We start from the raw sequence: 576,716 nt of genomic DNA, 5'->3' as shown, positions 1-576,716 counted from the left end.
TAAAAGTTAGTTGACAATTTGAAACGGGGAGCGAATGTGTAATTGGGGTGTGTGTGATTATCCAACAGACCATACACTTGTTCAAATGAATGAATTGCTTATTTAGTTTTGTATAAAACTTTTATGTATGAGAATGGTTGTGCCAATATTACTCCCGTTGTAAATAATAATATGTGGTATTGAAATTCCTAATTGGCGTACCCCCGGGAACGGAATACAGCCCTTTATTGTTTGTTTAAAGCTTCTACCAATGCGCCAACAAGCTTCCAACCATATATTATTGTCATTATTATCATATTATATTACATCTAATTATTATATATTACTTCCGTCTGTATCAAGGAACACTTTTGTGAATATCGACCGATGCTGTAAACTCAAGTGACCTCCTAGGTAAGTATGGTCCAGTATCTGTATTATCTGCCTGTACGGAATGTAAATAAATATATGTATTGATCAAATGTATTGTAAATATAGTTTTGTATTGGATATTGATATCTGTTAGCCATAAGTTGATAATAATTTGTCTAAGTAATAAGATAGATCATTATATAAATATATATTATATATTTTTATAGCGCCTTTGAGGTGATTTTACACAAAAATGGCGCTATACGAATAACCCGAATATTATTATTATAAATGCATACTATAATACACAATAGATCAACACATAAAGACAAGGCTTCATGTTAGGTTTGAAGGTTTACAAATAATAAATAGGAAAACTCACAAATAAACCTGATAAATTTTTGATGTTTACGGACGTTGATATCAGCCATTGTATGTGAGGTTTATTATTTGATTCATTGTGTATTTAGGCGGAAAACACATTGTTTGGTGGAACGGATGTAATTGGAATAAACATTTTCGATTTATGTTAAGCTACACGTGACATTGTGTTTGATATTTAATAATTATCTTGGTTTATAAAAATACTCCTAAAAGTCCTTATTATGTAATTTTAAAACAGTATTTTTAATATATTTCATAAGCCGAAAAAACCAACAGCTTAAAATACCTAAGTTGTTAGTTTAAATCTGCGCCTGAAGAATAATCCATGGTTAAGAAGGGAGAAGGGTGTTAGAAAATATAATCTTATAATGATTTTTATTTTCATAAACTGTTTTAAGGGCAAGATTTAAATAGAAAATCCCACACCGAAGGGAAGTGACACCAGGAATCCATTAGCGGTGAAATCATCACAGGTAAATAAGGATGACACCAACATTGATAGCTGCCATCAAATTATAATTTGTTTTTCTTTGTTTTTTGTATGTTGACATGTTTGTACGAGATCATAAAGAAAATAAGCCGAATGGAGTAAATGTACACAAAATAATATATAACTGATTGGAAATGCCATTCAATGAGTTGTGTGTGATAGAAACTAGAATAATTATATTTCATCGCCATAATTTTGTTTGAATTATTATTCACCTACCACAGGGGATAATGGCTTCCAGTATATCCATACAATTAACACAACAATTCAAATTCGTTAGCTTTCTTTATTCTAACAGAATAAATCTTGTATTCGGAGCACAATCCTTCAGAATCCATTCAGTGGATATCTATTTCATGTTATTACTGTGCACAATATAAATCAGTTCAAACTATATTCATTACATTCCCTTTGTTCCTCGTGTTCTCTGATTTCACATACTTCATACCATTTTACTTCTACGGTATTTGTTCTAATTCGAACCACTATATCATTATTCTATTTTTACCAATGTATTAGTGCGTAAGTACTTTCTTCTAAATTCCTACCTTGGCTCTATGCTTATGTGTATATCCCTGTCTGTTTACTTTTCTGTTTCTTCTTGTTTGTTCTACTTAACCTCCCTTTTTTATTTGTGTACTGTTTTGTATGTGACTCTTATAATTTTGTTCATAATTTGTTTATGATCAAACTTATCAACAAGTATTTTGACAATATGAAAACGACCTGACACAGAAATCAGTATTGTTTGGTTTGTGAAGTACTTTTTCAGTTCCAAAACATCGATGTTTGATGACTTCCTTTATCCCTTGGCTTTATTTTCCCACGGCGATCGAGTGAAGTGTGTATGTAGTGTAAAGGTAGCGTCATGTCTTATTTCGATTCAGGTTACCCTAATTGTTTTCCTGTAAGAAGTTTTGCCTCCCCCTTTACACAACCCCCCCCCCCCCCCCAGCTTGCTCCACACGACGCAGCCCTCAACTCTGTTCGGCTTGCGAAGTTACCCACCCTCAGCTGACCAAGTAGGATTGTCGAAACCAGATTTTTTTATGTGTGAACAATATTTTAAAAATTGTCTTTTTTATAAGCGTACACCGATTGTAAGTGGTTTTAATGAAGAAATGTAGAGGCGTATTAGGTTAATTTTGGAACCATACTTCAATTTCGTGCTCTAAATTGAATTGCGTGACTTAATAAACTTATAAACTATTTAAAAACTATGTTATACCATATTGATGAAGAACAAAAAGAAGAAAGTGTTGGACAAAATATAACAACTCTTTTACTATAATTAGGGCTTTACGTCGAGTTACAGATGGGATGATCCAATACCTGCATATTTAGTTATTATTTCTGCTCATTTTTATGCTAATTTCAAAATGTATCATTATACCATGGCTGCCGTAGTTAAAAACGGAAAAATCAGAAAAATATTCGGTCGGATGCTGTGCCCCCATCCCAATAGGGTTAGGGTCCTGGGTTCAATTCCTGGTTGCGACCTGTTATCATCATTGATGTATTATTAGTCAACGATTAACATAAATGATATGTAATTCCGTACAATTTTGTTTGGGTGTTTTCTCCCACCCAGTCAAGGCTAAGTTTGTGGGTTCAATTCCTAGTTGCGACCTATTAATTCGTTGGTTGTTTGAAATGTTTTTTTATTTGAATAAAATGTAATTACAAATAATTTTTCAACGCCTGTCTCACAGGAAAATTCCTGTGTTGCGACAGTCGTAATAGTTACTATAATGACGAAAATAATAAGGACACTAATATTAAATACACATTCATTCATCGTTTCTTTGAGGTTAATAGAAGTTTTTTTCTCTAGGCAGGCTTTTTAACTAGGCCACTGTTTCCTCATAAATAATCATTATTTAAAACATAAGGTTTTCGTTATCGATGTTCCCTCAGTTATTGAAAACTATGATTTTTCGTTTGGAAACGCTAGACTACTAAAATTAAATTAAACGGGCACGTAGAGAAGCTAAAAAATGGCATTTTGCTGTAGATAAGAAGTGTTTCTATATATTTATATCTACATTTATATATGAATTTTATTGAAATATTCATTAGACAACGTAGGCATGATTCATTTTTCAAATTCACAAAAAAAAATTAAGTTACTTTTATCACATAAATCTCTCTACCCTAACCGCCCAGTTGGGATAAAAAATAAATATTTACTAAATGCCTTTCAAATGATTACCCGGCCACGGGCGGCCGGCGCTACTAGAACCAAGTGGGGAACGACCCAAATCCTTTTGGGATTCCTAATCCCAAATTGATAAGGTTAATTGAACGATCGATTTTTTATGAAAATCGGTAAATAAATCACCCAAACCTGCTTCCAATTTACAATGCCGTCGATATCGATTTGTAAAAAAAAATGTAATTCGTCGTTATACTGTTGTATTTTTTAATATCGTCAGCAAATAACAAACCTTATGCAACGTTTATAAGGAATACCTTGCGTACACCCTTCACAGCTGTCTTTGAAACTACTCCACTGACTAAACCAATAACTCTTAAGGTTTTCCTCAATATTTTTTGTTCGTCGCTACAGCGTCACGAGTGTGGACTATATATCATCATGGAGTAATGGCTGTACAACCTATCCACTTCATTCTGTAATAAATTCTCGGTATTTTATGTAACAACTTTATTATTCGATCATACCTCCTCCTAAAAGTTTTCACATATGGTATTTACATAACATGATCACTTCTCTTGTTTAAAAACTACTTGAGTAACGTAAACAGTAGCTGTAGTTTACCTGGAAAGTTGATGAAGGGATGTGATGTTACATAAGCCATATGATTAATTCATATTATACATTTGATAAAGTGTCACCTAGCAGAAGGCGACGGAAGGCTATTTTCCTTTTATTAACTTTGAAAATCCCGGAAACTTTATTAACTAGTCTTAGCAACCTTTGATGTTTTACTGTTACTATACCACTTATTCAATTATCAGAATATGTGTATATTATGTTGTCATGATCATTAAAATACAAGGGGAGGCAAAGGAATTGTAATAATGTGAGTGTGCCATAATTTTTTCAAATGGCGTGAAATTTCATTGTGCTTCGACATTAATTAATGTTATAAACAGATAGAGAATTATAAAAACACGTAAACAACGCGGAATTATTGTTACTGCTTATTGGACCAATTTCCGGTCTTTTTCCTCGCCGTCCTACACCATGTGCGCGAACAATTAAGCATTTTTGTTGTTTGTTTTTGGGGTGTTATGCCGTGTTGCGCTAACTCCGGTAGATCCGAAGATGATCATCTTCGGATCTACCGGATCTGCCCTGATGATGGACACTGCAACGCTGTCCGAAACGTCAGCTAAAGAAGGAGTTAGCGCAACACGGCATAACACCCCAAAAACAAACAACAAAAATGCTTTTGACCGTGAAAATCTTAGAAATTAAGCATTTGACTGAGCGTCTCATGCAAAACCTTCAATTAAGCTTTTCGTAAAAACAGAGCCCATTTTTTTCATTTCTAAAAAAATGGCAGCCAATTCACATAATGACATTATTTTTTTACCCACCTTCATTAGAACAAGTGACCGAAATTGGTCAAATAAGCAGTAACAGCAATTCCACTTTCTTCAGGTATGGATCGCTTCATTGCTCTATCTGTCTACAGTATTATTGTCAAAGCATTTGAAAACATTTGAAAAAATTATGGCACATTCACATTATAACATTAATTTTGCCCCATCTTGTATATTGATTAATGATCCAGAATTTTCCTGCTTCTCTGCTACATATCCTTTGTAGAATAGGTAATATATCATCTCGATGTTGATGCAGCTCTGTACACGGAAACCCACTTAGGATAAAATGTATAAACTGAAAGATAATAATATTATCTTCAATATTATAAAATATTGCGAAGATTACATATTTGCTACTGATCTACAAACCACCATCTTCACTGTGGTATTAAATCCTATACTTCCGGAGGAACTAGGGAGATAGATACTGTTATATCTGCCTTACTTTGCAGATTTAAGTATTGGGAATTCTTTGTAAATAGTTTTACTTATAATGGTGTTTATTAAAGTTACAAATAATAGTTCTGGATTTAGCTACACTGTTCATTACCCGAGGGTTGGTAATTCTCTGGTTCGAGAAGCTTGTTCCCTGTCAATCTCATCTCAAAAGTAATTGCTACACTCTAGCGACATCTGTCGGACTCTGGAGTAAGCTTTAAGACTAGCGACCATCTATCGCTTAGATACTCAACTTATTACCATATATCACAGATACATTATTTCTTATTGCTTTTTTTCCAACATCCAATATTTGATGTTTTCAACCATACTAAAATTTTCCAACAAACATTTGTCAAAACTTTATATTAGCAAAGATATGTACCGGTCGGAAGCCCAAGTTAATGTGGAAATTTGCTATCGTACTTTTATATCAATGAATTTTGTGTGAACGATACGTCTGTCTCCGGGATCGAACCCGCTACCTCTGGCTGGCTATTCGAGAACCTTACCCTTCGACCACGGAGGCCCTCTAATAAAATTATCTGATTGAAAATTGATTACATTTATGATTCTAATCTGAATTGAAATACATTTTACAGGTAGTAAAAAGTTATATTTTTAACTCAGTCATATCGTATTGTTTTTATCACTTTGGAAAACATAAAATCATATAGTATTGTTTTTATCACTTTGGAAACGATAACATCGGATGCCTACTTTTATGTGACGATATTAAATCCAGATTATATGAGTGGTTCGGAGAATATAAATTGACGGCTCAATTAATAAATTGATTCAGTCCTCAACCTTTATAAATATTCATTGAAAGAGCCAAAAACGCCGTAAATTTTGACAACACCACTTTGTTGATACATTCTAAAAATAACAATTAAGCGCTTTACGGAGTCCTCGCTGGTACCTGTCAACCTTTTTTATTTTTAAAAGCTCTAAAATCAACCCAAATTTCATTATTCCAACATGCCTTGAATATCACCGTGCAATGAACACAATAGAAACATAAATATAAAAAATGGAAAAATAGCACTTTCGGACCTCCCAGTAGCATAATGGAATGACAAATTTTATTTTACAAAATGATTTATGACTTAACTCCAGAGGTCTGGGGACCTTTCACCAGTAGCACACTAACGCCCGTTGTTCCTAACTTTTCGAACGATCAATCTTAGGCTCCGATCAGCTAAGTGATTTGTTCAGTAACGTTCGATTCGTCTGTTTCCAAACATTTTTACAGTTGATTATCATTGTTAAGTGGCCCCGCCCATTTTCATAGACAATAAAAAGACGTCAAAGTAAAAACTTTCAATGTTAAATTAATATTTAATAATTAATTATTGTATGTATTATTAATATATATTAGTTTTTTTTTAAATACTGTAATACATAAACCGATATTATGTATATTTTCAAACAAACATATTTGAGATGATAAAAATAAAGTGTTTGCTTGACTTTAATGCCACCGTGTCTCGGCGTGGCGAATATTTATAATTCTGTCGACACTTTTTATAACTAGTCATTTACTGAGGTAAATTTAATCCAGTAGTTTGGCTTCCTTAAATTGAGTCGTCACCTTTCCGTTGAAAAGAGCGTAGTTGTGGGTTTAAGCAGTGTTGAGCCAAAATGTCGGCTCAACAGTTGATCAGTAGGATTGGGAACACCGGCCTTTAATTGTTGTTTTTTTTTTAAATACCTAAGACGTTTTTTTAAAATAATCTTTAACCGTCAAATTACGATAGTAATAGGTTACTAAGCCTTGTGATACATATCTTGAAACTTCGTACACTTTAGTCTTACTTTGGCTTCTATCCTATAGTGAAAGATACTATCAGTATCGCCCTGGCGTAAGACCACCATTCAGAATTGAAACGGCTTCGAGATGGCTTTTGCCGTTTTTGGTGACCAGATCTGAATAGCTGGGTACTTTCATACCATACTCTTTCTCATCTCCTTCCTATACATAGAACTTTTAGCATCACAACATATCCCAATTTGGGAAGCCATAGTCTCTAGGAGCAGCTGGGACTCTTGTGCGGTATTCATATAAAAAGCACTTGTTTAACCAGGATATATTTTGATATTATTTGGGATATTCACTGCCAAAAGTATTAAAGTAATTTATTTTTGAGGTATTTTGCCGTGCTGTGCTACCTCTTTCTGCCAACGTTTCGGAGAGCATTACAGTGTCCATCACATCTGCCCTGATTATGGACACTGTTTGCTGTCCGAAACGTTGGCTAAAGAATGAGGTAGCTCAACATGATAAACTACACCAAAAATAAATCACTCTAAAGGATATACTTTATTTATTTACTTATTTATGCATGTAAGCATTGTTGTAGGTAAGTTGTTCAGGAGTAAAATGATTAGTGTATAGCACATAAGGTACTAAACTGAGTAAGAACGATGTAAACAGGTACAATACAAGTTATCATTGAAAGTTGTACAAAGGTGTTGAAGAATTGCATACAAGCGTACAAAGAAAACATAAAAACTCCGACAGTAAATTCAAGCTTTGGACAAAGACACTACCAATATCATGCTATAAAAGCTTTCAACAGTGTAAAACTTGAAATTAAAATTGAGGAAAATAAAAATAAATTCACACACAAAATTACAAAATGGATTAAAGAACAAAAAAGGAAATATTACCAAAATTTCATAGCATAAAATAAAAATAAAACCTACACGTAACCCACAAAACCAATATAAAAACACTTCACTCACAAACACACAAGATTATTTTCAATGATTATTTTTTAATTTTAAATGTATTATTATGTATTATGTATTTTTAATTTTAATTGTATAATTTTTCTCTTTAAATCTATTATGTAGATTATATTTTCATATTATAAAATGAAGGCCTCAGCACGGGCAAGCCACCCAGTGAGGCCTACATTACTGGAAAACTTGGAATGTAGAAAATATTGTACCAAATAAATAAATAAAATAAAAAAATTTTAAAAAATAACAAGAGCACAAAATAAGGTACTATGAAAGTAGTAAAAAAACGTGTAGAGTAACTTTGTTGATATTTATAAAAAAAATATATGAACAGTTGGTTTTAAATCATACCTTATAACTTTGAGATTGGGTATTTTACAGTGCAAAGCTATATTAATGCAACGATAAAAAGTGCACATGAAAAAAAACTAAAGATAAAAAGACATGTCGAAAGTTGTAGAAAGGATTTCGCTAAGTGTAAAATGGGAACACACGTGGGTAAAGTAAGCCTGATATAATTAGAATAAAAATAAACATGAACAGTTTGTTGTAAAGCAAGTTTGTATTTAGCAAACCATTATTACTCCAGATTGGCTATTTTACAGAACATAGCTAAATTAATACAACGATAAAAGGTACACATGAAAAAGTACTAAAGATAAAAAAATATGTCGAAAGTTGTCCAAAGGATTTTGATAAGTGTATAATGGTAACATTATAACGTGGGTAAAGTAAGCCTGATATAATATTTACAAAAATAAACATGAACAGTTTGTTGTATCGGTTTTTTTTAATGATTCTGCGAAAATTTATGTTCTATTTTTTTTTATTCAAGTTTCCTTTCCATTTGGCCAATTTAGTTTTCCACCTACTTCAGTTGGTTTAAAAGCGAATTTTAAAGGTTTTTTAGAAGGCTACCGGTATTAATATTTTTCTAAAATACAATAAGTCAACCCCCATTCATATGATAAAAATACGAACCCTGCGTGGTGCGACCGTTTAAACCCCAGAGGTTTATCACTGTGGGACAATAAGGCAACGAGACTCGGCTTGAGACTGGCGTGCTATGCTATTAGAATAAAGAATTTGATAACCTTTTTAATTATATTCACATTGTTGGATTTTTTTCAACCCCTCGCACCTTATTGTAATCCTTGGGCTACAGGCTACAGGTAGGCGCTGTGATCATCAAGCCATATCTCGAATTAACCTGGTATTATTATAAAGTTGATAAATGATTTGTAATCATTTTGTTAGGCTGCGGAGGGACAAAGGATTGAAGTTGTACCTCGTTTGAGGTTTGAGTGTTGAGCCCCGGAAAGTGAGTTTTTTTTAACTTTTGGGAGTGACGAATTAGAAACCACCGATGGTTTTGAAAAGAACGATAGGATAATATTTTGAAACCGGAATTAAAACGGCATATATATTAAAATACACAATTTAACTTTATTCATTTTTCTAACTCGTAAAAGCCATCAATCATTTATTGAAATTTTTCGGCCAATTTAAAAATATAATAACTTTCCTTGCAGTGAATAAATTCAAAAGTTTTCTACTCTAAAAGCTGTCAGTCGAATTCTAACGAAATTTGCCAAGCGAGATTTTTAACGCTTAGGATCATTTCTCCATTCTGTTTAAGGATAAGAGATACAGTATTTGTCAATAATAAGTACTTGTACATAAGACATACCTTTGTAAATCAACCGAATATATCAAAAGAACGAACACAGTTTTTTTCGTAGTTCACCAATTTTAATGGTATAATCCCCGTCACAGCTCTTTGTAAGAGACAAACGAAATAGGAATATTTTGAATACAAATTTATATATTTTTTTACCTCCTACCGTGAGCAGAGCGAATTTGAAGTTATCGGTTACGAAATCCTACAAAAGAAGTCTGTTTAAAAAAATGATTTTAAGTAAATTACCTTATTTTTGTATATTACGCGTGAAGGTGGTTATGCGTTGGCGGCGTTTGTTTGATATAAAACTCCGTTCTGATGGGAATTCAAGAAATTTAATGTCTCGAAGTTGCGATGGGAGGTGATTAGAGACAGAAAACTGTGAATTTCTTTGCGATTTAAATATTATTTATAGATTTCACTTAAAATTTTATATTTATTTCGATACTTTTGGGTGCTTTCTTGAGCGAATTTCTCTTGTTTCACAAAACAAAAAGTAAAAATATTTTCATTCGCACATTAATTTTGCCAAGTTACGTTATTTTGAAGATACGTCGGATTTCTCGAAAATTAGGTACGGTGCGAAAAATTGAATTATTTCGTTATGAATGTAAAATTTACGGTTTACGCCGGTTTCGTATCTAACAATATCGTCTTTATCATGCATAATATCTACGGATAATATTATTAACAAGCTATATTTGCTAATTATGCCCTCTGCCTGTGAATTGTATCTAAAATTCTGTAATAAGACTTAACAGGGGTGCCACGGTTAATGGGATGAGGTATGTCCGGGTCTTGCCTACACATGCGTCTGCGTCGGCCGGATCGGGAATGACTGGTTGAGTGAGACCTTTTGACCTCTCCAGCAAGACTCTTTCAGATAATCGCCTTGCACCGCAGTAGGAGTGATGGATTCATATATCCGTCACTCCTGGATACACTGAACCCCAGAATCCTATCCACCCCTCATACCTTTTTCCTTCCCAGAACTTCCTCCTTTTCCTTTCCTAAAAAGACCCCTTATACAGCATACCCATACCCGCCTCCCAAATAAAATAACGTTACTAGATTGTCTCTCTATAGATAATAATAAGATTGTAGAAATGCATTATATATTTGTACAGCGCACTTGGGGTGATTTTTCATGTGATCAAATCATCCAAATAGTATTATTACTAAGCTGCATTATACTTTATACTGTTACAAATCTACCTACAGTTTTTGTGTACCTAAAAGAAATGTTGTGAAATCTTTTATTCAGTTCGTGAAAGTTTTTTACGCTGAAATTTATAACCGCTGGAGTCGAATTGAGTGATTTAGGCTCCTCAAGGAAATGAAAAAGTGACTTAACTTGTCACGAATATTTTCTCTTTATCAATACTAGAAGCTTCCTTCACACGCTTACTTAGGCAGATGTCAAACCAGTGGATTTAATAATACGTCATAAGAGCCAATGAAAAGGGAAAGATTTCCTTTTTTCCGTTCATTACTTTTATTTTTTTATGGAAATAAAATCACAGATAAGTTACTAACACGGTTACGTCGCTTCGCATCTCTGTTGAAGACGCCAACGAATTCCGTTTCTATTAGTGCTTATATTATATGAATTTTATACCTGCGTAACTTATGTACCTGTGATGTATATGGGAGCTGTGTTGTCCACGCAAATGAGGCGATGCATCGAACAATTCCTGCCTGGAAATCTGGTATGTGGTGCCTGTGAAATGACAAAATATGATTGGTGAGCATTAATGAACAAAAATATCGAAACTGATTTAAATAGAAAATTAATTGTTCAATCTACAAAAAAAAAATCGCGGAACCTTATTGATACTTTATCCGAAATAAATTCTAGAGAAGTTAGAAATTAAATATTTTTAAACCACAAAAAAATACACAAGTTAAACATTATTTAAAAAAAAAACTGTGATGTTTTATATAAAAATTTTACAATTATAACATACAACATACCTTCCAAAGTAGCCTCCGTTTTTTTCAGAACCAAAACAAAATTCTTTAAACACATAAACAACTTTACAGCTCGCGCGACAAGATGCGAATAAAAGCAACTGATAATTCATTAATTAATTTACCTTTCTTTGGGACTCTGGTATGAGTCAACCCGTGCATTAATTACCCCTATTATAAAATCATTTGCCACACTAACTACCTGTTAATACCCCCATGACGTCATTTTTCAAGAATTCTAAAGTGAATATTTCCGTCTAGCTGTATGAAACGAAACACAGTGCGATGTAGGTAAAATAAAGCATTTTATGAAACATTAGGTGCTCCTTATCGATTGAACTTTTAACTTTTGTTTTGGAAACTCTCGACTAATTAAATTTCGCGCTAGGTAGTGCTTGGAGTAAATCATATCAGACCGACTCAATATGATCATTCACTTCTGATATGATTACTCGAGGGTGTCGTGTGTAGGGCTAGCAAATTCTTCATTAGTGCTATACAAATTTCCACCCCTATAACAATAGTTGATAAACCTACCGATTCTGTGCAAAGGACAATCAGGAGTGACAATCCGTTGTGTTAAATATATTGTTTAGTGTGGATGAACAGGTAATTGCAATTATGCTCCGTTATAAATACTTGTACATTTATTATAATGAATCCAGTTGACAGTTGGTAGGTGAGAGAGACTGAACTACCTACGTTATTACATTATTAACCGTCTTATCGGTATTGCCAGAGTTACCATTTTTATTATCCGACACGTTACTAACAGACCGATTGCCATATCTAATGCACAGACTCAATGTGAGCACGCTGAGTTTGTTCTGCAGGTATTTCAATGGAGCCCTCTCTAAGGAGCTAGCAGCATTGATCCCCGGTACACCGGTGCACTTGCGTGAAACTCGACGAACACAAGCGGAACACCTGTTCACAGTTGATGTAGGCTTCATGAGAACAGAACTCTTAATAAATCCCTTCCTGTAGCCCCTACCTTAACTCGCCTCACAACTCCGCCCAGTTGGGTGGCGACATAGCTCTTCCGCATTTAAACTGCGCAGACAGGGGACAGCTCTTATAGGGTGTTACATTAATAGTAAAAAAAGGCTTATTGGGGAAAAGACAGTGGAGGAAAAGGTCGAGATGCGCATTCATACGATTTTATAAACTGTGCATGCATTTCTTCTCTCTTGTACACACACATTACACACCCATAAAGGAGTACAGTGTTATCTTTTTCCAACCGTTTGTAGACATGTTTCAAGATTTTGCATAAAGTTAATTCTGACGTAGTAACTTGATTAAAACAAAATTAACTTAATTGTCACTTTGCTTCTGTAAGGTAGTTGGGAACTTGATATCGCCCTGGATGTAAATTACTTTGCAAGGCGCTATGAACTATCCCCTACGGATGCTCCACTACAGACTAAACTAACATTTAATTGAATAAGAAAGCAATATCAAATTATTGAAATTATTTCACTGGGGACAAGGTACAAGAAATTCCGTTATTTTTTTAACATTCACCTCACACATGAGGCCCTGAGGCATCTGTCATCTACTTGTATGCTGTGTGGAGGGTCTTTTTTAAGGAAAGAAAGAAGATAAAGTTCTGGGAAGCTAAAATGTATGAGAGTTGGAAAGGAATCTAGGGATCAGTATGTCCAGGAGTGACGGACATGCATATATCCTTACCACTGCGGCGCAAGGCGATGGGTCGGGCGAACAGTTCCCCAAACCAGCCTCTCCCGATCTGGCACGCTAAGTAGCTGATAGGCAGTCGCATCCTGAACACATCTCACCCGATAAACCCTGTATATCAAACCACTTGAGGTGTTCCCGGGGCAGCGGTACCCAAACCTGCCTCCCTAATTAAGATAGTTGAAAGTAAAAAATACGTATTTTGTGACGATGAGAACTTTATAAAGTATTCAGAATAATTCTATCACTCTCTGTATGGTGAAGGAAGTATTTTAAACAGCCATTACCACAGATAATTTATGTTCTGTCGTTAAATTATTTAGGGTCATCTTAATCTCACTCAGTTTATTACATTCCTAGGATTGGGTGCAATCTATTTGATCTGAATGTATTATTATTGGTGGGATCATTTTTATTGATGTTGATGAGTAGAGTTAAGCTAAGGGGACCCCAGCACGTTTTTAATGTATATATTTCATTTGAATTTTACTCTAACACGTTTATTTCTCACTCAGTCATCTTACAAATTCTCTCCTCCTTTCACGTTTATAAATGACCGCATTAATCATTAGAGGAATACCCTGTTAGAATTGAAAGAACGTTTTTTAGCACGTAACGCCTTAATGCTCAATTTAAAATTCCCGCCAAATTAAAATTCCCGCCAAATTAAAATAATGTTTGTATCATTTCTATAGCGCCGTTTTCGTGAGAAAAACACCTCAAGGACGCTTAAAATTATGCGATTAATTACGCTCATCTTTTATGCCTTTCCAACTATTTCTGCCATTCATATTAATTCCTCCGTTTTCTTCTCCCTTCTGCTTTACTTAGTAGTCTCACTGTACTACTATCCGCCTTTATTATATTCCTAATTGGTCTCCGTCTTAAAAGCTTTTCAACCAACTCAAACTTTTTTGCAGCACTCTCCTATTTTTCACTCGATAAACTTCACCTGTGCTCGTTAACGACGTTATAATATTATTATTTTGCTATTTCTAGGTGAAACGTGAACAGTCTGCGTACCCACCTAAATAATTTCAATAAAAATCCTTAGAAATGTAGTTAAAATAGAATTGTGGCAAGAAATTTATCTAGATTGTCTCGCAATTGTAATTGTAATTGTAAACAACACGACCTACCTATATACTTGCGAGTGAACTACCTACTCGCGACGTCTAGAGCTACCTACGACAATCCGTTGCGAGTTGGTCTAGTACATTACGCCAACTCACTAGAAGGTTCTAGCCTAACGCTTATGCGTGATAGCAGCGCCAACGAAAGTTCCAGTAGGACCCAGACTGAGCGAGTTCTCTCTACTGATGCCATCAGATAGTCTATATAAATGGGCCCGACGCAGCGAGCAGTCAGTCAGTCAGCTGTCAGTTAACAAGGCACAACGGGTGATAGGACAACATTCCCGGCTCCGCACGGATTCAACCATGGACTCCATCGGGATATCATCATACCGCCTTGGCCCCGGCCACCGTCCCTGGCCAGCGCTACACCGAATCATAGCGCCCTGGTTCCAGCGCATCTGACCAGCGCTACATCCGGACCAGCATGCACCTAGACCACGCAGCATCCTCCTTGGTCTAGGCACCTCCCGTACAATCACCTACAAGGTCTACCGCACCTTCGGCTTTCCTGTCAGAACTGGATTACCTGAAGACGACGTGTCAACGAGTCCGGTCACCAGCAGCGGCGTCGACTCACTGACCCGCGCTTGACCAGCACTTCACCACCTGCATCCGGAGAATTCAACATTGGTCCTAAGTCATCTCTCATCACGGCGACCGGACTCAAATAAACACTGTCACCTTCACGCCGTCTTTCATTCCGTGCCTCCTAACCTGATCCCTAAAGAATCCTTTAAAAACTCAGTTCTAAATGAATACTCCTAATTAAATTAAACATCCCGTGTATTGTGTCTACAACACGCACAACGCGGCATCTGGGCTGAGGAACTTAGTTTCAGGTATTTCACTCGTACAGGTATAATTTTCTACTAAGAAAGATAAATGAATAAGTAAGTTGTCAGTATTGACATCTCAATCTAGTATGTTCGAAGGGTACATAAGGTGAGTAAGTAAGATTAACATCTAATATTTACGTAACCATTTGGAACGATACGAGAGTTAGTTAAACCATTCGCACTGTGACTTCTAAAAACGTGAAATACCTTTATTAAATGTGTGAAAATCACCCCCACACCGTCCATTAAGCAAGTGCTTTCAACCTTTCACGTAGAAGTGGTCGTTAAGAGTTACTCAATGTGGAAACTTGGCATTTGGCACTTGTTTAGTGTGTTTTTAAATTGACGCCGAATCACTAACATGAACCAAACAGCTTAAAACGTTATTTTAGATTTTCACGGCTAAAACTATTATAGTGATTTAATTTCGGGGTATTATGCCGGGTTCAAAAATCTAAATTAAGAGTCACATCTATTCAAACGAAGGTAGAATTGAACAAATCTAAAAAGCTGCCCTTTCTTGCATTATGTTAAAAAAGTGACGGACAGATAAGACATGAAATCTCGGCCATCCCAACAAATCGACAATTGCCGAGCATCACAGGCCATTACTTTGGATTTGTTTCTGAAGTTGGGAAGACTCAAAACGCATTGCACGCCTAATTACGGAGGCAATTGAAATTCGTACAAATCCTATTAATATTATTAAAGACGACGGGGCTAAGCTCAATATTCTTGGTATATGATCAAAGAAATCAGTTGTGGTTCTCAGAAATCTAATTTTCCCGTGAGTTGTGCGTTTTTTCATATTCTACGATCCAAGTAAATTCAGCGACTCTTTTTCTTAAATGTGTTGTGTACATTTTAAATTAAAACTGCCAATTTTATATTTGCGTTCGTAACACCGAAAGCTGCCCATAAAACGAAGTCACTGTGGAATTTAATGATTATTCCTTTATTTTTCTTGTATGTCTTTAATTAAAATAGTTTACATGATTTTAACACGTGCCTGTAATGTTAAGAGTTGTAGAGTTGTACACGAAACAGATGAGAATTTTCATTTCGCATAACAATCTCAAAGTTTAAGCATGTGCTCAAGAATCGTCGGTGTATTATGATTATGTGAAATGGAAAGGTAAAATATAAAAAAATACTGGGAATGGGAAGAAAGAAATGAACCTGCACAGGAAACACAGATATACATGGATTGGATCAAGTTTTTTTTTTGGTATAATACATATTTATTTATTTAGACAACATATATTTGGTCCCGCGGAGCTGCCACATGGCTGCTTGTCTGCAGGTTCTACCTCAATATAAATCTATTTTATATTTATAGATAAAGATAAACATACTTTCAAAGGTACAAGAATATTTTAATGGCCTTCCCGAAGAATAAATCACAAAAAATAACATTTTTGGTATCATTCAAGAAAAAAGTAAAATATTTTTTAAAGTTAACAACCTCACCACACATCACGACTCTTTACTTCTTTGTTTATTTTATTTTTTACAGTATAGATTTTTCATTCATAAGCCACATCTTCACATTTCTCATGCTATTTTTATTTTCTTTAATTTTATAGATTTTTAAATATTAAAATTTTCAACTACCATACTAGGCTAATGCCCGTGTTATTAAACTCTCATTTTCCTCAGTAGCATATTTATTTTTGAACATATTAAAAATCACTGGTACACAGTACTTAGTGCCCCCCTGTTTTCTTGGTAGAATACTTTTGATAGGGATGTATCTTCAATGAGTGTGTATTTATTTTTAACGACTGATATTAAATATTATTGTAACAGGTAGACTTGAAAGGAAGTTGAGATATCTTGGAAGAGGTTGCTTTTGGAGTTTTGTAATCCCGGATAGCATGCCGAACCTGCTATCACTGCACAATACTGTAACTACTTTGCCACCAGGTAACCGTAATTAATAGCGGACACGTCATGTTTTTACAACTTTAATTATGATTAAATTCGAAAATTTCCAAAACATGAAATAATTTTGTAACCATTTTGAAAAGCATTACTTAAGAGTGTCGTTTTCCATGTTGACATCAACATGCGATTTACTCATTAATTATGTACTCATTTCCACGAGTTCTATTCATGATTTATGGTGAAATTTTTATTGCGTGCTTTAATACAATTTTTAGAGTTCCAGAATTAAATATGAAAATTTTTTGATGAAAAAAGACAATAAACTTCGGAAAATAACCAAAAAGTCCGTATGGATCAGTAGGCAGCCAAGGATGGGTTGAAGAATGATGGAAGTAGATTGAATTTAGACGATAATTTAATATTATGGTCGCTAATTCGAGTTTGTAAACGTTTATTTTATGAACCTACAACCGTTTAATGGCAGACTGATTTCCAGAATCAGATTTTGGTGAGCAGAAATTGAGACTTACGATGGTAAAAAGTGCTATTGAAGTTTAAATATATATATATATATATATACCTATAAAATTTAAAAATTCAAAAAACATTTATTGCACAAAAATGCAGAGTACAAAGGGTATAGCTTATAGGTTACATCCTATTTCTTCTAGCTAACCCAACAAATACACATTATGTTACAAAACCCAACAACTACATGTTAACAAATATATGTAAATAAAAAACAGAGATATTTAATTTATGTAAGGTATTGAAAGTGTAGTGAAATTTGTTTAAAAGAAATGTTTTTGGTGATGATTTAAATTTGAGTATTTCGGTTATGTTTGTTTGATGCTACGTGGAAGGTTGTTATATACTTTAATGGCCATTTAGTGTGGTCTTTTTGAAATATAGTTTTCTTCGCTTTTTGGGATTTATAAGTTTTCTCTGAACCTTGTAGGGTGTTTATGTGTTGAGTTTTTTTGTGTAAACTTTTCTGGATATGATAAAAATTGGTCTACATGATTCCAGGGGATCAGAGTTTGTAATTATTCGTGGGCACCTCTTTTGAATGATAAAAGCATCTTTGGCGTTTACTGAGTTTCCCCAAAAAACTATTTCGTATTTTATCATTGAGTATACGTATCCATAGTATGCGGTGATTACTGAATCGATGTTTAAGATATTTTCAAGGGTGTCTAGAACAAAAGAATAGCTACTGATTTTTAAACTGATTGTTAATTTTTTTTTAAGAAATAGAAACATTCCCGGGTTACGAATAACCTGACAATATTTGAAAATCTCCTACTACCACCACAGTAAACGGAAAATGTTGCTTATATTGTGATGAAGGACTTAGTCAGCCGAGGAATTGAACACACTGCGCCTGGGTGGAACCCAACGCGATGTCAACTCAGCCACCGACCGGTCTACTATATAAAACAAACTATTATAATTTATTCCTTTTTCCTACACCCATTCCCTTCTACCGTTCTTTTTATATTTTATAACTGACTAATTAACCACCGCCAAATAACTCTGTCTTGGCACACACTCCTTGCCTCATTCACATTCAAATATCGTTTCTTACATACTCTTCTATTATTCTGACTCTTAACATAGCCCGACCAAGAATTTGATTCACTTGATCTTGCATGTCTTCATCGGGCTACTATTATGTACTTATATTCACTTTATGTATATATATTGCAGTCCATGTTATATTATTGTAACGGGTAAAGAAAGCTCAATCTGTCGGGGGCCTCCAAAATATAATCACGCATACATTACTTTGGCAAACAAACAATGTTTAGGTTCATTTTTCCTTACTCTTCATCATTGTTTTACTGTTTTCAGGCATCACTTTCTTATAAATCTCATTCCATAGCTTTATATCTTCATCTTTCCACCCTTTTCCAGTTAAGGATTGTATTTATTTTTGCATTGCCTTGTATTTTTTTCCAAAGTTACAATGTTTTTGGCCAATATATTTCACGTGTTATTTTTTTCAACGAGTTAATTATTTGATTGGCAATCTGATATCGCTTCCAGCCATCAAAGGCCAGGACAGGGAACAAGACCTGTGATAATTCATATGGAAATAAAATGATTTATTTTTTATTTTTTTATAAATTCACGCCCGTCAGTGCTTTTACATGTTATTTTCTTATTTTTTTACAAAGAACACAGCAAAATCAAAAAGAAAACAAATTCAAAGTAAAACCAAAAAACAAAATCAAAAAGAAAATAGAAGACATAATAAAACACAACCTCTTAAAAAAACAATGTCAAAACGAAATATAGAGGAGCTACTTAGTTTCTAAAGTTAAATAATATTATATTTGGTATTCTTTTTTCTGAAATAAATTGGGTAATGACTTGTTTATATTTGGTGAATGATGTGTTGAATATATCAACAACATCTTTATAGTCATTACCCAAATTTAGTATACGGTGAACGGGGGTATACAATTGAGATTCTGTGCTGGAGTTATCACAATAGAACGGTTGATAATGCCTCAATGTTATTAATTATTGAACTATCTAATTAACTAGCTGACAAATATCTGAAAATCTAGAAAAATTTGGGAGTTTTGAGTGTTATACCAATGTAATATTGTTCGATAAAAGCAAGATATGTTAACATCGAATTTTGCTAAAACGGATTTTCTGTATCTTCGCATATTTTGGTCTTATTACACAAAGCATGATTTATCACCAGATGAAATTTCTGAAACTTTTTCGTTTCTCGTTTGAGTCCTTTTTACTATCTGTTTGATTTAGTACTTTGCCAAGTGCCTCCTCTAGTAGCATATTCATACTGAGAGGCGAGTTCACAATACAGATTGCGAAAGTTCTAGCTCAGAACTTTGTTGATTTGTCATAGATTGCTTTGAAAATAGATTCTAAATTGGGAAATAAAAATTAAATCATCGGATACATTTTCCTGCTGAAGAATGAAAGCCTTTCAAAGATTTCCCTACCTCTGTATCATGAGTACAACACTCAACACTATTTATTTAGCTCCCTGCTGTTTAATACTTTAAGTCTCTTGTAAAACTAAACACACTGCACTAAATTCAAACTAACCTAAATCAAAACTTTACATCGTTTCAGCAGCAAAGTTCTATATGGGAGAAGTTGAGAAATTAAATGATTTATTTTATTTTCAAATTCTGCAGTTGAGAGGACTTAGGGAAAATTCATAAAAATACTAATGAATATTAAGGCTTTCGCCATTTTAAGAGGCATTAACGAATAACTATTCAAATTTTCTATTACTCTCGGTGATCATTTGTTTTATCGTAATGAATGCTTTCAAGATTAAGGCAACATTTAGGTTCTAAATTTAGTATGCAGTCATTTAGAATTGTTTGCCCAAACGACATTTAAATGACTGCATACAAAATCAGATGCCCATCTGAAAAATAGTTAATAGTGGTAATTTATTGATAATTTAAATTATGGATTTTAAAATAAACACATGGAGAAAACCTATTGATCTTTTCAAATCATTCATAATCCGGTTAAAAACGGGATTGCAGGCCTTTCGGTTTGATAGGTTTTGTAATAAACTTTCAGTAAAACACGAATGTGTTCATAAAAATTTAAATATTTTCACATTTCGTCATTACATATTATCAGGACAAATGCATGAACACGTGTTCCGATATATTAAGAATAGTCTAAAAGTTTAATTGGAAATGGTTCGCAATCCCATTTTTAAACTTATTTTTATAATTTATTTATTTTTCTCCCTGCATTTGAAGCCAATTGCATAACCATTAAAAGAAAGATGTTTAGCGTGGTTGGTACAAAATGTGTGTTTTTTTATTCGTGGTACTATCAAAAATAATATTCCATACATGTTCATCACCGCATTTTTCTATACTGCACACTTCATAATATTCTTCGCATTAAAGAAAACTTGTGAATTTAACTGAAAATGGAATATTTTTATAATTCCTTTATTATTTATTATACTTTATTCTTTCCCTCGGCCGATTCGCGTTTCACCAAACTCTCAGATTAACCTCTTCAGTAGGTACTATTCCCACTTCCCCTTTCTGCACTATTTCCGCTTTACTTCTTATCCAAACCGGAACATTTGAAGGGCTGAAAAGTTCCATTGAAACTTTATTGTTACCATGCCCGCAATTATGTCAAAATTACGCAACAATATTTATAAAGCAAGTCACTGAAAATTTGGCTCATCAAAAGATTTTCGTAGAAATTTACCCAATTTAGTCTATGGCAGGTTCATATCTACAGACAGTATTTACATAGCGTATTCATTGTGTTATTTGTTTAGTTCGTTGTTCGTGCAAACAGCTCTAGAGATACGTTATTTCGGCTATTTGAGGAGTAACTTAGGGAGGACTAATTCTGCTTTGTGCCTGTTCTGTACCCCTCTCTTCGTTTCTAACCGCTCAAATTGTAAAAGGTACATTTGTACTGACAATATCTCACCATTATCTAATTTACCCACTACCTTTAATAATCCCCGAAAACAAATTGTTTTAAATTGTTAACACTTAAGTTATGAATATAACAAAGGAACCTTTGATATTGACTATTCTGCGAACTTAAATGGTTATAATTTACCCTATGAGTCATCGTTTGGGAATAACTAACATTAAGACATTCAGTCAAATTTAAACATTACACTAATTGGGGAAACTTTACTAGGGTAATAACCATCAATAATTTCTAACATTTTTACACAGAAATCAATTAAGAAATCAGTAATTGAAATTAAAATACCTACCTAGAAATAATATAAATGTATCGTCTGTAAGTGGGCTACCCACAGTTTGATAATGCCTTCAGAGGGCGAAACAGCTGTCACGCGTAATAATAATTACACAGCAGAACTTGTTTAAAAATAAACTGTTTTTATAAACCCAATAATAATATTGTTGTATATATAAAAAAATAAAAAAATAAAATGGAGTTCTACAAATTAAACTTAATAACAATAAATAGGTTATAATTTACATTACTTCCGGCTGTCAACTTTTATAAATTGATTCTAAGCAATCGGCTTTCATTCGTCTCTGTGTAAACTTACCTCTTTCTTTTTGATTTTGTTGCTCCTTTTTTATATGGTGTGTTAGTTTTAGCTACAATAACAAAAAAATATTGACAAGGGTTTAACAGGAAGCGATATTTCGACGTAGGAAATAGAAATCTTAAATGGGAAATCGGAAAATCTGAAGAAACGTTTCAGAATCTCGAGTCAGCCTGTAGGTATATTTATTTGTAAAACCCTTTCAACCGAAGGAAAAAAAAAATCACTTTTCCATTCAATTTATTCAAAGCTTGAACTTATTTTAAAAAGATGCTCCATCATTAATTCGAATCCTCAATGGACGATCTTTTTTTGTTTTTAAACAACTTGTTAGCGATGAAATGGCTCTAACTACACACAGATAATCTCTTAAAATTATTTGTTATCCTGTTAAAAACGGGATTGCAGTCCCTTAACGAGTGAATTTATAGGTTTCCTAATAAACTTTCTGTAAAATACGAATCCTTAAAAATCCTAATATTTCCGCATTTCGTCATTGTATATTATCAAGAAAAATGCAGGTGCATGAACACGTATTCCGATATTTTATGAATTTACAAAAAAATTTTCAGGAAATAGCATGCAATCCCGTTTTATTCTTAATAAAATAGAAATACTCATGTTTCTCCGTGTATCTAACTAACCATCGCAATGTTTTATTGCAGGGGTAGGCAGAGTAGATTGACCGTCTGACTCGGTCTTGGCACAAAATCCTTGCTTTATTTACATTCGTACATCTTCTCATGCATACTCATCTGTAATTCTGACTCTTGACTTGACCTGAGGTTCACTTGATCGAGCCATGTTTCCCTCGGTCGTCCACAATTTCTTACACCATTATGATTCTCCTTTTGTCGTACATGTGCTAAATACATATGTCCTTAAATTAATCAGCCTTGCGTTTTTTGTGAATTCCCACATTTTACATGATTTTAAAAATTAAACATTTTACTTGGGAATTATTTGTATTTTTAAATACATCCCACGAAATTAACTCTCTTCCCGACATCATTTGTTTAGATTCGTTGTCAATGACAATGCATTCTCTCAATTTTTAGTGTCAATCATGTACACACACACGCAAACATATTATAAGCATTTATCTGAAATCGGATAAAATAACAGCAGTTAATATACGAAATAAATGAAGGTCTTGTCCGATCGGCATTTGTAAGGTTGATATAGTTTTCGACTCCAGTTTCCGTGTAGGAAGGCTCATTCAATCCTCAGCCAAACCATTTATTTTAATTTTGATTTTTTTGTTTTAAAATACATTTTAAAACAGATGTATTTCAATAAAAAAATTGTTTCTATTTGGTTGATTTTAGCAGTCCCTTAGTATATAGTGTCCACCATATTGAACCGGAAACGGAACGTTAACAACTTTAGCGTTATTAAATTAAACGTTACGCTCTGAGCTCGGCTGTCGTTCAATTGAGTGAACTATTTGACTAGTACAAACATATTGAGCCACAACCCATCGTTCGTATAGGGGAGTGCCCATATAGGGGAGGCAGGAAACATATTATAGTGTCCCCTAGTTTAGAATTAAGGGATAATAGGGCTTCTGCAACATTATGCAAGGCCTAATTAATACTTTGATCAATGTTTTATAAATTATAGTAGTAGAAGAGAGAAAGTGAAACTGAAATTAGTGGTCATTAAATCTGTTAATTTTTAACTTTAATGTATGTTAACAATTAGCTTATGAGCTTACGGAGGCTTGGTCATGTTCGTACCGCCATTATCTTTGTTCAGAATATGTTTTGTGGGAAATGACAGAAAATAAAAAAAATAACGGTCGCTAAATATAACGGACGGGAATTGAACCCGCTAAAATAAAGTAAGGTTGGTTGGTGTTAAAATAAAGTTGGTTGTTTACAGGTGAAAAAAATAAAATGAGCAGTAATTTTTAATTGAAGTACTAGTACATATTGAATTATTTGGCGTGTTGGAAATAAGCCGACGTGGCTCAGTGGTTCAGAGCGTCTTACCGGACACCACTTCTTTCTACATCGCCTTCTTCGGGCGCATTCAATTTCCGTCGTCGGCATTTATTTTTACTCGGGAGATATTTTCAATTTGTATTGATATTTCAGGCGACTAATTATTGCGTATAATAATTTAATATCGGTCACATCGAGTCCTAGATCCATAGTATCCTTTTCTGATTTATATGTTTCAGATTTTCATTTAGAAATCGCTAATATTGTCTTCAATAATTAAATATTACAATTTGAGGTTTTACTCAATAAAGTTATTCCGAAAAATAAATAATTAAATTGACTTTTTTTTTTTAGATTCTCACGGCCAAAAGCATTTTTGTTGTTTGTTTTTGGGGTGTTATGCCGTGTTGCGCTAAATCCTTCTTTAGCCGACGTTTCGGACAGCGTTGCAGTGTCCATCATCAGGGCAGATCCGGTAGATCCGAAGATGTGTAAAAAGACACATACACATTTTACACATCTTCGGATCTACCGGATCTGCCCTGATGATGGACACTGCAACGCTGTCCGAAACGTCGGCTAAAGAAGGAGTTAGCGCAACACGGCATAACACCCCAAAAACAAACAACAAAAATTAAATTGACGTTCATATTTGAATCGCAATTGCTAGTCCTTCCCTTGTATCTCATTAAATATGATGGTGGAAACAAAAAAGATGATGAATTTTTCAAAATTCCATTATTTTTTCCTATTCAAAAATATTTTTTCACATAGGAATACATACTTTTCTATGCAAACAATTCAACCTTTTTACCTAAAAACAACTTTAGAATCACCTCCTGGAGTTAATACACCTTATCCCCGGACATCCCTGGGTGACACTGTGGGCTATCGCTGCACAAGCTTCCGTAATAGACTGGAATTAAATGCACTACTTAACAGACTGATGATATATAAATAAATTGTAAGTAATCCACACTGTCAGACAGGGACAGGTGATTGGGTGTGGGAATGCAGGAACATTAAAGGGAAATGCATATAGTTGCGTCAACATCGTATATAGTATCAGAATCATTCAAACCACTACAATATTTATTCCGGACTCATTTGATTAAAAAGCAAAGCTCCTTAACAGGATATCCTTTTGCATAACATGACAACTCCTTAACTTCTCCTGTCTCTTAATTTAATAGAGCATTACACAATGATAGTGACTTTATAAAGGAAAGCTGACATTATCATTAACCAACAAAGTTAAATATGTTACATGTAAATTATTAAAGCAGGATTCCTCGAACTTCTTAACTTCCTTAACAATATTAACCTGTCACAGGTGTGAGGTGTGTCGGCAAGGAAGTGTTCTAATTGGGTTCATTAAAGTTACTTCTGTTTTGATAAACTTTTGTTCCAAAATTTCCTAACTAGAAAGGAGGCGAGCAGGTTAATTTGCTCTTCATGCGACCATTGAAGTTGACACGTTGTAAGAATGACTGAATTCACATGATACTTACTGTTGTTCGGCTTTTGATCAAATAACTTACTGGTAACTAACTCCTCTTGCTAATTTGTTGGAACAAACTGCTATTTCCCAATATTGAGTCAATTTGCTTGCTTTTTGGAAGAGCTCATGTGGTCGCATAGAAATCTTTGTGTCACCCTTTCCGTCATAGTTAGAAATATCAACCAAACGGTATTAGAAAGAAAAAACACCAAGCTTTATATTAAAATAATCAAATTAACTACAGAATAATTTAAATGTACACCTCTATAAAACCAAAAGTTCCGATCGCAATTTGGAAAAAAATTATGAAACTTTGTGAATTTCTGGCGATGCACTACGTCTTGTAATATTTTAAATTGAGCCGCTATCAATAACACCTCTTACGTAGATGGCGATAAGGTTTAAATTCCCGCTTAACACCATCCGCCTGTTTTGATTTATGCAAGAAAAAAATATGGCCAAAAAGTGCCTTTTATTTTATTTTGTGGATGTTCAGGCATAAATATTTAATTTGTTTTCGATCATTTTATAAATAACTTAATTTGCCACATTATACAATAAAATCATAAACGAAAATGGGTTCGTAAGTAGGAGATTTTGAACTTTAAAGCAGTTTTCATAGGCCTTTACATTATTTTTTTCTGGCCTTATTAAAAGACTTATGTAAAAAATACTCGATTATTTCAAAGGCCAAGATGTATTTTACTCGCAGTATTTAATTAAAGCACCTGAAACATTTTTAGGCGACCAAATTTTCAAACACACGATTTTGCATTACTACGTATGGCATCGCCTTAATTATAAGATGTACTAGACGAGCAGAGTTTTAAACTCAATATATTTGTACTGAAATGAGAGCTAAACTGAAAACTGTTTTAAAAAAACGTGTAACTTGAGTTTGCATTTAGGACGGGAAAATACACGTAGCATTTTTGTATTTATGTTTTTTTACGTATTTTAAATAAGTTTGCAGTGTTATAAATTAGTTATGACAAAATATAATAAAAAAAAATAAAATTACATGTTTTCTGAAAATCTGTTGGCGAGGAAAATGGGTAAGTTTGGTATCAGACTTGGGAATGCATTCAATCATGGCTCCAAGTACCCTCTGTTCTAAAGAAACCTGGAGCTTGATCCTTGATGAAGTCATTCAAGTGGGTCGAACCACTGGTTGTTTGAGTGGAACGACTTTTGACGTTTGGCGTATGTAAGTATGTACCTTTGACGAGACTCGAGAATAAGAACGTTGACCAATTATGTACTTTCGACGGAGATTTCGAGCGGCTTGGATTGGAGAATCGATACCCTGGTTGTACAAATGTTTTACGTATTGTTAACCAGAATCTGATAAATTCGTCGTAATCGTAGTTACAACCTATATCTGTTTTACGTCAGCACATAATATCAGATATTTTCAAAGTTTGAAGATGGTTATTTTATAAGTTCAGTAAAATCCTTCGTTCGGACATTATATTCGATAGCTTTTCCCTGCAGCAGACAGATAAGACATTACTGGAACCATAATTCACCAACTGAATGGGATATTACGTCACATTCTTTGCAACATTTTTTTCCCAAGAAGTACCATATTATTTATGGCCAAAAGTATTGAACCGACTTCAATAGACGGTGAATCCTGTGAAGGTGACTTTCCAGTACTTATGGGCACTTTACACCATCCATTCTTCCATCTAGTTTGTCTACTTCTAAGAATTCGGGATGAAAAAAGGAAGTGATCTATTTTCGTACCATTTTTCGTACGGTTTAAGATAGTGGACATTATTTGACATCTGTCATTTCTCATGTTTTTACGTAATTATATTACTTGAAAACTTTGCAAGTTTATTTGGTTTTATATTTAAAATATTAATTGCAACATGTATTTATTACTGATTGTGAACGTATATTACTGCTAGGCATAGTGAAGACTGAATGTATGTTTGATAATTTGACTTTTTTTTTTGAGGAAATAATACACAAGAACTTTACATACGTACTGTTAACTCATATGATAAAGAATATCTATATTATGTGTTAACAATTCATATTGCAGCATATTTTGATTAAATGTTAATTATATTAAGACAAGGTTGTGACAGCATAATAATATTCATATAAGATTATTTTTCATTACTCGTCAGAGTATTGGCACATTGCTAGTCAATCCAAGGGAGCCATGCCTCAATATAAAATATTGGCCAAATTCTAGTCAATCAAAGGACGATACCATTAAAACCGTGGTTTAAACAATTCCCCTATTTCTGGATAAAATAAATTTCTTCACTTAGTCGAATGAGGATTGAAATAATTCCGTTTCTTCTAGCCATACTAAAATTCACTAGCTTTATTTCTCAGATTATGCATTCTGCGGGAACTTCAGATCACATAAGTTTTTTTTGGTTTTCCCTCTCCAAACAAATATCTTTTCTTTTATCAATCATTATCTAATTTGCTTCCCCTCCATTCAATATTTCATCTCTTCTTATTATTGAGGACTGCTAGCTTCATCTTTGTACAGATTTTAGTTAACGCCCACCGCGTTCAGCCCTCCATTTAAGAAGTTCCATGCATTTACCCTTTCAATATCTCTACCAGCCTTCCCATCTCTCGAAACTAAAACTAACTAACTAACCATCACGCTGTTTTCCGCAGAGATAGGCAGAGAGGACGGACTGCCAAACAATTCGCTCTCGACACACACTCCTTGCCTCATTCCCATTCATACATCGTCTCATACATACTTTTATATTATTCTGACTCGACATGGCACGGCCCAAGTATCTGATTGATTTGTTCGGGCCATGTCTTCCTCGGGCGTATCTGACTTCTTCTATCATTCACATTTGCATCATATCCTGCACTCCTTGCTTCGATCATTGGATCTACATGCCCAAACCATCTAAGCATCCCTTTCTTAATCTTACTCCTTACGCTTACATCAGCCTTGCATTGTTTGCAGATCTCTACATTTCTCACACGATAATATCATATGGCACGCATCATACGCCTCAGAAATCTTATTTCTACAGCTTTCAGTCTACTTTCATCCTTCCTCTGCCAGTTCCATGCCTCACTGCCATACATTAGGGTAGGTGCCAACATTCCATTGTGGACTGCTAGCTTCGCTTCTTTGAATTTTTTTTGTTTGCGCCAACTGCGTTCATTCCTCCGTTAATGGAGTTTACCATTATTTTAATATCTCAGTCAGCCTTCCCATCTCTCGTAAACATACTTCACAAATACACAAACTCATCCATCTGCTCCAAGTATTCATCATTCACAGCTATATTGGACACTATTTTCGTACACTCTCTTTCAAACACCATGTTATTAGACTTACTTACATTCATCATTAACTCATTTTCATACATACTTCGATCATCCTATCCACGAGAGACTGCAGATCTTTAATATTGTTAGAAATCAGCACCGCAACATCAGCATCACAAAGTTGGCTATTTTCATCACTATATCAAACCAAAAAGTTACTGCTTTCTACGAAATTATCAAAAGTTTGTTTTCGATTAAGTCCACACTTAAATTTCTGACAAAACTTTAAAGGTTAATGTTTTGTCTGAATTTTTCCGACAACCCCAGCTGAGACGCGTAATAAGTTTTTTCAGTTAATCAAAAGGGTTATATTTATTTGAAAACATTCGTGTTTGACCATGAATGTTTCTATGCCTATATTGTATTTTTCTTTACCGTTAAGCTGTATCACGTGGAAATTGACAGTTTACATTTAATCAGTTTGTACATAAGTATTGTATAGCTAAAATAATACCAATTTTGGATTTCCTCCTCGTAACTTTACTTCCACTGAGATAGCATAATATGGAATAAGTAAATTAAATTTGTGAGAAAGGAATATGAATTAAAAAATTATACAAAACAAAAGTATATATATAACGAAAAATTTACAAAACAATACATTTATAGCCACGGAGAGAGGTTGTAGATATAAATCAAATCATAATGGAGATATATACAATAGAGACATAAACATTATTTGCAAACCATCAGAGAAAAATTCTTTTATGGACCACTTGTATTTGGTAAGTTCGCAACTGAAAATATCAACCTTGTATAATACGCTATTGTAATTATTGCATAGTCTGTTCACGTAAGAATTCTGCTTAGAGTTCGTTTTGCTTTGATCAACCCTGAACAGGACACAGGAGCGTGTTGAACGAGCAGGTACATTGAATGCAATCTTGTTTAGCAACTCTGGGCATTGAATATTATTGTTAACTGGAAATTTAGCACTAACAAAGCTGAAATAAGCCGACGTAGTTCAGTGGTCCAATGCGCCTGACCGGAGATCAGAAGGTGCGGGTTCAATTCCCGTCAGCGGCATTTATTTTTACTCGAGAGATATTTTCAATTTGTATTGATATTTCAGGCGACTTATTATTGCTAATAATTATTTTGAATGCGAAGATAATTAAGCATTTAAAATGCCGGTGTTTAAAAACATTACCAAATAATCATACAAAAATAATCTATTTGAGAGAACCTATAAACCTATACACCTTGGTATTTCAATAAATATAAAGTCGTGCATCATCATGACCACAGTGGTATTAATATTAACATCTGGATTATGTTACCAGTATCATTTTATCTTATTTTGCGTATTCAATGATAAATAATATGTATCCTGCAATTTGCAGATTTCAACTTCGAGCTCGAGTAGTGACTGCAAATTGATATCTGATTACTGGTGATCGGTCATCAACAAATTATATGTATGAATCAATCATAATTATGGTTCGATGAGCAATGTTGCACATGGCTGGTGGAGATTAATTATTTCTGTTTTTGGGAACAAATCTACTCTACACATTTTTGTCTCCTAAAACATTGCAAATATTCCACTGCGCAATGCCAAGGACCAGAAACACTAGAGTACCTACAAAACGGATTGAAATGTGTAAAAACATAGGAAAGAGAAAGGGTTGTCAATTGAAACTTTTTTTTAATAAAGTCAAAGAAACATTTAAATTATGTGAAACTGGTAGTTAAAACCAGAGTTCAAACAATGTTGGTTTTAAAAAATATGAAATCAATAATATTGCATCTCATTTTAATTTTATTCCATATCTCATGATTAGAATACCACTAGGAAAAAGAAAAAAGTCGGGTTAAAAATTCATCAATCATTTTACATTTTTAGTGAAACATTCATCCAGCTTCATGATTATTTATTAACCCTTTCACTACCGAACTTTTTTTTGTTACATAGACCATAATATTTGAAGCTTGATAACACCTTAAACAATAACATGAAAAATGTTATTGTTTAAACTTTTTTTTCTTACTAATTTGATTTTTATTATTTTTAGGTCTCAAAGGGTTATTTTTTATTAGTAACTAGAAAAAAAAACATATCGCATGAATAATTGTATGATTTAAAAAATATTAATGTACAGTGTAACCTGAATGAATTTAAAGATAACATAAAAAATCTAAAAATAATATTGGATCCCAGTACATTCTGGAGGAGGCCAACCACTTCCCTGCCCTGTTTTAGGTACTGATGGTACCCCTTCAGAGCTCTCGCTAACTTTTTGTAGGATCCCAGTACAAGCGAAGCAGCCAAAACGGGGACTGTCATTATATTTACAATATTTGTTGCTGGAATAAAGGTTGCAACCAGCATTAAAAATAGACGCCACGAAGAATATTCTTTACGAGCGATACGCAAAATTATTGAAAAAATCAAGTGTTATTCGGTTTTTTGGTCATGTTCCTCAGGAGGAACTCTGGTATTGAAAGGGTTAACTGCACGATTAAGTACACTTCATGTACTATCCTGTTCCTTTCACTAAATTGTGTCATTATAATATAATGATGAAATGACAACTAACCTAATATTTATACAATACTGCCGCCATAGGTGAATAATGCGCAAACATGAGTAGATTGAACATATTATCAATATATTTTTACTTACTTTTTGTATTTTATGGTAATCTCACTCTCAGTCAATGTCACAAGAAAGCAAATTATTATTCTCTACATCAACTCGAAATAAAAAATACAATATTTGTGTTCACGATAAAAATAAATGAATGAACACATTAAGGACGCTTCACAATGCGCAACTGGAATTCACCTTTTTTTAGCACAACATTCATCTTGCTTCTCTCCGGTTGGCTATTGCAGAATGTTGCCTACAGACGATGTGTTGAATGTGAGTTTCCGGGGAATATTTGGTTGTTTGCTGCGTTCATCTCGTAGTAGGGGTTTTCAGATGGAAATGAAAATGAAGGCAAACATTAGAATGTGGTGAAAATGCAATGAGTGTATTCTATTCAGGGGAACGAGGGATCCGCTGTTTTGGAGAAAGGGAACGGGGGAAAACCTGGACTGGTTTAACTTTAAATAACATTACATAAGTTTAGATTGTTTGTTTTTCTTTCTGAAACTTTTTCATGTCTTATGAAATGCGTAGGTACTTTGCATTGAATAAGGAGATTTTTGGTTCGAATAGTCTGGGAAGTGTACCTAATGTTGCTTGATTAGTTTAGTGAAGTGGTTATTTACCGATCGGTCCAAAGATCTGTTGTTTGATGATTTGAACAATTTTATAACTTAATCTTGAACCGATTTATTTCAGATTATTTACAAAAATACCTCAACGGATCCATTTAAAACTTATTCAGATATAAGCTATATTATCTCAAGGGGATTTCGTCCGAAACTAGAACCCCGCCAATTCCGCCATACCGCCTAGGAAGGCAGTATGATTTTGGTTTTTTTCGAAACAGGCGCCATCGCTATCGTTTTCATGTTCACTGGTCACGCGTGGTAACAGTGCAATTATTAAAATGACTGCCTCACTAGGCTAGCCGCTATCCGCTAGCCTAGTGAGGCAGGTTATGAGAATTCTCAACTTTATTTAATTGTTATTTCTATTTACATGTTTATAGTTGTAAATTTATTAAATAAAGATATAATTAAATTATGTATTTATTCACGGACGACACGAAAGTGACTGAATATCAGACGAGAATCAAAAACATTTCGCTGCCTACAGCAGAAGTAAATTGTCCTAGGTTTAAGGAGAAGCTTTTTTTTTTATTTGATACAATTTTTTTTTACATTTCAAAGTTTTCCAGTTATGTTGGCCTCACTGGGTGGCTTGCCCGTGCTGAGGCCTTCATTTTATAATATGAAAATATAATCTAAATACAATCTACAATATAAGATAAAATAATACGTTTAATATATAATGTTGTGTGTTTGTGAGTGATGTGTGTTTATATTGGTTTTGTGTGTTAAGTGTAGGTTTTATTTTTATTTTATGCTATGACATTTTGGTAATATTGTCTTTTTTGTTCTTTAATCCATTTTGTAATTTTGTGTGTGAATTTATTTTTACTTTCCTCAATTTTAATTTCAAGTTTTACACTGTTGAAAGCTTTTATAGCATGGTATTGGTAGTATCTTTGTCCAAAGCTTGAATTTACTGTCGGAGTTTTTATGTTTTCTTTGTACGCTTGTCTAACTGGTCTGTTAGTGTTATTTTGTGTATGTTGAAATTTTTTTTTGTCAAAAATGTAGTTTAGTAGTGTTTTGACGTATAATTGGCGTATATCTAGTACGTTACAGCTGTTGAATATTTGGTCTGTATCAGTCATACTATGTTTTTTTAGTATTACCTTTAAGATCGTTTTCTGTGCGGTTTCTATGGTAAATTTATAAGTAAATAATAATTCTAAATTTTTTTCTAGCTTAATGCCAAATCACTATTTTGATTGATCTTCATAACGAATTGGTGTACATTATGAAATCCAAAAAATATGCTTTAGTTAAATTGAAGGTTTTCGTATCGTTTCGTTGAGTAGAATACAAAAAAAAATCTCAATACAAAATAAACATGCAAACTAATACAAAAAAATATTTTTTCAATAGAATTGTATGAACGCCTAATGGAAACAATTTTTAAAAAATACAGTTTTATAGCTAAGATTATCTGTGACAGTTTCACTTGATTAACTTTTTTGTTTTCTTACAAAATTATTTGCAAATTAATCAAAAACCAATTTTTTGCTTGAAATCGAACGTTTTTAGACTCCGTTTGTCAAGAGATTTTAATGCTTATTAACTACAATATAAGGTATACCAAGAATATAGACATTTTTGGCTTGTAGCTTCCTCTTAAACAGTGAGATTACAGCATACCCACTCGATTTTCGCTAACCACAGCGGAAGCGAATATCGCCAGTATATTAATAGGTATTTATCCGTGTCACATCTGTTGAAGAGGGTAATAAATGTATTATATTTATTTATTTTATACAAAAAAACATAAGAGGAATATAAACATATATACTATATGAGGTAGCAACAGATATATAAGAACAGTTTTAGAAAAAATGTGCAATTGTTAAGAGTGTTGAATTCATAAAACCCGGAAGATGTTTTTTCAAGCTTTAAAGTAATGCAGGTGAGTTAAAATGAGGTGCTTTGTGCCAGTTTTTTTTAAACCAAACCCTTTGATTGAATAACGTTTGGTGGTACTGGGTATTACGGCAAAAGAAATTCATTGATTCAGGCTGATGTGGAAATGTAATTTTTTGGGAAAAAACTGCTTTTTCGATATTCATCAATAATATTTTTGAATAACGTAAGCAATGACCGGGGTTTATAAACATGTCTTTGTCCCTTCACCGCCCTTTGCTTCCCACAACAATTCCCTGGATTAATGCTGAAATATAACAAGTAGTTCCAGCTGGAAAAAATATGTAAAATGTGCCGGATCCTACACGCTAAGTAATCCAAGGTTTATAACCTCACTTTACGCGAGACTTTTATATCTTTTTCCAATACGGTGGCTTCAGACTCGCAAACCGCGGACCGTAAAAGGCTGTCATGAAGGAACATATTGTGTTATTTAATTTGCATCGTTAAACGGAAAAGGGTATATTTTAGGTTAACGTTGATTAAATTCTTCCAGGCGGTTGGAATGCCTTACTTCACGTGACGAGCTATTTAAATATAAAAAGATGAAAGCCACCGCGCAAAAGTCCCAACTGCTCCCAACCGTCTGGAGCCAATGATGCAATGCACAATATTAATTAATTATTTTTGCAGATCAATGAGGCTTGAGCCAATGCATTTCATGCAACGTTTCAATTTTGAATGTTGGTCCTTACATCAGGGGATACTGAGAGTGTCTTCCGATCAGGAACGTGTCGCGAGTCTATAAAATATTATTTTTAAATTAATAAATTTTAAAATTACACAAATTAATCCAATAAAATTAAATTGCGCACGCCGGGATTCGAACCCGCGATCTTCGGCTTGCTAGTCGACAGTTTAACCCTCGACCACGAAGGCCGTCTAGTGGTTAAAACATGAAAAAAAACACTGTGTGGCTGTGATTTCAATTTTTAAAATAAATATAACATAATCATCTTCTAATTTCCTAAGCTCTTTTTCCAACTCCACTGACTTGTTATTTGACATAAAAAACATATACACGTAGAAGAAACATGTTTGACAAAACAATATAAGCTGAACGACAGTTTTAAAACTTCCGTTGTTCAAATTTGGAAAGTTTTTCCATAAAACGGATGAAGAAGTTTGGGAACCGCTCCAACATCCTTTGAGTCAAAAGATCAGCACTTAGTTGAAGTACCACAGAACTAAGGAAGCATATTGATAGAAACGACGACATAAAACAAAAATCTCTTTTGCTCTTTTGACATCTGGTGCAGGGACCTCTTCCTCGGTGTAAAATTATGAAAGTTTTAGAAATATTTTTGTAAACCGCTTTGATGGTTGGGTTTTTTTTTCAAGAGAGGCCAATGACAGTTAGAAAATACTATAGGTTAGAAGTTTCCAATTCATTGCATTCTATCCTCATGTTCTCACAGCCTTGCTCTTGGTTCCCTAACCCCCTTCGGACGTTCTCTGTTTTCCTTCGTATTCTTCGTGATAGCAAAAATTCCCATATATATATCATTTCCCAAGGGAGCATTCACAAATGCTTTATTGAACTCGTTTCCACCAGGAAACGTTTGTATGGAGGATAGACTGGCGAATATCATTACATCCACCTCCTTACTGTGGCTCTTTGGGGATTTGCAATAGCTTTTGCTGTGATCGCGATCTGGATTTTATTCGAGATACCTGTAGATTGTAGAGGGATTGTAAAATAACATCGGATAGATATATTTTTAAAGCATGTCTAATGCTCGTAGTACGCTTAAAGGTAAACTAAAACTACGAATTATTTACGCCAGGTTATCAGGTTGTTTCTCAGGATTAATCGTGGTTTTATGTAGGATTTAGAATGAATCGCATTTCTTTGTATTGACTGACATGTGAGTGGAGTGATTTATAGCCCGGTAACACGCTCCTTCCATATCTATACCTGTGAAAGAAATATAAATCATCATATCATGCCACTGGGGATAATCTATAAAGAAAACAACAGTATGTAGGTAAGTAATTTACAATTTTAGACCATTCCATCTGTATTTCTGTGTTCAGCTTAAGAAAATTCCAATATTGATGTCAATCAAGGCCTTAACTTTGTATTGAAAATAATTTTATTCGACAGTAGGAAATAAGTAAGCCTACTGTGATCAGTTGTCCTATAACTCCTGTCACAGAGGAAACAACGCCACCCTATAGGCAAATTATTACCGTAATTTCCTTTATCCTACCTCCTACCGATTATAAGAATAAACAAAAATAATGGTAGATCCCTGCAAGGTAAAGGTTACTAATAAAACATCAAGGCTGATAGAGATCGACTTTATAACATCCGTGCTGATGACCAATCCACTATGCTCTATAGCCATTGCTAAAGGAGCAAACCTGTCTGTTAGCCCCGCCAGTAATAATGACCCGATCCACTCGTCAGTGATCTGGAAGCCGGTACCTTTAACTGTGCGGTATCAACCATTTGCGTTACATTGGCACCCATTGATTCGGAGTCTTCTAGTTGAATAGATATTGGCTGACGAAGTAGACTGATGCGACGAGTGAAGCCACAATCATCATTCAAACGCTTCCATACACATTGTACTGATAGCTCGTTTTTTATGTGAACATAAATTGAAGAATCTATCGTCATAATAAGCTTAGCTTTTGCCTTTTTATCATCCAACTTGTACAATCAGATGATTCTGGCTTGTGAATATCAACACCATCCAACATCAAAAACTTTCAATCAATTTAGGTACATTCACTATGTAACTTCCCGCTATATTGAAAAAAACGCACACCGAGAACGCGGTAACAGGTTGTTGATCACCAAAACAGTTATTATATCGGCGATTGACACTTTTTTATAGAGTATATGGTATAACGGTCACTGATTGTCCAACTAAATAATAATTTTACGCAAGAAAACTTTGATTTAACGCAAGTTATAGCCCATAACCTAATAAAACGGCAAGGCTGATAGAGATCGACTCTATAACAGTTACCCCTGTCAACACTTTAGCAAATGACATAATAAGGCCGTTATTAATCAGTATATAATGAGCGCGGGTCTCTCGTACTTCCAACGCCATACAACAAGCTGTACGACCTTATTATCATATTACCTCAGGTGCTGGGACATTGCTGTATCTGCTACCTGCTTTACATGTCCTCTCTATTCTCTCCTGTCTCCTGTCTCTAAGACACACCTCCAATGCATCACAGAGAGGATCTTACCAATTACCATAATTTTTGATTACATATAATTACGTGTTTACTGAGCGAACATGGCCAAAGAACAGAATCCTTGACAAGATAAAGTGCAATCTAATTGTGTTATTATTTTCATCAATGGTTATTTACTTATCTCTGTGTATTTAATGGTGGTATTTTCGGTATAGGTATTATGTTTTAGCGTCTAATATAAAGTATCTCAGTGACCGCTGCTTGATTCCAATCGCACCTCAGTATCAGCATATTATTTACTATCAAACTATTGACAACTTTTCAAATAAATTTAGGCAGTTTTTTATTAGATAATACGATACTTATTTATAACTAGCTAATAATAATAGTCTAATAACTCGCTACCTGTACTTGCACATGGCTTGTTCTCTCTATTACCACGTGACGCAGAGGTCAGCACCTTCAGGTCAGGACCTTCTTGTAATTCATGCGTTTTAATAAAATAGCAACTCTATTAAACTAAAAAAAAGATAACAATTATTTTACAAGCAATAATTATTTTACAAGCAATAATTATTCGCCTGAAACACTCATCCACATTGAAAAATCTCCTGATAAAAGATACATGACGCCAACGGGACTCGAACCCGTGTCCCTTCGATTTCCGGTCGACAGCTCTGACCACTATGGCGGCTTATCTCTTATCCGCGAAATAATTCAATATATACTAGTGTTTCATTCAACAATTACTGCTTGTTACATTTTTTCACCTGAAAACAACCAACTTTATTTTATATGAGAAAGGCATTGTAAGTACTAACTCTCTCACTAGATGGCGTCGAGACAAATTGTCTACATTTTTAGGTGAAATACTAGAACTTGTCAAAATATTAATTTATTTATTTAGTTTATTTTTATTTTTTTTTTTTTTTGGTAAACTTATGTTTTAGACAAGATTTTTTATGCATAGCACAAAGGGTAACAATTATTTTACAAGCAATAATTAATTTTTTAATTTAGAAAATTTTGTATGATGTTCCACTAGACATTTAAGAAAAATGCATCCTAATTATTTGAGATTATAGCTTTTAAAAGCTTTGGTGTTAAATTTGTTAAACAGTTATTTGGCATTTCGCAGGATAGTAGAACACGATTAAATGTTCCTTATTGTAGAATGTATGAAATAAAGTATGAAATAGTAACAGTAAGGCCATTAAATTCATGAAGATTAATTCACATTTCCTGTATTATTTCGTGACTTTTGTAGCTTTGATTCGTGTTGTTATTTGTCCTATAAAACACATTATACTACCTGCCCCCGTCGCGCTGCGGGAAACAACATTGAACTCATACTAAATACACTTATTTTTAACAAAAGTTTTTCCTCACGTACATCTTCACTTCGCAAAAAATATATTTTTATCTAGCTGAAATTGCTATTTTATGCATATCTGTGTCCAGTGAGTATTCTAAACAATGGTTTAAATTGACCCAATGCAAGCATGGTTGAACTTCTCCACGCAAATTATATAATAAGTCCCTTACCTTTGACGAAGATTAATTGGGTATAAGAAAGCGACGTTAAAATAATCAAATATTTTTCAAACTTCCAATATAATTTCCACGGCAGCGGAGACTGATTTAACCGCACAAGAGTCCCAACTGCTCCGACTGTCTGAGTCAGTGAGACTATGGAATCCCCATTTAGGGTATTTTATGAGGCTGAAGGAAGTAGGGAGGGGAAGAAGATGTGGGAGACGACCATAAGAAATTACCTAGCTATTCAGATCGCGTCACCAAACACTGCAAAAGCAACTTTTCAATACTGAATATTGGTCTTACACCAGGGCGATTTTTGTGAAATAAAATAACACAAATTAATCAATTAATTTCACTTGTTAGCCGAGAGCCTTACCTCTCAACAACGGAGGCCATCGAAATAAGAAAATTTCAAAACGTAACCCTTGTACCTTCAAGATTTTTCCCATAGGTAGGTACTACGTATTTTGTTCATACAATTGGTTCTAGAAAATAAATGGGCTTAACCATAGCCCAAAAAGGCCTGGCAGTAAAATTGGAAAAAAGATTGGCGGTGTTTTCAGAATTCACGAAGTTAGTAGTTTTTTTCTCATCTTATGTTAAAACCATAATAAAGGATATTACCCAACATGGAGGGACCGTATTTACATAAAGCAAAGCAATAAATCTACTGCAGGCGAAATTTGAATATAATTATGAGCTATTTTATGGTTCAGTACACCATCTCCATAATTCTCTTTGTTCTTGCTCCTACTTCGTTCACCGGTGTACTAGAGTACCTGTTAGAGCACTTCTGAATACTTATACCTATCACTTAACTTAGGTATAAGTTTTAATACATTGTGTTCCTAATTCCTATTAATTTTATGTAACTAAGATGGTGTTGTTTTAGCGAAATAAAGTGTTTTGACTTTAGTTGTATTCCATCAGAACAGATTTAATTATAAAATTATTTTTGTTCCAAAATGCCTAGATGTGTGATTTGTTCGTCACAAAACAAATTGCTGAAGCTCGTTCCAGTTACGAGCAGTCTAACACAAAAACAAGTCGAAGAAACCACCCATTTTCATACCGTGTTCTATTACACGGAAATGGACTGTAAATCAAATCAACAAGGATACGACAATATAAAGCACATTCAATTGGGTTTCAAAATCACGTGAAATGTGGAATGATGGAAACAGCTTACCTTGAATTCCCATGAATCCCGGTAGTAGGGTTCTCGACGAACTTGCACTGTTCATAGGGTGAAATTTCCTATAAAACAAGATAATCTTTGATATGATTTTGATATTTGCAACCAGAGCACAAAGCATGTGAATATCTGACTTCAATTCATGAGGACACGACGATTACACCTGCTTGCCACACGACACGAATACGAATACTGACTTGCGACAATTTACAGTGCAAAAAATAATCTTATTCTTTCCAATGTGGGGAAGGCTGTTTTTAAGGAAGGAAATGGATAGTAGGTATGATAGTATATGATGGGAAAAATGATAGGTATTATCCAAAAACTGTTTCAATACTAAACATTCAACATTAATTGTGAACCGGTGCACCGGGGATCAATGCTGCTAGCGCCTTATAACAGACTTCATTAAAATACCCGTAGAACATGCATGCTTACTGCACGTCTGTGCATTATAGATGGCAATGGTAATCAGACGGACCGCCCTCCTTCGCACTGGATAATATTGTGAGGCTACAGCCTAGAGGTGGCTCCCAAATTCACTTGTTGAGTGTTAGCTGTTTACTATTAAAGGATCAGCTAACCATATACAAGACGAAAGACTATCGGGTATTATAAATAATAAATAATTATTATAATGCATTCAAAAAGTATCCGCCCAAAGCCCGGTGAGTAAAAACAGGATTAAATAATCACCAAAAAAACGTGTTTCATTTTAATTAACTTTTTAATTAAGTCCCGTGGTAAGGAAGCTGTTTGGCAACACAAGAGATCAGAGTTCAATTCATTTCCTTGAAAGTAGTACAATTTCAATTGGCTAATAGTAGGTTATAAATAATAAATATTACTTTCTGTACGTTCTAATTATTTAAAACCGAAAGATTAAATTAGCGGAAGATTCTTTTGGGGCAAATGAGCAGCGGCGTTTCTCGGTGTAAAAGGTAAGAGGTAATTTTTATTTCGTACTAGCTGACGTGTACCCGGAGTTACTCGGGGACCTATAAATGTTTTGGGGTAAGGTTGTGAGGGTGTGAATTCTAGAGCAGGTATCTGACAATTGGGTGCATTTTTAGGGTGGAAATAATATGAATGTATTGTAATAAGTATCTGTTTCACTTGATCGTGCCGTGTCTCCCTCGGATGTATTCGACCTCTTCAACCATTCACTTCCAAGTCATTCATTATCCTTACACCTCATTCTTCGTTCATCACTTAAGTATCATTTAAAAAAAAAATTATTTGATTCATGTCTTCCTCAGGCATCGCCGACTTTTTCTACGATTCTATTTATGTAGTATCATGATGTCAACACTGTTACTGTAACAACTACATTACGTCAACTTTATCACGACTCTGTATCATGATAATGCGTTAAGTCTTTTCCGGACGTCCTAGAATTGTTCTACCATTAAAACCAATATCTAAACATTCCTGATACTCATAAGAACACGCTTTCTTTTTTTAGCGAAATCGGATGAATGGTATAGGAACGCGTACGGAACAAACAAAGAAACATTATTTTATATATCTATATATACAGATGTTTCAATGTTGTATCAAAACATTCAATAAAAAAATAAAATAACATTTCGAAATGTCAATAAATCAACTTTAAAGCATTTGGACAGTCGAACGAATGCGCGGACCATACCGGATAGTGTAAGTTTATCTGGCGGAACATCCATCATTCAATGATGCACTTTTAAATTGCAATTGATGTAAGTAGAACATTCAATGCTCCATCAGACGATGTTCGCGCAATGGATGGACAGAGTCGGATCGGAAGATACATATCGCAATTGCTTCTTTATTTTACTTCTGACAAGCGTTCTTTAGTTATGTAGGCATTATAATATTGGTCTTCTAGTATTGAGGTCTTCGAATGTCTTCTTGACTTTTTATTTATTTTACTGTCTGTGTAGATAGATAAACAATAGCGCGTTGTTTTTACACCAAACAGATGACGTGGTTTAAATAAATAAATTATACCAAATTTTTTTTTTTTTTTTTTTTTTTTTATTAAGGAGAAAAAACAGATACAGATATCAATTGACAAAAATATATACGAAACATAAACTAGAGAATTCACCTGCATCCAAAATATTTCTCACGAATTAACTTAAACAGCAGAAAACATTTACAAATATTTTCACTTATAAATAGGGGAAAAATATATACATAAGAATATTATTTTACAAATAGAAATATGAAAGAAATGCGCAATATCCTTTTAAGAATTTACAAATTATTTTTGAAAAAATTTAGAGGGTAAAACAAAAAATATATATATATATATAAATAGATAAACAATGTTAAACAGAAAGTAAAAAATATATAAATATATTTAAACGAAGTATGTCTAAGTTGTTTACTTTGAACTTTGTAGGAAAACAGTCTTCATTTTTCTACTAAAAGTAGTGCGTGTATCAAAAAATAAGTCAGAGTCCTTGAGGTTTTGATTCTGATTATATTATTTAGATGTCAAAGGTGACATCTTTACCAAGCCAACGTAAAATTAGCCGGTCAAAACAATAAACAGATTAATGGCTTTTGTCTCTCAGTACATTGTTGAATTTCTTTATACGCTTGTTATTGCAGGATGTTAATATAATGAAAAATAAGATGGAGTGGCTAGTGGGCCACACAATAGGCTTTCTTATACAGCAAGTGTAATTAGGTGGCTATGTACAGCGAGCACAGATATAGAAATAAAGCAATGTTGACTTTTATTTATTTTATTTATTTATTTATAATGTATTACAAAAAACATGGTAAGTAACACATTATTCCCAATGAGTTGAGATAAAACTCATTACGGGAAGTACAGACACATAAAATACATTTTACAAGGATATTACACTTTTAAAAAAATACAACATATTGAAAAGGAAAAGAAAAATAAGTAAAAAAGGAAAAATACATTGTTAAGAATAGAGATTTTAGAAATACTGAGAGACATCTATACACATGAAACATAGTAAACCAACATATGAAAGCGAGCAAAAATTCACTGGTTTAAAAACATTTTCAGGAAATAATCTTTAAGCGTTTTAACTAATATTTTTTTGTTAGTTACTGATTGCTTTATTTCATTAGGTAATGCATTGTATTGTCTATATGCAATATATTGTAATGAGTTAATACCAAATTTTGTTGTGTGGGTAGACGATGCTAGGTGTATTAGATTTTGGGACCGTGTTTTGTGCTGGTGTATGTCTGAATTAAATGCTGGTTTGATGTTAGTGTGTGAGGATCTATGTATGATTTGTAATATTGTACAAGTGATATTGTATTTAGGTAGAACCGTAAAAGGAAGTATGTTTGTCTTTAAATATATATCTTTGATATGTATATCCCACGGTAGACGGTAGATATTCCTTATTGCTCGATTTTGAATCACTTGTATTTCTGATATTTGTTTTTTAGTAATAGTGCCCCAGATACTAACTAAATAACTCAGATGGGAGTGAATCATCGCATAGTATGTGGCCCTTAGTAGAGATGTAGAGAGAAGACCTTGGAGTCGGTACAGTACGCCGGTTATTGGGGATATTTTAGTTTTCACATGCTCAACATGGGAATTCCACGAAAGTTTAGAGTCTATTAATAGCCCTAAATATTTCGTGACTTCTATATTTTGGAGCTTCTCAGTTCCAAGTGTGATATTCATTGGCACATAATCCTTATTACCGAAAGTTAGGTAGTGCGTTTTTTTTATATTGAGGCTCAATTTATTAATACGCAGCCAATTAGCTAGAATTGAGACATCTACATTCATTTGAGACTCTAGGTCACTCAGGCTTGTACTGTGATAATAGATTACAGTGTCATCCGCATAAAGTTGGAGGTTTCCAGAGATACCACATTTAGTTATGTCATTGACATATAGCAAGAAAAGCAGAGGCCCAAGAATTGATCCCTGTGGCACTCCACATGTGATTTTACCTAAGCCACTCGAGACACCTTTGACTTCAACAAGACAAAATCTATCATCTAAGTAGCTTCGGAGGAGATTTAGGGGCTTCCCAACAATTCCCAAATATTCCAATTTCTTTAAGAGTATTTCATGATCGACCGTATCAAAGGCTTTTTTGAGATCTATAAATATGGCTGACACATATTCACCCTGGTCTATATACTGTTGAAGGTTGGAGATAAAATCAAAGGCGGCACATTGAGTACTAGAATTTTTCCGAAAGCCATATTGTTGTGGTGTAAGGATATTATTCGCAGATATGTATTTTAGGAGTCTATCTTTGATTATGGTCTCAAATACTTTTGAAAAAACCGATAGAAGTGATATAGGACGGTAGTTAGAGATACATGTTTTACAGTCTCCTTTGTGTATAGGTATTATCTTCGCTAACTTTAATTCATTTGGAAACTTTCCCGAGGACAGTGACCAATTAAAAAGTTCTGTAAGGTGACCCGCTAATTCTTCTTTACAAGTCTTAAGAACTGATGGTGTTACTCCATCGAGTCCCGGTGCTGCTTTCAGCTTAGTTTTAGAGATGATCCTCAGTACCTCATCTTTGTTTGTCCTAGCCATGTACAAGGATTGGCAAGCCTTCGGTTCCACAAAAACGGTATTACAGTCATCCGGGAATGACGGAATGGTAGCTGCTAGCTTTTTTCCTATTGAGAGAAAAAACTCATTAAATGCGGATGCTATTTGGTTCGGATCCTTAATTACGCAGTCATTTACCACGAGGGATTCTATTTCGTTAGTTGGTTTATGTGTTCGGTTTGATAGAATAGAGTTTATGATTTTCCAGGTTTTAGTGGGGTTATTTTGGTTTTGTTGAAAGCTGTTCGCATAATATTTGTGTTTTAGATTTCGCCTATAATTAGTAATGGTATTTCTCAATCTCTTTTTAAGTGTTACAAGAGTAAGATTACCAGGGTCTTGTTTCCACTGCTTGTGAATCTGGTTTCGTTCTTTGATTAATGTATTTAATTTGGAATCAAACCACGGAGTATTCAGTTGTACCCGACTTCTTAATCCTGTTTTTGGTGTAGTTGTACCTGATTCTATTGCCTTTTTAATGTGATAATTGAAACTTTTAAAAGGGTCTTCTGAGTTGCTTAAGTTGATCGTGAAATTGTTATCAAGAAGATAGGATTTTACTGACATACTGTTGATGATAGGTCTCGTAATCCGGGATTTGGTTCTATTATTAAAACATTTTTTTCATTTTTTTTGACTTGATTTCATTTCAATTTTCTAACAAAGACCATTAAAATTGCAATTAATCCTGGTAGCTGTGTTTAAATATGCACAGTTTGTGGTTTAAAACAATTCATCATCATCATTGGTTACATATAAATCGCACACAAAACGGTCTTAAAGGGAATACTAAAAAAACAAAACACAGACTGGCTGATACAGACCAAATATTCAACAGTTGTGACGTACTAGATATACGCCAATTATACATTAAACTACATTTGTGACCAAAAAACCAAATTTCAACATATATAAAATATAACTAACAGACCAGTTAGACAAACTTTCACAGAAAACATAAAAAAACTACGATGGTAAATACAAGCTTTGGACAAAGACACTATCAGTACCATGCTATAAAAACATTCAACAGCCTAACACTTGAAAATAAAATTGAGGAAAACAAAAATAAGTTCATATACAAAATTACAAAATGGATTAAAGAACACAAAAGACAATATTAGCGAAATTTCATAAAATAATAAAACCTACACGTAACATACAAAACTAATATAAAACACACATCACTCACAAACACAATACTCTCAAACACACAACATATAATATAAATACACCAATTTTAACTTTATTTCATTTTTTTCCTTTTTATTTTAATTTTATTTTACTTTTATTTTATCGGCAAAGGAATGCAAGAGAATCATTAATAGGTCAAAATTCGAACACGACCTGCAGATCAGCAAAAAGCTGGCTGCCTGCCCGCATGGCAGCAGAGCATTCTGGTCGCTTGCAGGCTCAATAGGTAGAAAATTTTCGCAAACCCAGTTTGCCACCTCTTACCAGACCTGACGGCTCACTAGCAAACACCGCCACCGAAAAGGCAAACCTATTAGGGAAAATGTTTGCGGAAAACTCGACCCTCGACGACGGAGGTGCTGTTCCGCCGTCGGTTCCTCACTGCGGCTTCTATGTGAAAAAGCTGAGGATCCGGCATCGGGATGTACTCCACGTTATACGGGGGCTCGATGTTAACAAAGATAGTGGACCTGATGGAATACCTGCCCTGGTATTGCAGAGTTGTGCTGCGGAAATAGTTCCAGTTTTGACAAAGCTCTTCAAAATGTCCCTGAAGTGTGGCACTGTGCCCTCTGGTTGGAAAAAGCGGTCATTCACCCTATTCCTAAGAAAGGTGACCGCTCCAACCCGGCCAACTACCGCCCCATAGTGATCACATCAGTTCTGTCCAAAGTGATGGAACGTGTGATCAACGACAAACTGCTCACACACCTTGAGAAGAACAAAATTATCAACGACCGTCAATACGGATTCCGGCGGAACCGCTCGTGCGGTGATCTTCTTGCGTATGTGACGCATGTTTGGGGGCGGTGCCTGGAACGTCACGGTGAGACCCAAACGGTCGCACTAGACATATCCAAGGCCTTTGACCGGGTCTGGCACCGAGGACTTGTCAACAAATTGCCTTCTTACGGACTTCCCGCATCCCTGTGTACGTGGATTGCTGACTTTTTAAGGGATAGGTCGATTCAGGCGGTTGCTGACGGTTTCAACTCTTCCTCACACTCCATAAATGCTGGCGTCCCACAGGGATCGGTTCTGTCTCCGACTTTGTTTTAGTTGCACATCAATGACCTTTTGACATGTGCACCGATTCATTGTTACGCGGATGACAGTACAGTTCATGATAGCTTTTTGTTTGACAAGCCCCCAAAGGGCACACAAACTCCAACGGCTCGGAGGGCTTTTAAGCAGAGAATGGACGGTTATCTCGAGAGTATTTCCTCCTGGGGTAAAAATAATCTCGTCGAATTTAATGTTTTAAAGACTCAATCCTGTCTGATTACGTCTAAAAGGGATCCAAATGATAATCTAGTCTCCTTCAACGGAATCAATCTTCCGAACAGGCCTTCCATTGATATGCTTGGTGTAACTAAAAGTGACCAGCTCAGGTACGTGGGCTCCATCGAAGCCAGAGTAAAGCTGGCCTCTCAGAAGCTGGGCGTACTGTACAGGGCCCGCAGATACTTTAATAGTACACAACTGCTGACCCTGTACAAATCGCAAGTGCGCCCTACTGTCGAATTTGGCAGCCATCTCTGGTCCGGAGCCCCTAAATACCTGAAAAAAACCCTTGACTCTGGGCAAAAACGGGCGGTCCGTTTGATTGATTCCCCAATCTTAACAAACGGACTGCAATCTTTAGAGAACAGGCGTCAGGTAGGTATGCTGTCCTTGTTCTACCGGTATTACAATGGAAGATGCTCTGAGGAACTAGCGTCATTGATCCCTTCGGCACCGGTGCGTAGTCGGGATACACGCCAAACGTGCGCCCAAGATTTGTACACGGTTGACATTTGTCACATGAGAACGGGTCGCTTCTACGATTCGTTCTTAAGTTCAACAGCTCGGCTGTGGAACGAGCTGCCGGCCTCTGTGTTTCCTCCGTCCTACAACATGGGACTCTTCAAAACCATGTTCACTCCTTCCTCTCCACAAAAAGACCCTCCACAAAGCATCCCCAAAGATGACATAGGCCCTGAGGGAAATCATTTTCTTCAGGGCCTCCTGTGTGAAGTTAATATAAAAAAAAAACTTAAAATTTAAATCCATATTTTTAGTTAAAATTTATCTTAATCTTGTATTTTGTTTTCTTTACCAACACTATAAATATTTTCTTTAAATGTGTATTTTTATATTATAAAATGGAGGCCTCAGCTCGGGTAAGCCACCAGTGAGGCCAGCATTACTGGATTGTACTATGAAATGTAAAATATTGTACCAAAATAAAAAATAATAAAAACTAGAATCGGTTTTAATTTAACTACTCAAGATTAATAAATATTACTTATGTAAATGCGTTAGTTTAATCTGCTAAATATAAAATAAAAAATAAATTCTGTCTCAATACAGGTTTTCCTAGTGAGACAGGTTACTGTACTTATTGCTGAAGTCACTGGTCTCTGTCCCCTGGAATAATATCTCTCTTTTACGACTAGATTACAAAACATTCAACTTTTCTCTACTCTCTACAAATATAGAATTTATATATCATATATGAAAACCTTCCGGAAGCAATTCTCTAAATGATAGTGACGAATATCCCGAACAAAATCCGTTGGGTAGTTCAGAAGAACTATGCGCACAAACAGACAGACACGGATAACTACTTTGTTTTATACTGTTCAAAGAAGAAATTGTAAATAAGAAGGATTTATGTTGATTGACTGTCAACACAACAACTGCTGAAATGATCTGGCAGGTTATTTTTGAATGGCTCACGGAAAGGAAACAAATAAATCAAGATTAATTGGATACATTACATGGAACTTCCTGCTTCTACTACATTGCATTTGATATGTTATTTCAATAGAAAAAAATTAAATAGAGTTAATGAAATCTTAATTAAGTTGAATTGTCTTCATATTAAAACTGTTCAAACTTTTAATAAATCATGACATCAATTTATTTGAATTGCATCCATCTTCTGCTCGAGAACAAAATCCATGAATAAGCCATTCTTTTGATTTAATTGTTTTAAAAAATCCCACCGTTTTTTGTTATGTATCCCACTTTATATAAAATGTTTCTTTAAAACATTGAAAGCAATTCGTATTCTTACCTCTCACGTAGTGAATCGTGAATAATTGAGAACACGTAACTTACTGCGGTTAAAAGTAAGTCCAAAAAGATATAAATATACCATAAACAATCAATCAAATACAATGACATCAGAAAGTATAAAATGAACCATAAACCATAGAAGGATATAAAATTAAGAGATATAAATACATGCAAAAGTTATAAGTAGACTTAGTTTTAATTAATATTTATTAAAAATATATGATATTATATCCTTCTTGTACCTAAGTTCCGTGCAGTTAAATAGATCCGCCACATCTGTGTATCAATTACTAACTTCATGTAATCTAGGTACAAGTGAATGTTTGATATGCTCAGTCCTGGTATTGTTACAATTAAACATGATTTTGGAACGAGTAGCTCTCGTAGGTGAAATTTAACGAGGTAAGGTAAATCCGTGCTGTCTGTACTACAATTTACAATAAATATTAAATCGATTTAAGAGTTTTAACGTTCATTGTTGCGCCAGATTTGCTCTGCCTACAGAAAAATTTTCTACAAAACGGTAGGTATTTCTAATGATGCCAAACACTGTAAATATTCTATTCGTAATGATAAATCATATCTTGAGAACTGCTCCCGAAAAGGTCAGAAATTAATTAATACGAATTGGATGAGTGAGACAAAGTTGATTGCTGCCACTGGACCTAACTCACTAGAGATGTAATATAACAATCTTCTCCCTACAATTTATAATAGGGAGATAATTGCGTTAGCGTGTAATTGAAAAATTTGAAAAATCAAAAAAATTATTAATCGTGGGAAAACTGAACTTTGCAATGCGTCATTTCATTGTTCGAGTATATCCCACGCCACAGTAAACACGATAATCAAATTTAATCTTTAAATAGTTTAAAGCAAAATCTCTATCCGCGTCTGTCTGTGGGTGCGCTTAGTTCTTCTAAACGATGCAATGGATTATGATTTTTACTATCATTTTCAAAATTTCTTTCAGAATATTTCAATATATAAAACATGCATATTATATATATAGAAAGTAGAGAAAAGTCAATGTTTTGTAATCAAGTCGTAAAAAAAATATTTTCGGGCGCTTATATTGTTAACGCTGGCTAAACCTTATGAGATTTGTCAAAACAATGTACTATGGAATTGTACATCTTAAAAAGGCCTACAAAAAAGTCTGCAATCCCTAGCAACGTCTGGTACATGTCAGCCAGCAGATCATATTGTTATAAAACCGAAGAGGTGAACCTTATTAAAATAATGTCATGTTGAACCGTAGAATAATGAAGAACACAGGAAATGCGATGAGAGCGTGTTTCGTGATTCGTGGCTAACCGGGCCTTAAATGTCAAATGCAGAACTGTTTTTCATCATCATTATGAAATTCAAATGGGATAGAGATATACGATGAGAGGGAAGTGTGAGAAAGATGTAGCACGTGCTAAATGGGCTAAAAACAAAAGGTATGTCAGTGGAGACGTTGATTTCAATTCAAATCTACAAGGAATACATTTTGTTATTTTAAAGTTTTATATAAGTAGGTACTTAGTTCATTGTTGTGTCTCATCCTTTCTAGTTAAATCCTATCTAAAGTTTCCATATTAAGCAGTAAATTCTTTTATTCTCATGTCATTATTGTTTGTTATCTTAATGTTCTCAAATCTTCAAGACAACAATGGAGGTAGGAAAATTAATGATTCGTGGAAATTTTGATAAAAAAAAACTAAATAAGATTTCATAAGGATATCAAGTTCTTTTCACTAGTAGGTTTATTAAAAATATCTCAGTAGGAGGAGGTAATTGTTTTTATCGTACGTTTCAGAAGATTTTGTAATCGGTAAAACAATCTTAAAAAAGTGAACAGTCTTTGCGTTCATGTGTTTCTCATTTAATTTAAATATACAGGGTGTATCGGCAAGTACCCGAAAAACTTTAACCAGCTATTCCTTAGCATATTTGGAGTAAAAAATCTTAAGTGCACTTTGCTGTCCGGTAACGTTTTTATTCAATAAAAAATTTATTATTCATATTTTCACCACATGTCACCACTGTTTTATCCTTTGTCAAAGTTTGAAAACCCATCTGGCAATATTTTATTCGAATTCCGTTGAATAATGCCCGTGTGTACCTATATTGGCGCGCTTTTACAATCACAACGAAATGGCACGGCACCATTCGTCTCATTTTTAACTATTATTATTAAGTGTGTGCGAAAGAGCGAAGACGCTTTTTGACATACTTGCTTATAACAGCTGTTGAACACGAAAAGCAATGCCAATGACAGTGATGTAGTGTGGAAATTTTAATTTTTTTTTTTTAATTGAAAAAAAAAATGCTACCGGACAGCAAAGTGCCGATAAGATTTTTTACTCCAAATGTGCAAAGGAATAGATGGTTAAAGTTTGTCGGGTTGGTGCCGATACACCCTGTATACATGTTGTTGACGTAATTACATGCATCTCCCTTTAACACATATTCCTGCATTCCTCCACCAAAGTAGCTGTTACTCAATTACCTGTCCCTCTCTGACAGTGTGGAGTGCATACCTACGTCAGTAACATTACAACAATGTATGGTACAAACCAGTCTGTTAAGAAGCCTGTGCAGTGAACATCTTTAGTGCTACCTCTGTGCGTTTAATTCGAGTCTATAACACATGAGTGTCACTCAAGACCAATACTATCGATTTGCAACAAGACGTATGCCAAAGACCAGGGATAAGTTAGAAACCCTTTCTAATTCTAACTGTTAAACACTTCTACCCCAATAATTGTGTCAAACATTGATAACAGTACACTTTATGAATAAAACCATACATTGATTCGCCGACAATATTTGTCAATCCAAATTTATTACTCAATTTAAAACGCCTCATCTTACAAATAAAAAAATATCTCCTATCCAACGTAATATTTATCAAACAAAATTCACTTTCGAGCATTCGAGTTAACCTTTTCTGATATTTTATGAAATAACCTAATTTTATATTTCGCGGATTGAATGCGCTCTTTTATTCGACAGTTCCACAGATTTCTTCTTTGCGTAAAATTATATATTTTTGTACCATTGAAATATCGAATAAGCATCGGGGGCCTTTTGATAACCTCATCTTATAATTCTCATTCAGTTAGAAGCGCCGTGACACCTTCGTATCGCTTCATCAATAAACGTATTAAAAAAATAAAGATCAAAAGTTACGACAGCATTCAAGTTTGACTGAGTCGCTGATTGCTTTGAAAAGGTCTTCGACAAACTTCGGAATGATTCGGAAACGTTCGTAAATACGACGCCCGTGATTGGTCGAAGGCTCGCGACCAGAACTTCAGGGGCATTTAATACTGACAGCGGCGGGAATTGGAAATGTGATTTATTCATTAGTACTTGGCTGGTTTATTTTTAAATTTGAGATAAACAGAAGGTAAATGAGGTGGGGGGTAATGAACATAGTTTATGAAGTAAGAGAGAGCTTTGAAACCAGTATGCCATATCTTTTCAATGCCACCTATATCACAAGGGCGGGACAGTGGGTCAAATCGGCATGTTGCCTTGTATAAGAAACTCGACAAAGTAATTATTATTTATTTAAATAAACTTATAGTTAAATAATATTTTAAAAATCACAGTGTTCTGGAACGGTCCAAGTTTAATCGTATTTAACTTATTTTATCGTTGCAATTTTTGTCTTCAAGTTGACAATGTTTGGGTTAATTTAGGAATGCTATGCAGAAAATCCGGTGTTAAGATTTTTCATTTCTAACTAACTAACCATCGCGCCGTTTTGCCCAGGGGGTTGTCAGAATTGACAGACCGCCGTATAACTCGGTCTTGGCACACATTTCTTGCCTTATTCACATTTATACATCGTCTAACACGTACCCTTCTGTTATTCCGACATTTGACATGGCCCGACTTAAGTATCTGGTTCAATTGATCGTCGGGCGTCCCCTAGTTCTTCTACCATTCACATTCGCGTCATATGTCCTCCTTTCATTGTTCGCTCGCTCAACATGCCCAAAATATCTAATCGTCCCAATAATATTACTCATTACATTACATTAGTCTTGCGCTTTTACGAATCTCCACATTTCTCACACGACCATACTTGGTTTTACCACACATACGCCTCAGAGATTCTATAGCAGTCAGTCTACTTCCATCTTTCCTCTGCCAGTTTCATGCCTCACTGCCAGGGTGGGTAATCAGGGTAGGTACCAGCACTCCATTGTGGACTGCTAGCTTCGCTTCTTTGGAGAAATTTTTGTTAGCGCCAACTGGGTTTAGTCCTCCATTTCCAATAGTTTCTTACATTAACTCTTCATACTTCATACATACTTTCTAAATACACAAACTCATTCACCTGCTCCAAATCTTCATTCAAATTATTGCACTGTTTTCGTACTCTCTCTTTCAAACACCATGACTTTTGGCTTATTATTTTGGATTTATTTTATAGATACAATGTTTTTGAATTAAATGATTAATTATTAACTTCATGCTTTGTTAAAATAATTCATTCAAATTGGTGGCTACACAAAAAGTAAACTGCCAATCCTATTCTAGTACGGTAGAACACCCTTAGCTGTAGCACCAATCTGCTGAAGACGCTATCATTAAAAGTAAAACAAATCGTGCTAATAAAGTAATTCCTCCCCATACCACTGCTGAACTCTCCTGTGAACTGACAACTGACCTACACTAACCTACCTCTTGCTCATCTCCACTGAGTCTTCTTACTTCTTCCAACAAGTCACAACCACCTCTTGTATGTTACCTCCCCATTTGTCCCCATACAGCCTACGTGCCAGCCGAGTTCGCAGTTCGCAGTTCCAGTCAGCAATTGTACAGGGAGGTTGTGTGTCGTGCTCCCAGTTTCTGTACTCGTATTTACGATTCCGCGTATTATTTTTCAAATAATACTCTGTGTAATCAGTCCAAATTATTTTGTAAAAATACAACAATTTTTCGGTTTATTGAATGATTTCATGTTTAGTAGGAATAAGGCGTTAGTCAGTGTTTGACAGATTGGAGTTATTTTGATGGAAAGTTCATTAGTGTCATATTATTATAGTGTTGTGTTGTGGTTGGATTAAAATAACTCAAGGATATTGTGAGGTTGGTGGCGTTTTGATTTGTTGATGAGTGTCATGTTTACAATTCATTATGATGTCACAATAAAACTATTTGCTTTTTAAAAATATTAAAGTACATGTGGATGAATTATTGTTATTATTTTGCGGTCTTTATTTAATGTTGCAATGTATTTTATTCAATGATTCAATGACATACAGTGACAAACTAATAAATTGGAAATATTCAGAAATAATATTAATGGTAGTTGAATGGCAAATGCATAATAATGGTAATCAGTGTAGCTGGCTGCTGAAGCTGAAGCGACCAGGCGAGGTAATGTTTTACTAAGGCGATGCACTACGTTGTGTAATAATTTGAATCGAGAAGCCATCAATAACACTCCTTACGTAGATGGCGATAAGGCTTAAATTCCTCTTAACACCATCCAGCTGTTTTGATTTAGGCAAGAAAAAAACATGGCCAAAAAGTTCCTTTTATTTTATTTTGTCGATGTTCACTGTTCAGGCATAAATATTTAAATGTTTTCCGATCATTTTATAAATAAATTAATTTGCCACATTGTACAATAAAACCATAACCGAAAATGGGTTCATAAGTAGTAAATTTTGAACTTTAAAGCAGTTTTCATAGGCCTTATAATTTTTTTTTCTGGGCTTATAAAAAGATTTATGTAAAAAATACTCGATTATTTCAAAAGCCAAGATGTATTATACTCGCGGTATTTATTTAAAGCATCTGATAGATTTCTAGGCGACCAAATTTTCAAACCAAAAACACATGATTTTGCATTACTACGTATGGCATCGCCTTAAGATGAATTATTTGTTTGCCCCATACATACGCAATATGAATATAAATAAATAGTGTTGTCGCATCGCCTTAATCTTGTCAAATCCGCTGCACGCTTAAACAGCTTTTGGTTTTACGTTATTTACTACAACAAATAACTATTTATGTGGTGGGAGATGGTAAAAGACGCATTAAAGTTACATTTTTTCTCAATCAAAGTTAATTTTGAAGGTTAGGAAATACGCATAAATTATTAAAATAACCCAAACTTAATCCTAAAAACGCACTTCATGTATGTTTACCTCCAGCGTCATGCAGCGGAATTCGACTTTTACCATAACGAACAACTTGATTGTTTCACGAAATTGTTGTAATGATTCTTGTGGAAGTTTTGTCTTCCTTTGTTGGTCCCCCCCAGACTTCCACAACTTCTTATTATGGAAGAGACCAGCATCCTGTGAGAGATATTATACTTTTGTTCCGGACATTAACTAATTAATTATTAAAGTTGTGGTCATAATCTCCCATTATAGATGACGCCAGGGTTGGGGGGAGGGCTTACAATTGCGTGAATTATTTTACTTATTTAATATTAAAAAAATTAAGACCAGGAGAGGAAAGGAGACAGAGTAACAATTATAACTGCTCTTGTTATTACAGACCTCATTAATATATAATATCCAGGAAATGAACTGTTCCCTAATTCAGCTGTCCGGAAATCAAACCCAATTTAATAAGAAGTAAGTTTTTTACAGGTTATGAAATACACTTTATTAGAAATAAACACATAATTTTGAAATATAAAAAAATTGAATGCAAAAATTAAAAAAAATTTAAAAATGCTCATTTTTGTTACGTTTTTTGGTCGAAACATGAACTAAAATAACTTTTTAGAAAATACACATATTTTATTATACAAATCTATTCTTAACATTACAGCTACCTTTTTCATTTCATACAATTTTTTTTTTTAATTTCATGATATTTCTCATATTGCAGTCGGAACCTTTGGTTTTATAGAGGTGTACATTTAAATTATTCTGTGGTTAACTTTTATTTTTCAATATAAAGCTTGGTGTTTATTTTTCTAACGATCGTTTTGCGTACCTACTGAGAAGTTTCTGGCAAAAAAACAGAAACTTTTCTATGCCTTTGTAGATCTACAAAAAGCATACGACCGAGTCGACAGGGAAAAGTTATGGAAGGTATTGTCCAAGTATGGAGTGAAAACGAATCTCACACAGGCAATTGCGTCTCTGTATGAGGGAAGCGCTGCATGTGTAAGGATAAACGGTGGTTTTACGGGGTGGTTTGATATCACAAAAGGGGTTAAAAACAAGGCTGCGTCAATGTAACCGCGGTGATTCAATATATATATATATATATATATATATATATATATATATATATATATATATATATATATATATATATGATAATTGTATTCAAGAATTTGAAAGAGGTTGGATTGGGCGCGAATTTGAGCAATATGAAAGTATGTTGCCTGTTGTATGCTGATGATGCGGTGCTGATTGCTATCACTATGGAGGATCTACAGTCTCTCGTGTATAGGATGAACGGAGATGCATAAAGAATGGGTAATGAGGTAAAGTAATGATATTTGAAAGAGAGAGTACGAAAATAGTGTGCAATATAGTTGTGAATGAGGAATACTTGGAGCAGGTGGATGAGTTTGTGTATTTGGGAAGTATGCTTACGAGAGATGGGAAATCTAACAGAGATATTGAAAGAAGGGTGAATACTAGTTAAGACCGTGACGGTGAGTTCTGAGTTGTTCCTTGAAGCGAACAAATTCACTATACAGGTACTTTGCTTGCTTTGCTACTATCTGTTTGTTCTCAAAACCGAACAAATTTGCCCGAAAAGTTAAGAGAAATACAGAAGTTTTATTTTATATTCCCAAAGAAATATATATTTTTTCAAATCCTCATAGTTACTAAATATTTATGTAACGGTGTGCAATATTGTATGTATTTCTTTTGTAAAAAATATATGACTAATTATTTATTTTGTTTTGTTTCAGGTATAATAATAAATTATCTTATTATTGCAAAGTGTCGCCTCGCATTACAAAGTGTTTGCTGAATAAACGAAGTTACTTTCAACCAAGTAAGTTCTAGTGTTAAAGTATCAAGAGTTTCTCAGTGTTAAAAAATTGAATTAATTGAATTATGAGTAGAGTGAGTTTAAAATAAGAATGTTTCGAGAAAATTAGTAAAGTTATCTCCGTGAAGTATGTCCAGGGGTGTATTTGTGCTGTTGCTGCTAATGATGGAGGCTGCCAGGGGTGTAGCTGGGAGTGACCACCACTTCCAGTCGCAGGAAATTCTACTTGCTGAATCAGGTACTACTCCGATAATATTCTAATCGTTTACACAACAGAAACTGATCTTATCTGTGACGGTGGATGAAAATAAAGCGCTATCTCAAACCCACCTTGAAGGCTTTACGGGGTTAGTTTGAAATATGACTCCGTTTCCTGTTTCTGATACGCCTGAAGTCACCCACCCCCTTCTCTCCTGAAGTAACCCACCTCCAATTCTCCTCACGTGTCCGACAGAACCTCCTGCCACGAAGGATGTACCGCACTTCACATTAGGAGAATACCCTCGTATATATTTCGAACTAAACCTGTAAAGCCTTTTAAGCGACTTTCGTATCGTTCCGAACCTAAGAAGCCTTTTTATATAACTTTTTTTGAAGAAAGACAAACATTCCCGGGTTGCGAAAAACCTGACAATATTTTAAAACCACCTACTACCACCGCAGTTAGCCGAAAATGATGCTTTGTGTTGTAATGGAGGACTAGCCGAGGAATTGAACACACTACGCCTGGGTGAGACCCAAACGCGATGCCAACTCAGCCACTGACCGGTCGAATGTATTATAAAAATACATTGTATGTATTATAATAATATATTGTAGGTATGATACAATTCTCAGGGTTTTATCTTGCTTTTCGATTTGATGTTTTTCAAAACGCGTGTGTTTTTTATATACCTATAAAATATATAGATGTCACCTGTGACAGGTAAAAACATGTTTTTTTAAAAGTTCTTACAAGCTGGACAAACATGCGTTTTTGAAAAACAGCGCCATCTGTTGGAGGACTAAACCACAGCAACGTGCGGCGGGGTACACCTAGTCTCTAATTAAAGAGGAAGAGAGCCTTTTACTGGTTGGTTTAAAATCTTTAATTAAAAAACGACGAACTACTAATACTGCCGTATTACGGCCGGTATATGTAGATTTTTATTTTTTTATTTTAGCGACTATATAAAATAATTGTTACATACAAAATATAATGGTGAAATTAAGTATAAAATATTGTATTTCTTAGTCCTCCTCACTAGGGGGTCCTGTGCCGAGGCGGACTAAAGTTATTTAAATATGGTTTATTTGTCTTCTATGTCGTTTTTAGTGTCTTCTATGTCGTTTTTAGTGTCTTCTATATCGTTTTTAGTGTTTTCATTAGGGTTTTTTCATTGACCTCTTTCAGCCATGTTTTTATTAATGATTTGTATTCATTAGGATTTTTTATTAGTTTTATGTCTTGGGGAAGGATGTTATGGAGTTTTGTTGCAAAGTATGTATAGTTTCTTTGTCCGAATGTGGTTTTATAACTTGGAATATTTTTTATATCATTTTTGTTCGATCTAGTGTTATGCATACACAGTCTAGTAGAGGATTTGTTATTTTTGAAGAGCTTCAATAATATATTTTTGGCATATATTTGCTGTACATTTGGTACGTCAAAGGAATTGAATATTTCGATTGAAGGCGTTCTAATTGGTACTTTCAATATGGTCTTTATGATTCCTTTTTGAATCGTATTCAGGTTTTTTTTTTTTTTGGGGTATTATGCCGCGTTGCGCATAATACCCCAAAAACAAATAACAAAAATACTTTTGGCCGTGAAAATCTTAAATCGTATTCAGGTTGTGTAGGTACGTATGTGTAGCAGATTTCCATCCTATGATTCCATATTCAATTCGAGAATGACATAATGCGTAGTAGACCTTTTTCATATCCTTTTTATTTAATACGTTTCATAGATTTTTAAAGAAATATATAAGGCTTGTGAGTTTTTCCGTAATACCTTTGATGTGTAGGTCCCATCTAAGATTTTCGTCGATTATTACTCCGAGATATTTTATGTTTTGTGTTTTTTCGATGACGGGGCAGTAACATTGTATATTATTTCCATGGCATTCGTGTAGTTTTAGTTCTAGTGATTTTATTGGTTGGCTCCTTGCGTTTATTGAAAATGTTATATATTTTGTTTTGCTTATATTAAGGGTAAGCGAGTTGATTTTAAGCCAATTTTGAAGTGCACTAAGCCCCTTTTCAGCCTCATTAAATGTATCCGTCCAATTTTCTTCTTGAAATAATAAAACAGTATCATCAGCAAAACTGATTATGTTTCCTTTAATGGTAAGGTTAGTTAAATCGTTGATATAGATAATGAATAGGATCGGTCCCAGTACACTTCCTTGAGGGACGCCATAGTTTAAAGATAGTAGTTTGCTCTTTTGTTTGCCAATTTGTACTTGTTGTTCTCGCCCTGTTATATATGACTCTAATAAGTTCATTGTTGTTTCGGCCATTCCTATTTTTTTTAGCTTAGTTAGTAATATTTTATGGTCTATTGTGTCAAAAGCTTTTTGAAGATCTATGAATAAAGCCAAACACTTTTTCCCTTCATCTATGTTTTTTATGGCTATGCTTGTTAGATTTTCTATGGCATCATTGGTGCTTAGATTTTCCCCAAAGCCATATTGGGATGGTGATAATAATTTGTTTTGTTCAAGAAAAAGAACAATTTGCTTCTTCATTACAGTTTCCAAGATTTTTGAAAAGGAGCTTAAGAGACTTATGGGTTGGTAGTTATATATATCCTTTTTGTTACCACTTTTATGTATAGGTATAACTGTTGCTTTTTTAAGGCATGAGGGGAATACATTTGTAGATATAGACAGATTGACCAAGTATGTCAAAGGGAAGGTCAGTTCATTTTGGAGTTGTTTTATTGTTTTATTTGAGATTATATCATTTCCCGATGATTTATTAACATTGAGGGATACAATTGCGTTTCTGATTTCAGTATTGGTTACATTAGTTAACTTTAATTTATCTATCTGGTTCATACTTTCCTTTTCTTCTGGTAAAATGCTAGTTTTTGGATGTCTGATTTTCTTTGCCAATTTTGACCCTATATTTGTAAAAAATTCGTTTACGTATTCGAGAATTTTGTCCGGATGCTTTTCGAAAGAGATTTGGGTATTTTCAATTGTTAGTTCATCTATGCTTTTGTTATGGGATGATTTTGCACTTGTAATTTCATTAATGATCTTCCATAATTTGCGTGGGTCATTTTTACATTCGTCTATTTTTTTCTTATAATAATTTTCTTTGACATTGAGTACAACATTTTTGCAAATATTTCTGTATCTTTTATAATATCGTTGTATAAAAATATCACAAGGATTTAAACTAACTTTCCTGTGTAGTTCATCTCTTTTTCTAATGCAATTTATAACGCTTTGGGTTATCCATGGTTTAAGATGTTGATTTTTATGTGAAATCTTTTTTTCTATTGATTTGGTATTTGACATGATGGTATGAGTTATATATTCAATGAATTTACTCCAGGCACTATTTGTATCAAGGTTCTCCAGTAGGTTTATCCAGTTTGTATTTAATAATTGTTGTTTTACTTCATTCCATATGGTTTCTGTCTTCTGCACGATAATTGGGTAGGGCTGCGATCTTTGTATTTTCTTTTTTGTAAAGATATTAAATATATACGGATTTTGAGTAAAGTTTTCTACTAACTCGTTCGTATCTCCCCGTATTAATTTATTATTAGTAAGTCCGTTTAAATTTGACCAAATTCCCTAATTTCGTTAAACGTTTTTTCATCTTCCAGCAATTTGCTCCATTTTTTAAATCAATTTCATTAAAATTTACTAAACATCTCATTACCACCATGATAGACATGATTTTTCCCTTAAAAAGGCAGGTATTATCGACTACACGCGGCGGAGATGCTGTCACAGGTTGCGGGAAAATTACACCTTATTTGGAAGTAATCGTTGTACGGCGGTTGGTTCAATTTGGCATTAAAGGTTATGATTTTGATGAGCTTCATTTTCATGAAACGATTTTATAAGTAGCTCATTCGAAAGAAAAATATTGCAGAGATAATATAACAAAGCAAAACCTGAAACTACTGTACCAACAATCGTCATGGTATCGTTGGCCGATGCCCTGGGTCTATCTAGACTTTTCCTACAACCATTATTATAAATTCATTATGAAAGAGAGAGGGGCCTTTTTGGCTGGAAGCACTGTATGCCAATATACCAAAAGTCAAAAGGGTCAGATTCGGTATACATCCCTTCGTATCTATTATGTAGCAAGTTCCTTCCTTAGATTTTTAGGTATTTATGGAAAATAACTTCTCTTTCCTTGTGTCCTAATTTAGTTTCCCGTAAAATTTGTCTCGTAAACTACACTGGAAAAATTTACTGATATCAAATATTACTAATTTATTTTTAAAAAATTGGTAAACTTATTCGTATTCCTGTTAAAAACGGGACTACAGGCCTTTAACTAATGAAATGACAGATTTCCTAACAAACTATCAGTAAAACACGAAATTCTAATATTGTCGCATTTCGTGCATTATATTTATCAGGAAAAACGTAGCTGCATGAACACGTGTTCTGATATATTCTGAATGGACTAATAGTTTGTTAGGAAATAGATTTTTTTTATTTTTTATTACAAGACATTACAAAGTGATAACAAATTTATAATGAATTATTCCCAGTGAGTTTACAAAACTCATTTCGGGAAAGACAACATAAATTTTTTATTACAAGACATTACAAAGTGATAACAAATTTATAATGAATTATTCCCAGTGAGTTTACAAAACTCATTTCGGGAAAGACAACATAAATACATTAAAATAAATAAACGCAGATGTTATTATGGAGTTCTAAGAAAGATTGTGTTAGTCATTAATGAAACTGCTGAGGAAATAACTTTTAAGAGCTTTTTCCAATGTTTTTTGGTTCGTTGCCGGAAGTTTTAAATTATTAGGTAATGCGTTATATTGCTTATGTCCAATGTATTGTAAGGAGTTAATTCCAAATTAATGGCTTGCCATCACGTTTTTAACAGGATTTTAATAAATCAGCCATACTCTTTTTCACCGTGTACACAGTATACACAGCGGTGGAAATAAAATGAAATACTTGAAACACGTGTAAACTTTTTTACCTATTTCTAAGATCTGTAATATTTAGGTAAGGGTGAAGTTTTCTCACAATTTTGCCTTCTGGAATAATAACATTGTTTCATGAAAATTTGATTGTACCTTTTTTCAGCCAAAAATATTTTCATAATTTCAATATTTGTTTGATGTTTCATATCAGCCAGCTGACATCTGCCTCCCTCTTTCTCTTCTCTCCAGCTCTTTGCCCGGCTTATGTGAGAAGGACAGATTGATTTTGTGGGGTGGGAATAATTCTGTGATTTATTTCTATTATAAATGTAAATTATTATTTGCCTCTCGAATTGGGAAGAAGCTTCGTAATTGTTTCTAAATCCCACGTGTTATCGAGCTTAAAGATGTTCGTTTAAATATTTGATGCCATGTAAGATATTTTGATATGGATAATGATGGTTTCTAGTACATACTAATTGATTAAAATTTAAACCACCAAGTCTCGAATGCATTCAGACTTGTTATCGTAAGATAGTAAGTATTTAATATGACTTTAAAAAAAAATTATTTACGGATAACCTATATTTATCAACAGAGTCCTTTTTAAATTTTTTATTTTTTTATTTTATTTTATTGAAACATATAAACAAGATTTACAATTTTATAACAATATAAACACAAATATTTCAATCACTCTCCTAATAAAGCAGCTGCTTGTGTTTAGGAGAGGACAACAAAAATATTTTAACATTTGTTTAAATTAAACAAAAAATATTAGTAATAAAACAAAAAATAACAATAAAAGTAATAAAAATATAGGTTAGTTAATAAATGATTCAAAGAATTTAAAAGGCAAAAACATATTTCTAAACAATAATTAAAGTTATGAGGTGGTACAAGAGTATTTTAGTTTAATTTTTTTAAATATTTTTCGAAGTTTTCTTCCGATCGTATATCAAGGGGTAATTTATTAAATAATTTTACACCTTTGAATATATAGTGATGCTGTGCTGTTGTGGTTCGTGGTAGTGGCACGGTTAGTCCTCCAACAGATATTATTCTTTTGCTAATATTCAATTGTGGTAAATTATTTTTACTAAAGAAATCTTTATGTATTTGTAGGAGTGCAATTTTGTCATAAATTTTTGTAAGTGGGGGAACCGGGAAATCTTGAAAAACATTTATATATCATGACTGATTATACATGTACATGTATAATCAGTCATGATGATATCTTAATATTGATAAATATAATGATTTTTAAATCGTGAACTTTAACTTGAAAGTCGCTTAGCTATTACAATATAAAAGTTAAAAGAAAAAAATTAGCTCAGACCCACAGCAAAACGATAATTATCTATGGTGTTTGCCTTCATTTCGTTCAATAACGTGTTTGCAGTTTCTAGCGTTATAAGTGATTCATGTTCAAGAACGTGTTTGCAGTTTGTAGCGTTATAAGTGATTCTTGTTCAAGAACGTGTTTGCAGTTTCTAGCGTTATAAGTAATTCGTGTTCAAGAACGTGTTTGCAGTTTCTAGCGTTATAAGTAATTCGTGTTCAAGAACGTGTTTGCAGTTTCTAGCGTTATAAGTAATTCGTGTTCAAGAACGTTTTTGCAGTTTGTAGCATTATAGGTGATTCGTATTCAATCCCCGTTCACGGAGTTTACACTTTGCCAATTCAGATTTCTCCCGCAAGTGTGATTTTCTAAAGGTCTACTTCTAAAATAAAAAAAGAACACTGATATAAGTAATATTTGGCGAATTCCTAGGCTTTCGTTAGAACACGTACAAAAATAATTGTTTTGTCTGGGTAATATTATATTGTAAAGAATCTTTAAATGTTACAAGAACAAGCGCTATTTGCAACTTATTCATTCTTCGGTAATTTGTAAAACTTATTTTGGCTTGTAGAACATGAATAAATCACTTGAAATTACGTGTCGAAAACCTTATCAGGTACCCTTGCCCTTTATATCTCAGCTCGGGAAATCATGATGCGGCAATATTAACAAAAGCAACTTTTCTTTGATATCCACTTTTTCTTTGGAACTCTCCCAACTTTTTCCCTCTAGTATAGAATATACGTGTTTAGTGTCTGAATCCAGGAAGGGTGAGTATGCCACGTGATTGTAGCAGGTACCAATGACGTCACGTGCTCCGAATACGAAGTTTTCCAGTCCTAGGCCAACTCTAGCCACACCAACCCTCCAACAGTTTCATTTATTATTCGGGTCAGAATTTGATGGGATGAGTCATAGTTCTTTTAAAATGAAGCAATATGTAAAAGTGCAATTATAAGACTTTTTCAATTTATATCAGAACGCTTATGCTATTTTGTACGAATAACAGAAACTTCTATAATCGCTTGTATTGACTTGACTTGACCATATAATTTATATCAGAACGTTTATGATATTTCGTACGAATAACAGAAACTTCTATAATCGTTTGTATTGAGCGTTTGCGTCGATCAACTTGACCATTATAATTTATATCGGAACGTTTATGACATTTTGTACGAATAACAGAAACGTCTACAATGGTTTGTATTGAGTTTGTCTCCCTCAACTAGTATCTCTCGATTGGTGTACAGACACATCCGTCGCCAAAACATAGACAAACCTCAACCTATTTTTTGTTTTTTTTTTTTTTATATTAACTCCACACAGGAGGCCCTGAAAAAAATAATTTCCCTCAGAGCCTATGTCATATTTGGGGATGCTGTGTGGAGGGTCTTTTTGTGGAGAGGAAGGAATGAACATCGGTCTTGAAGAGTCCCATGTTGTAGGAGGGAGGAAACACAGAGGCCGGCAGTTCGTTCCACAGCCGAGCTGTTGAACTTAAGAACGAATCGTAGAAGCGACCCGTTCTCATGTGACAAATGTCAACCGTGTACAAATGTTGGGCGCGCGTTATGAACTCGGGTACCTCTGTTTAGTCACAAAATTCACAGGTATTCATTTAAATTTTTTGTTAGGGTCTAGAGTCGTTCGTAAAAATTAATTGTAGTTTCGTTTTATTAAAAAAATAATAGTCTTTTAGTTCGTCGTTAAGCCAATTAGTCCGGCGAGGGAGGAAAACAATCAGTTTCCTTGTACCGTCGTTGGAAAATTGGTGGCCCCTTCAATGTTGTTGTTGGAAAATGTTATTGTCAGAATTCCTCACGCGACCTGTAACGCTGTAACTACTGCCAAAGCTGCCCGGACTTTTGAATACCGGAAATGATGTGACACGCATAAATACAGTTATTATGATTTCAGATTAGTCCCACATTAAAAGAGGAATGTTTATATGAAAATATTGTATTTTTCTGAACGATTTTAACAGGTAAAAAGGTTTTAACATCTTATATTTATGTATATGTATGTTATAGAAAATATCAAGATAAAGAATATGTTCGATTTTCCGACACAAAGTGTCAATGTTTTTTTGGGCTTTGGGCCCTCCATTTATGACTAAGTTGACAGACTCAAAGAAGAAGTGGGAGTTAATCTTCTTAACTAATCCCATAACGTGTATAGGGGGGTGGGATACAAGGGTGAATTGCTTTGAGCATTACATATGCCACGAAATTTTACGGAAAATCGTGGTTTCATTTTTTTTAAATTAGTTCTACACAAGGCCTATTTCATCTTTGAGGATGTTGTGTGGAGGTAGGAATGTGTATGAGGGGTGGGTAGGAATCTGGGAGTCAATATGTCAATATGGAGTGACAGACGTATGAACCCTTTACTTACACTGCGGTGCAATGCAAAGGGTCGAGAGAGTCCAGCACGTAGCAGAGGTGGGCAAACGCATTCATCGCCAATACCTAGACAAAGTCAACAAACGTAGCAAACCACTCGGGGGTTACATATGGTAGGGGTGCAGGTTATCCAACACTCCCTCTTATCCAGTACTAAGCCCGCCTCCCAAACTGAATGTTACCATCGTAAATCCTAGGCGAGGTGATTAGATGTAGGTAGTCGGTTTCTATGTATTTACGTTATTTAAATTTCAATGCGCATTGTTTTGGACTTTTTACAAAAACATGTTGAAATAATACACACTTAATGTATGGCCAGTTCACACGCTATTTGCTTATTAACCAATATTCAGAATCTTGTTGTTTTCTTAACGGAATTATGTTCTCTTGTACAATAACAACATTTTTTCTATCGAGGGAATTTCATATAATTGACGTTTCGGCATAACAAACGTATAGATATTATCTTCAAAAGTCGCCTGAAATATCCATACAAATTGAAAATATCTCCCGAGTAAAAATAAATGCCGCCGACTGGAATTGAACCCGCACCTTCTGATGTACGGTTAGATACTCTGGACCAATGAGCTTAGGTGTGAGCAGGGAGTCTGAACGGACATCAGAAGGTATCAATATCAGGCATTTATTTTTACTCGGGTGATATTTTCAATTTGCATTGATATTTCATGCGACTAATTATTGCTTATAATAATTGTTTATCCTTTGTGCTATGCATAAAACCTTTTCTTTTAAACTTACAACAGTTGTTTATCATTAATTTTTTTTTTAATTCGTTATAAATCTTAAAGTTTGATTTTTTCTCAATAAAAGTTAAGTTTGAATGTAAGGAAATATACCCAAATTATTAAAATAATCAAAACTAAACCCTTAAAACCTATTTTGTGTATGTTTTCCTACCCCCGAACTAAATACTTGTTTCCAATCGAGCCTTTCCATGCAGCGAAATTCAGCAAGTTTACCGTTTCCTACTTTTAAATGCATTTAGCACCCAGTTGACAGGTACTGCATTCACAAGTCCCCAAGCAACGCTGGATATACGTCAGCTAATGTCAAAAAAATGAGACTTCCAAATCGATTTGCTTTTCGTAAGTACCGAAGAAGATTTATTTTTTTAAAGTTCAGAAAAAAACACTCCAAATTTATTGAACAATTCAATCGGTTTAGATTTAGAATATTAAACACAGCGTCATGTACAAATAACCAAAGTAAATTTAGTCCCACTTACTTCAAATTCAACCCTTTTTGTAATGTCAAATTAGATTTTAAGAAATAACCAGAACACGGTAAAGAAAAAGTATTACCAGTTTGTTTGAATAACTTAATGACTGAATTAATCAAGCACCACGTAGCCCCTGGAGCTTTGAATACCGGAAATAATGTGACACGCATAAATATACTTATTATTAATTCAGATTCGTTCCACATTATTAGGGAAAGCAGAAATGTTTTCGTGTAAATATTGCGTTTTTTAGTCCGCGCTTTTAGTATGTACCTACCGTGGGAATTGGCAGCTAAATACGTACGTGGAAATCTCCACATTAATATTTTGAATATATGTCATTTTTAGAAGGAAATTATTCATTTTAAAAAAGGAGATCAAATGGATTTATTTTCTATTTCGTTACGAACTAATTAACAAACAAATTTTTGATTTCAATAAAAAGTATTTCGTGAAAAAGTAGTCATTTTGATACACATAGGTTTTTATACAAGATGTGTGGATACAGGTTGCGGCAAAACAGACAATATAATTTTGAAGGAGTATCAAAAAATGGGGTTTATTTTATTTTATTCGGTACACCATGCCATTTTATGCATCAAGTCCTAAAGGCGGCATCAGAAAGATGATGTCCCTCAGCAGCGATGCATCGATGTAGGCGATTTCTGAAGTTTTCAGCAGCATGTTGGCGCATCTTGACGGGTATAGCGGCGATCTCCTCTCGAATTCTTCAGTTCTTCCAATATGTGAGACTGACGTTAAAACATATTTTCCTTTAGGTAGCCTCGCGGGAAGAAGTCGTAAATTGCAGTCGGAAGGCCCTCTAGGTGGGGACGAAAGAACGGCTATTTTCAAGAAACTTGCGGACGGCGAAGCCTCGATGTTCGGAACAAATCATGGTAACGACTGAAAACGGCACAACCCTCCCGATACAGTGAGACCCCTTTCAGATTCCTATCCCCACTACACGCAATTTAACGGCAGTTCAAAACAGTACTGTCTGTTTTGCTGTACCTGAATTATATTTATGGTTTCGGTCTGTGGCATTTACGGCATTGACCCATTTACCACACAATGGTTTGCCACAAACCTGCGAACCCACCACCAAAATCAGTTCGAAACGGAGCAACAAGCCATTTTTATTCCAACAGCCCAGACCCGTGGACATTTCTCATTAATTGGTTTAAAACAAATCATTAATTTAAAAAAAAAACACTGGATTTTTCATCCTTGGACGATAATTAATTGAAAATCATCTTCCGATCCGTGCACTTTCGCCGGCTTGTCTTGGATATAACATTGATAAGGCCATTCTAGAATTGATTAGAAGATTTTTTGTTGGAAATCAAGCTGAGATGATTGCTGCTGGACAAACTACCGACGCTTCAAGGATCAAGCGGTATCACACCATTCTATTAACTAAGCAAGCCTTGTCAGACAGCTTTCAATTATAGGATGCTTTAATTTTTAGTATAATCTTTTACTTGTAACATTTTGATAACAAATTGACGGCCGGCATAGTCCAGTGGTAACGCATTGGACTGCCATTCCGAAGGTCGCGGGTTCGAACCCGGCGTGCGCAAATAAATTTTATTTGATTAATTTGTGTTATTTCACAATTAATTAATTAAAATAATATATAGTATATTTGCGGCACGTTCCGGAGTGGAAGATACTACCAGTATCGCCCTGGTGTAAGACCACCATTCAGAATTGAAACGTTGCTCCAAATGGCTTTAGCCATGTTTAGTGACTAGATCTGAATAGCCAGGTACTTACCCACCTTCCTCTTTCCCTTCCCCACTTACCTTCAGCCTCACAACATCCCCCAATTGGGGATGCCATAGTCTCACTGGCTCCAGACGGGAGCAGTTGGGACTCTTGTGAGGTATTCACTATAAAAAATAAAAAATAAAAAAACAAACAAAAACAAAAACGCAATCATTACAGAACGTTTGTTTCTATTTTCAATACAAGTTTTTAAATAATTGTTGCCTCCAAATACCACGGTACCAATTTTCTTGCTCCAAATGTCCAATAGGTTGTTTATGAACTAAAGAAAGAAGAAATAGATCTTCAAAACTAATCCAATAACATAAATTTCCACGCGGGGGCCATTGGGGCATCTTACATTGACAGTGAAAAATCTTGAATTAAATTTCGTTGAATTTTTTTAAACTTTACAAGGATTAATGTAACGATTGAAGACAATATAAGCTATTCTTAAACGAAAATTTAACAGAATAATCACTTTTACTCTCATCTAGGATCATTTTCTTCAATAATTAAATATTATAATTTGGACTTGAACACGGGACCATCGCCTTGCCGGGGGGCCGCTCTACCAACTGAGCTAACGGGACCCTATCTCTTTCGGTCATATTTAACTGTATCATACTTCGAATAAGAACTACCAACATTATATTCATTTTTCTCACCGATCGCAATATTCAACTCGAACTAAACGCAATCTAGAAAGTGTCTTGGATAAAAAAATCCTATTTTAATTTTAATTTCTGACATCTATTGACTTTTTTGCAAGCTTAGGATGAATATTTATTTTTGGAAAAATGTTTTATGGTAAGTGGCCCCACCCACTCAACTTGTTTTGACAACATAAGAAAATGTATGTGACGATGAGTGAATTACTAAATTGTCAATTTTTTCTATAAGGATCCCTCGGGAGGTTACTAATTCATCGTCTAGAAAAATAAAATATGGTGCTTACCGCCAATTTTATGTTTGAAAAACGTTTTATAAAATTTTCAACCAGTTTTACGTAAAGAAAGTTTTACGTATTCTTAAAGAAAGGTACTATTTTTATTAATCTTAAATATAAATAACTTACATCCGAAGGGATCCCTCTAGGAACATTTGAGATTGTGCAAATTCCAGGTTTAATATATGATTGGTGGGATAATTTAATGATGTTGATGAGAAGAGGTTGACAAAAGAGACCGAAGCACATTTTAAATTTATATTTGCATTTTACTCGAACACGTTTATTTCTCACTCACTCCTCTTCCAAATTCCCTTCTTATCTCACTTTAGTAAATGACCGCATTAATCTTTAAAGGGGACCCCCATTAGAATTGAAAGAACTAAGTTTAAGCACGTATCGCCTTAATGCTCGATTTAATTTTCCCATCAAGTTAAAAATTATCCGAATTACACTCATATTTTATTTCTTTATAACTCTTTCAGCCATTAATATTAATTGCTACGTTTTCTTCCTTCTGCTTCTTATCTAAGTAGTTCCACTGTACAACTATTCGCCTATATTATATTTCTAATTGGGGTCCATCTTAAAGTTTCTTCAACGAACCAAAGCTTTTTGTAGAAATCTACTATTTTTACTCGTTAAATTTTACCTGTGCTCGTTAATGACGTTATAATATTATTAATATTCAGTTTCTCTGTGAAAGATGAACAGTTTGCTTAAGTATCTACCTGGATACTTTTAGAAAGAATCCTTAGTAATGTAATTTCAGTTTACAGTAGAAACTTAGTTCCAAAAGATCACGTACTACGCGATACATTTTCCAGGCAACCTTACTAACATCTTACATCTCGTGTTGCATAAGGAGGCATCGAGCGGTGGAACTTAGTTTCAGGAATTTCTCTCGTTATCACGTACAGGTATAATTTTCTACTACGAAAGTAAAACTAAATAAGTAAGTTGTAAGTATTAACGGCTCAATTTATTAAGTGCGAAGGGTGGGGTGAGTAATACATTAACATTCAACGGGTTTACTAAACATTATGTTTACTAAACAGGTTGTTTAAATGTTAGCTAGCATTGTGACTCCTGTAAACGTGAAATACATTTATTTGTAAGAATAACGTTCTCACCTCGAGTGAGCCAGTAACTACTAAGCTTTGAGTGAGTGCCTTCAAGCTTTCATATTGAAGTGGTCGTTACGAGTTACTTAATGTGGAATATTTGTATTTGGCACTTGTTTTTACCTTTATGTACTTACACAAATAATACTAAAATGTTTTAGATGTATTTGAACACATTTTCTTACAAGAAAAATTCAATCTCCTTAATATAAAATAAAGCCTCAAATAACGTGATATGATGAAAACAAAATACCCACATGCAAAAACTGCATCGATTCAAAGAGTTTTGATCTCCCCGTAAGCGACTATATATACAGGATCTAACAAAAGAAGTAAATAAAATAACGAGTAGAGGATATCTTCAAGAAAAATTTAATTATCCAAATTTATAAAGATAATATAGTCAAAAACTTTGAAACCCACCTATCAAAAAGAAATCGATGCAATATCAAAATTCCAAAATGTAATACCAAACAAATGCAAAATAACTATACCTATTTAGGATTAAAGTATTTCAACAACCTTCCGATTGAAATAAAGAAATTAAAGGATATTAACATACTAAATCTAAAACTGAAGTTACACCTTAAGAATTAATTAACTAAATAATTGCCTGTTTTTCCCTTTATTGATATTTATTATCAGTCTATACTCATCTCCACTGTATTTAGATGTTCCTAATTACTCAATAATTAGTATGTAACAGAATACTATATATGTACAACTACACATATAGGTAATCCAGAAGTTTCAATTGTTCCTATTATATATATATACTTACCTATAGCATAATGATATTGTATTTTTTCTTATAATTAGTGTAACTCGCTCACCAAGTACGAGAACCAGTTTCTTCTTTGGTGAAATTGCGAACATAAATATATTTTGTAACCATATGTACTGTCGCGCGTCGGACCTGGGGGGGCCCTGACTTTCCCTCGGCCAGCTCAGATGCGGGGGCATGAGACGTCTCTCTCATAGTCAGGGTTCGGGGTCAGCGCGAGGCTCAAGAATCCATATCCCACCGTCTACACAAAACACTCCCATACAACCGCTATCCCCAAATGAAAGAGGTTAGGTTTTTATAAATCAACATTGTATTTGAGCGGCAAAATGGACATTACATGGGTGAATGACAATAGAATACAGGTTGTTACATCCTAACTAGAATTATCATCAAAGGGTTCCCTAATCTCTCTCTGGGAAATAATTAACAGCTCTCTCTAGACCGACAGGCAGCGTGGACGAATTTAGGTTATTAGCGGACACATTCAAGGGTAATAGGAAATGTAAGAGACTCACAGCATGATGTTGTCGGGGTATCCTGTTGATTGCAGGACTGTGCGCCGTGTTTCAAACAAACGGTGCCAGCCTGTCGATGTTCAAAGCGCGACATTGTCGTACATTTGGCTTCTCGACCGAGCGGTGCGAATTGGAACGCGGGCGCCGAAACGAACACACGTCCAGCTAGGTCAGAGGTCGGCGCGTAAGAAGGAAGGAACGAGGAGCTCGGTCGCCGGGGGTGGGGGGAACTGTAGCGGATCTTTTGCGCGTTACGTTTGACCCAGCAACTAGCCTGATAATTCCCGCTACTCAAGTTGGCAACTGTAGGATCTTTGCGCCTAAAATCTGTTATATGACAGTACTTATATAACACCTGTACCAACTTATATATATAAATAAATAAAATAAAACGTAAATAATATTAAATATCAATATTTTTCAACATCGTTAATGAAATAAAAATCCATTACAGTAAGTTTTAATAGTTTTCTAAGTTAAAATTTTTCGGGTTTCCCTAAATCGCACAAAATTTATGGACGTGGCCTATGACGTAACCAGTCTCAAAAAGCATACTTTTTACCGGTGCTGCATTTTGTATGGAAATCGAGACGTTTTTATTCTAAAGATTACACGCCTTTAACATTGAAGAATACAAAATCAAGTAAGACAAAAGAAGGTAAAATCTTAGAAAAATCTAAATCAAAAATACGTACATGACCTCACCTATTAAACAATTTAAGGGTGTTTAAAACCTTCATTACTACGAAAGAAAAATACAAAAATGTATTACTCACATACACTGGTTATGATGTTCAAACGTTTATAAATTGTACGTATAATAATACACGATAAAACTTTTACATTCAAAATAAGCGTTTGTTGATCTAAATGAATATTTACATATTTTTTAAGTCATAATATTTTTATAAATATATGAAAGAATTTAACTTGGTTTGAACAAATTTATATTTTTTTTTTTTTATAAACGCCGACTGGTTTCAGAACAACCGTTCCTTCCTGAGGGAAAAATAAATGCGATATACCGAATATATTTTTCCCCGAGGAAGGAACGGTTTTTCCGAAACCGGTCGGCGTTTCTTAAAAACATAAATATATAGTTGTTCAAACCAAGTTAAATACTTTAATTTATTTGTAATGGATAGCCACTGAGTTAAAGCTACTTTCAAAAGTAAATATATACTATTTTTCACTGCAGTTCCTTATTCTGCGACTTCTCATCTAAAATATATTGGTGCTTATTTAAAGTGAAAGCAACCAATTTCATATTTGCATTCATTTCATTCAAAAGCTTCCCAAATAACGAAGTTGCTATGGAATTGGAAAAACATTACGTTCAAGCATGTCCTTAATTGAATGGTTTCGAGGCACTTAACATACGCCCTTTCAAATTAAAAGTCTTTGAAATTTCCAGGCGAGGTTTTCTCCATCAGACGGAGTTTTGATTTCGCAAGAGTCTTCAGCTCATTATGATAAAATGAAATGGGAAGGTAAATACAGTAAGTACTGGGAAATGGAAGAAATAAATGAACCTCCTTTGTTTCCTTGGAGGTAATACTTTTAATGTAGCTTTATGTTCCAATAGATAACGTCCACCCTATGGATGGGCTGTTGATGGATCGTAATAAAGTTTTGAGGTTGTGAATTCTATATTGATATTGGTGACCGGATAAATCATCAAAATGATAATTCATCACATCTTTAAAAAGTTTTATAAAGTCATGGAAAGTGATGACACAAAAACTTTATTAATTGGTTAAGTAGTTTAGGTTAGGTTAGGTTAAATTTTTTTATTTTTTCATATTTTTTAATGACTTTATATCACTTTTTAAAGGTGTGTTGAATAGTCAGATATTACAGGCGAATAATTATTGCTTATAATAATTTATTATCCTTTGTGCTATGCATAAAAACCTTGACTTATAAACATTAGTTTATCATTAAAAAAATAATAATATTTCACCAAAAAATGTAGATATAATATGTCTCAACGCCATCTAGTGGGAAATTTAGCACTAACACAGCTTTTCCTACAAAAAATAAAGTTGGTTGTTTACAGGTGAAAAAATAAAATTAGTAAAAATTGTTGATTGAAGTACTAGTATATATTGAATTATTTAGCGTATTGGAAATAAGCCAACGTGGCTCAGTGGTTCAGAGAGTCTGACCGGACATCAGAAGGCGCGGGTTCGATTCCCGTCGGCGGCATTTATTTTTACTCGGGAGATATTTTCAATTTATATTGATATTACAGGCTACTAATTATTGCTTATAATAATTTATTATCCTTTGTGCCATGTATAAAAACCTTGACTTATAAACATTAGTTTATCATTAAAATAATCTAATGTATCTGAAAACTGGGAGCATTTTGTAATCGCTTGAAAAAATAACTTTTTAGAGTTTTGTTTCACTTAATCGTGCCATTTCTTTCTTGGGTATCCTCGATTTCTTCCACCATTTACGTACACATATTATCTTTACTTACACATCTTTCTTCGTTCATCACGTACGCCTCATTTTTTCATAAATAATTATTTGATTCATGTCTTCCTCGGGCATCCCCGACCTTTTATACCATTTCATTAAATCCGTGTTTTAACTGTTAAAAACTATATAATATATATCGACTTTAATTCGACTTCGTATTTATTTATTGGACAATTTGTATAGCGCCGCTTTGGTTAGATATCACCTCAGGGGCGCTTTACAGTTGATGCAGGTATTACAAAAAATATAAATATTACAAAAATAGAGTGAAGTTAAGTTAAGTAAAATGAAGTACAGGAACAGGTGATACGAAGAATAGAAGATGGAGACTCTACAGCAAGAATCCTAGGTGGTGAAGAAACTAGACCAGCTGCTGCAGCAAGAGAGTCCACCGCGTCTACCAACAGTGCCAGCACGAGGTTCGTCATCCGTCCAGGTATGTGTCTGCTGCTAATAAAACGCTGACACAATATCCTCACATAGATACCAGACCTTGGCAGCACCGCTGTGACGTTCGACTAAGATAGAAGATGGAGACTGCAGCAAGAATCCTAGGTGGTGAAGAAACTGGGCCAGCTGCTGCAGCGAATCTCGTTCCAGTGCGGTGAAAAAGTGTCACGTGTTCCTCATGAGTTGAGTCCCCGATATTTTCTACCAATGTATACCACATTGTTACTATAAAATAATTAAATTACATCTACTTTAATTCGACGTCGAATCGCATTCCAGTACAGAGAAAATGCGAAGTTTTCCTCGGGCGTCCTACACTTCTTCTTCAAAATAATACTCTCTCTCTAAACACTCCTGGCACCAATGAGAACACACTTTGAAATTTTCAAATGCGAAATCGGTACACTAGTTTTTGAGTAAATCCAGCTAACCCATTGTGCGCATTTTGCACCAGTGTTCTAAAATTAATTATAAAAACACCCTAATATAATAGAACTTTCTTCTTCTTCTGGCGCTAGTAAAATTAGATTGTTAATGTTAATATTTATTTATTGCATCTCAATATACATAAAACAATTTTTTTTACATAAAAATCAACCTCACTAGGACTAAGCCTGTATCGAGGTTAGTCAATGTTAGTTGTAAGTTTCTACATATGTAAATATATAATATGTCATTAAGATAGTAGTTATAGGCTTTAGTTGTAAGACAGTAGTTATAGGCCTTAGTCGTAAGTCACTAGATATAAATTTTAGAGGTAAGTCACTAGTTTTAAGTCAGTCAGTAGTTCTTGTATTAACTATTTAAGAAATATATTTGTACAGAGTCCTTGAGGAGATTTTTAGAATTAGCCAAATATTATTATTTTTTTTATTATTTTATAGGTATTTTGAGTACAGATGTTTTGACGGTCGGTATTTCTTATAAAAGTTAGACTTGAAAGAAAGTCGAGATATCTTGGAAGAGATTGTTTTTTGTCGAAGCTGATATTGTAATCATTTAGCCACCGAAAAGCTGTAATAATGAATAATGAACAAATCATGTTTTACAATTTTAATATTAATTAGAATTCGTGAAATTTCCATTAAAATGAGTATCTACCATTTAGCATTGCTTTTGTATATGGTCTCCATGTTGACATTCACATGCGATTTTCTCATTAATTATCTACTCATTTCAACGTGTTCTAATCATGATTAATATGGTGGTGGCTTAATGCATGTTTTACCTCGTTAAAACAATTTACCTTGGCTGAATAACGTTTCTAGAATTCCAGAATTAAATACGAAAAGTAAATCAGGCGGCTTCCTGATGAAAAAACACATCAAAACTTTTCCAAACAAAAACAAGTCTGCATGGATCAATAGGCAGACAAGAATGGGTGAAAGAATGATGGGGCTAGATTGAATTTCGAGTATTTAATATTTTTTCACTAAATTGAGTGTATAACACGTTTATTTTTTATTACTTACAACCCTTTATAGCGGATTGAATTCCAGAATTAGATTTGCTTAAGCACAGAGTGAGATTCACAAAACGTGCCATGTTGTTGTTTATATATTTTATATTACTTACAACCCTTTATAGCGGATTGAATTCCAGAATTAGATTTGCTTAAGCACAGAGTGAGATTCAAAAAACGTGTCGTGTTGTTGTTTATATATTTTATATTACGTACAACCCTTTATAGCGGATTGAATTCAAGAATTAGATTTGCTTAAGCACAGAGTGAGATTCACAAAACGTGCCGTTTTGTTGTTTATATATTTTATATTACTTACATCCGTTTATAGCGGATTGATTTCCAGAATTAGATTTGCGTAATCACAGAGTGAGATTGTTTGTATATTTTTATCCAATATGTATAACAAGTCAAAGGAACTTTAATGGCCCCTGAACACAAAATATAAATAATAATATCCCTCTTTCAAATCCTTTATTCCCTTCTACCGTTTTTTATATATAATGTACCTAATCATTTATTTTTATGTATAATGTTTACTTAGAACGGGTTGTTTCATAAAATTTGAACAATTCATCAAATCACAACATTAATTTTGAAGTTCCGTTATTATTTCACTTTTGTGAAACAACTGGACAGTAATTATATCACAACAGTAGTTGAATATAACCTTCACAGTATTTGAAAATCAACTTAGAAAATTGATGAATTGTTCAAATCCTGTGAACAACACGTCCTTCGTATCGACTCGTTGGTCGAGGGGTAAAGCTCTCGAATAGTAAGCTAAAAGTCGTGGATTCAAATCCCGACGTGCGCAAGTAAATTTTATTTGATTAATTTGGGTTATTTCACAATTTACTCAGTTAAAATATTATATAGTACATTTGTGGCATGTTCCAGAGTGGAAGATACTCTCATTATCACCCTGGTTTATGACAACCATTCAGAATTGAAACGTTGCTTGAAATGGCTTTGGCCATGTTTGGTACCAGATCTGAATAGCAAACTTCTTTTCTAACTTTTTCTTTCCCATCTTCTTCCGCTATTCACTACCTTCAGCTTCACAACATTCCACAATTAGGGATGCCATAGTCTCGTTGGCTCCAGACGGTTGGGAGCAGTTGGGACTCTTACGTGGCTTCACATGATTATGGCCCGAATGGGCAACAATACCTTTGATAAGTTTGTAGAGGAATAATTTGACAATATATATTCCTCTAATTACTGAGCTATCGAAATAATCAGCTGATTATCTCCTAACGGAAAATCTTGTTTGTTTTGTGTTAATTGTATGTGTTGTACTTATATAATATTGATGTATAAAAGTAAAAATAAGTTAACATCAAATTTCGCTAGAAAGGCTCTTCTGTAACTCCGCATATTCAAGTCCTATTACACAATGAATGATTTATGAGAAAAAAATTCAGAAACTTTTTGGTTTCTTGTTTGAGCTCCTTCTACTCTGTCTGTTTGATTTAGTACCACTTCACCAAGTGCCTCCTCTAGTAGCAGTATCCACTGACAGGAAAGTTCACTACGTAAAATTGGTAAAGTTTTCACCTAAAACGCTAAAGTTAATCATAGATTGCTTTGAGAATGGATTTTAAATTAGATTAAAAAATAAAATCGTCTCTGCATCGGATTTCTATTTTCAATTGAGATTGAAAAGCGTTTCAAAGGTTTCTCCATCATTCTATAGATATAACCAAATACCCTACAATATTTTTTTTTTTGTATTTGGCAATTCACCCTAAAAAGAGTGCTATGTGCCGTTAAAGTGGAGTTATAATTTTATGGAAAATCTATACGGGAATAGGAAATCTCAAATTCAAGTCTATGAACTTGTATAGAACTGAGAAAATGCGAGAATTGTTGAGAGAAAGTAAATAAGGAATACTAAAGGGAGATTGGTGGGTGATTTCTCAATAATATTAATAATACGTCCATCTTCAGTAAAATATTGGCAATATCAACAACGCTGGCCGCTAGAGGCGTTAGTGTAGCTTATTGACTTTCCTTTCAATGGCGGAAAATTGAATTTATTTGATACTTGGTGGTGGTATTTATGCTTTCTAATTTGTATTTTGATCAATATTTATTTTTAAAAAAACTGTCCTAAAAGTAGGTTCCGTGATGAAGAACACATCCAAATTACAAACAACAAAAATACTCCGAAGTCGTTTTTCAAGATGCCAAAAAAATTTCACAGGTTACTTGATGAAATATAATTCGAGTTCGTTAAATCCTAACGTATAAAATTTTTTTGAATACGTAAAAATTGAATTACATCCTGAAAAATAATTATGAATCTATTCAGGTTAATTCAGTAAAGCTGTGTTAGTTACATGTTGCATTTTATGTTCATGTTTAGGTTATAAATTATGTCAATGTTGATGTTGAAAACACATACACAAATGTGTTTTGAACATTTTAAAATTATTAACACGATTAAATATTTAGATTTTTTTTGTGAATTTTGTCAAAGTATTTTATTACCTTTTTAAATCAACAAAGACAGACTAAGCCTTTTTTAGATTTTTGTGATGTACCCATTGGCCTCAAACGACGCCGTCCCGGCGGGTCTGGTGTCGTCGGCTTAAAAACGAAAAAGGGATACATTATTGACATCTGTGTTTAAAATTTTAAATGCCAATCGCTCTGTAGAAAATTAAGCATTCATTTCGTAGTAATTGGCAGGACTCCGTTGGTACAGTTTTTTCCTGATATTTACGATTGAAATTTTGTTATATTTCAGCGTCATTGAATTTTTTTTAAATAGCGTGTGGTTCGGGAATCGACAAGCTTGTTCGTAAAATGCGTGGTGGGCGGCTAACATCAGCCCAAATTGAAATAAAATATATTATGGTCATAAGTATGATTAATGTAAAACTTTTCTTAATCCAATTATAAAAAAAAGAAAAAAAATGGTTTTTATAAAAAAAATATTTTTATATCCTCGTTTAATCATATTATTATTATTTTTTTAAAAAACTGCATATAATTTTTGCATACCTTAATTCAATAAACGAGTAAATTTAAAAAAATTGTTTCGTTTGCATGTTTAGTTTAAAAGTTATGTAAGATTTAGTACACCACTGCAGATTTAAAACTTCGGTACCAAACAATTCGGAGGCCAATGGGTTAAGATATTATAAAGATTATATTTTATATAGCACAACTCATGTCGCTAGGAGGCGCTATATGCTCTTCTCTGAAATTGGATGATGTCACAGTAGTTAAATTATGAATTCAATTCCGGCCATCCAATCGAGAGGTATCTTTACTAGGTCGAAAATTCAAAATAAATTTATTACAGTGACAAAAAACTTTGTTTTTTTTATGATCAAGGGATGATTTTTTCTGTGAAAGAAATTACCATCTCTGACGTAGGAGAAATAATAATGTTCCCCATTTCTACATAGCCTCCTCTTGATGGAAAACCACAATAAACCTTAATGTCTGCCCTTTCTACGATGTATTGTGCTTAACCACAGGGAGCCATTTTCCAGCAGCTGCTTTCCACACTAAATCTCCCACACGAACAGTAAAACATATATTTTAAGCTGTTAACATGTAAGGGAAGCGACACATTACGCATACGTATCGTGGTTTCGGCTATTTCAGCATATCGTTCGCCATACACTACCAATGGGAATGTATGGCGAGCGATATGCTGAAATAGGCCAAACCACGAAAATACAGCGTAATCTGTCACTGGTTTAATATAATATTATTTAGTTACTTTGGATGCGGTAAAACTATGACATCCTTTGTGTACAAAACAAATTAATTTAAAATATATATTTTTACTTATTTTTTTATCGTGTTTGATTTGCAGAACTTTTGAATTTATAGTAAATTAAATTTAAAACTGTTAGTAAGTAGTTTTGAAGTATTTATTTATTTATTTACTAACGGACATCGTCCAAATTACAAAATAATAACACGAATATAGTAAAATGAAAAATACAGGAGTAGACAAAGGTACACGAAAGCAAAGACATAAGGCAGATATAATAACATTGAGCGAATACAAAGAAAAATTCTACGTTTTATAAATTTTAAATTAAATATTGCACTAGAAGACTGACAATATCATTTTTTATTAAATACTTTAAAAATACACACATTGGAAGACAGGCATAAAATAAGCGACTTAACTTTTTTATTCAAGATGCTAAACTCTAAATTCGACTGTTGCGAACTTCTGTAACTCATAAACTTACGAATACCTACAATAACAACACGACAAAATACACTATTCCAATGCAACACACATAAGCGCAATTACATTGCGAACTTCCCAATACAACGGTTTCACACAATGGGAAACCAATACTTAGGTGATGTCGATATATTTAATATTCACTTTGCGAATTTTGTGGATTACGTAAAAGACTTATTTAAACACTATTCCTAAATGGAAGTTATATTTTTGTAAGCCAGTCAAATCGCTGTATTTTTTAATTAATGTTTTTTTATTTTTAATATTTCTTTCTCAAGGTATAAAACTGTCATTAAAATTGTACCACCTACATGTAAAAGCCTTCTGGGCGTTAAATAAATGAATGAATAATATATGAAAATAAAGTGAAAAGTTGAATCAAGTCAAGACTACGCCGTGGGTCAGGACCAAAGGACACTTATAATATTCCGTCGTTTGTTTAGCGATCGGCAAAAATCATTCAGACTTATCCCAAAAAAGTTAATGTTTTGACTTGAGTTGACCAGTCTACACATTCTGGACAATGGTGAATAATATCCATAATTTGTCGAATGATGGTTGAGGAAGAGCAGTTCATTATTCTGAGTCTGCGCGAGGGGATATTGAAGGGAATGAGTTGCAGTAGAGTAGGTGAATCAATAATATTGTGACAACTGTAAAAAAAAATAATAGTTTCGTTATTATTTCTTAGAAAAGTCATCTGTACACAAATATACATAATTACTACGAAAAAAGTTCAAATACACTATGTACTCGAAGCAGCAACAAAAACTTACTACAAATACCGATAACGCATACTACTTTTGGTCAACAAAACTTTAAATACTTTGCGACAAGACTCTACAACATTCTTAGACAGACAATATAAAACAATGTGATTCACAAAAAAATTACAAAGACAATGTAAAAACTGTTAGCCTTTACCGGTGCATTCACCCAAATTCGCAGTTATTAAAGTAACCACATTATTGAGCGAATACATTTTAATTCGGTTCAATGATAACTAAACACAGTGACAATTCAACACACCTTTAAAAAGTGATATAAATCATTAGAAACGATAAAAAGTAAAAAAATTAAACCTAACCTAACCTAACCTACTTAATCCAGTTAATAAAGTTTTTGTGTCATCACTTTCCATGACTTTATATAACTTTTTAAAGATGTGATGAATTACCATTTCGATGATTTATCCGGTCACCCAAGTGTAGGTATTTTCCATGGTATTAGGAAGTAACTTGAAAAAAATCTTCCTCAGCACAGGCTAGCCTATTGAGGCGGTATTTGAGAAACCTCAACTAACTGTACTATTATTTTCTTTTGTTACCTTCATCATATTATTTTTGTATTTTTCTGTTAATTTTATAACCTTAAAAAAAGTTATAAATCAATGTACAATATACATCATAATATGCATTTTTAGTTGTAATGTGCAAAATTTCGTAAATAAAGATATTTATTACTATTTTTAATTATATCCTACTTTATGTTTATGTTCCAAATTGTAATTGGTGTTATAGACAGCTCGGATTTTCTTAACCTCATTGAATTTCATATACCTACGAGAGCTACTCATTACAAAATGTAGCAATATCAGGACTGAGCATTTCAAACACTCGCTTTTACCTAGATTAAACGAAGCTAGTAAAACTCCTATAACTTTGAAGTGGTCGAAGAGTTTGCCTACCTGGGCTCCATCATAACGCAGGACAACGAAGACCCAGTAGAAGTAAGAAAGCGCATCACAGCCGCTAACAACACTTACTTCGCGTTGCTGCCAGTGTTCAAATCCCGAAACGTCCATAGGAAAACCAAAATAACCCTGTATAAAACAATTATTAGAACGGTCTTGGCCTATGGATGTGAGGCGGGAACACTGACAGCAAAGTCTGCGGAACGGCTGGACACCTTCGAAAGAAAGGTACTTCGAAGAATCTTAGGAGCGGTGCGAGAGGGAGAGGCATGGAGAATCCGCCACAATAAGGAGCTATATGACATCTACCAAGCTCCCAGACTCTCTACTCATTTACGGCTCCAAAGACTAAGATGGGCCGGACATGTGCACCGAATGCCAAGCACACGTGTACCAAAGAAGGTTCTAACAGGACACCCGGGAGGCAAACGAAAGGCGGGCAGACCTAGGCTGAGATGGGAGGACGATGTCAGGAAAGATGCCAGGGGACTACTCCATGTTGCAGATTGGAAGACGACGGCCGAGGACAGAGGGCGGTGGAGGCTCATGTTAAAGGAGGCCAAGGCTCGAAATGGGCTGTAGCGCCATTGAAGAAGAAGAAGAGAAACGAAGCTAGTAATAGTTACGCAGATGTGGCGGATATAATCACACGGAATGTATATACCAGAAGGCTAAACTATCGTATCATAACTCGAAACTTACTGAGTTGTTCTTTGTTCATTCGCCTAAAACCAACTATTTGATTAATTCCCCACTCCAAACTCTACATAGACTTGGAAAAGAAATTTCTAACACTTTGTTTTGCTGACATTATCATTTTATATAATTTATTCTTTTGAATCTTTTTTTTATAAATTTTCTTTTATGTCGATTTTTGTTATTTACTGCAGGCAGGTATTAATACCCTTTTTCTATGTTCTCTCTTTTTTTGTATTTGTTGTATTGTATTTTACGTTGTCATTTTGATATCTATTTTATTTTTAATATTCTTTGGATGCTGTAAGAATATTATCAATATTATATTAATTTGAATGCACAATGTTATGTTTTTAATTTATAATTGTTTGTAAAAGCCCTAATTAAATTTGTGAACTTAATCGATAAGGGAATATTCTTAACTCCTTATTGCTTAGTTTATTCTTCACGCGTCTGTATCTAGAATTCGCTAAGCGGATGTCGGGATTACCCCATCCAATACTAGTCCTACTTCCTCTTCCGGAACTACATCCGCTTTACTTCTTATCCAAACCGGAACATTAAACTGAGAAGTTCTATTGGAACTTTAGAGACATGCTCCGTTTCGCAAGGCACCTTTTCAACGTGATACAATTTGTGTCAGAGAATTTAATAACGAAGTTTATTATTATAAGACTAATGAATAAAGTTACTGTACCTACACGTAGAAAAATGTGTATCTATATCCAATTTATTAAGAATCTTATTATTTTTAATGATCAACTAATGTTTACTAGACAAGGTTTTTATGCTAACATATTATTTCTAATTATTTTACAAGCAATAATTATTCGCCTGAAACACTCATCCACATTGAAAAATCTCCTGATAAAAGATACATGACGCCAACGAGACTCGAACCCGTGTCCCTTCGATTTCCGGTCGACAGCTCTGACCACTGAGCTATGGCGGCTTATCTCTTATCCGCGAAATAATTCAATATATACTAGTGTTTCATTCAACAATTACTGCTTGTTACATTTTTAATGAGTGTTTCAGGCGAATAATTATTGTTTGTAAAATAATTGTTACCCTTTGTGCTATGCATAAAAAATCTTGTCATAAAACATTAGTTTACCAAAAAAATAATAATATTATTTCTGAGCAATAATTATGGGCCTGAAACACCTATATAAATTGATTTTTTTTTATTTATTTGTAAAGGTTAATAATTGTTGCATAAAAATAATATATTAAGTAACTCTTCAAATTATTGCTAATATGGTTAAAAACGGGATCGCAGGCCTTACGGAGGTTTTCTAATAAACTTTTAGTAAATTACAAATATATTATCACGATGTCGGAACACTTGTTCATGAAAATAAAAATGTTTTGGCTACCTGTTAATTAATTCATTAAGTCTGCGAATCCGTAATCGTTTTAATCGTTTTACTAATAATTTGAAGAGATTTTTAATAAATTAGTAATTTTAAAAAAAATTCTCCGTGTAGGTACAGTAACTGTAGCCATAATTTTAATATTATGGAAACGTAGGTGTTAACAGAAGAAGTCCTTATCTAGGAGTCTGTAGATGGAGAGTGGAGAGAAGAGAGAGGAAGCTGTATTTTGGTAGATGTATTTTTAAATAAGCTAAGTTTACTAAAAAAATCGTAATTTATTTGTTTTTGCGTATTTTCTTATTGTATTCCTTGAAGCTGTGTAAATATTCCCCCGTCCTTCAACTCGCAAAGTTCCCGATCAGAAAGTGGAGCAAGAAAAATTCTTCTTACTTAGGGAAAAATGTACAAGCCAATCTGCAACTCTATTAACATTATATAAACTGATCCGGTTTCAGAATCTGACAATGTTGTACCTTTATGTTACACCTAACAAATTTAATAACCTAATAATTTAATTCTCTTTATTTGCAGGTAAGAACTACTTCCTATCTACCGTCCACACCTCAGTCTGCAGTAGAACTTCCGTATGTATCACTGTCTCAGACCAAAAGGACTTACTTCTTTTAGCCGAAGCAGCTCTTCAGAAGGCACATTTGCTCTGTAAGTTTTATTCCACAAATTAATTCCATTGTAATCTACATCTCTCCGAATAGTTAGTTATAGGAGTAATACAGTAGGAGTAATATGGTTAGTTATAGACTGCACCACTTTCATTACCTCAGTGTAAAGCATTATATTTAATTACAAATTAAAACCACACTGAACAATTACTGCTATTTTGTATTACCAATAATTTGAAGAGATTCTTAGTAAATTAGCAATACTCAATTTTCTCCGTGTACCACTGCTGAAAATATTATACTTTTGTAAATATGATAATGAAAATTGACAACAAATAATATCAAATTGTTGATAAGTTCCAAAAGTAAACAGATCATAGAATGTCTGAATAAGTGTCTGCATTTGACAGAAACCAAACGATAATTATCTCCTATTAAAGCTCACAAGAGATTGAGACAAATCTCCGAATTCTTTTCAATAAGGAAGTTGAGTCCATTTTTTTTATTTTTTTTTATCAATGTTCGCATTCAAACTTAAATACGAGTATTTTTTTTTTTTTTTTTTAAGTTTGTTTTCATAGTTAAATTAATTCTCAAAGTTTGAATTTTATTAAGCCCGCCAAAACGAGCGGAATCCGAGCGGTAATAGGCGGGGTGTGGTGTGACGTCATTCAAACTGTAAGAACCACGTCGCTAAAAAAATTTGTATGGAAAAAAATTTAATTCTTCAACAAGGAATTCCAGTAATTTTTTTAACAATGTTAACTGTCTATTAGAATTGATGTTATTTAAAAAAAAAAGAAAATTGATTAAGATTTCATAGTTAAATTAATATTTTAAGTTAGAATATTTGCTTTTCCCGCCCGGTACGGTATTTGTTGACGTGCCCCGCGCGAATTCAGGACCACCGCGCAGAAAAGTAAAGACCAAAAGTAAAATAACGGTTTACAGCCCAGTTCACTGTGAAACTTTTCTGGGCGGCCGGCGGCCTGAAGTGTATCGCATGTTATGTGACATGTATAATAATAAAAAACTTCTAAGTTATGCAATAAACAACATATTATTATAAAGCACTATACGAATATGTATCTTTAGAAATCCATTTCATATAATAATAACAACAAATACGTACATATATTTGACAACCCCAAATAAACGTTTGGCCTATACACCTCTCTCATCTAAACCGACCATCTCTCATGTAATAGAAAGAGATGCACCATAGGTGATCCGTTGTACGTACGAGTCACGACACATGTGACGTCAGAATTCTTTCGACCAATCGTGGAGCGTATATATTCTATTGCTATTGAATGCTTTTTCAAGAACGTTTAACTAATTCTAAGAAAAATAATATAGAAATATATTTATATATTTAGAATCGATATTTTTTGATCTAAATGAACATATTTTTTATAAGTCAAAATATTTTTCACTCAACTTCCTTAATAAGGAAGTTGAGTCCATTTTTTTTATTTTTTTTTATCAATGTTCGCATTCAAACTTAAATACGAGTTTTTTTTTTTTTTTTTTAAAGTTTGTTTTCATAGTTAAATTAATTCTCAAAGTTTGAATTTTATTAAGCCCGCCAAAACGAGCGGAATCCGAGCGGTAATAGGCGGGGTGTGGTGTGACGTCATTCAAACTGTAAGAACCACGTCGCTAAAAAAATTTGTATGGAAAAAAATTTAATTCTTCAACAAGGAATTCCAGTAATTTTTTTAACAATGTTAACTGTCTATTAGAATTGATGTTATTTAAAAAAAAAAGAAAATTGATTAAGATTTCATAGTTAAATTAATATTTTAAGTTAGAATATTTGCTTTTCCCGCCCGGTACGGTATTTGTTGACGTGCCCCGCGCGAATTCAGGACCACCGCGCAGAAAAGTAAAGACCAAAAGTAAAATAACGGTTTACAGCCCAGTTCACTGTGAAACTTTTCTGGGCGGCCGGCGGCCTGAAGTGTATCGCATGTTATGTGACATGTATAATAATAAAAAACTTCTAAGTTATGCAATAAACAACATATTATTATAAAGCACTATACGAATATGTATCTTTAGAAATCCATTTCATATAATAATAACAACAAATACGTACATATATTTGACAACCCCAAATAAACGTTTGGCCTATACACCTCTCTCATCTAAACCGACCATCTCTCATGTAATAGAAAGAGATGCACCATAGGTGATCCGTTGTACGTACGAGTCACGACACATGTGACGTCAGAATTCTTTCGACCAATCGTGGAGCGTATATATTCTATTGCTATTGAATGCTTTTTCAAGAACGTTTAACTAATTCTAAGAATAATAATATAGAAATATATTTATATATTTAGAATCGATATTTTTTGATCTAAATGAACATATTTTTTATAAGTCAAAATATTTTTCACTCAACTTCCTTATTATGGGATGCTGTAACAGGATTAGTATCTCTTTGCTGATTGTTGGTAGATTTCACTTAAAAGCTCTTCGAGGGATGGCTAATAAGGCCCGGATACATTTCAAAGCATTTAATCGAGTGTTCACTTCTAATCAGTATCTTCCACATATTCAATTTCTAATTTTTCTTTTATATATTCAATAATATTTGTTTTATACAAAACTGTTTAGTTAATGTGGTTATTGTGGTTCATTGTAATTATTATTACTGTCACAAGTAATACACACCAAAACTTGTTTATAAATAAGCAGTTTTTTTTATAGATTGAATAATACACTATTGAACTTATTAAAGAAAAAAATAAAATAATTTATTTATTTATTGGTAAAGGTAAGAGACAAACAGCTTATAAATAAAATATAAATATATACATGTTAAAAACAGTCAAGCCAAAAAAGTCTCCTATATTAAAGTTGATTGGAGATGAAGTTTTATTGCATAAAAAAAATATATATATATATATAAATATTTTAGGTGAGGAGGGGAGGAATAGGAATTTAGGATGAGGATAGGAGATGCTCTGGATAAATTTCATACTATTGTATTAATTTTCGATCGTACGAGTTACTTCTAATCGATATTTGTGAAGTGTATTGCTAAATATGTCTATGTTTTGAAATTTAGTATTATATTGGGCACATATACGTGGAATTGGTGAATTTTTTCTAAAGTTAGTTCTATATGTAGGTAAATGAAACAAATGGGATTGCCGTGTTGATCTTGTTGGAATATGAATATTTATTAAATTCATTAGCTCTGGTGAGTCAAGGCCATTGTTAAGAATTTTAAATAATAAGATTTGGTCAAAAATCAAACGTCGTGTATGAAGTGAGTTGAAGTTGTGGTAATTAATAGAATCGGCGTAATTTGAGAAATGTAAGTTTTGTTTATAATTAATGTGTTTAAAAATTTTTTTTTGAATTCTTTCGATTCTTTCAATGTGAGCTCGGTAAAAAGGAGTCCAGATCGGTGTGCAGTGTTCTAGGTGGGGATGTATGAACGCTGTGTAAAGGGAATATAGAGTCTTAAGGTTGCGGAAGGGTTTCGTTAAACGTATTATAAATCCTAGCATTTTGTTGGCTTTGTTGATGATTGCATCAGTATGTTGAATGAAGTTTAATTTCACATCCAGTATTAAAATGTAGTACTATATACATTAAAAATCTACAAGTCCGTTGTCGAGGGGTGAGGCTGTCGACAGTCAATCCGAAGGTTACTAGTTAAAATCCCCGCGTGCTCAACTAAATTTTATTTTTTAAAATTAAACAATAACTTTGTAAACATCACTTATAGCAAGAAATTCTATATTTTACGGTAAAGTTTTTATACATTTTCGCTTTAATAGCTGTACTTGCTAATATTATTTCTTCATATGAAGCGGTTACTTTGTGATGTGACATTATAATTTAAAATTGTTAGGAAGTGATGTTTACAAAGTTATTGTTTAGTTTTAAATTATAATGTCACATCACAACGTAACCGCTTCATATGAAGAAATAAATTTTATTTGATTAATTTGTGTTATTTCAAAATTTATTAATTCAAAATAATGTATAGTATACTAGCGGCACGTTCCAGAGTAGAAGAGACTCTCAGTATTGCCCTGGTGTAAAGCCACCATTCAGAATTGAAACGTTGCTTGAAATGTCTTTAGCCGTGTTTGGTGACTAGATCTGAATAGCAAGGTACTCCCCACCTTCCTCTTTTGTGATGAAATGTGACGCACAAGAGCGCCCCTGTCTGTACAGTGTAAGGACAGGGTAAATATTTCGCTACACGGTTGGACAGCGTTGTGAAGTGGGTTAGCACCGAAGATCAACGCTGCTACTTAGAGCAGGCTCTATTGAAATACCCGTAGAACAGACTCAGCAAACCCACATTGCGTCTTTGCATTAGAGATGGCAATCGCTCATTTGCACAGAAACAAGTAGGTTTATCGAGTATTGTGGGGCTCCAAAATCAGTTGTTGGTCGTACTTGAGATTTGTATTGGGTTAGCAGCTGGTCACGGTTGAAAAATATTCTGATTAAGTCTAAATGATTTATTTGAATATTGATTGATATAGGTAGCTACTTCCTGGAAAATACCCTTTTCAAATACCTTTTCAAACACCTTTTCAAATTATCTTTTTATACGCTGCCTTAGATTTCGGCGCTTGGCCTATAAAATGGGCTCAGCACATATGAAGCAAATTGCAACATATGGTAAATCTATTTTTTCTTGAGTTCGCTAGTACCCTCTTAGAGTATTTTATTTAGTCGTTAGCTAGTACCCAAGTAGCAGTATAATAAATTATTCTACACGGTAGGTGGATCTAGATAGTTTTCAGCCATTGATCTCATCGGGGCTGTTAAAAGTTTTAAAGCTGTGCTAAAAAGGAAGATAAATTTTATTTGTGAAGGCAGCAATCGAGAATGGTGATAAAGGTCAACACTTATACACACAGACTATGAGAAAAGGATCAAATACACCGGGATAAAGGCAAAGAAGGCAAATAGCCGAAAACATCAATGTTAGATCTTGTTTCCACTTGTCGATTTTACGAGTGTAAACCTGTCTCTAAATACACATCCTTCTAAGTGATCTCAATCCCCCAAACACGCACATTCTCTTCGTGCAAGTAGTGGGTGCTTTGTAGCTTAGAGCAAATACAGCTCTTTGGGTAAACAGGGGACTGATAGGCCCGAAGGCAAATGTTGATGGATCGCGTATGTTCCAAGTATCATCTATTTACACATTGTGTTTACCTTTCTAGTTCCTATCTTATAGTGTGTTCGTATCATGGATAACAAGCAGTTAATTTGATCTTGTAGCACTTAATATAAAAATACGTATATAAATTGAATTTAAATGTGATTCACACTTATTACGTATGCACATATTTAGGTTTATCAATCTACAAGTTGATTTGAGTAACGTATCTTCTGTCTTCCTCTACCACCAAATGCCTACCGTGTTATTAAAATAATTAAATTTTTAATTATAAGTGTTTCAAAATTCATTATGATATCAAAACATGACAACGTATTTTTGAGTATGATAAATGTCGTATTTGGTGTAATTACATTACCTAATTACATTTAACATGCTTCTAGGAAAAGTCTGTAGTAAAAACACCAGTACAGAACCCATCATCTAATAACTGTTGGTCAGTTGAGTGCTCCCATAGGGGAGGCAGGAAATTGGTTATTATGTCCCCTAGTTGAGAATTAAAGGTTAAGGCGACACAATACCCTGATAACGGGGATTTGCCCCGACGCTCACATTTTAATTATTTCTGATGAGCTTATTACTAAATTCTTAAATGTTTCTAGAGGGATTCGAAGGGATGCAAGTTATTTATATTTAAGATTAATAAAAACAGGACCTTACAATTAAATATATTATGTAAAACGATAAGTACATTTTATTAAATGTAAAATGTTGTAAGATAAGCGGCAAGTACCAGATTTTATTTTTCTAGACGATGAATTAGTAACTTCCCGACGACTCCCTCACAAAAGATTAGAGATTTTATTAATGTATTCATAAGAATTAATTAAAATAAAAACACTCGCGAAAATCCAATTTCTGGCCAGATACACGAAAAACGACCGCCAGTACTTCAAAACTCTCTATTGTGCGTAGTATATTTGTGTGCGGGTTGACAAGGAGTTACTACGTATTGATTCAGACGCCGCGAAAGTTCCGGCCTGTAAGGTTGTGTGTCTCCCGGCCCGTCGCTCTGGTCATTTCTTTTACGTATTTTTTTATTTAATCAAACAATTACTTTGCAATCTATTAGTGAAATTTTCTGTTTTTTATAATTTAACTTCTTCCTCAAGTGAGTAAAGGTTTTTTATATAAATAATAAATATAAATATAAATAATAACCAATACAAAAGAATACATTGTTAAATGCGTAAATGTGTAGGCACTTGAGAAAAAAGATGACACTAAAGTATTGACGTTATGTTATTATGTATCATTTCTAGCCCAAGTAGACTTTTTTACTATTAATCTTTTTTTTCACGCGACGCGGCTGTCTGTCCGGTTGTCACAACCAGCGGCACAGAATGTTATAGAGTGCCCCTTCACTAGAATCGTTTTCCTAGTTTTATTTATTTACGCCCTACTGGGCTTTTACATTAATTTCTAATTATACAGTCATGTTAGTTGTAACAATGGAATATCTAATAAATTATGGTAAAATAAAAGGAGTTTTTTTACTAAGGAGTGGTATTCTCTTATATTTCAATAAAGTGTTTGTGAAGAGTTCGTTTCATTACTAATACTCCAGGGCAATTACCGATTCGCGATCGTAATTATTCCGGTAGTCCCAATTTTTTTATATGTTTTATAAACTGGTCCCCTGATGTAAAATCTGAGTTTCCGACCTTGGCACACCTGTGCTCGCGCCGCCATTTTGAAAAAAACCGGCCGAAATCGCTCCAAAATCTAGTTTTTCCAAAATATCTCATTCCCAATGCAAATTTCGGCTAAATTAGCTAAACAATTAAAGTAGAACATAAAATTACTTACTACTTTTGTGTAAACAATTTTCTTCAATCTCTAATAGGTACCGAGGTAGAAAGTCGTAAAGGTGCGTATATTTTTGAAAAAAACAAGTTTTTTGCGCGACTAGCTTTTGTTTTTTGTAAATATCTCGTTTCCAGTACAATTTTGTGAAAAAATTATTGATACTAATTTTGTAGAAAATAAAATTTCATAAAATAAATAGGTATTTAATTTATGTGTTTTAACTCTAATATGTATCCAAGCTCTTATCCACCAAAACCAGTTAAATTACCCAACAACAAATTTTTGAAATTCGAAAGTTTTTTTTCCATAAAACAAAAACTCTACATCGAAAGTTTTTCTCCATACAGACAATTAGACATATGTCACCTATAAAGTACCTAAAGTCATTCGAATATTAAAAAGAGTCATTAATCTTTTAAGTTTAGATTGTTAGATCATTTGTTGTAGATAGAATTGTGCAATTATCTCCCCAAGTTACTGCACTTACTTACGTTGAAATGATTTTCAAAGTTAAGGTAAAATTGAACCAATTTATAATAAATCTCTTGGCTAATATATACTTACGTTTCAGTTAAATATGGGAAAACAGAAGACAAAAGAAGTTTTATCCCGAACAAAATTACGGCACCAAGGAAAATGTTTAACGGAATGGAGAAGGTACTACTTAAATACACACATAAAAATAGATCTTTGGGATACGTTTTTTACAGAACATAATTGTACAATGTCAGCTTAAATAATTTTATATATGTAGATATATACATATATACGCAGTCGATAAACTTCTGAGCATATTGAATTTGGAATATAAGAAGTAAATTAATTTTGATTTCCGGTGACATATTTTTATTTTTACCGAAATGCATTTTTTACACCAAATAAGCTCAGGAATTGTTAGTGAAAGTTTGTCGGGCATGTCTTAATACATCTCTAAATAATTAGGGAATAGAGACAGTATAAATAATTAACAATATTTCTCATTTTAGGAAAAATTCCGCAAGACTTCATCCAGATAATATTGCAAATAATAAAGAAAATACGAGTATTGTGTTAAACACTATACCGACACTCAACATGGTAATTTTTTCACAATTTCTGTAAATATAAAGTAAATAATATTAATTTTATATGATTAAATAAGCGCTCTAAAAAAATTAACAAAAACTGACATTATTTTTCAGTACGGACCAGAGATGAATGAACCTGAAAAGTTTTCACTATTTGCTGGCTCTAGTTCTTATGACACTAACGTGCATGCCGTTTCCAGCCCCTTATAGCTAGGTCTGACGCAGGCATGACGATTGTTGTCAACTGATATGTTCTCACAACAATAATTGTTGAAGAAAAATAAAATTAAGGAATGAAATTTAAAACACTTTACCTCTGTTTCAATTTTTGGCCTGGTTTTGGTGGATTAGAGCTTGGATACGTATTAGAATTAAAACACATAAATTATATACCTATTTATTTTATAAAATTTTATTTTCTACAAAATTAGTATCAATAATTTTTACACAAAATTGTACTGGAAACGAGATATTTACAAAAAATCAAAGCTAGTCGCGCAAAAAACTTGTTTTTTTCAAAAATATACGCACCTTTACGACTTTCTACCTCGGTACCTATTAGAGATTGAAGAAAATTGTTTTCACAAAAGTTGTAGGTAATTTTATGTTTTACTTTAATTATGTAGCTAATTTAGCCAAAATTTGCATTGAGAATGAGATATTTTGGAAAAACTAGATTTTGGCGCGATTACAGCCGGTTTTTTTTAAATGGTGGCGCGAGCACAGGTGCGCCATGGTCGGAAATTCAGATTATACATCATGGGATCAGTTTATAAAACATATAAAAAAATTGGGACTACCGGAATAATTACGATCGCAACCCCCTTTTTGGCGCTATGTGTACTGGCCTATAATACGGAATCCCCAAATATATCGACAACATTCTCACATTTATAACCCAGATAACATGTAGGTACGTTTATCATCAACAAATCAATACAAAAACCGACCAATATCATATAACAACAAAGGCAAAGGCATATGGCAACAAAGAAAAAAAGAACAGGTATCCGCTAGTAAGCAGGGTGAAAAAAATCAAAGGCAGAATAAAGAACACAGAAAAAATGTGCAATTAATGCTTGCTTCTAGACTCAGCAATATACCACCTCTATCTATATTACAGCAGGTAATTTATACACTTGTATATACCCGTCTATACGTACTTATACGCTCGTGTGTATAATTCCAAAATTTGATTGAAAAGTGAATTAACATAATGTTTCTAATATTGTTTTTATTTAATCACGAAAATACTTAATATATCAATAATCCGATGCCGAAAGGACCGATTTCACCGGAGAAAAATTCTGAGCAAGTAATAACTGATTTAAACATATAATTTTATTATGAACGTATTGAAGTCGTAAAAAATTTTCAAATACATATTTCCCATACATATTGTTTTCAATTATATATCCGTAATAGAAATTTTAAACCGTTAAATATTTATGTTATAAACAGAAAGCCTACCTCAAACATTAACGAATTCTTAATGTATCATGAATCTATTTTAAATAACTGTACAGATGATACCCTTATCTTTGGTGATTTCAACATTGACATTCTTCAAAAAAATAATACATCTCTTAAATACATCAACACGCTAGACTCATACAACTGTTTCATATGTAACACATCCTATCCTACACGAGTAACAGATACCTCTACTTCTCTAATAGACCATATCATCTCAAACAGACAAAATATTTCCTCAACTACTGCAAATATAGATGCCTACCTAAGTGATCATAACATTTTGATATTAGATTACCAAAACAGCTTGAAACATCACACTAATAATAGAATACATTCTTTTTCAAACAACACCAAAACCGATAAAAACATGTTAGAAACATATGTAGAATCCCACAACTTTCCACACGAAACCACCAGTAATGCCAATGAAATCTGTAATAATTTTAATGAATACATCAAAACAGCAATAAAATCATCCCAACATAAATCTGAGTTACGCATAGGAGACCAACGGAGGGGTAATACTCCATGGTTTGATGCAAAATTAAATGCACTTATCAAACAGCGCAACAATGCGTTTAAAATCTGGAAAAAAAATCAGTAAAGTGATATATTCACAGCACTGAGAAATAAAACAAGAAATCAAGTTACCAACTATAGAAGATATGCTAAAACCAAATACTACACGACTATATTTAAAGAAAACCTGCGTAATCCGCGACAGACATGGAAAATAATAAATGCAATTCTAACAAATAGCTCGACACCCCAGAAAGATGAAATTGAATGTCTTCTCATTAAGAATGAAGAAATAACATGCCCAACACAGATAGCTTCAACTTTTAACAACTTCTTTATATCAGTTGGGGAAAACTTAGCAGCTACAATTGCATCATATCCAGATGATTCTATCACTATAAACACGGATCAAAAAGCAATCCAGTCCTTATACATGGCCAAAACAAATAAAACAGAAGTTCTCAGTATCATCTCTCAACTAAAGTCTAATGCATCTCCAGGTTTAGATGGAATTACACCAGTGTACCTGAACTTTTGCAAAGATATATTAGCTGACCACCTTGTTTTTCTTATTAATCAATCCCTGAATAGTGGAATCTTCCCAGATCAACTAAAGATAGCAAAAATAATTCCGATTTACAAAGATGATTGCAAAAAAAATCCTTCTAATTACCGTCCTATATCCATCCTCTTTGTCGTCTCTAAAGTTTTTGAAAAGGTTATTAAGCTTAGGCTCACTAAATATCTCCTATCAAACAATTTACTCGCATCCCAACAGTATGGATTCAGAAACCAATCTAACACAAAATGTGCTGCCTTCGATTTTGTATACGCCCTCCAAAAGCATATAGACCAGGGTAAGCATGCTGCAGGCTTATTTATAGATTTTAAAAAGGCTTTCGATACGGTTGACCATGGGATACTACTAAAGAAGCTAGAACACCTAGGCATAGTAGGCACTCCCCTGAAGTTACTGTGTAGCTACCTCTCTAACCGACACTGTCAGACCTTTGTTGGAAAGGGGACAAGCAGCATGGGAACGATAAAATGTGGCGTGCCTCAGGGCTCCGTACTTGGACCATTACTATTTTTAATATATATATAAATGATATTGCTAAATGGGGACTTAAGGGTACAATACAACTCTATGCAGATGATACAGTGATTCTTTATCACAATAATGATTTAAACGAACTTGAAAAGGAAATGGAAAGTGATGTAGCTTGCCTGGCAAACTGGCTGCGATTAAACAAACTTAGCCTAAAGATAAAAAAAACACATTACATACTGTTTGCAAATAAAAAAATGTATGTCTTAATATAAGTCTTGATAATAACCGCCTTGAAAGGGCTGATGTTACAAAATATCTTGGCCTTTTCATTGATTCACAACTCACATGGAATCACCAATTTAAACATGTTCTATCCAAAATTACTCATATAACTGGTGTTTTATATAGACTTCGCGGGTTACTTCCTCCCTCTCTATTAAAATCGATTTACCATGCTATGATTCACTCACATCTAATATATCTCGCCGGAATCTGGGGATTTGCTACAAAAAAAATGATTTCAGAAGTCCAAGTCGTCCAAAATAGAGCCCTGCGAAATATTTTCAGTTTACCTTGGGACACACATGTCAAAGACATCTACAGAAACACCCAAATACTTCATTTTAATACCATTCCCACTTTTGAAATAACGAAAACTATATTAAAAGTAATTCAACACTCGGCACATTCCAACACTACACTCTATTACAATTACGACGTACACCAACACAACACAAGAAATCACAACAAACTACATATACCAAAAATCAAATCAACAAAATATGGACTAAGATCCCTGGAATACATAGCTCACACAAAATATAATCAACTACCCAACGAGATCAAATGTGCAAGTCAATGTAAAAAGACCCAAACTAACATGCTCAAACTTCATCTTATTAATGACTATCTGAAATAATAATGTTGTGTATGTCCCATCATATGTCCATTTAATACATACAGCTATATGTTTCATGTAATGCGTATCATTCCCGCAATGAGTTTATTAACTCCTGGGAGTACAATGCTTTATATAATATACTATATTCTGTATTGTATACTTTTAATAAAAAAAATTAAAAAAAAAAAAAAAATTGACGTAAATAAAGTAAAAGTTTTGTTTACACAGGAAGAGAAGAAACCCGTTATTCTGGAAGGAAGGAAAATAGAAGACATATTTTTTCTTTAACTGTATTAAATAGAATTTCGCAGCACGACTCTTTTTATGATTGTAATTATCTAACTTAGAGATAGTTGAGCGTATACTTCGAGATGACAAGTTCTGGGAAGAAAAAATGCTTATTAAATTAACTAATTTTTAAATGGATTGCATTCTTGTCGAGCTTATCGATCCTGGAGTCACAAGGTCTATGAATGTTCGTGATCCTCCACATATCTTAGATATTGTATGTAAAGAACGTCAATTTGGAAATCGTCGTTTAGATTTCGACGAAATGCTATTTATTGAATAATTATTTTAGTTTTTTATATAAAATTATTTTTACTATTTCTAACTTATATTATAATAAATGATGGCCTTTATACAAAAAAAGTTGCATCTTATGCTTTTTACATTACATAATTATTTGTTTTATGTAACTTTTTGTAAACGATAATAATAAATATTGAAAATGACTGATATTTTATTTATCTTGTCAATATATTCAGATATAATTATGATCAGATATTATGAAAATGATTCGTGATTGAATACCGTATTGCTTTGACATCTGTCAATGAAGAACACGTCGGTTACGAGTCATAAGTTACTGCCTACCGTCTAGCAGTATGGTTACAGAAATCTGATAAGAATCATAAAATCATGAGCTCCTTCTGCAATAGGTAACGTTTCTATCGAAATTTGCCTAAAACATGCACATTCAACTTAATATTACTATTCACATAGTTTGAAAGACGCCCATTATTAAGCATTTCATGTTCAAACCTTACTCATGGGTACCATCTAGTGGATTTCATCGCTGCTCTGACTTCGAACAGTTCGTGGTGTCGGGTGTTCCCCATTGCAACGTACTTCATTCCTCTGAACCCCGAAATATTATAATATTTAATTCGAGCGGAGCGCGTGTGAAACTAATTTGCTCCGCCCACTTAAATCGCGTTCACGCCCATAACTGATATTTTTTTAGGATCTTATTTCGTCTTAATAAAAACTTCTCCCAGAATATGCAAGACCTTAGCAATACTTAGACCAACGTTTTCAAAAGTACAGGAGTAGAAGAGAAATGAGTGAGTCAACTTCACTATCCTGACAAATCTTTCACTTCACTTATATATCTATATCCTGATACATGTCTGTTCATTATGGGGGCTGCTGAAATTAGTGGTCATTAAATCTGTCAATTTGAAACATCGTTGTCGATTGCCAATTAAAAGCTGTGTAAACTGCCAGAGGATTGGACACGCTTATACTGTCATTATCCTAGTTTTCATTTCTTACAAGCTGTCGCAACTGTGTTTTTTAAAACTTGATTCATTGAGTGAGTGAGTGGACGTAAACAGTTTGTTTTATTATATATAATACAACTTTACTGAATGCCCTGAATTATTAAGTGGAATCGATTTGAAAGTACCTACACGGCACACGCATTGGTGAATTATTTTAATGAAAAACATTATTAACGAATTCAAATTAAGATGCTTAGATTGTGTTCAAAATAATATAATAACATTCTCTCAGAAGTAGATATCTTCAATTGCAAAGAAAAGAAATATAAAATCTCTGTTAAAAATGTAATAAATTGTTGTTTTCCAAATAAAAAAGGTTATGTTAATTTAATGAACACCAACATAAAAATACAGTTAGTGATAGTATGCTTAGAAGTTGCTCTGTGAAGGATCTATTCAAGTTCTGTTATTATTTAATTATTGTCCAAGTTGTTTGACAAGACTAAAATAATAACAGAACTTTAATAGAAGCTTCACAGAACTTGAAAATCAACTTTGAAATTTGATGAATTGTTCAAATTCTCATAAACAACCCGCTCTAAATTACTTATCTTTTAATGTGTTCATTTGAATCGGGATTATTAAGGCTTGATTATCGTTGTTCCGTATTAAGTTTATCAAAGACTCCTCTCGAAAAAATATCCTTTTGCGTCAAAGGGCAATTACTAAAATTACCTTCATCTTTCCGTAGCTAAGGAGAGAGTTTAATGGTGTATAGTGACGCTTTATTAAAATAAGTTGACATAAAAATAGTTTATTTCAAATCTGTTACATGTAAATTAATATGCCAGAATACCTCTTAGTTCCCACCCACTTGGGATGTGTTCCATTTGGCTTGGTATCTTTTGTGTTGATAACTTTTAATTTATGCTGTAATTACTAAAATAATTGCAATATAAGTACAATTGATGTTAATTGACTTATAAATATTAACTTACCACGTCACCACTCAAATGTAGATAATGCGACTGAATTCATAGGGTACTATTTCGTGCTTATAATTTAATGTAGGTTAGATTTTAAAATTAAATAACATTTCTCTACAATCTAAACTAATCAATTCTTTCAACCCAAGAAAAAGATTTAAAAAAAAATGAAAGGGTTAAATCAATTCCACTATAATTTTTGTATAGCGATTTGGTATTTCAATTTCAATGGTCATCGTCCTCAGTTAACGATTCTAGAAGCAATATCTAGTTATGTACGACAAATTTTATCAATTCACCTTTACTGTTATTATAGTTGAAATGGGTAAGTTTTAGTTCGGCATGCGTTCCGGTAAAACGCTCTTCAGAGGAATTGTCCATTTGAAGATATTTCTTTCAAGATTAGGCTTCAGAAACCGTTTAAGGGGTAGAAATTGGGCTTATCTTAATAGTAGATACTTATTTCAAGACGTTCCTCGGCCTAAAGGTTTAAAATTAAACATACATTTAAATAATATTGAACAGACTTCCTCTTTTAGTTTTTTTAACAATGATTATAGCTTTTATAATGATTTATTATTGTGATGTTATACCGTGTTTCGCTACCTTTTTAGCTAACGTTGTCATCCTGCCTTGTATGTCGTACCTGCAGGTCAGTAGGTATAGCTCCTCCTGCACTATAAGAACTGCACGCGTGTCCAATACGTGCAGTTGCAGGAGACCAATAATTGGACACATCTTAGAAAAACTCAATTCCTGCATTATTCATTCCATGTCGGGAATGGAGGAGTCGGTAACAATCGCGATAAAAAGCAATCATTATTTAGGCCACATAAGACTCTAAAAACGGGGGTTTGCTCGACGCTAACGTATTACTAACATCTCAAATGTTTCTAAAGGGATCCCTACGGATGTAAGTTTTTTATATTTAAGAATAATAAAAACAGGACCTTATCATAAAAATAGTTTATCTAAAACGGTTTGAAAACTTTATAAAGCGTTTTTCAACTATGAAATTAGCGGTAAGCACCAGATTTTATTTTCCTGGTCAGTGCATTAGTAACTTTCCGCGATATCCCTCTAGAAACATTTGAGTTTTAGTAATACGTTCATCAGAAATAATTAAAATAAACCCAACGGTAAGATCGATTTTCTTGGCCTGCTAGGGCAAAATCTACCGTAGATTATTGTTTTCAATTATGTCGTTAAGATCCCCACTTTATTTTAGAGTTTTGATAGGGCAAATTCAATCGCATGTCTGTCAAATATTTTTGTGCACAGCTGCTTCACATATGTCTTTGATTCTGGCTTTATTTTAGGGTATTGTCTCTTCTTAAAATGATACAATTTTCGCATGTTTTTCACTGTGTGTAGTGCCAATCTGACTTTGGCAAATTTATATTGTTTCATCAGGGTAGAACTATTTCAAGTTCGCCTTTAAAATACATAAATCTGCAAACTACTGACATAATACCGTAATTTGAATCAAAGATTCCTTTATAAAATAAAAGCGCTTTTGTTATTTTTTAACTTGTCTCTTTCTGCGCCGATTCCCGCCAAAATAATGATTAAAAAATCTTGGACAGGATACAAGCGGCCTCGAGGGCAGCTGTTCGACAACAATTGCCAAAAAATAATTCAAGATGATTAAATTTTAATAAAAATATTAAGGATTAAATTTCTCTTTGTTTCCATTTCTTTCATTCGTTTTTTTAATATCCTTTTAGCATCAAAAAGTTTTTTTTCCATTAAGTACAGAGTCCACAACTTTTTTCCAAAGCTACAAAGATAAATGTTTCGTCGTAATTTTTCCGACAACCCGCTGAAGCGCGTAATAAGTTTTCTCGTGAACTCAAAATTGAAATATTTGACAATGATCGTATTTGACTTTGAATGGTTCTTCGGTTGAATTGTATTTTTCTTTAACGTTAAATTGGATCACGTGGCGAAGAAGGCATGCTAAAGAAAATAATCATCTAAGGAACTTTAAACTAGAACTGATTTTTTTAACATTAACCTTAAACTGGCTGTGATGAAAAATAATTTCCCTCCCGGCCTATGTCGTCTTTGAGGATACTGTATGGAGAAGGAAAGGTATTAGGAATAGGTAGATTTCTAGCAATCAGCGTGTTCAGGAGAGACGGACGTATGATATATCCCTCCCGCTATCGGCGCAATGCGATGGGTCAAGAGAAATCAGCTGGAGAGATAAAAGGGACTCCCCGAACCAGAGACAATTTTGCTTCGAAACTTCATTCATACTTCTTATTTTATTCCCAGTTTTTTTATTGCGTTCCGTTATCTTCTGCAGGTTCTGCGTTTTCTTTTTGGACACCGTCAACAAGCAAGGTGATCGGAAATACAGGAAAAAAGATCGAATTAAGGTTCAAAAGGTTGTTAGTTATTTCCTGAGGGACAACCTTTTCCTTTGAAGCACTTTTTTCTTATTTTATCTTCTGAATCTTACACAGTGGGAACACAGCTGCAGTCATTTCATTAACTTTCGTTGCATTAACCGTGTATCAGCTCAATTATTTGGTTCGTTAAGCGACTGAATGTACAAACAATGTCCAGTAATTGTTTGGATTTATCCAGTTCCCTGTAATTCGATGCAATGCTTTGCTTTATAATGACTTTAATTGGACACCATTGATTATCACAATACTTCAATGTCTCTACTGAGGGAGAAGAATTCGGACTCGTTTTACTATAAGACATTTGCTGGTAAACCACTTAAATTCAATAAAAAAACGATTTTGCCGTTGTCGCTGTCCCTCCTACCCACGGCCATAATATTTCATATATTTGTCCATAAATTCACAGTAAAAAAAGGTTAAAATAATATTTGTATTCACCATAAACATAAACACATTAAGGACGCGCATATTTTCCTTCTCGAATTCATGTTTTTGACAGCATTTAACATTCATATTACTTCTTTTTGCGTGGTTCTCTCGTATTTTGACTCGATGAAATGTTTTTTCACCAAATTGAATGTTGAAATGGCTGGATATGTTAATTTAAAAAAAAATCTTATTTAGTTTGAAGGCTGGCCGCATACATACGTTTTTCGTATTCGATTTCCGAATTCGGTTTCCGTATTCGGACATCCGAATGCACGGAATCAGTAGAAAATACATTAACTGCCGCACACGTTCGTTTTAGTTCCGAACCGAACAAATTCCTTACGCACGTTCCGAATACGAGCCGGCGCGTTCGGAGAAACCGAATGGAAAAAACCTAATGACATCATGTGGAACGCAGCTATTGCATACAGTTTGTTTGTGCCGACGCAAACGTACGGAAATTTCCGTTCGTAATTCAGTGTTGCCAGTGATCTTGACCTAATATCGCCGTTTCTCATACATAAGGTAGCGTAAAGTAGCCGAATTTGCTGTTAGGTGGGACATGTTTAAAATTGATGTTTTTACGTGAAAATAAAAATTTCGTGGGGAGGGGGGGGGGGTGGCTAGAGAATTTCAAAAAAATAAAATTTGTCCCCAGAAAATAAAAAAAGTCATGTAGGGGGTGGCTACAGAATTTCAAGAAGAAAGATATAAAATTTGTCCCCAGAAAAATAAATTTCATGGGGGGGGGGGGGTGGCTATAGAGAATTTAGGGACATGTTTAAAATTGATGTTTTAGATTTTTTCGGCGCCGATTCTCGCTCTGAGTAGCCTAAATGGCGATATATCGCCCTTGTTGGCAACACTGGTACTGATGTTTATACATTCCGAATGAAGAAAAACGAACGCTTGCGCTAGTCTCACGGAATTCCGAATACGGAAAACGAATTCGGAAATCGAATACGGAAAACGTATGTATGCGGCCAGCCTAACTATTACTTCAATCGTTGACCGACTCAAGTTTAACTAAGCATGTTATTTTAGTATCGGACCAAATCGGAAATATTCTATTATTGTATTATAAGTAACTATCTAACCATCATGCCATTTCCCGCAGGGGTAGGCAGAGCGCATGGACCGCTTGAACAACTTGGTCTTGGCTCACACTCCTTGCCAAATTCACATCCATACATACTCTTCTATTATTCTGATTCATTTGATCGTGCGATGTCTTCCTAGGGCGTCCCCGACATCTGCTACCATTCATATATTCTCTTTACAATCCTTTCCTCGCTCATTCCCATTCATACATGCCAAAATCATCTAAGCGTCCCTTTCTTAATCTTACTCATTAAACATCAGCCTTGTATTCTCCACATTTCTTACACGATCATTCATAGTTTTACCACATATTTCTACAGCATTTAGCAGCAGTTCCATGCCTCACTATCATACACCAGGGTAGGTACGAGTACTCTATTGTGGACTGCTAACTTCGCTTTTTTGGAAAATATTTCTTTAGCGCTAACTGAATTATAATATAATTATTATATTATACTGTTGCATGAGGAAATATTATGCCCAATGGTTCGAACGGTTGTGGCTATATATATATGTATACTGTTGCATGAGGAAATATTATGCCCAATGGTTCGAACGGTTGTGGCTATATATATATGTATACTGTTGCATGAGGAAATATTATGCCCAATGGTTCGAACGGTTGTGGCTATATATATATGTATACTGTTGCATGAGGAAATATTATGCCCAATGGTTCGAACGGTTGTGGCTATATATATATGTATACTGTTGCATGAGGAAATATTATGCCCAATGGTTCGAACGGTTGTGGCTATATATATATGTATACTGTTGCATGAGGAAATATTATGCCCAATGGTTCGAACGGTTGTGGCTATATATATATGTATACTGTTGCATGAGGAAATATTATGCCCAATGGTTCGAACGGTTGTGGCTATATATATATGTATACTGTTGCATGAGGAAATATTATGTACGATTATTCGAACGGTTGTGGCTATATATATGTATACTGTTGCATGAGGAAATATTATGCACAATGATTCGAACGGTTGTGGCTATATATATATGTATACTGTTGCATGAGGAAATATTATGCACAATGATTCGAACGGTTGTGGCTATATATATGTATACTGTTGCATGAGGAAATATTATGTACGATTATTCGAACGGTTGTGGCTATATATATGTATACTGTTGCATGAGGAAATATTATGCACAATGATTCGAACGGTTGTGGCTATATATATGTATACTGTTGCATGAGGAAATATTATGTACGATTATTCGAACGGTTGTGGCTATATATATGTATACTGTTGCATGAGGAAATATTATGCACAATGATTCGAACGGTTGTGGCTATATATATATGTATACTGTTGCATGAGGAAATATTATGCACAATGATTCGAACGGTTGTGGCTATATATATGTATACTGTTGCATGAGGAAATATTATGTACGATTATTCGAACGGTTGTGGCTATATATATGTATACTGTTGCATGAGGAAATATTATGCACAATGATTCGAACGGTTGTGGCTATATATATATGTATACTGTTGCATGAGGAAATATTATGCACAATGATTCGAACGGTTGTGGCTATATATATGTATACTGTTGCATGAGGAAATATTATGTACGATTATTCGAACGGTTGGATTTTTGGTGATAAAACTACGAAAAAGAGTGCGGTTTCTTTCATGGGTAAACGTAACGTACGATTATTAGTATTAGTATTAGTATATGAAAATACACTGTTTGCGAGATATGCTTTAAGCGGTAACCGTATAAATCATCATATCTTTAAAAAGTTATAAAAAGTCATGGAAAATGATGGAAAAAAAACTTCATTAACTGGGTTAGGTAGGTTAGGTTAAAAAAAAAATTCATCGTTTCTAATGACTTTATATCACTTTTTATAAGTGTGTTTAATTGTCACTGTGTTGAGTTATCATGGAACCGCTTTAAGCCCCTGCATACCTAATTTCTACCGATTTATAACAAGTTTCTCGTTAACTCTTTTAAGTTTTTAAGTAAAAATTTACTATGCCGAAACGTAAACTAGGTATATGAAATTCCCTCGATAGAAAAAAAATCGCAAAGTAAGCTCCGAAAATTATTTAAAACACGTTTTTTTCTGTTATTTAATATGTTATAGGCATGAAAAATGAACAGTGTATCTTTAAATGCAACTGAAGCATTTGTAGAGAGATTTTTGCTCTATTTCAAAGGAGTCTTGTTTAATTAAACATTTTCACCCTTTTCGCTTAATTATTACCGTTTGTAATATTAGCGCGCTCCCTCTAACATTCGTATTTACATATCTCACTTTCAAACCATCTTAGAACGCTTACTAAGGGGCCTTAACATACGCAATATGAATATATAGTTTTGCCCGTAAAAAACTCAATTCCTTCAAGAAAAGCTTACAAATACAATATTGGATTGAATCACCGATTGTTTTGCCTTTCTTGAAACAATTGATTTTTTGTACGGACAACACTATTTATTTATATTCATATTGCGTATGTATGGGGCAAACAAATAATTCATCTTAAGGCGATGCCATACGTAGTAATGCAAAATCATGTGTTTTTGGTTTGAAAATTTGGTCGCCTAGAAATGTTTCAGATGCTTTAATTAAATACTGCGAGTAGAATACATCTTGGCCTTTGAAATAATCGAGAATTTTTTAGATAAGTCTTTTTATAAGCCCAGAAAAAAATAATGTATAAGACCTATGAAAACTGCTGTTCAAAATCTCCTACTTACGAAACCATTTTCGGTTATGATTTTATTGTATAATGTGGAAAATTATGTTGTTTATAAAATGACCTAAAAAAAATTAAATATTTATCCCTGAACATCCACAAAATAAAATAAACGGCACTTTTTGGCCATGTTTTTTTCTTGCCTAAATCAAAACAGCTGGATGGTGTTAAGCGGGAATTTAAACCTTATCTCCATCTACGTAAGGGTTGTTATTGATAGCGGCTCAATTTTTATTTTATCGCCTTAATATTTTAAACCGTAATTTGCAAAAGTGTATTTTCCTAAAATAATTGAATTAACGCCACCAATGAATACGTAAATTGTAACATACATTATATTATTTTTAATAATCCTAGGATTGTTTTATCCTCTATATCAATATATTTTTCATGTATGAAGGTACATATTTGATTCAATCGTTAACTATTCCGCAGCCAAGAGGGGGAGTAGGTAGTACCTAAAATTACACTCCTCCTTATATTAGCTTAAATACTTGGCGTATAATTTTAGTATTTTACGTATTCCTGCATAAGTTACCATTAATAATTGACGGAATAATTGGAATTTCTATAGTTTAAAAGCCCATAAGACAGAAAAATGATGGGGTCGTTGGAAGACCCACTTGGTTACAGATGTTTTGTTTGTTATCTTGGCCTGTCAAGAGTTTTTTTTTAAATTTATTTTATTTAATATATACCTATAAGTGGGTACAGTGATGTTATATAAGTACATATGGTTACAAAATATATTTATATTCACAACCTCGCCAAAGAAGAAACTGGTTCTTGTGCTTGGTGAGCGAGTTACACTAATTATTAGGAAAATAGAATAACATTATTCAATAGTTAAGTATATACATAATAGGAACAATTGAAACTTCTGGATTATCTATATGTGTAGTTGTATATATATATATGATTCTGTTACATACTAATAATTGAGTAATTAGGAACACTAAATACAGTGGAGATGAGTATAGACTGATAATAAATATAAATAAAGGGAAATCAGGCAGTTAAACGAAAAAAGTGTATTTTTAATATTTTTATTTGATTATTTTCTTCTAGATCTACAAGGTTGGTAGGTTATATAACACAATTTATTTTCTTAACAGAAATCACAAGTAGTCACAGTATAAAGATAAATTTTCAGCAAAGGTTCTAGAGCTTATTTACCAGAAGTAGGTTGGATCGTGAGGTACTTTGACTTTTCGTCGGTTGCACTGAGGGCACTTGCTCCTAACAATACCGGGCTTCCCGCATCCAAAGCAGGCAAACATGGGGTCGCCGGCAACCTTTACTTCTTGCAGGCGGCGGGTACGGCACTCCTCAATCAGGTGTCCGAATCTACGACAGTACGTGCAACGTATACGACCTTCGTACTTTTTGTCCTTTGTACGCACTGGATCAGATTCTGCGATTTTGGACAAAAACTCTTCTACTGTTCGCGCCTTTTCCAGTAATTCTGCGAAAGATGTGATTGATTCGCGTGGAATTCTTTCCCTGATTCTGATATTAAGCTGTCCAAATACTAGGTCGAGTTGGACCGCTTCTAGGTGGGCTGGCGGTGGTAGCTCTGCAAGTAGAATCCGTTGCTTTGCAATGAATTCATCAGTGGACATGGATGCATCCTGTTTGCAATTGAAAATTTCCGTGTACACCTCGTACGCTGGTTTCTTAGGGACGAAAGCTTGTCTTAAAAGGTTGATTGCGTCCTCCCAAGTACCTACTTCCCCCTTTACACTAGTCCACCATTTAGCAGCATCTTTGGTTAAGAGCAGTGGAAGTTCTTCCAGCGCGATCTTGTCTTCGATCTCTTCTGCACATTTGAAGAATAATATCGTGGCTATGAAGCTTTCAACTACATCCTCGTCTCGGGTGCCATCATAGCGGGCCGCGCAAGATGTGAACGTCGTCCAAGTACGTGTGGGCCCTAATGGAATTCGCTTTATCAGGTTTAAGAACTCTGCGAATTGCTCCTGTGTGAAGGTTATGCTGGTTTCTTTTACGTTATTTTGCATCGTGAAAAGAAGGACTGCGGCGTAGTCGCAAAATTGTTACACTGAATTTAATTTTTGCACTATGTATCTGGCCACTTTGTTAAGCGCCTGTTTTAAAATAGATGTAAATACAGAGCACAGATCACTAATTTACAGAACAAACACTAAATTGCCGTAGATACAAATTGAAACACGTACTAGTTTAAGATCCTTGCGGTGAAATCTTTGGGAACAACAAAAGTGGAACCGAGTCGCGGAACTAGCCTACGGTTGCTTCGGGCGGATTACTATCTTCCTTGGGCTGTGCGGAACACAGGTAGCCAAGAGAAGGAGCGCGCCTTCAGTCTAGGTAGTCTCAAGTCGGATACTTGACAATGGCAGTAGATAGCTGTCCTCAGAGGGCCGTGCGGGGCACGGGTAGCCAGCTGAGGGAGGGTACTAGCCAGAGCGAGCAGACAGAAGAACTGTGCGCATTTAGAGCGGGTTGTCGTTTATAAAGGTTCCGTCCAGGAGCGGCACAGCAAGGGGAAGTCGGCCGGTTGGAGGGAGTGCGCAGACCGCCATCTGCGCATCTTGATGTCTCGGGGTAGCGCGACGGCGACAGCGCCATACGGGGAGAGGGAGATAGTGTATTAGAAACAAAAAACCACGCGCTACATAATGTTATTATTGCTCTCTGAAATAATAACGGCGCGCAACGTGTACTATTAATTTAAAAACAAAAAATGTACCGAATATTAAGTATTTTGTATTCTAAGGTTAATAAACTATATTTTTTTCAATTCGGTGGCTTTACTTGGCTCGTAAACCCTGAACCGTAAAATGCTCTCATGTGTTGAAGAATATTTTTAATTGTATCGCTTAACAGAGAAAGGTTACTGTATTTTAGGTTTGCGCTAATAATATTTTTCCAAACTATCCTATTCTTGTCGTGTTATTTAAGTATAAAATGTGAAATAAATCGCAAGATTATGGTTAAAACTTGAATACATACATTGTGTGTCTGTCATTCAAAGAGTTGAATCCTGGGACTTATAATTCCGTAAGCTTTCTCCAGTTCCACTGTCTTGTCATTTCGTATAAAAAATATTTACACAGAGAAAAAATATGTTTGACAAAACAGTATAAAAGCTCATAAACTGGACGACAGTTCTAAAACTTCCGTTGTTCCAATTTGGAAAGTTTTGCCATAAAAGGGATGAAGTTTGGGAACCTCTCCTACATCCCAGGAGTCAAAAGAGGTACCACGGAGCTTAGGAACCATGTTTAGAAAGACGATGTAAAACAAAAAGTTATTTTGCTCTTCTAAAAACATCCGGTGAAGAAACCTCTTTAAAAGTGTAAAATTGTGGAAGTTTGATAAATAATTTCATTTTATAAACCCCATTGTTAATAATAATAATATTTTGACGATTCGTATATCGCCATTCTTTGTGGAAAATCACCTCCAGGGCGCTGTACAAATAGCGTATCTTCCACTCTGGAACGTGCCGCAAATATATATATTTGTGAAATAACACAAATAATCAATCAAATAAAATTTGTTTATGCGCGCCGGGATTTGATCCCGCGTCCTCCAGCTTGCTAGTCAAGAGACTCCTCGACCACGGAGGCCGTCAAATTTAAATTGGATATAATTGACATTTTTGTTATTTGTTTTTGGGGTGCTATGCCGTGTTGCGCTAACTCCTTCTTTAGCCAACGTTAGAGTGTCCATCATCAGGGCAGATGTGGGGATATGCAACAACACCCCAAAAACAAATAACAAAAATACTTTTGGCCGTGAAAATCTTATATCATATAATTGACATTGTTTATGTTCCTTCCTACTCTTTTTGATAGTAAAAATGCGTATAAAAATATAAAATCCCTCAAGGAAACTTTTAAAAATACTTTATTGAACCCATTTCCACCAGAAAACGTTTTTATAGAGGATAGACTGGCGAATATCGTTAGATCCACTTCCTTACTGGGGTTCTTTGGGGATTTGCAATAGCTGTTGTTGGGATCGCGAACATTATTTCATCTGAGATATCTGTGGAATGTATGTTGGCGGTAAATCTCTGATTTCATAAAAGATAACATTTTGAAAGAATGTGTAATGTTCACAGTAAGCTTTAATGTAAAATAAATCGTAGTTTCAATAATATAAATAAAATAAATAAATATCGTTTGTGTTCGCAGGTTATTTCACAGAATTAATCGGGTCTTTATTTGAGATTTGGAATAAATTCCATTTCTTTGCCTCGACCGACATGTGATCCCTTTCAACGTGAGGTGATTTATAGTCCACTGACGCGATCTGTACCTGCTAAGGGAGAGATATTCTATGAAGAACATGATAGTATGCGATTTAAACATTTTAAGCCATCTTGTCTGTCGGCTTTGCAATATGTCAATATTCGGGGATTTCATTTGAAATGTCAAGTTCATTCAATCAAGGCTTTAAAACTTCATGTCTAACTACTTCATTCGTATTTCCGTTTTGAAATGAAATAAACTTTTCTGAACGTATCCGAAAACTAAAAACTGTTTTTGAAAGGTGATGAAAAACGCTTCCGTATATTATGATTAGAAATAACTAACGAACTAACTAACTATCACGCCGTTTCTCCGCAGGGGTAGGCAGAGAGGACGGACCGCCAAACAACTCGGTCTTGCACAAACTTCTTGCCTTATTCACATTCAAACATACTCTTCTATTATTCTGACTCTTGACATGGCCCGACTCAAGTATCTGATTCACTTGATCGTGCCATGTCTTCCTCGGGCGTCCCCGACTTCTGCTACCATTCGCATTTGCATCTTATATCCTCCACACTCCTTTCTTTGTTCATTCGCTCGAACATTTTTTTTTAAATTAAAATTATGAATGCAAACACAGATAAAATTAAATTGGCTCTTAAAGTTTTTTGTAACTAAAATTAATGCTAATAAAAAAATATACAACTACACACTTATTTTATTAGACAAATTTATTATAAACGCTATGAAAACCTCCCTTTTTAGTAATATTATATTAAAAAAATATGTAATAAAAAAAACACGAATTTTCGTAAGGTTTTTTCAAATTGCTTTGGTTTCCTAAAGGTGCACATTCTAATTATTCAGTGGTTAACTTCTATATTTCAATATAGATGGTGTTTTCTCTTTCTAACACCGTTTAGATCACATTTCTAACTACAACAGTAAGGATAAACCACGATTTCTGTGAGACCATAATAATATTTGGCTCATTTATATAGCGCCGTTTTCGTGAAAAATCACCTCATGAGCGCATGAGTTATTCCCAAAAGCGAACACACGGACAAAAATGAGTATTGCTAATTTATTAAAATCCTGTTAAGAACGTTTCCTAATAAACTTTTTGTACATTCATTATTTATCGGAACTCTTATATTGCACCTGCGTTTGTCCTGATAATATACAACGAAGAAATGCGACAATATTAGAATTTTTACGAACACGTGTTCCGACCTCACGATAACACATTCTGCAAGGTCTGCAGTCCCGTTTTTAACCGTTTTACGAATAATATAAAGAGATTCTTGATACATTAGCAATATTTTATATCGGTTACTTTTACCAGTGCACCACCACATGGGAAAATTGTAACAACAATTTTCTCTATCCTACCGATCGTAAAAATGAACACTAATAATGGTAAATCCCTGCGCCGCAAAGGTTACCCCTGTCAACACTTTAACAAACGACTTACTTTAAGGCCGTTATTAATCAGTACATAATGAGCGCGGGTCTCTCCTGCTTTTACCGCCATACAACAAGCTGTACTGCCTTATTATCATATTACCTCTGGTGCTGGGACATTGCTGTATCTGCTACCTGCTTTCCATGTCCTCTCTATTCTCTCCTGTCTCCTGTCTCCAAGACACACCTCCAATGCATCACAAAGAGGCTCTTACCAATTACCATAATTTTTGATTACATATACTTACGTTTTTACTGAAAATTTACAAGATAGCTTTCAAATTGACAGATAGCTTCTAGAAGTTACAAAACATCGTTGTTTTCTGTAAAAATCACTTATAATGATAATTTTTTGTTTTGTTAAATCTACTATACCTGCAGTAGTTTCACAAATCCTAGTTAAGTAGAAAACATATATATATATAAGGCGTATAATAATACTATGGCGTATTTTAATCTATATGTATATAAAATGATTTTTTTTGTTTACAGACTCATTTCCACCTTAAAAATAGACCTAGTTTTCAGGTAAAATATCATTCACAGCTTAAAAAATTGACTCCAAACCATTGATAACCCCGAGCGACGCCGGGTACCCGTCAGCTGGTAATAAATAAATTGTTGGCTGCCTTTTTTCAGTTCTATAATCTCGAATAACTACAATAAGGAACATAAATCCACATTTCTCGCATTGTTTCGTGGCTTTTATAGCGTTGATTCCCGCTGTTATTGGTTCTATAAAACACACATATTATTTATTGATAGTGTATTGAACGCGTGCACGACAAACCTTTTTTCATTGGTTAATTAACAATATTATATAACTAAAATATTTGATAAATGTAAACTTATACAATATCAAAAACGTCTTTTACAATGCATCTCCAAAGACGACAAGTGTCGAAGGATTTAATTAATTATTATTGTAAATTTGATTCAGAAAAAATAACAAAAAACAAATTAGGCCAAAGAATGCATACACGGAGAAATGTGTACAATGACATTTTTTATTGAATATATAAACACATTACAATAATTTACAAATGTAGATATTTCGAGGCTGATTGCGAAAAAATTAGAAATTTTTAACAAAAAATTGCCCAACTCAATTGAGAAATTATTTCTCGTGTTTGAGTTGGGGAGTGTTGTGAGTCGTTATGGTTTATAGGTTGTAAAATTTCACTAGTTTGATGTAGCTAAAAATTAACAAATAGCTATAAAACTAGATGATAAATTTGATAACACTATATAATTAAGAAAATAAAGAAATTTAATTACAAACTAAAAAATAAAAAATATAACTTAAATAATATAATAGTTATTAAACTTAGAAAAAATAAGATATAAAAATAAAACTGTACTTATTAGGTACGAAATAATAGTAGGTAGGTACAGTACTGGTAGTAAATTGTTCAAAGACCGAGCTGGCAATCTTGTATGAAATGGGTACTTAATAAAATGCAACAACAATAAACGCATATTTAGCACATATTAGGATAATAATATAATAATATTACAAGTAGGAACGTCGAGGAAAAGCTGCAATACGTGTTGATTTGTTGATTTCCCTTAGGTTAGTGGAGAAAATGCAAACATAAAAGTCAGTGATTATTCATCAAATAATGTATTGCATTTGACAAACTGCACGCCAGAAAACCGCCACGCGTGTGGATTTAAAAAAGCTATGTATTTTAAAACAAGGCCTTGAGTTTTCCCTCTTGGCTCCTTAGTCGTATTTTTATGATTTATTAACATCAAACTTCACATACCCGTTCAATACATTAACTATACATTCTTACTAAATAAGCTTAAAATACATTCCCTAGGAAAAAAGAAAAAAAACTTCTTTTTTTAATTATTGAAGACAATATTAACAATTCTTAAAAGAATATTTGAAATAGAAAAATCAGAAAAATATACGGTCACATCTAGGACTCGTACCCAGGACCTCGCCTTGCCGGGACACCGCTCTAACAACTGAGCTAATGGGACCCTTCGGTCATATTTAACTGTATCATACTTCGGATAAGAACTACCGACATTGCCTTCATTTTTCTCACCGCACATTTTTATTGGCTGCTATCTTTATATACTCTCGCAAGATTCAACTCGAACTAAATGCAATCTAGACAGTGTCTTAGATAAATATATCTTATCTTATTTATTTTTTAATGGGCGACATCTATTGACTTTGTAATATTTAATTATTGAAGACAATATTAGCAATTCCTAACAGAAACATCAGAAAAGATTCGGTTGCCGGGGCACGGCCGGGGCACGCGTCCCGGCAAGGCAAGGGTCCTGGGTTCGAGTCCTAGATGTGACCGTATCTTTTTCTGTTTCAAATATTCGTTTAGGAATTGCTAATATTGTCTTCAATAATTTAATATTAGGTTTTACTCATTAAGTTATTCCAAAAAAATTTTTTTTTTTTGTTAAAATTATTCATTCCAAACTAGACTGTTGTGAACCCCTGCATCTCATCGACTTTAAAGTACAAAATTGAGCAACCAGGCTAAATATTTTATTCTACAACAGGCGTGTGCAACCTTTCCTAGGTCTGGAGCCAAATTATCATTCTGTCTCCGAGTCTAATAAAACTCGAGTGGGGCCATGTCAAGAGTTAGAATAATATATAAGAGTATGTATGAGACGATGTATGAATGTGAATGAGGCAAGAAGTGTGTGCCAAGACCGAGTTGTTTGGCGATCCGTCCTCACTGCCTACCCCTGCGGGGAAACGACGTGATGGTTAGTTAGTTAGTTAGTTAAGTAATATTAAATTAGACACTGCTACTTCTTATATGTTATAATGAACGACATAATATTAATATTAAATACTGATAACAAAATTTAGTGTGAAGATTGGCCTTGTACTTGAATTACGTGACCATCAATATTAGCATTTGTATTGCCTGAGTATAATTGTAAAGAATTTTCTAGATTTTCATCTGTTATCCTCATTCGAATTTTTGATTTAGTGTGTTTCTTCCTCGAAAGAAACTGTTCACACATATATGTACTGCCAAAAAGACAAATGATTTTCTTGCAAATGCTCCTAAATTTGTATATTTTTCTTCCACCAAATATAATTTATAAAAATCCGTCAGAGCAATGTTATTAAATTGTGATTTAGAACTCCCTGGAACTATTAATTTATTTCTCTATTACTTCGCCGAGATGAATCAGGGCCGGACAAAATAGCGCGGCGGACCGGATACGGCTCTCGGGCCGGGGGTTGCCCATATATGTTCTACAACAATAATTTCGGGACTATCACACTATTGCACCTATTTCTAGCCTTAATATACTAGAAAACAAATTCTCTTCAAAAATCGATATATTTAATATAAGTTGACCATACCTGGATGGTGTTACATGTAGGTAGCATAATGTTATTATTTAGGAGCATCGCGTAGGAGCGATTGCATTTCTTTTATTATATTCTTCTTATTGTAAATTAAGTATTTTGAAACCGTACTATTATTTTTATGCCATCTGCACTTTTTAAGCTGGTTTCGGATTTTTTCTTATATTATGTACATTTAAATGTACTTTTATATGTATTATGTTTATTGTTTAAAATTATTTTTATCTAAACTATAAAAACTTCTGTTGTCACTCATTGTTTTATGCAGTTAATCTTGTAAAATATATATCATGTAAAATACCAACAGGGCGTTTATAATCAATAAATAAATACATATTTGGGGTTGCTGTGTAGGGAGGCTTTCTTTGGAAGAGAAGAAGTGAAGTTGACTAATTTCGTTAAGGGCGAGGTGTAATTTGTTTATCCTGAAAATAAGATAGCAAGGTAAGACATTTAATAATATGTAAGGGTTCGGCAATTAATTTAATCTCTTTTAGTCTCCCAAAGGAAACAAAGGAACTCGAACCGTGGGAAAAAAATCCTTTTTTTTGTTTTTTATATTAGTGTGCGCCGTATAAAATCCTAAAATAAAAGCCTGGAAGTAAATAAAAAAATATATATTATTGACTGTAGGGTGAGTTTATCTGTTATTATTTCATATATGTATATTTTCTACACCTACACAGATAATTTAACTGTTACCAATGTTTTAAATGCAATTTCTAGCATTTTTCCTACTTATTTTTACTTTTAAATACAACAAACCTGTTGTTTTGACATAAAAACACATAGACAAAACGGAGCATAGACAGACAATACATAGAAAAGATGAAGGTGAAAAAAAAGGTGACACAGAGACGCGAATTTGATGTTAAAGATTCTACACATCTAGATAAGAAAAGTGAAGTTAATTTATATGATAAATACGAAAACATGAAATGAATTATTTAATCAGACAACACAACACTCAACAACATGACTATTGCTAATTTATTAAGAATCAATTCAAATTTTTGTTAAAATGACGAAAAATCATGACGAAATGCAAAAAAAATCTTTTTTCACGAACATGTGTTCTGACATCATGATAATATATTCGAAATTCACTAAAAGTTTATCAGGAAATATATAGACCCTCCATACAGCATTACAAAGATCACATAGGCCATAAGGGGAATTATTTTTCTCGGGGCCTCCTGTGTGGAGCTAATGTAAATAAAATGAAACCTTTTAATTCATTCGTAAGACCTGCAAACTCGTTTTTAAGCGGATTTTTTTAAAAATTCGACATCATTTTTCTAAAAAGGAAAATAACATACATTTCCATGTTGGACGTTTTTAACTTACGAAATAAGCTTTGGCCATTATTCATTTTTTCCCATTTTGGGTCAAAACCACAATAAATAATGTTACTCAACATGAAGGGACCGTTTTTACATAAAGCAGAGCCATAAATCTACTGCGGCCGAAATCTGAATATAATTATGGGCTATTTTCTGTTTGTCCACCATCTTCTTAATACTCTTTGTTCTTACTCCTTCTTCCACTACTACTTCATCAATTGGGGTACTTAACTGCATAAAGCGCCACCTACTTATAGTATACTGAAGTGAAGCACCAACCTTACTTACAGTGGAAACATTATTTTAACATACTGCAGAGATTTATTTTACTGCAGCGCTATCGGATCTTTATAAGAATAATTAATAAAAAATGCCAAAACCAATATCTTAATTAACCGGAATCCTTAATGAATACAAAAAGATTACACGTATCCGCTCAAAGCCCGGTGAGTAAAAACAGGATTAAATAATGAACTTCACCGAACGAATGATAAAAACTTGTTTCATTTTAATTATGCATAGTCTCGTGGTAAGGATGTTGTGTGGCGATATAGGAGGTCTGAGTTCAATGCCTATCCTTGAAAATAGTTCACGCTCAATTGGTTAACAGTAATAATTATTATTAATAATAAGTAATGATTATTTTAACTGTTTTTCTAATTATTTTAGAACCACGTAGGTAATTTACAATGCCATTAGCGAAAGATCTTTTTGGGGTAACGATCAGCGGCGTTTCTCTGAGTAAAAGCTGTGAAATGGTTTCGAATTGTCCATAAATCAAATTTACATCAGTTGGACGGTCAAATTACTTCAGACCTGTAAGATGAAAGCATTTATTGTGGAACATTCATCATTCAGTGTGGCAATTTATAATTGCATTTCAGAAGTAAAGAGAACATTTAGTGCCACTACTACACCAGAAGGTATTCTCGATGTGGATGGGCAGAGATGTCAACACAAATTACATCCTAACACAGAGATGTTCGATCGACACAAATTACATCCTAACACAGAGATTTTCGATCGACACAAATTACATCCTAACACAGAGATGTCTGATCGACACAAATTACATTATAACACAGGATAATTACTGCTCCCAACTATCAGAAACCAGTGAGACTATGTCTATAGTTAGAGGAATATACATTATCATATTTTTCCTGTACGAACTTATCACAGGTGTTGTTCAACTTGTTTTGAAAAAAAAATAATGTGGAACCGCACTAGAGTCCAAACTGCTCCCAACCGTTTGAATCCCCAATTGAAGAATGTCGTGAGGCAGAAGGTAACGGGGAGAGAAAGGAGATGGGGAAGAGAAAAGTTGTGAAGCACCTGGTTATTCAGATCTGGTCACCAAACGCGTCCAAAGCCATTTCTAGCAACGTTTCAATTCTGAATTGTGGTCTTACACCAGGGCGATACTGAGAGTATTTTCCACCCTGAAACGTGCCGTAAATATACTATAAATTATTTTTAATGAGTAATTCGTAAAATAACACAAATTAAATTTATTTGCGTACGCCGGGATTTGAACCCGCGACCTCCAGCTTGATAGTCGAGAGCCTTACCCCTCAACCACGGTGGCCGTCTAAAACGCGTTCTTACTTCTAACACGTGAGCATTCCTCAGTTATGTAGATATTATAACATTGGTCTTCTAGTGTTGGCGTCTTCCCATGTTTTCCTGACTTAGCCCTGTCAACCAGTTAAATCTAATACCTCTTCTTTCATAGGTATCACAATAGTAAGCGCCCAAATTTGAAATGATTATTCATATCTTTGTGAGGATCGCTGACCTAGCATTCTCTCGTTGTAAAATTTTCTACAGAATGCACACAATCACTTTACCAAATCAACATAACATTACCCGGTCAAAACAATGAGCAGATTAAAATGGCTTTTGTCTCTCCGTAGATTAGTGAACTTCCTTATTAGCTTGTTATTGCTGGATGTTCCGGCACTAGGTGTATACTATGCACTGGGCTCTATAGCACAAGCGGCAATTCATAATGAATAAGACAAAGAAGAGGATGCTTGGAGCGCTACCAGGAACTGCACTGCCACACAATAGGCTTTCTTACATAGCAAGTGTAATTAGGTGGTTATTTACACCGAGTACAGATATAAAGCAATATTGGCTTTATTTCTTCTGAATAAACACAAAACGTGTGATTCGTTCCAGACGTTGTTGATGAGAAGAGTCCAATTAATGTGTGTATTTTAATCGAATGATCCACCTCTTTGATGATCGGAGAAAAATATTTCGTGAAAATTTCTTATTTATAAATAATGTTATTGAACTATACAGTGGTGAATGAATGCACCATTTATGTAACTATATATGACTTTTATTTATATCCAAGCAAGTGTATAAATCTTTTCAGAGACTTTCTGAAAGGTAGAAACTTTCCAAGATTTAATAAATTCTTCTTTCTAGTTAAAGTTGTCAAAAGAATGGAAGCCAGCAGTCCACAAGAGTGTACTAAAACCAACCCTGATGTATAGCAGCGAGGCATTGAAATGGCAGAAAAGGGAAAAAATCAGACTGAAGCGAAGCTAGCAATCCACAATGGAGTATATATCGGAATATCGGAACATGTGCTCTTTCAGCTGCGCTTATCCTAATAAATATAATTACAAAATGCGAAAATATTATCATTTTTATAAACACGTGTTTCACTGATAGTTTTTAAGGAAATATGTTAACTAATTTGTTTATTTATTTATTTCCAAAAACAGTATAAACCAATACATTGCAATATCGGTAATTAAAAATTAGAAAGAAAGTGAATAACAAATACATTTACAAGTGGGCCAAAACGCTATTGTAAATTTTTTGTTAAGTTTGCCTTACTTATTTTTTTTGTTATTATTATTATTATTACTTCTCACTCTAACACTCTTAAAATCTGGGAAGATAATTAAGTCATGGCTACTTAAAGAGGAATTAAATCCACTGTATCGGAAATTTCATTCAAGAGCACCATTCCTCGTGTCATTCTATTTTGTGCTAGAACATCTGATCGCAGTGTGGTATCTTAAACAAGTCATGGCGACAACTACGGCGGAAGTTTTCTGGCACGTTTAAAACCATAACATTTCAACAGGAATTGGCTAGAATCAATAGAGTTATGAATTATATTAAAACTAAGTATTGCAAGATTTTCATAACGTCTGATTTCTAGACTAAATCTATTTGTGGCCTCGAGTAAGTCTATATGGTGTATGAACATCGGATAAGTTCCATGCTCCCGCATATAGACGTACCCGAGGATTTTTTACTAGATTTGTTACAGCATATTACATAATACTTAGTTTGGCGCGGAGTCAAGACACCACTAGCCACTCCAGATTAATATACTAGCCATCAAATTCCGTCAGGGAGATCTGTGAATCACCTAGTCCCTGCCTCTCTTGTTGATCAGAATCTAGCCGACCAAGTCGGGCGGGAAATTACAGCTTGTTAACGGAGAAGATTAAAAAACGATCTTCTGAAATAACATTCCCTGGGGCGGAAAAAGAATATCACTGGAACATGGAGATTCATTGGAGCGCCATGGAAATCAAATCTTTAGATTAATATTTATTGATTGGTGAAGATAAGATTGTGTTTATTCCTGCTTTAAACCAGTTTCTCTGGCATTATGCTACGCTGGGTAATTCAATCTGAATCTCCAGTGGTCTCCAGCTCAACTCCATTGACGACTGTGCAAAATAATAAGCAGATTAAATGTATGCAACAGGAAACAGGTGATTTTTATTGAGACCAAACCCACTGTTAACGGTATGAATGTACCAGTTGTAATTGGATTATAAAATAATATTTTTTATGTGTTTGTCGGTTTTCAAGGATGATAGAATTTTATGGAAGTATCAACAAATGTTTGAATGTACGTGACATTGTATCCATAGAATATAGAATTTTATGGAAGCAATCAACAAATGTTTGAATGTACGTCACATTGTCTCCATAGAATATAGAATTTTATAATTTAAGTTTATATTTATTGTACTGTATTTATGTTAATTACTGATATAAACATGAAATAATTGTCAAATAACTCCTACGCCAAGCTCAAGAGCTAGCACTCTTCATTGGAGTAGAAATTCAATAACATATGTTTTTCACTATTACCTATTACTACCTAATTTTATGTACAATGTAACAATGTTATAAGTTAAACAATAAAAAATAAAAAAAATAATAATAAAAATATTTGGCTAATTTATATAGCGCCGTTTTCGTGAGAAATCACCTCAAGGGCGCTGTAAGTAATCAATAAATGTTGTTTGAATGTACGTGACATTGTATCCATAGAATATAGAATTTTATGGAAGTAATCGACAAATGTTTGAATGTAAGTGACATTGTATCCACTCTGCCTTTTTCTTGTAGCTAATAGTGTTTTGTGTTTTGGCATACTTATTATTAAAAGTACAGTGGGTGGCCAAATTATTAGTTCAATATTAGCATTAATTGGAGGAAAAAATACTCATATAACAACTGAAGCCTGCGAGAAAATACATATTACGAACTTTCTCTCTCTCTCTCTCTCTCTCTCTCTCTCTCTCTCTCTCTCTCTCTGTCTCTCTTTCTACCAAATCAATCAAGTCTACAATACCAATGTTGGTGTTCTCTAGTGATTAGTGGTGATCTCTCAATTCATATTGTTAACTCTTCGAATACCAGAGTTCTTCCTCAGGCACATGAAGAAAAAATAATAATATCACTTGATCTTGTGGACCAAATAGTCCCGTCTTTTGCCTATTGCTTATGAAGAATATTTCTCATGGCGTTTTTTTTTCTGCTTGGTTGCAATTCTTATTCCGAAATTATTATAACAAAAAATAAAAGTGTTGTTTACTAATTTATTGAAAATTAAATTACCATAATAACCGTTTTAAATAATCATTAGAATGTATTTTGTTTTTATGGCCTTTGTGGTCGAGAAGTGATGCTCTCGGCTAGTAAGCTGGAGGTCGCGGGTTCAAGTCCAGGCGAGCGCAAGTAACTTTTATTTCAATAATTTGTGTTGTTTTAGAAATTACGAATTTAAGATAATATATTGAATATTTGAACGTGATGATTGATTTTTTTGATGGGTGGCCTGATGTTTTTGGGAGGGTAGTATAATTTTAAAATTACGCCACTCTTCGACCCCCTCTAATTATCTTGATTCAGAAGTTGACAATAGTTAACTTACGAAAAGTTGCTCTGTCCTAAGAATGACAATAATATAGTTTAGAATGACTACACAGTGGAAGCGAGCGAATAATACGCTCCGGAAACATCACAAACTAACCAATCTATTCCAGCAGATTTGTATTTTCCGATAGCAAAAGCGAAATTAGTTGTTCTGCCTTTTCATTGATGCAAAAATAATGATTCTTGATCAGATTTATGAGGATAAACATACAATTTGGTGAAAAATAAAAATAAATTAAATTCAGTAGTATGATCCGAAGAAACTAGAATATTCAAGTTCTGTGAAAATTCTATACAAGTTCTGTCCAGGATCAGTTGTTTCATAGAACTGAAATAATTACAGAACTTTCATAGCACGTTCCAGAGTTGAAGATACTCTCAGTATCGCCCTGGTGTGAGACCACCATACAGAATTGAAACGTTGCTTGAAACTACTAAATTTCCTCACCACACACGTACAAAGACACTTCCAGTATTACGCTACAAAACTTTGTAATTGTATGCCCACCACTCTGAAACTACTACTAATGGGAAATACATACACAAACATTCACAATCCACTTTATACAAAACATTATAACACCAAACCAAACATAATCATGGATGAATGTGTATGTATGTATGTATGCATGTGTTTACTTATATGTGTGTATGCATGCATATATGTGTATTTATGTATGTATACATGGGTGTATGTATATATGTGCATATAAATAAATATTTGTTTCCTTTTTCTTTAAATAACAATGTACAATAACCATTTAAAAAACAAATAATTTAAAATCCCAACTTACACTTATATAAGAAAATTTAACAAATACACATAAATACATGTACCATTTAATCATAACCACGTAAACACCTCAGCACAGGTTCTCTCAGTGAGGTGTTCACGAAACATATAACATTACCCACCACAGTGTCACCTACTCAAACCTACCTCACACCCAGCATAAAACACCATATTAACAACAGTTCTAAATTTATGTATTATATACAAATGTAAATATTTGGTAGACACTGTAATGTATGAATAGAAATAAAAAAAATAAAAAAATGGTCTTGGGCATGTTTGGTGACTGTATCTGAATAACTAGGAACTTCCCCACCTTCCTCTTTTCCTTCACATTACTTTCATCCTCACGAGATACCCCAATTGAAGATTTCATAGTATTACTAGCTCCAGACGGTTGAGAGCAGTTCAGACGCTTGTGAGGTTGCAAATAAAAATAAAATTTTGTGAAAAAATTGTTGCTTATGGAAAAATAATGAGACTGGAAATTTGAATAAAAAAATAATAAAAATCAAAGTTAAAATTAAACTAAACAAAAATTCTATTACATCATCTGTGAGCATGTCTTATAGTGAATCTTCATACATTGATTTAGTGATACTTAAATACATAGGTAAGGGTTCCATGATAACTCAACACAGTGAAAATTCAACACACTTTTAAAAAGTGATATAAAGTAATTAGAAACGTTGAATTTTTTTTTTAACCTTACCTAACCTACATAACCCAGTTTAAAGTTTTTATTTCATAACTTTCCATGACTTTATATAACTTTTTAAAGATGTGCTGAATTATCATTGTGATGATTTATCCGGTTACCATAGGTAAGATACCTGAGTTAGTTATATATTTGCTGTGAGAATGGAAAATTAGTTACACTTTTTATGAGCGTGTTATTCTGAGGTTTCCCGTTTCTTAAAAACATTTCAAATTGTTCGAATAAAAACTTATTGATAATTGTACTGCTGGAAATAATAATATAAGCATTCTGGTGACCGGATAAATCATCAAAATGAAAATTCATCACATCTTTAAAAAGTTATATAAAGTCATGAAGAGTGATGAAACAAAAACTGTATTAACTGGGTTAAGTAGGTTAGGTTAGGTTACGTTAGGTTAGGTTAGGTTTAATTTTTTTTTTCATAGTTTCCAATGACTTTATATCACTTTTTAAAGGTGTGTTGATTTTTCACTGAGTTGAGTTATCATAGAACCAAGCATTCTGTACCTTGCTCTGCCTACTGCTGCGGATACAGCCTGAAGGTGTGTTCCTACAGCACGTGGGTAGTCCCCTACAGCGATTACTAAAAGGCACAAGGAGTTGATTGAGTTTTGATAACGGTAGCTTTATTAGACTTTAAATTGATGACAGTTTATAAATAATTGATTTTCCCCACAAACCAATCACAATAATAGTTCCACAGTCTGAGGGCTTTGGGTTAATAGGCAGATGGTCACTGCGTTATAATATAACTGTCCAGAAGTTGGGTATTATATCAAATAGGGAGAAATGTATCGAGGGGGTTAAGCATGAACTAACGTGCAAAAGGTCACGTTCCATTGAATAATCGATATTTCAGTATATTCGGTGTAATGATGACAGCCACCGTGTATGAGGGGTTAGGTCCTATGTAGGGTTCGAATTCCACTTTTGAGTGAAATATTCCCTCAATATTCAGGAACAATATTTTAATTGTTCGTCGATATTTCGTGATTCCCCTTGGCCGGGAGATCTATCGGTCTTCGGCCCCTTATGTAGCGGAATAATTTTTAGTCAGAGGCCCACTTATTTTGGGTGCCGCATCACTCACTACCGTACCTACACACGCGGTAACATTGAACTAGCGACATCGCGAATGGCGTGGCGGACTCAATCAACCTTTGCGTGCGGTGTTGGCGCACTGGAGTAGATCAAGTAAATTTAAATATATGTATATATATTAAGACTACCAATCAAAAAATAAAAGCCCTTAATTTTCGAATTTGAATAGGTACTTGAAATGGATTAAGAATTACATACATATTTCACAAGTGAAGTACAGCAGCACAAAACACGATCACCAAATCAAATAAACATCGTCGTCTAATAAAATTTGACTATTTGGAATTAACTACAGCTAATATATCGCATATAAGCAATACAACACATTGAAATCCATAAAAATCCCGTAAACATTAATAGAGACGATGGAGCTAAGCTCAATAGTTCTTGGTATCCGGTAATTGACGGATACACCAGAGCTAAACGAAGAAAACCACTTTAAATAAAAAATGATACGTTAATGTTAGCTCAGAGCGTTGGAGCTGGCAACACGGTATCACAACCTCATACTTAAGCTCACATTTTAACACAACCTCAAATAACACATCTGCCCTGATGATGGACACTGCAATGCTGTCCGAAACGTTGGCTAAAGAAGGAGTTAGCGCAACACGGCATAATACCCCAAAAACAAATAACAAAAATACAACACATTATTTGTTTACCTAAAACTTGCAGTATAGTAACTTAAATGTACAAATTACTAAAATAAAATTAATAAAAAAAAAGTAATAAACATACAAAACATTGGCGAAAGCTCAATCTTTATTAGCCAGTGACACAATCTTTCTTTGGAACTCTCTAATTTATGTATATCTTTCTTAATGTATTTTTGAAATATTTTTCTATTGACTGAGTTGAGTCTTGGTTGAGTCTGTGACTCTTCATTTAACTCCCATTTAAATTAGTAGTTGTATGTAACAATAATTTCCTTTTAATTGTATAATATTTACTTATATATATGTAGGTATAATGTAAATATTATTGTTAATATTTTGTAAAATATTATTTGTTTGTATTTTTCCCCCTTTCGCAACATTCTCCAATAAAATGTGCCAAAGCACGACTGGCTCTGAGCAATATCTTATGTATTGTCGTCTACCCATCATAAATGTACTATCAATATTCACAGCCTCTGACATTTTGCAATGTTTATCTCTCGGAAGATTCCCCCGAAAATATCATATTCACATTACATTCCAGATAAATTCGCTGTTTTTAAACGTACGAGTATTTCAAAATAAAATACAAATCGATACAAAATACACAGATATAAAACAATAAAAAATCATTATAATTTTGAACGCAACCAATGCCGCTTACCGATGGTTTTTATCGTGTGAACTGTAATTACTACTGCACACGAAATTAAAAAAAAAATCTAATTAGACAGAGCTAATATTAAGGTTATTGTCAATTTTTTGTTCAATATAAAAGTCTAAAAATTCAATTATAATTTATTTTTTTTCGTTATAATAAAGGCACACAATTAGATAACTTATAAGCTCTTGAAATTTAAAAAAATCCAAAAATAACAACTCTACTTTATTAAATTATCAAATAAATTTATCATTTAGTTCTATTCTAGAAAAATTTCCAATTAATCACTCTGTTCTTCCAGAAATCCCTAAATCTAAGAAAGTATTTTTATATCTGTAAGTATTGTTTTATATTTTCTCGAAGAAAGAAGGGTTCTTATGAAACCCGGGAGTGCTTGATAAATATTTTTCAAATGCTAAATATTGTTACATAGAATTATTTAATTTTTTTGGGAGCGCGTTGATGTTAAAAATTTTAATTGAAACTGAAAGCGCGGTACTGTCTCTTTCTACCAATGTTTAAATCACATTTCTCACCGTAATACGAAATGAGATAGCATAATTTTTACGAGACCGTGTCAGGCTGGGCTAAACGAGTATATATATTTCCCAAAGAGACTAATTTTGTTCGTAGTTTGCCCAAGGACGTAAACGGTCTAACGTTGATTGTGGCGCCACATCCACACGGCCTGCCCCTACGGCGACAAGACTGTATTGATTAATAATTGACGTTGTTAATAAATGTGATTTATTATGAAAAAGTAGGTAGCACATTATTAAATGCTGCTATTAAACTATTTGTTACTGTATTTATTTTATCTATTTGTTACCGTCTTTTACATATGTATAAGTGTATTATTTTGACATGATGCATAATTTAGAACGGTATGTTATATTTATGAATGGCTTCCGAAAAGGTAAGATATGAATCAATATGAATTGGATAAGTGAGATGAAGCTGCCTGCAGCCACTGTACCAACTCACTAGAGATGTGATAACTCAATCATCTTCCACTAACTATAAATCAATGCTTTTAATAATGACTGTCATTTAAGTCAATGTATGATGGATGAAAAAATGTTATATTACGCCCACTAACCGAAAAAATAATGGAGAACGCTAGTCACAAAATACTCGGAGATATCTCTTCTCTATCTCGATATCTGCGTGTGTCTGTTTGTGCGGTTAGTTCTTCTAAACTACGCAACGGATTTTGGGTTTTCACTATCATTTAGAAAATTCCTTCCGGAAGGTTTATATATAGAAAGTACAGGAAAATCAAGCAACACCGGGTTCACGTCAGCTACAAACGTAATCTATCTATATAAATAAAAATGTAAATGTTCGTTTGTTCAAAATCTTAAATTTCCGAATGTTTTTCACCGATTGCCTTGAAATTTTGACACCACGTTACATTCGAATACACGTGTATTTTTATTTACCTGTATTATATAGATGTCATCTGTAACAGGTAGAACATGCCCTTTAACATCAAAACGCTATTATTTCTCTATCTGCACAGACAGTCTGAACCACAGCAAGGGGGTACAGCTAGTAAGTAATAACGAAGTCTTTATTAACTTATTGTGAAAACAATTAATCAAAATACATGTCGCAAAATTCGTTATGAAAACTAGACAACGTATTAAAAGCTGTCGTCGTTCAAGTATATTATACGTCCCTAAAAAGGCTCAATGTTGAAATTTGTATTTATTCATTTGTTCATGCTATAAGACACCTAGTTCTTCCAAAACAGTATTGTTCAAAGAGGTTGTATGGTTTACGAGATATGGGAAGGCTGATAAAGATATTGAAAGAAGGGTGAATGCAGGTAACTTCATTAAAGGAGGACTGAACGCGACTGTTGGCGTTAACAAATAACTGTCCAAAGAAGCAACGCCAGTCCACAATGGAATGCTGGTACCTACCTTGATGCATGGCAGTGAGGCTGGAGCTAGCAGAGGAAGAATGAAAGTAGACCAAATGCTGTATAAATGAGATCCCCGAGGCGTTTGTGTGCTAAAACCATGTTTGTGAGAGAAATAAAAGGGACGCTCAGGTGGTTGGGGCATGTAGAGCGAATGAACGAAGAAGTGTGATTGCACGATTAAGTGAACCAGATACTTGAGTCAAGCCATGTCAAGAGTCAGAATAAGAGGAGAGTAACAATAATAATGTTAAAGAGGGAAGGGGTGTGTGCCAACACCGAGTTGATTGCTACCTGCCTACCCCGCAGTGAAACGGCGTGATGATTATCAGATTTTTTTAAACGTGAAATATTAGGAGAAATTTAATATGATATCTTTTACACTTAATATTATTACGACTGTTTTTGACAAAATTATGTTTCTCCTGAGAAATAACACACAATTTTCGGTTATTAAATTTTTTGAATATTCTTACGTTAACGTTAAAATCTAAAATTGTTTAAAAACAAGCATATATTAAACCATTCTTTTGTTCTCGTGGAAAAATTCCCACTGTTTTATATATTTGATATTACGAAATTCATAACAATGCTCAATGTTACCCGTTTAAATTGTTAGTATGATAACAGGTCATTAAATTTATTAACATTTCATCCGGAAGGTTTGAAAAGTTTTTAATGAAATAACAGCTTTTCGCTTTCAACTTATGATTTTATTTTGCAAACGTTATCTAAATATTCTAGAACGTTTTTCTCCCAGACTAAACAATGGACATGGAATAATAAAATTATGAAAATGATAAAAACCGGCATAAAACTTTGCAAGCTATATCAAACTGTTAAACGATGGTAAATGTTGATAAACCTTAGCTTTCTTGTTTTACTATTCAATTATTTTAAATACCTACGCAAGTGTTGATCAGAATATAATAATGAAAATGACAGTACGGACGATCTCCAAATGGATATCAGAAACCTTTCGAGCATGTAAACTCGGCCCCTCTGACAAATCGGCAACTGTCGATCGTTTAATTAAAATTGGCCATTACTTTTAATTTCCCTCCAAACATAACAGACCCTTATGTAGTATATGGCTGCGGTTAGCTGCTGGAGAGCTGATGATGAAGAGTATGATGAGCACAAACATGCAATTTTAGTAAGGTTTTTGGTAACAAATCTTTCCCTACAGAGAAAATACAAGGCAAGGTCTATAATAGCCAGGTAAAATTTTAAACACCCAAATGAGGTAAAAATTGTAAAGCGCAATGACGCCGTTCTATTTGTGTAAAGAACAGTAACTTTAAATTCAGTAAATTCAAATGATTCACCACTTCATGGCAAATAGAAAATAAAAAATCTTCCATTTCACATCTGCTCTGATGATTGACACTGTAATGCTGTCCAAAACATAATAAATAATGTCTTTGTCTTTTTATCAATTTTAAAATGGGTATTCCAGCAATTATGTTGAACTACAACACTCTGTTAAATTATATGAATATGCTAAAATTGTCTGACAGAAGAATTCTCACTGACTTGGTATTTCTATATAAAATTCTAAATTATTTAGTTGATAGTCCGGTATAGCTAGAATTGATAAGCTTTCGGATTCCACAGCGTAATACTAGAAGTCAGGATTTATTAAGTGCGGAAATTCTGGGATTAACTACCATATGTATTCCTCTTTGCCCAGAATTCTAATGGACGGAAACAATTATACCAAGTCAGTGGACATCTTCAATTTATCTTTAAACAAATATAAAATGTTGTCAATGAAACAATTAAATTATTTTTAATCTTAAGTTAGCTCACATCTTCGTGTGTGCTAATAGTTTTATAAACATATAAACATGTACATTGTTTGGCAAACATAATCTTTCTTTAAATATTTCAATAAAGTCACAAAAAAAGAAACATTAATAATTGAGATAGACATATTTTCTTAATTCATTTTTGAATAAAATGTAATAAATAATGTATATTTCTTAATATTCTTATACAAAAGCCCTGAAAAAGGGCGTTAATAAATAAGTAAATAAATAAAAACCTTGGGTACAGAATGAGGTAGGGCAACACGGCATAATACCCCAAAAATAAATTACTATAAAGATAAAATGTTGTATTATTCGATGTTATACGCTTCATATTACGAATTCAATAATCTCTCCTTTTCTACGTAATATTTATCCAAAATTCTTTTTGGAGTATTGAGATAATCAAAGGAACACGTCAACCTTTTGAACGATTTCTTGAAATAACCGAATTTAGTATATTTGCTAATGGACGTGCTCTTCTATTGACATTTCCACGCATTTCTTATTTTCGTAATATTATGAATTTCTTTTTAGTATTGAATATTCGAAAAAAAAAAGTTATTTAATCCCCGCATCGCGGGCCCTTTGATAACCTTATCTAATAATTCTCATTCAGGTAGACGCTTCGAGACACCTTCGTATCGCTTCATCAATAAACGTATTATAAAAAAGACGGGTAAAAAATAACGACCACGTTCAAGCAACCGAGTCGCTGAATTACTTTGAAAAGGCCTTCGATAAACTTCGGAATGATTCGGAAACGTTCGTAAAACCGATTCTTGTGATTGGTCGAAGGCTCGCGACTAGAAATGCAGGGATATAATATATTGTTATTATCAGTGGCGGGTACATTATATTGAAATTGTGGTTTATTAAATAAAGAGTGTTATGGGATGTACTTGACTTATATATCCTGTGATTCCTGACATTATTTGCAGTAAAAAATGTTAATTAAATTTTGGAATCCGATGATATTTTTTTTTTGTTCAACTCAAAACTTTAAAAATCAGTAGGTATTGGACAGTCATTTGGTTGAGTGTACTTGTACTTCCGAAACCGGTTAACGTTTATTAAAAAATAAATATATAGTGGTTCGAACAAAGTAACATTGTTTAATTTATTAAAAAAAAAACATTAATCCTGTTCGAGTTTAGTAGAACGAACTCCGTAAGAGTGTACCGCCACACAGTGGGCTGAAAATCGCCTTTCATAGACATAGAAACTTGAATTTTCAAGGGTATTTTTTTTGGCTAGAAATGGATTCTGCTGATCATTACTATGCTATAAAATTTCGTACGAAGCAATTGCGTGTCTGGAATCATAAGGTTGGCCATTCTATCCTAAGCAATTGCTTCGTACGAAATTTTATAGCATAGTAATGATCAGCAGAATCCATTTCTAGCCAAAAAAAATACCCTTGAAAATTCAAGTCTCTATGTCTATGAAAGGCGATTTTCAGCCCACTGTGCGCCAATCTGCTGATAACCCCATCATCACCATCATAGAGTAGTGCATTCCTGCGCCACTGCTAAACTGTCTGCACATAACTGCTACTGACCTGCACCAACCTACCTCTTTCTCATCTCCGCTAACTCTTCTCCCTCCTCCCAACAAGTCACAACCACCTCCCGTATTCTCCTCCCGGCATCACCCGCCACCTCCCCTTACAGCCTACGCTAGCTTGCACAGCTCACAGTCGGCAGACGAACCGCGCGTTGGGAAGTTGTGTTGAATGTTCTCAGTTTCTGTACTGAAGTATTTACGATTTCGCGTAATATTTTCCAAATAGTATTTACGTGAAAAACAACAATTTGTTCGTCTATTGAATGGTTGTGTATTTAGTAGTTAGTCAGTGTTTAACAGATTGGAGTTATTTAGATAGAGTGTTCATTAGTGCCATATTTATTATTGTGTTGTGTTGTTGTTGGATTAATAACGCGAGGATGTTGTGAGGTTAGTAGTATTTCCGTATGTTAATAAATGTCATGTTTACATTACATTATTATGTCACAATAAAACAATTTGTTTTGAAATTTACAACACGTTCAGATCCCTAACTTTTATTATTTTGCGTACTTTTTATTTATTGTTGCAATGTCTTATATCCAACTACGTACAGTGACACAGTAAGGGGCTGCAAACATTCTGAAGAAATTAAATTATAGTAGTTGTTACATTGCAGATTGCGCAATAATAATAATAATCGGTATATTTGGCTGGTTTATTTATGCTGCTGAGCCTGAAGGGATCAGGGGGAGTAATTTTTTTTAATTTCATGTTGTAATAAGGCTTTTGTAAGTTGTATTCGAGTCTTACAAACTTAAATATTTATTTATATTGAATGAAACCACAAGAAGATACCTTATTTGATAAACTTTTAACACTAACAACCAACTTGATAAAGTTTTAAAGTTGATTCTCATTGTAATCATTCTGTTGTTTAGTTTTCTGTTCTTTTGCTTTTCCCCGAGACTTGCACAAGGCTTACATCTTATTACAGAAGAGATCAACATCCTTTGAGAGTTGTTATATTATTGTTTGGGACTTAGGACATTAACTAAATTACCAAAGTTGTGGCTGCGATTTGCTCCTAGGGATGGAGTTGAAGGGGGACTTATAATTGCGTGAATTGTTTTACTTACCTAAATACAAATAATTTAATGTTGTATATAAAGTCAAGGGGAGGAACAGAGACAGAGGAACGATTACATATTTAGGAAATGGACTATGTTATTGAAGCTGTCAGATTTTTAAAGAAGGAACGATTAAATGCAAGTGTCATAGTTTTATTTTATACCACGCTACACTCTTTTCCTAATTAATATTATGACGGAATGCCACAATATCAATATGTTAATATCAATATTTGTATGAACATGTGTTCTGCCATCCTGATAAAACATTCGCTTTTAACTGATACTTTGTGTTAGGAATTCTGTCAATTAATTCCTTAAAGATCGGCAGTCCCGTTTTAAAATTTTCAAGGAAAATAAATAATTTGACCAGATTTTTGAAAAATGTACAGTATTTTATGCCAGTAAGTTTTTTCCGTGTACTATCAGTATTATTATCCAAGAGTTGAGATTTTAGAAAATATGCGGTAAATATTGTTTCAAACAAGTTTTTGTTTCATCACTTTCCATGACTTTAGATAACTTTTTAAAGATGTGATGAATTATCATTTTGATGATTTATCCTGTATATCTCTGATTTACTTTACACCATTTCAAGTACTATTGTTTAAATTCGATATTAATTACGGCGTTGGTATTTTGCCATTACTTATTAGTTTTTTTTTACAGATACAAAAGACATTATTTTTCTTCTTTTTTTAAACATTTGTTTTATAATACATATTAGTATAATATATACATTTTTTTCTATTTACCTGACGAGTAAATTATTTTACTGTTTTCAGTCTTAACTGGTTTTGCAAAAAACATGAATAATTAAATGCATATTTGAATGTACAATGTACATACTTACTTTATACTCAAAACTTTTCTTTATTTAAAATATTATTTTATGTGGATTTTATGTTTATCTTGGTATTAGCATTTGATTTTTATCTTTTATGTATTTAGTTATGCTATTATCCATGTATTATGTTACACTTACATACAAAAACTGTCAATTTACTCTGTAAATGCCCGATAGGGCGTTAATGAATAGTAAATAAATAAATAAAATATATTCAATGATTTTCAGTAGGAAAACTTTTGTTGTAAAAAATAGATGTTCTTGTATTATTATATAACTAACTATTTATTTTCTCTTGTTTCAGGTATAATAATAAACTAATTTATTATTACAAAGTGTCCTCACGTCAGTGTTCAAACTCAATCAACGAAGTTGTTACTTTCAAACAAGTGTGTTTTGTGAGTGTTAACGTATTAAAAGTTCTCCCCGCGTGCAAAGTAAATCTTTTATCAGTGTTCCATTTTTAAAAAGTTAAAATCTGGAGTAGAATGACCATGGGAGATGGTAGCTTGTAGTTAAGTTAGTTGTTAGTCGAGGTAATAGAATACTCGTTGTGTTCCTGTGAAGAGATGGCCTTGGGTGGATGTTTGTTCCTGCTGCTGTTGGTGGAGGCTGTCTGGGCTGATTACCTCCCCCAGGAAATACTTCTGACTGAATCAGGTAAAGATAATTATACCTTCCCTCCCTTTCTAATGCACTGGATTTCCTTAATCTCGGAACTCTCCCTCGCTGTTCATGTTTCAAATTTTATGATTAATTTTAAAACTCTGTTAAAAAATCTTTTGAAAGATTCACTCCTATTTTAAACCACAATAATGAAACACTCTTGGACGTCTAATGTACAATAATGCTCAATAACTAATGCCCAGTCTAATGCTAAGTAGGCACCTTATATTCATGGGCTTTAGAAAGAGAAGCAACGTCTCTTCATCAAAGCTGTTATTAAAGAGACCTTCTGTTAACATTTTCAACGCACACGATCTCAATAGGGTCAATGCGAAATAGAAAAACTTGAACTTTAACTAGTTTCTAAATATGTAGCGGTAGTGTGGATCCAGCATTCATAGAATTTTCAGCTACTCAAGGATCCATTAACAAGATATAGTGTTAATAGGTACCTACTACCACATTTATTTTTTTTAAATTAGATTTTTTTACGAAGATTTTCAGGAAATTTCAGTTTGGCCGCTGACCGCACGGGTTTCCTGAAAATCTTCATACAAAAAACTGATTTTTCGAATAAAAAAAACAACATCAACAATGCCTTTTTTGTAATATCAGCACCCAAAAGTCACGAACATACATCTGCCACTCTTTGAACAATATGTAATTAAGATGAATCAGTTGGAGCTAGCTTTCTGCGATCAGCTGAACGCTTTAACTAAGTCACCCCCTGGTATAACCCCCCCAGGTGGAGCGGGGGTGGTCTAATCCTAAGTGCGGTACAACCTCCTTGGCTGAAGGCTCCGGCGGACGCGCGGAGAGGGGGAGAACGGAAAAGGAAACTCAACCCACTTCCAGCATGTATCAGAAACAGGAAACGGAACCATATTTCAAACTAACCCCATAAAGCCTCCAAGGTGACTCAACTGTCAATTTCAAAAGCGATGTAAAATATTGAGGTCATGATACATTTCTGAACTTTTTAACTTTCGTATTTTTGGTCTTTTGTAATTTATTATGACTTGTTTATTTTCTTGGCAAAATGGTTTCTTGTTTGTTCGTCTGTCTGGGGGAGATTGGATGAAGTATATTAAGCATTGCCCAAAGTGTTCCCAGCTTCGGACGTTTACGGGTCGACAAAAGTTTTGTTTGAGAAGATAATTGATCTGAAAGTTTCCTGTGTAACTAACTTAACCTCTATGGTTAATCGGTCATTTCTTTAAATATTGAACCCAAAGTCTCTCGAATCAATGTTGAAGTTGTGCCCCTAACCCAACACTCTCCGGGTATTGTGAAAGCTGTTAAGTTATTAATCCTTTGCTTTTAACAATGGTTAAAACTTTCATTGGGTTTGAGTGCTTAACTATTTATTCATCACGTAATGTTAACTTAATATAATGGAGAAAAATGAGTATTTCTGATGTATTAAAAATCTCTTCAATTTATTGGTAATCGGATTAAAAACGGGATTGCAGACCGGGATTGCATGCACGTGCATTTGTCTTGATAATAATATAGGACGAAATGCGAAAATATTCGGATTTTCACGAACACGTGTTGAATTACGACTTCGTGGTAATGTATTCGTAATTTACCAAAAGTTTATCAGAAAACCTTTCAATTAATTCGTTAAGGCACGCAATTAAGAAGTTGATTGTCCGGTATTGCTAGAATTGATAAGCTTTCGGATTCCACAACGAAATACTAGAAGTCAGGATTTATTTCAGTACAGAAATTCTGGGACTAACTACTATATGTATTCCTCTTTGCCCAGAATACTAATGGAGGGAAACAATTATACCAAGTCAGTGGACATCTTCAATTTATCTTTAAACAAATATAAAATGTTGTTAATGAAGCAATTCAGTTATGTACAATAAATAATGTATATTTCTTAATATTCTCATGTAAAACACCGAAAAAGGGGGTTAATAAATAAATAAATCCTGTTTTTAACCGTATTACTAATAATAATAAGAGATTCTCTGCTGACGTCCCTCGAAGCGGTCTACGGAATTGACTTACGTGGGTTGGGTTAGGTTAGGTTAGATAATGTTAGGTCGCCATGTTATTATCAATAAAAAATGTCGGGTTTCTTTGCTTCCAGGTATAGATGTTGTAATATTATTGCTAGTTTTATATATATTGCTCAGTTTCAATTTGTAAATCATTTTGAACTAAAGGTTGTTGATAATCTCATTTGACTTTAACAAATTTCATAACGTTTTTCACCGTTTTTACATCAATTTGATGATCACCTCGATATCTTATTTCCATCATAATCGAGATGAGGTCTCCGGAGTGTTTTCAGCGCACTTCCTTATAAGTAAGGGCTGGTGACTGGTGATTTGGGGTACTGAGGCTGGGACAAGTTGCAGGAAGATAACTCCTTTTTAAGGTTTTATTATTTATTTTATTTTTTGGGATAACATAGTGAGTAAAACCTCAAATTGTAATATTTAATTTTTGAAGTCGATTCCTAAACGAACATTTGAAACAGAAAAATCATAAAAAGATACGGTCACTTCTAGCACTCGAACCCAAGACCCTTGCCTTGCCGGGGCAGCACTCTACCAACTGAGCTAATGGGACCCTATCTCTTTCGGTCATATTTAACTGCGAATAAGAAATACCAACATTGTCTTCATTTTATCACCGCACATTTTTATAAGTTGCTATTTTTATAATTTATGACCGCAAGATTCAACTCGAACTAAATGCAACCTAGACAGTGTCTTATATGAATATATCTTATATTTATTTTAATGTGCGACATCTATTGACTTTTTCTGCAAGTCTAGGATGAATCCTTTATTTTTTAGAAAAACGTAATGAGTTTTTACTCAAATTGCAATATTTAATTATTTAATTCACAATTAGGATATGCATCTCTTTCATTGGATGCTAATTCATTATATTATAAGTAGCCAATGAGTATTATAATTAGAGATGGCAAAATTTAGCATTAATTTTCAGATTTTTTAGCATTAACAATTGTAAATTTAGCGTTTTATAGCATTTTGAGGCATAATTTAGCGTTTTGTAGCAAAATAGAAAAAAATGTATTTCCTGAATGTTTTTAGCGCATATTTTAAGTATTTTTGCTAAAAATATATGTTTAACCTTCATTTGGAAGTATTTCCATGTGAAAAATTATAATTAATTAATTTTAATATTAAATTAATAAGGATGGAAACTCTAAGTACGGGTCGAACAAAAACTCAACAAATGCAGTTTGCGATTAATATCAATAGGCACAATTTATTTCGCACAATTTGTGTAATGTCAAAAAGCAATTTTAGCCTACAGTACAAAAATATTAAACATTTACACATAAAATAGTAACAAAATTATAAAAAATCGTAATGTAAATATTGATTTTTTGAAATTCTCACATATTATTTTAATACCCGGTATTTTCGGGAAATTCGCGCCTATTTCGCTAAATAGAATAATTTAGCTGAAATACGGCCAAAATTACGTTTTTCACGTTAATTCGCGAAATAGAAATCACTGGTTATCCTCGCCATTTTTTCATACGGTTGGGGATGCAATTTCCTTGAGAGGGATCTTAAATCAAAACTTCTTTCGAAAACGTAGGTTAATAAATGTTACAAGTATTCTCCTAATTTTTTAATAAATAAAGTTTTTAAAAATTGAACATCCTTCCCCTTACGCTATTCGCTGAAGTTTGTTCTTATTAATTCCAGGAGAGTTTAGATTATGGTATAAATGGTATAAGATGTAGGGGACGCTCGAAAAATACCTAATGTATTATATCTGCACTGGAATGAGATACGGAGTCGAATTAACAAATAACAATGTGGATTTCATTATATAACATAGAGTGAATGAAAAGGCGGGGATACCCGAGAAAGATATGAATCATATAATTATTTGTCGTGGAACGAGAAGTAAGTGATGAACAAAGAGAGAGATGTAAGGAGAATGTAAGACTTGAAAGAGAGGTCGACGACGCACGAGGAAGACATGAAACGATCAAGTGATACAAGTGAAAGTATTTATGACAATATATTATTTCCACCTATAAAATGCACCCAGATACTCTAGAATTCACAAGAACAAAATTTTACCTCAAACCCGAGCGACGCCCGGGACTTATAAATCGCCGGGACTTTCTGCAAAACTGCAGGAAGTTATCGGGAGGGAATAAAAAAATGATTTAAATAAATTTATTTTCCTCGGATTTCTAAATATTGATTTAACTACGGGGAAGTTTTACCTTTTTGTATTTTGATTACAAAAACATTTTTTATATCCCTGGTACATATATGTAAGGGTATGTACTTATATGTATGGGTTAGATGAATCTCAATCTACATCTTACGTTTTTTATTGGCATAAATATTGAAATAATTTATTTTTGCCAATCACCCATCACTGAGCACACATGTCAGCCCCTCTGGCCCGCCTTATGTAAGAAGTGCAGATTGGATTTATTATTATATTAGTATTGGGTTGGAATTGGGTGATTTATTTCCATCACAAATATTAAATATATTTAGCTTGGAATCGGCGAGAGCCCTTTGAGAGGCTTGCTAATGGAAAACCCCAGTATTATGATTGGGTTATATAAATATTTTTTTGGTTATATTAGACATTATGAAAACATTATTTTAATTTAAAAAAAGACGAGGCAAAAATGATAGCATCATGTTAGTTAGACTTGATGGCCTCCAAGACAAGCAATCCGGTGGTTACGGGTTCCAATCCCGACATGCGAAACTAAATTTTATTTGATTAATATGTATACGTTTACAAATAAATACACGTTTCGCAGTACTTTATACGTTAGTACGTTATCGCAGTACCTTCGAGAGTGGAAGATACTTTCACCATCGCCTTGTTTTAAGACCACCATTCAGAATTTAAATATTGCTTGATACGACTTTAGCCGTGTTTGGTGACTAGATCTGCATAGCCAGGTACTTCCTCTTCCCCATCTCCTTTCCGTCCCCGCTGCTTTATGCCTCATTGGACCTGATTGGGATGCCATGGTCTTAATTACTCCAGACGGTTGGTAGCTGTTAACACTCAGAAGCTTCGGTAGTGACAAAAAAGAGTATTTATTGGTATTGTATAAGATTTGTTAAGACGGTAGACCGCGTTGTGTAACATTTGGAAACGGGCCGCTAACAATAAAGCTCCTTATGTAGATGGCGATAAGGTTTTAATTCCCGCCTTACACCAGCCGCCTATTTTGATTTATCCACGAAAAAAGTATACATATTTTATTTTATTTGCCAAGTTCAGGAACAAATATATATAATTTTTTACGATCACTTTCTCAAGAACTAAATTTGCCACACTATACAATAAAAATATAACCAAAAAAGGGTTCGTAAGTAGGATATTTTGAACTGTAAAGCAGTTTTTACAGTCCTCATAATTTATTTTTCTGAGTTTACCACAAGACTCCTTTCCAAAAAATGTTCGATTTTTGAAAGGTTTCATGTGTTCTGCTCGCATTGATTAATTAAAACATCTTTATTATTTCTGAGCGGTCAAAATTTCAAACCAAAAACAGATGACTTTGCATTACTTCGTAGTCCTTTGCCTCAGGGACCATTATACTGATAAGGTTGAAAATGAAAATGTAACTGAAAAAATAGTTGCATTGTATAAATAAGTTTGAATTCTGTTTACCAACGAGTCTAGGTGATATAAATCATGTTTGTGTCTGAAATTATAGTTTGTCAGATAACCTGTACAAACTATACGTATTTTTTAAAGCCGTCATATTGATTAAGCTTGTTTACTTTAAAACCGTACATCGTCGTATGTAATGCTAGTTCTTAGATTAATGATGATATCGTAGATAAACAGTATATAAAGGCACCTATCAACTTCAATATAAGGCTTGCGATTGAATGCCAAAGAATATACTTTCAAGGAAGAATAAAATATACCAAAACAAAATCGTCAACAAAAATATAATTCTGCCAATATGTTGTATTGGTTAACCGTGCGCTTTCAAGGGATGTATTTGCAGGTAGTCAGAGATTCGTGTTCAAACCTCGTCACAGGTGTTTAAATGTAACAATAGCCCCCCTCCTCCTCTCACCCCGACGTAAGCCTCCGACCCTAATGGAAGGTACCGGGGATTTGCACACCTATCCATTCAGCAAGATTGAAATTCCTTGGCTTTTACGAATCTGCGAGAACCAACACGAAAACATTTGTTTGATTTAATAAATTGTAAACAATTTTTCTCCGTGTTTTTATAAAAGAGCTCTCAGATGTTCACTATTTTATTAAAAAATGTTACGTATTGTGAAAAGGATCGTGCGTGTTTCTTAAAAAAATATTCTAATCTCTAGAATTTGAATAAGTCATGTGAAAATAAGTTCGCAAGACAAACATACTTTTTTATCTCTAAGATCAGGAAATCATAATGCGGCAATGTTAACAGAGACATAAGCAGTTGATCTTCCTTACATTTCCACAATTTTTCTTAGAAACGTTGTAGGCTGTTTGCCCTCTAGTATAGAATATACGTCTTTAATATGCAGTGTCAGGAGGTGGCAGTAAAGTAGGTGGAACCTGTCCAGTCACGTGTCCCGAATAGGAACCATTTCAATCCTAGCACAATTTCAGTGCCACCCTTAAACACGTCCCTTCAACCCTGTGGGGAATATAGAATATGGGGCATGGGGTGTTGGGGTAGAAAAGAAAACTGAAGCAATATGTGATTTAAGGCGACCATTTTTACTGGAAATTTTAAATTTATTCCGTAGCAGATATGATTTGAGATTTTCGCTCCCAAAAGTATAATAGTGATTTTGTCAATGTTGATATTATGTTGCACTACCTCCTTATTTAGCCAAATTATCTGATGATGGACACTATGATGCTGTTCGAAACATTGGCTAAAGAAGAAGTACAATTATTTCATAGTAGTTTGTACCATCCATGGCGGGCAGAATCCTCTTTTATGTGTTTATTTTTGAACTGTTATTGGGGAGGCTTTATGAAGAACCGCTTTTAGAATGCTGGAATTGAAATATAAATATTTGATCGAGGAAGACATGGCACGATCAAGTGAATCAGATACTCGAGTCGGGCCATGTCAAGAGTCAGAATAATAGAAGAGTATGTATGAGACGATGTATGAATGTGAATGAGGCAAGGAGTGTGTGCCAAGACCGAGTTGTTTGGCGGTCCGTCCTCTCTGCCTACCCCTGCGGGGAAACGGCGTGATGGTTAGTTAGTTAGTTAGTTTTGATCACTTCTTGCAGAATGGGAGAATAGAAGGGCATGTAATAAAGTCTTTGTGGTCAATTTTAGTTGTTAATATATTACCTATTACTAAGGACGGGTTGTTTTGGAGAATTTGAACAATTCATCAAATTTCAACGTTCATTTACGGGTTCTGTGAAAGTCCTAATCAAATTCTGTTATTATATCGTCATAGGCTAGTTGCTTGACAGAACTGAAATAAAAACAGAACTTAAAAATATCTTTCACAGAACTTGAAAATTAACTTTGAAGTTTGAAGAATTGTTCAAGTTCTCCGAAACAACCCGTCCTAAGTGTAGTCGTGGTATATTGGTGGAATCTGTTGGCTTATGGTTTAACCCTGTAAGTCGATATCAATTGGCCTGTTTTCGAAAAGCACGTATTATTTCTTGAAGTTTACCGCCCGTGGGGTGTACTGATCTTTTGATAACTATTTAAATTAAATACAATTTCTGAGAAATTAAGAATGCAAAATTTTTGTTGAATAATTTATTTTCCCAGTGAATTTCGTGGTAGTTTGAAAATAGCCTTCTTTTCTGCTCTCACTAATCCTTTTGTTTTCTCTAAAGTGATATTATCATGTTCATTATATTTCACAAAACAATAGATTTGTTCTTAACTTTGCCTTTTTCGTATTTCACTGCAAATTAATTGCCATTCATTTATTTTCGCTACATAATGCTAACAATTGATATTTCTGTAATAATTATAATAATTATATATAATAATTATATCTAATAATTATCATGATATTTGTTCATAATTAAATTCATTTGTAACTTTGATGTAATATTAATTTTCTTATAATTAAATTATACATAAAATGTAAATGAAATCCTCAGCACGGGAGATCCCAGTGAGGATATCATTATATCTATTTGTTACACAAAAAAAAGATAATAAAACACTTATTATTATTATTATTATTAATTTCACTTAACTATTTAAAATTACCGCCATTAAGATGCATGTTTCTATTAGTTATCACTTTATCAGTACTGGGAAGTGATTTTGGTTTGAACTTTTCCTATTCGTGGTTTTTGAGATGTCATCGATGATTGTCCAAAAATGCTTCCCTAAAAGCTTTCATTCTGTCTTGCATGAAAACGAAAAAGGCAGAAGAAGCTAGAATTATGACGTCCCGTACGACCTCTCTCAGGGGGCCTTATATACCTTTACATTAAACAAACAACCCTGTCATCAACTCATGACGTAATTTCCGTTTTGCTTAGTGCACTTCCCCAATCTTCTATTACTAGTTCCAGCTCCTTCTTGATGCTTCCTGTTCATAAATGGCAAACTTTAACGTAATGTCAACAATAATAATGAGTATTTATTTTTAATGATAAACTTATGTTTATAAGACAAGGTTTTATGCATAGCATAAAGGATAACAAATAATTATAAGCAATAATTAGTCACCTGAAATATCAACGCAAATTGAAAATATCTCCTGAGTAAAAATGTTTATTTTTATTTATTTTATTATTTAAAAAAAAAAAAATAAGCAGTAATTGTTGATTGAGGTACTAGTACATATTGAATCATTTGGCGGGTTGGAAATAAGCCGACATAGCTCAGTGGTTCAGAGCACCTGACCGGACATCAAAAGGTACGGGTTCAATTCCCGTTGGCGGCATTTATTTTTACTCGGGACATATTTTCAATTTGTATTGATATTTCAGGAGACTAATTATTGCTTATAATTATTTAATAAAAATAAATGTTTAATTACCTTCCTTTTTTGTAACAAATATAGATTATATCCACACTGGAATCTCCCGTGCTGAAATTTCATTTACGTATGTGTTACTATTGATAATATTAATATAATTATGTTAATTATATCAGTATATATATAGGTAATTCCGTTAATGGAGGACTGAACGCCATTGGCGCTAACAAAAAATTGTCCAAAAAAGCGAAGTTAGCAGTCCACAACGGAGTGCTGGTACCTACCCTGATGTATGGAAGTGAGTGAAGATAGGAGTGTAAGGAGGATATATGATGCAAATGCGAATGGTAGCAGAAGTCGGGGACGCCCGAGGAAGACATGGCACGATCAAGTGAATCAGATACTCGAGTCGGGCCACGCCAAGAGTCAGAATAATAGAAGAGTATGTATGAGACGATGTATGAATGTGAATGAGGCAAGAAGTGTGTGCCAAGACCTAGTTGTTTGGCGGTCCGTCCTCTCTGCCTGCCCCTGCGGGGAAACGGCGTGATGGTTAGTTAGTTAGTTAGTATATCAATTAGTAAAAAATTATTAAAAACAATAATGTTATGGGTGTTTCAGGCTCAGGATTGTTGATAATAATTCTTGGTTTTTTCTGAAATCTTCTCTAAATACCATAAAATAAAGTCGTTATCTGCGTGTCTGTTTGTTCGCTTAGTTCGTCAAAACTGCGCACTGGATTTTGATAAGGTTTTCATTATCATTTAGAGAATTTCTTCTGGAAGGTTTATATATATATATTACGTACATATTATTTTTATAGAGACTAAAAAAAGTCGATGTTTTATAATAAAGTCGTAAAAATATATTTTTACATGGGCACTACATTGCTAACGCTGGCTAAACCTTATGAGATACAGCAAAATAATGTATTACGGAATTGTATATCTTAAAAAGGCCTACAGAAAAGTTCACCATGGTATATGTCTATCTCCTAAACATAACCCCCAGAAACACGTCGTGATTTTTGTTTTGTTGAATGGTTCCGTTTAGGTCTGTTTTAGGTGCCAGTATATTATCTATTTCTGATCTCCCTGTGTTTGTAATCAGTTTTTTATTTGAGATTTAAATGTTATAATATTATTGTGAGTTATGAATGAGGGTGGGATTTCGTTGTATAGTTTAGTACCGTTGGAAGCTTTTTTGGCCAAATGTTTTATGTTGTAGTTGCTTGTTAAATATGTTTTTGCTCTGGAAAGGTTTTTTCGCGAAGTTTTAACCACATTAAGTTTGATTGCAGTGGAAATTCGGTCCCGCGAGCAAATAATGCGATTATGCTAAAGCCTGGTTTCATTTTATTTACGGCTCTTTATTAATGCCGTTGTTTATTGCTTTAAATATGAATATGTTTGCCAGTGGTGTAGTTTACAATGAAAATTAAACACCTTTTCTTAAAATACATTTCTACTCGATAAGTAGTATCATTTGAATAAAATCGGTTAAGTTTAAAGTTTTATTTTAAAACATAAATTAAGCTTCCGGAACGACCGCACAAGAGTCCCGATTTCTCCAAACCGTCTGGAGCCGGTGAGACTATGGCATCCCCAATTAAGGTATGTTATGAGGTTGAAGGTGACCGGTCGGTGGCCGAGTTGACATCGCGTTTGGGTCCCACCCAGGCGTAGTGTGTTCAATTCCTCGGCTGGCTAAGTCCTCCATCACAACACAAGCAACATTTCCAGCTTACTGTGGTGGTATTAGGAATTAAATAAATTTTACTTGCGCACGCCGTGATTTGAACCAGCAACCTCCAGCTTGTTTACCGAGAGCATTACCCTTCGACCACGGAGGCCGTCAATATATCAATATCAATCTCTATTGCAAATATACAATACATATATTCATTATTAATTTAGTAGCTTTCGATCAAAGTGCGACATAAGTCATTAACATATTTTTTGTTTCGGATATGTGTGAAATTTAGTAGGTTACAAAATCAAATAAAACCGGTTTTTAACTATATAAAATAACTACTTGAATCCACGAAAATATGTTATTAGTCTTATTGACGTACCAAACGAGGTTCCAACTAAAATAGTTAATTAAGCCTCCGCAATCCTAATTTCTACCGATATAATATAACATATTTTTCTTAAACTCTTTAAATTTTTAAGTTCAAATTAAAAGGTTATTTTTATATGAATATGAAATTCCCTCATATGCAATACATTGTTAACACGACAGCCCGCTCTGATGTCCAGGCGACTTGACAACTCATCCATGTATACATTAAATAGGATGGGGGACATATACCCTCCTTGCCTTACTCCTGATGGTTATATTTATCCTGATATGTTATAGGATTGAAAAAAATCACATTATATTTTTAAATGCAACTCTCGCATTTGTCGAGAGAGTTCTATTTCAAACGAGTCCTTTTTTACTAAATATTTTCACCATTTTCGCTTAGTGATTATAAGAAATTAAGTTCTGGGAAGGGAAAAGGTATGAGGAATGGGTAGGAATCTAGGGATCATTGTTTTCATGAGTGACGGACGTACGATTTATCCTTCCCGCTGCATCGCAGGCAAGATATCAGTTAGAGAGATTGATACTCCCCGAACCAACCTCTCCGAATCCGGCACGCCATGTAGCTGGTGGCTAGACGCATCCTGCACACACATTACCCGATGAACCTGGGCACTCCTGCTAAGTCACCAAACGTATCGAACCACTTGGGGTGACCTTTGGGCGTTGTTTATCCAATAATCCCATAAGGTTCCCGGGGTACTAGTAGTACCCAAAAGCGCCACCCAAATTGTAAAAAAAATAATTATTTAAATTTATTCGAACGCGTTATTCTTCTGTTTATATATTGTATACAACTTTCTAAGAAAATTTTAGTTTTTATTAGAGCAAATTGTTTTCCATTGCCCTTAGAAGAAATATATTCTTACAATTAAATACCTATTCGAAAGTAGAAAGAAATTATTTTTCCATCTAATTAGAATATTAAGCATTTTCGAAGAATTTAATTCGTTTAACATAAAAACACAAAATCTTCTCGCCACAAATGTTCCTGAAATTTTTAGAACTGGCTGTGGTTTTACAAATAGTGTCACTAGCAGAACTTAAAGTTTTCCCCCGGGAAACTTGTTCCGCCGCTTAATTTTCCAGCTCTCCTAACCAAATTCTTCTTGTTAAATAATAAAAGAAATAGGATTAAGGGAAGAGAATAAAACGTATCTGGTCCAAGGCATTTATGTTGCTAAAACCAAATCACTATAGGACTAACCACCGTGCTTTTATTTTCATTATTCTCTGGTGTGCGATAATCGCGTAGACTATTGACACCTGGGTTAGATTATAATGGTTATAATCTAAGCAGGTATGTGCCTATGTAAATTAACGCTCCGTTTACTTAACCAAAAGATAGGTATTCGCAAATGTGACTTACGGAAGAGTTGGTTGTGATGTTCGATGATATGGTTCTGTTGGCAGCGCTCGTATGGTGGAGAAATTCACAGGCGCTCGTATAAAATTAAAATTAACTATAACTAACTAACTAAAATTCGAATTGACACATCGGTTGTTTTCTCAGTACGGTGTTTTCGTCAACTGTCATTAGCTGACGTTTTCGCAACGGCCCGGGCGTCGATTCAACTCAAAGCAACACTGCACAGATTCAAACCAGTAAAATTTGAATCCTAGCCTCCTTATTGGTTCCAATTCAGCGTCACGAAATACTCTGTAAAGATGTTCACAATATAGCAGAAAATTAATTAAAAATAAGGTTTTGTGAGAATGGTGGAAATAATCTAAATACATGTAATCAAATTAAACAGCAAGATAATAACTACTACCCCCCGGAGTTAGTTTCTGCGCAATGCTGCTACTGCTGGAGAAAGGGGGTTGGGGGGTTAATGAGCAACCTCTGCTACTTGGTGGTTTAACCTTCTGCCCGCATATATATTATATAGGTTCTGCAAACAAAGAAATACATTTTAGAATGAACTTCAGGTGTCAACGGCACCCATGTTCTAGAAGACCAATAAAGCTTTCAGTTTAATTTATTTTTTTGTGTGTGAAACCGCACAAGAGCCCCAACTGCTCCCAACCATCTGGAGCCAATGAGACTACGGCATCCCCTATTAAGGTATGTTGTAAGAAACGAAGAAAAGGAAGGTGGGGAAGTACCCGGTTATTTAGTTATGGATATCAAACACTGCCAAAGCCACGTCAAACAACGTTTCATTTCTAAATGGTGGTCTTACACCAGAGCAATACTGAGAGTATTTTTCAATCTGGAACGTGCCGCAAATATACTATATATTATTTTAAATGAGTAAATTATTAAATAACAAAAATTAATCAAATAAAATTTACTTGCGCATGCCGGGTTTGCCGATTTATAACTTTCTACTGACATTTTGCTCTTTTCGTTTGTTTTATGTACTGTATGAGATTAGGTAACTATAAGTAGTTAATATCTAAAATGTTTATTGTGGCACAGCTTCGAGCTTCAAGCTTGTCATGTACTTGTAATTAAAATAACATTTCCGTATCAGTTAGAATAACTTTTAACTTTATAGACCCATGTTTACTCTGGGGATTTGATTTTAATTTTCCTCGCAAACGAAATTTTGTTGTTTGCGTTTGAAAAATGTAAATATTTGCTTCGAACCTAATTAAAACATTCATATTTTGAACGAATAAGATTAAAATTAGCATGGATGTAATGAAAACGATAATTTTAAAAGATAACACGAAGTCACGTCTTCGTTTAATTTAATTCGTACTGTTTTGGAGACTTTAGGTATTGTTGTATCGGGAGTTAGTCAAAAGGGATGAAGCCCTCCACAAGGAGAAGTACAGTCAAAAGACTATAAAAATATAATTACATACATTGTTAACAATTTCTAATAAGGCCATGCAAATTCTAGGTTTTGTAATGCGTAACGCAAGGACTTTTCAAAACATTGAGTCAATTAAATTACTCTACTGCTCTCTTGTGAGATCGCACCTAGAATATGCATCTCCTGTATGGTCTCCGATTTATACCTGTAACTTACACCGCTTGGAGAAAGTACAAAAAAAATTTCTTCGATACGTTCAATTCAAATTGAGACAGCGTGTAATTGATATCTGCTATAATACATTAATGACTGGTCTAAATCTACCACTTCTTTCTACCCGGCGAACTATTAATGACATTCTCATACTTTTTAAATTACTGAACAATCTCATAGACTGCCCTCAAATGTTAAGTGTTATAAATTTTCATGTCCCTGTTAAATCAACTCGACTCCACCATCTTTTCCACAGTGACAATCATAGCACTAACTATTTGTATCATTCACCGTTGGCGCGTTTTCACCGCACTGCCAACACGTACAGACCTTTTTGATATTTTCAAAACCTCGCCGTCTTGCATCAAGGCAAAAATACTTGGTTGTGAATGTAACTGATATGTTTGTGAAATGTTAAATGTCCGTTTGTACTGCATCATACTGACATGTTCTTCTTTATGTGTAACATTTTTTTTTTTATTTTTTTTTTATTATTTTAATATAGATCATAGTTACATTAATACATACATTTTTTTGCAAATTATAATATTTAGGTACTTAATTGCTCATGTATACCTTATCAGAAAAGAGGAGCTCTTGTGCCTGATAAGGGAGCCACGATTCTTACTTCAGTGATTCAATGTTATGTGTAAAATATAAATATAGTATATCCATATATTTTTTTAATATAAGTTTTTTTTTAAAAAAAAGTTTGATTTTATTGATTTGTTCTTGTTGGTTCGTAATACAGCGCAATTCGGAAGGGAGATTATTGTAGTTTTTTATGGCTTGGTAAATATAATGGTTTTGCATTTGAGTTGTTTTAAAGATTGGCGTAATAAATTGATTTCCATTTCTCATCAGTTTGTAAAATTCTTGATATTCTGTGTTATTTTTTTCTTTACACATTTTTATAATTGAAGTTTGCTTAAATATATCATCAATATTTGGTACTGGAAACATTTTAAAAAGCAATTTTGTTGGGAAAGTAGAGTTTTTTTTAAGTATTACCTTTATAATAATTTTTTGCGAGACTTTTACTGAGTTTAGGTTGTTTTTATAAGATCCTCCCCAACCTATGATTCCGTAAATAAGCAGGGAGTGGACAAGAGCATAATATACATTTTTTAGTATTTTCACATTTAAAATATTTCTTAACCTAACAAATATATATATACATTTCCTTATTCTCTTTACTAACTCCGTAATATGGCTTTTCCATTTCAAATTTTCATCGATGATCACACCAAGATATTTAATTTCAGAAGAAGAGTTGATTACAGTACAAATAGGATTAAGTAGTTTACAGTTGACATTGTCACAATTTTCATCATGGATTATGATATTTACTTTGTGTTTAGGTATTTTTTGTAGTGAAAATAATACATATGTTGTTTTTTTGGCATTAAGTGTGAGTAGGTTATTATCAAACCACGATTTTAAGATATTAATACATTCATTTGCAAGTTTGTTAACTAGTTCCCATGTTTGACCTTTTATTAATAAAACAGTATCATCAGCATAAGAGATTAATTCACCTTTGATTTTCTGTTGGAAAATGTCATTTACATATATTAGAAATAGTAATGGTCCGAGGACCGTGCCTTGAGGAATGCCAAATGTACTTGTTAGTGGTGTACTAAAGGTTTGGTTTAATTTTACAATTTGAGGTCTCTCTGTTAAGTAGCTTTCTATCCATTTAAGAGCTAAGTGGTCAATGCCATTTTCTTTTAATTTTAATATAAGTCTTTCATGGGAAATGCTGTCAAATGCTTTCTTTAAGTCAATAAAAATTCCTATACATTTATTTGATTTGTCCAGGGCACTCTGAATACTAGATGAAATTTTTGCAATGGCATCTTGGGTACTTTTTCCCTCTGTGAAACCGAATTGATTTTCATTTATAATCGAGTTTTTTTTTAAGAATGCAGTTAGTCTTTTTTTAACAATTTTTTCAAAAATTTTCGATATATTAGATAAGAGTGAAATGGGTCTATAATTAGAAATGTCCTCCGGGCTACCGGACTTAAATATTGGAGAGATTATGGTTTTCTTATACGTGCTCGGGAAAACTCCTGTCTTAAAGCTATTGTTTATAATATGAGAGATTGGTGTAGAAATATAATTTTTAATGATTTTTAGTGTTTTTACAGCGAGACCGTCAAATCCCGGAGCAGAACCACCTCGCATTTTTGATATAATTTGTACAATTTCAGACGGATTGGTTGGTTCGAAGAGTTCAAGTTTAGTTTCTATATTTGGAATATTTTCAATATACATCTTTTTTTTTTTTTTCACGGTAATTTTTTCTGCTAGACTCTTTCCGATATTTGCAAAGAATTCGTTAAAAGCGTTTGCTCCTTTTTTAGGTTCTTCAATACAGTTAATTATGTTATTGTTTTGTATTACACTCTTAATAGTATTAATTTTGGTATTTTGTTTATTTTCCATGATTTCATTGATTATATTCCAAACTTTCTTACTGTCATTTTCAGAATCATCAAGTTTATTTTTATAATAATTTTCTTTCGTGTTTTTTATGAGCGTGGTTAATTTATTTTTGTATTCTCTAAAATGAACATTTAATTTAATGTCTAGTGGTTTTTTTTTTGTTTCTTTATAAAGCCATTCTTTGTGTCTTATGGACACAACAAGCCCATGTGTTATCCACGGTTTGATTTTACGAAATTTTGCTGTATTTCCTTTTGGAATAATTTTTTTTGAATCATTTATAAAGTTCGTTAATCTATTTTCAAATATTTTACAGCACTCGTTGACGTTTTCACTTCGGAGAATATCTAACCATAATTCAGATGACAATTTATTTTTCAAAGATTCGATATTAACAACAGATATTTCTTTTTTATTATTAGCAGTTTGTCCGCAATGTTGGTTTATCGCCTGAGGTATTATTGAATTGTAATGTAGCGAAGTCATGTAATGGTCGGTAATTGAGGTTTTTATAATTCCCGAGTTTAAATTATTTATATCTTTGATATTTGTGAAAATGTGATCAATGCATGATGGACGTTGCCCATTGACGTTTCTGGTGTAAGAGTTTATACACGACACATAATTCAATTCCGCCATCATATTTAAGTAATTATCTTTATCGTTCGATGTATAATCGTGCGATATATTTAAATTAATGTCACCTAAAACTATTGTATACGCGTTTCTGTAGTTTAATAACACATGTCTTAATTCTTCTATAAACAAACAGACAGTAGACGAGTGTGTTCTGTATAGAGAGATAATATCAATTTTTTTGTTATAACACTTCATTTGTACATGTAAGCAGTTTGTTCCATTCACATTAATTTCTTCCTCGCACAATATGTCACAATTATGTTGTACGAACATAACGATTCCACTGTTTTTGTTAATTCGGTTTGTAGTAGATACACAGGTATATCCCGGTATATAGTACTCCACTTCGCCACTTGAATGTGTTTCCGTTAACACAATGCAAGCGGGCTTCCTGAGATCATTATTTACTGTTGTCAAAAATTCATCCATGTTTCGTTCCAAACTTCTTATATTCATGTGTAGAATTAAAGGACTGAGATTGAGGTCGTTTTGGTGGGTACGATATTCTTGATAGCTGTTATATGTTTTTTCGTCAATATTATTTTTTTCGTCTAGTACGTTATATAAAAAATCTGTCATTTTTATTCGAAATCTATTCTGTCTCTTGCTACTTTGAGCATTTTATTTTTGTATTGACATAAGTTGCTGAAAGCTGTGTGGTCTGTTTTATTTTTCTCGCCATATTTCTTATTTTGCGATGTGCAATTTGCACAAACCGGTGTTTTTTCTCTTTCAGGGCATTTAGCAAAAGTATGATCACCCGTGCAATGCGGGCACACCGATGGATTCATTCGATTTAGGCATCTGGAGGCTGTGTGCATGAATTTGCAGCAGTGGTAGCACTGGGTTAAAGGATCACAATCCACTATGTTAACTCTTTGGTACTGGATATTTATCTTTTCTAATGATAGCAAATTTTTTCGTGTTGTACCGCTGGTTTCCACGATATAGTTCGAGAATTTGTTTTGTTCTTCATCTTCTTGATCCCGAGTACCACGTTGGTATTTCTTAGAATGTTTGTATTTTATTTCAGTAATCAAATTTATTTTATTTTCTTCATTTTTCGTTACAATGTCTTGAATCCCTTCGTTTTGTGTGAGTATCCCATTTACTATTTCCTCTTCCGTCAAGTTCGATTTGAGTCCTTTCAAAATTAATTTGGGTTTTTTCTTTTTTATTTCATTTATTTCCAGGTTATAGTTGAGTTTTTTAATTTCCTCCGTAAGAGTGTTGGTATATTCTTTTTTAACATATGAATGGTGTTCTATACATATACATTCCACATATATACATATATGTGAAATGTATATGTATAGCACCAATATAAACTGCTTGCTTCAGATGTCTTATAGTGTTGGCTAACGGATGTACTATTTTAATGAAAAATGTTATTTTTAATTGTCAAGTCTCTGACAGCCCTGGGGCTCTATTCCTGAATCGAGGGCGCTCGTAATCGCCGTCGAAAGTACGTACGTTGGTCGTGGTTGCTATTCCCGAAATTGGTCGAAGGTACATACTTCGACGCCAAACGTCAAAAGTCATTCCACACAACATCTACTGGGTATAACCAGTAGAAACAGGGCAGCGAGTGGTAGGTTGTTGGCGTTTCTATGGAATTGGCTGTCAAAATCTAGTCTAGCTGTCAATTTTTGTTTTACCGCGCGAACGTTCGGACCCGCAAAGAGGTTTATAAAGTTATACAATCCTATTACAATTTTACAATGGCTAATTTACCAGCGATGTTGGCTACAATTCACCATGTTGAGCAAGCTGAAGCGGCTGCTTTGAGACCCATTTCTGTTTTGAATAACGAATAACTGTTGTCTGTTTGACAGTCACACCATAGAAATCCCAAAAACATCAGGAACATAGACAATATTCACAGGGGTGCCAATATAATCATCTCTTCTACCAACTTCGACCGTTCGACGCTCAAGAATACGTAAAATTGAAACATTCGAAAAAGTTAGTCGCGACGACTAGTAGTTTTTCACTCGAAGACGGCGCATACGAAAACGATTGATCGTTTAACTCCAGAATCGCGGGCCTGAACTGTGTACTTATAATCTAATGTTTCACATTACTGTAAAAGCCTTTTATGGCGTTTAATAAATAAATAAGTATTATTGTGGGGATTTTTATGTAAATACCGCCCAAGACATCCAACTGCTCCAAACGTCTGGAGCCAGTGAGACTATTGTGTATTGCCTACAATACATCCTAATCACACTTTTCTTATTAGATTTACATTATTCATTAAGTCTGCCTTATACCGAGGGACGAATCACATTTAGGAAAGTGAATTCTGATCAAAACCTTGTACTGTAGTACTGCCCAGCATAAAATTTGCTTTTCCTTTCCAAAACACGCTGATTAAAGAACATAAATATATATTATTAAAATAAATACCGGAAAGTCCAATTATATCCAATTTTCCAATTATGTCCTGTGCCTGCGAACCGTATCTAAATTTCACTAATACATAATGAAACAGTGTAAATCTTAAGTGACCAACCAGGTAAGTATGGCACTGTATATTATCTGCATTCTAGTTAGTAATAACATACATCATTGTAGAAATCTATTTTATATCTGTACAGCACCCTTGAGGTGATTTTGCACAACAACTGCTCTATACAAACCATCCGAATATTGTTATTATTATGGCATCTCCAATTGTGTCCCTGTTGTGAGTTTGAAGGAGTAGGAAGAGCAAAGAGACAAGGAAGAGGAAGGTGGGGAAGTGCCTGGCTATTTAGATTTAATAACCAAACATGGCTAAAGCCAATTCAAGCAACGTTTTAATTATGAATGGTGGTTTTACACCAGGGTATTTTCCACTCTGGAACGTGCCGCAAGTAAAATGTGTTGTACTTTATTTCTGTTATTTTTTTATCCCATCATATTTTTCATGTTACACTCAATGCCCTTTTCGTAATATTTGGTCTATCTTTATATTTTTGCAGTATTTTCCAATAAACCTCATGCGCTAAAAAACATCCCTCATTGATTACCTGTGGCCACATCCTGTATAGATTGTTGGTGAACGGGGGAAATATGAGGTGTTTTGTATTCTCTTTGGTAAAAGAAAAAAACAAAACAAAAATTTATGTCAAATTGTGACAGCATGAGTCTATATTACATTGCTTTTACTATGAGTTCATGTGGGGTGTGAATTAAGTGAACTGTGCGAATGATGAGTTACAGGAGCTAACAACTTGCGGCTGATTGGGGCATTGGGGGGAGTGGTTTACTAAAGGAATCATCCCTTACTCTTCTGCGGTTCGTAGCTATTGGGATAACAATTCATTGCGCAAGTCAGCCGGGGCAGAGAGTTCTGCACCACTAACTAATCTGGTAATGTATACACTCTCCATAGCGGCTGTGCTGGGAAAAGATGATGTAGATTGTAGATGGACAAATAGATTTATTGGGATTAACAGAATGCCAGGCTAGCCATTCCCATACAACCACTTGTATACGTATTGGTGTCATATATATGTATATATTGTATATATATATATACATTTACTATATTATTTAAAAAATATCATTTCTTCAAATATTAATATATAAACATGAACCGATTACTGCGGTTTAAAGCCAATGAATCCACTGTTTATGCCAAAGATGTTTTAGGTTTCATAAATTTCACCCATTATGGCAAGCAATCGCTCAAAACGTTTTTGAAAACTTGCCATAGTATACCAAAAATCACTGGAGTAGTTAAAGGAAGCCTTGCAATTTGAAAAGTTGCCATAATATGGCAAATATCACTGGAGTGGTTAAAGAAAGCCTTGCAATTTGAAAACTTGCCATAATATGCCAAAAATCACTCAAGTGGTTAAAGAAAGCCTTGCAATTTGAAAACTTGCCATAGTATGCCAAAAATCACTCGAGTGGTTAAAAAAAGCTTTGAAATTTTAAAACTTGCCATAATATCCCAATAATCAATCGAGTAGTTAAAGAAAGCCTTTCAATTAGAAACCTTGTCATAATATGCCAAAAACCATTCAAGTGGTTAAATAAATCGTTGCAATTTGATAACTTGCCATAGAATGCCAAAAATCACTCGAGTGGTTAAAGAAAGCTTTTCAATTTGAAAACTTGCCATAGTATGCCAAAATTCTCTCGAGTCGTTAAATAACGCCTTGCAATTTGAAAAATTGCCATAATATGCCAAAAATCACTCCAGTGGTTAAAGAAAGCCTTGCAATTTTCCGTATGTAAAATTCAATATAATACTTTTTTCTCTATTTCAGTTTTGTATTTTGGTTCATATTGAATGCGTATGTTGTGTGCTTATTTTTGTATGCATAACTGGTAGTGATGGGTGATGTTATCACAGTAGCGATTATAGTGATCCAACCAGCTCTCTGCCTGCCCCGGGGCGGACTGGAATACATGTGTGTTTCTGCTCCAATCATCCATTCAAGTGAAGTAGCTTATTAGATGATTGAGAATACTTCAAAATATCAATGTTCCTACTATGGAAACTCTGGTACCACGAAAACATTATAAATTCAAATATTTTTCACTGAAGCAATATTCCTAGAAATTTGAGGATATTAGTTTCAATATTAGGTAGTTTGATATTTCCAATTTCCCGCCACCCTTGTAAGATGGCGTCGCCGGAAATGAATCTGTCAGTTTAGTATCCCTTGCGGTCCCAAATTCAACCATGAAAATATATTCTCCTTATCGCATTTTGGAATATTTGAACGTATTCACATTTTAGAGATAATATTTTTACCATTCCACCCATCGGCTGTGGAAATATTATCAACTATCTACCCATGCATATGAAAATTCAGCCTGAGCATTTTTTTTTTAAGTGTGTTTTATTTAGTTATAAAATTTTACATTTTTTATCAATTGTACATCTATTATAAAAATATTCCATTACCTGTGTACTAATATTTGGACTTTACAACATTGAGAGATAACCCACGAAACCCTGCAAAACTATTGGCTTCCTTAATTTTTAAAGGGAGTTTATTGAACATTTTTAAACCTTTATAATAAATATTGTTTTGTGTTGCCGATAAATTTGTCTTAGGAAACCTAAAATCGTTACAGCTTCTCATAGGATAGCCATGAACGGTACTATAGAGTTTTCCAATAAGAGGCGTTGTTTTATTATGAATATAAATTAAATTTTCATTTATTTTATATACACAAACTCACACATGTCACAAACTACACATCACTTCTTATCACTTATCACTTTCTTATCACTTCTTTTATTTTATTATGTATATAAATTAAAAATGACAGCTTCAAAAGTAACATCTACCGAAATAGCGGGCTATTCAAAATAACACCTCTTATTGGAAAACCCTATATTAATACAAAAACTTTTTAACTTTTTTTTTTTTCACTTTTTAACATATAATCTAGTATCATTTCATTTTTTAACTTGTATATAAATACTAGGGGATTATAGACCAAACGTTGCCACACACTTAGAATATTGAGTTTGAGTTGCATTGTTTTTATCTTAGATATCTGCTACAGCACAATATAGAACTCATACCTCTGATCTAAATCATTAAAATTCTTTTAACTTGCGTTTTAGTGCTCAAAAAATGACACTTGTGCATTAGTTAAGATGGTTGTTTTTTGTAGTTTGTTTGTACTCGTAAAACTTGAAAAGTAGTCGATCAATTTCGACGAAAATTTCAAAGTTCGTTCTTATTAGTGCCAGGAGTGTTTAGAGTTTGAATGCTAGAAGAAGTCGGGGACGCCCGAGGAATACTTAACGCAATATATCTGCACCGGAATGAGGTCCGGAATTAAAGTCAATGGAATGTAGTTTTTTAACAGTAACATTGTGGTATACAGTAGTGAATGGTGGAAGTAGTCTGATATGCCCGAGAACGACATAAGCAATAGCGAAACATTGCGTAGTTCACTAATAATTTATATAAATACTGCAATGTATGCTGTACACTTGAAGTGCAGCGCACAATCTGAATAATTCATAAACTCCTTTGGTCTTTCGTTCTAAGTAAACTCTAGTTTTGTTGTTTGCTTATTGTGACCATTGTAAAAATGGGTTAGAAAATTTTGCAATTTTGCATTCTTTCAAATGCTTGGAAAACTGTTCAATAAGTTAAAGTTAAAAATGGTTCACCTCCCAGCGGGAAATGTCATGAAATATTCATAGTTGTTTCTCTTCGGAAATTCTGTGAACTTTTATTTAAGGACGGTATATGCTTTTGTATTTTTGTTGTATTTTAAAACCTCCGGGTTGTTAACGTGGTTGCCTAATATTAGATTTAGCACGTGTCATAAACCGCGTGGGACCTAAAGTTATAGTTCGAGGTCTAATTAACTGATGGCGTGTTGGAATAATGACCTATGTTTTTTTCCATTTCATGGGTTACTTTCCTCTCCAACATCGTGTATATCGGCCGTCTCACGTGATGGTGAAAGCTATTTATTGGTGAATTTATTATGAAATAGTCGGTGTTGTATTTTTTCACTTAGATAAGGAAATGTGATGGACAATAGAACAAAATGAATTTAATTAGTAAAACAATCTTGTTACGATTTAAACTACACGTTGAGTTTGAGTACAAAAAATCGAGTACGTAAAGGATATTTAATTTGTACATTTCAATAAAACGTATTATCTTCAGTATTTTGACTGGACGAATATAGATTATTTCATTTGTTATAAAAGCTTTTTGTCTAGGTGCTGCATCATCAGTTCATTGGAAAATGAAGCTTAAATCAGCGGTGTTTCGTGACGCCATTGGTTCCCGTTGGCTTTGTTTTGTCCTTTTGTTCTGCTAATCACAGAGCCAGGATTCAAATATTAATGTTTGAATATGCACAATGAGTGTTCGGTCACCGCTTGCGAGGAGTATTCAATTACCTCTTACTCTGTTACAACGTGATAGTCCGACGTGATCGCTTTAGAAAAGTTATCAAGTACCTATTGCCTTGTCATAGTCATGTCAAGTGTGACGGTTCTACGGATATTTCGTAGAAAGTGCATAACAATCTTAAATGTCCTTCTCTGAAAGAGATTATTGTTTTAATGTGACTGTCATCTGATTCTAACTGTATTTTAGTGCAAAACAATGAAGACACCAGAAGACTTTCTGTCATGACTACGCTTTATTGTATAATTACTCTACTGTGCTGTAGGCCTTTTCTCTGACCGGGGTGGTGTCGCAAAATAATATATTTTATGATTCATCGAAGCATTAGTGGTACTGAGAATACCTTCTGCAAAAATAAACACACTTACAATAATTTGGGTACTAAAAACCGCCTAGTGATACCTGAGCTCACAAATTCAAATATCGCTTATTCCATATCGCCTACTTTATGAAAGCTAGAATTCTCTGAAACAATGACTCGTGTTTTTTATTTTTAAGATGTGCAATTCTTACCAAAAACAGGTTTAAATAAGTCTCTATCCACCTACTAAAGCCTGAAGGTTCGAAAATTACAAACGATGTGGTTAGTTTAAACCATTTATTAACTATTTCGATGTCTATTGGAATACACGGTTTATTTATATCAATGATTTCAGCTTTAATATTCTTTGCATTTCAGGAATCACGGTTTTTAGCCATTCCATTTATTTTTCAGAGCTCTCATCTGGAAATCCCACCATTTTAAGTGTAATTTATCGAATTGTCTTCATGGCAATATACATAATAATCGCTTACCGATACTTCGCTAAACAATAAAAAAATGGATCGTTTGAAATTGTCGATGATATTTTGCAAAAAAGCCATTTTTTTAGATATAAATATATGTATATTCAAGTGTGTAAGTGAGAACCGTGTATAATTTTCAGAGTAATTATGTACAACTAGTGACACCTATGAAGGTTAGATTATATTATTTATAAAAGGTTCTCGCCTCTGCCATTTGTTTGTGGTTAAATTATGTCCGCAAAGACGATCCCTGTTTTGCGGCCCTTTTGAATTCGAAGGTTGTCAACAATGTCAACAGTCTTTTGTCCCATAAAAGGTTGCGTTTCCTTAAAAACGCTCTTTTGCTCCAAAACAACTGAAGGTTTCACCTTTCCTAAAGAACTACAGGAACTAGCCTGTACCCAGAGTATTTATTAAAAAGTGCCTAATCATATCATGTGATAGTGGAGGTTTATTTTTAAATAAAAGTGATTCAGTTTGCTCTAAAGAACGGAGTTTTAATTCCAAGGACCCTAATTTATAACAAACCGTCGATTTAATTTACATAAACCATTGCCAAGATCACATTGGGATCGCTTTATGAAATAATGTAACAAAAAACACGATATAAAAAATATAAGTTCATAAAAACGCCGAGTAGAAATTAACCCCCACCGATTTAAAATAAGGAACGTTTATATTCATTGATTGATTGGTTCTGTCATTGGAACTTAATTTGAGTAGGGATTCCTATTGTGTTCATTTGTCAATCTTCAAGGGACGCCTGTAGTATTAAATATATTTATCTATTGATATTAATGAAGTATGATCGAAATGTACACCTTTTGCCAAGAGCTTTCTTTGGATTTTTTATGGCAGGAATTCACCAGATGTCGATTGCGTGTTTTATTCTAAGAAGGCGATCTCCTATAATCTGAAATAGGATAATGTAAAAAATAGACGAAGGTTTCCGTTGTGTTGACATTTCTACGAGCTTAAAGTAGCACAGATCGTCGGTCTTGTCCATTTCCCAATTTATTTACAAATAAACACTATTCCCGAAATTCATCCCTTCTTGGAATAGCTCAATACAAATCCTCCCTTTAATCTAGGTCAAAGGATTACGTGCAACGATTCGAAATGATATATAAACAAAAAATAGAAACATTTCGTTGTTTCTGAAAAATAAACATTCTAAAGCCTGAAATTTAATACATAAAATGTATTTCATCTCCTGTTCTAAGTGTTACTGGTTTAAATGACAGGTATGTGGCTGTACTGCCCACCGTCTCTGGCCCCAACCTCCAACCATGGAGGACACCTTTATACGGGAGTTGTTCTAGGTCTGTGCTTGTTGTATGTCCAGAACTTGTCCATAACCACGGAGCTGCTTAAACCGAAAAATGGTTCCTAAGTTATTTCCTTGCCCAACAATGCAATGCACGACATGCTTTATACAAACTGAAATGTAAAATCACTGAAAGGTGCAATCATTGACTAAATACAACACATCAATGAAATTGATTCACCGAACTGACATAATTAATTCATTCGATTGGAATTTTTAGCTTAAAATTTATGTACCTTAGAATTTTGTGGTGAACTGTTCCACATTGTTTTGAAACAGATGAAGCTTGAACTTTATACAAAAGGAACCAAATAATTTAATTAAATTCCATTTGACTTCTAACTAATGCAATAAAGAGCGTTCTCACACAATTTAAAGATTAAAAATCAATTAAATTTCTGCAAAGGAAGCCGAGCATTTTTAAAGCGTTTTGGTTATATCGTGTGTGCAATGAATGTCAAGTTTTCGTAGAATATTACACCTAAGTCACGAATTTGTGACACTGGCATTAATGTAATATTATTTCATTTATATTCATGTAAGACAATAATTGTATATTTGTTGAAATGAATGTGATTTTACTGGAGAGGATTAAAATAGGAGTTTTTGAAAATCGTATCGCTTAACATTTCTGAATGTGCAAAAATAAAGAGACTATTTATATCAGGCACCATAAGTCTACCAATTCCTTAGTTAAATTTAAAAAGTTAATTAAGATGTTTGTATTGATAGACGATTATCTTAATATATCCTTTCTTAAAAATTAAGATTTTAAATGAGTCCAATTCGCTAAAAACTGAATGTCACCCTGGCTGTTTTTATAATCTATTTGTTTCTTCTTGGGAATAATGATTAATAAGTAGTTATGGTTCAAATATTGATACAATATACTGTCTAATTACCCACCTGGTACCACGTCAAATACTTTTTTTTTAAATATTTTGTGTTTGTATGTAGTATTACTTTATGTTTGTGATTACTCTATGTTTGATTCACTCGAATGTAAATTGTTAACCTTGATACAGGCTTAATCCTAATGAGGTTAATTTTGATGAGAAAAAACGTCATTTATGAATAGTGAGATGCAATAAAAAAAAATGAAAAAATGGGTGTTGAAGAAGGGAATTCAATGGAAAATGTTTTAGGTGCTAGAGTAAAATATGAAGGTACTTTCCTTCGATGTAACTGCGTGCAATTTGGTTGAAAAGTGGTGATACTGTAGCTGTCAGTCATATTCTGCCTTGTCTAGAGGCTTCAGGGGTAGTTCCCCCTCAGCAGGGGATGTATTGTGGGGTTCCGTTTCCTCTCGAGATAAGCTAGTGACAGGTGTTGTCAGATAAGTTTTATAAAGGAAAAATATTTCTCGTTTGATGTGTTCTAAATTTATAATGTAAAGAAAAGTAACATAATATATGATGAAATAATCAAATAGAATTATATTTATCGAAGTTATGAAGGGCTTTGTTACATGTTCTTCATAATTTAGTAACTGGAAGGTAAAACTTGTGAATTTCGCCTCAAAAATCTAAATCAATTGGTATTATACCATGTCTCTTGTAATCAATTGGTATTATAAGTCATGCGTCATGTAATAGAATAATATCGTTCGTAGTACAGAGACCAAAGATATTGGAAGAACGAGATGTGCTATGCGCAGTTCGTACTGAGTGGAATTGTTTTGCCGAGTGTCGCCGGTTTTGTTCACCAATACTACTGCACACCTTCGCTTGCGCTAAGGTATCCGCACTAATACATAGAACAGATTTCGGTGCGTACACGTCCCGATACCGTTCAAAGTACCCTAATTAGGTAGTACTCCGGCTACGGTCCGGCGGCCAACATAGCATATCTCGTTCTTCTAATATCTTTGACAGAGACCGTTGCTTTTGTAATTGACTAAGCAACTTCTCTGAATCTTTTGAAAGCGTAATAAGACTTGGGTGTACCTTGCTAACGACCAGTTATTTCACAGAATTTGAACAATTCATCAAATTTAAAAAATAATTTTCAAGTTCTGTAAAGATTCTATTCAAGATCTGTTATTATATAATTACTGGCCATTTATTTCACATGTCTGAAATAATAACAGAACTTTGAAAATTAACTTAAAATTTGAAAATTTGTTCAAATTGTGTGAAACATAAGTATCGAAAGATATGAGGGCTGAAACATTCAAACAAAATTTCACTTCTTAATTTGGGATCTCAAGGAATTTATGCAAATATGTATTTCCAGGAAAATTCTCTATTGTCCCTTGTTTTTTCTCTTCATCTCATAAAACATAACTTGTCGATGAGTCCGTATAATATTTAAAACAACGAAAATAAAGTTTTTCTGATTTGAAGTCGAGTTCACAAACTGAATCCCCCTAAAGTCGCAGGTGCCTCGCGAGATTTAACATTCAAACTCGCATAGCAGAAACAGGATTTAATTTTCATATAAAGTTTTCAGTTATGTTTTCTGCTTTTCTTTGACATTACTTAATGAGATTTAAAGTGGCTTATATTTGCAGTGTTAGTGTTTGTAGGTTGTACTTAAGCTCAAAGGAACTCTCTGTAATCTGCAGGATTATTGTATTATGAGTAAGCAAGTGAGAAATGAGAAATACTTAACGCAGATAAAAGCGAAGAGAAACATAAAGGAAAGGATTAAAGAAGTTTCGCGACAGAGGGATTATATTTTGTAAGATGGTAGATGGAGGGATTGTGAGTATGATTTTATAAATGAGGTGGTTGTCACCATTTAAGGCTGCCGACAAATGCTTGAATGATGGCGTGACCCCATTTTTTGAATGATTATTATCGTCCACCGTAGAAACATCTAGGGAACGAATGTTATTTATCTTTATAATTATTAACATGACTGAGCGTAGCAAATTTCTCTTTTAAGTCAACCATTTGTAATTTCATCTGTCGGAAAATTTGTTTGTTACTTTCCGGTTTCGGTTCAAGATGTAGCCTTGTTGGATATAACTTATTGAATTTTCGCATGTTCGCGGTTCCAGAATAATCAAAATTATGGTACATATCAGCCTGAAGAAAGTATAAAAAAATCATTTTTACTAAGATGGTGACATTTCTTTGGACAAATTGTATTAATTTCTTATTAGAAATTTTAAAAATGTTAGGTATTTAAAATATTTATGGTTTATAATTAAGTATGGTGATAAGTATTTAAGTGACAAAATAAAACTCACTATCTAGCCGTTTCGCAGAGGTAGGCAGAGAGGACGGACCGTCATACAACTCGGCACACACTCCTTGCCTCATTCACATTCATAAATCGTCTCATACATACTTTTCTATTATTCTGACTATCGACATGGTCCCACTCAAGTATCTGATTCACTTGATCGTGTCATGTATTCCTCGGGCGTCCCCGACTTCTGCTTCCATTCAAATTTGCGTCATATTTTCTCCTCACACTCCTTTCTTCGCTCATTTGCTCTACGTGCCCAAACCATCTAAACATCCTTTTCTTAATCTTACTCATTACGCTTACATCAGCCTTGCACTCTTTGCGGATCTCCACATTTCCTACACGATGGTTTTACTATACATACTTTAATTTCGAAAATTTCCTTGAAGATCTCAAAAATTCTTCTCTATGCATAGAAAGCAACTGGGAAATTAAGACGACGACAGATCTAATCGAGGAGTATAACACCACTCTTTCAAACTTATTAATAAAATATGCTCCAATCACCTCGAAAACGCGGAAAGTTCGAAAGTCTGACGGCTGGTTCGACGAAGAGTGCCGAAGCCAGAAAAGGCGAATGAGGAAACTAGAGAGGTCATATAGAAGAAACCCAGATGTTACTACACGAGATCAGTGGATAAATGCTCAAAATGAGTACAGAAGCAAAATAAGTGCCAAAAGATCCGATTATTGGATCAATAAAATTGACTCTGAGCGGAAAAATCCACGACGTCTCTGGAACTCGGTCAAAACTATCATCGCTGGTAATACTGTTCCAACTGCTACAGAAATTACACCGCAGGCCTTTTCTAAGTTTTTCTGTGAAAAAATAGAAACCATACGCGCCTCCACATCTTCTGCCCCTCCGCCAAGATTTACAGCCAATTCCACAAGGATACTGTCATCTTTTGAACCTACAACGCTGGAAGAAGTAGGAAAGTTGATCCTTAGTTCGCCAAACAAACAATGTACTCTTGACCCTATCCCAACGTGGCTTCTCAAGAAATGTTGCAACGTGTTATCCCCTTTCCTGGTTCACGTGTTTAATAAGTCCCTAAGCACAGGTGACTTCCCGGAGCCACTTAAGTCTGCTGTAGTTACCCCAATTATTAAAAAACCACAGCTTGATGCCGACAACCTGGGTAATTATCGACCTGTATCAAATCTGCCTTTCGTAGCTAAACTACTAGAAAAAATTGTGGCTTCTCAAATAATCTCCCACTTAAATCTTAATAAATTAATCACAAATCATCAATCTGCATATAGGAGGTTCCACTCAACAGAAACCGGATTACTTCGTGTCCTGTCAGATATAACCCTTGCCATAGAGTCAGGTAAGTTAGCACTTATTTCACTTTTGGATATGAGCGCTGCATTTGATACCATTGACCACGACTTTCTCATTAAGAGACTAGAAGTAACGTTTGGCTTACATTCTAACATCAAATATTGGCTAGAATCCTATCTATCCAATCGCTCGCAAGCAGTAAAGGTTGGAAATAAACAGTCCAACTTCTCAAAACTCTCTTCAGGGGTACCCCAGGGATCCGTTTTGGGTCCACTTCTCTTCATTCTTTTTACAAATGACGTCGCAAAAATTGTCGAGTCATTTGGCCTTTTATCTCACTGTTATGCTGACGATCAGCAAATATACTTTTACTGCTCACCAAATGAGATCGACGGCCTAAAAATTCGCACAGCTGAGTGTCTAGAAGCAATCAATCTCTGGATGTCCTCAAATAAACTTAAGCTAAATCCTTCAAAAACGGAGTTTCTCTGGGCAGCCACACATAGACGCCAACATTTAATAGAAAACTCACCAATCGCTATTTCCGGCAACGACGTAACTGCTAAAACAACCGTCAAACTTCTGGGAGTTTATCTGGATTCAGACCTTTCTTTAAAAAGTCAGGTAAATAAGACCGTTAGCACGGGGTTCTTCTACCTTAGACAACTTAAGTCAGTTCGTAGAAACCTTTCAACAGAGGCAACTAAATTACTTGTGAACTCATATATAGTATCACGTCTTGACTATTGCAACGGCATTTATGCAAATCTTCCTAAATGCGAAACTGATAAACTACAATCAGTGTTCAACGCCGCAGCAAGGCTTATCACCGGGGTACCCAAGTTTTCGCACATTTCGGAACACCTCCGAAATCTTCACTGGCTGAAGTGTCCTGAAAGGATCCAGTACAAGCTATGCTGGATGGTGTTTAAAGCTATCAACGAAATGGCGCCACCGTATATTACTGAGCTATGCATTCCGGAAAATACTGGTCTAAGGCAGTCAACTCTTAGATCAGCGACATCATCTGCAATTGGAAGGTTGAAAGAGCCTAAGCGAAATCCGAACACTAAGTTTGGTGATCGTGCATTCGGAGTATCCGGCCCCAAGGCTTGGAATAAACTTCCTATGGAATTGAAATGTATAACCAGCCCAACAGAATTTAGATCCAAACTAAAAACTCACTTTTTCAGACACTCATTTCCATAAATCCGTCATTCTATCCAAATATTTCTTTTTTTTTCATTTTTTTATACCGTAATTGTTACATTATCTAGCGATTCCGTTCATTCAATTTTGCTATTGACTTGCCTACCAGTGGACAATGGACAATATCAGCGGGAACATAACAAGTTAATCGGTTTAATTGTTGGCAGATGAATCATCTAAATGCGTTTAAGATTGGCGATTGATTGATTTTATTCATTAATTTAATTCATTTAACATATAATATATCCAGCTAACAATAAATCCACCCTAATATAATAGAACTTCCTTCTTCTTCTGGCGTTAGTAAGATTAAATTGTTAATTTTAATTTTAGTTTTAAGTTGCCAAATATGTAAATACTCGTGTATATGTCGTTAAGATAGTAGTTATAGGCCTTAGTCGCAAGTCACTAGATATAAGTCTTAGAGATAAGTCAGTAGTTCTAGTATTAAATATTTAAGAAATATATTTGTACAGCGCCCTTGAGGTGATTTCTCACGAAAACGGCGCTATATAAATTAGCCAAATATTATTATTATTATACGCCTCAGTGATCTCATTTCTACAGCATTCAGTCTACTTTCATCCTTTCTCTGCCAGTTCCGTGCCTCACTTCCATAGATCAGGGTAGGTACCAGTACTCCATTGTGGACTGCTAGCTTCGCTCCTTTGAAAAAATATATGTTAACACCAACTGCGTTCAGTTCTCTATTAATGGTGTTACCTGCATTTACCTTTCATTCAATATCTCTATCAGCCTTCCCATCTCTCATAAACATTCTTCCTAAATATACAAACTCATACACCTTCTCCAAGTATTTCTTATTCAAAACTATATTGCACACTGTTTCCGTACTCTCTCTTTCAAACACCATGACTTACTTACATTCATCATTAACTCATTCTTCAAACATACTTCGTTCTTCCTAGATACGAGAGACCATAGATCTTCCATACTATTAGCAATCAGCACCGTATCATCAGCATACAACAGGCAATATACTTTCAGATTACTCAAATTCGCGCCTAATCCCACCTCTTTCAGTTTTTGAATAATTGAATAACCACGGTGACATTACGCAGCCTTGTTTAACACCTTCTGTGATATCAAACCACCCCGCAAAACCACCGTTTACCCTAACACATGCAACGCTTCCCTCACACAGAGACGCAATTGCCTGAGTGAGATTCGTATTCACTCCATAATTGAAAAACACCTTGTCCTTAAGTGCCTTCTTACAAATCTTATAAATAAATATTGGTTTTGATTTATTAAATCTAAACAAATTTTTCTGATCACAACTACTATTAGTTTCGTCCCCTGGTCACTGTGACAATAATTCCGCTCTGTCATTGAATTCGTTGGTAAAATATGCTAAAAGAAAATGGTTCATCCCATTGATCTTAGAACAGAACTAGTAAATTCCTCACTAGGTAATATGACCGTGTGTACGGTAAATATTTTACATTCCGATAAACAGTCCTTTCCTTGTGACACGTGTCCAGAAGCGGGGACAATCCCCCACTGAATCGGGGTTTTGCGTGAAACGTGGACACACCTCGGCTTACTAAACCCCCGAAAATTAAAACGATATAAATGAAAAAATTGTTAACCCCTAGGTTAAAAATTAAGGGACCAAGGCAATTTTGAAAAAACAATCTACGTGGGCCAGCAACATTATTAAATTTTTTTAGCTGTGATAATTTGAATGTGGTTCTGCCGCTGGCTTTGCTATAAACTCTCATTCTGGTTAATGAGTCCTGCATTTATGATAAAGAAGGAGAGCTGAAAATAGAGTTTTCATCTGTGTCCTTGTTGGAGGCTTTTAGAACCATTTTATATTAGCTTCTTTTAAAAAACAGTCTTGACGTGAGAATTGATGGAAGGCCCATCTGGTCCTTAAAACGGTTCGGGGAAGTGGTGGGTGCCCTCGCTGTGCATGACGTCCTTGCTCGACTAATTAATTTAAAAGGTTTCAGGTCCATCACAATAAAAAGTGTATAAAATCAACTTATAAATAAATCAAAAAATAAATCTATCATACTAAGCATCGTTATGGTTTTCAAATGCAAAAACGAAAACATGCTAACACCTTCAGTATGGCTAGATGGAAGGAAAATGGATGTTAGTCGTAGCCTCAAATACCTGGGACATATTATCACAGACGACCTGAAAGACATCGAGGATATGGAATGGCAAAGAATAGCGATATCCGTTAGAGCAGGTACGCTGTCAAGGCGTTTTAATTTTTGTAGATACTTTTGAACGCGTTTTGCACTTCGCTGTACGCGTGAGAACTGTGGGTGGATTACACTGCATCCCAATGACATAAGCTAAAAGTTGCTTACAAAAATGCATGTTGCCAACTATTTCGCCTACCGAGATACTGCAGCGCCACGGAAATGTTCCTGGCGGGACGAGTACACTCTTTCAGAGCGCTTCTCCGCCATCACATGGGAAGCTTATGTCGCAAACTACGCCATTCAAGTAACAAAATCATCACTGCCATGCTTGCCTGGATGGAATCCCCCCTGATGGCCCTCTGTCCAAATATCCTACATAAACGGCTGCTGACACTCATGTTTGTGTGTATCTTTTTTCTTTTTTTCACTTAAATTCCGTTTTTTTTGTACCTATCGTAATTGCCTATGTATTATTATTTTTCTTACTCTAATTATGTATATTACTTCAAAATATGGAATGTATTGCATTGCACTACCCCTGCATACATTTTGGAATAAATTCTTCTACTTATTATTATTATTATAAAGAGTGATTAAGTAACAAATGCGTATTTTAAATATATTTTTATTTTGATATCACGCGAAGATATTGTCACAGAGATTGAAAAAAATTACCAATCTATTTTTTTTACTTCTCTTTATACCAAGCTTGAAAGATACAACGCCTTGTTTATCCGTCAAATCAAGAAAGAATTTAATTATTGATTTTAATAGTGATTTACTATTCTTACTTTGAAATAATAGGTTTTGCTATTACGATTTTTCGTACATTGTTTTGACTCACCGGTTTTACTCCGAAGTTTCTTTCGTTAAAAATTAATAATTAGATCAACTTTTCTTCAAAGTAGCACTACTTTATTTAAAGCAATTTTATGTACTATACCTATATGAACCATATTGATATGTTTTGTAGTAGTGATGAGTCGTTCATGAGTAAGCCGCACATTTGAGCGAGCTCTTTTTGATAAGACGTATTCGTAAAACTCCCGAGAAAAAATAGCGCCATTCAAATTATTCAAGTATTGATTTTTATCATACACTCAGAGACCTGTTTGGCGTTTGACAGTCCGACATCTGTGCTTGGACATATGTACGATACCAACCCCAACTAACTACCCAGTATCTTATTGTTCTCGTGGTACAATGCAGCATACCGGTATCAAAAGTCCTACGATCTTTCATATTCATATGCTGGGAGCCGGCAGCTTGGAGTGGTATCGGGGAGCCGTAGCGGGGGAGCCGTTCCGGGGGAGCCGTTCCACACGAGCACAGTATTCTAATTGCTCAGACGCTCTGAACTCGCGCTTCTCGTTTAATTAAGCCGTCCTCCAATTGAGTCGATTCTTTGCGCCGTACGAACATATTGAGCTGGTACCCATCACTAGTTCGCCTATTTTTGTGAAAAGTGTTTTTTTCAATTCACTATCTCATGCCTTTCTCATTTCCCCTTTTCCAGCCAGATTAAATCCCCCTTTTCCGTCCTCGCGGATTATCTTTCACACCGCCCACATATTTGTTTGTTTTTCTATTATTTTTCCTCCGCCGCTGTTTTGTTTATCGTGTTTATTAGCATAATGGTTCGTTTGGTACGCCCCTGGAGAGCGTTCAGTTTTATTGCGAATATTCTGCTAAATAAAATTATGTGTTTGTTCTTTGTAACAGCACGCCACTGGCAATGTTTGACTTTCCTAAATGTTTCGAGAAAAGTCAACAATTTGGACGCTCGGGAAAAAAAAAGATTTACGAGCCTAAAAAGTACCTTCAACCAAATTGGTTTTCATACAAAGCACCTGCTTTTAGTACATTACTGCAATAGTGACAAGTTTGTTTTACTTGTAGGTTTGTTTTGTGAAGCTGAACGAAGTATTCTACTTTGTGTAACTTTCGTCAAATTTACTAATAGTTATGATAAATTTATTTTGAACAAAAAGACCCTCGACTAGCAAGCCGAATTTCGCGGGTTCAAATCCCAGCGTGCATTACTAAATTTTATTTAATTACATTGTGTTATTTCACAATTTATTTATTTGAATAATATATAGTTTACTTGCAGCACGTTCCAGAGTGGAATATACTCTCAGTATCTCCCCGGTGTAAGACCGCCATTCAGAATTGAAACGTTGCTTAAAATGGCTTTGGCCGTGTTTGGTGAACATATCTGAATAGCCAAGTACACCCTATCTTCCTCTTCCCTATCTCCCAACCCTCCCTACTACCTTCATCCCCACAATATTACCCAATTGGTGATGCCATAGTCTCACCGGCTCCTTACAGCTGGGAGCAGTTAGGACTCTTGTGTGGTATTCGCATTAAAAATAAATATTTTTTTGTTTCACGTAAACTATGAATTGAACGTCCTCCATCGTAAAGGGAATGCTAAAAGCTTCTATGAAAAATTGGCATACTTTTTTCAGTACTCTTTGTTCTTGAAAAATTAAATAATATAACCATAACGACTTTTGTTTCAGAAGAGATATTAACTTGCTTATTAAATTCAGTCTCCGCTCTTCTGTGTCAATTAACTTTTTGTGTCAAATTTTTTGGTCAAAATTTTTGGTGTCGATTATTTTTGAACGCTTTTTAAATGAACCAAAAATAACATTTATCCAAGATCCCTTAAATGAGATTAATTAAGAAATGTTACGATTTTATTGACATTTTGATAACTTAATAACCGACATCACGTATTGAATTGACGTCAGAAATATGTTGAAAGAAATTATTTGTGTTATTGAAGAGGCTTATTAAATTTTGAATATAAATATTTTGTACAAAGTTCAAGATAAATATAATATTTTACGTGTGGGTTTATGTGGAGCTTTATTTAATACAGTTACAGTGTTCCTGGAAACTCAGATAATTATATCTCCAGGGCAGTTTAGAACTTTTGAAACTAAATATAATAATTATCATTATTTGATAAATATGTATTTACTAGTCCAAGCGAGAGGTCGTACGTAACATTATAGTTGTAGTATAATCCGACTTTTTAGTTTTCATACAAGACACGTGAGAAGGACGGGGAGGATTGTCGATGACGTACGTACGAGCTCTTGCTGGGACTAGTAAAAAAATCTAAGAATAATATTAAAAAAAAATTATGTCCAAAACCACCCGAAAATTTATTCTCACTGACGGGTTTTAGAAAAACCAAACCCCACTTCTTTTTGGAGACATTATTAAAATTAATTTATGACATCAGTTAGCATAAAACGTTCAGATTTGTTTTCCATCCCTTATTGTAAATCTAACTGAAGTGGATTCTAATAGGAGAGGACCAAAAAGGTTGTTTGATTTAATTTTATAGCATTTTACTTTGTTGGTTCGGGGATGTAAGGTTAGAAGGTCAATGATTGATTTAAAAATATTTAAGTGAAAAGTTCGCGATAAATCCGATGAAAAAGCATTCGAAGCTTTTCGTTTATAAAAACGTGTATTTACATTTAATTTTAAATACCCAGTAATGCTTTTAAAAAAAATATAACTGTCTCCATTCTGATTGTTGTTTTTGAAATGTACAATGGTCCGAATACACTAACACGGATTTAATCATTCCATACAAGGGCGTCGATAGCTTCCAAGCTATGGGGGGAGAAGCTTACACTTTTTATAGAGCCTTCAGGGAAGGATCAAGAAAGTAGTCAGAATATAGTGAGGTCGTTTTGACCCAAGAAGGAGCCCATTGGCGTACTGAGTTTGTGGGGCGCCTTTGAAAGCCTACAGGAAAACAACACAGGAAATTTTATTTAAAAAAAAAATTGCACAAAACAATCAAGAAGTTGATTGCTATGCCACTAAGTCGTGATTTGGAGATAAAGGAGCATTTGAAAGTTTAAAATAATTGTAAAAACCGCTATTGTCATTTTGAATTGTGTATTACACAATTATCCCACGAAAACATTATTTTGCATTAGGAAAGGTCAAATAAAAATTAAATGTAGGTATACAATACATATTACATATTATACAAACATATTTTTTAAATGTATACTACCTGCATAGATATAAAAAAGACTTGCGAATTCCGCATATTTCTTAAATAAGCTCAAAGCCTGTAGATCTTCGGCATCCCCCAAGTGTAAGAGTAAGTGTCGAGAGCGAAGGGAGTGGACATTTAGTTTTAACTCTCACTCTAACAGATTTTTAGGGCGCAAGTTTCACCAATTTGTCTAGGGGGAGCAGCAATATATCTCACAGCATATTAATCAGAACTCAGATTAGTGCACAGAACGCAAATATCCTTTTTCTCTTTCAGAAAATATGTTAAATTTCCAATAACCCTAGAAAGGGAGCACAGGTCCTGCAGTTACGCGGACACTCTGCAGGATGCATGGAGCGAGTCCATTGGGTACAAAGGATGTTATCAAAATATTCAACTTTTTTTTTTTTCGTAGGAAGCAATTACTTTGTGGTTTAACATTTTAATGAAATAAAACAATATTTTTTTTTGTTTAAAACCACGAATTTTTATTAATTTTAAGACCGACCGGTTTCGCTTCACTCGAGCATCGTCAGGGTACAAAATTGTATTATAAAATAAAAAAACAAAAAAAAAATTGTTTTATTTCATTAAAATATTTAACTATTTAATTTTGGTAAGCGGGTACGGGTACCGCCTCCCAGGGAACCATTTTGGATGATTAACACTTCTGCCATAGGTCACCCCAAGTCTTTCGCTACCTTCGGTAACTTAGTCGGGGATGGTAGACAATGTGATAATTAAATTTTTTAAAAAAAATGGATTTCTACGAATTAAACAATAATAATATTTTTACAATAATTACGAATTGTTATAATAATAATATTTTGCGCCTTAAAAATACACGCAGTTTTCAAGTACCTCAAAACATTCTTAACCCCTAGCAACGCCAAGGCACACGTCAGCTACTTATGCATAAAATAAAGAACTTTTAATTAAATGTAAAAATGTATTTCAAATAAAGTATGTTGAATATTGGTTTTAGGCGAACTGTTGATTGCAATATAGTCACATATTCTAATGTATGTATTATCTTGTTGTTCCAGGTAAGGCCCCACCATTGATTATTTCCCTCGGAAGCTGTGAGACATTCGCTACGTAAGTATGCTTTTACTTCACAAAATTTTTAATCACCTTTATACTATATATACTCCGGGACTGATTTGTCCTTTAACGTCTCTCTAAAAAAATGAACCCCATCTTCATGAACCTTTCTCCCTGTTCTCTGAATAAAAATGAAAAGCTTTCGTCCTGGAAACCGAAAGAAAAAATCACCCATCAAAGCTTCTCGCGACACCGAGAACAAACATCGTACCGGGTGGCGCGAACAAAACACTGCTGCAATTTCACTTTTTATATCTGCTGTCTCCCTCCTTCCTGTTTTCCTTTAGTCTCTATTGCGATCCTCTCACCCGTGTGTCTAATCATCTCGTCTAGACTAAGAAAGATGCTGGTAGTTAGGGTTGCCAGATATTCAAAGGAAAGGGGCGAGAGGGTAGCACAGTTTGATATTCCCCTCCCCCTGAAGTGAAGGTAGTTTGTCATGTATTTTAGGGAAATTCGACTTGAAGTGTGATGGAAAGAAGTTTGCATAATCCAAATTGGAAACTTTCAGAAAAATTTCCCCTTTAATCAGTGGGTAAATAATTTGCTAAATCTATTTGCCTAACAGGTTACACATTGGTGTAGTGCTGAAATGAACAATTCAACGAATACAAATACGTATACATTCGTAAAAATATTATGATAGAATGAAAGAAACCCAAAAGGAACCTAAATTCCAAGACGTGTGAAATTAATTTCCCTTTCTTCTGCTTATTCCCATGGGGCTGCTTTGTTGTTAAGGGATGATAAATAGTTTAATTTTAGCTAACTACCCGTATTCCTGCTCTGCTTAGTACTATCTCAACTAATGAGTTACTGTAAATGGTAGAACAGTTATAGTGTGTAACAAACATCATCAAGATGGCCAACCAACGGGTTAGATAGTCGCACATAATCAGTAAAACAATATATGTAACTTATTGCCAAAATATACCAGAGATATAGCTGAATCATGTAGTGAACATTGCAGAGTGTTCTTCCTTTGCAGAGTGTTCTTTCTCTTTGGTATTTGTACTAATTATGGCTATGTTGGTATGGTAACAGTTTGTACGTCGCGTAGTTCTTTCATTCTTATCGCAAATTCACTGGGGCCTGTGTTTGAGGAAATGTTAAGACATTGTTTTTCTTTTTCTTTTAAAATATTCTCCTTTTTCTAATCTTTTGGCGGCACAATCTGGGAAATGTGGGGAAAAGCTTTCAAACCATCCTCTTAAATGGGAGAAGAGTTAAATATGTCTGCTTCTACAGTTTTATGTTCGATTTGTGACATTTTGTCTGATTTCAGTAGACAAGTTAAAGATAAAAAAATGCAAAAAAATCGTTCAAAACGGGAATGAGAATATTGTTGTCTCTTCCAGCTACAAAAGAAACCATCGATCATTTCTTTAAATAATATTATTTTGAATATTATAAAGAATATTAAAAAAATAGAGTGATTATTCTTTGAACGGGGGTACATTGTAATTTGTCTTGTATTTTGGGAAACTTAACTTGAAGTATAATGGAAAGAAGTTTGCATAATCCATATTGAATTTTTTTTTAATAAATTTGCTTCGTTTTTAGAGGTTAAATACTTTGCTAAATCTATTTGTCTAACAAATTGGTGTAATGTTGAGATGAACAATTTGACGAATAAAAATATGTAAATATTTGTAAAATATTATAATAGAATGAAATAATATATTTGTTTCTTCTGACAAATGGGTCTTTCGAATAAGAATACATTATGTGGAATTCTCTTTATTGAGAGGTGAAGTTATACTAGTGAGATATTGGTGGGCCAAATTTATTACATAGATATGAAGTTGTTTTAATAAATGAATATCATTTTATATCTGATTCATTTTCCAGTTTACCAATAATATGGTAGACACATTACCCTTGTCGGCCCATGGTGCATGGCGGTTCAAGAAACAGGAAGACAATTAATTACTCTAAATGGGCATACAGTGAAATAAGGTTCTAGAAACTTGGGGAAAGTACAGTTGAAAGTGCACTCATATTACGTACCATTTCAGATCTGACTTATTAAGTTAAAATGGTTCGGTTCAGTTTTTGACATCTATTCGAGCTTAGCTTGAATAATTCGGATTAAAAAATTAAAAACATAATTCTAAAGCGGATTCGAAATAGTCTTTTGAAACGTGGATAGTTAAGATTGGCAGAAGATTTGAATCTCCAGAACGTTCATTGCTATTGGCACCTATTTTATTAGGCTGGCCGCATACATACGTTTTCCGTATTCGATTTCCGAATTCGTTTTCCGTATTCGGACATCCGAATGCACGGAATCAGTAGAAAATACATTAACTGCCGCACACGTTCGTTTTAGTTCCGAACGGAACAAATTCCTTACGCACGTTCCGAATGCGAGCCGGCGCGTTCGGAGAAACCGAATGGAAAAAACCTAATGACGTCATGTGGAACGCAGCTCTTGCATACACTTTGTTTGTGCCGACGCAAACGTTCGGAAATTTCCGTTCAGTAATTCAGCGTTGCCAACGGATCTTGACCAAATATCGCCGTTTCTCATACATAAGGTAGCGTAAAGTAGCCGCATTTGCTGTTAGGTGGGACATGTTTAAAATTGATGTTTTTACGTGAAAATAAAATTTCGTGGGGGGGGGGTGACTAGAGAATTTCAAAAAAATAAAATTTGTCCCCAGAAAATAAAAAAAATTCATGGGGGGGGTGGCTAGAGAATTTCAAGAAAATATAAAATTTGTCCCCAGAAAAATAAATTTCATGGGGGGGGGGGGGTGGCTAGAGAATTTCGGGACATGTTTAAAATTGATGTTTTTGAAGTAGCTTAATTGGCGACCAGTCGCCTTTTAGATTTTTTCGGCGCCGATTCTCGCTCTGAGTAGCCTAAATGGCGATATATCGCCCTTGTTGGTAACACTGGTACTGACGTTTATACATTCAGAATGAAGAAAAACAAACGTTTGCGCTAGTCTCACGGAATTCCGAATACGGAAAACGAATTCGGAAATCGAATACGGAAAACGTATGTATGCGGTCAGCCTTAAGAGGAAAGTTGCGCGGCCTTCAAATGAATCTTGAATTTGGATTCGAGGCCAAAATACACAACCAAACTGAATAATTATAAAATTTAGGCCATTAAATATATTCATTTTTCATAAATTTATATGCATGTTAGGCAATTATTTGTTAATTGTATTATGTAATAAAATAATTATTCCTGACCATCTTTTGTTAATATACTGATATGTGAAATTAAAAAATATGAATTGTTACAAAAGAATTTTGATGGGCTTCACTGTATTTTGGCCTAAATCCAATTTAAGTTTTGTATGATTTGAGATTTTCACTGCCAAAAGTATTATAGTGGTTTGTTTGTGGGGTATTATACCGTGTTGCGCTACCTACTTTTTTAGGAGTTAGCGCAACACTGCATAATACCCCAAAAACAAATCACTATAACAATTTAAGTTTTGTCTAAAAAATTATGCCCAGCCGTTCCTCTTAAGGCTGCATGCTTTTAATATAATTATTTCCACGTAACTGGCTATATCCTTATGAATTGTATGCAAGCTGATAATGAGATAAACAAATATACTATGAAAAATAGTAATTTTACGCTAATATGTAAATAAAACTCGAAAACTTTTAATTCCGTGCTCACCATACTTCAAACTTTGTTTTAAACCAGGGGTCTCCAAACTACGGCCCGCGGGCCGTATCCGGCCCGCCAGTATCTTCCATCCGGCCCGCGACATCTTATGACCAGTGTCATCAAGGACCCACGACAGCTAATGGCTAAGACCTTGCTCAGAAGGGGCGAAAACTCCGCGAATTTTTTCGTGCGAATAAATAAATATGCTCGTTGGCGAGGTACTTGGCACCAATACATTGCGTCCACAAGTATCGCGCGAATATATCAAGAGGATTTTTTTGAAAAATCTTTATTTGATTCGCAATGATATCAAGGTCTAAGAAACGAGTATCAAAAATTATCTTCAAAGCTACGTTATCTAAAGCTATATTTTCATCCCTGAAAATTCTATTGTCTGATATAATAAGCCGGAGCCATTCCGTTAAGTGACTTAAATACCATCCAGCATAACTTGAACTGGATTCTTTCAGGACATTTGAGCCAGTGCAGATTTTTGAGATGCTCTGAAATGTGGGAGTATTTAGATACCTACTCCGGTGATAAGGAGTGTTTAGAGAGATTAAGTCCGTGACGCCCGTGTCTTCCACACATTATCTTTGCAATGTAATGAGATACTGAGTCGAATTAAATTCGATATAATGTAAAATATAAATAAGATTTTCACACCCAAAATAATTTTTGTTATTGGTTTTGGGGTTTTATGCCGTGTTGCGCTAACTCCTTTTTTAGCCAACGTTTCGGACAATGTTACAGTGTCCATCATCAGGGCAGATGTGGTGATGATGATGATGGACACCGAAAAGTTGGCTAAAGAAGGAGTTAGCGCAACATGGCATAACACTCCAAAAACAAATAGCAAAAATCGATATAATGTAGTTTTTTAATAAAGTGTAAATGGAAGAAAAACCAAGGACGCCAGAGGAAGACTAAACCCATTATCTCTACACTGGGATGAATACGTAGTCGATTTAAAGTCGATACAATGTAGTTTCTTAATAGTAACAACATGGTTAACAGTAGTGAACAGTAGAAAAAGTCGGGCACGCCCGAGGAAGACACGAATCAAATAATTATTTGTGATTAAATAAGGCGTAAGAAGAAAGACGTGCAAGCGAATACATGACTTGGCAGTAATAGTTAAAGTTGTCTAGAACGCCCGAGAAAGACTGGCACGATCAAATCACTCAAATACTTTTGAATGGTGAAATGCGGCGTTTGTGATGAACAAACAAAGGAGAATGCAAACTGTGCCAGTGAATGGCAGGAGAAGTCAAGGACATGGCCAGTTCAAGTGAACTAAATACTCATTACAATACAATAATGTTATTTCCACATTAAAAATGCCCCTGTTTTAGATACCTAAGCCCCTAGCGCCGCCGGGTACACGTCAGTTAGTCACAAATAAAATAAAAATTAACAAATCATTATAAGCAATAATTATTCGCCTGAAATATCAATACAAATTGAAAATATCTCCTTAGTAAAAAAAATGCCGCCAACGGGAACAAAAATAAAGTTGGTTGTTTACAGGTGAAAAAAATATAATAAGCAGTAATTGTTGATTGAGGTACTAGAACATATTGAATTATTTGGCGGGTTGGAAATAAGCCGACATAGCTCAGTGGTTCAAAACACATGACCGGACATCAGAAGGTACGGGTTCATTTCCCGTTGGCGGCATTTATTTTTACTCGAGAGATATTTTCAATTTGTATTGATATTTCAGGCGGCTAATTATTGCTTATAATTATTTGTTATCTTTTGTGCTATGCATAAAACCTTGTCTGATAAACATTAGTTTATCCTAAAAAATATATTCACACCTACTTGTTATAATACTTCCATATGTTTATTTTGAGTTATTGCAGTTGTCTTGTTTCATCTCGCTGGATATCCTTTCCAGTCACCTAGAGAAGAACTATTCATGTAGCCTTGAGGAAACCTGGGAACTAATAGTCCATCACCACCTTCCTTCCACGATGCTCTGTGCTAACAATGTGTTCTGTCTTCACGCTTCTTCCAACCAATCATTATAATAATTGTAATATCTACTTCGTTCTTCCGAGAAGACGCACTTAGTGTGGCCCGGGGCAATGGGGCCCGAGGCAGGGGGCCGGGGGCCGGCTCAAGAGCACTGCATGTCCGCTTCACTTCATTTTAGGTAATTTACTTAACAAGGTCAAATCATATTATATTCTCGTCTCATAGCACCTTCATTTAATTACGACCGCTCATAATTAAATAAACTGAATATCACATTCTTTTTACAACAAATTATAGGTGTTAGAATTTGATTGATTCTGTAGTCTTTTGTTTGTATCAGATTTAGAATGCTTTAATTAGTATGAGTTTTATTTAAGTATCGCATTTGTTCATGTCTGACCTGCGGCTCCATTTTGCTGTTGATATGGATTTAAAATTATGATTTAACACAAAAATATTGTTATTATAATTATCTACAGGGTCCCTCACGGGAATTACATGGTTGACAATACATATACAAATTAAACAGCTGAATCTGAAAGTTCCAAACTTAATGGCAAAATAAGTTACAATCAAGGAAATTAACAATGTAATCCAATTACGATGCACGTAAAAGCAAAACGCACTATTGTTTCTCTATTTGCACAGACGGACTTGAACCACAGCAATGCGTGGCGGAATACAGCTAGTATCTACTTCATAAAACGAATGGACCCTGATATACAATATATATTCGTATTCTGTTTCTTGCGATAATTCATTGATTACATTGCACGACAACGAAAAATCCCCTTTCAAAATTCATTTATTTGATATCTTATGGTAGATATATGATATACTGGACGCTAATGAACTTTTATTATTTGAATTTCTTTGATCAAAAAGTAAAATTTGCTACCTTTCATTTCATTACGTAATGACTCCAACCCATGGACATGCTTCTGACGTCAAGTTATGTGAGATGAGAAGCGAATGTGTCATTGTTATTCCCAGTGCTATTTACCGGCGTGCCCCCGGGAACGGAATACGGCCCTTTATTGTTTATGTAAAGCTTCCACCAATGCTCCAACAAACTTCCAACTACCAATAAACAAATTCTAATTACTTTCATCTGTACCGAAGAGATCTTCAGTGAATATCAGTCAATGCTCAATATACAGGATGTTAAGGGACGTACTTGACTTACTTTAACCAGTAATTCCTGAAATTATTTGGAAATAGAAAATCAGTATAAATTGGACAGCTAGGGTCGATGTGAAAGGCTGGGCGGTTACTCGGCTTTAATTACTTCTGTTACCCTAATAACCGGTGACCGAAATTTCGTTCAAATTTTTTACTTCAAATAATGTTAGAAATTACTGGTTAAAGTAAGTCAAGTATGTCCCCTAACACCCTGCATAACAGAACAACAATTAAACACAAGGCTCCCCGTGTAGCTTGAAGGTATGCACATAATAAATAGGAAAATACAACAAACCTGACTGATTCTTCATGGATAAACAAGTTGATATCAATCATTGTTTGTGATGTTTATTTAGTCGGAAAACAGATTAGCCGGTGGAACGGATGTGATTGGAAAACACGTTTTTGATTTATGTTGGAAATATTTGCGTTGCGCGTCACATTCTGTTTGATATTCACTTTTGACATATATACTTCCGTCACAATAATTATCAGATTGCATTTAAAATTAATTCAATAAGCCCAAATTACCAACAGCTAAGGATACCTATGTTCTAAGTTTAAATCCGCTCTGCAAGAATAATCCAAGATTTAGAGAGAGTGAATATTTTGCCTTACTGTGATTTTTATTTTTTTAAATTTAGGACAAGCTTTAAAAAGATAACCCCACACCAAAGGGAAGTGACACTGGGAATCCATTAGCGGTGAAATTTTCACGAGTAAAATAGGAAAGGAAATTGATTTAAAACACCTTTATTTATAAATGCCTTAAAATGAAAACATTTTTCCTTCCTTTTTTTTCTACTTTGATATGTTTGTTCTAGATTGTCAAGAAAAGTAATCAAATGTTGTCCGCAATGGAAGGTAATGGAGTGAATCTAAACAGTAGACGATGTAATTGATGGATATGCCATTATATATGACTAGGCTGTGAAAGTAACCAGGATTGTTTTTTCAAAACCATTGATTGATATATTATTTGAACAATTGTTTTACTACCCTGGGGGTACTGCCTTCCAATGGGTTCATACAATGAACACAATAGCACAGGTTTGTTAGGTTTCTTTATTCAGAAGGAATCTCATTTCCTTTATTCATTATTTATTATTTGTAATTGGTGCGCAATCCTCAAGGATCTATTCAGGGGATATCTATTTCACGTTCTTCCTGCGCTCAATATAAATAAGTTAAATTCTGTTCATTACATTTCCTTTGTTCCTCGTGAATCTCTGATTGCTTCCACCACTCTGTTTTATCTTTATAGCATATTCCTTCCGCAATATTCATTCCCGCTAGTATTTTTATTATATCGCATCAGTATTTTCGTAGCAAGAAAGATATGGAATTAAAAAAACAGGCACCGCGACGTTAAAATAATTCATTGAAACAATTTCAATAATACAGTAAATTTTTCAGCAAATTCGGAAGTTACGATTTTTTAATATCTTGTAAACGACGGATTCCTAGTGAAAAAAAAAATTTTCGATCTCGGCCGACCTCCAGGTCTTAGTCAAAAATTTTAAAAAATCTCGAAATTTTAAAACTTTTTTCAGTTTTTGCAATTTTCGTACCCCAAAGGACTAATTTTTCAGCAAATAATATTCATCAATTTTTTCATTCAATAGTGAAAAGCGCCCCCCCCCTCCCGTTGATAGATTTAGAAAATTGCGAAACATGCACCAAAAACATAGAATGCGACTAGTATCTAATATGAAAATAAGATTAGTGTATTGGAATATTTCTACTATTTAATTGTATTAAGAATTTTCATTTTGTTACTAAAATTCCATCGAGTCTGAATCTGACGATGGTATGAACAAAATTATCGTTGGTATGTCATCATGTACAATGTTTAAAATTACTGGACTTAGCTTCAACAAGGATTTAGAAAGCCTGAAAATTACACAAAGTGATTACATACTTATTTTGTATTTCCAAAACATGGCCGCTTGATTACTTCCTTTAAAACATGTCGAGTTCAGTATGCAGGTAAAGGTAGCCTCCATAATGTCGCTCCAAGTTACCCTAATTGATTTCCTGTTCGGGCTCCTTCCCCTCCCCCTCTCCCTTGTAGCGGGCAACCTTACTACCAAAACGCCACTCCGAGTTCTCTGTGTCCCGGAATAATTGATTGTTTTGTATTATTTTACCGGTTTGGCTGGTTTAAAAATATAACCCGTAAAAAACAAAGCGTTTCCGTCTAATACATCTATTTTTATTAATAGATATATTTAAAAGTATATAATTGATTTCCACTTCCAATATTTGTATTCATCCATTCACGAAAACGGTGTCGAAATTCAAAGAGATGTATTTAAAAATAAAGCGTTTATCGGTTAATTCTGATGAAGTACACCCGTTTCGTCCAGGCTGTCCTATCAAGTGAAGTCAAAGGTTTATAATTTAATATTGACACTGTCTATTGCACGACTTTCATAACAAAATTTGTTTGTTTAATAAATCATTTTAGTTATATAATTCTTTCACTTTCGATTGTTAACATCATCTCGTATAGTCTTAAGAAAATATCTCCCCCTTGATACCGAATTCCACTTCCCTCCGCACTTCGCGACATCGTCCTCTAGTTCCACTTTCGCATAAACCTTGGAACACTAAGTGGAATTTTAGGAAACAGTGGAATAATGTAGATTTCTACAATTTCCACAAGGAAGGGTCTATTGTGTGGAGAATTTCCCCGCAAATCCGGGATTACTTTGTTTAAGAATTGAGACAATTGACTATAATTACATTCCGAGAGTTCTGCTGTTAGTGGGTTGTGCTAGTTATGTCTATTTCTCTCAGCTTTGACTAAATTTATGTTTGCTTTTGATTTTGGTCAGAAGAAGTCTAAATCTGTGAAATTTATAATGCGTTATTAACGTACGACGTATTTATATTTAGTTGCACGTAGGTACGTACGTATATATGAAAATATTCCTGCCTATTAATTCTATAATTGACTGCTTTAAACTACAAGAAGATCTGTATAGGCTTAATGATTATTGTATCCGCAATCGTCTCAACATGAACACTTCTAAATGTTATGTAATTACCTTCACTAGAAATAAAATTAAGTTTGACCATAATAATCATATAGCTGGCCAACTACTCAAAAAAGTTACACAAATTCGTGATCTAGGTGTTATACTTGACAGTAAACTTACATTTGAGGCTCATATTGATATGATTGTTAAGAAAGCCCTTAGAATGCTAGGATTCTTATTCCGTATTGGAAAAGAATTTAATAATATCATAACACTTAAAATATTGTATTTTTCTTATGTTCGCAGTCATCTTGAATTCGCTTCTCCCATATGGAATCCTCAATATAATATTTACATAAATCGCATTGAAGCCATCCAAAGAAAATTTGTCCATCATTTAAATTTCAAACTAAATTCAAACCTTGACGTAAACAGCTCGATGGACCTTTATGGACTTAAGCCATTAAAAACTAGAAGAGACTCCCCAGATATAATATATCTCCATAAAATTATCAATGGCTTTATTGATTGTTCTCCCCTTCTGTCTGAAATTAATTTTAGAGTTCCGAGCGTTAGAACTAGAGAAAAATCACTTTTTTCATCTCCATAAATGTTCTACTAATATAAGACAAAATGCGTTTATATTCAGAGCCTGTAGTATATTTAATAAGAATTTTAATGATATAGACATATTCTCAAGTAATTTAGGAACCTTTGAAAGATATGTAATAACTAACATTAAATAATTTTAAATATTCTACTTGAAGTTATCATGTTATTGCTTTGAATCCTTTCCAGTTACTTACCTTCCAATTTATACTCATGTGTTCAATTTAGTTGTAGGTATACATTTATTATATTGTTATTATTGCTATTGTGTAGTGCTTTTATTGATTGCTGCTGTGTTGAAATTTTACAATACATTTTGTTTTGAATTTTAGTTGGTTATTAGTATATCAGTTAAATTTAAATTTTTGAAATTTAGCTGGTTATTAGTATATTAGTATATCAGTTAACTTTAAATTTTAATTTATTTGTGTTCCTAGATCTGTTATTATTTTTTATTTATTATTTACAATTTTGTATTTTTTGTTTCTCAGTTTCAAGTTTCTCAGGCCACGGGTACAGAACCCTTAGTTTCTTGTTTTAATATTTTTTATTATTATTATAATTTTAAGTGAAAATCTGTTATTGGATTTTATCTTTATTATTTAGTTTATTCTTATATATGTAAATAATCTGTTGATTTTCCCAAATAAAAAAAAAAAAAAAAATTTTACTATCGGTATCGACCTTTCTCAATGTAAAACCGCAGAAGAGTCTCAACTGCTCTCAAACGTCTTGAGCCAATGAGACTATGGCATCCCCAATCGAGGTACGTTTTGGAATGAAAAACGAAAGTGTGGAAGTAAAATACCAACCGGAACGGTTCTTGAAATGGCTTTAGCTGTGATTTTTAACATTAACTCGACACAGGAGGTCCTGAGAAAAATAATTTCTCTCAGGGCCTATGTCTTCTTTAGGGATGCTGTGTGGAGGGTCTTGAGAGGAGAGGAAGGAGTGAACATGGGTCTTGAAGTATGTAGGAGGGAGGAAACACAGAGGCCGGCAAACCGTTACACAGCCGATTTGTTGAACTCAAGAACGAGTGGTAGAAGCGACCCGTTCTCTTGTAACCTATGTCGACCGTGTACAATATATTGTTGGGCGTGTTTTCTGACTTTGCACCGGTGTCGATGGGATCAATGTCCTCGGAACACCTTCCATTGTAATACCGATATAACAAGGACAGCATGCTACGTAGAGTTGTTGCTATGGTTACTTGCTACGTGCAGCCTACAATACTCACCAGACATTTTAGGTTATAATAATGAATGTGGAATCACAAACTTTATCCAGTACTGGAAGCGCCAATTCTTGAGGGTTAGATACCCACAAGAATGTTTGTGATCCCAGGGTTCTCAGGGGGTTGGGTTCGAAACCAGAAATGTGTCAGGTTACAATGTGTAATTTAGAGTCAAGGAAAGAAGGTTTAGAGTAACATTAATGTATATTATTTCGAATACAATACAAGTCTATACACTCTACCGTGTGAGTTATAACGAAAACAATATAATAAAAGCCAGATACAAGCTTACCCCCAAGGTTCCGACCACGCTTTATCTATCTAGCTAATTAAGTAACATCCCACTCGAGCTGGAGCAGCACCTCATCAGGCTGAGCTCCAGGGGGCTCCAGACGGAGCAAGAGGAAGAGTCAGTTCCGCCTCCTGGCGACTGTCCGTGGCAGGAAACTGGCAATCTGGCGACTGAGGAAGAGAAATCTGGTGCCCGCGGTCGCATCCGTGTATCCTGGCGAGGATTCCCTTTATGCAAGGAAATATAGGCCTCCCTACGGCCCTGGTGAAAATGCGGTCGGCGTAGTGCCAAACCGCGAGAAAGAATACCATCCTTAGGCTTCCGGTAACCGGGCACAACATTTCAAGCCACTGGCTTCTTAATCCCATAAAGGATGGGTCGGATTCAAGCAGATCACACGTCTGACTCCGTTTGCGATTCATGATGCCGCGTGGTTACAATATTCGAACGAGCCACGGAACCAATTCCACTATGGAACCTCGTATTTTACTCCATTTATACGACTCTATAAAACTAGACTTCGCCACTCCGATTAAAGGGAAACCATTCCCAAACAATTTCACTCCGGAAAACTGTGACTGTCGTCTGCCGAGAGATCAGGCCCAGTCTCTGGTTTCTCTGCAGGCAAGGAAGTGTTTTTGTTTTTTTCTGTTTCCGCCCGGTACAGATTTTAAATTTTAAATTATGATTCGAAATTTTACCAAAACCAATACCAGCGACAATCGCCCAGTTCCTAACTAGGTTAGAGAATCGGCGAGGATAAATGTGATGATGCAGAATAAATTAATGAATAAAATATTAAAACAAAAGGAGTCTAGCCCTGCATCATAACAAGCAACCTCTAAAGATTGCCGCCCGTTTCTTGTGCTTAGTGAGAGATCAGAATAGCCAGATATCCACTCTCTTCAGCCTCACAACGTACCCCAATTGGGGATGCCGTAATCCCACTGATTCCAGGCAATCGGAAATCTTGTACAGTAGTCACATAAAATTAAATATGCTTTCCGTTTTTTGTAATACTTAAAACTATTTCTAACACGCTGTCATTTCACCCGATTAGGTTACACAACGTCACTTATTTTTGGACCTGAATAAACTATATAATTATTATTTTAAGGGTTTTATTTATTACGCCAACCTGTCCACAGCCTTCGCAGATGTCGCTGATTGAATGTTGGCAAAATTAATCAAATAAAGTTTGTATTTTTGTCAGTGTTTTTTTTTTGCGTAATAAGATTAATTTTTATTTATATATGCAAACTCAACAGATTTTTTTTACATCTATAAAAAACGACTCTAAATAATACAAATAAAATCTAATAATAGATTTTCTAAAAACTTAGGGACTAAAACAGTGAGACTAGCATCTCCAATTGATGTATATTGTGAGGCTAAGAGGAAGGTGTGGATAAATCTATTCCAAGCAAATTTCAATTCTGAATGGTGGTCTTATACCTGGGCGATACTGAGAGTATCTTCTTTATATAATTATTCCTCATATTAATTGAAGAATGAGCGAGCACTGGACGTTTTCGAAAGGAAAATTTTGAGGCGCATCTTCGGACCGGTTCTAGAAAATGGATTTTGGCGCAGACGTTTTAACAATGAGCTCTATACTCTGTTTAAGGAGCTAAACGTCACAAAGTTTATAAAACTGTGAAGACTTCGGTGGCTAGGTCATGTGGAGAGAATGACCGAGCATCAAGAACCAAAGTCCCTGCTGAGCTCAAGACCGATAGGGAGAAGGAGCCTGGGAAGGCCAAGGTTAAGATGGAGCGACAACGTCCTCAAAGATTTGTCTGCCTTGGAGCTTCGAAACTGGAGAGAGCTGGCGCGGGACCGAGATGAGTGGAGGAAGACTCTTGAGGAGGCCAAACAAGACCCACCAGGGGTTGTAGAGCCAAAATTGATGATGATGATGATGATTATATAATTTTTATTGAATAAACTATGAAATAACACAAATTTATTAAATATTCAAGAATTTGAACCCGCGACCTCCAACTTGCTAGTCGAGAACCTTGCTCCTCGACCACGTAGGCCGTCAGAATGCCATGACCCTGTACACTACCCAAACTGAAAGGTGCTTAATTAAATATTAATATTATTTTTGTAGCACGAAGCCCATGCTGCAATTGTAGTATAAATATGTTTATTTTTTTTAAATCCGTAAACCGCCCTGCACGTAATTAACCTGACGACATTAAAACGTAATTGACCGTGTAAATCAGGCTTTATTGTGAAGCTGGCCGCGCTGTTCCACTCTTATACGAGCGATGATAGTTAAGCCCGGTTTATGTTGCAAACCTTATCTACTGCTATTAAATGTTCGTAAAATAGGCGTTTGATTGGAGTAGCCATATAAATCTGCATTGGTTCTGTTATCACCATGCCTCGTGAGGTCAGGGTCATTATGAGCTCAGTTATTTACATAAAAGTGCTATCCGAATGGATTGGAAAAACGGATCTGCATATTACGGTTTTTACGAATTTACACTTTCTCATATTGTGTTGTTTTTATCACTTTGGATACTATAATATTGGAAGACGTTAAGTCTTCATGGTCGAGGGAGAAAGTAAATTTTATTTGATTAATTTGTGTCATTTAAAAAATTACTCATTAAAATTAATATATAGTATAAATGCGGCACATTCCGGAGTGGAGGATACTATCAGTATCGCCCTGGTGTATGACCGTTATACATAATTGAAATGTTGGTTGAAATAGCTGTGGACGTGGTTGGTGACCAGATCTGAATAGCCAGGTACTTCCCCACCTTACCAGGTACTTCCCCATTTTACCGCCAAATTGGGGAGTGTTTTTTTAAATTTTAGCGCCAAAATTAGACTTTCCGAAAAATATTCATATCTATTTGATATTTTTTATGAAACTTTCAGCGTCTTACTTTAAAAAGATGTCTCTATTTATTTACTTAGCAATGTATGTGTAATTCCTTTTTTTATGAACAAAAACTTTCTACTTTCTCCGGAATCATAGAAAAAACAGTATTTCACAATCGAAATAACATATCGAAATTTTCAATACATATAAAAAAACTATAACCTAACAGTGCTTCAATGTGTGATAGCTTTCAAAACACTTTCCTTTATGCAGGGGCACATTGCAAAACTTGCACATGTACCGCGTTTCACTGCGTAGTTTGTGAGCGAAACATACGCGACAACGATTTTATTTTTTTTGTCATGTTTCAAACTCATTGTATTGACATGTAGATAGATCGGGTACCGCCGACAATAGAAAACACATGACCGCGCAGACACTTAGAACCCCTTCTTTACAAGTTTCCCGCTCCTTACCTTAAAACAAGTAAACTCGTCTCAAAAAGGCGTATGACGAGTTTTCTCGTTTCCCGCAGCTTAAATAATATTCAATAAAATTATCAAAAATGCCATGAATTTTTACGATGCCACTTTTTTGATAGTTTCTGTAAATAAAAATGAAGCCCTTTATAAGGTCCTCGCTGCCACCTGTGAACCTTTTTTATTGTTAAAAGCTCCAAATTCAACCCAAATTTTTATGATTTTAATATGCCCTGAACATCGTAAATTTAAAATCATCCAGTGAATACAATAGAAACATAAATAAAAGCACTGAAAAGGAAAAACTTTCGGACCCCCCAGTAGCATAATAGGATGACAAATTATATTTCACAAAGTGAGTAATGACTTAACTCCAGAGGTCTGATAACGCACACTAAAGCGTTGTTTTCAAAATGTTAAACACCTTATCCAAATAGAATCTAAGCCGTCAAATTACGAAAGTATTAGGTTACAAAGTCCAGTAATGATACATGACTTAAAATCAATACATTTTAATCTTACGTTGGTTGATTGGTGTTAGATGGTAACGAAAATGTTGATAATATGTCTTTGTTGGATAGTGGCCTTTTTTGTTAAATGGCTAAGCCGGTGCTTCACTTTCATGTGTTTTGTAAGAATATATTTTAGACTAGATGTTTCTTTGAAAGATTTCAATTTGGGAGGCGGGTACGGGTACCGCCGCCCGTGAACCATTTATTGGATAACCAACACCTCTGCCATAGGTCACTTCAAGCGGTTCGATACGTTTGGTGACTTAATAGGGGTTCCCGGGTTCATGAGGTGAGGTTTGTCCGAGTCATTGCATGGCAGGCTGGATCGGAGAGACTGGTTTATGTAGACCTTATGACCTCTCCGAACATCACAGCAGGACTCTCAGAACTTCACAAACTGACCCCCAGATTTCATTACCCAGAACTTCCTTAAAAGATCCTCCACTCAGCATCCCCGAAGATGACTTGCCCTGAGGGGAATTATTTTTCTTAGAGCCACCTATGTGAAGCTAATGTAAAAAAAGATGTGATAAAATGTACACAAATATAGTGAACGTATCGTTTTTTTATGAAAATTCTACAATGATTAATGTTATTTTTTTGTTCGTGGAATTTCTTTCCCATTTGGCAAATTGAGTTTTTCGCCCACTTCATTTGGCTTAAGAGCGATTTAAAAGGTTTCTGTGAAAGAAAGGTTCTGTAGGTATTAATATTTTTCCAACATAGAATAATTTAACACCATTCATTTATTAAAAATGGTAACCCTGCGTGGTGCGACCGTTTAAACCATAGACCTTTATCACGGTGGGACAATAAAGGAACGAGACTCGCTGGCGTGCCATGTTATTATGATAAAGAATTTGATAACCTTTTAAAAATATTCATATTATAGTTTCTTTCAACCCTTCTCGCTAACTTTTAAATCGCCGGCTACAGGTAGGCATTATGATTACTAAACCTTTTCTGGAAAGAGCGTTAAAGCAGAATTTTTATATTACTTGATGAACGTTTAATAATAATATTTGGATTATTTGTACATCGCCTCTTTTTTCAAAATCACCTCAAGGGCGCTGTACAAATATATAATACATTTCTACATATGTTATTATTCTTATTTATTAATATTTTAAACAGACAGATAATAAACAGTAACATACTTATTTGGTAGGTCACTCGAGATTAAGACTGTTTATTGTTTATTAGAAAAATTTATATACGGTTCACACGCACAGGACATAATCTAATGAGGATGTATTTTAGGCAATACAAGAATGTTACTCTCAGGCAGGTATATTAAGTTTAAGGGTATGATATCTTAAGGCGATGCACTACGTCGTGTAATATTTTGAATCGAGTCGTTATCAATAACACCCCTTTTGTAGATGGCGAAAAGGTTTAAATTCCCGCTTAACACCATCCACCTGTTTTGATTTATGTAAGAAAAAAACATGTCCCAAAAGAGCCTTTTATTTTATTTTGTGGATGTTCAGGCATAAATATTTAATTTTTTCCGACCATTTTTTAAATAACTTAATTTTCTACATTATACAATAAAATCATAACCGAAAATGGGTTCGTCAGTAGGAAATTTTGAACTTTAAAGAAGTTTTCATAGGCCTTATGCATTATTTTTTCTGGGCTTATAAAAAGACTTATCTAAAAAATACTCGATTATTTCAAAGGTTAAGATGTACTCTACACGCAGTATTTAATTAAAGCATCTAAAACATTTCTAGGCGACCAAATTTTCAAACCAAATCACGTGATTTTGCATTACGTAGTGCACCAAATTACGTAGTGCATCGCCTTTGAGGTAAGTTTTTAGTTTAGACCTGAATTCTGTTGAACTTGTTATGCATCTTAGTTCCGGAGGGAGTCTATTTCAATCCTTCGGCCCAGATACTCCGAAATCGCGATCACCAAACGTAGTGTTTGGCTTGCGCTTAGGTTCCATCAGTCTGCCTACAGCTGATGATGTTGCTGATCTAAGAGTTGACTACCTTAGACTAGTGTTTGCATACTTAAAGTTATAAATAAGAGGAAAGTTACTGTATACATCTGATTTAGAAAAACTCTGCGTAAAGCCCGGGAAACGCCGGGGAATTCAGCTAGTCGTACATAAATATCAACTTTTTCAAATATTTTTATGTTAAATTATTTTTTTTTTTTTTTTAGACCTGAAATCTGGTAGGTACTGTAGGAAACCACTGAAATTAAAACGAAAACTTAAAATTTGTGTTGAGGAGGAGTTCATAAAATATACTATTTATCATACATCAATAAACTATCAGTAGGTACTTTCATAATATATCGGAAACGTGTACACACAGCTGCGCTTATACTGTTATTACGTAATGACGAGATGCGAAAATAATATTATAATTTTTATAAACACGTATTCTGAAGTCGCTAAAACATATTCTTGTTTTGCTGATATTTTACTAGGAAATCTATCAATTCATTTATTTATTAATTTACGGACAATATGTCCATTAAAACCATAATATTGACACGAATATGAAAAAATAGATGACAGTGAATGGAGAGTACATGTATGTGAAGGGCAAAGACAATGTAAAATAGAAAATGTACATATAGAAAATAACTACAACTCAGAGCATCAATAAGTTTATTTGTTTGAGGTCTGTAGTTTTCAACAGGAATATGAATAATTTGAAGATATTTTCAATAAATTAGCAATATTTTATATCGGTAGGATTTCTCCGTGTACTATTCGTGAAATGAATGAAACTTTTTAACAAAATCAAAATTGCATTCGACATTTTATAGCAAAACCAACGCACATAAGAACATAAAAGTCGAATGAATACGGGAATGCAGTGAAATGAATTATTGAAGACAATATTAGCGATTCCTAAATGAAAATTTGAAACAGAAAAATCAGAAAAAGTCAGAACCCGGGACTCGTCAGATAAGTATATCTTATTTGTGATATACTTATCTAAGACACTGTCTAGCTTTAGTTAGAGTCCTAGATGTGACCGTATCTTTTTCTGTTTTATAGGAATTGCCAATATTGTCTTCAATAATTAAGTTAACTTTTTACCACCACAATCTCACAAGCTCGTAATGGCTTGACAGTTTCGATGCGGTCAAACATGGGGGCTCCGTAATCAAACACAGTTTAGGTGTTGAAAGGATGACTTGTAATTTTTAACTCAATAATTTCACACATTGTAGTCGGCATAAGGGAGATAGGTGGATAAAAGATAATTTTCTGGGCAGGAATAAAAATTGGAAAGATATAAGGTATATAACGATGCTATGTACTAAGACCCTGAACAGGAAAAACTAGCATTAGTTTTATACATTGGTGTCACCGCCAGACCCAAAAACTTTAAATTCAAGAACAACACAACCAGAAGTAAAGTTCTCTTTCCCTTCAGAAATAACCTTTATGGAGAGCTCAAGGGTTGAGTGATGGGGCAGTCAATTCACATAGGACTTCCAACGACTATTATTTCTGCTGACGGGAATATGCTGACTTGCCACTGAAAATGTGGCTGAGTTGGACAGCTGGAAAAGTAAACGCTGTGGAATGAGATTTATGATAAATGTGGATAAAAGGAAACAGTGCATAAAAATATAAAGAGGGAAATGTTGCATAAGTATAAATAATTATTTATTTATTTTATTTTATGATGACTATTTAAAAAATACAAAGTAAAGTGTTATTTATTCACAGTCCTACTCACTAGGTAATCTTGTTGTATATGTTACATCATGATTTCCTCATTAGGTAATATTGTTATATATGTTACATCATGATTTCCTCATTAATTAATATTGATGTATATGTTACATAATGATTTCCTCATTAGTTAATATTATGTATATGTTACATCATGATTTCCTCATTAGGTAATATTGTTGTATGTGTTGCATCATGATTTCCTCACTAGGTAATCTTGCTGTGAGTGTTATGTCATGATTTACTCACTTGTTAATCTTGTTGTATGTGTTACATCATGATTTCTTCACTAGGTAATCTTGTTGTATGTGTTACATCATGATTTCCTCACTATTTAATCTTGTTGTATATGTTACATCATGATTTTCTCATTAGTTAATATTATGTTTATGTTACATCATGATTTCCTCATTAGGTAATATTGTTGTATGTGTTGCATCATGATTTCCTCACTAGGTAATCTTGTTGTATGTGTTATATCATGATTTCCTCACTTGTTAATCTTGTTGTATGTGTTACATCATGATTTCCTCACTAGGTAATCCTGTTGTATGTGTTACATCATGATTTCCTCACTATTTAATCTTGTTGTGTGTGTTACATCATTTTTTCTCTTCTTAGTGTACGTTTCCACAAAAATACAAAAAAAAATTGTTGACTGTAAGTTGTGTTGATGTTACTTCAAAAGTTATAATACAAGTATTGATTATGAAAACAGTTTCCAATATATAAATTTCTGTTTCTCTCTAAGTGCAACGATTAAAGCAAAACAAAAGTGTGATTTCTAAAAAGTACATATAAGTATGCACTGATAAAAATCCCGACTCCGAATCCCGAATCCGAAAGCTTATCAAGGCAAGCTTTTCTGGGCTATCAAATGCATCATTTAGAATTTTATATTGAAATACAATCCAGCGAAAATCCTTTTCTGAGAATTTAAGCATATTACTTTCATTTAAAGGAATGCTGTGTGTAGCTCAATATTGCTGGAATACCCATTTTAAAACTTGAAATTTTGGTTTCTTTCATATCGCTTGTACATGAATTTTGTAATATGGATTCCAAACGGGAGAATTGTACTCTAGTTGACTTCTTACAAAAGCAAAATATAACAATTGAATACACTTCAATATTGTTTAAATTTTTAATTAACCCACTTATGAATGAATCCCAACACTTTCAAACCCACTGAGTAATTACCGGGTGACATGTGTAGTGTAGTGTGAAGTGTGAAATAAAATCATAATCATTAAATAATTTTAATGCATAATGAGTTACATACTACCTCTGGATTCTGAAAATTTAAGATTCCGATTCAATCCGGCTAGGTTAAAATTATAATTTCGGTGGTGTTCAATGAACTCCTGATTTTTAACATTGGAATTGATAGTGGGAACGATTCACATAAGCAATAAAGTAGGTACCAAAATTTTGAAAAATTTCATATTTGAAAAGTGTTTTTCTTTCGTATAATTTTTTGATGCTTTCGTAATTTTTTGAATTTACCATAGGTGATACTTTATTTTATTTTTTTATTTTTATTTATTTATTTAACGCCCAGAGGGCTTTTACATGGTTGGTAGTATAATTTTAATTTGACAAATACTTTCAAACATAAAAAATAAGAATAAAATTACATTTGATAAAAGCTATGTAACAAGTTATACAAACACAAGAAACAAAAACAGAAAATTACAGCTATTTGTTGGTTTACATGATGCGTTTAGGAGTATTGTTGAAATAAATGTTTTAAATGATCCACAAAACTTGCCAAGTTGGTATTGAATATGTCAACATCACCCAAGTAATGATTTCCCATGGTGTGAAGTCGTTGTATCGGAGAGTGGGCAATGTAGTTACGCTTATGTGTGCTGCTGTAGAATATTGTATTTTGTCGTGTTGTTACTGTGGGTGTATGTATGTTTATAAGTTGCAGGAGTTCACAACAGTCGAATTTAGAGTTAAGTATTTTGAATAAGAACGTTAAATCGTTTATTTTACGTCTATCTTCTAATGTATGTATTTTTAGAGTATTTAATAAGAAATTGTATTTTAAGTCTTCGACAGGGATATTTAATTTACTTGATCGTCTTTTGAAATACAATGATTATTTTCATAAATGCTTTCAGCTTCACAAATCCTAAAATGATAATATCCCGTAATTTTTCATGGGTCTGCACTACTTCGTGATATTATTAAACAAAACTTACATCTTACTCATTTAAATCTTGCCATTTTTAATCCAACCAGATCCATGCAGACTTGTTTGATTTCAAGAAGTTTAATTTGACTTTTCATCGACAAACAAATTTATTTTAGAATTTAACTAACTGACTTGTATCCGGTGTTGCTAGGGGTTATCCTTAGGAGATAGACATATACCATAAAAGACTTTTCTGTAGGTCTTTTTAAGAGATACAATTCCGTAGTACAATATTTTGATGTATCTCTTAAGATTTAGCCAGCGTTAGTAATGTAAGCGTCCGAAAAATTTTTTTTACGAATTGAATACAAAACATTGACTTTTCTCTATCTTATATAAATATAATATGCATATTTTAATTATATAAACCATTCGGAAGAAATTTTCTAAATGATTTTGAAAACTTTATTAAAATCCGTTGCGTAGTTTAAGAACTGAGCGCACAGACAGTCAGGCACGCATAGCGATATTATTTTAGTATAAAAGAGATTCTGGAGTTCTACAAAATTTCATTCTGTCAAGGTGAATTGTTTTCAAGAAGGCAAAGCGTGTATAGACACACTATCATATTAATCATGATAGGAGATTGTTGATACAAAAAGATAATTAATGAGAAAATCGCATGAGAATTTGAACATAGAAAATTACACCCTTGGTAAGGTAAAGCTTTATAAAATAGATAGATAATTATTATGTATAATTCGTACGGAAAATTCACTTAATTTAATCATAAATAAAGTTGTGAAAACACGATGCGTCGGCTAGTAATTACTTTCTTTCTGTGGCGAATATTAGTCTTTCCAGAGTGGATAAATTCTCCAATCTACTTCCTCCAATATATTCCTTTCTCATCTTTCAAGTCAATCTCTAACAATAGTATAATTTAACGTTTATCATTATAATAAATACATACTTACGGCAAGTAAAGCTTTCTTCAAAGGATTTCCCCCCAAGGAAATAGGGTGGCACTAAATCTGTTCCAGGTATAACTGTGTTTCCTGCGCAGTTTCATTTCTTTCTTCCCTTTCTCAGCATTTACCTTCCCATTTCATTTTATTATAATATGCTGAGGATTCTTAAACATATGCTTTAAAGTGGAGCTTGTTATTATGCGAAATGAAAATTCTCTAAAATGGAGGAAGATCGCAGATGTTTCATGGAAAAATCAGCCACTTATAATAATTACAGGCACTTGTTAATAGCGTCAAAATCATTTCATTAGGAACATACAAGAACGAGAATGTATGAATGTGTATACACAATACTTATTAAATTCTATAGTGAGTTCGTTTTCTAGAAACCTTTCGGTGAAACGCAAATATGAAATCGGCGGCTTTATGGGAAATGTACAAAAACAAAATATTTCAGATTCACAATCCAAAAATAAAACGCTCCGCTTACAAATTGAATTTCTGAAAATAACAGTTTTCCATCGATATTTCTGTGTCCGTATTTTGTGTGCATGTAAATGATCACAGACTCGACAGAACTTTGAGCTAAACTTACAACTCGGCTTTTCAAACAATCATATCCATAGAGTCTTTATTTATATTTCCACTACGTGACATTGTAAATAACTAAATATGTAACTATATTAAGTTTTTTAAGGTTATTACATAAAAAATCTTGAGTCCTAAATTTGAACAGTATAAACATTACAATACCTTATTTTAAGGAGAAGAAAGTTCAAGCGATCTTGATTATTTATCTCAATCAATTATTAGCAGTGAGAAAGGGAGACCTTTACGATGTGAATGATATTTGTTTCTTTTGCAGTTCTGCTGGTTTCTGGAAGCTTCCCTCGTGGCTCATCCTGTAAGCATCGTTAATGTTAGAGATTTCACAATCCGAACTCTTTTACAATTACCACACGACACTACTTAAGGCGATGCCATGCGTAGTAATCCAAAATCGTGTGTTTTTGCTTTGAAAATTTGGTCGCCTAAAAATGTTTCAGATGCTTTAATTAAATACTGCGAGTAGAATACATCTTGGCCTTTGAAATTATTGAGTATTTTTTAGATAAATCTTGTTATAAGCCCAGAAAAAAATTAATATAAATGGCCTATGAAAACTGCTTTAAAGTTCAAAATCTCCTACTTACGAACCCATTTTCGGTTTTGATTTTATTGTATAATGTGGAAAATTAAGTTATTTATAAAATAATCGGAAAAAAAAAATATTTATGACTGAACATTCACAAAATAAAATAAAAGTCACTTTTTGGTCATAAATCTTTCTTAAATCATTTTTCTTGCATAAATCAAAACAGACGGATGATTTTAAGTGGGAATTTAAACCTTATCGCTATCTACGTAAAGGGTGTTATTGAAAGCGGCTCGATTTAAAATATTACATGACATGGTGCATCGCTTTATTGTATTTAACTTGGGAATGATAATTTATACTATTATACGTACTTTTCACGGGATTATGTTTTTACGAGAAGAAGTGAGTAGGAACTGGAATGTGGAACTATCACAAACTGTTTCAATATTACATATATCCAGTCTTTTTAATATAGTGTTGTGACATCTTGTGTGTACATCCTCAAACACAGAAGATTGCATCTGTACATAAGAAAATAATATCGAAGACACCCGCGTACAGCACAATGTTCCCGGTTGTGCTGAACGCGGGTGACCGTATATTTGTATAACGGCGGAGTGCTACCACGCAATTTATGCGTGAATCTCGTTAAAACTACAAGAGGTGCGACCGTCCCCGCCTTTCTCCGTCGCGCCACGCTTCTACGTCCCGTAATACGTAATTTTCATTCATATATTAATACTGATAAGCGAAGTGTAGATTGTATCATGTATCTAGGTGTAAAGATTGATAAATTTTTAAAATGGAATGACCATATCGATATGTTAACAAAAAATATCAGGAGACTTACATTTATTTTTAAAGAACTGCGACACATATTGGACAAAGAGAAATTAAAAACTGTCTATTTTGCCTTAGTCCAATCTTGACTTTCTTATAACATATTATGCTGGGGATCATGTCTAAAGTCCAATGTTGAACCACTAAATATTACTCAAAAATTGATCCTTAAAGTAATATACAAAAAAAAATCTGTTATCCATCCAACCTACTTTATAAGAAATGTAATGTTATGTGTATAAAACAGCTATATATCACTCAAATACTTTTTATCAATATTTTTATCGATTTTTTATCAATATTAAATTTGCTGAAAGAACGCAACAAATGCGGACAACTAGAATTAGCTCTACATTGAACTTTGTGGCGGTACATACTAAAACTTCTTTTGGTCAAAGAAATTATTTATATCAGGCACCACTTATGTTTAATATTCTTCCAAATCATATTAAGTCTACCAATTCCTTAGTTAAATTAATAAATTTAACTAAGATTCTTGTATTGACAGACAATTGTCTTAATATTTTTTCATCCTTGTCCTTTCTTAAATAATAAGATTTTATATAAGTTCCATTTACTAAAAACTGATTGTCAACCTATCTGTCTTTATTATCTACTTTGCTTCTTCTTTTGAATAATGATCAATGATTAGTTATGGTTCAAATCTGTACCCGAGAAGCATACGGATGCAAGTCCAAAAAGCTAAGTGTTCAGGAGAGCCAAAATACTTTTTTTTCTGTAAGTTTGGTCTCATAACTTCTGCGGATATTCATAATAATTGATTTTTATTTTTTATCCCATTGAATCAATTAATTTTGTATCGAAAATGAGAAAATAAAATAAAATATTTTATATGCAAAGCCTAAAAAAATGTTTTAAAAAAAGCATTGTGGACTTGAGTCCTTCTGCTTCAAAATGATATTGAATATTTTGGTATGACACATGGTATATTATAAAGGGATCAATGTTGAAAACTTCACTTGGAAGTAAAATAATAACTATATAACAGGTAAATATAAATATCTATTTTATTTATATTTATATTTCCCTATAAATAAAATAGATTTTTATTTATATTTACTAGGTAAATATAAATAAAAAATCAAATAGATATTTATAGGTAAATATAAATATAAATAAAATAGATCAATGTTGAAATTTCATTTGGAAGTAAAATAATAACTATGTAACCGGTATATATAAATATCTATTTTATTTATATATTTTTTTATTTAATTAAGTATAATTATTTTTACAAATTATTGGTATTTTCCATATCTTCGTCATCTGACAGAGAAAAAAAAGATTATAAAAAATAAGTGTAAAAAAAGTGCAGTGGCTCTGGTACCCACTGTAACATATTTTGTAGGACACCAAAATTTGGTGTATTTAATGCGATTGGAATTGTATTTACTTGTGGCAATACCTCCGGGGTGCTCAAAACGGTTCCATGATAAATCGACAATTCAACACACCTTTAAAAAGTGATATAAAGTCATTAGAAACGATGAAAAAAATAAATTAAACCTAACCTAACCCACTTAACCCAGTTAATAGAGATTTTGTTCTTCACTTTACCATCACTTTTCATGACTTTATATAACTTTTTAAAAATGGGAAATTATCATGAATTATCATTTTGATGATTTATAGGGTCACCGCTCAAAACACCTCTCCCTTTTCTTCTAATATAATAATATTTAAATTCAGTTTCCTGAACACCATTTTTATATAGTAGCATCCCCGACACATTTACGTCAGCTCGTAGCCATAATACCGTTGATATTAGGAAACCCTCACCATTCATATTCTTCTTTCGATATACAAAAGGTGATTGTGAACCAGTTTTAAAGGGAATTTAAATATTTGAAATTTTCTAAGTTCATTGAGTGTACAGTGTACTGATTGGTAAGTTTTTAGATTCTCACGGCCAAAAGCATTTTTGTTGTTTGTTTTTGGGGTGTTATGCCGTGTTGCGCTAACTCATTATTTAGCCGACGTTCCGAGTCTACTTCCAGGTAATAACAATTTAAGATGAATGATCTTGAGGTTTTTAATTTTTTATAAAACCTGCCATACGTAGGATATGGCTATTGTTATATTTCTATTTTGACCTGCCAAATTGTCAGACCATACGGTTATTTCTTCAACATTATTCCGCATATCGCTGTATATCCACTTTAAGAGGCAAGAAGCTACTTCATTTGCCACCTGTTTTCCATCCCTATATAGTCCATTCAGTAGTATAATGATGAGGTAAGGTAAATGTAAGTAAATAAATAAATAAGTGACATGGTCAGGTCTTCAATAATAATATCACCACCTATGTTTCCATCAGTCTTTTAAGAAGAATTCTGTTTCTTGAGCCTCTTTATACATTTATACACGGAAATACTCTTTTTCATCATTATTTATTGCAGGAATGCAATAAATAATGATGAGAGCACTGGGATTGTTCTGTTTAGTTCCACAGAAAACATAGAAATTAGAGGCAGAAGGACGCAAAATGGACTTGAGTCTACATTCGAATGTTTACTTCCACGGAAAGCGTAGTAATGTTAGAGGCAGAAAGATGCAAGTCCAATGTACATCTTTATGCTTCTACGGTGTGAATGTGCTAATGGTTCTTGCATCCTTATAATATTTTTGAAAATACCATAAATATTCAAGATAGGGTTTGCATCTTTCTGCCACTAATGAACATGATAATTTACTTCATGTCTTCATCAAAAACTCATTTCTTCAAATTTTGGACTTGCATCCGTATGCTTCTCGGGTACAGAAATATTGTTACAATATACTGTCAAATTACCCATCTGGTAACACATCTAATACTTATTTTTTCTTTAATTTTGAAATATTTTGTGTTTGTATGTAGAGTTACTTTATGTTTGTGATTACTCTTATGTTTGCTTCACTCAAATGTAAATTGTTAACCTCGATACAGGCTTAGTCCTAGTGAGGTTGATTTTTATGTGAAAAAAAAGTGTTTTATGTATAGTGAGATGCAATAAATAAATTCAATTATTTAGGTTTTCAAAGAATATATACAACCACAGTAAATAGACACTTCCGATAATAATTTTTTGTTGTTTATAATAATTTAATTATACTTCTTAAATACTAATACTTGTTTATATTGTTGTGATTTATACCCCAACAGCCACAGTGTTATCTGCGTTAATAGTCGTATTTTATCAAAGCTGTGTAAAGCTGTAAAAACTGTGTTTATCTGAAGTGACCTGCCAGGAAAGTATTTTTCTCTACCTGTTTAAGTTAAGATTTAAATAGATAAAGCCTTGAAAGTCGTATTCGTAACCCTTGAGGTAACTTTTTTCTTGATTCGTTACAAAAAACGGCGCTAAACAATCAAATTGTTTTTATTGCTAGGTAATTGAAAGTGAACTTTAAGTGGTTTTTTTATTTGCTATTTAACGTTTCCGCTATTTGCACTCAAAATATATTAAGGCTTTTTGGTTATTAGTTCAATTACACACTAACCGAGTGCCAAATGCCAAGTTTCCACATTGAGTAACTCGTAACGATCACTTTAACGTGAAAGGCTGATGGCACTTTCCAATGAGTATAGTAAAATTATTATTGCGAGGTGCGCAGAGTAACCGTAAGTGGCGGGTGTTATTTTTTACAAATAAAGGTATTGATATTGATATATTGACGTTTCCAAGGGTCACTATGCTAGCATTCCAACTAACTCTCATTTCGTTCTGCAGTGTTTAGTAAATCTCTGGAAAGATAAAAAAAAATTCAGTCATTGCTGGCCACGATATTTAATATGAGTTGGTACATATGCAAGTAAGTTACCCGCCTCACTGGACGATGTGTGCTCTGAGACGGGTGCAATGTATATTACTTATCACCCTTTCGGACACAATAGATTGAATCGTCAATGCTGTAAATTTACTCATTCATTTAACTTAAGCATTAGAATTTTTCATTTTAATAATGTGTAGGTATTACCTACAGTTACCATAATCCTATTACAATACACATGACATTATTAACATAACTCATAACAGTCTTTACCTGAAATCTTGAAACCTTCAAGGCCAATAGTGAAAATGTCAAGAGACCTAGAGATTTCATTCATTGCCTCAGAATTCCAGAACGTCCGTTCTTCAATAAAGAATATAAAGCAAGTCGTGACGTCGACCCTGGCGGTAGTTGTTCGGTACGAACAAATATATCATTCTAAGAGTTATGGGTTGTACAGAAAATCCATGTGATGCATAAAATCGCGGGTACTCACAATCAATTCTCATATAAAGGTACCTTAGAAACTTTTTTGAATTTGTTTTATTAATTCTACATATTTTTGCTGGTTATCCCAAACAGCAGAAGCATATTCAAGTTTTGGTCGTATAATGCAGTTTTAACATCGCTTTCATTGCTTCGGGTTTGGAAAATGGTTTACTTTTTCTTAACACAAACCCAAGAAGTTTGTAATAAGATGAAGTCAACTCCACTATATGATCTGAAAAGGTATGTTTGGGATCAAATGTAACCCGAGGTCCCTTATAGATTGCACTGATGACAATATTGCATCATTCAGTAATAATCTAATTTAATTGGGTTGGAACGTGTAAACATCATAGTGCCACATTTTTACATTAAAGAAAAGTTTATTCTCGTCGGCCCATAAAGATATTGCGTCTAAATCAAGTTAATCCAATCTTGAATGTCGCATATCTACCTGAGCAATTTGAAATCGTCAGCAAAAACCAAACAAGTCGTACTTTGGATGCATTCTTCGATATCATCAATCAATATCAAGAGTAGTAGAGGTCTCAAGTTCGACCCCTGAGGAAATATATATAAATGTAGGGAATTCCCTGGACTCATGACCGCCGATGCATACATACTGTGTTCTGTTTCTTAAATAAGTCACAATAAACTATATTAGTGATTGGTAAAAGCCTATTCTGTGGATCTTTGGTAATAATACGTCGTGATCTATGTACACGGTTGAATTCATTTGCAAAGTTTGTATAAATCACGTCAGTTTGATATGCAGCATCCAATCCTCTTGCTACTTTGTTTGAGAGCTCAAAGAGATTGTATATAGTTGATATTTTTACATAATGGCGATTTCAAAATGCTGATGAAGTAATGGTTTTATTTTATTTATCAACTTTTCACACATTAAGTTTAATTTTTTTTAATGATGATAAGACCGCTACCGGTCTATAACTTTGTAACCCGACTTGTATATTTGGCTAACCTTGGTCAGTTTCCAATATTGAGGAAAGCTAGACATAGCAATACTGGGGTTGATTATATAGCACAAAGGTTTATTTAAATGTTCCCTAACATGATGATAACATGAGGTGGAATTCCATCCGGTCCCGTGGCCTTGTCGGGCTTTTGGTTTTGAATGCATATTTTGACTTCGTTGGGTTTAATTGATTCCAGAGAAATTGAATCTACAAATTTTGGGCACTGCTTGCCGGAGACTCTCAGCATCTAAATTGGGACATATTTGGTTATAAATCGATTCACAATGGTCCGCGAATTCTTCCGTTTCTAGTTGGGGATATTGGATGATTTCATCCGCGTCCATGAGTACGGTAGTAGTATCCAACTTGATTTTTGTGACCTGATATATTGCCAAAAGTTTTTGATATCGTTTTTAATTCCATTTTCAACAATAAACATTATAAATTATTACCTGGCCTTCTTATACTTGCATTATCAAATTGATAACTTTTAGATCTTTGGATCTTCTGTTTTCTGCGAAGAGATTCCTTACTTTTCCTACAAGTTCTGCTAGTAAATAGTTTTTTGTAAATTTAATAATAATACTATTGAATATATAAAACAAAATCCAAAAATTAAAATGGAGATATAAAAATAAATAAAAAATTGAATTTTATCTATTGTACTTTTGTCGGATAGCTAACATTTGCTTTCCGTAGTTTTTTTCGTAGGAAACACAGATCAAATTTACTGCCTAGTAAAGTAAAAATATTCTACGGGATCATCAACCGATTTTATTTTATATAAATAATTCCAGTTAAAGTAGGACAATATTTGTTTGCAAGTGTTAATATTTAAGCTTGCAATATTAAATTTGTTGAAATGAATTCTATCCAATGGTGAAATTGCGTAATTTGATGGTTATGTATGTTCACACGAGAAATACCTGAAACTTTGTTTCCTCACTAGACTCCGCTTTCTGCATCTTATTACAACACACGGGATGTAAGATGGAAGTAAGACTACGTGGAAATGTAGCGCTTAGTACGTGTTCTTGTAGCACTAAGTTTACCAAAGTTTCTGCTGCGAAATAATACTATATTGTCAAGGATTCTTATTGGAAGTATCCAGTTAGATAGTGAAGCAAACTGTTCATGTTTCACGGAGAAACAGCAAATTAATATACTTTGACACCATTAACGGGCACAGGTAAAGTTAATAATATTATGACACCATTAACGGGCACAGGTGAAGTTTGTAATATTATTACATCATTCGGGCACAGGTAAAGATAGTAATATTGTGACACCATTAACATGCACAGGTAAAGTTAATAATATTATGACAGCATTAACGGGCACAAGTAAAGTTTGTAATATTATTACACCATTCGGGCACAGGTAAAGGTAATAATATTATGACACCATTAACGGGCACAGGTAAAGTTAACAATATTATGACAGCATTAACGGGCAAATGTAAAGTTTGTAATATTATGACACCATTAACGGGCAGAGGTAAAGTTAATAATATTATGAAACTACCAACGGGCACAGGTAACGTTAGTAATATTATGAAACAATTAACGGGCACAAGTAAAGTTAAAGTAAAAGTATAATATTATGAGTTGTACAAAAAGCTTTGGTTTATTTAAAAGCTTTTCAAACGGACACCAATTAGGAATATAATACATTTGGACAGTGGTAGAGTGGTACAGTGGGACCACTTAGTGAAGCAGAAGGGAAAATAAAACGTAGGAATTAATATGAATGACTGAAAGAGTTGTAAAGTAATGAAAGATGAGCACAATTATTCGCATAATTTTTATTTGATGGTAATATTAAATTGAGCATTAAGGCGTTACGTGCTCAAACTAAGTTCTTTCAATTCTAACTGGGTATTCATTTAATGATTAATGCGCTCATTTATAAACGTGAGGGGATGAGGGAGTCTGTAAGATGACTGAGTGGGAAATAAACGTGTTAAGCGGCCGCTACACTACTCGCTTCGACGCTTCGACGAAGTCCTCGACGAAGTTAGCCGAAGTTCGAAGTGCGTGCCCACACACTCGTGCAACTTCGCGAGTAACTCAGTCCAACCAGTCAGTGATTGGTTTATTTATGCCGTGACGCTTCGAGTCCTTTGACTCGGGCGCATTTACCGACAACAATCGGAAGTCGGGCGAAGCGAAGCGAAGTTGCCCGAAGCGAAGTGAAGTTCGTGCCCACACTATCGTATTCGGTCAACTTCGATCAACTTCGCGAGTAGTGTAGCTGGGCTATTAGAGTAAAACGCAATTAAAATAATTACATCGAAAAACGTGCTAGGTTCTCTTTTTCCTAACTCTTATCATCAACGTCAATAAATTATTTGACCAATAATATATTCCGATCAAATAGATTACATGAAATCTTAGGAAAGTAATAAAAAGTCTGAGATTAAGATAACCCTAAATAATTTAACGATAGGCCGTAAATAAATTATCTGTAGTAACGGCTTTATAAAATAAGTTCCTTAACATTGCATAGATAAATAGAATTGTGAAATATATTTTTATGTCCGTACCGATACAAAATGTTTTATTCCTTTTACTGCTTTTCTTCTGTATCATTGGAGAAGACGAAATACTAATAAATCTAAGCGAAACAACAAATAGAAAAAAGATAACTAGGGATCGAACCAAGGATCTTTTGTCTTACCGGGACAGGCGTCTTAAACCACTAGACCATTGGGACCTAATTAAAACGCCTTATTTTTCTATATCATAGAATTAACAATATCATATTGCAACTATTTTTTCCCATATTTTTGGCAGCTGCCTTTTTTTAAATAATCACAAAGTTTATAAAGAAATTGGTTTGTAACCTAGATAGTGTCTTGGATAAACAAATCCGATTTTTATTTATATGGGACACCTATTGACTTTGTTTAAAGGTCTAAATGAATATTTATGAAAAACTTTTTCTTTTATCGTATTTTGTAGATTATACCATCATGTAATATATCATTGATGAAGAAAATAATACTAAAAAACAGAACAAAATGCTACAAAATAAAAAAGATAACGGCCACAACTTAGAATCATTAATGGAGCATTAAAATTATAACCTTCAAAATAAATTTAAAAAAGAGTTGCTCTTGTTTTTCTTGTATATATTCCTCCGGGAAATATCTTCAATAATTGGATATTGAACGACTTAGTCACCCTCCGTGGGGAATGGTACATTGTAATGTCTTTCAAAGTAATTAACTCTAGGCGATATCATGTTCCCAACTACCTTACAGAGGCCGACTGAGAATTAGGTTAAGTTTGTGTTAGTCAAGTTACTAAGCACGAGCTAGGAACTTTATGTTAAACCCTGTTAACGATACTGCATTTGTCAAAACGGTTGAAAAAAACACTTTAACACATAATTTTTTTTCGCATTAGCCCCACACAATTATTTCAATCAGGGCCGATGTCATCTATCTGGAGGGGTTTTTTTTAAGTAAAGGAAAAAGAAAGATCTGGGAAGGAAAAGGTATGAGGGGTGGGTAGGAATTTAGTGGGTAGTAGGGGTCAGTTTGTTCAGGAGTGACGGACGTTTAAATCCATCCCTACCGCTGTGGTGCAAGGCGATGGGTCGGGAGAGTCCCGCTGGAGAGGTAAAAGGATTTCCTTCAACAAGTCATTTTAAATCTGACCCGCCACACAGTAGGTGAGCAAATACATCCGCCGCCAAACCCTACACAATCCTCACCGCACCAATCTGGGCACCCTTGCTAAATCACCAAACTTAGCGAACCACTCGGGGTGACCTATGGCAAGTATGTTGGTTCCTCCCAAATTTAAATGTAATATAAGCACGGATGAAAAATAAACTGGTTCGGCGCTATAAACAGAGATGTAAAGCAAAGCAACCGTGTTAGACTTATTTGTATATTTACACTACTGTTGTGTCAGTTGTTATATCTGCTTTTACTTTGCAGACGTTGGGTGTTGGGAAATCTTAAAATAGTAAAAAGGTTTTTAATATAATTGTGTTTATTTACGTTAAAATAAAAGGTCTGGCAAAACTACACTGTTCATTACCCGAGGGTAGGTAAATCTCTGAGCCTCCAGACGCTTGTACTGTCCGATAATATCTCTCGCAAGTACCTGCTATACTAGCGACATCTGGCCTGGCCCTGGTGTAAGTTTTATGTCTACCGCCATCTATCGATTAAGTACTCAACCTAATTACCATACATCACACACCACAAAGTGTTTGCCTTCCATAAAATAAAAATAATATAATATAAAAATGAGTTTTAAAAAAATATTTAAAGGAAGAGGGCTCGTGTGAGGCATTATTACATCCATTGGTTGTACATCTGCGTAAGTAGGCTTAGGAAAGAAGGTTCTTATATTGATGGGGAAAATATTCGTGACAACCTTAGTCCCTTTTCATTGCCTTAAGGAGCCTAAATCCTTTAATTCAACTCCTGTGGGTAATAGTTTTTGTCATAACACTATTTCACGATCTGAATGAAAATGTTTCGCAACACTTCTGACAGGTACAAAAAAATTGTAACGGAAGAGTTTTTAACTATGTACAAAACAAAACTCATCTTTTGGTACGCTGTGTGGGGGTAAAAGGAAGGAAGAAGAGTAAGTTCTGGGAAAGAAAAAGGCATGAGTGGTTGGTAGAAATGTAGGGATCCGTGCGTCCAGGAGTGACGTAAATAAATGTATCCCTCCCACTGCGGCGCAAGACGATGGGTCGAGAGACCAGTTGGAGAGGTCAAAGGGTCTCCCCAAACCGGCATCTCTCCTGATCTGGCACGCCACACTGCTGATGGGCAGGCGCATCCTGAACACACGTCATCCTATGAACCCGGGAACCCCTGCTAAATCACCAAACGTGGCGAACCAATCGGGGCGACCTAAGGCAGAGGTGTTGATTATCCAATAATTGTTTTCCCGGGACGGCGGTACCGAAACCCTCACCCCACATTGATGCTGCCATAAAACTTCACGAAAAATAATACCAAAATGTTTGTCTACTTAAAAGCTATATTTACACATACCTTTGTAGAATTCCCAACTAAAAACTTCCAACTTGGTCCGCCTACGATGGTAGGTAAAATAGATATTACACTTAATTGGGTCTATTCTAAAGATTTTAATTTCTCTGTTCCATGCCAGTGTTATAATTAAAAACGGTAAATCTTCTCTAATCTTTTTAGATATTGAAGACAATATTAGTGATTTTTAAACGAAAATCTGAAACAGAAAAATCAGAAAAGGAAACGGTCACATCTGGGACTCGAACCCAGGGTCCTGGGTTCGAGTCCCAGATGTGACCGTTTCCTTTTCTGATTTTTCTGTTTCAGATTTTCGTTTAAAAATCACTAATATTGTCTTCAATATTTAAATATTACAATTTGAGGTTTTACTCAATAAAGTTATTCCGAAAAACTTAATAATCTTTTTAGTGTAAAATTTTGCCGCATAATTAATTGTATTATTAAAAAATTGTTTTTCATAAGAGATCTAGGAATCCCTATTGATTCTAAATTCATATTTGATGTACACGTAAAGACATTAAGAGAAAATTATTTAAAATGATAGGATTTTTCACAAAATTATGTAAACCTTTAAAAAACCCGCAATTAATTTTAACCATTTACAATGCCTTTAGAAGTAAACTTTGGTATGGAAGCACTATTTGGAATCCACATTACTGCAAATATGAAAATATTGTAGAATTGGTTAAAAAATGCTAATCTGTTATCTTTCAAATGCGGTTTTACATAACCATCTTAGATCATGCGACGTACGCTTGAATCTTCAAGAAAACACTTAAAATTAGAAAGCAATTGACTAATATTTAGTATTATTTATACTCTTTTAATATTTTTCTTTTAGTGTGATAATTATATTTTTATTTTTAATATTTATTTTTAGTTTAAATTTATCTTTATTTTAATGTTGTTTTTCTTTTTTTTTAAATGTATAAATTCTTATATTATAAAATGGGGGCCTCAGCACGGGTAAACAACCCAGTGGGGCCAACATTACTGAATTATAATATGAAATATTGTAAAATAATGTATCAACAATAAAAAATAATAAAAAAATACGTTTACACAAAATAATTCATGACCATCTTGATACTGCATTATGTCTTAGCAATATTGAAATAAATGTTCTCAATTCGCATTTTTTAAGACGACATAACATGTTTCACCTGAATTCATAAAAAAATAATATTGCCTATTTTAGCCTTTTGAACCAAATGTGTATAATAAGGGGCAGAGAGTGATGAAGTAGATATTTTCGTCAATAATTTATACGCATTCAGAAATTTTTTTCTGCTTTTGCTAAAAAATATGTTTCGCTGATTATATTATGTAGTACTTGCGTCTCTATTTGCTTTTCTTACTTTTTTGTGCCATTTGTCATTTGAGTGAGTTTTCTAATAATTTTTATATTTTAATTTTTATTTAGAGGTATGAAAATTATTGTACTTATCCTATGTCGGAGTATATTTTTGTAATGATTGTACCTATTTGTGTATCACCTGAGTTTTTATAACTTGATCGTTCTCACATAAGTGAAATCGTCTGTAAAAACCCAGTATAAATAAATAAATAAATTAGCAAAGGTCTAACGTGCACTATCTCTAATCTCGTAACTTTGGGACGTTATTTCGGGAAATCGACAGTTTGCATTTAATCAGTTTGTACATAAGTATTATATAGTAAAATAAAACCAATTATGGATTTCCTCCTTGTGACTTTAACTGAGACAGCATAATAAAATTACAAAGTTCTACCCGAATATTATGTTATATTTTCACTACCAAATTCCTCGAATTTCAGTCAGGGATGAGCTTTATGTGAATAAACGCAGCCAATGCAAAACCTCCTTCACGCATAATGTACCAAAAATGTGGTCAAATTTAAAAGCCATTTTTATATATACCCCATTATTTATAGAATTTCATAACAGAAACTTCCAATTTGTTCCGCCCACTATGGGAGGTAAAATTACACACAGCTAATATAAATGTACGTTGAGAAAAATTAAGAAAATTTTGGTAGTTTATACAGTTAAATATGACTAAAGGAAATAGGGTCTCATTAGCGCAGTTTGTAGAACAGCGCCCCAGTATTAACTTGATTCATTTGTTCCTCTGCAGCCAAATAATTTTTTTTGTTTTTAATGAGTTTTTATTATTCACAATGTACATTTGTTACGTATAAATTTTTTATAAAATTAGCGACCGGTTTCGACACGTCCGTGTCATTAACTAGCTATTTCGTCGAAAATAAATTAAATAAAAATTCTGTCGAAACCGGTCGCTAATTTTATAAAAAATTTATACGTAACAAATGTACATTGTGAATAATAAAAACTCATTAAAAACAAAAAATGTCTAGAAATTGTTACATAGTGAATGCCAAAGAAATACAAAAAATTGTAAACGCCAAATAAAATGATTAGATACACGCCATTTGTTGACTTTTAAAAGTTTAAGAGGTGTGTAAGGGGGTATTTTTGTATATCTTTTGTAGGCAGTGACCTTTTTCTCATTTTGTACAAATTTCTGAATGAAATTTTAAATTTATATTAACAACAAAGCCATGCCGCTGGGACACTCTTCTTTTATATATTCGTATAAATTATGTTTTGAGCTCGTTTTTCCCTATTTATCTCCATTTTTCCATTGCTGCCTTTTCCACACTTCTCTTCCTCGTAAATCTCGTTCTAGTGCAGCATCTGCTTTCACCCTCCTCTCAACTCCCATCCGTCGAAGGTTGTTTGCTTAGTACTTACTTTTATTTGTTTTTATGGTTTTTTAAAATAACTATTATTATTTTAAAATGTGTTGGAATTATTTTAGAAGGTTATACATTAACCATCAATGTAACATTCAATAATTGGAGCAGAAGATAATACTAATAAATCTAAACTAAACATCAAATTGAACAAGAAACTGACATTTGTTCTGGACTTGTAATAAAGTCAAAAGGTGTCCCATATAAATACAAATCGCATAAGGATCTAGGTAACAAATAAATTCGGGTAGAATTATACGAAGACAACAGCCAAAAAAATATAGGAATTAGTTATAAATAATATTGATAATTCTGTGATCGAGATTTGAGATCGACAAAAGCATGATCTTAATGGCCGAGTGCTTAAAGGCTTCGTCCTGGTTACAAGACAGATTTTGGATTTACTTTTTATTTTTCACGTGTCCTGTTCTGTTTCATTTTAATAGTATTATCTACTTCTTCATTGATTGCATTCCCCTACCTTTTACTGCTAACAACCATTGATCGAAATATTCCTCTACCTTGTATTGCTACCAACCATTGATCGAGAATTGGGAAGAAGACATGAGGTACGTTTGTGGAAGATGGTTAATGGTTGAATGGCACTTAATAATGATAATAATATTTAATAAATTAAATTTCTTATGCCATGATACGAGTATTTGCAAAAAATATTTTGAGGTAAAGGCAGTTATAAAAATAATTTCAGGCAGTGGTGAAAGTTCGCGTCAATCAGGAGAGACTGTTTGATAATCAGTAAGATTTGAAACTATCCAGTATGTTATGCAAACACTCGTTAGCCAGTGGGGTGGTCCAGGCGGCCCTTGGACTCCAGGGAATACTGAAAACTGCCTCCAAAGAGACGTGTTTTGTATTTGTGGTTCTATTCGCACATCCCAGATACTAAGTTCGTTGAGCGTGCTTTCAACGTCAGGACCTAAAGCCTCGAATGGACTGCCACATGACATAAGAATGATCACAGACTCAGAATTCAGAGCTAAACTTAAAATTCACATTTTAAACAGTCATATATATCTACAGTCATAAACCTTTCAGTTTAACAGTCCGCGACGTTGTAAATAACTAAATATGTATAAAATGTAAACATAAAAATATTAATGCTTTTTAAGTTAATTTCATGAAAAATCACCAGTCGTAAATATTCCTAAATACTCTAGTCTAGTTAAAACCTCTACTTTTACCTTTAATCTTCTATTAAATATAATGGAGGGTTAAATAGCAAAATTTAAATCAAAATCCTGTTTTTTACTATAGCGTCCTCTGCGTGCAAGTCGTTAACTTTTTAGTAAAAGTGTGTTCATCTGAAGTGACCTGCCAGGTGAGTATGTTTTACTGTATCTCTTTTTAAATAATAAAATTAGATTTAGTCTAGGAGGTTGAATTTGTAAAACGCCCTTCAGATGATTTTCCACACAAACGGCGCTGTGTAAATCATCCAATTATAATTTTTTACCATTTGATATACGACGAATACGTGTACTTACTTAAACTAACAAACTCGCTCTCGGGGACAATAATAGGGACGATTAATAGTTTAGTACAATGCTCCAAGGATCGACCTTAGTTGGTTGTTATCCCGTAAAGTCTAAAGGGATTCCAACTCGCACTAAAGGACTCGCAGTTGAAGGATTTAGTATTTAACCCTCCCATTGGACACATCCCCTTATTGGCCGGTTAAACAGAGCTTAAAACTTATGGACTATTTCACAAAGGTTTAATATATTTAGCGAATGCGAAAGACAGCGAAGGTCTTGCATTGTTTCGTCAAAATCTAGAATTACTCTCATCTGATGCAAAACTACTCTTTCCCTACATCCCCAAACAGTACAGGAAAGCGTGTGTCAGAACAACATATTGATACGTTCGCAAAACTTTGGTTTTAACCCTATTTTCTTTTATTTCAAAGAAAATTTACATTGGATTATACATTTTGAATATTATTTCATCCGCCATGCTAGGGATGCCCCTGTGTTATGGCGGGTGAAGTTTACAGATTGAAGATTTTCATAATATAAATAATAGTTAGAATTATTAAATACATCATTTTAAAAATGTGAGAGATGTATTGAGAGAGATTAAGGGGTTACAGTGTAGAATGTATGGATGTTGTAATTGAAACGTATTGCAGATGTTAAGATCCATAGTTATTAATATTTATAATGCAGATTAAGGATCCAGAGTCCCTAACGATGGACAAAAAGTGGTTTTTGGGGGTAATTAGGTAAAATTTATGGGTACCGCAGCCCAGAAACAATAACAAACACCTCTGCAATAAGTCGTTCTAAGTGGTTTGCTACGTTTGGCGTCTTAGTAGGAGAGTCCGGGTTCTTGGGATGAGGTTTTTCTAGGCTGCGGTTGCGTCTGCTCACCTATTGCGTGGTGGGCCGGATCGGGAGATTGGTTGTGCGAGATCTTTTGTCGTCTCCAGCTGGACTTCGTGGGAAGGATGGATTCATACGTCTGTCAGTCCTGGACCCAATGAATCCCAGATACCTACCAACTCCTCAAAGCTTTTTCCTTCCCTAAAAAATTATAAATCCAAAATCAAGGCGATAAAACCAACTGTTTAGGAGAAAATAATTGTTGCATACTTAAAATGGCAAAAAATGTATAAAAATAATCTAAATCAGAGAGCCAAACATAAATAATAAAATTATTGAAGACAATATTAGCGATTTCTAAACGAAAATCTGAAACAGAAAAATCAGAAAAGGATACGGTCACATCTAGGACTCGAACCCAGGACCCTTGTCTTTCCGGAACACTCCAGGACACTTCCAGGACCTTTGTGTCCCGGAAAGACAAGGGTCCTGGGTTCGAGTCCTAGATGTGACCGTATCCTTTTCTGATTTTTCTGTTTCAGATTTTTGTTTAGAAATCGCTAATATTGTCTTCAATAATTAAATATTACAATTTGAGGTTTTACTCAATAAAGTTATTCCGAAAAATAAATAAATAATACATGTACTCAATGAGGTGAATTCCCATCATAAGTCTCCATCAATGAACTTAGGTAGCATAGAAGTTCCGTCTTCTAATTCAAATGTAGCCTGAATTTCCGCACAACTTCTATTGCAAAAATACTACCAAATGCATTTCTTGAAAGATCGCATTTAACAAAATTCTAGATTTATTTTCTGTGCAGCGCAAGTTGGTCTGCTTACAATCATGCCTCAACCACTACTGAGAACTGAGGTAAGCCTTTTAAAACGAATTCTATTGATGTCATTGGATTTAGAATTCGGTTACTGGAAACCAATGACTAAATAAAATACCTATTCCAGGGGACTATATGTATATTATTATTGACTGAGCGTATCGAAGTCCTGTTTTAACTCGACTGTTTGGCATTTCATAAGTCTCTAATTTTGTTTGTGTGTATCGTTTCCTGTGCAAGATGGTGGCAGTATTGGATACTAACTTTTTAATCCCGTCAGATTTCGCATGAGGGTGAACAGGAGCTGTCGAATAGAAATAATTAATATCATCTAAGTAAGGTTCAAAAAGTTAAAAAAAATTCAATAAGATAATTAAACTAAATTGGTAATTACACTCAATTGGTCACCATGAAACAGGCAGCCGCCTAGTATGGTGATTCATTATATCTACTTTATGTAAATTTCAAAATAATGTAACATTTTTTTTAGTGAATACCTCACAAGAGTCCCAACTGCTCCCGTCTGGAGCCAGTGAGACTATGGCATCCCCAATTGGGGGATGTTGTGAGGCTGAAGGTAAGTGGGGAAGGGAAAGAGGAAGGTGGGGAAGTATCTGGCTATTCAGATCTAGTCACTAAACACGGCTAAAGCCATTTAGAGCAACGTTTCAATTCTGAATGGTGGTCTTACACCAGGGCGATACTGGTAGTATCTTCCACTCTGGAACGTGCCGCAAATATACTATATATTATTTTAATTAATTAATTGTGAAATAACACAAATTAATCAAATAAAATTTATTTGCGCACGCCGGGTTCGAAACCGCGACCTTCGGAATGGCAGTCCAATGCGTTACCACTGGACTATGCCGGCCGTCAACATGTATTAAATAAATAAATAAATAGTGAAGTTTCTTTAGAAAAATTTTCTTATTCTTTAGTAAAATTTTTAAAAAAGTACCTACTTTAAAATCTTATAATTTCAGAGGAAATTTTGGTTTTGATTTTTTGATTAATTAAATAAGAAAAAATGGTAACAAACCTTTCTTTATCTTTTAAAGGTTATAACCATCAATCTAATATATCATTGAATAAGTAGATAATTCCAATTAATCTAACGAAAATATGAAACAGAACAAGACACATAAAATAAAAAAATAAAATACTGACTATAAATCGAACCCAGGATATTTGTCTTACCGGGACAACGCTTTTATCCACTCGACCATTGGGAATAAAAGTCAGTAGGTAGGTATCTTGCATAAATAAAAATAGGATTTGTTTGTCCGAGCCACAATCTAGGTTACAAACCAATTCTTTGGAACAACAACAATTCATTAAAAAATATAGCTGCCAAAGAGGTGGGAAAAGTTAGGTTGCAAGATAATATTGTTAATTCTGAATTTGAAATGTGAGATCGACAAAAATCAAGTTTTTCAGATATGACAGTTAAAACCTTTTATCTTTCCGTGCTTGTTCTGTTTCACGTTTCGTTTCGATTTAATAGTATCAACTAGCTGCACTTTTATTTTCTTTTTACCTTCATAATATTATGTTTGTATTTTTCTGTTAATATTAAAACCTTAAAAATAAAAGTTATAAATCAATGTAAACCAAAATATGTATTTATAGTGTAATGTGTAAACTTTCCTAAATAAAGATATTATTATGATTATTATCTTCTTCAATGAAATGTTTAAAGCTGTTTGGTTCCTGACAACGATCTCGCATCATCGCTTCTGTCGAGTGGAAAAGTAAAGTAATTGTCCCGGTAAGACTAAGATACTGGGTTCGATTCCCAATTGACACCGTTAACTTTTTTTTATTTTCTGTGTCTTGTTCTGTTTCATGTTTCGTTTAAATTTGTTAATATTCTTTGAAGAAACAATTGTTTGGACGTGGGGACCACTGATCACGAAACTACTAGTCGTATTATTTATTACCTTATCAAATTTTACCAGATGTAGGGGAGACCAGGCAAAGCGGATGTGTTAAGGGAGAGATTAAATAAAACACACAATTTTTGCATAACATAAAAACTTTATAAAGTGTAATGTTAAAAAAATGTTTGTCTACAAAAGTAAAATAAATGAAAAGGTAATATTAATTAGAATTATAAAAAAAATGTAAATTTAAAAAAATCTTCGTATTGTTCACTTTGCCCGGCAAAGGGTACCCGTTCTGTTATACAATCAAATTGTATAACAGAACACATTTGTTCATTTTTTTCACTCTAGTACAACATTAAATCGTTTGACGTTTTCATAATCTTCAGTTCTATTTCTTTTCTTTGTGTATACTTTCCTGAAAATGTTCCTCTGTCGCTCAAGTGTCAAACTTTTCACGGCATCAATTTAAATCAATGGAATAAGTGTACGAAAGAATTTGTCGTAACGTTATTCCTTTCCCCCTTTCAGGTTTTATTAAATTTTGTTTCTGTTGATCACGTGGGTTCGATGTTTCCTGTCCCGATGGGGGTTGAACCCTCGCTGAGGTGAGTTTCCGAACACTTAGAGCACTCGGTGACTGGAAGAGTGCAGCATCAAAAATTCATGAGACTGTCTAGAAATATTGTATGTTGATATGTTCTGTAATAGACCCCTACCTTCCTGGCCACAAAGTCATTCACCTGTCAGCCCAGAAACAAATGAACCACAAGCGATAATAGCGTCATCTAAAAAAACTTTATATCCGCCAGTTGTACTACAATAATTCCTCAGTCCTTTATTTTCTCTTGTTTCCTTAAGTTCGTCTCATTTTGTTGAGTTCATTTTCATCCTATTTCTATTGTAATTTTAATAATAATCTTTTACAACCATTGTACAATAAATCAACCCTTGTAACTAGAGATTGGTGATGACTTATTTTATTTAGAGCGGTAGCCACGGTACCAGCTCCATATTTTCGTGCGACTCCAAGAGTTGACTCTCCAATTGAACGGGAGCCGTGAGCTCGAGAGCATATGAGCAATGGGAACACTGTGTTCGCCCGATACGACTCGTTTTTCGAAATATTTTCATAGAGAAAAAAACGACTGAGTGCGAAAATTTTTACTTTTATCAAGTTTGCTTATTTTTCTTTTTATCTCCGTCTGTGATACAATTTATCATTTCATGCAAATATTATTACAATATAATATTAAACTTATTTATAATAAGATTTCCAAGTATGTCCCGTGCAATGCTGAACACGGTGCACTAGTTTTGAAACTAGCTGAAATAAAAAAGCGAAACTAACAGCTTTCCACGACCTAATTAAAGTTGCAAAACTTTATTTTAATTTTAAATTCTTGCTGAACATCAGAATCTGTAAGAAGTTTTAACGAGCGGCATTCAGGTATGTCTGCGCCACTAGGGAAATCATTGATATTTAATCACTCTTTTAGGTTAGGATTAAAAATTTCCTTTTTGCTCACGTTTTTTGATGATCAATAATAGAATTCATGAAATTATTGTTAGTAAATATAATTTCTTCAATGCTTGTGCTTCCGACGGGTAAAAGTAAATAAAATCATTTGCAATTAAAGTTATTATACGGATAAAAGTATTTTCAGTCGATAATTGTACTCGTATGTATTTTACCAAGCAGCTGAAGGTGATTGTGTATTTTTTCATTAAAGTAACAGTGCCGACGGGTTTCGACTTTATTTATGGAAAAAATAACTCTCAGAAGTTTGAAAAGAAAAGTTCTGTGCTAGCCCGCTGGGTGAGGGAATTCGCTGTAAACCGTAAAATAAGCTTTTCTTGCGATGTATTGTGTCCGCAATACAAATTTTCTAGCGGCTGCGCCATTTGATACAAAGGTAAAAGTGAATGTGTGCCATGAAAGTGCCCGTAAATAAAATCTATTCGTCGTTTATTTATTTTGATTTTTTCATTCACAAACTTAACATGGTTGTCATATTAATATATACAAATTCTGTCAGCGTATGTTCGCCCTCACTAAACTTGAATCGGTGAAAATTTTCAAAGTATGTTCTAATTAGTGCCAAGAGTGGTATGCTTTAAGATTTTCACGGCCAAAAGTATTATAATGATTTGTTTTGGGGTATTATGCCGTGTTGCGCTACCTCCTTCTTTAGCCAACGTTTCGGATCTGCCCTGATGATGGACACTGCGATGCTGTTCGAAACGTTGGCTACACGGCATAATACCCAAAAAACAATCACTATAGTGCCAGGAGCATTTAGAGAGTGGTTTGCCATGGGGACCCTCGAGGAATACTTAACGCAATGAGATACGGAGTCAAATCAAAATCGATATAATGTAGTTTTTCATCATTAACGTTGTTGTTAATAGCAGTGAACAGTAAAGAATGTCGTTGACGCCCGAGAAAGACATTAGCAATAGCGAAGCATTGCGTGATCCTCTAGTTTCTTATATTTTAAGTTTCTTTCAACCTCTGCTTATGAAAACAAAACAAAACTTTGGATTAGAAGCCTCAGCAAAATACTATAATGAATATAGTTTTTTTTAAGAACATACAATAATATTATGAACAGGTATATAATCTGCCCTGGGATTTGAGCGAACAAAAGTCTTTACGTCATTAGTGGGTTTCGAAAGCTCTCAGAGAACAGAAAGATTATGAAACCTTTCTGTTATTTTATTTGTTCTGTTATAAAAACTTGACCTGCGGTGAATTTAAGCTCATAAGAAAATATAAATGATGAAATTGTTGTAAATATTTCAGTATAATATATTGAAATATTTCCTTTCATCTTTGTTTGAATAAACTTTAATTCGGTCTGCTTCGTAATGAATTTTAGAATTGTTGTTCCTTCTGGGTTGGATTATTGATCGTTGATAGTTACTTGTAGTTGATAACTCTTGCAATGGGTATCGTTATCAAATCTAACTCTTTTCCCTTCTCCTCAAAAGTAGTGATGCTCTTATACATGATTAATATAGTTAATTGAAATAACACCCCTCTCTGCGCATAATCGAATGACGTTATTCCACATGGGTATATTTCCTCCATTGAAGGCTGTATTAAGGATGTGGCTTACGAATTTACGTTTCACCGGATGCTGGGATTACCCCGTCCAATGGATACTATTCCTACTTCATCTTCCTGTACTACTTCCGCTTTACTTCTTATCCAAACCGGAACATTTTTAAAGGACAGAAAAGTTCCAATGGAACTTTAGAGACGTGATCAGTTTCGCAATGCAGTTAGTGTTGAGATATTTGAACCTTTAACGAGATGTTTCTTCCTGACTTATTGAAATGGTGAGTGCAGTACTTTCTTGTATACTGCCAAGGGAGGTATTAATTACTATAATTACTATTGGCAGAGGTATTGGAAACAAGCTTAGTTTATGCAAAACTTTCATTGTTCTATTCAACATTACGTAATAATATTTAATATTCAGATCTGTTCTTCTGGGTATTTGCTGTGGTGAATTTCATTGCTGTATAATACATGACTTTCATTTTGGGTATATTTGCTTGTCCTTCCATGTTTGCCAAAAATGTGTTATTAAATTGTACATTATTTTAAGGTAAATCATTGAAATTCTGTTGATAAAAGATTTCCTGGAAATTTACCCAAGCAGGTTAATACGAATTTACAAAACCAATATGATATTACGTAGTTAGTATTAGTGTAGGATCCACTGGCAAACAGCTCCTTCGGTCCTGTTCTGTACTGGGAGAGTAGTCAGTACAGTAAGGGGTTCCTTTTGCCCCGTTCTTCTTACTCTCACTCTTACTGTTAATATTAAGGGTTGAAAACATTGATGATGGTGTGAATATTTCATTTATTATTTATTTATTTACTGGACAATTTGTATAGCGCCACTTTTGTGGAGATTTTTGAGATATCACCTCAGGGGCGCTTTACAGTTGAGGCATGTATTACAAAAAATAAATATTAAAAAAAAATAAACTGAATTTAAGTTAAGTAAAATGAAGTACAGAAACAGGTGACACAAAGATAGAAGATGGAGAATCTGCAGCAAAAATCCCAGGTAGTGAGGAAACTGGTCCAGCTGCTGCAGCGAAAGAGTCCACCGCGTCCACCAACAGTGCCAGCACGAGGTTCATCATCCGTCCAGGTATGTGTCTGCTGCTAACAAAGCGCTGACACAATATCCTCTCACAGATACCAGACCTTGGCAGCACCGCTGTGACGTTCAACGAAGATAGAAAATGGAGACTATGCAACAAGAACTTTGGTGGTGAAGAAACTGGACCAGCTGCTGCAGCGAGAGAGTCCACCGCATCCACCAACAGTGCCAGCACGAGGTTCGTCATCCGTCCAGGTGTGTGTCTGCTGTTAATAAAGCGCTGACACCTCAGATAGATAAGAGACCCTGGCAGCACTGCTGTGACGTTCGGCTAGTCCATCATTCATCTCCATGTAATCCTGTTCCTGGTGATTGTTGAAGTAGTGCATTCTGCCCGCAATAAAAAGCGACGGAATAATAAATTACCCTGGGCTTAGCAAAACACTTGCCTTCAGAGTTTCCGAGAATTCCGTTGAAAACATCTGGGGTGCATTTACCGATTGACGTTCGTTTCGAATATCGAATATTTTTGAGCAAAATTTCCGAATATTCACTTTTAAAACACTGCACTCAAATCACATATTATAAAGTTCTAATAACTGGTTGTTAAATTTATTTTTATTTAAGTTACAATTTTATTTGATTTATTTTAAAAATTATGGAAAGGATAATTTAAGGGATTTTTCCTCATTTCCCTTGAAAATACAAAAAAAAACACAAAGCGGTTGGAGGACGCGTTGGGACGCATCCTGCTGCCACGAAGGGCGCTATACTAATATTATTATAGGTAATTATAAAATTTAGTTTTGAAGGATTTTCGTTAAACGAATGTGTCCGAAAAACACAACGGAATGACAGAAACATTATTTTTGTCATGGCGTAGTCTTTTTTAAATCCATATGTATGAAAAAGGATTGCCTTAAAGGTGTGTAAACATTCCTAACTACGTACGTTCCTACAACTCGCAGAGTTCCTGTTTAGAAATTCCTAGCGAGAAAGTTCATGTAATTCTGAAAAGAATAAGAATAAATCTGCCACTTTAAGTATGTAACATATTTCTACTTGCATATTTCTTCTACTTTGAGAATCTTCTACATTCATGTATCGCCTGGCAATCTTTATACTCTTATTGAAAAAAATAAATAATTATTTATTTACTACTCTTTTATTATATGCTTTTACATTGGGTACTTTGTTAATAATATAGAGTATATTTGCGGCACATTCCATAGTGGAAGATACTCTCAGTATCGCCCTGGTGTAAGACCACCATTCAGAATTGAAACGTTGCTTGAAATGGCTTTGGCCGTGTTTGGTGACCAGATCTGAACACTCAATAATAAAGTACTTCTCCATCTCCTTCTCATCCCCACTACCTTCAGCCTCACAATATACCCAAATAGGGAATGCCAAAGAATCACTGGCTCCAGACGGTTGGGAGCAGTTGGGACTCTTGTGCGGTTTCACATAAAAGTAAATATAAATAGTAGTAAGATAAGTGAGTATTTCAGTTATTTAATTTTCAACTGATTGTCTCAATGTGTTTTTAAAATAAAAATGTCCTATGTCCCTATTTTCTGAATAATTATAATATAATAATCTAGAACATTTTCTGCAATTGTGTTTTTGCATGAAAGATTTGTTTAACTGTTTTAAATTTCGAATTAGTAATGTTAAAAAGTAATTATTTGTATGTAGACATGGAAGTTGCGAGTTTGCTTAATAATTTGCTTGTGAAAGGTGGTTCTACGATATTTCATCAAAATGAAAATTCGACACATCCTTAAAAAGTAATATTTAGTAATTAAAAGTGATGAAACAAAAACTAGGTTTAATAGTTACTAAATAACTTATTTAACGTAGTTTTTGTTTCATAACTTTTCATAACTTTTTATCACTTTTTGGAGGTGTGTTTAATTGTCATTTTGATGACATACCCAGTCAACATTTTGAGTCAAAGGTCGTTGAATTCAGAGACTCTTTTAAGATTGATATTATTAATTGAATAGTCGAATAGTAAGAAGGTTTTATGTCTGTGGAAACTGATCGTTATATAATTTATACAATCTCGATAAAATAATGATTTCATTATCTTTCTTTACAGGTAAGAACAGCTTCCTATCTACTATCCACACCTCGGTCTGCAGTAAAAGCTCGGTAAGTATCATTGTCTACCTCTCTCTTACCAAAAGAGCTAACTATTTTATCTTTAAGACTTTCAGCCGAGTCAGCTCTGCGGAAACAGATAGCACATTCAACCCTGTTCGCCCTTACAACTCAGATTTATTACTTTGTTTTCTTCCATCTTCAAAATGGTAGCGTTGTAGGAATGTGGTTAATTATAAACAATGCAGTTAGAAATACCTCAGTGGATAACATTATTATTGAAGAAGAAGAATATACTAATGAATCTAAATTAAAGATGAAACAGAAACAGAACATAAAATAAAAAGGTAACGGTCTAAACTGGGAATCGAACCCAACTAGAATATAACTATGAGATGTATACTGGGAAAAGGCAAATACGCAAGCATTAATCAAATGAGAGAGCAGCTAAATTGGATTCCAATAAAAAAGATACTGTTTTTAATGTGTTAATTTTTGTGCATAAAGTCATGAACAACCAAATACCAAAATATCTTAAGGATGAAATTGTTTTTAATAGAGATGTTCATAATTACGAAACCAGAAATGTAAATGTAAATTCAAATGTTGTATAAACTAACTCAATAAATAATTTAAAAAAACTCTCGGTCTTGCCAGAACAATGCCTCTAAGCACTCGGATAATAAATTGATGAATATAACCTTCAAAAGTAATTGAAAGATGTTATTCGAATCAAATTGGAAACATTATAATTTAATTACATTTTAAAACTACCGCCGACGAAAACATTCTACTTCTCATTATGAAAAATGACAGCAAAACACAAGAATTTTGAAAAGTTCCAAGAGTGAACAGAACATCGACTGTCTGCTCAATTGCCTGCAATGGAATTAAGCGAAACAATTGTCATCTCTAATTGACTGATCCCAAGCAATTGAGATAGATCTCAAAATTCCTCTCAATTAGGGGATGCTGTAGCAGGATTTCAGATTAGTATCTATTTGCTGATTGTTCAGAGATTTAGCCTAAAAGCTCTTTGAGGGATGACTAAGGGCCCGGATACATTCCAAAGCATTAAATCGAGTGTACACTTCTTGTGAACAGCCAATCAGTATTCTGTATTTGATTATATCTAAATGATTTATTTGAAAGCAGTTTAATATAGGTAGAGTTTATGTTTCTTCGAAAATAGTATTTATTTTCTAATAATAAAACACGTATATGCATATTTCACGCGTATATGTGCTTTATTCGTTCATTTCACATATATCAAACTCCCACGCAGCAGTTTCAAATATCTTTTTGATAGCAATTTAAATTATATTTCTTAGATTTAAGCTTTTCGCCTATAAAACGGGCATAGCACACGTGAAGTAAATTGCAAGAAAATGTTAATTCTATTTCTTTTGAATTGCGCTAGCACCCAAGATCTTAACATTATAATATACTAAATTATTGGTAGGCGTAGCTAGTGTTTGTGGAGATTTGTTACTATTGATCTCACCAGGCTGATAAAGCTGTGCTAAATGGTATAAAAGTTATCTGTTATTTAATAAAAATATATTTTATAAAGAGAGTAATGGAGAATGAACATTTCGATAAAGGTTTATATATACTATAGGCCATGGTAAAAGGATCAAACACACGAGGATAAGTATGTTTGAAGGCAAATAGTGGAAAATCAATGTTAGATCTTGTTTCCACTTGCCGATTTTACGAGTCGAAACCTGTCTCTGAACACACACCCTCCTAAGTGATCATTCCCCTCGTGCAAGTAGTGGTTACTTTGTAGCTTAGAGCAAACACAGCTCCTTGGGTAAACAGGGGACTGATAGGCCCGAAGGCAAATGTTGATGGATCACGTCTATTCCAAGTATTATCTATTTGTACATTATATTTACCATTCTAGAACTTATCTTATTTACTTCGTTCATGAAGGGAATAAAAATCAAGGATTTCCAATTCTAACATCAAAAATAATTTAAATCATTAATAATTTTATGTTAAGCTTAAACAGGTGAAGCTTTTACCACTAGAATTCTTTATTACTATGTTGATAACCTTTTTTTTCTTATAGGCCATTCTGAAAATACCTTAGAATTTGGATTTTGAAATACCGTTCTATTTTGAATAATTAATATTGTAAAGCAACTGAAAACTGAAACTAACAACCCAAACAAACTTCCATGTAACCTGAGTAACGTATTATTAAAATAATAAATCATACAAACTTCGGATACGTTTCACAAATTAATATGAATATCAAACATAACAACAGTTTTTAAAGCATAGTTGACTCCGTAATTTGTGTAATTACTCGGCTCAATTAAAAGTCCCTAATACAATTAACCTTATTACATTAAACACGATACTCGGGAAATATAAAGTTAACAAGTAATACAACAGTACAGTATCCATCACCTAATGAACTGTTGATTAGTGGAGTGCCCCCATAGGGGAGGCAGGAAATAAATTATTATGTCCCCTAGTTGATGGTTAAAGGGTAACTGAAACATCTAAAAAAATACATGTACAAGACCTCAGCAATACTTTGACCAATGATTTCTTAACTATAGGGATAGAAAAAACAAATAAATCAAAAAAAACCGTTATAAGATCTTGAACAATCGATATTTAATCAAAACATAGTACGCCTCAGCTCAGTACAGGAACCCCTTCTGATGTGGACTAAGGGCCGTCTGTTTCAACAGAATGCTAAATCGTGAGCTAAGTTAAAAATTTAACTGTCAGTTAAAGTAACAAGGATGTTAAATCGGACCGCGCGCTGTTTCAAGTGCCTTTATGCAAAAGTAACAGTTACTAGTGTGGCCAGTCTAAAAAGCAGAATATTCCTCGAAATTACGTGGAAAAACGCACGGCATTATTTTTTGGCACGGCCACACCGAAGATTAAATATGATCTCTGGTTAAGTGACTGTCAAAATACAAAAGTTTGTTTTGCGTCGTTATAACCTTGCACTAAAATGGAGGGATTTATTAAAAAGTAAGAATGTACAACTATGTTTATGTACAACTATGTTTTAACATACGCTATGATAATATTATTACAGGTGCAAGTCTATCAATTTCTCGCAGAAAGAGGTTTCAAGATTAAATGAACTTGCTATATTATTGCTATTATTCTGTATTACCAAACTTTATGAAAAAAGTTTTATTTTTATTACATACATTGTTTCTTTTCAATTATAAAATATTTATTGAAACATTTTAATATACAGGATTTAATATACTTAATAAGATTTATAGTGATTTGTTTTTGGGGTATTATGCCATATACAATATACACAATTATTAACACATCAGCTAGAATTCTATCTCAAGCGGGGGTATGTTAATTACCTGACCATGTCATTAGCTCATAGTTCTTTAGCATTTAATAATTCTGTGCTGGGTGTACATTGTATTATGGGATATATATATTATTAACACGGGGTCGACATGTTTTTGGCTTTCGCTGTAAAACATATTGCATGACGAATTCATCTTCACTACTGTCATCTTCGATAATATTAATCATGATTAACCCCAAAATTCGATAATCATTAATAACCTGTTCACTTAGGTTGGGTTGAGGTGTTTCAAACTCATCACATTTGACGTCCGTAAAATTGATCAGCGAAAATTATGAACTTTATACATTTTAACCACGTTAAATGCTGATACTCGGCCCTTTTTAGCCTTTGATCGAATGATGATCATCTGTCAAGCACAATGGTCCTATTCCTATCCTTCCTATTAAACGAGTTGTTAGCAGTTCAAGTTATTGATAAATAAATTTATGTACATTGTAATTATTATCAATAAAATTCCTGCTTATAACTAACCATATGTTCTTTTCAACTTACTTATCTTTCAACCCGCATAAAATGGTGATATTTATGATGTTATCACTTGCATTTTTTTTCTCATTAGCCATTCAGTGATGTTTTTGTTAAAAGAATACAAAGTATAATACAGGGTTTTCCAATAAGAGGTGTTATTTTGATATTCAATCGTAAAAGATACCGTAACTGTTGCTCCAACCTCATTTTCGAAAAAGTAAGGTCCAATGACTCCGCCGGACCATAAACCGCACCAAACAGTCACACGTTGAGGATAGAGAGGCTTTTCAACAATAACTCTTGTGTTTTCCGAGCCCAAGATGTGACAATTTTGCTTGTTGACGAAGCCACCGAGGTGGAAATGGGCCTCATCACTCAAGATGATTTGCATTTGATTCACTCAAGTGAATTTTAATAATTTCGATGCGTTGTTGAAGCGTGTATCATTCCATTTTTATTACTGGCGTAGTTTCTACTTGTCAAATGTCAAAAAATGATAGCATTAACTTAGATTATAAAAAGTAACATCTACCGAAATAGCGGGCTATTCAAAATAACACCTCTTATTGGAAAACCCTGTACAATAATATAAAACAATGTATAAAAAAAAAACATAAATATTAGTAGGTACCATAATTAATTTTCTATATAATTTAATTGTATGCTTTACATTACCGACATAATCTTAAAGAAACAGAATTTCGTGATTCAACTTTAATTAATTTACAAAAATTTTCATCTTCGCAACTCTTTTTTGTTTTTTTTTCTTCTTCTTTTGTATGGTGAGGGGGTCAGAGGGTAACATCTAGGTAGTGAGCCAGTCTAGGTCTTCAGGCGTATAAATGCAACGTTCTTCGTTGCGGACGTGTTTTAACCGCTCCGGTTTGTTTGATCCTTTCAGAAGATTTCCCTTGCTAAGAGATCGCTGAAAATTGTTCAGCATCCGTGTTTTATATAGTGCTTACCTTCTTATTTCACGAAATGTGCGTAACTTCTACCGTTTAGCCGGAATTTGCAATTATTATAGCATTTTAAACCGATTAATTTTTAAAAGTGAAGCTAGAACGAAGATTTCTCAATGCAGTCGAAGATTTTATACCTGACTCAAGTGTCAAGTGGTGTTGGGAATTACGGGACCTTTTCAACCGAGGATGTCTGCATGGAGGACAGATAAGCCATATTTTGTTTAAAGTTTTTGTCTTTGTTTTTATTTTCTGTTTTTGTTTATGTATTTTGTTACAGATGACACTCATAAACTTCACTTTGACTTTGGTTCAAGATTTTGCTTATGATAGCCTGCGATAAGCGAGCCCTAAGGGTCTGAGACAGAGGTGTGATATCGTCGGATCACGACAATAGAAAGAATGTATTGGAGCCAGGAAGGAGTCTGAAAGGGTCGAGAGGATGCACTAGGTGGCATGAAAGGCTGGGAGGTGACTGGAGAGACTAAGGTAAACTAGGATGAGGTGATTTTGCACAGCGGTGCCAAGGTCTGTTATCTATGTGAGGATATTGTGTCGGCGCTCTTTATTGGCAGCAGACACATGTCAGCGCTATATTAGCGGCGGACACATGCCTGAACGGATGACGAGCCTCGTGCTGGCACAGTTGGTGGACGGGGTAGTCTCTCTCCCTGCAGCAGCTGGTACAGTTCCTTCGCTACCTAGGACTCTTGCAGCAGAGTCTCCATCTTCTGTCTTCGTCGAGCGTCACAGCGGTGCTGCCAAGGTTTGTTGTCTATGTGAGGATGTTGTGTCAGCGCTCTTTATTGGCAGCAGATACATGTCAGCGCTATATTGGCGGCAGACACATGCCTGAACGGATGACGAACCTCGTGCTGGCACAGTTGGTCTAAATAACAAATGTAGATCCTAGGAAATAAATTGTACAGCGCCCTTGAGGTGATTTTTCACAAAAACGGCGCTATACAAATTATCCAATTATTATTATTTATTATTATTAAGAACCTTATATACGTATAGAACTGTCAAATATGTCAAAATGGCGGAGTAACTCGAGAATCGCGAATAACTCGCGAGTAACTCTCGGATTTCGGGAAGTTAAAACAAAAGTTAAAAGTGACGTAAAACCAGGAGTTAAATTGATTGAAAAATGCATTTTGGTGAAATTTAACTTTAGCATTTACTTTTATTCTTACTTTTACTATAGCTAGCGTTGAAACAGACGGCCCTAAGATAATTAATATGAATTATCCAGCAACCTTATAAGTCGTTATTATGTAAAACAAAAAAAATATATTCAGGTTCCTAACTATCACCTCTCCAATATCCTTCTGCATCCTGATACATGTCTGTTATTTATCTATTTAAGGTACAAGTACCTTGAAATACAGAATAAAATATGTTTGACAAGCAGAAGGATTGCAAAACAATTATACTACTAATACTACAACTATTTTTTGACTATAGGAAACAAAATGTTTACTTATAACTATTTTCAAAAAATATGTGAAATGCTTTTTTGTAATATCTTTTGGTACTATTAAAAATATTCTTTTTCTGGATATTGGTTACATAAGCTGTGTATACGTGGTATAAGTGAGATTATAAACGAATTGGTATTGACATTATTGTTGCAGAGAAACATAGTTTTAGTTCGTGTTTAACTATTAGTAACTTGAAATGAAATCAACAGCAATAATGCAGGGCTGTCAATAAGTGAAATAATGATTTTAAAAATAAATCAGATACCAATCTTCTGTCAGACAACTTGAAATATTGTGGGCTACTGAAATTAGTGAACATTAAATCTATTGATATTTAAATTTTAATGAAAATTGATAATTAGCGGATAGAGGTTTTAACACACTCGTGCTGCTATTATCGTTATTTAGAAAATTGTTTTGTGGACTGCGCTCAGCTTTTTGAGGCCAGGCTCGAATGCACTTCTATCTGTTCATTGTGGTTTCAGTTTATATTTGAATTGGCATTAGGGGTCCTGTTCATGAGATTCATTAAGGCTTTATCACACAGCATCATAATCATTCGAGCCACTAATGATGCAGAATTAAATCGTCGTTCCGTTGGTATTCATTTTGCCAAAGACAAAGCTCTTTGAAAGGAAATCCATTTGCGTAACAGAACCATTTTACGTAATCATTATTTTAACTAAAACGAGCGCCCAAGGTGATTTTTCCACAGAAACAGCGCCATAGAAGTAATCCAATCATTATTATTATTAAAGCGATGATAGTGACTTTATATTTAAATCAGCTGACAAAATTCTAGTTAAAAGTTTAATCTGTAACATGTATATTATGAAAGCGGCATTTCTCGAACTTTCCCCGCAGTTTTTAGCATAATGAGACCCCGCACAGGTGTGTCGGGTCGGAAGTGTTCCATTTGGGTTAATTAAAGTTAAAGTTGCTTCTGTTTTGATGAACTTTTGATCTAAATTGGGGACGAGCAGGTTAATTACATTTCACGCGGTCATTGGAGTTGATTAACATATTAATATTAACTCGCCATTTAAACAGAGAATTGTAGGTTATACGACAGGATTCACAGGATAATTATTATTATGCTTTTGGTTAAATGACCCGTTGGTACCTAATTAATAGTTTCTTCTATGATTGTAATTGCAATGATATTATGTTTTGCAAATTAACTAAGCATATCAAATGTGCGTTAGAACTTCCTACCAATACAGACAATAGAGTCAATAGCGCATTCTATTTTCTAATGGTCAGTTATTTCACATAATAAACAACTCATCAAATATCAAAGTTAATTTTCAAGATCTGTCAAGATTCCATTTAAGTTCTGTTTTGATATCATTATTGGCCAGTTGTTTCACTTTATTTAAATTAAAACAGAACTTTATTTATTTGTTTCTATACATACATTACAGTGTCTACCAAATATTTACATTTGTATATAATACATAAATTTAGAACTGTTGTTAATATGGTGTTTTATGCTGGGTGTGAGGTAGGTTTAAGTAGGTGACACTGTGGTGGGTAATGTTATATGTTTCGTGAACACCTCACTGGGAGAACCTGTGCTGAGCTGTTTACGTGGTTATGATTAAATGGTACATGTATTTATGTGTATTGGTTAAATTTTCTTACATAAGTGTAAGTTGGGATTTTCAATTATTTTTTTTGAAATGGTTATTTTACATTGTTATTTAAAGAAAAAGGAAAAAATACATACACCCATGTATACATATATGCATGCATACACACATATAAATACATAATAGAACTTTCAAGGAACTTGAAAATGAACTTCGAAATTTGATGAGTTGTTTAAAATATGTGAAACAACTGACCATTAGAAAATACAACTTGAAAATGAACTTTGAAATTTGATGAATTGTTCAAATTATGTGCAATAACTGGGCCTAAACTTCTTTGGTTTAATCAATCAGAACATTAAATTCAGTTCTTTTTTAAGTATAAGTTCCTAACTGCCATCAGCTACAACCTACATTCTCTCTTATATAGGGATTGTTTTTTGGCACTGCATTATTACTGTTTGAATGAACGCCTCCACTGAATGAAGGAATAATGGATAGAGATATATTGTATTATCCTTGATATTAGTATATGAGCTCATCCATGGATGGCGTTCGTTGTCGAGAATTACAGGATAATATAAAAGGCGAGAACCTCAAGGTCGGGGACAGATTATTCCAACCGCCTTCTAAATAAGATATCAGAACCATTGTCAATCCATCACAATAAAAGTCCAAGTATTTTGTTGAAGCCGGAGTTTTATTGAATCAGAGAGTGTGTGTGAAAACCCTGGAGATACAACAGATACAATGTTCATCGGGAAATATTTTAATAATAGCCAGTTGTATTTGGTTGTAAAAATGTCCCAATTTGAATCTACTTCTATTAGGCGTAAAGAAATTTAATTCAAATGTACAAATTGGATACAAAAATTCTTTTTATTACAGTTACATCATTTATTTAGATTCCCAGCGAGTCTTAAAACCTTATATAAAATGTAAGGGCGAAATTATAAAATTTAAAATATTATTACAGAGGAATTCAACGGTGAAAAAGAAGACAGTAGTCATAAAAATAAATAGAAACAAGCTGCAGAAGATAAGTGAACATAGATAGATTTAAGACTGGATAAATGTATACATAGAGAAATATAATATAAGCATTTCAAAAATAATGATTAATATTTATGTAATAGTGAATTGCATTTTTAATTTTATTTTTTTTTCATTAATTTTAAATGCATAGCTTTGAATATAAATTACTTTGTTAAAATATCAGCATGATTCAGAAGCAAAGAATAATTTGTATCCTGGCGAAGGAATCTATTACTGTTTTGCTATGGCTTAAAATGCCTTTGCATTTTCAATTGTGTTATATAATTATCTTAGTCTTCTACTGAATCAAATTACTCTTTAAAAGTTTCACACACAACACAGGCAAACTGCTAGCGCAGAGGACAATCAATACACAATGTTTAGAAAAAAAGAAAAGAAAATATCTTCTGGTTCTCAGCATTTAAGTTGCTAAATATTCCAACTTTCATTGAGGAATTTGCCCAGAAAAAACAAGCCATTCTCCCTACCTCTCTTCCAGCGACATCTGAATGCAATGGAGCAGTGTTGGTATGTGTACACCTAGTTTATTCTATTCCCTAACTTGACTATGTTCGGTGGAGGTACCGACAAATGTACTTCATCAGCAATTCCATTATTTCCGGAGTGTTGTTGGGAGCGCCTGTTTCCATTCTTCTCGCGGTATAATTTATGCGCAATGCAGTTATCAAGATAATGTCTGGTTTTGCAGTCGGAACAAGAGGTACGAGGGTTGGGAATATTTAGTAAAGGTGCGTTACCATTTTTTGGCGAAGTGAGCTCTGCAGCTCTTGGTGGATCTGTCCTGCTTGAGGTGTTTAGTTCATTAGGGGTGCGAGTCAATACCTTTGTCAAATATTCAAAAGTTTGGCAAAGGGTTTCCAATTGTTCAGCGGAATTGATTTTTTGACTTGCTACTACACTGGCGTATTTTGGTAGCAGGCCGAATGTAAATATTTTCAGTAGCTCCTCTTCGGGAAACGGTGTCTCAAGTAAGCTGTTTTTGTTACGTATTTCTGAAAAGAAATCGAGAGCTGTCTCTCCGGGGGTTTGTTTGCTGGTATATATCTGAACTTTCAGTATGTGCTGGGAATGCGGGTGTTCAAACTTCTGTATCAGTATCTTTTTTAGCTCTGACCAAGACAAGTTTCGGTTGTTCAAGGAGCTGAACCAATCAAAGACATTTCCTGTTATAAGATCTGTAAAACGCCTAGTCAATGTTGCTTGGGAAATGTTTGTTCTGAATCTTAGTTGGTCTATCTGTTTAATAAATTCTCTAACGTTCGTGGTTCCATCGTATTGCAAGTTCCATTCTATGAGGTTTTCGTTGGTTGGTTTCCGCGAGGAAAAGGCAGAAGTTCCTGCAGAGGGTTGCGTTGAGAGGTTGCTATCGCTGTCCGTATCACTAAATGTAGATACGTCTTGTGTGACGTCTGCCTTGAAGTTCAGACGGCGGATGTACGTCGTGTTGAAGTGGTGAGCTTGCCTCCGTAACTCCGACAATGGTCTCCCCACAATCCCTCTTTGTTTCAAGGCTTTCCTGAGGGCGGGGGACTTCAAGGAGTCTACATTTTCAATAATTCCTTCATCAGATGGTCTGAAGACGTCCATGTTTGTATGTAGACTTAGTCGAATGGGAGTCTGGAAACAAAGGAAAAGAGCTATTAGTTGGTATCAGACAGAGCATTTATAAGCATAAACTTTTTAATATAAGTGTGTTTGTCGGAAGTGACTTGCCAGGTAAGTATGTTTTGGTATCTTTTCTAAATAACAAATGTAGATCCTAGGAAACAAATTGTACAGCGCCCTTGAGGTGATTTTTCACAAAAACGGCGCTCTACAAATTATCCAATTATTATTATTATTATTATTATTAGAGCTCTGTGCACAAATCAATATAAAATAAAATACTTTATTTCTTATCCTCTCGTTTCTTTTTGAGTATTTGATATAATTTAGATGTTTGAATTTCTAATACCTCTTATTTGTTTAACTCTTTGGGTGTTTTTATACTTTTTAGCATTCGGGAATATTTTAGTGTAATTTACGGCACAACTGAAACAGAATTATGAAAGTCATTCTATCTCTTTTTGTATTAATAATAATAATTGGCTAATTTATATAGCGCCGTTTTCGAGAAAAATCACCTTAACGGCGCAGTACAAATATATTTAAAAATAATAAATAAATGTCTTACAACTAGAATTCATAATAACTATTGACTTACATCTGAGACTTATATCTAGTGACTTACGAAGAAGGCCTATAACTATTGTCTTAATGACACATATATATTAACATATGTAGAAACTTACAACTGACATACTTACATTTAAAAATACACCAATAAATACTCTTTCTAATTTTATTAGCCCCAGAAGAAGATAGAAGTTCTATAGTATTAAATGCGCCCAATGGGTTAGCTGGATTTATAGAAAAATATACATTTTTATCTTAAATGAATGAAGTCAATGAACGAAATTAATTGGTTTATGTGTTATGTTCCCGCTGATATTGTCCATTGTCCATTGGTAGGCAAGTCAATAGCATTTTGTCTTTATCATAAGTAGTTAAACGGAATCGCTAAAAACTTATGTGTGTGCATCAACAATTAAAGTTCAACAAAAATGAAAAAAAAGCAACATTTTTCAAGAAATGAGTGCCTGAAAAAGTGAGTTGTTAGTTTGGATCTAAATTCTGTTAGGCTGGTTATACATCTCAATTCCATAGGGAGTTTATTCCAAGCCTTAGGGCCGGATACTCCAAATGCACGATCACCAAACTTAGTGTTCGAATTTTGCTTAGGCTCTTTCAACCTTCCAATAACTGATAATGTCGCCGAATACATCATATTATATAGTATATTTATATGTAACAAATTAATTAGTAATTTATAAATTTAAATGTACAAATTACTAAAATAAAATTAAAAATTAAAAAAAATATATATATATCAGATTTAAGCATTGTATTTACCATAGACACTTCTAAATAACTGTAATCTATTCTAAAAATGATATTTGACCAAGGTTTGTAAGTATTAACCTCGGTAAGCGACGTTAAAAAATTGATATATTTATTAAATCAATATTTTAATTGAAGTAGTCTTTTATCTGGTAAGTTTTTAGATTCTCACGGCCAAAAGCATTTTTGTTGTTTGTTTTTGGGGTGTTATGCCGTGTTGCGCTAACTCCTTCTTTAGCCGACGTTTCCGAACCTTCCGACCTTTAGCAACGCTGTCCGAAACGTCGGCTAAAGAAGGAGTTAGCGCAACACGGCATAACACCCCAAAAACAAACAACAAAAAAGTCTTTTATCTGCTTTCCAAAATTAGTTATTTTTGGGATACGTTCACAAAAAGTGAGTCTATTGGAAAATTAATGTCAACTGGGAATATTTCAAAGTAAATCTCCAATTTGACGGATAATTTAAAATAACTCGAATAGAAAATATCAGAATAACCCAGAGATTAAATATATCTTTGTTTATTACGGTCATATATAAGTAAGAATTTTATGGTGTTTCAACAATAATAAAGCGAATATATTGAATGCGTAGCCACAGCGAGTGAGTCAGGATACACCCGGGTACAGACAGGTACTCTTAAAGGTAAAATTAAACATTTCAATAAATTCCAACGATTTTAGAAAAACCAGGTCATAAACATTACTGTAATAAGGTGAGGGTTTCAAACAAGTTTTACTACCTCTCTTCAAAGAAACCCAAAACAATTACCAGTACCTAGTTCCGAGTATCTTCTTTGTCTCTCTTCTTTGGCATTGCTATAATACCGACTGTGTCTTGGTAAACCCTAAAGGCCACATTTTATGGGAATGTAATTTTCAGTGGTTTCATATAATAGTCTTCAAAGGACAACACGGTACAGTGATTTTTACTGATTACGGAGTTTTAATACTAAAAACTAAATTTCTACGTACATTTTTTTAAGTTACTTCGAAAAAATCGTGGATGAAATTACGTACTCCTCAAATCCTCTCACTCCTTAAAAATGTTATAATTATAAATAGAATTGCAATAATTTACATCAACATTTAGAAAAATATTTAACCTCTTTCATATTAACTTCAAGACTTTTAACTCCTCGGGTCTCAGCCACATTCTGTCAGACGGTCGGATTATTTCAGCTTGAACATAGAAAGGAGATTAAATAGGATCCCATATTTTATTATAAGAAAAAAACATAATTTTTTTTTCCAATTTAAAAATTTTGACTGCAAACATAAAAAAATGTAAATGACTAACTTCTCGTTTTTGGTGCTAAAATCAATGATAACGATAAAAAATAAACATACTTAATAAATTATAAAAATGTGTCACAACGGATAATAATACGGACTAGGTGTGGTAGTCGAAAAACATGTAAAAAACTGTATACAAATATATTTTACGAATAAAGGGGAAAAAAACGTTAAAGTCGGTAAGTTTGTGTCATTAAAATAATTAATAAAAAGTCAGTCGGTACCTTCGGCTTCATAAAGGTGACATTCTAATTATTTTGTAGTTAACCTCTATATTTGATCTTATTTCTCACCACAATAGTAAAGAAGTTACAACGATTTCTGTGAGACCACGAGATGTTAGACCACGAGATGTTAGACCATGAGATGTTCCCAAAAGCGAACATAATAGCCAGAAGGGTTAATTAGTTTTACGAATTTATTTATTTATTTTTTCATGTTCTCCATAAAACGGTTATACACCAATATATCATAGAGAAGATTACAAATTAAAAAGTTTACAGAGGCAGTTTTACTATTTTGTGACATGTGTTAAAAGATAGTTGCTTAATTGCCTGTAGGTGACATTGAAAATGTCGATGGCCAATGCAGAATCGTTAAGCAGTTGAGTCGTTCTGTTTATTGGCGCGTTCTGATAGGCAGAAGTCCTCGCTTTCGGAGCATATAAGAGTGCATGGGATCTCGAGTATAATTGTTAGGGACATAAAAGTTAATGTCTTTCAACATAGACGAATTGTGTATTGTACCAGAGATTAATTTAAAAAAGTCTTTGCCTAAAAATAATTTTCTGCGGGCTTCTAATGTATTGAAATCGAGCATCCCTGTTAAGAACAAGGATGGATACAGGAATGGATAGTATGTATATTCCCTCATATACAGGTAACGCATAAACCTTTTTTGTACTTTTTCTATTTGTAAGATATGGTTTTGTTTAGAAGGGGCCCAAGTAATGGAGCTGTATTCCAGGATGCTGCGGACAAATGCTTCATATGTTCTCCGTATTGCAATTCCATTAGTAAATGATCTCGCATTACGAAGAACAAATCCAAGCATTTTGCTGGCGCGGGAGACAATGTCAGATATGTGGGATTTGAAAGAGAGATTTGCTTCGAAGATCCCCCCAAGGTTACGAATCTGATGAATCAATTAATCACGAATGTATCAATTTGAATCTGACATGATTTATGCAGGATAATTAGTCAAAAATACAAATCGTTGTTTCAGAATACATCTTTTCTAAATAACACACAGTGCCTAAAAGTTTTTTTGCATTTTTTTTCAGGATGACTTCTGACAGGTCATATTGAGATTGAAAAATCGCGTTAACCGTGAAAGTTTGTGAAATTAATTCATTCAAAAACTTACAACGTTACAAAAAGCCTTGGCTGATGTTTTTATTGTTGTTGTTATTCCTTCATGAGTATTACATAATCTGCTTATTGTGACTTTGTTCTGATTTCAACGGTGTAACGGTTCCATGATGACTCAAAACAATCACAATCCAACATACATACCTTTAAATAGTGAAAGTCGTTAAAGGCGATGAAAGACACTAACCTATACACCAAACCTTTCCTGACTAACGAACCTAGTTTTTATTTCATAACTTTCCATGACTTTATAGTGTTTGAGTTATCCTGTTACTCATTGTAACATCTCTGTTTTAATATTACTATCGTGTTGTTACATCACTGAGTTTCAGAAGAAAAAAATAACATTGTTGTATTGTTTGTAGCTAAAAAAAATTCTTACGAACATATTGTAAAACATTTATTTGGGTTATTTACATGCAGATTATTTATTTTAACACACGTTGTTTCTACGTTTTTATGTAAATATTTTGTTTGTGTTGCCTTTTTTTTACGCTTTACGACTTTTACATAAAGTACATCTTCTTTATACATGAGAAATAATAATTTTGAGCAATGGGAATGAAACAAAATGAAAACAGCGTCGTTGCCAGAGAAGCATTTTTCAAAATTTGAATTTTTAAGCGAAAATCAATTAAGCGAGAGGTTCTGTAAAAATCGATACGTCTAGCAACGCCGCAAGACAGAGAAATTTATGAGGCTGTTATCAAAAATATCCAAACCACATTTTATAATTAAATGCAATTATATTTGTAATTTAATTTAATAGATTTTGATGGCATCATGTTATTAAAATGGTTTGATATTTGCCATTCATTTAGGATGATATTAATGCAGTCATTGTTATTGTATCACAATTGCATCTAATTATATATATAGCGCCATTTTCGTGAAAAATAACCTCCAGGGCAGTACTATCGATTAAGTTAATCTAAATCTATCATCATGAATATTGTTATAAACACCGCAATATTTTGTGTCATGATGTAATTAAATATCTGTTTTCAAAAATAATATATATTTAACAATAGCTAAGCACCTGACATTGTATGAATACCTACACCTTCATACTAGCTATTCACTTAGGTACCTAAATTTCATATATATAAAAAACATAAATTATACAATTTAGGTAAGTGCATATTTATTAATGTGAAACAAAACGCAAATAAAAGTATTTATAAAGAGGATATAAAACCACGTTTTTTGTTAAATTATTCTAATAATTTTGGAACCAGTACAAATATCTAATTTGGATTTATTTGATATATTGTATATTGAAAACAGAAGGGTTATGCATATGAAACTGTAGTTACCGCCTTCATCGTTAAATTCACCAACATCTTCTATTGATTTTTTTATTATGATACAAATTTACTGTGTTTACGTTATTATATTACTGTAATACACTTATCATACTTCTTCATCTGTACTTTAATTGCTGTATTAATTTAGCTATGTTCTGTAAAATACCCAATCTGCTATATACAAACATGCTTTTCATAAAATAACTGTTATTTTTATTAATATCAACATAGTTCAGTATTCATACAACGTCAGATTGGACTTGGGGATGTTTTAACTGTTGTCGATGTCATTCATATTATACAGGGTTTTCCAATAAGAGGTGTTATTTTGAATAGCCCGCTATTTCGGTAGATGTTACTTTTAAAGCTGTCATTTTTTGACATTTGACAAGTAAAAACTACAAAATTAATAAAAATGGAACGATACACGCTTCAACAACGCATTGAAATTATTAAAATTCACTTGAGTGAATCAAATACAAATCATCTTGAGTGATGAGGCCCATTTCCACCTAGGTGGCTTCGTCAACAAGCAAAATTGTCGCATCTGGGGCTCGGAAAACCCAAGAGTTTTTGTTGAAAAGCCTCTCTATCCGCAACGTGTGACTGTTTGGTGCGGTTTATGGTCCGGCGGAGTCATTGGACCTTACTTTTTCGAAAATGAGGCTGGAGCAACAGTTACGGTAAATGGATTGCGCTATCGAGAGATGATTAATGATTTTTTGTGGCCGGAATTGGATGGTATTGATCTGGACAACGTTTACTTTCAACAAGACGGCGCTACGTGCCACACAAGCAACGAAACCATTGATCTTTTAGGATTGAATATCAAAATAACACCTCTTATTGGAAAACCCTGTATATGTATATTTGGATCGTTACTTGTGGTGATTGATATCACTATTTTCTGTATTTAAAAAAAACTCAACGTACCTAAATTTCTCCAACACTAAAGTGCAGAATCCGTGGAAGGCGAAGTTCTTCTGGTCTGGTCAACGGACGGCTTTATCACAACACAGAGCTGAACTTCAAAATAGTAAGGTTTGGTTTAAACTTGTTGACAGATGCCGATTCAAAAATATGCACAAAAAAAAACTGGAAAAGCTTCGTTGTAACAACACAAACCAACCAACTGAAATCCCAAATCGCAACTGATTCTCTTTGCGACTTACTACCTGCTTTTAGCCCTTCTGTGGCGGTCCAGTGTTACCAGTTACAAGAAATAAATATTCCAACAATTATTCCCCAACCATGCTACAAAGTTTTTAATTGACTTGAAATAAACGACTTGACGAGCACATCTATATAAAACAGAAGTATTTGGTTACATTAGTAAAATCCTCGCAGATAATAGCAACTGCCCCTCATCAAGATGCTTTTCATATTATTAAAGTGATTGATTAAAAAATATTTACCATAGGCGAAACACACATGTTTTTGGTTTGAAAATTTGATTGCTTATTGCGAGTAGAACACACCTGGCTTTTGAAACAATCGAGCATTTTTTTTTTAAATTATTTTTGTAACCCCATAAAAAAAGATACCAGTCCTATAAAACTGCTTGTAAGTTCAAAATTTTCTATTTCCGAATCCAATTTCGGTTATAATTTTATTTTATAATGAAAATTAAATTCTTTAGAAAATGATCGTAAAACATTTAAATGTTTGTGCTAAGCTTCGTAAAATAAAATAAAACACACGCGATTGCGATGCTCTTTTTTGCATAAATCAAAACAGGTGGATGGTGTTAAGCGGGAATTTAAACCTTATCGCCATCTACATAATGAGTGTTATTGTTAGCAGCTCGATTCTAAATATTACCTTTATACACCTTAACACAACGTTCATAATACACACGTGGAATAAATAGCAATTGACTAAGTAAAACATACAAACATTGTGTTGAACCATGTTCCTACATATTTTAAGGCTCCATTATAAGCATTCAGAAAGAAGAAGTTTTAGAAATGTAGTAAGCGACTCTTGTGAAAATATTTAATAAAACACGAATTAAGAGGAAGCTAAAAGTAAAAAATGTGTATATTCTTGGTGTACCTTATATCGTAGGTAATAGGCATTCAAATCGCTTGACAAACGGAGTTTGAACTAGATACGTTCGATTTCAAGCAAAAAACTGGTTTTTATTTATTTTGTAAATAATTTTATAATAAAGCAAAAAATTTAATCACATGAAACTGTCAAAGATAATCTTTGCTATAATACCGTATTTTTTAAAAGTTGTTTTTTTCTGCGTTCATACTCGTATTTCTATTGAAAAAAAATTTTTTTTAGTAGTTTGCATTTATATTTTTTATTCAGTAATTTTTTTTTATTTGTATTCTACTCAAGCGAAGCGATAGGAAAACCTTCAATTTATCTAAAGCATATTTTTTGGTATTCATAATGTACACCAATTCGCTAAAGCTTCACCTTAATTAAAATAAAGCAAAAGTCTCTAGACATCTGACATAAGTAGCATATAAAGGAACACTACTTTTTTCATATTTAAATAGAATGTTAAATTAACAGAACCAGGTGTGTTACGCCCAGGTGTGGAGTACAAAGTATATAAAACAAGCCACCATATTATTTTTTTTAATATTTTAGCTAGCAATCATTAGGTCTGTTTTTTGTTATCTTCTTCTGTATATTGTATTAATATGATTGTTCATGTTCCTTGTCTGTTTTGGGGAAGCTTTTGTTTGAGATATGTTCAAAGCTCCGTTCTCCAACTAAATTCATTGTTTTAATGATAGTCATTAGAGCGTACCTACTCGTACATCATTAAGTATGGCATTACACGTTAATAGTCTGGCTTTCACCAAACTCGGTGACTCATACAACCCTCTTTGTTGTCATTAGCTTAGTGAGGAAGGCAACAAGCCCAATTAATAATTAATCATTAATATTCTATTTCTATAATTATCCTTCACATGATGGTTAGAGAATATACGACGTGTATGTGAGGAGGATAGGAGGGGGAAGGACTGCTTTCAGTGGGTACTTCATTCGAGTGGAAAATCTTTGGTGGAATTCTTTTGTAAAAAAATTACGAAAGTATGTAGAATGATGCGAAAATGAATAACAAATTTAAAGTATGTCAGTACTATTTTCTGTCGTAAACTTGTCATACCTAAGTTCCTTACTGTCAGGTAGGTACTGTCAGGTAGGTACTGTCAGGTAGGTACTGTCAGGTAGGTACTGTCAGGTAGGTACTGTCAGGTAGGTACTGTCAGGTAGGTACTGTCTGGTAGGTACTGTCAGGTAGGTACTGTCAGGTAGGTACTGTCAGGTAGGTACTGTCAGGTAAGTACTGTCAGGTAGGTACTGTCAGGTAGGTACTGTCAGGTAGGTACTGTCAGGTAGGTACTGTCAGGTAGGTACTGTCAGGTAGGTACTGTCTGGTGGGTACTGCCAAGTAAGTACTGTCCGACAGGTACTCGAGTCATGTATTGTCAGGTAGGTATCACTAACTGAACTGGGGCCGACTTTATTTGTAAATAATCTGTTGGGCGAGAAAGTTGGGGAAGTTTTCAATCATTGTTCTAAATACCCACGCTTCTAAAAATACTAACTTGTAGAAATGTTTTATGAATCGTTGAGGCGATGCACTACGTCGTGTAATATTTTAAATTGAGCCGCTATCAATAACAACCCTTACGTAGATGGCGATAAGGTTTTAATTCCCGCTTAACACCATCCGCCTGTTTTGATTTATGCAAGAAAAAAACATGGCCAAAAAGTGCCTTTTATTTTATTTTGTGGATGTTCTAGCATAAATATTTAATTTTTTTTCGATCATTTTATAAATAACTTCCACATTATACAATAAAATTATAACCGAAAATGGCTTCGTAAGTAGGAGATTTTGAACTTTAAATCAGTTTTCATAGGTTTATACATTATTTTTTGTGGGCTTATCAAAAGACTTATCTAAAAAATCCTCGATTATTTCAAAGGCCAAAATGTATTCTACTCGCAGTATTTAATTAAAGCATCTGACACATTTCTAGGCGACCAAATTTTCAAACCAAAATCACATGATTTTGCATTACTACGTATGGCATCGCCTTAATCGGAAGTAGACAATTTCATAATGTATTAGGTATGTATTTACCGTAGGGTACCGCCGCTCTGGGAACCATATATTGGATATCCAACACCTCTGCCATAGATCACCCCAAGTGTTTCGCTATCTTGGTGACCTAGCAGGGGTGCCCGGGCTCATGGGCTGAGGTTTGTCCAGATCTTGGGGACGGATGAGTCTGTCTACCTACTAAACTAAGACTAAGGCATTCGTGTGGAGCTTCTGAAAAACGTTACAAATTCTCCAAAATAGAACAATGAGAATAATGCTTAGGCGAAATAGATTTTCAAAAGTACCTATGTAAATGTTAATAGAACTAAATTGGTTAACAATGAAACAGATGCTGAACTTGAACACGACGATATTTATACATAAAATAATAAACAACCTATTATCAAAATACTTTTCTAAGAAAATTATAAACAACACGGACATTGACTAACATAATATAATAACGTACAATGATATTAGGCTACCAAATATATACAACACGGAAAATAACGAACATAATATAAGAACGTAGAATGTTGCTAGGCTACCAAATTATATACAACTCGGACATTGACTAACATAATATAATAACGTACAATGATATTAGGCTAGCAAATATATACAACACGAACATTAACCAACATAATATAAGAACTAAAAAAGTTAATAGGCTAACAATGTTATTAGGCTACCAAATTATAAACAACGTGGACATTACCAACATAATATAATAACGTGCAATGATATTAGGCTACCAAATATATAAAACACGGACAATAACTAACATAATATAAGAACGTACAATGTTGTTAGGCTACCAAATTATACATATACAACACGGACATTGACTTACATAATATAATAACGTACAATGATATAAGGCTACCAAATATATACAACACGGAGAATAACTAACATAATAATATAAGAAAGTACAATGTTGCTAGGCTACCAATTTATATACAACACGGACATTGACTAACATAATATAATAACGTACAATGATATTAGGCCACCAAATATATACAACAAGGACAATTACCAACATAATATAATAACGTACAATGATATTAGGCTACCAAATATATACAACAAGGACAATTACCAACATAATATAATAACTTACAATAATATTAGGCTACCAAATATATACAACAAGGACAATTACCAACATAATATAATAACGTACAATGATATTAGGCTACCAAATATATACAACAAGGACAATTACCAACATAATATAATAACGTAAAATGATTTTAGGCTACCAAATTATATACAACGCGGACATTACCAACAAATTATAAGAACATGCAATGATATTAGGCTACCAAAAAAGGACAAAGCCAATACACAAATAGTTTACTGTATAAAGGACTACAATATTATAGTGAGCTGCCAGAAACCATAAAGTCTTCACCAATCGATATATTTAAGCTGGATTGTAGACATTAACAAAAATAAAATGCAATAATCAATAAAAATTTCGTAATGTACGTATATAATTAATTATAAATTAGACATTTATAAACTTCGATGTACATATGGTCAAAATAAAAATGTATTTTCTCCGCCTCATATTATCAGATATCACCAAACTTTTTCTAAGGTATTTTTTTATACGCCTTGAGAAAATCCTACAATCGGACATTATATGTGATAGCTTTTAGTCTGCAGTGGACAGATGTGATATTAGTGATATTACTGAGACCATAATTCACCAACAGACTTGGATATTACGCGATACTCTTTAACACATATTTCCTCAATGGACCATATTTTTATGGCCAACTATTGAATTGACTTCAATAGACGGAGAGTGTTGTGAAGGTGACTTTTCTTTACTCTCACTCTTACTGTGGTGTGGTTAATTCGAGGTTAAGAGTAAATCTTCTTACTGTTATATCCAGAGACTATTGTCATAAATCAACAAAGAAAAGAATTTCTTTGTCAGGAAAAAAACTTTAATTTCGATTTGAGGCTAAAATTTCCATCACTGAATAATTACTTTTAATATCAAAAGGTATAATAGCCAGAGATGTGCTTTATTTCAAATAAATCCATTTCAAATAAAAATAAAATGCAAAATGCAAAATGCAAAATTGGTATTTTCCATTTTGCATTAAATGCTTTTCTAAAAACCATTTTACATTTTGCATTTTAAATGCTTTTCTCAATGCATTTTCCATTTTAAATGCTTTTTCTCAACATTCTTCCTACTATCTCCATTCATCTTTTTTTCATAAGCCCCAAATATCAGTCGGTCCTTAACCTCGCTATGAGAGATAATTTACATTTGTCAAGTTGCTCCCTGGTAGGAGCCCTGGCAATTGAGTGATACCATTACAAAAAATACTGATTCAAATACTGAACATGGGGCCATGACGCTGTAATAAAAATAATAATAATAACGCTGTAATGTTAGATAGCAGTTTCTATGTTTTTACGTTGGCAACATTAGTCCCTCGCAAATTTTTTGTGGTTTCATAATCTGTAGTCGTGGTGTTTTTGGATTCACCATCATGTAATATGTTTGTTCTTCATTGATGTCCATTAATGACAAAATTGTTTAAAAATTCTATAATTATTTTAATTGTTTGACCTGAGAAACCATTTTGCATTTTCAATGCATTTTGAAAATAGGTATTTTGCATTTTTCATTTGAAATCCTTTTCTAAAAACCATTTTGCATTTTGCATTTTCAAATGGAAAAGTTTTGACCCATTTTCATATTGCATTTCAAATGGTTTTGGGTACCCATTTTGCACGTCTCTGATAATAGCAAATATCAACTACAGACGAGAGCTACTTTTTGTTTGGGTTTTAAAATATATATAATACAGGACATTAATTTAGCAATTAAATACCAAAGATTTAATTATAATTATAGAAAAAATTCAAACAATACTGTTTACATAAATATGATGAATTTAATATTTTAAAAAGCATTTTTTGGGCTTAAATTTTAATTACAAACGGCTGATTTTTATTTTTTATGTGAAGTTAGAATCCCAACCGTCTGGAGCCAGTGAGACGATGGCATACTGAATTGGGGTATGCTGTAAGGCTGAAGGTCGTTGGGAGGGGAAGGAGATGGGAAATAGGAAGATGGGGGAGTACCCGGCTAGTCAAATATGGTCACCAAACATCGCTAAACCCATTTCACGCAAATTTTCAATTCTGAATAGGGGTCTTACAACAGGGTGATACTGAGAGTATATTCCACTGTGTAACGTGCCCCAAGTTATATATCATCTATTTAAATAAATTAATTGTGAAATAACACAAAAATATATACAATAAAATTTACTTGCGCACGCCGGGACTTGAACCTGCGACCTTCGAATTGCTAGTCGAGAGCCTTACCCCTCTTCAGTTAGATTTATAAGTTGATATTATTTTCATCTTCCATGAAATATTATTCAGTTTGATTGGCTATTTTGGTCTCAAATACAAAATTAGGGGTTTTATGAAGAAGGCCGTCCAGCCGCCTCAATGGAAGTGGAAAAAACAACATTTCCTTCAGAAGGTTCTATTTTTTAGATAATAATACAACTAACTAACTAACTAACTAGACTCGAGTATCTGATTCACTTGATCGTGCCATGTCTTCCTCGGGCGTCCCCGACTTCTGATACCATTCGCATTTTCATCATATTATATCCTCCTTACACTCCTATCTTCGCTCATTCGCTCTACTCTTCGCGGTACTTCCCCACCTTCCTCTTTCCCTTCCCCACTTACCTTCAGCCTCACAACATCCCCCAATTGGGGATGCCATAGTCTCACTGGCTCCAGACGGGAGCAGTTGGGACTCTTGTGAGGTATTCACTAAAAAAAAAAAAAAAAAATCATGCCCAAACCATATTTTTACACACATACGCCTCAGGGATCTCATTTCAACAGCATACAATCTACTTTCATCCTTTCTTTGCCAGTTCCATGCCTCACTTCCATACATCAGGGTAGGTACCAGCACTCCATTGTGAACTGTTAACTTCGCTTCTTTGGACAATTTTTTGTTAGCGCCAACTGCGTTCAGTCCTCCATTAACTGATAATAATACACATTTAGGTAATCCTTCAAGCGCATTGTTGTATAGTCCACTAGAGAAGCCATTTGTCCCATGTCAGAGCCAATAGCCCCTGTATCCTCAGCATCCTGTATTGATCGTATCAGGGAGAAAGAGACTAATTACTATTGGACCATTCCTATTAGCACAGAAATTTCTACCCAATTAAATAATAGGCAACCGAATTTAACGGACATTAGACATGTTTTGTCCTATCCTAAAATTTCCTTTATATATTATAAAGTAGGTACTAGATAATTATGCAGAGGTAATAAATAATTATTATATATTAAATTTATATGATAATTATTTAAAATAAATAAAATAATAGTAGGAAAATACTTTCAGCATCACCCTGGTATAAAAAATAATATTATGTAAAATGAAAATGTTCACAATTATCCCACGAAAAGTTGCCGATATTTTAGGCTTCATAAAACTAAACTTACTTGCACAAAAAACAGCGTGTTTTATAAAGGACAAATCTTTATAACAACCTATCAAAAGAGGTAAAGGAAGCCACAAGTCTTGGCCTTTTTCGTAACAATATTACTTTAGTCACCTTAAACCAACTGAATTGTATTTCTTAAACTGTTTTTTTAAATTTATATAAGTGTTTTCTATGTTAAATGTTTGTTAAAAAGTAATAATTTGACGGCCGGCATAGTCCAGTGGTAACGCATTGGACTGCCATTCCGAAGGTCGCGGGTTCGGACCCCGCGTGCGCAAATAAATTTTATTTGATTAATTTGTGTTATTTCACAATTAATTAATTAAAATAATATAAAGTATATTTGCGGCACGTTCCAGAGTGGAAGATACTACCAGTATCGCCCTGGTGTAAGACCACCATTCAGAATTGAAACGTTGCTCCAAATGGCTTTAGCCGTGTTTAGTGACTAGATCTGAATAGCCAGGTACTTCCCCACCTTCCTCTTTCCCTTCCCAACTTACCTTCAGCCTCACAACATCCCCCAATTGGGGATGCCATAGTCTCACTGGCTCCAGACGGGAGCAGTTGGGACTCTTGTGAGGTATTCACTAAAAAAAAAAAATAAAAATAAAAAAAAATGAAAAAAATTACAAAATCACAATAAATATTAAAAACAAACCAACACCATTGAGAATTAAATAATTGCTTGAAGTGGCTTTAAAATAGTTAGATATTTCCTTACCTTCCTCTACCCCATCTCCTTCCCCTGCCTACTATCTTCAGCCTCACAATATCCCAATTAGGGTTGCCATTGTCTCACTGGCTCCAGACAGTTGTGAGCAGTTGGGACTCTTGTGTGGTATTGACACAAAAAAAAATAATTTTCAAATCCAAAATCGTAGAAAGTTGAAATTGCTATTGGAAGGCGTAATAGCTGTCAAGCGTTGTAATAATTACGCAGAAAAAACTTGTGTATAAATGAACCATTTTAAATTGAATTAAGATTTTCACGGCCAAAAGTATTTTTGTTATTTGTTTTTGGGGTATTATGCCGTGTTGCGCTAACTCCTTCTTTAGCCAACGTTTCGGACAGCATTGCAGTGTCCATCATCAGGCCTCACACATCTGCCCTGATGATGGACACTGCAATGCTGTCCGAAACGTTGGCTAAAGAAGGAGTTAGCGCAACACGGCATAATACCCCAAAAACAAATAACAAAAAAAACATTTTAAATTGAATTATATATATTCAATCTTTTTCTTAATGGAGTAACTATTAAGGAAACCTCTTAATGCAATGTTTAGCAATATTAACGACTCTCAAACGATGGCATCGTGTTGAGTGTGATAAGTTGCTAGGTTTGAAAAAGTTGACTTTATTGAGGCTGTTTAGTCCAAAACGTTTTTTTTTCATATTAGATTTTTCGTATGAAGATTTTCAGGAAATGCGTGCTGAAAAAAATACCGAATTTTCGAAAAAAAAAAAAAATCGTTTTAGGATACAACAAGATCAATAATTCCATTTGTTTGTAATATTAGCACTCTAGTACACCCAAAATTCATGAGCCATCACTGGCTTGGGTCCCACCCAGACGTCGTGAGTTCAATTCTTTGGCTGGCTCAGTCCTCCATCACAACACAAGCAAAATTTTCCGTTTTCTTTGATGGTAGTAGGAGTTTTTCAAATATTTTTAGGTTATTTATTACGACCAGGGAATGTTTTTCTCTCTTTAAAATTAATATGCATAAATTTATTTTATCAAACAAAACTTAAAATTAAAATGGATTCCTTTCGTGATTTATTTTTGGGTTACTGTGCCGTGTTGCGCTTTCTTCTTTTGCCAACGTTTCGGACAGCGTTACATTGTCCGAAATGTTGGGTAAAGGAGGAAATGCAATAAGGCATACGAACTCAAAAGTAAGTAAGTAAGAGTTCTTGATATCAATAAATACATTATTATTGAACTAGCGAATTTATTATCTACCGGCTGTTCCTTATCGAAATCAATTTGTTATCCGTGTGTAGTTCCCACGCCCCCCTCCTTGTTTTCTCCTTATCGAAGAGTAACATTTCATTCATAAGTTGAGACTTTTTTACTATTCAATGAAGTCGTTCATATCTCACCTGTGCAAATAAAAAAAGATAATAAAATTCCCAGGAAATTCGCGGTTCCATGATAACTCAACACACCATTAAAAAGTGACATGAAGTCGTTAAAAGCGATGAAAAAAAACTAACATCTACGTAACCTATTTTACTTCTTTTTTATTTCATCATTTTTCATGTCTTATAACTTTTAAAGGTGTGTTGAATTGTCATTTTGATGAGTTATCCGGTCACCAAAAAAATGCCACTTAGGTATACAAATTAACGTAACGTAAATCATATTATCCCACGACAGAGGATTGTGACCTGATTGAATAATGGGTATTCCAGCAATTATGTTGAACTACAACACTCTGTTAAATTATACGAATATGCTCAAATTGTCAGACAGAAGAATTTTCACTGACTTGGTATTTATATATAAAATTCTAAATGATTTAGTTGAAAGTCCGGTATTGCTAGAATTGATAAGCCTTCGGATTCCAAAACGTAATACTAGAAGTCAGGATTTATTTCAGTGCAGAAATTCTGGGACTAACTACCGTATGTATTCCTCTTTGCCCAGAATACTAACGGAGGGAAACAATTGTACCAAGTCAGTGGATATCTTTAATTTATCTTTAAACAAATATAAAATATTGTTAATAAAGCAATTCAGTTATGTACAATATATAATGTATTTTTCTTAATATTCTCATGTAAAAGCCCCGAAAAAGGGCGTTAATAAATCAATAAATAAATATTATTCCCATACTCAGATAGGGGCATTTTACACGATGCTTGTAGTCAAACCGATCCCCATATGGAAACTATGTAGGGACCCATATGAAAAATCTTTGATTTTTACTATCATTATTTCATACTTATGATTTAATACAAATAGTTGCTATTAGAGAAGTAATAATATTTTGGAACTGTACTAAAAGGTATAAAAATTACTATATTTTTTTTATTTACCTTACGAGTAAATTATTTTCCTGTTTTCAGTCTTACTTGTTTGCAACATATATGCCCATACGAATGTACAATGTACATACTTACTTTATATTTTGCTTTATTTACAATATTAGGTGTTATTATTGGATTTGATGTTAATCTTAGTATTAGCATTTAATTATTTTTTTTTTAAATAGTTATGCTAGTATCCATGTATTATGTTACACTCGCGTATATAGATTGTCAATTTTCTTTGTAAAAGCCCGATAGGGCGTTAATGAATAATAAATAAACACCTTGAAAATAACCGTAGTTCACATAAAGGCCCTGTCATTTGCTTTTAATGTTGCCTTCAATAAATCATTAAACAAAGCATCTACAATACCGAACAGTAATACATGTTTACGATCAGTAGTAAACATAGATTATACCTTATTTTAACAATATTTTAAATATGCAACAAACCAAACCTGTAAACTTTGTACATCAAACTGTGGTAAAACCGGTAGGTAGGTAGGTACCAGAATAGAAATAAAAAATATCAAATAAGATGACCCTTATATATACTGGATGAAAAAAGCGTTGTGTAAAACGCCCTTTGGTCTTTGGTAAAGTCCTTCATAACGTATGTCATCGACGAAAAATATTCCTTCTCAGACTTCAAAAAAAGATTCTCGGCCCCTCTTTGCGACTGTTATACAAGTATCGTGGAATCAAATCATTGATTAAATCAATGAAAGATTTTTTCGTCAGAAATCGAAAATGCAGTTCGTCTTCCTTTATGATATGAAAACATTTTTTACATTGATCTACATATCATTTTACTTTTTGGGTTTCTGAAATGCTGTTCCATTCTACTGATTATGGATTGGAAGCAAAGCTCATATAAATGAGATAATACTATTTCTATAAGCTTGAGAATAACTGCGCCTGTTACGCGTTAAAAGAACTTGCTATTAAACTTTACGTTATTGCTTAACTTAAATCCGTTAGCACCAAACTGCGATGAAATAATTATACTGACAAACCTTCTAGGAAACTTAGAGCGGCCTCTCGTCCTGGTCTCCTAGCCAACTGGTTTTATGCTGATTCTTTTAACGAGTTTGGTTAATTTTCATAATTAGCTAAAGAACTTTTGCAATTAGAATTTTGAACTAGTTATGGGAGGTGTTAACCGCGGTAGAGGGCTGCGCAAGAACTTATGGTCGTGTCAGTGTATTTCTATGCAGAATATAACAGAACGTGTCCAAACTTTTATGTATTTTGTTGTGGGTTAGACGTTAGATATAAGAGATCCGCTAGTGGCCTGAGTGTATGCAAGGGGAAGAATATCTTATCGCTATCTGCCAAGTCTTTTGAAGAAACTTGTTTGCTTTTTTATGAGAAAACCGCACGTGTGCAATCTGCCCGAAACAATTAGAACTATGGCATTACTTGAATAGCGAACTGTTGTGAAGATTGAACTATGGAATTCCCTATTAGGGAACTATTGTGAAGAGAGAACTATGGCATTCCCTATTAAGGAACTGTTGTGAAGAGAGAACCATGGCTTACCTATTAGGGAACTGTTGTGAAAAGTGAACTATGGCATTCCCTGTTAGGGAACTGTTGTGAAGAGAGAGCTATGGCTTACCTATTAGGGAACTGTTGTGAAAAGTGAACTATGGCATTCCCTATTAGGGAACTGTTGTAAAGAGTGAACTATGGTATTCACTATTAGGGAACTGTTGTAAAGAGTGAACTATGGCATTCACTATTAGAGAACTGTTGTGAAAAGAGAACAATGGCATTCCCTATTAGTGAACTGTTGTGAAGGAGATAGCTAAGATGAAAGTTAGGAAGTACATGAGTTTTCAGATTTTAGACAAAAGATTACAAATTTTAGGTACATGTAGGTTTAAAAAGGGCATGGAGGCAGATTTGCTATTTTGTGACATGCGTCAAACAATATTTGCTAAACTATCTATAAGTGACGTTGAAAATATAAAATATACGCGTTACCTTAGAATTTTTGTCCCTCTTGCTTTTTAAATAAAATAAAAATATTAGCCACCAACATAGCCATGCCAAAACATAGTTTTCAAAATTCACAATCGTTCCCTATAACAATGTTCCAGTCAAAAACAGTAAGAAGTTATTTCGTTCGCTTTCTGTTAAAAGTGGGTTTTAAACAAAACAAAAAAACGACACCTGCGCTGCAAATTATCGTAAGTTTATTATCAGTTAAGTAGATTGCATTTATTTAAGACAAGTTTTTTTCCAAGACAAACAAGATTGGACTTATAATAGCGCCTTGTGGAACTCCGTACCTTCATTTTTATGGACTATATATTTTCGTTTTTGATATTTTTATTATCTTTACTGCGTAATGTCTTTAAAATAATCAATAGATCATTATTCAACGATAACATATTATTACAGATCACAGACATACCACATGACAACCCAACAAAGTCGTTTGATGTAAGTTCAATACGATAGAGATGTCAAGTTTGGAATCCTGACACATGACACCTCATCTGGGATCTACATCTTGTTAGTACAGCAAGCATTCTATTATTGGGACACGCTCAATACAGATTCCAACAAGCCTTCTGATTGCAGGGATGAAAGAATGTTGTGGATTGCCGTAATTACACATTCGTAGATAATAACTAAACTGATATGCTTGCTTTTGATAAACTTTTTAAAACTTCTAAAAATGTCACCCATAAAAAAATGTTTTTTTTTTTAAATTACTATTTTTATTAATAAATGTATTTAAAAATACATACATATTTTTTTGGTTTTTCTGAAGAAGATTGAACATTCCTCCCCAGAGACTGGAGTCAATCGCTCTAACAACTGATTCAAGAAAGGACCGACGTTTATTTTGTACATTAACTGTTGTTTTTTCATCCAAATTCAGATAAATGAACATATATCTGCGTGTGTTAGCGTGATTTAAATTGATATAGTGCATTTTCATCGACAACGAGTCTATCCGCCGAGTATCAGCTCAACATATGGGGAACAGTAAACTCTCACAGTTTTTGGCAATTCGATGTAAAACTACAGAATTGGTTTTACCTTAACTGTTAAAGGCATTCTGAGGATGAAAAGGCTTGCGACAGAATAAACGCCGAAAAGAATTTATAATTTAAGGCAAATTTAAGGAAACTAAATTAATGGAGGAGTGAATGCGGTTGGCGCTAACAAAGAATCATCCAATTGTATTGGAAATAAAATAATTATTTCAAATATCTGAGTCCACAAAATCGTAGCCCGCAGTTAACTATGTAGATCTAATCAATTATCCTGAGATTATACCATTTTCGAAACCAGTTTTAAACAGATATGAATTGGATTAAAGGTTAATTTTGTTGGATTATATTTTTATTAATTTACGCAGTGGGAAGTTTAAAGTTGTTTTTGTTCATTAGGACTTGATTGTTTTGAACTGACAGTTTGTAAGAAAATTAATTCGACTTCTTTATTAATGAAAATAATAAATTGCTAATCGAATTTTTTGTCATCGTTAGTGGACAGAAGGTATTTATATTTTTTATTTAAAAAGTATATAATATATACCTTTATATAATACATACCTGTATGTGCATAGCATTCCGAAAAGTTAAGAAACTCATTGAGAGATTATAATATTTGCAGTACGGTAGATTTAAACTATCTAACTAACTAAACATCGAGCCGAATATCAACAGGGGTAGGCAGAGAAAACGGACCGCCAAGCAACTCGATCCTGGTACACACTCCTTGCTTTCTTCACATTCATACATCGTCTCATACATACTCTTCTATTATTCTGACTTTTGACATGGCCCGACTCAAAATATCTGTTTCACTTCTTTGCGTCCCAGACTTCTGCTATCCTTACACTCCTCTCCGCGTTCATTCGTTCTACTTGCCCAAACCATCTAAGCGTCCATTTTTTAATCTTACTCATTACGCTTACATCAGCCTTGTATTCTTTGCAGATCTCCATATTTCTCACACGATACATGTATTATACCAAAACCAAATAGGGCGTAGGTTTACAAAAAAAACTTCTCAGTTAGAAGTAAAGGCAACTGGAGTGCCGCAAGGTTTTGAAAGAATGCCTTCCTTATTTGAACTATAATTGAGTCATCCAGTATTATCTGCTTGGTTGACTATCTCCCCACAGATCTCCAGCCTAAGCTTGCCTCAAGACGTATGGAGATGTTTGAAGATAAAGTGTACCTTATAATGCCCCAGACAGGATGGACTGCGCACGGTTTAATAGGGAGCTGATTATTGATTATACCACCTGTTCTCTCAGGATCGCAAAAGAGTCTAAGCAAGTCCGGAGCTAGTGGGATTATAACATTTCTAGTAGTAATAGGTATTCCTAGTAGTTATGTTACGAGACTGAAAGTAGTTGGGGGGAAAGAGGAAGGTAAGGAAGTAGCTGACATTCAGATTTGGTCAACAAACACAATTAATACCATTTCAAGCAATATTTTTACTATAAATTGTGATTTTTCACCAGTGAGATACCTACAGAAAGTATGAAAGACTCTGCTTTTTTTAACATTTGTCATATGCGCATTTCACTGAAATCGGATGACATCGGGTGAAATAAATGTTGGTCCTACCCTACTGTTATTATTATCAAGTTTTGTTAGTATTTTATAGTTTATTATTTTGAGAGCTACGTCGGTTGGTTTTAGAGAGATTTATTATTATTTTCGGTATGCCGATTTTCTTAGAAAACCAGTTTTGTTAGGGTCTTACCGTTAACTTTTACCCCCCCCTCTCCTTTAATGGTGACAGGCTTGACGGGACATTTGTTATTACCTGTTTAAGAATTTGGAACTAAAAGGGTTTTGTAAATCCCTGAATTGTAAGTAATTATATTTTGGGTTTCTTGAAAATGCCATGGAGCGGAAAATAGATCATTTGTGCTTATAAAATTGATTTTTGTGGTTTAAAGCCAATGAATCCACCTACATTTTGCCGTTCATTCCATATTTTTAGGTTCTATAAATATGGCAGATCAAGCGACAAGCGATCTCTCAAAACGTTTTTTCAAAATGGCAAAATATGCCAAAAAATCGCTCCAGTGGTAAGGACTAAGGACAAGCCTGTGTTGAGGTTATAATTTATAGATTTATGAAAATGGTACAAAAATTATATATTGAAAGAAGAATATTGTTATATTAATGTTTTTACAAAATACCTACTAAGCTAATTCCAGCCAATTCAATATAACCCTTGGGACCTTCCAAGACCCAAACAGTCCCATATGCCGAGCGCGCATTATACTCTCCTAAGACCATATTTGTCCCAGAACGACCGCACATTATTAAAATGCATATATCTCTCTTCCTCTCATCTTAAAATTAATTATTTCTTTTATGTCAGAAAGAGAACGAAATAGTGCTTGTTATTGACTTTGAAAAAATGGAAGCTTGTAGAAGGTTCGATCCATGCAAATCAACAACGTCTCAAGGGATAATCTAGTAAACATGTAGGGTGACCATGTGTTGATATTTGTTTGTAAAAAAATATAATAAACCATTGATTTAACGTGGACCAAAATGAAAAGAAAAAAAAAGTTTTACATTATGCTATTAATTTTAAAAAGGCCAAGGATGAAAAAAAATACATGTACAACATATAATGCCATTAATTTAAAAAAGACAAAGATGAAAAAAGATTTAGGTAGGTACTTTAAATAAAAATAAAACCAAAACAAATACGAATACACTGAATAATTTTTATAATTTATTTTAGCCTTTTCATCACGATGCATCACGTCGTGTAACATTTGGAATCGGGCGGCTTACAATATCACTCCCCATGTAGATCGTGATAAGGTTGAAATTCCCCCCTAACACCAACCACCTGTTTTGATTTGTGCAAAAAAAGTTCAGGCACAGATATTAAAATGATTTCTGATCATTTACTAATGAATTTAATTTGCCACATTACAAAATAAAACTATATCCGAAAAAGGTTTCGTAAGTAGGAGATTGTTCACTTTAAACCAGCTTTAGAGGCGTGATACTTTAGTTTGCTCTAGGCTTAAAAAGAATGCTCGATTGATGATTTTAATATATTTTTATATTGAAATAACTTTTGAAGGTTTTACCAATCAATTTCTTGTCCTGTTTTATGTGTCGTTTAGATTTATTAGTGTTTTTCTTCTTCTTTAATAAAACATATTTCTTAAAACACATGTTTTTACATTACTTCGCAGAGAAGTTTGCTTGGAGTCAACTTTACAAGACTTGGCGGGAATTCCAAGGAAAAACTAATTCAGCTTGTTGACGAATTAACTTTTATTACCCCACTTCCTTATTAAATCTTGCAGACTAAACTTAGTTAACTCCCTCACCTTCCTCTTCCCCAACTCCTTGCCCTCCTTACGAATCCATCTTCAGCATCACAACATACCCTAATTGGGGATGCCATAGTCTCACTAGCTCCAGATGTTAGGATGCTTCAAACTCCGTAGTATTTCGTAACTATTAATCAACGATCAGAACAATTTTGAATATTACATTTTAATGTTGCATGTACTCGGCCCGTTCAGCTTAAGACCAATTTGTGATCGGCTGTCATGTAGTACAACACGAATGTTAAGTCAATTTTACTGCCTATATGTTTTTCTCCGCGTGAAATTCATGTAATTTTTGCTTTGAAAATATATAAGCAATCCAGATTTAATCACCGATCGCAGCTAAAGCTATTCCAAACAAACGAATGGTGTTTTACAAGATCCAATTTCGGTATGGATTCGGGATGAAAAAAGACGTGTTCTATTTGGGTACCGATTTTCGTACATTTTAAGATTTGACATCTGTCGTCTGTCGTTGTTTTACGTAACTATAAAGTGTGAAAATGTTGCGTGTTTATTTCGTTTTACATTTAAAATATTGATAAAAAAAATTCTATAACATGCATTTAATACTGATTGTGAAAGTGTATTACTGTTCGGTATTGCGAATTCTGCATGTATTTTTCATGATTTATTGACGGCAACGACAAATTCTAATGAGAGATGATTTCATGTGGTCTATGGTTATGTTCAAGGTGTTGCCATTTTTGACGATTTTGATTCCATCCCAAAATATTATTTTTTATCTGTGTGAGTTCGTAAGTATGAAAATAACGATCGCGTAAAGCAAAGATTTTCATTTGTTGTTCGGTATGAAAAAGTACCAATCGCTCCCAACTGCCTGGAGCCAGTGAGCCTATGGCATTCCCAATTGGGGTATGTTGCGAGTATGCATGTAGTGGGGAGGGGATGGAGATGGGAAAAAAGAAGGTGGGGAAGTACCTGGCTATTCAGATCTGGTCACAAAAATCAGCTAGAAACATTTCAAGCAAAGTTTAAATTATGAATTGTTGTCTTGCACCAGAGTGATTATGAGAGTATTTGTCACTCCAAAGAAGCAAAGTTAGCAGAACACAATGGAGTTCTGGTACCTACCCTGATGTATGGAAGTGAGGCATGGAACTGGCAGAGAAAGGATGAAAGTAGATTCAAATGAGATCCCTGAGGCTTATGTGTGGTAAAACCATGTATGATCGTGTGAGGAATGTGGAGATCCGCAAAGAGTGCAAATCTGATGTAAGCGTAATGAGTAAGATTAAGAAATAGACGCTTAGATGGTTTGGACATGTAGAGCGAATGAGCGAAGAAAGGAGTGTGAAGAGGATATATGATGCAAATGCGAATGGTAGCAAGAGTCGGGGACGCCCGAGGAAGACATGGCACGATCAAGTGAATCAGATACTCGAGTCGGGTTATGTCAAGAGTCAGAATAATAAAAGATGAGACGACGTATGAATGTGAATGAGGCAAGAAGTGTATTCCAAGACCGCGTTGTTTGGCAGTCCGTCGTCTCTGCCTACTCCTGCGGGGAAACGGCGTGATGGTTAGTTACTCACCTTATTTTATTTAAAAGATTACATTGTGAAATAACACAAATAATACTTACTATTTTAATAAACTCTTATTATTATTATTATTAAACCCGCGACCCCCGGATTGCTAGTTGAGAAATGACTCTATCTACATTAGAGATTTATCTAGGTATATTTTACTGGTCATGTCAAGTGCATTGTTTTTTTAACGACCAATCCTGGAATGCATACCTAGCACCCATCCTTATGACCTGATAGATAATTCACCAAGCATGAAATACACAGCCCTATCATATTTGATATCTGAGTAGTAATTTATCTTACAGATTAAACTATTAAACGGTAACAGATTTAAACTCTTTGATAAGTGTAATGCGCATAAATGCGGAACAAATCGAATTAGTATAACTAGGATTATCGTATATTAGAACGCCTCTTCTAAATTCAAACCTTATTACAAAATTGGGAATAAGTAGAAAATAGTATAAAAAAATCGATCGTTCTTAATTTGAAAATAAATTGAAGTGTCTCATAAAACTCCATCCCACGAATCTACTCAGAAAATACGTAATTGGGCTGATCTTATTATCCTTGTTTAGAGTTTAGTCAATTTGTATTATAACAACTTTAAAATCGAGGCCATTTATTTCTTGTTAGTTAGCTTAACATGTTTCTGCCTACGTTCTAATTAAATTATTTATAAAGGAAACGGTTTAAATTCCTCTTTTGATTAAGACATTAAAATCGATAATTTTATTCAATGTTTGATTAATGTTTCCGGCGCTACGCGATCTAATACGTCTCGATAATTATTAAATTGACAATAAATAGAATAGGGTACAAAAACTACACACCAGGAAATGCATTTAAAGCTCTGATTATAAACTTGAAATTATATTATCACAGTTTAATAAATTTTTATTTTTTTATTTTTACAATATTTTTTTTACATTTCAAAGTTTTCCAGTAATATTGGCCTCACTGGGTGGCTTGCCCGTGCTGAGGCCTTCATTTTATAATATGAAAATATAATCTACATAATACATTTAAAGAGAAAATAATACATTTAATATATAATCTTGTGTGTTTGTGAGTGATGTGTGTTTATATTGGTTTTGTGTGTTACGTGTAGGTTTTTTTTTTTTTTTAAGCTATGACATTTTGGTAATATTGTCTTTTTTGTTCTTTAATCCATTTTGTAATTTTGTGTGTAAATTTATTTTTACTTTCATCAATTTTAATTTCTAGTTTTACACTGTTGAATGCTTTTATAGCATGGTATTGGTAGTGTCTTTGTCCAAAGCTCGAATTTACTGTCGGAGTTTTTATGTTTTCTTTGTACGCTTGTCATACTGGTCTGTTAGTGTTATTTTGTGTATGTTGAAATTGATTTTTTTTGTCAAAAATGTAGTTTAGTAGTGTTTTAACGTATAATTGGCGTATATCTAGTACGTCACAGCTGTTTTGGTCTGTATCAGTCAGTCTATGTTATTTTAGTATTACCTTTAACATCGTTTTCTGTGCGTTTTCTATGTAATTGATAGCCGAATTTGTTGCTCCTCCCCAAGCAATAATTCCATATTCTATTATTGTTTTCAATATTTTGTTACTACAAAATATATTGTTTTCAATTGTTTTATTTTATATATGGTTCTTATGTTAAGGAAATGTGCATTGTTTTGAGAAGTTTATTTATGATTTGTTTGATGTGGGGTATCCATCTAAGATATCCATCTAATTATATGTAAATCATGTAGTTAATAGCCAGAAAAGGTAGAATTTAACTTTTGTATTTTAATTATTTATTTACGGTACATTTTCATACACAGAATAAATCTTTTTTACCTAAAAAGATTACAAAACAATCATACAGCATACATATACTAATATGATTCAATTTAACTAACAATGAGGTTTTGCAAACTTGTAACTGTTTTCTAGATTTGTTAAATACTTTTTTGTAAGTTCCTTCGGTGCTATTAAAATTATATTTTGCATATTGGTTATTAAAATTATTGTTGCAGTGAAAAATATTTTTATTTCGTGTGAAGTTAATGTCAGGAACATGACATGAAATCAATTTCAATAATGCAAGACTGTCTGTTTAGAGATAAAAATGTCAGGAACATGACATGAAATCAATTGCAATAATGCAGGACTGTCTGTTTAGAGATAAAAATGTCAGGAACATGACATGAAATCAATTGCAATAATGCAGGACTGTCTGTTTAGAGATAAAAATGTCAGGAACATGACATGAAATCAATTGCAATAATGCAGGACTGTCTGTTTAGAGATAAAAATGTCAGGAACATGACATGAAATCAATTGCAATAATGCAGGACTGTCTGTTTAGAGATAAAAATGTCAGGAACATGACATGAAATCAATTGCAATAATGCAGGACTGTCTGTTTAGAGATAAAAATGTCAGGAACATGACATGAAATCAATTGCAATAATGCAGGACTGTCTGTTTAGAGATAAAAATGTCAGGAACATGACATGAAATCAATTGCAATAATGCAGGACTGTCTGTTTAGAGATAAAAATGTCAGGAACATGACATGAAATCAATTGCAATAATGCAGGGCTGTCTGTTTAAAGAGAAAAATGACATCAGATACCAATATTCTGTCGGGCAGCTTTATTAATTTTATTGGCAGCTTTATTAGCTTTATTGTAATAAAACAATGTACACTCCTCTTCCAGCCACAAGCTAATGCTTCTATGGAAGAGGAGTCTTGAAATATTTGATCATTTATTGTAACAAATAAACAAAAATTTACTTATATAATAAATATAATAATAAAAAAAAAGTAGACAGTTATACTTCTTAAAATATAAAAATTCTGCTTGCGTATTTTTGTACTCGCAAAACTCGAAAATTAGTCGACCGATATCGCTTAAAAATTCAAAGTTTGTTCTTATCAGTGCCAGGAGTGTTTAGAGAGTAGTTTGGATGGTAGGAGAAGTCGGGGACGCCCGAGGAATACTTAACGCTTATCTCTGCACCGTAAGGCGATACAGAGTGGAATTGAAGAAGATTGTAGTTTTTTAAGACTAACCTTGTGGTTTACAGTATTGAATGGTGGAAAAAGTCGGAGACGCCCGAGAAAGACATTAGATATAGCGAAACATTGCGGGGTCCACTAGTGGTTTATATTTTCAGTGAGAACATAATTTAATAAGTCAATTATTTCAATTTTTTCAATAGAATCTGAGTGAACCTTATAATGCGGTGAACAAATACCAAACTATCAATATACAAAAACACGTTTGAAACCTTTACTAACTTGTAACGATTATTCATTTTTAGTTTAAAGCTGCTCTGCTGGTGTAAGTAAATACCAGGTGGTTAGGAATCCTTCCACGTTTCAAGCACCCTGTAGGTACCGCAATATATAATGAGGGTAAAGGCTGTACAGGATGATCTAGCTTGTAAAGTGCATAGACAAGAGTAATCCAGAAGATCTAGTAGTTAATTATTTCAAGTTAAACTAAACATTGATGGCCAGATCTGAGTAGCCTGGAAGCTCCCAACCTTCCTCTTCCTTTCCTCCTTCCTTCAGGCCCACAACACACCTCAATTGGGGATATCTTAGTCCTACTTTCTTTGGACAGATGGGAACAGAAGGGACTCTAGTAAAAATAATAACCTCACGCTTAAAAACTAACGCTAGGGAAGTAATAAGGTATTTTACAGATTGATAGAAAACATTTTATTTTTAAATATTTGCATAATGTGGTGAGATTAATTCTTGTTTTTTGATAGCTCATACGGAGAAGATATTTCATTAACCAGTTTGGGCCTAGGAGTCTAATGGTTTTATGCAAATTGGGGAGCGTTTTTACAAAACTCGATAAATGCTGTACCCAGTTTCACATGTTCCGTGTTTTTTTAACTTGTTTAAATATATCTATTTGAATTTCATTTCTGTTTTTGGTAATGAATGATTGCAACTCTATGAGGTAGAAATCCCACTTTACGACAACCGATCGAGCTAAAACTCGGCAGATAGAGTCGTTGTCGTTGATAATAATCATCTTTTGATAGTAATCAACACACGCGAATATGTACGCATTTCACTAAAATCGGTTGACATTACAGCAGTTAATACACAATATAGCTCAGATAAATCTCGTTCCTATCCGATTGGAATTTGGTGTGGTTGCTAGAGTCATCGATTCCAGTTCCTGGGGATGAAGGTTCAATCGTCAGTCAAACTAATTAAATTTTTTATGTTTTAAAAAATATTCCAAAATAATGTTGTATTTAAAAAAATTTTAATTTTTTTTTGTTGCTACTAAAGCGTTTGTGAAAATTAGTTACGCTTCATGAATTAATGTTAAATTTACATTTTCTGAGTTTTATTACCTATACAAATATATTGCAAAAAAAAACAAATCTTCCCGGAAAATACTGACCATGAGGTGATTTTCCAATGAAAACGTCGCTGTATGAACAACTAAATATATATATAAAAATAATAATCCAAATAATTATTGCGGTATGCAGTAACAGAGCAATGCACGCCACCGGTAAGCGCCCCTTTCTTAATCTCATTCATAAAGCTTACATCGGCTTCGCATTCTTTCTAACTAACTAACCATCACGCCGTTTCCCCACAGGGGTAGGCAACAAGGACGGACCGCCAAACAACTCGACCTTGGCAAACACTACTTGCCTCATTCACATTCATACATCGTCTCTTACATACTCTTCTGTTATTCCGACTCTTGACATGGCACTACTCAAGTATCTGGTCCACTTGATCGTGCCATGTCCACCTCGGGCGTCTCCGACTTTTTCTACCATTTATTACACTCCTTTCTTCGTTAATTCGCTCCACATACCCAAACCATCTAAACGTCCCTTTCTTAATCTTACTCATTACATCCTACATCACCCTTTCATTATTTGCGAATCCCCACATTTCTAACACGATCATATATGGTTTTACCACACATACGCCTCAGGGATCTCATTTCTACAGCATTCAGTCTGCTTTCGTCCTTCCTCGGCCAGTTCCATCCCTCACTGCCATACATTAGGGTATGTACCAGCACTCCATTGTGGACCGCTATCTTCGCTTCCATGGAGATTTTTTGTTACCGCCAACTGCGTTCAGTCCTCCATTAATGAAGTTTCCTGAATTTACAGTTCTATAATCTCTGTCAGCATTTCCACCCCCCGTAAACATACTTCCCAAATACACAAGCTTATCCAAGAATTCATCATTCACAATTCTTATAATCTTACGGATATTTATTCCGGTTCACCCTATATCTTCGTACAAAATATCCAGTCTGAAATCTGTTTAGCCCCAACCACCGGGTGATTAAGACATATATCTGACGTAACTTTCTCATCCGTCTGTGTCTCCGCCAGGGCATGCGGTGTTCCCCAACCCAACCTTCACGGGGAAGTATTTAATGTTCCAGCATTCCTTGTAGTGACTTATTGCTGGAAACGTAAAACGTACTACGGTTCTATTCCACACACACTGGGAGAAGTTACCAGTTACCACAGGATAGTTATGTTTCGGCCACACATATCGAGTACGCTTTTGCTATATGGGCCGCATTCCGACATTACGGGTTCCATCGTTGAGTGGTCACGATCCTTGGCGCCAGTGGCGGCTGGTGACTTTTGGGTGTAATAGAGTGCTAACATTACAAAAATGGCATTATTGATGTTCTTGTAGCCGAAAATATTTTTTTATTTTTTTTTTAATTTCGATTTTTTGTATGAAGATTTTCAGGAAATCCGTACAACTGAAATTTCCTGAAATTTTTCATATAAAAAAATCGAGTTTTTGAAATCAAAACTTCAGAACTCAGATTAAGGGTCTAATTTTCCTTGATCTGTAGGTAGTTAACTAGGTTTTACCCCAACCAATAGTCCTACTAATCCTGGGAATATCTCATCTCTTTAACTAAAAGATAAAAACGAATTATATAAACACATTAAGAAAGTTGATCTTAGATCCATTTGCCTTGCCTGTCGCGTAAAACTAAATATTTAGCTTTTTTTTTTTTTTATTATCAATATAAAGTTTTTTTACAGATTTATTTTTTCGAAGTCTGTCTCACTAGGATAAACCTGTGTCCAGACAGACGTATTTGATACATGAATTAATGTTTACATATTTTTTGATACATAATGACATTAAATGACATTGTGAAAAAGATACAAAATAATAAATAATAATAATAAATGATAACATTTTACTAACATTTTAAAAGGACCTGACATAACAATGGAAATATATTTACAATGGATCTTCGGAATGCATTCGAAAATCGCAAATTTTATTTGGGTTCTTTATTAAGGTTCAATATTAGCGTTGCTCTTGTAGAAACAGCACCCTTGCAATTATTATACTCCGGTTGGGTCATAAACTCGGACACTTGAATGCAATAATTTTTGAGAGATTAAAAAAAAATGAACATAAAATAACCAAGGGCTTTGGGGAGTAGGTACTTAGGGGTATTGATCAATGCAAACGAACCAACACTTAAACATAGATTTTACAATGAGAAATTATTTTTAATCCTAAAATTCGTAACACCATTGAAGGACATTGTATTTATAAAAATACTAGGCCGTTAGTCAATTTATTTGGGGAATCGGAACTTACATATTTGCGCAGATGGGAGAAAAATAATGTTTTTATTGTAATCTTAGTAAGAAACGGTGCGAAAATATCTTAAGACTAAATTATTTACAATATTTACTGTCGCATTCATTCTGAAATGAACAGTTGTGTTTTATATTTATGAATGTAAGGGAGTATTGTTTCAGAATGTAGTTGTTTAATTGACTTACAGAGACTTTCAGTATAATGTACGTTGTTGTTTTCCGGTTTTAATTAGTGAATTTAGAATATTTTCAATATAAACCAACGTTTGTGATATTAATAATCTTTAACTTCCTCCTTACCGACCTTTAGAATTCCACTTGAACAAATCTTAAAAAAATGATACTCCAAAAGTTGTGTAAACGTTTCAAACAAATTATGTTTCTGTTTTTCGTATACCATATTATTCAGGCAAAGTTCGGCTCAGTTTGCGTCACGAATACTTTATATTTACGTCGCGTCATTTTTAGAATCCAGTGAGATTCTCCTTAACGTAAAGGCTGTAATGTTCACGTAGTGTAACGTAATCCCTGGGTAAAGATCAGCCCGGTTTATTGAAGCGGAGATTTTCTTTTTTTATTTAATTAGTCTCACTTCAGCGAGTCTTTTGATGGCCATTTTTCTGGTAATATGTTTAACTCCTTCCGGACCTCTTTTAGTGATCAATGACATTTTATACTTTTGTAAATACATATTAACATTGTGATGAAAGATTTGTTTCGAAAACCCAATTACATTGGGTTTTCGACACTGAACAATATTTTGTTTTATTTTATGCAAGATTAAAATAATAACAACCAACCAAGAGACAATAAACTGGGTCTAGTGAAAACAAAGAGATTCGAGAATTTTTGTAAAGTTATGGGGTCTATAATTATTGCTATTCGCATAAGAGGTTGATGGAAAGTTACGTCGGTTCTTTGGAAAGGAATATGTAAAATTACGGGGTTTTTTAGTACTACAGTTGATTGATGTAGTTTTGATCGTGGCCAAGAGGTAAGATGCTACATGGTTATTTTATTTACTAGCTATACTCCCCCACGCATTACTGTGGCTCTGTCGGTCTGTGCAGATAGAGAAACAATAGAGCGTTTTGCTTTTACGTCCAATAGATGACGCTGTTATCTATTGGACGTACTTTTATCAGTCACGGATATATAAAAACACACGCATATTCGAATGCTACGTTCGTTGGGTCAAAATTTCAAAGCAATCCGTGAAGAACTTTCGGAGATTTAAGATTTTGAACATTTACATTTTTATTTATATGGATTTGATGTTTATTTGTCCAATTTGAAAATTCTCGGCATATTTTATGTTCGGTAAACAGTGTTGCCAATACGGTTACATATAGATACATATAAAGAAATATCGATATGAAGTAATGCGTACGATCAATTATTAATATGAGAGTATGGAATGTATCGGCAGCATCTCCTATCCTCTTCCTATTTTTCTCTTCCTCTTCCCTTCCTTTAACACCAAATTAATTTAAGATATTAAAACTTCGTTTCCAATGAACTTTAACATAAGAAACTTCTGTGGTTTGACTTCAGTTAACTTGTATATTTATATGTATCATTGTATATTATATAAAAGCTGTTTGTTTCTTACAAAATAAATAAATACATAAATATAGGATATTGAATGGGGTATTTTCACAAACTTGGAATACGGTTAAAAATGTGTGGAAGATTTAGTTTATTTTTCCGATTCTGATCGTTGAACTAAAAAAATATTATTTTAATATGTTTTTTTGATAATAATTTATTTGAAAAACCGCTCATTCCGAAACGGTTCCAACTGGCTGCAACGTCATGATGACATAGATACCGCAACTGACGTCAATGCCGCCGAATTCACGAATAAAAACGATTATTTCGTTTTGGCTGCAAATCGCAAAAGGCACATTTTAAATCGTTATGGAAAATTTATTCGTCAACATAAAAATGAAATAAAAATATACTTTTCCTATTTATTAATTTTATCTGTGAAGGAAATAGCTATTTTTATGAAAATATGTTATTATTCATAAATAATTAGAATTTAGAGTAATAAAATACATGGAGTCTAATCTATAGAAATATGTCTAGATAAATACCCTGAGTGTGTTATATGCCAATATATCTACCACACATACAAATCAATATACAAAATTTTGCATTTGAATTTTTTTTTAGAGCGCTGTTTTTTTTCATATAAACTGAGAAATAGATTGTTGCGCCTCTTCCATTGCGACACTGAAACAATATTTACTAGAACTGATTCATACAATAAATTGTTGTTTTAGGGATTTGCATTAGCAGAAAAGGCACATAGAATGCCATATGTCTTTATCATGATATGCTACAAATCATTGTACCTATTATAGTATATTCATGATTCATGCGAAAAATTTCGTTTCAAGCAATGACATTACAATATAATATAGAGGTGCTGAAGAAATTTAAAAGTGGCAAGCCAAAAGCAATACAATTGAAGTTGTTTTAATACTAAACTGCCACGCATCGCGCAAGGTTGCGTGCTACCTCAATGTAAATTGTATTAAAAATTGCACAAAATGACCTCGTATTTGATGAGAAAATGTTTTCATCACTTGGCAAACACTGGTAAAAGTCAAAAAGTAAGTTTTCGCTCATAAATGCATACAAATTATTTTATTATTATAAAAAATACAATTATTTCGATTTTTTACCGTAGATTTTCAGCGCCATTCGAGAAAGTGAGATAGATAACGAACAAAACATAAGTATAAGAAGACAACCTAATAACAATAGGTAATCTTTTCATAAGTAAATTCTCTTCCCTTTGCACATCTAAACTTCCATCAGAAATTAGGCCGGCCTTCTATACTAATAATAACTTAGCCAAATTTTTAAATAATTGTAAAGATAAAGAAGATAGTTTAGCCACTCTGGGATCTACAAACTTAATTGCAACGATTGCCCGGCAATATATATTGGTAAAACCGCGCGTAATGTAAATATTCGAGTAAAAGAACATGTCAGGTGTTTAAAAAATACCGGTTTTTCAGAATTCGCCGAACACCTAATTAACACTAATCATACATTTAATAGAACGACAGGAGTTCAAATACTACATAAAAATAAAATAGGAATACGTCTCAATAATCTAGAATCATTGGAAATCTCAAAAGCAAGTAAAAATAAAAATAATTACCCAATTTTAAACAAACAGATAGAACTCACTAAAAGCCCTATTTTAAAGATGTTTCCTTTCTCCCTGGGTAATCCCCACCCCTCCCCGACCCCACTACCTACTCCGCTGCCCTGATGCTCTCTCCCTCACATTTATATACTTTCTCTTTCTTTATTGTTTACCTAATAATCTTCCTCTGTATTATATTTTAGTTTATATTTGTACTGTCCTGATGAAGGTTGAGTTCAACCGAAACCGGTCGACGTCTATAAATGTAATAAAGTGGTTTAAAACAAAGATATTCTTTCATTTGTGCGGTAATCTTTCCGTTTTCGTTTTACAGTGTAAACGAAAGCGTATCTTGTTATCTTAGTCACATTCGTGATGTAGAATGTAGTATTCGAAAAAAATCGAAAACGCAGCTCGTTTATTCGCACATATTCATTAAATGTTCATCTTTGTCATATACGACCAACGTTTGAATTAAGAATTCACTGGAAACCGTGTGTTTCTTACTTGCCACAATTTTTTATTGAGTTTGTGTGACAATAACGAGTCTAGTTGTAGTGTAACGTCATTGGTTTCAAACGAACAATCCAAATACCAAGTGATAATGAAATAGCACACTGCAGTGAAAAATCAAAAAGTAGCAAGGGAACCAATTCAATTAGTTGTAGAAATCTCACAGTTCCACTGCAGCGATTCACAGGTGCAACTGATTTCCACGTATTCCCTTCAATACTCCGTTCCATTCCTCTGATTTTCCAATAAAAAACGAAGAAAAGGAAAAGTCTCTCTTATTTCCCACCGAGTGGTACGAATGAAGGTATTTCTACAGAAAGTTAGTGCAAGGCTTGTAAGAAGTTAATTGATATTTATTGGTACATATCGTTAGAATAACAGACCGTTGGTTGTAGAAGGAGAGTTTATTTTAAATTAATAGCAACTGTCCTTATTTATTTATTTAATTGAACTTCATAAATATTTTTTTATAAATTTAAACATATTTCGTAATCTTATTAATAATACTAATAGTTTATTCCAGAATTATTTTTGCAATTTATTATATTTTTATTTTTATTGTGACAGATATTTCGACGTTCAAAATGTAGTTTTACGAATTAAACACAAAAAAAAAATCAGTAGAGATAGTTAAAAATAGAAGTGTAATGAAAAACTAGTTGAAGATAGAACTGTAGTGAAGTTTAAATAAAATTAAAGATATATCACTAATATTGTCTTCAATATTTAAATATTACAATTTGAGGTTTTACTCAATAAAGTTATTCCGAAAAATTAATATTCATTCTAGACTTGCAGAAAAAGTCAACAGATGTCGCACATTAAAAATAAAAAAATAAGATAGGTTTATCTAAAAGACGCTGTCTGGATTGCATTTAGTTCGGGTTGAATCTTGCGATCATACATAAAGATAGTTGCCAATAAAAATGTGCGGTGAAAAAATGAAGACAATGTTGGTAGTTCTTATTCGAAGTATGATACAGTTAAAAGTGACCGAGTAGGATAGGGTCCCATTAGCGCAGTTGGTAGAGCATTGTCCCGGAAAGACAAGGGTCCTGGGTTCGAGTCCCAGATGTGACCGTTTCCTTTTCTGATTTTTCTGTTTCAGATTTTCGTTTAAAAATCACTAATATTGTCTTCAATATTTAAATATTACAATTTGAGGTTTTACTCAATAAAGTTATTCCGAAAAATTAATATACTTGTATATTTATTTCTTTATTATTGATTAACGCTATTTTTGGGGGCTTTTACATATGAATATTAAGAAATGTACATTATTTATTGTGCATAACTGAATTGCTTCATTAACAACATTTAATATTTGTTTAAAGATAAATTGAAGATGTCCACTGACTTAGTATAATTGTTTCCCTCCATTAGTATTCTGGGCAAAGGGGAATACATATGGTAGTTAGTACCAGAATTTCTGCACTGAAATAAATCCTTCTAGTAATCCGGAAGCTTATCAATTAGGTACGCTGTGAAATACTCCCGAATACTACAAATTTATGAGAAATGGAAACCAATAATAATTTACAACAGCTAATTTTAAAACAACCCAAAGGAAAAACCATTTTATTTTCTTAGCAAATAACAATAATTTCCGTTTTTTAATGTGAAATCATGCAAAAGTCCCAACTGCACCCAACCATCTGGAGCCAGGGAGACTATGGCATCCCTAATTGGGGTGTGTTATGAGGCTGAAGGTAGTGGAGAGGAGAAGGAGATGAGTAAGAGAACGATAGGAAAGTAGCTTGCTATTCAGATCTGGTCACCAAACACAGCCAAAGCCATTTTACACAACGTTTCAATTCTTAGTAGTGGTCTTAAGCCAGAGCGATACTGAGAGTATCTTAGAGAGAGAGTTTATATTATTTTAAATCATTAAATTGTGAAATACCTAACACAAATCAATCAAATAAAATTAATTTTGCACGCCGGGGTTTGAACCCGCGATCTCCAGTCTGCTAGTAGAGAGCCTTAACCCCTCTACCATGGAAGCTATCAAAACTACCTACCGAATACATTCCTTTCCAATTTTTCAAATCATTTTTAACTCCCTGATACTCCGACCACCATATTTATCTACTTTTTTAAATGACTTGTTCTTTTAGAAGGAAAACTTTTAAACGGTGTCACATCATCTGTCGTATCGCGCAGATGAACGCCAACCATACTAGCGCCATCTGCTTCGAGCCTTTGGAGTATTTAAGTCTAAACTTCCACATGATTTTAGTTAGAGATAAATATTTACTTGGCGAACACATTGTTTCCGATTCTTTATGCTTCGCCAATCATTTGACAGAAAAAAAGCATTCACGCTTGTATTTATGCATAAACCCGCTGTTAAGTTAACTGTTATTAACGACAGGATATCCAGTTAGCATAAACATTTTTACTTAAAAAATGAACACCGTGTTTATTTACTTTATCTTTAATCGTTCAAATGCATTTATTGCATATTATGTCAACCGTAAAATGGCCCATACAGCTCTAACGATGGGAATCCGATCTCAAATCTCCTCGCATAAATAAACCACGATAAGAATCGCCTCAAAATGCAAATCTTTCTCATTCAACCTTCAATGGTCCAAAAAGAATTAAAGCTGCTTCACCCGAGATGGGACAAGATTTAGAGTCCGATGTCAATCAGGATCAATTATGGCTAAAGCACGTCGCATCGTGGCGGAAAAGTATCTTTAGACAGGGTGAGACAACAATATCGCTATTTCAACAAACAAATAAAAATATGTGAATATCATAGAAGAGTTCCAACTGCTAAAAGGTACTACGACAATACCAAATAAGTTACGTTGTGAGACTGAACGTGTGAGAAGGGAAAGGAGATGGGGAAGGTGAATGTTGACTTATTGTGAAAATCACCCCAAGGACGCTGTACAAATATGACTTCTTGGTCTATATCTATTTATGTATGTACAAACAGGTACAGAAAACATCCTTTCTTGACGGGTCACATCAGATAAATCCAGTTTTATTAGAATGTTTAAGCTTGGAGAAGATACGATTTTGCCCGCAGTTGACACTGTATTAAAAACACTACACATTTATGATGTGTTTTTTTGTTATTTGTTTTTGGGGTATTATGCCGTGTTGCGCTAACTCCTTCTTTAGCCAACGTTTCGGACAGCATTGCAGTGTCCATCATCAGGGCAGATGTCTTATTTGAGGTTGTGTTAAAATGTGAGCTTAAGTATGAGGTTGTGATACCGTGTTGCCAGCTCCAACCCTCTGAGCTAACATTAACGTATCATTTTTTATTTAAAGTGGTTTTCTTCGTTTAGCTCTGGTGTATTCGTCAATTACCGGATACCAAGAACTATTAAGCTTAGCTCCATCGTAATTATATCGTAATTCTTAAATCATATTTATGATGTGATTTAAAATTGGCCGTTTTATCCACATTTATTATTGATATTACAATAATGTATTAGAAGATTAGGGGCAAAAATAGAGTTAGGGTAAGGGAGGGCAAAGAGGAAGGGGCGGGCAAAGTGGAAAGTTCATATAAAACAAAAAATAGCGACTTCCCCCCCCGCTACGCTCACTTACCGCAAGTCACGTGTTGCCCTTATGCCCCTTCAGAAATTTAGTATAGCTACGGCGACCCAGCGCGGTGCACGTCTATGTTGAGTGATTTGTGCAGATTCCTTACGAAAACATTCAAACTTCAACGGTTGATTTTTCATTGAAAGGTAAGGATTTAGTTACATGCTATTTATTATTATATTGCATATAAGTATAATTCAACGTTATTTTAATACGTCTGTAATATTTTGATACGATTTTTCGAAATATTAATTTTTTTGTTCCTTTCACACCATTTGGGCAAAGTGGAAAGTTGTATGTGAGGGCAAAATGGAAACCTTTCCACTTTGCCCGCGCTCGTGATTTCTTAGAGACATCCAGTTTTACTCTAACGTAACCATTCAATTTTATTTTTTTATTTTCAGATGATTAATAAATATATCAAGCGAAGCAATCAGGGTTCATGGAGCGAAGAAAACATGAGAAGAGCCATGGAAGAATCGAAGACTACTTCCCTATCTGCTGCATCTAAAAAATATGGCATACCTCTTGGGACGCTGCATCGGCATTTGAAATGTGGAATATGTACTAAAAAATTAGGAAGATTTCGTACTGTATTTTCCGAAGCTCTAGAAAAGCTAATTTGTGAACATGCCAAAGAACTGGATAGTTGTTTCTATGGGCTAACAAAGGAATCCTTGCAAACTTTAGCCTACCAACTAGCTGTTAAAAATGACGTGGAACATCCATTTCAAAATGAGAAAGCTGGTCGAGCATGGGTTACAGGGTTCATGAAGAGGCATCCTGAACTAGCATACAGAACCCCGGAACCAACATCTATTGCACGTTGTGCAGCTTTTAACCAGTTCCAAGTGAATCATTTTTACGATAATCTGTGGACAATGTTGGCACAATATGATTTCATCAACCGCCCTGACGATATTTACAATATGGACGAAACTGGCGTCAAGACAACTTCTGAAAGACCTCCTCGAATAATATCAATAAAGGGTAAAAAACAGGTAGGAGTCATATCTTCCGCTGAAAAAGGCCAGTTGACTACACTTGTGTGTTGTTGCAGTGCTACAGGAAGATTCATCCCACCATGTTTTATTTTTGGAAAAAGAAAAAGGATGAACGAGCGGTTATTGGATAATGCTCCTAATGGTGCACAGGCATGGTGTTCGGATTCCGGCTGGATCGTCAATGATATATTCAATAAGTGGCTGCAAGTTTTTATTGAAAAGTCAAAACCTTCAAAAGAAAAACCCGCTTTACTTATCATGGATAATCATTCCACCCACCAAAATCTGGAAGGATTAAATATGGCTCGCGAAAAGGGCGTTATAATTGTAACCATCCCTCCACACACTAGCCATAAACTCCAACCTCTAGATGTTTCAGTCTACAAACCATTCAAAGTTGCCTTTGAAAGAGCTGTGGACACTTTCCAAAAAAACCACCCTGGAAGACGTATAAACCAATTCGACGTCGCAAAACTTGTTCGATTTGCCTTCGAAAAAAGTGCAACAATAGAAAATGCAGCAGCTGGTTTTAAAAAGTGTGGCATTTTCCCATATGACAGGAATCTTTTCACTGATTTAGATTTCGCTCCTTCTACGGTTCACTACATAGCGGAAAACACTGAGCTGACCACGAACAATGCCACATTGGTTGAAACCGTGACAACATCTACAGTTCCAACGTCTGTAGAACTGGAAAATCAACAGCCCACCGAAACAACTTTGCTGAATTTAGAAACCAACGATGGAATAAGTTTTCAAAATTTATCTTTGGACTTAAACATCACTAGCCCTACGATTCCAAGCAGAAAAACGTGCGATATACCCCCAGATGAAATAATTGCTGTTTTTCCGAGAGACTTAATTCCAATACCAAAATTTTCTAGACCAGTTAATGAAAAACGTGTCAAACAGCCATGTCAAAAGTCAGAAATTCTAACCAGTTCGCCCTACAAAAATCAATTGGAAGAAAAAATAGCCAACAGGACGAAAATTATCAAGGAAAGAGAGCAGAAATTAGAAATATCAAAGAAAATAAAAATTGAGAAAATGGAAAAGAGAAAGAAAATTTTTAAAAATAAAAAAATTATCAAGAAAGACGAAGAAAAGATTTCTCGAAGAGAACCAGTCAAAGTGAAAATTAATTTTCAACCTCAGCCCGGCACATCGAAACAACAAAATTTGACACTTTGCATGTTTTGCCAAGAAATTTACATTGATCCTCCAACTGAAGAATGGATTCAATGTAATGTCTGTCAAGAATGGGCACATGAACTGTGTGTCGATATTGACAATGATGGAAAATTTACCTGCTTTAATTGCCAATCCCATTAGAGGAATCATTCTATCGCATTCTACATTTTATTGTTCTATATTATAAGTTTCCACTTTGCCCTTTCCACGTTTCCACTTTGCCCTGCTATGCGGGCAAAGTGGAAAAAAGTGAGGTTTTCAAAACTGGGTCTCCATTACTAAAACTGTTCGTTTTTATTATTATTTTGTTTCAATTACCAAAAATATGTAAGTTCCTTATTTTAATAAAATTTTAAAAACTTTAAAAAACTTACATTTTCTTAATTAATCTGTAAGCTAAAGTTAAGTTTTCCACTTTGCCCCCCCTTCCCCTAATGTTGTTTTATAAATATTTAATTTTTCATAGTCCAATTTCAGGACTGGAGAATTTTTTTTTAATCATTATCAATAGATTTTTTACACTTTTAGTTATTTACAAAGTCGTGGTCTGTGAAAGGTTTTTGACTTCTGTATACAGTAGCTCGACGCATTCGCGCAATAGTGCATAAAATATATCTCGCAGGGAGATACGTATTTTACGGTTTTTTGTATGGTGGATAAGGTGAATGTCCAGTAAGTTTATAGATGAGATGAAATAGTGGGCGGTGCAGTTAGTACTAGTACCTATCCCAAATTATTATTTCATTCTCTGGACGCTTTATTTTCTCAACGCTGGGCAACACTAGCGGACACCTCGCTGCATTTCGACCAAGCTCCGATTACATGGCTCTCTCCGTTCTCTTAAAATCATAAATTACCGCAATAGTCATATAAAATGTAAATGGTACAGTAAGTAGTAAGTTCCTGACGGGTAATGTTTCTTCTCTAGATACATGTAGATATTACATATCTCATTTCGTGTAAAATTAAACGTTCCTAAGAGAGCTTACCGAGAAATACCAAAACCCAACTTTTTTTTTATTATTATTATTTTTTTTTTTTATAAATTTAATTTAGATTAAATTTGATAATATTATTATTAAGTTCTGCAAGTGTTTTAGTTTTTTATTATTGTGACAGCTGTTTCGGCTTACAAGGCCATTTTCAAACTGTGGTTAGTCCACATTGAGACGACGTATTTATACTATTTCAAATGTAAATTTTGAAGGTGCATACATTGATTTATTACTGGTTAAACCGATGACATGATCTATTGTTGGTTAAACCAATCTATGTTATCCCCTCAGTAAATGGTAATGAGTTCTTAATTATTTACTTATGACTTTATTGCTATGAATTATTTGGGTGCATTATACTGCTTGGGTTTTGTGAAAATACTGAAAGTGGTGAGTAAATTATTTTCCGTACTTTATTAATTAGTGTTAAATTTGGGTCATTCGTTCGTTTATTAATTAATAAACGAACGAATGACCCAAATTTAACACTAATTAACGAACGAATGACCCAAATTTAACACTAATTAATAAAGTACGGAAAATAATTTACTCACCACTTTCAGTATTTTCACAAAACCCAAGCAGTATAATGCACCCAAATAATTCATAGCAATAAAGTCATAAGTAAATAATTAAGAACTCATTACCATTTACTGAGGGGAAAACATAGATTGGTTTAACCAACAATAGATCATGTCATCGGTTTAACCAGTAATAAATCAATGTATGCACCTTCAAAATTTACATTTGAAATAGTATAAATACGTCGTCTCAATGTGGACTAACCACAGTTTGAAAATGGCCTTGTAAGTCGAAACAGCTGTCACAATAATAAAAAACTAAAACACTTGCAGAACTTAATAATAATATTATCAAATTTAATCTAAATTAAATTTATAAAAAAAAATTAAATGGTGTTCTACGAATTAAACACAAAAACAATAAATACCCAACATTTTAATTTATTTACGTCTCTCGTTTTCGTCTTTTGTCTCTGGTGGAAAAACACTTTAGCCAAACATCAAAGCGGTTTTATTATTGCGAGCTACTTTCACAACTTTCTTTCCTTTACATAGTGGAAATGGGACCCTTTCACGGATGTTGGAAGAACGATAGATGACAGTAACATTTTATGTCATCCTTGTGTCAATTTAAAGGCAGATACGTGAGCCGTTTGAGCGATTTCATGGTATTATAACTCCACGGTACCTACACAACTACCTAACGAAGCTTAGGAGTCTCGACTCCTGGGATCGAGGAGCGGTTCTCAAACTTCTTAATCCCTTTCATGGCAAAACTTTCCAAATTGGAACACTGAAAGTTTTGAAACTGTCGACTACATTATTAGCTTTTTGTATTTTTGGTAGAACGTGTTTTAAAGCGGAAAGGCAAAAGAGTGGTGTGAGAAAAACAAGCCCACGAAAAAACATACAAATCAATATAGAAACAGAAAACAGAGAAGATTTATCTTCGCATTAACATTTGTGGATCCTGAACTCTCGATTTTAATGCTGCTTGAACAAAATTATGTATGACAGAATTTCAATTCGATTTTATCAATAAGGCAGGGGTTGCTTTTAAGCCATCGCATTACGAATTTCTACCGATTTACAACACATTTCCCTTGTACACTTTATATTTGAAGATAATATTTATGCGTTTGCCTAGCCAAAACCCAAAATATGCATATGAAATTCCGTCAATAGAATAAAAATAGGTAGTGTATTGTAATAGGTAGTAATAGGTAAGGTACGTAAATTATTATAAAAACATTTTGTTCAGTGATTTAACATGTTTTAGGAATGAATAAATCCATAGTGTGACTTTAAATCCAACACTTTTGCTCTATTTCCATTCATGTTTTATCCAATATTTTCATATTATTGTAGAAAGCAATCACTTTGTGGTTTGACATATTAAATAAAATAAAATAAAATACTTTTTGTTTTAAAACAACGAGTTTTTAATAATTTTTAGAACCGACCGGTTTCGCTTTACTCAAGCTTCTTCAGGGTATAAATTATTACTAGACAAGAAGTACAAAGTGTGAGCTTATATTTAACATTTTTTTTACTCACACTTTGTACTTCTTGTCTAGTAATAATTTGTACCCTGAAGATGATTAACCTTTATAGCGAATTGGTGAACATTATAAATACCAAAAAATATGGTTTAGATAAATTTAAAGTTTTTCTATCGCTTTGTTTGAGTAGAACACAAATAAGAAAATAACTTACTCAATAAAAAAATATAAAAGCAAACTAATAAAATTCTTTTTTTCAATAGAAATGAATGAACGCGTAAAGGAAACAACTTTTAAAAAATACAGTATTATAGCCAAGATTATCTGTGACAGTTTCATTTGATTAACTTTTTGTTTTCTTATGAAATTATTTACAAAATAAATATAAACCAGTTTTTTGCATGAAATCGAACGTTTCTAGATTCCTTTTGTCAAGCAATTTTAATGCCTATTATCTACGATATAAGGTATACGAAGAATATACACATTTTTGGCTTGTAGCTTCCTCTTAAAGGCAAAAATTAGTTATAGATATGCGATATTTGGTTTTAATCATAATCCTATTACACATATCGAAAAAAATTTATTGGACGGTATTAAAACAATGTGGTATTTTCAAGTATCAATAAAAATTTGTAGAAGATTTAAAGCCTATTTTCAGGATTTCGATAATGTTTTCATTCATAATTATTGATTTTAAAAACCGCATATTCTTAAACGGTTCCACTTCGCTAGAACGGAATTATGACATAGAAACCGTCACTGACTGGTAAGACGGCTGTCACCAACAAATGCCATAGACAATTAATTAGTCAACATTAAAATAAAATAAAAGTACTCTTCTCTGTGGTAAAGAAGTAATATATATTACTGGAAATATATTTTTTCTTTCTTGCGGAACGAGGAACGACATTACTTATACTATTTATTAATTATCATTTAATTGAGGAAAATATTCACTAATACCTGGAGTTTATAAACTATTACGGTTATTTAAACGGAGTGATCATAAAACAAATCATTAGACACTGATTTCGGCATTGAAATTTGTTTTTCTATAACTGCCATTCTGAATAATTCACATCAGATACCTGTGAATTTTACACCATATCTCTAAAATCCGGCAGTCAACACAACACAGAGTTATTATATTTATATACAGTTATATTTCAACATTCAACGAAGAAAAAAACTTGGCGTTCAGAGGGTTAAGGTTCTGTAGTTCAAAAAGAAGATAAAGATGGTGAGAAAAGAACACATATAAATACGAATATTAGAGGGAGCGCTAATATTAAAAAAAACGGTGACCGGATAACTCATCAAAATGAAAATTAAACACACCTATAAAAAGTGCTATAAAGTTATGAAAAGTGATGAAATGTAACTATTTAAACTGGTTTTTGTATAGGTGTGTTGAGTGGTCATTTTAAGGAGTTATCATGCAAAAAAAACTATTTTAATTAATAGGCGGCAAAGTGAAAATATTGAATAAAATAAAATACTTTTTGTTTTAAAACCACGAGTTTTTAATAATTTTTAGAACCGACCGGTTTCGCTTTACTCAAGCTTCTTCAGGGTATAAATTATTACTAGACAAGAAGTACAAAGTGTGAGCTTATATTTAACATTTTTTTTACTCACACTTTGTACTTCTTGTCTAGTAATAATTTGTACCCTGAAGATGCTTGAGTAAAGCGAAACCGGTCGGTTCTAAAAATTATTAAAAACTCGTGGTTTTAAAACAAAAAGTATTTTATTTTATTCAATATTTTCACTTTGCCGCCTATTAATTAAAATAGTTTTTTTTGCATGATAACTCCTTAAAATGACCACTCAACACACCTATACAAAAACCAGTTTAAATAGTTACATTTCATCACTTTTCATAACTTTATAGCACTTTTTATAGGTGTGTTTAATTTTCATTTTGATGAGTTATCCGGTCACCGTTTTTTTTAATATTAGCGCTCCCTCTAATATTCGTATTTATATGTGTTCTTTTCTCACCATCTTTATCTTCTTTTTGAACTACAGAACCTTAACCCTCTGAACGCCAAGTTTTTTTCTTCGTTGAATGTTGAAATATAACTGTATATAAATATAATAACTCTGTGTTGTGTTGACTGCCGGATTTTAGAGATATGGTGTAAAATTCACAGGTATCTGATGTGAATTATTCAGAATGGCAGTTATAGAAAAACAAATTTCAATGCCGAAATCAGTGTCTAATGATTTGTTTTATGATCACTCCGTTTAAATAACCGTAATAGTTTATAAACTCCAGGTATTAGTGAATATTTTCCTCAATTAAATGATAATTAATAAATAGTATAAGTAATGTCGTTCCTCGTTCCGCAAGAAAGAAAAAATATATTTCCAGTAATATATATTACTTCTTTACCACAGAGAAGAGTACTTTTATTTTATTTTAATGTTGACTAATTAATTGTCTATGGCATTTGTTGGTGACAGCCGTCTTACCAGTCAGTGACGGTTTCTATGTCATAATTCCGTTCTAGCGAAGTGGAACCGTTTAAGAATATGCGGTTTTTAAAATCAATAATTATGAATGAAAACATTATCGAAATCCTGAAAATAAGCTTTAAATCTTCTACAAATTTTTATTGATACTTGAAAATACCACATTGTTTTAATACCGTCCAATAAATTTTTTTCGATATGTGTAATAGGATTATGATTAAAACCAAATATCGCATATCTATAACTAATTTTTGCCTTTAAGAGGAAGCTACAAGCCAAAAATGTGTATATTCTTCGTATACCTTATATCGTAGATAATAGGCATTAAAATTGCTTGACAAAAGGAATCTAGAAACGTTCGATTTCATGCAAAAAACTGGTTTATATTTATTTTGTAAATAATTTCATAAGAAAACAAAAAGTTAATCAAATGAAACTGTCACAGATAATCTTGGCTATAATACTGTATTTTTTAAAAGTTGTTTCCTTTACGCGTTCATTCATTTCTATTGAAAAAAAGAATTTTATTAGTTTGCTTTTATATTTTTTTATTGAGTAAGTTATTTTCTTATTTGTGTTCTACTCAAACAAAGCGATATAAAAACTTTAAATTTATCTAAACCATATTTTTTGGTATTTATAATGTTCACCAATTCGCTATAAAGGTTAATCAAAATAGTGATTTGGCATTAATCTTAGCCTTAAAAATATGCTCAAACACCGATCTTTAGTGGTAGTAGTTATCAAGACGACTAATTCTATTTAAAACGATAAATCGTTTGCTGGCATTCAAAGGGTTAAAACATACTTCTGGTTATTCTAGTGGGATAATCTTAAAGACCGAAGTCACATAACATTAAGCTGTTAATAAGCTCACATAGAAAGTGTGTTAAAATGGCGCTTGTAAATTGCCACTCGCAGATTAAACCAGATGTGCTTTTGAGGCTGTTCCCAACAATAATTTTCCCAACTACATAACTATCCCGCTTAAGTAATGCAATAAGCCGAGGTGGGATGAGCAGAGGTTATGAGGGTTGACTCGTGCCCCGGAGACACACTAAGGATTTCGTCTTGTAGTTTAATAGCCGCACTGGAGGTCAGAGGTGTTCACGATCTATGCAGATTATGAGAGGGTATTATTCATTTTTAATGGAGAGTTAGAAACGCAAGGAGTTCCCAGTCCTTCCTACATATGCCAGGTGTTTTTAATTGCTGTTCTCGCCTGCGGTAATTGTGAAGTCATTTTCTCAAAATTATCTACAATGTGTCATAAGAATCAGTCAAAACTATCGCAATAAGGGTCATCAGTGATAATTAGATTGAAATCCCACAATTCTTGCGATTAATTTGAAATTACTTAAAATTAATTGAATGTTTGGATTTATGCAAAAAAGTTATCACTAATTACATCAACATACAAGGGATAAAATAAATTCTACAAATAAATAAATACTAAACGTCCAATAGTGATTTACAATCATATTTAACAATACAACAACAACATCGACAAAAACAAGAAACGATAGATAAAGTTAGGATGAATTGAAGTCAGGTGAAAACACGAGATTCGCGTAATTTAGTGAAGTTCTTGGGGCTATCGCTAAATATGTCCGGATCTTGCCACTGCGGTGGATCTTATATAGCCGATTAATTCTCACAAGAGGCTTGGATAAGGTAGGTTCTTTGGAAAGGAATATGGAAAGTTTCGGGTTTTCTTGTTAGACGGCGATTGGCATTAACTTTTGATTATTACCAAGATGGAAGATTATAATTGGTTATATGTAAGAATAAAACAACAACAATGACAAAAACAAGAGACAATAATTTTTGTTATTTGTTTTTGGGGTATTATGCCGTGTTGCGCTAACTCCTTCTTCAGACATCTGCCCTGATGATGGACACTGCAATGCTGTCCGAAACGTTGGCTAAAGAAGGAGTTAGCGCAACACGGCATAATACCCCAAAAACAAATAACAAAAATACTTTTGGCCGTGAAAATCTTAAATCATAAGAGACAATAATGTTTTTAGAGAAGTGAAGTCAAGTGAAAACAGGAGATTCGAGAAATTTAGTGAAATTTTGGAGGCTATCGCGAAATACGTCCGGATCATGCAACTACGATAGATGTTATATAGCCTATAAATTTTCACAAGAGGTTGAGAAAAGGTTGGTTCTTTAGAAAGGAATATGGAAATTTCGGGTCCGAAACAATATCAATATTACCAAGAAGGAATATTGTACTTAGTTATTAATATTTTTTTAAAGATATTACGTGTATTTTTGTCACGACGTAAGTTTTATATTTTATTTTATTTGATACAATAAAATTCCATATTTTAAAACATTATGTGATAATGTGGGCTTCACTGAATGCTGAGGCCCTCATTTTACAATTTAATAAGATTTAATAAAATAATAAAATCGGCAAATTTAATATTATGTGGTACGGTTGTTAAAAGTGATGTGTGTACTGTAATGGGATATATGTTTTATTCCTTTACGTATATATCCTTTAATATTTCCTGTTTTGTTCTACAATTCATCTTTTAATTTTGCATATGAAGTATTTTTTGTATCCCTCATTTTGTATCAATTGAAAGTTGTTAAATGTTTTTATTGCATAGTATTTGTTGTGTCTTTGTCCAAAGCTTGTGTTTTCTGTCTGAGTTTTTTTGTACACTTATCTAACTGGGCTATTAATGATAGTTTGTGTCAATGCCAATGTTGTTTCATTTATTTCTGTAAATTCCGGCACATAAAATATTAATAAATTTTTTACCAAATTCGTTAAAACATTAGGCTAATTTGTTTGGTTTCGGGAACAAACTGCTGTTGCCCGTAGTCAATTTGCTCGCTTTTCTGAAAAGCTCATATGGTCTTATAGAAATTGTCTCCCATACTGTCAATGTTAGAAATGTGAAATAAACGATGATGAAGAGAAAAAACCATGCTTGGTAGTCGAATATAGATAGATTCTATGAAACCAAAGGTTCCGACCGCATCGTGAAAAAAAATGATGTGTTTATTATTATTATTATATTGTATACTGAGACATATTATACGTGGCACTGGAATACAAGACTTTTCCGTGAACTTGATTTTTCTATTGCCCTCTGTCATAAGGACAATACTTGACCTCTGCTCCGTGTTCTAATATTCTAACAGGGTCGGTTGGAATGGAGGAAAATAAATGATATAATATTCTAGTTTAATTGTCACCCTGGGGTCGAGTGGGAACACGGGTTATAGACAGTGGCGCGTGGAAGGAAATTGCCTCGGGGCTGGGCAACCAGCTCGGGAGACGGACGCGTGTCCGGCATCCGTAAACGGTCGGTGTTGGTCACATGGGACCGAGTTACTCTAACTAAGTATACAAACAACGAGATTACTTTAACACCTAATCAAACGGTGAAGGTGATTTACAATTACTAACAAATATTACCTACACTCTAGTAATTTATTTTTATTTAAGTACATAAAACAGGCATGGTGCCCAAGAATTTACATACATGGATGTTTAAATACATAATAATAACAAAATGATAAACAACAAAAATAGTAACAAAATGAATAAGCTAAATATGCAGAAGTAAATAACAAATAAGAATGGGTAAAAGGTAAATACAAATATGTTCATAAACGATTTGTTATTGTCACACCTGTACTGGTGAGACAGTGATTAGGTAGGTACAATGTTGCTTCTCTTTAAATAAAGGGTTTCATCACAATATCAGCTTAATATGATTAAAGGTAATTGAAGTGTTTAAATTGGTCATTAAAAATGTCTATTTCATTATTAGAGCCATGTATAATGTTACAATTTCTTAATGTTCGCGGTACAGGGGAAAAATATCCTGTATTTGTGTGGTAGGCTTTAATATAGAAAATTTCTTTCATCCTCCTTGTTGATTTTCTTGATGGAATATTGATGTTAATTTGGGATAAATTTTTTAGTAATATTACCTACACTCTAGTAATATTACCTACACTCCAGTAATATTACCTAAACTCAAGTAATATTACCTATACTCCAGTAATATTACTCAATTTTAAATACAACTATTTGATTTTAGATTTTGTTTTCTTGAATGATTGAATGAAATGGAATCTTTGAAGTCGAAATTCGATGACAATGTATTCTATCAACTTTTAGTGGCACTCACCCGCGCACACGCAAACACACACAAACATTTATCTGAAATGGATGACATTATAAAAATATTCTGCATTTAATATCCGAAAGAAATCTCGTCACCTTCCAATATGGTACGATAATGTAATAATTGTTTTTTAACTTAAACTTAGTGCTGTGTTGTTATTTTTATTTTTGTTATAAACTATTATAACTTATGTTATAAACTGAGCCTGCTATCAACACGGAAGTTCCTAGTGAGACAGGCACAACACATTACCCATTTTATTAAACTATTCGAGATGAATAAATTAAATAAAAAATATAACAAACGTTAAAAAGAAAATAAGTGATTGGTGCGTTCGCTCATTTTAGCCTGTCTCTAGGGAGAATGGTTCAATACTCAGACCATATATATTTTTCTTAATTATTGAAGATAATATAAGGCGACGGTCCTGGGTACTAGATGCAATCGTATCTTTTTCTGATTTTTGTGTCTCAAAATTTCGTTTAGGCAGAAAGCCAAAGTCAAATCAAAAAAATAAATATATATTTTAATACATCTATTTAAAAATGAATTTATTAGAGTAAAAAAACTATGTTTTTTACAGGTTGATTTTTATAGCGTAATTTTTGTGAAATATCACCACGGAGGAACAATAACAACGGCGCTTAAGAAACTAGATAGTAACTAAAACCGTAGTTAAAATTCTCTTTTTTTAAATAAACTCGATTTAAAAACGAAATAAAGAATTGTAATAAATTATTGATACTTAGATATTTGTCCCCGCCTTTGCCCGGACTTTTCGCTATCTTCATCCGAAATCAGATGAAGGTAGTAATTTTCTCTTATCAATCATTAAAAGGGAGCAGTCATTTCTGATTTGTTGCAGAAATTATGCTGATATCAAATTCAAAAAGTAACTTGCGCAGTGGAAACTAGAAATGCAACGAATATTCGGCTTATTCATATATATTCGAATAGTGGACAACGTTCGGTATAATACCAAATACCTAATAATGAAAATGAAAACGCATTTCAATAAAAAACGCTTATTTAATGAGAGAGTTTTATTGTATTTGATATTTAAAATAAGTCAGAGGCAAATTGTGGTAAAAAAAATAAAAGTTTACTGCGTTTGCCGGTAGCAGACAATTGAGTTTTTTCTTCGTAGACTATACCAGACGAGAACTTTTCAAATAAAAATCTATTCATTTGCAATTGCACTTTTCTCCATCCCCCAGTTTGCATATTTGCAGTAGCGATAATATTCGGAATATTCGGCGCTTAAGCCAAGGGCGCTGCCGTATATTCGGTATTCAGCCAAATTACTATCCGCTTGCATGTAAGTTGAGCTATCCGCTGAGCAAGCCCCTGGAAAGTAACAACTTGCTGTAAACGGGCAAGCTACTTTCATAATGCAAACTGGTCTTTAAACAAGATGATTTAACATCCTGCAAGTTGATCCACTGGGGATTCGGATCTATATTGGCAACTAAACCGTTCCGTGACCTGCATGTATGTCTGTCTGTCTGCTGTCCCGTGGGCTTTAGATAGTTTAGTAAAGTTTAGTTGTTTATCCAGTCAGTTCAGCTGTCAGGTGTTCTAACTTCTCTCGGCTCACACGAGAGAGGGCGAGTTCAAACTACCACCAACTAACTATTAACATGACGTGACTACTGTGGGTTCGGGTTGTGCTCCCAGCTAACAGCAAGCGCGTTCAGGCGTTTATAATATGACTAGACTTCCTCTCTGAGAGCGATATTGTTCCGTAGGCGGTAGTTCATACCCACGACTTCCTGCGACCCGGGCATTTAGAATATAGTTTATGTATGGGATATGCGATACGATGCACGAATGTTGAAGAAACTAACCCACAATCTCTGTTCTTAAATCTTATAAATTATCACATTATTTCATTAATTCTTATCACACGAACGGTATTTTTATTTATTTATGACCCATGGTTAACATGAATAATGACAAAGAATAAATACGAATCATCTATTAACGGCGGACAACAACGAGTAACAATAAAATAATATGTTCCTATGTAAAACAACAACAAAAACAAGAGACTGTAATGTTTTGGTCAAGTCGGTAATTAAGGTTTAATTCCTTATCCTTATGCAGAACCGGAATCGACCCTAAAGTCGTTATTTTAAGGTTACGGGAAATGCCTTAAGAAGAACTAGAAACGCCCCTCTGGGGCTGTCGCTAAATATGTCCGGAATCTTGGCAACTGCACTTGATGTCATAGTAGACTCATTCGATCAAGAGGTTATAATAAGGTTAAGTTGGTTCTTTGGAAAGCAATTTGGAAAGATTTGGGGTTTCTTATTATACAGTGATTGATATTACTTTGGTTTGTGGCCAAGAAGGAAAACAATCCGGTTCCATAGGATTATAGTTAGTAAGCAATGGGACAATCCGGTTCCATAGGATTATAGTTAGTAAGCAATGGGTCAATCCGGTTCCATAGGATTATAGTTAGTTAGTAATGGGACAAACGGTTCTATAGGATTATGCCTGACTTAGTCTATTTTGAGCTGATTCGATCCTAATTTTGTAATGTCAATAAAAATAATGATTGGATTATTTGTATAGCGCCGTTTTCGTGAGAAAATCACCTCAACGGCGCTTAGACCTCAAGTTTCGTGTAATGTCCGCTCATGTTTTTCTTTTTTGTTGTCATCATGTTTTGTTTTTCCTTGTTTCAGGTATGCACATTCACTACGTTTGGGAATCTCTGAAGGTTACAGTTTGTATGAATCAGTTATTTTATATATTTAAGCAACATTAAAAAAAACAGACAAAAGGTTTAAAAGCTAAACCGAGGATCTAAAATTCTTTAAAATTAGTCATTTTTTGCATCAAATGACGTCACGTTTTTAACTTCACAAGAGTTCCAATACTCGTCCCGTCTAGAGCCAGCTCTGGCATCCCCAATCGGGGTATGTTGTGTGGTTTTTGGGAAGGGAATGACATGGGGAAGAACCTGGCTATTCACATCTGGTCACCAAACACGGACAAAGCCATTTCAACCAACGTTTCAATTCTGAATGGTGGTCCAACAACAGGGCGATATTGAGAGTATAAAATATGAATGTGTCGCAAATATACAGAATATTATTTTAAATGAGAAATTAGTGAAATAAAAAAAGTGTCTTAAATAAAATTTACTTGCGCGCGCCGGGATTTGAACTCTCCACCTCCAGCTTGCTAGTCTAGTCTTATTAACCAGCAATCCGAGTCAGCAGTCATTTCTAACTGCTTAAACAGTTAGAACTAACCAGCAGTCCGATTTTAAAGTTATTCCCTTTCTCCCTGTCTAATCCCCAACCTTCCCTTACCCCTCTACCTACCTGTCTCTGATGCTCCCCACACCCCCCACCACTTCTTTTAAATGATTTCTCTTTCTGTTTTTCGTTTACCTCATAAGATTCCTCTGTACTATAATTTAGTTTATATATTTATTGTCCTGAAGAAGGTTGGAAACAACCGAAACCGGTCGACGTATAGATAATAAAATAAAGTGGTTTAAAACAAAAACTTTTTCATTTTGTTAATTATTTTTATTTAAATCAAACATTTATTCAGAACCTAGGTTGATATTTTAATTTTGGCTATAAAATTGCGACTTTATTCAAATACATGTTGAAACATGCATTTAATGACGGTAGAATGTGTTTTGAAAAGCATCTGATACAGAAATGCGGTCCACAGCTTACTGAAACCTGCAAAGATAAAATGTAGTGAAGTGAAATGGTTTATTTCAAAGAAGATCCGATCTTACTCCAAAGCTTCGCTAACTGAATTGCTTTTCTTGATTAGAACGTCGTTAATCCGAAAGTTCAGGAAATAATATATCAAGTGGTTGAAGAACTTGAGTGATTTATTGTGTAAGAAGGAATTTATAGATCTGTGTTAGTAAAGTTTTAAATGTGAAAAACACCATAAAACTTGTTCAATAATAGTAAGTTCCAGGGTTGATGGTGGTTGGTCTTTCACCATCGCCCTTGTGAAAGACCACCATTCTGAATCGAAACGTCGTGTTGCTTGAAATTACTTAGGAGAAATACTGAAGCAAAAAAATGTGGACATTCTCAATGTGCCTTATATACCAAGAATATATAAGTAATAGTCAAAAAATCGTTTGGCAAAAGGTGTTTAGAAACGCTCGATTTTTGCGCAAAAGTGGTTTTTGTTTATTTTCTGAATGATTTTATCAAAATAAACAATTTAATGCAGTGGGAAACTGACACAGATAATCATATCCATTATTTTTTTTTTGTAATGAAAACATACATTTTTCAATTGATTAACAATTTTATTTTAATTCTACTCAAGCGAAACGATAGGACGTTTCAATTTATCCAAAATATTTTTTTTGGTATTCATAATGTACCTATACCGATTTGTAGTAATCGAAAATGGTGTTTGTTTGCCAGATCTGAATAGCCAGTTACTTCCCTTATCTTCCTCTTCCGCGTCTCTTTCCCCTCCCAACTACCTTCTGCCACACAACATACCGAAATTGGGGATGCCATAGATCCACTGGCTCGAGATAGTGAAGAGACATTGGAACACACACATACAAGTAATATATTTGATTATTTTTATCGCTCTATTTTTACAGCAAATACAAACGTAATGTTATTTATTCCCATATCTACCCATTGAAAACTCTGTTTGAAAACAACTTAAAATAAATGTATTGTTTATCTTGATTCCGGACCATTATGTACTCAATGTACCTAACAGACGTTAATATTATTATGTTAATTATTATTATTCGAACAAATCGTAAAGCACTAAAAAATCAGAAAATTCGGAGTCATTTAGGCAACATTAATATTTATTTAGAGTTAATTCGTAGAATGAATAAATGTTTTAATTTCATATTTAAATTCGGAAAATGCCTTTTAATTAACATCTTTACATTTCCCGACTTATTCGAAGAACCGACTGAATTAAGTTATTTATTTAAAGGTATTTAGCGAATACGATTTTTTTTTTAAATGTGTTTATGCCCCCGGTAACAGAGTAACAGAGCTGTCTTCTCGTTGTTTTTTTCTGCATTTTATGTTTGTTGCCTGTTTTAAAATATATATTTATACCTCTTCTGTGTTTTCCCATTTCGTTAACGATTTGGGTCCACCAAGCAAGGGTTTTTATTTCATTTTTTCATATAACTTACTAGCTTTTATCGGCGGCTTCTTCCCGAAGTTTTTGATACCCGATCGGCATTTAAAATGCACTGTATGTAAATGAAAAAGGACCTCAATCGGTCGTGTTACTATTACAAGGAATACGAGGAGAGAGGAAAGGGAGCCTTGACCTGGTGATGATGTTGGTTTCTTTAACATTCCATATTACTACAAATTACGGAAGTACACCTTATACAATCACCATTAGTGTTATATTTTCAGCACGTGACTGTTTAAACAAGACTGATTGAACTTGGGGATGCAATTTGCACTATTTAATGGCTTTTTCACGAGATTAAAGATCGGATGGTCCAGTTAACATGCACTCTGAACGACGACGAGAATTCGAATAAAAAACAAATTAAATACGTTAGTTAATAACAAATGTAAAACACTGGCGTCAGGTCTTCATTCTTCAGTTCTTGTTGTTTCAAATGTGAGACTTTTAGGAAAGTTAAGGAACTATAGGAAATGATAATTTGAATATGAAATCAGGATGTGAATAATCGCGTTGAATATTAAACGCATGATATTAGGATGATATTACCATATGAAGGATTTTCCCACGCGATTGAAATGAGGATCAAAAGTAGCTTATGTCGATTCCCAGTCCTCCTGCTATTCCTATTCAAATACCACGTCGATTGGTCGCTCCGTTTCCACGCTGAAGAAGGAAAAATCTAATAAACAAACAAACAAACAAACAAACTTTCGCATTTATAATATTAGTTAGATACACTCAGATTTTTTTTTTTGAATTTATTATTTATAGTTTAAATTATGTAATACTTACATCGCATGCTAAATATTGGTGATGAAGTCCGCTGAAAGGGGGGACAATTCCTTGTAGCTAATCACCATGATGACATCGTTCATTGGCCAGGACATCAAGATAACATTTGGACAGTTACCGCTGTCCATTGGCCAGGACATCAAGACAACATTTATTTATTTTCACATATACGGCACAACATGTGCCATTCACATACTAAATTACAGAGAATAGTACAGCAACATAAGGAATGCAACAATATAAATGTAAGTATAACGGTATAATCAGTAAATAGTAGTAAGGTTAAAAGTATGAAAAAAAGAGATATAAATAAAATATAAGTAGCAATCTGTAGTATAGTATTAAGTCAAAGTAAGAAATTATATGTAATAATATATAATAAAGTAGTATAAGCAAGAATGAAGTGCTTATAAAATGTCTGAAAGGCAATAAGAGTTTTTTGTCAGTTACCGTTGTTCATTGGCCAGGACATCAAGACAACATTTGGACAGTTACCGTTATTCATTGGCAGGACATAAAGACAACATTTGGTCAGTTACCGTTGTTCATTGGCCAGGATATCAATACAACATTTGGTCAGTTACCGTTGTTCATTGGCCAGGACATCAAGACAACATTTGGACAGTTAAGGTTGTTAAGTATTATTGTATCTTGTTTGTATTATTTATCGACGGCTTCTTACTTAATTCAGCGCTTATCGTAACTTAGAGGAAAGCTATATTATCACATAATATATTTCTTATTTAAAGCTAAGTAGAATTTTTTAAGTAATTTTATAAAAAAATCTTTTATCCTGAATTGAACTATAAAAATAAAAGAAATATCAACCTTAATTTCGCAACTAATCTTCTAAGAATGTGATATCATTAGTGAAGAAGGATAAACAACCAGGAAATCACATGATGTGCAGTATTTTTGAATGCAAAATCGTATCGTCTCCAAGCTTAAAGTTTATAACAAATCTCCGTTACTCTAAAGTGACCTGCTAGGTAATTAGTATGTTTTCTCCATAGACATATAAATATTAGTAGACCTGCCCTAAGTGATTAAAAGCGTATTATCCCCACTCCCCATACCGGTTCCATTGGAGCCGGCTGTGCTCGCGTATGGCCTCAAGTGAAATTTGAAAACGTGACGTCATCATTCTTGTGCGAACTATGGTCGAGGCATCATCGGTTCATTTTACGAAATAACACGGCAAAATGTTGACTTGTATTATGAAAACTTGTAAAAATAGATGTGAAAAAGAGAATAAACCCAATTGTCGTATTACATTCCATATATAAGCATTATTTTACTTTATTTTAAGCATATTCACATCGTATAATATAGATCAGTTTTAGAAACATATACTATCACATCGAGAAACGTCTGGACGCGAAACACAAAGCTGGTTGGTTGCTGGGAAGTAAATTATGAACATTTATAAAAGTGTCTTAACTAAATACTTAAACGAAATATTCGACTCTGAAAATAGAACCGAATTTTTTTGCCGAATTTGGACTTCGCAATTTTGTTCATAACGTGGCGAGTAATTTGCGCTCCCACGTAAAAATTTCTATTCATTCAAAAGCAGATTTTACTTTTAAGAAGTAAATGGTGATATTATAATGCGAGATGCCTATTTACTGTCAGATTGATTTATTGACGAATCACAGTCAGCCTTACGCCCTTCGTTCTTCAACAGTTGATTTTACCCCTCGCCATTATCTTCTCGTCTATTAATTCCTATGTCTGTGGTTTTCTCCATATTCCAATAAATCACCGTTTCTCTGAAGTGACCTGCTAGGTAATAGGTAAGTTTGATGTATATTTTTGTTTATAATTAGAGGTGATTGTTCACAAAAAACGACGCTTATTATTATCCAAATATGATTAATTTTATCACTAAAAACTATTTCCTTCAATTCAATTTATAAATCTCAGAATGAATCCCAGAAATCCTAAAAATTGTCGTGAATTTAGTCCCTACTGTGGAAATCTGTGAAGTTCTTAGTTCTAACGCAGGGAGATGGATCTCTTCAACCGACAATATATTTCACAACCTTATGTCTTAAGAACCTCGTAAAGTCCTGCCGTCGATAGTAAGTTTATATCGCACCATTAAAAGTTCCACTCCAGTTTACTGACCTCCCTATCTAGTTAATTAAGTCCATCCGATTGTATCATTGACTGCTTCAATGGCCCTATTTTATTATTCGTCACTTTATTAACGATGAAGGATGGGAGACAACCAATTAAAAATGAAATAAAATCAATTACAACTGTTATAAATTCGTTATCGGCTACGCTTTATAAATTACTATCATTAGCAGATAGTTAAAATTAATTAATTTGATTAAGCTGCAATCAATGGTTCCTGATAAATTGCTCCCATTCGAAGTATTTGATTAAACTAAACGCATTTTTTATAATATTTAAAAATATGAATATATATATTTTTTGTTTTAAGTGGCACGAGTCTTTTACCGACCATTTTATCTGGCTTATCCGAAATAGAAAATAAATAATGTGATTTCCTTAACATAGTTTAATTAAACAATGTAAAAAATGTCATTAGCAGAATATTAGATCTTGTTTTTTGTACTGACATGGCAACCCACCTTTAGACACATTTAACTATATTACGTAACCATATGAAATACCAAATTAAAACTAAGACGCAATATCCCAACTTTAATAAAACCAATTATCTATATAAAATTGACTGTTCTATATTGGAAGGAGGTAACTTCGATTTACATATTGAAGCTTTTTATGAACATTTGTACAGTGCTATTAAAAATTTGGTACCAATTAGTTTTAAATAATTTACAAATTTCCCTGGCTGGTTTAACAAGGACCTCATTAACCTAGTAATTGAAAATAAAAAGCTCATAAAATTTGTAAAGATACTAAAAATCTTTCTTACTATACAATTTTCAGCAAGTTCGGATTGTAATGTATTGTCACTTGTTACACCTGTTACAATACTTATATTAAGAATGTTCAATTTTTAATAATGTAAAACATTTTTTCAACTATTACAAATCACAAAAGAACGATAATCTTGGCATATCTGAAACTTTGTAACACAAACGGAAAACATCCTGTAAAATCAAAAAAATTGTCAATTTGATTGCAGATTTTTTTAAGGATGTGTTTGAAGATTACTCAGTATATCAACTATCTCAGATTCATTTTGAAATTAAAGACATCGTAGTGTGTATTAAACTACTGGAACCTTAATCTTGCTGAGGGCTAGATAAAATTCCTCCCATATTCCTTAAAAACTGTGTTGATAAATTACCATGTACCTAGTAGACCAACTCGACTCATATCACCATATTATTGTAACAATACTGCCACTAATGAGAAACAAAATTCTTTAATATATCGCCTGCATAGATTAGGAAATGAATACTTTAATATCAACAATGAAAGAAGTCTGTTATTATATAAAAGATACATAAAAATATTTAGATAAAGTTAAAAATATATAAAGATAATTAATTAAGCGTACTATATTCACTAACTGTATTTTATGATGGTGTTTAAACCTTTTTTTATTTTAAAAACAACAGTTTATGATATTGTTGGTTTATAGGTGTATATGTGTAATTTACCGGAGAAATTAATTATACATTTCTTTACGACACTAACAAAATATGTATTTAATAATTATACAGTACAGCTACTACATATTATTTAAAATTACAACGAGAATTACCCCATAATGTATGTACTTTAGTTTATTGGGATATGAATACATTTTCAACAGAGATTTAATATTTATTTTCGTTGTAATTGAAGATATCTACTTCAGAGAGAATGTTATCATATATTATGTTGAACATAATCTAAGAATTTTGATTCGAATTCGTTTACAATGTTTTTCAATAAAAATAATTCACGAATGCGTTTGCCGTGTAGGTATTTTCAATTCAATTCCATTTAATAATTCAGAACATTTAGTAAAGTTAAGTTGTTTACGATTTTATATAAATATCTGCAAACTCTTTACGTACACTTAATGAATCAAATTTCGAAAAACACAGTTGCACCAAGATAATTAATTATTAATTAAATATACATGTAAGAAATGTATTTCATGAATTAATTTTGAATAGATACAATTTTATTTAATATTTTGTTATATTATACATTATATAATATTATATTTTAATATATAATGCATAAATGGAAACCACATAGTCGACGCAAAATCTTATTTCATGCAGAGTATAGTTGTTTAATATGACAATGTTTGTGAAGTTATTATTTAATTTTGTTTGTTTACTTAATGTTATAATTGTTTTTTCTTTTTTGTATTTTCTTGAATCGCAAAAGTAACTGGTTATTCTGACAAAAAATAGATAGTTACACTACTTAAGTCACCCGTAATTTGATGAATTATGTAATTTGATAATAACGGTTATTTATGGGTTTGTACAGATTGGAAAATATTTTTTTATATTTCATTAATATAAAAAAAAAAATTCTAACATTTTGTATTTTTATATTTTCTTACATTTTATACTTGTTAACTTTATATCTATGGCACATGTTGTGCCGTATATTTTTAAGTGGGTCTGAGACAACATCATTTATCGTGGTATGTTGTAAGGCTGAAGAGATCGAAGATGAAAATGAGATGTCGGTTTTCACAAAAACAGCGGTATAAAAAACCCAGCCTATTTATATTTGCTTTACTTAGCGAGCAAAAACAGCAGCTGATATACCTGCCCTGTGTACATATTATACAGGGCGTTAAGGAACGTACTTGACTTACTTAACCAGTGATTCCTGACATTATTTAGAGTAAAAAATGTTAGTGGAGTTTTGAACCCGGTTTTTGATCTCTTTATTTAAAAACATTAAAAAATCTGTAGGTATTGGACAGTTAGGGTCAGTGTTAAGGGTTGGTCGGTTACTGGGCTGAGTGAACCCTCGACCTTAGGATTACTAGTGGAGAGCATTACCCCTCGACTAGAATTACTATCATAAAAATATCCGTGATATATCAAGTTGGTCGGTTACTGGGCTAAGAGCCTAGTGATAATAACATGTGGAAAAACAATAAAAAAAAGAAGATTCCAAAATTTAAATCGCATTTTTTACTTCAAATAATGTCCCTTATCACCCTGTTTATTGCTGGTAAATATTGTATAGTAATGAATTGTAACTGACAGGTTCAATATCATTAGTCATTCATTCATTGTCATTACCTTTTGGACAATTTGGGATTCTGCAATATTAATCAGCAATTATGCGGACGCTATCACGGCGGAATGAATAACTGACAGTCCAGTCCAGTAGCTTCTATTCCATGCCTTCCCCCAAATGGACATTGAATTTTCATCTATAATGTGGAGGAATAAATATTAATTAGTTTGGTAGATCTGCATACAAGCTGTCATGTGACATGTACTATCTCTTGTAAACACTACAATCGTTTGTTCTAGGAATTTATTTACAAATGATAATAAAAAATCTGTATAAAGTGATTTTTTCTCATTGCTACAATAAATTATGAATCAATAATTGATTATCTTGAAATTAAACAGTTGAATTGTCAAATTTCAGCACCCTTTGTAAAAATATTGCACCAAACAAATATCTTGAGCTGCATTTCGTAGTTCCAGTACTTACACATATGCATTACTTGCTAATCGAGCACTCCCGTGAATTTGGTTATTCCAGTAAAATTAAAATATATATATTTTTTAATAAAACTACCAAAAATGGCACGATGGAGAGCGTTTAACACAGTGGTACCCAAACTTTTTTGCCCCGTAGACCAGTTGCCAATTTTTTTTTTCCGTAGACCCCCTGCCTGCCGAATATTGAATTTTCCTAATACTATTAACGTCCCATGTGATAATCATTTAGTTTTTTCGTAAAAATATTCCCTTCCCTTGCCTGCCCAACAACCGGGTGGCGGTAAAGTTGCTCTGTCTTTACACTGTGCAGACAGGGGCGCCCTTGTGAGGTATTACACTAAATGAAAATGAAGCAGGATAAGCAACGGGAATTTATTTCTGTAGCTAGCCCTATAGAACTGCCCCTTAAGTTCTTTGTTAGTGCTTATTCCAGTCAGTTCTTCTCGTCACATGATATCCGATTCTTCAACTTTCCATTTCGATAGTCAAAATGTCTTCAAACTTAGTTTTGAAGTCAATGTGAAGTGCTCTTAAATGTTGAACGTCATTATTACCCTGGACGTTTTTCAAAAACAAGTTGGGGAAGTAGGAAAATTCGCGGCTTCCAATGTGCAATGTTTTGCTTGAATATATTAATTTTGACGAGAAAAGGAACGTAGTCTCCAGAGATGTGCTTTATTTCAAATAAATCCATTTGAAATGGAAATGCAAAATGCAAAATGGGTATTTTCCATTTTGCATTTTAAATGCTTTTCTAAAAACCATTTTGCATTTTGCATTTTAAATGCTTTTCTCAGTGCATTTTCCATTTTAAATGCTTTTTTGCAACATTCTTCCTACTATCTCCACTCATCTTTTTTTCATAAGCCCCAAATATCAGTCGGTCCTCAACCTCGCTATGAGAGATAATTTACATTTGTCAAGTTGCTCTCTGGTAGGAGCCCTGGCAATTGAGTGATACCATTACAAAAAATACTGATTCAAATACTGAACATGGGGCCATGACGCTGTAATATTAAATGTTAGATAGCAGTTTCTATGTTTTTACGTTGGCAACATTAGTCCCGTGCAAATGTTTTGTGGTTTCATAATCTGTAGTCATGGTGTTTTTGGATTTACCATCATGTAATATGTTTGTTCTACATTGATGTTCCTTATTAAATGACAAAAAAATTCTATAATTATTTTAATTGTTTGACCTGAGAAACCATTTTGCATTTTCAATGCATTTTGAAAACAGGTATTTTGCATTTTGCATTTGAAATGCTTTTCTAAAACCCATTTTGCATTTTGCATTTTCAAATGGAAAAGTTTTGACCCATTTCCATTTTGCATTTCAAATGGTTTTGGGTACCCATTTTGCACATCTCTGGTAGTCTCTATTTAGGTATACACCTCCATTAACAACTTTACGAAATATAAAAATACAAATATCAAATAAGTAATTTCTCAGTCTATTATATTTGTGTTAGGTCTATTGTGTCATTTACGGAACTATTAAATGTTGACTTGAGGTAAATGGGGGTCCGCTCATATGTACCCCCATTTGAATATCGTGGACCCCCAAATTTTTTTCTCGTAGACATAGACCCCCAGCATGCCGAAATCGACCCCTGGGGGTCGATATAGACCACTTTAGGAACCTCTGGTCTTACAGATGCGAGAAATTTTTTAGGATTTTTAAATTCATGCGTCAATTCAAAGTGGAGTGGTAATAAAGGCAGAAGAAGTCGGTGACGCTCGAGAAAGACATGGATCAAATAATTATTTATGGATAAACGAGATTTAAGTCATGAACGAAGAAAGAGGTGTAAGGAGAATGTAGGACTTTGAAGTGAATGGTTGAAGAGGTCAAAGACCCTCGAGGAAGATATGGCACAGTCAAGTGAAACAAATACAAATTACAATGGATGTGTGGGATTAAACAAACCTCCCCACATTCCAGAAAATAGAACTTTATTATTACATTAACACAATTATATTATTCCACCTTAACACTTAATACCCGGAGGTTCAAAATAAAACACATGCGGCGATGGTGGGTCCAGATTGACCCGGCTGAAATGATGAAATTAAAAGGCTTTTTAAACAAAGCCACAAACAAAAATCACAATACTAGAAATGTGCCCGAATGGTTGACAACATCTGCCCGGGACTGTGAGAGACAAAGACGGAAGGACAGAGCAAGAGATATGCTGTTTCGTTGGCTGCTCGAATTCAACTGAGAAGAAATTGAATTTTTGGGTGTTTTTATACACAATTATTCTAATAACTTTTTTAAAACGTGTCCGATTTTAATCATTTTTGAGTCGAAATGTGGGTAAATATTTGATGAAAGAATAGACAAAAGGAAATTAGCCTAAACGAGATATTTGCGGCAAAATCTTTTATTTAAAAAACACTGGGTCAAATCAGACCCATCACCGGAGTCGAGGTGTTAAGAATGCACCCAGTTTTCAGGCTAGAATTCACAACTTTACCCAAACCATTTCTAAGTCCCCGAGCAGCGACGGGTACACCCCAGCTATTCACTTATAGATTATACAAGGCTTATTAAAATAAACGGAAACTTATATTTTAATTTGTCTTCAAATTATTCAAGGCTTCAACTTTGCGTGAAACGGTAATTATGTACATATAAAAAACAATATAATTTTACAATCAAGTAGATTCTGATGGGTGACGCAGCTGGAAATAAACCAAAATGTGAGATTTATATCGTATATAATTAGTTTAAGCTTATACATAAAATACAAACATGTACCATAATCTTGATAAGTAATTCAGTCAATACTTCTTTGTGTTTTGATGCTTTCGTTCGTTTTTGTTGTTTTTCTTTTCCAGGGCAACGGAGATTGGAAAGATTATTTTTGACAAACAAATAATTTCAATGTCACTTAAATTCCTGTATCCAATTACGTTACAATATATATAGACGCGCTGTAGAAATCTCAGTAACAAGAAAAGGACGTCAATTGTAGTGCTTTTAATTTCGTAGTTTTAGAACTAAACTGTCGCGCATCGTGTAAGGGCGACTGCTACATCTAAAAAGTGTCAAAATGCCCTCGCGTGTGATGAGAAAGTGTTTTGATTACTCGGAAAAAACTATTGAAAGTCAAGGAACAGCATTTCATTTGTAAATACTGTTGTTCTCGTTAAACTTCTCTTTTAAATATATTTTTAAACTTCACTGTGTGAAATATTCTAATCAATCTCTGTTCATTTATATTTTTTCGGTAAAACAACATACAGCGAGTAACAACGAGTATTATCAACAATCGCCGCCATTTGCAAACTGTCTGTTTGTTTGGTTCATAAGCTTATATATTTTTAATGTCTTTCTTTGTCATACGTGAACAACGTTTGAATTAAGAATTTACTGGAAACATAATGCTCTGTCGGTGGCCGAGTTAACATCGCGTTTGGGTCCCACCCAGGCGTTGTGTGTTCAATTCCTCGGCTGACTAAGTCCTCCATCTCAACACAAGCAACATTTTCAGCTTACTGTGGTGGTAGTAGGAGATTTTCAAATATTTTCAAATAATAGGGTGTTTCTTGCTTGCCACATTACATCTTAAGTTTGTGAGACAACAACAAGTCTAGGTGTATTGTTAAGTCAATAGTTTTAATGAATATTTTAATGGTAATGGTAAGCTAAAGAAAATCTAGTTTTAAGTACCAATAACGAATATTTTAAATGTTATATTATTTTATATTTAAGTTAACCTGAGAAATTCAGGTATCATTTTTAAAGCCAATTTTTAAAGCCATTTCTTTCGTTTACGGGAAGGACGCTATCTGATTGCTAATCAGATTTACATATTTTCCGTTTTCAGCTGCTTCTATCCGAAAATATTCTCAATAACGACACTGATTTTCTAAATTGACTCCACAACTTTATTTATCTCTAATCCACCAATATCAGAGGGGTGGATTAAAACACAACTGTAAAATTGTTGGCAGTCAATCGTTAATTCTGCAATATTTGTTGATTGGTTTGTATTTCGTTAATTTTAAAACAAATTCAACCTGAATCGTCGATAAAAATACCCTTTCTATCGACGGTTTTTCTTAACTAAAAAAAATTACCAATATTGTTACGGGATATTAAATAAATAAAATTCACATTTTTAACGGTCAAACAAATAGTCATTTTTTTAGGTACAATCATTTTGAAAGTATGACACTTATTTAAAGCAGTTCAACGATAGTAGGACAAAATAATAAACTTTTACAACCACTTTACGGGTTCACTAAAGAAACAGTTTACACCTGTATCGTTCCTCCCATGTTTTACAAAAATCTTTCAGTGAGTATTTTTTCTCCCTTGGTTGGTTTGGTGATCTTCGAAGCCAACGATTGAGTCAGTCCTGCCAAAGGTAATCGAAGTAAAGTAACTTAACTTTTCTAGAGCAAAACATGACCTTTCATCGATCATCACAGCTGTGACATCCCTTCAAAGAATCACATCATTTATCCAGAGCGTCGGCGGTGTGAAAAACTAACCAACAGCATCCTCTCCCTTATTTGTAAGAGACGAAGCGATCCGGGAATGTGACAGTATTCGACCGAAGAACTAATCAATACACGCTCTGGATTAGCGTAATTTTTTTTTATTTTTTTTTTTTTATATTAACTCCACACAGGAGGCCCTGAAGAAAATAATTTCCCTCAGGGCCTATGTCATCTTTGGGGATGCTGTGTGGAGGGTCTTTTTGTGGAGAGAAAGGAGTGAACATGGGTCTTGAAGAGTCCCATGTTGTAGGAGGGAGGAAACACAGAGGCCGGCAGTTCGTATAACGATGGTATGCAAGGTACTTTTGTTACTTTTGTTAACTCCTGTTCGGAGTTAACCTTGGAGGAAATAAATACAATTCTTCCAACATAATTAAAAAAAAACTTATTTATTTTTAATTCTAAGAAAATTTAAATTTATCATGTCATTAATTTTTGCAAATATTGTCGATTTTATTATTGTGACACCTGTTTTGGCGTTCAAATGGGGTTAACCCAATTACTTTTAAACAATTCATTTTCATATCAGTGCTACATCGATATTTGGTCGATGCCGTGGTAACAAAATTATTTATCATTATAAAACAATTAAGGACAAGCCTGCCATCATCATTAAAACGGGGATAGAGATTTTAGTGATAAGTGCCCCACAGAATAAAGCATTTCAATAATTTATCGCGGCAGACTTTCAAAATAAATCGGTTTTATTCGAAAATAATAATAAATCACTAAAGATAATTTAACAATAAATCTTTAAAAGCTGTTTTTGAAAGGTCGTGAAATAAACTTGGATACATACATCAAAATTGAATACACACATCAAAATTGAATACACGCATCGAAATTGAATACACACATAAAAATTGGATCCACACATCAAAATTGAATACACACATCAAATTGAATACACACATCGAAATTGAATACACACATAAAAATTGGATACACACATCAAAATTGAATACACACATAAAAATTGGATACACACATAAAAATTGGATACACACATCAAAATTGAATACACGCATCGAAATTGAATACACACATAAAAATTGGATACACACATCAAAATTGAATACACACATCGAAATTGAATACACACATAAAAATTGGATACACACATCAAAATTGAATACACACATCGAAATTGAATACACACATAAAAATTGGATACACACATCAAAATTGGATACACACATCATAATTGAATACACACATCGAAATTGAATACATACATAAAAAATGGATACACACATTAAAAATATTTTTAAATCAAACATAAAAAGAATTAAAAATGGCTAACCACGTTTTTTCCTCTAAACGTTGAACTAAACTAAAATAGCGAAAAACGAAAAAAAACACACATTTTATTGGACAAATGTATTGTAAGCAATATTATCATCACACTTTTGTCGTCTCATATAAAAAATAATTTTATCAAAAATTCACAAGTTTCATATGTTTTTTCTCAAATTTCGGTCGGAACTTCCGCTTTTGATTGAGGTGCACATTTAGTTCTTCTATAGTTTAACTTCTAGATATATAAGCTGTTCCGGGAAGCAAACAATTGATTTTTCGGGTAGCCCGAGGGGTTAGGGTAATAGAGAATTAACCTGAGGTTTAATAATGAAACTATTAAATAATTTGATTTACTATTAAATTTTTGTTCACGGGGGTTGAGGGTTTTCCAGGTCTTCGTGGGAGATGTGTTTATCCGCCAACTGCATGGCGAACCGGATCGGGAGAGGCCGGTTGATGGAGACCCTTTGATCTCTCAGATTCATAAGTCACTCCTAGACACACTGCTCCCAGGTTCCTACCTACCCCTTATACCCTTTTTCTTCCCAGAACTTGCTCTTCTTTCTTTACTTAAAAAGACACACACACAGCATCCCCAAAGATACTGTAGTCCCCGTGGGAAATTATTTTCCCCAGGACTTTTGGTATGGAGTAAATGTAAAAAACTTTAAAAAATATAATAAGAGAACGAAATACAAGGGTTTTACTCATAAGGTTATTCAGAATTATAAAATAAAAATAAAATGCCAACGAATTAAGAAAACGGTATTTTTTTATCCAAAACAATGATCACAAAAGAACCACAGTAAATGAATAAAATACATTTTCTTCAATCATTTTATCTGCAAAAAGATATTTGTTTCCTCCACAAGATAAACATTTCATCACAATGCAATACCATTAGTATTTTATTATGTATCTGTTATACCATTTCGGCTGTGTTCGTTCAATTCACAATACTTTATTTGACTTTTATTATTCGTATTCTGCGGTACACTTTTTTCGACCAACTCGACCACTGAATAAATAAACCGAAAGTAGAGTGCTGCGGGCGTCTCTGTGTGTCCAATTAATAAGATTTTTCTCTCTTCGGGTGGAATTGATCAAAGATTTAAAAATCAAAATTCTTTCCATTTATTAATCTTGAGTAAACTCACATCGTCGTGTGTGCTAATAATTTTAGAAACATATTATATAAAAAATTACATTATTTTGGCAAACATAATAAATCTTTTCATTAAAACATTAAAAAACACAAACAAAACATTAATATATAAAGTGATTCGAGGTGGACATACTTTCTTAATTCCTATTTAAATTGAATCATATTTTTAATCTCAATAACATCATTTGGGTATTTTATTATAAAGGCCTGGAGATTTTTGCGTGCTTGATTTCTTCCTTGTGGTCAATCTAATTTGCTTCTGATTAACAGTTTCAGGTAAAGAGGATGGACCCCCAAACAACTCTGTCTTGACACACACTTCTTGCTTCTCGCATTCAAACATCGTTTTGTACACACCCTTCTGTTATTCTGACTCTTTCCGTTTCCCGAATCAAGTATTTGGATTACTTTCCTCGGGCGTCTTCAACTTCTTATACCATTCACATCAGCATCAAATATTCTCCTTTCTCCTTACTCTCTTTTCTTCATTCATCGTCTCTACATTTCCAAACCATCTATAGTCCTTAATCTTACTCATTTCGCTTACAATAGCTCTGGCTTCAGATTTTAAAGCAATTGGGACCCATGCGGGTTTATATAATACTCCGTGGGAATAATTCATAATAACCAAAAAATATATTTTCATGATACTGGAAAAGTATAATTGCTGAAAATAATTGTGAGATTTACAAAACACTTTTAAAATCATTTTCATAACCGTGTAATAACGATTGGCCAATAATATAAATTAAATTGACTTAAATAATATTAATCATTAAAATAATAAGAGAAAACCTGCCTTCATTGAAGGGGGAATCAAATTTGAACGCTATTTGCCTCATACAAATGATTTTCTAAGTAAATAATTGTGGCATAACCAGTATTGCCACAATTTGATAATGGCATTGAATGCCGAAACAGCTGTTACAAAAATAAAAATTTAAATAAATGTAAAAGTTAATAATAACACCATTAAATTTGATATTCTTGGATTCTGGGAATTTAAACACAGAAACAATAAAGAAAAAACACGTTCGAAACTTTATTTTTTCTTGAAATAATAATGAATATTATTGACTCGTAAGGGTCTCAGCAGATGAATTCCTGTTATTGGCTCGTCAAGGTTTCAGCAGACGAATTCGTGTTATTGGCTCGTCAGGGGTTCAGCAGACGAATTCGTGTTATTGGCTCGTCAGGGGTTCAGCAGACGAATTCGTGTTATTGGCTCGTCAGGGGTTCAGCAGACGAATTTCTGTTATTGGCTCGTCAGGGGTTCAGCAGATGAATGCCTGTTATTGGCTCGTCAGGGGTTCAGCAGATAATTCCTGTTATTGGCTCGTCAAGGGTTCTGCAGACGAATTCCTGTTATAGGCTCGTCGGGGGTTCAGCAGACGAATTCCTGTTATTGGCTCGTCAGGGGTTCAGCAGACGAATTCCTGTTATAGGCTCGTCGGGGGTTCAGCAGACGAATTCCTGTTATTGGCTCGTCAGGGGTTCAGCAGACGAATTCCTGTTATTTTATCCTTGGCTAGGGACATGTCCTTAGTGTACCTGCCCCCTCATTTTGGCTATAGCATGGATTGTAGCGAGTGGGATTGATGCGTAGCGTTCGCTATGCAGTTGTATTACAAGCCCTGTTTTTTGTCAAAGTTGAAATGACGGGTCCTTGACTAGGGATGGAGATCGAGAATTCGCGTCCAGGAGTCAGGCGTCGTTCGTAAATTCACTCTTGGGATAATATATTCAGTGTACGCAGAGTTCAGGTCATGTTCACTGGTTGTTCTACTAAATTAATCGGTGGCGTATTTAGGAATTGGAATAAATCCATTTTCTTTGTACTGACTGAAATATGGCCCCTTCGAGCGTGGAGTGATTTATGCCGCCGTGGCACGAGTCGAACTGGGGTATAATGGCGGAACTGCGGGAGTGGGGTCGGTGATCACCCCAAATCACCCCTAATTTCAGCATACTAAATAATAATGATAAATTGATATTAATGCTGGAATAATAATATGTTCTTGGAAAATAAATTTTATAAGCGCCATTATTTTGAAGTATCAACTCAATTTTTTTTACCAAAACCACCTCAACCCAGGCCAGGATACTGGATCAAGTTGGCCTGTTTTTATATAAGATTCTCGTATATATTTATATTACACGTCAATACGCCTTACACAACTACTTCGTTAATAAACGTGGAATATTTAATTTTGACGTTGCGCTAAAAATGTATAATTTTAATATTTTCATTAATAATTATTTATTTTAAATACCAGCTAAAATCGCATATTCCGAAACGGTTCCAACTGGCTACAACGTCATTGTGACATAGAAAACGCCAATGTCCGGTAAGACGGCTGTCACCAACTTCGCCCTGCCGAATAAAACCTACCTTGACTTTTTGGCGGCAAATCGAAAATGGCACATTTTAAATCGTTTTAAAAAATGTATTCTTCAAAAATAAAATAAAATTGCAACAGTGAAAATATCCCACTGTACACAAAATGAGTGCGAAAAGCAACTACACGAATTTTTGTATTTTGTATAAAATTTTACAAAATCTTATTGTAAATACGTTGTTCTATCGATATTACCTATTTATATTCCTCAAATACCTTAAAATGAACCTCTTGACATTTCACTTGATTAATATGAATTCATTATATTTTACAAAATAATTATTACCTTATTTTATACGACGTTATTTCAAATATCCATAGCTCATGATGAAAATGACGTTGCGCGCTGATAATACTTTGCGTATGCCTATAAATTCCATATAAATATATTTTTGTAAATTGCATGACGCGAGAGCTCAGAGTTCGAGACTATTTTGCTCCTTCAGATAAATAATCAAAGTTTCTACTTTATAGTTCACATTTACTTACAATGTGAGTTAGGCAGTTTTGTCTTTGATTTCGTGTTTGTTTTTTATACAGTGATCATGTGTTTAAGAATTTATTTACTTTCTACTACAATACTTTGAAGTAAACATAGTTTTTTTTTCCGTTCAATTATCTCTAAATCAACACTCGAGTCACAGTGCTGTATTTGTCACTTAACATCGAAAGTTGTTAAGTCACCATGTGCTAAATCTGTCACCAGTTAACACGTCCTCACGTCCCCATACAGTTCGAGTTCTATCTCTTTCCTATTAAGGCGATGCCAAAATCATGTGTTTTTGGTTTGAAAATTTGGTCGCCTAGAAATGTTTCAGATGCTTTAATTAAATACTGCGAGTAGAATACATATTGGCCTTTGAAATAATCGAGTATTTTTTAGATAAGTTTTATTATAAGCCCAGAAAAAAATAATGTATAAGGCCTATGAAAACTGCTTTAAAGTTAAAAATCTCCTACTTACGAACCCATTTTCGGTTATAATTTTATGGTATAGTGTGGAAAATTAAGTTATTTATAAAACGATCGAATTTTTTTTTAATATTTGTGCCTGAACATCCACAAAATAAAATAAAAGGCACTTCTTGCCATGTTGTTTTCTTGTATAAATCAAAACAGGCGGATGGTGTTAAGCGGGAATTTAAACCTTATCGCCATCTACGTAAGGGTTGTTATTGATAGCGGCTCAATTTAAAATATTACACGACGTAGTGCATCGCCTTAAGGCCAGACATAAATGATATAAACATTTTTAGAAAGAATGAACCCCCAGCTTTCTTTTGTCGTTTAAAAGTTTTCCAAATTTTGTTCGACTGCCTCCGTGGACTATGGATAAGGCTCTCGACTAGCAATCTGTAGGTCGTTAAGCAGGTCGTAAGCAGGTTAAAATCCCTTGCGCAAGTAAATTACATTTGAGTAATTTTTGTTATTTCATTAAAGAAAGACAAACATTCCCGGGTTACAAATAAGATGACAATATTTCAAAATATCTTACTACCACCACAGTAAGCGGAAAATTTTGCTTGTGTTGTAATGGAGGACTTAATCAGCCGAGGAATTGAACACACTACCCCCGGGTGGTACCCAAACGCGATGCCAACTCAGCCATTGACCGGTCGGTATATAGTATATTTGCGGAATGTTCCAGAGTGGAAGATACTCTCAGTATCGCCCTGGTGTAAGACCACCATTTAGAAATGAAACGTAGCTTAAAATGGATTTGGCCGTGTTTGGTGACCAGATCTAAATACCGAGGTACTTCCATCTCCTTCCCCTTCTCACTACCTTCAGCAACATAACATACCCCAATTAGGGATGCCATAGTCTCACTGGCTCCGGTTGGGAGCAGTTGGTACTCTTTTGCGGTTTCACATGGAGAAAAAAATAATAATTAAAAATTTACGTTAAAAAAATTGTCAAGCGGATATATTTCGAAATAAAACATTAATCTGACAGATAATACTGTTTAGACCCGAGGGGCTGGAGCAATAATAACATAAGTTTTTATAATTAATTTATTTGAGTAATTTATTAATGGTAAATACAAAAGCTTTTTGAATTATTATGTATTCAATATTCCAAATCCTTGGCTTATTTCCTTACTAACACAATCCCGGCCTATTTATCGTCCGGCCCACCCTAATTAACACGGCCGTGTCTGGAATAATACGACGGTCTTGTTTCTGTCGCCCTGGGGCTGGTCTGTTTTCGCTACGCTACTGGCTAACATCATGCAGAATACGTAATACGATTGTACAGCGTCATTGGTATTCGATGGTAAATATTTTTTCAGTAACAGATATAAACACCTAACAACTTTGACGGCCTTCATAGTCTAAGGGTATATATATATATATATATATATATATATATATATATATATATATACCAGCAGGTTCAATGATAACTCAACACAGTGACAATTCAACACACCTTTAAAAAGTGATAATAAGTCATTAGAAACGATGAAATTTTTTTTAAACCTAACCGAACATAACCTAACCTAACCTACTTAACCCAGTTAACAAAGTTTTTGTTTCATCACTTTCCATGACTTTATGTAACTTTTTTCATTCAGAATCGAAATGTTGCTTAAATGACTTTAGGCGTGTTTGATGACCAGATCTGAATAGCCAGGTACTTTTTCCACCTTCCTCTTCCACATCTCCTTCCCCTACCAACAACCTCACAACATACTCCGATTGGGGATGCCAGAGCTGGCTCTAGCCGGGACGAGTGTTCCCGCTACCCCAAGCCTCACAATATACCTCATTTGGGGATACCATAGTCTCTCTCGCTCCAGACGGTTGGACTCTTGTGCGGTATTCACATTAAAAAAAAACTGCTTACAATACGTCTCACGACTGCTTACAATACGTCTCACGACTGCTTACAACACGTCTCACGACTGCTTACAATACGTCTCACGACTGCTTACAATACGTCTCACGACTGCTTACAACACGTCTCACGACTGCTTACAATACTTCTCACGACTGCTTACAATACGTCTCACGACTGCTTACAACACGTCTCACGACTGCTTACAATACTTCTCACGACTGCTTACAATACGTCTCACGACTGCTTACAACACGTCTCACGACTGCTTACAATACGTCTCACGACTGCTTACAATACGTCTCACGACTGCTTACAACACGTCTCACGACTGCTTACAATACTTCTCACGACTGCTTACAATACGTCTCACGACTGCTTACAACACGTCTCACGACTGCTTACAATACGTCTCACGACTGCTTACAATACGTCTCACGACTGCTTACAATACGTCTCACGACTGCTTACAATACTCCGTCAACATGACTTGTTCAAGATAGCACATGGCAGAACAGATGTTCTAGCGCAGCATTCCAGGACAAGAGGAATGGTACTATTGAATGAAAATTTCTAATTAAATATATTTAACAACTCGTTAAATAACCATATTTATAACTCTATTGTCCCCATTTTCCCAAATGTTGTTTCTGTCGTGAAGATTCTTTCTAAAAATATATATTTTTAAAGTGTCTCGTCCTGTAACAAAAGTATGATCTTTAACCTTAATTTAATTTTAGTCACGCCTTTTCGATATTCATCACCATATGGCCAACGTTTGCATTCCTTTGATAAAAGTGGAACCGACGCGAAGTTCAGACAAAGAAGTTATATTCTTTGGGAGAAATAGATTGATTTTGAAATGACCGTGACTGTATAACTTCACGGTCCCGGTTTTGGAATTCTCCTTTATCGTTCCTGAGAAACCAAAGTCACGTTCCGAGGTTCGAATTTGGGTGATTTTTGTCTTAATTTTTAGATAGATTTCAATTGATGGATGAATCAATCAATCATAACGCATGCTTGCATGCACTATTAGTTGCCATCGGATAATTATGCACGAAATGAAAAAAATCACTATCAATGCCATCATAATGAGGTTTTACCGAATAAAGAATCCAATATTTTTTGATTATTCCTCTAACAATATGTCGTTAGTATCTGTCTCGGAAATTAATGATTTAGGTATTTGGTTTGACACGAAACTTAACTTTATCAAGCATATTGAAATAATAACCAATAAAGCTTTGAAAATTTTGGGATTTATTTTAAGGGTATCTAGTGATTTCAATAATGTAAATACTGTAAAAACATTATATATGTCATTATATATGTCACAGTACCTACCATATTATTGTAGCAATTCTATATCAAATTCCCAATATCACACTCCTATGCGACGGATTCAACAGCTAAGAAACAAATACTCCGATGTTGTTGATATATTATTTACCACATCAATTTCTTTATATAAGCATACCTTATTGAAGTTTTTTCATCAAGTAGGGGAATATTTTGATAAAGTTATTTAAATTGACAGTATTTTGCAAGTTAACAGTATTTTGTCGGCTGAAACAAAAAAAATATTTTGGATATTTTATATTTATATTTTGTACCTACATACTGTGTGGATCAAATTCAACAATTTTTTTTTTATAAATGTGTTTTAAACAGTCATTTCCTGCACTATTTACGAGTATAATTTCTTAAATATTGTTATATATGTATGTAAAATAAATAAATAAATGATATTTATAATCCATTTACGATATAATATTTCGTGTTTTAACATTCTTAACATTAGTTATTTAAAGTTTCATTATCTGTAATAAGGGAGGCTGGTTTGGGTACTGCCTAAGGAACCATTTATTGGATAATCAACACCTCTGTTATAGGTTACCCCAAGTAGTTCGCTACGTTTGGTGACTAAGCAGGGGTGCCCGGGTTCATCGGGAGAGGTATGTTCAGGATGCATCTGTCCACAAGCTACCTGGCGTGCCAGATCGGGAGAGGCTGGTTTGGGGAGACCCTTTGACCTCTTCAACCGGTGTCTCGACCCATCGTATCGCGCCTCATTGGGAGGAATATGTTCATATGTCCGTCACTTCTGACACACTTATCCCTAGATTCTTAGCCACCCCTCCCCCCCTCGTACCTTTTACCTTCGCAGAACTTCTTCTCTTTCCTTTCCTCAAGAAAGACCCTCCACAAACGTTTCAAAAGATGACATGGGCCCTGAGAGAAATTATTTTCTTTAGGGCCTCCTGTCTGAGGTTAATGAAAAAAAACTTTCTATGCGGACAAAACTATTTCTTCATATTGCGTGTGTATGGGCGCAAACAAAAATTTTTTTTCCTGAAATAATTCGGTTTTAATTTTATTAAATGGCACCATTACTCTTATCATGTTATGCTATGCTCGAACATCTATTATACCGTGTGTGATAATAATAATAATAATTGGATAATTTGTAGAGCGCCGTTTTTGTGAAAAATCACCTCAAGGGCGCTATACGATTAATTTACCGAAAACTCATAAATGTTACTTAATCTAGTGACAACAAAGTCACCGGAACAAAAATATGGTAAATGATACAGGAACATCGACCATTTCTAATTAGAACTCATATTTGAAGAATAGAATGGATGAGATATGCATCCTAATTACCGAAAAAGGCTGAAATATGCATTATGCATATTATGCATACGCTATATTAAAAACCACCATTAGCTTTGTTCACAAGTTACAGACAGCACGGAGCTAGTAAAAATGTAGTCAGACGAGGTGCGACCAAGTTACAAACAATTAAATAATATAATTTTATTTCTATGTTGTTTTATTTTAATAAATAAAATAGGCCACGATGGCCAAAACTTAAGTACTTTAGGAGTACTAATAATCAATTATAATAAATTAAAATACTTTGTTAAAATATGTATAACATTTTGAAAAGCCAAGAAGAGACAAAAAGAGACAAGAAGATCCAAGAAGAGCTGAAAAGAGGCAAGAAGAAGAAAAACAATTATTTTTCAAGCAATAATTATTAGCCTGAAACACTCATCCACATTGAAAAATCTCCTGATAAAAGATACATGACGCCAACGGGACTTGAACCCGTGTCCTTTCGATTTCCGGTCGACAGCTCTGACCACTGATCTATTGCGGCTTATCTCTTATCCGCGAAATAATTCAATATATATACTAATGTTTCATTCAACAATTACTGCTTGTTACATTTTTTCACCATTCCAGAGCATGTGTTCCAAGTCCTAGCAAATCAGTGTTCCCTGGTGTCAGGTCCCAGACGCACCGGGCCAGGAGTGCTTCTGCACGGAGAGAACTTAATATTTAAAGACTAATGTTTTATTAGGAAATGGATTTCAATCATGTTTTAACAGTTTTTTGAATAAATTAGCCGTACTCATTATTCTCCGTGTGACTGGGGGGTGCCATTCGTATAATATCATATCGTCGTAAGATGTACGTAACATTCTAAAGTTCAAAAATCGTAATCGTAAAACATCGTAAGTACTTAAAATAATAAGAATTATATAATAAGGAATTTATGCCGCTGTTCTTACGATAGTTGATGTTATAATGGTCGGCATAGTCACTTCCAAGCAATAGATCACGATACGATTCTCGGCCATTCTACGACACTACTCCACAGGTCTGCGCTGCTAGTTTTATAATATTATAGTCACAATAAATGATTTTGTACTATTTATTCTGCTACATTATTTTATTTGTTAGTTCTTCGCGCCCCTTGCGCTTGCCGCAAGTATCTGAACGAAGCTATTGTCGGGATTACAAAAGGATCGCTTAGTGCTCAATGTTTAATGCCAGGTTGCAATATCTTAGATAACGAAAATAAATTCTTCTTATAATACTGTGCATACCGGACACCCCCTACAATACAGAGAATTCATTGAATATTTAGTTCACAGCCTAGTGATAGTTTTCTATACTATACCATCTTGCTTAGACCTCGCTGGTCCCATTGTCGGTTTGACGGAAGGCTGAATGGGTACGGGTCCCTTGGACCTGGGCAGGTCCATTAAATCATGTTTTATAATACCCGAACCTCTGCTGGGACCCGAGCCTTTGTTGGCCAAAGCATAATCTAATATTCTAGCATAATGTATTTTGTGAGGGTTATGTAGGGTGGTTGGAAAATTGTTCACACCTTTTTCGAAATCTTAATATTGATCACCGTTCTGGCGTCTTGCTTTGAACATAGATAAACCTTGAAGGTCTCTAAATTTTCCAAAAATTATATCTCATTTCACACTACACACTGATGCCAAATAATATGTAAACACGAACATAATAATACATTTTTGCATCCGAAACTGCTTCCGAATTAGAGCCTCAATTCAGAAGGAGCACATAACACAATATAGTGAGTTATAGCACAATACCACCAAAATATAATTATTTCCATCGCGATACCGCCATACCTAACTACCTCCACAACAAAGCGAAGGAGTGCTTAAGCACTTCCAGTAAGGTCCTTATTTAGAAAAATTATGTACACGAAAACACCAACATTTTACTTCCAATATTTCAATTCTTCTTCTGTTTTTTTCCGAATAAATGCACTCGAATTTGCAGTGTTCTTGCTATTGTTCCCAATTTCAAACACTTTTCCAGCAAAGTGATGGTTAGGGATAGATTGGATAGACTGGATAAATGACATACTGGTAGGAACTAAGCACATTTATACGGATTTTATTTTTTGACGACTAGACGAGATTTTTCACGGATCTATACTAGTCTGACATATTTTTATTATTATTTGCTATTCAGTACACGTACAGGCTCATGTGCGATTGAACATTTTTATTTATATTTGTTTATTCAATTCTCCGTTTTCAGGCTGTCGGAAAGAAAATTGTAAATGTGGACTGGTTTTCTGGTTCCCACCAAGGCGTTGTGGGTTCAATTCCTTGAATAGCTAAGTCCAATTACACTACATAACCAACATTTTCGCGTAATGTGTTGGTAGTTGAAAATTTTCAAATATTTACGTATGATTTTACCAACTTTTGTGATCAGTTGACAAGCATAAGATGTCCATTATACTTTCCGCATTTGTTCAAAAGCTGTAATAGACAGCGCTGTAATAAAGAACTACACGTCGCAACTGATATAGGGTTAAACCTACCCCGAGTTAATATATATATTATATATGTATTTCTTTTGATGTCCTGGAAGCGTATTTCCTTTTCTGTGTTCAATAGAAAGCAGTACTGCCTTGAAATACGCACGGGTGTATTACGCTAATTCTCTTTCAAAGTTGTGTTCAATTCAAATTCAATTGCAATCCCGTGCACGGTTGGAAGACGCTTGCATTCAATTGAACACGAGTTTATAAAGAGCCTCCTATTGAACACGGAACATGAAATATGCGTCCTGCAAGAGATGAGCTTAGTTTGGGGTTTCAAAGATAGATAAAAAAATTAAACACGTGTTTAACATTCTCAATGCACCACAAGATAGATAAAAAAATTAAACACGTGTTTAACATTCTCAATGCACCACATAAGTTTTAAAATAAAATTATTAATTTGTTTCATCACATGTTGAAGGTATCTTTCAAACACCCAGTAGCTACCTGCTTTCATGAAAGATGTTCTAAAGAAGGGCTTGATTGGTGGCCCTATTCCTTTTTGTAATGAATTTAAGGAATTTGGCGAATTCCTCAGATTCACTATTATTATATTGGCGGCCGAGGAATGTCACAAGGAAACGTTTTTATTACGGACAGAAGATTCTCACAAAACCCGCTTTGATAATGGCTTCGAATTTCGAAACTTTGACACGCGACAAGCAGTGCTACAACCAACATAGGAGAAATTATTATTATGTTTGTGCTAATATTTATTAATTTTCTTACGCTTAAGGTATCACACAATACCACTACTCACATTTCAAGGCTGAATAAAGTACAGGCCTGGGGGCCCGACCGTCAAATTACGAAGTCTGTATTGTGACTAATTAATCTTCACTATTAAAAATAGTCTATTCACTGTTTGTAATATGCTTAATATAAAATATGCTTCCGGTAAAACAACACACAAATCAGCAGGAACAACGGGTACCAACAACAATCTGAACCATTTGCAAAATCACGTTACGCGATGGCACTGACTTGATCGCATGACACTTTCAAATCCGTCGTGCGCCAATGTTTTTTACTGTAATTGGCCATGTTTCAATAGTACGATGACGTCACTGAACTTATTTCATTATTAGTATAACATACTCAAGCGTTAATTTCACTTACTTTTTTACCAAATTTTACACGGACCAAAGTGCACATGCAGGAAATTACATCTACTTTAATTACACCTACTGGAATTACACACGTCAAATAACCCCATACCCGCCTCCCAAATTGATAGTACGTATTGGAAAGGTATACGTAAGTATGTTGTAACAATTATTTTACAAGCAATAATTATTAGCCTGAAACACTCATCCACATTGAAAAATCTCCTGATAAAAGATACATGACGCCAACGGGACTTGAACCCGTGTCCTTTCAATTTCCGGTCACGGGTTCAAGTCCCGTTGGCGTCATGTATCTTTTATCAGGAGATTTTTCAATTTGGATGAGTGTTTCAGGCTAATAATTATTGCTTGTAAAATAATTGTTACCCTTTGTGCTATGCATAAAAAATCTTGTCTTAAACATGAGTTTACCAAAAAAATAATAAATAAGTATGTGTAGCATTTAAAGCGTGTCGTACCGTCGGATCACACAAAAAGGTTTTACCACGAAGTTATTATTTTACTACTTTCAGTGTTGTGATTGTAATCATTTTTCGGCAAATCCGATTCCTTAGTGCAACTCATCAGTATTAGAATTTTACTGTGGTCTACTGAAAGACATAATATTTTTTGGATTCCCTTTCACAAAAATATGTTTTTTTTTATTCTTCATTTTAACTAATTTATTTGTTATATTTATAAATAATAACTCCCTTTTCATAACAAAACACTGTCTTTATTTAAACTTAGAACTCTTATAATCATGAACGACTGTTTAAACATCTTTCATACTAGAAACCTAACCTAACCTAAATGAGCCCACCTCGGTTCTGAACATGGAGGGCCAAACCCATACACTAGAGACATCTCTCGGATAACTTCATAAACTCTACTGGCACTACAGCCATCTTTTCAACGTAGCTCGAACTATCACAGACCTCGTTGGATTAAAACACGCTCCATTTGAACTCACAGCAAAGGGTCAGACCACTTTGTCATTTTTATCATAATTATATTACTTACTTTTTTATAAAATTATATTGACTAACTTGATTTAAAGTACCAATCCCCGAACGGATCAAATGTAACTATTCCCGAATTAAAGGAATGTAAGTTTGAGGAGAGAGAGGGGGAGGGGGGAAGCAGATGGTGAACAGGTTAGGGAATACCTGGGTATTCAGATTTGACCATTAAATAAACCTTCAGGTTATGATTCGATTGTGAATGATTGAATAAATTAATGGTCTTTCATCAGAACTATATTGAAAATAATATATCTTCCAATCCGAAACGAGTAAAAAATGTAGGTATCGATATATGAAGGAACCCAATAACTAATTTATTAAGTGGTAATCCGATTGAAGTCTATTTTGGTGTGTCCGTATGCCAAGTAAGAAAATTGTTCCCTTCCGGTGAAATTGATGAAATATTTTCGAATATCCAATTTCTTTCTTGAACTAATTGGGCTTAAGAATATCTTTTTATAATAGTTTTGGTCCTTTCAACGTACAATTTTCCAATACTCTAACGAATTTGAAACTTCGTTTGTATTGGACTTAGTGACATCTTTTTCGATTTCTAGTCGCTATGCCATATGAAAACTCTTCTTCTTAGGAATGAAATTGGATTCTGGGAAGATTCTGCTATCTGGAATTTTGTACAAAAGATAATAAAAATTCGGCAAAGAAAATACCATCAAATAATATACGGTACTTTAATATAAATGTTATTAGCCTGGGATCTTGAGAAATGATTGAAAAAGTGCTCAAAGTTAAGAAATAAATATATTTTGGTAATATAACCTTACCTACAATAGAGAACCAGCAAATATACATTAGATCCTTTAAAGAACACGGTAAAGAATTTCAATTTGAAAATATTTCTAAACACAAGACGTGAAAAGGACAAAATCATAATGTTTTCCAAATTGAATTTCTGAGAATATTTTTGAAAAGTGGAACCAATTTAGCTTTTAAAAAGACATCATTTTTTCGAGATGTTCCCTTAAATATATCAAAGATTTTATTATCTTTCATGTTATTTTTTCTTTTATTTATTTATTATTACATTTTCCAAAAATTCCGTGTTTTTTATATTATTAAATTTTTTTTAGACCGAAATTCTTTCTATGACCTAAAATTTAATTGTCTGGGGCCCAGGAGGCGAAAGGACAGGTGACATCCGTTTGCCTTCGAACAGGTAAAGTCCACACTTGCCCACAAGAGTTCTAATTGCTCTCAACCGTCTGGAGTCAATAATCAATATGATTGTGGCATTACCGAAACCAAGCCTAACTACAAAACACTAGTTTTTGTAGTTAGGCCCTTGTGATCCTAAGCCCCCGAAGTTAGGTTGAAGGTAATGGGGAGGAGAAGGAGGTGTGGAAGAGATATTTTTTCTAGCGAATTATTGTGTGGGTACTATGCCGTGTTGCGCTTCTTCCTTCTTTAGCAAATAATTTCGGATAGAACTACAGTGTCCATCACCAGAGCAAACGTTGGCTAAAGGAGGTAGCCCAACACGGCATAACACCCCAAAACTAAATTACTGCAATACTTTTAGCCATGAAAATCTCAAATCATATCTAACGAAAGTTTTTTTTTGTATTTTGCATGAGGGTATTTTTATTCTTTTATATACATAATACATTATAGAAATTCAATTAAAAAATATATTCGCTAAACTCAAAATACGAAAAGTTACAAATTCTAATAAAAACCCTAATATCAAATACTGCAGAATTTTTGATTAGTGAAACTACAGAAGAGTCAGTAACTTTATTTAAGCTTTCGAACTAATATTTTTAGACTTTTTTGCAAACAACAACATTGATTTATTAGGTACTGTACCCTTATTAATATTGGCTTGCACGTTATTTGACCCATTTACTATTTATATCAGTTAATCCACCATGTATTATGTAATGTTATTTTCTTTTCTTAATATTATTTACTATGCTTATAATTTATTATTAATGTATTAATTTGACGCTGTCTACGTGATTTAAGCGAACTTACTTCAAGCTATGTGATTAAATATTCATCTAAGCCACACCGTACGAAAGTTTATGTTAATATTGTGGTGATTAATAACTGACTATGTAAGCAACGAACCATCTTACAAACTATTCCACCGGTCTCTATAAGGGTAACCTAAAAGGTTGGCCAGGCATTAAATAAACTCTAAGTTAGTAAAATGTTGACAAACTAAGTACATGAAAAAGGAAATCTACTTAAATGGCCTGAGCTTTAGATATATTTACGTATAACCACATGTCATTTGATGCTCTAGTGGGGTGCTTCAAGGTTCCCACTCAGGTCGATTCTTTTTTTACAATTTATCTATGACAAAGTTTCTATATTTCATTTTTTATTGTTCGCTTATGACTTGAAAATACACAATTGATCGATTATATAATTTGTGTAACATAAATGATTTATTTTTTCAGCAAAAACAAATGTCAATCAATCAGTTTTACTCGAAATAAAAATACAATTCTTACTCAAAGTACCTAATAAAAACATTGTCAATCTTTCAAAGCACTCATAATCGTTGAACAGAATCTCGAAAAAAGTGGGATCGATACCTTCCTATTTGAAAAAACTTATATGGCTATATTATTTTTAAAACACTGAAGAAAAATACTATTGACTACCAATAATACACCTTTTATTACATTTTTTTCTTGCGCTTTATGGCGACCTTTGTTTCTTTTCAATATATAATTTAATGAGGGAATTGAACCTTTTGACAACTTTAAATTTAATTATCTCTACGAAACGATAAAGAATAATCGCACTCACAGTGTTCCCGCATGGGTCTTTTGAGTGGCGGAACAATGAACGAATCCATTCGCGCCGATCGCTACGTGTATTGGAATCTTCCCTTCGCGTTCCTACAAATTGGCAGCTGGAAATAAATAATACGACACGTATTCTAAAGATTTGGTAGGTGAGAAAACTATGGTTCTCAAATATATTATTTAAATTTTAATATGCAATATTTTTCTGCAGGGATATTTTTTGCTTGATCTTAGAGAGACGGAATGATTTTTTCTAACAATTTCTTTTTAAAAATAAATCAAATGAATTTTTTTGGTTTTACATCGTTTTTTGGATACTGATCTATTACAGTCAAAAGATCTTATGCAACAGTGATAATGGAGATAATACCAAGTCGGTGCGGGGTTACACAAGGCGCAATTTTAGGTCCGCTACTATTTTTCATTAAAACTGTCGAATGTTAAGCTTACAGCATTTTTTTTACTACTTACTGAGCGGTTATTAATGTATTTGATAAAGAAAGGCAAACATTTCCAGGATTCGAAAAACCAGATAATATTTGAAATATTACTACTTTTTATTTTTTTATGTGTCACCTCACAAGAGCGCCCTATTATATGTATATATCTATATAGTGTAAAATCGGGGAACAATGTCGCCACTCGATTGTGCAGCGTTGTGAGGCGCGTTGAAGTAGGGGATGTAGCAGGGGTCTTGAAGAGGCCGGGTTTATATGAAGGAGGAAAAACATAAAGAATGTCGGTAGCTCGTTATTTATACCATCATTATAACGTAAAATGTGTATTGTCCAATGGATGAGTTACTTAAACTTTGTTTCAATCCGAAACGAGAAGCCTGGGTGGTGGTAATCCGACTCTTTGTACCACTCGATCGCTAACAAGTCACATCATCACAACATTTACCCGCGGGTATGGAATAGTAAGAAAGAATGGAATAACACCTAACTCTGTCTTGGCACCCACTCCTTGCTCCATTCATGTTCATATACTGTTTCAAAGATACTCTTATACTAAAGATCATATTTATTTCATTCACTTCTTCATTTTATTCCCGTGGCTTTCTTTTTTCATTTTTATTAATATTTTATGTACCTATCAAAAACAATCTTTCATACTACAAATTTAATACGCCCCAGAGATCTCATTTCTAATTCCGTCTTTTTTCGATTCTTTAGTGGCACTGTACCGTTTGACTGAACATTTTCTGTAAGAATTAAACAAAATCTCAACATGACATTTTTATTGAATTCGCCCGTTGCCTACATTACATTACATTCCCGGAGAGAAGGGTTGAACTAGAAGAATGTATAAAGTGGGAGGTATTCGTGGCTTTTCAATTATTCAAGCTATTCTACGATTGCGCGACGTGAACACGAAAACGTAAGACAAACTTTGTTTTTTTTTCCCGAGAAACGTATTTGGTTTTCTAACATCAGCTGCTGATATAACGTGAAGCGATTTCCAAATACATATCTTAACAAATAAGGTTTTTTTATGAGACGTCTTTCCTTTTTTTAATGCGAGTACAGTACAAGAGTGCCAACTGTTTTCAGCTATCTGAAGCCAATGGGTCTATGGCATCCCCTTGGGGATAAGGTATAGATGGAGTAGATATGTAGGAGGAAGGTTGGGAAGTACTTGGCTTTTCAGGTATTGTCACTTATCCTTCGGAATTCCACGGGTAAAATGGCTATGGCCTGCCGTTCCTCGGATGAAACTGTTTTATTAATAGCTTATTTGTTCTTAGCAAAATGATGTTTTCGTAAATTGTACCGTCTTGTCAGACAATATATTTAAAAGGGTTATAATATTATGTATCTATATTTAATTTAATTTTTTTATTCAAAGCCCATAGTTGGATTGTACAAACATAATACGAGTGCAAGTCAAATTTTACATAATGCAGAAACAGATTCTAGATCACCACGAAACAGGCAGTCGCCTAGTACGGTGATTTAATGAATCATATATAAATACATTTTGGAATGTATTATCAATATTATCATGTATTTTGTAAATAAAAAATAAATATTATTATATATTATTCGTATCAGTATGTACAAATAAAGAATTTTCATGTTATAAATATAATATACAGGGTGTCCGGGAGATGATTCTACATGATTTTAGAATTAACAAAAGATACATAACTTTATTAGAAATTCTAATATTTTAATATAGTTTTCAGGTAAAAAAAATTATAATGTAAATATAATATATTCTTCTATGGAAAAATATTTTTGTATGGGAAAATGAACATAAAAGTTATTCAACTTTTTTACTTCAACCATCATGTAGAATCTTTACGCCCGGACATCCTATATTGAAATATATATCAGTTCCTTTACAACTAATTATTTTTGCTTTGATGGGATGGATAGTGGGACTTATATAGTTTCTCCTGGATAGCCACTTGTATCCACAGATTTTTTTTCTAATGTTATAAAGAACGCAATTTAAAGAAATATAAAAATACTGTTGCTTTTCTAGCTAAATAAGCGTACTACACAAATAAATACATTGCTGTGTCTTTTTAAAATGAAAAATATAACATTTGATACGGAATTTGCGACGCGGTTTTTAACACACGAAATAAATACATTTGGAAGTGGACTGTTAGTGAGTTATGAAGTATTATTACCTTTCCAAACGAATAAAATATATTTTATATGCTATAAATATATTTTAAGATTCAAAATACCATAAAAACGAGGCAGGTGCGGTGTGCTACTAGCAAATCCACCGTGGATTTCTTGTCACTATGGAGGTCAACACACTTAAAGCCATTTCAAGCAATATTTTGGTTATGAATGATTATGTTTTCACCAGGGCGATACTGAGAGTATATTATACACTGGAAAGAATAACACACGTTTCAAATTTCGAACCATAAACTATTGTGAACGAGCAGTCCTCTTGTCCGTTGAGTACGTTCCGAATCAATGCCTTCAATTCCGAGCAGTATCCATTGAAATACCTGCGTTTCAGACTTTAAATACCGTCGTTTCTTTATATTCCCACCACTGCGGAGAAAGTTCCGTTGCCATAAATGGGATGTTTAATATTTAAACGCTGCCTCACTTTGTGTATTTTTTACTATCCCATCTTGTTTGCATTTTACATTACGTATGTACATTTTTATAAATCTGGTAAGAAGGTATTTTGTATTCATAATATTTATTTAATGGGGGGAGGACACTATGGATGAATTTTAAATTATTATTCATGAAAGTAACATTAAATTCAGTATAAAATCAAGCGGAATGGCATTTTCATTGTGATTAGTATAATGCGGCACATAATATCATTCAACAGCCTTCCTTGGAATAAAAATCAGGTTAAATTATTTCTTCTATTTGAGTTCCGCTTTATTTATTTTATTTTACATCTTTTATCTTACTTCCTTAACTTCATCTTTCCGCCACTTCTATCAGTCACTGGTTCCAGGCAGTTGGGTCACTTTCATCTATTTTATTTATTTAATATTATATCCACGGCATAAATATACCATTAACAAAAATTGCATGTAACAGTTAAATACCAATTACAATTAAGTGTTACAATCGATCGTAAAATGACGAGAGAAAGTATAGAATTTATACAAGGATATAAAAGTAGAAGATACAAGTACAAATAAAATATAATACGTAAGTAATAGTCGACTTTAAATTAATATTGATTGAAATTCTTCTTATATCTACATTCCGTGCAGTTAAATTGATCCGCCAAATCTGCGTATCTATTATCTATCGGCTTTCTGTGGTGGTAGTAGGAGATTTTCAAACATTGTTGGGTTATTCGTAACCCGGGAATGTTTGTCTTTCTTTTTAAAAAAAAAAAAAAAAAATTAGTAACCCCAAGTAATGTAGGTACAAGCAAGTGTTGGAAATGTTCAGTCCTGGTATTGTTATATGAAACAGGATTTTAGAACGAGTAGCCTTCGTAGGTATATAAAATTCGATGAGGTTAATTAAATCAGGGCTGTCTATACTACGATTTACAATTTTCAACATAAATATTAAGTTGGATATAATTCCTCAATTTGAGAATTTTAAATAATTGAATTGTTTCGTCAAGTACCTAATCATTGTTCATACTTTTAAAGGGAATACCGAGTTAAAAGTTGGTGTAGTTTTTATAAAAATTATTGTACGACAGATTGATCATCCATTTACAGTGCCTACAATATTTATTTGGCAAGGTAACTAGATATACAAAAAAAATTGTTAAGGTTATTTAAAGAGACATTTAATAAATCTACTGTTTTTGAAATTTTAATTAAACTCCCATCTTATCAATTTGTGGTGTAGTAGAAAAGAAAAAAAACGCTCGTTTTGCTGACAGATTTTGAAATAAATTTTTTTGTTTTCATCTTGTAAACATAATTTGGTTACACAGGTTAGGTAAGGTTGTATGATAGTTTTTTCATCGCTTTTAATGATTTTATATCACTTTTTTAAAGGTGTGTTGAATTGTGATTGTGTCGTGTTGTGTTTTCTTGAGTGGAAGCGTAATTTTTCACGACTGTCAACTAGCATCTAATAGTATTATTATCTTGATGACGGTACAGCTTAGGATAATTGTAAACGGAAGTGGCGCCCTCTGTTAATTTAAAAAAGAACCATTGATGTTTTCAAACCGCGCAGCGGGTTTTAGTTAAAATAGTTTAAAAGAAAATTGTTTAGCTGGATTTTAAGAACAATGTCCATCAGGCCCACAAATACTTAAATATTACGCAACAGCTGATCATGGACAAATCGGAAATGCGCCCCACCGTTGAATTTGGTAGTCACCTTTGGTCTGGAGCCCCAGAATACTTGAATAAAACCCTGGAATCGTTAGAATCATTCGGCACTGGTCGGGAAACACGCTTTGGATTGATTTTCCTGCCTCCGCGTTTCCTTCCTCTTTCAACACGAGTCTCTTCAAGGCACACCGCATCCCCAAAGATGAAATGAAATAATTTCTCTGAGGGCTTCATGTGTAGAATAAGACGGCCTCCGTGGTCGAAGGTTAAGGTTCTCGCCTAGCTAAGCCAGAGGTCACGGGTTCAAATCCCGGCGTGCGCAAGTAAATTTTATTTGATTGATTTGTGTTAAATCACAATTGACCCATTTAAAATAATTGTATAGTATTTTTGCAGAGTGGAAGATACTCTTAGTATCGCCTTGGTGTAAGACCACCATTCTGAAATGGTTTTAGCCGTGTTTGTTGACCAAATCTGATCTAGCCGCCTTCATTTTACAACTCACCCCAATTGAGGATATCATAGTCTCACTGGCTCCAGACGGTTAGGAGCAGTTGGGACTCTTGTGCGGTTTCATATTAAAAAAAAATTAATGTAAAAAACAATATTTTGATTGAGAAGCTCCGGTTGTAATATCTTCTTTCAAATCGTCGTGCGAAATGTTCTCCCCATTTGTATTCACCTGTCAGAGAACGTGCAGATAATTTGCACCCGTTTTGTACACCTTAAATGGATTAAATTTAATATTTTATTCCTCGACACATTTCTCCATTTAAACGACGAATCTGTAGCCGTTTTCCACCCGTAGATAGAATGACACCCGAGCGTGAATTCTGGAAAACCGACAAAATGTCAGCCTTTTATATCTGGTGTCGTTAAATATTGATTTAATAGTATATTATTGGGGCACAACCATGAAGACTAACGGGATATTTATTTATTATATGTAATGTTTTATTTAAGAAATATAGAGTTACTTATGTCAATTAATTTTATATTTAATATAGTGTGTATAAAATAACCCAATTAAGTTACATTTAAAATATTTTTGTTTGTTTGTTTGTCCCCCATAGACTCAAAAACTACTGGACCGATTTATCTAAAAATTTCAAAGTTCTTTCTTATTATTGCCATGAGTGTTAAGAGAGTTTTTTTAATGGCAGAAGATGTCGGGGACGCCATGGGAAGATTTAGCAATATCTCTCCACTAGAATGAGACACGGAGTTTAATAAAAGTAGATCTATTGTAGTTTTTTAATAGTACAATGTGGTATACAATAGTGAATAGTCGGGGACGCTCCATGTAGGTTGAAAGTAGATATATTTTAAATATAATATAGTGAAAGTAGATATAATGTGGACGAATGTGGTTTACAGCAGTGAATGCTGGAAATCTGCAGTATAAGTTTTTTTTTTTTTTTTTATATTTACTCCACACAGGAGGCCCTGAAGAAAATAATTTCCCTCAGGGCCTATGTCATCTTTGGGGATGCTGTGTGGAGGGTCTTTTGTGGAGAGGAAGGAGTGAACATGGGTCTTGAAGAGTCCCATGTTGTAGGAGGGAGGAAACACAGAGGCCGGCAGTTCGTTCCACAGCCGAGCTGTTGAACTTAAGAACGAATCATAGAAGCGACCCGTTCTCATGTGACAAGTGTCAACTGTGTACAAATGTTGGGCGCGCGTTTGGCGTGTATCCCGACTACGCACCGGTGCCGAAGGGATCAATGACGCTAGTTCCTCAGAGCATCTTCCATTGTAATACCGATAGAACAAGGACAGCATACCTACCTGACGCCTGTGCTCTAAAGATTGCAGTCCGTTTGTTAAGATTGGGGAATCTATCAAACGGACCGCCCGTTTCTGCACAGAGTCAAGGGTTTTTTTCAGGTATTTTGGGGCTCCAGACCAGAGATGGCTGCCAAATTCGACAGTAGGGCGCACTTGCGATTTGTACAGGGTGAGCAGTTGTGTACTATTAAAGTATCTGCGGGCCCTGTACAGTACGCCCAGCTTCTGAGAGGCCAACTTTACTCTAGCTTCGATGGAGCCCCCGTACCTGAGCTGGTCACTTATAGTTACACCAAGCATATCAATGGAAGGCCTGTTCGGAAGATTGCTTCCGTTGAAGGAGACTAGATTAAAAGTGGCACGATCTTGTGAAACAAAAACCTATAAAAAGCAAACTTTTCAATTCTTTAGAATAATATTATCTCCACCTTTAAAATAGACCCAGTTTACCCCAAACCATTGATAATCTCGAGCAATGCCGGTACACATCAGCTAGTGAAATATAAAATTAAAATCAATGAAAAAAATCGTTTGATGAGCTTAAATTTATATTACTGATTTTGGAATTCGTCGTACATGAATTAAAATTTCGACCCAAAAACACATTTTTAACGTATTTAATGATAATAATAATTAAAATATTGAAGACAATATTAGTGATTTCTAAACGAAAATCTGAAACAGAAAAATTAGAAAAGGAAACGGTCACATCTGGGACTTCCTTTTCTAATTTTTCTGTTTCAGATTTTCGTTTAGAAATCACTAATATTGTCTTCAATATTTAAATATTACAATTTGAGGTTTTACTCAATAAAGTTCTTCCGAAAAATTAATATTCATTCTAGACTTGCAGAAAAGTCAACAGATGTCGCACATTTAAAATAAAAAATAAGATAGGTTTATCTAAATAGACGCTGTCTGGATTGCATTTAGTTCGGGTTGAATCTTGCGATCATACATAAAGATAGTTGCCAATAAAAATGTGCGGTGAAAAAATGAAGACAATGTTAGTGGTTCTTATTCGAAGTATGATACAGTTAAAAGTGACCGAGGGGAATAGGGTCCCATTAGCTCAGTTGGTAGAGCACTGTCACGGAAAGACAAGGATCCTGGGTTCGGGTCCCAGATGTGACCGTTTCCTTTTCTAATTTTTCTGTTTCAGATTTTCGTTTAGAAATCACTAATATTGTCTTCAATATTTAAATATTACAATTTGAGGTTTTACTCAATAAAGTTCTTCCGAAAAATTAATAATAATAATCATCGAATAATTTCTATTTCATTATATTAAGTTATGGCAAGTTATGTATTTAATACTCGCAAAAAAGTCACATCCAAAATCATAAAAAATTGAATTCTCTGATGGCCAATATTGTATAATTTCACTCTTCGGGCTAATTTATTCGGTTTTGGGAACAAACAAATATTTCCTGTACAGTCAATTTGTTCGGTTTTCGAAAATGCTCATATGGTCTCACCTTACCGCACCGTCCCTTAGCGTAATCCTTTGAAATATAAACTAAATGGTATTAGAAAGAAAAAACACTAAGCCTTCAAATATTAAAATTAACCATAGAATAATTCAAATGTTACTACTTTTCTATGAAACCAAAGGTTCCGACCGCAATTTGAGAAAGTTTATGAAACTTGAATATTCTATTAATTATTATATTGAAATGACAAAATAGTGAAGTAGCAGTAGTGTTTTTTTGTTTGATATAATATGTTTTTTTTTCGTTTTCAGTAATTTTAGTTCAGCGAAAAAAATTTAACGTAAGTCATTGTTTGAGTTCAAAATTTTAATACATATTTAAAGAATTACATGTTTATTTCTAACAAAACAATTTGAAAGAATATTTATCTCTCTCTCTCTATATATATATATATATAGGTCCCACAACATTTATTGCGTCCGTGCGTAAATCCGTCTTTGGGCGTCCAGCACTTCTAGTTCTTTTTTTTAGATTGTTTTTGTGAATATTGCACTATGTTTTACTCACGATAATCGCTAATATCATATTTTTTTAATATTCATAATAATGCAGGTTTTGATGTTTATTACACTCTCATACATTTCTAGCGTCACGTACATACTCACGTCCGGGTGTATATTTTTTGTATATTGAAGGTTCCTTTTAATATAGGTTTCACGTCCGTTCACTCTAATTTAATTGTTACGTCTGCCGTATATTGCTGACTATTCTAATAAAGGTTTCACGTCCATACTGAATAATATATTCTTGCGTCCGAGTGTATATTATTTGTTTGTTACATGGCGTTTTGAAGGACGATTTAATTTTTACGTCTTCCGTATATACGGCCCTTAAGACTCTTGGATTTGTTTTGAGAGTTTCAAAAGGTAAATTTAGGCCGTTGTTATGCCCCTTATATTATTAAACCCCTTAGGATTACATGACTTATTCTGATATGGGAGATATATTTCACCTTAAAAATAATTAATATAAATATTGTTTATTTTAATTCTTTTATATATCGAGACAAATAGACATCTATAATTTTTGCAATCTTTTCTTTATTTTGAATATCTACTTATGTGAGACTTCTTATCATTTTTACCAATGTATCTTATTTTATTAAACGCTTTTGTTGTAACATTTTTTTTTCATTCTATTTTGTTTTCTCTATTGTTTTAATTTTGAAGAATTTATAATAACTGCGATACTCAACTATTAAACTAGAATGTAAACGTCTATTAGGTGTAATAAATAAATTAACAAATAAATAAACAGCACAAAATATTTCTTACTTTTCTAGTGAAGTTTTCACGTTCATAGTGAATTAATTAATTAATTACAGCATCTGTGGTTGAGAGATAAGACTCTCGACTCGCAATCCGAAGCCCGTAATCTGACGGTCAAACCCGGCGTGCGCAAATAAATTTTTATTTGTTTGTGTTATTTCACAATTAATACATTAAACATAATATAAAGTGTGTTTGCAGCACGTTCCAGAGTGAAATATACTCTCAGTATCGCCCTGGTGTGTGACCACCATTCCGAATGGAAACGTTATTTCCAAGCTTTTGCCGCGTTTGGTGACCAGATATAAATAGCCAGGTACATTTCTAAATTTCTCTTCCTCATCTTCTTCCCCTCCCCAATACCTTCACCCTAGTACTCAGATTGGGGATGCCACAGTCTCGCTGTTCTAGACGGGAGCGGTTGAGACTCTTGTGCGGTATGTAAAAAATATATGTATATATATTTATGTTTTATTTTTTTGACATCCAGAAACACACCAGACCTGACAACAAACTGTCTATTGATAGTGAGAACTTTTAATGAATATCTTGTTGCACCTTGTATACAAACGTACCTACTGGGCGCAGGCGTGCGACAATTTTTTTTACAACGATATCCTTAGTAAAAATGTATCATTTCATAACGCGCCAGTTCGCTCCATTGCAGAGGGCGGTCGGACATTTTTAGGTCGGGATATCAATTTACCGTCCACTGTAAACCATCTTACAAAAATGTCCACCCGCGCAAGGCGCTTTTTAGTTCTGAGTGCTAAGTGGCAACGTTGTAAATGAACTGAATGTTGCCAAATCTGGGGTTTTGCTTCACCAAGGACTCAAACAATACATAAAAATGTACAAATTCGCCAACGGCCATGGGGACGCAATACTATCGACGAAATGCGTGGACGCAGCACGGCCGTCGTTATGTATACAAAATAATATCTACTCGTGATTGGTCACGAGGATACAATACCATCGACGCAGAACTTCTGTCGTTACGTATTCAATATAATAATATCTGTTTTTATATTTAACTTAATTAGTTCAACCTCAAATTGCAATATTTTAATTAATGAGTTAAAGTTATTAATACCATTAAGTTCAAAATAAAAATATTTTATTTATTTTTATTTCTTAACATCTTTAGTGTTACAATATTTACAACATAATATTAAATAATATTTAAATCACTTTTCTGATAAGTAAGATGCTTGTGCTTAGGAGAGGACAACAATATATTTTTACATATTTATATTGCAAATATTATTACAAAAACTATTAATAACCTTACAAGAAAATACAATAAAAGTAATAAAAACAGGTTAGTCATAAATAATACCAAGGAATGATAAGCAGAAACATAATATGTGGAGTTTATTAAGCAGAATTGATTTGAAAGTACCTACACGGCACATACGCTCATGTAATCTAGTAAAATAAAAATGCTTGTCTTAGAAGAATATGTTCAACATATGTATAACAACATTCTCTCTGATTCTATCTTCGATGTAACCAAAATAAATATAAAAACTATATTAAAAATGTATTAAACGTGTACCAAACTGCATAAAATGATATTATGTTATGACATATATTATGTAGTATTAAGTTATAATAATCTTCTGTTTTAATAATCTCCTGTTATAATAATCTCCAGTTAAAATAATCTCATGTTATAATAATCTCCCTCTTGAATAACGTTATATTTTTTACAAAATGAAACAATACTATGTTTTAAACCACTTTATATTTATTTTATACAATATTTGGGTCCAATCCAATCCAAACCGGTCGACGAAATATAAATAAAAATAAAGTGGTTTAAAACAAAGTATTTGTTTCATTTTGTATAATGTCAAGCCACTAAGTGTTTGCTTTCTTCGATAAATTTAATATTTTTTAGTTCTTGTAAGTATAGTTTTTAAATTTTTACATACATAATAGAATATAATATTGCGGAAATCTGCAATTGGTTTCTCAGTTAGGTAAATTACACGTGTATAAATGAACCACATTGTAAACTGTTGATTTCCCTGAAATAAAATAAATAAATAAATAATTTAAAACAATAAGAAAATTTATTAGGTGGTATTAGAGAATTTTAAATTGTTTTTTTTTTGTAACTGTCATAATTTTCCTCAGATATATCCAGGAGTAATTTATTGAATAATTTTATACCGTTAAATAAATAATGATGTTTTGCTGTTGTAGTTCGAACTAGTGGTACGGTTAGTCCTCCAATATAAATAATTATTTAGCTTAAAATTAATTATGGAATATTATTTTTATCAAATAAATCTTTACGTAATTGAAGTTCTTAATGTACGAGTATTTTTGTCATAAATTTTTGTGAGAAGGGGAACCGGGAAACCTTGGAAAACATTTATTGTTGGATAGTTATATGGCTTTTTTAAATATGATTTTTATTAATATTTTTTGAATTGTCACAAGTGAACGTAGGTATGAATTATACGCACCCCCCCCCCCCCCGCAAACCACGATTTCATATTGTAGTAGTGTAGAATGTGCAAGTGCAAAATAAATACCTTTAAGTATTTTTAATGATACAGTATTTCTAAGTCTAAAAAACATAAAGATGAGTTTTCTCATTCTGTCTACTGTGGAGTTTATTTGACTTTTCCATTTGATGTTATTATCGATAATTATTCCAAGATGTTCACAGCCTAAGCACCCTGATCAAGTTTCTGAAAGAATCGCTTGGGTACCTACTGGATTATAAGGGTATAACGAGCTATGTATTCGATACATGCGATTATATTAATTGGCTCATTATTTAGATTCACTAATTGACAAACAGTTTGCGTTACATATTGGTATTTCGTTAACATTGATATCACTAAATTTTTCTTTAGCATAGACTAAAATTCCACTACTTTTATTTTTGTGATAATTTGTGACATATTGTTTGTAGTTTGGAATACTTATATTTTTATGTATTGCATGCGAGTGTGCCTCGGATAGTATTAAAAAATCTGGTTGTGGACATAATGTTAAATACATAGGTATACCAGAAGTTCGTCCATGTTTCAAATTATAATCCTTATGTTTAAGTGCAAGATTGTTAGTAGATTTATTATATTGTTCTAGATTTTAGTGCATTCGCTGTATGTTTCACATACGTATTCTTCTATATTTTGATTTTTTGTTGATTTCATTTAAGTTAAAGTTTTCATTGCATTTATGAAGGTGTGATAAAATATATATTTATAATTCTATGAATATATTAATAATAATCCTCACAATTTGTGTTACGATATTCTTGGTAGATTTCAATTCATATCTTGAGGTTTTTATTTTATTCTATAAGATTTATTTTATATTCAGATAATATTCGGGAACTTATAAATTGTTTGTTTAATTGACAACAATATTTAATTTAAAATAAAACAATAACTTTGTAAACACCACTTTTATTTTTTATACTTTGTGCCGACCGGGTTTCGCTCCCAAAAAAAACGCTTTTTCTTTTAAAAAAAATACAACGGACGCAATACTACCAACGTAATGCGTAAACGTAATGCGTAAACGCATCACGATCGTCGTTATGCATTAAAAACTACGCAGGATGCTTCTTAGTTCTTAGTGTCAAGCGGCATCGTTGTAAATTAACCCAACGTTGCCAAATCTAATGATTTACTCAACTAAACGCTCAAATAATATTTAACAATGTACTCAGAATGGCCACGAGGACGCAGTACTATAGACGTAATGCGTAGACGCAGCAAGACCGTCGTTATGTATTCATAATAATATTTCAACGTGATCGGCCATGGGGACGCAATACTATCGACGTAATGTGTGGATGCAGTACGACCGTCGTTATGTATATAAAATAATATCTACTCGTAATCGGTCTTGAGGACGCAATACTAACGATGTAATGCGTAGACGCAGCATGATCGTCGTTATGTATCGAAAATTATATTACTTCGTGGACGCGGCAAGATCGTAGAAATGAATAAAAACATACACTGCTCGATATATACATCGTGTAGCGAACCTGTCGGCAAAATGTCAAACGTTCAATATTCGTTTCCAGACATTCTGAGACATTTTTTGCTTCCACAAAAATTTTTGCCATACGATTCTACATGGGGTAAGCATCGTTCTGGCCAATTTTGAGGTCAAAACATTGCAGCGTCCGTATATCGGACGCTGTAAGTCGGTGGACGCTGCAATGCTATGGAGTTTTTAGGGGTCGGACGCAACAAATGTAGCGGGATATATATATATATATATATATATATATATATATATATATATATATATATATATATATATATATATATATATATATATATCCCGCTACATTTGTTGCGTCCGACCCCTAAAAACTCCATAGCATTGTAGCGTCCATCGACTTACAGCGTCCGATATACGGACGCTGCAATGTTTTGACGTCAAAATTGGCCAGAACGATGCTTACCCCATGTAGAATCGTTTGGCAAAAATTTTTGTGGAAGCAAAAAATCTATCGGAATGTCTGGAAACGAATATTGAACGTTTGAAATTTTGCCGACAGGTTCGCTACACAATGTATATATCGAGCAGTGTATGTTTTTATTCATTTCTACGATCTTGCCGCGTCCACGAAGTAATATAATTTTCGATACATAGCGACGATCTTGCTGCGTCTACGCATTACGTCGATAGTATTGCGTCCTCGAGACCGATTACGAGTAGATATTATTTTATATACATATCGACGGTCGTACTGCATCCACACATTACGTCGATAGTATTGCGTCCCCATGGCCGTTCGCGAGTAGATATTATTTTGAATACATTACGATAGTCTTGCTGCGTCCACGCATTACGTCGATAGTACTGCGTCCCCGTAGCCGCTCATGAGAATATACTATTTTTAACACATAATGACAATCGTGCTGCTTCCATGCATCACGTCGATAGTATTGCGTCCCAGTGAACGATCACGAGTAGATATTATTTTGAATATACGACAACGGTCGAAATAATTTTCAATACATAACGACGATCGTACTGCGTCTACGCATTACGTCGATAGTATTGCGTCCTCGAGACCGATTACGAGTAGATATTATTTAATATACATAACGACGGTCGTGCTGCATCCACGCATTACTTTGATAGTATTGCGTCCCCATGGCCGATCATGCTGAAATATTATTATGAATATATAACGACGGTTTTGCTGCGTCCACACATTATTTCGATAGTACTGCGTCCCGTGGCCATTCACGAGTGCATTGTTATGTATTATTTGAGCGTTTGGTTGAGTAAATCATCAGATTTGGCAACATTGGGTTAATTTACAACGATGCCGCTTGACATTCAGAACTAAGAAGCGTCTTGCGTGGTTTTTAATGCATAACGACGATCGTGCTGCGTCCACGCATTACTTCGATAGAACTGCGTCCCCGTGGCCATTTGCGAGTACATTGTTGTATATTATTTGAGCGTTTGGTTGGGTAAATCATCAGATTTGGCAACATTGGGTTAATTTACAACGATGCCGCTTGATGCTCAGAACTAAGAAGCATCCTGCGTGGTTTTTAATGCATAACGACGATCGTGCTGCGTCTACGCATTACGTTGGTAGTATTGCGTCCGTTCACGAATAGATATTATTTTTAATACATATCGATGGTAGTGCTATATTCACGCATTACATCGATGGTATTGCGTACCTGTGGCCGATCTAGATTAGGTATTATTTTTAATTAATGAAGACAATATTAGCGAAATTCAATCGAACATCTGAAACGGAAAAATCTGAAAAAGGGACTGTCACATTTGGGACTCGAATCCAGGACCAGGAGTTTCCGAGCCGTGACCCTACCAACTGAGATAATGTGTCCCTATCTGATTCGGTCATATTTACTGTAATATACTTCGACTAAGAATTACCAACAGAGTGGAAGTTACTCCCAGTATCGCCCTGGTGTAAGACCACCATTCAGAATTGAAACGTTGCTCCAAGTGGCTTTAGCCGTGTTTAGTAACTAGATCTGAATAGCCAGGTACTTCCCCACCTTTCTCTTCCCCATCTCTTCCCCTTCAATATACCCCAATTGGGGATGCCATAGTCTCAGTAGCTCCAGACGGGAGCAGTTGGGACTCTTGTGAGATATTCACTATAAAAATAAAACATACTTAATCTTAATTTTCTTAACGCATATTTTTATTGGCTGCTATCTTTATGTATCATTGCAGGATTCAACTCGAACTAAATGCTATCTGGATAGTGTCTTGGATACATTTATCAATTTTTAATTAATATGCAACACCTTTTGACTTTTCTTCATGTCTAGGATGATTATTATTTTATATTATATCTCTACACTATGTTTTCAAAACTCGTATGAGCGGAGTTTACACAAACACACTATTTTACATTGAAATCATTATCGAACGAAGAACGAAACAATATTGTTTTTTGAAGAACATTCGGTGGTAGCGAAACCCGGTCGAAACAAAATATAAAAAATAAAAGTGGTGTTTACAAAGTTATTGTTAAATTATTATTTAATTGCAAAGAAAATCGATTTAAAATTCTCTAATACCACCTCATAACTTTTCTTATTGTTTGATATTATTTATTTTATTTCAGGGAAATCAACAGTTTACAATGTGGTTCATTAATACATGTGTAATTTACCTAACTAAGAAACCAATTACAGATTTCCTCAATATACTATTCTATTATGTATCTAAAAATTTAAACACTATACTTACAAGAACTAAAAAATACTAAATTTATCGAAGAAAACAAACACTTTGTAGCTTGACATTATACAAAATGAAACAAATACTTTGTTTTAAAAGACTTTATTTTAATTTATATTTCGTTGACCGGTTTGGATTGAACACAAATATTGTGATAAATAAATATAAAGTGGTTTAAAACAAAGTACGGTTTTATTTTGTAAAAAATATAACGTTATTCAAGAGGGAGCTTATTATAACATAATATATGTCATTAGTCATTACATAATATAATTACATTTTATGCAGTTTGGTACACGTTTAATACATTTTAAATTGAGTTTTTAAATTTATTTTGGTTACATTGAAGATAGAATCAGAGAGAATGTTATTATACATATGTTGAACATATTCTTCTAAGACAAGCATTTTTATTTGAATTGGTTTTACAGTGTTTTTCTTTAAATAGATTACATGAGCGTGTGTGCCGTGTAGGTACTTTCAAATCAATTCTGCTTAATAAACTCCACATATTATGTTTCTGCGTATCATTTCTTGGTATTATTTATATCTAACCTGTTTTTATTACTTTTATTGTATTTTCTTGTAAGGTTATTAAGAGTTTTTGTAATAATATTTGCAATATAAATATATGTAAAAATATATAGTTGTCCTCTCCTAAGCACAAGCATCTGATTTATCAGAAAAGTGATTGAAATATTATATAATATTATGTTGTTTAATATTGTAACACCAAAGATGTTAAGAAATAAAAAAAAATATATATATTTTTTTATTTTTAACTTTATGGTATTAATAAGTTTAACTCATTAATTGAAATATTGCAATTTGAGGTTGAACTAATTAAGTTAAATATAAAAACAGATATTATTATATTGAATACGAAACGACAGAAGTGCTGCGTCGATGGTATTGTATCCTCGTGACCAATCAAGAATAGATATTATTTTGTATACATAACGACGGCCGTGCTGCGTCCACGCATTACGTCGATAGTATTGCGTCCCCATGGCCGTTGGCGAATTCGTACATTTTTATGTATTGTTTGAGTCCTTGGTGAAGCAAAACGCCAGATTTGGCAACATTCAGTTCATTTACAACGATGTCACTTACATAAATATTACATAATATTATGTAGTAAATATTCTAACGCTAAAGATGTTAAGAAATAGATGTTTAAAAAAATATATATTTTTATTTTTTACTTAATGATAGTAATAAGTTTAACTCATTAATTAAAATATTACAATTCGAGGTTGAACTAATGAAGTTAGATATAAAAAACAGATATTATTATATTGAATACGTAACGACGGAAGTGCTTCGTCGATGGTATTGTATCCTCGTGACCGATCACGAGTAGATATTATTTTGTATACATAACGACGGCCGTGCTGCGTCCACGCATTACGTCGATAGTATTGCGTCCTCGTGTCAGTTTGCGAATATATACATTTTTATGTATTGTTTGAGCCTTTGGTGAAGCAAAACGGTAGATTTGGCAACATTCAGTTCATTTACAACGATGCCACGTAGCACTCAGAATTAAAAATCACCCTGCGCGGGTGGACATTTTTGTAAGATGGTTTACAGTAGACGGTAAATTGATATCCCGACCTAAAAAGGTCCGACCGCCTTCTGCAATGGAGCGAACTGGCGAATTATGAAATGATACATTTTTATTCAGGATATCGTTGTAAAAATGATTTTCGCACGCCTGCGCCCAGTAGATACTTTTGTATACAAGATGCAACAAGATATTCATTCAAAATTCTCACTATCAATAGACAGTTTTTTGTCAGGTCTGGTGTGTTTCTGGATGTCAAAAAAATAAAACATATATATATATATATACCTACATATATTTTTTTATATACCGCACAAGAGTCTCAACCGCTCCCGTCTGGAACAGCGAGACTGTGGCATCCCCAATCTGAGTACTAGGGTGAAGGTATTGGGGGGGGAAGAAGATGAGGAAGAGAAATGTAGAAAAGTACCTGGCTATTTATATCTGGTCACCAAACACGGCAAAAGCTTAGAAATAACGTTTCCATTCGGAATGGTGGTCTCACATCAGGGCGATACTGAGAGTATATTTCACTCTGGAACGTGCTGCAAACACACTTTATATTATGTTTAATGTATTAATTGTGAAATAACACAAACAAATAAAAAATTATTTGGGCACGCCGGGTTTGACCGTCAGATAACGGGATTCGGATTGCGAGTTGAGAGTCTTACCTCTCAACCACAGATGCTGTAATTAATTAATTAATTCACTATGAACGTGAAAACTTCACTAGAAGAGTAAGAAATATTTTGTTTTGTTTATTTATTTGTTAATTTATTTATTACACCTAATAGACTTTTACATTCTTGTTTAATAGTTGAGTATCGCAGTTATTATAAATTCTTCAAAATTAAAACAATAGAGAAAACAAAATAGAGTGAAAAAAATGTTAAAAAAAGGGTATAATAAAATAAGATACATTGGTAATAATGATAAGAAGTCTCACATAAGTAGATATTCAAAATGAACAAAAGATCGCAAAAAATATAGATGTCTATTTGTCTAGATATATAAAAGAATTAAAATAAACAATATTTATATTGATTATTTTTAAGGTGAAATATATCTCCCATATCAGAATAAGTCATGCAATCCTAAGGGGTTTTATAATATAAGGGGCATAACAACGGCCTAAATGTACCTTTTGAAACTCTCAAAACAAATCCAAGAGTCTTAAGGGCCTTATATACGGAAGACGTAAAAATGAAATCGACCTTCAAAACGCCATGTAACAAACAAATAATATACACTCGGACGCTAGAATAAATTATTCAGTATGGACGTGAAACCTTTATTAGAATAGTCAGCAATATACGGAAGACGTAACAATTCAATTAGAGTGAACGGACGTGAAACCTATATTAAAAGGAACCTTCAATATATAAAAAATATACACCCGGACGTGAGTATGTACGTGACGCTAGAAATGTATGAAAGTGTAATAAACATCAAAACCTGCATTATTATGAATATTAAAAAAATATGATATTAGCGATTATTGTGAGTAAAACATAGTGCAATATTCACAAAAACAATCTAAAAAAAAGAACTAGAAGTGCTGGACGCCCAAAGACGGATTTACGCACGGACGCAATAAATGTTGTGGGACCTATATATATATATATATATATATATATATATATATATATATATATATATATATATAAATCTCCTATAAAATATATATCTCCTTTCAAAAATAGTTATCGGATAGGTTCAGAAATATCGTATTTACTGGGATTGATTTCATTGAGAAGCGGAAATATACACAAATTCTAAGGACGGGTTGTTTCGGAGAATCTGAACAATTCATCAAATTTCAACGTTCATTTTCAAGCTCTGTGAAAGATTTTTTCAAGTTCTGTTTTTATTTCAGTTTTTTCAAGCAACTAGCCTACAATGATATAAAAACAGAACTTGGATAAGTCTTTCACAGAACCCGAAAATGAACGTTGAAATTTGATGATTTGTTCAAATTCTCCGAAACAACCCGTCCTAAGACTTTCTAACAGTATCTTTAAGAAATATAACTGTCAATTTACCAGAGGCTTGAAGAGTCAATAAGGAAATAAATAAATAAATAATTCGTACTATTTTTATTTGAAAAAATAAATTACTTTGTTTGATTGGTTGTTTTGGTCTGAAATCCATCCAATCCATCCAATCCATCCAATCCATCCAATCCATCCAATCCATCTAATCCATCCAATCCATCCAATCCATCCAATCCATCCAATCCATCCAATCCATCCAATCCATCCAATCCATCCAATCCATCCAATCCATCCAATCCATCCAATCCATCCAATCCATCCAATCCATCCAATCCATCCAATCCATCCAATCCATCCAATCCATCCAATCCATCCAATCCATCCAATCCATCCAATCCATCCAATCCATCCAATCAATCCAATCCATCCAATCCATCCAATCCATCCAATCCATCCAATCCATCCAATCCATCCAATCCATCCAATCCATCCAATCCATCCAATCCATCCAATCCATCCAATCCATCCAATCCATCCAATCCATCAAATCCATCCAATCCATCCAATCCATCAAATCCATCCAATCCATCCAATCCATCCAATCTATCCGATCCTTACGATCCATCCAATACAATCCAATGTATGAAAACGGCCGCGCAGCCGCTCCTCGTAATCCTCTTTCAAATTCCATTTAGAATGACTGGATGTTATATAAGTTAATTTGTAAAACATACATGACCGTTTTATTGACCGGTCTCTAGAGGCCGATTGTGTTCACTTTCAGTTTCGATTATTTACAACTGCACCAGCTACTCTATCAAATCGTAAATGTCCCGATACACATAAAACTTTTACGACGAAACTCTAGAACAGAAATAATAATATGTGAGCTTTGTCGTTCACGATTGGTCTGGAGCTTTCAGGCACACTCGCCGCAGTTAGGCCTAGGCCACACGGAGCAATTTCGTCGCTGCTATTCGTGTTTTTTTTTTAATCATAAAAATATTTCCCTCAGAGCCTATGTCATTTATGGGGATGATGTGTGGTGGTATTTTTGAGGAGTGAACATGGGTCTTGAAGAGCAAGAACAAATCGTAGAAACGACACGTTCTCATGTCAAATGTCAACCGTGTACAAATTTTGGGTGTGCGTTTGGCGTGTTTCCCGACTACGTAAAGGTGCCGAAGGAATCATTGACGCTAGTAGTTCTTCGGAACATTTTCCTTTGAAATACCGGTGGAACAAGGATAGCATTCTCACCAGACGCATATGCTCTAAAGATTTCAATCCGTTTGGGTCCTGTTTCTGCGCAGGGTCTTGTTTTTAAGTATTTTGGTGCTCCAGACCAAAAGTGGCTGCCAAATTCAACAGTGAGATGTACTTGCGATCTGTACAGGGTGAGCAGTTATGTATTATTCTTATAAAAAGTATTCGCTGTTAGTAACTCAATTAGGAGATTTTAAATATGTCGGCGATTCGATGATCAATTCTGGAAGGGAACACGCACGATTTTAGTGGCCTTACACGTAACCATTTCACCGCTATACGGCGCTACTATGGCTTTTTCTAACATCTCAAATCGTTAGTCGCTAGTTGTTGAATGTTTCTGATTTATTTCATGTATTTTACGTAGTAATCTTCTACCTTCGCAGTTTCAGTAGCCGCGGTGATATAGCAGCGAAGAAAGCGTTCCGTGTGACCGAGGCCTTTCATTTCACTTCACCGACTGCGTTTTATCGCCGGCCCTCGGTACTGATTTTATAACCTCGTCATAAAGAAGTACTGTACTGTACTGAAGTCGCCTTAATAACACTGTAGCGCTTTACTTATTTAACTGCCACAGTCGAACAGGATTGTTTTTCTAGAAATACCTAGAAGAAAATGTAACACTTAACTACAGGGTGGGATTTATTATCCCTTAGAACAGTGCGGTAATGCTCAATCGTCATTCATCGTCAGCAACAACTGTGACTACTCTGGATATTCTATTTGTACTGTGTTATTCGATCACCTCAATAAAGCCGCTGCTAGGACCTCACAACATTTTTTATTCGTTTCCTTACCAGATCCTCAAACCTTAATAATTATTATTATAATATAAGTGTAGGTATTCTCACAAGTATTTAAACTAACTATTAAAATGACTACCTCAACACAGGCTAGCCGCTAACCTTACTAGCCTAGTAAGGCAGGTTATGAGAATCCTCAACTTTATCTAATTGTTCGTATTCTATCTATTTACAGGCTTGTAAAATTAAGATATTGTTATTAATTTTATACATAATACGTTTGTTCTGCATGGCATCTATATAATTTCTATATCAAATTTTACTTCTTTATTATTGTTCCACTTCAATTATTATGTACATGACATGTTAGGCGTATAATATAAATAAATATATGAATAATGTATATATTGTTTTAATATACTTTAATTTTTTCTTATCTACGTAATATGTTATGTTTTTCAAATATTTTTTGTTATTTTTCTTAAATCATTTATAATAGATAAAAAAACAAATATGTAACATACGGATTTGTGAACGCATGCTTTTATATGTGCGGTTAAAATTGAAAAGTATCATTATTTTTAAATTAATATTTAACAAATTTAAAAATAAAATCTTTAATTTCTGTACTTATACAACGTCAAATACATGTATTAAAACCTTACATGCGCCCTTGGGGTGATTTTCTCAAGAAAACGGCGCTTTTTGAGATGATCCAATAATCATTATTATATATATTATATTTCACAGTATTTTTAACGATCAATCCGATATACGTCGATATGGATCGGAATGCTGGAATGAAAATGGTAGATAAATTCTAATGGTCCCAAAGCGCAGTCTAGATACAAAGATTGCAGATTGCACTTTCGTAGTATCAGATCACAGACGCTATAGCTCGGAATAGAGTAGCACACAAAAAGATACGAGAGAATTCAAAGGGACAATTCAGACAGTCGCACACTAAAGCTTCGAGATCGTTGTACCTTCTGAAATTGAATTTAGATTTTGTGGAATAAAAATACATTTGAAATTATACTTTATTATTAAAATTCCTCAAAAGTATTGTAAATTACTTTGGGTCAACATTTTTTATAATAATAATAAACAATAAATCACATTGTTTTAACCAATATTTTAATGATATTTGGAAAATAGACGAACACGGAAGTATTTTGTTGATTGTTTGTTTCATTTTCAAAATGTAAATAATTTTTTTAAATTAATTTTTTTTTTTGATTTTCTTAACTACTATACCTGGACATGAAAAAATGAACAAATGGAATCATGGACGTATTATGGTAGTCATACGTGATTTAAATTATTATTGGCAAAAACGATATTTTAAATAAAATAGAAATACTAATCAAAATATTACGATTGTAAGAAAGATCAAATTATATCAATTATTTTACTAAAATATATTCATGACTACAAAAAAACACCATAAATATATTCATGGCTGCAAACAAACACCATAAATAGTTTTTTTCAAGAGTTTTTTTTACTGTAGTACATCTTTTTTTATTGATTGATGTACCCATTGAAAAATATGTTCAAAAAATGACTGGGGATCAAACTTTACTCCCTAGAGACTGGAGTCAACCGCGCTAACATCTTAGCCAAATCCCGATTGGGCAGGACCGACACTTATTTCGTACATTAACTACTATAATGTCATTCTATTTCAGAGGAATGTGTATATATTCACGTGTATATGCGTTACTGCCAATAAAAGTTGCATTACAAAGCATTGACACCCACAACAAGTCCATCTTCTTCTAAAATCTTGGTTTATTGAAAAAAAAAAGTGAAATTAAATAAAGAAAATATTGTAAAATGTTTAGTTGGGTAACAAGAAAACTGTTTTTTTAATGTAAATATGAATACATATTAACATATTTCAGAATCAATTAAAATGAAATATCATTAAATATTTAATATTACCACAAGCCGCCCCCAAATCCATACGAAAGAACCTGTCGATGAAAACCGGACTCAACTTTTATAAAGGAGCTTAAAGCTTATAGGACCATCGGTAGGTACCGGGTATATGAGTAGGTCCTATCAGAATCACAAATCCATCATTAGAGCAGAAAACGAACGGTGGAAAAGAATTCCCAGCGGAGTGGATCGGCGGAGTGGCTCTCGGAACTAAACCCACCGCGTTCTGATGTCAATTACTGTCCGAACTCGGCTGGGGAGACTCCCGACAGCGGACAGTGTCTCTAATATATTAACTTTTCTACGACCCTCCACAGTGTGGATAACTGCGCCTTACCTCAACGCAGTGCTAAAAAGGTCGCGGATTGTAGAGATGAATGAAGGAGAATAATAGTTCAAAACATTACCTTTATTTAGAAACACAAAATACACAATATTATTACGAGAAGTCGAACGAGGAAAGGAAGTATATAAGACATATAACTTCTCTGGTAGACGGGTGTTCGGTTTGGAATGTTTCATCGATTCGCCGCGCCAGTTGATGGGGGCTACGTATCGTTTCGGTGTTGCAAGCTGGTAGACCTTGCACGTAACTAAAAATTAAATACGCGAGAACATTTCCTACAAGCGTTAAAATCGTGCGGAATCTGTCGTCACCAAATGTGTCGACTGTAGATGTTACATATTAGATACACGTATTAAACAAGACGGGTATAGGTACCGCCGCCCCACGAACCAATTATCGGATTACCAACACCTGCCGTAGGTCACCCCAAGTAGTTCGCTACGTTTGGCGACTTGGCGGGGGTTCCCGGGGTGGCGGATGCGTCTGCTCATCTACTGTGTGGCGGGCCGGATTTGAAGAGACTGGTTGAGGGAGATCTTTTACCTCTCCAGCTGTACTTTCTCGATCCATCGCCTTACAACGCAGTGGAAGGGATAAATTCAAATTTTCGTCATTCCTGGACGCGCTGACCCCCAAATTCCGACCCACTTCTCTTACCTTTTTCCTTCCCAGAACTTCATCTCATTCCTTTCTTTAAAAAAATCTGCACGCAGCATCCCCAAATATGATATAGGCCCTCTTAAGAAATTTTGATTTCCTCAGGGTATTTTGTTTGGAGCTAATGTAAAAAAAGTAATTCAAACGAAGAATGCGATTAAGAAGATGATGATTATTTTTTTTTTGAGTAAAGCCTTTTCCTGTTTCAAATTTTCATTTGAGAGAATCTAATATTATCTTCAATGATTGTATTATATTACAATCTTATTTTAAAATACCAAGATATTGCGTAAAATTTGAAAAAATCACGTTTTTCGCGTACAGTCGAATTTCAAGAATTTCGCGTAAAAGTTCACGCAACCCCAAAACGAATTTCAGGTTTCTGTTAACTCTCTATTACATTCGCTCCTTACCATTCAATCTTAACAAACGGACTGCAATCTTTAGAGCACAGGCGTCAGGTAGGTATGCTGTCCTTGTTCTATCGGTATTACAATGGAAGATGCTCTGAGGAACTAGCGTCATTGATCCCTTCGGCACCGGTGCGTAGTCGGGATACACGCCAAACGCGCGCCCAACATTTGTACACGGTTGACATTTGTCACATGAGAACGGGTCGCTTCTACGATTCGTTCTTAAGTTCAACAGCTCGGCTGTGGAACGAACTGCCGACCTCTGTGTTTCCTCCCTCCTACAACATGGGACTCTTCAAGACCCATGTTCACTCCTTCCTCTCCACAAAAAGACCCACCACACAGCATCCCCAAAGGTGACATAGGCCCTGAGGGAAATTATTTTCTTCAGGGCCTCCTGTGTGGAGTTAATATAAAAAAAAAATAAAAAAAAAATTTTACCTATCCCTAAAAAATAACTACTTAAAAAATTCATAATTTAAAAACAAAAAAATTACGACAGATGTAGTGCAAAGGTAGGACACTCTGCACCGACGTACTGTTATGTACCCCAACATACTAATGTACCTAGCTTACCTAATAATGCGTAATATGTATTATCAATGATGATCTAATTAAATAACTACGCAGTTAAGCTACTTAAAGGATATGACTATAAAACCACATCCCAGTAAAATATTATATTATTATATTTGCACCACAAATATTCAATGATATTGTGACACGTAATAAAACTGAATAGTATATAAGCCATACAAACTCACAAATCATGGTCATTCGCCTTTTCACTGTTATACCATAACCATTGTAACTTTGAAACTTGTCAATTGTAAACTGTTGTAAATTCAATAAACTTGATTACATCTTTTAAAGTACTTACTTATTGTGTATCACATCCCAAAAAGCAGCCTCTTCACATCCAACAAATATCGGGAGATATTTAAAGAAGGAGCTAAAAACTAGATCTCACTTAGCTCGACATCAACAACATCAGTGTCAAAAGTGGGATCACAACATTGGTGTCAGAAGTGGGATTGTGATATCAAAAATCATCGATTACCTGAAGACAACTAACTGAAGTCACGTTTTCTACTGGGACTCCAGATAACCTTCAAATCGAAGCAGACGTTTTCAAGAGGACCACAGCTACACGTTGCAGCCCTTGAATCGAAGTCATCAAGACCCAATCTGCAAAAGAACCTGTTACGAGAGCTACTTAGGAGAGACTGATCACCCCTCCACGACAACTCCTCGGAATGCAGATAACTACACAACTGTAAGTTACTATTTTACAAATTGACGAGTACAAATTGAAAAGACGGTGTCCGCAGATTAGAATACTTCAATCGAACTGCTTAAAAATCCAACATCAGAAGAACGAAAACATCTTTACAACAGCAAAATAATTGTGATATTTAAAACTTAAATTGTTAGAATCAAAAACAAGAAAAAAGAGAAGAAAAACTTTTCTCTAATTTTTCAAAGTAAACAAAATGGAAGCCGACTCCGCTGTAAAGGGGAAGGAAGCAAGTTTAGCAATATTAATGAAATTTATATCCCCATTTGATGGAAATAGAGATAAGCTAACACCATTCTTACTAAATTGTGAAAGAGCTATCCAATTGGTCAATGAAAACCAAAAACAGCTTTTACTCTTTTATATATTATCACAATTAACAGATAAGGCACAAACGGCATGTTCTAATAAAGTTATTGAAAATTTTGATCAACTTAAAGATTTCTTAAAAACTAATTTTGGAGAATCGAAAAGTCAAACGCACTTATTAATTGAATTACAAAATTGTAAACAGAAAAATGGAGAAGATATTTCTACTTATATGTTCAGAATAGAAACATGTGTAAAAAAATTAAAAACTTCTATCAATCACTCGACTATAAATCGAAATGAATTGGAAGGAAGATACGCCAGTACAAATGACTTGGCTTTACAAACATTCATTATTGGAATAAATACTAAAATTTCTGAACATTTAAGGGCACGTATGCCTAATAATTTAAATGATGCATTTCAAATAGCGCTTGAAGAAGAAAGATTAACCTCACTTTTAAATAGTACAAAAAAATTAAATTTAAAACACTGTTATCATTGTAATAAGGATGGACACATAAGTGAGAATTGTTATCGAAAAAATAACAATAAAAATCCAAATAAAGTGTACAACTTTGTACCACGGAATAAAAATTTTGATAAAAAGAAAAATCTTAACTTGCCCGAATGTACATTCTGTAAAAAGAAAGGACATCTGGTAGATAACTGTTTTTTGAAAGATCCAAGTAAAAGGATAAACTTTAAAAGAGGAACACCCTCTACTTCTCATGCAATCAATCATTTAAACGCGTACGGATCCACGTCATGCATCGCGACGTTGGAATAGAGAACATGGCCGATGCCAAATCAACTATTGTAACTAACCCTACTAAACTCAATGTACAAGATGGTTATGATATGTGCTATAAAATATGTGTTGTAAAAATTAACAGAGAAAGACTATTAAATCTTCCATATGTTAAAATACCTTTTGGTAATAATAATAAAAAATGTAGTCTCTTAATAGACACAGGCGCAGCAATATCGCTCATAAAAAGAGATATTCTCGATAAAAATAGTATTCGCGAAATAAACATAAATAATAAACTAAAAATTCAAGGAATCGGAGAAACTGAATCCACTTGTGAAACAGATGGAACTATTGAACTTAAATTTCATGAAAAAATAAATCACGTTTTTCACGTTATATCTAACATTAATATAGAATACGACGGGATAATAGGAAACGATTTCCTAACTAAAAATAAAACAAAGATAAATTATGAAACAAACCAATTAATTCTTTTAAATAAAATAATAATCGACATGCATAACAGAATTGTTCTGTACACGCTTCAACCAAGATCAGAGACATTTCTCAAAGTTAAAGTTAAAAATAGAGAAATCAAAGAAGGCATTTTGCTAGACTTTGAAGTAATTAAAGGAGTGAAAATTTCTAACACACTCACTAATGTAGACGAAGATGGAAGAGCATTGATATCGGTATTAAATACAACGGAAAAAACTGTGAAGATTCATATGCTGGAAATTACACTTTCCCCATTCGACCTACCGCAATCTATTAATACTATGACTAAACAAATAAATACGAACTTTGGACGTGTAGATTCAGTAAAAAAACTTATCAGAACAAATCACCTAAATAATGAAGAATTAAAAATTCTAATTAAAACATGTGAAGAATACGCTGATATATTCTTTATGGAAGGCGACGATTTAACCGCAACAACCGCGATTAAACATAAAATCACCACCACAAGTAACGTTCCAATATTTACAAAAACGTATCGTTATCCAGAAATACATAAACAAGAAGTTAACCGACAAATTGATAAAATGTTGAAACAAAAGATAATTAAACCTTCTAATAGTCCTTATTCGTCACCTATATGGGTGGTCCCGAAAAAATTGGACGCAAGTAATGAAAAGAAGTGGAGAATAGTCATTGATTACAGAAAATTGAATGACGTCACAGTGGGTGACGCATACCCCTTGCCAAATATCAATGAAATATTAGATCAACTAGGAAGATCGAAATACTTTTCAGTATTAGATCTAGCTAACGGATTCTTTCAAATAAAGATGGAAGAAAAAGACAGTGATAAAACAGCATTTACTGTCCCATCAGGTCACTATCAATATGAAAGAATGCCTTTTGGGTTAAAAAATAGTCCTGCAACATTTCAGCGACTTATGGACACTGTATTAACAGGCCTACAAGGAGTAAATTGCTTTGTATATCTAGATGATATTGTTATATATGCCAATTCTCTAGAAGATCATGATAAAAAACTCAAAACGATATTCTCAAAATTAAGAGAATACAACTTGAAAATTCAACCAGATAAATGCGAATTTCTAAAAAAAGAAGTTGCCTATCTTGGACATATAATCACTGATAAAGGAGTTAGTCCAAACCCTGATAAAATCAAGGCAGTCTCACAATTTCCAGCACCGAAAAACCCCAAAGAAATTAAACAATTCTTAGGACTGGTAGGATACTATAGGAAATTTATTGACGACTTTGCTAAAATTTCTAAACCTTTAACATCACTTTTAAAGAAAGACATTAATTTTGACTGGACAGAAAATCAACAAAACGCGATTGAAAATTTAAAAAATAAATTGATAACAGCACCTTTATTACAGTACCCAGACTTTTCTAAACCATTTGTATTGACAACAGATGCCTCTAACTACGCAATCGGAGCAATACTTTCCCAGGGAGAAATCGGAAAAGATTTACCCATTTGTTACGCATCTAGAACACTTAATTCCGCCGAAGGAAATTACAATACAACAGAAAAAGAACTACTAGCTATAGTATGGTCAGTGAATCACTTTCGACCTTATATCTATGGAAGAACATTCACTATAATAACTGACCACAAGCCATTGACTTGGTTATTTAATGCGAAAGATCCAGGTTCAAAACTAGTTAGATGGAGATTAAAACTAGAAGAATATTCATATGAAATTCAATATAAACCAGGAAAATTAAATTCCAACGCTGATTGTCTATCACGTATACCAGTAAACGCATTTTCAACTAAATTAGATATGACATACAAAACTTTTTTAGAAAAACACAAAGAATTAGTTTTAGATGATGTAATAATTAATGAGTATGACGATAACTTATTAAAAAGTAACGATAAACACGTTGCATATCCTACATCAATTGACCTCGATGACTGTGTACCGTATTGTACCGACATTGTTTATCAATCTAACGAAGCTGAAATATTCAAGATAAGCGATCACGAACTTTATCAGACGGAAACCACAAAAGGAAAAACTAAAACTTACTACCATATATTTATAAAAGTAAACCACTATGATAAACCATCATACCCGGATGTATTTATCGCTTTAAAGAATTTGAAAACCAAATTGATAAGTAAGAAAATAAAAGAGTTCTCAATATCGGACTTTAATGATTCATTTAACCAAATAAATTATGATAAGCTAAAACAAATATTATCATACATATTCCATAAATCAGATATAATAATTAATATCTACAGGAATAAAATCAAAAATGCTGAAGTCAATGATATCCCTAGAATACTCTTTGAGAATCATGATTCACCATTAGCAGGACATTTAGGATTCCACAAAATGTATAATCGCATAAGGAACCAATACACCTGGAAAAACATGAAAAAATCTATTGAAGATTATATTAAGAATTGTTCTCAATGTCAAATGAACAAGACTTACAGGAAAAATAATACGGCACCCATGATCATAACGTCAACTTCAAGAGAACCTTTTGAAAGGCTAGCTCTAGATGTAGTAGGTCCGTTACCTGAAACTAAAGATGGAAATAAATTCATACTTACATTTCAAGATGACTTGACCAAATTCAGTCAAGCATATGCAATTAAAAATGCAACTGCAGAAGAAACAGCAAATAACTTCATAACTTTTGTCTCATGTTTTGGTATACCAAAAGCCATATTGACAGATCAAGGACAAAATTTTGTGTCATCACTTTTTACTCAAGTGACTAAATTATTAAATGCAAAACATAGGACTTCAACACCCTATCATCCTATGACTAATGGAGCCCTAGAGAGGAGCCATGCAACTTTGAAAGATTACCTTAAACATTATGTGAATCAAGATCATACCGATTGGGATAAATATTTAAATCTCGCAATGATTAGCTATAATTCAAATATTCACTCTACAACGAAGTTCACCCCTTACGAATTAGTATTCGGGAAGAAACCGGTAATCCCCAATAATTCAATTAGAAATGAAACCCCCACGTACAACGACTATTTGTCAACCCTTAAGTACAAACTCTCACAAACACATCAAGTTGCGAGAGAACATATAGAAAAATCGAAAGAAAATTCGAAAGAACGTCATGATGCACATGCTTATGAACATCAATATAAATTAGGAGATCTCGTACTACTCAAACAACATTTGAGATTACGAAAAGCTCTCTCCTCAACCTTTAAAGGACCTTATGAAATAACAAAATTAAACTCTTCCGTGAACGTAACTCTAAAAATAAATAATAAATTCATAAAATATCACGTGAACGAGATAAAACCATATTATAAAAATAAATAATTCATTTCTTTCAGATGGATTGTCACGTTACTCATAGCGTCGAGTCAAGGCAACCATATCGATATAATTAAAAATGGTAGTGGATTATTATATGATACATTAGGAACATTAAAAATATACAGTGACTATTGGACCTTGGTAACATTCCAAGATACTTCTAAATTGATACCTCATCATATAAAAATCATGGAAGTATATGAAAGAACCAATACTGAGTGTATAAAAATGACATCACATGATTTGGAAAATCACTGCAAAACATCCCTTGCATCTATAAATTCGGAACTGAACGACATTGAAGTAAAACTAGACGCAATAACTCACTTAATTCGGAATTCAAATGAAGAAAAATTACGAGTAAAACGAGGATGGTTTGATGGAATTGGACATGTATTTAAAACCCTATTTGGAACATTAGACTCTGAAGATGCTACATACTACGATGATGCGATCTCAAAAGTTATTAAAGACGACAACCATATAACGTCTCTACTAATAGATCAAACTCAAATAGTGAAATCAACTATTATTAACTTCAACGATACTGTTAATAAATTCAATACAAACGAACTGTTATTGAACAGAAATCTAGCAAAAATACAAGATTTCCTAAAGAACGCTCAAGAAATCAATGAAAGAGTAAATGCAAACATTGTTCTAATCAGTCAAATAAATTTGTTACGAGATGTGACAGCGAACTTAAAATTAAGAGTGGAAAATATAATAAACTCTATTATGTTCAGCAAAAGCAACATACTTTATCCAGGGTTAATAACACCTACAAGGATATATAAAGAATTAAATGATAATATTAAGTATCTAACACAGGGAAGACAATTACCAACTCCCTTGACACTTAATAATATACACATTATAATAGAAACCGCAACATTGACTTCATATTATATGAATAATCGAGTTATATTCATTATCTCGATTCCGTTAACACAGATACAAGAGTATACCTTATACAAAGTTATACCTCTACCAATTCCACACAACCCCAAAAATCCAGAAGTATTTTCACTTATTCAAAACGAATTTAATTATGTTGGAATAACAAAATCAAAATTGACCTACATAAGATTTAACAACATTGATAAATGTAAACCGATTATCAACCGGCAATACATATGCAAAGAAGAAAACGTTTACTCAACCGAAGATAATGCTATTTGCGAATCAAAAATCTTAGCGAACAGTCTATCTAAAATACCTAACGACTGTCAAACTAAAACAATCTATGGAAAAATCAATATCTGGCATAAACTCACTAATAACAGATGGGTATATGTACAATCTAATAAAACCAGACTAACTATTGATTGTACCGACAAACAGTTCACAGAACACGAATTACTAGGAACAGGAATACTGACCTTAGACAAAGGATGTAAAGCATATACAAAATACTACCAAATCACGGCAGAAAATGATGTAACCACAAACATTACCTTACCACAGATCGACCTTAACATAATTCAGGACGACTGCTGTAACAAGAAAAAATATAATCAAACTTTACCACAATTATCTCCTATCGCGATAACTAATATAAACTTAGATGAATTAAAATTAGCAACCTATAAATTAGGGCAATTTGATAAAGAACTCCATCAAATAAAGAATGAGAGTCATATTGTTAAATATTCGAGTTACTTTGGTACAACAATGTACTTATTAATCGGAATAATCGTGACTTATATGTCTTACCGAATATATAAAAGGACGAAAAGAAATTGCTGTAGTCAAGATGGAATTTGTTTAAAAATATACAATCAATGTAATACAACTCGAACTACGAGGACCCATCCAGCTCTTTCATTTAACAGTCTAAGAAATAACAGAGAAAGTGTAGACATAAGTACTTCTGAGGAAAATATACCAATAGCTTCGGAAAGACTTACAAAACCAATGGTTTTGAGAGAAAATACTTTTACGTAAAATAAAAATAAAAATAATAATATGAAATTTAAAATTGAAAATTTAAAATAAAAATTTAATTAAATAAAAATTAAAAATAAAATAAAACTCTCAGTCTACCACTGTTTAAAAAGTACACTCGTAATATTATAACCAATCTTATGTAATGATAAACATTATAAAAAACATTACTAACAGAAATTGTAAAACGTACTAATTTACCATGTTTATTGGATGTATGTATTTTTCTATTTTTGAAAGCCATTATGTATAATAAAATACCTTAGAGTATTCAAAAGGCTTATCAATATAAAATATGTTAAAAATTGTAAAACATATTATTGTGCAATAATACAAAATTATTGTATTTAAAGATATGGAAAAAATAATCCTATCTATAAAAAGGATGAAAATTAAAAGGCTTCTTATTCCTTAAAAATACTATACCACAAGAGTATGTATTATGATTGTAAATAAAAACAATCGTGAATCATTATAAAATCTCTAGAGTTGATTCATTTTAAATATTTTACCGACATGTAAAACCAAGTATTGAGACTATACTCATGTGAAACTTCGAGTATTGTTCGGAATATTTTAGTCTTTGGTAACCGGAACCACTGACAATATAAAAATTCATATGATATATGAAATACATATGAAATACATATGAAATACATTAAATGAATTCATTCATTGTGTAAAAAGTTTATAGAAATTAATTATTCTACTTTATAGAAATTAATCATTCTACCTTATAGAAATTAATCATTCTACTTTATAGAAATTAATCATTCTACTTTATAGAAATTAATCATTCTACTTTAATCAAAATAATTATCTTACTTTATAAAAAAAAAAAAAAAATTATTTAACTAAAAAGATATAATCATTTAAATTCAAATCTTATAAAAAATAAAATGTAACGAAGAAAATGGCCATAATCATAATATTAATAGTATGTATTATACAAATGTTATGTCAGACAATTTATCTTATTTGAAAAATATTGCTTATAAAAAACAAAATGTAACTGAAATTTTAGAATATGAAAACAAATATGTAAACAAAACTGCTAATATTCAAAATGTAAATATGATTACTGAGGATAATTATACAGGAACAACTGAAAATGTCATAAAGAAAAATTACAAACCAGCATTAGAAAGCTGTAAATTTGCAAATAAAAGACTCATCATTCAGATGGCAACCTGCAGATTAAGGTGTAGACCTTAAGAATATAATTACAACTATTTTTGATTAAAAAACTAATAGTTTCCATTCTAGAGGGGAGGTGTTATGTACCCCAACATACTAATGTACCTAGCTTACCTAATAATGCGTAATATGTATTATCAATGATGATCTAATTAAATAACTACGCAGTTAAGCTACTTAAAGGATATGACTATAAAACCACATCCCAGTAAAATATTATATTATTATATTTGCACCACAAATATTCAATGATATTGTGACACGTAATAAAACTGAATAGTATATAAGCCATACAAACTCACAAATCATGGTCATTCGCCTTTTCACTGTTATACCATAACCATTGTAACTTTGAAACTTGTCAATTGTAAACTGTTGTAAATTCAATAAACTTGATTACATCTTTTAAAGTACTTACTTATTGTGTATCACATCCCAAAAAGCAGCCTCTTCACATCCAACAAATATCGGGAGATATTTAAAGAAGGAGCTAAAAACTAGATCTCACTTAGCTCGACATCAACAACATCAGTGTCAAAAGTGGGATCACAACAGTACGCAAAGCACTGAGTCTTCTGGGGGGGTTATTCTTTATCTTTTGCATTATCTAATTCAGCGTTATATCAGTCACTAATGTAATTACATCATCAGAACTTCTTTGGTGTCTTGATCCTCTTCCTAATCCATCTTCATCAGAACTCCTGCTATGTACATTAGATGCGACTGATTTAACGCTGATTAACTTATATTATGATGATTAATTGCAAATAATCATAGTTTTGAAATAAATACAGGGATAAATATTATTCACATTAATAATAAGGGAATATGATTAGATAACTTAGAAGCCTAAGAAACAAAGAAATCCCTTAATAATAATGATCCCTTTCACCGTCTGTTCTGTATCCTCCCCCCACTCTTCATTAATCCCTACTCAAACCTCCACCCCCACTTCAACACCTAGTAACATATTATGTTCACCCATTGTTTTGTAATTTCAAGTTAGTATATTTTCCCCTGAGGAAGGAACCATTCAGCATGTATATAAAAAAAATATGGTGGTTCAAACAAAGTAACATTGTTTGATTTATTTATAATGGATAACCACAAAGTTAAAGCTACATTAAAAAATGTGTTTGGCTTTTGGAATAACAGTTGTGCTTCTTTTATCTTCAGGCAACTTTTCAGCCTTACAGTGTTCATAATTCCTAATTATTACTGTGTCTTTGAAGTTAAGCCTCAAGCAGTGGAGATGTCCAGTCATTTTTTTCTAATTACACATGAATTAAAAACTTACTCCGACCTAGAAAAGTTTTCATCTTTTTTCTTTGTGAATGTTATAATTCATATTCAACTCCCTCTACCCTCACCACATACCCCAAGTGGATATACCTTGGAAAATACACAATAAAAATTTTGATGGTTCGTCTCCGGGCGCCAAATACCCTTCTGGTCCCACTTTAACAAGATGAAACGACAATGCAAAAAAACAAACATACATTTTTATACTCTTTTGTTTTTATTTTCTGTTTTTGTTTATGTATTTTGTTACAGATGACACACATAAACTTCACTTTGACTTTGGTTCAAGATTTTGCTTATGATAGCCTGCGATAAGCAAGCCCTAAGGGTGTGAAACAGAGGTGTGAAATCGTCGGATCACGACAATAGAAAGAATTTTAATTTTTTTTGCTGGATTTTATTTAGGTATTGGAGCCAGGAAGGAGTCTGAAAGGGTCGAGAGGATGCATTAGGTAGCATGAAAGGCTGGGAGGTGACTGGAGAGACTAAGGTAGACTAGGATGAGGTGATTTTGCACAGCGGTGCTGCCAAGGTCTGTTATCTATGTGAGGATGTTGTGTCGGCGCTCTTTATTGGCAGCAGACACATGTCAGCGCTATATTAGCGGCGGACACATGCCTGAACGGATGACGAGCCTCGTGCTGGCACAGTTGGTGGACGGGGTAGTCTCTCTCCCTGCAGCAGCTGGTACAGTTCCTTCGCTACCTAGGACTCTTGCAGCAGAGTCTCCATCTTCTGTCTTCGTCGAGCGTCACAGCGGTGCTGCCAAGGTTTGTTGTCTATGTGAGGATGTTGTGTCAGCGCTCTTTATTGGCAGCAGACACATGTCAGCGCTATATTGGCGGCAGACACATGCCTGAACGGATGACGAACCTCGTGCTGGCACAGTTGGTCCAAATAACAAATGTAGATCCTAGGAAATAAATTGTACAGCGCCCTTGAGGTGATTTTTCACAAAAACGGCGCTCTACAAATTATCCAATTATTATTATTATTATTATTATTATCATTATTTAATTTATTTATGTATTAAAATGTCCGTTCTACCGATTCGTCCCCTTGTCCAAAGCAAAACTGAAGTGTCATTTGTGTAATGAAAGAAAATCAATAGAAGTTCCACACTAAATACCGCCTAACGAACCAAGCCACTCGTTTCGTCCACGTTATTATTCCGCAGCCGTCAGTGTTGGATTCAAGGGCCCGCCAAGGGGCGTTACCCACTCATTATCTATTTATTGCGTTCGGCTACCTATTCTGTATTCTGTATGGGCGGTATGTTAGTCACGACTCATTGGGAAGGTATTATACGATTTTATTTGCTTTATTTTCGGGGGAAATAAATCCACTTATTTGTTTCTGGGTACTTAACTAAATAATTATAATACGTCAACATTTTAAATGGGCGGTGGAAATACCGATTACTCATATTAATTTACTTAATTAAAGTCTTTCGGCTTTGAGATATTAAGTATCCGTAAGATTACTCGTGTCAGTATCGTCCTGAAGAAAGACCACCGTTTAGTATCCAAACATAGCTTGTAATTGCCTTAGCCATTTGTAGTGATAATGATAACACTTTGATAATGATATCTTTAGATGTGGACAAAGGAGAAACTAACGAACTGTGTATATATTATGTTGTATTTGTACTGAACTTGGATAGAGCTATCAGAGAATTTCAATTTTAACATTGAAATTCGCTAAATTGTTCAAACTCGGTGAAACAACCTGTCCTAAGTATAGATATAAGTGTATGTGAACAAGTGAAATGAATTGTTTGAATTAAATTAATCGCCAGTCTTTAGTTCATTCAGATGATTTATCGCTCAACATTAAACAGATTGAGGTGTTGAGGTGTGAGAGAGTCTAAGGCTCCCACTGACATTGTCCATCGGTTGGTATATTAATAGGGTTAAGTAGGTAACGGCTAGAACATAAATAAAAAGTACGTAAAATAGCAATACTCGAGTAGAATAACGAATTTAAGGAAATGAGTGTCTGAAAAGGTAAGTTTTAAGTTTGGAGCTAAATCTTGTTCTGTAGCTGCATATTGTGACATTTTGTGGTAGGGACACTGTTTCCGCGCGTTTGCAAATGATGAAAAGCCACGGTACCAGCTCAATATTTTCTTACGGCTCAAAGAGTCGACTCAATTAAACGACGGCTAATTTGAATGCGAGCCGTAAACTCACAGAGCTATGAGAACACTGTGCTAGCCCGATACGACTCGCCGCGCCCGGTACGGATCCCCCGCTCCGGATATCCTGATACGGTTTCCAGCCTCCAGCGTATATTGATCTTACGACTCTACGTATCAGTACGCCACCCCGTACCACTACAAATAAGATGCTAAGTAGTTAGTAGGTGTAGGTACATATGTCCAAGTCCAGATATCGGACTGTCAGACGTATACGTAGACGTAGACGTGTACGTATAATAATAATTTTATTGGAGCTATTTTTCTTAAATATCTTCTGATAACCGTTCAACTGTGCCATGGTATGGTTTACCGGGAGTCGTACGAATACGGCTCATCAAAGAGCTAGCTCAATTGTGCGGTTCACTCATGAACGACTCATCGCTAATGTGGTGGTTATTTTCCCGCAGCCTTCCAGAGGGTTTAAGGTTAACACGCTGCTTCTGGGTAAGTATTTATTGACAGAAGAAAAATTTCGGTCACCCACCTCCTTCCCATCGCCTAATCCTCGAAATGGAATTAAGTATACCATTGATTTTCCCATTCGGTACAATTTTATAATTTAAAATATTCTCACGCCACTTCTAGGGTGATTTTATTGACAAAGTATTCAGTATTGGTAACTGGCACAGGTTTATAATTCAATTAATTCATTCATCCTCTGATTGCATAATCTACTCCACGCAGGTCATGTTTATATTGGATTAAATTCAATCAAGCCCACCCAGCCGTGCATTGTTAAAAGCAATCGTTATTTGTACGGATCGCAGACTTTTCTATAAAGAGCGTAATTGAATGTGGAATTTGTCGTTTTTGTTGACGCACCCAGCTGTAGTACTGTTGTACTGTTATACCCTGTACTGTACCGCAAATTGATTAGCGCGAAGGTACGCTGATTCAATTATCCAACATTTGCAAGAGGCGTTCCAATGGAGGGGCGAAGCCAAGGACATCGCTGGCTTAGAAAGCTTTTAGGGTGTTTTAAAGTTAAAACATCGACCAGTTAAAATAATTCCCTCTGGTTCTGTGTCATCTTTGGTGATGCTATGTGGAGGATCTTTTTGAGGATTGAAAGGGGTGAACCTGGATCTTGAAAAAACTCGTGTTGTGGAAGAGAGCTGTGAATTGTGAACTCCCCCTCTTCCCCATCTCCTTCCCCTCCCCACAACCGTCAGCCTTACAACATAACTTAATTAGGAATGCCTTAGTTTCATTGGCTTCAGACTGATGAGAGCAGATGGGAATCTTATGCGGTTTCACATAAAAATAACGGTGACAGCATTCCTACAGACCCAGATATGGCCACTAAACTTAACATACCCCAATTGGGGGTGCCATAGTCCCACTGGCTCCAGACGATTGGAAACAGTTGGGACTCTTGTGCGGTTTATATAAAAAAATAATTAAATATATATTTTTTAATTCACGCACTGTTTTAAGGGAGAAAACACAGTTACGGGTAGTAATTAACTAGACAATATGTAACTTTCAACTGGACAATATTTCGCATGTATCCTAACTCTTTCTCACCGATGAATATTAGCTGCAAATAAATAAATCTATATACAAATATTTCTTAAATAAATTAAAAGTAAAAATAATTATAAGAAAACGATGTTAAAAAAAATTATAAGAAAAATTAAAAATAAACTTGCATGTGAGTCACCATCGCAAGTTAATAATAAACTTGTATCTGAGTCACCATCGTCAGTTAATATTTTTTCGATAGTATTATTATGTCTTCGTTATTTGTATGTATTGTAATTTTTTTTCTAGAATGGGATATTTTCACAAGAAATTAATACCTTCAGAAATTTGTATAAGATTTGAAGTTTATTTTTCTGATTCTGATTATTGTACCAAAAATGTGTTAATTTAATATTTTCATCAATAATAATTGATTTGTAAGCCGCACATTCCGAAACGGTTCAAACTGGCTACAATGTCATTACGACACCACTGGCTACTAAGATTGCGGTAACCAACGTTGCCCATCGTGACGTCAACGCTTTCGTATTCACGAACATGTCGTTTTGGTGGCAAGTCGAAAATAGCACATTTTAAATCGTTTAAAATAAATTATACGCCAAAAAAATAAATTAAAGATACCTTCACTATCGTATTTTTTTCAGGAATAACAAAAAACGATTAAAATAAAAAGTTTTGTAAAAAGTGGAAATGGAGTATGATTTACAAAAATGTGGTGACTTCTGCTTCTTTCATGCTTGAAGTAGGTAAAGCTTTTACCGAGGATAGTAGAGGAAAGAGGGAGATAGTTAACAATATTATAGAAATTAATATTATTATGGAGGTCTGCACACGAGGCGACGCGACAATAGGGAGAATTTTTGAATTTTTATTTGGATTTTGAAATAGTTCACAACTGTCACCGCAACTAAAGTTGCTCGTGTGCGGGGAGCCTAACCTAAATAATCACATACATCTTTGACAAGTTAAATTTAAAAAAATAAACGAACTGGAAAATTAAAGGTTTGAGATAATCGCGATTTATTTGTAGAGTGTTATGCGGTTTTGAGCTTCTTCCGTCAGCTGCCCTAATGATGGATTCTGTAACGCTGTCCGAAACGTTGGCTAAAGAAGGAGCATAAACGTAATATTTAATATAAGATTTGGACCAGTTTCCTTTTAATTCTAACATCCGTTTATGTCAGTCATTTCGTATTCCACTACTATGACTTTATAGTATTTGCATATTGGACGATCGGGCATGCACGCGAACGGAGCTTTTTTAATGCTTCATTGGAAATTTGTTACGCTTTATACTGTTGTCCATCAAATTTATCACCGACACCTGATTTTAAATGCGCGGCTGAACAAAAACATAGGTAGTTCCTACTACCTACACTAACTTGGATTGGATATACATTACTCCAAGCCTTACTCCTCAATACGTCTCATGCCGAGGGACGAATCACAATTAGGAAGATAAATTCTAATTAAAGCCCAGCATAAAATATCCTTTTTCTCTCCTAAACACGCTCATACATATATTTAAAATAAATGCCAGAATCAATAATGACATTCCCAATTACACGTGTTTCAATTATGTCCTCTGCGTGCGAACTGCATTTAAATTTATATAATAAACACTAAACCGTGTTACTCTGAAGTGAACTCCCAGGTAAGTATGGTCATGTATGTATATATGTATATATGTACATTCTCACACAGCATCACGTTATTTGGTCAAATGCATTGTACGTGTACAGTAGGGTGTATCGATTTTTAACTTTTTTTTTGTTTTCAAATTCCATGTTGAAAAAAAGTTGCTACTAGGTACCACAACTTACCACAAAAAGTTTTGGATTTTTAAAAAAATGATAAGGTTCCCGCACAAGGCCTAAAGTTTTTAATTATTTTCAAAAAATATCAAATTTTAAAAAATAAAATCGTAACTTTTGTGTTTATTCCAAGTTAAAAAACATTAATATTAGGGCATTAAAAAATAGTAAGAAACGATTTTTTTTTATAAAAAATGGATTTTAGGTCTTCCGCACAAGCCCTAAAGTTTGTTAATTTTGATGAACTTTTGTGTACATATATGAACCATGTTTTTTTAAGTTTAAACCACCGGAATTAATTTTACTTTTCTTACAGAAGGCATAAAATGAGACAATATATATACATAATTCATATATTCACACTTAGCAAAAATATATTCCATATATATACTATATATCGTCGCTGCGCTTGCAAAATCCGCTATGTAAAAAAACGTTACTTTTCAGGAGAAGGAAAAAACTGATTAATTCAACAATGGATCGCATTTTTTAACATCAAAATATACAGAAAATTAGATATTTACGCCGGATTTTGTATAAATGATAATTTACAATTAAATATTTAGTTCTTTGGCGGTTATATTTAATTTTGTGAATAAATGACACATAGCTGATTTTATATGGGTCTTTAAATCCGCTTTGTGTTAGAGGTAGCATATAGCGGATTTTGATGTACGTACATTTCAGACATGACGGATTTTGCATTCAGTTAGAAATGATAGTGATTCTTAAATTGCGTATAATTTAAATGTATTAACGTATGCGCAAAGCATTTATAACAAACCAATAACCTATTTCTAACGAATCTTTATCTTTCCCAGCTGAAAGTTTACTTTTTAATAAGTAATTATCGAGTGAAGGTGAACTAAAAATATTTTGAGTAAGATAGAAAAACAAGTTTATTACACATTAAATTTTTTTTTTTTTTTTTTTTTTTGTATTAGGCAATTCACCCTAAAGAGAGTGCTTTGTGCCGATTGGGTTAAGATATATGGTTAAACTGATGTGAATTATCTATAAGGGGACTGGACATATCATATATTAAAGTCATTCAAATCTATAAACTTATAAAGAATAGAATATACGCGAGAGTTGTTGAGAGACAGCAAATATGGAATACTAAGGGGAGACTGGTGGGTGATTTTAATAAGCAATCGATACATGCCCTTGAAAGAAGAATGGTTTTTACAATTGAAGAAGACATGGTCAAGAGTCTCATCCTCCACACCACACTGGCATAATGAACTTTCGAGTACCCGAATTTTAAACAAATGAGTTGCTATAGAGCAGTGGCCAATTCTCATTCTCGAGATACAGGAAATAAATCTTTTGGACTTTTTTATTCCGTGGAACCAGGGTTTACTTGGAATATGATTTTGTATTCCAGCATAGAAAGATCCAGTTTGAGTTTTCGTGACTGTCCAATTTTCTTCCCAGGAACGAGACATGTTGGATTTAAGAATAGAGAAGACGTCAGAGACAGGAATTTTAAAATCTAAAGGAATAGAACCAGATACAGTTCCAAGTTTAGCGAGAGAATCAGCTTGCTCGTTACCCTCAATTCCTAGATGGCCAGGCACCCAAACCAGTATTGTCTCAAACATAGATTCGTTTAAAGAATCGAGGATGTTTTTAATATTACAAATAACATAGTCTTCTGGACTTCGAACGATATTAGAGGAAATTTTTAATACTGCACTTAGAGAGTCAGTACACAGTAAGGCTCGACGAATATTGAGGAGTTGGATTTGAATTAAAGCTTGTTCAATTGCGAAGCATTCTGCAGTGAATATGGAAATTTCTTTAGGCAATTTATAAGACAGATTAACATTGAATTCAGGAATATATACCGATGCGCCACATTCTTTGTGGTCGGATTTGGAACCATCTGTGTATATGAGGGAAAATCCAGGAAACTTTGAAAATATAAAGTTTTTAAAATGTTCTTCAACATTTTGAAAGTTATTAGCTGATGATAAAATGTTCGTCCGGAAGTCAGAAATTATTACGTTTGGGATAAAATTAATAGCATTAAACGGGGTACTGTAAATAGGAAGGATTGGATCATCTTGTAGATTTTGAAGGTTAGAAGACAGAGATCTAAATGATAGAAAACTTTTTAATAAGAGAGGGAACCGATCTCTATCTATTACCCTCCTTCTGTTATTCAAAATACTGAACAAACGATCGAGACTCTGTTCCAATGAGTGACGCGATAAAGATAACGCTTTGAAGATATATCTATCCGCGAGGTATTGTCTTCTCAAAAATAAGGGAGGATCTACACATTCTATCTGAAGAGCATTAATTGGAGAAGATTGCATTGCCCCAATAATCATTCTGAGCCCTTTTGATTGGATTCTTTCAAGTTTCTTATCCAGATATTTAGGAAGTGGGTCGAAAAGAAATGTGCCATAATCCAAGTGACTTCGAACGAGGGAATTATACATTAGTTTAAGAGTAGTAGGATGGGATCCCCACCATACTCTGGAAACAGCTCGCATCATATTAAGCCCCTTTTCACACTTAGCAGAAACGTTCTGAATATGCGGGAGCCAGGAAAGCTTATGGTCCAAAAGCAGGCCAAGAAATTTTATTTGCTTAACGATTTGAAGGGGGAAATTATCAAAAGAGACTGTAAAGTGAGGCAGTTTTCTTTTGCAAGTAAAAGCCACTACCTTGGTTTTAGAGGTAGCTAAATTCATTCCATTTGTCAACATCCAAACTTTAATATTATGTAAGGCCAAATTTAATTCCTTCGCAGCATGTGATAAATTTTTGTGAGATAAATATATGAGAAAATCGTCCGCAAAATAAAGTCGCTTAATAGACGAAGGGATTACAATGTCTAAATCACTAATATAAATATTAAATAATAAAGGACTGATTACAGACCCCTGGGGTAGCCCTTTCCAAAGTTTGCGCTTCAATATGTTTGAGGAAGAGTGGATAATAATGGATCTGTCTGTTAGCAAGTTGATAATAAATTGAACTAATTTTATAGGGATTTTTATTTTAATTAATTTTTCCTTCAAAACATCAATTAATACATCGTCGTAAGCTGAAGAAAGATCTAGAAATGTGGCCAATGTACAAGAGTTAAGGGATTGAGAAATACGGATATCTGTTGTTAACAAACTTAAATTATCCATAGTAGATTTCTTTTTCCGAAAGCCGTATTGATTAGGAGGGATAATACTGTGATTTTCAACAAACCATTCTAATCTGTTCTTTATCAAATGTTCCACTACTTTAATTAAACACGACGAAAGAGCAATAGGACGATAGGATGAGACTTCGGACGGATTTTTCCCTGGTTTTAAAACCGGGAGGATTTTTTGAACTTTCCAGACATCCGGAATAAATCCTGTTTCAAACATGTTATTAATTAAGGATAAGAAATATTCAACCGACATGTCGGAGAATGCTTTAAAGAAGCTATATAATATTCCATCAGGACCCGGAGAAGAGTCAGAAAGAGATTTGATTACTCGTTTTAGTTCACTAACTAAGAAAGGAGAGTCTAGCCAGTTAGAGTGAGATGGATATGAAATAAAAGAGGGCATTTCTTCACATCTGGCAACTGAAGGAGGGGCAATCTTATCAGCAAAACCTATAATAATTTCCTCCGGAATATGTTTGGTACGCTCCGGAGCATATGACGAACCGAATTTTTTTAAATTAGTCCAAACAGATGACTGGGGAGTTTCAGGAGACAAGTTTTCACAAAATTTTCGCCATCCAGACCGCTTTTTATTTTTCAAAATACGTTTAGTTTCTGATTGGACGCGTTTTACTAATAAGAAATTTTCAAAAGACATGCATTTGCGGTAAATGGAAACTGCTTCTTTTCTAGAGTTAACAGCACGAGTGCATTCTTCGTCCCACCACGGAGTCGAATGTTTAGTTTTAATGTTAACTTTACGCTTTGGAATGGATTTTTCTGCTGCTTTTATAACTATACTAGGAAATAATTCACATTGAGTTCTGATGTTCCCAAGAGAAGATTTTACAGAGTGAACAAGAGAGTCTAATACAGAAGAAAAAAATCTCCAGTTCGCATCTTTCGTTTTAAATTTAAAATTATTGTTAATTGTAAAGGAATGCGAGGTGGTTAGATAGTGAAAGAGGATTATAATAGGGAAATGATCACTGGAAAGGGGGTCTTTAAGTATGTTCCAAGAACATTTACGTATCACCGAAGATGAACAGAGAGATAAATCAACAACACTTTTCCTTTGTTGAGGGGGGGTGAATCGGGTTGGAGATCCGTCGTTTAAAATACATAAATTATGGGAATCAATAAAATCTAAAAGATTACGGCCAGAACGATTCGTTAATTCACTACCCCAAGAGGTAGAATGAGCGTTAAAGTCGCCCAGTAACATATACGGGGGACGGATCTGAGACATAAATGATGACCATTCGTTTTCATCAAAAATAGTGGAGGGAGGGACATATATTGATAGTATTGTAATATCACATACAACAGCTGCTACTATCTGAAAATTGTTAGAGAGAGTATGAAACATGATTGGTTTGAAAGGGATAGAGTCATGGATGATTAAGGCAGCGCCACCTTTACCATCCAGTCTATCATGTCTAAGACAATTATATCCCGAAATCTTAAATAGATACGAGGGTTTAAACCACGTTTCAGAAATAGCGGCAACTGAAATTTCATGTTCATCGAGTAATTTTACAAGTTCAAATTTATTACAGATTAGACTTCTGATATTCCACTGAAGAATTCTGTTCAGTTTCGGAGACATTAGGAAGACAGGATAGTAAAGATTTAATGCAATCGGCAGCGTTGGACGGTATATTATTGTTGTTTGAAAGAATAGAAATTAAGAGGGTAATTAAAGTCTGAATGAAAGCAGAATTTTCATTCACCACTTTCCCTAAATTAGGGGAAGATTGGGAACTATTTAAAGCACTCCCATTGAGTGTCTGAGATTTATAATTCCCATTTGGGTTAAACAAAATATCATTATGTTGATTTTTATCAATAGAAGCAATAAATTTTGGTTTTGGTTTTAGTGGTATAAAAATTGTTTCCCTGTGAGAAGATGATGGAGAAGATTTAGAGTAAGATAGATTGCAAGGAATTGAGGTAGATGTTACCTCTGCAAACGATTTTATTGCAGGTGGGAATAATTTTGATGCCTGGAAATAGGAAATGTTGTCTGAAGCCATTGATTGTTTAATATTCCTTTGTCTGGTCAATTCTGGACAGGCCACACTAACCGCTGTATGATTTCCCTTGCAGTTAATGCAACGTGGATCATTCGATGATTTTTGGCAAAGATCAAAGGGGTGGTCCTCTCCGCAATGAAAACAACGTGGAGGGGAACGACATATGGGTTTAGAGTGTCCGAAACGGCAGCAGTTAAAACACTGTATCGTCGGGAATTTATATACTTCCACAGGGAGTGCGTTGTAATAAATAAATACCCGAGATGGCAAAGTTTGGCCTTCAAAAGTAATAACAACCGATTGTGAGGGTTTCCATGTAGTGGTTCCATTAGATGTATCTTTGTAATTTAATCTACGTGCTTTTAAAACCTTAGGGGTCACTTGAGAATCATTAAGTGCATCAACAATTTCAGATTCTGAGAGATCGGTTGGTATACCTCTCACTCGGCCCATTCTAGTAAGGTTGTAAGTTGGAATATAAGCTTTAAATTTGTGGTGTGAAAGCGTATCAATTTTTTGGACAAATTCATTTGCAAAGTTTGCGGATTTAAATTCTAGGGATAACTTATAGCGGCCTTCCGGCTTAATAGATCCGTTAACTATGCCAAGGTTATTGTTTTTTGAACTAAAAATGAATTTCCCGAAATCCAGAGGATGAATAATTTTTCCTTGTTCAGTACTTTGGGCATTGACAATGAATGGAGCCGAGGAGGATGGGGAATAACTTAGTTCAGTATTTTTAGATTCTGATAATATGGTATCCTTACGAATTTCCTTAGGGTTTGAGGTTTCATCGGATTGCGAAGGTTTAATTTTGGGAGGTACATTAAGACAGAGCGATGGTCTTCGTTTTCTGGAAGGGAGTATTATAGAAACATCCGATTCATACTCATCTCCAATATTGAATATGGACTCGGGGTCAGGAGGTCGATCTTCATCTTCCTCCATATTTATAAATTAATTAACAAAAAAAAACAATAATACAGTCTATTTGATTGACTGTACACACGAATTTCAAAACCTAAATATAACAAACAAATAATAGAAAACAAAAATGTAACAATAATTTCTTATCTGTACGAAGTCCGCGACAGCAGGTAGGCAATTCGTCAAACACAGAGCACGACTATCCACTACCGTAGTTCGATGACTCTAAATTTTATTTATTGAAAGAAAAAAAACAAGTACCTAAGTTATCAACAAAATCAGTATTTGAGATTATTACATTTTATTTATCAAAAGAAGAAAAACAAGAAGATAATCATTAGTATTACACCTATTACAAACCAAACAATATTCAGCAATAATGCAATCATGATAAATACAACTTTCAACAAAACAAATAACTTCTCAGTTATGTAAATAAACAAACTGCTGGTCTAATAACTATTGAGATCTTTAAAATTTTATAAAAAAAACAGAAGGTACGTAAGTAATCTACCAAATCACTATTCGAGATTATTACATTTTATTTATTGAAAGAATAAAATCAAGTAGATTGTAGTAACTAGTATTATATCTATTACGTATTATTCAACATTAAAACAATCATAATAATTACAACATTTTAACAAAACAAATAACATATGAGTTATGTAAATAAACAATGATAACTCCTGCTGGTCTTATAACTATTGAGATCTTAAATTTTTTTATAAAAAATAGAAGGCACATAATGTAATCTACCAAACCACTATTCGAGATTATTACAATTTATTTATTAAAAGAATAAAATCAAGTAGATAGTTATTATACCTATTACAAATCAAACATTATTGAACAATAATACAATCATAATAATTAAAACTTTTAAACAAAATAAATAACTTCTCAGTTATGTAAATAAACAATGAGAACGCCTGCTAGTAAACTAAACATTCATCTAATAACTATTGAGATCTTTAAAATGTTATAAAAATAGAAGGTACGATAGTAATCAACAAAATCAATATTTAAGATTATCATAAAATGAATGATAATCTCGATGCATATATAACTTTAAGGATTGTAATTGCTCAAACTTAGACTTATCAATTTTTTTTTGTTCTGTGTACAATGGTTGTGGTGTTGTGTATAAATCTTGCCTTCTCCTTTGAGGCAGAAGTGTCCAGTTATCAATGTGTCTGAGTTTGTACATAACCTCACCGTGCTTGTAGAGCAGCCCTCTGATCTGGGTAACTGTAGGATCTCCAACCTTTTTGCCTGGACGAATAGTGCAGTAATTACTGGAGAGTGTATCGTAAGCCTTAAAAAAATTGTAATCGAGATACTTAATAAAGTAAGGTTTGGATGGTCTAGCTTTCCTCATTCGGTCCACATAATCCATTGGGGAGTATAATGGAGGAGTACAAAGCTTTTCCAATGTTGAGTGGACGCTATCCACCTCCATCATTGTGTGTCCTTTTTCTAATATGAGTTGCTCTATTTCTATATTCATATGTTTCGATATATCTGCCAGAGCACTGCTGAGGAATTTATTTTTATTTTGGTGAGCACAGCCGTCCGATATCAAAGTAATTTTTTTGAATCCCTTTCTAATTTCTCCCTCTATAAAATCTATAATACAAGAAACAAACTCATTTGCTGAAACACCTCCATCGCCTTCATGCCAAACGTACAAAAAAACATCTTTCGTATTGTTTTTATAAATGGTAAAGTCGTGTAACTGAAGTTTTTGCTTATAATATTGAGAGGAAACTAAAAGTTTCGGACAAAGCTGTGTGCTTTGAAGGTCCATTGTTACTACTAAATGTTGATCAGAGCAGGATGCAATAGCCAACTTCTTTGCATCTCTTGCTTCATTTTTCTTTTTAATGTGAATTTGATATTCTTCTTCATTTAGATTTCCTTGATTGTAGGATACGCATGTGTCGCATTGATCCTTGCGTGGTTTAAATATAGATATTTTATTACTTTCTAAAATTTCACAGAATTTCTTTCTTTGGACGCTAGTTATGCCGTTTTCTGAACACCACGACATGTAAATTTTATGCATTTCGGATTTGGATTTAAAACCATCCTCCACGTATGTTCTCGAACTAGTCGAGCGGCAATAATGACTCAAAACTTTAGGCAATAGGTCCAACCATTTTTTAACGGAATCTGACTTCAAAGACTGAGGAACTCTGGTCTTTCGTTTCGTAGTTGCTTGATTCTCATCATCGTTATCAATCTGTGTTGATGATATCCATTGAGCAAACGTATCTTTTGTAATACATAATGTGGCGTTAAAAAACTCTCTGCAAACTCTAACTTTTTCACCATTAAGCTTGGGTAAGGAGCAGTCGACCCCAATGTTGCGCTTCCAAGCACTTCTACCTTCTAATTGCTGTCGCCGTTGTCGCCTCTTGAGTACTTTTCGGATATTTACAAGTCCGAAAATATAGGCTTTCTTAGCTTCCCATGTTGACAAGCTCCAGAAATAGTTAAACACGTCTAGGCGAGCTTGTTCATTAACCAATCCGCATAAAAAAGATCTATTGGATAAATTCAAGCCACGATGATTGCATGGTGTTTCTTTTATTTTTCTTTGAGCCCTTTTAACGTAAACTGTACGTCCACTTACTCTTTTAATACCGCTGTATTTTTTCCCCAGGACTCGTAAATTTTTATTCAACTTTCGTTTATCCTTTATGTCCGGTACATTAGTTAACAGATCGTCTTCAGAATTAGAGTTAGCATCAAAGCATTCGAATTGTCCCGTTTCGTGATTCAAAATAAACCTATGATTATTTGTGCCCAGTTGATCCTCATCATATTTCTCGTTAGAATTTGAAAGTGTAACTCGTTCAAACAGACCCGTTTCAGGGTTGAGTGTGCTCTCAGCATCATTACTCATGGTCAAGATTTCAACTGGGGATACATTCCCCACGTCTTTCTCCAAAACTGTTTCAGAAATGTCCAAATTATGTGAGAAGTTCGGGTCCATATTTTCTTTATCGTAGAAATCAGTAAAATCAGAACTATTTATGGCTAGTGGAATTGGTTTATCATTTATGAAGTCCATATCAATTATTTGTTGTTGTGTTTCAACAGGTTGGGTGTTACTAATTATGCTATCATTTGTGACGTCCATATCAATTATTATTGGTTTTTGCTTTTCAACAGGTTGGATGTTACTAATACTTGCTTGGTTTTCTTTGAGTTCAACATGGTGATGATTGTTTAGAACCATATTCACCAATCGTTGAGCTCTAGAGTTACTAATACTTCCTTGATTGTCTTTGACTTCAGCTGGACGATGATTGTTCAGAACCATGTTAACCAATCGTCGAGCTCTAGAGGATCTCATCTTCGGTGTGGGCGGGTATTACCTGTTATAATGAAAATAAATTAGTTAATATACGTGAAATATTAAGTGTTTTACTTTAGTCCAAAATGCGATATGTGAAGGAATCTTCATAGAGTATTTTGAAAGCCATTTTTAAGCGAAAATACATAGCTGATTTTGCATTTTTCTAAACTAGCTTTAATATTAGAAAACGTGTTTCATAGGCCTATCCGCCACGTTTCGCTCTATCACAAAGCGTAAAAAACCGATATTCGCAAAAAAAACGTTTGTCGGATTTTGCAGGCGCAACGACGATATATAATATGTTTTATACCTGAAAAAAGATAGTTGGACGGTGGAAATTGTATGAGAAAGGTGTTTAAAGAAACTAATGTTATTTGCTATTACTGTTGTTTATTACAAAAGTATAAAAGGTTATAACATGTCATAAAATGTAGTATAATAACTAAGTACAAAATGAAACAAACACTTAGTTTTAAACTACTTTATTTCGAGTTATATTAGTCGACCGGTTTCGATTGGACTCAATCTTCATCAGGACAATAAAATATAATACTAAATTATAATACAGAGTAAGGTATAAGGTAAACATAAAAGAAAGAGAAAGTATGTAGTAGAGGGAGAGAACATCAGAGAATGGTTGGTGGAGGGGGTGGGGAAGGGGTAGGGGGAGGGGTTGGGGGAGGACCAAAGGAAGGGTGGGGGTTACGGGTTAGGTTGGAGCAAGGAAACAACTTTAAAATCGGGCTGTTGGTTAATTCTATCTGTTTATTTAAAATTTGGGAATTATTTTTCGTTGATTTAGAAATTTCCAAAGCTTCTAAGTTATTCAGGCGTATTCCTATTTTATTTTTATGAATTATTTGGACTCCTGTATTTTTATTAAATGTGTGGTTAGTATTGATTAAATGTTCGGCAAATTCTGAGAAGCCTGTGTTTGTTAAGCACCTGATATGTTCTTTAACTCTAATATTTATATTTCGCGCGGTTTTTCCTATATAGGTTGCTGGGCAATCGTTGCAATTTAGTCTATAGATGCCAGAGTGGCTTAATTGATCCTCTTTGTCTTTAGAATTAATTAAAATTTTTGCTAAGTTATTGTTAGTATAGAAGGCCGGCCTTATTTCTGAAGGAAGTTTAGATATGCAAAGGGAAGACAATTTACTTATATACAAAATTCTACGCCATTGGGTGGCAGCATTATTATTATTAATAATTGGGAGGGCATTATATAGAAATTTATTTGTTGTGATTTGGCGAAGTTTTTTTGAGAGGATTTTATCAATTAGACCGGGGTCATATCCGTTGTTGATGGCTATTTGTTTAATATATATATTTTATTGTCCTGATGAAGATTGAGTCCAATCGAAACCGGTCGACTAATATAATTCGAAATAAAGTTGTTTAAAACTAAGTGTTTGTTTCATTTTGTATAATGTCAAGCCACAAAGTGTTTGCTTTCTTCGATAATTTAAGTACAAAATGTTGCTAATTACTTTCCATACGACATGAGTGGCAGTTTTCTTGTTCTACTGCAAATTTACTGACTTGTTTAAGTATTCGTCCTTTCATCTTGGCTTCAAAACCTTAAATCAAAGTTATGTATAGTATTTACATAGGCCTAGTGAACATTTTATAAATGTTATTACAGTTCCTAAATGAAAAAATAGTCGAAAAAAACTTACTTAAATTCTAATCCTTTGCAGAGGTTTTGTACTGGCTCTTTGTCTCGAACGTAGGTAGCTCTTTACGGTCTTCCAGTCTGGCATGGATAAAACCATCTCTTTCGATCAGCTCACATACTCGCTTTGAAGCTTCTGTGACTTCCTTGACAATTCGTTCCACCGCCTACTCAGGCAGAGAAGGAATTCTAAATTCAACCCTTCCACTTTTGCCAGTTTCCGCAATTGACTCCAACTCTTCTAGGCTCATATCAGTAACAAGAGGGGGTTCGGTTACTGAAGTGGATTGCCAGTCAATCATATCTATATAGTCTTCAGCATCAAAATTGATCTGAGGGGGTTTAAATACCTTTACCTCTTTCCTTTCGGTTGCGCCAGCTTTCTGGATTCTCTTATAAGCCAAGGCTCTGATATGTTTTCGTTTATCGAACAGCATAGTTATCAAAACATGCTCTGGGTGAGCCATGAAAGCATTTCTCTATAACGTTGCATAGACGAATTTTCTTAGCTCATCTTCCAAGTAATTGCTGAAAAGAATCATTTTTAAAAAAATAATGGAAGCTTGCGGGATATAGGGATTGCACTTAATTGAGAACCATGATGGTATTTAGACCTTCATTATGAACTCTGCAAGCTTTCTTAGCTGAGGGGTCGGATCATCGGTGGCTACATACAAACGAAGGACTTGATTTGCCAGAGTAAGCCACCTGGCGTGCGAGATGTTGCCGGAGTTTCGTTTGGCCAACTCTTCTGTACATGTGCCTGTTGATACAGCTTTGGATATTTTGTACAGATACTTTTGGTCTGTACTCAACTGTTTAAGATCAACCTTTGGTTTATCGCTTTCAATTGCAACAAAATTTACAACTTCCAGTTTTGGCAGCTTAAAAGTTGTTCACCAATAGTCCCACTAAATGTGTTCGGTCCTGAAGTTGGTCAATTCAATTACAATGGTAATTCGTTCAAATGTAGTAGACACACAACTGCCTGCAGTGGCTGTTCTATTTTATTTTCAAATAAGGTTTTAACAATTGAAAATATAGAAAACTACAATTAATTCCGGTGTTTTAAACTTTAAAATAAACATGGTTCATATACGTACACAAAATTACAAAATTTCATCAAAATTAACAAACTTTAGGGCTTGTGCGGAAGACATAAAATCCATTTTTTATAAAAAAAAATCGTTTCTTACTTATTTTTATGCCATACTATTACTGTTTTTCAACTTGGAATAAACACAAAAGTTACGATTTTATTTTTTAAAATTTAAAAAAATTTGATATTTTTTGAAAAAAATTAAAACTTTAGGCCTTGTGCGGGAGACCTAAGCATTTTTTTAAAAATCCAAAACTTTTTGTGGTAAGTTGTGGTACCTAGTAGCAACTTTATTTTAACTTGGAATTTGAAAACAAAAAAAAAAATTAAAATCGATACACCCTAGTGTACAGTGATCAACGAACCGGTGGATGCATTATGTTAGCCATAAGTTGATAATGGTTTGTCTGGTCTATAGTTGTTACTAATAGGATAGAGCATTGTAGAAATACATTACAAATTCGTACAGCGCCCTTGAGCTGATTTTTCACAAAAACCATGCTATACAAATGATTCAAATATTATCATCATTATCATAAATTATCGTCAATGCCATAGCCGTGTTTTATGACAAGATCTGAATAGCGAGGTACTTCCTCACCTTCCTCTACCCTACGTCCTTTCTATTCACACTGCCTTCAGCCTCACAAAATATGGAAGTCATATTCCCACTGACTTCTAGAAGTTTGGACTCTTGTGTGGTATTTACATAAAAAGGTTAAGCGATGGCAGAATATACTAATTAAATATTGACTCTCAGACGCTTTGGTGACAACGAGTTTTTGAGGTTGTCAAATATTAACCTAGCGGTCACACTTTCATGTGCAATTGAATTATGGATAAAGCTATCGTCAGAGTATATTTATTATGTAAGCAAATAGATACAATTAATTACACGTCTCTTTCTATCTCTTTAAAAATAGAGTGGTTTTTCATCAACAAGGTTTTGTGAAATATATTTATTATAAAACCGTCTCGTAAAATCTGTGAAAAATATTTCTGTTCGTCTCTATTTTTTAAATTTCACTGTTCGTATCGGATAGTGAAAAGATATAATGTGTTGGTATAAGGAGTGATCATTTCGATTTGTGTTTAACGGCTCTGATGTGAACATATTTACTGTTTCTGTGTGTCCTCCCTCCTAAAGACTCGGATTAACTCTTTCCTCACCTTTAAATGACTTCCACATAGAATCTCAATCGAAATTTCTAATTTAGGTTGTGTGCTTCCTGCTAACTCCCGAACTATGATTCGCTACAAATTTGAGTGTCATTTTAAAATTTAAAAAAAAATTTAATCGTCCGTTTCACAATTCGAAATTTAATATCTCGTGATTTTTAATAGGTCTGCACTAGTACCAAATACTAATTGGACGATTTTTACAGCGCCGTTTTTGTGAAAAAATCTTTTTTTAGCTATTGATAGAATTTTAACATTAAACCTTTACAGTTAGGTATAGCAGAAATCTAATTGTATAAAGCAACAAAAATCTCGCACGGCGAGTTATTGAATGTAAGACATACAACATATTGTTTTGGACTTAATCATTTGCTCAGTTGAGTTTAAAAAACTTTCTTAATAGTGTAGAGAGATAATTTCTGTATTTTTGGGTATACGAAGTAGGTGACGCAAAAGTCGTTTCATTACCTGACGGAAGAGATCAGTTTTGCAATTGACGTTTAATACTGCGTATAAACAGGCGAGCCGAACCACAATTTCTTGTTTCATTCGCTCTCATACAAACCCTTCTGTTCTTCTCACTCTTGACTCGTACCGACACAAGTGTTTGTTTTGTTTAATTCGCTCTCATACAAACCCTTCTGTTCTTCTCACTCTTGACTCGTACCGACACAAGTGTTTGTTTTGTTTAATTCGCTCTCATACAAACCCTTCTGTTCTTCTCACTCTTGACTCGTACCGACACAAGTGTTTGTTTTGTTTAATTCGCTCTCATACAAACCCTTCTGTTCTTCTCACTCTTGACTCGTACCGACACAAGTGTTTGTTTTCATGTCTTCCTTGGGTGTTCCCAACTTCTTTTACCGATTACGTTCGCATTATACAGGATATCCGGGGGTAAAGTGCGCTAACTTCGGGAGATGATTCTTCATGAGTTTTAAAGTCAAAAAGATAAATAACTTTTGAGTAATTCTAATGAGTTAAGGTGGATTTTAATTTAAAATAATATTTTTCTATGTTTTTCTTTCTCCTAACACTGCTTTTTTTGGAGAAATATGCCGTTCCATTTATTTTTGAGTAATATGACGTGTTGCGCTACCTCCTTCTTTAGCCAACATTTCGGACCGCATTGTAGTGTCCATCATCAGGGCAGATGTGCCACATCATCTCATGTGTTCATCACACATTTTCCCTGATGGACACTGTAATGCCGTCCAAAATGTTGGCTAAAGAAGGAGTTGCGCAACACGGCATAGTAACCCAAAAATAAATCACCATGAGTCTGATGTTATGCAAATCCTAAAATTTTCTTCATGAAAATCAACCCTTGAAAATCGTGTGTAGATACTCCAAATTAAAGTGTCAGTCGTAACTCCTGCGAAGTTTGCATATTATTACCATGTAGATATTGTAGGTTGTAGGAACATATATTAAATTGTAGAACACGCTCCGATGGATAGCGTTGTTTAACCTTTGGGTAAATGTAAGGTTCGAGTCTACAGCCTTTAGCCTACAGCATACAGCCTACAAGCTTCTAAAGCTAAAGTAACCTACATAAAACACTCGAGAGCCCTTATTTAAGGGTTTCGCCTTAATCTGAAAAATAGAGGATGTGTTTTTTTCACCTTTCTTGCGGAGATGAAAAACAAATAAAATGAAATTATATTATTTATTGAAACCACCGAACAGATAAATGCAGTGATTTTAAAGAAATCGTATTTTCGGAATGTACCCACATAAGAGCCCATTCGGCGAGTTCGAATCCCGGCGTGCGCAAGTAAATGTTATTTGATTTATTTCATAATTTATTAATTATTATCATAGTACCTATATTTGCGACGTTGACCGGATAAATCATCAAAATGATAATTCATCACATCTTTAAAAAGTTATATAAAGTTATGGAAAGTGATGAAACAAAAACTTTATTAACTGGGTTAAGTAGGTTAGGTTAGGTTTAATTTTTTTTCATCGTTTCTAATGACTTTATATCACTTTTTAAAGGTGTGTTGAATTGTTACTGTGTTAAGTTATCGTGGAACTATTTGCGGCATATTATATACTGGTGAAATATCATCAATCAGAATCGAAACTTTGCTTGAAATGGTTTTAGCCGTGTTTGTTTGAGACGTGTGAACAGCAAAATATATACTCTCCCCCGTTTCCTTTCCCTTCCCGCTATGGACGGTTAGGAGCAGATGGGAAGGAAGCGGAAGGTTCCTATTTCATTTTTCGAACAGTAGTATCTAGTTTCTTGTTTACTATGCGTTTAAATTATTATAAAATTCATTTTAAATTACATTTTCAAGGTACTTATTGGTAAGTTTTGTGTGTTGACTGTAAATTAGGTCAAACTTTTGTAAGTATGTTAATTTTTTTACGTAAGTATACTAAAAAGAACACGCGGAACATTTGTTAGGTTGAAGTTGAACATGAAGTTCAAACCTACGCTTGCTTAGTACTCCATTGTTGCACAAGCAACTCGTTCCCACTAATAATAATAATCTTTTCAATATTTTTATTTAATGTATAATGCGATACAATTTACATACCTTAAAGATAGAAGAAAATAACATTATATTTTACTGTTCTTGCCTAACATGTCTCTTGAAACCTTCAAGGCCAACGTGAAAACGTCAATTTTTTTATTGTTTTAATTGTTGCTACATTATTTTACAATATTTCATATTCTAATTCAGTAATGTTGGCCTCACTGGGACCTAGATATCATTTAGCAGCACCATACATCTTGTAAGCAGGACCAGTACATCCGTTCTACGTAGCAGGTCGTGGATAGTGGAAAATGCGGAAATAATTAAGGTAGTAGAACAATAGCAAACTAATTCGTTATCTGGAAATGTTTGTCTTTCTTTTGAAGAATTGGCACTTACAATAAATATAAATTAAGGCGATGCCATACGTAGTAATGCAAAGACATGTGTTTTTGGTTTGAAAATTTGGTCACCTAGAAATTTTTCAGATGATTTTTAAATACTGCTAGTAGAATACATCTTGGCCTTTGAAATAATCGAGTATTTTTTTGATAAGTCTTTTTATAAGCGCAGAAAAAAATAATGTATAAGGCCTATGAAAACTGCTTTAAAGTTCAAAATCGCCTACTTACGAACCCATTTTCGGTTATGATTTTATTGTATAATGTGGCAAATTAAGTTATTTATAAAATTCACATCCACAAAATAAAATAAAAGGCACTTTTTGGCCATGTTTTTTTCTTGCATAAATCAAAACGGGCGGATGGTGTTAAGCGGGAATTTAAACCTTATCACCATCTACGTAAGGGTTGTTATTGATAGCGGCTCAATTTAAAATATTACACGTCGTAGGGCATCGAAATATGTTTGTTTCCATAGCACTTTTTTTAAGTATCTCACATTGTGTGTATAATAAATGGTGGTAATTATCCCAAAAACATTTGTATTTAATAACGCATGAGCATGTTGCAAACTCTACATTTCAACAATAAAATAAAATTCCAACACATTGAAATCAGCTAAAAACAAAGTTTAATTAAGGGTCTGTTTACTTGTAATTTCCTAAAACTCAATCCGTATCGTTAAATGAAAAACAATTTAACGATTCTCCGACAAAGGAATGGTGTATTTTCGCATTAAAAAAATATTGTCCTTACATAAAACTGTTCGCTTTCAAACAATTGAAAATTCGTCAAAAACCCACGCCTTTATTATTGTGGCTACTTTTGATTTAAATTCAATTTAGGCGTCTAAATCAATTCCTGGTAAAACAGCAGTGGTTTTGCCAGCAATTTTGTTTTTGTAATCGACAGAGGACTTAACAGAAAGTTTTGAGTTTTATTTGTGTCTTTTAAATTTACTGTTTATCTTGTTCTCTTTTGAACAGAAAGTAAATTTGATAATTTTATTTAAACATTGAATATAAAATTGTTAGCATTTGAAGCAAACATTGAATGTGAAAACGGAAAGGGATGAGTCAACTTATAGAGGTTTGAATATTATTTAAGCTCGATCCTTCGTGAAGTAATTATCTAAGCAAATATACATTAAAAGATTAGTTATAATATTATAATAATGTTGAATTATTTGATTGAAGCAAAATTTATAATATTCTCTAACAGTTTATTTGATACTTTCGGCAAGGGCAAAGGGTTAAGCTTTAACCTACCTAACTTATGTTAACTCACCCCGATTTTCCTTTCCCCACTAGTACCATCACAGTAAAATTATAGTCTATTGGCTATTATGAGGTAAGTATGGTCATGTATTTTATCTGCGTGAACAAAATATAAATAAATAACAATATATCTATATTCTAGCATCACGTTCATTAATCAAATGCATTGTACATGTATTAGGGATCGACGAATCGGTAGATGCAATCTGTTAGCCATAAGTTCATAATAGTTTTACTAGTCTACAGTTAGTAATAAGATATATTTGTATAGTGTCCTTGAGGTGATTTTGCGCTGTAAAAATCATCCAAATATTATTATTACTATGCTGCCATCCCAATATTATCATAGTCAAATCTTAAATAACGTGAAAGATTATTTCACAAAAGGGAAATACACATTACACTTACCAAGTCTTATTTTGATAATTGTAATTTTCGATGAAAAGTTACTGCAAAGTATTTCAACAATTTAAATGAAAACATCATTCTCAGTTTCAGCTCTTCAATTCATTCTTGCCAACTTAACTGTCTCAAAAGCGCTTTAGGTTTTGGCTACTTCGTGGTCAGACTGAAGTATTCATTTGTGCTTGTCCTTTCCAAAGTCGTAATAACTGGTATATCCCAAATTCACAAAATTCCAGTAGCTTCAATACGTCACCAAAATTCCTCCAAGTCAAAGTCAAAGCTGAACCCTGAAGCCGAAAACCCCTGGAAAGTAATTTAACATCGTATGAGAGACAACCGGTCAGAGTTAAAGGCTCTATTGCTTCTCCAGTGCCCAGGAATGTAATGGGGAAGACATTCGAATACCTACTTTGTAAGTGCATACCATCTAATGAAGAAGACTTGTTCCAGGAAGTATCATTTCAATATTTGATAAAGTTTTTTATGAGACAAGTTATAGTACTATTTACACTATTGCTGGGGCAAGATACAGGCAGGGAATTTATTTTGCTACTTAATTTTTTTAATGGGTTAAGCCTATATTTTATAATATTATCATTACATATTATGTGATTTATAAGTGGGTATTATGAGTGACATACCATGGTTGTATTGCTTTTAGTAGATGAATCTATCTTCCTTTGGTTTCCTCCTTTGTAGTTTGTAAGTTGGCTATCTATCATCATGACATTTATCACCAAGTCTTACAGCGTAGGGAGATGTGAGCTAAGGTCTTGAAGAGACCCATACTGTAAAGCGGGAAGCTTTTAGACAAAGGGAATTACGTATTTGGAGTTTATTTTCATACAGTCAGTAGAAAACTAAGAAATAGATCGGTCTTATTCATAATTAGTCGGTCATGTGTCTCGTTTCAAATTTCATCACTTACAGAATAAGAACAAGTCCATATGTCATTGTTTGGACTTGTACTACCTTTGAAGTGGCTCTGCTTACCGCTACCGAGAATTGGTATGGCATTAGCTCATTGTATAAATATTATTTTTAACCATTAGTTTTAAAATACCCTTTGAGATGAATGGAAAAAAGGAGCCGAATGGGTTAGATTGTTTATTTAACTGGCGTATTGAAATAGACCGTTGTTTATAGAAATCGGTCTAATAACATTTCCTTAACACGTTATGATGGATTCAATATTTTAAACACCCTTTTAAATCATCGAGCTATTTTTAAAAGGGCTTGCCTTATTACATTTTATTATTGTATGGTTTCCAAGAGGATTGATTATATTTGGTATATGCTTTACCAAAGAAATATGTACGTAGAACGCGCACCATGGAATTTTGTCTTAACTTTTAATAATCATTAGAGACAATTTTAACAATTCTCAATCGAAAATTTGGAACAGAAAATCTGAAAAAACCATTTAGTCGCATCTAGGGAATTAACCCAAGACGTCAGCCTGTTCGGGGCTTTGTTCTACCACTGGCCTAGCTTTTCTTCAAGTATTAAGTTCGAGAAGGATCTTGCAATCATACGTAAAAATGTCAATACAAATATGCTTTACAAAATTAAGATAATTTCAGTAATTCTTAGTCAAAGTTTGAAGTATGATATAGTTAAATATGACCCAAGGGGATAGGGTTGAATTAGCTCAGTGGTAGAGCGAAGCCTCGGTAAGGCTGAGATTCTGAATTCAATTCGTAAATGCGACCGAATCTTATTTCTGATTTTCTGTTCCAAATTTTTCGATTGAGAGTTGTTAATATTATCTTCAATGATTAAATATTAAATATTGTGGTTTTAATAATTAAGTTATCCCAAAAATAATAAAAAATAGCTTTAAATGTTAAATGGATATATCAAAGCTCAATCACGATGCAAATGAGGCTGCGAGTTGAAATATTTACAAATAATTATAAGCAACTAGGAGTTAAAAACCCGCTCCGCGGGTTTTTGCTGCTTTGCCCTGTGGGCGGCACTTGGTTGGGCTGCGCCCAGTTTAAGTGATACTAACAACGGTTACATTTAATAGATAGATATTAAGTCATTCACAGAGAGAGGGTGAGTATATATTGTTAAAACACGGAACAGGAAGGAGTTAATGAATAATAACATGCTCAATTTAGGCATAATAAGAATGACAGTTGTTTGAATAAATGAAATTTTACGTATTTGTGATAGATTATTTCAAATGAAACACTATTATTGACTACATGTCTACAACTGATATTAACTGTTATGGTACCTAATATAATTTGCTCATAGGAGACTTGCAGTGCTTAAATATGTGTTACAACCGTCAATGTCTATAAGTTGAATCAATATCGTATAGTTTGTGACAACAATTAAAGATAGTTATAACAAAGTTGACTGAAATAATAGATTATTACATATTGATTAATTGTACCCGTGTTTATGGATAAAAGGAGGGTAATTGTGCGATGTGATTAGCAGTCGGTTTAATTAAAAGGTGTGAATTTTACTCCAACTGGTGGTAATTCTTTACCTAAAACTGTTACTGTATCTAATAAAGTTTAAAGTTAGATTATATATACACCTTCATCAGGAGAGTAAAAATCTATACATAAAGGTAGATTATTACAATATAGCGCCCCTGAGGTGATATCTCACATAAGCGGCGCTATGCAAATTTTCCAATTAATAAATAAATATAATGTTTACATTTTATTATGTACGTATGCATTGATATACAATGGAAATAGATAAAATAATGTTATCCGATTAAACTTTATTTAATTAAAAAACAAATAACTTTTTTAACTTCACTTTATTATATACAACCAATACATGTTTCATGAACGAAGTATACACCGAAGTCAAAAATTAACTATAGATTACAATTGGAAAAAAGAAGTGGAAGGAGGGGGGAGGGGTAAGAGTAGGCTGGGTTTATAAGAATTAGGAATTACAATATGAAAGAAGAGTTAAGTGGGAAAATATTTAAAAGAGAGTTTAGAAAAAAAAATCTTGTTAATTACATCTACTTTTATAAACATGTTCTCTTATTTATAAAATTTCGAAATTATTTATTTGTGATGCTTTATATCCTGTGTGAAGTATTTTAAGACCTGAAAAAAAAATTGCATTTAACCATAAAACAATATATTCATAAGACAAATAACATTCATTAACGGTTATTCTAATAAATTGATAGTTGAAATACTAAATAAAATAATTAAACATATTATCTTCAAACGGTATTTTTACCCTATTTCTTAAGATATAAATAAACAATGGCGTAGAATTCTGTTTGTGGATAACGACACTTCTAAAATTATATATATATAAACATTCCAGGTACTATTCAACCGGCGTTTTACACTAATAACAGAATGAATAAATATATTCTTAATAATAAAGATGGCGAAAATCAAACAAAAAAATCAGGAGTTTATAAACTCAATTGGGCTGGATTGTAATTTATTTTACAAAGGTAGAACCAATAGAAACTTTGAAGTCAGAACTAAAAAACATCTCAGGGTTCTAAATGGAAATAGTGAATCTGAGTTTGCAAATCATCTTTTGAATCACACTTTCGATAAAAATTCAGGTCTTAAAATACTTCACTCAGGATTAAAGCATCGCAAATAAATAATTTTGAAATTTTAGAAATTAGAAAACATGTCAATATAAAATCAGATATAATTAATAAGCAAAAAAAATTATAAATAATAATGAAAAATGCCATTGCAAAGTTGAAATAAACTTCCAGAAGAAATCTTATTAAAACGCTTGATGTTCAAGTAATTTTGCATATTTAAATATACGGGTCAGTCATTTGATTTGTTCTTACACCGCCAGAGGTGCGCTCTGTCGGCCACCTATTGCCGCGTTGCGTATCGGGTATCGGCCATATTGAATTAACGCGTGATTTTTTCGTCAAACGTAATCACGTAATTGTGGATAATTTTCACTGTAATGTAATTAATCCAATGGATTATGAACTTTCTAAGACATATTTTCTTCGATATTATCCAAAAATTGTATTAGCAGAAACGATATTTACGAGCACAATTTGAATTTGACCAATCACAGGGCCTACATCGTCCAGACGCAAGCGTATTAATACTATCAGATAATTAGTCGCCTGAAATATCAATACAAATTGAATACATCTCCCGAGTAAAAATAAATACCACCAACGTGAATTGAACCCGTAACTTCAATTCCCATTGGCGGCATTTATTTTTACTCGGGAGATATTTCAATTTGTATTGACATTTCAGGCGACTATTTATTGCTTATAATTATTTGTTATCCTTTATGCTATGCATAAAACCTTGTCTTATAAACATTAGTTTATTATTAAATAGTGAAATAACTTTTAATAGAACTTACAGTCAGACTGTATAGCTCACAATGAGAACCTAATAGCTGTCTTGTTTCAAAGCAAATAATTGAAATCCCATGATTATTATAATCCATTATTATTTAAAGTTTGAATGAATCCATTGCTGTTGAAATTAGGTATGAAATCAATTTGCGCAAGGGTTTGCGGGGTTACTTACATAGTTAGTTTAATATTGCAGACATCACAATCCAAGATAGCTAAACCGCTTACACTTGCATGCCCTGCTATTTCACAGTTAAGTCCTGTAAAATTCTGTGTAGCAACCCATCCAATTGAACAGCCGATGGCTAAAACCAATGGAACATTTTTTAGATTTTAGACAGATTACCTACTTGACAGTTTTTTTTGTAAAATCTTTATTACTTTGTTAACACTACAAATAATAATATAAACAGAAAAAACATTGAAATAGTTGTTCACGTGGATTTTGATAATCTATATAAATAAATGTTCTTCGTGAATCGTGCGTGTGTGTTTTATATATCTATATTACATAGACGTCACCTGTGACATGTAAAAACATGGTTTTTTAAACAGCGCTGTCTGTTGGACGTAAAAGAAACACGCGCGATTGTGTCTCAATCTGCACAGATAGACTGAGCCATAGAAACGCGTGGCGGGGTACAGCTAGTATATAATAAACGAAAACGTAGCAATGCTTTCACACAAACCACTCGGTTCAGAGATGTGGAAATAAATCTTTAGAATATAATTTTTACATAAATTTAGTAAATGACTCGAAAGAACATAAATGTTAATCTATATTTAACTTTAGTACCCGTACCTCAACCTGACGAGAATAACTTTGTTCTCGAAACTCGAAACATGTAGATTTTGTATATAAAAAAAGTAATTTCACTTTATTTAATCTAAAAATAAGGCAAATGAGTAATCAATATTTTCGAAAGGTTTAGACATAAAACATAATATTTTTATGGAAGGGAGTCTGAAAACCTGTTACATAATGTCAATTACAATTATAGGTACACTATTACATATGAATGACATAAAAACAGGGACAGTGGCGCTCTTGTGAGGTGTCACATAAAAAAATAATACCTCTGAAATAGCGATTTCAAAATGTGTTCTTTATTTCAACATCTTCTTGAGGGCATTGTTGTCTTGGATAGTCCTGCCCGCCTTATATCTCCATTCCTATCTTGATTTATTTTTGGGGTATTATGCCGTGTTACGCTTCCTCCTTTAAATTCCATTCCTACCGGACTCCTGCTGTTTCCCTCCCTATCGTACCAATCCATTTTCGCCTCCGCACCATTCCAAATACCAAAGTTTTGGTCTCTTTTGTCCTGCGGATGTTTTATTAAGAATCCTCTTTGGTGGTCGGATATATTTCATCCTTGTTACATATCATATTATTGTTGTTTATTTATGGATTAAGTTTTATGTTTCACTCTGATTTCTTGTTCCTCTTTGTTCATGTGGGAGTTCATTGTTTAGTCCAAGCATTAGAGTCCGATATCCCGAAAGCAAGATCTTTGAACTTATTGTCAGGTCTGCTCTTGGCTCTTTCACTTCCCGATAACAACTATAAAGATTTTGGCAATCTGAGAGTTGATTTCGTGAATATTTTTTTTCTGGAATGGATAAACAAGGCTGTTAAGTTCACCTACTTGATTCTGTGCAAAGGAGGGCGGTCCGTCTGATTTATTATCCATGGTTAACAGACCAATTGCCATCTCTAATGCAGAGACGCAATTTGGGCATGCTGAGTCTGCTCTACAGGTATTTTAATGGAGCTTCATCTAAGGAGCTAGCAGCATTGATCCCCGGTGCACCGGTGCACGTGCGTAAAACTCGACCTACACGAGCTGAACACCCATTCATTGTTGATGTTGGCTTCGTGAGAACGGGATGCTTCTTCGACTCGTTTTTGTTTAAGACAGCTCGTATGTAGAACGAGCTACATGCATCTGTCTCTCCTCCTTCATATAATCCGGGCCTCTTCAAGACCCGTGTTAATAAATCCCTTCCCACAGTTCCTACCTTAACACGCCTTTCAATGCTGCCCAATCGGGTGGCGACATAGCTCCCTAGCCTTTACAGTGTACAGACAGGGGTGCTCTTGTGAGGTGTCAAATATAAAAATTTACAAGTCATTCCCAGCTTTAAATTATACCATCCAGAAATATTACTAATATTATAGATTTATAAGATATTGGAATATTCTCCAAGGACGCTTTTCGGAGGTTTTCAACATTATTTATGACTGAAACCGTCCGCTTACTCCGATTCACATCATTTCTACTAAATAAGTGATGTTTGTATAATCTATTTGATTTTTCTGTAATTTATTGAATTGTCTGTTATTTCAATGTCAAATGGCTTACTCGAACAACGTTGGGAGTTCTAATACAATATCTTATATTATCTTTTGAGTTGAAACTTAGGCGGGGAGAGATCGCAGTCTTTCGTTTCGTAATGTATTAAAATTGTTACGAGAAAATCACTGTAAATGTAATACGCGGAAACAAAATTATGACAGAAACAATTCAATACGGAAAAGTGATGTAATATGGTATCAGATAAAGGCAAAATCATTGTAACAGAAGAAATACACTGTCAGAAATTTCAATAAGTGAGAGAGTACTCAAACTTCTGTGTTGTTGGATGGAGGTCTACTAGACTTCTCAAACTTTTGTCATTGAGAATTTGGGACAAATCTTTCCACTTTAGAAGTAGGTTTTTTGCTGTATTCGCAATACTCAGAAAGTAAAGCTTACACGCTCGTGTATTGATTTTTTAAAATTTATACGGATTTATTACCTATATTGGAAAACAGCACGAGTTTACAAGAAGATAACACAATAATTATGAAGGATAATTCAAAAGGGACCTGGAGTTTTTTTAAAAATTTAAAGTAAATCAAATTTAGTAATGTTATTTTTAGATTCTGCAAGTTTTTTAGTTTTAATTATTGTGACGGCGTTCAAGACCATTATCAAAATATGGTTATACCACATTGAAACTAATTATTTCATGATTTTATTTTTTTAAATGTTTACACATTTCTATTCTACCTTTGAAGCTAATCTTTTAATAAATGTAATATCAATAGTAATGGATGATAAAATAGCAACTAATGTTAAATCAACAGTGTGTAGTGTTTTCAATACTTCCGTCGTACTAATAATAGATAATACGGAGAAATAAGAACATTTTAGTAGTCATCAATGTCAGAGGAATATTTTAAATCGAAATATCGATTTACCAAAAGCAAATTATGTTTCTACACCAATCTCTCATATTATAAACAATAGCTTTAAGACAGGAGTTTTCCCGAGCACGTATAAGAAAACCATAATCTCTCCAATATTTAAGTCCGGTAGCCCGGAGGACATTTCTAATTATAGACCCATTTTACTCTTATCTAATATATCGAAAATTTTTGAAAAAATTGCTAAAAAAAGACTAACTGCATTCTTAAATAAAAACAAAATTATAAATGAAAATCAATTCGGTTTCACAGAGGGAAAAAGTACCCAAGATGCCATTGCAAAAATTTCATCTAGTATTCAGAGTACCCTGGACAAATCAAATAAATGTATAGGAATTTTTATTGACTTAAAGAAAGCATTTGACAGCATTTCCCATGAAAAACTTATATTAAAATTAAAACAAAATGGCATTGACCACTTAGCCCTTAAATGGATAGAAAGCTACTTAACAGAGAGACCTCAAATTGTAAAATTAAACCAAACTTTTAGTACACCACTAACAAGTACATTTGGCATTCCTCAAGGCACGGTCCTCGGACCATTACTATTTTTAATGTATGTAAATGACATTTTCCAACAGAAAATCAAAGGTGAATTAATCTCTTATGCTGATGATACTGTTTTATTAATAAAAAGGTCAAACATGGGAACTAGTTAACAAACTTGCAAATGAATGTATTAATATCTTAAAATCATGGTTTGATAATAACCTACTCACACTTAATGCTAAAAAAACAACATATGTATTATTTTCACTACAAAAAATACCTAAACACGAAGTAAATATCATAATCCATGATGAAAATTGTGACAATATCAACTGTCAACTACTTAATCCTATGTGTACTGTAATCAACTCTTCTTCTGAAATCAAATATCTTGGTGTGATCATCGATGAAAATCTGAAATGGAAAAGCCATATTAGGGAGTTAGTAAAGAGAATAAGGAAATGTATATATATAGTATAGTATAGTGGAAATGTATATGTATATATATAGAAGCGAAGTTAGCAGTCCACAATGGAGTGCTGGTACCTACCCTGATGTATGGAAGTGAGGCATGGAACTGGCAAAGAAAGGATGAAAGTAGATTGAATGCTGTTGAAATGAGATCCCTGAGGCGTATGTGTGGTAAAACCATGTATGATCGTGTGAGGAATGTGGATATCCGCAAAGAGTGCAAGGCTGATGTAAGCGTAATGAGTAAGATCAAGAAAGGGACGCTTAGATGGTTTGGGCATGTAGAGCGAATGAGCGAAGAAAGGAGTGTAAGGAGAATATACGATGCAAATGTGAATGGTAGCAGAAGTCGGGGGCGCCCGAGGAAGACATGGCACGACCAAGTGAATCAGATACTTGAGTCGGGCCATGTCAAGAGTCAGAACAATAGAAGAGTATGTATGAGACGATGTATGAATGTGAATGAGGCAAGGAGTGTGTGCCAAGACAGAGTTGTTTGGCGGTCCGTCCTCTCTGCCTACCCCTGCGGGGAAACGGCGTGATGGTTAGTTAGTTAGTTAGTTATATATATAAGTTAGGTTAAGAAATATTTTAAATGTGAAAATACTAAAAAATGTATATTATGCTCTTGTCCACTCCCTGCTTATTTACGGAATCATAGGTTGGGGAGGATCTTATAAAAACAACCTAAACTCAGTAAAAGTCTCGCAAAAAATTATTATAAAAGTAATACTTAAAAAAAACTCTACTTTCCCAACAAAATTGCTTTTTAAATTGTTTCCAGTACCAAATATTGATGATATATTTAAGCAAACTTCCATTATAAAAATGTGTAAAGAAAAAAATAACACAGAATATCAAGAATTTTATAAACTCATGAGAAATGGAAATCAATTTATTACGCCAATCTTTAAAACAACTCAAATGCAAAACCATTATATTTACCAAGCCATAAAAAACTACAATAATCTCCCTTCCGAATTGCGCTGTATTACGAACCAACAAGAACAAATAAATAAAATCAAACTTTTTTTCCAAAAAAACTTATATTAAACAAAAATAAAAATATATATATATATATATTATTATTATAATATATATTATTATATTATTATTATTATATCTCATTATGAATTATGAATCTAAGTAAGAATCGTGGCTCCCTTATCAGGCACAAGAGCTCCTCTTTTCTGATAAGGTATACATGACCATATATGAACCTTAATATTATATTTTGCAAAATATGTATGTATTAATGTAACCCATATGATGTATATTAAAATAATAATAAAAAAATAAAATAAAAAAATACGGAACACGTAATCAAATTGGCCAAATTTCGAAGCAATTCTAAGCAGACTGGGTCAATGACACAAAAGTCATCTGAAGAAACGTGAAGTTACCAACTAAACGCGAAATGCATAAATGACCGTGTTTTTGAGGATTGGAAAGTGCTACCAGTCTAAAAAAAATCTTGCATGAGTATTATTATGAGTAAATATTTTTACCTAAGCAGTATACGGCCCTCCTCACCTACAGCTATACCAGCTCCGCAGCGGCGTATTAGGGAAACTTTATAAGCAAGACTGAAAATGTTTTCTGCCTTAACAATTGTATTTTCTTCAAGCCAATTAATTGATCTGCCAAGAAAGTAAATTTTCTGTATCGGTTAGTATATAAACAGAAATAGGTAGCCTAGGAAGTCATATTCTCACAGCGCCCCTAAGGTGCTATACAAATTATTCTATTTTATAAGTATTAAATATTATTATAAGTATAAAATATAAAATTTTATACTTGTCCGCACTACTTTTCTTCATCTTCTTCTCCTCCCCACATCTCCACAGTCTTACAACACACCCCGCATGGGGATAACATAGTACATATAAAATCCGCATACAAAATAAGACAGCCCAAAATGAACGTAAGCTTAATTTGGGACAAGTGTTTGCAACAAAGAAATCAAAAAGATATGTTTTTCCCTACAAATGCATTACTTCAATTCTATTTCCAATGGAATCCACGGTATTCAAGTACCTCTACTTGAGATGTTATAAACCAATTTGTGTGTTTCAAAATGCCACACATATAGAGTTTTGAAAGCGCGGTACTTGAGATGTTTAACAAGCGGCATTACTCATTGGGGCCTTTATGGGTTCGAATCAGTTCGAATAAACAAACGTGAATTATGCTTTTGGGAATTTTATAGCTTTTGACACTTAACACCCGGAATTCGTGTAAACAGGCACCGGCGTTAAATTCCGTATTTATAAATAGGGAATGTTGTTCAGATTATAAATCTGTAGAGGATTCAATTCAAAGGAAATATAATATAATATTGAAAGAAGGGTGAATGCGAACAACTCCATTAATGGTAGACTGAACGCGATTAGCAGTCCGCAATAGAGTGCTGGTACCTACCCTGATGGATAGCAGTGAATGAACATGGAATAACATGAAACTGGCAGAGGAAGGATGAATGTAGACTGAATGCCGTAGGAATGAAATTCCTGTGGCGTGTTTATGATAAACCCAAATGATCGTAGGAAAAATGTGGAGATTTCACAATGAATGCAAGGATGATGGAAGCGTATGAGTGAGATCAAGACATGGATACTTAGATGGTTTGGTCATATAGAATGAATGAACAAAGAAATGTAAGTAAGGAGAATACATTACACGAATGTTAGAAGAAGTCGGGGACGCCTGAGGAAGATATAAAAGAGGCATATTTGTATTGATCGACCGATTGATCCACTTACGCCAAGCTACGACCAAATTGCGCGGACTATCAAAACGACTATGCAATGAAAGTTGTGCGATTGGTATGTAGGTAGAAACAAAGCCGGGAATTAAAAAAATGAATATCTCACAATACTCCTGTCTGGAGCCATTGAGACTATGGCATCCCCATAAGAGGTACGTTGTGAGGCTGAAGGTAGTAGGGGAAGGGAGAGAAATGGGGAGGATGAAGGTCGGAAAGTAACCTGATTATTCAGATCTGGACACAAATCACGGATAAAGTCATTTCTATCGTAGTATTTAACCACGGTGATACTGAGTGTCGTCCACTCTGTAACATAGCTGTGTGTAGATGTAAGCAACAGTATTATGGTGCGTACAAACAGAAAATGCGCAAGCCGAACCACGAATTGAACCGAACAAAACATGCGGTCGCGTGTCTTGTTCAATGTTCATACGCCGCATTATGGGTGACCATGTTGGCGATAGGTGTTGAGCTCGCTGTTCCATACAAATAATGGTTTTGACCCATCTCCCTTGTATCTATGATCCCAACCGACGAAAGTAACAGACTCTCTTCTCTTCGACCACTGTTAGTAATGCATTAATCTGTTTAGCGCCGTATAATAATTTAATGTGCGACTTAATTGGTAAGTCTAAACCGCCGATCATTGTCCTACCGAATGAATACTTCACTTTATGGCGTTGAGGATCTTAAAATGTTTATTTTCGAACACATAGAGCTTCCGACCTTTTTCATCTGCATCTCAAAATTGACCAATTTAAAATTAAACCAATTTGTACGAAGTGACTCTTCCAGGAATAATATAACGTGTGACAAAGAAAACGCAAGATGACAGTTCACTTTAAATAATCATATAAATTCATTGCTTCCTGCCAATTGTTCCAAGACTGACAAAAGGTTAATTTTGTAAAAATGGCGTCAGGTTTGGTTTAATTTTTTGTAATTAACAAACACCAAACTAATAAACAACTCGCATGTTTTTTTTTTTAATTTATAGAAAAAAGATTTAGATTAAAATGTAATTTTTCTTATCCACTCCTTTATCAATTACTAGCTGTACCCCACCATTAGTTGCTGTGGCTCAGTCTGTCTAAGCAAATAGAAAAACAATAGCCCGTGTTGCTTTTCCGTCCAACAGGTAGCGCTTTTTTTTCAAAAAACCATACTTTTACCTGTTATAGGTGACACCTATATAATATAGGTATATAAAAACACACACATATTCGAATGCAACATTTTGTCAATATTTCAAACAATTAGTGAAGAACTTTCGGAGATTTAAGATTTTGAACAAACGAACATTTACGTTTTTATTTATATAGATTATCAAATATATTGGGAAAGACGGGGAAAAAGCGGAAAAAAGTGATTTTTTTTTGGTTAACTTCGTATAAAATTCTTATTAAGTACACGATGATTTAATTTTTATTAGGTATAATTTATAGATGCTTATAAACCACATTGTGATATTTAATCATCGATGAAGATAATTTCAACAACTATCGATGAAAATATAAAACAGACATTCCGAATTGAAACAATTAGAGTCAAGAAGAACCAAAATAGGGAAGAATAGCAAATAAGAGTCAAGAAGAATCAAGAAGAGACAAGATGAGCCAAGAAGAGTCAAGAAGAACCAAGAAGCGACTAGAAGAAACAAGAAGGGGCGAGAAGATGCATGAAGATGCAAGAAAAGTCAGGGTGATCCAAGAAGAGCCAATATGAGTTAAGAAGAACCAAAAAGAGACAAGAAGAGCCAAGAAGAGACAAGAAGAACCAAGAAGTAACAAAAAGGGGCGAAAAGGTGCAAGAAGTTGCAGGAAAAGTGAGGGTGAGCCAAAAGAGACAAGAAGATCCAAGAGAAGAAGAGTCAAGAAGAACCAAGAAAAGACAAGAAAAGGTAGGAAGGGGCGAGAAGATGCTAGAAGATGCAAGAAAAGTCAGGGTGAGCCAAGAAAATTCATGAAGAACCACGAGGAGCTAAGAAGAGCCAAAAAGAGGTAAGAAGAAGCAAGACTGCCCAATCGATTCCTTTACTCCTGCCAATTCTAAATTACAATATTGGTCTTGTATGTACCGGTCGATTGTACTCCAACATTCTTCCTATCCTCAGAACACGTGTTCCAAGTCCTAACAAATCAGTGCCTCCCGGTGTACCTGTCGCATCGGGTCAGGAGTGCTCCTAGCTGGGGCGTATGTTATCGTTTCGTATTTTTGTCCGTTTGAGAGTTGTTGATATTATTCTTCAGATTCTGATTAAGTACCTGCATCATTTATTTAAAAATATGAAACAAAATACAGTGAATGTGTTATTTATATATTTCAAGTTGAAAAGGCTAGATATTTCGATAACTAGTGTAAAACATATATAAGTAACTTACTGGTTATTCATAATTTATACCGGTTTATGTAAATTATTTCTTGGGTTTAACATTCGTGATCATCTTATGCCAAGTCCATGTTACAATTTAAAAGTACTCTATCTAGAATTGCATTTGAAATCCCCAACAGGGAGATTCAAAACAGTTGAGATGACTTAGGAAATGCAATAGCGAATTCATTGCTTCAAAGTTTCACTATTTTACTGCAGCGGTTCTGCAGACAAACAATGGTGCACTTAATCTGATTATAATTTATGTATTGTTTTGTGTTGCAAGTTGCAGTAAAGTTAGTTTATCAAGTGGATTTGGCTGATTTTAACACCCCGTTAGCCGGGTGACGGGTAGCTGGTATACACGGATTTGAATTACCGGAGTGGATAAATAGTGCAGTATTATCTACGTTACTTTATAGTGACATAAATATGTGTGAATAATTTGTGCCGGCGCCTTTTCACATTGTTTATTTGTTTACAAACTATTTTAATATAAGTTATAGAAACACATAAACATTGTAATGAATAAAGAATTAACAAATGGGCCTAAAATATACATAGATTAGATAAATTGGGAAAGTTCAATGCTAATAATGTAATAAACTGTGATTTTCCGTACTGTGCGGTGAGCACAAATACATTCAAACCCTTTTAAATTATTTGTGGGCCAATATTCCTACTCCACAAAATACCTCAATTGGGGTGTCATAGTTCCACTGGCCTCGAACCGTTGGGACCAGTTGGAATACTTGTGTGGTATTAACTTCAATTCAGGCGATTGGTTTATAATCGGTTTGTCATTGATGAATATTATTTGTCTTGTAACTCACGACTTTTCTTGTATTTATGACGGCCTCCGTGGTCGAGGGGTGAGGCTCTCGACTAGCAAGCTGGAGGTCGCGGGTTCAGATCCTGGCAATAGAGATCGCAAGTAAATTGTTGGAAAGTTGGATTTATTTAATTTGTGTCATTTCACAATTAACACATTTAGACTAAAACGGTTACACAGTGGAAGATACTCTCAGTATCGCCCTGGTGTAAGACCACCATTAAGAATTGAAACGTATTTGGTGCTTATATCTGAATAGCCATGTACTTCCCCACCTTCCTCTTTCCGATCTCTTCCCCCTCCCCACTACCTTCAGCCTCACAACGTATTTAAAACAATTCTATTTTAACGATATACTAATCCATCAGAATTTTTTTTAAAGAATTCAGCTAAAGTCAGAAAACTAAATAAACTGTAATTCTATCATGCAACATTACAAATTTACAAAGGTAATATTTTAAATAAAATAAAAAATCTTTTAAAAACAATGGATTACTCAGACAAACTTCAATACTCCCAGCTCCGAGTAAAAGAACAATATTGCAATTCAACTATTAATACCTTCGAGTATTTTTTTTAATTCATTAACATAATATAGTATCCGAAATATAAATAGCTACGAATATTTTAAGCTTTGCGTTAAAAAAATACACTGAAAATATATACTGAATACTTTGGCATATTACATTAAAAATGACACATCCACCATACACACAAGCCTAGCTTTATTATGATAGTACATCTTATGTGTAAAATTAGGTGAAATAATTACTATATTTTCTGTAAATTATGTAACATTATTTTTTGTGAATAAATATACTCATATATACTTTTTAATTTACTGGCTCCAGACGGTTGGGAGCTATTGGAACTCTTACGCGGTTTTACATTAAAAAATGATTTAAATAAAATAACATTTCGTTTTGGAACTTAGATGATTTTAGATTTTCTCGATAGCTTATCTTTATTTTATCAGTGCATAGTACGTGTGTTATGTTATCAATGCATAGTACCTACGAGTATGTATGTATGTTATGTTATCAGTGAACAGTACCTACGAGTATCTATGTTATTTTATCGGTGCATAGTACCTACGAGTATGTATGTTATTTCGAACGTGAAAGCTTTTTATGACATTTGAATATCAAAGGACCGTTAATTAAAAATATAATTTACTTTGTTTATCAGGGCATGAAACTCGTCCCGCGTTTTTCAAAATACATTTTAAAATGGATTAAATCTGATGAAATGCACATAACTGCGCAGTTCGATTAGTTTCAGTCACAGTTCAATTCAATTTCCATACAATATGAACACATTTTATGCAAGTGCTTTAATATAAATTTACATATTATGCATTTATAACATACATACTGTAAATAAGTATACCTAATCCGTCCACTGAATTAATTATGAAAGGTTCCGGCGGAATTGATATTGTTGTTTTTTGTGGGCATGTCAATCACCCAAAACTAGGACGGACTTCAAACAAAGCTGGGCAAAATGTAAAATACAATCCAATATGAAATTGGAAAACTTTTTTTACATAAAAAAAATATTGTACCAGCGAACGAGATTGCCGGTTCGTTCGAAATTCAAACAATGAGTGATGTGAATATGGGAATATTTCAAATTTTCTATAGATCCGTTCCGAAGGACCAATTTTTATTTTGCTTTTTTGTGTTTCGGCGAAAATTGTTGAACACATTTTGACGAAGCTGGGTTTGTGATTTCAAACATTTTTCGATGTCAGTTTTGTGTATCTACCTTTTTGCATTGCAGTGAAAAAATTCGAAAATTTGAAATTTGAACTTCTGCCGTTCGTGGAGTTTTAAAAAAATCGGTTCAGTGAAATTGTGGAATTGTTAAATTTAAATAAAATATAATTTAAATTTTTAGTTGGGTTTTAGTTAAAATTCCTAGCAAACGAGTAGGTGGAGTATTTACTCTGAAAATAAATTGTCATTGAATCAAAGTGTATGGATACATACAACTAACTAAAACTAGTAGCTCTGTTCACGCTGACCACATATTGACAGGTCGATTGTGTTCCATCAATCGCACTTCTATTGCAAATGTAGATCTTCATTTACACATCGTTAAGGTCCCTGTCAAACGCCAATTCTGGGTGCGTTTCATCACATTGTAATAAGCTGACAATCATGATCATGTCCTCTTCTGATAATTGTTCAAAAGCTGAAACGGACTTTAAAGGGAACCTTTCAACTGTAAAAAAATACCAAATGTCTCTGAATTGCCATTTGATGACTTTGTCACTCGTGGTTTTGTGCGAAACAACTGGACCTAAGTAAATCGTTGTAACCGGACGAAGCCGAACAGTCACAAAACGGAACATAATACAATAAAAGGATAGGTTAGGTCAGTTTTTTCATAACTTTCTACGATTTTATTATTTTTCCATGGTGTTCAATTTTGTCACTTTTTTGGCATGGGACCGTAAATCGCATATCAAAGTACGAATCTACTTTCGGGCAAGTTGAAAAAGAGTCCGGTTGGTTGGTATTCACGGATAATATTATGGGAGATTGATCGCAGACGGCGGATACGGAAGTTTGTGGGTCAAAGTAATCAGTCTTCAACAGGACAGGAAGCGGAAGTCAAAGCCAACGTTTCTGGCAGTGGCGTTCTATTTTCAAATCTTGTGTCAGATCTCGGTGGGCGCCGCGACGCCAATGGACACGAAAAAGAAGTAAAAATTGCACAGGGCGCAGGGGCGGCAGTTACAAAAAGAAAAAAACAGCTTTTTAAAAAGCTTTTAATAAAGTTGTCGTTCCGAAATGTGGAGAGGAGAGGCTACGCGTTATTTTTCACACAAAAATTTAATTTAAATTTGATGTTAATATAGCTCACCAAACTGTTTTATATTAAATGCTACAGCGAGTAAGATAAGTGCCTTTTACTTAATTTATTTTTAAATTATAATACGTAGGCCTTAATAAATTCAATTAAACATCAATTCAGTGACAACTTTCACATTTTTTATGATTTTTGGTATAATAGTTGTGAAAGAGTGATGATAGGGAAGAGGAAGGTTGCAAAGTATCTGACTATTTAGATATAATCTACAGATTTTATCTAATAAACATGGTTAAAGTAATTTATACTAATGCTAAGGTTTCGATTTTGAATTGTTGTGTCACAAATCGGAATCGATCTCAATCATAACATTACGATATTTATTTATATTTACCAAAGAGAAATCTATCAAACGGTCTGTCCTCTAGAGTTTTCCACTATTACCATGCGAGTAGGAGTGCGCGGGGACCGGATTCGGTAATTTCGGCGAGTTGAACTAATTGGAGGTAAAAAATTTGAAACATTTGTTTCCCTTTGTGTCTCATCTAAATATATATATATATATATATATAAATAATATAAGACCAAAATATTAAATAACGTGTAAATTGCATTTAATTGGAATATTATGAATGCACAGAAACAACATACTGACATAAAATATGACTAATTTATTAAAAATCTCTTTTTTGTAACCATGTTAAAAACGGGATTACAGGCCCTAAACGAATGAATTGATAGGTTTCATGTTAAACTTTGAGTTAAAAAGGAATGTACGAGTATTAAGGCGACGTCGGAACAGATAAATAAACATCATAATATTTTCTCATTTCGTCATTATATATTAACGGGATAAACGCAGGTGCATGAACATGTGTTCCGATATATTTGGATATTACTAACATTATATTAGGAAACGGCTTGCTGTCGTGTTTTTAACAAGATTTTAAGCTAACAGCAATATTCATTTTTCTCTGTGTGCGTATAAGAAAGAACTTGAAAATTATATTTTTTGGCTAAGACTAATTGTGACAGTTTTTTTCTTTTTTAATTATTTACTATATCTTAAATTTTTTTTTTGGTAACCGTATCAAATATTGATTTGTAATTATTTCATAGTACAATCCAGTAATGTTGGCCTCACTGGGTTGCTTACCCGTGCATAATGTATAATATACATCAATGGCTCTCAAGTATTTTCGAGTACGTAAGAGCTCCTGCCCAGAGGTGGCTGCCAAACTCAATACTTATGCGCACTTCGAATTTTTACAAGGTCAGCATTTTTGTGTATCTTCATAGTGATATATATAAAGACAAAATCCGTAAAAGAGCTTTAAAATGATTGAAAATCAATATTTTCTCCTATTTGTAGGAAAGCCTGTATACAGGCATTATATTATATATCGTTTAGTGGTAATACGCTTAATTATTTTAATTAATCTACTACACGCGCCTAAGTTTTAATTTGATAAGAATTGTTACAAATCCGAACCCGAGGACGATAAATTATATCCATTAACTGATTGCTTTCCGCTCACCCGTTCAGGCTTTTTAAGTAAAGCCTTTATTTTAATTGAATTCTAATCCCGACACACATTATCGGTAATTAAAACACTAATACTCACTTCTCAAAGGGTTACAAGAAATCCTACAATTCAGGATATTTGGAAAACATATTATATGAATATAATGGAACCTTTCCTTTGGTTCCCAGTTCCTAATTAAACATAAGAAAGAAATTGTATAATTGATTTAAAAACAGGATATCCACTATTTTATTCATTGAAGAAACATTATTCGAAAGCGTCCTCTAACTCCAACTCAGTAATTCTCGTTCAATCGCAAGTTTAATATTTATTTTATTTTTATTTTATATATATAAGTGGGTACAGGATGTTATATATAAGTACATATGGTTACAAAATATATTTATGTTCGCAATCTCACCAATGAAGAAACTGGTTCTTGTGATTGGTGAGCGAGTTACACTAATTATAAGAAAAATAGAAAACCATTATGCAATAGGTAAGTATATATATATATAATAGAAACAATTGAAACTTCTGGATTATCTATATGTGTAGTTGTACATATATAGTATTCTGTTACATACTAATAATTGAGTAATTAGGAACATCTAAATATCTAAACTACAAAATGATAATGTGAGAAGTAAGTATATGAATTGTGCAGAGATAAGATTGAATGCGAAGGAAATGGATGGTCTAAGCATAGACGAAACATGGAACCACATAAAAGTGTGTCTTTGTGAATCTGCTAGGGAGGTTTGTGGAATAAGTACGCAAGGTAGGAAGAAAGGTGATGCATGGTGGGATGATGAGATTAAAGCACTGGTCTCAGAGAAGAAAAAAGCATGGTTATGTCTGATTGCGGCTGGCAGTGCTTCCAGCGAAGATAAGTATCGAGCGAAAGAAGTATATAAGGAATGTAAGAAAAAAGTAAGAGTTGGAGTGAAAGAACGAAAGAAACGCCTGGAAGAGGAAGAAGGAATGAAAATGACAAACCATTTCCAAGAAAACATTAAGTTATTTTGGAAAGAAGTCAAAAGGTCCCGGAGTGGCCCAGAAAACGGAAGCATGAAAGTGATAAAATCAAAAGATGGAAAAATGTTGACGAATGAGGAAAAAATAAAAGAGAGATGGATGAATTATTTCGAGGAAGTCTTCGAAAGCGAAGTGAGTGACAGTGATTCCAGCGGTGAATCAGATATGAATGACGATGGAGTGAACGTTACCGAAATTAGCATGGATGAGATAGAAAGTTCGATTAAATGTATGAAGAATGGTAAGGCTGTCGGGTTTGACAATATTGCTGCTGAATATTTTAAAGGAGGTAGCCGTATAATTCTCACATGGTTGTGCAATCTTTTTAACCAATGTTTAAAGGAAGGTTATACGCCCTTAGACTGGAGAAGGGCTGTGATAATGCCATTATACAAAGGTAAAGGGTCACGTATGGAATGTGGGAATCATAGGGCTATTAGCCTGCTAAGTTCAGTTGGCAAGCTGTATGGTAGAATTTTGATTGAAATAGTAAGAAAGGAAACAAAAGATAAAATATGGGATGTGCAAGGTGCTTTTATGAGTGGAAGGGGGTGCATGGACCAGATCTTCTCATTGCGTATGCTCACTGAGAAGTTTCTGGCAAAAAACCAGAAACTTTTCTGTGCCTTTGTAGATCTACAAAAAGCATACGACCGAGTCGAAAGGAAAAAGCTATGGAAGGTGTTGTCCAAGTATGGAGTGAATACATATCTGACTCAGGCAATCGCGTCTCTGTATGAGGGAAGCGTTGCATGTGTTAGGGTAAACGGTGGTTTTACGGGGTGGTTTGATATCACAAAAGGTGTTAAACAAGGCTGCGTAATGTCACCGTGGTTATTCAATCTATACATGGATAATTGTATGCAAGAATTGAAAGAGGTGGGATTGGGCGCGAATTTGAATAATTTGAAAGTATGTTGCCTGTTGTATGCTGATGATGCGGTGCTGATTGCTAATAGTATAGAAGATCTACAGTCTCTCGTGTCTAGGATGAACGAAGTATGCATGAAGAATGAGTTAATGATGAATGTAAGTAAGTCTAAAGTAATGGTGTTTGAAAGAGAGAGTACGAAAACAGTGTGCAATATAATTGTGAATGAGGAATACTTGGAGCAGGTGGATGAGTTTGTGTATTTAGGAAGTATGTTTACGAGAGATGGGAAGGCTGACAGAGATATTGAAAGAAGGGTAAATGCAGGTAATTCCGTTAATGGAGGACTGAACGCCGTTGGCGCTAACAAAAAACTGTCCAAAGATTCGAAGTTAGCAGTCCACAACGGAGTGCTGGTACCTACCTTGATGTATGGAAGTGAGGCATGGAACTGGCAAAGAAAGGATGAAAGTAGATTGAATGCTGTTGAAATGAGATCCCTGAAGCGTATGTGTGGTAAAACCATGTTTGATCGTGTGAGGAATGTGGAGATCCGCAAAGAGTGCAAGGCTGATGTAAGCGTAATGAGTAAGATTAAGAAAGGGACGCTTAGATGGTTTGGGCATGTAGAGCGAATGAGCGAAGATAGGAGTGTAAGGAGGATATATGATGCAAATGCGAATGGTAGCAGAAGTCGGGGACGCCCGAGGAAGACATGGCACGATCAAGTGAATCAGATACTAGAGTCGGGCCATGTCAAGAGTCAGAATAATAGAAGAGTATGTATGAGACGATGTATGAATGTGAATGAGGCAAGGAGTGTGTGCCAAGACCGAGTTGTTTGGCGGTCCGTCCTCTCTGCCTACCCCTGCGGGGAAACGGCGTGATGGTTAGTTAGTTAGTTAGTTAGTTTAAATATAGTGGAGATGAGTATAGACTGATAAAAAATATCAATAAAGGAAAAAACAGGCAATTACTTAGTTAATTAATTCTGAAAGTGTAACTTCAGTTTTAGTTTTAGTATGTTAATATCCTTTATTTCAATCGAAAGGTTGTTGAAATACTTTATTCCTAAATAGGTATAGTTATTTTGCATTTGTTTGGTATTACATTTTGGAATTTTGATATTGTATTGATATCTTTTTGATAGGTGGGTTTCAAAATATTTGATTATATTATCTTTATAAATTTGGATAATTGCATTTTTCTTGAATATATCCTTTACTCGGGGCACCCCGAAATATGCAAATAGCGTTTCTGTTGGATACGTGAAGGATTTATTGAGGATTACTTTGAGGATTAGCTTCTGGACCACTCTGATCGGGGTTAGAATCTTATTGTATGACCCCCCTCCATCCAATAATTCCGTATTGAATTAACGACTAGATTAGTTCGTAGTACCTGTATCGAACGCGTTACGCAATGCTACCCAAAGGCCGCAAAGCAGCTTTCTGACCATGGGAGGATAAGAAAGCTATAGCCCAGCTACACTACTCGCGAAGTTGATCGAAGTTGACCGAATACGATAGTGTGGGCACGAACTTCGCTTCGCTTCGGGCAACTTCGCTTCGCTTCGCCCGACTTCCGATTGTTGTCGGTAAATGCGCCCGAGTCAAAGCGTCACGGGATAAATAAACCAATCACTGACTGGTTGGACTGAGTTACTCGCGAAGTTGCACGAGTGTGTGGGCACGCACTTCGAACTTCGGCTAACTTCGTCGAGAACTTCGTCGAAGCGAGTAGTGTAGCGGCCGCTCTAGTATTTACCCGGCCGGCGAGTACTGAGCACAACGCGCGTCCGGACACAGTATTTACATGGTATCCCCTCCCCGGCTGGAGAGCACTGGGCACATCGCAAGCCGTGGACCCAGTATTTACGTCACATCCCCTCTCCTTTGCCCAGGCGAAGCCAGGCCAAACACAGAACGGCGACGGCCAGCCAATCACCGCAAAGCACGATAAACCTAGAAATATTTCTCTTTTCATATATAATTGCGCAAATTAATGTTAGATTTGCCTGAGTCTCGCCGCAAAAATGCTAAATAAAAATATACAGGTTGAAAGGCTGGACTCTCGTCTATGTTGTAAAGTAATATTGAAATATGTAAACATTAATATTAAGTAGTTATAAGGATTTCCTCACACCAATGTCGGTCTGAGGACCCAACAGTTTTCATGAGATGAAGCGGCGTAAAGAGTACTATTGAATAAATAATTTTAATATTGATTATTAAAGTCATATGAAAACACACGAAGCTGCACAAAAATGCACCTCGTTTAGGTGGGGCGGTTCAGACGCGCGCACACCGATGTGTGCACGCTCCTGCTAGTCCTATATATACCGCGCGTAAAGCGATCTTAACTCTCTCTCTTCCGAAATCTACTCTGACCGCTTCACTCTGGACTGCTTCTCCCGCTGGAACCACTACAATCGCCTTTGACTTCTGACCTTGCGCTTCCTTGGACTGCCTACTGCTCCCTCGGATACACGACATCACAGCAACCGGAAAAGGCCCTGAACATAAAGCAGCTCACCGATTAGAAGATTCAGCACCCCTTATTTACAGTCAATGTAAAGGACTTGCGTCTGATACAGTACCTATACTCTTTTTAGGTTACTTCTTTTTAAAATATTTCTTAATCTTATGAATATGTTTACACACTTTCTGATACGCTTAACCAATTCACAGATATGTCTCTTCCACTTCATATGTTGTTCTATTATCACTCCGAGATATTTAATTTCTAATACTGAGTTCAATATTGAACAGAATTGGATACATGTGTTTTTATTACATTTGTTATTGTGAATAATTATTTTAGTGTTTGGGAGTGTTTGTAGTTTGTTAATTGAGAAATGTATACGAGTATTTAGCATCAGTCAGACGTACGCTGGAATATGCTTCGCCAATTTGGAGTTCACGATATAAACTGTAGACTATGGCATAAAACGTATTCAATTTATAAAATATCTCACTTCCAAATGCAACAATAACTTTGAATGTACATTTCAAACTCTGTAGCTAAGGCGAGTATTGGCTGATTTATACATAGAATTTTAAACAATATCATCAATTGTATCGGACTTCTGTCCCTAATTAATTTTAACATACCTTTGAGACACGCCTAATTACAAAACAAATGCAGCATCTAATTCGCCAACTAACTGTGTTCTTCTTGTAGTATTTTATTTTCTTTTACTTCAAAGATATTTACTTTTTGCAATAAAGATAATATCATGTAGATATTATCTTTAGAGACAGGTATTTATTTATTTATTATTCATTCAGTCGACATTTTACATTTATTTAAGTTTATACAAAAGTATTATTAGGTATATAAAAATATAATAATTCCTATTATATGATCATAAAACTTGAACAAAAATATGACGGTCTGTAAGGTGTATTTGCGCGTTATTTTATTTAAAACTTCTATTATTTCATAATAAATTTATTAATTAAAAATAATATGTGTTGTATACATATTTGAAGCACATTCCTGTGTTGCTGTTTCTTTCAGTGTCACCTTGGCGAATACCACCATTAGGAATAAAAAAGTTGCTTGAAATGGCTTTAGCTATGTTTGACAACCATATCTAATAGCTGAGTAATTCCTCACCTTCATCATCTGTTTCTTGATAAACTTTTAGTAAATTCCTAGTGTATCGGAACATGTGTTCATGCACCTGCATTTGCCTTGATAATATGTATTATGAAGAAATTCTAAATATTAGGATTTTTGTGAACCCGTTTTCCGACATATTAACTAAAATTTTATCGTGAAACCTTTCAATTTATTCGCCAAGAACCGACAATCAACAAACAAGAACGTTTTTAACCGGAAAACAAATAATTTGAAGAGATTCTTAATAAACTTGGCAATACTCATTTTTCTCCGCGTGGGAAAGCCATAGTCTCAGATGGTTGGGAGCAGTTGTGAATATTGTGCTAAACTAACATTAACAAAAATAAACCATATTTGCATTTCACCTTTATGACTCGTGTGTGTTTTCCTTGTTCCCAGCACTTCTCGAGAACTCCATTGGCGTGTCAGGCGGGGGCGTGCGACTACCCTGTTTCCTGGGCGGCAGCGAGGGGGCTCACCTGGTCATATGGTATAAGGAGGGGCATAACAAGTCCATCTACACGTGAGTACTAACCTCGACAATACCGCATGGCCATAACTTCTCACTTTTTCTTAGAGCGCGATGAACACATAGTTGATGAGTCAATTCACCTTCCTTCCCAGACACTGGAGTCAATCGCGTTAACAACTGTTATAAACTTACGAAAACAGTTTTTAGTTTTCGAATACGTCCCGAAATATTCCATTTGTTTGAATTTTATCTCGAACGAGTCATAGAAGCGCCCCGCTCTGACTTGTCAATGTCAACTGTGTAAAATTTATTGTAGGGCGCGAGTTTGCCTGTTTCCCGGATGGGCCAAAGGTATCAATAACACCAATTCCTCAAAGCGTCTTCCATTTAAATACCCGTATAACAAGATCAGTGTTTCCACGTGATGTCTGCGCTACAAAGATTACGATGCAAAAATTAGCGTTATCTACTTGTATATCGTAATGAAGAAAAACGCTAGTCGCTAATTTATATAAGACCTTTCAACATTTAGTTATGAAATTGAGTTTTCTCAATTTTACTTTTTTTTTTATTCCGCCCTTAAAAGTGTCAATAAATGTTCCTTACTGTATTTAAGTTGCTTAAGTGTACTAAAAACTAATTTTACTGTGACCAGTGTGGACGTATAACGACTTTAAGAAAAGATGACAAATAATATTGTTAATCCTAAGATGTGTGAATTCCTGTGCCTATAATACGAGATCAGTGCTTTGAACATTCACCAGATGTGATCATCCCTTCGGCCCCTGCCCCTTGCCCCTCGTCCACCCGCACCAATACTGCAAACCCCGCTGTCCGACGCATACAGTGCTTATTCAGTGCCGTTATAGAATGTGGGCCATATGACATTGCTTAGGCCACAGAATCATCGTTTCTCGGAATCTACCCTGAACCCGCACAAGAAAAGAGTCATTTGGCGACTCATGCAACCCCTGCCGCAACCTCCGCTCCCCACCGCTCGTGCCCTTCCGCGCGTGGAATAATGACATCGGAAATGAAGGATGAAATCAGAATGAACCCGCGCTCTTTGGTTTGCTGTCTACATGGAGTGTTTTAAAACAATTATATAGTGATAAAATAACTATTTTTAGTGGTAGTTTATTTGTTAAGTTAAATGTTATATTAAGCGTATAAATATGTATTATTTGTTTTATGTGTGTAATGATATGATAAGTTGTATAATTAAGATGTTTAAGTAGTACTTGGAAGGGTATGGCCGACAAAGATGTCTATGAGGTTCGCTATCCATCACATCGCCAACCCTTCGGTGGCGCAAAGAGGAGGACGGAACGTGATCAATGTCGAATTGGTACATGGAACATTAGAGGAGGAATGGAAAGAAAGATAAACGAACTGTGTGATACTATGGTGAGCAAATGTTTGGACGTACTTTGTATAACAGAGAGTATGAAAAAAGGTAGCGGTACAATGCAGCATAATGATAGGCTCGTCATTTGGTCTGGGAGACCAGATACGGAGAGGGCTTGTCAAGGTGTTGCAGCGCTACTGTCTCCCAGAATGATTGAATGTATGTTGCAGTATGAATGTGTAAGTCCGAGAATAATGTGGATCAGATTTAAAATCGGTTTGACAAGGGTGTTTCTTGTTATTTGCTACGCCCCTGTTAATTCTGAAAGCGATGAAGTGAAAGATGATTTTTGGACTGGTGTGAATGTTGTAATGAGACTAAAAAATATGAACGAAAGGATTATAATGGCAGGCGATTTGAATGGGTGGGTGGGAATTAGACGTGACGGATTTGATTCGGTCTTAGGTATGTTTGGGGATAAAAGAACGAATGACAACGGGAACAGAATGCTTGAAGTATGTTTAGAGTGGAACCTGTTTGTGTCGAATACTTTCTTCGATCATAAAGGTATCCACCAATATACGTGGGAAAGAGGAAATGAGAGGTCAATTATTGATTTTGTAGTAATTGACTCTAGGTTGAGAGCTGTTACCGAGGACACAAGAGTTTTCAGAGGGGCTGAGGTCGAAACTGACCACTTTCTTGTAGTGTCGAGAGTAAACCTCTTTCGCGGTTGGCGCTCTAAAGTGAAAACGGTATCAGCTCCGACAAGAGTCAAAATAGAAAAACTGCAAAACGATAATGTGAGAAGTAAGTATGTGAATTGTGCAGAGATAAGATTGAATGCGAAGGAAATGGATGGTCTAAGCATAGACGAAACATGGAACCACATAAAAGTGTGTCTTTGTGAATCTGCTAGGGAGGTTTGTGGAATAAGTACGCAAGGTAGGAAGAAAGGTGATGCATGGTGGGATGATGAGATTAAAGCACTGGTCTCAGAAAAGAAGAAAGCATGGTTGTGTCTGATTGCGGCTGGCAGTGCTTCCAGCGAAGAGAAGTATCGAGCGAAAGAAGTATATAAGGAATGTAAGAAAAAAGTAAGAGTAGGAGTGAAAGAACGAAAGAAACGCCTGGAAGAGGAAGAAGGAATGAAAATGACAAACCATTTCCAAGAAAACATTAAGTTGTTTTGGAAAGAAGTCAAAAGGTCCCGGAGTGGCCCAGAAAACGGAAGCATGAAAGTGATAAAATCAAAAGATGGAAAAATGTTGACGAATGAGGAAAAAATAAAAGAGAGATGGATGAATTATTTCGAGGAAGTCTTCGAAAGCGAAGTGAATGACAGTGATTCCAGTGGCGAATCAGATATGAATGACGATGGAGTGAATGTTACCGAAATTAGCATGGATGAGATAGAAAGCTCGATTAAATGTATGAAGAATGGTAAGGCTGTTGGGTTTGACAATATTGCTGCTGAATATTTTAAAGGAGGTAGCCGTGTAATTCTCACATGGTTGTGCAATCTTTTTAACCAATGTTTAAAGGAAGGTTACACGCCTTTAGATTGGAGAAGGGCTGTGATCATGCCATTATACAAAGGTAAAGGGTCACGTATGGAATGTGGGAATCATAGGGCTATTAGCCTGCTTAGTTCAGTTGGCAAGCTGTATGGTAGAATTTTGATTGAAAGAGTAAGAAAGGAAACAAAGGATAAAATATGGGATGTGCAAGGTGCTTTCATGAGTGGAAGGGGGTGCATGGACCAGATATTCTCATTGCGTATGCTCACTGAGAAGTTTCTGGCAAAAAACCAGAAACTTTTCTGTGCCTTTGTAGATTTACAAAAAGCATACGACCGAGTCGACAGGAAAAAGCTATGGAAGGTGTTGTCCAAGTATGGAGTGAATACGAATCTGATTCAGGCAATTGCGTCTCTGTATGAGGGAAGCGTTGCATGTGTTAGGGTAAACGGTGGTTTTACGGGGTGGTTTGATATCACAAAAGGTGTTAAACAAGGCTGCGTAATGTCACCGTGGTTATTCAATCTATACATGGATAATTGTATGCAAGAATTGAAAGAGGTGGGATTGGGCGCGAATTTGAATAATTTGAAAGTATGTTGCCTGTTGTATGCTGATGATGCGGTGCTGATTGCTAATAGTATAGATGATCTACAGTCTCTCGTGTCTAGGATGAACGAAGTATGCATGAAGAATGAGTTAATGATGAATGTAAGTAAGTCTAAAGTAATGGTGTTTGAAAGAGAGAGTACGAAAACAGTGTGCAATATAATTGTGAATGGGGAATACTTGGAGCAGGTGGATGAGTTTGTGTATTTAGGAAGTATGTTTACGAGAGATGGGAAGGCTGACAGAGATATCGAAAGAAGGGTAAATGCAGGTAATTCCGTTAATGGAGGACTAAACGCCGTAGGCGCTAACAAAAAATTGTCCAAAGAAGCGAAGTTAGAAGTCCACAACGGAGTGCTGGTACCTACCTTGATGTATGGAAGTGAGGCATGGAACTGGCAAAGAAAGGATGAAAGTAGATTAAATGCTGTTGAAATGAGATCCCTGAGGCGTATGTGTGGTAAAACCATGTTTGATCGTGTGAGAAATGTGGAGATCCGCAAAGAGTGCAAGGCTGATGTAAGCGTAATGAGTAAGATTAAGAAAGGGACGCTTAGATGGTTTGGGCATGTAGAGCGAATGAGCGAAGATAGGAGTGTAAGGAGGATATATGATGCAAATGTGAATGGTAGCAGAAGTCGGGGACGCCCGAGGAAGACATGGCACGATCAAGTGAATCAGATACTCGAGTCGGGCCATGTCAAGAGTCAGAATAATAGAAGAGTATGTATGAGACGATGTATGAATGTGAATGAGGCAAGGAGTGTGTGCCAAGACCGAGTTGTTTGGCGGTCCGTCCTCTCTGCCTACCCCTGCGGGGAAACGGCGTGATGGTTAGTTAGTTAGTTACTTTTTTTTTTGAAGTCAGATAAAATTGACCTTACTTCGGGCGAACTATTTCCACGATACATATATCGGATTATCACTTCAGTGACCTCAACCCAGCGTTGGTCGTTACATATTTCTTCAGATCGGAATAGTTATTAAACAAGTTTTTTTTTATTATTATTTATTTAGTTAGTTTATACATTTGAATACAAACTAATATAAACAAGATCATATTTCATTTTGTAATTTTACATATTTTTACAATAAATATAACATTTCTTTTTAAATACATTCATTCTTCCTTCATTCTTCAGACTTTCAGGCATTTCATCATACATTTTTAGTCCTTTGTACATTAGGCAGTTCTGTGATTTTGTTTTTTTCATATGTGGCAATCTAATCCTATTTACATTTCTGGTTTCGTAATTATGAACATCTCTATTAAAAACAATTTCATCCTTAAAATATTTTGGCATTTGGTTGTTCATGATTTTATGTACAAAAATTAACACATTATATAATAGTCTCTTTTTTATAGAAATCCAATTTAGCTGTTCTCTCATTTGATCTATGCTTGCGTATTTTCCTTTTCCTAGTATACATCTCATAGCTCTATTCTGTATAACATCTAGCTTGTTCAAGTTTCCTTCATTGGCCAAATATAACATAGTAGAGCAATAATCTAAATGTGGAGCAACTATAGTTTTATAAATCAGCTCTGTAGTGTTTCCATTTAGTTTATTTCTTAATCTTCTAAGAAAATTGACTTTTTTAGATACCTTCTTTAGCACATATTCAAAATTTGCTGCGAAAGTTAGTTTTGAATCTAGTATCACACCTAGGTACTTAATTTCATTTACTTTTTCAATTTTTTCGTCATTAATTGTCAATTTTAACTCTGTGTTATGCGTTTTGTTGCCTATTTCCATATATTTTGTTTTGTTGACATTCAGTTTTAATTTGTTTAATTTCAGCCATTTCGCTATATTTTGAAGGTCTTCATTTAATTTATTGATTGCATCTGTGTACTCTTCACATGAAATATAGATTAATGTATCGTCTGCAAATAATCTAATTTTGCAATGTTTTATGGTTTTAATTATATCATTAATGTAAATAATGAATAGAATTGGACATAATACCGACCCTTGTGGAACACCGAGGTTGTTTTCTATCGGTTCTGATTCTGAGCTTTCCACTTTTGTTACCTGTTTTCTTTCATGGAGATATTCTTTGAAAAGATTTAGAGCTACTTCAGAAAGACCTATATCTTCTAATTTTTCCAAAAGTTTTTTCCTTTCTATCGTTTCAAATGCTCTTTTAAAATCTAAGAATGCTGCAATGGTGATTTTTTTATTATCTGTTTCTTTCTTCCATGTATCAATCACAATGTTTATTGCAGCTTCACAAGAGTTATTATTACGGAATCCTGATTGTTCGTCACTTAATATATGATGTTTTTCCAAATACTCAACGAGTTTTTTCTTTATTACAATTTCTAGTACCTGTTCGTATTTTGGTAACATATTTATAGGTCTAAATTCTTCACATTTTCTGGTATTAACAACTTTCGGAATCGGGATCACAATAGATGTTTTCCATGTGTTTGGAAATTTTCCACTTCTTAACGATTCATTTATTATGTTCAGTAGATGAGGTCCTATCACTGGCATTGCATCCCTTAAAACTGTAAAACTTATTCCATCTGGACTCTCTTTTGATTTGGTGCTGTTTAGAATCTGTAAAAGATATGTTTCATCAATCTCTTTAAACACAAGTTTTTCTCGGTTTAGGGGAACATTTCTCACGCGGTTGTCTTCCTTCAGTATTGGTATACTCTGATGTAATTCCGTTATACTGTTTACAAAATATTTGTTGAAGCAGTTCTGTATGCTACCCTGTATCTGATGTGGAAATTCAATGTCATGTTTCATCCCTTTATCTTCAGTTTGCATTTATCCTTTTATGGTTTTCCACATTTTTTTAGTGTCTCCTTTTTCACAGATAATTTTATTTTTATGTCTTCCTGTAGTTTTTCAATATGCTGACTATTTCTACATGTAACAATTATTTTACCATCCTTTGCATTTTTTATTCCCATCACTCCTGTTTCAATTGGATCAATTTGTTTTTTAATATCCTCTTCGGTTTTCTCCGTGGTCTGCTCTTCTTTCGGAGTGATAATAATTTTTTTCCCCAAATTTTGGTATTGCTTATTGTTACCGGTAATTTCCTTAAGTATTCTATTTTCTCCAGAAATATCGGCCATTTTTGCTGCCATTTCGCTTATTAACCCCAAAATTGTAATTGTTTTCGGGGTTAATTTATTAATTTGTTCTTTGTTTAGTTTTGTCGAACTGTCATTAATGCAATTTTGTAGAATTAGAACTGCATCTGTGGCTTTATCAATAAAACTTTTAGGATCCATATTGAGTTACTTTATTTATTTCACTATTCACGGAAAAAATCAAGTTTTATGTCCGTTTATCTCAGATCACCTGTCTATTTTAATGTTTTTCTGTGGTTTTCTTCTGTCAAAACTTTTAATGTAAACTTTAAAGATATATAGCACCTTGTTTACTCAAGACAACGAAAAACCAATTATTTGAATACATTCATTTACCACTTCTTTTTAAAACGATATATTGCTTGATTATTTTGAAACACCAATAAAGCAACACTTTAACATAATTTAAGGACAACTTTATTGTTATGTTCAGAGTTCAATTCCATAGACAGTGGGGTTGGAAAATGTAGTAAGTGGCCAATGTAGTATGTTCCGAACATAGTATCTATCACATACTATCTACATAATACTCGAGAGAAATATCTTAGATTACCTCATAAATCTCTGGTAATTACCCAATGAATTTGATCAGTGGCGTAACAACCTCGCCCCAGGCAAGCTTGCAAACCAGTATTCGTAATAATATATTTCCAACAAAAGAGGAAATGAATGCCATTTTTGAAAAATTTGTTTCGCTCAAAGAACTTATTTATTTAGGATATACAAAAACATGTATTTGTAAAGGTTTTCGAAGAGTAAACATGATTTTGAATTGTATTATTTACCCATTATTTTGCCTTGCGAGAAAACCAAAATAACATTATTTTAAAAAGATTTCATATTTATTTTGGAATATTGTGAGTTCCCAATAATTGTAAAAGAAGATAAATGGATTCCAAGTTTTCGTGGTTTACGCCCAAATATTTTTTTTGTATTTTGTTTGTTTTAAAATATGTATTTTATGAAGAGCCTAAGTCAGAATATATGGAGATACTACGTGCAGCGTTTCTTGAAGGATGGACGGAGGGAAGGTATTGTAGCGGTAGCTACTAGAAGTTTCGGAAACGTTCATACATGTAACCCGCATCGCCTTAGAACCTACTAGTGAAACATCTTATGTACTGCGCATCTACCTACTTGCGAATTGCTGGTTTGTTCTCGAACGCATTTGCGTCTTTATAAAGCGGCTACGTCAAGGTACCTAGGTCAGCCAGTAATTAGCAGAGTCTTATAAGTCACTATTATACGAGCAGCAAGCGACAACTGAGACTGGCGCCCATCCATCCCGCGTACTGGCCCCCCGAGCCGCTTTCCACTCCTACCTCACGGCGTCGCCATGGGCCACGGACCTACTACGCCTGGCGTTGCACGAACTAAAAGGAGAGGCTACGATTTATTTTCGACTCGCCGTGATTACAATATCGTCTCGGCCTTGTGGTACCATCCCTGGCCTGCACATACGACATCTTGCGTCTGCGCCTTGACCCTGCGACATCTTCGCTGGCTTCCGTCTCCCGCGCAGCGAGCTCACGCCCTCGCATCGTCTGCCGACAAGTTCAACCCTACATTCGGCTCTCTGACTTTACACTGGAGTACCAGGAAGTCTCAACTTCATCCCCAGTGCTGAATACCATCTACATGTCCGGTCTCCACCAACGCGGTGTCAAGCCACCAACTTCATCGCCTCGACCAATCCACCACCATCATCTCCTCTTACATCTGGTGTCGATCTTCCACTCGGGGAATTTGCCGCTGACTACATCCACCGACGCGACGCGATGTCAATCTTCGGCACGGGGAATTCACCGTCGACTACATCCACGTGATGATGCATGATCAACGGTCCGGAATCATCTCGCTACTACACTGACTCAATAAAGGCTGTGACCTCACAACCTCTTTCATTTGTCTCATTAGCAAATCCCCAAAGTATTTGTAAAATAAAAGGAAAGACATCAAATAAATGTCGGAGGAGGGAAGAAACACGGAGACCGACAAATGAATGCTGGTGAACTTAAAAACGTTTTACGTCTCTCCCGGGTGTACCATCTGTATTTATCAAATATTGAGGCTACAGCCCGTGATCCCTTAAAATTTAATTGTTGAGCATAGTTGAGATTTGAGATTGAGAAACTGGGCGTCTTGTATGGGGCTAGCAGATTCTCCAATTGTAACCAGCCGCTAACCCTACATATATATACAAGACGCCCAGCTCCTTTGAATCCAGATAGGCACTGACCGTGTTTAAAAATATGAAAACTATGGTGGACAGAGGAAGTTCCCAAACCATAACAATAACATCAGGCTAATTTGTGCGCTTTTGGGAACAACTCATGGTGAGTGAGGAATATAATCCGAACGGCGTTAGAAAGAGAAAACACCTCGCTTTATATTAAAATCTACAAGTTAATAACGGTAGAATCAAAATATTCACCAGTAATTTTAGTTAAAATTCGTGAAAGAAATCGTTGAAGTGACCATTTTTTTATTTTTATGTTTGCGTTCAAAATATTAACATTTCATAAACATATGTTTGTTTCTAATAATAAAATATGATGCGTATTTTATTACCTTTCAAAAACCGTTTTCAGTTTTAGAATAAATTCAGAAATATTCCATTTATTTGGATTTTTAGCAAAACGGAAATCCTTCTACCTTCAGACTGGGCCTGAGGAGTTTTGTGAAATAACGATACTTTACGTATCTTTCAAAATATTATTTTGTACATTTAATTTACGGTGTGATCCTTTTCTTAGTTTACAACATTTTCTCTGCGCTAAAATAAATCGGATAAATAGTAGAACTATGTAAGGTTTTATTCGCTTTTTCTCGCTTAGCGTCGTAACAAATTAAATTGAAAAGCTTTTAAGGAGCTTTAAAGCTTGTTTTTAATATATTTTTGATCGGAAATTCCAAAGAATCGACGTCCATTGTCGATTTTCTACAAACTAAACTGCTTCAATAGCTCCGGCATTACGACGGTTTCGTGACACCCAATTCCAACTCAATTTATAAAAAATCCAATTGTCGATATTGGCGATTCGACGGTCGAATGGCTTGATATTTAATATCGGCAAAACACAATAGTCGGGTCAGATTGAACCAAGTAATATTGGACACATCTGTTGACCCAATATCAGGAACATACAGCCAGCATGGTGTCCGATACACACACTTTCAATATCGGGTGAACAATAATTTCTTACTTTGATATCTCTGGAATTCTGATCCACTTTTGTTTGATTTTCTTGTGTTGACTTTGCAGATCGAAATGTTTGTTAGTGGATTGGAAGCAAAGAAAAGTGAGTAGACCCTGGAGTCCTACCTCACGATATTTTAATATTTCTTTAAAATTGTTGGAATTACGATATGGAATAACCACTTGGAGACATTTTTGTAAAACCAATTAAAATTAACTAAAATCAGTTCAAAATTCGATGGTTAAATTACTAGTTCATAAAAATACTTTGTTCAGGGAGACGAAACGTTTCATTGTTGTATCAAAACATGAATATCTCGCGTGTGCATGCCTTACTATGGGGACATAATATTGATCCAGCATTAAGTATATCTGACTCTGAATGAGTATAAGAGGAATGTGGAACACGAGCACAACATTGATTCCCAAAGAATGACGGCAAGCTTGTTCCAAAACATAATTATAAATTCGGACAGCAAACCCTAGAGTGCCCAAACGTGCCCAAAATGTTGAACATGTTGCCAAAAATATCAAAAGTTGCTAATTCCGAAATAGATTCAGGTATGCTAAAAACATGGCTTCTAAGTAGAAATACTTAGAAGCCATTAGCATGTCGATTTAGTGTTATTTTAAATTGTGTGTCAATAGTTTAGATATGTTTGTAATAAAAATAATTACTTTTTATTCTAATATCAGAACTAGAAATTAGTAGGTTCAGCATATTGCTAGAGGCCTTCGAAGAATGCTTCTTTAAAAGAACTTGGGTTCTTGGAGTAGCTTCCGAGTTCTTAGGTACGAACTGGGTACCGGGTGGGTGCTGTGGTGGGTGCCGGGACGCACGGTTCCTTCCCCGAACTCGGTCCCGGACCCGGAACCCGGACCCGCACCATTTTATTTTTAAAAGTATTTAAAACATAGCTACTTGCATTACATTATCTAGAGTTAAGAAACTCGTTTAAATTTAACACTCAAAATTAGTATTTTTTTACAATCATTCAAATACTTGGTTGCTAGTATTGAATTCTAAGTCCGTGCCAGTCGATACAATTATTTACGTAATTAACCCATTGGTACCTAAAAAAAATCCCATAATCGCATATAACTCCGATATTATTGAACAAAACCGCCATACTACATATATTTTTTTATTGTACAAAAGAACATTCATTCCAGTTACAGTACAATTTTACATCATATCAGCATTGAGCTAAGTGACTCTTCAATAATTGTTTTAGGTCATTTAGAGAACATTCACTTACATCCAAATTCTTTGCTAGATCGTTCAACAGCACCACTCCCCTCGTCATGCTATGCTTTGCCAGAACGTCGGTTTTGCCTTTTGGTACTCTGAATAAGTCATGGTATCGACTTCGGCTGTAGTGGTCTGGTACATATAAATCATAGCATCCCAAGAGGAATGGGCTATCGATAAAATTGTTCCAAATTTTGAAAGACATAATAGCTAGACTTGCTTTCCGCCTAGTTTCCAGACTCACAGAATTAGTTTCCTCAAGTAAGTCGATATGGTGCATGAACCTAGGATAGGTTCCATGCGTCCGCATATAGACATACCTGAGGAATTTCTTCTGGATTTTCTCTATCATATCAATGTACTTCTGGTGGTACGGTGCCCAAACATCGCTCGCATACTCCAGCTTGCTTCTCAGTATGCCATCGAACAATGCTAACATAGCATCTTGATTGTTGAAATGCTTGCATGTCCTAATGACGAACCCAAGAAATTTGTAGCAAGACTGAGTGAGCTGCGATATATGGTTAAGAGAATTTCAGTTCGGTTCAGTATAACCAAAGGCTGAAGATCGGATTCAGTAGCTTAGCGTTGGAGGTCAATTGATGGTACAAAAGTGAAACCTGTATTTTCGCTTCATATCTCATCTAAATATAATACCTAAAGCAATGAAACCTCATCATACCTTTTCCTTTCCAACACATACTGTTTTAAAAAAGGGACACCGTGTTCCTCTTTGTGCTCAGCGTGTATTCAAGATGACTGTTTTCCCCAACTTCCCCGGGCTGGAAAACCAATGTATTTTCATTACAATATTTCGCCTTCTTATTAGAAATGAAAATGTAGCCGCTTTCCTCGCTCCCAAAACTTAACTTAATATTGCAAATAATAATGAATGAATAAGAAAAGAAACCAACAATAATACTTCGCAACAGTTTATAGAAGGAAATATAAAAATGTTCAAGAAATATTTTTGGGTAGACATGATATTCGATTGTTTGCAGCTATATTATTTTTAACTAGCTGACGTGTACACGGTGCTGTAAAGCTTCGGGATGGTGAATTCTACAGTACCTGACAACTGTGTAACAACACGTTTTAAGGTGGAAATAATAATGTTTTGTTGGAAGTTTTTTTGTGCCATGACGTCATCGGGCGTCCTCGACCTGTTCAACCATTCCCTTCTAAGTCATACTTACACCTTTTTCTTCATTCATCACTTACGTCCCATTTTAAAACAAATAATTATTTGATTCATGTCTTGTTCTCTCTGACTTTTTCAATATGTTAAAAAACCGCATTATGTCGACTTTAATTCAACTCTGTATGTCATTCCAGTGCAGAGAAAATGCTTTGAGTCTTTCTCAAGCATTCCTTACTTCTTCTACCATTCCAACAACTCTCTCTTTACTTTAAGAACACTAATAAGAACAAACTTTGAAATTTTCATCGAAATCGTACGAATGGTATAGGAACGTGTGTGGGACAATATACATGTTAAAAGAAATACGTTGCTTGACCAATTATAATAGTATTTAATTTATTAAAGATCATAAACCTCATAGCAATATTTAACTGAACATTTTAATATCCGTTTTTGTGGCATGCGGCGCGTTCCATTATTCAGAATTGAAATGACTTTGGCCGTATTGGTGACCAGCTCTGAATAGCCAGGTACTTCCCCACCTTCCTCTACCCCTCACTACCTTCAGCCTCACCCCAATACCCCAATTGGAGATGTCGTGAGGTATTCACATTAAAAATAAGGGCTAAGACTCTCTTGCCGTCAGGCCAATTGAACATTGTGTTATATTTTAGAAATATTGAGTAAACACGCCCTCTGAGACCTAATGTTCTTTATGTGAAATACGCCCTTTGAGACCTAATGTTCCTTATGTGAAACGCGCCCTCTGAGACCTAATGTTTTTTTATGTGAAACATGTCCTCTGAGACCTAATGTTCTTAATGTGAAACACGCCCTCTGAGACCTAATGTTCTTAATGAGAAACACGCCCTCTGAAACCTAATGTTCTTTACGTGAAATACGCCCTCTGAGACCTAATGTTCCTTATGCGAAACACTCCCTCTGAGACCTAATGTTCTTTACGTGAAATACGCCCTCTGAGACCTAATTTTCTTAATGTGAAACACGCCTTCCGAGACCATGTAGAGCGAGATCGAGTTTGGGCATATAGAGCGAATGAGCGAAGAAAGGAGTGTAAGGAGAATATACGATGCAAATGTGAATGGTAGCAGAAGTCGGGGACGCCCGAGGAAGACATGGCACGACCAAGTGAATCAGATACTTGAGTCGGGCCATGTCAAGAGTCAGAACAATAGAAGAGTATGTATGAGACGATGTATGAATGTGAATGAGGCAAGGAGTGTGTGCCAAGACCGAGTTGTTTGGCGGTCCGTCCTCTCTGCCTACCCCTGCGGGGAAACGGCGTGATGGTTAGTTAGTTAGCCCTCCGAGACCTAATGTTCTTTATATGAAATACGCCCTCTGAGACCTAATGTTCTTTATATGAAATACGCCCTCTGAGACCTAATGTTCCGTATGTGAAACACGTTCCCTGAGACTGTAATTTATGTGGAACACGCCCTCTGAGACCTAATGTTCCTTATGTGAAACACGCTCTCTGAGACTTGAGGTCATTTATGTGGAACACGCCCTCTGAGACCTAATGTTCCTTATGTGAAACACGCTCTCTGAGACTTTAGGTCATTTATGTGGAACACGCCCTCTGAGACCTAATGTTCCTTATGTGAAACACGCTCTCTGAGACTTGAGGTCATTTATGTGGAACACGCCCTCTGAGACCTAATGTTCCTTATGTGAAACACGCTCTCTGAGACTTGAGGTCATTTATGTGGAACATGCCCTCTGAGACTAATGTTCCTTATGTGAAACACGCTCTCTGAGACTTGAGGTCATTTATGTTGAACACGCCCTCTGAGACCTAATGTTCCTTATGTGAAACACGCTCTCTGAGACTTGAGGTCATTTATGTGGAACACGTCCTCTGAGACCTAATGTTCCTTATGTCAAACACGCTCTCTGAGACTTGAGGTCATTTATGTGGAACACGCCCTCTGAGACCTAATGTTCCTTATGTCAAACACGCTCTCTGAGACTTGAGGTCATTTATATGGAACACGCCCTCTGAGACCTAATGTTCCTTATGTCAAACACGCTCTCTGAGACTTGAGGTCATTTATGTGGAACACGCCCTCTGAGACCTAATGTTCCTTATGTCAAACACGCTCTCTGAGACTTGAGGTCATTTATGTGGAACACGCCCTCTGAGACCTAATGTTCCTTATGTCAAACACGCTCTCTGAGACTTGAGGTCATTTATGTGGAACACGCCCTCTGAGACCTAATGTTCCTTATGTCAAACACGCTCTCTGAGACTTGAGGTCATTTATGTGGAACACGCCCTCTGAGACCTAATGTTCCTTATGTGAAACACGCTCTCTGAGACTTGAGGTCATTTATGTGGAACATGCCCTCTGAGACTAATGTTCCTTATGTGAAACACGCTCTCTGAGACTTGAGGTCATTTATGTTGAACACGCCCTCTGAGACCTAATGTTCCTTATGTGAAACACGCTCTCTGAGACTTGAGGTCATTTATGTGGAACACGCCCTCTGAGACCTAATGTTCCTTATGTCAAACACGCTCTCTGAGACTTGAGGTCATTTATGTGGAACACGCCCTCTGAGACCTAATGTTCCTTATGTGAAACACGCTCTCTGAGACTTGAGGTCATTTATGTGGAACACGCCCTCTGAGACCTAATGTTCCTTATGTCAAACACGCTCTCTGAGACTTGAGGTCATTTATATGGAACACGCCCTCTGAGACCTAATGTTCCTTATGTCAAACACGCTCTCTGAGACTTGAGGTCATTTATGTGGAACACGCCCTCTGAGACCTAATGTTCCTTATGTCAAACACGCTCTCTGAGACTTGAGGTCATTTATGTGGAACACGCCCTCTGAGACCTAATGTTCCTTATGTCAAACACGCTCTCTGAGACTTGAGGTCATTTATGTGGAACACGCCCTCTGAGACCTAATGTTCCTTATGTCAAACACGCTCTCTGAGACTTGAGGTCATTTATGTGGAACACGCCCTCTGAGACCTAATGTTCCTTATGTCAAACACGCTCTCTGAGACTTGAGGTCATTTATGTGGAACACGCCCTCTGAGACCTAATGTTCCTTATGTGAAACACGCTCTCTGAGACTTGAGGTCATTTATGTTGAACACGCCCTCTGAGACCTAATGTTCCTTATGTGAAACACGCTCTCTGAGACTTGAGGTCATTTATGTGGAACACGCCCTCTGAGACCTAATGTTCCTTATGTCAAACACGCTCTCTGAGACTTGAGGTCATTTATATGGAACACGCCCTCTGAGACCTAATGTTCCTTATGTCAAACACGCTCTCTGAGACTTGAGGTCATTTATGTGGAACACGCCCTCTGAGACCTAATGTTCCTTATGTGAAACACGCTCTCTGAGACTTGAGGTCATTTATGTGGAACACGCCCTCTGAGACCTAATGTTCCTTATGTGAAACACGCTCTCTGAGACTGTCATTTATGTGGAACACGCCCTCTGAGACCTAATGTTCCTTATGTGAAACACTCTCTCTGAGACTTGAGGTCATTTATGTGGAACACGCCCTCTGAGACCTAATGTTCCTTATGTCAAACACGCTCTCTGAGACTTGAGGTCATTTATGTGGAACACGCCCTCTGAGACCTAATGTTCCTTATGTCAAACACGCTCTCTGAGACTTGAGGTCATTTATGTGGAACACGCCCTCTGAGACCTAATGTTCCTTATGTGAAACACGCTCTCTGAGACTTGAGGTCATTTATGTGGAACATGCCCTCTGAGACTAATGTTCCTTATGTGAAACACGCTCTCTGAGACTTGAGGTCATTTATGTTGAACACGCCCTCTGAGACCTAATGTTCCTTATGTGAAACACGCTCTCTGAGACTTGAGGTCATTTATGTGGAACACGCCCTCTGAGACCTAATGTTCCTTATGTCAAACACGCTCTCTGAGACTTGAGGTCATTTATGTGGAACACGCCCTCTGAGACCTAATGTTCCTTATGTGAAACACGCTCTCTGAGACTTGAGGTCATTTATGTGGAACACGCCCTCTGAGACCTAATGTTCCTTATGTCAAACACGCTCTCTGAGACTTGAGGTCATTTATATGGAACACGCCCTCTGAGACCTAATGTTCCTTATGTCAAACACGCTCTCTGAGACTTGAGGTCATTTATGTGGAACACGCCCTCTGAGACCTAATGTTCCTTATGTCAAACACGCTCTCTGAGACTTGAGGTCATTTATGTGGAACACGCCCTCTGAGACCTAATGTTCCTTATGTCAAACACGCTCTCTGAGACTTGAGGTCATTTATGTGGAACACGCCCTCTGAGACCTAATGTTCCTTATGTCAAACACGCTCTCTGAGACTTGAGGTCATTTATGTGGAACACGCCCTCTGAGACCTAATGTTCCTTATGTGAAACACGCTCTCTGAGACTTGAGGTCATTTATGTGGAACACGCCCTCTGAGACCTAATGTTCCTTATGTGAAACACGCTCTCTGAGACTGTCATTTATGTGGAACACGCCCTCTGAGACCTAATGTTCCTTATGTGAAACACTCTCTCTGAGACTTGAGGTCATTTATGTGGAACACGCCCTCTGAGACCTAATGTTCTTTCAAATTAAAGTAACTATAACTTATAAACTATTATAGAAAACAACAGATTAAAAAAGTTGCAATTCAACTCAATTGTCATGAAACATCAAATATATATCATACCACAGCCAGTTTTAATTCAGATGTGAAAATGGTTAAAAAAAAATAACTGCAAAAAAGCGAACTGTCTGAATCTCGCCTTTTCAATGCCAAATATAATATCCATGCGAAGAGGGCTATATTGTGAATATGTTCCATGCAAATAGGGCAATAATATACGTGTAATAAAATAACCATAAAAGATGATTATAATGTTGTTGAAATGAGATCCTTGAAAGCCCAAGGTGTGAAAGTGATAAATTAATTAGTTAATTTAAATAAATATCGTCACAGAACACATCGGAATTCCAAACAATTAAATATCAGGTTTCAGACAAATGTTTCGGGATGTGGACAAACCTCATGATGGGCTCAAATTCTACAGCATTGAATAATTTTGCAAAGAATATAAATATGTAGGTACCACTCGCATATTCAGTACAAATGGCGCTGAACAAATAAGATAACCTAGATGATTATGGTTTATACACAGGAAAAATGATTATTGCTAATTTATTAAGAATCTCTTAAAATAAACCGGTTAAAAAGACTTCGCTTCCGTTTTTATGAACACGGATTTTTGTGAACACGTGTTCCGACATCGTGATAATACATTCGTATTTACTAAACTTTTATCAGGAAACCTCAGTTTATTCATTAAGGGCCTGCAATCCCGTTATTAAGCGGATTACGAATACTTTCAGAGAGTTTGTTTATAAATTGGTTCCATGATAACGCAACACAGTGACAATTCAAAACACTTTTAAAAAGTGATATAAAGTCATTAAATACGATGAAATTTTTTTTAAATCTAACCTAACCTAACCTAACCTAACCTAACCTACTTAACCCAGTTAAATAGTTTTTGTTTCATCATTTTCCATGACTTTATATAATTTTTTAAAGATGTGATGAATTATCATTGTGATGATTTATCCAGTCACCTATAAATTAGTGATACTAATTTTTCTCCCTGAAGTAGTAAAGTATAGTATCACGTTGATGGTGGTGGATACTTTCGGTATCGCTCTGGCGAACGAACACAATTCAAACTCTTGTTGCTTGAATAGCCAGAAACTTACCAACCTTCTTCTTCCCCATCTCGTTCCCCTCCCAACTACCGCCAACCTCACAATAAAACCCAGCAGTTCGGACTCTTGTGCGACATGCACATAATACCTGGCTATTCAGAGCTGGTCATTAAATACAGCTAACGCCATTTGGATTCTTAACGATAGTATTTATATAACAAAGGTTTTATATCTACAGAGTAAGCTTTTTGTTAATTTGGAATAATTTAGTCCGCGTACAGAAGAAAAATACAAGAAGAGGATTTCCAAACAAAGCTGTCAAAAATTTATTCTACCAGACTTTTTCTAAAGTTTTTAGTGCTCTTGATAGCAAATTTCTGCGTTAGGCGGGTATATTCCTACTTTGATGCACCATATAGTGTATAATTATGCGCATAGGTACAACCACAGACATATGAATATTAATATTCATATGTCTATGGGTACAACCATGGAATAAAGAAGAACTCTGTTTATTCTGCGCTTACACGTTCGTATAACCCTTTCAGTACAGCTCGACACGATCGTGCGTTTGGGACAAAAGTACATAGACAAGTGATAAAGAGTGCATGTCAAAAAATCGCTCCACAAAAATATCCAAAATTCGTAGATTATATTCCCTAATAAACATATAATTTATCGTTAAATGTGTCCCCGAAGAACACTCTAGAGAATTGTCGAATTTTGTGAAATCTATAAAGTCTTATTTACAGTTTACAAGTGTTTTAAACTAACTGTGAAGTGTCAGAGTGTTGTTGCCGAAAAATCAACCATCTGTTATTACATACTGTGCTAAGGCAATTCACAGTATATAGGAGTAAAATACGCCACTGCACGGAAGGCAGCCGTGGCAGCGCGGGTTAACGCACAGCTATCGCTCGCACATTATCCAGCCGCGGCGCACCGAGTTCGATCCTCACACCGACCAAAAAAAAAAACATTTTACTTTTTTTTTTAAATAAAATAAATTAAATTAATTAATTAATAAATAATCCTACACCATCTATCTAAAGAAATAAGAACTAATTATCGACAACATCACTATTAGCCAAAATCACAACCAGGCATAATGGCAACTACCAATAAAGTCCAAACACGATCAAAACAAACCGAATCACCACATCGAACTGATGCCTGTGCAGACCAGCAATATGATAAATTTATAAAGTATGTCGATAAAAAGATGGAGGATTTAAGGCAACAACTATTCAAAAAAATTGAAGATGAGACACTGAACATAAGAAAAATTTTTGAATTTGATATATCAGATATGAAAAAAAGTGTTGACCTCAGCCGTCAATATCTCATAAACATGACAGAAAAAATTGATGAAGCAAGCAAATCTCTTGAATTCGATGATAAACAACATTTCAAAGAAAAATTAAGGAAACATGAACCAATTGTTATAATTAAACCTAAAAATCATGAACAAAAAAACACAAAAACACAAGAGGACATAAAGAACAACATAGATCCAGTTGATGTAGGCGTGGCCGGAATCAAGAATTTCAAAAAGGGATCAGTTATAGTGGAATTAAAAAACACAGAGGCAACAAAAAAGATCCGAAAAGAAGTTATCACTAAGCTTGGGGATAGGTATGATGTTGATATTCCTAAACCCAAGAATCCAACAGTAAAAGTGATAGGAATGACGGATAAATATACCGCCGAAGAAATAGAAAATAAAATAAGGATGCAAAATGATTATATAGACAAGGAAAACTCAAAAATATCGGTAAAATTTATAAAAGAAAATAAAAAAAGTAGTGAAAACAATAACTTTACTGTATTCATAGAAGTAGATGGAAAAACACACTCAAAAATGTTAGAGGAAGCGAAGATAAATATTGGATGGAATAGATGTGCTGTCTTCGATCATCTCTCAGTTTTGAGATGTTTCAATTGCAACGGATACAGACATAAAGCAGGCGTTTGTAAAAATAAAAAATCATGCGGAAGATGCTCAAATGAACATGATACGTCAGACTGTCAGGAAAATAGTGAAAAAATCAAATGTGTAAATTGCAAACTGACAAATGAAAAACTTTCATTAAATTTGAATGATAATCACCATGCATGGAGCAAAGAGTGTCCTATTTACAAAAGAAACATAGAATCGGAGAAGAGAAAAATTGATTTTTTAGGATAAAAAAAAAGACAAACGTATACTATTTAAATATTTCAAGTCTTTTGGCCCACGTAAATGAAATTGAAGTTTTATTACAAGAAATGAAACCAGAAATTTTAATGTTAAGTGAAACATGTATAACCAGTGATATTTACGATTCTGAAGTATCATTTATTGGGTATTCAACTGTAAGATGCAATTCATTTAGTCGGCATACGGGAGGAGTTCTAATGATTATTAAAAATGGTATATCTTTTAAAATAATATCAAATGAAGTGTTTGATGAAAAAAATACATGGATACTGGCAGTACAAATAAGAAAAAACTTTATTAAAGGAACATACGCTGTATTATACCACTCACCAAACCAAAGCCATTCAAAATTCTTAGATTTTTTCGAAAGTTGGTGTAGTAAAAACATGAAAAATCAAGATATGTTTTATGTAACCGGTGACTTTAACATTGACATGAAAGTCAAGAATACCTACAGTAATAGACTTCAGAGTTTAGTGAATTATCTAGGAATGAAACAACTTGTGACCAAACCAACTAGAATCTCAAATACATCAGCAAGCATTATTGATTTAGTCATAACAAATCATTTTTACTTGAATGTTAATGTTATGGATACTCCAAAAATATCTGACCACGAAAATATATTAACAATATTTGAAACGACCACAAGTCCGAAGCCACAGGGAATACGAAATATAACGTATAGAAAAAAAATAACTATAATAAGGATACATTGTGTACAGCATTACAAAACAAAAAATGGATCTGCGATACCCAAGGAAATTTAGACGGAAAAGCCGATGAACTAGTAGGACATCTGAAAACAGTAGTAAATGAGCTAATGCCTTTAACTAATATTATATTAAAAGATACAAATAAATGGTATACGAAATCCTTACATATTCTACAAAAACAAAGGGATACAGCCTATAAAGCCTGTAAAATACAATTCACTGAAGAAAGGTGGGAAACTTATAAGAAACTTAGAAACATGTACAGTACAGAAATAAAACATACCAAAAATTCGTATATCAGGCAAAAAATAATTACCTCTCAAAGTGACTCAAGAAAAATGTGGACTACACTTAAAGAAATTATAAGCGGCAAACAGAGGGAAAACATTAAGGAAGTTCGGTTTCCAGATGGAGTTGAAGATGATACACTTAAAATAGCCCAAAAATTTAACACAAATTTTGTACTTAGTGTCGAAAACATAAATAAGAGTATTCCATTAGTCGCAGATACCTCTTCTCAATCATCGGAAAAAAGAGAGAATAAAAATATTTTCAGGTTTAATAAAATTGACAATGAGTATTTAATGAAAATCATTAAAACAATGAAACCAAAATCATCGCCGGATGGAATTACTATAAGCATAATCAAAGATGCACTGCCAGCTATAGGAGACAGATTAGTTGCACTAATAAATGAATCTCTGACTAAGGGAATTTTTCCGCAGTCATGGAAAACCTCCATAATAACACCAGTGCCCAAAATAATAAATGCTAAAAATTTCGAAGACTTCAGACCAATAAATGGATTGCCTAAATATGAACAATTACTAGAATGCATTGTGAAAGAACAGATGAGTAAATTTATAGAAAAAAATAACATCCTAGTAAAAGAACAATCTGGGTTTAGAAATAAATATTCCTGTGAAACAGCAATAAATTATGTGATAAATGAATGGAAAACAGCTATGGATCAGAAGAAAATCACAATAGCAGTGTTCTTGGATTTTAGACGTGCTTTTGAAACGATAGACAGAGAAAGACTAATAATGAAATTGAAGGACATAGGAATCCGTGCTAATGAATTGCAGTGGTTTATTGATTACTTAAAAAATAGAAAACAAAAAACCAAAATTGGAGATACTATCTCTGAAGAACAAGAAATCAACATTGGAGTTCCTCAAGGATCTGTTTTGGGACCGCTCCTATTTATTTTATATATTAATGATATAGTGAAGTGCTTAAAGTACTGTTCCATCAAACTTTTTGCAGATGACACACTTTTATATATTATAGCAAATAATATTGAAGATGCGTTGTCAAAAATACAAAATGAACTTAATGAATTATCTAAGTGGTTAAACATAAATAAATTGAAATTAAATGTAACTAAAAGTAAATTTATGGTATTAGGGAAAAAACTAAACGTAAATACTGTCCTAAATATAGACAATCAAAATATGGAAGAAGTAAAAGAAATTAAATACCTGGGAATCATAATAGATAACAAGTTAAAATTTAACACTAACTTTGAAATTTTAAATAAAAAAATGGCGAAAAAGGTTAATTTCTTAAGTAGGATAAAAGGAAAATTGGACATTAAAACAAGGATATTGGTCTACAACACCACTGTAGCATCCCATCTAAATTATTGTACAAGTGTAATATTTCTAAGTAACAAAACCCAAATTAAGAGAATGGAAGTAATCCAGAACAGAGGCATGAGGTCAATACTGTGTTGTAGCAGGTACACCAGATTAAAAACCATGCAACGTCAACTCAATATTTTAAGTGTGTGGCAACGGCCGGCGTGGTCTAGTGGTATACGCTTTTGACTACAGATCCGAAGGTCGCGGGTTCGAACCCGGCGTGCGCAAATAAATTTTATTTGATTAATTTGTGTTATTTCACAATTAATTAATTTAAAAATAATATATAGTATATTTGCGGCACGTTCCAGAGTGGAAGATACTCTCAGTATCGCCCTGGTGTAAGACCACCATTCAGAATTGAAACGTTGCTTGAAATGGCTTTAGCCGTGTTTGGTGACCAGATCTGAATAGCCAGGTACTTCCCCACCTTCCTCTTCCCCATCTCCCTCCCCTCCCCAATACCCTCAGCCTCACATCATACCCCAATTGGGGATGCCATAGTCTCACTGGCTCCAGACGGGAGCAGTTGGGACTCTTGTGCGGTAATACTGTAAAAAAAAAAAAAAAAAAACGATTAGTTTATAATACCTTAGTGTTTATTTATAAGCTAAAAAATAAAATGTTACCTGACTATATGTCAAAGAATGTTAGAATTAATAGTGCAGTTCATTTATATCCTACGAGAAACTGCAACGATTTTAGGCTTCCTAAAACACACTTATCAGAAACACAAAACAATATTTATTATAAAGGTTTTAAAATGTTCAATGAACTCCCGGTAATTGTTAAGGAAGCTAAAAGTCTTGCAGTTTTTCGTGGATTATGTCTCAATGTTGTTAAATCTAAATTTTAGTATGTAAGAAGTAAATAATATTGTAGTAGTCATAGAAAATAATATATTAGGTATAAGATGTAAACTCTTATAACTAAATAAAATATACATTAAAAAAAAAAAAAAAAGTATATATGAATGTATAACACAGCCCCGGAACTCACGATCGTGCGTTTGGGACAAAAGTATATATAAATGTATAACACAGCCCCAGAACTCACGATCGTGCGTTTGGGACAAAAGTATATATGAATGTATAACACAGCCCCGGAACTCACGATCGTGCGTTTGGGACAAAAGTATATATAAATGTATAACACAGCCCCAGAACTCACGATCGTGCGTTTGGGACAAAAGTATATATGAATGCATAACACAGCCCCGGAACTCACGATCGTGCGGTCGGGAATACTTTCATGTATTCTGAAAGTATTCCCGGTTTTATAGGAAGTCAAATGTGAACGCTGTGCAAATACGTATTTAAAAAATTGTACATTTTGTTTGTTCAGGTGGGACAATCGACCCCCCCGCAAGACTGCCAGCCACTGGTCCGCCCCCCAACTGGGGGGAAGGGCGCACTTCTCTCCCCCCAACACGCTCGTCTTCAACAACCTGAGGTTTGTATTATTAATTAATGTCGGCTTACTGCGGCACATCCCTTATCAGTGATCAATTACTCCAACCATCTTCAGCAATGGGTGTTAGCGAGATATCTATTTAGAACTAACTAAGTTTTATAGAAAAAATATTTGCTTCAGGATCGTTGCCTTAATACTAATAAACTTAAATAAAACATGAAACTGAACAACGAACAGAAAAAAGATAACGGTCGCAACTGGGAACCGAACCCGGGATTTCCGTCTTACCGGGATAATGTCTCAATTCACTTGGCCATTGTGACCTAAATTTTTTACGTCCTTTTTAAAATTCATTAATTAACAATATTATCTTCAAGTATGATTTTAGATTTTCACGGCCAAAAGTATTATATTTATTTGTTTTTGGGGTATTATGCCGTGTTGCGCTAACTCCTTCTTTATCCAACGTTTCGGACAGCATTGCAGTGTCCCTCATCATGGCAGACGTGTAATCTGATGATGAACACTGCAATGCTGTCCGAAACGTTGGCTAAAGAAGGAGGTAGCGCAACACGGCATAGTACCCCAAAAATACAAATAGATAAAATAATAATGAAATACAAATCACAAAAATATTATCTTCACCTAATTTTCCCATATCCTTGGCTGCTATCTTTTTTAGTGGAGTGAGGCGTTGTCCCGGTAAGAAATAGATCCTGGGTTCGATATCCACTTGCGACCATTATGTACCTTTTTGTTTTCTGTGTCGTGTTCCGGTTCATGTTTCGATTAGATTTATTTATTTTTCAATGATTAATATTACATTAATATTATTTTTATTAGGAGTGACCCGGTTATGATATGTGGGTTTGTTTTTTTAAACAAATCACAGTTTTATCCGAGATAAATGAATTTTTTGCATACCTGACCTTCGAAACAATAGGAAGGTAGCTTTCTCAAAACCCTGTAAGCAGAGTTTTACACACTTGACGTTCAAAAAACAAGGAAAATTACTGTCTACGTATGATTTCTAAAAACTTTGTGAAGCCCGCGCAACGCCGGGGATTTCAGCTTATTTATTTATATCTATAATCGAGTTGGCTCATTTAATCATATTCTTAAATTGTTTGATAATTGTGTGCATACCTTATATTAACTGTTGAAGGTTTACTGTTGTAGATAACACTAATCATGGTAAAGTATACATAGCGAAGTTAATAAAGCAAATGTGACCTTTCGCTTCTGACCTTGCTAAACGATATTTTTATTAATAGGTAACCTTTATGGCTTGAAAGGGTACATTATAACTTCATGTGGTAGCTATTAATTGGATGTCTTGATGAAGTAGAGAAAGAGCGTATATCTTGTCCTGCACGGAGAAAATTTACTGATAAAATAAAATATTGTAAACACGTGTTCCAATATATTATGAAACAATTATTTTTAGGAAATGGAATGCTATCACGTTTCAAAAAGGATTTTAATAAATCAGCAATACTCAACTTTCTCCGTGTGCTATCATCAAGTTCAATCGTGACAATTTGTGGATGAAAGCAGACTGAATAAATGAACTGAAGAAATAAGATCCCTGAAGCTGTGTGGCTAAAACCATGTATCTTAGTATCTGGTGATGGTCTGGATTGTAAGCCACCAACAGGGAATAATTAATTCCCTATGAAAAAAATGGGTTGATTACAAAATTCACTCTGCAGGCAGGGTAACAAATTATCATCCAGCCACCAAATACATAAAACAGAGAACTCACCGAATATATCACTCGCATTGAGATTGGCAGCAATTTCTGTATCTCCAAATTTGGCAGAGGACGGCAATCAGCACAATAAAACTTATATTCGCACCATGAAATAATCATCTGTCACGACAAGCTCTCAAGAGAGTAGAATTTAGAATAATTTGAATTAACACATTGTAATTCAAAAAGTACTGTCACTTTCTTGTGAAAAAATATTTTTATCTTTTAGTCGTAAATCGACCAAACAGGAATAGTGGTGCCATCTTTTGTCAAACAACATAATTCAGATGAATCCAGCTGCTTAATGCGCAGATGACTGTATTTTATTGTCACTTACCTGCACAGCAACATCTATACAATAACTGACCAGAGATGTCTGCACGGTTTAATTATGACTATAAGAAGAAGAAGTAGTGCAATCAATAACAGTCACGTTTTGTATTATCTGAACTAAACCATCCTGTGCGCCACTGTTACTAATACATTATGGGGGACAGTCGAGAGTTTAGAGTCATTTAAAAAAATAGATTCCTTCGTAGGAGTTTCATACTAAATAACGTTCATGGCCCATCTCCTTTGTTACTTTCACATCTCGCTTACGTTTATTCGCACCTCTTTAATACCCGAATTACCGAATTTCTTCCTTTACCTAATCTCGTGGCAAACTTCTTAATTGACTAATGAAACTGAACCTAAAATAAACTGCCTTTATTTTGGTAACCCAAGTTAGCAGAAACTTCGCCTAACCAAACTTAACCTAAAATGACGCTAATTAACCTAACGTGTTCATCCCAATCTGTACCCATACTCAGGTGGCTAATGAACAATGGTGCCATCAATGCTGGTCATAAGGCCCGCCCTATGTTCAATTCATCAACGATAATTAAATTATAATCGAGTTTCCCTGGGGACGGTGGGACGGGGTACATTTAGGCAATTAATCCGGAATCTAATAATAGTTAGTATAAAGGGGAAGTAATTAATATTAATGAAGCATTAACCCTTTGTTTTGGAACAGTGGTTGATGGAGCAAATCATAAACAACGATGTTTCTCGTAAAAATTGAATATTAAATTTTTATTTCTCGCTGCCAGAGTTAGTGGACACTGATAGAATTCATAATCTGCTCCTTCATAGATGGTGCTAATTGAATTATTTTATGACAAAAACTTTTTGCAAGGTACGCTTTAAAATATTAATATGAATTAGCTTACATAGTTTTGTCTGTGTAAACACTGAATTCTCTCAACGAAGGCATACAAATACAATATTGTATGAACTACCTCATACAACAGGTAACATACTTTCGGATTAGCCTAATTATTGCATACAATTATCCATTATTATTGAATGTTTAACACCTTTAGTGATATCAAACCATCTCACTACCTAAAACCAACGATCACCATAACGCATGCAATGCTTTCCTCATACAGAGACGCAATTGCTTGAGTGAGATTCGTATTCAGTCCATACTTGGACAACACCTTCCACTGCAAATGCTGCAAATACATTATAAATCATGTTTAACGAATGAATTATGAAACAACACAAACTAACAATGGTCTCAGTCGCGACAGTTACCTTTTTATTTTCTGTCTGTTTCATGTTTTCATTGATAGTTGTTGATATTATATTCGTCAACGATTAAAAATCGCTATGAGGTTTAAGCTTTTGTAAGTCAAATTGCTAATTGAATGTTGCTTGTTTGTTTTGTCCACAGACCTGAAGATGGCGGGGTGTACCGATGTAGAATGGACTTCCACAAAAAGCCCACTAGAAATACGAGAGTATTCCTCAAAGTTATCGGTAAGCAAAACTAAAATAAAATATCTAATGAATTATGTGGTTTAACTTGATGAAAGCAGAAGTTGGAGATGTCCCATACTGACAAGATGCGATCATGTTAATCAAATATTTAAATCGAGTGATATCAAGTGTACTGTTGTAATAACAGTATAAGAGTGAGAAGATAAATTAATTATTGTGGATGAAGCAAGAAGGGTGTATTAGGGTGTTGTGTTTGGCTTTGCACGCTTTCTGAGTGATTACTAATTAATAATTACTAAATCTCACAATGTGTCTTCCCAGATCACTGAGCCATGTCCCTGTCAAAGCGGGACTTTGGCATCATAGGTGAATTAGTATTAGGAGTATCTTCATCCTTTTTATATCTCGTGCATCCATTGGTGTTTTCTACTCCCAACAACTGCATGTGTCTCCTGAGATGGCAGTGTTCAGTTAGAAGTCCCACCAGTTCCCTCAATTAGTTTCTGTCTAAATTAAGAAGTGTCCTGGTTCGTCTAGTCTTAGGTCTGGTCCGTTTGGATTCATATTTGGAGTATTATTGTCTCACTCCGGATTCCCTCTCCCTAAGGAGCATGAATGCTGGGATTTGACTCACCTCTCAATATGTAGTTTGATGTGGCAAGCTGCTATTCCTACGGCCGGATCAGATCCTGCAAGTGGTGCTTTCGCCCTTTTTCTTGCTAGTCCCGGTGTTCCAGATCAGTCTTATTTTACTGATGGTAAAAAGTTCTTTAAGTAAGTTGTATTCAAAATGAAGAAATTTGGTTACCCGCTGTGAGTAGGTACTTACTCGGCCGGACCGACTGCTAGCCAAGTAGTGTCCTACCCACCAACGAATAATATTGCTGTTTGGTACTCTCGAATAACTTTTACTACCTTTATTTGTTTGTTTTATTTATTTATCATCAAAAACAGGATTAAAAAAATACATACTATTCGAGGTAACATTAGATATATGAGAACCCTAATAAAGAGACAATAATAGTAGATATATTTGTTGGACATAACCCTGCTTCACTATGCGAACCTGCATTGAGGCAGCATTTTGAGCAAAATGAATTAACACACTATCTATGGTTTATCAATACATGTGACATGTGAGTTCCTACAAAACCCTTTATTTACTAGTAGGTACAGCATTACTTATTCAAAATTCGCATGACTCGGGTGAATTCACTGGTTATTGCACGATTATTTATCACATCTTCACATCGTATATCATTTATCACATCATTACCCCTACACCCCACTCTGGGCCTTCAACTAATATCAAACCTTTTTCTAATTCCACTTTTTCCTACTAGAATTTTACTTCTTACGCCCCCGGGACTGGCGACCGAATTAAAGTGTTACTAAATCTGAGATTCAAACGAAGTTCGAAGCTGTAAATGACATATTAATCCATAACGCACTCTGCCACCCTAACATAACGCACTCTGCCACCATAGACAAACTTTTCTATCAACCTACATGTTTGTATTTGAAATTTATATTTAAATACCCAACTCTGTCTTGGAACAAACTCCTTTATTTAATAAGACTCAATTGTTTGATTCACTTGATCTTAGTGTGTCTTGTTCAGAAGTCCCTGACAAGCTACTATTCGTCTTATATCTTCCTGACACTCCATTTGATCTACATCTCCAAACCACTCAAGTATCACTTCTTAATCTTGTTCATTAGACTGACACCAGCCTCATTTCGGTCATAATATATTGTTTTATCACACATATGCGTCAGGGATCTCTTTCTACAGCATTTAGTCTACACCCATCATTACACATTCACTATTCCTGTGCCTTTATCTTTCCATGGCCTACTGCCAAACGCCAGGTTGGTATCAGCACCCCATTGTGAACTTTCAAATAAATTTCGTTTCAATATCATTATTCGCCATTATAAAAGTTTTTGTTTGTTTCAGTTCCTCCAATCCGAATTGAAATAATGGACGATATGAATCAACCGGTGATAGAGAAAACTAGACCTTATGAAGATTGGGACTTAGTTCGTCTCACCTGTCTGCCATACGGGGGTAAGTTCATTGTCTAACACTAATAATAATCTGTTTTTTTGTTACATTGACATCTGAAATGCAGCAATAACATTGTAAGATTATTGATTTCACTGAAAATTTTGTCTTACGAACAATAAGCACAAGTACTCCTTTAGATCAATGGGACAAACACTCCCTCAAAAGTAAAAAAACGTCAATTATTATTGTTTTACAAAAAACTGGTTATCTATAAAATTCTGAGCATTGTGGAAACAATCCATCACAAAAGTGAAATTGTACGGATGTACAATTTCACTTTTGCCAAAACATTGTTAAATATTCCACTTTTCTCGAAAAATTCGGAAAACTATGAAGCACGCAAAGCATGTCTTGCAGTTAAAATGGGCTTAGACCAAAGAATATTATAATATCTTTGACTTAGATCAAAAAAATCACGCTGTAATAAAATGTGACATTGATTGTAATCAAGTTTAATTTGTAGAACTCCATTTTAATTAGAAGTTTTTCTTTCGATAACATTATTATTCAATTTACATAAAAAACATTTTATGTATAAACAAGTTCTGTTGTGTAATTATATTACGCGTGAGACAGCTTTTTCGCCTTCTAAAGGCATTATCAAACTGTGTATATATATAGTAGCATATTCTGCTACTTCTAATTACTTGGCCACTCTGTAATTTGTTACCTGTAACATCAACACAAAGACATTGCCAAGAGTTACTTTCAAATCGTAACCTTTTATTACCAGCAGCTTTTTGACACATTGCTAACACAGCAAGGCAAATTAACTCAATAATTAACTGTTAACAATTAGCCGGTAAAGTTAACTAACCGAATAAGTTAAGGAGTTAAGTTTATTGTGTCGAGAACACAGAGGAACCCATTACTCGTAATTACGTAATTCCTTTGATTATTCAACTGCTTCGGAGGACGCGGTTAAGCTGTTGAATAATGCACCGAAATATTTATTTATATTTTTATTTGCCTACTTCGGCATTTGCATTTATTGAAGGATTATATATTTTTTGAAAATTATAGGATGATATATTGTCTTATAAGATTATAAGACAAAATTTATTTTATTAATAATTTTTATTTCAATAATTTTAAAATTATTTTTATATTACTAATAATAATAGTAAATGGATTATAAAATAAAATTATTTTTAATATTAGAAATAGTATAAAAAAAAAATTATATTATTTTGCGCAGTGGCGACATGACATGACGTAACCAATGAGGTTTATCCGAGGTGCGATCTTTGGTGCGGTTTATGGTCCGGCGGAGTCATTGGACCATAATTTTTCGAAAATGAGGCTGGAGCAACAGTTACAGTAAATGGATTGCGCTATCGAGAGATGATTACCTAATGATTTTTTATGGCAGGAATTGGATGGTATTGATCGAGACAACGTTTACTTTCAACAAGACGGCGCTAGGTACCACACAAGCAACGAAACCATTGATCTTTTACGATTGAATATCAAAATAACACCTCTTATTGGAAAACCATGTAGATTATTTTTATAGTGGCGTTTTTTTGAAAAATCCCTCAAGGCCGCTGTACAAATATGTCTTCCTAGGCTCTATATAATTATTTTAAAACAGATACAGAAAACATACGTACCGCAGGTCACTTCAGATAAACACGCTCTTGTAATAGCCCAGCTACACTACTCGCGAAGTTGATCGAAGTTGACCGAATACGATAGTGTGGGCACGAACTTCGCTTCGCTTCGGGCAACTTCGCTTCGCTTCGCCCGACTTCCGATTGTTGTCGGTAAATGCGCCCGAGTCAAAGGACTCGAAGCGTCACGGCATAAATAAACCAATCACTGACTGGTTGGACTGAGTTACTCGCGAAGTTGCACGAGTGTGTGGGCACGCACTTCGAACTTCGGCTAACTTCGTTGAGGACTTCGTCGAAGCGTCGAAGCGAGTAGTGTAGCGGCCGCTTTAGATAGTTTTAAAGCTTGAAGAAAATACGAAGAGTACACTGTATTAAAAACACTAATTAAATGATTTTAAAGTTGCTATTTTATCCTCCATTACTATTGACATTACATTAATTAGAAGATTAATGGCAAAATTAGAGTTGATATTTATTTTAAATATTAATATTTTATTTGTTCAATTTTAGGATTAAAGAATTTTTTATAAAAGTACCTAAAGAAAGCTTAAAAATTCTTAGGTTTAAATAGGAAATGTTCAATAGGACGGGTCGTTTCGGAGGATTTGAACAATTCATCAAATTTCAATGTTGATTTCCGGGTTCTGTGAAAGTCCTATTCAAGTTCTGTTCTATTATATCAGCATAGGGTAGTTGCTTGACAGAACTGAAATAAAAACAGAACTTAAAAAAATCTTTCACAGGACCTGAAAATTAACTTTGAAATTTGAAGAATTGTTCGAATTCTCCGAAACGACCCGTCCTAAATTATGTCGACTTAAGAAACGTGAACGAGTTATGAGTGGGGTCGGCTGCTCCTTTAGGTCATTGGAACAGCAACCCCCCAGTATTATAACACTGCTTATGATTTTATAGTAATAGCAATGTATTTATTTCTTTTTTAAAAAATAAAATTATAAGACAACAATTATAACTTTAATTATACGCCACCGGTTAGGCAGCATTTCCAGGCGGGTTCAGACAGGGCTGTGGGACAGTTCATATAAGATTCTTTGTATTTCTTCATGAGCCTTCTGATGTTCAGCTTTGGATACAAGCACCCTTCATTATGTTTGGTTTTGCCTTGGCAGCTCCCACCCGTTAGAAACCTGAAACTCTATTTAAATGTCGGCCTATGTCATTTGTGGGTGACTTCTGCTTGTCTTCGCAAACCAACGACGACATCCAAAAACAACAATTGTCCCATTTATATTAGGTTCAATGTTCAGTGCGACATGTTCTCTCTAAATATTTCACCATTTCACGACTGCTTAACTCTGGTAATTCGACTAAATTAGGGACACATTCGGGAACCATAATGACGCAATAATGTTAATAATGACCGTAAAATGGTGTGGCGCCAGGGAACGCAGATGATTTAACGATTGTAATGACGTAACCCCATACAGGAGGGCCTCAGAAAAATATTTTCCCTTAGGGCCAATGTTAACTTTGGGGATGCTGTGTGGTGGCATTTTTTAAGGAAAGGAAGGAGAATAAGTTTTGGGAAGGTAAAAGGTATGAGGGGTGAGTAGCGCAAGGCGATATCCCTCCTACTTTGGCGCAGGCGACGGGTCGAGAGGCCGGTTGGAGAGGTCAAATGGTCTACCCAAACCAGCCCCCCCCCCTCCGATGAACACGAACACCCCTGCTAAATCACCAAACGTAGCGAACCACTCGAATCCGATAAATACATTCCCGGGACGGTTGTTCCTAAATCCGCCTCCCAAATTGATTAAATGTAAAAGTTAAAAGCTAGTGCGCATCCTTAAACAGATATGATTTAAATACTCGGAATTCCACAAGGTTTTAATATTGGTCTTCAGTTATTGACATATCAGAAACGGGAAGTCCAGTTGATAGATTCCCTATCTTAACAAACGGATTCCAATCTTTGTAGAACAGGCGTCAGGTACAAATGCTAACCTAAGTCTACCGGTATTTCAATGGAAGATGCACTGAGGAACTAGTTTCATTGATCCCTTCGTCACTGGTGCATAGTCCGGAAAAAACGTCAAACGAGCGCCCGATATATTTTGTTTACTGTTGCCATTGTGTGTCACATGAGAACGGGTCGTTTAATCGAATTGTTATCTAGTTCAACAGCTCAGCTGTGGCATTTTTATATTGCAGCAGATGAAATAAATAGGAAAACCCCGCAACAGACCCCTATTTGGGGATGCCATAGTTCCACTGGCTCCAGAAAGTTGGGAAAATTAATATTTTTGCATTTTGTCGTTGATATTATGAATGTATTAAAAAATATTAAGAAGCGGTATGATTTCCCGTTTTTAACAGGATTTTAATAAGTCAGCAATACTTATTTTTTAGGTGCACCCAGTTCCTTGCAGCCGGTTGACTGGATCTATTTGCATAACTGATGAGGATGTGATGACGCGGTAACTGATGAGCATTGGTTCCGCTAATCGGATGCATAATGTATTACCGTAAACAGGATTATGAACCGTTTAGTCGTAATATTTGGGTAATACATTTATTATAAAATATTAAATATTGTGGCAATTGAATCACTGAACGGCGCTTTGGAAGTTTGACCAATTATTGTAATTTATTTACGATTTAGCGGGCTTTTACATGAAATAAATATAAGTTGTGTTAACGATCAAGATTAAAGTTAAAGATGTTTGTTGTACATGGTTTAGCAAATTCATAGTATTGATTTATTTATTTACTTTCGGGAAATCGAAAAATTATATTGTATCAGTTTGTACACGCATAGTATAGAGAAAATAAAACCAATTATGAATTACTTCATTGTGACTGTACCTCTAATAAGACAATAGAATTAAAAAGTATTTAAATTTATAAGAAAATTGTAAAAAAATCAAAAAAAATGTTCTTGAAAAATATATTATTTTATGGAGCTCTTGTGTATATTATAATACATATAAGACAGGACATAAAATTAATTAATTTCAATATAAAATTATATAAATCAACAACAACAAAAATTCACTCATGATTAGAATAACTCTTTTGTTCAATGTGCATACCTATAGTAAAATAACTAACGTTACAGAACATAAAGCATGAGTTAAGCACGTGTTAATATTCTTCAAAATGTCAATAATTAAAAGTCAATAATTCTTTTAAATGACAAATTAGTAAAATTAACAAATTTTGAAAAATTAACAAAAAGATTAAAATAAGTTACAATACTAAATAAAAAAAAACACAGTAAAATTTATGTTCACTACGGAGTGGTAAACTCATATAGAAAAGTAATAAAATAAAATAAAAATTGAAATAAATGAAATCGTTTCATTGCTAATATGGAATCTGTCGACAACCTTTCCAGATCTTTTGCCAAAATTAAGCACTCGATTGATCGGTGTTTTAAAATTGTCCCAGAAAAACGTAGATTTTTATCTCTTATTTCTGGACGGAACGTCTAATTTTATTTTGGCAAGAATTTCATGGATGTCAATACCATCATTAATAATTCTATTAAATAGAACAAATTCTGCGAAACAACCCGTCCTTAATATTTTGAATTGGTATATTCAACTTTAAGTTAATAAATCTAAGAAATTAAGGCTGTACACTTTTTATACATGGTCTTAAGATACGTACATGACTAACGTAAAAAATGTCATGAAATTTTTGTCTAGTTGACATTTTTTGTTTTTCAATTTTTTTTATTAAATAAAAACAAAAAATCCGTAAAAATGTATTGGACAGTCGGGTAAAGGGGTTGTGCAGTTACTCAGCTGAATGACCAGTGATGCCATGTAGAAAAAAATAGTTTGTTTTTGAAAATTAAAAATTATTATTATTTTTTTTTTTTTACTTCCATTGGAATGTAGGAACCTTTTATAAAGGCGAATTATTCTCTGCCTGACGTTCTTACTGAAGAAGTGTACTACAGAGTTTTCAAGTATTGTAGATACTTGACTTGCAGTTATATTATATGGTATATAATATTTAACATTTTTAAACACTTAATATAGTATATAAAAAACAATTAGCCCCAAGTCCGGCCCTGGCGCTAGTAAAAACCACAAGGGCGCTGTGTGAGGTGTTATCAGCGCCTCGGCGTGTTTAATTTCGTGTCAAATGTGATTCCCATCTTTTATTTCTGCATCTTATTTAATTATTTATTACAAATAATTAAATTAGATTATTCATAGAATAGTAAAATTCAAGTTCGGTTTGTAAAAGATTTTCCCACCTCTTTAATGATGCAAGCTTGTCTGAAAATAATAAAGATATTCTTGATCATATTATCAACGAAGCGATTATTTATAATTTGGTACAAACTGAAGTGTTTAAGAAAAGATGTCCCAATTAAGAAAAGAGAACGCAGTAATCAACGGCAGCTTAATTAGGTAACTTGAAAGGGAGCTTGTCTCCTAACGAACTAATTAAAAGCTCTCGGCTCTCGTACATCACTTCAGATTAATGAAGTGGTTGCGACTGCAAATGCAACGCAGTAAAAAGTGCTTCTTGAGAAAGCTACGCTTTTTATTTGCATTTGAAAGATTATATTGTAATTACAATAGAGACACCCGAAATGTTTTAAATGATTCTTTTTGAATTGTTTTTCAAAAAATATTAGTCAATGTTTGCAAATTTTGTAGTAAAAAAAATATATTTCAACAATAACTAAAATAAAATATCAACCCGTAAAATATTAAGTTTTTTTTACAATAATACTCTATTCTTACTATAATACATCTATTTTACTGTAATACATCTATTTTTACTATAATACATCTATTTTTACTGTAATACATCCATTTTTACTGTAATACATCTATTTTTACTATAATACATATATTTTTACTGTAAAACATCTATTTTTACTATAATACATCTATTTTTACTATAATACATCTATTTTTACTATAATACATCTATTTTTACTATAATACATCTATTTTTACTGTAATACATCTATTTTTACTATAATACATCTATTTTTACTGTAATACATCTATTTTTACTATAATACATCTATTTTTACTGTAATACATCTATTTTTACTGTAATACATCTATTTTGAATAAGTAATAAAACAGTTTCGACTTTCCGCCACGGTCCTTAGCATCGAACGGGCATGACCTGGTTTCGCCATCATTTCATCAAATTTCAGAAAAATGCGCATGGGTGCCTGTATGCCATCTTACTAGAATGCATTATCATCGACAACGAGGCTATGTGCCGAGTTTCAGCTCGATCGGATGTCGGGAAGCATAAGTGGTGAGTGTGAATTCTGGTAGGGTTGTTACTTACATTGGTGGTGATATTATTATTATTAACGCCCTTGTAATTTCCAAGTAACCACCCTATTTATGGATCATATTTATAGTCTCACTGGTTCCGGGCAGTTGGCACTCTTGAGCGTTATTCAAATAAATTCAAAATGGCAGCTCATAATCATAAGTTGTTATTTTTGTATACCTAATTTAATTGCCTCCAAAAAAAATTTGAAATTCCCAATCGAAAAACAATTAGGTGTGTTATAATTATTATGGTAATAAGTTTGGTAGTATTGATAGCTTCATGATTTAAATCTTAAGCCATAACAACGTTACGAATTGCGGCTCACCGTATAACCCTGCAGATATGCAGCTTACAAGTTCATTGCATTGATTTAAAATCCCATTACGCCCACCGAGAACATTTCATTTTTATTATTCACTTTTCCATACTAAAAATGCCTTTGTAGTTATAAATAAGTCCGCCAGAGGCGCATGGTTCGCAAATTAGCTTGGATTATATAATTGCAGAGGATGCTCAATTTTCTACTTTTTAATTGCTAAAAGTTGTTCTCCAATATGGCGAATGATTTATTTTTTTTACATTTTCCGACTTTATGTCCGGGTTAAATCTTACCCACAGGAAAAAACTAAACCCTTCCACAAATGATAATCTACCGATCCACATTATGCAAGTGCATTATATAAGCATAATAAATACAAAATAATACAAAACAACACGTAAAATCAGATAGACTCCAGATATTTTTATATCAGAGGATTCGGCTCGGTAGAACATTTAATTGGACCTATAAATCCTACTGATCCCTCAGTATAAATATTAAAAAAATCTTTCGTAATCCCACATGTATTTAAAATGACTGATTTTTGCATTTTTATGTATAAATTATTTGACAGATGTAATACGCCTAAATTTTGAATGAGAGAGCTTAGTATAATTCCAGTAGCCGAAATAAGAAATTGTAATTTTTTATAGTCTGAGAATCCCAAATTCTTTTAATTTCATTTCCTAAATCTGAGTATTTTCTTATTTTTTCAGAAAAATTAAATAATACAATAAAATTAATTTTAATGCATATTATTTCAAATATTGTGTAATCTTTTATCAAATTTGCAAAGCCCTTTTCATCTAGATTATCCAGGTCAATGAAAGTATTATTTTTAGTTCTAATATCATCTCCATCATGAGCTATGAGGTTGTAAACTTTCAATAAAAAAAATATGAAAAGATAAGACACGAAGCCATGTACATTATATCAATATTGTCCTACATTTTCACAGTCCGTAAAATCGTATTCAAACCCCTATGCATGTAAATTCTAGTATTGGAAGCCAATTATGTAGCTATCTTAAAGGTTTACAGATCATTTTTCCCTGGCTTTGCAAAACCCCTCCGAGGTTTGTGGTAATATTTCACAAAAATGCGCTTTAAATATTAAAGGCTTTACTAATGAATTTTTAGGTACACAACTGACAAACAATCATCAATGTATCGTAAATGGTGGTTTATCAATTGTGTTAAATTTAAAACACATTTGTTAGTAAGGGGGTTTGTATTTTTAAAGTATTCGTTCACTTCTAAAAAAAAATCGTTCATATATTATTGTGGACTGTGTTTTGCTTCAAACACCTACTGATATATTTTTCCAACAATCGACGTTATATTTCACATAATGTCACATATCCTCATATTATCTTCAATTCATTATTAACATATTCTGCCACACTATCGTCTCAATGATCTTGTTTCGCTGTGAATAATATTTATTCCAAAAACAATAATTCTTCACGCTGCTTGAAGACGGTACGCGAGGTGTTTTTGAAACGTTGTTATTATCATTTTTAAATTCCGGCGGGGTTTTATTACGCTGCATGCCAGCGACGTATTAAGCACTGATTTATGTATTGAATAACGTTAAGAAAGGGATGCTTTAATTACGTAGCTACTCGCAAGTTGGTAACTGAATACGAAATTAAGTAAAATAAGATACTATATTATTATTGACGGCCCCCGTGGTCGAGGGGTAAGACTCTCGACTAGCATTCCGGAGATCGATGGTTCAAATCCCGGCTTATTTGTGTTATTTCACAACTACTTCATTTAAAAGTGTATATACAGGGTGTATCGGCACGTACCCGACAAACTTTAACCAGCTATTCCTTAGCTCATTTGGAGTAAAAAATGTTATGGGCATTTATCGTTATTAAGTTTAATTTGTAGAACTCCATTTTATTTTTTTTATTTTTTATATAGTCAATAATATTTATAAATAAAAAAATGTTATGGGCACTTTGCTGTCCGGTAACATTTTTTTTTAATAAAAAATTTACTATTCATATTTTCACCACATGTCACCAATGTTTTATCCTTTGTCAAAGTTTGAAAACCCATCTGGCAATATTTTGTTCGAGTTTCGTTGAATAATGTACGTACGTACCTACGTTGGCGCGCTTTTACAATCACAACGAAATGGCACGGCACCATTCGTCTCATTTTTAACTATTATTATTTAGTGTGTACGAAAGAGCGAGGACACTTTTTGACACACTTGCTAATAACAGCTGCTGAACACGAGATACAATGCAAATGACAGTGACGGAGTGTGGATTTTTTATTTATTTTTTGTTATTAATGGAAAAAAAATGTTACCGGACAGCAAAGCGCCCATAACATTTTTTACTTCAAATGTGCTGAGGAATAGCTGGTTAAAGTTTGTCGGGTACTTGCCGATACACCCTGTATATAGGGTCTCCGGGCGTAAAGTGCAGAAACTTCGGGAGGTGATTCTACATGAATAAATATAAATAACTTTTTTCGAAATTCCATTATTAAATTATATATACAGGGTCTCCGGGTGTAAAGTGCACAAACTTCGGAAGGAGATTCTACTTGAATAAATATAAATAACTTTTGCAACATTTTTTTCATAGAATAGTATTATTTTTTCATACAGACTTCTTTACCAGAAGTCAAATCGTGTGTTTTACCTTAAAACTTTGGAATTTCGAAAAAAGTTATATACCTTTTTTCTTGTACCATTATTTAAAATCACCTCCTGAAGTTTGTGCACTTGTATAGTCCATTTGCGGCATGTTTCAGAGTGGAAGATGGTCTCAGACCATCATTCAGAATTGAAACGTTGCTTTAAATGGCTTTAGCGGTGTTTGGTGATCAGATATAAATAGCCAGGTATTTCCCCTTACCAGTCGTCTTCCCCTCTCCTCTTCTTTCAGCCTCTCAATAAACCGCAATTGTGAATTAGCCTCACTGGCTCCAGTCAGTCAGAAGCAGTTGCGACTCGGTAATCAAGGCAAAAGGCGTACGTTGTGCCATTTCTTCTTCTCGGGCATCCCGACTTTGGCTACCATTGACTTTCGTGTCATATATTCTCCTGACTCCGCCTATATCAACCATCTGTAATACAGTCATACATGTTTTTATACGCCTCAGAAATTTAATTTCTATTTTTTTAATTTTTTTATTTTTTTATTGAATAAATAGTTAATACATATTGTGGGGGCAAGAACTGTCTGCCAGAATGTATGTCTGCCGTATCTACTAGACAGAAATTTCTAGTAGATACGGGGGCAGATGTTTCCGTTATTCCTAGAAATAAGGACCACCGTACGAAATGTATAACTTCTGACAATTTTCCAACAACATTATATGGCGCAAATGGTAAACCTATTAAAACATACGGCACACAAATTACAGAACTCAATTTCGGTCTACGCCGAGCAATGAAGTGGCGCTTCATCGTAGCGGATGTATCGAGAGCTATACTCGGAGCTGATTTCCTCCATCACTACAACCTGATGGTGAATTTAAGGAAAGCAATGTTATTGGATCAATCGACAGGACTACACATCAAAGGCACCACTTTCAAAGGACCTACTTCTGGCATCTCTACAATAGCATCATCACAAAAGTACGGCGATATCCTGAATAAATACCCATGTTTAACTCGACCAAATATGAAAATCCCGGAAATTAGAAAACATTCGGTCACACATTGTATCGAGACCAAAGGACCCCCCGTTACAGAACGTGCCCGCAGACTGGCACCAGCCCTTTTGGAAGCTGCTAAGAAAGAATTTAAATTCTTAATGGAACAAGGAATTTGTAGACCATCTAAAAGTAATTGGGCAAGCCCATTACATATGGTGAGGAAACCTAATGGAGAGTGGAGACCATGCGGTGATTACAGGCGATTAAATGCAAAAACTGTGGCGGACAAATATCCTATTTCGCAACTTCACGACTTTTCGCACAAACTATTGAAAGCACGAATCTTCAGCACTATAGATCTCACTCGAGCGTACCACCAGATACCAGTTGAACCAGAGGATATCCCTAAAACAGCCATAATCACACCATTCGGCCTATATGAGTTCACATCTATGCAATTCGGCCTCTCAAATGCTGCACAGACCTTTCAACGATTTATGCACGCAGTTACCAGAGACCTTGATTTTTGTTTTGTCTACCTGGACGATATCCTGATAGCCTCAGAAGACGAAGAAGAACACAGGAAACATTTGGATACTCTATTTAAGCGACTCGCCGATAATGGCCTCGTTATAAACGTTTCAAAGTGTAATTTTGGTGTGACAACTGTTAACTTTCTAGGTCACACAATCACTTCAGAGGGAATGACACCGATCAAAGAGAAAGTCAAGGCTATTAACGACTTTCCGCTGCCAAAAACTGCCAACGGATTAAGACGCTTCCTAGGAATGTTGAACTATTATCGCAAGTTCCTCCCAAATTCCATCAACACTCAAGAAAAACTATTTAACTGTATAAAAGGATACAAGAAAAACGACAAGCGTTCACTCATTTGGAACGAGGAGCTGACAGCAGCATTCAATGATTGTAAAAACCAACTCGCGAATGCAGCCCTCCTAGTACATCCAGATCCCAACTCAAGAATTGCCATCATGGTAGATGCCTCTGACATGGCAATTGGAGCTTCTTTACAACAATTTAAAAATAACACTTGGGAACCTCTCGGATTTTTTTCTAAGAAATTTACAACACCGCAGCGTAAATATAGCACATTCGACCGTGAACTAACAGGTGTCTACGAAGCTGTAAAATATTTCCGAAACAACATAGAAGGTCGCACATTCACTATCTATACTGACCATAAACCTATCACCTTTGCCTTCAATAAAAAACGAGCGTCTAGTTCTCCACGCCAGGAGAGACAACTGGATTTTATTGCGCAGTTTTCTACAGATATAAGGCATATTTCGGGACACCAAAACACAGTAGCTGACACTCTATCTCGGGTTGAAGAGATTAATAGTCCTACTATTGATTACAAGGAAATGGGACAAGCGCAGAGTCAAGACGACGAATTAATTAAGGCAAAAGATGACTCCTCCCTATCCTTACGACTAATGGTGATCCCTGACACAGACACATCAGTATGGTGCGACATCTCGACAGGTCATGTCAGACCTTTTGTACCACTCGACATGCGAAAAACTGTCATACAGAGCATACATGACGTATGTCATCCAGGCGTCGCAGGAACAACTAATACGATCAAACAACGATTTGTATGGCCAAACATGAAAGCTGACATAAGATACTTCGTGAAGCACTGCATCGCTTGTCAGAAAGCAAAAATCTCCAAACATACGGTTGCCCCCCCGGCAACGTATTTATTACCAGAAGATCGCTTCAGCAACATACATATTGACATCGTAGGCCCATTGCCAGCTTGCAACGAGTACCAGTACCTATTAACTATAATAGACAGATTTACCCGCTGGCCCGAGGCAATTCCTTTAAAGGACATTACAGCCGAGACAGTAGCTTCAGCACTGACGAACCACTGGATCGCACGACATGGAGTACCGATAACCCTAACTTCGGACCAGGGTCGTCAATTCGAAAGCCATTTATTTAAAAAGCTTACTCAGAAATTCGGAATTAAACACTTAAGAACCACAGCGTACCATCCCCAAGCGAATGGAATTATAGAACGTTGGCATCGTACTTTAAAAGCATCTCTCATGGCAAGTGGTGAGCAAAACTGGATGGAAACCCTTCCACTTATATTACTTGGCCTGAGATCTACTGTTCGTGAAGAATTGAAATGTTCGCCAGCCGAACTTACTTATGGAAGAACTCTTAAACTTCCCTGCGACTTCTTCACAAGTACTCCACGAGAAGAACCCGATACTTATATCGGACGTTTACAGAGGAAATTTGAATTAATTAAATCAACCCCTACCTCTAATCACAGCTCAAGAAAATTTTTTGTACACTCGGAACTTCCCGTTTCTACGCACGTATTTCTGCGGACAGACAGTGTTAAAAAACCGTTACAAAACCCATACGAGGGACCTTATAAGGTCGAGGAACGAAATGACAAGACCTATGTCATCACCATTAAAGGTAAACCTAAGCGCGTTTCGATAGACCGCCTGAAACCAGCCTTCGTTCCCACCGAGGAAAATGTTCCAGATCATGTATCTATTCCAGACTCACCTGAAGCAAAAACAACAACAAGATCAGGCCGACAAGTCCATTTTCCAAAAAGATACGGTACATACTAATGCATAAAAAAGACATAATTTTCTCACACATCGCCAAATTGGCATCACACATAAATTTTCTGTAACTCATGATAGAAACATTGATTAAGAATCTACTCTTGCTATCGATTTAAAGATTGAATTTCATATACCTACATTTATTTTTCTTTAAATTACTGTTACATAGATAATATTTAAGCGTTCAAGTTCTTGATGAAAACCTGACCTTTATATTATAATTACTTTGCAAATTACTACGTTTTTTATCATTTTATAAAAAACCTTATTACGGTGAATACTTTCATCCTTTAAAACCATGAAGTAATACCATGTAATCGCACAAAGTTACCTAGCTAACTTTTCACTTACCATATTATAGTGCAAACTCATATACATATATTTTCTTGGATAATTATCCATTTCGCTATATGCGACAACTTTTGTATAAATCTTGTTTAGAAATAACTTACCACTATATGTGATGACTATGTTATAAATATAAATACTTTTAACCATGCTACATCAAATATTCCCAATTATGCATCTGATGTAACATGTCGTTGAGTCATATATGTATTATTATTAATTTTTTTACAGAATTGAACCATTGTCATTTGTTCGTAAGAAAACATAGCCATTTGATAATATTATCAATACAAACACATTCTACGAACATATGACAGTTGTTTTTTGTTATATTTTTAGTTACCTTGTAATCTCAAAGATAAACATTTAGAGTTATGTACTCACAGCCATGCTATTGCTAAATGTACTTTTACAAAAACATTTAAATATGTATTTTTTTTTCCTTTTTTACACCTTTTTTCCATAACACGGATATAAATAATTTTATAATATAGTGACATTAATCGTCGTTTCCTTTTGTTCAAAGATTGAAGAAACACTTATGTTCATACTTTATACATTGATATCATGTTCCTATATTATAAGACAAATTTGTAGTTATTTAAATATGTAATAAATAATATTTAGAATAATCAACTTTAAAATAACTCAATAATTGACAACTCATGCTCCGAACACTGTTTGTAGACGCATTATTAAAAATATATACAAATGGAAATAGATTCCTACTTTTTATTTTATAATTAACTTATGCTTAATTTCATAATATGCTCCGACAACACTGTTCGTAGATGCATTACCATATAAAAAGGTTTAGATAAGTTAAATAATAACCACTTGTGTCAAATGTTGTAATACCATTTATTGTTTTCAAACATTAAAGTATTAAATGCACTCTGTTTGCAACTTTTGGTTTTGAAAATAAATACAAAACATACAATTGTCGATGCAGTAAATGCTCCAATTATAAATATAAAATTTTGTCGATGCAGTAAATGCTCCAATTATAAATATAAAATTTTGTCGATGCAGTAAATGCTCCAATTATAAATGTAAAATTTTGTCGATGCAGTAAATGCTCCAAGAAAAACATACAGTTCGTAGATGCAGTACATGCTCCGAACATGTAATTATATCAACACATTTTTAAAAAAAGGATTTAACTTTCAAATAATGTTATTATTAGGAATTTGTTCATGACTATGCGTTCACAAACATATAAATGTATTGTTCATAAAGTAACTTCACCATTTAAGAGATATCTTTCTGAACGCATAGGCTTATGTTATTTTGCGATGACGTCACACACCGAATTTGTTTATATTATGTAACCGACGTCATGCAAATTTTGTGATATGTATATATTTTTTCTAGAACCCCTAATTTTTTCTTTTATGTATCGTTGACACTGGGGGGAAGGTATGTGGGGGCAAGAACTGTCTGCCAGCCTAAAATAATATTTTAATACGGAAACACTGTTTCACGGATGGCAACCCGACGTGAAACAGAGCTCGCTGCCAATCCATTACCGACGAGCATTCCTGTTTCTCTGATCTGACCTGGCGGTCGACATTTCTTGATTCCTACTAAATCCTTCTGATATTCTAATCGTGTAATAGTGTAACGTGTTTGCAATAAACTTAAATTATCAACTACATCTGTTTCACTCTATCATAACCTACACTATACACATTTATTGGCAGTTATAAGGTAAGTATACACGCACAACCCCCTAGCCAAAATATCAACAAACAAGTCCTGCTAAGCCAATTGAATTGGCTTGTCAACAGGTGCTTAAAGTTTAGTTACATATATATTTTTATAAGTTATAATATACATCTTATATCTACAGAATCAACATTTTTTTCATACATATTAAAGTAAATATTTTTTTTCCGATAGGCATTTTTTCACCATATATTTAACCTTATTCATAGACTTACATTGCTTTATAGTGTCAGGTAATAAATTAAATATCTTCGGTATGTTGTATTCAAACGTCCGTATTTATTATAAAATTTCGGAATTATTAACCCATCATTACTCGTGAATCTAGTACCTACTGTATTTATGTTCAAATTTTTTTTTATGCTGCGGGGTAAATATATACTGAATTATGATTTTTTGCCATAGAATAGCCTTAACAGGTAAAATTTTGGCACTCTGAAACAGCAACGGTGTATTATTTCTCTGTTTAAAAATATTAGGGACGACTAGTAATTTTACAATTGCGTTTTGTACAACTTGGACTTGTTTCAGATTGGTTATACTAGTATTTCCCCATATGGTTAATCCTTAAGAATGGATAGTAAAATGACCTACAAAGCCAATCAAAAATTAAACTTCCTTGCGTGAAATTAGCATTTCGTTAATACTTCCTTGATGAAAAGATACTAGAAAACGTTTAAATATTAAGTGATTTTTTTTTTCTTCTCTATAATCTCAAAGTGCTACTGCCTTTGAATGTAAATAAACGTAACAAATACGCCCGAAACAATTAACGTTTAATATTATTTATTTACAATTTTTTATCCTTCGCCATCCGAGCGACTTAAATTCAATTTAAACTCTAATCAAAAATATCAAATGGTTGGGCGTGGGGTGATGAAACTTAACAATTAACATCCAAGGCAAGGAGTAATAATGATAAAGGTACGCGCAGCAGTAAACCCGCCTCCTTTAAATTGAATCTTTTACACTCATGCGTCGCTCGATGGGCTTTAATTATTACGTTTATACACAGGCAGAAATCAATTATTATGGTTATTAATAAATATACCAGATATTAGTACTTTATGCATAATTTATGCAGATATAGTACTTTATGCATTAAACATTTTTTAATACTGGGTCCTATCTGTTTCATGGGTTTCCGACTTATGGGTCCCGACCCCAAATGGAAACCTTCCGAAGAAATTCTCTAAATGATCCTTTCAAAATCGTAGTTTATATATAATATTTTTAAATATAATAAAAGCATAAAAATAAAATAAATTGTTGATTTAATTTGTAGAGCAGACGGATTTTCACGAGATATTTAGATTCAGACTTTGAATCCCGAATAAAAAATAACACTTATGAGAAAGTGAATATGAAGAACATATTGTAACTAAATTGTCATTGTGTTCACGAATACGGCAGATGAAATCATGTTGGGGTCGCAGTCACTTGGCTTCAGTAAAATGAACATACGAAGCCAAAAAGGCACAAGTGCCAAAAATTTATAAAATTAACTACATATTTAGAAATGTTCTTGTGCCGTCGCCAATAATCTAAATAAATTTCCCGGTGCCACGAAAAATCTTACACGCTTGTTTTATTTTAAAATAGCCACTAAATTCCATTAATTTCAACTGTAATTATAATGCAAATAGGGTCGCGACTCGTGACCTGAAAGTAGTTGAGAACACCTGATATCATCTATTCGATAGTCAAAAAATTCAGTCAAAATAAACCGACTAAACATTGATGTTTAACGATATATTTTATGTTACACCTCAAAAACACTTCTGGGGCGCTATGATTTAATGGAAGATAATAAACTAATAATGAACATCTTAAAGTATACATAATTCAATCGGCTTTGATGTTATTTATAAGTTGTTATAAAGTGTAAAAACTTGATAAAAATTCATTGGATAAACAAGACATCTGCCATAGGTCACCTCAAGTGGTTCGCTACGTTTGGTGACTTGGCAGGGGTGCCGGATACGTCAGCCCATTGTCTGCGTGGCGAACCCTTTGACCTCTTCAGCCCCCGCCAATTTTTTTTATTTTTTTTTATTTTTTAAATACATAAACGGCTATACTGCCTTTTATAAATAAACATATAATAGAGTACAAAGTAAGAAAAATAATATTATTACATAACAGTAGTTTTAAACTTAAAAATAACATACAATTATTTTGTGTATCACAACCAAAAATAACAAAAAAAAGAACAATGAGAAATATCATCATTTCATTTCAACATGTCCATATTGCGTATATAAAGTTACATTATGGAAAAATAATTTTTGATTGCATGTTTATATTGCGCTAATTTTAAGAAATAAATGTCGCCGATGTTGGCATGTTCATTTCCCAAAATGTGTAATCGACTGATTGGTGAGTAATAATGAGATAATGTATGTGTGTTATTATAGTAGAACGGTAGAGTCAGTCTATTGTTAGCGCGACCAGGGCAATGAAATCGTATTAGTTCTATTAAATCAGGGGTATCCAGGACCGAGTGAATTATTTTATATAATATTAATAGATCACAGATTTTTCTGCGATCTGATAAATTTACGAGATAAGTCCAGTTCAATAACAAATTATAGTCCACGGATTCTCTTGGAATACCTAATTTAAAATTAATATACCTAAGGAATCTATGCTGGACTTTTTCAATCGCTTGAATATGGATATTGTAATGTGGAGCCCAAATCGTAGAGTTATATTCCAAAATGCTTCTCACTAGCGTTACGTATAAAATTCGGATAGTATCAATGTTACAAAATTGTTTGGTTATTCTAATAATAAATCCTAAAATCTTCATTGATCTATTAATAATATTAGTTATATGGCTAATAAATGTAAGTTTTGAGTTAAAAATAATACCTAGATCATTTTTTGTTTCTACTGAGTTTAATATAATTTTGTCAAGATTGTATTCATAAATTGTCGGTTTCTTTATTTTATGAAATCTTATTATTTGACATTTACTAATGTTAAGTGCCAGTTTATTGCATATACACCAATTAAACAAGTTGTTTAATTTTTTTGGTAAAATTATGCAATCAGAAATATTTTAAATTTTTTTACATAATTTTAAATCATCAGTAAATAACAGGATATCAACATCGGAAAAAACCTCTATAATGTCATTAATAAATAAAATAAACAGTATTGGTCCTAAATGGGAGCCCTGTGGCACACTACTAGTGACAGAAAAGGCATCCGATATTACGTTATTTAACTTTACAAAAAGTTGCCTATTTGTTAAATAACTATCTACCCATTTAAGAAAGTTCCCGGTTATACCCATACTCCTTAATTTATTTATCAATATTTTATGACAAACTTTATCGAACGCCTTGCTGAAGTCAGTATATATCGAATCTACTTGACATTTATCTGCAAAGGCATTCGCTATAAAGTTTTCATATATTAGTAGATTTGTCAGAGTTGATCTATTCTTCATGAAACCGTGTAATATGATAAGATGACAATTGATATATTTTGGTAGTTTAATATAAATTAAGTTAAAATAATTCATCCCGACTCAATTTATGTATATATTGTTTCCTCACAAGTAAAAATAATTGTTTTCCGCACAATTATTAACCTCACCGGGGTTGGTCTGTACTTAGATTAGTAATTTCACAGTTTTTTTTCATTATTAACTCCACACAGAAGGCCCTGAGGAAAATAATTTTTTCGCAGGAAAATAACTTCCTCTTTCACTCAGAAAATAATCCATGGTATCTTTGAGGATGCTGTGTAGGTCTTTTTGAGGAGAGGAACGTGTAAACATGGGTCTTGAAGAAACCCATGTTGTAGGAAGGAGGAAACACAGTGGCCAAAATAATGAACACAAAATAAAAAATGATCATTGTCAAATAGTTAAATAAATACAAAATAACAAGAATTTAAAATAACAATGGTAAATGGAGGAAATACGTAAAAATAAAGAGAACAAAATAATAATTTGAGTGATGAAATAATGATTTTCATTATGTTGTTAGTTTCAATAATAGAGATAATCAAAAAAATACATCTAACTCTGGATAAAAAGTAAAGATTCATTTGTACTCTTACATGATGACCGAATGAATTTACATAATTAAGGAAATACTTAAAGAGAATAAACAGTGTCTTGGATAAATATTCATTTTTTATTTTCAATGTGCGACATCTATCGACTTTTTTTGGACATCTAGTTATTAAAGACACTATTTAGATTGCATTCGTGTATAAGAATAGCAGCCAATAAAAAACATGCTTATGTCGAAGTATGATACAGTCAAATATGACCGGTCGAATTAGCTCAGTGCTAGAACAGGGTTAGGGTTGAATTCTGCGTCCGTGTTTTTTCTGATTTTTCTGTTTCTAATTTTCGTTTCAGGATCGCTCTTCAATGACTAAATATTACAATTTGGGTTTTACTCACTTCAAGTTTTTCCAAAATTAAAAATAATTTATTTTTTATTTTTGTTGTTGAAAAAATCTTAATATCTTCCTTCATTAAAATTACCATAAAAATACATTTTTTGTATTTTCTCATGACACAAAATGTATTTTCATCCCTTAAAGGTCTATAAGCCGTTCATCTTTAATCATCCCTTGTGACAGAAGACAGAAACCTCCCTGTCGCAATTGTAGGCTTCCACCGTTCTATAATAATTCCATAATTCCACGAAAGCGACGGTCCTGTTTCTTCGGTATAATCTGAAAAGCCAACATTTGAGTCAAAACAAAAATCTGAGCAAACTCTGAAGATTTTTGGCCTTTGAAGATAATTATTTTCGTTTGCCTTTGAGAAGACTTAATAACCATCTTTAATTTTGTTTTTTTTTTCTCTTCTTTCTTCACTAGGTGGAAGCTTTTCACTAGCCGGCGAAAGATATTTTAGATGTTATTTCTTATTTTGGTTAATTTTATTTATTTATATGCGCTTTGATGTTACTTACGATCTTGGAACAGAGATGTTTTTAACTAATATTACAAATCTAAATTACAAACTCCTATCTTCTGTGTTGCTATAAAAATAATAAAATTGATTCAAAATTTGCAGCTCACCTCTTGGAGAAAAACCCCGTCCCGCTTGACAACAATGAGCCTAAACCTTTACACATAGAAAGAAAGGGTTTTAGATTAAATTTACTAGAACAATTAGAGATAAATAAAAGAACGAATGATCCAAACATAACCCTAATTAATAATCAAACAAAAATGATTAATTCTCCCCTGCTTAATATTTTCAAAAAACCTAAAAAGTATAATTCCTTAACATAATCACCCACGTACCAACAATCAAGAAAATCCTTAGGTCATTAATTTTAACAGGTGTGCAAACACTGCTGGATTCCCAAATATTTTGGTTATTCCAATTCTTAATGAATCATTTTTGAACATTATAGAAATTTAAATGGGAGGGGATAAATAAAATCATATAAATAAGTCGTCGCCGTGTGGACATATCCACGGTTTGATAATGGCCTCAAAAGCCGAAACAGCTGTCACATTAAAAAACTGTAAAAATAACAAAAATACTTGCAGAACTTAATAATTATTACAACATTATTAAATTTGATTTATTTAAAAAAATAAAAAAAAAATTCTATGTATTGAATAAATCCATTATTTTTATACACTATCCTCCCACAGGAGTCCCTGAGTAAAATAATTTTAATCAGCGCCTATGTCATCTTTGGAAATGATATGGGGGTAAGGAAGGAGAGGGTGTTTTGGGAAGGAAAGGGGTATGAGGGTTGGGTAGGAGTCTAGGGATCATTGTGTCCATGAGTGACGGGAGTATGAATCCATCCCTCCCGTGGTGTAAGACGATGGGTCGGGAGAGACTAGCTTGAGAGGTCAAAGGGCTCTCCAAGCTGGCCTCTCCCGATCCGGCAGGCGCATCCATTCGGGATGATCTATGGCCGAGGTTTTGGCTCTCTAATAAATGGTTCCCGGGGCTGCGGTACCCATACCCACCTCTAAAATTAAATAATTAATAATAACTAAAAAGTGACAAATCGGTGTATGCTCCTCGTACCAAAGTCCTGGTGAAAGAGCACCATTGTGGTTGTGTTTCGTGATCCTAATATTTCCCAATCGAGCTTAAATTTCTTGTACAAAACTGTGTTTACGAAATTCAAATGAAATGGAGATCTAAGATGTCAGGCAATTGTAAGTGAGACAGAGCGCTGTGCTATTGGGCTAAATTGAATGCTTGTTTCTATTCACATTTGTATGTAAAGCAGTTCGAATTTTCTTATTTATTCTATGGCTTTAGCCGTTTTTAGTTACTAGGTCTGAATCGTCAAGTGCTGCAACCTTACAATTTCCCATATCATTTACCTCTTTGCTCTCTTGAGGCTCACAACACACCGCACATGGAGTTCTGGTACCAACCCTGATGTATGGCAGCGAGGGGTGGAACTGGCAGAGGAAGGATGATAGTAGACTTAACTTAAAAATCTTTCGGCCAGAAAAACCACTATTTCCATGCTATAAAATTATATAATGCCCTTCCTATTGAAATTAAAAATACCATGGATATAGAAAAGTTTAAAAAAGACGTCAACTTATGGCTAACTAAACATGAAGGTGAGGAAATCATTAAATTTATGAAGTAACCCCAACGCAACCTACAGACAACAAACATAAATACTGTTTGCTTAGTTTATTTTATATTTTGTGGGAACCAACAAATTAGAAGATGAGGAAATCATGATCAACACAAATACATCAACCTACAGTCCGCCTCGGAACAGGAATACCTAGTGAGGAGGACTAAGAACAAGACTGAATGCTGTAGAAATGAAATCCCTGAGGCGTTTGTGTAATCGTGTACACGATTTGTATACGATCATATACACGATTATACGTGATAAAACTAAGTATAATCGTGTGAGAAAGTTGGAGATTCGCAAATAATGAGTGAGATTAAGAAAGGGACGCTCAGATGGTTTGGACAAGTAGAGCGAATAAACGAAGAAGTGTAAGGAGAATATTTGCAGAATAAGTCTGGGATTACCTAGAAAAACATGGAACGATCAAGTGAATCAAGTAAGTCCTTGTTACTTGAGTCGGGCCATGTTACATTTTATTTATTTATTCAACTTCATTGATTATATTACACTTGTGATGTTCTGTGCCTACCTCGCCAACAAATATTTTGTTGAGAGCAAGCGTAGGTACCTACTTTTGTTCTGATCTGTCTGTGCAAAGAAACAATAGCGCGTGTTGCTTTTACGTCCAACATATGGCGTTACAAAAGAAATCTCTGTAATATAGGTAAAAACAAAAAAAAAACAAAAAAAAAACATACCCGTTTTCGAGTACAACGTTTTGTAAATTTGAAAGCAATCGGTGAAGAATTCTTGGAGATTATGCATTTTGAACAAACGAACATTTATTTATATAAATTTTGTGTTGCATTATGCATAAATGCATTCTATAGCTTTCTTAATAATTACATTAATATGCAGTATAACAAAAGGGTACGTACAGGACGATACACGAATGTGGATGAAGCAATGAGTGTTTATCAAGGCAGAGTTGCAGGTATTTTGGACCTAAACTGTACAAAAACCTGTGACCGGATAAATTTTCACAATGATAATTCATCACATCTTTAAAAAGTTATATAAAGTCATGGAAAAGTGATGAAACCAAAACTTTATTAACTGGATTGTAGGTTACATAAGGTTAAAAAAAAAAATTTTCATCGTTTCTAACGACTTTATATTACTTTTTAAAAGTGTACTGAATTGTCACTTTTTTGAGTTATGATGGAACCACAAAAACCTACCAAGAACAAAAAGAAAAATAGAAACTTCAGGTATTTTGAACCTAAGCTATAAAATAACCTACCCGACAAAAGTAGAGAAATAGATCTTCAGGTATTTTGCACCTAAACTATACAAAAACCCATCCGACAAAACAAGACAAATAAAAAGTTTGAATCAATTAAAAATCACCACTAAGCAATGGACATTCAATAAAGGTCGTACAATAATCAGTGAACTCATCCAAATCCATTGATGTTTTATATTTAGATGACACATGAAGCGAAAAAATAGGTTCCGGTTTAAAAAAGCGGAAAAATTGGTAAAACCTCCAGCTCTTCCAACGCTCTAACTAAAACTACCGAATCCAGTCTACTAGCACCGCTTATGGCGCTCTAGTAGTGGAACAAGTTTCGACGAGATATTAATTGCGCCTCTAACTGTAGCTCTATGTCCAAATCAAGCTAATTTCGCATAAACATATTGCACGTTGGACGGTGATTAAGTAGTAGGTACCTAATATTAAAGAAATGGTTTTGTAGGATACATATGTTATGTGTATTGGTAAACCATAGATAGTGTATTAATTAATTATGGGATAAATTGAAAGCTAGGAATATACCTACCTTATTTATAAACACACTATCCCGATGGCACTCCAAGCAGGAAAATGTTGTACGGTGGGCAAGTACATACTCCCAGCCGATATATTTGCGGTGAGGAGTAAGGCAAGGAGAGTGTATGTCCCCCATTCTATTTAATGTATACACGGACGAGTTTTCAAGTCGCCTGGACATCAGAGTGGGCTGTCGTGGTAACAGTATATGTATGAATCATATAAGCTACGCAGACGACATGATCCTCCTAGCTCTGTCGATCAAGGGATTAAGATTACTGCTAAACACTTGTGAAGAATATGGAAAACAGCATATTATGATGTACAACCCGAAGAAGACGGAATTGATTGCGTTCCACCACGGAAAAAGTCAAGATACTAGTAAGATGTTCCCCGTATACCTTAACGAGGCAAAAATTAATGCATGTTCGAACATGCATGTTGGGGCATATTATTAATCAAGACCTATCGGACGATGGCGATATCGAACGACAAAGGAGAAGCCTAAGTAAGCATAGTGTCTAATATGATTGCCCGCAGATTTTGCAAATGCAGCAATACCGTTAAAAAATATTGTTCAACGCATTCTGTACTGGCCTGTATACGTGTGAGACATGGTGTCACTACCGAACTTGCTGGATGGAATGACGCCTGTAGAATCATATTTGGATACCGAAGATACAGCAGCGCATCGACAATGTTCACGGAACTAGGACTGAATGGATTTGCCGGCCTGATGAGACACCGGGTCACTGGACTGATGCGGCTAATGGCCTCCGCCAACACTTTGGTGACCGCAGCCTACCAGCACCAAGCGCCACTCCTGAGTGAGCGCTGGGCCCAAGCGCACTCAAGACCACACCCTGCATAGTTGTCCTTGTTTGTTAATTTATTATATCTATTATACAAAAAAATGAATAACTATATGGGACGTGTGGGATTGCACTAACCTCCCCACATTCTGGAATAAAATTATTATTATTATTAATTTAGCCCATAATTCAGCTTAGATACAGGTTCGCCTGGGAGTCGGGTTATATCCAATTTAAATATGCCTATTATTGTCTCTTTATTACTGTGCCATTGTACATTTTTCTATTACTTTTCTTATATATCTAACGTTACCTTGAATATTACGTTTGTTTATATATCTAATGTGACCTTGAATAGTACGTACGTTTATATATCTAATATTACCTTGAATTGTACGTTTATTTATGACAAATGAATAAAAAATATATATTATTTTTAATTTAATTTACTGATTCTCTACCGTTATATTCCTTCTCTGTAAATACCCTCCCATTTGTTTGAACTCAAAAAAATATCATTAGCGGGATCAAATATTATTTCGGATGAGTTTGCGAGGGAGAATATTCACGAAAACACTTCTCAAAACACGAGATCTCGTATTTTTTCTTATATTTTTTCCCGCTCCAACCCAACCAACCCCTCCAATTAACTTTGTTTGATTCTAAGATGTTTAAATTATTATTAGGTTTGATTACGATTAAAATATGGTTATGCAAGGCGTCCGGAAAAACGTAGTACAAGTGGAAAACTGGTGAATACACACAGGGAGAACATACAAAACATGTTTTTTTCGTTTTGAACATTTCTTTGCGGCAATAAAAGGGTTCTAAATATTTAGCTTGGTAAATCTACGCTTGGCGTATTAAAATAAAACTGCTAAAATTAAACCCCCAGTAACAGATTTTTTTTTCAAATTTGACCACGAAAACTCAAATCATAAAAGTTATTCCACAAAAGCGACTCCATAAATTCACTAGTTTCACACCTTGTACCTTGTACCTTGTACCTTGTACCTTGTACCTTGTACCTTGTACCTTGTACCTTGTACCTTGTACCTTGTACTACGTGTTTCCCTGCACCGTTTATGTTAAAGTTTGAGTCAAATATAACTTTTTTATTTTGGTATTTTAAATACAATTCATTCAAGTCATTTTTGACGTCCTTCCTCGCCGAGCGGTTAAGATTCTTGACTACTATTTCAGAAGTCGCTGGTTCAAACCCCGCCATGCAAAATTCGCTGCATGTTTTAGAGTGGTATTCAGATATTTTATTGCGCTGGTGAAAGACTAACATTTAAAATATAAACTTTGCTTGAAACGTGTTATTCGTGTTTGGTGACCAGATACTCCCAACATTCTTCTTCTCCATCTCCTCCCCCTCCTCACCACTTTTAGCCTCCCAACGTACTCCAAATTGGGGATGCCTTAGTCCCGATGGCTCTGAGTAGTTTCAAGTCTCGTGCGTTACTCACATAAATAAAAATATCATGGGATATTACAATTTACTGTAAGATTGATAATACTAGCATGTTAGATAAAAATCGTAGGTCCTTGAAGCGCAAATCACCATGTGTGACTTTACTTTTCAAGATTAATCTTTAGAAATTTAAGCAGCAGAAAAACACATTAAAAATACTTAAAGAATTAAAATGATTATCTGGTTAAAATAGTATTATTATATTTTACAATTTTTAAAATAACAGTTAAAATAATTTTCTATTAAAATATTACAATATACGAGTATTTAGGTATTGTTTCGCTTTACTGAATGCGTCACATAATCAGTTCCTATTTTGAAAATACCTGCACTTAAATTAAACACGCAACTGAAATTAGTATGTTTGATAAATCTTAATTAAAACTTATTTTTATGTCGACTTTTTGATGTTGACTCTTAAAACCTGATCGTAAAAGTAGGCTTAAAATAATATTTTAAATAATTGAACTTGTATTTAGTAGGTACCTAACAGGATGGTAAATCGTTTTCAAATAAAATCTAAGACTATCGGTATACAAAATGTCTGAATATTATTTTAGTTTTAAATATTAAAAAAAAAAATTGGAAAAAATTAAGTTTTTAAGCCAGAAGTTCCCAACCTTATTTGGCTCTCCGCACCCTCTTTTCAACTACATTTTTCTTCAACGCCCTTCCTCTTATCATTAAAAAAAGTTTGTCACACGTAAAGGGGAAATGCGCCGCAGGCGAATATAAAAAAAGTGAAAGTTAAATGCTTACAAGGGGGAGGTCAATGTTGTTTCACATTGTTTTTTTTTTTTTAGATTATTGTCAGCTGGAAATGCTGTATTTCTAAAATTAAAAAATCTGTTTACTCTAGAAATTGTCAAATTATTATAAGATTTAAAAAAATTATTATCAAACAAAAAAATACTGTTAATCTATCGATAAATTGAGCAGTTTATCGGCGAAATTTTTGCCATAATGACTGTGGATTTCGTCAGGAGAATATTTTTAAAACTCCTTTTACCCCAATTTCGGTCCTTCACCGCCCCTTGGAGTTTTTCACTGCCCCTTTTGCCTTCGAGGCCACCACCGCCCCCTGGATCTCATGTAATAACTCCCCGGGGTGGGTGTGGGGGTGTTACCACCCCTGTTGGGAATGACTGCTTTAAGCGGTTCTCTTAAAATTGGGCTGTATGAGATAGTTTCTATGGCTGTGTAATCAATACACGATTTTTTTCTATTCCCTCTAATAACCCTACCTACCTCTTCCCCTTGCACTTCCCTTTTTTTTATTTCTTTTTTTTTAATTTCCCAACAAAACAATTTCCAAAGTGGGCGCTATAATAAGCGTGGGGAGTTGAATGATGAAAGAAATTTTGTAGAATAGTTACATTGTGAAATTTGTCAAAATGGGCACAAAATATTATGTAAGGTTCGGGTATTTCAATTTCCTCCCATTTGATTTTTGTAAGTTCGCAGATTCCTCTGCCAATTTTTGAGCTTTTGACCAAATTGGGATTATAATGATCACGTTGTTTTGCTCGTAGCTGATAACGATTTGAACAGAAGCGGGTGAAACAGGCGATCCGACGTCGAAATATGAACATTTATTAAAAATGGTTATCAAGTTTGGTGGTGTTTGTAACAACCTAATCTAATCAGATTGATGTTTGAGAAATTCTTCAATCATAACGCATTAATTGTCCGCAAGGTGGGATATTGATTTTTCATGGGTTCTTAAGCAGAGCGTAAATAAAAACTACCCAAAACTTTGCAGAGACGATGGACCGCCAAATAGCTTAGTTTTGGCACACAATCCTTGCTTCGTTCATATTCACACATCGTCTCGTAGGTACATACACCACTGTTATTTGACTTTTGACTTGGCCCGACTCAAGTATTTGATCCACTTGATTGTACCACGTATCTCTCGGACTTCTCCAACTTCTTCTGCCATTCACGTAAGCATCATATATTCTCTCTTCGTTCATCCGCTCTACATGCCCAAACCATCTAAGCATTCTTACACTTGTTCATTACACTTACATCAGCTAAGCATTATTTGTCTCCACATGTTTAACACAGTGATACATGGTTTTACCACACACACGCTTCAGGGATCTCAATTCTACAGCATTCAGTTTACTTTCCTCCTCAATTATCCTCTAGTTCCATCCCTCACTGCCATACATAAGGGTCGCCACCAGAACTCCATTGCGGACTGATAATTTCAATATTTTTAGATTTTCAAAGTTTAACGAATGGTTTATTCTAGGAGACCCCCCGTCTACGGTATCCTGGTGGAGCGGGGGAGCCCTGCTGTCCACCACTAGTCACCTGGAAATGAGGGCCGAGAGACAGAGACTGGGCGAGGAGCTGACTTGCCAGGCTTCCAACAATAACATGACCCTACCGCTGAGTGCAACCGTCAAACTGGACCTCTTACGTAAGTCATTTTATCTTTTTAATCTTTGACATGTCAATTTGCGAAACAAAACATGTGTTACCATGAGGGGTCACTAAGATACCCCTCGATTTGTATCATCAAGCTTGTTTATAGATTTTATTGAAATTTTGAATACCCCTGTTGCCAACGAGAAGAAGAGATTCTTACACCGAACGGTTTTTTTATAATTTTTTTTTTTATATCTTGGTACATACCAATGCCGATGAGTTATAACACACATTTTGGGACGGCAGGAACTTAATATGTAAGTGGCTGGTAATACGATTTTACATGTTTTATTTATTTTGATAAATCACCAATAGTTTTTTCATTTGGCTAAATAATATAACAAACATAATAATAATTAAAATTAATAAAAATTGACAAATGAGTACCTATGGCAAAAATATTACAATGAATGGTGTTTGATTAGTTATAGTTGTAAAATTACCATGTAAAATAAATACAATTATCATAAAACAGGTAATTATTGTATTTACATAACAAAATAAATTAACACAATACCACAATTTTATCAGGTTTGTGTTTTATTTTACATTTCATGTTCAGCCTCACTAGAACTAAACCCATGTTGAGGTTAACAGAGTAATAGGAAAGTAAAGCTTTTTCAAAATTCTACAACCTAACCCAGAAACTAAAAATAAAATCTGACACTCGTCAACATCATCTAGTGTAGGTACCTACCGTCTCGTGAATAGCGGAACTCCAACTACTCGCCATTAATGCCCGAGGCTGAAAATATTCCCCCTCTGAATCAAGCCTTAGTAAATCATTGATCTTTTCAGACTTTCGTGTTTTAAGAATTGAAAAAAGTTTTTCCCGATGAATTTCTTACTAAAAACTTTTCTATCAATTGCCCGGGAGTGGTATTCTTCGAATTCGAGTTAAAAATCCAATAGCTTTATGTTTCACCATTGACTAGGAGAAAACGAGATTTTGGCATTGTTGTATTTTCGGCTTTTGTGATAAAACCGCATGGAGATCGAATAAATCACTTGGTTTTTTTTGTTCTCGTGAATTTCCCAATGATTGTCGAGATCTGATGGACCAGAAATGGACATATCCGTGAACCTAATCGTTCTTCGTCGAAAGAAAAAAGGTATTTGAGAGAGGGGGCAAAACCAATTTGCCGTACTAATATTTATAGAGGGTCGGTACAACAGATTCCGTTTGTACCCTTTAAATCGGAGTTTCTCAAACTTGATTGTCTCACCGCCCTCTTTTCAGATACGCTTTTCGTCAGCGCGCCATGAAAATAATGATTTGCATAAGTTTAATATAACAAATTATTGATTTAAATCAAACACTCGTATTAATATTACTACAGTCAGTGTATATGTATAACTTTATCTCGGGGAGTACAATACTAAAATGAAATGTGAAGCCATAGACGGTTGCCATCTCGCCGCCCGTCTATATCAGGAAGGTAGGTACCGCTACTACAATTTCTTTAAACAAGCCATAGATTATACAGTACAGACTTTTAACGTGAAAACGTTTTTAAAAAGCTGCCATCCTTAGGTCCGCGAGAGTTAGCCATGAAACGCTTTTGCTGTCGCCAAATTTTTAAATATATCTTATGGCCCAAGGGTGGTGAATTTATTCTGAAAATAGAGCTTTGTCCCAGGCTTGTTAGTGCGTTTACGTATTACGTATTGTTACATCATCGAGCGGGGAAGGGTGATTAGATAAGAGCCTCGAAATTCACTCTGCGCGACGAAGGAATCAGTTTTAACTCTGCGACGAAAAGGGTTACACTAGTTATTCGTGCGTCGTCGTTTAGATCTTGAGGTACAGAGAGTCAGATTTTCCCGCGATTATCGAACTTGGTTCATCTCACTGCTAGTCGAGCGCCTATCTACCGCCTTATAAACCTACTCTATCATCTTTTAAACTGACATTGAGATCGTGATGTTTGAATTGATGTCATTTATTATTAAACGTTGCAAACATCTTTTACACGTAAGACCGTTTCTAAACATTTTTAGAAACAGTATATTTCTTAAGATCTTCCGTCTTCAAAACAAATCGATCTTAATAACACGAATGCTATGAAAATAAAACATAGATAAAGCATTTAAATATTTTATTTGATTCTTGTAAAAAGGAGTGACTTTTTTATTTATTATTTTTTTTAATATTGAACATATAGTAAATGGTAACAAAGATGCATTAGGTAATGTGTTTTTTAAAGTAAATCCGAATGACATGAATTAACACATTTTGATCGGGCAGTTTTCGGCCGCGTACCTACTAGTGCTGGTAACGGGTGATTTTTCGCGTAATTTCGCGCTAACGTAGACCTCTAGAAAAATTGCGATAACTTCAAAAATATTTGTTTGATTTCAATAATTCTTTTTGCAAATTATTTATTTTATTTCATTTTATTTTATTATTTTTAGAAATATATTCTTCATCGTTAAACTAGTGCAGAATTTCACATAAAGTAGGAAAGTTTTGAAAAAAATAATATTTTTTTTACATAACATCCTTTATTTTACAAATTATACACAAAAATTATTTCTAAATGTAAAATAAAAATTATAATTGCATAGCTACAACCCTACAGACGCTTTATAGCGCAAAATCAAGTATATTGGAACCCGTATTTTAACGTGACCCGCGCTCCACTAACAATCTATCAAAAACGTATAAATACGTGATCCGCTCTCTAGGATTAATTTGCTAAAAACGTATTAATACGTGATCCGATTACAATGTGTTAAGAAAAGTACAATATTTTCATCTCCTCTGAAACCTTCTATGTTTATGTTGAAGATATCAGGAGAGATGTTATTTAGCAGCACCATAACATCTCTCTTGATACGCCATCATTTGTTGAGCCAATACATTTATCCTGCCATGTGGTATGGCTTGCAGTAGTTGTTTGGTATATGAAAAACATCTGAATAATAAAGTATGAAATATATTTGTCTTGTCTTCATCGCCTTTTTGCCCTTGATGCCCCCTAATTGATCTTATATGGCCCCCTCTTACTCCCGAGGCATCCACCGCCCTCCAAGGATCCCCACAGCGCCCCGGGGCGTTGAGTTTGCCCACATTGTGAATCACTGCTCTAAACGATTAAAATCCCGACATTTTGTTCCATTTAATATGGTTTCCGGCTTTCGTAAATAAGTCGAAGCGAACAAATTTGAACAGGCAAATCGTAATTTTAAATGTCCCGGAAATTTGGCCAATGACATTTACTTTAGTGGCGGGTTCCGAGTCGTTAGTCTAAACGTACAAGGTATTTATAAATAGTTGCCTTCTTTCAAAACATCAATCTATATTATGAATTATGATCACAAGGAATATCTCATTAATTAATAATTAATTACTTATAACAATTATTGTTACTGCAGCAAGCAGAAATTCAATGAAACTGCAGTGGAATTGTTGTATTCCTACGTTGAAAATGTTGGAAGGGGTTTTTTAGAAGTATCAGTACCAGTATATTGCACATCCGGATCGACGACTTTATTATTAAAATAATAATTTCGGTGATGCATTTCTGACAAGCAGAACTTTGATTTTAAAAATTGGAACTGATTGTAGGAATAATTCATACGGACGATCTAAATTAGGTACCTTTATTATTGCATTAATTAGTAACTATATTTCAAATTTACATTTCTTTCGTTAGTTTCGACAGATTTATTTATATTTTTTATGTGACACCTAACGAGAGCGCCTCTATCTCAATAGTGTAAAGATAGGGGAACTACGTTACTATGGAACTATGTTATGAAGATGCCATGATTATATGAAGGAAGAAAAACAGATGCAGGTTCCTCGCTCCACATGTTCCGCATTTTTATACAAAAAACAAGTCGAAGAAACGACCCGTTCTCATGAAGTCACATCAACTATGAACGGGAGTTCCACTCGTGTGTAATTATAATAGCCAACAATTTTTCACGGGTTATTATTAATATTGTTTGAATAATTAATGTAAGTAAGTAATTATTGGAAGTAAGCTTCGTAAGTTAATGTGGATGGTTATTTGAAAAGTTCTAAGATGTAAGTTGTCTATAATACCGCACAAGTCAAAACATCAGTCGGAATGACTTTATTTGAAATAAACCCAACATGCAGTGGAATCCGAAAAACACCCTCATTTAAAAAGAAACTGAAAAAAGGTTCCGATTTTTGAAAAAAGTATCTGCTTCGTCTTCGAGAGATAAAAATAGGTCCCTTCAGTTGTTTATTTTTATTTGGGAGCTTATTATCGACCCTCATCAGCCGATGCCCTTGAGCGAAATCGGTCAAAACGGAGGAAGAGATTTATTCCAGGCTGTAGATGGGACCGACGATAGCGGACGATCTCGATAGGGAGCCGATTTATCGGTAGTTGTTTCATTTTTCCCGCCGAAGGCCATTTTTTAAATGAGGCGGCGTCTTTAGCACCAATTAAAAGTATGTAAAGAATAAATTAGCCGTAGTTTTGGCGTTCGGGGTTAATATTGGAAAATCAACGCTTTGTAATTAATTCAGCACTTTGGTTGGTTAGATTTGTGAAGCTATATTATATGTACAACCTCTATCACGATTGGGACGTTAGATATGAACGGTCACCTCTTCGTGGTCGATTGCTTCAGATCTTCGACTGCAAATTTACCTATCCAGAGATCGCGAGTTCGAATTTCGACGTGCGCAAGTAATTTATGTGTTATTTCATATTTAATAACAAAGTTGCTAAATATGTAAATACTCGTAAATATGTCGTTAAGATAGTAGTTATAGGCCTTAGTAGTTAGTCACTAGGTATAAGTCTTAGAGATAAGTCAGTAGTTCTAATATTAACTATTTAAGAAATATATTTGTACAGCGCCCTTGAGGTGATTTCTCACGAAAACGGCGCTATATAAATTAGCCAATTATTATTATTATTATTATTATTCAAAATACTAATCTAAACCATTTACTTTTAGACCTTCTCCACCCACATCCCTACAGTCTTACAACATATTGAACTCTTGTGCAGTTTTCACTTATTAAAAAAGATTACGATATTATATTTATATGTTTATACTGATATTAATTGCTTTGGATTTGTATTAGATTCTGTTCTCTTTGTTAAAAAACCTTTCTTTTTTTTGAAATTCACTAATGTTTTCGTGAATGAATGCAAATCTTAGAAGTTCGAAATTAACCCACTTCCCTAAATCCAATTGAGCAGAAAATCGTCGATAAACTCCTTGTCGATGACAACGCATTTAATCAACTTTTAGTGGCAATCACATATTCACACGCAGACTTTGATAACATTTCATCAGTTAATATGCGAAATAAATATCGGTCTTGCTCAATCGGGATTTGGCTCAGTTGTTAGCGAGTTTGACTCCAGTCCCTGGGGAGGAAAGTTCAATATTATAGTATATTTTTAAAAACATTAATAAAACTAGATTTACTACAGTAAAATATTCGTTTTAACGGGTTGATTTTTTAAATATTTTTCTCAACTTATGTACAACATATAATACAGTATATAATACATTTACAGTTATTCTACTATTTTGATGATTTTTGAAAATAAATATATATATTTTTTTTTTTTTTTAATATAAATCATAGTGACATTAATACATACATTTTTTGCAAAATATAATATTTAGGTACATAATTGGTCATGTATACCTTATCAGAAAAGAGGAGCTCTTGTGCCTGATAAGGGAGCCACGATTCTTACTTCAGTGATTCAATGTTATGTGTAAAATATAAATATAATATATCCATATATTTTTTTAATATAAGTTTTTTTTGAAAAAAAGTTTGATTTTATTGATTTGTTCTTGTTGGTTCGTAATACAGCGCAATTCGGAAGGGAGATTATTGTAGTTTTTTATGGCTTGGTAAATATAATGGTTTTGCATTTGAGTTGTTTTAAAGATTGGCGTAATAAATTGATTTCCATTTCTCATCAGTTTGTAAAATTCTTGATATTCTGTGTTATTTTTTTCTTTACACATTTTTATAATTGAAGTTTGCTTAAATATATCATCAATATTTGGTACTGGAAACATTTTAAAAAGCAATTTTGTTGGGAAAGTAGAGTTTTTTTTAAGTATTACCTTTATAATAATTTTTTGCGAGACTTTTACTGAGTTTAGGTTGTTTTTATAAGATCCTCCCCAACCTATGATTCCGTAAATAAGCAGGGAGTGGACAAGAGCATAATATACATTTTTTAGTATTTTCACATTTAAAATATTTCTTAACCTAACAAATATATATATACATTTCCTTATTCTCTTTACTAACTCCGTAATATGGCTTTTCCATTTCAAATTTTCATCGATGATCACACCAAGATATTTAATTTCAGAAGAAGAGTTGATTACAGTACAAATAGGATTAAGTAGTTTACAGTTGACATTGTCACAATTTTCATCATGGATTATGATATTTACTTTGTGTTTAGGTATTTTTTGTAGTGAAAATAATACATATGTTGTTTTTTTGGCATTAAGTGTGAGTAGGTTTTTGGATATGAGCGCTGCATTTGATACCATTGACCACGACTTTCTCATTAAGAGACTAGAAGTAACGTTTGGCTTACATTCTAACATCAAATATTGGCTAGAATCCTATCTATCCAATCGCTCGCAAGCAGTAAAGGTTGGAAATAAACAGTCCAACTTCTCAAAACTCTCTTCAGGGGTACCCCAGGGATCCGTTTTGGGTCCACTTCTCTTCATTCTTTTTACAAATGACGTCGCAAAAATTATCGAGTCATTTGGCCTTTTATCTCACTGTTATGCTGACGATCAGCAAATATACTTTTACTGCTCACCAAATGAGATCGACGGCCTAAAAATTCGCACAGCTGAGTGTCTAGAAGCAATCAATCTCTGGATGTCCTCAAATAAACTTAAGCTAAATCCTTCAAAAACGGAGTTTCTCTGGGCAGCCACACATAGACGCCAACATTTAATAGAAAACTCACCAATCGCTATTTCCGGCAACGACGTAACTGCTAAAACAACCGTCAAACTTCTGGGAGTTTATCTGGATTCAGACCTTTCTTTAAAAAGTCAGGTAAATAAGACCGTTAGCACGGGGTTCTTCTACCTTAGACAACTTAAGTCAGTTCGTAGAAACCTTTCAACAGAGGCAACTAAATTACTTGTGAACTCATATATAGTATCACGTCTTGACTATTGCAACGGCATTTATGCAAATCTTCCTAAATGCGAAACTGATAAACTACAATCAGTGTTCAACGCCGCAGCAAGGCTTATCACCGGGGTACCCAAGTTTTCGCACATTTCGGAACACCTCCGAAATCTTCACTGGCTGAAGTGTCCTGAAAGGATCCAGTACAAGCTATGCTGGATGGTGTTTAAAGCTATCAACGAAATGGCGCCACCGTATATTACTGAGCTATGCATTCCGGAAAATACTGGTCTAAGGCAGTCAACTCTTAGATCAGCGACATCATCTGCAATTGGAAGGTTGAAAGAGCCTAAGCGAAATCCGAACACTAAGTTTGGTGATCGTGCATTCGGAGTATCCGGCCCCAAGGCTTGGAATAAACTTCCTATGGAATTGAGATGTATAACCAGCCCAACAGAATTTAGATCCAAACTAAAAACTCACTTTTTCAGACACTCATTTCCATAAATCCGTCATTCTATCCAAATATTTCTTTTTTTTTTCATTTTTTTATAACGTAATTGTTACATTATCTAGCGATTCCGTTCATTCAATTTTGCTATTGACTTGCCTACCAGTGGACAATGGACAATATCAGCGGGAACATAACAAGTTAATCGGTTTAATTGTTGGCAGATGAATCATCTAAATGCGTTTAAGATTGGCGATTGATTGATTTTATTCATTAATTTAATTCATTTAACATATAATATATCCAGCTAACAATAAATCCATCCTAATATAATAGAACTTCCTTCTTCTTCTGGCGTTAGTAAGATTAAATTGTTAATTTTAATTTTAGTTGTAAGTTGCCAAATATGTAAATACTCGTGTATATGTCGTTAAGATAGTAGTTATAGGCCTTAGTCGTAAGTCACTAGATATAAGTCTTAGAGATAAGTCAGTAGTTCTAGTATTAAATATTTAAGTAATATATTTGTACAGCGCCCTTGAGGTGATTTCTCACGAAAACGGCGCTATATAAATTAGCCAAATATTATTATTATTATAGGTTATTATCAAACCATGATTTTAAGATATTAATACATTCATTTGCAAGTTTGTTAACTAGTTCCCATGTTTGACCTTTTATTAATAAAACAGTATCATCAGCATAAGAGATTAATTCACCCTTGATTTTCTGTTGGAAAATGTCATTTACATACATTAGAAATAGTAATGGTCCGAGGACCGTGCCTTGAGGAATGCCAAATGTACTTGTTAGTGGTGTACTAAAGGTTTGGTTTAATTTTACAATTTGAGGTCTCTCTGTTAAGTAGCTTTCTATCCATTTAAGAGCTAAGTGGTCAATGCCATTTTCTTTTAATTTTAATATAAGTCTTTCATGGGAAATGCTGTCAAATGCTTTCTTTAAGTCAATAAAAATTCCTATACATTTATTTGATTTGTCCAGGGCACTCTGAATACTAGATGAAATTTTTGCAATGGCATCTTGGGTACTTTTCCCCTTTGTGAAACCGAATTGATTTTCATTTATAATCGAGTTTTTTTTTAAGAATGCAGTTAGTCTTTTTTTAACAATTTTTTCAAAAATTTTCGATATATTAGATAAGAGTGAAATGGGTCTATAATTAGAAATGTCCTCCGGGCTACCGGACTTAAATATTGGAGAGATTATGGTTTTCTTATACGTGCTCGGGAAAACTCCTGTCTTAAAGCTATTGTTTATAATATGAGAGATTGGTGTAGAAATATAATTTTTAATGATTTTTAGTGTTTTTACAGCGAGACCGTCAAATCCCGGAGCAGAACCACCTCGCATTTTTGATATAATTTGTACAATTTCAGACGGATTGGTTGGTTCGAAGAGTTCAAGTTTAGTTTCTATATTTGGAATATTTTCAATATACATCTTATTTATTTTTTTCACGGTAATTTTTTCTGCTAGACTCTTTCCGATATTTGCAAAGAATTCGTTAAAAGCGTTTGCTCCTTTTTTAGGTTCTTCAATACAGTTAATTATGTTATTGTTTTGTATTTCACTCTTAATAGTATTACTTTTGGTTTTTTGTTTATTTTCCATGATTTCATTGATTATATTCCAAACTTTCTTACTGTCATTTTCAGAATCATCAAGTTTATTTTTATAATAATTTTCTTTCGTGTTTTTTATGAGCGTGGTTAATTTATTTTTGTATTCTCTAAAATGAACATTTAATTTAATGTCTAGTGGTTTTTTTTTGTTTCTTTATAAAGCCATTCTTTGTGTCTTATGGACACAACAAGCCCATGTGTTATCCACGGTTTGATTTTACGAAATTTTGCTGTATTTCCTTTTGGAATAATTTTTTTTGAATCATTTATAAAGTTCGTTAATCTATTTTCAAATATTTTACAGCACTCGTTGACGTTATCACTTCGGAGAATATCTAACCATAATTCAGATGACAATTTATTTTTCAAAGATTCGATATTAACAACAGATATTTCTTTTTTATTATTAGCAGTTTGTCCGCAATGTTGGTTTATCGCCTGAGGTATTATTGAATTGTAATGTAGCAAAGTCATGTAATGGTCGGTAATTGAGGTTTTTATAATTCCCGAGTTTAAATTATTTATATCTTTGATATTTGTGAAAATGTGATCAATGCATGATGGACGTTGCCCATTGACGTTTCTGGTGTAAGAGTTTATACACGACACATAATTCAATTCCGCCATCATATTTAAGTAATTATCTTTATCGTTCGATGTATAATCGTGCGATATATTTAAATTAATGTCACCTAAAACTATTGTATTCGCGTTTCTGTAGTTTAATAACACATGTCTTAATTCTTCTATAAACAAACAGACAGTAGACGAGTGTGTTCTGTATAGAGAGATAATATCAATTTTTTTGTTATAACACTTCATTTGTACATGTAAGCAGTTTGTTCCATTCACATTAATTTCTTCCTCGCACAATATGTCACAATTATGTTGTACGAACATAACGATTCCACTGTTTTTGTTAATTCGGTTTGTAGTAGATACACAGGTATATCCCGGTATATAGTACGCCACTTCGCCACTTGAATGTGTTTCCGTTAACACAATGCAAGCGGGCTTCCTGAGATCATTATTTACTGTTGTCAAAAATTCATCCATGTTTCGTTCCAAACTTCTTATATTCATGTGTAGAATTAAAGGACTGAGATTGAGGTCGTTTTGGTGGGTACGATATTCTTGATAGCTGTTATATGTTTTTTCGTCAATATTATTTTTTTCGTCTAGTACGTTATATAAAAAATCTGTCATTTTTATTCGAAATCTATTCTGTCTCTTGCTACTTTGAGCATTTTATTTTTGTATTGACATAAGTTGCTGAAAGCTGTGTGGTCTGTTTTATTTTTCTCGCCATATTTCTTATTTTGCGATGTGCAATTTGCACAAACCGGTGTTTTTTCTCTTTCAGGGCATTTAGTAAAGTATGATCACCCGTGCAATGCGGGCACACCGATGGATTCATTCGATTTAGGCATCTGGAGGCTATGTGCATGAATTTGCAGCAGTGGTAGCACTGGGTTAAAGGATCACAATCCACTATGTTAACCCTTTGGTACTGGATATTTATCTTTTCTAATGATAGCAAATTTTTTCGTGTTGTACCGCTGGTTTCCACGATATAGTTCGAGAATTTGTTTTGTTCTTCATCTTCTTGATCCCGAGTACCACGTTGGTATTTCTTAGAATGTTTGTATTTTATTTCAGTAATCAAATTTATTTTATTTTCTTCGTTTTTCGTTACAATGTCTTGAATCCCTTCGTTTTGTGTGAGTATCCCATTTACTATTTCCTCTTCCGTCAAGTTCGATTTGAGTCCTTTCAAAATTAATTTGGGTTTTTTCTTTTTTATTTCATTTATTTCCAGGTTATAGTTGAGTTTTTTAATTTCCTCCGTAAGAGTGTTGGTATATTCTTTTTTTGGGCAGGATATGATTACTTGATCTTTATTTGTTTTTCTTAGTCCATTTATTCCAATTTTAAGTTGGTCTAGTTTGATGTCTTTCTGTATCTTATCACATATTTCTGCAGCTTTTGTTGTTTTTTTAGTTGATGATATTATTATAGAGAACCTCTCTTCTTTTGAAATTTCTTTTTTATTTGCTGCTAGAACTTGCGCGTAAGATGGAATTTTATTGTTTTTTTCTACGACTTCTTCTATTTTCTTCGTGAGTTCTTCGTAATTTTCAATAATTTTTTTTTGTAGTTTGATTATTTCATTTTGGTGTTTAATTTTTTCAGTTTTCCAAAGCTCTTCTAATATATAAACATTTTGTTCTAGGTTCGTTTTTGCTTTCGAATCTTTCACTGTTGTAATTTTTTTTATTTCAGTTTTTATATTATCAATGGCCGTGTCCATAATGTGTTAGCTCGCTGCGCTCGGCGCAAATCGCTCGGCGAAATCGCTCGGTGCTCGGCAGCGCTTGCAATTTTTGCGACAATACTTTACTTCGCTGCGCGCGACCGTTCACGTTGATTATAGAACTGATACTGAAATTATAAATTAAATTATAAAATTATAAAAATATTAGACATACTTATCTAAGAATAATATTAATTTTATTATGTTATATTAAAGTAGATCTGTGATCGCGGGATATTATAATTGTAGGATTTGTGAAGCTAAAATTATTTATAAAAAAATATTTGCCTCGGGATCATTGTCTCTCAAAAGAAGAAATTAACCTTTCGAATGTTTGTAAACTTAAAAAATTTCAACATCTATCCATATATATCATATCAACATCTGTCCATATACAGGGTGTATCGGCACGTACCCGACAAACTTTAACCAGCTATTCCTTAGCATATTTGGAGTAAAAAATCTTATGTGCACTTTGCTGTCCGGTAACGTTTTTTTTTAATAAAAAAATTATTATTCATATTTTCACCACATGTCACCACTGTTCTATCCTTTGTCAAAGTTTGAAAACCCATCTGGCAATATTTTATTCGAATTCCGTTGAATAATGCACGTGTGTACCTATATTGGCGCACTTTTACAGTCACAACGAAATGGCACGGCACCATTCGTCTCATTTTTAACTATTATTATTTAGTGTGTGCGAATGAGCGAAGACGCTTTTCGACATACTTGCTTATAACAGCTGTTGAACACGAAAAGCAATGCCAATGACAGTGATGTAGTGTGGAAATTTTTATTTTTTTTGTTTTTAATTGAAAAAAAAATGCTATCGGACAGCAAAGTGCCCATAACATTTTTTACTCCAAATGTGCTAAGGAATAGCTGGTTAAAGTTTGTCGGGTTAGTGCCGATACACCCTGTATATCAGTCCAACATATAGTTCAATGCAACTATGCGCGTCGGCTCAGTAACTTATCTTCTGTATACTATTTTATCCAGAGATGTGCAAAATGGGTACCCAAAACCATTTGAAATGCAAAATGGAAATGGGTCAAAACTTTTCCATTTGAAAATGCAAAATGCAAAATGGATTTTAGAAAAGCATTTCAAATGCAAAATGCAAAATACCTATTTTCAAAATGCATTGAAAATGCAAAATGGTTTCTCAGGTCAAACAATTAGAATAATTATAGAATTTTGTCATTTAATAATGGACATCAATGTAGAACAAACATATTACATGATGGTAAATCCAAAAACACTACAGATTATGAAACCACAAAAATTTGCGCGGGACTAATGTTGCCAACATAAAGACATAGAAACTGCTATCCAACATCTAATATTACAGCGTCATGGCCCAACGTTCAGTATTTTTTGTAATGGTATCACTCAATTGCCAGGGCTCCTACCAGGGAGCAACTTGACAAATGTAAATTATCTCTCATAGCGAGGTTGAGGACCGACTGATATTTGGGGCTTATGAAAAAAAGATCAGTGGAGATAGCAGGAAGAATGTTGCAAAAAAGCATTTAAAATGGAAAATGCATTGAGAAAAGCATTTAAAATGCAAAATGCAAAATGGTTTTTAGAAAAGCATTTAAAATGCAAAATGGAAAATACCCATTTTGCATTTTGCATTTCCATTTGAAATGGATTTATTTGAAATAAAGCACATCTCTGATTTTATCTAAGAATTTGTAAAACATTTAAACAAAAGAAACATATTTATTATTTTTTGTGCTTAATTCATGGAAATCAATTTTTATAAAAATTTTATTAAAATCAAATTTAATAAGATAATTATTGAGTTCTGCAAGCATTTTTTGGTTTTTGTTATAGTTACTACAGCTCCTTCGGCTTTCAAGGCCATTTTCAAACTGTGGTTTTAACCACGTTTAGACGACTTATTTGTATGATTCTATTATACCCCCTCCCAATTTAAAATGATTTTTTTACCACTTAAAAAGATTTACTGATAGAATAATTGTGACAATAGATTTTATATTCTGTGGGGGATTTTGAAGTCTGTTTTCCCCACGTTAATGTTATCTTGCAGAACTTAATAATTATTAAACATACTTATCTTGAAAATACTTGCAGAACTTAATAATTATACTATTAAATTTGATTTTAATTAAATTAAAAAGAAACAAATATGTTCACTTTTCTAAGAGAATCTAGATCATACTAATATAAAGTCGCCATCCACGTCTATATATGTCGTATGTTGTTCCTTAAGTTCTTCTAAACTACGCAATGGATAAGATAGGATTTTCATTTAGAGAATTTTTTCTGAGATCATATTTATAGAAAGTCGAGAAAAGTCGAGCAACACCGGGTACACACAGCTAATTATAAACTAATAATAACAAAAAATTGATTCCTACTTTATCGCTCGTATGATATATGATTTACACTTATCAGTTCCAATTTTGAAAATAAAAAGCGAATTGAAATTGAATACTTTTACGCACTAAGCAAGGGTACAATTTCAAATCAAGCATACATGCGTCAACAATCGAAATTCGTAGGTATGTTTAATTAATAATCATATATTGTCTACTTGCAATAAATTCACAGTGTTTGAAATAGTATTATAGATACTAATAAAAATTACAATTTTTTTGACAATTAAAAATAATTCTTTATTTAAGTTCTGCACATCAACTAATTTAGTTGATATATTTATTGTCCTGATGAAGGTTGATATCAACACATAACGTGCATAACTCAAATAGAGTTAATTTGTACAATGTCAAACGACAAAATTTTCTTCGTTAAGCTAAAAATAAGTAAGCTAAAATGTGTAGTTTTAATTATTAATTGTCTCTATCCAAACACAAACTTGAAAAAAATTGCTCAATAATTTAGTGATCGCTTGCCAGTAGTACCTGCTCAGCTGTCATTGTACCAAAGTTCTTATAAAACTTTCTTTTAATATCACCTCGTAATGACCGGGAATTCTAGACAGCTTTTAATCCAACTAAGCTCCGCGATGAAAAAATAATCAATCAAGTTTTTGTTCGCCCGAAATTCCTACTTATTAACGAAATGTAAAACTTATTATGCTTTTAGATTATTTGTTCCATTAAGTTGATTACAGATAAATTCTCCGGTGTCGGACAAGTTAGTATTATTTGAATTAATGAATAAGCTCTCTGTTCTGTTTTAACTGACGTACCCGGCTGCGTCCGTGTTTTGTTACTTTTAACAACTTAGTCAAGTTAACCCTTCGGAATAGAGATGAGCTGTTCATGGGTGAGCCGCACAACTGAGCGAGATCTTTTTGATGAGTCGTATTCGTAAGACTCCCGGTAAACCGTACCGCGGCTCAGTTGAACGGTTACTCTTTTTTATCGAGAGATATTTTATCTCTCGATAAAAAGTTAACCCATCAAAATTATCCAAGGATTAATTGTTATTACATACTTAGAGACGTAAACGGTAGAGGTGGGTCCTATGAGTACTATTTGTTACTGGGTACATTGAGTACAGGTACAGAAAAATACCTGATAAAAATACCGGTGACAAAATACTCAAAAGTATTTAATACCGACCTGAGGATTGATTCAGAATAAGTAATTCTAATGACTTCGCATAAATTCTGCCCATATATTCCCCACAACTATTCTACGTGAGCTTGATTCCCCCTTCTATTATTCGTTATTCGAAATCCATAGGGGGGAGGGGTTGTTAGAGAATTTATTTATATTTAGAGTTAGAGAAAATTCCGGACACTCAAAAACATTACCAGTCACAAATACACACACACCAAAAATACTCATCGAATATACCCGTCAAAAATACCTACTACAAATACCTTTCAAAAATACCTACTGAAAATACCTACTAAAAATACCCATTAAAAATACCTATCAAAAATTCCTGGTAAAAGTACCTATTAAAAATATTTAGTGCCGGTATAAAATACTCTTGAGTATTTTGGAACCAGGTATTTTGGAGATCTGTCACAAGTACAAAGTATCGCATGGAAAAACCTCTCAAGAATATTTGAAAAATGTATCAAAAATAGAATAATGAATTACCTAGAACAAAACAAAATTCTCTCCCAAAATCAATATGGCTTCAGAACAAAACTAAGCACTGAAGATGCAATATTCGATCTGACTAAAAAATTATACACATCTGTTGATCAAAATAAAAAGAGTTTAGCTATATTTCTAGACTTAAAAAAAGCTTTTGATACGGTAAAACACAATCTACTTATAAAAAAATGAATCAAATAGGTTTGAAAAGCAATACACTAAAAATTCTTACTAGCTATCTCAAAGACAGAAAACAAAAAACAAAAAAAGGAGATTTTTATAGTACTGAAACAGGAATAAAAAATGGAGTACCACAGGGAACTGTGCTTGGCCCAATTCTCTTTCTAATATACATAAACGATTTATGTGATGTTATAATCCCTGGTAAAATCGTATCTTACGCTGATGATACAGTAATAACAGTGAATGGAAAATCCTGGCCTGAAACTTTTTTTAAGGCAACAAAATGTATTACATATGTCTCATCATGGCTAAAAAGTAATAGACTCTTCTTAAACTATAGTAAAACATTTTACCTAACCTTTTTTAAAAATAGTAAAAATAAACCCCCCAATAACCTTAAAATTAGAATACATAACGTTAACTGTAATCAAGAAATATGCTCATCTTGCTTTGAACTCGGAAAAGTTGAAAAGATTAAATATTTAGGTATTGTTATTGATACAAAATTAAATTGGCAGTCACAAATTAATAATACCGTCTGTAAATTAAGATATCTTACATACACATTTTACAGACTAAAAGAAGTGCTCAATGTTGATAAACTGAAAATAATTTATTTTTCTTTGGTGCAATCTTCACTCATATATGGAATAATAGGATGGGGCGGTGCGCTTCATGCACATATCAAACCTTTACAAATAATTCAAAATTATATCATCAAAGTTATGTATAGTCGGAAAAGAACATTTTCAACAGATGTGTTATTCAAAGAATCTAAACTATTCTGTATCCGTAAACTATTTATTTTGCAAACTATGAAATACATCTTTAAAAACAAAAATAAATTCGTAATAAATGAAAACAGAACCAACATTAGAAATAATAATGTATTTTATACCCCCCCCAAACGAACACAAAACAAATGCAAACATACTGCAGTTTCATTGGACCTCGTACTTTCAATCTTTTACCGAAAAATATTCAAGTGATTACTAAACTTCCTCAATACTTAAATTTGAATTAAAATTATGGCTTTTCGATACAGCAGTTGTAACTTTTTTTATTTAATTTGTATCAATTTATGTTTCCCATAAAATATTCACCATATATTACACTAATAATAATAATAATAACATGGAATTTATATAGCGCAGTTTAGTGTCATTTCACTTCAAGTGCGCTTAACTATTCATATAACAAACTTTAAAAAAAAGGTAATTCAGTATTAATGGTTCTTAAAATTATTCCTACAGTATGCCTTACCCAATACAGATCTAATATTATAATACTAAATACACTGTTTATACAAAGTGATGACAAAACTTAGAATAACAATAACAGTAGGACAAGACAAAACACGAATATTAAAACTAAAACATAACATAAAACAGGAGGCAGTTTGTGCTCAGAAATGAGAATTTTCTGAGCAGACACTTTAAAAAGGTACAATAAGGAGACAACCGAAACCAAACAATTACCGGAAGTTTTAGAATATGGCTTATTATAAAATATTGAAAAGAAGTTAAAATTTATAAATGGTAAGATTTTTTAAATAATTTTGTTTTTAAAGCTCGTTTAAATTCAGCCAAATTCTGGAGATTAGTAAGAGCTGAGGGAAGTCTATTCCAGATGAGAGGGCCTGTTACACTAAAAGAACGATCATAGTAAACAGCTCGATTTGACCTAGAAAGTTCGATTAGACGATTACCAACATCTAGATCTGCTGACCTTAGAGTAAGCTGTCTATTGCTTACGTTTTGTCGGATACATAGTTCCGATATATATGCTGGCGCCATTCCTTGCAATGCTTTGAAGGTCATTAAGCAGATCTTAAACTCTATTCTTTCAGGGCATCGAAGCCAGTGAAGGCGATCCCTTAGAAGTTGGGTTATACGGCAATACTTAGATTCACCAAAAATCATTCTTGCCGCAGCATTAAAAACTGACTGGATTCTATTGATTTGTTTCTGAGGTAGGCCGGCATATGCACTATTGCAATAATCCATACGTGAGACGACGAACGAATTTATGAGTGACTTTGCTCCATCAGAGGGAAGGCATCTCCTGATTGATTTTATCTGCCTTAAATGGAAAAAAACCAGAACTCACAGCTTTTGAAATTTGCGATTCAAGAGAAAGAACGCTTATAACTTCACTATACACTATTGTAAACACTTTTATACAAACCGCTTAGACAAAATGTAATCTTTTTTTTATTTTATATGCCCACAATTTGTTTATTACTAGGTACAATAAAATAATAACTTAAATATATTACCCACGCACAGGCTGCGCCTTAGTAGGTTCCCATTATTCGTATTGATTTATATAATATTGAATGTAATTAATGTAAAAATTGGGAAAAATAAAGGAATTAAAAAAAAAAAAAATACCCGGTACTTTTACTGGGTACGATAAATACGCCTCACCTCTAATAAACGGTGTCCAAAAGTCCGATATCTGGACTTGGACATATGTGCCTTCACCTACTAACTACCTTGCATCTTATTTTTGTCGTGATTACGGGTCGGCGTACCGGTCCCAAGAATCGTATGATCTGTCAAACGCTGGTAGCTGGGAGCCGAAGTAAGAGAGCCGTATCGGGCGAGCACAGTATTCTCATTACTCGCTCTGATCTTACGAAAAATGAGTCGATTTTTTGAGCCATACGAAAATATTGGAGTCATTTTTCGCTATTTCGGAAGGCTTTGGGAGAATAGCAAACACATTATATTATTTCCATCATTTTGCAAAAGAGCTGAAGAAGTGCTCAGTCCAAAAGTGTAGGTGATTTAAAAAAGCTTTGGAGTGACATTTGTCAGTGTTACTCGTGTCACATATGCACAAGAGAATTTTGCTAGTTTGTAGTATTTTGAAGGAAGTTTTGTCCAGAATGTCTGCCAAAAATCATACAAGTATATACTTTTTATTAAGGACGGGTTGTTTTACAAAATTTTAACAATATTTCAAATTTCAATTCAAGTTCTGCCATTATTTTATCTTGTGTCAGTTGTTTCACACTAATAAGAGCATTTGAATAAGACTTTCACTGAACTTGAAAATTAACTTCGAAATTTGATGAATTGTTCAAATTCCATTCTTATTAATTAATTTACTTTTGAGTTGATCTCGTAGCTTAGTAACTGATGAACGTAATAACATTTAAAAGTAACTGAAACCTGGTTTCAATATAATCCTTGCATTGGATTGCATTTGATTGCATTTGATTGCATTGGATTGCATTTCGTTGCCCCAAGCAAAACACCAGATCGAACGATTTATTTAGAATACCACATTGTAAATCCAAATACGCGCAAAACTCTGTAATAGTACGTATCTGTGAAACTCACAATGCCTCTAGAGATGTAGACATTTTCAACCATAACTTGATATCATATTAAATTCAGCTTAATAAATTAATAAATTAAAATACTTTTATTTTATTCGATTTTTTTGTTGTGAAAATTACATTATTGTCACCCGTAGTGAATAGTATAGCTATGCGAAAAGTTGTATTTTTTCTATTTGTTTTTAATTTTATGTATTTCTTTATTATGTTTATTTTTTGCCATTTAATATGTTGTGTAGGTAAAAAAATACTAAATCAACATTTAACTCAATGGAACTTAATTGGTCTAGAACATATGAATGTTTATTGTTATAATTTTTTACTGTACGACTGTTTGCTTCCTAAATAAAAAAAAATAAAAAAATACTGATATTGATTGCTTTGGATTTGTATTAGATTCTGTTCTCTTTGTTAAAAAACCTTTTTTTTTTGAAATTCACTAATGTTTTCGTGAATGAAAGAATACAAATATTTTTTTGACCATTAAAAATAATTCTCTATTTAAGTTCTGCACATCAACTAATTTAGTTGATATGTTTATTGTCCTGATGAAGGTTGATATCAACACATGACGTGCATAACTCAAATGGAGTTAATTTGTACAATGTCAAACCACAAAGTTTTCTTCGTTAAACTAAAAATAAGTAAGCTAAAATGTGTAGTTGAAATTATTAATTGACTCTATCTAAACGCAAACTTAAAAGAAAATTGCTCAATAATTTAGTGATCGTTTGCCAGTAGTACCTGCTCAGCTGTCATTGTACCAAAGTTCTTATAAAACGGAAACTCTAGACAGCTTTTAATCCAACTAAGCTCCGCGATGAAAATATAATCAATCAATTTTTGTTCGCCCGAAATTCCTACTTATTAACGAAATGTAAAACTTATTATGCTTTTACATTATTTGTTCCATTAGGTTGATTACAGATACATTTTCCGGAGTCAGACAAGTTAGTATTATTTGAATTAATGAATAAGCTCTCTTTTCCGTTTTAGCTGACGTACCCGGCTGCGCCCGTGTTTTGTTACTTTTAACAACTTAGTCAAGTTAACCCTTCGGAATAGCGATGAGCTGTTCATGCGTAAGCTGCACAATTGAGCGAGATCTTTTTGATGAGTCGTATTCGTAAGACTCCCGGTAATCCGTACTACGGCTCAATTCAACGGTTACTCTTTTTTATCGGGAGATATTTTAGCGCCATTAAAATTATCAAAGAATTAATTGTTATTACATAAAGACGTAAGACGTAAAAGACGTTAACGGTGGAGGTGGGTCCTATGAGTACTTTTCATTACTGGGTACATTAAGTACAGGTACAGAAAAATACCTGGTAAAAATACCGGTGACAAAATAATCAAAAGTATTTAATACCGACCTGAGGATTGATTCAGAATAATTAATTCTAATGTACTCGCATAAATTCTGCCCCTTCTATTATTCGTTATTCGAAATTCATAGAGGGGGGGGGGTTGTTAGAGAATTTCTGTAAAACATAATTCCCCACAAAACACAAAAAGAGTCCCCACAAAATATTTGAAATCCATGGGGGGGGGGGGGGGGGTTGTTACAGAAAAATTCCGCACAGCCAAAAAAATTACCAGTCACAAATACACACACACCAAAAATACCCATCGAATATACCTATCAAAAATACCTACTCAAAATACCTACTAAAAATACCCATTAAAATACCTATCAGAAATACCTGGTAAATGTACCTATTAAAAATATTTAGTACCGGTATAAAATACTCATGAGTATTTTGGAACCAGGTATTTTAGAGATCTGTCACAAGTACAAAGTATCACATGGAAATACCCGGTACTTTTACTGGGTACGATAAATACGCCTCACCTCTAGTAAGCGGTGTCCAACAGTCCGATATCTGGACTTGGACATATGTGCCTTCACCTACTAACTACCTTGCATCTTATTTTTGTCGTGATACGGGTCGGCGTACCGGTCCCAAGAATCGTATGATCTGTCAAACGCTGGTAGCTGGGAGCCGAAGTAAGAGAGCCGTATCGGGCGAGCACAGTATTCTCATTACTCGCTCCGATCTTACGGAAAATGAGTCGTCAAATGAGTCGACTCTTTGGGCCATACGAAAATATTGAGCTGGTACCGTGGCTCCCGCTCTTAATAAAATGAGTCATTTTTCGCTATTTCGGAATTATATTATTTCCATCACTTGCAAAAGAGCTGAAGAAATGCCTTTAATACAAAATACCACAGCACGTAGCTTAAGGCCATTGACATAATTTCATCATTAGTCAAAAAGTGTAGGTGATTTAAAAAAGCTTTGGAGTGACAGTTGTCAGTGTTACTCGTGTCACATATGCACGAGAGAATTTCGCTAGTTTGTAGTATTTTGAAGGAAGTTTTGTACAGAATGTCTGCCAAAAATCATACATACTTTTTATTAAGGACGGGTTGTTTTACAGAATTTGAGCAATATAGTTTATTAACTCCTGGGAGTACAATGCTTTATATAATATACTATATTTTGTATTGTATACTTTTAATAAAAATAAAAAAAAATAAAAAATATATCAAATTTCAGTTCAAGTTCTGCAATTATTTTATCTTGTGTCGGTTGTTTCACAGTAATAATAAGAGCATTTGAATAGGACTTTCATTGAACTTGAAAATTAACTTCGAAATTTGATGAATTGTTCAAATTCCGTTCTTATTAATTAATATACATTTGAGTTGATCTCGTAGCTTAGTAACTGATGAACGTAATAACATTTAAAAGTAACTGAAACATGGTTTCAATATAATCCTTCCTTTTAAATTTTTTAATCGAACACCTTCAAAATACGTACATTTTGTACATTTACGCCTAGGTAGTGTTTTAAGCAGCCATTTTTTCGTAAACTTAAAAACAATTCTCCTACGGAAGAAATATTTAAAAACTTCACAAACTTACAATGCACAAAAACTTCAATCAAAAAATAAATTCATAACAAGAGCAATATGCCAAAATATATTGGCTAATCCCAGTTTGAATAAATCTTTTGGACAGAGAAATAATAAAGACTATGCTACGAAATTATACAATGCTCTACCAAATTAAAAGAAAAAATAACGTAAAAGAATATATTTAAAACAAAAATAAAAATACAAAGTGATATTCAACTTACAAACATTATGTAGACGATGTAAAAACAACTTGAAACTAAATACAAATGATTAAAAAGTACAGGCAAAATAATAAAAAAATTCATTAAATGTCTGCTAAAATCATTTCGCTTTTTATGAAACCCCCCATCGACTGCTGATTTACGTGTTTTTGTCGTATTGCTTCCGGTGAAATACTTGAATCGTAAATTAGAGTCAACGATTGCCATCAGATACTTAAAGATAAACCGGAAATTAAAAAGTGTATTGATTTCGCTATCGCACGCTTCATTTAAATTAATCGCATTACAGCCGACCCATAAACTTCATTAAATCCAACTAAAAACCTTTTTTTACCTCGCGCCGCGCTGCGTCTCCCGGGGGGTTGTGTCTTCCGGGGGGCTGTGTCTCCCGGGGGGCGTTGTTGCTAAGGAGATAATATATGAGCATTTCAATGTTTTAAAAAAAATGATAAAAATTCCAAATACTGCCATTGTAATTTTGAATTGTGTGTTGTAATTTACATGCGAAAATATTCTTTTGCATTTGGATTGTCATATAAAAGTTAAATGTATATATTTTTTAAATGCGTAGATTATCTACGAAGATAGGTAAAATATAAAAAAAGGAATTGCTTATAGTTTTACAAATTCGCGGAAAAGCGGCGAAATTTTTTCTATAGTATTGGGGATGCCTCTGTGGTGTGGTGTGGTGTGGTGTGGTGTGGTGTGTTGTGGTGTGGTGTGGTGTGGTGTGGTGTGGTGTGGTGTGGTGTGGTGTGGTGTGGTGTGGTGTGTTATGGTGTGGTGTGGTGTGGTGTGGTGTGGTGTAGTGTGGTGTGGTGTGGTGTGGTGTGGGGAGCGAAGTATAGAGTCAGTATCCGTACAATATTTAGACGAAAATCCTTTAGCATTTTCTTAAATATGCTTTATAAAGATGTTCCATATTTGATGTTTTTTGTTTAAATAACTTACTGACCATAAATTATTCGTGTTTAACAGTAAATACCTTTAACTGTCTCGACAATATTGCCGCAGTCGCGAGACAAAATAATTTTGCTGATTTTGCAAGAATTCATTACCGTTTATAAAAACTGGACTTTCCCAGAAATAACTTAATAATTAACGAAAGATTAAACTGAATTGAATCAAACGAAATCCCGGCGCTCTAATTCATTAAAATCCGTCAAGTACCTACCGTGGCTAAACTTTATTTAATATTTTCTGATTTTCATTTCACCGTGCCGTGAATACTGCTCCCGCGGGGCGTGGAAATAATAACTCACACACACACATGTGAATAAACACCACACACAATCAGTCAAATTCTGTGAAAGGCAAGGCGTAATTCGCGTAAATTGTAGGTAATAATTTCACATTTGCGCAAACTGCCGGCGGATTGACGTAATATTCTCCGAAGGTTCGGCATAAGTCGCAAGTCACAAGGGACATAGACAATTTATTCTTCTGTATTTCCGCCCTTTCTCCGAACTGAAGTAATCAAAGCACTAATGAATCGGGCTGTCGCCTCCTTCCCGCGCCACCTCCCCATGGATTGAACCATTGAATAAAGTTAAGTCTAGATTTGCCCTAAATTCTCTTGAAATTGAACTGCTTTTTCATTAGGACAATTTCCTCTCTGCGGTCTGAAGCCGAACGTCTGCTTCTCCGTATTCTTTTATTTATTGTTTTCTTATTTAAAAAAAACAGCAAGAACAGTTTATCAGAAGGTTTATTTATCAACTAGCTGACGTGCACTTGTAAATGGTTTGGGGTAAAGTTTTGAGGTAATGGAAGCCTTTTAAAGATATACAATTCCGTTTAACATTAGATAAGGTACATATATTAAATAGCATTAGGAATGTAAGGTCTTGAAATAAAAAAAATCGAAATGATTACAAAGTATAGACTTTTCCATACTTTCTGTAAATATAGTATGGGTATATTATATATATACTCTAAATCATAGTGAAAATGCTATCAAATCCTATCATATCCGTTACGTGGTTTAGAAGAACTACGCACACAAACAGACTCGGATAGCAACTTTGTTTTATTCTATTTAGAGATAATTAAATCACTAAATATTACAAAAAAATGTAAATAGAAATAGAGGTACAAAGATTAATTTTAAGTAATTACTACACAAAGATGATCAGGATGGGTAAATTATAAAAACAAATAATGCAAAAACTATTAAGCAACTTCACCTAAATATAATCATAGTGATGTCCCTACAATGATAAGATTACTGTTGATCTTTATTTTTACATTAAATCCACTCGGGAGTGCCTATTTTATCTTTGGGATGTGGAGAGTCTTTTGAGAAGAGGAAGGGGAGATCATGGGTCTTGAAGAGACCTTCCCCTTTCCTATCTCTTAAATCAAAATGTTAATACTTCTTGAGGAAAAACCATACCCATCTTCCATCCCCCTTTCTCATCTCTTAAAGCATAATGCTGATGCTTCCTGAGGAAAAACCACACCCATCCACCATCCCCCTTTCTCGTTTCTTGAGGAAATTTTGAAAATAAAAGTAAAATTACTTTAATTTTAAGTTTAAAGATTTGGTGTTATTAAAGAAGTAATTTTGTGTTTTATTGTATACAGATATACAAGTACCTACCTTAACCGTAAACTTATAATAACAAAAAAACCCTAAAATTAAGTCTATTGGGGATTTAAATGAAAAGACTAGCTGTTCCCGCCACGTTGCTATGGCTCAATCTGTGCATAAAGAGAAACAATAACGCGTTTTGCTTTCACGGTCAATAGAAAGCATTGTTTTTTTTAATGATCATGTTTTTACCTATCATAGGTAACACCTATATAATATAGGAATATAAAAACACACGTTTATTCGATTGCAACGTTCTGTCAAAATTACACAGCAATAGGTGAAGAAATTTTGAAGATTTAATATTTTGAACAAACGATCATATATATTTTAATTTAAATAGATATTTGTTTGAGAATTCTTTAGTCCCACTCGAATTTTTATAATCAATACAACTTACTTATTTTGGTCTTTCATATCTACAGATATATTTTTTTGAAATTACATATTTCAATAGTGCGTGGAAGGAAATCAGAATATTATATAATTAGGCATATTTTGAGCGGTAAAAATCATTTTATTAGAAGATCGTTAAATCGTTTCTTTACGGTTCTAAAGATCAAACGACGAGTTTCCTTCACAAATTATTCCTAGGCCTTCATAATTCAAAATTTCAAAATCGTTTCGGATGTTTTTAAGTGGCAAAAAATATAATCGTAATAGGCACCTTATCATATCTACCCACGGACAATTTACAACATAAATTATTAAAACTGTTCTCCAAAAGCTAAAAATATTTGGCATTTTGGGATTCGGTTTTCAGAAGCTATTTTATGACTTTATATTTTCACGGCCATAAGCATTATAGTGATTTTTGTTGGGGTATTATGCCATGTTACCCTACCTCCTTCTTTAGCCAACGTTTCAGACTGCATTACAGTGTCGTCATCAGGGCAGATGTGAGTGTTTTTTATTAGTTTTATTTGGGAAAAAAAACATTTGTAAATGAAAAATATTAACTATTATTTTTTTTGGTAAACTAACGTTTAAGACAAGATTTTTTATGCATAGCACAAAGGGTAACAATTATTTTATAAGCAATAATTATTAGCCTGAAACACTCATCCACATTAAAAAATCTCCGAATAAAAGATACATGACGCCAACGGGACTTGAACCCGTGTCCTTTCGATTGCCGGTCGACATCAGGAGATTTTTCAATGCGGATGAGTGTTTCAGGCTAATAATTATTGCTTATAGAAAAATATAAATATTATAAAAAAAGAACATAGTTGTATAGTATTATTTTATGAATTAGCTGAAATCCCCGGCATTTCCCGGGCTTAATAATAATTAGTATTTTTGGGGTGTTATGCCGTATTGCGCTAACTCCTTCTTTAGCCAACGTTTCGGACAGCATTGCAGTGTCCATCATCAGGGCAGATGTGTTATTTGAGGTTGTGTTAAAATGTGAGCTTATGTATGAGGTTGTGATACCGTGTTGCCAGCTCCAACGCTCTGAGCTAACATTAACGTATCATTTTTTAATTAAAGTGGTTTTCTTCGTTTAGCTCTGGTGTAGCCGTCAATTACCGGATACCAAGAACTATTGAGCTTAGCTCCATCGTCTCTATTAATGTTTACGGGATTTTTATGGATTTCAATGGCCTCCGTAATCAGCCGTGCTCTATAAGTTTTGGGTCTCCCCAGGACTTCAGGAACAAATCCAAAGTAATGCCCGGTGTCAATCAAATGCTCGCAACACGGCATAACACCCCAAAAACAAATAACAAAAATACTTTTAGCCGTGAAAATCTTTAATCATATAATTAGTATTGTTCAATACTGACACAGTTTTGGGACTTATTTCATATCCCGAGATCCTGTCTATAAAATTGCCATCTCTCTTGTTCCTTTCCTTTCCTTGGCGGCGGCAAAGGACTCTAAAAAGCACTGACAGGTCATGTGATCATTGGCGACAATGTGATAGAAACATTTGTTTAAGTTTTTAATTGAAAAAAAATTCACCGGATAGCAAAATGACATCTGCTTTTCCTACTTCAAATAAGCTAATAAATCGCTGGTTTAGTCTTTTGGGTGCTCACGCTCGTATTATATACACGTACCAACTAAACTAATTTAGAATTTATACGATATAAGTATATATCATTAAACAGAGAAATGTCACATTAGTTTGCAGGCACATAAAGTTAGATCAGGGTGACATAATTATTTGAGTGACACACGGTGACTGTGAGTTAGCAGATTATTATTATAATTTGAAGCCAAAACTTTTGTTACCATTAACAACAACTGTACTTCGCACCGAACGGGGGTTGACTTTAAATTAGCAATATTTAAATTGGAAAACCTTGTTGACTCCATGTTTAGTTGTTCCTTCCACAATGTAAAAAAAACACATGAAAAGAGACTCGGAAGTTCTTAAAACTACATTATTTAAAAATAAATTAAGTAAATCACATTTAATAATGATGTTTTTAAGTTCTGTGGGTATTATGAAACAATTGGGACAAACCTGCCACCATTGAAAGCAGAAATATTATTTTATTGACTTCCTTTCACAGTTACTGGTTTTCTCAGAAAATCGGTTTTTAATAAATCACATTTATTTATTTATTTAATATCAACTATATGATTATACCATTAACAATAAAGTACGTACATTTTGAAAGTATAAAATGAACAGAAACTCCAGAAGGATATTACATTAAGGGATACAGGTTACATGCAAGACTTACAAGTGGAGGTAATAAGGTTGAATTAACATTGATTGAAGATATATGATAGTAAGGCCTGCTTGTGTGCCTACATTCCATGCAGTTATACAGATCTTCGTATCTATTACTAACTTCATATAATCTAGGTATTAGAGAGTGTTTGAAATGCTCAGTCCTAGTATTGTTACATTTAAACATGATTTTGGAACGAGTAGCTCTCTTAGGTATATTAAATTCGATGAGCTTGAAGTGAATCCGAAGTCTATACTAAAAAATTACACAAATAAAGGCAGGGTAGTATTGGGATATGAACCCGATGTCTCATTTCCGACAACACTAATTGAAAAAAAAAACTTAAAAGCAAGTTTTTTTTTCAAAGAGCACGAGATGATGGGTTTTGTCATACACAATTCAAAGGAGTTGACCAACCTTGCAGTTATAAGGCTGCTTTACTTTAGCTTGGTGCGTACCATTCTCGAGAGTGGATCTCAGGTATGGGGGCCAGAGGACACCGTATAAGTACTTATGGTTTGGTTTTTTCCTTTAGCTGTTTTCAAAAGCATTTATCTCGGGATGTCCTATTTCTCCTGATGGATAATAAGCTTATGAACGGTTTATTATCCATACCAAACACTCTTTCTAAAATATAATATCCCGGATAATTTCACGCGAGGCCGCCAACACAGGCTTTCGATTCATCCCAGGTGCAGAACTAACTCACTAATGATAAGACTCACTAGGTTCATTAATATTTCTACATGTCTTACAACGAATTCAAGCACTATATAATAATAATATTTTGATGATTTTTATAGCGCCGTTTTTGTGCAAAATCACCTCAAGAGCGCTGTACAAGTATATAATACATTTCTACAATGATCTATGTTATTACTAACAATATATGGAGATAATATACAGTACAATACTTACCTGGTAGGTCACTTGAGATTAACACTTAATTAACATTAACTGATTGTTTATTAGCGAAATTTAGAGACAGGATTTAGGACATAATTGGATATAACTGAACATTCTTAAAAGTATTATTACTCTTTTATTTGTGTACCTATACCAACTTGAAACCTTTTTTCCATATGTATGTTTCTATTTGATATATTTCTACTATTCCAAATAATTGTTTATGTCTCCTACAACGCATTTTCCACATGTTAACGGATATTTTCCACATGTCCTACCACGAATTCAAGCACGAAGTATTGTTTAATCTTTAACTGTGTGTACTACGTGTAACATTTTTTCCCACTTGTATGTTTGCATAAGTTTTATATTTTGTAATTTTTTTGATCGCTTTTACAATGTAGTGGTTTTTGTACTGTTTTTGCAAAATAATATAAATAAATAATATCCCACAATATTTTTGGGCAGATTCACGTCAATCAATTCCGTTCATGTTATATTATTCAAACATAGAATAATATATGTATATTCTAATGTTATAGAAATAGAGAGAAACAACAACATGAGAAAATGTAAAAGTCAGAGTTTGCTGAAAACTCTCAACGAAAGTGAAAATCTATCCATAAATTCTAGTCACGTTTTGACTAATATTGATCGTTAACCCTTTTTTTAACCTTGACTTTTCTACTACCCGGTACGCCTTTGTGAACGGAGTAAAAGGAACCCACGAATCACCGGGTGGGCGGAAAGAGGCGAAACTTTAATAATAATTGCCTTTAGAAATGAGGTAAAATAATTATTTCCATTTCAAGCGCTTTGGGAAAAGCGAAATCGAAATCTATTCTAATTTCAGATTGATTTGGAACGAAACAATAAGCGATTTCACTATTTGGTTGAAATTTAACTTTCACTGTTTGGGATTGCCGATTATATCTGATTGATGTAAAATCTTGTAAGCAACATGTTTTAATTCAATTAACTTGTCGAAATGTCGAAACAATGATAATTAATTAAACAAAATTTTGAACGGTTTTGTGTTTGATTTTCCGTCAATACCGCTCAGGAATTTAATTAATTATTTTTTTAGACGCACAAGAGAAGTATGTACATAGATTCCTGACAATCAATTAAAAAATAATTATTAGGTGATAGAAACAAAGGACTATTTGGCATGTTTGTGTGCTGACTGTCGCTTAGCAATTTGCACGCACCTTGAAAACGGCGGAAAGAAACAAAGCACTGATATGCGTTTATGTGATTTGTCGTAGTAGGTATGAGTGAACGATCTTGTTACGTATTTTTCAATAGCCTAATAATAATTTTTCCTTCCAAAAACGTTGGTGATTCATATACCTATTTAATCTCATTATCATTTATAAGAAATTAGTACATGATTGTATGTTGCCCTGGTCTTTGCGTATTTCTTTCATGACCTTTTCAATTTACATTAGTAATTTGGTTATTAGTTATTTGGTTTGTGAGAGAAATTCTTAGCCTCATGTTTGATGATAATAGCTTCCCGGAGTTCAAAGGCTTCTTGCTTTTACTCCATAATAATTTATGTAATGAGTTTTGTAATAATTACGTCACGTATTTGTGTGGTTTTCCAGATCTAAAATCATTAGGTTTCTAATAAATTATAATAATGTATCCGATTATTCCGTCAAATATACATTTTTATATACATCTATTTGAATTTAACATTTGTTGTCGTGAATGAATAAATGCATATCTTAGAAGTGGAAATTAACCCACTTTCCGCCATTCGATCTAGCTGAAGCTCAGCATCTATATTCGTTGTCGCTGACAATGCATACGATCAACATTTATTTTATGACAATCACGCATACACACGCGGACATACCTACGATTTACCTGAATTTCTCTGACATGACATTACAGCAGTTAATATACGAAATAAATTTAGGTCCTTCTGTGAAGAAATTAAATTCTTGAGGCGTGTGTAAATTAAACCCATTTAAGAACGTATAGCAAATAAATGTAGAGATCCGGAAAGAATGCAAGGGTGATGTAAGCGTTCACGGAGAAAATTGAGTATTGCTGATAAAAACGGGATTGCAGGCCGTTTCCTAATAAATTTTTATTAATTAAATTAATATATCGGAACACGTGTTCATGCACCTGCGTTTGCCTTAATAATACACAATGATGAAATGCGGAAATATTCGGATTTTTATAAACACGCGTCATTATACACATCGTGATTATACATTCGTATCTTACTAAAAAGTTTATTAGGAAACCTGTCAATTCATTCGTTAAGGGCCTGCAGTCCCGTTTTTAACCGGATTACGAATGATTTGAAGAGATTTTGAGTAAATTAGCAATATATTATATCGGTAAGTTTTCTCCGCTTTGGAAATTTAGAGACGTAAGAGAAATATGACGTGAAAGGGAAAGGTAGAAAAAATTGGGGACACCCAAGAAAGACATAAATTATACTATATGAGTCGGGTCACATCAAGAGGCACAAATTGCTTTACTGTTGCGGAAAGGTAATTTTCTTGAATATACTACATTTATCTATTAGAAAATCGAATTTGACCTAACGACAAGCTACCTAAGAATATAAAATTGGTTTTATAAACCTTTCAGTAACATTGTGGGTTGTCTAGCTAAATCCTGATTAAATATCGGACCTTGTTCATTATGTTAAATTAATTTTTTTATCTAACTGAATAAAATCTTAATAAATAATTTTCGTTAGAGAATAATGTTTGACCTTCAAGAATCTGCCTCAAATATAATTTTCTCATTTGAAGAAAAGAAATTTTTTTTTTTTTAATGTCTTTATTATAAGAGGGTTCTATCAAAAATATTGCTGACGTTTCAATAAATAAGAGGTTTTACTGCCCCAGCGAAGTTAAGCTTAATTTATCTTATATTATAATTTAGTCGACGTCAGATAATAATGAAATCGGTATAAAAAGAAAGAACCCGGTTCGGTTCGAGTAACTACTTAAAAATAATCGGTAAAAATAAGCAGCCTGATGGTTGTGTAACAAGGGTCGTAAACAGGGAGTTGTGGAAACCGTGGCTCAACCTTTTTGCTGGACATATTACTTCAGTACATTACAGGCCCAGTCTCTTCTAGCATAGTTTCTGCATCATGGTAATTACCATGCCATTCGAAATCCTGTTCCGCTGTAACAAGTAAGCAAAATAATCCTAAATAATTCCATAATAACTCTGTTTCCTTTTCCTCCGTCACTTCCTCCAGTCTAACAATATTCATTAAATAAAGATGTAATATGGTTCACATAATTGGAACTCCTGGAAACAAAACATAATTATGAAACATTCAGAAGTAAACTTATTAATCGAAGCGATAGGCTCTCTCCCACCTAGGAGCGTGTGTTCAAATCCTACCGGCTGCGCCAATTTGTTGTAACTCCTGATGTCTTCAATAGAACTCCGGAATCAAAGAAAATACTGAGAACTTTTTATTGTGTTGTGTATTTATTCATCTCTGAATTTCTGTATTATCGACAGCTCTACTTTATTGCTTCAAGTGCCATCTATGAAAAGCACCTCAAACTAATATCTAGCATAACACAGTTGTTAGGAAGAACGGGCACATAACGAGATGATCTTTTATTAAAAACGGATTTTTCAATAAAAATTTTAAATAAAGGAACCATTTATTGGATAATGCCGTAGTTCACCCCAAATGGTTCGCTACGTTTGGTGATTAAGCAGGGGTGCTCGAGTTCTTCGATTGAGGTGTGTTCATGATGCGCCTACTCACCAACTGCCTCTTCAATTGGTCCTAAGTGATATATGCATATGTCCGTCACTTCTGGACACACTGATTTCTAGATTCCTACCCAACCTTCATACCTTTTATATTCCCAGAACTCTCTCTCCTTCCTTGCCTTAAAAAAGAACCTTCACACAGCATCCCAAAAGAAGACATATCCATCAGACATATTATAGCAATATCGAGTTATTTGAACAATAAGTTCAACAGTTAAAAACCGTGAAAATAACCTATTAAATATGAAAATGTGTTGCAACCGCGAGTTTCTGTTTACTGTGCAAATCATTAAATTACACGGATCATACGCCAGGGGCTACTGCATGATTACGGAGAGTATCTCGGTTGCATTACTTCCTGCGCTGATTCTATAAAGTATTCTCTGATCCGACACTGATTACTGTTCTGGCGGTGAACTGAGAGTGAAGGCGGACTACCTTATTGCGGGAATGAAGCAGGATGAGACAGTGTTTACGCTGTCACCCGCCTTTAGCCTTTAGCCCGCCTTTAGACGGCTCCTGAGAATGGCATTGAAGAATGGATGTAAATTGGGGCCCCGTTGCTTTCAAAGGGCTTCTGCGTATAACAAAAAAATGATAAGCGTGCAAAAATGGGTGCTGTACAATATTCAGCAAAACATATTACTCAACATTTCGTAAATTGTTTATTTATCCTCTGTGGTTGAAGGGTCTGATTCTCGACTACGAATCCGGATTTATTATTTACATAGTCAATTAAATTTGGTGGTTTTTCACCATTAATTAATTAAAAATAATGTCAAGCATATTTCGGGCACTTTATAGAGTGAAAGTATCCTTAGTGTTATATCTCTGCCGTTACTTGCAGATTTAGTGTGTTGGGAACTCTTGATAAAGTAAAAGGTTCTTTACAATAATTGCGTTAATTTACGTACAATAAATAATTCTGGATTTAGCTAGACTGTTCATTACCCGAGAGTTGGTAACTCTCTGTTTCTAGAAGCTTGAAGTCTGACAATGGTACCCCACAGGCAATTGCTACACTCTAACGACATCTGTCGGATTCTGGAGTAAGCTTTCTGACTAGTGCCATCTATCGCTTGAATACCCAACTTTTTACCATACATCACACTTAGTATCGCCTTCATTGAAAGTGAAAGATCTCCGTTCAGAATTGATACGTTGCTTGAAGTGCGTTTGGTGACAAGATCTGAATATCCACGTAACTCACCTTCCTCTTTTTCATCTCATTCTCCTCCCCATTACGTTTAGCCTCTCAACATACCCCAATTGGGGATGCTATAGTCTCACTGGCTTCAAAAGGTTGGGACGGCGTTACTCACATGACAAAAAACTACACCACCATAATTACACATGAAGAGATTTTGAGGTTTAAAACTTTCAACATTTCACCTACTAGAATTACACACGTCAAAAGAGCCTCCTTTTTATAATGTTCAAATTTTTGGAGTCTTTGAGAGCGTGCTATATAGATTTCATATTTACCGCAAAAAAAGGAAAGTTAGGTTAGTTTCTTGACGTGCGTTATAAATTCCAGTAAGTGTAATTTAAATAGGTGTATTTGTATCTATGCGTAATTTAAACCATTTTTAATTCCATCTGTGTAAATCTGGAAGTGTAATATTGGAAGGTGAAATTCACGCTTGTGTAATTTCGTCATGTCGACAGTTTAATGGACGGCTGACGGGATATGTGATCAGGATAAACAAATCCTGGCAGTACTAATATTTCTGTAGTGTAATAAAATAAGAGTGCAAATACAGTAATCCACATACTCGTGGGTACGCTTTAACAAAGTTTACCACATTCAGGATGATGAAGAAACCGATCTAAATACAGTGATTAATAAATTTAATCATAAAATGTTATATTATCTCGTCTATTAGTGTAAATCTTACCTAAACGAAAACAGTAAACATTTTTCTCTGATTTCGTTCACCTAAAAAATGTGTGACTAGGAGGAGAGATAACAAGTAAAAAATCTTCTTTTAGGTCTTACAGCTATAATATAATTTATATGTCTAAACATATTTATGTGCTTATTTTATCAATACTTAATATTTTATTTTTATTTGGGAAACAAACAGTTATACAAATATATTTTAATACAAATCATTTTTACCAAGTTGCATAAATCAGTAAAGTTTCCACAGAAGATTCATTTTATATATAGGTAGAAAAACATATGATGTGGCATTTCGGACCACTCACCGGTTTTGGTTGATCACGGAAACCAGTCTTTCTTTAGTGAACAGAACAGAAGAAAGTTTTTAAAGTAACACTGAAAAAAATACCTACATATTATATTACAGCTTTTAACTAAAAAAACCAAGGTAAAAATATCATATTTATGTGAACATAAAACTGTGCTTAGTACAGTTTTACACTTACAAAAGTATCAGTGTTGTCGTTTAGGAATAATTTTAATTAATTTTAAATATATCAGATTTATTTTATAAATATATCAATCACCATCCATTCTACTGAATCCGAATATGAAGAATAAACCTTTAAACTAGATGCATGTAATTATAGTATCACAGATGAAAGAAGGTAAATGTCGTCAGGTAGAACTTGTTGTAAGTCCGGAGATAATCGAATTTTTAGTGATGCGTGATTAGTCAACTAGTAATTGCAATATATGTTTCTATACACTGCAATTTGCATACTAATCTGCGATATCATGCTAATAACTAAGCGATTTTCTCAGAACATGCAAAATAACAAGGCATCATCAAACATATTTATTAATTAATGAAGCAAGAGTCCATTTCATTATCTCTGTCTATATATGAAGTGACGTAAAGATATTTAGTTAGTTAGGTTAAATTCATTCTTACAAATATCTCCCACAGTGCACAGTGCTCCTTATATCGTTTATTTCAAATTACACAACTATTAACTTTAACGCAATCTTAGAATGTACATTTTAAAATTTTGGTTAAAATTGTTAAAATATTACTTATTTACATCAGAAACAATTAGCAGTTTGAAAAAAATGTGTCGAAAAGCAAACAGTAGGACTCACGTTCAATGAAACTAAACAATGTGTCGAAAAGAAAACAGTAGGACTCACGTTCACTGAAACTAAACAATGTGTCGAAAAGCAAACAGTAGGAATCATTTTCACTGAAACTAAACAATGTGTCGAAAAGCAAACAGTAGGACTCACGTTCACTGAAACTAAACAATGTGTCGAAAAGCAAACAGTAGGACTCACGTTCATTGAAACTAAACAATGTGTCGAAAAGAAAACAGTAGGACTCACGTTCAATGAAACTAAACAATGTGTCGAAAAGAAAACAGTAGGACTCACGTTCACTGAAACTAAACAATGTGTCGAAAAGCAAACAGTAGGACTCACGTTCAATGAAACTAAAAAATGTGTCGAAAAGAAAACAGTAGGACTCACGTTCACTGAAACTAAACAATGTGTCGAAAAGCAAACAGTAGGAATCATTTTCAATGAAACTAAACAATGTGTCGAAAATCAAACAGTAGGACTCACGTTCACTGAAACTAAACAATGTGTCGAAAAGAAAACAGTAGGACTTGTAATGATCCGCCCTTTCTACTTCAAACTTTTCCTTCTCTTCTTTCTACGATAAATTTTCCTTAAGTCCCGTAGGTAACTTTTCCATAAGGCTTTGGTTATATATATATCCGGGGTAGGAAGGTCCTCCCTGCCGTCTTTTCTTTATTACACACCCCTTCAAGTGTGTACATCCTAGTTTGTCTACGTGACGTACGACCTTGAACGTACTCATTTCACGTGACGGTTCAGTATAAAAAGGCTTCACCGAACGTTGTGTTGGGTTTTTGTTTCTCGGTTTAGAAACCTAGTTATCTATAAATGTGTGGTATCCCTTGGTTCTTTTGAGATAGAGTGAGTTGAATTCATTTCCGCTGTGTTTTAAAGCCATCTCATAAACCTGATTTTTCTGAGTCGCCTGCTCTTCAAACTAGCTACCTGAGTCTACCTGTCATAGGATTATGTGAGTATAATAAAGTGTTAGATTTTATATATGTGATATACATACGATAAATTTATGGTGTTAGTTGTCGGCGCCATCCATGTATATATTTTGGGAGGGGAAGGAGAGGAAAGGGAATGATTTTTTTTTCAAGCTAAGATTGACTCCTCCTCTTACCAAACAAAACTGATGGATGATAATTTGAGCAAGGCGATCGATATCTGCGTGTCTGGATATCACAACCGGCCGGGTCTCCCCTTGTTCCAAATCGGCAACCGTCACGCCAGAATAAAGAAAACCAGGTCTCATCACCAATTTCAGAATTGCCCCAATCTCATACACCTCCAGGAAAACCTACTTTACTGAGTGTAGAAGGGGAAAACCATGACATCCCTTGTCACGAATCTAGTCGCGAAAATGTGACACGCAAGGTCCTAAGTTACGTGCCACCTCTAGAAAACGTTGTAACTCCCACGCCGTCGGGGATTTACATCCCTTTCTAGGTCAATACATAGATAACACACGACGATCTTGTCGACATTTAGCCTGCTTTTTAACGATAGGTTGTGTGCCTACCCATTCAGCCAATTATCATGTGAGATATATGTAAGGTCTACTCGAAATGCCAAATTTAGGATGAGGACTGTCTGTATTTTAATATTCGGTTCTAGTAATTATTTTATGAGGTTACTAGCATCCTCGTGTATTAGGTATGGGTAACTCCTACTGAATACCTATCCTCTCAGGTAGGTATAAACGGATAATTGGTTTGATTTTTGCATTTAATTTAAAGAGGCTGCCTACCTCTCGAAAGGCTCCTGTTGAGAAAAGTTGTTCGGTTGGTAGTTTTATTTCGGAGATTACCATCTCCCTCTTTTGACTTTAGATTTGTTTTTGTGCATCCCAATTCGTAACTTAGAAAGCCAAACAATAGATAAAAAGTATTAAATTAGAAAGTCAAATAACAGAAGAAAAGTTTTCATTTTGTTCCGTCTGGTTGCATCCGATCGCTTTCAATTTGGGACGGCATACGCTAGCAAAACTTCCCCTTTGACTGACTGTACACCGCGCCTCTCGGCCTATATATGAAAAGGTCATTGGCCTGTCTCTCACTCACGGCTGATTGACATTTCGCCTAGCACATCCCTTTTAATGATAACATTATTTGGGCGGCAGGTGTCGTAAACTTAGTTCCTGTACCTCGGTTGTATCCGTCTTTTAAAAGGGGTTCTCTGGAATTTAATAAATAATATAAAAAAACTCACCCAGTTAGTCACCTCTCATTCTCAGCGTGAAGCTTACCTGGTTACACTATATAGCTAAATCACTTTAATTTTCGACCTCCTCCCTACGCTTATAAAAGGGTAATTAAGTATTCCTGTAAATAAAATTGTACCTCCCTAATCTGTCAGGATTCGAACCCACAGTTAATAATCTATTTGATTCTCTGGTTTTCGGTCTCCGTGGATAGAATGCCATCTCGCCAAATCAATAACCTAGCCCGATTAAAAACTTGCTGCCTTTATATACGGTCACTCTGTTTTTAAAACGAAATCATTATTATTATTATTTTCATGTTTTTAAGACAAGTAATTTAGTTTGAACTACACATTTAAATCAACACAACTTTATAACACAATCGCGATTGCACAACACCTGGCGCCCCTGAGGTGGGTTTTTACAAAACGGCGCTCTACAAATTATCCAATTATTATTATTGTCATTATTATTAATTGTTTCTCACTGAGTCCAACCACTTTCACTTCACACAAAACCGGTTCAACAATATTTCACTTTAATTCAGAAACCAACAAAGCTTTCTAACATCATCTGAATTCATTATTATTAATTGTAATCTCACACATCACTTCTGGTTTGTATTCATCTCCCGGGGTTGTCAACGTATCCGAATTCGAGACTCGACTGTCCCTCCGGTCTCTCCTTTCCCGTGGGAATCTGTTTACTCAAGGCCTGTCTGTCAATAAATCTTCCGTCGTTGTCTAAACAAAAAATTTTTTTGAGCACGTTCGTTTATTATTTATCGTTTATTTTTGTGGATATTCAAAACATCACAGACTCACGTTCAATGAAACTAAACAATGTGTCGAAAAGCAAACAGTAGGACTCACGTTCACTGAAACTAAACAATGTGTCGAAAAGAAAACAGTAGGACTCACGTTCAATGAAACTAAACAATGTGTCGAAAAGAAAACAGTAGGACTCACGTTCACTGAAACTAAACAATGTGTCGAAAAGCAAACAGTAGGACTCACGTTCAATGAAACTAAACAATGTGTCGAAATGAAAACAGTAGGACTCACGTTCACTGAAACTAAACAATGTGTCGAAAAGCAAACAGTAGGAATCATTTTCACTGAAACTAAACAATGTGTCGAAAAGCAAACAGTAGGACTCACGTTCACTGAAACTAAACAATGTGTCGAAAAGCAAACAGTAGGACTCACGTTCACTGAAACTAAACAATGTGTCGAAAAGAAAACAGTAGGACTCACGTTCAATGAAACTAAACAATGTGTCGAAAAGCAAACAGTAGGTCTCACGTTCACTGAAACTAAACAATGTGTCGAAAAGAAAACAGTAGGACTCACGTTCAATGAAACTAAACAATGTGTCGAAAAGAAAACAGTAGGACTCACGTTCAATGAAACTAAACAATGTGTCGAAAAGAAAACAGTAGGACTCACGTTCACTGAAACTAAACAATGTGTCGAAAAGCGAACAGTAGGACTCACGTTCACTGAAACTAAACAATGTGTCGAAAAGCGAACAGTAGGACTCACGTTCACTGAAACTAAACAATGTGTCGAAAAGAAAACAGTAGGACTCACGTTTACTGAAACTAAACAATGTGTCGAAAAGAAAACAGTAGGACTCACGTTCAATGAAACTAAACAATGTGTCGAAAAGAAAACAGTAGGACTCACGTTCAATGAAACCAAACAATGTGTCGAAAAGCAAACAGTAGGACTCACGTTCAATGAAACTAAACAATGTGTCGAAAAGAAAACAGTAGGACTCACGTTCACTGAAACTAAACAATGTGTCGAAAAGCAAACAGTAGGACTCACGTTCAATGAAACTAAACAATGTGTCGAAATGAAAACAGTAGGACTCACGTTCACTGAAACTAAACAATGTGTCGAAAAGCAAACAGTAGGAATCATTTTCACTGAAACTAAACAATGTGTCGAAAAGCAAACAGTAGGACTCACGTTCACTGAAACTAAACAATGTGTCGAAAAGCAAACAGTAGGACTCACGTTCACTGAAACTAAACAATGTGTCGAAAAGAAAACAGTAGGACTCACGTTCAATGAAACTAAACAATGTGTCGAAAAGCAAACAGTAGGACTCACGTTCACTGAAACTAAACAATGTGTCGAAAAGAAAACAGTAGGACTCACGTTCAATGAAACTAAACAATGTGTCGTAAAGAAAACAGTAGGACTCACGTTCACTGAAACTAAACAATGTGTCGAAAAGCGAACAGTAGGACTCACGTTTACTGAAACTAAACAATGTGTCGAAAAGAAAACAGTAGGACTCACGTTTACTGAAACTAAACAATGTGTCGAAAAGAAAACAGTAGGACTCACGTTCAATGAAACTAAACAATGTGTCGAAAAGAAAACAGTAGGACTCACGTTCAATGAAACTAAACAATGTGTCGAAAAGAAAACAGTAGGAATCATTTTCACTAAAACTAAACAATGTGTCGAAAAGAAAAAAGTAGGACTCACGTTCAATGAAACTAAACAATGTGTCGAAAAGCAAACAGTAGGACTCACGTTCACTGAAACTAAACAATGTGTCGAAAAGAAAACAGTAGGACTCACGTTCAATGAAACTAAACAATGTGTCGAAAAGAAAACAGTAGGACTCACGTTCACTGAAACTAAACAATGTGTCGAAAAGCAAACAGTAGGTCTCACGTTCACTGAAACTAAACAATGTGTCGAAAAGAAAACAGTAGGACTCACGTTCAATGAAACTAAACAATGTGTCGAAAAGAAAACAGTAGGACTCACGTTCAATGAAACTAAACAATGTGTCGAAAAGCAAACAGTAGGACTCACGTTCACTGAAACTAAACAATGTGTCGAAAAGAAAACAGTAGGACTCACGTTCAATGAAACTAAACAATGTGTCGAAAAGAAAACAGTAGGACTCACGTTCACTGAAACTAAACAATGTGTCGAAAAGCGAACAGTAGGACTCACGTTCACTGAAACTAAACAATGTGTCGAAAAGAAAACAGTAGGACTCACGTTTACTGAAACTAAACAATGTGTCGAAAAGAAAACAGTAGGACTCACGTTCAATGAAACTAAACAATGTGTCGAAAAGAAAACAGTAGGACTCACGTTCAATGAAACTAAACAATGTGTCGAAAAGAAAACAGTAGGAATCATTTTCACTAAAACTAAACAATGTGTCGAAAAGAAAAAAGTAGGACTCACGTTCAATGAAACTAAACAATGTGTCGAAAAGCAAACAGTAGGACTCACGTTCACTGAAACTAAACAATGTGTCGAAAAGAAAACAGTAGGACTCACGTTCAATGAAACTAAACAATGTGTCGAAAAGAAAACAGTAGGACTCACGTTCACTGAAACTAAACAATGTGTCGAAAAGCAAACAGTAGGTCTCACGTTCACTGAAACTAAACAATGTGTCGAAAAGAAAACAGTAGGACTCACGTTCAATGAAACTAAACAATGTGTCGAAAAGAAAACAGTAGGACTCACGTTCAATGAAACTAAACAATGTGTCGAAAAGAAAACAGTAGGAATCATTTTCACTAAAACTAAACAATGTGTCGAAAAGAAAACAGTAGGACTCACGTTCAATGAAACTAAACAATGTGTCAAAAAGAAAACAGTAGGAATCATTTTCACTGAAACTAAACAATGTGTCGAAAAGAAAACAGTAGGAATCATTTTTACTGAAACTAAACAATGTGTCGAAAAGCAAACAGTAGTAATCATTTTCACAGAAACTAAATGGTAGAGAGGCTACATAAAATGACTGTAAATGCATACAGATGAATTCTTTTTAAACCAAGAGCAGGAAACTGAAAAACCGACACAGGAAAACTTGTCGTTACAAAATGTATGTATGTAACTATTTCATTAATGCATTGATAATAAACTTAGAATTGGGAGAATTTCGAGTTTCCCGACCGTATAAATTCATTGCAGAAGTTTTCTCCAAACTTTCAGCTCCTAACCGCTTCTGAACGAAAGTAAATAATTACTAACCCATCGAGCACATATCCGAACTAACTTTCTAACTAACAAGTTAGCGTTGCATACAAATAGTCAATCCCTTCAAGGATGAACAAATATCAAATCGCATATCAATGCAATTCTGCTACCGGAACAGCACGTGTTTTTCTGTCAATTTCCGCTGTTTCCGACTTTGCCTCAGAGTTGGCCGGGTAAGCGAGTTTATTTTTTTAATACATCAAAAATAAAATTATATTTCACATTTAACACGATGACCTCCGAGGTCGAGGGGTAAGGCTCTTGACTAGCAAGCTGGATTTCGCGGGTGTGCGCAAGTAAATTTTATTTGATTAATTTGTGTTTTTTACAAAACTTTTTATACACATTACTAATTAAAAACAATATATTGTAAATTTGTGGCACGTACACCAGTATGGAAGCTACTGTCAGCATCGCCACAAGCATCACCAGAAGACCATCATTCAGAATTAAAAATTGCTGGAAATGGCATCTCCTTCCCCGCCCCACTACTTACAGCCTCACAAGATACTTCAATAGGGTATTATACCTATATAACTGGCTTCAGATGGTTGGGAGCAGTCGGGACTCTTGTGCGGTTTCACGTAAAAATTAAAATTATCTATAATGGCTAGCTAAATAAATAATATGTAAATTGCAATAATTAATTTAATTTCAGAAGGAATATTTTTGTTGTTGTTGCCCCCCTCGTAGCCAAATGATTACTTGCCATGTATGGTGTTTAAATGTATATTATCGTGTGTGTGTATGTGTTTGTGTGTGAGAGTATGAGGGTGTGTGTATGTGTGTGTGTGCTCGTAGGTGCTTGTGACGTTTTAATAAATTGTGCATTACACGTAAGAGTTGCTTTTTGTTGTTGTTAAAAGTCGTCGTATAAATTGTGGTGGTGGTATTAGAATTTCTAAAACCACCATTAATAATTGTAACCTTGCTTGAAATGGCTGTAGCCATGATTGGTGACCAGATCTGAATAGTCAGTTACTTCCAGACCTTCCTCCTGCCCATTTCCCTAAGATTCAGCGTCACAATCCCCAATTGTTGGGGATGCCATAGTCTCACTGGCTCCAAGAGCAGTTAGATGTGACTGTACCAGACTCTCATATAATATTTTTTCCAATTAGTTTCCAGAGTGAAATATTTATGTAGTTTTAATATTAATTTAGGTATTTACTCTTTTAAGTATCGAATTCAAATTCGAGGCGTTGCTTAAAATGACTTTAGCCTTGTTTAGTGATCAGATATGAACAGCCAGACACTTCCTAATCTTCCCCTCACTCCATTTCCTTCCCCTACCACTGCCCTCATATAGTTGTCATTTCCCGTGTTTATGTGTGAGGTATCTATGATGTCAGTGAATCGATCCGGAGTGTTGAGTTTTTTTTTTATTTTTTCCAAGAAAGCTTTGTTAACCCATTTTAATGTACACGCTAATCTACGAAACCACCCAACCGAATTCAATGAAATTTTGTGAACGCGTATGGTTGGTTCCAGCTTGAAATATATGATAGTTTTGAACCCAAAACATTTTTTTATTCAAATTTCTCATCCAAAAAGACATACAACCACAAATTTTAACTTCCCTACATAGAAGGCGGTCTGTGGCAGGACAACGTCTTATATTATAAAATGCATTCCAAATGGTTGAGTTAAATTCTAACTGGTTTCTTATCTGAACATATAAAAATTCAGCCTGAGAATGTTTGTGCTCGCAAAACTCGAAAAGCAGTCAAACGATATCGCTGAAAATTTTAAGGTTTATTGTTATTAGTGCCAGGAGTGTTTAGAGACGTTTAAATGGTAGAAGAAGTAGGGGACGCCCGAGGAATTAACGCAATATCTCTGCTCCAATTAAAGTCGATGTATTGTATATGTGTTTTTAGTAGTAACATTGTGGTATACACTAGTGGATGGTGTAAGAAGTCCAAGACGCCCTAGAAAGACATTAGCAATAGTGGAGCATTGCGGGGGTCCACTGGTTGATCTATATCTATATCTATATCTATATCGTACGATATTATCTCGTCGAAATTTTTTCCACTAGCGATAATCGGTGTGCACCGCGCGTGGACCAGATTTTGTAGTTTGAGCGTTGGAGGTCGAATTGGACGGACAAAATTGGAAAGCTATTTTTTCACTTCATGTCTCATCTAAATATATACATCAATGTATTGCGTACTAATTTTCACTATCATAGAACACGATAATCGATGCGAAAGATGTACTGTATACATAGAGCCATCTGAACTAAAATAAAATTCTAAGTGAATATTTTTATTAATTTGTTTTTCTCAGTTTTTCATAAAGATGTACTACAAACATAGAGCCCTCTGAACTTAAATAAAATCCTAAGTGAATACTCTCCTAAAATTGTTTTTCCCAGTTTCTCAGAAAGATGCACTTCATACATAGAACCCTCTGAGCTAACTTAAAATCCCAAGTGATTGTTCTTATTAAATTGCACTTCGGTACGGCTTTGCATTCTGACGGTTTGAGGTGTGTTTTTGACGCGTCGCTAGAGCGCCAATTTAGTGCCAACTTTACATTTTGAATTTGGAACGTCGTCAATCAAGATGGCGGCTCGTTATATCCAAGATGGCTGACACTTTTCCCGCCCCCGCGCACTTAACATGGCGGAATTAGCGCTCGTAAAGCGCCAATTTATTCCAACGGTTAAATGTTCGCGCCGGTTAACTTTCACCACCCTGTTATTGTGTTCAAGAGAAGGTATTATGAAAATATGCGTTTAGCAGATCAATTTAAATTATGAAAGACTGGTATCGCTCAATATCGACCACGATTAGGTATTGGCATTAATCATAGAAGAATATGACACCAGAAGTGCCTTCCATACAAATTTGAATGGAAAAAAAGATTCCATTTAGCCCAAACGCCCAGCGTTCCGTCTCACTTACACTCGCGTGAAATTTTAGATCTCCATCCCCTTCGAATTTTGAAAATACAGCATTGTATGGAGGTAAAAGCCCAAATTGGGCAAATACCAAACAAAAAACACAAAACATGTTCACAAGGAACTTTTTTTCTATTTTTATTTATTCTATAGCATTCCATACAAATTATGCTGGTTTTGGATACGAATTGTTTGAAAGACCTCGATTTTTTATCCACTTTTGGGTCTGCACTCACAAATGCGCGTTTTGTAGATTGCTAACACAAGCAATGCTATAAATGATTTAACTGTTCTTCTAAACGGGCAGTTGGCAGTTGTGTAAGGTTTTTAGCAAACGCAATTCTTAAACTGTAATCTTTTAAATTCGATATACTGGATTTTTAGGTAAGACGTTCGAAAATCCCTACGTTGCTTTTCAAACTATTCAAATAATCACAGTTCAAGCATTGGGGTCTAGACTATAATATGATCTCACGACAGTTATGAACATCTGTCAGATAATAGATTTATTAAGGAATATTCCCGCTTGTATTGAATATTCAATTTCAAATTTAAATAGATTCGCTGTTTTTGAATGAATCCTAAAATAAATTTATGTTTTTGAAAGCAGATCTAAGAATGTTTATTTTAACATTTCAAACAAATGTAAAATGTGCAGTTAAAAATATTGAACTTATTGTAAACTTTATTTACGATTTTATACGAAACGAAAAAACACATTTAATTAGACAAACGTGTTATGAACAGTGGCGGCTCCTGACTTTTGGGTGTACTAGTGTACTAATATAACAAAAAAATGGAATTATGGATGTTGTTGTAGCTGAAAACGATTTTTAATTTTATTTAGAAAATTCGGTTTTTGTATGAAGATTTTCAGGAAATCCGTGCGGCGCACGGCCAAACTGAAATTTCCTGAAAATCTTCCTACAAAAAATCGAATTTTCAAAAAAAAAAAAAATCGTTTTCAGCTACAACAACATCAATAATGCATTTTCTGTAATATTAGCACTCTAGTACACCCAAAAGTCACGAGCCGCCACTGGTTATGAACATTATTATTTCTTGACTTTGTTACGTTTTATATAAAAATATTAATGTTACAGGGAAGACTGAAACCGGTTCATTTTATATATTCAAAATACATACAATAAAGTGATATTACAAAAAAACTTTTTTTTTCTAATTATTATAAAAATATTTATTTATAAAATTGGCAAATCTTTTCCGGTTGAACTCTATTAGCGAACCTTGCCCGAGTGAACTGTATTGGAAAACCTTGCCCGACTGAATTGTATTGGCAAACCTTGCCCGGGTGAACTGTATTAACAAACCTTTCCCGGGTGAACTGTATTGGCGAACTTTGCCCGGGTGAACTGTATTGCCAAACCTTGCCCGGGTGAACTGTATTGGCAAATTTTGCCCAAGTGAACTGTATTAGCAAACCTTTCCCGGGTGAACTGTATTGGCAAACTTAGCCAGATTGAACTGTATTAGCAAACATTGCCTGAGTGTACTATATTGGCAAACCTTTCCCGAGTGAACTGTATTTGCAAACCTTGTCCGGGTGAACTGTATTGGCAAACCTTTCCCGAGTGAACTGTATTTGCAAACCTTGCCCGGGTGAACTGTATTGACTAACCTTGCCAGGGTGAACTGTTTGGCAGTTTTCCGTTTTATAGAAGTTTGATAGGAGTATTACAAAACTTGGTGTTCTCTCTTTCTTTAGAATTATGTATAAGTTCATTGTATAATTTATATAAACGGCCACAGGTCACCTCAAGTAGTTCGCAACGATTGATGACTTAGCAGGGGTATCCGGGATCACGGGGTAGAGGTTTGTACGGATCTTAACGGAAGACGCATCTGCCCACCAACCGCGTGGCGGGCCGGATCGGAAGAAGCTGTCGAGGGAGATTCTTTGACCTCTCCAGCCGGATTCTCGACCCATCGATCGCCTTGCGCCGCAGTGGGAGACAGGTTAGCCTCTAAATTCCTACCCATCCCTCTTACCCTATTCCTTCACAGAACTTCCTCTCGTTCCTTTTCTTAAAAAGACCCTCCAAACAGCATCCTCAAATATGACATAGGCCCCGACTGAAAAATTTTCTAAGGGCCTCCTGTGTGGGGTTGACTTAGAAAAATCAAATAATCGATGAATGAGTTTAAGAGGACGTGTCATTTGGATACAGTTACGTGTCTACTAATTTTGTTCCCTGGAAACCATTTAGACATTTTCCTTCCCGTTTAAAAAATACTGATAAAAATAATTTGTTGTATTGATCGATCGTATTATCAATTTACAAAGTAGCGATTGACGTTATTTTTTATTGCAGACATTTAAACCTTATGTATTACTAAATATTTAAGAAGAATTGCTTGTCGAACCCACATCAGGCTGTGAGACAGACAATAACCAGGCTTCACATTCCAACTGCGGTCGCCTTGAAATCCGCTAACCAACTACGCTAGGATTGTTACTGCCACCATATATTCGGGTGGTTTAATTAATTTTGCGGCTCTTTTGACTTATACGTTTCATGTCTACAATGTACGCACTACATACCGTTCCTCGTGTGTCCGCAGGCGAATGCAGATGCTTTTAAATTTCTGTCACCAGACGTGTTTCACATCAAGTTAGTTAGCCTGTACCATAGAATAAAGTAGAAATGCGATGTGGGCGTGTCCACATCGTATCTAAAGTCGGACCGATCGAACATTAATTTCAGACTGCGGGCGGCACTTGGTTATCCTTAGCCCAGTTTAAGTGATACTAACAACAGATATATTTTAAAGGTTCATTCACAGAAAGAGGGTGAGTGTATATTCTAAATAGATTATTACAATATAGCGCCCCTGAGGTGATATCTCACAAAAGCGGCGCTATACAATTTGTCCAATAAATAAATAAATATAATGTTTACATTTTATTGCGTACATATGCATTGATATACAACGGAAATAGATACAATAATGTTATCTTATTATACTTTATTTCAAACACAAATAACTTTTTTTACATCACTTTATTATATTCAACCACTACATGTTTCATGAACGAAGTTCACCTCATCAGGAGTAAGTATACTCCGAAGTCAAAAATTAAATATAGATTACAATTGGAAAGAAGAAGTGGAAGGAGAAGTGGAGAGGTTAGAGTGGGCGGGGTTTATCAGAATTAGGAATTACAATATTATTATCGTTAGATGGAAAAGACCAGTTGAGTGGGAAAATATTTACTAATAATGACACACTTGAGAATCTCAAGAACGATGCCGTGGTTCCACCTATGGCGGCAGTATTATATACGTATAAGGTCAGCAGTTACATCATAATATTACATGGACACAGTTTAGTGAAAAAGGTTATTACATGAAGTGTACTTAATGATGCAGTTAAGACATAATTAATATAGTCCATATATTGTATCTTTCTAACAAACCAACCCCACGGAGAAAAATGAGTATTGCTAATATAAATCTCTTCAAATTATTGGGAATCCGGTTAAAAACGACATTGCAAGCCTTTTCCTGGTAAACTTTTAGTATTTTACAAATATGTCGGAACACGTGTTCATGGCCTGCAACCCCGTTTTTTCAGATTACGAATAACGTGTAACCCAGTGCATTACGCAGGGGTTAGAGGTACAGAGGACCGCCTAGCAGCTCTATCTCGACACACGTTCCTTACTTCATTCTGGTTCGTACACATTCTCATGCACACTTACATTCTGACTGTTGACGTGGCCCGAATCAAGTATCTGATTCACTTTATTATGTCACGTCTTTCTCGGGCGTCCTCGACTGTTTCTACCGTTCACTTCCGCCATATACAGGGTGTATCGGCACGTACCCGACAAACTTTAACCATCTATTCCTTAGCACATTTGAAGTAAAAAATGTTATGGGCACTTTGCTGTCCGGTAGCATTTTTTTTTCAATTAAAAACAAAAATATTAAAAATTTCCACACTACATCACTGTCATTGGCATTGCTTTTCGTGTTCAACAGCTGTTATAAGCAAGTTTGTCGAAAAGCGTCTTCGCTCTTTCGCACACACTAAATAATAATAGTTAAAAATGAGACGAATGGTGCCGTGCCATTTCGTTGTGATTGTAAAAGTGCGCCAATATAGGTACACACGTGCATTATTCAACGGAATTCGAATAAAATATTGCCAGATGGGTTTTCAAACTTTGACAAAGGATAAAACAGTGGTGACATGTGGTGAAAATATGAATAATATTTTTTTTAATAAAAAAAACGTTACCGGACAGCAAAGTGCACATAAGATTTTTTACTCCAAATATGCTAAGGAATAGCTGGTTAAAGTTTGTCGGGTACGTGCCGATACACCCTATATATTCTCCTTACTTGTGCATTTATGCACATGCACAATTTGGCAGGCGGGTTTGGTACCGCCGCCCCGGGAACAACGCCTCTGCCATAGGTAACCCCAAGTGGTTCGCTACGTTTGGTGATTTAGCAGGGGTGACTGGGTTCATTGGGTGAGGTGTGTTCAGGAGGCGCCTGTCCACCAGCTGCGTGGCGTGCCAGACCTCTCCAACTGCCGCAGTGGGAGGGATATAGTCTGTCATTTCTGGACACAGCCATTTAATCGTAACCAACCATTCATTTTACCTTCACAGAATTTTCTCTCTTTCCTTTCCTTAAAAAAGATTCCTTACACATCATCCCAAAAGATGACATAGCCCGTGGTCTCCTGTGTGGGATTAATATTTAAAAAATCCGTTCAGTATGAGCAACCATCAAAGCGCACCCTTCATAGTCTCACTCATTGCGCTTATGTCCGGATAGCCACATTTGTATACATTATTTTAGTTTATTTTTAACCGCGTTTAGTTCTCCAAATGGAGTTTCCTGCATTTACATTATTTCATTATCTCTGTATGTCTTTCCGTCTCTCTTGAACATGCTTCCCAAATTCACAAACTCATCAACTCGCTACTTTTTATTAATCATTCACATGTCTGATGCATAATATTCAAATTAGTAATTAAACTTTTTTTATTATTTTGGAATCCCATTGTCAGGCCATGGCGGTCCAATGGCGGTATTTTGAAGGCCTCCCTTTTATACTTCCCAGTTAAGACTTTATGACTAGTCTAGAGGCGCCAACACAATTCAAACTCTTCAAAGAAAACCTAAGTGCATTTTAATAACCTCCTTACCGATGATGAAATAACCTCAAGGAACATGTTCGTTCAGTATACAAACAAATTCATTTTTGTTACATCAAAATTCTATCGGTTGTCAATAAATATTCATTTGAAACTATGCTAGCGGTCCACAACGGCGTTCTGATCCCAACAATATATATGCTCTATTTAAATATGTGCAAATAGATACAGAAAACATTTTAACCTGGCAGGTCACTTCAGAGTAGTTTAAGCTTGGAGAAAATACGATTCTGCACGAAGGGGACTCCATATTAAAAACATTGAACACTTTACAGTTTTACATTTGCTATTTTACCATCGTATTATTATTATTATTTATACTATAGTAATACATTTTTTTAGAAGATTGGCGGAAAATAGAGATTTGATATATTTTTTAATTTTTATATTTTTACTGTTCAATTTAAAGACTGGAGAAATGAAAAAAAAGAGCTTAAGAATTCTACTTAGGTTGAAATACGAAACTTTCAATCGCTATTTACATTTTCAAATACAGGGTTTTCCAATAAGAGGTGTTATTTTGAATAGCCCGCTATTTCGGTAGATGTTACTTTTGAAGCTGTCATTTTTTGACATTTGACAAGTAGAAACTAACAACTAATAAAAATGGAACGATACACGCTTCAATAACGCATTGTAATTATTAAAATTCACTTGAGTGAATCAAATGCAAATCATCTTGAGTGATGAGGCCCAGTTCCACCTCGGTGGTGGCTTCGTCGACAAGCAAAATTGTCGCATCTGGGGCTCGAAAAACCCAAGAGTTATTGTTGAAAAGCCTCTCTATCCTCAACGTGTGACTGTTTGGTGCGGTTTATGGTCCGGCGGAGTCATTGGACCTTACTTTTTCAAAAATGAGGCTGGAGCAACAGTTACGGTGAATGGATTGCGCTATCGAGAGATGATGTTCGATTTTTCATGGCCGGAATTGGATGGTATTGATCTGGACAACGTTTAATTTCAACGAGATGGCGCTACGTGCCACACAAACAACGAAACCATTGATCTTTTACGATTTAATATCAAAATAATACCTCTTATTGGAAAACCTTGTACTTAGTTATTAACATTTTCACTTTAACTCCACACAGGAGGCCATGGAGAAAATAAATTCCCTCAGGGCCTATGTCATCTTTAGGGATGTTGTGCGGGGAGTCTTTTGAAGGAAGGAAGGTGAGGTAGTTTTAAGAAGGAAAAAGGTGGAATCTGGGGGTCAGTGGGTCCAAGAATCCCTCCCATTGCTGTGCAAGGCGATAGGTCGAGAGTGTCCGGCTGAAGAGGTCAAAAGGTGTTCCTCGATCGGCCTCTACCGATTCGGAAGGCCACGCCGTTGGTGGGCGGAATACCTGGACAAATTTCACCCCATGAACCCGGGAACCCCTGGTAAGTCACCAAACATAGCGAATCACTTGAGGTGACCTATGGCAAAGGTATTGGTTATCCAATAAATGGTTCCCGGGGCGGTAGTACCGGCACCCGCCTCCAAATGTCGCGGACTGTGCATGAAATAATTAACCGGCTAGCCTGGCCAGTCGTGTAAAGATTCAATGTAACTCAATTGTAATTGTATGAAACGATATATTAATATGAATGAAGCGGTTCCATGATAACTCAACACAGTGACAATTCAACACACTTTTAAAAAGTGATATAAATTCATTAAAAACGATGAATTTTTTTTTTTAACCTAACTTAACCTAACCTACATAACCCAGTAAATAAAGTTTTTGTTTCATCACTTTCCATGACTTTATATAACTTTTTAAAGATATTATGATGAATTATAATTTTGATGATTTATCCGGTTACTGAATGAAGCACGGGACCTGTGACCGAGACAGATTGTGGGGCGGCCCCATCTTCTCTGCCTACCTTCGCGGAGAAACGGCGAGATAGGAACTAAGCACAGTTAGTTTTTTGGATGAAAATAGGGCGCATACCTACGGTGGAAGTGAGATTCTGAGGTGTAAGAGACCAGTCAGTGTCTGAGTGGCATTGTTCCCACTCAGGCGTCGTGAGTTTGGTTTCTCGGCTAGCTAAGTCCTACATCATGACACAAACAACATTTCCGCTTAGTGGGGTGGTAGATTTTCAAATATGGTCAAGTTTTTCGCAAACTGGAGTGTTTTGTCTGAGTAGAGTGATTTACGTTGGCGACAGAGAGGGAAAGGTAGTAGATGTTGAACGAGTTTTTGAAGTGAAACTTCTTTACGCGCGTTATGCAATTTCGAGGACAAGAGTAAAACCAACTCATGACCGTCATGAAAAACCGTGATCATTTCGCTATAGGAGCCTAGCCAATATTATATACCTTTTTTATGTCACTCTCCAAACTCAGCTTCGCGGTCTAGAGGCAGAGCGCGCGACTCTCGTCGTGAAGAACCGAGGTTCGATCCCCCCTTAAACCATTTTTTTTTCTTTTTGTGATTTTTTTAATAATAATTTTTTTTAAAGTGATAAAATGCTTTTTTTAAAAGTGTTAAAAGACTTTTAGATATTTTGACTATATGATATTTTGGTCGAATACGTAATAACCGCGGTCTAGAGGCAGAGCGTTCGACACTCGTTATGCAGGACCTGGGTTCGAATCCCATATTTTTATAACTTTTAATTTTTTTTTATCACATGCTACTTATAAATATGTCAATAGACAGAAAAAAAGAGAGAATGAAATGAAAAGAGAGAGAGAAGAATACTAAAAGTTTCACTTCCGTCGTGCGTAGGCTTGCCACACACTGTATTTTTTTTATTTCTTATTTCTACCGAGTAAGAATAGGAACGCTTATATGAAATTATTGTTTTTTCTTCTTCTTCTTGAAATGTCCATCAGAACTACCAAAACTTTTTTCAAACAAACTTTCTTTGAAAATGTCTACAGTCAATTTCATTGGGTGTTGACGACGGTATCAAAAACGGTTTGTTAAACTTAAATTGAATATGGCCTGTGATGTTTAAAATGTTTATTATAGGATGCAGGTCACTTGGAGTAATTAGCTCAGTTAATTGTTTATTATAGGATGCAGGTCACTTGGAGTAATTAGCTCAGTTAATTGTTTATTATAAGATGCAGGTCACTTGGAGTAATTAGCTCAGTTATTTGGTTATTATAGGATGCAGGTCACTTGGAGTAATTAGCTCAGTTATTTGGTTATTATAGGATGCAGGTCACTTAGAGTAGTTAGCTCAGTAAATGGTTTATTATAGGATGCAGGTCACTTAGAGTAGTTAGCTCAGTAAATGGTTTATTATAGGACGCAGGTCACTTGGAGTAATTAGCTCAGTTAATTGTTTATTATAGAATGCAGGTCACTTGGAGTATATGCTCAGTTATTATAGGATGCAGGTCACTTGGAGTAATTAGCTCAGTTAATTGGTTATTATAAGATGCAGGTCACTTGGAGTAATTAGCTCAGTTATTTGGTTACTATAGGATGCAGGTAACTTGGAGTAATTAGCTCAGTTATTTGGTTACTATAGGATGCAGGTCACTTGGAGTAATTAGCTCAGTTATTTGGTTATTATAGGGTGCAGGTCACTTGGAGTAATTAGCTAAGGTAATTTTTTATTATAAGATGCAGGTCACTTGGAGTAATTAGCTCAGTTAATTGTTTATTATAGGATGCAGGTCACTTGGAGTAATTAGCTCAGTTATTTGGTTATTATAGGATGCAGGTCACTTAGAGTAGTTAGCTCAGTAAATGGTTTATTATAGGATGCAGGTCACTTAGAGTAGTTAGCTCAGTAAATGGTTTATTATAGGACGCAGGTCACTTGGAGTAATTAGCTCAGTTAATTGTTTATTATAGAATGCAGGTCACTTGGAGTATATGCTCAGTTATTATAGGATGCAGGTCACTTGGAGTAATTAGCTCAGTTAATTGGTTATTATAAGATGCAGGTCACTTGGAGTAATTAGCTCAGTTATTTGGTTACTATAGGATGCAGGTAACTTGGAGTAATTAGCTCAGTTATTTGGTTACTATAGGATGCAGGTCACTTGGAGTAATTAGCTCAGTTATTTGGTTATTATAGGGTGCAGGTCACTTGGAGTAATTAGCTAAGGTAATTTTTTATTATAAGATGCAGGTCACTTGGAGTAATTAGCTCAGTTAATTGTTTATTATAGGATGCAGGTCACTTGGAGTAATTAGCTCAGTTATTTGGTTATTATAGGATGCAGGTCACTTAGAGTAGTTAGCTCAGTAAATGGTTTATTATAGGATGCAGGTCACTTAGAGTAGTTAGCTCAGTAAATGGTTTATTATAGGACGCAGGTCACTTGGAGTAATTAGCTCAGTTAATTGTTTATTATAGAATGCAGGTCACTTGGAGTATATGCTCAGTTATTATAGGATGCAGGTCACTTGGAGTAATTAGCTCAGTTAATTGGTTATTATAAGATGCAGGTCACTTGGAGTAATTAGCTCAGTTATTTGGTTACTATAGGATGCAGGTAACTTGGAGTAATTAGCTCAGTTATTTGGTTACTATAGGATGCAGGTCACTTGGAGTAATTAGCTCAGTTATTTGGTTATTATAGGGTGCAGGTCACTTGGAGTAATTAGCTAAGGTAATTTTTTATTATAAGATGCAGGTCACTTGGAGTAATTAGCTCAGTTAATTGTTTATTATAGGATGCAGGTCACTTGGAGTAATTAGCTCAGTTAATTTTTTATTAAAAGATGCAGGTCACTAGGAGTAATTAGCTCAGTTAATTGTTTATTATAGGATGCAGGTCACTTGGAGTAATTAGCTCAGTTAATTGAACTCTATTCTTCCATAATCTAAGTGTAATACTTTAATGTACACACTTTTCTTTACACTTATTTCAAATACTTATAATAATGTGTGAAAAACACTAAACATCAGAGCTTTTTGGATATTATAGTCTCATTATAAGCGTTCAAAAAGAAGAAGAAGACGACTCCTGGAAATGTTTTAAAATGATGTAAATACCAATGGTAGAGGCAGCTCGCTAATATCAAAAACATAATTATTAATAGGCCTAACCGACTATCGTGAATATATTTAGTAAAATACGACATGATTAAAATAGTGCATAAATCTGTTGACATCTGACTTAAGTAACATATAAAGAAACACTGGATTTTTCCATACCTACGAGTATAACGTGTTGATTAACTGAACCAGATGTATTTTTAAAATAATTTTCAAGCGCACTAGGTATAGCGCAATAGGTAGAAATTCAGAATGATGGGTCTTAAAGACATGTTATTTGTTAGTTGCGCGACATCCTATACAATTCTATAATAAAACCCTTCTTTACAACGGTATTTTTATTACGATATTTCTTAGTCATTCTCTTCGTATTCGAAAGATTTTTACAACTCTCTTCAATTCTTACGCTCTCCTGGCTTCCCTATTGTTCATTATTTAACTTTGATCATAAAAATCATAACTGCAGTACTAACTGTGATGTTTTATACTCCATCGCGAGTGTTCACGCTTTGGGAATAGTAAAACCTGACGTCATTTTCACGTCTTGGCTGTGAAATGCTGGCGTTTATTGTTAGTTATTAGTTCTGTTATAGTAAAGAAAGTGACTCGTAAAAGTGTTCGTGAGAGCGCGCCTTATCGCTGTACCCGCGTTCCATGTTCTGCCCGTTCTGCGGTTGTTAAGACTTTTGTTAGCAAACTTACGACTGATTTTCGGTTTGAACCCCCCATTCCGATTTTTACCGAAATACTCCCCTTACAATCCATAACTTTTAAGCCCTCAAATAATATGTTGAATATAATAATCTCATTGTTCACTAGATGAAGTAATTATTTATATTAAATATTCTCGAAAAAAAAATCACTAAGTATGATCCGAAAATTATTTAAAACACATCTGGCTCTGTTAGTTAACATGTAGCTCTGAAAAAATACCCTTTTTTCTTTAAATTTTAAAAGTCGGGTTTTATTAAATATGTCGTTCTCTACGTCGGAAAACTTTTGGAATCGAGCCGCTAACAATAACACTCCTTATGTAGATCGCGATAAGGGCTGCTTTGATTTATGCAGGAAAAAAATATCTAAATAACTTAAATCGCCACATTATATCTACAATAAAACTATAACCGAAAATGCGATCGTAAGTAGCAGATTTTGAAGTTTAAAACGGTATTTATAAGTCTGATCCTTTTTTTGGGCGAATGAAAAGAATCAAAAATATGATGTATTAATTTAAAGGCCAAGATGCGTTCTACTTGCAGTATTTAATTAAAGCGTCTAAAATATTTGAGCGATTGAATTTTCAAACCAAAAACACATAATTTTGCAAACACTTTGTGATGTGACATTATATATTAAATGAAAAAAATACACTTTGTGAAACACCACTTTTATTATGAATCAATATTAACAGCCAAACATGTTTCGCTTAGCTCAAGCTTCGTCAGGGCTTATTATATCAACTTAAGTTATTTTTATACAGACACATATATATAGAAGAAAATAAAACAATGAGTGAAGGAGATAGAAATAAAATAACAGACACGAGTGAAAGAGATAGAAATAAAAGAGCAGACACCTTATTAGTGATAGAAAGCGAAAGGATGTAGACTGATTACAGGATGGGTAGGTAGGGAGGGGGAAGGGAGGAAACAGTTTTATCAGAGGTAAACGGAATAAATTAAATATTGGACTATCAGTTAAATTGATTTGATTGTATTTAATTTATTATTGACGGCTTTTTTTAATTTCGAGGGCTTCTAAATAATTTAACCTAATTCCATTTCCATTTTTATGTAATATTTTAGTCCCAGAGGTTTTATCCTAGAAACTAACCATTCATTTGATAAAACCATTCATTTGATAAAACCATTCATTTGATAAAATCATTCGTTTGACATTAATTCATGAGCGGTTTACTTACGGTTACACCAAGCATATCAATAGATATTGCAATGTTCTGGTTTATACTGTTTTTTCAAATAAACAAATAAATATATAAACAAAAAAAATATTTTCGTTTAAATATAAAATAGTTTCATATCGATCCCTTTCAGTCGTGCAAAGCTTTATCACGTATCTAGATGGCATCAAATACGTAACATACAGCACATATTAATTATAATATTATTATCGTTTAACCTTCAAAGGAAAGCTACAGTCTTGATCTAAGATTGAAAATACCTCCCCCTCTTATGATTTGTCAGATCTAACCAAGATTTAATTTGTAACGTTGTTTCATTGAAAGTAATTAACCGCTTTTATCTCCATGTCAAACATAACCCAGCCTCCCCTCTTCTGGCATTTCAGACAACAAATTGAATTAATTATTAAATTTATATTGTTACTTGTAACAGTTCGCGGTATAGTTTGTTCACATACCTACATATTTTGATCAGAGACGAAAAAGCATTGTGAAAGGATACATATATGTTATTTATGCCAAAATAATATACGGTTTAAAATTATAACAGTACGTTAAATATTGTTTACTTTTCCTAATTATTCTACTACTCCATAAGGTGAGCTCCAGGAGCTCGTGTTTATGGGAGGAGTAAGTATATACCAAAAGAAAATAATGCTTAAAAGGCAAACAATATTCAAATAATTCAACATACAAATTATTTACAAACATAATCCAATATACACAATTTCAGAGAGTTAGTACTTAACAATTGCCAAAGTTAAAGAAAAAATAATAAAAACTCTAGATAGTATAGATTAAGTTTAAGTATATTAATGGTACAATATATTATCATTTATCAATTTCAGGGAATTAATTTGCTTTTTGAATTATTCATATTTCAAAGTTTCGGTCACTTTTATTTTGTTTTTGGACAATATTATATTATTTTTGTTGTTTGTTTTTGGGGTGTTATGCCGTGTTGCGCTAACTCCTTCTTTAGCCGACGTTTCGGACAGCGTTGCAGTGTCCATCATCAGGGCAGATCTGGTAGATCCGAAGATGTGTAAGATCCGAAGATGTTAGATGTCTATCAAATTAATTATGAAAAGTTACATATTTAAAAATAAATTTTGAATCTTAATTTTGTATTTGAGGCCAAAATACTCAACAAAACAGAATGGTCTTTTTTAAAAATCAAAAAGCTAAGCAAATATCGAATACTGCTCCCAAGAATTTTATTCATTTTTGTATTAAGAAATACAGACCATTAAAGAAATGTACCTTTTTATGATTTTAGAGGCAACTATGAAAATTATTTGTGAGTTATTAGTTTTTAGATTAACATTAAGATTAAGAAAGGGACGCTTAGATGGTTTTTTTGCATGTAGAGCGATTGAGCGAAGATAGGAGTCTAAGGAGGATATATGATGTAAATGCGAATGGTAGCAGAAGTCGGGGACGCCTGAGGAAGACATGGCACGATCAAGTGAATCAGATCATGGTCGGGCCATGTCAGGAGTCAGAATAATAGAAGAGTATGTATGAGACGATGAATGAATGTGAATGAGGCAAGAAGTGTATGCCAAGACCGAATTGTTTGGCGGTCCGTCCTCTCTGCCTACCCCTGCTGGGAAACGGCGATGGTTAGTTAGTTATTGGTTTTTTTTAAATGTATAACTTCTTAAATTACCGATATTATATCTTTGTAAGATGTTTTATTTTTTTGTTATTATATTTACACTGTCTCGATAATACAAAAACACATTCTTAAATAATTTTTGAAATTTTTTAGTGTTTTTTTTTTATATATTCAATGATATTTTTATGTGTAATTATTACTACGCGTGACAGCTGTTTTGCCATCTGAAAGCAGTACAGCTTGGTAATGCCTTCAGAGGACGAAACAGCTATCACGATAAATATAATTAGACAGCAGAACTTGTTTATAAATAAACCGTTTATTGTAAATTGAATAATAATATCAATTAATATACAAAAGAAAAAACCTAAAATTAATCTCGAAGATAATGTTTTAGTGGTATTATGCCGTGTTGTAGAGTGGACAGATGTGCCCTGATGATAAATACTGAAATACTGTCCGAAGCGTTGACTAAAGAAGGAGGTAGCGCAACACGGCATAATAACCCAAATATAAATCACTATAAATTCTCTTGGCCGTGAAAATCTCAAATTATTGATTATAATAATAAATTATTATAATCAATAATAATAAATTATTTTAATCAATAATTATTAGCCTGAAACACAAATATTCTTATTGCCGGTCAGGTGCACGGATCCACTGTGCTACGTCGCACATAGATAGATTTCAATGATTTAGGCGGCCAAAATTATTTTTGGGGTTATTTTAGTTCTAAGTTCAATTAAAATAAAGGAAAGGTATATATTTATAAAAACATACATATATTTGTCAGGTTATAAAGAACAGTAATATATAACAGAGCTAAATTCACTAAAAAATACAAATGAATGGAAACAGAATTTAACAAGTTTTCTTTAAATATAAAATTACATTAAAAATCGTTATCTTCAGGTCCAGATGTCTCTACTGACTCTGTGTTTGGGTCACCAGGTAATAAAAGTTTAACCGTTTCAGGTAGAAATGCGTTACGTGAAGGTTTTCTTATTTGTCTCAAGCAACTAATGAAGGGATCTGAACTTAACAAAAGCCTATAATATACATCTAAGTTACATTCTTCCCTAGAAAACTTTCTGGCAAAGTTTAGCCGGTACGATCGGAAATGCTTGTTCCGGGCTTCTGCAGCTTCTTCCGATAGCTGTCCAATTGGAAGGAGCCCCGAACTTTTTATGATTTGGCTTCCATGTACCAATATCTTGTGCATAGTTGGCGTCATTGGGTGCCAACCATACTGTTCTACGTACAATTTTGCTGTGTCGTACGCATACTTATCATATTTTTCAGCATCAATTTTATGGCCACTAGAAATAGTTTCTAAAATAACCTTGAATCTGTAAATCAGTTCAAAGTTAATACCTGTGATGGCTGAAGCCAATTCGGGGTTTTCAAAAAACCTCCGGCTTGTGTTGCCATCATTGGTGTTGCCAAAGTTGGCCTTTGGCATGTCAATAAGCAAACCGGTTTCATTTCGAAACCTCTCCTGAATTTCCAACTTCTTTTGGGCTTCTAATGCCTTGTCTTCTTCGGTTTTTCTTTCCCTGTATTTTTTTACTGGCAGTTTATACGAAAGGTGTATAATGCTTTCGAAAATGCGGATCCGGGCGTGTAATACTGACAAGCCGAATTCCAAAGCTTGAGGGTTTACACTATTTTTCTTCGATAGATCATTAAAGGTTTTCGAAGTAGCTCCACAGATGTAGCACTGGGATGTTGACTTTGTGTCTGTGGCTGCGTTACACACCTTTCCGTCAATCATAGTCATTTTGAGTTGGTGCCCAAACGAAAACTCCTCTTCATTCAACGTAACAACTGTTTTGTTCAGTTGCTTAATGGACTCCTGCACACATTTTATCTCTTCTTTAGTTATGTCCGTTGTTTCTTTTACAAATCGGAATCGAATCGGACGGCAAAACCTTGACGAAGAAGGAGTTGGATTCTGCCAAACAATTTTACTGCCTTCTTTTCCACAAACAATGCGCAAAGGCACAAAGGAACTCATAAAAATGTTGGCATCGGAATCAGTCTCATTATCGTAAATTTGTTTAAATTTGGATTGCTGAGAACCGTCACAACCCCATTTGCAGATTATCATTAACGACTTCCTTTCTTGCTCGTTAAGCCGGATTATCACATCTTCTAGGTATTTTGATAATCGTGTTACGGTTAGATCCATTAAGCACTGTAGATTACTTTCCGCGCAAGTAGCCGTAATTCTTAGGGATTCTTTCGGCGGATAGCACTCTTGTTTTGCTTTCAAAACAAGATCATAGCAAGGAAAATGTTGTGGATTTGTTGCCCTTACTATCTCATACTGTCGTCTCGTAAAATCAGCTTCAACGAACATCTTAAGTGCTTGCAGAGGCGTCAATTGAGGTACCTCATCGTTGTTGGTAACTCTACTGTAGGCTTTTCTATATTTACTAGCCCGTGTTGGGGAGTTCGTAATATCTTTAAGCACTTTCGAGGCGGTCCTATGTCCCGTTGTCTGCAACACAGATGTAGCAGCGTGAACAATAACTTCATCACCTGCGGAGGCTCTTATTTCTTCCGTTTTTCTTCTTTTACTACGCTCACTTAGTTCTCCAAAAGACATGGGTGGTCGACCTTGCGAGGAGGCTGATTCAATGGGAATCTCGAATGTTCCCTCTAACCAATTGGTTTATTTTCAGGAAAACATCTTGGTGTTTATTTGCCTTTACCCATCGTTGCCTAATTTGTGATTTTACATAAGAAAATCTTTTTTTAAAGTCTTTTTTAGCCTCTTTGTTGTGCCCATAGCGCATAAGGAGAAAATTCTCATAATAGTCAAGTTTTTCATTTAAAGTTGGTAAATTTTGACTCTGTAGTTGGTCAAATATGTATTGACGAGTCACTACTTTAGTACCCGAGGTAGTAGGTAGACCTGAAACAAATATAAAAACAATTTTAATACAAAATATCGCACACTCAATATTTCCTATATTTGACAAAGAGCCTTTCAAAAGGGCTTAGCTCAAAAAAGCGCGATTTTGCGCGGCTATTTCTTATGGAATTAGTTAGTTACATATATGCACTATATAGTATAATGAAAATTAATACAGGGACGGACTCATAAGTACATTAAAAAGGCACTCGAATTTAAATATATTAAAAAAAAAAAAAATTTGACAGAGTGATGTTTGTCGTTTTAAAAATGAATGACAGAGAATGTTAATTAAATTTTTCTGTAACGAAAACAAATTGTTCTTACCTGTATTATCGCAATCCATCACAGTTAAAACGGAAATATTAGCTTGAAATGAATAATGCACGTTTGGAAAGTTATAAGTTTAGGAGAGCGCCGAGACCCGACACGTACACACTTGTTCACTATCGAATTCCGACTGATCAAAGTCGACTCCCGCGCTTCCAAGGAGGGGGGAGGGGATGTTATATTGTACATAGAACTGTTGACTCGCCAATTAAATAGATACCTTACCATTATATTGATTTTAAAAAAAATACTTTTGGCCGTCTAAACTAACTAACTAACTAACTAACCATCACGCCGTTTCCCCGCAGGGGTAGGCAGAGAGGACGGACCGCCAAACAACTCTGTCTTGGCACACACTCCTTGCCTCATTCACATTCATACATCGTCTCATACATACTCTTCTATTGTTCTGACTCTTGACATGGCCCGACTCAAGTATCTGATTCACTTGGTCGTGCCATGTCTTCCTCGGGCGCCCCCGACTTCTGCTACCATTCACATTTGCATCGTATATTCTCCTTACACTCCTTTCTTCGCTCATTCGCTCTACATGCCCAAACCATCTAAGCGTCCCTTTCTTGATCTTACTCATTACGCTTACATCAGCCTTGCACTCTTTGCGGATATCCACATTCCTCACACGATCATACATGGTTTTACCACACATACGCCTCAGGGATCTCATTTCAACAGCATTCAATCTACTTTCATCCTTTCTTTGCCAGTTCCATGCCTCACTTCCATACATCAGGGTAGGTACCAGCACTCCATTGTGGACTGCTAACTTCGCTTCTTTGGACAATTTTTTGTTAGCGCCAACTGCGTTCAGTCCTCCATTAATGGAGTTACCTGCATTTACTCTTCTTTCAATATCTCTGTCAGCCTTCCCATCACTCGTAAACATGCTTCCTAAATACACAAATTCATCCACCTGCTCCAAGTATTCCTCATTCACAGCTATATTACACACTGTTTTCGTACTTTCTCTTTCAAACACCATTACTTTAGACTTACTTACATTCATCATTAACTCATTCTTCACGCATACTTCGTTCATCCTAGACACGAGAGACTGCAGATCATCCATACTATTAGCAATCAGCACCGCATCATCAGCATACAACAGGCAACATACTTTCAGATTACTCAAATTCGCGCCCAATCCCACATCTTTCAATTCTTGCATACAATTATCCATGTATAGATTGAATAACCACGGTGACATTACGCAGCCTTGTTTAACACCTTTTGTGATATCAAACCACTCCGTAAAACCACCGTTCACCCTAACACATGCAACGCTTCCCTCATATAGAGACGCAATTGCCTGAGTCAGATTCGCATTCACTCCATACTTGGACAACACCTTCCATAGCTTTTTCCTGTCGACTCGGTCGTATGCTTTTTGTAGATCTACAAAGGCACAGAAAAGTTTCTGGTTTTTTGCCAGAAACTTCTCGGTGAGCATACGCAATGAGAAGATCTGGTCCATGCACCCCCTTCCACTCATAAAAGCACCTTGCACATCCCATATTTTATCCTTTGTTTCCTTTCTTACCCTTTCAATCAAAATTCTACCATACAGCTTGCCAACTGAACTTAGCAGGCTAATAGCCCTATGGTTCCCACATTCCATACGTGACCCTTTACCTTTGTATAATGGCATGATCACTGCTCTTCTCCAATCTAAAGGCGTGTAACCTTCCTTTAAACATTGGTTAAAAAGATTGCACAACCATGTGAGAATTATACGGCTACCTCCTTTAAAATATTCAGCAGCAATATTGTCGAAACCGACAGCCTTACCATTCTTCATATACTTAATTGATCTTTCTATCTCATCCATGCTAATTTCGGTAACATTCAGTCCATCATCGTTCATATCTGATTCGCCGCTAGAATCACTGTCACTCACTTCGCTTTCAAAGACTTCCTCGAAATACTTCATCCATCTCTCTTTTATTTTTTCCTCATTCGTCAACATTTTTCCATCTTTCGATTTTATTACTTTCATGCTTCCGGTTTCAGGGCCACACCGGGACCTTTTGACTTCCTTCCAAAACAACTTAATGTTTTCTTGGAAATGGTTTGTCATTTTCATTCCTTCTTCCTCTTCCAGGCGTTTCTTTCGTTCTTTCACTCCAACTCTTACTTTTTTCTTACATTCCTTATATACTTCTTTCGCTCGATCCTTCTCTTCGCTGGAAGCACTGCCAGCCGCAATCAGACATAACCATGCTTTCTTCTTCTCTGAGACCAGTGCTTTAATATCATCATCCCACCATGCATCACCTTTCTTTCTACCTTGCGTACTTATTCCACACACCTCTCTAGCAGATTCACAAAGACTCACTTTTATGTGGTTCCATGTTTCGTCTATGCTTAGACCATCCATTTTTTTCTCATTCAATCTCATCTCTGCACAATTCACATACTTACTCCTCTCATTATCGTTTTGTAGTTTTTCTATTTTGATTCTTGTTGGAGTTAGTACCGTTTTCACTTTGGCCGTCTAAATCATTAAAATCTACGTATGTGCGTCGGCTTATTTATAACCGCCAAATAATTCAATAAATACTAGTATTTTATTCAACAAATATTGCAGGTTCAATTCTCGTCGGCGGCGTTTATTTTTTCTCTGACGATTCTTTCAATTTATATTTGTATTTCAAGCTAACGACTATTGCATAAAATAATTTGTTTTCCTTTTTGCTTTGCACGAAAATCTAGTCATGTAAAGGTAAGTTTACCTTTATAAAACATAACAATACATGAATTAACGCAAACTCGCAAATAATTACCAAATTTACATTTAAAATAATCGATATTTTCCTCTCGATAACTCACATGTAATTAATGGCCCATATTTTACAATTCAAATTTAAAAATTCCTTCCGAGTTGAACAAGATACTTGCTTTATCTTTTGATAAATTGTTTTTTAAGTTTTAATTTATTTAGTTTTGATTAAATATATATTTTTTGAAATGTTGTTGGTGAAAAATTCAAATATAGAATAACTAGCTATGTGGAATATTCATATTTGTCTCATCCCGATGAATCCTCTTTCGAAATTTAAACATATACATAATGAACCGAGGTTTACAAAAGACTGAAGCTAGTCGGAGTGTGTTTAGTTTTACATGGCAGCATAAATACATAATGTTTGAGACGACTCCAATAAGCCGCCAACTGCCACGGGATGGATTGGAATGGGAAATGAAACCGCTGAAACCAAACCACTATTCTCAGATTGGAGAAATAATTTATTTTCATTTTGGTACCTACCTACTACAGGGTATTCATAAAATACCAAAAATTTTACATTTAAAAAACCTTTCTGTACAAAATAAACATAAAGTACATTGGGTATAAGTTGCGCAGAGACAAATAGATTTTTTCTCCCACAAAAAAAATAACAGACCTTTTTAATAAAACATCAATTAATGTTTATTTTATCGATTGCCTTGACAATATATAACACGTGTTGCGACATCATTCTAATATATTCTTAATTTACTAAATGTTTACCGGGAAGCCTGTTAATTCATTTGTAAGTCCTGCAATCTCGTTTTTAACCGGAACTACCAATAATTTGAATAGATTCTTAATAAATTCGAAAGTAATTTTTTTTCATATAGTACGTACATCGTTTTTCTTACATCTAACCGGATTAAGTTAATCAGTATTGTTACCATTACCAACCTGTTTTAATGAAATAAAGTAAAATTGTTTTTACTTAGAACTTAGTTAAAAATGATATGCACATTTTAAACTAAATTAATAAGTGAACTTATTGAAAATTAGAAAATTGCTATTGGTAAAAATGACTAAAATTAGTTCTTACCTATCTACAGAATTTTGTATTAAAAAAAACTTATTTTAATAATACATAATTGATATATGTATTTCTTTTGTTTATTTCTGAAAGTAAATCTATAAATAAAGTCAGATTTCGTGAGTTTTCAATGGTCTGCGCTTGGAAATATGAATAAAAACGTTTTCTATACGTACTAAAAGCATTTTATTTGCTTGATATTATCCAACCACCCTGTAGAATCTGTACATTCGTCGACTCGTACAAAATGTAAATCGGGGAATTTATCAAAGGAATTATTTAATTGGGAGAGATTACGTCATTAATTAAAATAATTAAAGTCGAGTATTAAGAAGTTCTTCTCTCCTTCTCTCCTGGTGGCGCCGAACAAGGGCTGTTCCAATTAAATAAGGGATGGAAACATTCACTCTAACGGGATAAGGGCGCTTCCGAACAATTCCAAACATTCCGTTTTATTAAACGGTGGACACAGTAGAGCTGTCGGGATTCAACCATAAACTTTAAGCTTTTTCAGAATAAGCCCCAAAGCTACATATCATTTTTTTGATTTTTTGAAGATTCTTTTGAAGTGTAGTAGAAGTAGGGTACCCATTAGGAAACATCGAAAAAAACTTCCACAGTTAGGTCTCCTGCAGAAGGAAAATAGTTTATAATTTTTCCATTTTTTCATTACATTTTTTATAACAGTCCCACCTGCTTCCAACCGTCTGGAGCCAGTACATTTGGGTTAGGTTGTGAGACAGTGGAAAGAGATAAGGAAGAGGAAGGTGAGGAAGTACCTGAAATACGGCCGAAGCCATTTCAAGCAACGTTTCAATTCCGGAAGTATATTATATATTATTTTTAGTGAGTAATTGCGAAATAGCAAAAAATTAATCAAATAATTTTAATAAGATTTAAACCCGCGACTTCCAGCTTGCTAGTCGAGAGCCTTACCCCTCGACCACGGAGTTCATGTCATAGTTAATATAGAATATTGTCACTTGAAAAAAACGTTTGTTTGAGTCTGTTAGATTTGTCATGCTTTTCTATAGTACGGACGACCGAAACCTTGCATTAGACTACTTTTTAGGTATAATTTGATTTCACACCATATTTATTAACTTGATCATTTATATAAAATAATATATCATGTCATTTATCGATGAAGATACCTTACTATTCTATTACCTAACCGCTTACTTCTGTCATACACGACCTCTTAAACTCTTAAACATTTATATTACACAATGTGTCATGTCATTTATAGATGAAGATACCTTCATATTACCTAATTGATTAGTTCTATCATACGACCATAACTCTAAATTTTTTACATAGTAAATAATTTCCATCTTTTAAAAGTCCCTAACCAAAATTTTGATCATACTTCTTTTTCATTCGGAAAACAAAGGTCGTCACAACTATTAGAAGCGACTTCCAAGCTCGTTCTTCTTTTGAATTCGAATTTGAATTTAGAACACGTTCCATCCTGAATAGGGTAGGTAACGGGTAGTTCCCGCCCTTTATGTCTTTGACGCGTGTCTCACCGGAAAGGGAAGTGTAAAATTTGTGCATTTAAAAAATGGCGTATGCGCTTTTGTAAAGCCGCTAAAGAGGCTTAATTTTTTTTTGCGTTGACGTGTCATCCAATTCAAGCTACATTGTTTTTTTTTTTTTTTTTTTTTTAATTTTAAACTCAAAAGGCATAGCAAACATATTTTACGAAAGTGGGCTATGTTAGGCCCCTGAAGAAATCGATTTTTTTTATGTTTTTGAAGGCAATTAATTTTGTTTAATGTTTAATAAAAAAATTAAAATTAAAAAGCAAGCTGGAGGTCGCGTAAAAATAATATATTTGCAAAGTGGAAGATACTCTCAGCATCGCCCTAGTGAATTGCCCTCAATCATAATTTAAAACGTTGCTTGAAATGGCTTTGGCCGTATTTGGTGACCAGTTCTGAATAGCCAGGTACTTTCTCCACCTTCATCTCCCATCTCCTTCCCCTCTCCACTACCTTCAGCCTCCCATCATACCCTAATTGGGAATGTCATAGTCTCACAGGCTTCAGATGGTTGGGCGCAGTTGGGACTCTGCTGGAACACAAATCCATCGTATATAATATTTAATATATTGACCCGGACAAAGGTTTTTGCATAGTTGATCGCTTGTGTTGTGCGCGCGCTTTTATGTTAATAATAATATTTCATAATACAAGACTAATTGCAAACGATGGACTTGTAGTTCCCAGATACCTTAATAAATACGGCCAAAGAACTCTAGAATACCTAGTTCCAATAATTTACAACATGTTACCAAACTCAATAAAAAGCTGTGAATTGACTCACAGAAGGAAATGTATGTTAAAAAATGGTTATGTGAAAGAATATTTTTGTTCTAATGTAATTATGTGTATATTTTATGTACTTGTTAAAATTTTATGTGTATTTAAAAATTAATTGTTAAAAGAACCCGTTGACAAACTGATATCAATCAGTTTAACGGGACTTAATAGTAAAAAAACTGTATTTTTGAAAGTTAATAAATAAAAAATGGTTCATAGTTAATATCCCTTGATGTGTATCTTGCAACAGTAATACGAAGATAAATACATCGTTTTGAATATCACTATTGTTTTCATAATTGAAAGCATATCTTGGAGGCGGAAATTAACCCACGAGCTGACATTCATATTCACACTCACCTATTTTTTTGTAATTTAATTAGATAATAGCGCAACTAAGTCATGCCGTTCGATGCGTAGGACCGTGGCGGAAAGTCAAAACTTTTTCATTGCTTACAATATAAGTTTTCGAAATGGATAACACTTACGCCTGTGTAAAAAGGACCATCTGGCATTGTGAGTAGTGTGTTGTTCAACTCTGAATGCTGCGTCGCGGTCGCCCGTTCAATGCATCGCGTCGCGCGTCGTGTCGCTTTTGTCCTCGGCATAAAAACCTAAAACAAAGCGGCTTTGTTCCTCAATTAAAACGAATTTCCATTGGGAAAATGCACGCAGATATAGTTTTGATTATATCGTGTTAGGTAGAATTATGAGCGTGCTTGCTTTTGTCTACTTGACGTAATAGCGGGTCGGGGGGGCATTTGGTAATATGACAAACTCGTTGACGAATGGGTAAATTAATTAACAACTGATAATTAATATAATAAAATATTAATATTAGTTTTGTTGTTCCACTGTTGCGCTGGGACCTAGGTTAGAGTAGTGGCGTCATCCAATTTTCGTATTAGGTACTACTGGCCGTTCAGCTCAAATTACCAATAACCCAACTCTCGCTTTCCCGTAAATTGTCAACAGTCATATTAATATCACTAGACAACTATTCATTTTTTTATGGGTCACCTGACAAGAGCATCCTATTAGTGACTACAGTGTACAGACTGGGAAACCATGTTGGGCAGCGTTGTGAGGAAGGCTAGGATGGGATTTATTTATATGAAGGAGGAGAAACAGACGCCGGTATGTTCATTTCCACATATGGCCCGCAAAAACTAATCAAAGAAACGACCAGTTCTCATAAGGATAACTTCATCTGTAAACGGGTGTTCCGCTTATGTCCGTCGAGTTTCACGGGTGCACCGCTGCACCGGAATCAATTAATACCTGTAGAACAGACTCAGCAATCTGTCTGTTGACAACGGATTGTATGTCAGACTAGTGAGATATGCATGTATGGCTAGTTGAGATTTGTGCAGGGTTATCAGCAGGTCACTAAGAATCTACTAGCCAGTCTGCTATACAAGACGCCCAGTTACTTGAAAGCCAGATTTACTCGAACTTCTATTGAACCCCACACTTGAGCTGGTCTGATATACTCGGGTACTACTTACTCCAACCGTTTCACTGGAATGATAATAATTGTAATTCTGCCACCTTTGATACATTATATAGTTACATAATAAGCGGATTGGAATCTTCGAACATGAGAACGGTGAATTAGCATCTTCAATAATATCTATGTCAAATCCAAGGGGCTTATAGACATCAATAGTAGGCTTCGGTAGTTGGAGGTTTGGGGTACAAGACAAGGGTAAGGCATATTGTATTCGCAAGATATAATATTATAATCGCTGTTAAATTTGCAACACCCTTTAGGAATTACGCGTTTAACAGACTACGAACCCGCGTCACACTTGTACAAAGGGTGTTGTGTTGTATTGTATTGTTTGTGGTGGGACAGTGATATTACTCAGTTTATGGGGTGGTGTCAAAACGGGTTTATTATACCAATGGGGAATGAATATGAATGATGGAGGAAGTGGCGACCCACTCTCGGTAAGCGTTATGTCGCCACCGCAATGTTCTACGGAAGGGGCATTCTAGGCCAATATCACGAAATTTCCACCAATAATAAGAGAGTTGCACTAAAAATACGTCAAAAGCATGGCCGAACACAGAATACGTCTTGGCGCGTGACAAATTTAAAGTGTCGCGTGATTAAGTCAGTGCCATCGAGCAATGACAGTTTCCAAATAGCGGCGATTGTTGTTGATTCTCGTAGTTACTACTCATTGGTGTATTGTTTTACTGAAAGCATATTAAATAAACAGAATGAAGAGACTCTTTTAAACAGTGAAATTTTGTTTAGCGACAATACTGACTTGTAATTTGGCGGTCGCGAGCCCAGGCCGGTACTCTAGTCGGCCTTGGTCAAAGGAACTAACCTCACTAGCTAGCTCCATTCCTGGTCTGTCTTTTGTTTTTAACTTTAATTCTCCAATCACAACTATTTGTATCTATTTAATAGTATTACTGATCTTCCTTTAACTATAACCAATGATTTTACTTTTAAAACCAAAAAGGATGAGTACATGCTTATAGTTATGATTACATTGAGTAAATTAATTTTATTTTAGCTATTGCATCATACACCTACTTAGGTACTCGTTTTCAAGACGTTTCAAAGAGGACAATCGTCAATGACTTACGTACGAGCTCGCTATACTTGTACAGTCTAACTCATTATCGATAATACGGCGGTGTGTGAGCGGGTTAGTAGAAAACGTTACTCATAATCACACCCATGCGTATTGCGTATACCGTCATAGTTAGTAGCTGACAGATTTTTAAACAGCCCGATCCCAGGAATAGGAACGTATTACGATCGTTTTTGGAGGACTTTGTTTACAGTCTGGTTGATTTGACAAAAAACGATCTGTCGCGTAGTGGAAATTTAAAAAAGCAGTAATACCCATTTGCAGCACTGTCGTAGGAATATTTTAAATCGAAATATTATTCTACCAAAGCAAATACGGAGCGCATAATTTAATTGGTAGGAACAGACCGGGTCAATGATATTACAAATGTCATCTGAAGAAAAAGTTAGAAACAAAACGCGATATACGAAAATGACCGCGTTTTTGAAATTTCGAACAATGTGGTGCCACTCTGAAGTGTGCCTACCTATTTCGTATTTAAATATTAAAAAAATATATCTGTTTTATTTTTCGTAGATTTCTCAAATTAATCGTTTTTGTAATAATTAGACTAAATTTATTTCAATTTTTGTAGGTATAATTTAGTTTCTAAATAACATATACCTCCTAATCTACAAAATCCAAAATGGACTTATACACACAAACACAACATTTAAACAAACGTCACAAGTACACGAACATTATACTAGGCAACATAACAAATTGTACACAAATACTGTATGGACTGAAAGTGGCAAAAGAGGCATTGGCCACGAGGGTGTACAAATACACAATCTCCTTCCAGATAAACTTAAAATGGAGAGTATAAATGTGTTTAAAAAAAAACTTTTTAATCTTAAGTTATTAGAAAACTATTTATTTAATGTTATATATTTAAGTTAAGAAAGTGAAATGTAAATTTCTTTTAACTTAATAAATTAAAAAAAATAAACCCCCCTTCTAAGTTCTAATCGATAGCATTATATAGCCTCTGCGGTTATATAATGCCATTAACGATTCAACTTGTGAGATTACACGTGTATTCTAAAGGTTTAATGCGATGTAATTCCTAAGAATTAAGGGATTGAGTGAATTTCGTCAAACATTTCTCTGTGTTTGTATAGATTGTCTCCCACCGCAGACCACAGTTAGGAGCGACTTGAAGTGAAGCGAATCCTTTGTCCTATTAGCGTGACTACTGGGAAATAGAAAATAAGCTGGAGTCGAGTCGTTTCCGATATATACTTGCTGAAACACAATACCCGCCAGTATTCTCGGCTGTGACGCATTATATTCTGACGAATAAAATACATAATAGTACACTTAATTGGGGAGGGGAAGGAGATGAGGAAGAGAAAGGTGGAGAAATTCCTGGACTTTCCAGAGTTTAAGATACTCTCAGTATCGCCTGGGTGAAAGACCTCCATTCAGAATCGATCTGTTCGCGTTCGGTTCGCGTTCGGACAGTGGGGACTCATATGCGGAATTCATATATCTAATAAATTGGGGTTTCTCGTTTTCGTCCGTAAATCTCAATAATACATTTCTCTAATATAATACCTTTATCTACAAAACACTTCTACACACGAACACAACGTTTATAAAATGTAAAAAGTACACGACACTACACAAGACAACGTAATAAACTATAAACTAATGCAGTAGAGACTGAAAGTGAACTGAAGAAGCATTATTTAAGATTTTCACGGCCAAAAGTATTTTTGTAATTTGTTTTTGGGGTATTATGCCGTGTTGCGCTAACTCCTTCTTTAGCCAACGTTTCGGACAGCATTGCAGTGTCCATCATCAGGGCAGATGTCTTATTTGAGGTTGTGTTAAAATGTGAGCTTAAGTATGAGGTTGTGATACCGTGTTGCCAGCTCCAACCCTCTGAGCTAACATTAACGTATCATTTTTTTATTTGTGGTTTTCTTCGTTTAGCTCTGGTGTATCCGTCAATTACCGGATACCAAGAACTATTAAGCTTAGCTCCATCGTCTCTATTAATGTTTACGGGATTTTTATGAATTTCAATGGCCTCCGTAATCAGCCGTGCTCTATAAGTTTTCGGTCTCCCCAGGATTTCAGGAACAAATCCAAAGTAATGCCCGGTGTCAATCAAATGCTCGGCAATTGCCGATTTGTCAGGGTGGCCGAGTTTACAAGCTCTGAAGTGTTCCGAAATTCTTTTGGAGATAGTCCGCTCTGTCTGGCCTACATAGACCTTGTCACATCCGGAACAGCTGAGTTTATACACTCCATCTGTTTCCAGAGGAAACTTAGTCTTTGCAGACCTCAGTAAGTCCTGTATCTTTGTTGTTGTTCCGAAGACAGTCTTGATATTTTCCTTTCTCAAAAGCTTGGCAATTTTGTCTGTCACATTGTGCACATAAGGCAGGAAGGCACAGCCTTTCGACTCTTGTTCAACTCTGTCTTCGTTTGGTGCAGATTTGGCTCTTATGATTTGCCTTGTCTGACTTGCTGGGTAGCCGTTACGCTCCAGTGCATCGGTCAGCTTCGTAAGTTCCGCTCCGATTTTATGTTCTTCGCATATTCTGGTCGCTCGGGTCACCAATGTATGGATAAGTCCTCTCTTCTGCGCTGGGTGGTGGTGCGAATCAGCGTGTAAGTACCGATTCGTATGGGTTGGTTTCCTATATACAATATGCCCTAGGCTACCATCGTGTTTCCGCATCACCTCCACATCTAGAAAGGGCAGGATTTTATCTTCGTTTTCCAGTTCCATTGTGAATTTAATTTTGCTGTGGAGAGAATTAAGATGGTCCAGGAATTCGTTTAGTTTCTCCGTTCCATGAGGCCAAATGGCGAAGACATCGTCGACGTAGCGCCACCATACTTTAGGGACAGCCGAAGCTGTGTCGAGTGCCACTTCTTCAAACTTCTCCATAAAAAAGTTGGCTAGTACTGGCGATAACGGACTGCCCATCGCAACTCCCTCCAATTGCTCAAATAGTTCACCCTGAAATGCAAAGTATCCCGTTTTGAGGCAGTGTTCAAAAAGTTTGCAAATGTCTTCCTCATATATCTCCCTGAGCATTGTCATGGAGTCTTCTAGAGGCACATTTGTGAAAAGTGACACGACGTCAAAGCTGACCAGAATATCTCCTTCCTCAGTCTTAACTTTCTTGAGCTTACTTATCAGATCTGTTGAATCCTTAATCCACGATTCAGTTTTACCAGTTTGCATCTGCAGTAATCTTGAGAGGTATTGGGAAAGTTTGTATGTAGGAGCGCCAATAGCGCTGACAATCGGTCTCATTGGGATTTCCTTTTTATGTATTTTCGGGAGACCATACAGGGCAGGAGTTCTAGAGGCTTTTACAAAAAGCTTAGACCAATCCTCTTTCCTGATGCTAGAAGCTTTCACTAGTTCCCTTGTCTTTATGTCAATCTTGTTGGTGGGGTTGTTTTTAATCTTCTTATAGGTGCCTGAATCGCACAAGAGGTCTTCCATCTTCTTTGTGTAGTCTGCCGTATTAGCTTGTAAACTCGGCCACCCTGACAAATCGGCAATTGCCGAGCATTTGATTGACACCGGGCATTACTTTGGATTTGTTCCTGAAATCCTGGGGAGACCGAAAACTTATAGAGCACGGCTGATTACGGAGGCCATTGAAATTCATAAAAATCCCGTAAACATTAATAGAGACGATGGAGCTAAGCTTAATAGTTCTTGGTATCCGGTAATTGACGGATACACCAGAGCTAAACGAAGAAAACCACAAATAAAAAAATGATACGTTAATGTTAGCTCAGAGGGTTGGAGCTGGCAACACGGTATCACAACCTCATACTTAAGCTCACATTTTAACACAACCTCAAATAAGACATCTGCCCTGATGATGGACACTGCAATGCTGTCCGAAACGTTGGCTAAAGAAGGAGTTAGCGCAACACGGCATAATACCCCAAAAACAAATTACAAAAATGAAGAAGCATTGGCCGTAAACATATACAATCTAAAACAGAGCTAATAACCTTATAATAATAAACATGCCAGAAAGCTCGAAAGCAAACCAACTAACTATTTAACTTACTAACCATCACGTCGTTTCCCAGCAGGGGTAGGCAGAGAGGACGGACCGCCAAACAAATCGGTCTTGGCACACACTTCTTGCCTCATTCACATTGATACATAGTCTAATGCATACTCTTCTATTAATCTGAATCTTGACATGGCCCAACTCGAGTATCTGATTCACTTGATCGTGCCATGTCTTCCTCGAGCTCTCAATTTTTTTCCGATCAAACACCAAACCAAGGGAAATACTTGTAGGACCTACGCCAAATAATGGAAAGTCGGATACAGGGAGGTGAAGTTGGGCTAGCATTCAAATGTATCAACAACAAGCCAAAAACAGGGAAAATTAATCCAAAAAACTCAAATCTATCAGTGGATATATTGGATATGGCCAAAACATCATAGGCAGCCGTACCAAACTTTTAGAATTGCAAACTACTCTTCCATTTTTTATTTTTATTTTTATATATTTTTATTTTTTATTGATACATTATTTTACAGTATTTCATATCTTAATTCAGTAATGTTGGCCTCACTGGGTTATTTACCCGTGCTGAGGCCCCCATTTTAAAATATACGAATTTATACATTTAAACAAAAAACAACATTAAAAAAAACAACATTAAAAAAACAACATTACTCCAAAACATTGATGTATTTCTTCGAACTGAAACCTGGCTTGATCCTGATATATTCATACCCAAGAACTTAGATTTTCATCTTACAATATCTACCGCCTTGATAAAAATCGAGCAACTGGTACTAAAACTAGAGGAAGAGGAGTTTTCATATCCATTTCAAATTCATTGCCATCCACTCGATTACTTTGTAAACATCTAGACGTGGAACAGGTATTCGTATTATTAAAAAAATAAATCAGGTAATTCTCCTGGAATATGTCTACATTCCTCCTGGATCCAACATCACAGGCTACAGAAACCACATTGATGACGTCGAAACCTTTATAAATAAATACTCGGATGCCAGAAAAATTTTATTTGGCGTAATATATATAATTATTATAATAATTATAATACCCCTAGCATTGATTGGACGAATAAAGACTCTTGTAACAACTTAAGCCTGCCAGAAAATGCTCGCGAATCAATAGATATGACGAAATTACTCTCACTACATCAAGTCAATCAAGTCCACAATAACTAGTGATCAATAATTTAGTGATCTCTCAATTCATGTTGTTAAATCAGTTGATGAGCTCCTCCCCCTAGACTGCCACCACCCCGATCTAAGCATAACCATTATGACGAATAACTCACCAGACGACACAACTATTCTACCTAACCTTACTTAGCAAGAAACATTATCTTGCTAATGAAGACTGGTCATTTCTTCACCTCAACAATAACAATAATATTAATCACAATATGGAAATGTTTTACACAATTATTAATAGGGCCATTAAAAAAAAATTAATAGGGCCATTGAAAAATATGTACCACTTTCGCACTTTAAAGAAGCGAAGTTCCCAACGGAGAGTTAATTAACCTAGTAATATGTCGAAAAAATTGCCCTCCCTAAATGACAAGATATTTCACAACTATAGAACTCCATGTAAAAAATGTCTAAAAAATCGTATTTTAATTACATAAATGGAATCGAAAATTCTGTACCTTACAAAATTCAAAACCTTTTCAATCATTTTAACTCTATAAGAAAAAACAAGCAAGGCTTACCCATATCAATGCATTTGAAAGAAAAGAGTAGTATTGATATGAAAGTAAAGGTCTACTAATTTACTGACTACTTCACAAGTGTTTATGATAAAGATATCCAAGACAATTACATCCCACCGTCATCCATTAACGAAAGCCTTCATATCCCTGCCATACATATCAATATAAACGACGTTAAAACTAAGATTAAATCCCTAGACAAAACAAGAAGGCCGGACCTGATAATGTGCATCCCAGTATCCTTATAAATTGTATTGATTCACTGGCTGAGCCGATTTGCTTATTGTTTAATTAATCACTTGATACAGGTTGCTTGCCTAAAATTTTGAAACGTTGTTATTTATATTCAAAAAGGGTAATAAATGTGATATAACTAAGTATATAACCAATATGTAAGTTATCCGTAATACCGAAACATTTTGAAAAACTATTAGTAGATAAAATTTCCCCTTATATTAACCATCTCATTATTCCGAATGAAGACGGATTTTTGTCGGTCAGATCAACTTTGACAAATCTCTCTTTGTATGAAAACTGTAAATCGAACGCATTAGCTCATAGAACTCAAGTCGATTCCATATATACGGACTTTATTAAGGCATTTTACAAAGTTTGCCATAAAATTCTCCTAGTTACTATGTAAGTTCGGTATCGATGGAAAACTTTTAGACTTGTTCGTTAGCTATCTAACTGTTCTACTAGTAAACGTCAATTCCTTCCTTTCCAACCAATTTATACTTCCACGTGGTGTACCACAAGGGTCTCATTTAGGCCCAATTTTGGTTTTTATAAACGATATTGTTAATATATTTGATAAGGATATTACTTTTTGCAGACGATTTAAAAATATAAAGAAAAATTAAAACCGCTGAAGATCATGTGTCTGTCTACAAAATAACTTAAACAGGATAATTAATTGGTGAACTCTTAATAAACTTTATCTTAATAGAAATCCAAGCTTTGGACGAAGACACTATAAATACCATGCTATAAAAGCATTCAACAGTCTAACACTTGAAAATAAAATTGAGAAAAACAAAAAAGACACAAAATTACAAAATGGATTAAATTTCATAACATAAAATAATAAAACCTACACGTAACACAAAATCAATATAAAACACACATCACTCACAAACACACAACAATAATAATAATATAAATATACCGATTTTAACTTTATTTCATTTTATTTTACTTTAATTTTAAATCTTAGTTTATCTTTGTATTATATTTTTTTCTTAAATACCGATTTTAACTTTATTTCATTTTTTTTATTTTTTTTTAAATCTATATTTTTACTTTAAATTTATCTTTATTTTTTCTTGACCAACATTATATATATTTTCTTTAAATGTTTAATGAATATTTTTTTGTATTATAAAATGGAGGCCTCAGAACGGGTAAGCCACCCAGTGAGGCCAACATTACTAAATTGTACCAAAAAAAGTAAAATATTTAACCAAAATATAAAAATAAGAGCTTACAAAATAAGTCAACTAATTAATTATTCATATGAACTTCATAACTCAACCCTTACCTTTGTCGAAGAAATTAATGACCTGGGCATCATTTTCGACTCTAAATTAAACTTTATATCTTACATAAACGCAATTAATAATAAGGGAATGAACACGCTTGGATTCATTATTTGAAACTCCAGAGGCTTCAGGAATATTTCAACCTTGAAAATTTTGTATACATCTTCATTTAATCTCGGTATTCTCATTGAAAGTATTATAAACTATAATTACTTGTGAATAAATTAAATTTATGAAAACTCTCAGATCTAAGAATTATATCCGTCTTAATATGTATGTTCAAAATTGTAAATGGTAGTGAAGACAGCCTTGATTTAATTAACCTCGTGATATGTAGATATAGATTAAATTGGTGTGGAGTGTGGGTTTACAATAAAGAGTAGATTTCTTAGAGTGTATCGAGCCTTTTCACGGACTTTACTGTGTTACTGAGCCCCAAAATCTGCAATCCCTTGCCAGATCATGTTCGTGGAAGGAAGGGCATTAAACAGTGCTCTGAAAACAGAGCGTGGGCATAGTCATGCGAATTCATACTTGTAAGGGAGCAAATAAAAGCAGTGGATTCATATTGAATCTAGAAAAATCAAATATATTTTTACTAAATTTAGAAAAGTTACAGTAGATAATAAATTATATTACAATAGGTTACAAGATGACTTACCCATGGACCGTCTTGTGAAGCTTAACTAATCTATAAATCACTAATTACGTATGCCGTCGAAGATTGTAACGGAGAAACACATCAGGGAACGGTTGCCCCCTTCGCTGGGTAGCGTGGCCTGATCAGGCCGTACTTTCATCAGGATCTACCAAGGTCATGCCAATAAATGCGATCGATTTTATAATATCATTAAATATTTTTTTAAGACAAAAATTGACAAATTTTGTTATTTTATAAAACAAAATCCTTTAAAACAGCGCTGCGCTGCGCAGGTGAATTTTTTTCTCCAATTATGGACGAACCGCGCATTTCTGTATATTAAATATTATTCTTGAATGAACATGAAAAGGCTTATTATTTTGAGCCGGTGATTCAAAACTTTGAAAAAAGAATTTTTCCGCTAAGCCATTTTACCAAACAGAATATTTTTTTGGTATTTTCGTAGAAAGCAGTCACTTTTTGGTTTGACATATCAATGAAATGAATAATAATGGTATTTAAATATTAGCACACACCATTTCTTTTTAGGTAAATGTTGTACCCCGATGACGCCTGTGTTTAGCGAAATCGGTCAGTGGTAATAAATTAAATAAGTTCGTGGTTTCATAGCCTTGTTCATACAAAGTTATTATTGTTTTATTTCTAAAAAGCAAAATAAACCTTTACCATTTTCATGCAAATTCAAGAGTGTGTTTCAAATAAATAAAAAATAGATTATAAAAGTATTTTCGCGTGATTATGTAGTTTTATGTAGTTCATTAAGATGATAACACTCCTTGGATCGCGATAAGGTTGAAATGCCCGCTCACCACAAACCGATTTTGATTTATGGAAGTGAAAAACATCGCCAAAATGTGTTTTATTTTGTTTGCTCGAACTAGCATTAATATTTAAATGTTGTACTAAAATTTTCTAAAGAACTCAATTTGCTGTTTTGTATATACTGTACAATAAAATCATAATCAAAAATGGGTTCGTAGTCGCAAGTAGGAGATTTTGAACTTTTTAGCAGTTAATTTATTTTTTTCTAGGCTTTTAAAAGACGCTGTTTTTTTTTTTTTTCGCTAGGATAAAAAAACACGTGGTTTTGCATTACTACGTAAAACTTTGCCTGAAGTTGAGAAAGTGAAATAATATTTCTTTTAACGTATTAAATTCATTTAAAAGAAGCTTGGTCCAGCCAATGCAATGATTTGCTGCTGGTGTTTATCAATCATAATTCTCGCAGTGAAGTGAGGTACAGTACCTATTAATTAACTATGTCTACTAACTGTACTGTACTGTAAACGAGGCAGTGTGCGTGTTGTGTTCCGTTTGATAGTCCCGCATTGCGCGCATGCATTAGTTAGGTTAGGTTAGGTCGACGCAAATATCAATTTAGCGTCTAAGTGGTCTGTTTCGGATATACTCGACCGACGGTCATTCATATTATGGTCTCTTGGAAAACAGGCTGATGCAGTGTAGAAATTCAATGGCAACAAACTAAACATATATTTTTGTAAGATAATATTGATCCAATGAAACAATATAACTTTGATGAACATTAAAAGTTGTAAAGTTAAGTTATTTTGCCCTGAGGAAAGAACAGTAACCAAAAACGGAACGGCGTGTAAATAAAACATGTTGTGGTAACTAATTAATATTGTTTAATTTTATTATAATGGATAACCACAAAGTTAGAGCTACTTCAATTAAATAATATTGATCAAATTGAGTAGAATTTTCTAAGAAGCGATGGTGTATGGACTGAATCCTGTAGAAATGAGGTCCCCGAGGCGTACATGTGTTCAAACTTTCTATTACAGATCCGGATAGAATGCAAGCTGATGTAAGCTTAATTAATAATATTATGAAAGGGACGCTTATATGGTTTGGGGATGGAGAGCGATGGACAAAGATAGAAGTGTATAATGAGAATATAATATAACACGGAAGTTAATTATAGAAGAAGTCCAGGACGATCGAAGAAGACAAGGTGCGATCAAATACTTGACTCGGTCATGTCAAGAGGCAATTACAGAATGTGAATTTAGCCATTTTGTTTTGAAGAGTTTTATTTCAAATGAAAAAAATTGTGTAATGAACGTTTGTCTAAGCGTATGAAAGAGACATTCGTGTGTGAATGAGATAGCAGGACTAGCTTGTATCACAGTGCGACAATAAACAGTATACATGTTATAACAGGATTTTTATTACATTCTATCCATCAATACGAATTTACTTGGTAATCCATTTTATTATCTAAACGAACATTTACCACAGTTAGTTAGTTTTAATATAAATCTTATTCCCTTTTACTTACATTCGCGGTGTATATACAAATGCGACTTTACTTTTAAGTATCTTAAAATAATATTACGTATAAGTATATATACACGGTGTCCGGAAACTCTTAGTACAAGCGGGAAACTGGAGAATCTACACCACATGGGGAACCCAAATAAACATAGTTTTTTGATTTGAGCATTTTCACAAAAAAAAAAACCAAAAAAAATATATTTTTCGGCTATTTTAGGGTTAAAGTTTTTTCTGGTGTTAAGGGTTGAACAACAGATGTTTTAACCCTGCAGAGCAGAAATATTTTATGATTACACCGGATTAAATGAAGGATGATTTCAAAATAATGCTTCAAATCCGAGTTTCTTCATTTGTTTTACTTTCAAATAGTTTTAATTAGTTGGGTACTTTGATCTTCAGTAATAATTTATAAGAATTTGATTAAAAAAAAAAAAAATCAACTTCTAACTCGATTTACTCGATAACGAAAGCTCAAATAAAAAAAAATATACTACAAAATCGACTCCAAATGTGATGTAGATTCACCAGTTTCCCGCTTGTACTACGAGTTTCCGGACACCCTGTATATGTATATTATCTTATATTTTATTTTAAAAATCTTTTCGGCGTTCTTTACCATTTCAGAGATTAAAATAAATAATACGTTTCGTACAAGGCACAGAAATCACGTAAAATAATCTACCATTTCGTTGAAGCGAGTCACCCCAATCCCAACCAATCCTGTCCAATTCAGACAATGGCAGCAGGAATCATTTAATTAAAACAATACAACGGGCTTTCGTATTGTTATATGTACCTACCTAATATCTATAGAGCAGTGATCTGTAACCTTTTCACCCGACCCCAAAATCAAAAAGGGGTTTTTGAGCGACCCCAGAAAAAAGGCCATATTTACACAAGGTTGGTTTACATAAGTAGATATCAAGATAAGAGCTGGTTCTTGCTGTTTCCTAAAATATAGACAATCTTCCAAAAATTATTTAATTTATTTGCGTTATAAATAGTCTTTCTACATTCATATTCTATCATTGACCAATAAAATAACAACATATCAAATTAAAATACATAACAATATAATATAAGCAGTTGTGATAAAATGCAACTACTTAAAAATACTATAATTGAGAATAATATGAGAAGGAACAGAAAAACATACATTTTATACAGAAAGCAAAATAACACAAACAATAATTAATTTAACATTTTGTTCAATATACTAAATTAGGTAAGTACAAAATTAATGCGAACCTAGTGCCTGCACACATTTCCCCTTACCAATAAACTTGTTTTAAATTTTAAACAACTGATAAACAATCATCAACTATTCATTAATTAAAAATAAAATTAAATTAAAACACGTGTATTGGTAAGGTTTTTTAATGAAAAAATTACTCTTAGTATCATATCAGAAACAGCCAATTTCAAATCAAGTTCCGTGTACCTATGATTATTTTGGAAACATTTTTACACTGTACCAAAAATACAACAAATTTCAGATTTCCTCCTTTTGTTAAAAAAATTACAAAATTGATAAATCAAAATAATTATGTAAGTAAAATAAAAACAAAAACCATAAGAAGACAGGATGAACATAAAACAAATTAAATTTACAAGAGTGTTTATGCAAGAATTTGGTTTACAATTTGTTTTGCATTGATCTACTTTGAATAGGATGATGTGGAGTGCGTAGCTACATTAAATTGTAACATCAATCATAATCATATTTAGTAACTCCGAGCGTTCAATAGTATTATTAACTTATTTATAAAGGAATAATGCAATGTGATGCCTTCATAAACTTAGTGAATCAATTTTGTATTTTATTTTGGATCAATATTTAGTTTTCATGGTAGAAAATGCGGCAAAAGCAGTCTTACACGGGTCTGGTGTGTAATTGCAAATGGTAGTAACCTCATCAGGATTTTTTTTAGTAACGATGGATACCTACTAGTTTTCAGTCACGACCCAGAACTTGGACAGACGTGTGCTTTTTTAAATACCTCGAAGGCTCTTGTCACACATTTGGTCTATTAGCTGCTCATTTTCAGTGTAACTCAGTGTAACTTTATACATCACAAGGTGATATATTATTGGTAAAGTATTCCCTCATGTTGGAGAGAGTTCAGAAGAAATTTCCGTGTTTTCTCTACATGAGGGATTATGTGTACTACCCGTGACTCCATCCTATCGACTATGCTTGGAACGAACCTTCTACGGGTTAGAAGATATTTATACGTTGCTACACATTTCTTAGGACTGATTTGTGGATGGTTTGAAAACTCAGCTATCATTAAGAACATTCATTTCTATGTTCCCGATGGTTTTCTCCGACACCACAACATACATTGTTCTATATCCCAGCCTGCAGGACTGACTTGCCAATGGTCAGCCTGTGGGGAGAGCAATCTTGCTGTTGAACAGAATCAATTCAGATCGCGACGTAATTAGCAAAAATAAAGCTGCCTGTAAAAGGCAAGCTCTGTAGTAACTATTTGTGTATTGGATACCCATTTTTTATATACATATATGTAATTATACTTACATACATTGAAATGATCAATTTTATGTGGTTCCAAATAGTACGTTGAATAAAATTATATATCTTGTAGTTTGTTATCAGTGGAAATAACTCTAGTAAAATTTGATTAGTGTAAAATCTTGATGACTCTTTTAGCGACCTCATTATCATGATTCGTGAACCCGGGGTTGAGGACCTCTGCTATAGAGGATAGAGTGTCAGCCACCATCACAGCAGCACAAGATTAATTGGCATTATCAATTTAATAATTAGTTTCGGCGTGCGGCCCGCTTTCTTCTTCGGAGCAAGCATTTAATGGAAAGCCCCCATGTCAAGTATTGTTTGGATTACATTAAGTAATACTTAAGCCCCGTGTAGCTGAGGAGTAATGTCTTGAATTAAGGAAGGAAGGTCGTTAAAGTTACTTGTAGCGGTTAATTAGTTTAATGCAGCGGGGAATTAAAGTTTTTACTGGGCTGGAATATGTAAGAATTACGTGGGGTGCTCATAGACCGGTAAATAATGAAATTATTTGCTAAATATTTTGATGTCGGTGAGTTTAAGGCGTAGTTTCTTATGTTTGTACCATTTAACCCCGCTTTGTTACTTAGAATAATGATTATTTTGTATGTGGTACGAACCACGAAACGGAAAAAAAACACGGAAAATAAAAGGTAACGGTCGCAAATCGGGATCGAACCCTGGACTTGTGTCTTACCGGGACAATATTCCAACCGTTTAGGTTGCGGGCCAACCAATACGCGGGCGCAATGGGGGCAATCCGCTCCGGGCGCCGAATTTCCAAGGCACTGATAATACCTACCTCACACATCACCCTTAAGATTGTTTTTCATAAAAAAACGCGCTACACGAAAATACAAATCTTCCAAATATTATTGATTACAGTGATCATCTGCCTAATACTAAATATTATGGATTACAGTGATCATCTTCCTACTACCTACTACTAAATATTATTGATTACAGTGATCATCTGCCTACTACCTACTACTAAATATTATTGATTACAGTGATCATCTTCCTACTACCTACTACTAAATATTATTGATTACAGTGATCATCTGCCTACTACCTACCACCTAGACATCAGGCCCTGTCCTACGACCCTCTTTGTTTCTCTTGTATTAGTAAATGTAATTGACGGCCTCCGTACTAGAGGGGTAAAGCTCTTGACTAGCAATACGAAGGTCGCGGGTTCAAATACAGGCGTACGCAAGTAAATTTTATTTGATTAATTTGTGTTATTTCACAACTTATTCAATTGAAAATATATTTAATATACTTGCGGCACGTTCCAGAGTGGAAGATAATCTCAGTATCGCCCTAGTGTAAGACCACTACTCAGAATACCGGTAAAATAAACCGGTCTTGGTGTTTACTATATTATTGTTCAATTTATTGTGTTGTGTTTTATAATATTCATGAACTTGGGACGTTTTTATAAATTTTATGTTTGTTTGTATTGATGCATTTAAAAAATTAAAATGCGTAATGTTATATTCGACCAATTCGAACAATGAAGAATAATGTAGTAAGAAAGCGAAATACTGATATTTCTTAAACAAGTTTTTCTTTCCAATTGTTCCAGTGAAACCTCTCTGGGTGAAGATCCAGGGGCGGGAGAGACCCTTCTCACACAACAAGTCCACTGAGGTGATTTGCCAGACAGTGGGCGCCAGACCCAAGCCCTCCGTGTCCTGGTGGAAGGGGACCGTCTCGAGGTTGAAAAGCACCAGAGAATCGGTCATTATTATTAATATTCATTATCTTAACTGACAACTAACCACCTCGCCGTTTTCCCGCAGGGGTTGGACATTCCGCTACACAACGCTGACTCGGCTCACTAGCCTATGGGAAAATTCGAGGGAATCTGTTTTTGGGGATTTACCCACATTCTAATAATTAAAGTACCTACGTTACATTATTAGTCAATACTCATTACTTAATCACTAGCCTTGTTCGTTATTAATAATAACAATTGCATAATACCTTTTTATAAAAAAATAAAGCATAAGGAGATAAACTTATGTCGCCGCGCGCGTGTTGTCCAGGAACAGGCTGTCAGTCGTCAGCTGTCAGCTCAACTGTGCAGTTTTGCTAACATTCACATGTGGCAAACGTAAAAATGTTATGTATTGATGGTTCTTGGCTATAACACTGTGGTTGGATGGCAGGTGTCTGTGGACGGTAACGTGACCACCAGTATCCTGAGCTTCACCCCCACGATGGAAGACGCGGGCAAGTACCTGTGCTGCAGATCCGTGGTGACCGCCCTGCCGGACTCCGTCGTGGAGGACGGCTGGAAACTTAACATCTACCGTAAGTATACCTATATCTAATCATAATGCTTCCATGACAAAACAGGACATTGAAGAAAAGTGGAAAAAATAACAAATCTCACCTAACCTTACCGATCCGAACCAAGAAGTGTGACCTAAACTAACCTAACGTAAACTAAACTAGCCTAGCATAACTTAAACTATCCTAATCTAATTTGTGTACAGCGCTTAGACTGAATTTTACCCAAGCCAGGCAATGATCCAAAATATTAATTGACCGTTAGTTATAATATGTAGGTACCTACATCTCGCATATATTATGTATTTTAAATGCCAAAGTACAGCTGAATATAACCAAAACTGGTATCTTTAATAAAAATTATCCTAAAACTTAATAAATGTTAAAAGATAAACTAGTACCTATTCACAAAACAGACATTTTGTCATTTCACACTCTTCGCTGGGGTGGTGGTCAAGGCGGCGGTACACCGGCTTAGAAGTGATTCACAATAAACCGTGATACCCACTGCATGGATAGTACACAATCGAAATTATTTTAGTACACGCTTTTGTAAAATACAGTTCTCCATTCGAAATTATAGGTCCAACTGCAAACTTTTGGATCACGAAATGCATTCACATTTCTTGTGCTTTTATTATTCTATGGTGATACCCTGCACGAGTGTTAAGATATATTTTTTCAAATTTCAGATATACCCATAGTAAAACTGGACCTCGGAAAGAACCTGAAAGCCAGCAGTATACACGAGGGGACGGATGTCTACTTCGAGTGCAACATCCGCTCAAACCCTTGGATTGTCAAAATTCACTGGTATCAAAACGTAAGTGTTCTTCTTACATACCTTCTTCTTTAGTGTTTAGTAACTAATTATTTTTTTAAATGTATACAAAAATTTATAAAAATTAAAGCACGTATTTTAGGTATTTTATTATGTTGACAGGTGTTTCGGCGTTCAAGGCCATTTTCAAACTGTGGTTGGGTCACGTTGAGACGACTTATTTATATGATTCTATTTCAGTTTCAATTTTGATGATATCTCAAATGATTTATTACCGGTTAAACCGATATATTAAGAAAGAATTTGTGACAGTAAATTTTCTATTCTTTTGGGTATTTTGAAGTGTGTTTTCACCACATAAAATGGTTTTTTTATTGTTTAATAATGACGTAACTGCTATTTATTTTTTTGGTTTTGTGAACATGCTGAGAAGTGGGAAATAAATATTTTTTCTTAATTTACTAATTAATGTTTTAAAAGAATCATTCGTTCATAATTTAATTAATTTCTAATTGTTCAAGTAAATTTAATCTACGACCTTGGGGTTTAGGCTCGTTGTTGTCAAGCGGAACATGATTATTCACTAAGAGATGTTCTGCGAATTTTGAAGAAGTGCTTTTATGATTGTAACATCGTATGTGTTATTGAATCTAGTTGATTTAGCCCTTCCCGTTTGTCCTATATAAGTAGCGTTACAGTCGGCGTGGTCACATTTTAATTCATATATATGCCACTATTGTTAAGTATAGGATTTCTACTTTTTGAATTTTTAAGGCTTGTTCCTATAAAATTGGTTGGTTCTAATTTCTTTTGCTATTTTTACAGATATTGGACCGATAAATTCCAGGCATGCAAATTTTTCAATTCTGTTGTTTTATACACCGGTTATCAATCGCAATTGTTTTTATCATTTCCTTTTCTTTTAAAATACTTGTAAAAAACGAAAATCGTTGCAGAATTTTGTAATAATAACATTGTTAAATTTGATTTAAATTATTTTTTTATAAAAATTAAATGGTGTTCTACGAATTAAACACAAGCAATATCAATATTTTATTTAAGACATTTTCTCATAACTTACTACATTTCAGAGAACCATTGGTGTTGAGTATACATAGTTATTAACAATTTTCAAAATGAACGAGTCCTTTTTCCAGGATGAAGTGTTGGTGTCCAACGCTCATGAGGGAATCATCATCACCAACCAGAGTCTGGTGCTGCAGCGGATCAAGAAGAGCCGCGGCGGGGTGTACCAGTGCAAGGCCACTAACGAGGAGGGGGAGGGGAAAAGCAACAAGATTTTCCTGGACATAAAATGTAACTATTTACTTACACTAACCATTCAGTTCTCGAAGGAGTTCCACGGTTGATCGTGGCTCCATACTAAACTGAAGTAAATTATGTTTCTATCGCCAAACCAGCGAATTCCACACCTCGACACATCAGGACCATTGGCTTCTTAAACTCAGTAAATTCAATGCGGTGTCATTGTAATTGTTGCAGTACGGTGCGTGTTCGGGCATATGGCCGATTGTTAACTCCAATAGTTTACTCCCTACCTTCCCAATTCTGCAGTGGTACTGATTACAAGTTGCTAGGTTGCAATTCAGGGTTAAGCGCAATTCGCAGAGGAGTTTTTTTCGTGCTGGCATAAGACATTATGAGGACACCAAGACCAAATGTAGGACTTTCATTATTTTGGTGGCATCCTCTCAGAGTTCCATTCCGTTCCCTTTTCTATATTTCATACACAAGAAAACTCGCGACCGGATATATTCCGGTATATTCTTAGAGCTATCGAAACACTAGTCCTTTTCTCACTGGATAGATTCAATAGTATTGAACAGTTTTCAATAGTTTCAATAATCATTTCAGTACAATATTATTTTCTATTGATAGGTAGGTAGGTACCTATTTAATTTAGATACCTACATTTCAAATAGTTTCATATACAAAAAGCAGTAATTAGTAAATTACAATGGATAAAATAGCTACTAAGATTAGTTCATTAAAATTAACGGCAAAGATTGTTCGGTCGCATACAGACCGCATATGATTTAGTCAAATTCTTAGACCAGAGGACTAAATTATGTCAGTTGAAGACAATATCTAGTCATCATAGGATATTTGAAACAATTCAATGTGGATTATCAGATTTGGTTTCACTTCCAGAATTCGAGTCAAAGAATGACATTTTGGAGGTTTCTCGCGAGTTTGAGGAATTATATTTTGAGGTTACGTCAGCGCGCTGTACTAATGCTGCAATTCCAAGTGATAATCATATATTAGACGAGGAGTTAAAACGAGCGTTCATAGTTTTTGGCTCCTAAAATAATAATTCCATCATTCAGTGGTCACATTGGATACATGGGCCGACATTTTTCAATTCATTTAAAAGTTTAGTGCATGAAAGCAGCATTCTATGTAACACTGGAAAATTAAATTATCTGATAAGTAGTGTGAAGGATACAGCGTTATCTCTTATTAAAACGATTCTATTGATACAAGATAATTATAAATTAGCATGGGATACGTTATTGAATTATTATTTGAGCTCTGGCGTAAAAAAGGCGATTTAAATAAAGGAAGATAATGAATGCGAACACATATTTCAATCAACATTTGACCACTCTATTTGGTAATTAGAAAGATGAGATTCCCAGTGTATAAAAATTAATGCATATTTTGGCAGCGCAACATCGAATAATTAAATGCCTGAAATGTAATGGTGCTCATCACTTAACCAAGTGTGAGGATTTGTTATTATTAAATTTAGGCAGCAGGAGATACTTTGTTAAAAAGTAAAGGTGGTGTTTCAATTGCTTGAATCCACACCTCATTAAAGATTGCCGATCTAAATTTAGATATGTATATAAAATGCAACAGAACGCACAACACACTATTACATAGTGATGAAAGGTTCCCTTCACCAAGCAACCTTTCTACTGAAACCAAGGCTCAGGTTTATCAGTTCTATTGAACCCTTCAATTATAATATTGGCATATTAAGTATGTTAATTTTAGGAAAAACTGAATGTATTAATAATAATTAATGTTTCTTTTTACTTTTCAGACAAGCCCTACTGTCGGCCTGGACAGCCTGTGATTTATAACATTGCTAGGAATGAGGAAGCCAACATCTCCTGTCAGTTAATGGCCAACCCCATGGTAAGAACCAACTTTTTATTTATTTATATAAATAGGGCTAGGCACTGGTTCCTTCGATGTTGGGAACCTTCCTTTGTGTCCGCAGGGCTTGGGAACTGGTTCATCTGATATTGAGAGCTTTTTTTGGTGCCTGCAGGACTTGAAAACTGGTTTATCTAATTTGGAACCGTAAATTGGAGAAATTTATTTTTCCTAATTTAGGTGATTATTAACCAATATTTCGAACCCAAAATCAGCATGGATAAGATAAAAGATTGTGTAAATGTATGAAGAATGGTAAGGCTGTTGGTTTCGACAATTTTGCTGCTGAATACTTTAAGGCGATGCCATACGTAGTAATGCAAAATTATGTCTTTTTGGTTTGAAAATTTGGTCGCCTAGAAATGTTTTATATGCTTTAATTAAATACTGCGAGTAGAATACATCTTGACATTTGAAATAATCGAGTATTTTTTATATAAGTCTTTTTATAAGCCCAGAAAAAAAAATAATTTATGGGCCTATCAAAACTGCTTTAAAGTTCAAACTCTCCTACTTGCGAACCCATTTTCGGTTATGATTTTAAAGAATGAGTTAATGATGAATATAAGTCTAAAGTCATGGTGTTTGAAAGAGAGAGTACGAAAACAGTGTGCAAGTGAGTGTAAAACTATGTATGATCGCGTGAGAAATAAGGAGATCTGCAAATAATGAAAGGCTGATGTAAGCATAATGAGTAAGATTAAGAAAGGGACGCTTAGATGGTTTGGGCATGTAGAGTAAATGAATGAAGAAAGGAGTGTAGAATAATAGAAGAGTATGTATGAGACGATGTATAAATGTGAATGAGGCAAGGAGTGTGTGCTAAGACCGGGTTGTTTGGCAGTCCGTCCTCTTTGCCTACCCTTGTGGAGAAACGGCGTGATGGTTAGTTAGTTAGTTCACCAGTATTTAAACGTTTTAGGATCCCGTACACTTTACTTGGAAGTTCAACAACTCGGATGTGATGTCCACCACGTTACCGGCTAATCGAGTCATCATCTTCAAACAAGGAAACAACTTTGTTTCTAAAATAGATGGTAAGTTATTCACGAAATCACACTATAAATTATTTTACATTATTTTTTCCATCTCAAAGGAGCTAGTATTTTATTTTTCTTTTATATATATTCAATAATATTATTATTAAATTTACAAAAAGTTAATTTATAAACATCTGAGTCATTATTATTGTGCCTGACAGCTGTTTCACCCTCTGAAGGCATTATCTTATTATACTGTGGTGAAGACACTTACAGACTGTATATTTATATCGTTTCCATGTAGGTATTTATAATGAAAACAAATAGTTTTAATTTTTATTACCTAATGATTAATAATTTGGGTGAGTCGGGGGTTTCATGCATTATTTTACATTATTATCCTTTTTATATTCTACAATAATTGTACTCGGTTCCAACATATCTAGGAATGGCGAGCAAATTATATTTTTTGTTCATTTATCAAACTAGTTTTAGGATTATCAGAATTTTGATTAATTTCCGGCTGCGCTAAAAGATTTGGGTAAAATTCGGTTTATGGGAGTCACTCGAATAACCGAAATTAACAACACTTTTTATTTTTTGGTTGGCACTTCTGAAATGTGAGACTAATAAATCGTCACTAATTTGATTTTCTTATGTCATAATTGATAAATAAAACATGGTTTCTATGTATCGCGTACGAAATTTCAAAACCCTATAACTCAGTTAATAGTGCCGACCCCCACCTAATTCTTACAGATTCGGATTCCCCAGCCCTAAATTAGTCTAAATCAAGTTCAATTTCGGTTATTCGAGTGACTCCCATAAACCGAATTTTTTCCAAAGATTTAGCTTAGGGCCTTTTTTGTGTATACCTTCAGCGTCACGTGTAAGAATAATCACACAGCATAACTTGTTTATGGAAAATTGACAGATCAATCATTCATAAGAAAACAATAGGCACCCTTTCACAAACTATTATTTTTTTGAAGTAATTCGAATTTCTTTATAAATTTAATTTAGATTAAATTTGATAATATTATTATTAAGTTCTGCAAGTGTTTTAGTTTTTTATTATTGTGACAGCTGTTTCGGCTTACAAGGCCATTTTCAAACTGTGGTTAGTCCACATTGAGACGACGTTTTTATACTATTTCAAATGTAAATTTTGAAGGTGCATACATTGATTTATTACTGGTTACACCGATGACATGATCTATTGTTGGTTAAACCAATCTATGTTTTCCCCTCAGTAAATGGTAATGGGTTCTTAATTATTTACTAATGACTTTATTGCTATGAATTATTTGGGTGCATTATACTGCTTGGGTTTTGTGAAAATACTAAGAAGTGGTGAGTAAATTATTTTCCGTACTTTATTAATTAGTGTTAAATTTGGGTCATTCGTTCGTTTATTGATTTCTAATTGTTCAAGTAAATTTAATCTAATGCCCTTTTTTTCTATATGCAATGGTTTAGGACCCTTGTTGTTAAGTGGGTTATGATTATTCACCAAGAGATGTTCTGCGAATTTTGAGGATGTGTTTTTATTATTATAACATCGTATATGTTCTTGGAATCTAGTTGAGAATGCCCTCCCCATTTGTCCGATGTAAGTGGCGTTACAATCGGCGTGGTCACATTTTAATTCATATATGCCACTGTTATTGAGTATAGGGATTTTACTTTTAGAGTTTTTAAGGCTTGTTCCTAAATTATTGTTTGTTCGAAAAGCTATATTTAAACCACATTTTTTAATTTCTTTTGCAATTTTTTCAGATATTGGGCCGAGGAATTCGAGACATGCAAATTTTTCTATATTTTTGTTATTTACCGGATATATTAAATTGATTTTATTTTTATATTTCTTATTTTTTATTATTTTTTCAATGTTATTTGCCTCATAGCCGTTATTAATCGCGATCGTTTTTATCGTTTCCTTTTCTTTTACATAAGCTTTATTGTCTAAGGGAATGTTAATGAGTCTATGTACCATTGAATGGTACGCTGATAATTTATGAGACCAAGGATGATTTGAATTTGAATTTATTGTTGTATCTGTAAAAGTTGGTTTTCTAAATATTTCAAAGGTATGTTTATTATTACTTTTACCAATTGTCAGATCTAAAAAGTTTATTTTACCTTCAATCTCATGTTCAACTGTGAAGCAGATTTTATTATTAACGGTGTTGGCCCAATTAGTAAAGATATCTAACTGTCGGTTGGTACCATTCCAACATATAAGGATGTCGTCTACGTATCGGACATAATATACTATATGTTTAGCTAAGGGAGATTTAAGAATTATATTTTCAATATAATCCATAAATATCTCCGCTAGAAGTGGACTTAATGGTGACCCCATGGGGAGACCATCATGTTGTTGGTAATATATATCATTGAAAAGGAAATAATTTGTATCTACGCAGATTTTTATGAGCTGGAATAACTCTTTTCTTATTACCGGATTGATATTGCATTTTTCCAAGATATTTTCAATTATTATTAGGCATTCTTTAATGGGGATGTTGGTAAATAGGGATTTTACGTCTAGAGAAATGAATTTACAGTTATGCGGGAGATTAAATTTTTTTTATTTTATTAACTAGTTCTATCGAGTTTTTGACACTGTAACGTGGTGAAAAATTTGTTAATTTTTTGAAGATGAAGTTAAGTCTTTTAGCCAGGTTTGATGTAGGGGCGTTAATAAAAGATACTACGGGCCTTATTGGATTATTCGCTTTATGGAGCTTAGGTTGGCCATACAACCCAAGAGCCCCAGCTCTGTATGGCCAACCTAAGCTCCATAAAGCGAATAATCCAATAAGGCCCGTAGTATCTTTTATTAACGCCCCTACATCAAACCTGGCTAAAAGACTTAACTTCATCTTCAAAAAATTAACAAATTTTTCACCACGTTACAGTGTCAAAAACTCGATAGAACTAGTTAATAAAATAAAAAATTTTAATCTCCCGCATAACTGTAAATTCATTTCTCTAGACGTAAAATCCCTATTTACCAACATCCCCATTAAAGAATGCCTAATAATAATTGAAAATATCTTGGAAAAATGCAATATCAATCCGGTAATAAGAAAAGAGTTATTCCAGCTCATAAAAATCTGCGTAGATACAAATTATTTCCTTTTCAATGATATATATTACCAACAACATGATGGTCTCCCCATGGGGTCACCATTAAGTCCACTTCTAGCGGAGATATTTATGGATTATATTGAAAATATAATTCTTAAATCTCCCTTAGCTAAACATATAGTATATTATGTCCGATACGTAGACGACATCCTTATATGTTGGAATGGTACCAACCGACAGTTAGATATCTTTACTAATTGGGCCAACACCGTTAATAATAAAATCTGCTTCACAGTTGAACATGAGATTGAAGGTAAAATAAACTTTTTAGATCTGACAATTGGTAAAAGTAATAATAAACATACCTTTGAAATATTTAGAAAACCAACTTTTACAGATACAACAATAAATTCAAATTCAAATCATCCTTGGTCTCATAAATTATCAGCGTACCATTCAATGGTACATAGACTCATTAACATTCCCTTAGACAATAAAGCTTATGTAAAAGAAAAGGAAACGATAAAAACGATCGCGATTAATAACGGCTATGAGGCAAATAACATTGAAAAAATAATAAAAAATAAGAAATATAAAAATAAAATCAATTTAATATATCCGGTAAATAACAAAAATATAGAAAAATTTGCATGTCTCGAATTCCTCGGCCCAATATCTGAAAAAATTGCAAAAGAAATTAAAAAATGTGGTTTAAATATAGCTTTTCGAACAAACAATAATTTAGGAACAAGCCTTAAAAACTCTAAAAGTAAAATCCCTATACTCAATAACAGTGGCATATATGAATTAAAATGTGACCACGCCGATTGTAACGCCACTTACATCGGACAAACGGGGAGGGCATTCTCAACTAGATTCCAAGAACATATACGATGTTATAATAATAAAAACACATCCTCAAAATTCGCAGAACATCTCTTGGTGAATAATCATAACCCACTTAACAACAAGGGTCCTAAACCATTGCATATAGAAAAAAAGGGCATTAGATTAAATTTACTTGAACAATTAGAAATCAATAAACGAACGAATGACCCAAATTTAACACTAATTAATAAAGTACGGAAAATAATTTACTCACCACTTCTTAGTATTTTCACAAAACCCAAGCAGTATAATGCACCCAAATAATTCATAGCAATAAAGTCATTAGTAAATAATTAAGAACCCATTACCATTTACTGAGGGGAAAACATAGATTGGTTTAACCAACAATAGATCATGTCATCGGTGTAACCAGTAATAAATCAATGTATGCACCTTCAAAATTTACATTTGAAATAGTATAAAAACGTCGTCTCAATGTGGACTAACCACAGTTTGAAAATGGCCTTGTAAGCCGAAACAGCTGTCACAATAATAAAAAACTAAAACACTTGCAGAACTTAATAATAATATTATCAAATTTAATCTAAATTAAATTTATAAAAAAATTAAATGGAGTTCTACGAATTAAACACAAAAACAATAAAAAAATAAAAATAATTCGAATTTCACTCGAGACACTTCGGAAGCCAATTTTATTTACATTACAAACCAATTAAAAAAAAAGAATTTATATATTATGGTGCGTAACCAGTGGTGTAATGATTTTCTGGGCCCAGATGCTTAGAAGATGTTAAAATTTATTAGCAAAAAAAGTGCTGCAAAGGAAATTAAAATGATCTCTCCTGTCTATTTTCCAAACTGTGTTCTTATTGCGAGTGAATAAATTGGTTCAATGCCTCGTTTTCTGAGCGTTTGAGGCCTCGCCTGCCTGTGTTTTTCTCTCGTTCCTTTTTCACACTAATTGAAACAAGGACAAGTGTGTTTTTATCGCAATACAGCCTTGACATTTTTGGTAATAACCTAAAGAAATATCGATATGAAGTAATGCGTACGATCGATTATTAATATGAGAGTATGGAATGTATCGGCATCATCTCCTATCCTCTTCCTCTCCCCTTCATTTAACACCAAATTAATTTTAAGATACTAAAACTTAATTTCTAATGCACTTTAACATAAGAAACTTCTGTGGCTTGACTTCAGTTAATTGTATATTTATCTCATATATTATATAAAAGCTGTTTGTTTCTTACAAATAAATAAATAAATAAATATTTGCTAAATGTATTGACTTGAATGAGTTGTGGTCAGTTTACAAGATTGCCTGATGGGCGGTGCCTGTGATTTATTTGTCTTTAGCAGAAAAGGTTTATACGAAAAGGAAAGGCAGTATTTTATGAGGTAAAACATAAATAAATGTCAATTCATAAATGTATATATTCCAGGATTGTCGTATGCCACCAGTGTTGCCACGTACAAGCCGAGGAATTCCTCGGACTACGGAACCCTGATGTGTATTGGAGCCAATGTGGTTGGTTTACAGGACACTCCCTGTGTTTTCCACATCATTCCCGCTGGTAACAAATTATTTCTTTTTAACTGAAAATATGTTCTAAAACTCCCATCTACATCCATACATCACCAACGTAACGCTTACCAAATAATTTACACAACATTTATTTGCTATATAGGAAAACCTGACCCAGTGGGTAACTGCTCTGTCACCAATCAAACAAAGGACTCTGTACAAATCAATTGTACGGAGGGATATGATGGAGGATTGACCCAACGATTTCTTGTACAGGTAAATTCCATATACGCTATGTCCATATAGGTAATTTAGCAGGGATTTCTGGGGGTTCTTGAGTTGATTTTCTCTCGAAAGCGGCGCTATACACATAATGCAATTATTATTCACAGGGTGAGGTTTTTCCAGGTCTTGGCAGTGAATGCGCCTGCTCACCAGTTGCACTGCAGTGGGAGGGATGGATTCACTCCGTCACTTCTGGACACATTAACCCCTCAGATTCCTACCCACCCTCGTACCTTTTTCCTTCTCAAAACTTCCTCACCTTCCTTTTCTTAAAAAAACCCTCTACTAAGAGAAATTATTTACCTCAAGACCACTTTTGTGGAATTATTTACCTCAGAACCACCTTTGTGGAATTATTTACCTCAGGACCACCTTTGTGGAATTATTTACCTCAGGACCACTTTTGTGGAAATATTTACCTCAGGACCACCTTTGTGGAATTATTTACCTCAGGACCACCTTTGTGGAATTATTTACCTCAGGACCACCTTTGTGGAATTATTTACCTCAGGACCACCTTTGTGGAATTATTTACCTCAGGACCACCTTTGTGGAAATATTTACCTCAGGACCACCTTTGTGGAAATATTTACCTCAGGACCACCTTTGTGGAAATATTTACCTCAGGACCACCTTTGTGGAAATAAACACTCACTATAGGGAAGTGCCTCTAACTTCTCATTTTTGTAGGTTAAGTTTATTGCCCGTACTGTTAACTAAATAAAATTACCCCAATTAATGATTTTTAGTGATGAAATAACAATATTTTATTACCTCTCCAGGTCTACAATGCACACACTAACTTCCTCCTTAAGAACGCCACCTTCGACTCTACGCAGATGGACTTTATCAACCTTCCCAGTGCGTCAGTTCTCAACATCGATGTGTACGCATTCAACAAGAAAGGTCTCAGCGAAGTGTATTCGCTGCAAACTCATACGCTAAAGGAACCACTCAAACAAACAGGTGAACAACGCACACTTGATGAGATTTCAATTGATTTTTAACTGTCCATTTGCTGACCCTTATTAATCCTTAAGGTTTCATCTCTCACAGTCTGCTAACTCAAACTGTAATGTTTTAAATTCTATGAAAAACATACCGAAATGAGATTTTCAATGCCAAAAGTATAATAGTGATTTATTTTTGGGGTATTATGCCGTGTCTGTCCTCCTTCTTTAGCCAACGTTTGGGACAGCACTACTGTTTGGGATATTGTACCCCAAAAATAAATCACTATATTACGAAACAAAATATCTGTAAAATTCCAGTATATATTTCAAATAGAGCTTAAAAGCTCTCAGCCAAACTTTTTCCACTGGAAACCATGTAAGTTACATACACACGTAACTATCGGTACAGAATTTAAAGTAGGTAGGTGACTATGGAAATGTTGACTTTGAACGGGTGGAAGCTTGGTCCTACCCAGCATATTACCAGCAAAGAGTTGCATATGTGGTTATCGTGGTGTATAAATGAAAAGATCTCTCACTCAGGTATAGCGTTTATTGATTAGTCGCAAGCTGATTTACAATCACAATATTTCACGTTTATTTATGCACAAATACTATGGAATGTTCGCGGAACTAGGTCGTAGTACAATAGGTAGGTGCAGCCGACGATAGTAAAAACTGAACACTAATAATATGCTCGCTGCGTCGGGCCTATTTATATTGTTCGGCCGGTGGCGACAGCAGGTAGTTAAATGGCAACTAAATCGAGGCCACTCGCTCGATCTGGACCTTTCGCGAACTTTCGACGGCGTGGCAATTATGCCTAGGCCGTAGACTCGAACCTTTTGGCGAGTTCTCGTAATGTGTAAGACCGACTTGCGATATTATTGTTGTCGTTAGACCAGTAGGTGCTTTGCAGTACGTAGGTTGCTTTGTTTACGATGCGATTTGAACTGCAGGTACATAATTCGGGAGTAGGTACTAAGTAGGTCGAGCGGTTTATTATTAATTAGTTAATCTAGATTTTTCTCGACGCTACACATATGTTACAATTATCTATAAAATCTTTTACAAAATAACTAAATGACATTTTTTTAAATGAACACACAAATATAGCTAAGTTACAGTGATTGCCTACTTTAGTGATTCAATAAAAAACGTTAATAATTCTTTATTTTTCGGAATAACTTTATTAAGTAAAACCTCAAATTGTAATTCAGATTTTTGTTTAGAAATCGCTAATATTGTCTTCAATAATTCGTTATTCCGAAAAATAAATATTCATTCTAGACTTGCAGAAAAGTCAATAGATGTCGCACATTAAAAAAAAAAAAAAGATAGGTTTATCTAAAAAGACGCTGTCTAGATTGCATTTAGTTCGGGTTGAATCTTGCGATCATACATAAAGATAGTTGCCAATAAAAAAATAAAAAATAAAAAAAATGTGCGGTGAAAAAACAAAGACAATGTTGGTAGTTCTTATTCGAAGTATGATACAGTTAAAAGTGACCGAGGGGGATAGGGTCCCATTAGCTCAGTGGTAGAGCGGTGTCTTGGCAAGACAAGGGTCCTGGGTTCGAGTCCTAGATGTGACAGTATCCTTTTCTGATTTTTCTATTTCAGATTTTCGTTTAGAAATCGCTCTTATTGTCTTCAATAATTAAATGTTAATAATTCTAGTTGGGAAAGTATACACTTATTTATTTTGTTTTATTATCAACAACAGTAAGAACTTAAAACATTAACACAGTAAATACCTGCAATATTGAACAAAAACTTTAACACTTTTCACACAATCTGATTTTACTTTCCAACAACATGGCTGTTTCTGTTGATACGGCGTTTGTTCAAGTGAACTAATAGAGACTTGAGTGCTGACCGTAAGTGTATAGAGACTTGAGTGGCATGGTGAACAAAAGAACCCCTCACATTATATATAAGCGAGCTGCAGGTCCTCCTGCGCAATCTCAGTCAGAATGCAGGAAGGTACTGAGACGCACGAGGCCCATTGGTAAATAGAATGAGTAACTAATGAGTGTGTGCATGTGCTGCAGGTGGTCTAGTGATGTCCCTGCAGCTGACTCCGCTTCTACGCATCCTGCTGGGTGTGGCGGGACTGCTGGTGGTGCTGACCGTCTTCCTGATAGTACTGGCTAAGTGCCGCAAGCCTAGACGGACTACCGCTAATGGTATTGTACATTTTAAAATACTTTTCCTTGTTTTTTCAACCACATTCAACTTCCCGTTATCAACAGGGATAACTAAAATCTCCAAAATTAGTAATCTCCATCTTCTTCTTTGGTTGTTTCCACATTTCTTTTCCTTACTTGACGAGGTTCTTCCACTTCTTGCGGTTCTGCCGATACCGACGTTCCGGACGCCTGTGATCTTGATATTTGGTCACTCCAGTGCATTGGTAATCTTCCTGTGCTTCTCCTGCCAACACTTAGCCAGGGACCTGAGTTTCTCCAAGTTAAAGTCGTCAGTTTGGCTGTTAAAAATATCTTAGGATACGCCGTAAGCAGACCTTTGAAAGTCTATTGTGGATGTCTAGTTTTACCAGATGTATTTTCCGTTGCCTAAAGAGTGAATTTATTGTATTTATTGTACAGCGTACATAATGATAAAATGCATGGGGTATTTTATCCCTGACCCTTTATGGTAACGACAGTTTTGTTTTGCATCTTTGCATGTTGAAGGTAAAGAAAGAAGGTTTGATTAAATGCCAATATTTGGTTATTGCAGGTCAAGGATCTACCAAGGCCTACGCAGATCACCCTGATGGATCCAACATTCCACTAAACGCCACCGACACAGAAAGCGTCGATAGTTTAGGTACAGTTGTTTCACCTCTAACCATATTTACATTTCCGCTCAATGAATAATCTATCAATATTTGAATAACTCCTACTACCATTATTATAGGCAGAAAATGTCGCTTGTGCAATGAAAGGACACATTTGCCAACTCAGTCACTAACTAGTCAACTATTATATTGAACTATTTGGAATATTTAACCCATTGAAGAGATAAACCGATTGTGAGCTTGTCTGTTTGCTCTAAGTAAGCTCAGATTTCTCTTATTCAAGTGAAATTGTTCAAACATTTTCAAATATCGAAATTAATTCTTGACTTTCTTAAAACTTTCTTGAAACGTGACCAATATGGGGCCTAGGAGTCAACAGTCCTTAAATAGATGACATCAGTTATATTTCAAATCAATATAGATATTTTCGGGCAGTTCCGGAGTTCGGGCAGTTCGGGGACATAACAAGCTTTTTAAATGTCAAAAGAAGAAATAGGCGTTGATTTGCCATTTGGTGACAATGTTACATTTGGATTTCTGTGCAGTAACCAAATGTAAATTTTCATTACAGACAAAAGTCCCGACATATTGCTGGATGGTAAAATGGCAGACAAGACTAACAGCAAGCTCGCCAAACTCAAGGCCGCCAATGCTGCGCTGAACTCTCCTAGCGCAGACATCACCAAGGACCACGGCTTTAACACAACGGGGAAACCACAAAGCCGCGATAGCAACCCCAGCGATATCTACAACGGACAATATGTTCAGATTGACCCGTTGAGGTACGGAGCTCAAATGGTGCAACAGACCAGATTGCCGGTCTACAGGTTACAGAGTGGACAGCAGGTACATTTAATCTATGTTTTCTAACAGTTTTTTCTTGCATTGTGCATTTATTCATTAATTTGAGGTCATCTTTGGATGAATGCTGTGGAGGGTCTTATGGTGATGGAAGGAGTAAATATGGGTTTTAAAGAGAACTGTGCTGTCGGAAGTTGGTAACACAATAGCTGGCTAATCAGATGTATAAACTACCCATTCTCAAACGGAACAAAATTCAAGCGTTTTTGTTGGGCACGTTTGGCATGCCTTTTCACTGCGCACCGGGTGCTCTAAGATTATTGACCATAATTCTTTGGAATTCATTAAAGTATTGGTACAACAAATACAGCATTTCGACTCCTATTTTATATCAGGTGTTTGTGGTCTCCAGACCAGAGGTGTAATACTACGTATATACAAAAAACTTAATAGTAGTAACAACTCGTATTTGTTATGCAGGTTGCGTTTGTACACGGTCTTAAATTGTGTTATATTATGTAATATGTGAGAACCTATCTTGTCTCCAGTTTTGATTGGAACCTAACATAACTGCAGTTTTGGTTAGAACCTAACCTAACCCAACTTAACTGCTGTTTTGATTGAAAGCCCGTGCCTGTGCTGGTCACTCAAGGTTTCACTGAGCATGTATATATTGCATGGCATATTAGAAAGCTTTCGTGTATGTCATTACCTTGTTTATTTCTTACCAATTGTTTGTTCATCCAGGTATATGTCACAAGTAATCCAAATGCAGAAGAGGAGAGAAGAGAGGAAATGAGAGGGCATGTGTACGATCGGGTTTACGAGGACATGATTAAGTTCAGAAGATCTCCCGGAGTGCAATCGCAGATGGTAAGCAATAATTTAATTATTTCTGAATTATTCATACCTAACTTCAAACTAATTGTAGGTAAATATGTGGCTTCTCTTTCGGTTCTGTTGCAGGCTACTTACCGACAACTAGCCACCACCACAACACTTTACACATAGAAAATACCTATACAATTTTGTTGCTGTCATTGTTTTTGTTTTTAGTTTCAATGGCCATATTTGTATAATATCACTAAAGAAAACAAAAAATCAAAATAAAGTTAGTAAGAATTCTTGAAGAATTTAGTTTTTAATCCTTGGAAGGTGATAATATTAATAAATCTAAACAAAACATAAAACAGAACATGGTGAATAAAATAAAAAAGATAATAGTTGCAACTGGGAATCGAACCCAGAACGAGTCTACTAAGTGGAAAAACGTTCTAACACTAAGCTTTTGAGACCAGATTATTTAAATTAATTGAGGATAATATTGGTAAATTATTAATTTGAGATCAAAAAAATGGACAATTTTTTTTCTTCAAAAATAAATCACAATAACACTTTTACCAGGTTCATCTCTTAGTGTTGAACCAACACTGACATCCCTGCGAATAAAATGTATTTAAAATTCTCCATTGATTATTTTGTTTCAGACATCAGACACGTCTCCATTAAACCATCCCGAGCTGTACATCAACTGCCACCCGCCAATGCAAGCCCTCTACAGTATGGTGGGGGGGAGTGGCTCATCTACAATACAAAATGGCGGCAGCGGCGGCCATGTTTCTAACAAGATGGCGCCCAGTTGGTTTCCCGCCAACCAACACACTGTCAATTATAGTGCCACCGGCCAGCCACAGATGGTCTCCAGATCAGGTATCAACATAACTATGATATATTATGCAGTTATTTCAAATGGTGGAGGAAGTCAGGGACACCTGAGAAAAATATGGCACCATCAATGATTTGAGTCGGGTCATGTCAAAAATCAGAATAGCAGAAGATATGTGTGAAACGTTGTGTGCAGAGTATTTTTCATGACGTCGAGACCAACTCACCATTTTTTGTTTTTAGTGAGATACACGAAACAGATTTTCTAGATTATAGTTGGGTAATTTTTAACTAATAATTATAGTTATGTTATCTGCTTCCCCTTTTCTTATTGGGGTCCCTTTACTGCGCTGATTTCGCAGCCTTCGTCCATAGCAGGCTTTCTCCTTACTCAGATTTGTTTTTTTTATGTAGGAGACGGTTGACGCAAGGTCCCCGTGAGCACTTAAGCCATGGGCCCATTGTGCTATCTCCCATTTTTCCAGCCCTTGTTCCCTGGACTCATCTGTGGTCTGGAACCGTGTACCATTCCCCCATTGTAGGGTACACAGATTCTGTAGTCGTTGCTCTCAACTGGGTCTGAGGCGGCCCGAATGTCTTCCCTCGGGAATGGATCCTGGAATTAACCAATTATTCATGTAATTTTGTTTTTTCTTTCAGGGACGCCTCTTTCGAGTGGACCATCAAACGACAAAGATTACCTGATAATGTCGCCAGCCCAGAAGGCGACAGTCATTCCAAAGAATTACACACAATCTGGTAACATTTACCACGGCTTTGGACGCACTAACAACCAGTCATTTGACAGCACGCCTTACGCCATGCCCAGTATGACAGCGCAAAGAAGTGAGTTGACGTTTCAAAGTATCTAATATTGTGAAACAAATACATGTGAGAATAGTTACCTTGATAATAATAAATAGAAACCTTGGAAATGTTCTCTAAATATGAATATAATATCTAACTAACCATTGCCAGGGGTAGGCAGAGAGGACAGACCGCCACATAACTCTGTCTCGGCGTTTATTCACATTCATATATTATATTGTTTCATACATACTACTCTCATTTTGACTCTCATATTATGACCCAAATTTACTTCATTCACTTTTTTTTTTTAAAGAAAGTCAAACATTCCCAGGTTACGAATAACCTGACAATATTTGAAAATCTCCTACTACCACCACAGTAAGCTGAAAATGTTGCTTGTGTTCAGAGATGTGCTTTATTTCAAATAAATCCATTTCAAATGGTAATGCAAAATGCAAAATGGGTATTTTCCATTTTGCATTTTAAATGCTTTTTTGAAAACCATTTTGCATTTTGCATTTTAAATGCTTTTCTCAATGCATTTTCCATTTTAAATGCTTTTTTGCAACATTCTTCCTACTTTCTCCACTCATCTTTTTTTCATAAGCCCCAAATATCAGTCAGTCCTCAACCTCGCTATGAGAGATAATTTACATTTGTCAAGTTGCTCCCTGGCAATTGAGTGATACCATTACAAAAAATACTGATTCAAATACTGAACATGGCCGACGCTGTAATATTAAATGTTAGATAGCAGTTTCTATGTTTTTACGTTGGCAACATTAGTCCCGCGCAAATTTTTTGTGGTTTCATAATCTGTAGTCGTGGTGTTTTTGGATTTACCATCATGTAATATGTTCGTTCTACATTTTCATTATTGTTTATATGTTTCCATTATTAAATGACAAAATTGTTTAAAAATTCTATAATTATTTTAATTGTTTGACCTGAGAAACCATTTTGCATTTTTAATGCATTTTGAAAATAGGTATTTTGCATTTTGCATTTGAAATGCTTTTCTAAAAACCATTTTGCATTTTGCATTTTCAAATGGAAAAGTTTTGACCCATTTCCATTTTGCATTTCAAATGGTTTTGGGTACCCATTTTGCACATCTCTGCTTGTGTTGTGATGGAGGACTTAGCCAGCTGAGGAATTGAACACACTGCGCCTGGGTGGGACCCAAACGCGATGTCAACTCGGCCACCGACCGGTTGTGATCGTGCCATGTTGTCTTCTGGCGTGGGACTTCTGCTACCATTGATTCCGTGTCATATATTGTCCTTTCTTCGTTCAGCCATTTGGCCGCTCACAACTGCTGTATGCTCCGCGTACAACGGGTTAAACTGCTTGGAGTCATTTTATTAAATTATCTATATATCTTTTTATTTATTCCAGTTCTTTCACCATCATCCATGGGACCCTCCTCATTGCCAGTCAAATACGAAAGACTATCACCCGAAGACTCCATGAGATCACTCCACATTCGACTCGACCCACCCAACATCGAGAGCCGCTCACCAACTATTTCTCCTGAAATGTGCGAAATGACAACGGACTTCACTTCGCAGCACAGAACACCCACTGCGGAAGCCGAAACCATGCTTTTGGAAAGTTCCCACTAAAGTTACATAACCAAAGTGAATCAAAATCCATATTACCTGATTGTCCTCAACTGCATCATATTATCAGGTTCACTGCCAACTTCGCCGTTTGGCAGAATTGTAATGGTTCGAGAAACTCCGCACCCGCCAATTGGCATGTGCGTCAATATAACTTTCAGTGTTCAATATAAAACTGGCCCTGTCCTTGAATGAATCAAAATGGTTGTCCGCTTGTGGTTTTTGACTACCTAATCTAGTTATAAAGTTAATCTGTGTTGAATGTGGTTTACAAGATATTTTCCATGTTTATATATCGGAGTTTTCCAAGCCTTCACTGTCCGAGTCCGGCAGTGAACCTGTTAAAGCATCACAATCGCACTTCATCAATATCAGCAAAATATGCTAATATTAATAATCTCTAGGCGAAACCATCACAGCTGTGTCAATACAACTGTGTCAGCAATATCAACTTCATACGCCTTATCACAGATATGTCCTTAGCATGGCAGGTGAAATAATATGAAAAAATGTATGTTGTACCTACTTTTTGCATGAAATAAAATATTCAAATAAAAAAACTTACCACAGTCAAAGTAAAGTACGCAAAATTTAATAAATAATAATGTGTAGCTATTAATTCTAGATAATTAGGTAATTAAAGTAGTTATTTTTGTAAACAAAACTTGTGATGAAAGATCAATAATCTGCAAACAGAGATTTTTGATTAGTGCCATGCACCTAGGTTTAAAGACTGATTCTGTATATGAAAAGTATTATTAAATAATGAAGGATTCTGTATTACCATTTTGTTGTACAATTTCATGAATTTGAAGTCAGTACGATGTCAATTATCGCAACAACAATATATTAATGAATATTCTTATTTTCTGATAACACGTTATCCAAATACCTAGCTTGTTTTCTAAATGACAAATTATCATTAACTTTGTATTAGACTCTCTAACATATTTTCATATGAATGAAAAGTTAGTAAAATTATCTAAACAACAAATGTCCCGTATTTTATTTATGAGTGAATATATATATAATATATATCGGAACCGTCTTTTATGAGAATAACTTATTACCAAAATAACCCGTCAATATCTTTTGAGTTATCCTAACAACGCTGCGTTATCATTGCACTTCTTAGAATGAATTCAAATAAATCAAACAAATTTAAATTTAATTTTGAATTCAAAATGAAGTCATTTTTATATGGACTTCGTCCCCGCGCTTTATGCTGCATACAGGCATGAGAAAAAATGCTCTTGCTAAGCCACAAATTATGGAAATAGATTTAGCTACTGTGAGCGGCGTTTCGCGCCATTTGCGGTTGCTTCGTTCCTTTTCCATAAGTCGTAGTTCAGCTCGGAAGTTCAGCTCGCGTGTTTATACACACCCTTAAAAGCTTGAAATTTCTACTTACTAATGCATCTTCTTCTTATTCGAGATTTTCACTCTGTATCTTCTTCTTATTCGAGATGTCCACTGGTTATTTTCTTATTTTTTGAGATGTCCACTGATTATCTTCTTCTTATTCGAGATGTTCACTGGTTATCTTCTTCTTATTCGAGATGTCCATTGGTTATCTTCTTCTTATTCGAAATGTCCACCGATTATCGTCTTCTTATTTGAGATGTCCATTGGTTATCTTCTTCTTATTCGAAATGTCCACCGATTATCGTCTTCTTATTTGAGATGTCCATTGGTTATCTTCTTCTTATTCGAAATGTCCACCGATTATCGTCTTCTTATTTGAGATGTCCATTGGTTATCTTCTTCTTATTCGAAATGTCCACCGATTATCGTCTTCTTATTCGAGATGTTCACTGGTTATCTTGTTCTTATTCGAGATGTCCACTGGTTATCTCCTTCTTATTCGAAATGTCCTCCGATTATCGTCTTCTTATTCGAGATGTTCACTGGTTATCTTGTTCTTATTCGATATGTCCACCGGTTATCTCCTTCTTATTCGAAATGTCCTCCGATTATCGTCTTCTTATTCGAGATGTTCACTGGTTATCTTCTTCTTATTCGAGATCGAGATAAAAAGCACAGTTTATGAAAAAGCATTTATTAATACGATGTATGTATATGTATCTTCTTTCTGAAAGTGACCGTCCAAAATGACTTTTCTAAAATGCTATAGAGAAGACAGTCACACCATTTTATCTAATATGTAAAGGAGAGTATCTCTCTGTGGCGGGCGGATGAAATTGTGCCCATTTAACCTTCAAAACAAGAGCAGGATCACCGTCTACATGAAATTTCAAAAAACTCTGCGTGAAGCCCGGGCGACGCCGGGGAATTCAGCTTGGTTGTGATTAAAAATTCAGTTCTACTTGTTGTTTGATAATTGACTGTTACGGTATTGGTATTCACTTTCATAACCCAGATTTCCAAAACATCATTATTCAAATTGATATCCTAATAATTTATTATATTTTTACCGCACAAGAATTCCAGCTGCCCGAAACTTGTGGGTCTATGACACCTTCAACTTGGGGTGTTGTGAGGCAAAAGGAGGCTGAAAGGTAAATGACTGTACAAAGGGCATTTTTGTCAATAAGCGACCCACTTGTAATGTTTTGGGATGTTTATGCATAATTTCTTTTGTTGCTATTTTGTAAATTATGTAATAGTTATTTTCTTTAAATCCGGAAAACGTCTATGCACAAAATAATTTCTTTGTACGTAAAACCCCATTAATTCGAAATCCTCGTGATATCAAAATCCAAATTCGTATTGACGAATTCAAATCGAAATTCAAATTTTAAAATCTTCGAAAATCGAGTTTCTCGGCAATTTCTACAAATTTAGAAAGGTATTCAAAGTAAACTCTTAATAATACAGCCGCCGCCGGTTCTTCAAATTCAAACATTCTAAGGACGGGTTGTTTCACAGAATTTGAACAATTCATCAGATTTCAAAGTTATTATTTCAGTTTGTTTGAACAACTGGCCAATTATAATAAAAATAACAGAACATGAATAGTACCTCACAGAACTTGAAAATCAACTTTGAAATTAGATGAATTGTTAAATTTTTTTTTAACAACACATCTCCGGTAAATTCGTAAAAATATGACACATTTCCGAGTAAATCAATTTTAATTTTTATTGGTAAATAATTACCGTCTTGGTCAGCGCGGCCCTTGAAATTCAGATGTGCGAAGTAAATTCTTAAAAAAATTCGACATATTCCCAATCAAAATACAGCGCTGGCGGTCTACATATTCAAATTACAAAATAATATTACGAATTAGGACTATATAAAATATGACCAAGTAATTCTTCAGTTTACGGTGTTTTACCTCCACTATCAGATTCCAAATTAAATGATTTATTTTGGTAAAATTTGTGTTCGAATTGACGGGGTTCTGCTTTAAATGGAAAATATTCTGCACTTAATTATCTCAGAAGAAAGTCCATTTAATGAACACTCTTATTTTTATTATTAATGTCTTAATAAATTATTATATAAAGTTGTATAAAGACCATTATTTAGATATAATTTAGTATTTTATATAAATTTGTAATAATATTGTATATCATTGTCTCAACAAAATAAATGTGTTGTTATTATCAATAAAGTCAATTATTATTTATTACTGGAAGACGATGTTAAGATAAGATAATAATTAATCTAATTAAATAATATTATTTGAAAAATCGATGCGTTTAATTACGCATTAAATTGTATTCTTCAAGATATTAGTTTTAAGGATTTGTATATTTGTATCCCTTGAAAAAGTGATGAAATTATTTTGACAAAGTAAAAAGTTCATTTTAAATGGCGGTCAGATGAAATAAAGATGGTGGAAGAATCATGGTCAGCTGGTATGATCAAGTCAAATTAATGTTGAAATAATATACACTTACGTAGAATAATTTTCTTTCCACTTTCACTTCTTAAATTATTTTAGGTTATTCTGTGTTAATTTTGAACCCAAAATCAAAAGTCACCACTTTTACAACAGGAATATTATATGACCAGGGTGAAAATCATGGGATATTATAATTGTAGGATTTGTGAAGCTGAAAAGTATTTATAAAAACAAATGTTTGCCTAAGGTTCATCGTCAAAAAGGAATTAACCTTTTGAGTATACAAAATTACGACATCTCTCAAAATTATTATTTCATTAAATATTTTTTGAACCTACTGTATCGCTTGTTTGATATAATTTATACTAATAAGTTCCAATTATGTACAATGAAAGTATATTGAACTTGAATAATTAACACCCACGCACCGACAACCGAAATTAGTATGTAAACAGGTGCTAGAATCTCTGTCTTATAATTAATTGGTTGTGCATCAAAATCGATATGTGAAGCCCTTTGTCATATCTGCTTACCCCTTTATACCACAGTGCGATGCTAAAAATGTTAACTTCATATTGATATGCTGGGTTTAACTTTGCGAAAGATATAGTAAATACTTGTAAAAAATATATAAATTCGTGGAGAATTTTACTTCAATTCTATTTTCTGATGCAGCATAAGATCTGGCGGGATGGAATTTGAACAGGTTCTTCTTTGCACAATCCCTTGGTTATTGCACTTGTTTAGTGTCATTTCATTATCTTCTCATTTCAATATCTATTTATTTGTCAATTATACACGGTGTCTGGAAACTCGTAGTACAAGCGGGGAACTGGTGAATGTACATCCCATTTATAATCGATTTGGTAGTAATACTTTTTGATTTGAGCTTTCTATTAGATTTTTGAGTAAATCAAGTCTGAAGTTGGAATTGTAAACTATGAAAAAAGACAGTCACTATATGGTTAGTATCAGCTGTCTAATGTTTAGTTTAAACTCAAGTAAAACATAAAAATAAAAACAAAATATACATATCAACCGGTCAGTGGTTGAGTGGGCATAGCGCTTGGGTCTCACCCGAGCGTCGCGTGTTCGGCGGCGTGTGAGCGGCCAAATGGCTGAACGAAGAAAGGAGAATATATGACACGGGATCAATGGTAGCAGAAGTCCCACGCCAGAAGACAACATGTCACGATCACGACCGGTCGGTGGCTGAGTTGACATCGCGTTTGGGTCCCACCCAGGCGTAGTGTGTTCAATTCCTCGGCTGGCTAAGTCCTCCATCACAACACAAGCAACATTTTCGGCTTTCTGTGGTGGTAGTAGGAGATTTTCAAACATTGTTGGGTTATTCGTAACCCGGGAATGTTTGTCTTTCTTTAAAAAAAAAAATATCGAAAAAAAACCTTTTTGGGTTGTGATGTAGATTCATAACTATCCTGTTTGTACTACTAGTTTCCAGACACCGTGTATAAGGCGAGACGGCATATTGTTTGTTCCTAAAATGTCTAATGAGGAAAATGAGTGTTGAATCTAATTTTCTACTAATTTTAATTTTGTAGTGTTAGTTTGGTTAAGGTAAAAAATTATGAATGTTTCTCAACAACTTAATTTTTTAAATTTTTTCAGTGTAGCATTAAAACAGCTTTATGTCCCGTGTAATCTAATCTAAACATACCTTTATGTCACGTACAAGCGGGAAACCATCAAATTACATCACAAAATAATCCATAAAAAGTTTTTTTACGATCAGATCATTTTGTTTTTGTAAATATTTTGTATTCAGGTCTATTATTTGACGTATGAAATACAATAAAACAACTGATGGTAAACCCCGTAGCGACCGATTTTTCTCAAATTTATCTAAAAAATTTCAACTGTGATCTTGATTTACTCTAAAACTAAAGCTAAAAAAAAATATGCCACAAAATCGTGATGTAGATTCTCCAGTATCCCACTTGTACCACTAGTATCTGGAAACTGTGTACCTATATTATGTTAATCCTTCTACTAATAATAATAATGAAGAGTGGAGAAGTCAGTTGACAGGAAGCGAAAGAAAACTAGAATCTGTCGCATCAAATAAATGACTTAAGTTGATTAATAAATTATGTGGGTTTTGTAGGACCGTTTCCATATCGGGGCGCAATTATTGACTTAAGTGTGCCAATTAATATGTATATATAAACATAAAACTTCTATCATTAGATAAGATAGAAGTTTTTCCAAGAAGAAGTGCAGCATTTGATGTGTGCTGGCACTGGCTTTCATTGGTTTTCACCAGCTCAAGCAATGTGCATTGTGGAAGTTATTGTAATAATTTATATGCAATCTTTTACTCACAGTTGTAAACGGACTACACCTCGCGGCAGGAAACTTACAGAAACTTGCGAGGATCATTTTGTTGTCTATGTTTATGTGTAACACCAGTCATTGAATTGCACCTACATGTACGAGTATGTCGGAAAAACGTGCGCAAAGTGATATATCGAGAATTTACGTAAAAAAACCGAAAATACCCCCATTTCCACCCCCAAGGCCAAATCCTGGGTACGCTACTGTATATGACCTAAAAAGCTATGGTTAGAGTATTAGTGTGATTTTGTATGAATGACATTGGCAGCCATCTTGTATGACAAACTTTTGAAATGAATTGTGTATAACGGATGAAATAGCATTAAACAGTCTTAGTAGGTTTTAGCATTTTCCATACATCTTCCCAATCACCCCGCGGCTTCAAATGTTCTGGAATCGCTCCGTCCAGGGCGTATAGGTATTTCTTCTGACAAGCCGATTGCATCCTCACGTGGAAACAGTTCTAATAACTAATATCTTGGGCTTGAAATGAAATTGTTCTGGAATCGCTCCGTCCAGGGCGTATAGGTATTTCTTCTGGCAAGCAGATTGCATCCTCACGTGGAAACAGTTCTAATAACTAATATCTTGGGCTTGAAATTAAATTGTTCTGGAATCGTTCCGTCCAGGGCGTATAGGTATTTCTTCTGACAAGCCAATTGCATCCTCACGTGGAAACAGTTCTAATAACTAATATCTTGGGCTTGAAATTAAATTGCTCTGGAATCGCTCCGTCCAGGGCGTATAGGTATTTCTTCTGGCAAGCCGATTGCATCCTCACGTGGAAACAGTTCTAATAACTAATATCTTGGGCTTGAAATTAAATTTTTTACTTTCCTAAAAGTATAATAATAATGTGCTGTTAATTTTGAATAATATTCTATGAAATAAGAGGGACAATAAATTGATGAAGATCTATCATAATATAATATATTATCATCTATCCTTTTTGTAATTGTAAATATGCTGAGCTTTAAGTTATACTAACCGACCTAACGTTGGGTTTTATGAAATGTATTATTTTAGAGTTTATATAATATTTTCTTTCTTGATCGTAAAACTTGACCATGTACATAAATAAATATCTATAAAATAATTAAGTTTTGACAAATTCCAGATATTTTACATTGATGATTATGATCAGAGCATTATTCGGTCAATAAACGTGTTTTCTTAAAATTGCGTGCTGTAGCAATAATCATATGATTGTTTTGTTTACTTTATTATATTTTTTTGTAATCATACAATAAATTACGATTATTTTGTATATTATTTAGACAGAAAATATTAGTAGATTTTTGTTATTCAAATAACTTAAGAGGTTCTACTTGATAATGAGGTGTTTTTTGTTCCACTATCATCATTGTCCTCTCTATCAGAAATAATGCAATAAGTGGAATCCCACAGGATTCACACCTTGGTCTAATCTTGCTTATAAATGATAAAATTAAAAATAATAAAATAAAATTATTGCTTTTTTTTATTCTTAATGCCTGTGTCAGACCATGCTACCCTTTATGGCTTGGCCTATTTCAGTTCGTTCGCCCACGATATATGCTGAAATAGGCCAAGCCACGAGAAAAGTGCAAGTGTTTAGCGCCCCATAAAGATAGTATCAACAAATTGTTAATTTGGTGCAATGAAAACAGACATTTACTTAAATTGTCGGACAGGAGGATTATCTCTGACTTGGTATTTCCATATAAAATTTTAAATATTGCATTTAATAGTCCAGAATCGCTTGCACTGATAAGCTTTCGGATTCCACTCCGTAATATTATAATGGCGGCAAATAATTTTACCGAGTCACTAGACATTTTCAATTTATCAGTAAACAAATACAAAAGATTGTCATTTGATGAAGTTATCCGGTCAACAACAAATACTGTAATGTTTTGCTATTCCAGTAAAGCCTTATTTTTTAAAGCCATTTTAGGTCTAATAAATTGCTGAAAAAAAGGTATTCTGAAGACAATTGAATTTGTATGAGAGCATTTAATTAAATGAGAGGAAAATTTATTGGTAATTTATGTTATCTTCACTATTTTGTGATATTCACATGAATTAATATTGTACGTAAAATCAGCAACCTTGAAACCTGTATCGGGAGTTAATTATATAAAAAAATATTATTTTATTTTACCTTCTTGTGATGTTTTTCAAAAAATTTTTATGAATTATTTGATAGGTATTTGAGAAATGTATCAATTTTATTATTATTCAAATAATATATATATTATAATAATATATTTAATGTAATAAAATAACACAACTTCATACCCGATTATAATCGTTGTAAAGTTTGATATGAAAACAATAAAATAAAGAGTAATTACATAATTTATTTTCTTACTCCCTTCTCTCAATCATCTACTCGTATTATGCATCTGCGAAATCATTTCGAGTTTATTTAAAGTCCTCCTTACTGCAGAGTCCTGTTCCAATGTGAACTGTTGTTAGTTGATTTCCACAACTTCGTGTTTGTTGAATATAGGTTGTGTTGGTGTTACTTTATATTTTTCATGATCATCTTCAAGATTCCCTTTGATGTTGTTTTTTAACTTATTTATCTCAGTGGTATTTTTAATTTAATTTTGAACGGTGGTATACATGATTTAAAAGTATTATTTATTATTATTATTATTTTGGTTTTTCTGGCTAAAAGATGTATTTATTTTTGGGATGTTCAAGTGTTCAGTAGATTTGAGGTTTTTGATCTTGTTAGTGTTAGCATTAGTGGTGTAGGTGGGTGCGTTACAACTGTTTTATTCTATATATTATCGGTTCTGGGGACCTGCCGAAATTAAATGTTGGATTTATGCGATAGGGATGCCGTGAGAATAATAATTAAACATTTAATAGTGATTTATTTTTGGAGTATAGTATCATTTTGCGAAACTTACCTCTTTAGCCAACGCTGCCCGAAACGTAATAAAATAAACATAAAAGTAATAGTTATCACTTTGACCGTGAGAATCTCAAACCATATTAAATATTGTGTTTAATTCAGTTTACCTAATTATATAAATGTATATTTGCGCATGTTCAATTTAAATAAATGTATTTGTGGCACAGTCCATGCTGGTATATACTCCATACACCAGTATCGCCCTGGTGAAAGGTAATCAGTCAGAATCGAAACGTGGCTTGAAATGGCCTGTGTCATGTTTGGTGACCATATCTGAATTACCGGGTACTACTACACCTTTTTCCCCATCTTCTTCTCTTATCGATCAAAGCCTCACAATATTTCCAATTGGGAAATACACGGTGTCCGGAAACTCGTAGTACAAGCGGGAAACTGGAGAATCTACACCACACGGAGAACCCAAGTAAACATAAAGTTTTTTGATTTGAGAATTTTCACCAAAAAAAAAACGGGTAAAGGTTACGAATTCCGCTTCACTCTTAATACGCAATATTTCACTTTCAAATAAATAGATTTAGCTTTATTAATTCAAAACATGATTTATTATGTCGGGGGAGACGGAAATATACGCACTTTTAATTTTAATTTCGTTTATTAAGTCACTTACGCGATATGTCAATTAGTATGCGGCGCGGCCGAAAGCGACTATATTCATATCAAGAGTTGGATTATATTCATAATATCGTAATTCATACCTCAAAATATTTCATAGACACTGCTGCCAAATTGATTGAAAAACCATGCAAAATGTGTAAAAACGTAAAAAAACCTGAAAATTGTAGAAAACCCGAATTTGTGTGTATAATCGTCGTTTTACCTGAAAAAATGTAGAAAAAGTTTATTTTTGTGTTAAGTTGTGGTAAAACATGAAAAAGTTGTCTAAAACATAGTAAATCGTCATATACCACTGAAAAATATATATAAAAACATGCAAAATGTGAAAAAACCTCATTAAACGTCGTTAAACCTGAAAAAAGGTTGAAATACCTTATTTTTGTGTTACCTAAATTGTGGTAAAAAATGAAAAATTGAATAAAACACCGTAAATCGTCGAAACATACTGAAATTGGTCCATGTAAAATGTGATTGAGAAAATCCATGTAAAATGTGTAAAAACGTGATAAAACCTGAAAATTGTAGAAAATTCGAATTTATGTGTATAATCGTCGTTTTACCTGAAAAATTGTAGTCAAAGCCTATTTTTGTGTTTAGCTGTGTTTAAACATTCAAAATTGTATATAACATCGTAAAACGTCAAAAAACACTGAAAGTTAGAGAAAAACCATTCAAAATGAGTAAAAACGTCATAAAACCTCAAAAATTGTAGAAAAGCCGAATTTATTTTCTTTAATTTTATTTTTTTATTATTTAATATTTGTATGTTTTTTACAATAAATATACAATTATACATATTATACAGTGTTATCAAGGTAAATAATAATAGCTTTTCCTCACCATAAAGAGACGAGGCTCTTGTGTTTGGTGAGTGAATCCTAGCTCAATTATATGGAATCATGTAAGTGAGTAAATAATATATTTGCAAAACCAAAGGGATAAGTAAGAAATAGGCAAGATTTATCAATAATACAGTTTCAAGATTTGAAGGAAATAATAATAAGAGTAAGATATGGACTTTTATAGTAGTTTTAGGTAATTTTTTAATTTTATTTTAAATTCCTGAATATCTTCAATATTTTTTAGATATAATGGAAGGATGTTAAAATATGTTATACCTAGATAGAGATAGGTATTTTGTGTGTGCTTTGTATTAAGTTTTGGGATTTTGATAGTTTTTTGATATCTTACTGATGAATTGAATTGTAAGTTATTTAACTGTATTTCATTATAAATTTGTAGAATTGAATATTTTTTATATATATTGTCTATTGTGGGTACATTGAATATTGAAAAGAGAATCTCAGTAGAAAATTTGGATGGTTTTTTCAATAATTACTTTAATTACTTTAATTATCAATCTTTGAACTATTTTAAGTGGATTTAATATATTGTTATAAGTTCCTCCCCAGCCAATAATACCATATTGTAATATAGATTGTACAATTGCATAGTACACTCTTTTTAGGTTTTCTAGTCTAAGAATATTTCCAAGTCTTATAAATATATAAATACATTTTATAATTCTTTTGACAAGTTCACAAATTTGTTTTTTCCATTTAAAATGTTGATCTATATATATACCAAGATATTTAATTTCAGAAGTTAGACTAAGTATAGAACATTCTTGATTGCAATTAGTTCTGTTACATTTAAGTTGATGTATTATAACTTTTAATTCTGGTATTGATTTTAATTTGTTGATAGAGAATGGGATACATTTTGTTTTTTCAATATTTAATGAGAGGAGGTTTTTATCGAACAAATTTTTCAGTATATTAATATCAGTATTTGCTAAGTTATTAACATTATTCCAATCAGTACCTTCAATTATTATGACAGTGTCATCAGCATATTTGTATTTTTATTTTATTTTATTTTATTTGGGAAACAAACAGTTATACAAATATATTTTAATACAAATCATTTTTACCAAGTTGCATAAACCAGTAAAGTTTCCACAGAAGATTCATTTTATATACAGGTAGAAAAACATATGAATATAAATAATACAATACAATATAAATACTAACTAGTAGAAAAGGAAAATCTCCAAAAAAATAAAAATAAAAAGACTAGAGATTCAACCCATACAAAAACAATACACACACTAACACTACTAAGTTTCCCGCAACGATCGAACGCTACTCTCTTAGGAATGCTATGAATCCTGCGAGGCTCGTATTGCACACATCGATATTTGTGCAATCTATTAAAGGTGCTACAGCTTCTTCTTATAAATACATTTTCAACATAATTAGTATTGCTCTTAGGAATATAAAATGTGTCCGGAGATCGAGTTACTCTTAATGGACATCTGAAATGAATATTTTTTAAAAGGTATGGGCTATCAATAGAATAGTGGATTATCTTATATAGCATTACTAGGTCTCTGATATCTCGGCGTTGATCAAGAGTTTTAAGGTTCATGGACACATTTTTTCCATCATTTCGCATGCGATAAGAGACATATTTCAAAAACTTTTTCTGAAATCTTTCTATGTTTGATTTACATATATGTAGAACTATGAGAGTTCCACACTGTTGATGCATACTCTAGGTGGCTTCGGACGTAAGATATGTAGAGAATCTTAAATGTTTGTAAATTTTTGAAAACTGAACATACTCTAAGTATAAATCCCAGCATTTTCAAAGCCTTCGACATAATATGCTCGATATGAGATTGAAAAAGAAGCTTACTGTCCATTAGGACTCCAAGATCTCTAATCACATTTACCCTGTTTAAGAGTTTGTTTTTAATTTTGTAGGGATATAATATTGTGTGTTTCTTTCGAGAGTAAGATATGACGCTGCATTTGTCTGCATTCAAAAGAAGGTGGTTTTTTAAACAATATTCATTCACCAGAGAGTCAAGGTCATGCTGGAGTTCTATGCAATCCATCTCAGACTTTATGATTTTGACATTTTTTTTGTCATCAGCATATAAGTATAGCAGAGAATTACGGATAATTATGCTAACGTCATTCATAAGATATTAAATAAAAGGGGGCCAAGGTGAGATCCCTGGGGTACTCCTGAGGTTACGGGCACGAAACTAGAGAGAAACCCTTGAACAGTTACAGCTTGTGACGAAGGAGGTCACCGTGTATACCCATTGCTTCGACTTTCTCAATTAAAATGCTGTGTGGGATTTTATCAAAGGCTTTGGAATAGTCTGTGTAGACTACATCTATTTGATATCCGTTATCCATAGCAACAAGGACTGTGTCAACAAACTCACAAAGGTAAGTTTTTGTTGATTTTTTGGTCATGAAGCCGCGTTGATTCTGAATAATGTGTGGCCGTATACAAGGAAAAGAATTATCATAAACAATTTTTTCAAAAAGCTTACCCATTACATTTAGTTTAGAGATCGGTCTGTAATTTTCAATATTGTGCTTGTCTCCTTTTTTTAATAAAGGTACAACATATGAGCTTTTCCATTGCTGCGGAAAAATGCCAGAAGACAGTGAGGTTTTAAATATTTGACTTAGCGGATAACATAAAACACCAGCGCAATTCTTTAAAAACACTGGGTGTATACC

General features: G+C 34.1%; 3 protein-coding genes, 1 long non-coding RNA gene and 1 pseudogene across 4 annotated transcripts; 4 read left to right on the top strand and 1 right to left on the bottom strand.

Annotated features, from left to right (window-relative positions):
• Positions 1-91,326: 91,326 nt before the first annotated feature.
• Positions 91,327-93,625, top strand: LOC149409494 (uncharacterized). The gene is made up of 3 exons (XR_016305137.1): positions 91,327-91,445; positions 92,715-92,800; positions 93,130-93,625. It is a non-coding gene; the product is annotated as an uncharacterized LOC149409494 (long non-coding RNA).
• Positions 93,626-107,395: 13,770 nt separating this feature from the next.
• Positions 107,396-108,796, bottom strand: LOC149409493 (activity-regulated cytoskeleton associated protein 2 pseudogene; annotated as a pseudogene).
• Positions 108,797-133,428: 24,632 nt separating this feature from the next.
• Positions 133,429-543,645, top strand: LOC149409491 (nephrin-like). Its single transcript, XM_089649438.1, has 8 exons — positions 133,429-133,771; positions 400,699-400,822; positions 424,592-424,699; positions 428,137-428,222; positions 430,144-430,254; positions 458,733-458,903; positions 543,387-543,541; positions 543,604-543,645. Exons 1-8 carry the CDS (start codon positions 133,681-133,683, stop codon positions 543,643-543,645), a joined length of 888 nt encoding a protein of 295 aa, XP_089505564.1. The 5' UTR covers positions 133,429-133,680.
• Positions 342,304-346,555, top strand: LOC149409492 (uncharacterized). The gene has a single exon (XM_089649518.1). It carries the CDS (start codon positions 343,251-343,253, stop codon positions 344,151-344,153), a length of 903 nt encoding a protein of 300 aa, XP_089505644.1. The 5' UTR covers positions 342,304-343,250; the 3' UTR covers positions 344,154-346,555.
• A 334-nt stretch (positions 543,646-543,979) lies between the features above and the next one.
• On the top strand, positions 543,980-564,316 carry LOC149409490 (uncharacterized). The gene is made up of 15 exons (XM_089649557.1): positions 543,980-544,117; positions 544,789-544,919; positions 546,035-546,194; positions 547,951-548,045; positions 548,989-549,103; positions 554,437-554,568; positions 554,683-554,795; positions 555,587-555,770; positions 557,812-557,946; positions 558,503-558,592; positions 559,135-559,409; positions 560,112-560,237; positions 560,852-561,074; positions 561,690-561,875; positions 563,238-564,316. The coding sequence occupies exons 1-15, from the start codon at positions 544,024-544,026 to the stop codon at positions 563,462-563,464; spliced, it is 2,286 nt and encodes a 761-aa protein (XP_089505683.1). The 5' UTR covers positions 543,980-544,023; the 3' UTR covers positions 563,465-564,316.
• Positions 564,317-576,716: the final 12,400 nt, after the last annotated feature.

The sequence above is a fragment of the Hesperophylax consimilis genome, chromosome 30 (genome assembly GCF_061612785.1).
Source record: "Hesperophylax consimilis isolate HC1 chromosome 30, BYU_Hcon_1.0, whole genome shotgun sequence".
Lineage (NCBI taxonomy): Eukaryota > Metazoa > Arthropoda > Insecta > Trichoptera > Limnephilidae > Hesperophylax > Hesperophylax consimilis.
This window is presented reverse-complemented; position numbering and strand designations above follow the sequence as displayed.

Coding starts and splice junctions, on each gene's coding strand:
- LOC149409491 (XM_089649438.1), top strand. CDS start 133,681: ATGGCCTTGGGTGGATGTTTGTTCCTGCTGCTGTTGGTGGAGGCTGTC. Junction 400,823..424,591: donor CATAACAAGTCCATCTACAC/GTGAGTACTAAC, acceptor TTGTTTGTTCAG/GTGGGACAATCGACCCCCCC. Junction 543,542..543,603: donor TGAAAAGCACCAGAGAATCG/GTCATTATTATT, acceptor GTTTTCCCGCAG/GGGTTGGACATTCCGCTACA.
- LOC149409492 (XM_089649518.1), top strand. CDS start 343,251: ATGGAAGCCGACTCCGCTGTAAAGGGGAAGGAAGCAAGTTTAGCAATA.
- LOC149409490 (XM_089649557.1), top strand. CDS start 544,024: ATGGAAGACGCGGGCAAGTACCTGTGCTGCAGATCCGTGGTGACCGCC. Junction 546,195..547,950: donor GATTTTCCTGGACATAAAAT/GTAACTATTTAC, acceptor TTTACTTTTCAG/ACAAGCCCTACTGTCGGCCT. Junction 549,104..554,436: donor CTTTGTTTCTAAAATAGATG/GTAAGTTATTCA, acceptor TATATATTCCAG/GATTGTCGTATGCCACCAGT.